General features: G+C 42.4%; 2 protein-coding genes across 3 annotated transcripts; both read left to right on the forward strand.

The window, feature by feature from the left end:
- The first annotated feature begins 57,752 nt into the window (after positions 1 to 57,752).
- COL24A1 (collagen type XXIV alpha 1 chain) lies at positions 57,753 to 476,440 on the forward strand. The gene is made up of 60 exons (XM_073593602.1): positions 57,753 to 58,081; positions 138,320 to 138,384; positions 159,985 to 161,228; positions 178,355 to 178,408; positions 201,878 to 201,931; positions 222,104 to 222,157; positions 225,160 to 225,213; positions 236,548 to 236,592; positions 246,031 to 246,084; positions 263,615 to 263,659; positions 270,258 to 270,311; positions 273,627 to 273,671; positions 285,017 to 285,070; positions 286,637 to 286,681; positions 296,430 to 296,483; positions 296,565 to 296,609; positions 296,850 to 296,903; positions 300,055 to 300,108; positions 302,707 to 302,760; positions 313,986 to 314,039; positions 317,248 to 317,301; positions 318,471 to 318,515; positions 320,935 to 320,988; positions 322,705 to 322,749; positions 339,152 to 339,205; positions 346,649 to 346,702; positions 352,929 to 352,982; positions 353,109 to 353,162; positions 357,322 to 357,375; positions 357,465 to 357,509; positions 359,099 to 359,143; positions 365,704 to 365,757; positions 374,932 to 374,985; positions 382,023 to 382,076; positions 382,904 to 382,957; positions 386,418 to 386,471; positions 386,846 to 386,953; positions 387,711 to 387,764; positions 389,731 to 389,838; positions 391,780 to 391,833; positions 405,098 to 405,151; positions 405,799 to 405,855; positions 411,236 to 411,289; positions 414,653 to 414,706; positions 418,239 to 418,292; positions 426,888 to 426,941; positions 429,984 to 430,091; positions 434,334 to 434,441; positions 441,930 to 442,037; positions 442,913 to 442,966; positions 447,390 to 447,452; positions 447,774 to 447,827; positions 453,190 to 453,225; positions 456,636 to 456,671; positions 457,983 to 458,009; positions 461,028 to 461,093; positions 463,589 to 463,757; positions 466,435 to 466,544; positions 467,082 to 467,279; positions 473,439 to 476,440. The coding sequence occupies exons 1-60, from the start codon at positions 58,026 to 58,028 to the stop codon at positions 473,580 to 473,582; spliced, it is 4,998 nt and encodes a 1,665-aa protein (XP_073449703.1). The 5' UTR covers positions 57,753 to 58,025; the 3' UTR covers positions 473,583 to 476,440.
- Positions 476,441 to 492,591: 16,151 nt separating this feature from the next.
- On the forward strand, positions 492,592 to 551,773 carry ZNHIT6 (zinc finger HIT-type containing 6). Of its 2 annotated transcripts, none has more exons than XM_073593603.1 (10): positions 492,592 to 492,748; positions 495,374 to 495,439; positions 496,971 to 497,077; positions 499,543 to 499,628; positions 510,341 to 510,444; positions 538,270 to 538,338; positions 539,452 to 539,532; positions 542,662 to 542,739; positions 548,613 to 548,749; positions 551,500 to 551,773. In XM_073593603.1, exons 1-10 carry the CDS (start codon positions 492,660 to 492,662, stop codon positions 551,526 to 551,528), a joined length of 846 nt encoding a protein of 281 aa, XP_073449704.1. In that variant the 5' UTR covers positions 492,592 to 492,659; the 3' UTR covers positions 551,529 to 551,773. The 2 variants fall into 2 exon arrangements, with proteins under 2 accessions (XP_073449704.1, XP_073449705.1); XM_073593604.1 differs by having other exon boundaries at positions 548,631 to 548,749.
- Positions 551,774 to 576,716: the final 24,943 nt, after the last annotated feature.

Genomic DNA, 576,716 nt, shown 5'->3' on the forward strand with positions numbered 1-576,716 from the left:
TTAACATACAGTGAATTCTTAATTATTCGTAAACACTAATCTACCCATGAATTTACATCCATACACATATACAGTGCCTTGAAAAATAGATTACAGGGACAATAGGTATCGAATGTATATGGATTATTTTTGGAGAATAAGGATATTTTCAGTGTCACTTTAACCACAGAAATACAGAAAAGAGTGCCAGACCAAAAATGGATGAGAGAGTTCGAGATAATGTTATTTGCTGGTAAATAAGCCATATAAAACATCCATGTTTCAGAGGCAACACCCCCCTTCGTCAGGGCTCAAGACAGGATAAAACTTGGATGGACAGTGATCTTAACGATCTACATTAGGAGCCTGTATTAAACTCTCCTTATGGATTGACAATGTAACAGTTTCTGAGCAGCAATAAAGGATTCCATGCTGTGTTGAGCCCTGATGAAGGGGGAGGGGTGTTGCCCCTAAAACCCATTGGATATTTTATATGACTTTTTTTTACCAAAATAAGATTATCTTGAACTTTTTCACCTGTTTTTGGTCTGGCGCTCCTTTCTGTTTTTCCATGGTTTCAGATACTGTTGGGTGCCCATTGAGGGAATCTTTGCTGTGGGGGAGCTGCCTCACCGGAGCTTTTGAGCTTGTTGGAAGTTTTCATATATCTGACTGCACATACAAGTTAGATAGTTCCCAGTGATACAAAAAGACGCCAGTTGCTCACATCTATAGTTGGCTATCGCAGTAAGAAGCATTGGAGGGCTAACAACAAGTACAGTGCGGGCTGGTGGTAAGTTAAGCTTGGTTTTTTCCATGGATTTATCCATGGCCCTGTTTGTACTTGTTGTTAGCCCTCCAATGCTTCTTACTGCGATAGCCAGCTATAGATGTGAGCAAGTGGCGTCTTTTTGTATCACTGTCGTGTTTTTTGGTCAGGCAACGCACTGACACCTTTGCTGCCATTGTGCTACATGCTGGGTGTTCAGTGTGCCCCTGCACATTTAAGAAGGGGTGGCTCCCCTTCAGTCCACCTGCTCTCACCTATCCATCAGAATGCATGTGCCTCCATTTTGGGCACACTCATAAATTAGTGTTAGGTACCACAGATACCGGGGTGCCTTGACGAGGCTCTGTGGCTTACGCATGCATTTGCAAAAACCCCTGCTTTTAAGGCATACTGTTAGACAGGTTATTTGGTTGTCTGTGGGCTGGTGGTAAGTTAAGCTTGTCTTTTTCCATGGATTTATCCATGGTCCTGTTTGTACTTGATAGTTCCCAGTGCCTCTGTCCCTAAGATTTCCTTATTTGTTTGTGTTCTAATTGGGGTCAATTCCCTTTATTTAGGAGACTGTCCCCAGGTGAAAGGGGAAACTCCTGCAGCTACAAAGTGTACTCACCTAGGGCAGCCTCACTGGTTCAAGACGCAAGAAGGGATGGACAGGCTTTGGCATTCTGAATTTTTGCCTGACAAAATGGCCTGACTTTTGGCTGAGGCAGGAAGGTTTGGGGTGCCGATGCAGCTAGGTACTGGCACTTTATTTCTGCAGCAGTTTGACGTGCTCCCCACCACTCGACAGAGTATCTATAAATAAAAATAAGTAATGGTGCAGCTTCTCAGCAGGCACTATATAGTTCATGCTCCTACCTTGTCCACATCATCTTCTTTGCCCTGATCTGCTGCTTCAGCCCCCCTAAAAAATTGTTTATTTGCATACGGCTCATAGAAATTCAATCATATGGGGTAGATATTCCCCAGATACCTAAAAACCAAAAGTGCTATCATGCAATAAAAATATGTACAGAAACTTTTATAATCAAGGGGCTTTAATAAGTTATAATGCTCGGGAAAAAAGCTGAAACACAGATATAAAAATGAACAAATATTTAGAATTTAACAGTGCATAAAATCTATCAAGACAGACATAACAAAGAGGTGCATCACAAGCATACTTTGTACAGTATATAGTATGACTACCCAAGCTTGCAGATATATCCAAGATTACACAATATTATTAGATTTAAAATGTTAAAGTTGCGACTTTGGTGACAATACATGGTTCCCGTTGGCACCCTAAGCTGGCCCCACCAACATCCTTATTATGTTTAAGAGGCTGTGGCCAATTTATTTCCAAGGCAATGTACTAAAATGCATTTTGGGGAATAATTTATGACATCATAACCTATTTTGACCTAGATTAACATACCCAAATCTCTTCCTTTTGTAAAATAGACATGGACCTCTAGAGTTACTAAAAGGTTGACTTTCAATATATATTTCTAGCTGCAAGAATACCAGTAGCAAAAAAAAAAATGGAAAAAATATATTGTTACTATAGAATTTGTAAAATATGAATTAAATTAGGTGACAAACTTACATGTATATAATACCCAATGATAAGACATGGAATCCATGGATATCACGGGACCACTGAGGATTGGGTGGAACCCCTAAATCCATTTCCTTTCCTCCTGTTTCTCTTTTTTTACTTCTTTTTCTTCACTTTCAACTTCAAGAAGGGACATCACCCTGTTCTAAGTGGGCCTGATGCCAGGTTACAACATTTATTTTACATACAAATTCAAGCCTATTTGGTATGTGCTACCTGGACTATTATTTTACAGTATATTTTGTTAATATATAAAGACAAATATATCTTTCACTTTGTTTCCCAGAGTTACAGGATCAGTTGAAAGGTTCAAGTCCTTTCACTGTGACTGATAAGGAAAACCAATTTTGCCAGGTTCATTAGGTAGACAGCTCAACAGGATACTTGTTGAACCCAACGTTGGACCTTTACAAAATCACCAGGTCTGGCAATCATTATCTAACATCTATCAGATTTTTTTGCCATCTGTGTCCTATTGTGGAGATTTGACTTTATTCTCTGCCCTGTAGATTCAACAGGAATTCAGAAGATGCCCTTTCAAAGTGAGGCAAATGCAATTTTAGACAGTTGTCAAATGAACAAGCGTCCCCATTGGAAGATTTCCTTCCCCTGTTCTAGTGCCAACTACAAATATAACATTTACTTAGGTTTAGTCAAGTGGCAGTGGTGACCACTGACCAGGGCAAATAGTGAGTCAATCTTCCTAATGGGGATGAAGACAGTAACAAGAACCCAACAAGGGTTCCAACCCATTACCACGCTATCAAAAACAAAACAAGTTTTGGCTTTATATACACTTTTACATATTGCAAACTATTTTTAGGCTTTCCGAGCGTTTGACTCTAAGCGGCTGTGTTGAAAGGAACAATCCAGATGCCTCTCTGAAACATCAATTGGGTAACCTTTTCCTTCTGGTTTTGATCCTACTAGATAAATGTATGTGTTAACACATTTTTGTTTTTCACCTTTTTCCCAGCAGTCTGGAATGTAGATTAGGACCCGCAGTGAGGGAGAGTCTGCCACTTTCCATATCTAAGCTGTCATGTCTGTGACAATACAATATAGAGAGGATCTTATGGATGATAGCCCCTCTACTGGAACATCCTATCGTTTGTCCCATATGAATTGGAAGCAGCAAAGTTTGGTTCCGATGTGCACACCAGGTGTGTATAATGACTGTTTTGACCACACTGGAAGGGAAATGTACAATAGAAAACAAGTAAGTCCTTATGCTGGGACAGAGCGCATTGTTTGGCGCTTGCTCCAGCTCATATTAGGTTACAAAGTCTGCGCTCAACTCTCCATGGACCATGTCTGTTACACAGATGGTTTTCCAACATATTCGTCTGTATACATGAAACAGTCTCCAGTGGCACAGAGAACTAAAAATGTACACAGTTTTTTTTTTCTGTATCGTAGGTATGTGATCTGAATGCTTTTGTAGCATTTGTATCTGATAGTGGAGAAGTATCGTATTTTGTGACTTACTGGCTAGCATTTTGGCCCTGCATAGATCCTGAGTTAATTTTAGTTGAGGAACTACTGTTGTGCAGTGGCCTTTTTGTACTTTTTTTTTTTTTACCAGTAAAAAGATTTTATTGAAACGGATCATACCCGTTCCAGAGCATTTGTGTTTACATTGAAAAGTACAATGGTAGCACAATACAGAGGCAGGCAACAGAAAACTAAATATGGTACATTGACAGAATCAATCCCAGCATGAAGACCAAAAAGAACCTTTCACCCCGCCATCATCCTCTATTAGTACAATTTTGTGCGTGTATCTATGCGGGTCATACTGCCCAAAATACCAAAGGAGCATGACAGAGTATAATATAATTTATCCCAGCAATCTGTTCATTACAATGTAGCTGTACCCCTGTAGGGGCTGCTAAGTGATGTGGCCCCCCTGTCACCCTGCCCAGCCCAGCATTCACTTCTCAGACACTCCAAGACAATGAACAGTGTGTTTTGTATTTTATTGAGGGAATTGAACTTGGATGGGGTAAAGGAAATATGGAATGCCTAGTGGAAGTAGCAGAAACTTGCTTGGGACAAACTATATAAATGCCAATCTCCCTCCAGCACAACTCTTGCTGCAGACTATCACTCCTCAGCTCCTCCAGCACTTTACTTGCTTGAGCTTCCAGGCACAGCTAGCACCACATGGTTAGGCCTGACACTGGCTCAGCTAGGCCTTAGAAATGGCCTTTTGCAGGCAAGGACTGTGGGCCCCTATAGTGTAGCAGTAGAAAGTTTTGGGTGCTAGCTGTCCTAACTTCGACTACTGAGCCCAATAACCCATCTTCAGGCTCTGCCAGCCCTCCTGGCTGCAGCTGCCCTTCTCCACTGCCCATGACACCACAGTCCACTCCACTGGCTCTGTACCCATCCCAGACTGCATGCTCCCAGTCCTCTCAGGCGTGCCTCCCTAGTCCTCCTGACTGTGCATGTCACTCACCAGCCCTCCTGGCTGCGACCAGTTGTTCCTCTCCCTGGAGACTTGCCCTGCAATGCTCTCTCCTGCTTTCCTCTTTTGCCTCTCCTGTGCCTCCTGCCCAGGACACCTCCACAATTTCTTGAAGGGCACCATCTGCACCCGAGTCCAGGCCCAAGGTCACCCACCTTCCAGACTGGGGGCTCCCTCAAAAGCCCCGACAGCCTAGCATTCCATCTCCATAGCTCTGACCAACTCCAACTCCTCCCCAGCTGGGCTGACCCTGGGTATTTAAGGAGGCCTACCCCCTGCCAATCCAGGTTGGGGATTGTTCAGGGCTCCCTAAAATATACCAGGCAGCTCCACCTATCCTCCTCTCTTTGCAGAATCTTCTGGAAAGGTCTCAGCAATGCTGCATGTGAGTCACCAGCTGCTACCCTGAGCCACTCCCAGCCCAGCTTTGATCAAAATAAACAGACCTGGCTGCCAGCCAGGCCTGCCTATATTTGCCTAACCTGCACAAAAATATTCTGCCTCTAGCACCTACCTAACTAGAGGGTGCTACACTCACCCCCACCAAAATCCAGCCAGTCCCTTGGTTGGGAAAATGTAGAAAAATATGGCTCCTGGGCCCAGGAGCAAGGACATCCCATAAAATAAATTGGAGGGGGAATAGGAAACAAACTTGAACGGGGAATATGTACAAATAAATATGTACAAAAATATATAGAAATATCTGGCAAGTATTTACATCATGTACAATCTAATACATATCTAACTACAGGTCCCTGTAGCTAATGCCGCGTATACACGGTCCGACAGACTTTCGACTGACTTTTGGCGGACTTGCGGCAGACTTTCTAACGAACGGACTTGCCTACATACGATCACACTAAAGTCCGACGGATTCGTACGTGATGACATACACCGGACTAAAATAAGGAAGTTGATAGCCAGTAGCCAATAGCTGCCCTAGCATGGGTTTTTGTCCGTCGGACTAGCATACAGACGAGCGGATTTCTGGGTCCGGCGTAGTTACGACGTAAAGATTTGAAGCATGTTTCAAATCTAAAGTCCGTCAGATTTGCGGCTGGAAAAGTCCGCTGAAAGTCCGGGGAAGCCCACACATGATCGGATTGTCTGCCGTATTTGGTCCGTCTGCGTCCGTCGGACTTTTGTAGCCGAAAAGTCCGACCGTGTGTACACGGCATAACAGTAACACACAAAATTCTAAACACTGGAAATCTTGCGAGCTACCATACACAAATAATAGGTTCTTATGTAGAAAGCTGCTAGCACTGATCACGTCCCATAAGGCCATGCACTCAGCATATAAGTAAAATAAAAAAGGACAAATTATTCTACAGAGTTAGTCTAGAGTGTGTATGTATGTGTAAAAACACACAGGCAAATATTTATCACTAGAAGATAGCGCAGCACTTTTTTCTTTCAACACACAACATAATACAGATTCGAGTCTCCCTCAAGAGAGATACTCTGCTCGCAAAGATCTTGTCTCCAGCTGGGGGGGGGGGTTTACATCCCAGAAGATCCTAAAAGAAACAAAACACTACAGCATCCTAGACTAACACCTATCTACCTACTTTATACAATTTATATCGGGAGGGGGTTAGCAAATTTTCACTTTACACATATTTCTCTTTGTTCTGTCAGAAAGGGGTTATGATCTGCTGACAACCAGGGAAAAAAAAAAACGGTATCAAGTGAATGGTTCTCTTTGGAGATCCTGATTGGAGGGGCCCCTCCCCGGACAAACAGGTTCCTTGGAGAGTTATTGTTAGGAATCAGACCTCACCCTCAGTATCCTAGCAATAGGAGTCCATCCATTGGGCATGACACAGGGTGGCAGGCTGGTCTGATCCTGCAGAAAATCAGGAAGAAAGGACACATTCTGCTAAGCTCCAGCAGTTCATGTGGCAAGTTTCCATGGCAGGCTGTAATCTCCAACAGTCCATCCTACGCATAGAAATGCGGGTCAGGCAGTCTCTTCTTACCTTCCCCTTCCTCCCTGATGGAGACTGAGTGGCTTTTTGTAGGCCGTCCTGCCTTCACGATGAATACCCGGTCTCTATAAATTGCTCTCCCCAGCCGACATTCATGCCGAATGTCCTCAAAATGGGCCCAGGTCTCAGCACAATCTGGCACCTGCAAAGGCTTGAAATTATGCAAGAGGGACCATATCATCCTCCCACTCTCCCTGGGAGCTCTCAATGACATCCATGGTCTCAGGAGGGACATATGGGTAGTCCAGACCCCACTCCAGAGCAACTTTACGCTGCACCTCCCACTGGAACCTGGAAAAACCTGGGCAGTACTTTGGGCTTCCCTTTTCCTGGCAGGACACAGCATTGTGGGACCTCACAACCCACTGCCTGTATGCAGGTGCTCTGGTCTTGGTGGTGGAGGGTCTGTTCAAAAAGAGTGGTCTGCTGCTGACAAGGGCTCCTGCAGCTTCTTCAGTTCCCATAGCTGGCTCTGATACATCTCTACCCTCGGACTGGACCTGCAGGACTGTGAACTTCCTGTCTCCCATTCCTCCTCTGAGCTATTACTTTGAGATGACCACTCCGCTAGCCTCTCCAGGGACCCAAACTCAGCTTGCAATCTGGAGGAACCCCAATCTATGGCCCTGCCCTCGCATAATCCTTCTGGCTCACCTGAGGGCTCATCTCCCTCCAACACTGGCTCCTTCCAGAAAGGGTTAGCAATGGGCACAGGGGCAGCCGGCATTTCAGGAACATCTGACTCCTGCATGGTAGTACTTAGTCGCCAGGTCCATAACCAGGCCGCAGGCTATGACAGCCTCCTCTTCCCTTATGCCGCCAATCATCGCAGGGGAGCTACCAGGCTCAGATTTTACCCTGCCTTGCAGGGATGATTCCAAGCCTTCTCCGGGCCTTTCGGGGCTTCAGCGGCTGCACATGACACAGTCCTGAGTGCAGGTCCACATTGTAGTACTGTGATTCCTGCTGGCTGGATGCAAGCCGGGTGAGCTTTTTGCCACAATGACTGCACCAGATCCATGTATTGACCACCGCAGTCGGTATCCGGGACTCTGGACACAGCAGGCACAGTCGCTCCATCCCCTCCACCATCCTGAGTGCGAATCCCCCGTGATGCTCCAACTGAAAACCAGTGCCCACAAGTGTTCACTCCTGCAGATCAGGCAAGCAGGTCAGTACTGGGAATACACGTCCACCCTCCGCCATCTTGCTCCTCTGCCTCGTGATGTCTGCTAGCAGGGAACACTGGGTCTCCTCTAGGGCGTTGGACCGCCTCCTCACTTCCAGACAGGCTGACATCTGCAAAACTTATAGGCAGACCCCTCCCCTGGCGTGCTGCTGTAACCCCTTGTTAGATGAACTGAAGTTAGCAGGCATGCTAATACTAGCATGACTTGTCCAGGCAGGTCGCTCAGCATCGACGGTGCCCAAGCAACTGGGAACAAATGACCGCTGACTCTCCCAGTGGTTTCCGATAGCAGCAATAAAGTTTGTGGCCCATGCTTCACTGAAGGGAACATCTGTAGCACAGTCCCACCCGCAGGCTGAGCCTGATCACCACAGGCAACAGTAGACACTTCCAGGCACACTTTACTGTATAATGCAGGAGTTTGGAGCATAAGTTCAAGATGTCCAGCATTAGCAAGACGCTGGACATATTTGTAATCCAAATTGGGACGTCCAGCCATAGCAGAATGCTGGACGTATTTGTAATCCCTGGGCGCGATTGCCTGCCGTGGTTGCCACTGGTGACAGCACATGGTATACAGTTACTTAGTTGCAGAATTAGCACAAGTGTCCATCCCAGCACTGGTTGGAGCAACTGGGCAAGCAGGTAGCATTAATTGGCAAATGGCTCCCGCTGGTTGCTATGGGCAATGGCACTTGTTAGTGTGATGTATGTTGGTGGAGGGGCACTGTGTCTAGTTTTAAATGAAAATATTAACAATAGAAGTAACGTATCTAATGGTACACAGAATGATAAACAATAATTGAATTATAGTGAAAAGTCCATATTCTTCAGTGAAGTGTCCAAACAGATGTGATTAGATCAATAAGTGTAAAAATCCTCCACCGCCTAAATGATATCCAAATCACACTCAAGGTGCTCAAGTATATAGACCTGCTCACCAGACAGCCATGACCTCTTTAGTCAAAAAGAAGGTCTAAATGCGCTTGTTATAGCAATCCTGCAGCCTGGTGTGGAATCAAAAACCTTCCGAGCTGAACTCTCCTCTCCACCACAATGCCATATGGAATGAGAAGACAAAGAAGGACCAATAGCGTAATTCTGCTTTTTATTTAACGAATAAACTCATAAAAATACCTGCTTACATTAATTTGTTCCTGTGTCCTGGCACTAGGAGATTTCTCCTGTGGGCCAGATGGAAGCTGCATTCTGCCCTGCTCACGCTGGGAAGCAGCGTGCGTTCCACTGCTGCTGGAAGAAGAACCAGAAGCTGGGACCCGGACGTGACGTGACCGTAAGGCGCCTCGACGTATGTATCGTAATTCTTATGTCATCAGGAAGTGTTCCGGTCACTAGGCAGAAGACTGATTGCCTAAAGTGGATCACAATTGGCAGAGAACCTAATTCCCGCCCCTCATCATCCCACAGACTGTGGCCAGCTATATTATGCATTTGCAAAGGCATATAACACACATATCTGGTACAGAGCATTGAAATTCTGGTGAATAGTAATTAACGCAGAAATATACCTGACTATTAAAACCACAATGATATAAAACAACAATTGATTTTTACATTACAATTCATAAACATATAAGGCAATACATAAAAATAAATTAATATAAATTATAGTATAATTTTTTTGGAATTCAAAATTCGGAAACAAATTTGCAATTTGTTACTAGAATAAATACCGGTATATTATCATTAAGACTGAAAAAATCTTTTTGAGATCTCTATCTTTAAGAAGAACAGGCCAGTAAGTTTTAAAAATATTTTCCACTTCCTTAAATTGCCGGTGGAATCCTGTAATAAAAGCCAGGTCACTCTGCAATGTCTTTTTTTTGTTAGTGGTTAGAAGAGACTCTCTATCCATACCAGAGACTTTATTTTTACAATGATCTAGTTCTGTGGGACTATAACCCTTTTCAATAAACCTCTTAGTAAGAGGTTACTGTTACTGTGATACTGAATAGCAGGCAGAGCACATAAGTCCTTCCCCAGAGTTCAACTCCTCAATGGTGGTGGAACAAAGCACAGTTCCCCGGCTCGATCAACTTCGGTTGCTAGGGGCAATAGCTGGCAGGTTACCCGTAAACAGGAGGTCCCGGAACGAGCCCCCAAATGTAGCGGTACCCCCATAGGGGCTGCTAAGTGATGTGACCTGTCACCCTGCCCTGACCGGCATTCACTTTGCAGACACTCCAAGACAATGAACAGTCCATAAGCTTTGTTTTTGTATTTTATTGAGGGAATTCAACTTGGATGGGGTAAAGGAAATATGGGATGCCCAGTGGAAGTAGCAGAAACTTGTTTGGGACAAACTATATACACTCCTGTATATACACGCCAATCTTCCTCCAGCACAACTCTTGCTGCAGACTATCACTCCTCGGCTCCTTCAGCACTTTACTTGCTTGAGGTTCAAGGCACAGCTAGCACCGCATGGTTAGGCCTGACACTGGCTCAGACAGGCCTTAGAAATTGCCTTTTTGCAGACAGGGACCGCAGGCCCCTATAGTGTAGCAGTAGAATGTTTTGGGTGCTAGCTGTCCTAACTTTGGCTACTGAGCCCATTAACCCATCTTCAGGCCCTGCCAGCCCTCCTGGCTGCAGCTGCCCTTCTCCACTGTCCATGTCACCACAGTCCACTTCACTAGCTCTGCACCCATCTTAGACTGCATGCTCCCAGTCCTCCTCTAGCACCTACCTACACAGAGGGTGCTATAACAAGATCCACTGGGGCTAAGCCAGGAATATACAGCCAGCTCCCCCAAACCCTGTCAAATTTGGCGGTCCTTCCCCGGTGCTGGTAAATAACCCACTCATATCTTAGAGTGGTCCTCATGTGGTCTATTCCTGGTTTCCAAGCCTAAGAAAATTATGTCATACACCCTAGGAGCCTTCAGGAGGGAAGGGGAGGGGGGCTTTCTTAGCTAAGCATGCCCTCCTGCCTGAACTAAGGGCAGATAGATTCTGGAAAGTAAATGCTACATGAATCAGCTGTCATCTGCCCTTACTCAATGATGGATGGAGTTTTAAAAATGAATTAAATAGTGTGTTTGGTTTGTGGTGCTCAGATGCAGTGCAGTCCCACATTAAGAATGTCTGGTCTCAGGACCAGGGATGTGTGAATGGGCCCCAGTTCAGTTCTGGTGAGTTTCAGCGAGCCCTGAAGTTTGCAAACCCCAAACCTAGCACCATTAACCCTGTTAAAATCTATGGCCTTGTACATTTTTCTGGTTATAGGCAAATAAGCAAGCTATTGTTATTAAAAGAGCAAAAAAATGCTCTTAAAGTGTTACTAAACCCAGGACTCTGCATTCACTATATCTGGTCTCCCACAGTACACAGAACATGGAAATGCAATTTTTTTTAGTAAATATAAACTGCTAAATACCTTTTCTCATTAGCAGTAAATAGCAGTTTCCTGTCTTCCATCAGTGCCCGGTTAAAGCTTCTAGGAGGAGTTTTCATACTGCACTGGCTAATCTATCAGTATGCAGGACCCCTGACCCTCTGTCTGGACAGTGCTGATTGGCCCTGTGCTGATCACAAGCACTCTCCCAAGAAAAAAAGAACTCTCTAGCAATACACACCACACCGGATATAGTGGAAAAGCAGCTTTGCCATGTTTGTTTGAAAATCTACTAGTGTAGGGTCAGCTTTATCTGGCCATAGAATAATCAAATTGAGATCCATCTATGGGCAGGGTGGTTGTACCTAAGTCGATCCATCAATTGAATTACATACAACCAGCCTGTTAGTTTTTTATATGCAACTACTACCAGCAGCTATAGCCGCTAGCAGTAATATGTTATGGCAGCCGGCATAAAACAATAGCACTGCGGGAGGTATTCCCCCATCAACACTGATTGTGTTGATGGGGGAATAGAGCGATTTTATTTCCTGCATCCATGAAAAGTTGCATAATTTATATGGCTTGCTTTAGTGTTAGGTGCTGGCCCCTGCCCTTTCCACTTCATGCGTGTTCCTATTGGCCACCCACGGTGGTCATCTCACCCTAGGCCACTGCCTATATGGCCTAGGGAACAATCTGGCCCCTGACCGGCCCCTCACTATCATAGGGGGGCTTACTGGCTATCTGTGCTGTTTATTTGCAGCAGACAAAAAGGCAGTTGCCAAACTGGCTGTGCTGTTAGACAGGGCTGTGTAACTTTAGGGCACGGATGGACAGAAATGTAAATCCTTTGTAAAGTAAAACTCCCATATATGCATTTTTCCAGTATAGTTGGCTGTTTACCTCGCATTCAGCTTTAAAATGCAACAATTTATCTAATATATTATGCTTCATGTTAAGGGGCGCTATTCCCTTATAATATTGTTTTAAAGACTAAAAACATATCCAAGGAATGAACATGAATTGTGATGTCATCTTTCAATGAGCTCATGTGTGTAAAGTTTTGGAACTCCACTTTCCAGCACTACACAAGACGGTGTTCAGCACTCCCTCTTGTGGCAGACGTGGGTGTCACATGGCAAAGCTGCTTTTCCATCCCATGTTATAGGGTAATGTTTAGGTTAATCAGCAACAGGTTCCAGTAGTCTTTGGATTGTCCCAAAGGACCACTAAAGCAATTACCCATTCATGCACTGACAGACTCTGCTGTGTTTAAATAAGAAATTGTATTTTTGTTCTGCACAACTTACTTCATGTGGCCAAATGCAAACATTGTTCTCTCGAAAAGGTATGCAATTAGTTAAAAACCACAGAGTTCAGGGCTAGCCAGTGACATGAAGTAGTGTTCCCAATGCATATACAATGATATTCATTTATTAGAACTGCAAGAATGTAGAAGGGTTGGCAGTAGCAGCTACTCAAATTCTAAATGTCATTTTTTTAGTGCAGGTTAGGAAAGGAAAATGAACCTCTGGTTGGCTGATATGGGCTAACAGCTGCATGCGCAGTCCTGAATCAGGATTAGAACGCAAGCAGGATGGTATTTATCATAATGGCCCTCAAGAGCCAATGTCTAGGGATGCAGGATTTAAGAGTTTACCTTAACGCTGCCCCCCACACTAACCTTACCTGTAACCGTAATACCATGTCTCCCACTATCCCTCTCTGTATCCCCAAAACGTAACACCATCCCACTCACCATCCCTCCCTGTTATCTCAAAGTCTTACCAAACCCACAACAGTAAAATCAGTCTGTAAATGCAGTGAATCATGCTTGTTATACTCACTGTGTAATCATCTGCATTGTGTAAAAAGGCTGTTTGATCCTGTCTTCTCTGATCCTCCCCTTCTTTTACTGTCCCCAATCCATCTCCTGATAGTACAGAGCCTTGGGGGCACTCTGCACATACTCAGTTTGGTGTGTAATGCTAGAGAGTTTTTTTTTTTTGTGTTAGGGTGCATGTGATCAGCACAGGGCCAATCAGCACTGTCCAGACAGAGGGTCAGGGGTCCTGCAGCCTCATAGGATAATCAGAGTAGAATGAAAACTCCTCCTACAAGCTTTAACCAGTGCTTGGCCGGATTCTGATAGAAGTCACAAGACTGCTATATAGTGCTAATAAGAAAAGATAAGCAGTTTATATTTACTGAAATAATTGTATTTCAGTGTTCTTTGTACTGTGGGAGACCAGATTTAGTGAATGCAGGGTCCTGGGCTTAGTAACACTTTAAAACGAATCTTTCTTGTTTACACTTGGGCTCCCACTATCCCTCCCTGTATCCCTAAACCTAACATTATCCCTTCTACCATCCCTCCCTTTAACCTTATAGCTAACCTTTACACCAACACTTCCTGTAGCCCTAAAACTAACTGCAGGTCAAATGCACCTATCACTGAACTTTAAATGATATTAGAAGCATCTCAAATCTATGTCAAGTGCAAGCCGAATGCACCTAAAAGCTAATTGCATTTTTTCATCAACACAAGTACAAAACATACAGTGCCTTGAAAAAGTATTCACACCCCTTGAAATTTTCCACATTTTGTCATGTTACAACCAAAATCGTAAATGTATTTTATTGGGATTTTATGTGATAGACCAGTGGTTCTCAACCTGGGGGTCGGGACCCCCTCGGGGGTCGAATGACGATTTGCTAGAGGTCACCGAATCCTGGGCTGTTCCTGAATCCCGCACCGCTCTCCCAGCCTTTTCGCGGCCACCCAGCAGGGCTGTCCCTGGAGCCCCTGGTCTCCCACTCAGCCTCTTTCAGCCGTCCATTCAGTTCACAGCATGGCTGGGGGGCAGATACTAGAGGTCAGCTGACTGGTGAGGAATGTGAAGTGGGAGGGGCTGGAGGAGACCCTATCTCCTGATTTTGGCATAGGTGTCACTGCTGCGAGACACCACAAAGTTGGAGACAGTGAGTAACACTACCTGTGTAGCAATAACTCTCGGTGGAGCTGCTGGTTTAAAGCGGGCCTGTCCTCTTATCTCTTTACCCCTCTTAAATTGTTCAATCCCCTTGGCACAGCGGTAGTGCAGTGTTGTAATGATATGAGTATTGACTTTAACCCACAATATACACTTAGATTTATATTTACCTCTACCTGGGTGTCTGTAGCTCCACCTGCAGGAGAAATAACAACATTACACACAAACTTCAATGATAACCAGAAATAACTTATTTCTCTGAGTAAGTAGTATATTTATATAAAGGGTTATTACAATCACTACACTATCACACCAACGTAGTGCAATAGTATAGTAAATAGTTATGACAATTGGTAACATACACAAATATACCTAATAGTATATATCTATACCAGGGAGCTCCCCCTGCTCTAAACTGTAAAGTCACTATCCTTGGTAAATAAATGCAGAGCCCTGCAATGAAAAAGATATTCTTGACGTCTTCAGTCTTCGCTAGCTAAGAACTTGTAATTGTAATCCACAAGGGGTTCCTCTTGGGTGTTGCGCAGTGCAAGTTAATACACTGCAGCAGTTATAATCCGGCAGACTGACTAAGTATTCTTATATGAAGAAGACAAACATCTAGCATCCGCTCTTGAATACTGAAGTCTATGCAGATGTACTGTTTTCCAACTTAACTTGTTCTGTGGGACTATCAGTCCCAGCAACACTCTGTAACAGTTCAAAGTGTGTGTGTAGTATTAAACAAACTTCCGGGTGTCAACCCTCTCACCACACAGGATCCAGGCAGATGGATGTCTCCGTTTCAGCAGTTCTCAGTCCGTATGGAGGCACCACCATGCCGTCACACTGTTCCGTTCACTAACGACCAGGAGTTCTCGGTTACCTCCCCACGGGTCTTCGGAACGATCACTTCTGCTGCTCCAGCACACTGTGATATGAGGGCAGGATCCTTGCAGCTGCTCTGCTCCTTCTCAAAGTAGGCCGGAACCCTGTGGGACACACACACCCACAGAGTCCTGCTGGCAGGCCACGCTTCCCAGGAACAAGAGACCTAAGATGGCCGCTCCTTACCCTTTTATATCCTCCCACAATGCAGTTCAGTTCTTCTCTTGTCCAGGAGCATTGTGGGTGGGCCACAACTAAAGTTCCGAAGTAAACGATCAATCACTTCCATGTCACTTCACTTAATCATGAAACGTAAAAGTATTGTACCTTTTCAATTATCCACAAGATGGCACTATAACAACTTATGTACTGCATAACACACATATGGCTAAAAACAGAAGTTGTCAGCGCTACACCTGTGATTATAGTTGCAGTTAAAAGTCCCCACTACAGTTCTCAGATCAGCAGATGACCTTAATCAAGAACACCTAAGTTGGCTCATCAGAACTCCCCCCAGCATTGCCACTGATCCCACCCACCACCAGCACTGCCACTCATCCCATTCCCCGCACCCACCAAGGAGTAAGAGAATGGATAAAAATAGAGAATACATGGAAGGGAGAGGAAAAGAGGGGGAGGAACAAATAAAAAGGGAGAGAAAGAATAAGAGAAAGAACAAGAAACACGGCTAGAGAGAGGGTTGGGGAAAAAAACAAGAAATTAGGATTGAGTGAGATAAAAGGGAAAGAAAGGAGAACAAAGAGAGAGTGCTACATCCTAAAATGTACCAAAAGGGGTTATAATACTGTACGAATGGAAGGGACTCAGAGCGCTAAATGTCCGTGGATTAGGGGCGCAAATTACTTGTCTTGCCATGGGTGCTGACAACCCACGCTACGAAAATAATTTTACTGTTAGGGGTCCCCACAACTTGGGAAATTTTATCAAGGGGTCACGGCACTAGGAGGGTTGAATTGTGAAGTGGAAGAAAAATGATAAATGGTTTCCAAACTTTTTACAAATAAATATGTGAAAAGTGTGGCGTGCATTTGTATTCAGCCCCCTTTACTCTGATATACCCTAACTAAAATCTAGTGAAACCAATTGCCTTCAGAAGGTACCTAATTAGTAAATAGAGTCCACCTGTGTGTAATTTAATCTCAGTATAAATACAGCTGTTCAGTGAATCCCTTAGAGGTTTGTTAGAGAACCTTAGTGAACAAACATCATCATGAAGGCCAAGGAACACACCAGACAGGTCAGGGAAAAAGTTGTAAAGAAGTTTAAAGCAGGGCTAGGTTATAAAAAAATATCCCAAGCTTTGAACATCTCATGGAGCACTGTTCAATCCATCATCCAAAAATGGAAAGAGTATGGCACAACTGCAAACCTAACAAGACATGGCCATCCACCTAAACTGACAGGCCAGGTAAGGAGAGCATTAATCAGAGGAGCAGCCAAGAGTCCCATTGGTAACTCTGGAGGAGCTGCAGAGATCCTAAGCTCAGGTGAGAGAATCTGTCCACAGGACAACTATTAATCGTGCACTCCACAAATCTGGCCTTTATGGAAGAGTGGCAAGAAGAAAGCCATTATTGAAAGAAAGCCATAAGAAGTCCCGTTTGCAGTTTGTGGGAAGCCATGTGGGGGACACAGCAAACATGTGGAAGAAGGTGCTCTGGTCAGATGAGACCAAAATTGAACTTTTCGGTCTAAAAGCAAAACGCTATGTGTGGCGGAAAACTAACACTGCTCATCACCCTGAACACACCATCCCCACCGTGAAACATGGTGGTGGCAGCATCATGTTGTGGGGATGCTTTTCTTCAGTAAGGACAGGGAAAACTAGTTAGAGTCTGCAAAAGTCTTGAGAGTGGGGCGGAGGTTCACCTTCCAGCAGGACAACGACCCTAAACATACAGCCAGAGCTACAATGGAATGGTTTAGATCAAAGCATATTCATGTGTTAGAAAGGCTCAGTCAAAGTCCAGACCTAAATCCAATTGAGAATCTGTGGCAAGACTTGAAAATTGCTGTTCACAGACGCTCTCCATCCAATCTGACAGAGCTTGAGCTATTTTGCAAAGAAGAATGGGCAAAAATATCACTCTCTAGATGTGCAAAGCTGGTAGAGACATCCCCAAAAAGACTTGCAGCTGTAATTGCAGTGAAGTATTGACTCAGGGGGGCGCCATACAAATGCACGCCACACTTTTCACATATTTATTTATTTTTTTAAATTGAAAACCATTTATCATTTCCTTCCACATCACAATTATGTGCCACTTTGTGTTGGTCTATCACATAAAATCCCAATAAAATACATTTACGTTTTTGGTTGTAACATGACAAAATGTGGAATATTTCAAGGGGTATGAATACTTTTTCAAAGCACTGTAGGTCCTTACCCTGCTGCCCCAGGCACTGGCCTATGTAAAAAACCTTCAGTATGCAGCTCCCCCCACAGCCCCCCTAATACTTACCCAAGCCTGATTGAGATCCAGCAATGTGCACAAGAGCAGCTGCTCTCTAGGGTCTCTGCCTCCTCATTGGCTGAGAGACAGCAGCGGAAGCTATTGACTCCCGCTGCTGTCTATCAAGCCAGTGAGGAGAGAGCTGGGATGGGGACAAGTCTCCTTCTGTGTGTCTTATGACAAACAAATATTTGGGGGGCACACCCTAAAAGGTGCATTAAAGATGGTGCAGCCATAAGACCATAAAACAGAACAAAATATTACAGCACACACATGCAAAAAATTTGCGTATGGACTGCGCCAACTTTAAAATAAATTTGTGTACCACCACTTCTGTGTGTAACCTTATACCTCGACAATATATATTATTAACCTAATGTTGCAGAGTATCCTCACGTTCTGCTCTGCAAAAAAAGGAAACCCTACTCAGTGATTTGATGTAATGTCCTCATACATTATCACCTTTACCCTTCAGTGAAAGTACAAAAGTACGTGCTCTTATGCCCAGATATATATAAAATATATAAAATAAATGTATATGCAACGATAAATACGTATGCTAGTGAACCAATGTGCTGTACCTAAAATCCAAACCATGAATCAGTGACAAAAGTGAAACAATATATCTAAACAAACAATATATAAATGTGATTGTTATTGTGAAAAAAACGTGTCAATAAATGTTTTCCGTGAGTATTCCAATACTCTCAGTGCAATAAATCCAGATATCTAAATGAATAGCCTCAGTGAGTGATCAATTGGCTCCTACGGGTTCATCTGTTAATTGTGCAACTAATTTCCACCATTTTGTGATTCCACCACAACCTTACAGAATGGCCACTCACCAGAAGAAGGTGAGTATGCGCCTTTGGTTCATTAGTTGGATAACCACTCCAGACAATGGATCAATCTGCACCCTCTTCAGGCAATGTGTCAGCAAATGTGGCCTCTCTTGGTCTACTAGTTCTCATAGGAAATAAATAGCCATCATGGTGTAGTATGTCTCATCTCACTTATTTAAAAAAAGGGTTTAAAAGACTATTGCACTCACATTTAGTTGTGCCGTAAAACCAGCACCGAGCTGTTCCAGCCGTGTGTATGAGATGCCGGTATATGTTCCCTTGTGTGTTCCTTGGTCGGCATGCGTTCCGGGCCTTGCTTGTGCTTGGTAGGAAGTGACGTTGAAATCTCCCAGCAGCCACTACGCGTTTCGCAAGTAATGATTGCGTCATCAGGAAGCACTGCAAAAAATGACATTTAACTCCTGCAAGGCTATTTAAAACACCTGAACATTTTCAAAAAATATGGGGATTTGGTCACACCATATTGCTATATGGTGCTTAAGCCCACTTACTGCGACAAAGTACCCTATTTAAATAGCCTTGCAGGAGTTTAATTTTTGCATATATGCGCTGTAATATTTTGTTCTGTGTGTGTTATGGACACACAGAGCAGGGCTCAGAAGCAAGTAAGCACCAGTGCCCCTATAGCAAGCGGCTTGCGATGACGGCACTTGGAGAAGACGAGGAGCCAGGAGTGCTGGCGGGGAACCGGAGAAGAGGAGGGTCATGGTTGCTCTGTGCAAATCCATTGCACAGAGTAGGTAAGTATAATACCATTGTTATTAAAAAAAAATAGCCTATGGTGTTAAAGTAGAACTAAACACTCTTATTCTTCAGAGCCAGCAAAATAGAACAGCATTCACGGCATGTCTTGAATGTGACTGTTTTGGGAACAGTTAAATTGATGGGTTTAGTTCTGCTTTAATGGACAGGTGCTGCAAGGGCCAATGCCTTATCAGTTTGATGGTGTCACGTGAAGGGTGTATTCTGAAAAAGACCAGATGAGACGTCAGATGGCAGTTTATAAAAAGCTTAACCTCCCTGGCGGTATGATTATTTCAGATTTTTGATGCTCAAAGCGGTACAATGTTTTGCATCGAAATTTTGCGTTTTATATTGTAGGCCTGTATTTCTTATAATAACTCACTTAAATCTGTCCAAACAAGAGTCTAGTAGACATTCCGGGTATAATAAAGTTTAAAACACAAGATCATAAATTATAATAAAATAAATAATTATAAATAATTATAACAAATAATAATATAACAATAATAACAATTATTCAATAATGTAATCAAATCAAAAACACTGAAATTTGCTCAGTTGCAGAATTGACGCTGTCGTCAGTGTTTGATGATGGATTTCCCCACAAATCACTATTGCTCAATTCTGCAAGTGATTCTAATTTATTATCGCTGTTTTCTAGCTGGTCTAAAACCGCTTTTGATGTAAAGGGGACACTTTTTGGTTTCTATGGACAATCTCCAGTTTCCAGGCAGAAAGAACAGTATATATAATATAAAACTGCATGCAGGCATTGGACAAAGCACTGGGGACAAAAGGGATGTGAAATAATGTGAAGTAATGTGAAATAATGTGGAATAATGTGATACAGTAATGTAATCTATAAGATTACAATGTACTGTATGTATTGTGTGTTTTTAACTTTTTGAATTTGGCACTGCGCTGCGCCCCGTGCTTCGCAATGCTTGCAGGGAACGGAGCTGGCACTGTGATAGATCTGGTGGAGGACACGGCTCGCACACACAGCGGGGAGACATCGCACGATCCTGGGGACAAGGTAAGTAACTTTGCCTGGATCCTGCGATGCGTAACTCCGAGTGTGACTTGGGGTTACCGCTTTTGGTACTGAAAATTCACCCCGAGCCACACTCGTGAATACCCCTAAGGAGGTTAAGAGTCGGTTTACCCCACATGCAGTCCAGTGCATTTTTTTCTGCATCAGAAATGCATGGATAGTAGGGTATATGGTTTCCAATGGCATAGTTCACACCAGTGTGGTCAGTTCCAGTGTGTTCCAGTTCCAGAAAAAAAAGTGGAACATGCTGCATTTTTTCTGCACTGAACTGTACTGGAACGCAGTATAACGCATCAAAAACGCACTGGAATGCACCTAAATGCACCAAAAATGCACTGGAACGCACATGTCTCCATTTAAGGTGAAGGAAAAAAAGAAAGGAAAAAATGCACTCAAAATCGTATCAAAAACACACTCGAAACGCATGGAAATCGTGTCAAAAACGCGTATGCAAATATGCTTCCCGAACGCATCCAGACTGCGTTTCTTTGGTGTGAACTGGCCCTGAAAATGTGCTCCTTTCAAATCTTCTTTAACCAACAGAATGATCGAAGTATGCATATGTTAGTGCTTGATGTTAATTGATGTAAAATTGTTTAGAGAACAGGAGATTTACTTGTAGGCTGTTTAGGGTACATTTTATTGCAGCCTTGCGCCCTTGTGTATTGGAGTAAGTTGTAACCGAGTATACAAGCCCTCCGGCAAAGAGAGATCCAAAGAACATGGCTAAATAAGTTTGATGTTATCACTTGCTAACATTTTGTGAAGTTGACTTTGCCAGTTTTTTTCACATTTATCAGTGAAACATCTTGAAAAATAGTTCTGTGGCCAGAATTGAATGTAAGTGGAGGCAATTGGTTACATACACAGCTGAGATACATATGTGTGGACTGTCTTAACTTCTAAAAAACATATAATTCTTTTCAGCCATTTTTATGATCTATACACCCCCCATGGGGCACTCTACAAGGTTCTGACCATTTGTTTTTCTATACTCTGGTCAAAGCAATACAGTTTAGTTAGGAATTTGATTGGGTTCTGAAGGAGCAGCAGCTCACTGATAAGGTCAACTTTGCATTCTGTCCTCCAATCAGGAAGCCCTTTTTGTTAGCCGCACAGTACTAGCCAATGCAGTACAGCATGACTGTAGAGTTACATTACTACAGTTTCCCCTCCCTTTCTCAGTCTCCTGGTCCAGTGCAGTACAGCAGACTAACTCAAAGACAGACTGAGATACTTTTTCCATGCTAGTATTTTTTGAAAGAGAAGTGAGCAATTGCAGTCTTTATATTTCTCTATTTAAAGTTTTCCTTTAAAGTGTACGTTAACTAGACATGTGAGGTTCGTTTCGTTCCGAATTGAAATTCCGACAAATTTTTCCTTATTCGGAAATTGGGATGTATCCCAATTTCCGAATTACAATAGTAACAAATTTGAATGAATCTGAAATAATGAATCAAAATTTTGGACGAAATTTGAATTCGAATTTCGGAAGAGATTAAAATAGAATAGAAAATAAAAGAATAGTAAAGAATAGAATAGAAAAATATAATAGAGTAGAAACAGAACAGAATACAAAATAAAACAATAGAAAAAAATAGAATAGAAAAAAAAGGATAGAATAGAAAATAAAAAAATAGAGAAAAAAAGAACAAAATAGATTAGAAAATAAAAGAACAGAACAGAAAATGAAGGAATAGAATAGAATAGAATAAAAATAGAATAGCATAAAATAGAAAGAATATAACCATCTTCTGAAATTTGAATAGAATAAATTCGAATTCAAATAGAATAGAAAAAAATGGAAATTAAAATAATAGAATAGAAAAGAATAGAATAGAATAAACAATAGAAAATAATAGAATAGAGAGAATATAACAATGTAACTGTTTTCTGAATTTGAATTTTGAATAGAATACATTCGAATTTGAATATAATAGAAAATAATATAATATAATAGAAAAGAATAGAATAGAAAATAATAGAATAGAAAAAAAAAAACAATAGAATAGAATGGAATAAAAAGAATATAACCATCTTCCAAAATTCACATTTCAAATGCAATTAGAATGTAATTCGTTTCGAATTTGAAAAATTTGAATCAATCTGAATCTGAATAAACAAAACAAATTCCGAAAACAAATTAAACAAATTTAACTAAACAAATTCATGTAAATAATGAAACGAAACAAAACAAAATACATTTTTTCATTCTGCAAATGTCTAATGTAAAACCTCAGCCCTCTGTCTGCTGAAAACAGGTCACAGAAGTGCAGAACGCACTGCCCTCCTTTGATCCACAGGAGAAGTACAGCCAAACGAACTTTGGCTGTATGTCTCCTTTAGGTATTCTCCAAAACTTGTTGTCCAAGAATCATTCTATTCTCATTTTGGGATTTAGTTTGTATGGTGCATGTTCCCCTTCTAGTCTATGACATGTCCACAGCAGCTTAAAGTGGAACTAAACTTTCTCAATCAGCATTAACTATTTTTAATCCTTATGCTGCCTGCATTAGTAAATAGATAGGAAAGTATATCATATTTACTTGTGTTAAACATTTTTTTACATTCCTTCAGTTGCTTCCTGGATTCTGGCCTAGGCCAAACTGATGTCATAGATCCCAGGAGTCCTTATGGGCATATTTTTTCTTTCATCTGGAGGTGCGGAGGAGGGCTTACTCAGCTAAGCACACCCTCCTGCCTGAATGCCTGAACCAAGGGAAGATGAATTCAGTGGTGGCTGGTGCTCCAAATTTTTTGGGGGGCGCAGACAAACTGAAAAATTTTGGAAAAAAAACATCAATTGCAGCCTCACTTTGCCCATCAAACGCAGCCACTGTGCACGTCAAACGCAGCCACTGTGCCCATCAAATGCAGCCACTGTGCCCATCAATTGCAGCCACTGTGCAATCAAACGCAGCCACTGTGCAGTCAAAAGCAGCCACTACGCCCATTAAACGCAGCCACTGCACCCATTAAACGCAGCCACTGTGCCCATTAAACGCAGCCACTGTGCAAACGCAGCCACTGTGTCATCAAACGCAGCCACTGTGCCTATCAAACACAGCCACTGTACCATCAAACGCAGCCACTGTGCCCATCAAATAATGCCACTGTGCCCCATCAAATGCTGCCACTGTGCCCCATCAATTGCTGTTACTGTGCCCCATCAAATGCTGCCACTGTGCCCATCAAACGTAGCCACTGTGCCATCAAACACTGCCACTGTGCCCATCAAAACGCTGCCACTGTGCCCATCAAACGCAGCCACTGTGCCCATCAAACGCAGCCACTGTGCCCATCAAACGCAGCCACTGTGCCCATCAAGCACTGCCACTGTGCCCATCAAACGCTGCCACTGTGTCCATCATACGCTACCACTGTGCCCCATCAAACGCTGCCACTGTGCCCATCAAATACTGCCACTGTGCCCCATCAAATGCTGCCACTGTGCCCCATCAATTGCTACCACTGTGCCCCATCAAATGCTGCCACTGTGCCCCATCAAATAGTGCCACTGTAACCCCCCTTGCCCGCTCACTGTCTGCCCAGCACTTACCCTGTCTCGGTGGCGGGTCAGGCAGTGGCTCCTTTGTCCTCTGTACGTCTCCTCCCGTCCTTTCAGCCAATCAGGTGACGCGTAACAGACCCATGGACCCGATTGGCGGAGAGGCGGTTCAGTGTTAGGAAAACAAATATTCATTCGCTTTTCTAACACACCTGGGTGAGCTTGTAGTGCTTTGCGCCACAAGTCCACCTTTTTTGAAGCCTATTAAAGCCTATGGCTCTAATCAGATGCTTTAAAAACACCCCCCGCCGCTGAAATTCAGGTGCACGGAGTCAGAAAAAAAGCTGGGCGCCTGAATAGGGGGTGGCGGCGGCAGTCGCGGTCATGGGTAGATTCTTGCAATGCATGAATGTATCTATTAAACACAAAGGGGGGTGGCTGGAGAAAGGGATGCACCACCACTGGATGAATTCCTGACTGAGGATGGCAGCAGCTAGAAATGCTAGGGCTGTTTTTCAAAATTATTTCTCAACAAAAGAAGTCCTGGATGCATCGGGCGGGTTTGCTTTGAATATTACAAATGTATTAAATAGCGTTTTTAGTTTGTGGTGCCCACATACAGTTTAGTTCCGCTTCAAAAAACATAGCAGTATAGCATTATATTTCAAAACTGGAAAAAGTTCAGTGTAGAAAATCACATGCCGAACATCCAAGACGAAGAAAAAGTCAATTACAGGAGCCACTTAAAAGCCTTGAATAAAAGTTCCACAGCTCTAATTGGCGAGAACATGAAAATCTTACACTGAAGTTATTGGACATTTTAGTTGCAGTGAATATTATGGAAGAATAAAGGCTTTTGTGGTCACATAAAGAACATTACTGCATTGTGGTGTCAATTTTAAATGCATTTATATGGCACAAGGACTAGTTATTTTCCATATATTGTTTTAGCAGTAAAATTGCTGCTGTCCTACCAGCCAGAGAAAATGTAAGCAAAAAAAAAAAACAAAAAAAAAAAACAACCTCTAAAACAGTGGTTCTCAACCTTCCTAGTGCCGTGACCCCTTGATAAAATTTCCCAAGTTGTGGGGGCCCCTACCAGTAAAATTATTTTTGCTGGTCGCGTTTGCTGGCACAGTGGCGGCGTTTGCTGGCACAGTGGCAACAATTGATGGGCACAGTGGCTGCACAGTGGGACGTTTGCTGGCACAGTGGCTGCGTTTGGCACAGTGGTAACAATTAAAGGGCACAGTGGCTGCGTTTGATGGCACAGGTGGCAACGTTTGCTGGCACCATGGCGACAATTTATGGGCACAGTGGCTGCGTTTGGCACAGTGGCAACAATTAAAGGGGTCAGTGGCTGCATTTGATGGCACAGTAGCTGCGTTTGATGGCACAGTGGCAACGTTTGCTGGCACAGTGGCAACGTTTGCTGGCACAGTGGCGACAATTGATGGGCACAGTGGCTGCCCTTGGCACAGTGGCAACAATTAAAGGGCACAGTGGCTGCGTTTGATGGCACAGTGGCGGCATTTGCTGGCACAGTGGCGACAATTGTTGGGCACAGTGGCTGTGTTTGATGGCACAGTGGCGACAATTGATGGGCACAGTGGCGACGTTTGCTGGCACAGTGGCGACAATTAATGGGCACAGTGGCTGCGTTTGGCACAGTGGCAACAATTAAAGGGCACAGTTCCTGCGTTTGATGGCACAGTGGAAGCGTTTGCTGGCACAGTGGCGACAATTGATGGGCACAGTGGCTGCATTTGATGGCACAGTGGCGGCGTTTGCTGGCACAGTGGCGACAATTGATGGGCACAATGGCTGCATTTGATGGCACAGTGGCGGCGTTTGCTGGCACAGTGGCGACAATTGATGGGCACAGTGGCTGCATTTGATGGCACAGTTGCAGCGTTTTAATGGGGGTTTTTTTCTGATTGTTTCAGTTTGTTTGCGCCCCCACCACTGATTTATATATAAACGTTGCGGTTGATTCCTCAAAAGTGGTTATTCCGTGCCAGTGCTAGATACACAAAGTGTATAGCTTCCAAACATGTATCTAGCACTGGCACGGAATAACTACTTTTGAGGAACCAACTGGGACGTATATATATATATATACGACGTATATATATATAAGAACACCTGTGACTTCTGGTAAGTCAGACACACAGGAAAAGCTGACAAGACAACATTTTTTTTATTATGGAGATATATATATATATATATATATATATATATATATATATATATATATATCTCCATAATAAAAAAAATGTTGTCTTGTCAGCTTTTCCTGTGTGTCTGACTTACCAGAAGTCACAGGTGTTCTTATATATATACGTCGTATATATATATATATACGTCCCAGTTGGTTCCTCAAAAGTAGTTATTCCGTGCCAGTGCTAGATACATGTTTGGAAGCTATACACTTTGTGTATCTAGCACTGGCACGGAATAACCACTTTTGAGGAATCAACCGCAACGTTTATATATAAATCAGTGGTAGGGGCGCAAACAAACTGAAACAATCAGAAAAAAACCCCCATTAAAACGCTGCAACTGTGCCATCAAATGCAGCCACTGTGCCCATCAATATATATATATATATATATATATATATATCTCCATAATAAAAAAAATGTTGTCTTGTCAGCTTTTCCTGTGTGTCTGACTTACCAGAAGTCACAGGTGTTCTTCTTCTTCAGCAAGTTTCGTTGCCTCCCTCTTGGTACACTCGTCCGCAGCAAGCGGATTTCGGTGGGTGTACAAAGATGTCCGCTTGCCGACTTCTAAGTCTAAGCCTTACTGCGGACGAGAGTACCAAGATGGCGGCGACGGAACGTCACTTCCGTGTAGTCCCTCCTCTCCAGGAAGTGACATCTCGCTGGCCGAGACGGACGGACTCAGGCAGTAACTTCGGGTCTGTCTCGGCCAGCATTCGCGACCCCCTGGAGAATGGGCAATCGACCCCCCAGGGGGTCGCGACCCCCAGGTTGAGAACCGCTGCTCTAAAAGGACTGGGCATTTAAAAATAAATCAATAGAAGAATAATAGAATAGAAAATAATAGAATAAAAAAAAAAAACAATAGAATAGAATGGAATAAAAAGAATATAACCATTTCCAAAATTCGAATTTCAAATGCAATTCGAATGTAATTCGTTTTGAATTTGAAAAATTTGAATTGATCTGAATTCGAATAAACAAAACAAGTTCTGAAAACAAATTAAACAAATTTAACTAAACAAATTCATGTAAATAATGAAACGAAACAAAACAAAATACATAAACAGGCAGGGTACTCGGGTAAAATATGAAATAGTCACATATATGTATTTTAATGTACTTTTATTAAATTGGAAGTATTGGACTACTTGTCCTGGCACAGAAATGTGCATAGACAGTACATTGAACGGCATGTGCGTGGCTCAGTGTACATGTAGAAAATAAAAATGCTGACAGACAGGGAGAAGCAGAGAGACACTTCTGTCACAAAAAAGCCTACCTACCAGCATTTTATAAACAAGGGATTTACTTCTGCTTTAAAGCAAGTTTTTAGGCCACATTCACACTATGGGGGTCTAATTATCAATGTTTTCACTTAAGAATGGAACTACTTTCATCCAAACTTCACACATTTTCTAACTAAGATTCAATTTGAAAAATGTTTAAATCTTGGGTAAAAATTGTGATAAGTAAACCATCATGTGTTATTCATACAAATTGATCGTACTTCCTCTCAATCACCTCAAATATTTGGTACTTTCAACAAATAGGTGGAGGAGAGGATTAGGTTGGGCAGTATGTGCAGGAGAGGAGTGCTGAGGGTATGACAGTTGACATTATGTATGGTAGAGGAGTGCTGAGGGTATGACAGTGGACATTATGTATGGTAGGAGTGCAGAGGGTATGACAGGGGACATTATGTATAGTAGAGGAGTGCAGAGAGTATGACAGAGGACATTATGTATGGTAAAGGAATACTGAAGGTATGACAGAGGACATTATGTATGGTAGAGGAGTGTAGAAGGTATGACAGAGGACATTATGTTTGGTAAAGGAGTTCCAGTGCTGAAGGTATGACAGTGGACATTATGTATGGTAGAGGAGTGCAGAGGGTATGACAGAGGACATTATGTATGGTAGAGGAGTGCTGAAGGTATGACAGAGGACATTATGTACGGTAGAGGAGTGCTGAAGGTTTGACAGAGGACATTATGTATGGTAGAGGAGTGCAGAGGGTATGACAGAGGACATTATGTATGGTAGAGGAGTGCTGAAGGTATGACAGAGGAAATTATGTATGGTAGAGGAGTGCAGAGGGTATGACATAGGACATTATGTATGGTAGAAGAGTGCAGATGGTATGACAGAGGACATTATGTATGGTAGAGGAGTGCAGAGGGTATGACAGAGGACATTATGTATGGTAGAGGAGTGCAGAGGATATGACAGAGGACAATATGTATAGTAGAGGAGTGCAGAGGGTATGACAGAGGACATTATGTACGGTAGAGGAGTGCTGAAGGTTTGACAGATGACATTATGTATGGTAGAGGAGTGCAGAGGGTATGACAGAGGACATTATGTTTGGTAAAGGAGTGCCAGTGCTGAAGGTATGACAGTGGACATTATGTATGGTAGAGGAGTGCAGAGGGTATGACAGAGGACATTATGTATGGTAGAGGAGTGCTGAAGGTATGACAGAGGACATTATGTACGGTAGAGGAGTGCTGAAGGTTTGACAGAGGACATTATGTATGGTAGAGGAGTGCAGAGGATATGACAGAGGACAATATGTATAGTAGAGGAGTGCAGAGGGTATGACAGAGCACATTATGTATGATAGAGGAATGCAGAGGATATGACAGAGGACATTATGTATGGTAGAGGAGTGCTGAAGGTATGACAGTGGACATTATGTATGGTAGAGGAATGCAGAAGGTATGACAGAGGACCTTATGTATGGTAGAGGAGTGCAGAGGGTATGACAGAGGACATTATGTATGGTAAAGGAATACTGAAGGTATGACAGAGGACATTATGTATGGTAGAGGAGTGTAGAAGGTATGACAGGGGACATTATGTATGGTAAAGGAGTGCCAGTGCTGAAGGTATGACAGTGGACATTATGTATGGTAGAGGAGTGCAGAGGGTATGACAGAGGACATTATGTATGGTAGAGGAGTGCTGAAGGTATGACAGAGGACATTATGTATGGTAGAGGAGTGCTGAAGGTTTGACAGAGGACATTATGTATGGTACAAGAGTGCAGAGTGTATGACAGAGGACATCATGTATGGTAGAGAAGTGCTGAAGGTATGACAGTGGACATTATGTATGGTAGAGGGGTGCAGAGGGTATGACAGAGGACATTATGTATGGTAAAGGAATACTGAAGGTATGACAGAGCACATTATGTATGATAGAGGAGTGCAGAGGATATGACAGAGGACCTTATGTATGGTAGAGGAGTGCAGAGGGTATGACAGAGGACATTATGTATGGTAAAGGAATACTGAAGGTATGACAGAGGACATTATGTATGGTAGAGGAGTGTAGAAGGTATGACAGAGGACATTATGTATGGTAAAGGAGTGCCAGTGCTGAAGGTATGACAGTGGACATTATGTATGGTAGAGGAGTGCAGAGGGTATGACAGAGGACATTATGTATGGTAGAGGAGTGCAGAGGGTATAACAGAGGACATTATGTATGGTAGAGGAGTGCTGAAGGTATGACAGAGGACATTATATATGGTAGAGGAGTGCAGAGGGTATGACAGAGGACATTATGTATGGTAGAAGAGTGCAGATGGTATGACAAATGACATTATGTATGGTAGATGAGTGCTGAAAGTATGACAGAGGACATTATGTATGGTAGAGGAGTGCAGAGGGTATGACAGAGGACGTTATGTATGGTAGAGGAGTGCAGAGGGTATGACAGAGGACATTATGTATAGTAGAGGAGTGCAGAGGGTATGACAGAGCACATTATGTATGATAGAGGAGTGCAGAGGATATGACAGAGGACATTATGTATGGTAAAGGAGTGCAGTGGGTATGACAGAGGACCTTATGTATGGTAGAGGAGTGCAGAGGGTATGACAGAGGACATTATGTATGGTAAAGGAATACTGAAGGTATGACAGAGGACATTATGTATGGTAGAGGAGTGTAGAAGGTATGACAGAGGACATTATGTATGGTAAAGGAGTGCCAGTGCTGTAGGTATGACAGTGGACATTATGGTAGAGGAGTACAGAGGGTATGACAGGGGACATTATGTACGGTAGAGGAGTGCTGAAGGTATGACAGAGAACATTATGTATGGTAGAGGAGTGCTGAAGGTATGACAGAGGACATTATGTATGGTAGAGGAGTGCTGAAGCTTTGACAGAGGACATTATGTATGGTAGAGGAGTGCAGAGGGTATGACAGAGGACATTATGTATGGTAGAGGAGTGCAGAGGGTATGACAGAGGACATTATGTTTAGTAGAGGAGTGCAGAGGGTATGACAGAGGACATTATGTATGATAGAGCAGTGTAGAGGGTATGACAGAGGACATTATGTATGGTAGAGGAGTGCAGAGGATATGACAGAGGACATTATGTATGGTAGAGGAGTGCAGAGGGTATGATAGAGGACATTATATATGGTAGGGGAGAGCAGAGGGTTTGACAGTGGACATTATGTATGGTAGAGGAGTGCAGAGGGTATGACAGTGGACATTATGTATGGTAGAGGAATGCAGAGGGTATGACAGAGGAAATTATGTATGGTAGAGGAGTGCTGAAGGTATGACAGTGGACATTATGTATGGTAGAGGAGTGCAGAGGGTATGACAGAGGACATTATGTATGGTAGAGGAGTGCTGAGGGTATGACAGTGGACATTATGCATTGTAGAGGAGTGCAGAGAGTATGACAGAAGACATTATGTATGGTAGAGGAGTGCAGAGGGTATGACAGAGGACATTATGTATGGTAGAGGAGTGCAGAGGGTATCACAGAGGACATTATGTATGGTAGAGGAGTGCAGAGAGTATGACAGATGACATTATGTATGGTAGAGGTGTGCTGAAGGTATGACAGAGGACATTATGTATGGTAGAGGAGTGCTGAAGATATGACAGAGGACATTATGTATGGTAGAGGAGTGCTGAAGTTATGACAGAGGACATTATGTATGGTAGAGGAGTGCTGAAGTTATGACAGAGAACATTATGTATGGTAGAGGAGTGCTGAAGTTATGACAGAGGACATTATGTATGGTAGAGGAGAGCAGAGGGTATGACAGAGGACATTATGTATAGTAGAGGAGTGCAGAGGGTATGACAGAGCACATTATGTATGATAGAGGAGTGCAGAGGATATGACAGAGGACCTTATGTATGGTAGAGGAGTGCAGAGGGTATGACAGAGGACATTATGTATGGTAAAAGAATACTGAAGGTATGACAGAGGACATTATGTATGGTAGAGGAGTGTAGAAGGTATGACAGAGGACATTATGTATGGTAAAGGAGTGCCAGTGCTGAAGGTATGACAGTGGACATTATGTATGGTAGAGGAGTGCAGAGGGTATGACAGAGGACATTATGTATGGTAGAGGAGTGCTGAAGGTATGACAGAGGACATTATGTATGGTAGAGGAGTGCAGAAGGTATAACAGAGGACATTATGTATGGTAGAGGAGTGCTGAAGGTATGACAGAGGACATTATATATGGTAGAGGAGTGCAGAGGGTATGACAGAGGACATTATGTATGGTAGAAGAGTGCAGATGGTATCACAGATGACATTATGTATGGTAGATGAGTGCTGAAAGTATGACAGAGGACATTATGTATGGTAGAGGAGTGCAGAGGGTATAACAGAGGACGTTATGTATGGTAGAGGAGTGCAGAGGGTATGACAGAGGACATTATGTATAGTAGAGGAGTGCAGAGGGTATGACAGAGCACATTATGTATGATAGAGGAGTGCAGAGGATATGACAGAGGACATTATGTATGGTAAAGGAGTGCAGAGGGTATGACAGAGGACCTTATGTATGGTAGAGGAGTGCAGAGGGTATGACAGAGGACATTATGTATGGTAAAGGAATACTGAAGGTATGACAGAGGACATTATGTATGGTAGAGGAGTGTAGAAGGTATGACAGAGGACATTATGTATGGTAAAGGAGTGTCAGTGCTGTAGGTATGACAGTGGACATTATGGTAGAGGAGTGCAGAGGGTATGACAGAGGACATTATGTATGGTAGAGGAGTGCTGAAGGTATGACAGAGAACATTATGTATGGTAGAGGAGTGCTGAAGGTATGACAGAGGACATTATGTATGGTAGAGGAGTGCAGAGGGTATGACAGAGGACATTATGTATGGTAGAGGAGTGCAGAGGGTATGACAGAGGACATTATGTTTAGTAGAGGAGTGCAGAGGGTATGACAGAGGACATTATGTATGATAGAACAGTGTAGAGGGTATGACAGAGGACATTATGTATGGTAGAGGAGTGCAGAGGATATGACAGAGGACATTATGTATGGTAGAGGAGTGCAGAGGGTATGACAGAGGACATTATGTATGGTAGAGGAGTGCAGAGGGTATGATAGAGGACATTATATATGGTAGAGGAGAGCAGAGGGTTTGACAGTGGACATTATGTATGGTAGAGGAGTGCAGAGGGTATGACAGTGGACATTATGTATGGTAGAGGAATGCAGAGGGTATGACAGAGGACATTATGTATGGTAGAGGAGTGCTGAAGGTATGACAGTGGACATTATGTATGGTAGAGGAGTGCAGAGGGTATGACAGAGGACATTATGTATGGTAGAGGAGTGCTGAGGGTATGACAGTGGACATTATGCATTGTAGAGGAGTGCAGAGAGTATGACAGAGGACATTATGTATGGTAGAGGAGTGCAGAGGGTATGACAGAGGACATTATGTATGGTAGAGGAGTGCAGAGGGTATCACAGAGGACATTATGTATGGTAAAGGAGTGCAGAGAGTATGACAGATGACATTATGTATGGTAGAGGTGTGCTGAAGATATGACAGAGGACATTATGTATGGTAGAGGAGTGCTGAAGTTATGACAGAGGACATTATGTATGGTAGAGGAGTGCTGAAGTTATGACAGAGAACATTATGTATGGTAGAGGAGTGCTGAAGTTATGACAGAGGACATTATGTATGGTAGAGGAGTGCAGAGAGTATGACAGAGGACATTCTGTATGGTAGAGGAGTGCAGAGAGTATGGCAGAGGACATTATGTATGGTAGAGGAGTGCAGAGGGTATGATAGTTGGCAGTACAGGCAGTCCCTGGGTTACAAGGAACAAGGTTCTGTAGGTGTGTTCTTAAATTGAATTTGTATGTAAGTTGGAACAGGTACATTTTTTAAGTGTAACTCCAGCCCAAAAATTATTTTTAAGTTTAGGATAGCATAGGGAAGAGTTAACTTGCCATGCAGTGATGTGGGATTGCTGACAGGTCTGCCGGACAACTTGGACATCGGCGGTTTTCAGGACATCACGCTGCCCCTATTCTTAAAGTGATACTAAAGTCTCATTTTTTTAAATTTAAAAATAACAAATATGTTATACAGGACAGCCCCGTTCCTCCTATTCTTGGGTCACTCGATGGTGCTCCTACCTCCTATCACCTTCTGAGTGGCCCCACAGCAAGCAGCTTGTTATGGGGGCACCTGAGCCAAGGCGCTGCTCGGTGTGTCCAATCAGACATGGAGCCACGGTTCGACCCTGCCCCCTCTCTCTCCTCATTGAAGCCCTGCCTGCGACCTAGATGGGGTAAGTGCAGAGCTGGTTACCGACCGACCAGGGAGGGGGGGGAGGTGCCTGTGGGTGCATTGTTTGCTGCCCCCTACCCAAAAAAAAAATTATATACAATCAGACGCCAATGGTAGAGATTATACCCGGGGGGGGGGGGGGGGGGGGATTGTATGTGCAGTATGTGCAGGAGAGAAGTGTGATAGTTATGACTGTGAGCACTATCAGCAAAAGAGGTGTGCAGAGGATATGACATTGAATAGTATGTGCAGGAGAGGAGTATGGAGATGATGACAAGGGGGAGGTATGTGCAGGAGAGGAGTGTAAAGGATATCATGGGGGATATACTGCATATGCAATGTGCAGGAGAGGAGTGTAAAGGATATCATGGGAGATATACTGTATGTGAGTGTAAAGGATTTCATGGCTGATATACTGTATATGCAATGTGCAGGAGAGGAGTGGAAGAGTATGACCACACCTCCCAACTTTTTGAGATGGGAATGAGGGATAACTATCAGCAAAAGCATGTAGGCATAGGACACACCGCTTGCCACGCCCCCCCTTAAAGGAGAATTGTACAAAAAAACAAGATTGGTTAAACCCACAAGTCCTTTTTTTACCACTACTATTCCTTTATATTGGCTTTTGGAATTTACAAATGCAGCAATTTAGGAATCAGATGAAAGATTTAGCGCTGGAAAACACTTTTTGATAGATAAAAAGTGCATTTTATATACAGATCTATATAGATCAGACCAAAATGAGGGACAAATGAGGAGGAATGAGGGACAGAGGGACATTGCTCCAAATCAGGGCCAGTCCCTCAAAATCAGGGACAGTTGGGAGCTATGAGTATGACAACCAGCAGAGCAGTTCATCTTTTGGCTAACAAATGGTGGCTCCTGATCCTTCCATAATTAGAAACAAATTATTATTATTATTATTATTATTATTATTATTATTATTCAGGTTTTATATAGCGCTAACAGTTTGCGCAGCTCTTTACAACATGAGGGCAGACATTACAGTTACATTACAATTTGGTACAAGAGGAATCAGAGGGCCCTGCTCGTTAGAGCCTACAATCTAAAAAGGAAGGGTCAATTGATACAAAAGGTAATAGCTGTGGGGGATGAGCTGATGGAAGAAGTAAAACCGTGTTAGTTAGAAGCAGCTTCTTTGAAGAGAAGGGTTTTCAGGGATCGCCTAAAGATGGATAAATTAGGGGACAGTCGGACAGATCAAGGTAGGGAGTTCCAAAGGATGGGAGAAGCTCTGGAGAAATCCTGGAGGTGAGCATGGGAGGAGGTGACAAGGAAGCTAGAGAGTAGGAGGTCTTGGGATGACCAAAGAGAGCGGCTTGGTTGATATTTTGGGAATAGGTTAGTGATGTAGCTGGGGGCAGAGTTATGGATGGCTTTGTAAATTATTGTTAGTACTTTGAATTTTATTAATTCGGTGAGTGGAAGCCAGTGGAGGGATTGGCAGAGAGGGGCCATATACCTAAATAAATTTAGGTATATGGCCATAATCACAGGTGTAAATGGCAGGGAAGTGCTCCCCATAATGCAATTAAGTGTTAATTCATAAAACTGACTAAATATAAAGTAATAGCATGATATCCAAGCTCATGCTTGACTCACATGGGGTTTTACAGAAGAGTAATAGAGGTCAAAAGCAGTGTCCAGACTAAAGTTGAAGCAGGTTATTCTGGGACAGTGGAAGTGGGAGGAGGGTGTCAGCCGTACTGCGGTCCTCATAACTGACACATTTCCCACCACCTCCACTGAGGTATTCCTCAGACTGTGAAGGTTCTGAGGAGGACTCAGAATGAAACAGGAGTGTGTGAGTAGAACAGGGGACAATGGAGTTTTAAAAGGTCAACAGAGTCCACGAACAGTGAGATGTTGCTGGGGACGAAGTAGGTTTTTGACACAACTTTGTTGACTGGGAGTGTTTCTGCAGGTGATGGGACAGTAAAGCTAAGATTCTCACTACAATAAAGTCTGTGGAACTGAGATTAATATTTGGTGTGTCCTCAATAAATGTGAGGGATTATCTCAACTGTAATGGAACAAAAAAGGAATAACTACAACCTACCGCAATAATGTTTCACAGTTACCACTAAAACTACCTGCCTGGAGTTTGCATGTTCTCCCTGTGCCTGCGTGGGTTTCCTCCGGGTACTCCGGTTTCCTCCCACACTCCAAAGACATGCTGGTAGGTTAATTGGATCCTGTCTAAATTGTCCCTAGTATGTATGAATGTGAGTTAGGGACCTTAGATTGTAAGCTCCTTGAGGGTAGGGACTGATGTGAATGTACAATGAATATGTAAAGCGCTGCGTAAATTGACAGCGCTATATAAGTACCTGAAATAAATAAATAAATAAATAAAATGTTTGGTATTAGGTTCCTTTAATCTAAAAATAAAAAGTGGGATTTCTGCGCTGTGTGTAAAATATTGTCTAAAATCTAGGCGGCTAACACATAAACAGTATATACAACTTACAGCATAAATAACAGTAGAAGTGTAGGGCCTTTAAACACAGGCGTACCAATATTCAAACATAAAACATGAGTATTGTTATTCGATTAAAAAAGACAGTCCATGTTTAATGATTCCGTCAAACATGTAGTATTCCATGATAATGCCACCAAACGAGTGAGTATACAGCAAGGCAAGCATGTCCAATAGAATGAACCGTCACCAATGGAAAGAATGCAAACTCACAGAAACTCTCTGTTACAGCAGCGTGAAAGCTTTAAACACACATAGAGGTCCCCTGGATATCACGCAGTGGATCACTTTCACCAATAGATTATATCGGGAACCCACTGGGAATAAAATAAGCTCACCGGAGCCCAAAAGAGTTCTCATAGTGTAGTAAGGTTTATTCAAAATGTAAAATACACAGCAAGAAAGTAAAACAATAAAAACTCACATAGATTGCTGCTGGCAACACGGAATTGCACAGCAGCGAGATGTCAGTGGCAAATGGCGCGCCCTGGCACGTTTCATCTGGAAGGACGTTGTCAAGGGGTTCCGTTAGACCCCTTTCACACTGGGGCGCTTTGCAGGTGCTACAGCGCTAAAAATAGCGCCTGCAAAGCGCCCTTGTCTCTCCAATGTGAAAGCCCCGAAGGCTTTCACACTGGAGCGGTGCGCTGGCAGGATGCTAAAAAAAGTCCTGCTAGCAGCATCTTTGGAGCGGTGAAGGAGCGGTGTGTATACCGCTCCTCCACCGCTCCTGCCCATTGAAATCAATGGGCAGCACGGCTATACCGCCAGCAAAGCGCTGCTGCAGCAGCGCTTTGCGGGTGGTTTTAACCCTTTCTCGGCTGATTTGAACCCTTTCTCGGCCGCTAGCGGCCGAAAACAGCGAAATTGACGGTAAAGCTGGGCTAAAAATATCGGCGCTTTACCACCGACGCACCCACCGCCCCAGTGTGAAAGGGGCCTTAATCTGTTTGGTCACTTTTGCAGCCAATATTGCACAGTGTATGGATAGGCTACAGTTCATGTTTGAGAACCAGCTTTATTTATTTATTTTATTTATTTCAGTTACTTATATAGTGCCATCAATTTACGCAGCGCTTTACATATACATTGTACATTCACATCAGTCCCTACCTTCAAGGAGCTTTCAACCTAAGGTCCCTAACTCACATTCATACATACTAGGGCCAATTTAGACAGGATCCAATTAACCTACCAGCATGTCTTTAGAGTGTGGGAGGAAACCGGAGTACCCGGTGGAAACCCATGCAGACACAGAGAACATGCAAACTTTCGAGGGCTATGCACGCTTCATCAGTTCTGCTTTTGATCTGATGAAGAGAGTACACCTCTTGAAAGCCTGTCTGGAAAATTAGACTGATTAACTTGTAAGACGGTAATCTACACACCAGTGAGAATCTCACTTCACTCTAAATTCTAAAGCCCTATAGGTTTTCTGCAATGCATAACTGGACAAACTGTACTCTTTTCTGGTCGTTATTCCCAATCAGCGCTGGCTCTATTTGAGAGACCCCTTTAGAGCTACAGTAGCCCAATCCAAATCTAGTTTTTAGTATATTCCTCCATTTACAAATCTTTCTGCTCCTATGTTCCCCAAAAAGCGCTGAACAAGTGTCCAGGTAGTGGGATACAGCATCTGTCCCTACAAAACAGGGTTCCTCTCCCTAACATACACTTCTTTTTGTTTGGTTCATGGCTCCGGCTATTTAACAACCTCACCAACAATCTTCCCCTTATAACTTTGCCACCTGCCAACATTGCTGCCAAAGACCACACCTTGCACATTTAATCCACACTATGCTATTTCTAGCCTCTATCATTTTTCTAAAGAAATGTGGCTTTCCTAAATACGTATGTTTTCCCTAATTTTCCCACGGTGCCACCAGCCAACATGACCTCGCCTTGTGGATACAGTTAATCCACTTTATGGTCTTTCTAGCCTCTTTGATTTTACTCTTAATTCTTTAAAGGTTCTATAGGTTTCCTAAAATACATACCTGGACAACCTGTACTCTTTTCTGGAAATTGTTCCAGATCAACACTGACTCCACTTGAGAGACCCCTTTAGAACCACAATAGCCAGTCTTAAAGGAGTATTTCTCCATTCACAAATATTTCATACTGCTATGCTCTATTCCAAATGGTGCTGAGCATATGTCCAGCTAGTGGGATATCTGTCCCTACATAACAGGGTACCGGTCCCCAACACACACATTTCTTTTTTCTGGGGCCACTGCTCCAGCTACTTACCAACCTTTCCTTATCACGGTGCCAACCACCATCACAGCTGCCAAAGGCCACACCTTGCAAACACATTTAATCCACACTATGGCATTTCTAGCCTTTCTCTTTTCTAAAGAAATTTGGCTTTCCTAAATACTTCCTTATGTTTTCCCCTAATGCCGCGTACACATGACCAGACTTTACGGCATAATTTGCCCGGCAGACTTTTCAACGGACTTTACGACGGACTTTACGAATGAACGGACTTGCCTACACACGATCAACCAAAGTCCGACGGATTCGTATGTGATGACGTACCGAAAGTTTGCGCAAACTTTAGAACCCCGTTAAAGTCTATGGGACTCGAACGTTCGAAATCAAAAGTGCTAATTTGAAAGGCTAATATGCAAGTTATTGTCCTAAAAAAGTGTTTGGGGACCCGGTTCCTGCCCCAGGGGACATGTATCAATGCAAAAAAAAGTTTTTAAAACGGCCGTTTTTTCGGGAGCAGTGATTTTAATGATGCTTAAAGTGAAAAAAAAGTGAAATATTCATTTAAATATCGTACCTGGGGGGTGTCTATAGTATGCCTGTAAAGTGGCACGTGTTTCCCGTGCTTAGAACAGTCCCTGCACAAAATGACATTTGTAAAGGAATAAAAGTCATTTAAAACTGCTTACGTCTTTAATGTAATGTCGGGTCCCGGCAATATCCATGAAAGTCAGTGAGACAAAAGGCATGGGTACCCCCCCCCCCCCAGTCCATTACCAGGCCCTTTAGGTCCTGTATGGATATTAAGGGGAACCCCGCACCCAAATTAAAGAAAGCCGTGGGGCCCCCAAGCCCTATATACTCTGAACAGCAGTATACAGGCGGTGCAAACAAAACAGGGACTGTAGGTTTGTTGTTAAGTAGAACCTGTTTGTAATTTTGAACTTGTACATTTTTAAAGTGTAGCTCCAGCCAAAAAATCTATTTTTAAGCTTTTTGCAAAACATAGGGAAGGGTTATCACCCCTGTAACATTTGTTTTGCTGTCTATGCACCTCTTCAGAAGATTTCACCTCACTTTCTGTCCCAATGACAAATGTTTTTTTGAAAATTTGTTTTTTTTTAGTGAAACAAGGATTGGTGATAAAGCATCAGTGGAGAGGAGACACGTTTTTCCCATATTAACTCTTATGCCGCATACACACGATCGGACTTTACGGCATACTTGGTCCGGCGTACTGGATTTCGTCGGACAATTCGATCGTGTATGGGCTCCAGCGGACTTTGTTTTCTCAAAAGTTTGACGGACTTAGATTTGAAACATGTTTCAAATCTGTCTGACGGACTTGAGTCCGGTCGAAAAGTCCGCTCGTCTGTATGCTAGTCCGACGGACAAAAATCGACGCTAGGGCAGCTATTGGCTACTGGCTATGAACTTCCTTGTTTCAGTCCGGTCGTATGTCATCACGTACGAATCCGTCGGACTTTGATTGATCGTGTGTAGGCAAGTCCATTAATTCGGAAAGTCCGTCGTAAAGTCCGTCGAAAAGTCCGCCGGGCAAAGTATGCCGTAAAGTCCGGTCGTGTGTACGCGGCATTACAGGAGAGAATTTCCCTTCCTAGGGGTAGATTTTATCTCACTTCCTGTTGTCTCCTTCCGTTTGCAAGTAGGAGTAGTTTGTAAGTTGGATGTTTGAAAGTAGGGGCCTGCCCTATATACTCTGCAGAAATTGGGGCCTTAGGTGTTGGTGTTGCCACAACACTGTAAGCCCTCACAGTTACTCTTGGTGGGAGCAGGACTGGGCCCTGCTGTGAAATATTAGATCAAGAATTGTAATTACATGTCCCTGTTGAACAGGGGCAGAAAATTTGGGCCTTAGGCACTGGTGCCACAACACTGCATCCCCTCACAGATGCTATAGTTGGAGCGCAGGAATGAGCCCTTCTGCAAAGTATTGCATCAAAAATTGTAATTATATGCCCCTTTTAAACAGGGGCTGAAAAATTGGGCCTTGGGCACTGGTGCTGGTGCCACAACACTGCAACCCCTCACAGATACTCTAGTTGGAGCGCAGGAATGAGCCCTGCTGCAAAGTATTGCATCAAAAATTGTAATTACACACCCCTGTTAAACAGGGGCAGAAAAATTGGGCCTTAGCCACTGCTGCCATAACACTGCAATCCCTCACAGATACTATAGTTGGAGCGCAGGAATGAGCCCTGCTGCAAAGTATTGCATCAAAAATTGTAATTATATGCCCCTGTTAAACAGGGGCTGAAAAATTGGGCCTTGGGCGCTGGTGCCACAACACTGCAACCCCTCACAGATACTCTAGTTGGAGTGCAGGAATGAGCCCTGCTGCAAAGTATTGCATCAAAAACTGTAATTACACGCCCCTGTTAAACAGGGGCAGAAAAATTGGGCCTTAGCCACTGCTGCGACAACACTGCACCCCCTCACAGATACTATAGTTGGAGAGCAGGAATGAGCCCTGCTGCAAAGTATTGCATCAAAAATTGTAATTATACGCCCCTGTTAAACAGGGGCAGAAAAATTGGGCCTTAGCCACTGGTGGCGGTGCCCAGAACCAAAAATGTTCTTACAAGCTATCAGCATGAAAATTGAGGAGGAAGAGGATTGACACTCAGCATAACAGGATAGTCACTCAGCATCAGCATAGACAGTCTTGAAGGGATCTCACATTAAAAAAAAAATATTTGGTTACATCAGCATCAGGTGCTTGGTAGCTTTTGATCCAAGACTGATTCATTTTTATGAAGGTCAGCCGATCGACCGATTCGGTGGACAGGCGCACCCTGTGATCGGTTACAAAGCCTCCAGCAGCACTGAATGTGCGTTCCGAAAGAACGCTGGATGCAGGACAGTAGCTCAATCACATACTGTGCAAGCTATGGCCAGTGATCCATCTTCAAGACCCAGTAACCCAGAGGATTTTCGGTGGGAAAGGTGTCCAAGTCTGATCTTGCCCCTAGGTATTCCTGCACCATGTGAATCAGACGCCTGTGATGGTTGCTGGAACCGATCATACATTGGGGCTGCGGACTAAAAAATTGTCTGAACGCATCGGTCAGACAGCCACCTTCTCCACCGCTCCTTCGATGACTGACCGAAGTCTCAGCAACACGTTGTCCAGGAGGACCAGGAAATTGTAACCTCCCAGGCTCTGGAAACGCATTGCACAAACCTTTCTGCAAGGCCTCCCGAAGATGTTTCATCCTCTGCTCCCTCTGCGACGGCAAGATAAGGTCCGCAACCTTACCCTTGTAACGTGGATCAAGGAGGGTTGCCAGCCAGTAATGATCCCTCCTCTTGATACCACAAATATGAGGATCCTTCCGCAGGCTTTGCAGAATCAGGAAGTCCATGCAGCGTAGGTTAGCTGAGGCATTCGGTCCAGAGTCCTCTGGGTCACTAAGAATGACATGATCCGCAGCCACCTCCTCCCAGCCACGTACAAGTCCATGGGTTTCTTCGGACTGTAGATGATCCCTTGAAGACTACTGCTGATGCTGAGTGCCAGGCTCCACCTCCACGCTGACACAATCATCCTCCTGCTCCTCCTCCTCGTCCTCTTCCTGTGTGATCGGCGGGCATGCAGGAACACTGTCTGGATAAAGAGGGCCTTGAGAGGTAAGGAAGTCCTCCTCTTCCTCCCTCTGTTCTGCCTCAAGTGCCCTGTCCATTATTCCACGCAGCATGTGCTCCAACAGGTGGACAAGAGGGACAGTGTCACTGATGCATGCACTGTCACTGCTCACCATCCTCGTGGCCTCCTCAAATGGTGACAGGACAGTGCATGCATCCCTGATCATAGCCCACTGGCGTGGGGAAAAAAAAAACAAGGTCCCCTGACCCTGTCCTGGTGCCATAGTCGCATAGGTACTCATTGATGGCCCTCTACTGCATGTGCAGCCGCTGCAGCATGGCCAACGTTGAGTTCCACCTGGTGGGCATGTCACAGATTAGGCGGTTCTTGGGCAGGTTAAATTAATTTTGGAGGTCAGCCAGCCAAGCACTGGCATTATATGACCTACGGAAATGCACACAGCCTTTTCTGGCCTGCCTCAGGACATCCTGTAAGCCCGGGTACCTGCCCAAGAAACGCTGCACACCCAAGTTAAAGACGTGAGCCAAACAGGGCACATGGGTCAGTTGTCTCTGTCGGAGGGCGGAGAGGAGGTTGGTGCCATTGTCGCAAACCACCATTCCTGGCTTAAGCTGGCGTGGCGTCAACCACCTCTGAACCTGCCCCTGCAGAGCTGACAGAATCTCTGCCCCATTGTGGCTCCTGTCCCCCAAGCACACCAGCTCAAGCACCGCATGGCATCTTTTTGCCTTGCGAAGCCCCTTGAACGCCTATGGAGCACCGCTGGTTCCGAGGACAAATCAGCACAGGAAGAGGCCATGGAGGAAGAAGAAGAGGAGGGGGGTGGAGGAGAGAGGTGTGGCAGAATCATTACTAGTAGAATTTTGGAGTCATGGTGGCGGAACAACCTCAAACACTACTACACCCTGTCCTGCATCCTTCCCAGCTGCCAGAAGAGTCACCCAGTGCGCAGTGAAAGATAGGTAATGTCCCTGTCCATGCCTGCTGGACCATGAGTCAGCGGTAATATGCACCTTACCGCTGACCGCCCTGTCCAGCGAGGCCAAGACATTGCCTTCCACATGACGGTAGAGAGCCGGAATCGCCTTCCGTGAGAAAAAGTGTGGTTTGGGAACCTACCACTGAGGAACCGCACATTCCACAAACTCACGGAAGGGGGCAGAGTCTACCAACTGAAAAGACAGCAGTTGAAGTGCTAGAAATTTAGCCAAGCTAGCATTCAACCGCTGGGCATGTGGATGGCTGGGAGCGAACGTTTTTCGGCGCTGCAGCAGCTGGGGCAGAGAAATTTGCCTGGTACAATCTGACGTGTACCGATAGCAGATTGCCCGCAAGTACTTGGCCGTGACACACCTAATTCTACACCTTCATTCCTCTCAGTGCAGGTTTCAGAGAGGACTGAAGGTATAGTGGGGTTGGAGATCCCAGCTGATGAGGAGCAAGGAGAGGTCCGCTTTGTTCTTTGGCGTGGGTCTTTTAGGGACGCTTGCCAACGACCTGCATGGCAGGTCGACCTATGTCTGGTCAAGCATGTGGTGCCCAAGCGGGTGATGTTTTGCCACGCGAGATACTCTTGAGACATATGTTGCAAATAGCAGCGGTGGGATCTGATGCACTTGTCTCAAAAAAGGGCCACACCAAAGAACGCGCAGAGACAACAGCACCCTGCCCATGCTGGGCTCTGCGGTGTGATGCATTCGGTGTGCTGCCCTTGAGCTGGCCCCTGGAGGGCATCCTGCCTCATTGGAGATGTGCCTTCTCCTCCTCTCTCTTATCAGGCACCCACGTGAAGTCAGTGACTTCCTCATCATCCCCTCCCTCCTGATCACTGGAGCAAACCTGGCAGTATGCTGCAGCTGGGGGAACATGACTGCCAGATTGCTGTCCTTCTTGGGCACCCTCTCTTTCTGGGCTCACATTACTGCCTTCCTCTAGCTGGGTACCATCATCGGAGCCTTCAAAACGCTGGGCATCCTCCTGAAGCATGTACCCAACACTGTGGTCAAACAGTTCGGGGGACTCCTCAGGAGGACATGGTGGGGCTAGGGAAGGAGTGACTGATGCAATTGAGCCGAGGGAAGAGGCCGCGTTGGCAGCTGCTTTGCCAGACAAAGTACCCTGAGCCTGGGTGAGAGAGGATGACAGCTTGGTCATCCACTCTACCAAGTCTTTGGCATGTTCCGGCTCAACACGGCCAGCTGCCGAAAAAATGGACAAGCGTGTCCCACGGCCACGTGCTGATGAGGATGCACCGTGTCCACGACCAGCACTGTTGCCTCTAGACACAGAGCCTGCTTGCCCTCTTTTATTGGCTTGTGACTGTCTGCCTCTCCTTCCTGGCCTTCCAGACATACTAATGGCCTGCAGTGAGATGTAGCTGAACAAAGCTGGGATGTATATATATATATATATATATATATATATATATATATATATATATATATATATACTGATTATACTGCAGCTAGCAGAATCAGTTGCCTGCCTGCCTGTAGTATTATTAGTATGAGAACACCAGCAATTGTCTTCAGGTAGCTTTAGGTGCACACTGTGCAGAGGACACAGTACACTAACTGTAAAAACTGCAGCTGCCTGCCTGTGGTATTAGTAGGATCAGAACACCAGCAATTGTCTTCAGGTAGCTTTAGGTGCACACTGTGCAGAGGACCAGGTACACTAACTGTAAATACTGCAGCTACCTGCCTGTGGTACTAATAGGATCAGAAGAACACCACCAATTTTCTTCAGGTAGCTTTAGGTGCACACTGTGCAGAGGACACAGTACACTAACTGTAAATACTGCAGCTACCTGCCAGTGTTACTATTGGATCAGAACACCAGCAATTGCCTTCAGGTAGCTTTAGGTGCACACTGTGCAGAGGATACAGTACACTAACTGTAGTATACTGTAGAGGATACAGTACACTAGCTGCCTGCCTGTGGCACTAATAGGATCAGAACAACAGCAATTGTCTTCAGGTAGCTTTAGGTGCACACTGTGCAGAGGACACAGTACACTAACTGTAAATACTGCAGCTGCCTGCCTGTGGTACTAATAGGATCAGAAGAACACCAGGAATTGTCTTCAGGTAGCCTTAGGTACACACTGTGCAGAGGACACAGCACACTAACTGTAAATACTGCAGCTGCCTGCCTGTGGTATTAATAGGATCAGAACACCAGCAATTGCCTTCAGGTAGCATTAGGTGCACACTGTGCAGAGGACACAGTACACTATATGTAAATACTGCAGCTGCCTGCTTGTGGTATTAATAGGATCAGAACAACAGCAGTTGTCTTCAGGTAGCTTTAGGTGCACACTGTGCTCCGGAGCAGCGGCCATCTTGGTACACCCGGCGGCCGTTTACCACGTGATCGCTCCGTCAATTGACGGAGCGATCACTTGTAAACAAACAAGTTATGTTATGACGCCGGTTCCTCTCTCCCCTCTGTGTCCTGATCTGTACAGTGGAGGGGAGAGATCAGATGGCAGCAGTGCCAATACTTTGCCATACCCTGCCAATACTCTGCAATGCCCTGCCAATACTCTGCAATGCCCTGCCAATACTCTGCAATACCCTGACAATACTCTGCAATATCCTGACAATACCCTGCCAATACTCTGCAATACCCTGCTAATACTCTGCAATACCCTGCTAATACTCTGCAATGCCCTGCCAATGCTCTGCAATACCATGTCAACACTCTGCAATACCCTGCTAATACTCTGCAATACTCTGCCAATACCTGCCAATACCCTGCCAATACCCTGCCAATACTCTGTCATACTCTGCCATACTCTGCAATACCCTGCCAATATTCTGCCAATATCCTGCAATACCCTGCAATACTCTGCCAATACTCTGCAATACTCTGCCAATACCCGCCAATACCCACCAATACTCTGCCAATACTCTGCCAATACTCTGGCAATACCCTGCCAATACTCTGCCAATACCCTGCCAATACTCTGCCAATACCCTGCCAATACTCTGCAATACCCTGCCAATACTCTGAAAATACCCTGCCAATACTCTGCCAATACCCTGCCAATACCCTGCCAATACCCTGCCAATACTCTGCAATACCCTGCCAATACTCTGCCAATACTCTGCAATACCCTGCTAATGTATTATTAAAGTGGGGGGGATTGCGGATATTATAGTGGGGGAGATTGCGGATATTACAGTGGCGGAGATGACGTAGATATTAAAGTGGGGGAGATGATGTGGATTTTACAGTGGGGGAGATTTTTTTTTGTTGATCCGAAAATGATCCGAACCGTGACTCCTGATCCGAGGAATGATCCGAACCGTGAGTTTTTTGATCCGTTGCACCCCTACACAGTACACTAACTGTAAATACTGCAGCTGCCTGCCTGTGGTATTAATAGGCTCAAAAGAACACCAGCAATTTTCTTCAGGTAGCTTTAGGTGCACACTATGCAAAGGACACAGTACACTGCCTGCCTGTCAGTATATTAGGAAGAGAATAACAGGAACGGATCTAGCTAAACTGAATACAGTATATATATATATATATATATATATATATATATATATATATATATACACAACACCTAGGATGCATATATATACACAATACACTGTAAGTGCAGCTAACTGACTCGCCTGCCTACTCTATCTAACTTAAATCAAATGACACTGTTTCTCTGTCTATCTCTCTCCGCCGCCGCAACACACTACACAAGGCTGCCATGCAGGCGGCCTTATATAGTGTGGGGAATGTACTAAACCCCCTGAGTCATAATTGGCCAAAGCCACACTCTGTACAGACGGTGCTGTGATTGGCCAAGCATGCGGGTTATAGTGCATGCTTGGCCAATCATCAGCTAGCAATGCACTGCAATGCCACAGTGAATTATGGGCCGTGACACGCCACTCGAATTTGGCGCGAACGGCCCATAACGTTTGCAATTTGACGAACAATCGAACATGCGATGTTCGAGTGGAACATGGGTTCAACTCGAAGGCGAAGCTCATCCCTACTTTTGAGTTTCACTAGGCATTCACTGCAGTGGCTTGGGGGCAATAGCAGTGTGACCTGAATGATTCCTGGATGCTCATTACCTAAGGAAAAAAACAGAACAGTACAGATGAAGTCAACAAGTTTAACACCGAAACAAGATTTTGTGTGGACTTATTACATGCACTCTCACACAGTTTCATCCTACTCCTCTCCATGTACCCATTTAAATTCATGAGATTGAACTACAGTAATACACTTTTAGCAAAACTTTAAGTGGTTGTAAGCCTAAAAAAATAAATAATAAAATGATCCTGTTCGTTTACAGCACAATATATACAGCACAGTGTTTCTGCAATGTCATTTGTCCAATTCTTTGCTTTAAAATACCTGGTTGATCCTGCCTGTTCCTGTGTCCGCCTAAGTGTGCTGACCACGGTAATCATGGTTGCTGATCCATGATACCATGATCAGTTTACTTGCCTTCATCATCCCGCAGTCTCTCCCCCTCCCTCCCTCCCTGCCTGTCAGCTCAGTAGTTAGTGATGTGAGAGCCGATCTGCTCCCCACCCCTCCCCTCCTGCTACTATATCGTGTGACTGTAAAGTCACTATGCATAATCACTGGAACCCCTCTGATATAACAAGCTATGCTGCACAGTATATGTGTTAATTTAAAATTATGCAGCTAAATACCTTATTTCAGAGCGCCGCTGTGTGGTCACATGACTTTTCGCCAGTCTCCTTCCAGCTGACATAAGAGGGGAACTTTCATCTCCTCCTGCTGTAGCTGCAGTGGTGGCTAGGGATGAGCTTCGAGTTCAAGTCGAACCCATGTTCGACTCAAACATCGCCTGTGCGACCGTTCGTCGAATTGTGAACATTATCGGCCGTACGTGCGAAATTCGAGTGTTGTGTCATGGCCCATCATTCACTGCGGCATCGCAGTGCATTGCTGGCTGATGATTGGCCAAGCATGGACTATGACCTGCATGTTTGGCCAATCACAGCGCTATCTGTACAAAGAGCCGTAATTGGCCAAAGCCAGGGTGGCTTTGGCCAATTGTGGCTCAAGGGGTTTAGTACACGCCCCACACTATATAAGGCCGCCTGCATGGCGGCCTTGTGTAGTGTGTTGCGGCAGCGGATAGATAGACAGAGAGACAGTGTCATTTGATTTAAGTTAGAGTAGGCAGGTGAGTCAGTTAGCTGCACTTACAGTGTATTGTGTATATATATATGCATCCTAGGTGTTATATATATATATATATATATATTCAGTTTAGCTAGATCCGTTCCTGTTATTCTCTTCCTACTAACAGGCAGGCAGGTGTTTTTACAGTATTTACAGCTACCTGAAGAAAATTGCTGGTGTTCTTCTAATCCTATTAGTTCCACAGGCAGGCAGCTGTAGTATTTACAGTTAGTGAACTTTGTCCTCTGCACAGTGTGCACCTAAAGCTACCTGAAGACAATTGCTGTTGTTCTGATCCTATTAATACCACAGGCAGGCAGCTGTAGTATTTACAGTTAGTGTACTGTGTCCTCTGCACAGTGTGCACCTAAAGCTACCTGAAAACAATTGCTGTTGTTCTGATCCTATTAATACCACAGGCAGGCAGCTGTAGCATTTACAGTTAGTGTACTGTGTCCTCTGCACAGTGTGCACCTAAAACTACCTGAAAACAATTGCTGTTGTTCTGATCCTATTAATACCACAGGCAGGCAGCTGCAGCATTTACAGTTAGTGTACTGTGTCCTCTGCACAGTGTGCACCTAAAGCTACCTGAAGAAAATTTCTGGTGTTCTTCTGATCCTATTAGTACCACAGGCAGGCAGCTGCAGTAATTACAGTTAGTGTACTGTGTCCTCTGCACGGTGTGCACCTAAAGCTACCTGAAGACAATTGCTGTTGTTCTGATCCTATTAATACCACAGGCAGGCAGCTGCAGTATTTACAGTTAGTGTACTGTGTCCTCTGCACAGTGTGCACCTAAAGCTACCTGAAGACAATTGCTGGTGTTCTCATACTAATAATACTACCGGCAGGCAGTCGATTCTGCTAGCTGCAGTATCAGTATATATATATATATATATACATCCCAGCTTTGTGCAGCTACATCTCACTGCAGGCCATTAGTATGTCTGGAAGACCAACAAGGAGAGGCAGACAGTCACAAGCCAATAAAAGAGGGCAAGCAGTGCTGGTCGTGGAGACGGTGCATCCCCATCAGCACATGGCGGTGGGACACGCTTGTCCTTTTATTCGGCAGCCGGCCGTGTTGAGCCGCAACATGCCAAAGACTTAGTAGAGTGGATGACCAAGCCGTCCTCATCTACTCTCACCCAGGCTCAGGGTACTTTGTCTGGCAAAGCAGCTGCCAACGCGGCCTCTTCCCTTGGCTCAATGGCATCAGTCACTCCTTCCCTAGCCCCACCATTTCCTCCTGAGGAGTCCCCCAAACTGTTTGACCGCAGTGTTGGGTACATGCTCCAGGAGGATGCCCAGTGTTTTGAAGGCTCCGATGATGTTACCCAGCCAGAGGAAGGCAGTAATGTGAGCCCAGAGAGAGGGGGTGCCCAAGAAGGACAGCAATCTGACAGTCATGTTCCCCCAGCTGCAGCATACTGCCAGGTTTTTCCAGTGATGAGGAGGGAGGGGACGATGAGGTCACTGACTCCACGTGGGTGCCTGATAGGAGAGAGGAGGAGGAGGCACATCTCCAACGAGGCAGGATGCCCTCCAGGGGCCAGCTTAAGGGCAGCACACCGACTGCATCACACCGCAGAGCTCCGCATGTGCAGGGCGCTGCTGTCTCTGCGCGTTATTCCAAAAGTTCTTTGGTGTGGTCCTTTTTTGAGACAAGTGCATCAGATCCCACCTCTGCTATTTGCAACATATGTCTCAAGCGTATCTCGCGTGGCCAAACATCACCTTGGGCTTGGGCACCACATGCTTGACCAGACAAATCCTTGTTTCACTAAAAACCCCAAATTTTCAATTTACCAAAAAGCTTAAAAATAGATTTTTTGGCTGGAGCTACACTTTAAAAATGTACCAGTTCAAAATTACAAACAGATTCTACTTAACAACAAACCTACAGTCCCTGTCTTGTTTGCACCGCCTGTATACTGCTGTTCAGAGTATATAGGGCCTGGGGGCCCCACGCCTTTCCTTTTTTTAATTTGGGTGCGGGGTTCCCCTTAATATCCATACAAGACCTAAAGGGCCTGGTAATGGACTGGGGGGGGGGGGGGGTACCCATGCCGTTTGTCTCACTGATTTTCATCCATATTGCCTGGACCCGACATTACATTAAAGCTGCAAGCAGTTTTAAATGACTTTTATTCATTTAAAAATGTCATTTTGTGCAGGGACTGTTCTAAGCATGGGAAACACGCGCCACTTTACAGGCACATTATAGACACCCCCCAGGTACGATATTTAAAGGAATTTTTCACTTTTTTTTCACTTTAAGCATCATTAAAATCACTGCTCCTGAAAAAAACGTCCATTTTTAAAACTTTTTTGCATTGATACATGTCCCCTGGTGCAGGACCCGGGTCCCCAAACCCTTTTTAGGACAATAACTTGCATATTAGCCTTTAAAATTGGCACTTTTGATTTCGAACGTTCGAGTCCCATAGACTTTAATGGGGTTCTAAAGTTCGTGCAAACTTTTGGTCCGTTCGCAGGTTGCAGTGCGAACTGAACCGGGGGGTGTTCGGCTCAACCCTAGTGGTGGCTGGTGGTATAGGTCACCAGCCCCGCACCTACCCCATCTAGGTCGCGGGCAGCGCTTCCTCTGGGCTGCGTGTGGTGGCTTCCCCTACGTCTCCTCCCTCCTCCTCCTCAGGGGCCAATAGGATTGCTTCTCCTCTCGGCCAGTGGGATGACGGGTCTCAGGACCTACTTCCTGATTGGCCAGGAAGAGAATCAGGAAGACAACACCAAATATTAATTCGCTATTGTCACACAACTGGGTGGGCTCAGGGCAAAGTGCTGGACATCATATGATGCCCAGTCAGGATAACTGATCCCCCGCCCGGCCGTCATTCTGCTATAGGTTGTGAGGGAAGGAGTAAATTAATATCTTGGCAATTATGTGGGCAGGGCGGGCTCAAGGGGCAACTGCTTTGGGCCCCACAACAATGACTGGGCCCAGGGCAGCTGACCCTTTTTCCCCATGTTAAAGACGACCCTGCTTGGGACCCGGGCCCTGCTGGCCAGATCACCAGGTGAAAATACATGAAAAAAAGAAAACAAATGCATCCACCACATTTAAAGCGGTAGTCAATAAAAAAAAAGGGTCCCCTGGCAGAATTTAACCATAATGTACTAGTATGCACAGCACACTAGTACATTATGACATACTTACCTACAAACGCAGCCCTCCAGAACTGCGCTCTCGCCACTCTCCCTTGTCCCTGGCAGGTTTCATCTTCGCCCAGTCTTTCTTCTGGGTTTCCGATCTTCGGTTTCTTGATTGGCTGTGCCGGGGAGACGTCACATCGCAGCGGCACACAGAGCGAGTCGTAAATGTAGTCTGAGCTGCGCATGTGCGGCTCAGACCACATTACTTGCTGACAGGCAGGGGGATGATTTATGACAGAAGAGACCTCTAAGGTGTCTTCTGTTAAATAAACCCTGCCTGTCAGCGAGTTTTGTAAAACGTGACTTTACTACCACTTTAAGGATCAGTAAGCTACAATATATTAAGTTTTTGTTTAGGTTTGGATACGCTTTAGTATAAAGCCTTATTGAGTTTGGTTCAAGACTTATACAATGTTCAGAACTGCTGTTAATTATGACCCCCAAACTTTTTCAAGCTTAAATTGGTATGCCTGGCTAATATACAGTAAAGATGTGTATATTTAGAATTCCAGGGACAATATTAAAAGGTCTTTACGTCAGGAGCTGTGGTGACCTTCCAGTTTATTAAAATGACCTTTCTGGTGTAGAAGAGCAGCAGCTGTATTAGATGTTTAAGGTGCTTATCCATTATACAGTTATGATAATATGGCGAGTAGATAATGGTCTAGGAAGTGTGGTAGATCACATTGCAAAGTCTTTGTTAGCAAGTAGTATTTGTTGCCAGTAAGGTGTGAGTGTAAAGCATGATCAGAAGACACCAAAAACATTCACTGGTTTTGTGGATGAACGGGTTCCCTCCTTTTCCTCAAAGTCCACTTTAGCTAAGGATGGGAAGCTTCTAGACCAGGGGTGCCCAACATTTGAGGAGCGAGGGCCACTATGGACTTGGTAACGCGGGTCACAGTGAGCGTAAAGGGGGGACGGCAGGTCTGTGTCCACTTTGCATATGTAGAGCAGACATGGATGCAACCCGCTCTACCTTAAGGGCCCTCCCATCTACCCAGACAGAAGGGGACAAATACCCTTCTGTTTTTTTTTAAGGAGATCGGATTGCAGATAGGCGGGTGTAAACAGACATGAGTCCATTTACATCTGCCGCTCTATAGAGGCGAATGGAGAGTCTGTTTGAGTCCACCTGAAAAACAGACAGGCGGACCTGATCGGACCGATCATGTGAAATGGGCCTAAGGCTGCTTTCACACTGATGCACAGCGGTTTACCTGCTCCTCAACTGACCTCAATCTTCACTTCTTCCTCAGGATTCCTGCAGCTGGCTGGTATTGCCAGTGGGTACTGCTGACAGGTGCTGGTATTGCTGGCTGGTACTGCTGGGGGGTACTGTTGGCTGGTACTGGTACTGCTGGCTGGTACTGGTACTGCTAACTGGTACTGCTAGATAGTACTGCTGGCGGGTATTGGTACTGATGGCTGGTACTGGTACTGCTGGTGGGTACTGCTGACTTGTACTGCTACTGCTGGCTGGTACTGGTACTGATGACTGGTAGTGCTTGCGGGTACTAGTACTGCTGGCTGGTACTGCTTGCTGGTACTGATACTGGTGGCTGGTACTGGTACTGTTGGCGGGTACTGCTGGCTGGTACTGGTACTGCTGATTTATACTGCTGGTTGTTACTGATGACTGGTACGGATGGTGGGTACTGGTACTGCTGGCGGGTACTTTTGGCTGGTACTGGTACTGCTGGTTTATACTGCTGGCTGGTACTGATGACTGGTACGGATGGTGGGTACTGGTACTGCTGGTGGGTACTTCTGGCTGGTACCAGTACTGCTGATTTATACTGCTGGCTGGTACTGATGACTGGTACGATGGCGGGTACTTCTGGCTGGTACTGGTACTGATGACTGGTACTACTGGCTGGTACTCTACTGCTGATTGGTACTGGTACTGGTACTGCTGGCTGGTACTGGTACTGCTGGTTGGTACTGGTACTGTTGGTTGGTAGTGGTACTGCTGGCTGGTACTGGTACTGCTGGTTGGTACTGGTACTGTTGGTTGGTATTGGTACTGCTGGCTAGTACTGGTACTGATACTGGTGGCTGGTACTGATACTGGTGGCTAGTACTGGTGGCTGTTGTCCCAGATCGCGGGTTCCTGTGTCCCGACCCACCATCCCCGAGCATAATTGTGACAGAAGCATGCAGCTGCAGTAGAGAGCAGAACCGATGCTGCCTGTCACAGGCGGAGTACATTTGGTATCACTCCGCCTGTGAAGAAGCCAGCGCTATACAGGAAGCATCGGCTCTGCTTCCTCTAGCGGCGGCTCCATTCTTCACACTAATGCTTTGAGATGGTGGGTCAGGAACCCGAGATCTGGGCTTGCCGACCCACCATCTCAGAGCAAGACATAGTGGGCCACATCGGAGGGCCAGCGGTTGGGCACCCCTGTTCTAGACCAACTTTTTTCAACCAGGATTTCGTTCTACTAGATGTTTCTCGAGCAATGAGCAGTTTCTGAATCTCAGATAAGCAACCATTGACACCCATGATCTTTTTAGCTATAAACCTGGCCATACACTTATATTTTTCAGGAATCAGCAAACATTTGCTCAGTAAGTGGCATTGCTCTGTTCGACAAAAATCGATTGTTTTGTTGCAGGAGCCTGCCGGAAAATTTTCAGACAAACAGTGTCTATTTGTCCTACTGCACTGTTTAATGTGGAAGGAGGAATCTGTTAGATTTCTTTTGCTCAGCCCACAGGCTGAACAAAAAATCTAACAGTGTATGAACAGTTTAAGAGGGGAGTTCTTCCCATTGATCTCAAATATAAGGTGCATTCTTTCCTGTAACCATCATGCTAATAATCTGTGGAGTCCTTGGGTTCCTCCAGAGATTGCTAGTGGTTCCTTGACCAGTTTCTGCCTATCGGGTAAGTAATCTCTGACACCAATGATCCTTCTTAACGATCTTTTAGGGGGGATTCTTCCCAGTGTCCTAAAATGTAGGGAACATTCTTACTAGTGACCATCACATGAATGTACATGACCTGTAAATATAGTAATTATTAGCAGGGGTGCCCTGAGACCAGAGAGTTATTTCAAGAGTTCCTCCATGTTCGGGAAGTTGACAAAGGCTGCTATAAAGGTTGCTAGTGGTTCACTGAGCTATAAGCAATTTCTGTCTTTCAGGTAAGTAACCGCTGACAAGAACAATCTTTTTATTTGTCTGTAAAGGGAATTCTTTTTAACTGCCACAAATATAAGGAGCATTCTTCCCACTGATCCTGCTAACAATTCATGGAATCCTTGGGTTCCTGAAGAGATTACTAGGGGTTTCTTGGACAATGACCATCAAAGTAAAGTACCATAAGCTGTAGATATAATGATTATTATCAGGGGTTTTCGGAGACCGAATAGGTATTTTAAGGGTTCTTCCATGATCAGAAGTTTGGGAAAGACTGCTCCAGAGGTTGCTAGGGGTTCCTTGAGAAATTTGCAATTTATGCCTCCAATACAAGTAACCTCTGACACAAAGGATATTTTTAGTTTTCTATAAGAAGGGGATTCTTCCCAATGACCCAAATATAAGGAGCATTCTTCCCAGTGGCCATTCTGCTAATAATTTGTGGAACCTTAGGGTTCCTCCAGAGATTGCGAGGGGTTCCTTGAGAAATTAGCAATTTCTACCTCTTGATAAATAACCCCTGACACTGATGATCTTTTTAGCTTCTTCCCAATGACCACAAATGTACAGACAATTCTTCCCAGTAACCATTACACTAATTTATTGTGAGCTGTAGATATAGTAAAAATTAGCACGGGTTCCCAGAGCCTGGAAAGTTATTTCAAGGGTTCCCCCATGTTCTGGAGGTTGATAAAGGCAGCTGTAGACCAATGATTCTCAACCTGATTGAGACCAGAGACCAGTACATTCTTCCAAAACCTTCCATACCCCTGAAATAAAAACAAGTTTATACTCAAAACAATAAAAGTATGGGGCTGCAAAATATGTATTGAAATATTGGAAGGCTTTGGATGGGGCTGGATGTCACTGTTGGGGAGATGGGGCCTTTGAAGGGGGTTAGAGGACTCCAGAGCAGAATTGCTCGACCTGTAGGTGGTGATGTTTCTGGAGGGAGCTTAGGTCTCTCCAGAAGGCTGGGGGGCTTTGCAGGGGCACTGTGGAAGACTGGAGAGCACTGCAGGGGCTGGAGTCATGTGTCACACTGTTAGTGGTTGAGTACACACTGGGGGCACTTTGATGGGGATAACTGATCATAGCACTCTGATAGGGGGACTCTGGTGGGGAAACCTGATGTAAGGGGGCACTCTGATGGGAACCTAGTGTCAGGGGGGCACTCTGATGGGGACACCTGATGTATGAGGGCAATCTGATAGGGGCATCTGATGTAAAGGGGCACTCTGATGGAGACCCTGCTGCAAGGGGACATTCTGATGGGGACCCTGATGTAAGGGGACACTCTGGTGGGGAAACCTGATGTACAGGGGCACTCTGATGGGGACCCTGATGTAAGGAGGCAGTCTGATGGGAACCTAATGTAAGGGGGCACTCTGATGGGGACACCTGATGTATGAGGGCAATCTGATGGGGACCCTGATGTAAGGAGGCAGTCTGATGGGGACCCTAATGTAAGGGGACACTCTGATGGGGACCCACTCTGATGGGGATAACTAATCATATGCAAGGGGACACTCTGATGGACACCTTGATGTAAGGGGGCACACTGATGGGGACCCTGATGTAAAAGGACACTATGGTGGGGAAACCTGATGTACAGGGGCACCCTGATGGGGACCCTGATGTAAGGAGGCAGTCTGATGGGGACACCTGATGTATGAGGGCAATCTGATGGGTGCACCTGAAGTAAAGGGGCACTCTGATGGAGACCCTGCTGCAAGGGGACACTCTGGTGGGGACCCTGATGTAAGGAGGCAGTCTGATGGGAACCTAATGTAAGGGGGCACTCTGATGGGGACACCTGATGTACGAGGGCAATCTGATGAGGGCACCTGATGTAAAGGGGCACTCTGATGGAGACCCTGATGTAAGGGGGCACTCTGATGGGGACTCTGATGTAAGGGGACACCCTGGTGAGGAAACCAGATGTAAGGGGGCACTCTGGTGGGGAACTTGATGTAAGGGGCACTCTGATGGGAAATTAATGTAAGGGGGCACTCTGATCGAGACTCTGATGTAGGGGGGCACTCTGATGGGGATAACTAATCATATGCAAGGGGACACGCTGCTGGACACCTTGAGGTAAGGGGACACACTGATGGGGATCCTGATGTAAGGGGACACTCTGATGGGGACCCTGATCTAAGGGGACACTCGGGTGGGGAAACCTGATGTACATGGGCATTCTGATGGGGACCCTGATGTAAGGAGGCAGTCTGATGGGAACCTAATGTAAGGGGGCACTCTGATGGAGACACCTAATGTAAGAGGGCAATCTGATGAGGGCACCTGATGTAAAGGGGCACTCTGATGGAGACCCTGATGTAAAGGGGCACTCTGATGGGGACTCTGATGTAAGGAGACACTCTGGTGGGGAAACCAGATGTAAGGGGGCGCTCTGGTGGGGAACCTGATGTAGGGCACTCTGATGGGAAATTAATGTAAGGGGGCACTCTGATGGAGACTCTGATGTAGGGGGGCACTCTGATGGGGACACCTGGTGCAAGGGGGCACTCTGATGGGGAAAACTGATCATGTGCAAGGGGGCACTCTGATGGACACCTTGATGTAAGGGGACACACTGATGGGCACCCTGATGTAAAGGGGCACTCCGATGGAGACCCTGATGTAGGTGGGCACTCTGATGGGGAAACCTATTATAAGGGGGTATTCTGATGGGAACCTGATGTGAAGGGGGGCTCTGATTGGTACTCATGATGTAAAGGGGGGCTCTGATAAGGACATCTGATATAAGGGGGCACAGGTTCTGTTTAATCACCCTAATCTAATGACAGCCTTCTACATACAAGGTGTTTCCTGGGTGTTGAAATGAAGCCCCTTGACTTTTTTTTACTGCACCCCCTGGGGAAATAATAGATCCGATCCTGCTAGGAGGACCCTGGGCTGGCGGTCTCAGCTGATCCTAAAGAACAAGTGGAAGATCCTTCCCATTATTTGCACATCTGCACTACTTCTGCCCCTGAATGTATTTGACTTCCATGTTGCACACTGAATAGCCTCCAAGTCAGCCCCGACTGTACAGTATGTAATGAGTGGGCTGAGCTCCCCCTGACATACACACACACAGTGCCATATAGTACACAGCAGCTGCTGATGTCATCAGGAATCAGTGTGTGCTGAAATCTAACACCACTGGGCAGGATCGTCTCGCAGTCACAGGCGATCAGCACTGAGCGGCTCCTTCTCTGCTTTCTGCCACTTCTGTCTCTCCCCGACTCTCTGCCCGACTGTCTCTCCCCGACTTTCGCAGGAGCGGAGTCAGCTGCGCGTGCCATGTGTAGGGACTGATGGGTGCCGGTGCCGCCAGCCTGCCAGCCATGCAGAGGTGCCGAAGTGCCAGTCACCACCTCCACCTCTCACTCGCCTTCTGATTTCGACTGGATCCTCGCTGCGCGGACAAATGCAGACAAATGCATTTAGGAGCCCAAAGGACAAGGAGTGGATACATCTCTCCCACTGCAAAAACGTAAGTCCCTGCTGCTTGGGGGGAGGCTGCAGACCTTGGAATGCCCTGACAGCACTTGCTGGGATCTGTAGTCTCCCCCCCCCCCAGTTACTGCTGGATACCCCCCAGGGATGGCTGTATTCACCCCATGGAATGTCAGTGTTTAATGACAGAACAGGAACTTTTGGTTACATCTGATAAGTTGTAATTATGAATGTCTGGCTTACATGAGCTGTGTATGGGACGTTGCTCTGACTTGCTGCAGCAAGAGAGGGGGGCTATTTATGAAACTGCTGCTTCACAGCTGGCACCAGGATGAGGAGGGGGCATTGGGACTTTAAAGGGTGGAAATTCTATGTATGAAAGAATGCACAGGGCTTGATTTACTAAAACTGTAGAGTGCAAAATCTGGTGCAGCTCTGCATAGTAACTTTCAGGTTTTGTTGTCAAAGCTTAATTGAACAAGCTGAAGTTAGAAGCTGATTGGCTACTATGCGGAGCTGCAACAGATTGTGCACTTTCCAGTTTTAGTAAATGAACCCTGCTGGTGCAATATTCAATGGGCTACTCTTAGCAGCACTCTCTACTTTGTATCTTCTATGGATAGTGGGGTCACCTAAATTATTTTGCAACCCCATGTCTCCTAATGATGCCAGATTTAAAGATATTTTGGATATTTTTTAAAAAGAAGCAAGAAATCAGGTTGCTATGAGCAACTGATGGGCTCTTGTTTTTCATTAATATTTAGGCTTGTGTTCCCTAAACCACCAGATCCTGGAATGTGTCACTAAATTAGAAGTTCTCTGACTTGCTGCAGCAAGAGAGTAGGATTATTTATGAAAATGAAGTTCCACAGCTGGTGCCAGGGTGAAGAGGGGGCATTAGAACTTTACAAGGATGGAAATGCTATGGACAGAAGTATACATTGTTGCAAATTTGTATCATATTCAAGTGGCTACTCTAGAAGCGCTCTCTACTATGTATTTTTGCAATAGTGGGGTCACCAAAATAATTTTGCATCCCAATGTCTGCTAATGAGGCTTTGAGGAAGTTTGGATATTTCTGAAGCAAAGCAAGAAATCAGGTTGCTAAAGGCAACCAATGGGCTTTTGGTTTTCATTATTGTTAAGACTTAAGTTCCCTAAACCACAAGATCCTGGAATATGTCACTGAATTAGAAGTTCTTCTGAGTTGCTTCAGCAAGTTAGGGGGTTATTTATGAAACTGGAGTTTCACAGCTGGCACCATACACTGGCCAGGTTAGGGGGAATCTTGTAACTTTAAAGCATTGAAATGCTATATTTAGGGGGATCCCCTAATTAATTCTGTACCCTCGTGTATTCTAAAGACGTTGGTTTTGATGAATTTGGGATATTTTTTAGGGTTTCATTATTGTTGAAGCTCAGGTTCCATAAACCACCAGATCCTGGAATGTGTCACTGAATTAGAAGTTCTTCTGACTTGCTGCAGCAAGAGAGGGGGTGATTTATGAAACCAGAGTTCCACAGCTGACCTCATACGCTGGCCAGGTTAGGGGGAGCTTGGAAATGCTATATATAGGGGGTCACCTGATTCATTCTATACCGTAGTGTATCCTAAAGTTGTTGGTTTCAAGGAATTTGAGATATTATTTAGGCTTTCATTCTTGTTGAAGCTTAGGTTCCATAAACCACCAGATCCTGGAATGTGTCACTGAATTAGAAGTCCCTCTGACTTGCTGCAGCAAGTGAGGGGGATTATTTATGAAACTGAAGTTCTAGAGCTGGCACCATACACTCCCAGGTTAGGGAGAGCTTTGTAACTTTAAAGCATGGAAATGCTATACATAGGGAGGTCCGCTAATTATTTCTGTACCCTAGTGTATCCTAAAGCGCTGCACAAACTGTTGGCGCTATATAAATCCTATATAGAAATAATAATATTAATAATAAAGATGCTGGCTTTGAGGAATTTGGGATATTGTTTAGGTTTACATTATTGTTGAAGCTTAGGTTCTATAAACCACCAGATCCTGGAATGTGTCACTGAATTAGAAGTTCTTCTGACTTGATGCAGCAAGTGAGGGGGGTTATTTATGAAACCAGAGTTCCACAGCTGGCACCAGGGTGAGAGGGAGGCATTGTATTCTTTAAAGGGCGGAAATGCAATAGATTGTGAGTTCACCTAATTCATTTTGCAGCCCAGTGTCTCCTAATGATGCTGGCTTTGAGGAATTTTGGATATTTCTTAAGATAAGAAATCAGGTTGCTATGGGCAACCAATGGGCTCTTGGTTTTCCTTATTGTTGAGACTTGGGTACCCTAAGCCACCAGATCCTAGTATGTGTCACTAAATTTGAAGTTCTTCTGACTTGCTGCATGCAAAAGAGGGGGGTTTATTTATGAAATTGGTGTTCCACAGCTGACCCCATACACTGGCCAAGTTAGGGGGGCATTGTAACTTTAAACTGTGGAAATGCTTTTTTTAGTTGGGTCACCTAAATCATTCTGTACCACCAGTGTCTCCTAAGGATGGTGACTTTGATGACTTTGGGAAATCGTCTAGGTTTTTATTATTGTTGAAGCTTAGGTTCCCCTAATTGCACCCTAACCCAGGAGATCCTGGAATGTGTCACTGTATTGGAAGTTGCTCTGATTTGCTGCAGCAAGGGGGGGAGGGGGTTATTTATTAAAAATGACGTTCCTCAGCTGGCACCATATACTGGTCAAGTTAGGGGGAGCATTGTAACTTTAAAGAGTGAAAATGCCATGTATAGTGGTGTCACCTCATTCATTTTGTATCCCAGTGTTTCCTAAGGATGTTGGCTTTGATGAATTCGGTATAGTGTTTAGGAGAAGCAAGTCATCAGCTTGCTATAGGTCTTCATCATTTTTGAACCTTTGGTTCCCTAATTGCACCCGAAACCAGGAGATCATGGAATGTGTCAAAGTATCGGAAATTCCTCTAACTTGCTGAAGCAAGAAAGGGGGGGGGGGTTATTTATGACACTGGTGTTCCACAGCTGGCCTCATACACTGGCCAGGTTAGGGGGAGCATTGTAACTTTAAAACATGGAAATCCTATGTAAAATGGGGTCATCCAATTCATTTTGTACCCCATTGTCTCCTAAAGATGTCAGTTTCGATGAATTTGGGATATTGTATAAGAGAAGCAAGCAGTCTGGTTGCTATAGGTTTTCATTATTGTTGAACTTCAGGTTCCCTAAGTGCACTCTACCCCAGGAGATCCTGGAATGTGTCACTTGTATGGGAAGTTTCTCTGACTTGCTGCAGCAAGGTGGGGATTAATTTATGAAACTGTAGTATTACGGCTGGCTCTATATACAGTGTAGGGGACATTGTAACATTAAAGGGGAGGTATTATTACTAGGGAAATGCTATATACAGTATAGTGGGGGCACCTTACGTGCCCCCTCCCACAATTGTCTCCTAATGATGCTGGCTTTGAGGAAAACTTTAGGAGACATAACAGGTTGCTATGGGCAATAGATGCATTGTTTTTTTTATTATTTAAATGCCCCTTGTGCAGCTTAGGTTCCCTAATCGCACCCTAAACCACTAGATCTGCAATATGTCACTGTATTGGAAAGTCCTCTGACTTGCTAATGCAAGGTCTGGAGGGGGGGGGGGGGGGGGTTTATGAAATTGGAGTATCACAGCTGGCTCCACATACTGGTCAGGTTGGGGGGGGGGCGATGAAACATTAAAGGGAGGATATTCTTGCTATGGAAATGTTAAGTATAATGGGGTCATCTGATGCATTCACACCATCCCAGCATCTCCAAATGATGCCGACTTTGTGGAATGTTGGATATATTTTAAGAGAAATACAAGGAATTTGGTTGCTATAGGCAACAGACGCTCTTTTAGTTTCCATTATTCTTGAAGTCGCCAATGTGCAGCTTAGGTTTCCTAATTGCACTCCCCAACACAAGATCCACAACGAGTCACTGATGTTTAGAGATGAATGAAGAAATGTGTAGAAACAAACATAAGAGTGACAGCAACTTTGATTGTGCAGGTCCTGCGTCCGTGGTACTCGCCCTCTCCTGGGGCCTTTCTCTCTCTTTCTTTTTTCTTCTTTCCCCTTTTTATTCCTCCTCTCTCTTTCTTTTCCTCTTCATTCTTTATATGAAGGCTATTATATGGAGACTGATTTCCCTTAGGGGACAATACAGTATAACTTGTGCTATTTGCCTTACCTCTACCCTGACCCTTTTGGGTCCTGGCAACAATTCACAGTTATGTTAATTTTATTTATTTTTATTTATTTCAGTTACTTATATAGCGCTGTCAATTTACGCAGCGCTTTACATATACATTGTACATTCACATCAGTCATTCTACGTAGATACGCTCTTTCTTTTGTATGTGCCTGTTCAATATTGCCCCTGCGTGGGAAAACCATGGCTTGTCATACTCTCTCGAAAATTAATAAAAATATTGAAACAGAAAAGAGTGACAGCAGAAAAAAGAACAAGTGTTCCATTTAGTCTGCCCCTTTTTTGGTGGTTTTGTTATAGTTTTTTGTTTTTGTTTACTTTTCTTGTCTGAGTATTGATCTATGTTTGTCCCAAGCATGTTTAAATTCATTTACTGTTGACAGGCTCATTACTTCTGCTGGAAGCCTGTCCCAAACATAAACTACTCTTTTAGTAAATTAATACTTTCTAGTAGTTGTCTGTAGCAACTAATCAAGGTATTGTTTTATTGTAAATTTTTGATACATGCAACAGGTTTACTCAGAGTCCGGTTACCCATAGCAACAAAACAGAATGAAATCTAGTTATCAGTGGCAGTGAAATGAATCTTATAAGCTTGCCTTGGGACACTGCGTGCGGAAAATTGATGTCGTTTTCCCCGATAATCTTTCTGAATAAAATGTAAGAAAGCTTGCATGCAAAACAACAATGCTGTTGCCCATAGCAATCAAGTCTGCCCTTGTTTTGTTATTTTCAAGTGCAGGTTTAATAATGAAATCTGTAATGTGTGTGGTTGCTCTGGGTAACCATCCTTTTAACTCTTAACAAATCCTCCGTGTTGTAATTGAAACCCTTCTATCATGGGATTCTAATGCCATGGTACACTGACATGGTGTCAACACAACTAGTACAATCAGTCCTTTTCAAGACGTGTTCTTTATAAGGGCAATAACCCTTAGCAACCTATCAGAATTCAAGTCAGACAAGTCCATGATGGACTCTGATTGGTTGCTATGGCTTAACGCCAAGCTCACAGCGCATGTTGCAATCTGATTATACCGATCAGATCCTTGAGGGCCGGTTTACACTAGCCCCCACTAAGTAAATTGCAGCATTTTACTATGCAGACAACTTAATTTGAAGTGTCACATAGCATAACTTCATGCATATCTCCGCACAGCAATGCAGCCATCCAGTGCACTACGGAATAATGCAGATATGCTAGCATTATGGTGTGAACATGGCACATAAAAATCAAGTGTTTTCTATATGCCTTTCTGGTGACTGCCATTTATCCAGTGCGGAAAAAAACGACAGTTACCGCACATTGTGTAAATGAGCTCTAATGCCGCGTACACACGATCGGACATTCCGACAACAAAATCCTGGATTTATTTCCGACGGATGTTGGCTCAAACTTGTCTTGCATACACACGGTCACACAAATGTTGTCGGAAATTGCGAACGTCAAGAACGCGGTGACGTACAACAAGTACGACGAGCCGAGAAAAATGTGGCTCTTCTGCTTGATTCCGAGCATGCGTGGAACTTTGTGCGTCGGAATTGTGTACACACAATCGGAAATTCCGACAACAGATTTTGTTGTCGGAAAATTTGAGAACTGGCTCTCACATTTTTGTTGGCGGAAACTCCGACCAAAAATGTCCGATGGAGCCTACACGCAGTGGGAATTTCCTACAACACGCTCCCATCGAACATTTGTTGTCGGAATGTCTGATCGTGTGTACGCAGCATTAGATCTACCAAGTATGTAGTGTAAGAGACTGCCTGATTGGATGCAGATTGATTGAATACTTTCAGTAGCTCCTTATATTATATAGTTTTGTTAACTCTAAAGTTAATTGTAGAGAGATTGTATGGTCAGATTGTAATGTGCATGGTGAGCCATATTAGCTAAAACATGGTAACCAGTAATGTTTTGTATTTTTCTTTGAAAGGTATAGTGACTAAATGGGTGTCGCTCTTCCAGCTTTGGGGTTCTAGGTTCGGTTCCCACTAAAGGCACTATCAGTGCATCTGCTCTGGGTGCTACAGTTTTTTTTTTTTGATGTTCCAAAAAGATGGTGTTTGGTTAGCTGTCTTCCACCCAAACTGATCCTAGTTTGTGTATTGGTGTACTCAGTGGTGTCACTAGGGTTGGTGTCACCTGGTGTGGTAATAAAAAATGGTGTCACCCCCCCACGGGGCTCTAAAACATGATGTCACCCCCCCATGTTGGGCTCTAAAACATGGTGTCATCCAAACTCCCCCGCCCCCTGCGCTGCCATGGAGGGGGGGGGGGTGACACCATCGTTCAAATATCACTTCCTCCTTGATGGTGTCATCCCTCTGGCGGGTGTCACCCAGGTGAGGTCTGCACCCCCATAGTGACACCACTGAGTGTCCTGGTACATTGGAGAGGCAGCTCCTTCAACAAAGGGATTGAGTTCCGGTGTTCTTGGTAGTAGTTCTGCAGAATTTTTCTGCACTAAATAAATTAGCACCTCCAGATCAGAATGCAAGCTCTGGTGGTTCTCACTGACACATTCCAAGTGTTCAGGCTTCCCCGGCCACCTGGGATTGTATTTACAGAATGAGAATGACTGTCCTTCCAGCTTGCTGTGACTAACAAATCTTCATCTGCAGGATTCATTTGCTTGTCGATGGGCTTGGCTAGCCGGCTCTAGTCTCCAAACTTCGGCGTAGTTACTCTAAGTGTACAGGGTGAAATTTGTATTTGCCTGGTAGAGCGATGATAATCCTCTTGTTTGCCAAACATGGAAACCAGTGATTTGCAAATAAGGTAACACAACGGAAAGGGGTTGATTTTATGCTACTAAGCTATTTAAAACCTCAGCCGTGGCTGAGCCTCTAGGCCAAGATCACTAACCCACAGCAACCAATCACCTTCTGGTTTATGGAATTAGAATCAGAGGTGATTTCTGATTGGTTTTTGGGTAAATGCAGGGTGCATTTGCTCCGAGGGTTGCACCACCACATTATATGGCTCTTTTTTTTTTTGCTCAAACAGGAAAAGGGAACAGATTCCTCCATCCACACAAGCGAGGTGGTTGGGGGAATCTCCCCTGCTGAGATGAGGGGGTTATTTAATAAAACTGCATGGTGCAAAATCTGGTGCCTATAAACCAATCAGCTTCCAGGTTTTATTGTCAAAGTTTAATTGAACAAACTGAATTTAGAAGCTGATTAGCTACTATGCACAGCTGCACCAGGTGCTGAGTGCTCCAGTTTTTGTAAATCTCCCCCATAGTATTCTGACAGTAGGACTCTCGACAACAAACGCTTTCCATCGTTCTAATGATCGACTTCTCTCAAACAGGAACACCCACATAATCGAAATTTGGCTGGTCCCTGCTGAACTGGTCAAATTTTGATTTATCTATGGCCTCTCTTTAGCCTTTAAAGCTGATATGTTATATATGATACACACAATAATGCAGCTATGTAAGCATTAAAGGGGTGGAAACCCTTGTGTTTTTTCACGTTAATGAATCCTATGCATTAAGGTGAAAAAACACCTGCCAGTCACCGGCCCCCCAGCCCCCCCGATTTACTTACCTGAGCCCCTTCATCTCTTCAGCGGGGATGTGCTGTCCCTCTCTCCATGGGGTCCTGCCTCTTGATTGGATAGATTGATAGCAGTGCAGCCATTGGCTCCCGCTGCTGTCAATCAAATCCAATGACGTGGGTGTCGGGGGCGGGGCCGAGTCCAGCATTCGTGTCTATGGATGCAAATACTGCACTCGGGAGCGCGCCTGCAAGGTATCCACGCGGGAGAGCGCTTCACCTAGGGGGTTATCTGATGCAGGGAGGAGCCGCGAGAGCCGCCAGGGGACACCAGAAGAAGATGTTCGGGGCCACTCTGCAAAATGAGCTGCACAGTGGAGGTAAGTATGATATGTTTGTTATTTAAAAAAAAAAAAAAAATGATCCTTTACAATCACTTTAATACTAGGGGGTGCACTGATACCAGTTTTTTAAGAATGAGTACAAGTACCGATACTTTTTATCAAGTACTCGCCGATACCAATTACCAATACCTATTTTTTTGTGTGGCCCAGTGCGATTTGTGTCAGAATCACATGTGGTTTCTCACAACACTCCTGTGCAAACCCAGGCTGAAGTCACTATGACAAGCCCGGGTTCACATAGGAGCAGTGCGGGAAACCGCATGTGATTCAGACAGGAATCGCACCGCATTCCTGTTCAAATCACATGCAATTCTTTGCAGTGCGATCTGAGCCCATTCATTTTGTATAGGCTCAAATCGCAGCGCACCAAAAAGCATTTGTTTGGGTATCGGAGCATTTGCATGAGTACAAGTACTCATGCAAATGCTTTGTATCAGCACCGGGTATTGGTGCAGCCTTAATTAATACACCATCATTAATGTACCCGATTGTGAGTTGGTATCAGCCACTTGCACTCCGTGCCCAGCATAACACAGAGTGGTGGAGGTAGAGTGCTTCATCACTAACCTTGTCTCAAAATACCAACCAAGCCGCTCTCTTCGGTCTTCCCAAGACCTCCTACTCTCTAGCTTCCTTGTCACCTCCTCCCATGCTTGCCTCCAGGACTTCTCCAGAGCTTCTCCCATCCTTTGGAACTCCCTACCCCAATCTGTCCCCTAATCAATCCATCGTTTTACTGTCTCCATCAACTCATCCCCCACAGCTATTACCTTTTGTATCAATTGACCCTCCCTCCTAGATTGTAACAAGCAGGGCCCACTGATTCCTCTTGTACCAAATTGTGACGTAGCTGTAATGTCTGCCTTCATTTTGTTAAGCACTGCGCAAATGGTTGGCGCTATATATATCCCGTATAATAATAATAAATAATAATGCTGATAGGAGAGAATAGAGTGGCAGAGAGACAAGCTCCTGACTGTGCTACATCTCCAATCACTGTCCAGTCACATGTCCAGGACAACCTGGGCTCAGAAGAATTGTGTTAAATGATGTTGTCATCAGACTGAGGACATCTAGTGGCAAAAAAAGGAGGACATCTCTAGATTGAAGGTGAATATTGCAGCAAAAAGCTGGTGGTATTGGTATTGCATCTTTTACAGCTCATTTACACTTTGTTGGTAGGAGGTTGGGGGGGTGGGGTGGTAAAAACACATGTTTGAGCCACATTTTTACTCCTCCAATTAAGTTGCAAAGGCAGTAGACAGTGTTGTACACATGCCAAGTCTGTAATGCTTTGCTTTACGCCTGTGACAAAAATGATCTCCCCTTGCAGCGCGGTGGTGTGGTGTTAACAAGTGATGAGGAGGCAGCATATCACCTCCACGGTTGGACTGCTATTGCATCACTGGCAGCCACATGTGTAAACATACAGGGGCTGAGGAAGAAGCGACATGCTTTGAAACACGTCCTTATCTCCCAGCGCACTCTCAGCTGTGTCAGGCACCCTCTCCATCCAGGCTCCGTCTTCCATCCTTGGTCGAGTTGTCTCCCTGCAGCAGCGGCTCCCTCCTGCCTGTGCTCTTCTCTCCCTGCTCACGGCTGAAGTAGGGGTATTCCTCAGTGGCTCCAGAGGTGCTCAGTGCATTTTTAACTGTTTGACGACTGCCCCACGTACATGTACTGAGGGGCGGCAGCTTCTCTGGGCAGAATAACGAACCTGTACATCATTCTGCCCTTCCGGGTCTGCGGAGCGTGTGCTCGCTGCCAGCAATCCACTCCCACTATGATTGGACACAGAGGGAACCAATCAGCGGGTCCACCGGACCCGATGGACGCCGGGACCCACCGATCGTTCCAGACAGAGGCAGAACGGCGATCTGCCTATGTAAACAAGGCAGATCGCCGTTCTGTGACAAAGGAAGATAGAGATCCTGTGTTTTTGCTAAGCAGGAACACAAATCTTCCCGCAGTTAAAGCACCTCCCCCACACAGTTAGAAAGCAGTACCTAGGGACACATTTAACCCTTTGATCGCCCCTAATGTTAACCCCTTCCCTGCCAGTGTCATTAGTACAGTGACAGTGCATATTTTTTTAGCACTGATCACTGTATTGGTGTCACCGGTCCCCAAAAAAGTATCAAAAGTGTCACTTGGTGTCTGATGTATCTGCCGCAATGTCGCAGTCCCGCTATAAGTCGCTGATCGCCACCATTACTAGCAAATTAAAAAAAAAATCCATAAAAATATCGCATAGTTTGTAGACGCTATAACTTTTGTGTAAACCAATCAATATACGCTTTTTGTGATTTTTTTCTACCAGAAACATGTAGCAGAACACAGGCCTAAATTGATAAAGAAATTCGATTATTTTTTTTTAAATTTTTGATGTGTTTTATAGCAGAAAGTAAAAGTTTTTCTTTTTTTTTCAAAACTGACGGTCTTTTTTTGCCTACAGAGCAAAATATAAAAAGGTGATCAAATACCACCAAAAGAAAGCTCAAATTTTGGGGAAAAAACACATCAATTTTATTTGGGTACAGCGTCACGCGACCTCGCAATTGTCAGTTAAGTTAACGCAGTGCTGTAAAATGGCCTGGCCATGAAGGGGGGTAAACCTTCCGGATGTCAAGTTGGTAATTCATGAATAAATATTGTTCACCTTGTTTACTACACTATGGAGGTTGCGCTTGTCTTTTCCCTTTTGTTTTTGCATGTGTAAACATAACCTTAGTGGTGCATTAGGGGTGTTCAAACTTAAAAATGTTGACGTCCGGGAAGCCCAGGTGCTTTGTACAGCCGGCCTTAGATTGGACTTCATTGGTGTGAAAAATGTTATTTTTGGTGTGGAGAATTTTTTTATTTTATTTTACTCATTATTGTCTTGATGTTTTTGGTTGGGGTTCTGCTTTCAATAAAGGAGTGAGAGTCTCTCCCTTATCAGGATGGATTTCCAAGCCCCTGGCTGCTGCCTGTCCATTCATAACACTGGTGTCACTGAATCCCTTACAGTTATGACGAGGTTAAAGATAAATGCACCGCTTGTGGTAACTTGTCGCTTTCAACTTCTCTCGCTCTCCCCCTCATCTCCTTGGTAGGACGGCTTCTTAAATAAGACAAATATTTGAAAGAGATGACAGCAGATGAATTTGTTTGTATAGCAGCCTGCAAAATACACCCCAGAGAGCCATCACAGACATGACAGAGTAAATAGGGACTCACGGCCCCCTCGGGGCTGGAACTGACGGGCAAGCTATGGATGGAAATAGCTGGGAATGAAAGTTTTGGAGGACAAAAATGGGAAGCCTAGGGACCTGCGGTCAGGACACACACACCGACACAGTGTAAAATCTATTTGTAGAGGACAGTCGGTGTCAGTCATGTCCATTCTTAGCCCTTCTATTTGTGGCAGGAATGACACCAGGGTTTGGAAGTCCGGAGAGACACAAGCCCAAAGCCCCCATATGTTAGCAGTTTTCGAGACGCCATGGTTCACATATTTGTATGAACTTGCTGTGAGAGGAACATGGGCTTCAACCACTGGGGGGTTCTCCGATCGTACTATCCTGGAGTCACATTACACACGCTCCACAGGAACACATATAGCTAGGTTTATTGATATATGGAAACTCATGGAAAGGACTATAGGAGGTGATTTGTTTAAAGTTGAAATCCAACTAAAATGCTATAGAAATACAAGAGGCTTGTGTAGTCCTTCTTGAATCTTGGTGTGCTTTGTGTATTTATTCAGTATCTGAGCAGTAATCCAGTGTGAAGCTTTATGCAGGAGCTTCTTGTAATAAAGACCTGTTACTGTTGCTCTCTCTCCTTTTGCAGGATGACTGGTCTTGTCTCCGCCCCCTCCTTTAGTTAAATATACAGTAAAACCTTGGATTGCGAGCATAATTCGTTCCAGAAACGTGTTTGTAATCCAAAGCACTTGTATATCAAAGCAAATTTCCCCATAAGAAATAATTGAAGCTCAAATGATTAGTTCCACAATCATTTATTCATCAGTCCTTTCGTTTATACTCCATATAAAAAGATTATAGTAATGTGATTGTGTAACCATAAAAAGTCCATCCACAAATGGAAGCCTCCACAAGGGGATTGGAAGCAAATTCCAGCAGGAGCTACAGAGTATAACAGAGAAGAGAGGCTCCTCTAAGTGTAGCAATATGTTGCTAAATGTTGTACCTTTATTAACCCCCCTGGCGGTATTCCCGAGTCTGGCTCGGGGTGAGATTTTAGTACCAAAAGCGGTAACCCCGAGCCAGACTCGGGATCGCATCGCTGGATCCTGGAAGACGCGACTCACCTTGTCTCCGGGATCCCGCGATGTTCTCCCGCTGTGTTCGGCGGCCGGATCTTCCGCCCGATCCACTGTGTGCCCTGGCTTCCGTTCCCTGCGAGCGTAGCGACGCAGGGGGTGGAACCGGCGGCAAATTCAAAATGTATAAAGCACAAACACACTGACACATTGTAATCCTATTGGATTACATTACAAAATATAATAAATATTAAAAAATTGACCTCAGATTGCCCCCCAGTGCTTTGTCCAGTGCCCCTGCCTGCAGTTTTACTGTACTTTGTGTCTGGAAACTGCAAAGCGACCATGGCATCCAAAAAGCGCGCTTCAACATCAAAAGCGACATATGACCTGCTGGAAAACAGCGACAGCGAGACAGAATCGCTTGCAGATGTGAGTGATAGCGAATCATGGGGAAGTTCGTCATCAGGCACGGAAAGCGATTTCAGCGATGATCCTGCGACTTTGCCCAGCGATGTGCGGACTTGGTGCTCGATTGATTGCGGTACAGAGCACGCAGCGCCCCCAAGATTCCCGTTTACCGGAGCGCCTGGTATAAAAGTGGAGGTTGAAGATGACAGCCCCTTGGGATACCTCCAACTCTTTTTGACTGATGAGGTCATAGAAATAATTGTTACAGAGACCAATCGGTACCAGGAACAACAAGCTGCTATACCGCAGAGGTTTTCAAGGAGCAGAAAATGGGAACCAGTGACCAAGGAGGACATCTGGAAGTTTCTGGGCCTAATTATTCTCCAGGGAGTGGTGGGCAAACCCCTGCAAAAGTGGTACTGGACAACCAACAAAATATTAGCCACTCCTTTTTTTGGCACCATAATGTCGGAATACAAATTTTCACTCATAATGAAATATCTGCATTTTCAAAACAATGATGAATTTGATGAGACTTCTCATCCAGCTCCAAAACTGAAAAAAATTTGGGACTTATATCAAATTATTCAGAAAAATTTCCAGCAGACCTATATACCAGACAGAGACGTCAGTATCGACGAAAGTCTTATGGCCTACAAAGGAAGACTTAGCTGGATACAGTACATCGCGTCTAAGAGAGCGCGATTCGGCATAAAATCATTTATGCTCTGTGAAGCCAGCACTGGTTATATATGGAATTCGGTCCTTTACACCGGGAAAGGGACGAAATTCAACGACAGATTCAGTCAATATGGAATGGCAACCGCTTCTGTTCTCACTTTGATTGAGCCATTGTTGAATCAGGGGTACTGTGTAACCACAGATAATTTTTATACTTCTCCAGAACTCTATGAGTTCCTTATACAACACAAGACAGATGCTTACGGGACTGTTAGAGCTAACCGGCGTGACATGCCGCCAACCTTTGCCAAAAAAAAGCTCACTGCAGGAGAAATAGTTGCCTGGCAAAAAGGCAAAATGATGGCACTAAGATGGCGAGATAAAAAAGATGTGTGCCTAATGAGTACCATTCACAACACCTCTACTGTCATGGTACGTACAAAAGTTGGAAAAGATGTTATGAAACCTCAAGTCGTAATGGACTACAACAACACAATGGGAGGTGTTGACAGAGCTGACCAGGCCATGACTTTTTATCCTGCTATGAGAAAGCAACAAAAAAAATATTATAAAAAAATCTTCAGGCATCTTCTTGAACAGTGCCTGTGGAACGCTTTCATTCTTCTAAAAAAAAAGAGTGACAGGCCTGTGATTCATGCAGACTTCGTTTGGAAAGTTGCAGAACTCATATTTCTGAAGCACCAAACACCGACCACTGTAAATCGATCTGGACGTCGTGCTGCTGGCGTTGTGAACCCGGAACGTCTGACAGGTCGACACTTTGTGGACCACATTCCACCAACAGAAAAGAAGGCAGCACCCACAAGGATGTGTGTGGTTTGCTGCTCTAAACGTGACGACACAGGAAGGAAAGCCAGAAAAGAAACCCGGTTCTACTGTCCTGACTGTGACGTCGGACTTTGCGCTGTACCCTGTTTTAAAATTTACCATACCCGAGACGTTTACTAAAAGCAATATGACTACTAATATTGCACTCTTGTTTGGACAAAAAAAATGTCAGTGTTTTTGATCTATATTATTTACTAAAATTTATTGAATAAAAAGTATTATTACTATTATATTATTATTTGTTATTATTTATAGTTATTTATTATATTATAATTTATGATTTTGTGTTTCAAACTTTATCATACCCAGGATGTCTACTAGACTCTTGTTTGGACAGATTTCAGTGAGTTATTCCTAAGAATTACAGGCCTACAATATAAAACGCCACATTTCCATGCAAAAATAATGGTACCGCTTTCAGCACCTAAAATCTGAAATAATCATACCGCCAGGGAGGTTAAATGTAACCATATTGCTACACTTATGCCCTTTACACACGACCGGTTTTGCCGTGGGAATAAACTCCAAAGGTTTCTCCCATGGAATTCTATTCAAGCGGTCTTGCCTACACACGGTCACACCAAAGTCCGACCGTCCAGAACGCGGTGACGTACAGCACGTACGACGGGACTAGAAAAAGGAAGTTCAATAGCCAGTAGCCAATAGCTTCCGTCTCGTACTTGCTTCAGAGCATGTGTCGTTTTTGGTCCGTCAGAACAGCATACAGACGAGCAGTTTACCCGATAGGAATTGGTTCCGTCTGTAATATTTAGAACATGTTCTATTTCTAGGTCCGTCAGAATTTTCGAAAAAGAAAGTCTGATGAGGCAGACACACGATTGGAATATACGATGAAAAGCTTCCATCTGACTTTTTCTGTTGGACATTCTGCTCGTGTGTACACGGCATAAGAGGCGCCTCTCTTCTCTTTTATACTCGGTTGTGACATGACACTACTTGTATATCAAGACATCGCTTGGATATCAAGTCAAAATTTATTAAAAAATTTTGCTTGTCTTGCAAATGCTCTCAAACCAAGTTACTCTCAAACCAAGGTTTTACTGTACAACAAAAGCCAGACAACCAGGCATACAGAACAAACAAACAAAAGCCAGACAACCAGGCATACAGAACAAACAAACAACACAAGACAGCATCACAAGGCCATCCGTATAACTCCAAGGCTAATACCAATCCCATCTAACACAGTTATATCGTTCAGATTCCAACAAAAAATGTATTGCAGATAAAATATAAAATATAACTACTCACAAGTGTAGGTAGTAAAATTACTCATCAAGCCACTACAAGTGGCTGCAATCTCCCAGCTTTACCAAAACCTCTAGCTCAAGAAGGACCTCAGCAGGGTCTCTGCTGGTTGACCCATTTCGAGGGATGTCCTTCTTCATCAGAGCCCTCTGACGAAGGAGGACATCCTTCGAAAAACACGTCAGCCACTTGTAGTGCCTTGATGAGCGATTTTATTACCTACACTTGTGAGTAGTTACAGTGCGCCCTCTGTTTTTATCTATTTTCCACAGTGTTCTGAGGACAATCCCAGTCCTAGAGGGCAGCAAGGCTTTAAAGTAACATCCACTTCTGACTACAGAGTTCACTTCTGATTTGGAATATCACAACTATGCGCAGGAGAATATCGTTGATATCGTTCGGAATATGTGAGTCCAAAAATGGTCATAACAGTATTGCAATTTGCCGGCTCCCATACCCATGAAATACATACTGTACATGAGACAATGAATATTTAAACGCCACATAAACGGTTTATAAATAGTCCCCACGCAGTACGCTGGACATACAGTACATTTTTTACCTTAAAGCAGATCTTCACTGCATCTGAGCACCACAAGCCAAAAACAATATTGCATTTATTTTTAAGATTCAAAGCAAACTCCCCCATCCATCCATGTCTCCATACTTTATTTTGTTGAGAAATCACTTTGAAAAACTCCCCCTAGTGTTTCTGGCCCTGGCCATCTTGAGTAAGGGCAAATGATTCATGTAGCATTTACTTCCTGGAATCCATTGGCCCTTAGCTCAATCATGCATGCAGGAGGGTGTTCTTAGCTGAGAAAACCCCTCCTCCTCTCCTCCCCTCCTGAAGACTCCTAGGATGTATGACATTGTTTGCCTAGGCAAGAAACCAGGAAGTAACTGATGTAAAAAAAAAAAAAACGAAAACAAGTAAATATGATATACTTTCCTATTTAGTAATGCTACCCTATCAGCATGGGGATTAAAAATAATGAATGTTCTACTTTAATGCAAGGAATGCATTAAGATAAAAATTGATTTGACTTTATGACATCTTTAATACATCATTAAATGTATATTTTAAATACAAGCACTATAAATAGGTGAATTTGATCTGGTATCAACCTCATTCAGTTTCTGTACAGCAGAGCTGGAGTGTGAGAGGATGAAACAGCACAAGGAACCATTTATGTGCAGACAAGAAGCATGCTGATGGGAGGAGAGAGCAGAGTGACAAAGTGATGAGTTCATCACTGTGCTGCTTCTCCTTGCCCTATCTACTCACAGGCTGGGGCGGTCCAGGACGACCTGACCTCAGAGGAAGTGGATGAATAATGCTGGTCATTAGGCTGAGTACATCTAGTGGCAAAAAGAAGTACTGCATCGGAAATATTGTAGCAAAAGCAGGTTTTGTTGTTTAATCTTTTATTGGGCTATTCTTTTTTATCTTGTTATTTTTCTATGGAGTTCTCCTTTAAATTTTAGGTACTGTTCCTTAGCAAGGAGAGGAGGTAAAACTGTTAACTGGCTTTTTTTAAGTGATTACAGCAACTTATCATTGAAAACAATGTCTTGCTTTTCCATCAGACGGGAGTCATTTTTTTAGGTGGCAGTTTCATTTGGTTTCTCCCACTCTTTCCTGAAGTTGAGACACATTCCAGATCGTACATTGAAGGGCGCTCTGGATACCCCTTGGCATGTCATGAAGCAGGCACCCATACAAACACAGCTGTAAATAACCCTTTCTAATGGCAGGCCGTTAAAATTCTGGAATGAGTGAACGATGCCTGGTCCTTATTATTATACATTATAATACAGGATTTATATAGCGCCAACAGTTTGCGCAGCGCTCAACAAAATGATATGTGTGTTTGTGCTGCTTTATGAAGCTGGGTTGCAATGTACATTTCATACAATCTTGGTACAAACTTTCAAGTTTCCTGCAGCTGGTCTTGAACCCTGTTAGGACACGCAGTGCGCACATCTAGTTTACAGCTGATAATGAAGATCTGCCAGCACAGTACAGGCCATGAATTGTGGTAAACGTAACTCCCCAGCCCCCTCAGCCCCCTCAGCCCCCTTTTGTTTTCCTTAAGTTATGTGAATGGAAACAAATAACATATACAAAGTAGGTGCTATCCCACTTTGGCAGCAAAAGTGAATATACACTTTTCACATTTGCCTACCGCCTAACTGGGAATGAACGTCATGATTTTGATGTTAAATACCGTTGTTATGGCAGCAGCTGGCTGCCATAACCCCGGTACAGGAAGTTACGAATGGGCTAGGGACTATAGGTTTGTTCTTAAGTCGAATATGTTCGTAAGTCGTAACAGCATGCGCAGAACGGCAGAGACGTCGTTTTCCGATGTTCTGTCGAAAGTGCCCGCCATCGAAAAGTGCCCGCGCATGCGCAGAACGGCAGAGACCTCACTCCGCCTCCCGTTCGTAAGTAGGAGTCGTCCGCAAGTCGGATGTTCGTAACTCGGGGACTGGCTGTATCTTTTTTTTCCTTTAGGCGGGCGGCTTTCAGATAAAAGTGGTCCCATAGGCGGTGGGAGAGGTGCCCCCCTCCCGCCGCTTCTCGGTTGTTTCTGAGCTTACCGGAGCCGTTGGTAAGCCTGGAACTGATTCGATGCGGTCAATAGCTAGACAGGAAGTCGAATGAGGGCAAGATAGCCTCTACTCAGCTCTTTGCCCTTGGAGGACCTCCAACGTCACTTCCGGTCTTTAAAGCAAGAGTTAAAGCAAGCAAGTTCCAGTCTTAACATTTTTTTTACAGTATTCAGCTACAATAAATACAAATAACAACCTTTGTAAAAGATTATTTTTTTTTACTCACCTTTTCAGGTCTGTTGCTAGGGGGTCCCTCGTAACCTGCCTCTTCCTCTCCAAGGCGCCTGACGTCATTTCCCTCGGCGCCCGTGCTTGCTAGTGCTCCTGAGAGATGTCTGTCATCATTTCTCAGGAGTCACTGGGCAGCGGCGAGGGCTTCATTGTCATCACATGGTGGGCGGGCACTTCCGATGACGCCGCCCGTTGTGATGTCAACGTCAGAAGTGTACGGTGCTGCGCCGTACATACTGTGCATGCGCGAGAACGGGCAGTGCATGCTGGTCCCTCAGCTGCACCAGAGCCCGGAAGATAGTGCTTGTGGGCCTCACATGCCCACAAGCACTATGGAAACTTCTAGTAAACAGGAATATAAGATTTATTCCTCTATGAAATCGGCATTCGAGAGCCGATTAATCACACAAGCGTGAGTGTTCTAAATAAGCCTTAGAGAAAAAAAATATGCATCCTAAAAAAAAAAAAATTTTAACAGTGGGACCCCAGCTTTAAGTGTCAATTTTTTTTTCTTTTGCTTTTAAAGGTAAATGAGAGATCTGGGGTCTTTTTGACCCCAGATCTCTCAATAAAGAGGCTTTTTCCTTGTAATAGGAATAAAAGTAATAATAAATAAATAAATGAAGGGACAGTGTACAAATAAAAAGTAAAATAAATAAGAAAAAAAATATTTTAAATGCCTCATCCCTCCGTACTCGGGGGCAGAAGCGAAAGCCTATGTAAGTCGAACTTCCCGATCTCCCAGAAGTGGGGACTTACATAGGCCTATGTAAGTCGCACCCGCATATGTAAAGGGTGTTCAAACCACACATGTGATGTATCGTTGCAATCGCTCCTCCTCTGTAACTCTAAACAGGAAGGGGGGAGCGGGTACCTGTTTTTGACAGGTACCTGTCCCCACTTCTGGGAGATCGGGCCGCGGTCACTCGGAAGTTCGGCCCCACTCCTCCTGCTGCCAGGCCATTCAGAAAGCGCAGTGCGCTTCGCGCTTGCACAGTAGGGAACAGGCTGTGAAGCCATAAGGCCTCACTGCCGGGTTCCCTTACAACGAATGGCGGCGGCAGCACCCGAGAGTGCCGACATCGCTACAAATCGGTATACAAAATACAATTTTTATTTTTTTTCAGGTACTTATATAGCGCCATCAATTTACACAGCGCTTTACATATACATTGTACATTCACATCAGTCCCTACCCTCAAGGAGCTTACAATCTAAGGTGCCTAACTCATATTCATACATACTAGGGACAATTTAGATAGGATCCAATTAACCTAACAGCATGTCTTTGGAGTGTGGGAGGAAACCGGAGTACCCGGAGGAAACCCACACAGGCACAGGGAGAACATGCAAACTCCAAGCAGGTAGTGTCGTGGTTGGGATTCGAGCCAGCGACCCTTCTTACTGCTAGGTGAGAGTGCTACCCACTACACCACTGTGCCGCCCCTCATATAAATACAGCACAGCAAACATGTAGACAATTAATATTTTTGTTGTATACTTTTTTAGAATGCTTTGAAATGAAGTTGTGTTTATCAGGTGTGATTCAGCAGATAACCGATGCTGATCAAGCTGCTCCTGTGCAGACACCTCTGTCTCAAGTCCCTGGTCGATCGACAGTTGCTGTCAGTATCCCCATTCCTGGCACTCCGCACTGTTATCTCATGTGCTGTGTCAGCCAATAGGAGGAATGGAGCGCCAATTCTACTTCCCAGCCCCGCTGACAGTTTATGTTGGAGAGGCCAGGCGAGTATCTGTATTAACTATTCCCAGGCCAGATTCTACAGCAATGTTCAGAAGCCTATCAACCATTTGATATGTTTTATTTCTTAATTTATCTTGTATCTACAGCCATGATGTTCTTTATGTGGCATGTTTTTATCGCTGTTTATAGCAGATTTACCTTCTTTATTTATGCTGGCGACCATTATCACTGGATAGAAAGTGATAGAAAATCCAAAATGCTACAGTTGTCACCAGAACAGGAGGTGAGGGATTATTTTCCAATGGGGACATCTGTTCCAATGGCATTTGTCTAAGAGGGCACTTCCTGTTGTGTCTATTAGACAGGAAGTGAATAGAAAGTCCCCAATGGTACAAAACAAGGGGTTTTAATTATTTCACACGCTTTAAAATGATAAGTTGTACAAAAAAATACCTGTTGATCTTGTCATAAATGTAGCGAGCTGATAACTTCCCGTCTTTTGTGCGTCTAATGATCAGTACGCATTGTTCCCATTTTTCTCTGCGTTATAGAAAAAAGGAGATGGGGAAATGTTTGGTAGTCCTTAGAGCAGAGTTCCCCCCTTTTTTTTTTTATTAAAAGTGTAGCTGCTGACTTTTAATAAACAGACACTTACCTGTCCCACAGTCCAGCGATGCGGCTGCCTGAAGCCTCGCTCCTCTCCCCCTCCTCTCCGCGGCGCCGTCATAGTAACTGTGGGCACCCGGCCGTAACAGCTTTCGGCTTCAAGGCCGGGCGTGCACTGCGCATGCGCAAGTCCCGCTGCACTCTGCTATTGGCCAGGCAATCTTCTGGGACCCGTGATGTGTCCCAGAAGATTGCTGGCAGGGAGGGGCCGCCTAGGGTGAGAGGAGGAGTCGACTAGGTGGCCGTGAAGAGGAGGGAGGAAGTGGGACAGGAAGTCCCACTAAAAAGAAGGCACCCACTCCCCCCCAAAAAAAATTACATGTCTAATGTGGCATGTAAGGGGGCGAGGAGTGCTTAAAGTGGAAGTTCCACTTTTGGGTGGAATGCCACTTTAAACACCCTAGGATAACAATGCTGCTCCTCTTTAGATACAGTACAGTTAGTGAGCATTGTCACCTTAGGACATGAAGTGTGTTACTGTCAGGATTGCCAGGTGAAAAATAAAAAAAGAGGCGTGAAAAAAATAAAGCCAACACAGCCACCACTCCACTTGTTAGGAGTGATATATACCACATTTTTATTCTTGGGTGAGATTGCCATTAACTTCCATTCAATGCATTAAGGTAAAAAAACCTTCTCTGGTGCAGGATCCCCCATCCCCCCTTATTCTTACCTGAGCTTGATCTGATCCAACGACATACATAAGAGCCGCTGTCTCCCTTATCACTGGGCAGATTAATAGCAGTGAGAACCATTAGTTCCTGGTCCTGTCCATCAACTCCAGTGACGAGGGAGCAGGGGACGGGGCTAAGTCCCGCTGTCTGTGTCAATTTACGCAGTGGGCTCAGAAGTGTGTGAAGTGGCTTCCCGTGGGGGGGGCACTGGACAGATAGGAGGAGCCAGGAGCACCAGTGGGGGACCCGAGAAGAGGAGGTTTGGGGCCGCTCTGTGCAATTCAATTGTACAGAGCAGATAAGTATAGAGATGGTTTTTTTCCATTTTCCTTTACAATCGCTTTAAATAGACTGTACCTGACCTAAGATGGCCACCAGGGTCATGTGAGGCATGTAAATCCATCACTTACCGATAGCAAAAAAGATCATTGGTGTCAATGGGAACTTATCTGAGAAGTAGAAATTCAAGGAACCCCTAGCAAGCTCTGGTGGAACCCTAGGGTTCCATGAAATCCTGGTTAAGAAGCACTGGCTTTGAATTTTCATTTAGAGTTGATCTATGAGCTATCCTCTCCTTCACTATATTTTACCCAACCACCCCCTCTAGCTAATCAACCAATTAGATTAAATAAAAAAGAACTAAAACACCAGAGATGCCGCACATGACCTAAGAGGGCCACAAGGGTCATGTGGGGCATGTGAATCCAACCGCATCACTTACCGATAGCTAAAAAGATCATTGGTGTCAATGGAAACTTATCTGAGAAGTAGAAATTCATAATAACTCAAGGAACCCCTAGCAAGCTCTGGAGGAACCCTAGGGTTTCATGAAGCCCTGTTTAAGAAGCGCTGGCTTCTGAGTTTTCATTTGGAGTTGATCTATGAGCTATCCTCTCCTTCACTATATTTTACCCAACCACCCTCCTCTAGTTAATCAACCGTTTAGATTAAATAAAAAAGAACTAAAAGACCAGATTTCTTACATAAAATTCTAGTTCTGGAGTCTTCTCTTTTATGGACTGCAGTATGGAAAGGTCCTCCTTCAAGTGCTCATTCTGCTACCTTGTAACATGGCTGCTTTTTATTGACTGTAGTGACAGGACATCATGACAAGGGGTGGCAACAAGACCAGCCTTCAGGCCTGGACTGCAGTGGCAGCTTGCCAGTCTTTTACTACCAGGGGAGACCCCACAGAGGGTCACTCAATGGATTACTCAGGTAGATAAAAATGTGTCTTAGAAGTTTATATTTGTGTTATTGTTTCTTTCACCAGCGATAGGGTGTTCTGTCTTGAGCTTGGCTGTGAGATGCAGTATGCATAGCTAGTAGAAGAAAGCTAGAAATTTCTTGTAGCTTTGTGTGAAATCACTGATGGTGGATTGATGTGGTCATAGAATGACAAGTGTGTGGCGACCATAACAGTTTTTTTTAGTGAATGAATGCTGGAAAAGGACACAATGGGCCTGATGTGTCAAAAGTGTCAGTGGTAACATGCACATTGTAGTCACCTTCCTGCCATCCTATTTACAGTCAAGGTTTAAAAATAAATATTGGAATCTGATTGATTGCTTTAGGACTGAGCTTGCTGTTAAAAAAAAAGAGCGTGCTGACAATGGCTGTGGTTTACATTAATGGGTTTCAGGGTGGGAACCAAATCAAATTCAGTATTTTGTTCATTTGGTTTGTGTTTGCTTATGAATAGCTCATGAGTTTCTTCACATTGCTTCTTAGTAAGGATGAGCCGAACACCCCCCGGTTCGGTTTGCACCAGAACATGCGAACAGGCAAAAAATTTGGGTGAACACCGTTAAAGTTTATGGGACACGAACATGAAAAATCAAAAGTGCTCATTTTAAAAGCTTATATGCAAGTTATTGTCATACAAAGTGTTCGGGGACCCAGGTCCTGCCCCAGGGGACATGTATCAATGCAAAAAAAAAGAAAAGAAAAATGTCAGTTTTTTCGGGAGCAGTGATTTTAAAGGGGTTGTAAACCTTTGTGTTTTTTCTTTGCATCTTATGCATTAAGGTGAAAAAACACCTGGCAGTGACCAGCTCAACAGCCCCCCTCTTTTACTTACCTGAGCCCTGGAACTTGACCCTGCGAGGACGTGCTGTCTCTCTGCATGGGGTTCTTGGCTCTTGATTGGATATATTGATAGCAGCTCAGCCATTGGCTCCCGCTTCTGTCAATCAAATCCAATGACACGGGCGCTGGGGAGCACGCCCGCATGGTAACCCCCTCGGGAGAACATTTCTCCTAGGGGTTTTATCCGATGTGGGGAGGAGCCGCGAGAGCTGTCGGGGGACCCCAGAAGATGATCGGGTCACTCTGTGCAAAATGAACTGCACAGTGGAGGTAAGTATGATGTGTTTGTTATTTAAAAAAAAAATGAACCCTTACAATCACTTTAATAATGCTTAAAGTGAAACAATAAAAATTAAATATTCCTTTAAATATTGTGCCTGGGGGTGTCTGTAGTATGTGTGTAAAGTGGCGCATGTTTCCCGTGTTTAGAACAGTACCACAGCAAAATGACACTTGTAAAAGAAAAAAGTCATTCAAAACTGATCGCGGCTGTAATGAATTGTCAGGTCTCAGCAATATAGATAAAATTCATTGAAAAAAATGGCATGGGTTCCCCCCCCCCAGTCCATTACCAGGCCCTTCAGGTCTGGTATGGAAATTAAGGGGAAATCTGCACCAGATAAAAAAAAGGCGTAGGGGTCCCTCCAAATCCATACTAGACCCTTCAGGTCTGGTATGGATTTTAAGGGGAACCCTGCCCCAAAATGTAAATAAAAATTGCATAGGGGTTGCCCCCAAAATCCATACCAGACCCTTATCCAAGCACGCAACCTGGCAGGCCGCAGGAAAAGAGGGGAGGACGAGAGAGCACTCCTGAATACAAGGCCACATTCCCTCAACATGGGGAGGGTGCTTTGGAGTAGCCCCCAAAGCACCTTGTCCCCATGTTGATGGGGACAAGGGCCTCACTCCCACAACCCTTGCCTGGTGGTTGTGGGGGTCTGTGGGCTGGGGGCTTATTGGAATCTGGAAGTCCCCTTTAACAAGGGGATCCACAGATCCCAGCCTCCCCCCCTATGTGAATTGGTAATGGATACATTGTTCTACCATTTCACAAAAAAAAGTGTCAAAAATAGTAAAAAAGACAGGAGACACTTTGGAACCTTTATTAAAAGATGAAAAAATAAAAATGTCCCACGATGTAAATCCATCTCATCTCAAGGGAGACTCCCGCCGAGTGACACTTCTTCTCGGTGACAGCTGTTATATAGCTGAGGGCGGGGCCACTCTGTGATGTAAACGGCGACTCCTCCTTCCTCTGATGTCACGTGGCGTCAGAGGGGGGTGGGGTCACCCGTTTACGTCACCTCAACAGCACACTGAACTCTCCCGTGAATGGCTCTGCAGCAGGGACGTGCCAGGACAGGTCTGATCATAGCTCTAACATAGCTAGAGAACTAACCATGATGTGCTCTCCTGCTTAGCATGGTCAGTTTCTAATAGGAAGTCAGAGGGACTGGCAGGAACACCAGGGATTTAACACAAAGGAAGCAATACGAAGAGAAAAGTACATTGTACAGCATTCACATATCAGGAATATAAAATGCTGGGGCAACAAACACTTTAAGGTTATGCATCAGCCATCAGCAATCACATTCGTTTTATCGCCTTAGGCCCATTTTACTCTTAGGGTAAGTATATTCAGGTGATTTTGATGCTTTTTTGCTTTTTTTTTTCACACTACCTTAGAAGCGATTTTTCATACAGGTGCTTCTTTGGGTCAGAATTACGCACTTTTGGCCCCATAGAAACTATTGTTTCTTTGGTTAGTGTTTATCATTAGCTTATAAGTTGCTTCACATTGCTTTATAGTTGATTTGAACTGTTTCAAACTGTTTCAGCTTTGAGCTGTTTTTGCATTTTTGTTGACTTGTATTTTTACAAAAAAATCTTGCCTTTGGTGTGATTTCCAGCAAGGGATAAATACTAGTAAGAAGCATAAAACTATGACTGCTAGTAAGAAACATAAAGAAACCTACCATTGGTGACACAGAGGATCTATATGAACATGTGGCACTTAAGTTCATGTGTCATCCAATCACAGAAGTTTTTTTTTTCCGCCTTAGACTCCATTTACTTGAAGCGTAAGTGTATTCCGGTGATTTTGAGGCTGTTTTGTTAGTTTTTCTAATTTTTCTAATGATAAGATGTTATTCTGCCTGATCCATGTACTTTTGTTGGGTAACAGTATCAAACTGTAAGCAACACAATGCTTGAATGTGAACAGGCACCATTGATAGCAAAGTGATTCATCTTATTGAAGCTTGTTGTACAACGGGAAACTCGCAACAAGATCTCAGGTGTGAATGGGTCCATAATCTCATGATGCTGAAAGGCTTTCTTTGATTATTGGTATTTCCAAACATCAGTGAGGTCTATGTTATCCATTTGGTCAAGTGTCCTCCACTCAGTTCTACATGGACACACTATTATGCCCTGTACACATGATAGGATTTTCCGACAACAAAATCCTGGATTTATTGGCGACGGATGTTGGCTCAAACTTGTTTTGCATACACACCGTCACACAAATGTTGTCGGACATTCCGAACGTCAAGAACGCGGTGACGTACAACACATATGACGAGCCGAGAAAAATTAAGCTCAATAGCCAGTGCGGCTCTTCTGCTTGATTCCGAGCATGCGTGGAATTTTGTGCGTCGGAATTGTGTACACACGATCGGAATTTCCGACAATGGATTTTGTTGTCAGAAAATTTGAGATCCAGATCTCAAATTTTGTTTGTCGGAAATTCCGATGGAAAATGTCCGATGGAGCCTACCACGATCAGAATTTCCGACAACAAGCTTCCATCGAACATTTGTTGTTGGAAAATCCTATCGTGTGTACAGGGCATTAGGTATGCATTTTCCACCAACTTTTAGTGCAGGTCAAATGTTTTACACAACATATGTGTGTCTGTTAATCCACTTTACCTCTTCACATGACCAACCCAGTTCAAGATCCACTGGATCTGTTTTGTTGTGATTATGCAGCAGTAAATCATGGTCACCTTTGATCTTTTGACCCTTTGGTATCCTCTGCACCTATGGTCCATGCAGTCACCATAACATACACATTGGGGAGGATGCCAATAACATTTTCAAAACTTTAAAAAAAAATAGTGCGGGAAGGTCAGCTACAGACATTCAATGGGGGCCACCCACAGTCTACAGTAATTAAAGGTTGTCATATTTACCTTGGCCACACATGCATTCGCATGTATTGGTGAAAACAATACCAATTTTTTTTTAGCAACAGCCTTGGGGAGGGAAAACAATAGCAATTCCCCCTTCTTGGGGGAAGAGAAAAGCAATTGTTTAGAAAAGTCTATTTAGGTAAAGTGCTTGCAATGGGTCGCATGAGTGTTTAAGCCATCTAAAGATATCTGGAACAGGAAAATGTTCTTGTATACCAGTAGGCACTTTTATGAAATTTGTTATATAAAAAAAAATACTCATAGACATGGCATAAAGGTAAACGATTTGGCAGTCTGTTGGCCTGGCACATAACTACAGTAATGGTCAGATGCATTCAGATGGGATCAAACCATTGGGTCAACAAACCATTAAGATGCTCTAGTGCAGTGGTTCTCAACCTGGGGGTCTGGACCCCCTCAGGGGTTGATTGACGATTTGCCAGGGGTCACCGAATCCTGGGCTGTTCCCGAAGCCCGCACTGCTCTCAGGCTTTTTTGTGACCGCCCAGCAGGGCTGTCCCTGGAGCCTTTGGCCGCCCAGCTGGGCTGTACCTGGAGCCTGCGGCTGCCCATTCAGCCTCTTCGCAGCCACCCATTCAGTTCACGGCATGGCTGGGGGTGGGCAGAGACTAGAAGTCAGCTGACTGGTGAGGAATGTGAAGTGAGAGGGGCTGGAGGAGACCCTATCTCCTGATTTCGGAATAAGTGTCACAGCTACGAGACACCACAAAGTCGGAGACACAGTGAAACCGGAGACACCGTAACACTACCTGTGATTATAGTTGGCATTAAAAGTCCCCACTACAGTTCTCAGATCAGCAGATGACCTTGATCAAGAGAGCACCTAAGTTGGCTGATCAGAACTCCCCCCAGCACTGCCACTCATCCCACCCCCCACCAAGGAGTAAGAGAAGGAATAAAAATAGAGAATACATGGAAGAGAGAAGAAAAGAGGGGGAGGAACAAAGAAAAAGGGAGAGAAAGAACAAGAAAAACAGCTAGAGAGAGGGATGTTAAGAGAAAACAAGAAATTAGAATAGAGAGAGATAAAAGGGAAAGAAAAAATGTAAAATGTATCATAAGGGGTTTTAATACTGTACGAGTGGGAAGGGACTCAGGGAGCGCTAAATGTCTGTGGGTTAGGGGTGCAAATGATTTGTCTTGCCTTGGGTGCTGACAACCCACGCTACGAAAATAATTTTACTGTTAGGGGTCCCCACAACTTGGGAAATGTTATCAAGGGGTCACGGCACTAATAAGGTTGAGAACCACTGCTCTAGTGCTTATATGTTTAGACACTTCTTATTAAAGGGGATGCATAATGTGTTTTTTTTCTTTAGCCATTAGTTGGTCCTTAGTTAGGACTAATAACTAAGGATGTGCAACAGTAAATGGAAGGAAATCATTACAAAATGAGGGGAAATGCCCTCTTAGACAGTTGTCACTGGAACAGGTTTTATCTTTAGCTAATGGATATAGGGATAGGGGATTATAACGGTGCTAAGGTCAAATAATACAAAGAGGGAAAAGAGGATTTAAAATAGCAAAATTACAAAGTTTATTGATTGGTAATAATACACACATGAAAAAAACATTTAGATCATTAACATTTAAAATAGACTTGTATATTGCGTGCGACCCGGGGTATAGTAGAGTAGGCCAGATGGAGATGGCCGTCGGGATAGGGGCTCGGTTTCCTACATGTTTCGCCAAGACATTGGCTTCCTCAGGGAATAAGAGCTCAAAGTGGGTACGAAGAAGTCTGTACATAGGGATACAGAAAACATCATATGAGCAGAAATATTTAACAATACAATATTTGATACACAGTAGAATAATAGAATATTGTGGCTGGACAGTCATGCAAATACGTGGCCCCAATAGTTCCGGTAACGCAAGTATACCTGAAAAAACGACACCCGGGGGGGGCGCGAAAAGTGTCACCACAGGGGGGGAAGGGGCAGGCCGCGCCGTGTAATGTGCCTGCAGGGGGCACACAGTAGACCTGGCAAAGGAATGCATTAAATATAGGTGAGTAGATGTTAGATGTAGATTAAACATTGCGTTTAAAGGAATACTAGGGATGATGCAATTGTGCATCTGTAACATAAAGTAGGGAAGATACATGTATTTTTTTTAAAAAATATATAAGAAACTCACACTATTAATTAAAAACAGTAAGTTGCAAGAGGCTCGAAGTGCCTGTAGGTGAGTGCACACACACAGCCAGGCAGTTGACGGGGTTGGCAATCGATTAATAAATTCATTAATCGATTGCCAACCCCGTCAACTGCCTGGCTGTGTGTGCGCACTCACCTACAGGCACTTCGAGCCTCTTGCAACTTACTGTTTTTAATTAATAGTGTGAGTTTCTTATATATTTAAAAAAAAAAATACATGTATCTTCCCTACTTTATGTTACGGATGCACAATTGCATCATCCCTAGTATTCCTTTAAACGCAATGTTTAATCTACATCTAACATCTACTCACCTATATTTAATGCATTCCTTTGCCAGGTCTACTGTGTGCCCCCTGCAGGCACATTACACGGCGCGGCCTGCCCCTTCCCCCCTGTGGTGACACTTTTCGCGCCCCCCCTGGGTGTCGTTTTTTCAGGTATGCTTGCGTTACCGGAACTATTGGGGCCACGTATTTGCATGACTGTCCAGCCACAATATTCTATTATTCTACTGTGTATCAAATATTGTATTGTTAAATATTTCTGCTCATATGATGTTTTCTGTATCCCTATGTACAGACTTCTTTGTACCCACTTTGAGCTCTTATTCCCTGAGGAAGCCAATGTCTTGGCGAAACATGTAGGAAACCGAGCCCCTATCCCGACGGCCATCTCCATCTGGCCTACTCTACTATACCCCGGGTCGCACGCAATATACAAGTCTATTTTAAATGTTAACGATCTAAATGTTTTTTTCATGTGTGTATTATTACCAATCAATAAACTTTGTAATTTTGCTATTTTAAATCCTCTTTTCCCTCTTTGTATTATTTGACCTTAGCACCGTTATAATCCCCTATCCCTATATCCATTAGCTATTTAATTTCTCTGGGATGAGGTGCTGTATCTAATTGTACCATCTAGCCACCACCATATAGGTTTTATCTTTACTTGTTGTTGTGGTGACAACTCGAAAATTTTGGAACCCCCATCACGTTCTGTCCCTGTGACAATGATCAGCAAGACAAGCTAAGAGGGTGAATCTTCCCCGTGGGGACAAAAATATATACCTGTCATAGGTTCTAATCCTTCAGGCCGAACTCCGGGAATTATATTATTTGCATACTCATAGCTTGCCTTGATAGAAGTATCCATAGCTGATATCCAGAGGGCTGCTGGTGATGCTGAAAATCACTGTATTAGTCCACATTACATACCCCCCCCCCCCCTTCTGTACACTGAACAAAGGGGTTTGCTTGCTCGGCAACTGCGCCATTTAGGCTGGATTCACACCTATGCATTTTTGGTGCTTTTTGCATTTTGCAGATTTCAAATGGTTTCCTATGGAACATGTTCTGTAGTGCAAATCTGCAAAATGCAAAAAGCACTACAAATGCATAGGTGTGAATCCAGCCTTAAAGTCTGACCAAGATGGAGAGAGGGGCAGATGAAGTCCCAGTCTCCAACTCCACCAATCAGAGAGCACCTTGTATTCAATTAAAAAAATACAAGGTATTCTCTGAATGGTGGAGGGGTCAAGTGTGTGACCCCCATCATCATTACATACAGAGGAAGCCACTCTCACAGAACCCAAAAGATGACAGTATAAGGCTGGCCATAGATAATGTGATTTTCTTTCCTTTAACCTGTGAAAATCGCTCGATTCCCCCATCAACAGAGTCAGTGTCCCTGCCAGAATCCCTCCCGCAGAGCTCCTGGTCTTGGGGAGTGGGGAGCCGTCCCTGCAGGGAGAACACAATCATTATTTCTAGCGGCAATAATCATATACTAGAAATTCTGGTTGTACCCAAGTCGATCAATGGACACAATCAGCCGGCCACACATGGAGCAAATCTCAGACAGTCCCCGCTGAACCGACTGAGATTCAAACCATCTATGGCTGGGTTAAAGGGGTTGTAAACCCTCACGGTTTTTCACCTTAATGCATTCTATGTATAATGTGTTTTTTTTCTTTAGCCATTAGTTGTCCTTAGTTAGGACTAATAACTAAGGATGTGCAACAGTAAATGGAAGGAAAACATTACAAAATGAGGGGAAATGCCCTCTTAGACAGTTGTCACTGGAACAGGTTTTATCCTTACTTCTTGTTGTTGTGACAACTAAAAAATGTTCGATCCCCCATCACTTTCTGTCCCTGTGACAGCGATCAGCAAGACAAGCTAAGAGGGTGAATCTTATTCACCTCCTCCCGCCGCGTTTCGTTGTATCTGCCGCTTACCAGAGCCGTTGGTAGTGGCCGAGATGAGAAGACCCGATCCTTTCCCCTCAGAGGCACTAAGTCAAGTGAGGGAAAGATGGCCCCCACTCGACTCAATGACGTTGGATAACAGAAGCATCGTCAAACATCACTTCCGCCCAACGGCCTTAAAGGGACATTTTTTTTTTTTATTGAAAAAAGACTTTTTTTTTTAATTAAAGTGTAAATGTGAGATCTGAGGTCTTTTTGCCCCCAGATCTCACATTAAAGAGGTCCTGTCATGCTTTTTTTCTATTACAAGGTGTATATTCCTTGTAATAGGAATAAAAGTGATTCCTTCTAATAGGAATAAAAGTGATTAAAAAAAATAAATAAGTAAAATAAATAAGAAAAAAAAAAGTAAAGTACCCTGTCCCACCATGCCCGCATGCAGAAGCGAACGCATACGTAAGTCATGCCCACATATGAAAACGGTGATCAAACCACACATGTGAGGTATCGCTGCGATCTTTATAATAATAATAATATAATTGTAGCAAAAGACCTCCTCTGTAACTCGGAAAATAGTAACCTGTAGAAATTTTTAAACGTCGCCTATGGAGATTTTTAAGTGTCAAAGTTTGTCGCCATTCCACGAGCGGGCACAATTTTGAAGCATGACATGTTGGTTATCAATTTACTTGAAGTAACATTATCTTTCACAAAAAAAAATTGGGCTATAACTTTACTGTTTTCTTATTTTTTTATTTAAAAAAGTGTATTTTTTCCAAACAAATTGCGTTTGTAAGACCGCTGCACAAATACAGTGTGACATAAAGTACTGCAACGACCGCCATTTTATTCTCTAGGGTGTCAGAAAAAATATATAATGTTTGGGGGTTCTAAGTAATTTTCTAGCAAAAAAAACAAAAATGCTTTTAACTTGTAAACAATAAGTTTGAAAAATAGACGTGGTCCTTAAGTGGTTAAACAGGTGGAGTTTTCAAACAATTTTGCGAACAATTTGTTGCTGTTATGTTGCTTGTGATTAGCAAATTCCTGCCAGAGGGTAACCACTATTTGAAGCATATTGTTTTGCAGTTTCCAGTATCACTTCCTATTCTCTACTCAGTGGTCAGGAGTGCCCTACATGGTTTCTTGCACGAGGCCCTGAAGGCTCTAGTTATGCCTCTGGCTCTCAATGTGTGAACTTGTTAGGATGACAGCACTGTGCCATGAAAGAACCTGATTAGCTCATGGCACTGACACTCCCACTCTCAGCCTGATTTTTGGTGTGCAGGGTGTTAGTATAAAGGCAGATTTCAGGTAATTAAACATTAATTATTTAAAGCCCACTCCTCTCTCTTTGCAAAAACTAAAAAATAGGTTGGCCAGCAGGTGTAAGTCTCGGTTCACACCTATGTGTTCTTTAATGCTGCGTACACACGGTCAGATTTTCCGCCGGGAAATGTTCGATGGGAGCTTGTTGTTGGAAATTCCGACCGTGTATAGCCTCCATCGGACATTTTCCGTCGGAATTTCCGACAAACAAAATTTGAGATCTGGATCTGAAATTTTCCGACAACAAAATCCACTGTCGTAAATACCGATCGTGTGTACATAATTCCGACGCACAAAGTTCCATGCATGCTCGGAATCAAGCAGAAGAGCCGCACTGGCTATTGAACTTCATTTTTCTCGGCTTGTCGTACGTGTTGTACGTCACCGCGTTTTTGACGTTCGGAATTTCCGACAACATTTGTGTGACCGTGTGTATGCAAGACAAGTTTGAGCCATCGTCCGTCAGAAAAAAAAACATGGATTTTGTTGACGGAATGTGCGATCGTGTGTAGGCGGCATAATACTTTGTTTTTTTCAAATTTTATCTTTATTTAAAGTGGAGTTCCACCCACTTTTACAACTCTTCCGTATTCCTCTCTAAACTGTGCACTGTAAACGAACTGGATATTTTAAAAAAAATTTTCTCAGCACCTACTGTATATCTGCAGTATAAATTTTTCACTTCCTCCTCCCTGGCCGTGGCCCATCGCATCATTTCCTGTTTGCAATGCCTTCTGGGAAGGGGCGGCAACTTCCTCTGACACTGCCGTTGTTATGGAAACCTGACCTGAAACTTATAATGCCCTGTACACACGATAGGATTTTTTGATAGAAAATGTGTGATATGACCTTGTTGTTGGAAATTCCGACCGTGTGTAGGCTCCATCACACATTTTCCAACACACAAAGTTTGAGAGCAGGCTATAAAATTTTCCGACAACAAAATTCGCTGTCGGAAATTCCGATCGTGTGTACACAAATCCGACACACAAAGTGCCACGCATGCTCAGAATAAATTAAGAAATGAAAGCTATTGGCTACTGCCCTGTTTATAGTCCCGACGTACGTGTTTTACGTCACCACGTTCAGAACGATCGGATTTTCCGACAACTTTGTGTGACCGTGTGTATGCAAGACAAGTTCGAGCCAACATCCGTCGGAAAAAATCCATGGATTTTGTTGTCGGAATGTCCGATCAATGTCCGACCGTGTGTACATGGCATTACACTGCTTGTGCTGCACTGAGCATGTGCGGGATCTGCAAGGATGAGATCCAGGAAGAAATACAGTCTGGCTTCAGATGCCCACACTTAAGATGGCCACGGCCTGCTGTAAGTTTATAAAATAACAAACTACTACTATAAACTAACAAAACAGACCTTGGTTTACAGAATAACTTTACTAGAATACTTTAAGCTTGTGTATTATATGGGTATTTTTATTTAAAAAGTATAATTTCAGCCGGAACACCACTTTAATTTCAAAGGCTTGAAATACAAAACAGCACCTATTGGGCATTCCCAGGCTCAATATAATACATAGAATCAAAAAACAGACTATGAATCCTAAGTAACAATTAAATAATTTGCTTCTTTCTGCTGTCAATCAAATCCAATGACGCGGGTGGGGGGCGGGGCCAAGTCATACATTCGGTGGCTATGGATGCGGAATGCTGGACTCGGGAGTGCGCCTGCGAGGGAACCCCCTCGGGAGAGCGCCTCTCCTAGGGACTTATCTGATGTGGGGAGGAGCCGTGAGAGCTGCCGGGGGACCCCAGAAGACGAGGATCGGGGCCACTCGCATAACGAGCTGCACAGTGGAGGTAAGTATGTCATTTTTGTTATTTAAAAAAAAAAGCGAAGTCTTAAGCCTCATACACACGATCGGACTTTATACAAACTTTCCCGTGGATTTCTGTACAAAGGGGGTTGCCCGTGAACTTGTTAAGCATACACACGGCAGGACTTTTTAGGCAACAAACACGAACGTAGTGACCTTTCAAGGTACTGACGACACTTTAAAAGAGGACGTTTAATTCTCCGGCGCCACCCTATGGTCAACTTCTGTATTGTTGTCTGATCTTTTGCATTGGTTCTGTGCATGCGTGTTTGTACTTTGGACTAAAGTCCGATGGTTTTGTGTACACACGATCGGACTTGCCGACATCAGACTTTTGTTGCCGCTAAGTTTGTCTGTTCGCACAGCCAACATTTGTCCGATGAAAACTGAAAAAGTTTGTCCGATGGAGCGTACACACGGTCGGATGTTGCCTTAAGACAGCTAATTTGCATGTTTGTTGTCAAACAGTCCGATCGTGTGTACGGGGCTTAACAATCACTTTAAATTGCATCCATAGCATGGGTATTTTTGTTGATGTTTACCTCTCTCCAGATTGACAATGCTGCTGTCTAAAGGTGTCTCTGTAGGTCCTCCATCCAGAGTGGATACACCCCATGACCAGATCACATGGTGGAAATACATTTAAAAAGCCTGAAAAAGAAAACCAATGTAGCCATCACATTTAGGGATTGGTATACTGCAATATACAGTATAACATTTTTGATTTGAGGTTTAATACCGCTTTAATCAGCTGATTTGTTTGAGCCATTTGTATCTGCCCAGAGTTCAGCTTTAATACATAGCTGGGTCGAAAGTTGGCTTTTCATACTTGCCTGAAGTTCTGCTTGAGTAAGCCCGATAATGTAATTAGTAGAGTGTCTCCCTCTGTTTGGCACAAGTTTTTCTTTCTACATGAAAGTTTGCGGATGGAACGCGCCTCTGCCAGCTTTTTTTTTTTTTGAATCGACATTCCTAGCTGGGAGGCGTATTATTTCTCGAAAGTGTGCATTTCATTAAACATCAGCCCCGGCCAGAGGCAGAGAAGAGATATATGTTGAGGTCTCTATATGTAAACAGCAGACAGCAGAGAGTGATTAAAGCCGCATGTGTGTGCGTTTCATTAGCTTTTTAAGATCAGAAGCTGACTCTGGGATATGTTCCATGGCTCTAGAAATAGCACAGAGCGAGAAATATGCACTTAGTGCTAATAAAACCGACTTCTGCACAAGGCTCTGCAGCCCTATTCTATCGTCATCATGTGTATATAGGACTCAGATATTTGGATGGCCCGTCTTGGTAAATTTAGCTTTTCTGCCAGCTGAGGATAAAATGTATTGTAAAAATATTCCACTTCCTCTGTTTGTCACCATCCAAGCATGTGACAAACCTACTTTTAAATAGCACCTACAGACTGCAATTAAAACGAGTGAACTGGTAGTGCTATCAAAGACAGCCATTGTACCTAAAGCTATAGTAGAACTAAGGCCAGAATTGCTCTTTTTTCCCGGTTTTGGATAGAGTAGGGAAAGCATATAACTAGTGGTGGCCATATGTTGCTCAATAAATAATCAAGTTCTTTTGCAATCGATCAATATACAGTAATCGATTCATAGTGGACAACACAAGGGGGGAGTAGAACTCAATTGATAGTTGGAAGTGATCTAATGCCGCGTACACACGAGCGGACTTTCCGGCAGACTTGGTTCGGCGGACCGGACTCCGTCGAACAATTCGATCGTGTGTGGGCTCCAGCAGACTTTTTTTTCACAAAAGTCCAACGGACCTAGAAATAAAACATGTTTCAAATCTTTCCGACGGACTCGAATCCGGACGAAAAATCCGCTCGTCTGTATGCTAGTCTGACAGACAAAAACCAATGCTAGGGCAGCTATTGGCTACTGGCTATCAACTTCCTTATTTTAGTCCGGTCGTATGTCATCATGTACGAATCTGTCAGACTTTGGTTGATCGTGTGTAGGCAAGTCTGTTCATTCGAAAGTCCGTCGGAAAGTCAGTTGGAAAGTCCGGTCGAAAAGTCCGCCCGTGTGTACGCGGCATTAAAGTGATTGTAAAGCTTTAATTTTTTTTTTCATGAAAATGATAAACATGTTATTCTTACCTGCTCTGTGCAGTTAGTTTTGCACAGAGTGGCCCGTATCCTCCTCTTTTCGGGGCCTAACCTGGCGCTCCTGGCTCCTCCCTCCTATTGGGTGCCCCCACAGCAAGCAGCCTGTTATGGGGGCACCCAAGCCACTACTCTGTATGTCCATTCACACATGGAGCCTCAGTTGGGCTCTGCCCACACTGTCCCCTGATTGGCTCACTGGCTGTGCCAATAGCCAATCAGGAGTGCGATGAAGGTAAAAAACCTTGTGTCTACCAATGAGTTGAATGAAAGTTAATAGAGTAAAAGATCCTGTGTAGGCGACAGAAATACATATAAGCTGTTAAGAAGTAATTATTAAAGGAGCATAAAGAGCATAAAGACTTATCCCATAGGGTTTCAAAGTTATTAACCCATTCCTTGGATGGAAGGTCTAAAGTAACAATTAATGCATAATCTGGAAGTTGTATAGTCTATTAGGATTGTTTTGTTTTTTTGTTTTTTGTAAATTTCATTTTAGTTGTTTGGTGGGCATGTATTGTATGTGTCAGTATTGGTATAAATTGTAAATTGTAAAAAAAAACTTTCTCTAATAAAAAAAAGTATCTGATTTAAAAAAAAAATAAAATCTTGTGCCTTTACAACCACTTTAAGTTATCCATTGTATCTCTGTAACCCTCCTATTCCAATTGATCGAAATATGATCAAATTTATGACCAATCCATCTTGATGCTGCCGACAGATGCAGATTGAATGATAATTTTCTGACTTGACAGATTGCTTGAATACAAACTAAATCAAGTCTAATTTGATCAGAATGGAAGTTATGTCTATTTGATTGGTTTCTGATTCAGTAGTTTCAATCAAATCGTACATTGGTTGGATAATAAAATCGAAGTGTGTATGTCCACCATATGGATGAGCTTGGGTTCAATGCTAACCCATGTTTGGCCGAACACACATGCAGGATAATGGCAATGCAAGTCAATAATGCGATCAGGGCCGGCAAGAGCTCTCTGTTTCCACTCACCGTGCCTGACTTGCAGCCTCCACTCCACAACACAAGAATCCTCGCATGTAGGAAAAAGTCGGACGGTTTGGGTGAGAACGGCGATGGATCCCTGGATAGGTAAGTGTCCTTTTATTAAAAATCAGCAGCTAAAGTATTCGTAGCTGTTGACTTTTATTTTTTTCTTTCCCTTTTAGAGTGAAGATTTTCTTTAACTAGTGCATTGTACATTAATTACCTAAGACTAGGTTAACACATATGCGGCTCTGCGAGCAGCGTTTTACGTGGGCACGGCAGCCCATTCATTTGAATGGGCTTTCATGCCTCCTGAACCGCAAGGAAAAGGTCCCTGCAGTATTTTAGAAATCGTAGCCCACATGGGAACTGCAAGTGCTGGTACGATTTCCAGTGCTTGCGGTGTGCCATTAGGATTAATGACACCTCCACGTATCCAGCGCGTTTTTATGTGCGGGTGGTTGTGGCTGCGGGAACGGATGCAGACCCGCACACATGTGAACCTAGCCACACTCCTCATTCTTGTTTCTAGACGCCTCTTCCTAAACCATCCTGCAGTGTACGGCTTCATGTACACTGGCAGCTCCTTAACCACTTTAAAACCAGGCCTCTTTTTTAGATGTGGTGTTTACAAGTTAAAAATGTTTTTTTTGCTAGAAAATTACTTAGAACCCCCAAACATTATACATTTTTTTTTCTAACATGCTAGAGAATAAAATGGAGGTCGTTGCAATACTTTCTGTCACACCGTATTTGCGCAGCGGCCTTACAAGCGCACTTTTTAAAAAAAATACACTTTTTTGAATTAAAAAATAAGACAACAGTAAAGGTTAGCCCAATTTTTTTATATAATGTGAAAGATATTGTTACGCTGAGTAAATTGATACCCAACATGTCAGGCTTCAAAATTGCTCGTGGAATGGCGACAAACTTTTACCCTTAAAAATCTCCATAGGCGACATTTAAAAAATTCTACAGGTTGCATGTTTTGCGTTACAGAGGAGGTCTAGGACTAGAAATATTGCTCTCGCTCTACAGATCGCGGTTATACTTCACATGTATGGTTTGAACGCTGTTTTCATATGCGGGCGCTACTCACGTATGCGTTCGCTTCTGCACGCGAGCTTGTTTTTTCTTATTTATTTTACCTTTTATTTTTTATTTTTACACTGTTTTTTAAAAAAAAAATGGTGTCACTTTTATTCCTATTACAAGGAATGTAAACATCCCTTATAATAGAAAAAAAGCATGACAGGACCTCTTAAATATGAGATCTGGGGTCAAAAAGACCTCAAATCTCATATTTACACTATAATGCAATTAAAAAAAAAAAATTGTCATTTAAAAAAATAAAAAAAAATTAAATGGCCCTTTAAGAGCTATGGGCGGAAGTGACGTTTTGACGTTGCTTCCACCCTGCAGTGTCATGGAGACGGGTGGGTGCCATCTTCCCCTCACTCGTCTCCATGTCAGCCCAGGGATAGACCCGATCGTCTCCGCCGCTGCAGACGGCTCCGGTAAGCGGCGGAGGGCACCCGATTGCGGCGGGAAGGGGGGGCCCACTCCCACCGCCGATAAAAGTGATCTTGCGGCGAATATGCTGCAGAGACCACTTTTATCATGTACCGAACCACTGGCCGAACATGGACCGCCTGCCATAACAACGATATCCGTCCTCAAAGTAGGGATGTACATCGGCGTGCGGCAGTCCGGAAGTGGTTAACTTGAGTTTAGGAGCTTTGGGGGTTTTTTTTGGACAAAGCTCCTAAATTCAACTCCACTTCACAAAGAATACCCAATCACATGCAAGGAAAATATAAAAACAGCATTTTTACTTACATGATTGGATGATGGAAGACAGCAGAGTTTCTGCTCATTTACTAAGCTCTGGAGCAACTGCACTTTGGAAAGTGTACGGTCTGTTTGCCTTTAGTAAATCAACCCCCATATGTCAATGTACACATAGGCTTTTAGCAGAGTTTAGGAGCTTCTGCACTTAGGTGAGGTTCAACCCCCCCCTAAATCTCCCCCTCCTGAATAAAGAAGAATCGCATTCAGGATGGGAATGTTTTGACTTCTGGCCACAGGGGTATGCAAAATCGCGGCAAAATCGGATTTGTGTTTTCCTGCGGCAGCGGTAAATGACGGCCCAGTGTACATGAAGCCTAATGGATCCAAGTTACAGTTTTCCTGTATGAGCTGACCTGATTTCCTGCCCAGGGAATTAGACTTTTTTTTTCCTGCTCATTATTTTCTTGGACAATGGTCCCCTCACCACAAGTTCTTTTGCCTCTGGGGCCTGTGAGAGAAGACTCGGCCGCTGGGGGTGTTGCCTCCACCAATAGGAGATGTCCATATCATGCAGGCAGTGATGTGGACACCTGCAGAAAGACCCCAGGAAGTAAACAGAAGAAGAGAGAAGGATTGTTACATGAGGTAAAATGGTAAAATGTAAAACGGGGCATTTGGATTGTTGTTTTTTTGTTTGTTTTTTTCCCATGCCAGCGTTTATTTAGATTTAGGTTGCTACTATTCCACTATCACCACCATTACTAGTAAAAAAAAAATAAAAAATTAATAATAATGCTATAAATATATCCCCTATTTTGTAGACGCTATAACTTTTGAGCAAACCAATCAACATATGCTTATTGCAATTTTTTTTACCAAAAATATGTAGAAGAATACATATTGGCCTAAACTGATGAAGAAATTTGTTTTTTTTTTTACTATTTTTGGGGGGATATTTATTATAGCAAAAAGTAAAAAAAATTGGGTTTTTTTTCAAAATTGTCGGTCTTTTTTTGTTTATAGCGCAAAAAATAAAAACCAAAGAGGTGATCATATACCTCCAAAAGAAAGCTCTATTTGTTGGAAAAAAAGGACATATATTTTGTTTGGGTACAATGTCGCACGGGCGCGCAATTGTCAATTAAAGGGAGGCAATGCCGTATCGCAAAAAATGGCCTGGTCATTAAGGGGACAAATCCTTCCGGTCCTTAAGTGGTTAAAGAGGAATTAAAGTGCTGGCTTTTTTTTTTACCCCTGACCTGCAAAGTAAAGGCATTATGTGCTAGTATGCATCGCATACTAGCACATTATGTGAAACTTACCGCCAAATGAAACCAAAACCGTGTGACTATAGGCTTACCTATAGGTACAAACAATCCATGGAAGTTTGCTTCCACTTTAACTTTGATGTTCTCCCCCCACCGCAGTGTTTGTTGGAGCCCCATGAAATACTTGGTGTTTTCATGAATAATTCAGCATTTGACTTTCTCCCGTTGAGTACTGTCATGTGGGGGTCATTTATTTATGTATTACAGCTATTTATTTAGTGCTGACAATTTACACAGCACTTTACATACTGTACATTTAATGAGCTTACATTCTAAGGTCCCTACCTCACATTCATACATACATACAGACTTTTTTTCCAGCAGGAAAGTGGGGGAATGTAGTTCCAGCACCTCCAGAACTGAATATATGCAATGGATTGTCAAGGGGCACTGGGGTCTGCTGGAGGGTCTATTGGTGCTGGCTGCTAGGGAATCTATTTTTGCTGTAGGGCAGTGGTCTCCAAACTGCAGCCCTTTGCTTGCTTTTATCTAGCCCATGCATTATTCCCCTCCACTGTCAGCAACAGTGGGGCATAGTTCCTGCCAATGACACCAACAATGAGACACTATTCATCCCATTGACACCAATGATGGCACACTGTTCCTCCCATTGATACAAAAGAAGGGAAACTATTACTCCCCCCAATACCAATCATGGGGCATTGTTTACTCCCTCTGACACAGGACATTTTCTACTTCCACCACCCACAGTGCGGCCCCCCTAGAGTTGGAAGGACAGAAAACTGGCCCTTTGTTTAGAAAGTTTGGAGACCCCTGCTGTAGGGGATCTAGTTTTGCGGGGGGGGGGGGGGGGTGAGAGTCTATTGTTTCTGGGGATGTCTTGTGTTGCTTGTGGGGGATCTATTTTTGCTGGGTGGCTCTTGTGTTTCTGGGGGGGTCAGTCATTGCTGGGAGGGATCTACTGTTGAGGGAGGAGTCTGTTGCTGGCTGCTGGAGAATCTGTTGATGCTGGAGGGATCTATTTTTGCAGGGGGTCTATTGTTGCTGGGGAGGTCTATTGTTGCTGGTGGGGGTCTATTGTTGCTGGGGTGGGGGGGGGGGTTATGTTGCAGGGGGTCAATTGTTGCTTAAAGGGATTTACTGTTGTGGGTTGGGTCTAATGTTGCTGGCTGCTGGAGGGTCTATTGATGCTGGCTGTTGGGAGTATATTGTTGCTGGGGTGTCCATTGTTGCTAGATCTATTTTACTGTCTATCTTGTTATCTTTTACAAATTCCATACAAGGTACCACAGAATGATACTTGGTTCTCTATTCTCTTAAGGGGGTGGTACTGGGAGATGGGTAGGGGGTAGGGGGTGTAAACAAGGAACGATGGGTAGGGGCAGAGTCAAAGGGTAACTCGGAAAGAGTTCCTGCCCCTGTTCTCTGAGAAAAAAGCCCTGCATACTGTACATACATACTAAAGCCAATTTAGACAGGAGCCAATTGACATACCAGCATGACTTTGGAATATGGGAGGAAACCTACACCAGCACAGGAAGACCATGCAAACTCCATGCAGCTAGTGTCCTGGTTGGAATTCAAAAAACCGAGGACCCCTGTGCTGCAAGGCAGAAGCACTAACCTATAAGACAGTGGTTGTCAACTTATGAGCTAAAGGGGGCCACAAATGTGGCCCCTGACATCATCAAAGGGCCACACATAATGTTTAATATATGTAATACTTGAGAGGACCGTCAGAAACTGCAGACCTAATGGAGGAAATGAAGGTCAGAGAATGTGCACATGCTACATTTTTAGCCGGGGATATGCTACAGAAGACAATACGAAACTGGGAACATGTTACATGAGGCTGGTAGAGATTAATGCCACACATCATTTACCACACAGATTGGGCACCAAGGCTTTAAGACTTTTTGTATGTTCTAAAACAGACCAACATGGAGCTTAAGGTGGTGGTAAAAGATCAAAGGTTTTTAACTTCATGCATTCTATGCATGAAGGTAAAAAACCTTCTGTGTGCAGCAGCCTCCCCCCCCAATACTTACCTGAGCCCAATCTCAGCAATGTCCACGAGAGCAGCAGTTCTCCCAGTTGTCTTTCTCCTCATTGGCTACTGCTACTGTCATCCCAGCCAGTGAGCCAATGAGGAGAGAGCAGGGCTGAGCCTCCAAAGCAGTGGCTCGGGAGCCCCCAAGCAGCCTACTATGGGGGAACTCGGCAAGAGCGAGGGGCCAGGAACGCCAGTGAGGGACCCGAGAAGTGAAGGATCAGTGCTGTTCTGTGCAAAACCACTGCACAGAGCAGGTAAGTATTGCATGTTTGATATTTGAAAAAAAAAACTGCCTTTAATATCACTTTTAAACATTGTCCTATGTGATGTGAGTCATTTCTATTGGCTGTCTAGCAACGGATCCCCTTAGGCTAGGTTCACACCAAACAAGTGTGTCTGAGCATGTGTGCATTTCCGCACGTCCCAAGTAGAGCAGCCAGTTAATTGCAGTGGGCTGCCCTATGCGCAAGAAAAACGCAAAAGAAGTCACTGATCCTTTTTCAAAATCGCGCTGCACTACACGGCATTGTTTACAGGCGTGCTGGCAGTCGCATGGGGGTGCCTTTTCACAATTCATGGTACTGCCATATGTCTTCTAAAGGGTAGTGCATTTTTGTGTGTGCCAGGAAAGTGCATACGTTTGTGTGTGACCCTAACCTTAGGATTCAGCAGATGACCTCATGACAAGGGGACTGGTTGGTGCAGGCACATACTGCAGCGCTGGATCACTGACCTCAATATCTGGGAGAGGTGCTAGCAGCGGACATGGGTGACAGATGCAGGTAAGTTGAAAACAGCTTTAGAAGAAATTTATAAAAAGTTTATGAACCATGTGGGAGGGAGAAATGGGTGAGGGGAGTTATTTGTCTGGAGATGAAGGTTCCAAGTACAAATAGCCTAAATACCTAAATTGTTTTTTATATTAGCTTCATGTGATACTTTCCCTCGGATTGCAGGTGGAAAGGGCAGCACTGAGAGCCAATAAGACTACTTTAGTGAAAAGTAAATCTGACACATGCTAACAGGAGGAGTAGATTGTGGGGAGACATTTTCCATATACACTATACTGTCAAAAGTATTGTGACACCTACTATTACATGCATCCAAGTCTTAGTCCGTAGGGTTCAATATTAAGTTGGCCCACACTTTGCTGCTATAACAGCTTCAACTCTTCTGGGAAGGCTGTCCGCAAGGTTTAGTAGTGTGTCTATGGGAATGTTTGACCATTCTTGTGCAGGCCAGTCAAGTTCCTCCACCCCAAACTCGCTCATCCATGTCTTTATGGACCTTGTTTGTGCACCGGTGCGCAGTCATGTTGGAACAGGAAGGGGCCACCCCCAAACTGTTCCCACAAAGTTGGGAGCATGAAATTGTCAAAAATGTCTTTTTATGCTGAGGCCTTCACTGGAACTAAGGGGCCAAGCCCAACCCCTGAAAAATAACCCCACACCATAATCCCCCCCTCCACCAAATGATTTGGACCAGTGCACAAAGCAAGGTCCATAAAGACATGGATGAGCGAGTTTGGGGTGGAGGAACTTGACTGGCCTGCACAGAGTCCTGACCTCAACCCGATAGAACACCTTTGGGATGAATTAGAGCTGAGACTGCGAGCCAGACCCTTCTCGTCCAACACCAGTGCCTGACCTCACAAATGTGCCACTGGAAAAATGGTCAAACATTCCCATAGACACACTCCTAAACCTTGTGGACAGCCTTCCCAGAAGAGTTGAAGCTGTTATAGCTGCAAAGGGTGGGCCAACTCAATACTAAACGCTATGGCCTAAGACTGGGATGCCAGTAAAGTTCATGTGCGTGTAAAGGCAGGTTCCCCAATACTTTTGACTATATAGTGTGTGTATTTCAGTTGTGTATTTAGTGTTTATTTATTTGTGATTGAAATTCAGCTTTAAACAAACTCCGTATTTCTTTCTTTTTTTGTTGTTTTTTTCAATTCTGAAAATCCATTGCAGAGCAGTTTTTAATGCTGTAATTCCCTGTGCTTCATACATAAAATTACAGTGGAGGTTGGTGATGACAGTATGTAGTCAGAACTGTATATTCATACTGAAATCTGTGTGAGAAAGAAAAACAAAGCAGCTATTTCTGTTGGATCCTGTGATTACTGGAAAGGGGAGGCTCTGCCCCAAGGCAATCAATGTGTTCTTTCATCTTGACACACAAAATATTTGTCTGATAATTGTATTTCACATTCTTCATTTCCGTCTCTGTTATTTGTATGTAGTTAGTATAACCCTTTCATTGAGTATGAGTATAGCAATCTGCTTGGATATTTGTAGCTACTAGGGGCCTTTCAGCTCTCCATTATTGCTAATTATATCATCATTGTTATGTTAGTGACGTAATGACAACTGAAGCTAAGGGAGAAGGATGTATTCTGTATTACTCTGTGTATTCATTATATTTAGTTTATCTTCACCCGCCACTTATTACCCTGCAGTGAGAACTACAGCAAAGAAGAATTCCAGGTATGGCATTTATTATATAGTTACATTGGTACAGCTTGGACCAATGTAATTATGCATATGCTATACATGTGGGATCCCTCTAGAAGAGGGGTGTCAAACTCAATTTCAGTGCAGGCCACATCAGCAGTGTGGTTGCCCTCAAAGGGCCGGTTGTATCTGGGATGCACTATGTACAGTGTGCAGGGTTCAGGAGTGCTTTACGTACAGAGTGCAGAGTTCATGATTACGCTACGTGTAGAGTGCAGAGTTCAGGAGTGTGGTATGTACAGAGTGGAGAGTTCAGGAGTGTGGTACGTACAGAGTGCAGAGTTCAGGTGTGCCCTATGTACGGAGTGCAAGGTTTAGGGGTGCACTACATACAGAGTGTGAGGCTCAGGAGTGCATTACGTTCAGAGTTCAGAATTCAGGAGTGTGCTACATACAGAGTGCAGAGTTCAGGAGTGCGTTATGTACAGAGTGCAGGGTTCAGGGGTGTGGTATGTACAGAGTGCAGTTCCAGGGTTGTTCTATGTATAGAGTGCAGGATTCAGAAGTCTGTTATGTACAGAGTGCAGAGTTCGGGAGCGCATTACGTACAGAATGCAAAGTTCAGGGGTGTGCTGTGTACAGAGTGCAAGATTTAGGGTGCACTATACACAGTGTGCAACCCCCCTTCTCCAAAGCTTCCTTACATCTCTCTCTCCTACTGGCCTGGCTCTAGTACCTCCCTGTGTAGGCAGCTCTACCATAGCTTGGAGCAAGATCGTTCTTACTCTCAGATGATAGAGCTCTGTCCCCGGCGTGCCCCGCTGTGAGTGCTTGCAGGGATCTATTAGTTCCAAGAGCTGCTGAGAGCAAAGCTGTCCCTTGTAAACACAGAATGCTTCTGTGTTTACAAGTGACAGAGGGGGGAGGGAGTGGAGGGTGAGAGCCGGAGGTGTTGGAATGGAGCTCTGCCATGTTCCGGCTATAAAACTGAGTGAAAGGGCCTTATGACAAGGTCTGGCGAGCCGGATTCAAACCCATGGGCCTTGTGTTTGACATATGTGATCTAGAAGCCGTAAATCACTGTAGTAGACACTGCTACTTCAGTACTCTCTGCTAGCTTCTGGTCCTGTGCCTAGCGGCTGCCCTGCTGCATTGTGAACACAGAAGCTCGGCCCCTCGGCACAGTCACCATTCAGGGAAGCTTGATGTCATTGCCCCACCTCTCCAATTCAAGCTGGATCAATATAAAAACTGCCATACCCAAACTACAGCTTTAGCATACTAACGCTAACCCCAGCTACTGTACCTTATTGAGTTGCATCTATTAGCAGGTTATTGAATAATATGCACCAGAGGCTTGTGGTATGCAGCAGAACACATTTACTGTCATGGAGAATACATTACATTACATACATTACAAGTGCATATAACACAATAAGGATGGTACACAATATAGATAGGTATAAATATATATATTATATAAATGTATATATATATATATATATATATATATATATATATATATAGTTCACAATATAGAAAGCTACTTGCTGTTGCTTCTTCCAACACCCCTTCTCAACAGCATGCGCTTTGTCAAAATGCGCTTTGTCAAATTATATTCAGCTTCTTCTGGAAATAACTATGACGTTCATTCAACAAAGGCTTGATGAGTGTGCATCAGTAGTCATCTCCTCTGACGGGAAGTATTGAATGTCAATAACACCTTGCACTTGACTGTCCCTCAGTAGGAGATACTTGTCAATGTGTTTGGTTCTAGGATTGATCCTTTCTGATTGCATAAGCTTTATACATCCCTGGTTGTCTTCAAAAATGGGAATTGGTTTTGGCATGTCTATAATTATCCCAATGTCCACAAAAACTTGACAAATCCATATCGCTTCTTGACATGCGTGTGCTGCTGCAATGTACTCTGCTTCAGTTGAAGATAGAGCGACAGTTACTTGCTTTCGACTAGACCAACTTGTAGTTCCTTCCCCATATTGGAAGATGAATCCACTTATGGATTTGCAGTCTATAAAGTCTCCGGCCCAATCAGCATACACATATCCGACCAGTTTTGGATGTGTTGTTGCTGGTAACCTTGACTTCATCTGAATTGTTCCTTTCAGATATTGCATCACTCTTTTTACTGCGTTCCAGTCACGCTGACAGGGAGCTGATAATTTCCTGCATAGTATGCCCACTGCTGCAGCTATGTCTGGTCTTGTCACAGTGGCAACATATAGCTGCTTACAGATTGCTCTGCGATACATGTCATTGTTGGGTAGCAAGTTTTCTGCTTCATTGCTCTTTAGATAACCTGGTTGCATAGGAGCTTTCCTGTATGGAATTGTACCAAGATTTCTGAGATGTTCTGAGATTGGTTGAGAAGATAACTTCCATCTTCTCTCTCTATTTGGATTTTCAGGTAGTAGCTAATGTTCCCAAGTTCTTTGATTTCAAAATTTTCTTTCAGCTTGTGAACTATCCCTTTGTAAGCCCCTTCTTGTTCAAAACAAGTTATAATGTCATCAGCATAGATAAGGGTATCCATCTGTCCTCTTGATTCCTGGAGTAGAGACAGGGGTCTGCTTTACTTCTTGAGAATCCCTCTTTAGTAAGTACTTTGTTCACTTTCTTATTCCCCATTCTTGCAGATTACTTAAGACCCTAGATGCTCTTCTGAAGATTACACACAAGGTTGTCTCCTTGCTCAAACCCTGGTGGTTGCTCCATGTAGAGATCTTCCTTAATGTCTCCATATAGGAAAGCAGTTTTAACGTCTAGGTGTTGGACTTGCATGCCCTTCCGGTTGCAACACTAACAAGCGCACTGATGGTGGAGTGTTTTACTACGGGAGTGAATGTTTCATCGTAATCTTCACCGAATTTCTGGGAGTAACCCTTGGCAACTAGTCTGGCTTTGTGTTTGTGGATATTCCGTTCTGCGTCTGACTTTTTTTGAAAGTCCACTTACTTCCTATAGTTTTGCTGTTAGGAGGGATCTCTGTGAGTGTCCAGGTTTTATTTTCTTGAAGTGACTTTAATTCTTCTTCCTTTGCCTTTCTCCATTCATTGGCTTCATGTTTTGGCAGTTTTTCTATGTCTTCCCAGGATGTTGGTTCAAGTATACTGTGTGTTTTGACAGTGTATAATAGCTTGTGGGGTGGTATCCCCTTTGTAGTCAGAGTGGATCTTCTGACTTCAGGCAGTTCAGCAGGATCTGGTGGGAAACTTGATTTAGGTATTATGAGTTCCACCTTTTATTCGGACTCCTGTACAGGATCGCTTTGGTTGACCTTTTCTTCTGGTTTGGTTGCCATTTTCACTTCACAGCTTTAAGGGATCTGTGTTTCTGGTGATGGGCTCTCATCAAAATAAACACTACGGCTTATTGTCACTTTGTCAGTCTTTGGGTGCAGGATTCTGTAACCCTTAGTTTGCTCACTGTAGCCTACTAGAATGCCCTCTATGGCTCTGTTCTCTAGCTTGGATCGCTTTTCTCTTGGAATATAGGCATATGCTTTACATCCAAACACTCTGATGTGCCTTATGCTAGGCTTTGATCTATGCCACATTACAAATGGAGCACTTTTAATGGCTCTTGAGGGTAATCTGTTCTGTAGGTAGGTTGCAGTTATGACTGCTTCTCCCCAGTACTAGTGAGGTAGGTTGGCATCCTACAACATGCAACTGGTAATCTCTATAAGAGTGGGATTTTTCCTTTCTGCTACACCGTTGTTCAGGAGTGTATGGTGTGGTTGTCTGGTGTACTATTCCTTGTCTCTTCAGGTATGAGGCCACTTCTTTGCTTATGTATTCTCCTCCATTGTTGGTGCGTATTATTCCTGGTTTGCATTGGCATTTGTTGCTAGAACTAGAGTGGCAACAAGCTCTTGAAGTTTCTCTGATGCTTCATTCTTGTGTTTCATCAGATAAGTAGTTGTGTGCCTGGAATAATCATCAATGAGAGTCAGTAGATATCTGTTCCCGCCTGATGTGGGAGTTTTCATTGGACTGCATACGTCATTGTGTGTGATCTGCACAGGGTGGGTAGTTTTACTTTGAGATGCCTGTGGAAGGGGAGCACATGTGGCTTTTGCTTCAATACAACACTTACATTTCATGAGCACTTTGCAAGCCACTATTGTCAAATCTTCTGATATGCCTCTCTTTATAATGTCCTGTATAGCTTCTGGACTTCTGTGCCCCAGCTGTCTATGCCATAAGTGAATAAATTTGTTGTGTATGTCATTAGATACTATATTGGCTTGCTGGTCTGTGGTGATGAGCCTGTATAGGTGAGCATCCAGTTTTTCTATTGCAAGGAATTACTTATTATTGTGAATTGTGCGTTCATCACCCTGGAACTTAACTGTGAGAGCGTTGTTTGCAAGACTTTTCACTGATAGAAGGCTGCCTTCTAGTTCTGGAACATACAGCACTTTCTATGCAAGGATACTCTGCTTGCCTTGTGGAGTAATGCAGTTCAGGAAGCCCTGGCCTTTACCTTCGGATGTTATGCTTTTCTTGTTTGCTAGAAAAACATTGTCTTTTGCACTGTAATCAATGTTTGTGAAGAAGGTCTCATCACTGGTCATGTGGCTTGTCGCACCTGAGTCTATGCACCAGCCGCGTGGCTTGCCGCTCTGTGCCACTTTAAATGTGCTACTCCATTATGTGTCTTCAGTTTCCTTTGTGATTGCTTTGACTCCTTCTTTTGTGGATAGCTCTAGCTTTCATTGCTCAGCTTTCCAGATAGAACAGCCCTTTTTTAAGTGACCGGTCTTCTCACAGCGAAAACAGGCTCTGCTTTCTTTGTAGTGCTTTGTGCCTTTATACATCTTAAGAACTTTGTCATCATGGTGCGTATTTCCTTTCCTTCTGTCATATTTATCAATTAATTTCCCCTTTAACATATTCCAGTGTCAGCTCCTGCTCTGGTCTGGTTTCTAAAGTGTTAATAACAGCAGTATATGTCTCTGGAAGCTGCAGAGGAACAGGGCAACAATATGGTTATCTTTCATGTCCTCTCCGATGGTGCGTAGCTGCTCTATGATCTCCAGCATAGCTTTCATGTGATCACACATTTGCTGTCCTTCTTCTAGTCTCATGTTATACAACTTTCTTAGTAGAAACAGCTCACTGTTGAGGCTTGAACGCTCATGCAATTTCTGTAATGAAGTTCACATACCTTTGGCTGTTTTTTCTGTTCTTATGTGGATAAGCTGGTCATCTTCCACTAGCAAGCTTATAATTGCTTTTGCTTGTCTATCCTTCCTATCCCATTCCTCCGTCTCTCCCTGTTTGTGGGTCTGTCACCCTTGTTCAAAATCATTTCTAGTTTAAAATTCCACAGCTGGTAATTGTCATTGTTCAGCTTTGCTATTGCAAACTTCACATCTGAACCCATTGCCATCTTTCAGCTGCTTGCATACAGTACTCACAGACTCACTGATTTGTAGAATTCTCTTTCCAGTACCTTCGGGGTGCTTCTGGGTTTGCTGCTGCTTGTAGTACCCTCTCCAATGGTTGGATGTGCCTGGGCCCATAACCTATTAGCAGGTTATTGAATAATTATGTGCTGAAAGCTTGTTGTATGTAGCAGAACACCTTCACTGTCATGGAGGATACATTACATGCCTTTTATCATAGAAGAGGAAGAGAACACAAACAAGTGCATATAACACAATAAGGATGGTACTTCCTCTGATTACCTTACCATAGATAACACACTATAACACTGCAGTGCCACCTACTGGTATAGATAGGCATAATGCATATATATATAGTTCACAATATAGAAACAACTCATTGTTGCGTCTTTCAACAGCATCATGCTCCTTTCTGACAATATCGTATATAATGCTTAGTAACCCAAATCTGGTGAGATTTGGTCTGCTCATCATTCCCCAGTATCTCCCTGAAAGAGCATGTGATCACCCTCTAGTAGGCAGTGTGGGTGGAAGCTGGGAGTAAGTTATTTAGTAACTTTTCCATACAGTTTTTTCTTTACCGTAATTGCAATGTCTTGGCATGGGAGAGACAAAGTACATAAGTGGATCATACGTTTTTAGTTCACCTACTTTAGTGACTCAAAGTATTGAAACTAGACTCAGTCAAGTAGCTAGCATTTTAGATGAAGGTCAGTCCTACATCGTTCTCTCAGTGTTCTCAAGTGTTTGTTAAAGAATACATTTGATCAGCTGATATTATTATTACAGTATTGCTACTGTGCCAAAGATGGAAAATCCAAATAACCTTCCTTTTTCATTTAAATACCGTAGTCCCAAGCAGCCAGAATTAGGAGGCTTTTCACAGTAGTCTTGAGCCTCTTGGCACATTTCTGTGCTAAGCAACCTCCTTCACTCAGAAGAACAGAGGGCAGTACTTTCAAACCAGGGACACATTGGCCTGGATATATAATGGATTCATGGCCATCCAGTATATAAGGATAAAACCAACTATGGACTATATAAGGATACTGCCAACTGTAGAGGTTTAGCCCTTTGACGGCAAATGCTGAAGGTCATCCAGGAGCAGATCAGTAGAAGCTTCTGTTGCTTCATGGAAGCTGACCTTTTCTTCCTCTTGGTTACACCTGCTCAGTGATGACAGTCTAAAGATAAGGATGAGTGACCTGAAATCCAAATAAAAAAATTAGTATGTAAAAACTTGTGCCTAGCTTTTTGAGCATGGGGACATGGGGAAATCATGGAGAAGATTTCCCTTGATAAGTTTTCATTAGTGTATGCAGCCTGCCTTCCTCTCTTCTCAGCATAGTCCAGTGATAGGTAGGTAGTGTTTAGGTACCCCCTGGTATTTTCAGGTGTCTGAGGGAATGCACAACATGCTTGTACCCATGACTGCCCCCTAGTGTCCACAGACACATGTTCGTTTTAATGCATTTCATATAATGTTTTTATTAGGTGCTTTTGTGATATGTAGAAATCTGGTGTTGGCTTTCATCTATCAGCTAGTGCAACCTTTTTTGTTGTAAATGATTGTTTTTTTCCAGAAATTTGTGTAAGGCTCGGCTCATAATTGAGCATTGGCATTTCTAAAGTTTTTTCAGGTGTAAGCATCTTTGTTTGAGCCCAATGGAAACCAGGTTGCAAGGAGGAGCAGATTGGTTGTGTTACACACATTTTCATTGAAATCTTGCTCCCTTTATTTCTTTGACATGACAAGCGACAGGGCATAGCTCAGATATGAACATGCCCCATAGAATAAAAAAGAAATCTTATTGTTGAGCATTGTCACATTCCACTTATAACAGGGCTCGACAAATCCCAGGCGTAAGGTTGCCAAGGCGACCAGAAACTGTGCCCCTGCGACTGAGTCCCCGCAAGCCCACCCACTGATCTTCTCCCCCAATCCCTGCACTCAGGGCCGGGACAAGGGGCAGGAGATGGGAGGAGTGTCAGCGGCAGAGAGGAGAGAGCCGAGAGGAGGCGCGGGCTCTCTGTGTTCTCTCCCATCCTGTCAGTGGAGCGCTCCTCCAAACAGTGGATTAAGCAGGATTGGTCTTAGCTCAAATGGTACATGACTTAATTATTCGCCTCCATCCACATTTCCGGGAGATGAGCGGTGTTTAGGGGAGGTTGGGGGCGGGTAATCAAGCTGAGTACTGTCCGATGTAAGAGACATCCTTTGTAATCTGGAGTTCTGTTATGACAGAAGGGGGAAGAGCACAGAGAGCCTGCACCTCCTTACTACTACTAGAATTGTGAGATTCTAATGTCATATTTGAGCAGTATTTGAATTAAAGTTTTGTAAAAAAAAGAAAAGAGGGTGCACCAACCTTGCGCATTACCCAAATGGTATCTTTAATAATGTATAAAAAGAGGTATACTCACAAACACATAAATGATAAAAGCATATCAAAGCCCATAGTAGACCGACCAGGTCACCGAGACCGTTCCCCAGCAAGTCAGAGGACCTTCCAGATGGCTGAGGCATTTCAAGAGGAGCTCCCTCTTCCTCAGAGCTCCCTTTGAAACGCGTCAACCATCTGGAAGGTCCTCCGACTTGCTGTCTGGGTGACCTGGTCGCTTTGCGTCTACTATGGACTTTGATATGCTTTTATCATTTATGTGTTTGCGAGTATACCTCTTTTTATACATTATTAAAGATGCCACTTGGGTAATGTGCAAAGTTGGTGCGCCCTCTTTTCTTTGTTTTACAGTGTTTCCATTGGGTTTCTTCCCCAACCCTCAGAGGACAGCAAAACTTGTGCTTTAATTTGAACCACCAAAAACCTGTGATACATCCAGCCCCTTTACACCACCCTTGAGCGCAGGCGATTATTACTACTATTGTACAATTAAAGTTTTGTACCTGAATACAGACGTCTAACTGAATTTTGGATATGTTTCCCAGAGCAAATGGATAAGGTGGAGAAAAACTAACTACCAGAGGAACTATACTTTAGGAATTCAGCTTGTAGGAAGAATGGGGGCAGTGAAAGAGGTCATATTTAGGGGGTTACAGGATGGCAATGAGACCAGAGCAAAGATGGACAGAGGATTCTACTAGAGCAGCTTCCCAACAGTGCAGTGTTGTACTGACAGGTAATGCTGGGGTCAGCAGTCAAAGACCACCCAAGACCAAAGCACACAACTGCCAGCACACAGAGGAACAAACGTCAAGGAGGGGGGTCGTCTGGGTTCAAATGCAAACTGAGGAATTTGGAGCAGCTCAAGTTCCTCAAAGATTCTCAAAACTCACTAGCTGGCTCCACTGTTAGTTTCATCACAGTAATAATTAGTCTCCACCAATCCGGAGCGCTCAGGATTATGTTTCATAGAAACTAAAATTAAAAGGATATTTTTACCTTTATATTTATAATATCCTTACATGGGCTTGAGGGACTTTGTGTGTTCAGGCATTTGTGTTTTAATGGAGAATCACTTCCACCTAAAAAGGCGAAAACCCTTCGATCCAGGTTTAGAAGGCCTGTAGGTTTATACACTGGAACTAAGCTGTGTTATTGGTTGAGGAGGCTTCCCCATTGCGCCTGCTTTGCTATTGGAGAGAGGATGTCAGAAGAATTGCCTGCTTATTCCCCATATTTATATACAGCCAATATATTATGTAACACATTATTAAGTACATACTGTAGCTGGTTACATTACTTCCTGGCTCAGAAGAATTTACATGTGCATACCACAGCCAAAGAAGCTGTCACAACATAAACACTATTAGGTCAGAACCCAAATAACCTACATGTTTTTGGACTGTGAACAGAAAGCATGCAAATACTGGAAAAAAAACGGCCCCATGCAGATGATGTATCTAGTGGAAGTAAACCCCGAACTCCACAGTGTCAACCAGTGGATGAGGTGGAGAGGACTGGATGTAAGGTATTCTCTGAATTGTAATCATGCCGAGGGCACGACCAACTATGGTTACTTTGCAGATGGCAGCTGCATGGCATGGCACCTAGAAGTTCTTATACCACAGTCATTTATAGCTTACACAACAGAGGCCGATCGGGTTTTACATATGCATACTTATATTGTGCCAAGCTGGTGCAATCTTAATATAATAATATATCATTTCTGGAGTTAGCTAAGAAAGGATATGTGAGGTAATTCCACACCTCCAGCACAATTGAGAGGTCTGGGAGTCCAGGGGGCTGGGTCCCTATACAGCTGCTACCTGATATGTTTGTGCTAATAGAAAGGGAATGGGACAGTGAGTCAAGAGAACTCTATCCACCTTTTGGGCGATCCCTGAGAACCCATCTCGTCAGAGAAGCCTATCCTGCCTTTAACTAATAAACTGAACTTTTACTTTCTCCATCAGCTCATCCCCCACAGTTATTACCTTTTTGTATCACTTGACCCTCCCTTTTATATTTCAATTTGTTTTATTCATTTTTTTTTCAAACGATACAAAGCAAATAAACATATAGGTGACCCTAACCTCAAAGTCCCCCAAAGGCACCAATTAAAAATCAATATCCACTAGGATAGAGCTGGATCACATCCAACAGAAAAGAGGTGGAGAGGTTGGAAAAAGAAGGAAGGAAAGAAAAGGAAGAGAGGGTGTCCCAACAGCGAAAGAGATAAGGGCATCCACTAGAGCTGCACGATTCTGGCTAAAATGAGAATCACAATTTTTTTGCTTAGGAGATAGATCACGATTCTCTCACGATTCTCGCGGCGTAACATCATCTTTCACATTAAAACTAAAAAACATTAGGCTAACTTTACTGTTTCATTTTTTTTTTTTTTTTTTATTAATTGAAGTGCATTTTTTCCCAAAAAATTACGTTTGAAAGACCGCTGGGCAAATACAGTGTGACATAAAATATTGCAGCAATTGCCATTTTATTCCCTAGGGTCTCTGCTAAAATATATATAATGTTTTGGGGTTCCAAGTAATTTTCTAGCAAAAAATATTGATTTTAACTTAAGAAACACGTGTCAGAAAAAGATTTAGGCCTCTTTCACACGGGGCAGATCAGTCATGATCCGCCCCGTGAACACACGCTGGCTCAGCGGGGATCGCTCCGCCGATCCCCGCTGAGCAGGAAGATGACAGGTGCATCGCTGCACGCTGTGCAGCGACGGACCTGTCAGAGCGCCGCTCTCCCCTATGGGGGGATCGGATGATGACGGTCCGTAGTGTCCGTCGTCATCCGATCCGATCCGAAAACGGAGGGAAAAGTAGGTTTTTCCTCCGTTACACTTTTCGGATCGGAGCGGGGTCGGATGTCAGCGGACATGTCACCGCTGACATCCGACGCTCCATAGGGATGACTGTATGTCCGTTTTTCATCCGAAAACGGATGGATGAAAAACGGACATACGGATCATCCGTGTGAAAGAGGCCTTAGACTTTAAGTGGTTAAACTTCCTGCATTTGTTGTTAAAAACTTGGCAGACTGCCTGGATTTTTTTTTCACACAGAAGTTTATCCCTTTGATCTAAGGCCCCTTTCACACAGGCACCATCAGTTTAGCCAGGTTAAAAACGTATCAGTTCTTATCCATTGCTTCATCCATCTTCATCCGTCTTCTGTTCCGTTAATCGCCGTTTTCATTCGTCTTCCGTTCCGTTTATATCCGTTAATGTACCTTGTTTACCTCCGTTTTTTCATCCGTTTTTGTATCCGTTTTCATCCGTTTACAGCAGTTTCTGTGCCTTTAAGGAAATTACCCAGAAAACATTGCTCCTCCCATCCTACATTGTCATGCGTGAACAATTTGCCAACTACTTTCTATCTCCATCAGGAGAAGTTCCATGGCAGTACCAATATATATAAATAATGCAGTGCAAATTTAAATGTATTAATTAATTAATTTGGTTATTTCATTGTGTTTTGATAGCATAAAAAGACACAAAAGCACATGATATGTTCAAAACAGTTTTAGTTTTATTATTCTGCATAACCCATTTAAAATAAAGGTTTTTTCACTTAACTGTTTCTTTATTTGTCAAAGTATGAACTTTGAATTATTTCTTCAAAACGGATCTTAACTGATCAGACGTTGACAGACATTGTCTTTTAACGTCAGTTAATATCCGTTTTGATGGATCTGGACGTAGCCTTTTACGTTAAAAAAATGGATAAAAACGGAAGGGGAGGTTAACGGATTGTAACGGATGGTCATCCGTTTACTCATAGGAATGCATTGTCGTCCGTTGACGGATGTAAGAAAAACGGATAGACGGTCCGTCCGTGTGAAAGGGGCCTAAGAAGGAAGAGTTAGTTACAATGTTTCATGTTAAAAACTTGGCATACTGCCCGGATGTTTTCTTTTGACAGCTGAGTGAGCAGATAAGTCTCTCCACTTGTTATATGAAAGAATCAGCAAATTCTGCAATAGAAATCGTCAGGGGGGTTGAATCGAGATCATGATTTTTTAACGATTAATTCTGCAGCTCTACCGTCCACTCTCGGTCCACAGGGGAAATGTACTTAATCTTGGGGTGATTCTCCTTTTTAAATTGCAAGCTCCGAGGAGCAGAGCCCTATAATTCTTCATGTATTGAATCATATTTTAATTCTACTCTATGCCTCTATTTTGTAAAGTGCTGTGCAAACTGCGCTATATAAATCCTAGAAAATAAGAATAACAAAGAAAAAAAATTGAATCTGTATTCTGAGACAGTTCACATTCCCAGTGGGCCAAGTAATCTGGGCCACATATACTACAGCAAGTAGTAGTTTGCACAGTAGTGAGATCCCATAGGAGAACCCAGAGATGGGCAAGAATAACCTTTTTAATAAGGGAGTTGCAATGGATGTGGAAGGCTTTTCTTGAAATCGTGAAGTTGAAGTTGCCTGCTTGCACTTGTGCGTCAAATATTAATTATATTTGATACATGTTTAGACTCGCATGTGATAGCCTTTAGTTGTAATTTAAGCCTGGTTTCATACCTATGAATGCATAAGTGTGCACCTGCCACTGTGCACTTTAAATTACATGCAATAAAAAAGAAGCTTTGCAATGCGCTGCGCAAGAAGAAAATCATTCAGATGCTTCCTATTAAGAAATTAATAGGAATGTTCTTAGAAATTAATGAAGCAACACAACTTGTGGTAACGGAAATGTTAACATCTGTTAAAATGCATACACATAGGTGTGAACGGGCCCTTACACGCTTAAATAGCATTATTTGTAGCATTATTATGTGAGTTTGTTGGAGATCACGTTCCAAAACCACGGACATTAATATGGAATCCCCCACCCCTACTTTGCGCATATAACAGTCTCCACTCTTCCATAAAGACTTTCCAAAAGATTTTGGAGCATGTTGTGGGAATTTGTGACCATTTAACCAAAAGAGCATTTGTGAGGTCAGGTATTGATGTTGGATAAGAAGACCTGGCTTGCAAGCAGCATTCCAATTCATCCAGAGGTTTTCAATAGGCTTGAGGTCAGGGCTTTGTGCAGGAGACTCAAGTTTCTCTATGCCAAACTCATCAAATCATGTCTTGATGGAGCTGGCTTTGTGCTGGAACAAAAAAAAAAAAGGCCTTCCCCAAATTGTTGCCGTGGTTGAAAGCACACAAATGTTTAAAATTGTGTTATGCAGTATTAAATGTGCTCTTCCCCAGAAACAACTGAACTCATTAATTTGGAGGGGTATCTATCTACGGTACTTAATGTATAGTGTATACATCAATGCTCTCCACACTACAGCCCGTATCAAAATCCAGCCTGCTACAGGATTGCATAAGGCCTGCAGCAATGGACGTTCCTCTGCAGCTGTGCTGTGATCATCCCGTCAGTTCATTATTAGGACAGCATACTAGCAACTAATAATGTACTTGCCCCAGCAGGTGGACAGAGCTTCCTCTGTCCATACCTGCTCTGCACCCTGCCCTGATGTTACACTGACAACAGACATGCTGTTTGCAAGGTAAGGGTGAACTACTGATGGGGAATCTGAAGTAAGCAGGGCTCTGACAGAGACTGTGATGTAGGGGGGGACTCTGATGGGAATCCTGATGTAAGGGGAACTCTGATGGAGACAATGATGTAAGGAGGGCTCTGATGGGTTCCATGATGATACGAAGGCTCTGATGAGGCTCCTGATGTAAGAGGGGCTTTGACGGAGACCCTAATGTACAGGGTGTTCTGATGAGGACTCTGATGTAGGGGGGAGTCTGATGGAGACCTTGATTTGGGGGGCTCTGATGGAGACCCTGATATAAGGGGGCTCTGATGGGAACATTGATGTAATAGAGTCTCTGATGTAAGTAAGGCTTTGATGGGGACACTGATGTAGGGTGACATTCTGATGGGGACCCTGATGTATGGGGTGCTCTGGTGGGGACCCTGATGTAGGAGCGCTCTGATGGGGACCCTGATAAAAAGGGGGATCTGATGTAAGGAGGGGTCTGAAGGGGACCCTGATGTAAGGGGGCTCTGATGAAGATCTTGAGGTAAGGGGGCTCTGATGGCGATTGTGAAGTAAGGGGGACTTTAGAAAGAATTCTGATTTAAGAGGCAACTCCTAAGGCAGACCCTGATTTAGGGGGGTCGCTGATGAGGACCTTGATCTCAGTGGACTGTGATGGAGATCCTGATGTAAGGGGGCTGTGATGGAGATCCTGATGTAAGTGGACTGTGATGGAGACCCTGATGTAAGGTGGCTGTGATGGAGACCCTGATGTAAGGGGGCTGTGATGGAGACCCTGATGTAAGGGGGCTGTGATGGAGACCCTGATATAAGGGGGCTGTGATGGAGACCCTGATGTAAGGCGGTCTACGATGTACGTGGGACCATGTTTTGTTTCACTGAATCCTACTATGCTATGCTTTTTGTGCGTTGATTCACAAAACTGATTTTTTTTCGGCCTGCAAATATTTACTGCGGCCCTTGTACTAAAATCTTCGGAGACTCCTTTGTGTACATATTACATACTATTAATTTCTTTTAATTCCATTGGTAAGACTGGCTGAATATATGTACATCATAGTTGGCACTGGAATCAGAAGCATGTGGCTTGATTACGTGACAGCTATGGTCACCCCATCATGCTGGAGGTACCTAAAACTTTGCAGGCAGACATAGGTAACATCTCTAGAATATGTTTAACCAAATCTCACAACTTTTATTTTTATTATATTTGTGCTTCACATTTATTACTTTCTCTGGACTGTACACTGAATATTTGCAGTAATCATTTGCAAATGATCTCAAGTCCGCACATTTCCCTAATAATTGTCAGCTTCCTACAAATAGAAGCATAGATGGTATGAGTAGGATGAAGTCTGAATCACATACAGCATGATTGGCCTGATTTTGGTGGGAATTGTGGTAACTTAATTCTCTTAAATTTTCCATAATATGGAATTCCATTTTAGAATAACAATAACATCTGTTTGTTTTCTTCATTTTGTATATAATAACATCTGTTTTGTCCAGCTGCTGCCGGTGGATTATATTCACTTTGGTTTATGGCACTTCATAAAAAGTCTCCTTATTGTCAAGTTTGGCTCGTCGGTTTTGGGCTTTTTCCAAAATGCTCAGGAGGAGATGTTGACAGAACGGTATGCAGCAGTCCTTGTAATGTAACATTTTACAAAAAAATCCCCTTAAAGTAAATGTAAACCCTGGATGACATATATTTTGTTAAAGTAGATCTGAGGGCAAAATCTTTTTTTTTTTTTTCATATTGGAAGTAAGGGAGGGTTATAACCCTTGTCATTTCCTGTCCTATAGCCAAAACATCCCTGGTTGTCTCCAGAGTGACCGGAACTTGTGTCCCCCATTGGAGGAATACCCCTCTATTCCTGTTTTGGTGACCACTAGCAATTTGCACAGTGGTGTAGTGGGTAGCACTCTTGCCTAGCAATAAAAAGGGTCGCTGGTTCGCATCCCAACCACGACACTACCTGCCTGGAGTTTGCATGTTCTCCCTGTGCCTGCATGGGTTTCCTCCGGTTTCCTTCCACACTCCAAAGACATGCTGGTAGGTTAATTGGCTTCTGTCTAAATTGGTCCTAGTATGTATGAATGTGAGTTAGGGACCTTAGATTATAAGCTCCTTGAGGGCAGGGATCGATGTGAATGTACAATGTATATGTAAAGCGCTGCGTAAATTGTCTCCAGCACAAATAGTAAGGGTGAATCTGGCAAAGTCAGATTTTCTTGTGCTGCAGTTCACTTTTAGGTCGTGTCCCTTCCCCAGCCTGTTATTGGACCATGAAAGAAAAAGCAGCAGACAGATGAGCTCATCTCTCTGTCACTCTGCTCTCTCCTTACATCAGCATGCTCTTTGCACTTCAGCATACCTGAATGGCTTCTCCCTTCTTGCACTTTGAGTTCTGTTGTACTGGGACTCAGCCCGACCCCTAATCTCCATGCAGGGCATTGGACGCATGGATTTCAATGTGTTTTTTTTTTTAAGCACATGATTAGAGCCTGAGACTCTAATTGGCTTCAAAAAGGGTGGGCTCGGGGCACAAAGCACTGCACCCCGAGCCCACCCAGTTGTGTGACACTAGCAAACGAATTCGCTAATGTCTTCATGCTTCTCCTCCCGGCCAATCAGGAAACGTGTCCTGAGACCCAATTGGCTGGGAGTCTTAAGACCCGATTGGCCGGGAGGAGAAGCGACTGCCAGGACTCGGGAGGAGAGGCAGGGGGGACGCCGCCGAAGCCGTGACCTGGATGTGGTAAGTGCGGGGCTGGCGGGGGGGCCTGACAGGCAATGGGCGAGCAAAGCAATTGATTGAGTGGCAAGGGGTGGGTGGGTTGGCTTCTGGCTGGGTGGGAGCCGCTCCCCTAAAAAAATTGAGCACCAGCCGCCACTGCTGGAACTGCAAGAGGCTGATGCGAGTCAGGGCCGATGCGAGTGCCCGGCGGTCGCGATCACCGCCGGGCTCCCGCGATTGCTCGGGGCACACGGAGAACCGGGATCTGTGTGTGTAAACACAGTTTCCGGTTCTCTGAGGGGAGAAGAGACAGATCGTCTGTTCATACAGAGTATGAACAGCGATCTGTCATCTCCCCTACACAGTCCCCTCCCCCCTTCAGTTAGAACACACACTAGGGAACACAATGAACCCCTTGATTGCCCCCTAGTGTTAACCCCTTTCCTGCCAGTGACATTTTTACAGTAATCAATGCATTTTTATAGCACTGATCGCTGTATTAATGCCAGTGGTCCCAAAAATGTGTCAAAATTGTCAAATGTGTCCGCCATAATGTCACAGTCCCAATAAAGATCACAGATCGCCGCCATTACTAGTAAAAAAATAAATAAATAAATAAAAATGCCATAAAACTATCCCCTATTTTGTAGACGCTATAACTTTTGCGCAAACCAATCAATATACGCTTATTGCGATTTTTTTTAACCAAAAATATGTAGAATACATATCGGCCTAAACTGAGGAAAAAAAAATATTTTTTTAATATATATTTTTGAGGGATATTTATTATAGCAAAAAGTAAAAAAAATTACGCTTTTTTTTGTTTATAGCGCAAAAAATAAAAACAGCAGAGGTGATCAAATACCACCAAAAGAAAGCTCTATTTGTGGGAAAAAAAGGACATTAATTTTGTTTGGGTGCAACGTCGCACGATCGCGCAATTGTCAGTTAAAGCGACGCAGCGCCGAGTCGCAAAAAGTGCTCTGGTCAGGAAGGGGCTGAAGCGGTTAATCCATAATGTGCTGGTATGCATTGCATACTCATATTGCATTGCATGCTAGCACATTGTAACAGACTTACCTGAAAAGGAAGCCCTTCAGCAGCGCCCTGTTCACGGGCTTTGGTTATATGAATGACCGAGCCGGCGATCACAGTTTACGGCATGGCTCTGAAGGAACGGTACGGGTATGCCGTGCCTTCAGAGCACATGCGCCAGTGACGTCACCAGCTGCTTCTAAAGTAAATATCTCCTAAACAGTGCACATTTAGGAGATATTTACTGTACCTGTAGGAAAGCCTTTTTATAGGCTTACGTATAGGTAAAAATCATACAAGGGAGTTTACTCCCACTTTAAAAAATACATTTAAAAGTGTACTAATAAATACAGAGCTGCACTAAGTTGTGTCTTTAATAGCTACCTGGAGTTCATCATTAGGTTTTGGTGAATGGATCCTTTTGATTGAATAGTTTGTCAGTGTTTATCCCTGATTATGAATGAAAACGGAGGCAGTAGAAAATACAGCCTGCTAGACGTTTGTGCACATCAGGGGGCAAGTTTGAGCAAACATGAAATCTGTCAAATCCATTGTGTGACTGTTAAACTAAGACTGTTGTAAAAGGCAATCACCATCAAATTTACAGCTGTTTCAATGCACCTTACAGTGGCCATACATTGTGTGGCTCGATCTTTGCAAGCAGTGTGGCAGAATAAGCAAGTATTGCAAGGATCTGGAAAAAATTGGGAATTTAAGGATGATAATGGCACCTCCGGTCATATACAGAAAAAACAGCATTGATTGTAATAATCAGACCCATGAGCTAGTAAAAGATTCACTTTTTCAGAAAAACATGGTGCAACCTGGCGGATGGACCGAAACATAATGTCCCAGAGGTGTTCTATTGGATCTAGGTCAGGAGAGCGTGGGGGCCATTCAGTAGGATCAATTGCTTCTTCCTTCAGGAACTGGCTGCATACACTCGCCACATGAGGCCGGGCATTATCATGCACCAGGAGCAACCCAGGACCAACTGCACTAGCGTAGGGTCTGATAATGGGTCCAAGGATTTCATCACAATACCTAATGGCAGTCAAGGTGCTATTGTCTAGCCTGTAGAGGTCTGTGCATCCCTCCATGAATATGACTCCCCAGACCATCACTGACCCACCACCAAACCGGTCAAGCTAAACGATGTTACAGGCAGCATAACGTTCTGCAGTGGTTCTCAGATCCTTTCACGTCTGTCACATGTGCTCAGGGTGAACCTGCTTTCATCTGTGAAAAGCACAGGGCGCCAGTGGCGAACTTGCCATATCTGGTGTTCAATGGCAAATGCCAATTGATCTCCACAGTGCCAAGCAGTAAGCACAGGGCCCATTAGAGGACGTCAGTCCCTCAGACCACCCTCATGAAGTCTGTCTATGATTGTTTGGTCAGAGACATTTACACCAGTGGCCTGCTGAAGGTCATTTTGTAGGGCTTTGGCAGTGCTCATCCTGTTCCTCCTTGCACAAAGGAGCATATACCGGTCCTGCTGATGGGTTAATGACCCTCTACGGCCCTGTCCAGCTCTCCTAGAGTAACTGCCTGTCTTCTGGAATCTCGCCCATGCTCGGGGAGACACAGCAAACCTTCTGGCAATGGCATGTATTGATGTGCCATCCTGGAGGAGTTGGACTGCCTGTGCAACCTCTATAGCGTCCAGGTATCTCTTCATGCTACCCGTAGTGACACTGACCCTAGCCAAACTAGTGAAAAACAATCATAAAAGATGAGTAGGGAAAAAATGTCAGTGGCCTTCACCTGTAAAATCATTCTTGTTTTGGAGGTCGTTTCAGTGTTACCCATCTTGTGCACCTGTTGTTAATTCCATTAACACCAAAGCAGCTGAAACTGATTAACAACCCCCTCTGCTACTTAACTGACCAGATCAATATCCCAGGAGTTAATTTGATTTAATGCTATATTCTGATTAAAAAGTGTTCCTTTAATTTTTTTGACCAATATACAGTATATATATATATATATATATATATATATATATATATATATATATATATATATATATATATATATATATAGGCCCAGTAAGCAGCCCACTCACCTGTGTTCCTTGTCGGTTCCAGTGCACGATACCCTCCCTCCCATCTCCTTTACAGGGCACTTCCTTCACATCCCTCTTCTACAATCAACCATTACTTATCTTGGGTATGCCCCTTTTTGGTGTACCGACCAGCTGACCAGGATACACCTCCTCAGGTCTATGTTATGTTGTGAGTCTTGTGGCCTATTTATGTGGTTTCACATCTATCTCCATTGGAGGGCTCCGACCATAAATATATATATATATATATATATATATATATATAGATGAAGATGTGAGCCAAAGGTACATATCTATTCCCACTCAAACCACACCGTTAACCCTGTAAAGAGGGAGGACCATACAGTATATATATATATATATATATATATATATATATATATATATATATATATATATATATATACACACAGTGGGGACGGAAAGTATTCAGACCCCCTTAAATTTTTCACTCTTTGTTATATTGCAGCCATTTGCTAAAATCATTTAAGTTCATTTTTTTTCCTCATTAATGTACACACAGCACCCCATATTGATAGAAAAACACAGAATTGTTGACATTTTTGCAGATTTATTAAAAAAGAAAAACTGAAATATCACATGGTCCTAAGTAATCAGACCCTTTGCTGTGACACTCATATATTTAACTCAGGTGCTGTCCATTTCTTCTGATCATCCTTGAGATGGTTCTACACCTTCATTTGAGTCCAGCTGTGTTTGATTATACTGATTGGACTTGATTAGGAAAGCCACACACCTGTCTATATAAGACCTTACAGCTCACAGTGCATGTCAGAGCAAATGAGAATCATGAGGTCAAAGGAACTGCCTGAAGAGGTCAGAGACAGAATTGTGGCAAGGCACAGATCTAGCCACGGTTACAAAAAAAATTCTGCTGCACATAAGGTTCCTAAGAGCACAGTGGCCTCCATAATTCTTAAATGGAAGACGTTTGGGATGACCAGAACCCTTCCTAGAGCTGACTGTCCGGCCAAACTGAGCTATCGGGGGAGAAGAGCCTTAGTGAGAGAGGTAAAGAAGAACCCAAAGATCACTGTGGCTGAGCTCCAGAGATGCAGTCGGGAGATGGGAGAAAGTTGTAGAAAGTCAACCAGCCCCAGTCGGGGCTTTATGGAAGAGTGGCCCTACCGAAGCCTCTCCTCAGTGCAAACACATGAAAGCCTGCATGGAGTTTGCTAAAAAAACACCCGAAGGACTCCAAGATGGTGAGAAATAAGATTCTTTGGTCTTATGAGACCAAAATAGTACTTTTTGGACTTAATTCTAAGCGGTATGTGTGGAGAAAACCAGGCACTGCTCATCACCTGTCCAATACAGTCCCAACAGTGAAGCATGGTGGTGGCAGCATCATGCTGTGGGGGTGTTTTTCAGCTGCAGGGATAGGACACCTGGTTGCAATCGAGGGAAAGATGAATGCGGCCAAGTACAGGGATATCCTGGACAAAGACCTTCTCCAGAGTGCTCAGGACCTCAGACTGGGCCGAAGGTTTACCTTCCAATAAGACAATGACCCTAAGCACACAGCTAAAATAACGAAGGAGTGACTTCACAACAACTCCGTGACTGTTCTTGAATGGCCCAGCTAGAGCCCTGACTTAAACCCAATTGAGCATCTCTGGAGAGACCTAAAAATGGCTGTCCACCAACGTTTACCATCCAACCTGACAAAACTGGAGGGGATCTGCAAGGAGGAATGGCAGAGGATCCCCAAATCTGGGTGTGAAAATCTTGTCCCAAAAAGACTCATGGCTGTATTAGATCAAAAGGGTGCTTCTACTAAATACTGAGCAAAGGGTCTGAATACTTAGGACCATGTGATATTTCAGTTTTTCTTTTTTAATAAATCTGCAAAAATGTCAACAATTCTGTGTTTTTCTGTCAATATGGGGTGCTGTGTTAATTTAATAAAAAATTTAATTAATGAGGAATAAAAATGAACTTAAATGATTTTAGCAAATGGCTGACATATAACAAAGAGTGAAAAATTTAAGGGGGTCTGAATACTTTCCGTCCCCACTGTGTATATATATATATATATATATATATATATATATATATATAGCCCCATTATTATTACAAAACAAACAAACAAGGAAATACCTTTTTTTGGAGATCTGAGGGACAGTAACGTGACTGTTCTGTCCCCTTTTTCTCCACAGCTTAGAGGCCTGGGGTGGAGAGACTGCAGGGGTCTCAAACTGGTGGCCCTCCAGCTGTTGCGGAACTACAAGTCCCATGAAGCATTGCAAGGCTGACAGTTACAAACATGACTCCCACAGGCAGAGGGATAATGGGACTTGTAGTTCCGCAACAGCTGGAGGGCCGCCTGTTTGAGACCCCTGCGAGGATGCTTGCATCTTCTGCTGCTATCACCGGTCCCAGGAGACCTTTATCTCTATGGAAATTCCCAAAACGGGGCAGGGCATCTCTAATCTGACTTCAGGACTACAGGCATGCTGTGCATTCGGTCCAGTGTTCTGTCTTTCCCCGTCAGAGGAGGATAAGAACATGTATGTCACCAGCGCACCATGAATCCATTATCAAAAGTTAAAATGTTTATTTAAAGCAATGTGATGAAGAGACAAAAACTGACAATGCTAGGACAGATCTGCTTCTGTACCTAGCGTGGTCAGTAACAAACAGGAAGGGATTATATGCTAAATGAACTGGTAGAATCACCAGGTATTTTATGACTAGAAGATCTCTTCGAGAATACGGAGCTTGCTCTGAGATTACGGAGGGAATGAAAGGAGTAGTCCCCAATTTACTGATTAAACATACACTTAACATTGCCAACAGGAAAGGTGCCTAGGAGAGATGGCCAAATCGTTCAGTGTGCATGATGCCTGAAACTAGTTTTACGCCGGCCACAGATGGACTGATTTTCTTTTCTGCAACCACGGGTCTTTTAACACAGTCAGCGTTGATGGGGGAATTCCTCCTGTGGAGCCATTGGGGGTTATTTACGAAAGACAAATCCACTTTGCACTACATGTGCAAACTACAAGTGCAAAGTGCACTTGAAATTGCACTGAAAGTGCACTTGGAAGTGCAGTCGCTGTAAATCTGAGGGGTAGATCTGAAATGAGGGGAAGCTCTGCTGATTTTATTATCCAATCATGTGCAAGCTAAAATGCTGTTTTCCTTGCATGTCCCCCTTGGATCTACAGGGACTGCACTTCCAAGTGCACTTTCAGTGCAATTTCAAGTGCACTTTGCACTTGTAGTTTGCATTGTAGTGCAAAGTGAATTTGCCTTTTGTAAATAACCCCCATTGTGTTCTTCGGGAGTCAGAAGGAGCCGTCCTCGTCAGGAGAACACAGTGCCTACTGCTAGTGGTTATAATAGCCACTAGCAATAATCACATGTAAGATCTGATAGACTGGTTGTACATTCAGCCTGTCCATACACCTATCGAATCTTGGCCGGTCCCTGTTGAACCGGACGGGATTCGAACCGTCTATGGCTGGCTTTAGTATCTAACACACTTCTGGGATTTAAGGAAAGTGGGGGACCCCTGAGGTTACCTTATTAGTACTGCTGTTCTATTTTAATGTAATGATATTGACGTGGGTGATCTGATTCCCAGGAAAGCGGCTTCTACACCCCAGAGTATCGCCACCATTTCCTTGAATTGTATTGTAATGTAACAAAAATGTGAATTGAAGCACCACACCATGGCTAAAAGATCCAGATCCATCTTTATTCCAGTTAGCGTCAGGGGCAATCAAAAAGTACACACATATTTCAGGAGTTAAAAAACACCCCCTTCATAAGGGTTTTTTTTCCAGTGTGATTATCTGCACAGGTCTTGTCAGCTAATGTGGCTGTGTAACATTTTTGTCAGATGCCTGGTCCTCCACTGAGGGATGTGGTTCTACCCACTACATAACTACACATTCCCTTTAATTCAGCAAAACATGAAAAGCCGGGCATATCTGGGTATTAAAAGAAAAAACAGAATTTAACCCTTATTTTAGTTGGAAATCAACTATAGTTTATGACCAACAAGATGTAACAGAGATGTCTAGAAGTCAATTTATCTTTTCTCTTCATCGTTAACAATGTTTTGGTTCTTCATGCCACAGTTGGTGACCATCAGTGGGATCACTTGTAAGCTTTTCCACACATCTCTGTCTGCATACAAATTGTCTGTATCAGGTGTGGAGCAGATAGCCAGCTCAGGTCCTGCAAACCTTGTATGTTCAAGACCAGCCGGTAATACTATACGTATAGTATTCCCGTGACAAAAGGAATGTCAAGTATTTGAAGTGAGATTGACCAAACAGCCCGAGGTATGGTGGGTTTCTTAGTGCATTTGTACTAATGAGAAGCCAGACATCCAGCTGACAGTTTGTGAAATAAGTGGCATAAGCAGCTAGCATAGCTCAGCTTCTGAGTTTGGATGAAAGCTGTACAGAAAACCCATGAATTATGCACAGCTTAAATCCCAAATCTGGGAAATCTTAAAATTTTCCCTTGCAGTGCATGTGCACTGCTTGCTTATTCTAGGGGAGAGCAAAACCACTTTTACCTACCAGATCCACTACTCACCTGGGGGTGGCACTCCCATATGCTTTGGCATTGGACTATCCCTCAGCATCATAACATCCAGTGCAGGGTTATGGACCCTACATGGATATCATGTAAAAAGGATCAATAAATCTAAAGGTATAGACAGCTCAAGTTGTATGCAAATCTTAAAAGAGAAGTTCGGGAATGCAAATAAACATTTATATTTACCTAGGTGGATGCAGCATCGAACTTATGCTGCATCTGTTCCACCCTGCTTCTAAGACCGAGAATTGAGCAATCAAAGACCGTTGATCACTTTGTTCTCGGTCTTCTGTGAGCAGAGAGCCAGTGACTGTAAGTCACTGGCTCTCTGTTCGGCCCCTTCAGCGCTCACTGGAGCGCCATGCTGTGGAGGGGGACGGAAGCGACTGGCTCAGTCTCCCAGCTGCTCACTGAGAGGCTAAGCCAGCTGCCTGTCTAGGCATCTGGGTGGATCCTGACTGTAAACTCAGGCTCTCAGGCTCTCTCAGGCTCTCTCCAGAGCCTGAACCAGCTCAGTGGCGTCAGCCAACTGCAAACTTTAGAAGTGCAGTCCTGTAATCCCCAGGAGAAGTTGGGACCACAAGAGCTTTGTCCCTACTTGTCCTTTTAAGGACCTAATCACACCCTAGGTGATGGGTGGCATTTCCCAACACAGTTGCAAGGCATAGATGAGGCAATTTGCCTTATGTCCGCTAGTTTCAGTTCACATCAATGTGTTGCGCTGATGTGCCCTGGAAAAAAGTAGGACAGGATGCATTTTTGTGCAGCATGTGCAGAATGTTGTGACACACTACAATGCATTGTAATGAACTCTGTTTCTATCATGCCAGTAAAGTAAAAGAAAAAAATGCAAAAACATGGTGTATTGTAACAATGCAGTGCACCAACCCTTTACATTGTACACCTGTATGCGCACGTTATCGGTAACGGTAAAATCTTATGGATTACATCACTTTGCACATCATTATAGCCACCTCACAATGTTATTTATGAGGTTTTTCATTTTCATCTATAAAATATGAGACACCTCCTTTTGATGGTCTAACAATGAATGAGAGTTCTTTGCTCTTGAGCCCTCACCAAACAGCTGCTCTGCGGGTGAGATAAAACAGCTTAGAGCTGCCTGGCCTTTTTTTTGGCACAGTCCAGCTCTTGGATTGGAAAGCCACCGAAAGCCACAGGTTTCTGAAACTGGAAGAATAAAGCGGCATAGCTTCAAGTGAGTAGCTTTTTCAGGCCTCCAGAACAGCTGATCAGTGGGGGTGTGAGTGATATATCCGCTGGCCTTGGCATTGAACCGCTAGTAGAGGGCTATTTCTGTATTGAACTAAAAGTAGAAAACCCCTTTAAATAAATTCAGTACTGTTCTTATGTTTGTTGGAGCAGTGTGACATTCCTTCTTCTCTTCTTCTGAGTAATTTATCTGCATTGGTCAGAGTGACTAAAAAAGCTACATTTTTGCTGTATTTTGCAAGGGTATTGCATGTAGCAACTGAGGTAATCCTCTAATGTCCCGTACACACGATCAGAAATTCCGCCAGCAAAAGTCAGATGTGAGCTTTTGCTCAGAAATTCCGACCGTGTGTATGTTCCATCAGACTTTTGCTGGTAGAATTCCAGCCAGCAAAAGATTGAGAGCATGTTCTCTATTTTTCGGTCGGAAAAAGTTCCTATCCGAAAATGCGTTTGTTTGTATGCAACTCGTACGCGCAAAAAAAATCACGCATGCTCGGAAACAATGCGACGCATTAGAAGCATTGAACTTCGTTTTCTCGGCTCGTCGTAGTGTTGTACGTCACCGCGTTCTTGACGGTCGAAAGTTCAGAGAACTTTTGTGTGACTGTGTGTATGCAAGGCAAGCTTGAGCGGAATTCTGTCGGAAAAAACATCCAAGTTTTTTCTGATGGAAATTCCGCTCGTGTGTACGCTGCATATTGGAAGGTTGACAGTATGCTTCTGTTTGATATTCCTGGAATTAAAGCAAAACTCCAAACAAAAACAACAACATAAAAATAAATAGGCCATAAAAATATAAAAATAAAACCTTTGCAACCCCCTCTCTGATTACTCCTCCATCCTTCTCTGCTCAACTTTACACCCAAAACCCCCTTCTCTGCTAAAGTCTCCACCCCAACCCCTCCCCCTGCTACACTCTCTTCCCCATACCCTATTTTTGACCATCTCTGCATCCCAAACCCACCTCTCTGCTTACCTCTACACTCACCTTTGCACCCCAACCCCCTACCCCTGCTCACATCTACACTCCAACCACCCTCTCTTTTAATCTCTGCACCCCTACTCCCCATCTCTGCTAACCTCTGCACCACAACCCCTCTCTCTGTGCTAACCTGTGTATTGTCTTGTTGAGAACCTGTGTATTGTTGAGTATTAATGTCAGGAAGCTAGTTGTCAGTTAATTTGGACAGAGTGTAACCCCCCAATCCCTATTAAATTAGTGGGAACGATGCCAGGCAGGTGTGGAGATGCGACTCGGTGTACATCTTGTGGCATGTATGTGTTCCTTGATCATCTGATCGAGGGCGAATACTGCTGTGTAAAATGGAAGCCAAGGTTCTGAATCTAGGGAAGCAACTGTCAACACTGAGAAGTCCCTCCATACTAAAGGAGAGTTGGGATCGTATCAGGCAGGTGTCAGCAGGGGTCAGCACAGAGGGGGTGGAGACAAAGCAGTGCAGGCACCAAAGCAGAGTAGATGGGTGACAGTCAGGAAAGATAGAGGGGAAAGAGTCAGGGAGGCCAGTCCTGGGCTGGAACATCCCAATAAGTACGCCTGGTTGAGTGACATTGGTGAAATCAGTCAGGGACCAGCACTCCTCCAGTGAGGTCGGGAGTAATGCCAAGGGAAAGGAAAGACGGATTCTGGTGGTAGGGGACTCAATTCTTAGAAGGACAGAGAGGGCAATCTGTCACAAAGCCCTGAAGCACCGAACTGTATGTTGTCTACCGGGCGATTGGGTTCGGCACATCATGGATCTGGTGGACAGATTACTGGGAGGGGCTGGGGAAGACCCAGCTGTCAAAGTCAGAGGTAGATGGAGTGTCCTAAAAAACGATTTTAGGGACTTAGGAGCTAAATTAAAGAAAAGGACCTCCAAGGTAGTATTCTCAGAACTACTACCCGTACCTCGAGCCACACCAGAAAGGCAGACAGAGTTGGTTCACACGATGATCAGCTGTGATTGGTCACGGTATTATCCTGCTGGATGTCATATGACGCCCAGTCAGGATAACAGAATCACTTCCCAGCCGTCAATCTGTTATAGGCCGGGCAGGAAGTGGCTAAGTACATAAATAGTAAGAAAAGGAGGTCAGATCATATTGGTCCCATAAAAAATGATGAAGGGATTCTGGTTACTAAGGATGGAAAGATGGCGAAGGTATTGAATTTCTTCTTCTCCTCAGTCTTCTCGAGGGAATAGAGGGGCTTCAGTAACCAAAACTGCAGTGCTTATCCTCATGACATGTCACAGGAAGCACCCTCATGGCTAAGAGAGGACAGAATTAGAACTAGACTTGAAAGACTTAACATTAATAAGTCATCGGGACCATATGTCTCGCACCCAAGGGTCCTTAAGGAACTCAGTCAAGTAATTGCCAGACCATTGTTCTTAATTTTTACGAACAGTATACTGACTGGAATGGTACCAGCTGGTTGTAGAAAAGCCAATGTAGCACCAATATTTAAAAAGGGGCCAAGTTACATCCCTGGGAATTACAGAGCAGTTAGCCTAACATCAATTGTATACAAGCTCTTGGAGGAGATGATAAGGGACTATATGCAAGATTTTAGTAATGAGAACGGTATCATTAGCAGTAATCAGCATGGATTCATGAAGAATCGTTCTTGCCAAACCAATTTATTAACCTTCTATGGGGAGGTGAGCTGCCATCTAGATAAAGGAAGGCCCGTAGACGTGGTGTATCTGGATTTTGCAAAAGCATTTGCTACAGTTTCCCATAAACGTTTACTGTACAAAGTAAGGTCCATTGGCATGAACCATAGAGTTAGTACATGGATTGAAAACTGGCTATAGGGGCGAGTTCAGATGGTAGTTATAAATGGGAAGTACTCAGAATGGTCCAGGGTGGAAAGTGGGGTCCCCCAGGGTTCTGTACTGGGACCAATCCTATTTAATTCATTCATAAACGAACTGGAGGTTGGGATTAACAGCTCAGTTTCTGTATTTGCGGACAATACTAAGCTATATAGGGCAATAACTTCTCTGCAGGATGTGGAAACCTTGCAAGATCTGAAAAAAATGATGGGGTGGGCAACTACATGGCAAATTAGGTTTAATGTAGAAAAATGTAAAATAATGCATTTGGGTGGCAAAAATATGAATGCAATCTACTCACTAGGGGAAGAACCTCTGGGGGAATCTAGGATGGAAAAGGACCTGGTGGTCCTAGTAGATGACAGGCTCAGCAATGGCATGCAATGCCAAGCTGCTGCAAGCAAAGCAAAGAGAACATTGGCATGCAATAAAAAAGGAATTAACTCCAGAGATAAAACAATAATTCTCCCACTCTACAAGACTCTGGTCTGGCAGCACCTGGAGTATGCTGTCCAGTTCTGGGCACCAGTCCTCAGGAAGGATGTACTGGAACTGCAGAGAGTTCAGAGAAGGGCAACAAAACTAACAAAGGGACTGGAGAACCTTAGTTATGAGGATAGGTTACAAGCACTGAACTTGTTCTCTCTGGAGAGGAGACGCTTGAAAGGGGATATGATTTCAATGTACAAATACCATACTTGTGACCCCACAATAGGGATAAAACTTTTCCGTGAAAGGGAATTTAATAAGACATGCGGCCATTCACTAAAACTAGAAAAAAGGCGGTTTAACCTTAAACTGCGTAGAGGGTTCTTTACTGTAAGAGTGGTTAGGATGTGGAATTCTCTTCCACAGGCGATGGTCTCAGCGGGGGGCATCAATAATTAAAAAAAAAACTATTAGATAAGCACCTGAAGGACCACAACATACAGGGATATACAATGTAATACTGACATAAAATCACACACATAGGTTTGACTTGGACTTGTGTCTTTTTTCAACCTTGCTTACTATGTAACCTTCATTCCCATCTTTGCTCACTTCTGCACTCCACTCTCTCTGTTAACCTTGGCAAACCAATCCCACCCTGCTCACCTTTGAACCCCAAATCCCACCCTGCTCAGCTTTGAACCCCAAATCCCACCCTGCTCACCTCCACACCCCAAACCTCTCTCTTGGCTCACCTTCTCTCTCCCTGCTAGCTTCTGCACTCCCCCCTACCTTTTCACTCTGATCCTCTCCGTTGAGTTCATTCCTCAGTAGGAATCCACAAAGCTGTGGGTATTGCTGGCCTAGGGAGTAGCCAAATGATGAGTCTAGCCTGGCTAGTTAACTGCTGGCTGGCTGCCAGGTGGAGGTCTGCAGCAAAGGCCAGTGATCAAGCTTGTAAACACAATGGTGGTGGTGGTAGAATTGGAACCCAGGTACTCACATAGATATATAGGACACATGCCACATTGCATCTGGGGCACGTTCCCCTCTGCCCCCTTCCTTGTTCCTGCCCTGTGTACAGGGACTGCAAGAGGCTGATACCAGGTCAAACTCAGCTGCTTACACTTTTTGTATCTAAAAAGAACATATATTGATGCATTGATGATTACAGAGCTGCATTAGTTTGTGTCTTTTATATGTCCCTAGAGTTCAGCTTTAAATGATATCTAAAGACAAAGCTTTTATCTAGCAGTGGATAGAGTAGGAAATTGTTAAGACCTTTGTCAGTTTTTTATGTCTTAGCTGTTTGTGTCCCATTGGGGAGATTCTTCTAACTTATTTTTAAGATCAACAACAAGAATGTAGAGGAAATCTCTCCAAAGTGAGGGGAAATGCCTTCATAAACAGTTTCACAGGAACAGTTATCTGCACTGGAGTATCTCCCCTGAGTAAAGTTGACCACACACAAAAAACCCCCCAGATTTCTCCATCCCCACAAACATAGTGGATGGAGGAACCCCCCCACCATTGGGACATTGTATTCTGAGCGTAGCACCTGCCTCTGTCCGAATACTCTGATCAATGGCTGCAGCTGCTGATCCATGGAAAACTGTCCAACGTGTCCCTTTGTCAAAAGTCGATTAAACAGCTTGGACCAACTTAACTATACTATTCTGAATGAATGTGAAGTCCTCTTTGATTGGATGAGGTGGAGATTGTGACCTCACTGCCCTGCCTCTCCACGTCATCAAATCAGAGAATAATTTGCGTTCATTGGGAAAATGCAAAGCATTCCCTAATTGTTCCTGGATTTGTAAAAGTTGTGGCTTATTTAACAGGGGATCTTCTTTACTAAGCAAGGATTCAAGGGAGTGTTGAAGAGTAATTCCTTGTTTTCAAAACTGTTTTAAATTGAATGTATAGTCTTTTTAATTATTTTTGTAATTTGTATATTTATACAGGGGTAGCTAGCCATATTAGATCATTACATATGCAGGCTCTGCTTCCTTCTTTACAGCTCTACATAATTGTGCTTCACTGTTCCCTCTCACAATGTGAGTCTATGATTCAGATGACCATTTGGAAACAATGCACTTTCATTGTGGCTGACAATTGATAAAAGGTGTATAGCTAATTTCCCCACAGAAAAGTAAAGCAAGACTAAACCCATTGATTTAAAGGGTTAGTTCACCTTTACCAAAAAGCTGCCTATGCAGGTAAGGGGTGTCTGTAGATAAAAACAAACTGCAGCTCTTGACAAATGCCCTTGCTATAGGTGTTGGCCATTCCTGAACCTCCCTGAAGCCTGACTAGAATACTCCCAGGACGTCGCTAGGATGTTGCTAAGAGAGGCCTAGTAATTTTAGTATACCTCCGCCATCACAGGAGTGAGCTCATTCTCTGATTAACCACTTCCTGCCCGGCCTATAGCAGAATGACGGCCAGGCAGTGGTTCCGTTACCCTGACTAGATGTCATATGACGTCTTTCAGGATAACGAGCCGGCGTGCGCCCGTGGGGTGCACGCTGCGCGGTGATCGGTGTTGCGGCATGTCAGTCTGACACACCGCAACTCTAATCTAGGTATGGAGCCCCTGACGGAGGCTCCTTACCACGTGATCAGCTGTGACCAATCACAGCTGGTCATCGCGTGTACCAGGAAGTGCCGGTAAACGGCTTTCCTCGGTTCGTGCTGACAGGGAGAGCCGATCGGCGGCTCTCCCTGTCTGGGGGGGGGGGTATGCGCTGATAATCAGCACATTGATTATCAGTACAGCCCCCATCAGATGTGCCACAACAATGCCAATCAGTGCCCATCAACTGCCAGTCAGTGCTCCATCAGGAACGCCTGTCAGTCCCTATCAAAGTGCCAATCAGTGCCCATAAAAGTGCCAATCAGTGCCCCATCAGTAACGCCTGTCAGTACCTCCTCATCAGTGCTGTCTGTAAGTGCCACCTATCAGTGCCCATCAGTACCACCTATAAGTGCCCATCAGTGCCACCTATTAGTGCCCATCAGTGCCACCTATTAATGCCCATCAGTGCCACCTATCAGTGCCCATCAGTACCACCTATTAGTGCCCATCAGGGCCGCCCATCAGTGCTGCATATCAGTGCTGCCTGTCGGTGACCATCAGTGCTGCATATCAGTGCCAATCAATTCTACATATTAGTGCCGCCTCATCAGTGCCCATCAGTGCCACCTTATCAGTGCCACCTAAACAGTGCTGCCTCATCAGTGCCCATTAGTGCAGCCTCATCGGGTACCGTCAGTGAAAGAAAAATTTCAGTCTTTTTTAGTTTGTTTAGCAAAAAATAAAAACTGCAGTGGTGATCAAATACCACTAAAAGAAAGCTGTATTTGTGGCAAGAAAATTATAAAAATTTAGTTTGGGTACAGTGTTACATGACCACGTAATTGTCATTCAAAGTGTGACAGCGCTGAAAGCTGAAAATTGTCCTGGGCAGGAAGGTGTATAAGTGCCCAGTATTGAAGTGGTTAAAAACCCCCTCACACGCTCTTTCTCACCCCTGATGAAGTAGCTGAGAGCTCAGTGGTTAAGAGTTTACTCCTGTGATGGTGGAGGTGAACAGCACCTTAGACACGTATGGTGACCCTAAGAGCTTGTTCAGATGTGTGGTTTGTATTGCTGCTCCCCTGGAAAGCTTAAATGGTGGCTGAAATGCCAACCCTCTGCTTCACAGCAGCGTGCATTGCACACATTGATGGTGTGGTTCCATTCAAATGCCATTTTATTTTTACCAGGTCCACGAAGCAAAGCAGTGGCAAGCTAATGGCATGCGTACAGCCCTTAGCAGCTGCATCTCCTTGCTCAGGTAGGCAGCCAGGGTGGTAAAACTATGGTTTAACCACCTTCTTTTACTGCCCCCCGGCTGCCCATGTGAACGAGCGCTTAGACCCTCTGTCAAGTTTTTATCGCTTTTTGTCTCCCCATTGGGGAGACTCACCCCTTTCTGTGTCCTATTGACCATTGTCATTACCATCAAGAAAGAAAGTGAGGGGAAATCAAGACAGACAGCATACAGGTTGGGGCATTTATTTACAAAAGAAATTTTTCAAGTGTAATATCTGTTCTTATCAGTGTCCAGTAGTGGTGCTATGCCATCGTTCTGGCCTTTTGGTAGGAATGGCTGGTTGTACAGTGTCTCTGCTGTTATGAAGGCTAGTACTGGCTGGAACAGAAACCAGGGATGTCGGGCACAGGAGTAATTCTGTGAGAAAATAATAAAGTGTGGCGCTAAAAAATGGTATAATCAGAAAAAGGTATTACTACTAAAAGTGAAAAATAGATGTGCACAATCCTGAGGTGTGTGCAAAGAAAGATATGGTGAAGTAAGAGTTAAAAGGTGGTAATCCCCATACATATACCTAGCGTCTTAGTGATGATCCTAGGAGTGTATGGAGGGGTAATCCCTACCCAAAGTATCTTATAAACCAAAAACAACAATAATGGAAATTGTATATAGTGGTAGAATTAAAACTTAGTATCGACAATAAGTGAAAACAATGAGGTGGTATCCAATGAAGCAATATTGGATAGAATGACTCTACTTATACCTGAGTGCCAAAGAAAGCAAAAAAATGTCTAAAAATTGAAAGTAACACAATAAAGTATAATGCTGCTCCTACAACCCTATAAATAGACCAAAGAATGTAAGATTAAAAGTCCATCAGAATAATGAGTATAAATATGACCTTTAAAGTCCACCACCAAATGATGGAATAATTATGGGTTGATTCATAACACTCTAGGTATAGGCAGTCCTTTTTGATGTGTCAAAACGGAAAATATTGGCCGTATCCCCGCACATAGGTCAATCCTTCCTTAGTATGGTGATATTGGCTCAAAGAAAATAGGTGTACAATGCCCTTACCAGATAAGGTGGACTCACAGGCCCGTGGCGGTGAGTCAAACGAGCTTGTACCGTCAAGCGGTGTGGGGTTGTAAACTTATGAGATGTTCTCAAATCGGATCTCCCCTGGCAACGCAGGATGGCACGCCTCTAGCTCAAAGCCGCTCATCAGATGTCATCTGGAGGGGTATCCTTGGTACGACTCAGCTGGTGTCCCAGGTCTGTCTCAATCCTGTCCTGTGAGCCTTGGACAGGGCCATGAAGCATGTGCTTTGAGCAGGTGGTTAGGACTGATCACTCAGATCTGGGTTCTCCACCTGTTGCATTGAGAACTAAACAGGAAGCTTCGACAGGAGTAATTCCCCCGGGCAGACTGGAGTGGCCCAGTGCCTCCTGATTTGAATGGGTCTACCTTGTCTGGTCATGGGCTGGGAAGGCCAAGAATCTGCGGTGTTTGTACCCCCTGAGAATGGTCGCCCCAGGGGTGTTCTTAGTATCACTTGGGTGTAGGACCCCTCTGTGTGAACTGGCACATGGTCACAGCACTAAAAACTTTTTCTGCACAACACCACCGTGGGCTAGGCCTTTTGGCTCAGCCTCTGGCAATTTTTGTTACCAGGCCTCAGGGCCTAGCCGGTACACATGCCCTCAATTTATTTATTTATTTATTTTTCTTCCCTCATGTTTGTCACTTTTTGCACTTTTGTTTGTGTCTTTTTCACTGGATGTAGGGTATGGGTTTTTTGGTCCTACCCTGAAGTCTAGGGAGAGGATGTGTGGCCGTAGGTTCCTTCCTCCCCTGAACCAGGGTGTCTCTCTTTGGGAGAGCCCCTTACCTAGTACTCGTTGGCAAGCTTCAGCTGACATTGAGCAGAGGCGCCTTTTGACCAGGTGGACCATGTTCAAACCTTGTCCCTGTCAGAAGCCTTGCACCCTGGGGGTTCAGGGTAAGGTCCTACCCCTTCGGGGGGTGCACAAAGGCACCCTTGAGTGCACTTTTTTTGTGTGTGTTTCACTTATGGGTTTTAGTTTTTTGTGCACCACCGCAGATTAAAAAAAAAAAAAAAAAAAAAAATATATATATATATATATATATATATATATATATATATATATATAAAGCCTGCCTGCTGTCAGTTTCCTGTAGCGGAACTTTAGTTCTGTTTAAAAAAAAAATCACTTGGAGAGCATCCGGGGTGCCTATTTTAACTTGCCTTAAAGTGATTGTAAAGGCTAGTTTTTTTTTCTATAAAAATATTAAACATGTTATACTTATGCTCTGTTGCAGTGGATTTGCACAGGGCAGCCCGGATCCTCCTCTCCTTGGGTCCCTCTTTGGGGTGATCCTGGCCCCTCCCTCCTGTTCAGTGCCTCCACAGCAACCAGCTTGCTATGGGGGCACCCGAGCTGAGACACAGCTCCCTATGTCCATTCAGACAACAAGCCCCGACCCTGCCCCGCCCCTTCTCTCCTGATTGGCTTTGATAGACAGCAGCGGGAGCCAATGGTGCCACTGCTGTGTCTCAGCCAATCAAGAAGGAGAATCTGGGATGGCTAAGGCACTGGGGCACATCACTGGACAAAGAGGGACCTCAGGTAAGTGTTAGGGGGGTTGAGGGGGGCTGCTGCACACAGAAGGCTTTTAATCTTAATGCATAGTATGCATTAAGATAAAAAACCTTCTGCCTTTACAACCCCTTTAAACATGTGTTATATGTGTCAAAATCTCGCATTAACTATATATACTGTAGGTGCACATTAGTGTCTGTGTTCGAATTTTTTGCAAATGTGAACAAAACCTTAGAAAGTCTCCAGTGGTACCCAGACAGCAAAGGGGTACACAGGGTCAGTCAGTTTCCCACCTTCATGCATATACTCACCCTTGTAATGCAATGAGCAAATATAGCTGCATACCATATAATTATTCGGGTCCTTAAATGGTTGCTTTATGTGTAACTGCTTAACTGAATATATTAATGATAATTTTTCTTTTGTTTTTTTTTTAGGATAAAACTCCTCATATTAATTTCAATATGCACAGCTGTTGGAATTGCAGAGAAACAAGCACAAGGTGAGAGTTTATTTCTATCTAATACCTGGAAAGATTTTGGGTATTCTGAGATCCTGCAGGCCAAGAATGCCAATCACCCAGTTACACAAAAACTCTTTTTTAGCCCTCAGGATACTGTGCTGCTTTAATATAAGACTTTAGTTTGCAAATTATTGCTAAACGCCCTCAGGGCCTTAATACACTTTTACGATCAGGTGCCTTGCGGTATCGCACGCCTACATTTGCTTTACCACAGTGTATGTTAACACAGGTTACTTTGTTACTATGTTATGGTGTCATTCATTTTGAGTGACAGAGAGATGAGCTAATCAGTCTGCTGCTTCTCCTTCACTGTGCAGTCACAAGCTGGGGGAGGGTCAAGACCTGTCAGTGTTACTTAAATTTATATTAAAGTATTTTTTTGTTTAAAAATAACAAACATGTTATACCTGCCTGCTCTGTGCACTGATTTTGCACAGAGCAGCCCCTGATCGTCTTCTTCTCGGGTCCCTCGCTGGCGCTCTTGGCCCCTATCTCCTGCCGAGTACCCCCATCCTTGCTATGGGGGCACCCAAGCCGAGCTGTTGCTCTGTGTGTCCATTCGACAAAAACGGTATTTCACCGTGACTAGTGTGTTGTTGCCACATCTCTAATGTAATTAGAAAAGAAGAACCCCCTTCGTTGGGACTTTATAGGCAACAACCACACGTAAATCGATTAGAAAATGTATTTATGTACATAAAATAATTCGGTCATAAAATGATTGTTTTAAAAAGACATCAAAACATATTACAAAAAAGAACAAAAAAGACAAAAAACACACAACAGGTTACATGGTTTGCATGACATATAAAATGTGTTACTCTCCGGTACAAAGTGATCTCCGGTATCCAACGCGTTTCTGGTTCAACCACCTTCGTCAGGGGTATTTGATAAGAGTATATACAATCATAGTTTTGTCTTACATGCAAAATGTTCCATCATGCAACTAAAACAGATAAATGAGGCACTGTCATCGGGAGTGCTGATAGGCGCCCACTAGGAGCACCCGTATCACACGGAAGTTTTAGAAAGGAAAGCTTGTCTATTTTCGTTTGCCTAGTGATCACAGGGAATCATATGTAGCAGATTGCCAACTGCAAGGTCTGTAGATATGGGGGTTGACGCTATCCAAAGCCGCAATATGGCTTCTTATCCAGGTATAGCACCCTCTAAGTCATTTAGTGTTGGACCTCCATATATAAAGGAAGAAACCTCCATCCAAGCTTCACCCCACTCTGCAGTGCTCCATTCAGACACGGAGCTGTGGCTCAGCCTCATCTCCTCTCTCTCCTCATTGGCTCACTGACTTTGGTTGACAGCAGCAGGAGCCAATGGTGCCCGCTGCTGTGGGGGGCCGCTGTACACGAAAGGTTTTTTTATCGTAATGCATAGAATGCATTAAGATAAAAAACCTTCTGCCTTTACAACCACTTTAAATTGATATTAAACCTTTTTTTTTTTTTTTTAATTAAAATAACAAACATGTTTACCTGCTCTGTGCAATGCTTTTGCATAGAGCAACCCCAATCCTCTTCTTCTGGGGTCCCCCAGCGGTGCTCCAGGCCCCTTCTGTTCAGCTGGTGCCCCCACGGAAAGCCGCTTCCCGTGCACATTGCTGGTTTGGATTGGAATCAGGTAAGAAAAAGGTACGGGGGGGGGGGGGGGGCTGCAGCACAGAAGGTTTTTCACCTTAATGCATAGAATGCATTACTGTGAAAAACCTTGAGGCTTTAGAACTACTTTAAAGTGTAATTCTAGGCAAAACTTTTTTTTAGTTTTGGATACAGTGGGTAAAGTGTAATCCCTTTTTTATTGGTGTCCTTGTCGCCATTGGGGAGATTCACCATCTCTGTTTATAATGGTGACTTGTTACAAAACAAAAAAAGAAAAGTGTGTGTGTGTTTGGGGAGGGGGGGGGGGGGGAGTCCAACATTTTAGGGCTGTACCCAGAAAAAGAGATGAAGGAAAATCTTAATTTTGCGGAGACTGCTATCTAAGAGGGACATTTCCCTTACTTTGTTAGAGTTCCTCTAGCTTCTTATAGATAGAACAGTGCAGCGCTGGACAAATATCACATAAGTGAAATGTATTAAATGAGTAAAAAAAATTTCAACTGAGGTGAATAACAGTCATTAAAATTGTAGGCAACGGTGTAGATATTAATCAATCAATAAAGTGCTCATAACCTAGCATAATAAAGTGAAAAATAAGTGAACAACAATCAATATAAGTGAAAGTGAAAATAAATGAAAAATAAAGTCTATAGACATTGGTAGTCAGATGTATATTCTGGATCAATGTTCCACCTCTGGTGCTGCCCACCACCTTGTGATAGTGAAATGGAGGCTTACCGGACTTATTCAGGGGGGTCAAGACAGGCTCAGTAGAAGTGCGTAGACCACAGGGGATATCCCGCAAGGGAACTCTGTAGACGTTCGTCCACCCTCCTTCCTGAACGGCTAATCAGCAACACCAAGGAATGATACGAAGGATGCGGTCACTGGGATGCTTCTTATATGGCAAACAATATAAGCTTCCAATGGGTTCCAGCAGGGGCAATAGTGCCAAAAAGAAAAAATAGACTTCAATAGTGTAGATATGCTACAGGTTTGCTAAAATAAGTTAAAACGAACAATATAAAACATAGGCAGGGGCAACAACGAAAAACTCCACTGCCGATTTCAAATGAGATCGCGCATGCGCGATGCGTGCTTACGCAGCTTCTTGTTGCAACTCTGAGACAGGAAGTGAAGGAAAATTTCTCCAATGATACACATACACTTTATCTGAAGTAGAATAAAATCAGGTCTACTTTCTTGCCAGACATGGCATTGCTGTGTGGCAAAGCTGTGTCAATCTCAGGATAGAATGGGCAGAAATAAAAATTATTTGGAAGGTAAAACAGCTCCTATAAGAAGTATGTGTTTGATCTGTGTATTTAGTTGTTTTGCCTGGAGTTCAGCTTTAAATAGGATTGCTGTTTTTCTTTTTGAAAACAAAAAGGGCCGTTTTATACGCAAGTATTGCTTACTGGAGACCTTCTTTAATTGTTACTTTTCAGCCATGAGAACCAGTGACTCAGTTAGCAGTTGTGACCTTTGGAAAATCTTTTCAACTTGTGACATTTTGTCCATTTGGCGTTCCGCGGCTGCAGAAAGGCTGTGATTGTGACGGCTGCCCTTGGTGGGTGTTGTGGGGGTGAAAGTGACACTGTTGTCACGCTTTGAATGACATTGTATCGGAGTGTGTTATCAAACAAATGGAAAATATAAATAAAGCCGCAGATGCGATTATATTCATTACAAGGCCTGATTGTGCGCTTGATGATATTTTCCCTGAGATAATGGACTTCTTACATCTTTATATTTTTTGGGTACCAAAAAATGTTTAATATTGTGATTTAGTCTGGTTGTATTTTTTTTCTGTGTAATTGCAAAAAGTTATGTTTATCATAGATCAGAGGTGCGCAACCTTTTGAAGAGTGAGGGCCACTTAAAGTGATTGTAAAGTCTCGTTTTTTTTTCTCTGTAAAAATAACAAACATGTTATACTTACCTGCACTGTGCAGTGGTTTTGCACAGAACAGCCCAGGTTTTCCTCTTCTGGGGTCCCTCTTCAGTGCTCCTGGTCCCTCCCTCCTGTCGAGTGCCCCCACGGCAAGCAGCTTGCTATGGGGGCACCTGGGTTGAGCTGCAGCTCCGTGTGTCCATTCAGACACGGTTCGGCCCGCCCCCTCTCTCTCCTGATTGGCTAACTGACTTGGATTGACAGCAGTGGGAGCCAATGGCGCCGCTGCTGTGTCTCAGCCAATCAGGAGGGTCACGGAGAGTCGAGGCACTCGTGGACATCGCTGGAGAGAGATGGGGCTCTGTTAAGTATTAAGGGGTGCTGGGGCAGCTACTGCACACAGAAGGCTTTTTATCTTAATGCATAGACTACATTAAGATAAAAAATCCTACTGACTTTACAACCACTTTAAGTGATTCGGTAACCGGTCGCGGGGCACAATGAACTAAGTAGTTTTACGACCTCTCAAACCATAAATACTAACGGGCCCTTACTGTCCTGAGCGCCCTATAAGGTTGCTTTCACACTGATGTGCTGCGGTTTACCTGCACCATTGGTGCAGTGCGGCTTTCCGCAGTGTACCTGCAGTTGGCTGCGTTTTGCCATAGACTTCTATTACATCTTACGGGTGTGGTACACTTTCTGAAAGCGCACCAAACCTGCAGGATATAATAGAAGTTTATGGCTCAGTGCAGCTAAACCACAGGAAAGCCACAGGTGCACTGCAGCTGCGGTTCAGTGTGACAGCAGCCTAAGGCCCCATTTATACAGGCTGTCCGATCAGGTTTACCTGTCAGTTTTTCAGGCGGACCTGATCGGACCCTGCATTGTTTTCTATAGAGCGGCAGATGTAAGCAGACACCCACCATCATCCGATCCACCAACAACAAACGGATGGTGGTCCTATTTTTCATTTGTCCGGCAGATCGAAATGCATATGATCGGATGACAATGGACAAACGGTCCGTTTTCATCTGATTGCCCCATAGAGGAGAGTGGGACTGTGTCCGTGTCCGCTCTGCTATGCAAGGCAGACACGGACCTGTCATCCACCAGCTCAGCTGAGATCAGCGGAGAGATCCCCCGCTGAGCAAAAGGACACTGTTTGGTGGTGGCGCCCGTGTGAAAGGGGCAATATAACACTTTTTTATTCAGAATACTTTATTAATCCTGAAGGGAAATTATACATGCTAATATGCCCATTACAAAAATGCAGTGTATGTGATATTTAATACACTGACCTTTTCCTCTTCCTGCTTCTACAAGCATTACTCTCCAGGCTGCAAGTAAGGTGCCAGGTGAACTGCACCTGGGACAGGAGCTGGCACTACAGAGGAAGCATTGGCTTATGCGACTCCCGCACCCTCCGCAGCGACCTGCTTCCTCCTCTTTATCAGCTGTTCTCCTGACTCAGAAATGGTTTTCAGGTGTGTCTCTACTTCGTAACATACCTTTAAATAGCCTGTGTGGAGAACACTTTAGTGTTGTGAACAAGCACGGTACATTCCTGTGAAACGCGTCAACTAACTGTAAAGCCCCATACACACGATCGGATTTTCCGACGGCGAAATGTTGGATGTCGTGTGTATGCTCCATCAGACCATTGTTGTCGGACTTTCCTCCAACAAATGTCTGTTGTCGGATTTTCCGAGCGTGTGTACACAAGTCCGTCGGACAAAAGTCCAAAGTACAAACACGCATTCTCGGAAGCAAGGACAAGCCAGAAGTCGGTCTTGTAAACTAGCGTTCGTAATGGAGAATTAGCATTTGTGCAAATTATGAAATCTCCAAATGCAGCGCACAATTCTCTTCTTCTTTAATGGGATAATAATGAAGCTGCTCTGCTGGTGATACTGATGGAGTTATTGCAAACAAATTTTCAAGGGCTTTTTTTTTTCTAGTGATATCAAGAAAAATATTATTATGGTTATTTTTTTTTATTTGTGCAAGTTACCACAACACCATTATCCCGTAGTTTTATAAGATCAAAGATACAACTATGTTGGTGTCCCTTGTCAATTTTACATTGTATTTTTTTAAATGTAACTGCCTACTCCCAAACTGTCATTTGAAGTAAAACACTTAGCCAAGTATTATTCTCCACAAGTTTTTATTGTGCATTAAAAAAAAAAAATTAGACATGTTATCTGCCAATATAACTTAACCAAAAAGTGAATTCTATGTATCCAAAAATATAGAAAATATACCAAATCAAATCATTATTCAGCCAAAAAAATAATGTCAAAGCAATAAATCCAAGGCCAATAATAAATAACACGTTATCTGCTCCGATTCTGCAACATGTCTGGTTGACGAACAGCCGTTCAGAAACTGAAAAGCGCAAACTGAAAATCGCTAAATGAAGCAGAAGGAGTGCAAAGGGTGGTGCTAGAGCTGAAAGACCACGTAGTACGTCTAGTACGTCACTACGTTCGTAATTGTTGGCCAACATATGTGTGACTGTGTGTATGCAAGACAAGTTTGAGCCAACTGCCTTCGGACAAAATTCCACGGTTATGTTGGCCAACAATCTGATTGTGTGTATGAGGCATAACTCTGCATCAGGGTGGATTTGATTTAAATTAAGTCAATTTAAATCACTAGTAAAAAAGCTTAAAGGGGTTGTAAAGTTATTTATTTTTTTTTTTTTAAATAACAAACATGTTATACTTACCTTCACTGTGCAGCTCGTTCTGCACAGAGTGGCCCCGAACCTGGTCTTCTGGGGTCCCTCGGCGGCTGTTTCAGCTCCTCCCCGCAAGCATTTACCACCTTCATGCGAGCTCCCTCGCACGGTGGTGAGTGCTTGCGGGCGCGCTCCCGTGATACAGCCGGCGGCTATAGCCGCTCGCTGTATCACTCGGCCCCGCCCCCCGGCGCGCCGCGTCATCGGATGTGATTGACAGCAGTGCGAGCCAATGGCTGCGCTGCTTTCAATCCATCCACTGCAGCCAATCAGCGACCAGGCTGAGCTGCAATGAAGATGACGAGCACGAGCAGCGAAGATTCGAGGCGTCAGGTAAGTAAAACGGGGGGGCTGGGGGCGGCGGTACTGTCAAAAGTTTTTTCACCTTAATGCATAGAATGCATTAAGGTGAAAAAATTTTTACCTTTACAACCCCTTTAATTTAAATCAACTCGATTTAAATGATAACTTTTAAAGAGCTCCTGTCATCTCTGTCCCACAGCGGCTCCTCCTCTGACCCGCTATTGACTCACAGACAGTCCCATTCACTTTAATGGGACGGCTGGTGATGCAGCAGTGACACAACAAGGTGAGGGACGTGGCGGCAGCAGGTGAGTGGATGCACGCTAACAGGCGCTGCCATGATGGATCTGAAATGACAGGTGCTCTTTAAATGTAAGGACTTATTCTTACTGGTAGTTAGAATCTTTATTATTTGCAAACAAATGAAGGTTTCCTATTAAGAATAATAAGCTGTCAGGTTAAAACAGCGATATCAGAACCGATTCAATCATACAGTTTGTAGTGTACATAGATTTGCAAAACAATGGGATAAAGGAATGTTCCTGAACTTTGATTTATCTCATGGCTACTGTGAAATTGTGTGAATGCATCAATCAATGAATAATTGTTTAGATTTAAAAAAAAAAAAAATCATTGATTTATATCCACCCTGCTCTGCGTTTTTGACTGGCATACGACAATAAAGAATTCCTTATCAAGCACTTTGATGCTCCAGCGTGTGACCCGTTTCTTCTTTTTTTCTCACCTGCTTCCTCTGCTGCTGACAGCGGCTCCATGCTCTCTGATGCTCTGAGATGGTGGGTTGGTAACTCATTGATCGCGATGATGGGCATGAGCTTCTTTGGTTTGTGGTCGAGGGCCACATCAGAGGGCCACGGGTTGAGCACCCCTGTCATAGATGGAGAGTAACAATGAATGCACCTCAGTGGCTTAAGGAAGAAACAGATTTAGGGTCTGTGTTGAAGGGTTTTTGTTTGCTTTAAAGTGTTTTTAAAGGCTTAAGTGTTTTTAAAGGCGTTTAAAGACTTTTTTACCTTAAAGTGTTACTAAACCCAGGACCCTGCATTCACTATATCTGATCTCCCACAGTACACAGAACATGGAAATGCTATTATTTTAGTAAATATAAACTTCTAAATACCTTTTCTCATCAGTAGTATATAGCAGTCTTGTGACTTGTATCAGTGTCCAGCCAATAGCTGGTTAAAGCTTGTAGGAGGAGTTTTCTAACTGTCCTATGAGACAGCAAGACCCCTGACCCTCTGTCTGGACAGTGCTGATTGGCCCTGTGCTCATGCATCCTCCCAAGAAAAAAAAAAAAAACTCTCTAGCAATACACACCAAACTGAGCATGTGCAGCCAGACTCCATAGACTCTATTATCAGGAAATTATTAGGGGACAGTGGAAGAAGGGGAGGATCAGAGAAGACAGGATCAGAAAGCCTTTTTTACACAATTCGGAGGATTCCACAGTGAGTATAACAAGCATGCTTTACTGCATATACAGACTGATTTTACTGTTGTGGGTTTAGTAACACTTTATTGCATTCCCTGCATTAAGGTAAAAAAAATGTCCCAGTGTTTGTATTGCCTTCTCACCCCCTAAATACTTACCTGAGTCCTAACTTGATCAATCGCTGTGACTATCTCTAGCAGATTTCTCCATTCACTGGACACAGAGGGAGTAGTGGGAGCCATTTGCTTCTGCTGCTGTCAATCAAATCCTGTAAGCAGAGAGCAGGAGGCAGGGCCAAGCTGCGCTATGTGTGTCTATAGATGCTCACAGCCTGGCTTAGGAGCGAGCTCGCATATGCATCCCCATAGGAAATGGCTTCCTATGGCGGCGCATGTAAAAGAGGAGGAGCCAAGAACCCAGGCGGGGGATCCCAGAAGAGGAGTTTTTAGGGCTGCTCTGTGCAATTCCATTCCAGAGCAGTTAAGTATAACATGTTTGTTATTTTTTTTCCATATCTTAGCCTTTACAATCACTTTAAATGGGTTTAGCATTCTCTTTCAAATAGGGATAAACTTTGGTTGTGTCTGAACCCGAATACCAGCTGTCAGTGCCAAACCAATGAGCTGCAGCTTAGTCATTCCCCAATCCACAGCTGCATGTACACAAAGGGGCGGGGAAGCTTGAGATGTCATTGACCTAATATGGCCACATGGCAGTAATAAATCAATGAACCTAATGTGGCCATACTAGGTCTATGATGTCACGAGAATCTCCAGCTCATCGTGTATGGGTAGCTGCGGGAAATGTCCTGGCCGCAGCTCATTGGTCCAGGAAAGACCGCTTACTTCCAGGTTCAGTCAAACCCAAGCTCATTAGTACTTACAAGTCTATGGGGATGCAGGTTAAATGCACCCATATGTGAATTCTGAATGATTTCTGGTGCTGGATTCCTCCCTGCTTTCAGTGACCGTTCAGAACTAAAATCAAGGAGAGACTCCAGCCAGATGATCAGTGAATAAATGCAGCACACATACACAGTGGCGGCTGGTGGTATATTTTTATTTTGGGTGGGGGGCAAACAATCCATCTGCCACCCCCTCTTGCATCTACTTGTTGGGTACACAGTTAACCCTTTGGTTGCCCTCCTGGTCGCTCCTGTTACCCAGCCAGTGTCATTAGAAGCAAAATAAAATAAAAGGTCTGCAGTCACCAGTGATGCACTTCCATCCCTATATACATATACAGAAAAAGAGAGAGTCGCCCTGTGACCACCTCATTTAAAGTCCCAGGGCGACTCTCTCTTTTTATAGCCAGTGTCATTAGTACATTGTGCAGTATTATCACTGATCAATGTATTAGCGACATCAGTGTCGGTTAGTTAGTGTCCCTCCCAGCCAGTGTCAGTTAGCACTATTTTGCCCACCACACTATAACAGTCACACTATAACTGCCCTTACTAGTACAGTGTCTGTACAGGTCAGGATCCTGATCACAAACAGAACTATCCTAGTGTCTCCAATAATATAGTGTCCCTAAAAATACAGTGTAAGCAGCATAAGCCCTGATCACTGCCAGCACTTGTGACATGTAGTAGAATAAATTTTGGCCTAAATTTATGAAGTATAAACAGAAAAGTCAGTGCTACTACCCATACACCACATAGATAGCGGAGCGCCCAGGTGCTCGATCCACAGTCGCTGGCTTAGTAAAGTAATGTAGAAAAAATGATCCGCACTCCGGTTGTTGCTCTTAAAATGTCTTAATTTTATTGAATAGCCACAGTGAACAAACGCAGATTAAGTCAGTTGACGCGTTTCAGCCTATAAGGCCTTAGTCATAACCATAACCATGGTTTTGACTAAGGCCTTAAAGGCTGAAAGGCATCAACGGACTTAATCTGCGTTTGTTCACTGTGGCTATTCAATAAAATTAAGACCTTTTAAGAGCAACAACCTGAGTGCGGATCATTTTTTCTACACTAAATTTATGAAGACATTTTATTTTATTGGATATCTTGTATAATACAACGTAAAAAATATTGTTTTTTTTTTTTTTTTTTAATTTCGGTCTCTTTTCATTTATATAACAAAAAATAATTCGCTTAGTAGTGATTGACCGCTTAAGGACTGCCCCGCATACAGGGCGGCCCTTAAGCGCAAAATCACATACGCATACGTGATTTTTTTCACAGACTCTGGGGCACACACACGCAGGAGCTAATCAGCGGGTCCCGCGGACCCGATGTCTGCTGGAAACCCGGCAAAGGGCGGTCTGCCTATGTAAACAAGGCAGATCGCCGTTCTGCTAGTAAGGAAGATGGGAATCTTATGTTCCTGCTAAGCAGGAACACGGATCTCTGTCCTCCTACAGTGCAACCATCCCCCACACAGTTAGCAAGCACTCCCAGAGAACACAGTTAACCCTTTGATCACCCCTGATGTTAACCCCTTCCCTGCCAGTGTCATTAGTGCAGTGACAGTTCATTTTTTTTAACACTGATCACTGTATTGGTGTCACTGGTCCCCAAAAAGTGTCACTTAGGGGTTGATTTGTTAAAGGCAACTAGACTGTGCACTCTGCAAGTGCAGTTGCTCCAGAGCTTAATAAATGAGGTAAACCTTCACTTTGCAAAGAATACCCAATCACATGCAAGGGAAATTAAAAAAAAACAGCATTTTTGCTTGCACATGATTGGATAATGGAAGTCTGCAGAGCTTCTGCCCATTTACTAAGCTCTGGAGCAACTGCCCTTGCAGAGTGTAACTGCACTTTGCAAAGTGCACAGTCAATTTGCCTTTAGTAAATCAACCCCTTAATGTCAGATTTGTCCGCCGCAACGTCGCAGTTCTGCTAAAAATCTTAAAAAATAAATAAATAAATGAAAAGTCCATAAATCTATCCCATAGTTTGTAGACGCTATAACTTTTGCACAAACCATTCAATATACGCTTATTGGGATTTTTTTAACCAAAAACATGTAGCAGAATACATATTAGCCTAAATTGCTGAAGAAATTTGATTTTTTGCTGGATATGTTTTATCATCGGTCTTTTTTTGTTTAAAGGGCAAAAAATAAAAATGCAGAGGTGATCAAATACCACCAAAAGAAAGCTCTATTTGTGGGAAAAATAGAACATTAATTTTATTTGAGTACAGTGTCGCATGATTGCGCATTTGTCAGTTAAAGCAACGTAGTGCAGTATCATAAAAAATGGCCTTGTCAGGAAAGAGGTAAAACCTTCCAGAGCTGAAGTGGTTAAATACCACCAAAAGAACACTCTATTTGTGTAAAAAAAAAAAAAAAATATATATATAAATTTCATTTGTGTACAGTGTTGCACGACCACGCAATTACCAGTTAAAATAGCGCAGTACTGAGTAGCAAAAAAATGCCCTGGTTGTGAAGGGGGTTAAACCTTCAGGAGGTCAAGTGGTTAATCGGGCTTATTCAGATAAATAGGGTGAAGACACTCGAAACTGCTTACCTCTAAACTTATCATCAACTGCTAATCTATGACAGTTGATGGTTGTTCAGGAACAAGGAGAGGAATGGGTCATGTCAAATGTGCCTGGGGCAAATGCCCTTTTTGCCCCTTTATTAAAATGACTCTAATGTAGACTGAGGGGACAGAGCCAAGATACATAGCAGTACGGTTTTTAACCCTCTTTCACGATGAACTGAATTTGACCTACTGGTATAGAAGGAACAAGAAGTAATTTAGTGAGACAAGCTGCAACATTATCAGAACGTGCCTGTTATGACTTGGTGTGTACAGATTTCCTATGTATATTAACTAATGCACTAACATCGCTTCTGGTACTGTTGATGACTGAAATGATTAGAGAGATGTAATCGCGGTAATTTTAATATATGCATTTCAGTTATTACACGTTTTTAGTAAAGTATAGCAACATTTTTCATTTCAAAGCATTTTTAGATATTTGGAACAGGACTGAGGTATGGAGGTAATTCTCAGGTTATGTAAAAGTTACATCCGTTGCATAAAATGGAAGATATTACTGAGAGAAAGTTTAAACTGGAATCTGTTTTAACCACTTCAGTACCTGCCTGTATATATCTCTTCCTGCCTAGGCCATTTTTAATTTTTCAGTGCTGTGATAGTTTGACTGACAATTACTCAGTCATTCAATACTTTTTGTGGTATATAATGACCACTGGATGTTTTTATTTTTTACTATATGTATTAACGAAAAAGACAAAATCTTTTGTAAAAAACTGTTTTTCTAACTCATTATATATTGTTATAAATCATATCTACTAAAAAATGCGGCGCTATATTAGTACCTGTAATAAGTAAAATGCCAGGACGCTCTTGCCTAAAGGTGGATAGAATAGGTGATAGTCGCACAGTTTGGGGTAAGGAGTTTCAAAGGATGGAAGAGGTTCTGGAGAAGTCCTGAAGGTGAGCATGAGAGGAGGTAATGAGAGAGCTAGAGAGCAGAAGGTCTTTGAGGACCATAGAGAATGGTTTGGTTGGTATTTTAAGACAAGGTTAGTGATGTAGCTGGTGGCAGAGTTATGGATGGTTTTGTAAGTTTTTGTTGGTATTTTTCATTTTATTCATTGGGTGAGTGAAAGCCAATGGAGGGATTGGTAGAGAGGGGTAGAAGTCACTGAATGGTTGGTAAGGTGGATGAGTCTGGCAGCAGTATTCATGATGGACTGAGGAGGGTATGGGTAAACCATTGAGGAGGGAGTTGCAGTAGTGGAGGGGAAAGATAACCAGGGAGTGAATTAGAAGCTTTGTAGTGTCGTTGGTTAAGAAGCAGCGTATTTTGGAGAAGTTGCAGAGGTTGAGACAGCATGTTTTTGACATGATTTTGATGAAGGGCTGAAAGGAGAGTTCAGAGACCAGGGTTACACCTAATACCCTGACATGTGGGAATGTACTAATAGTTGTGCCATCAATTTTGACAGAGAAATCAGGGGAAATCAGGGGAAGGGGCACATGGAGGAAATATTATGAGCTCAGTTTTTGGTAGACTGAGTTTCAGAAAGTGGTGTGACATCCAGATTGATATTGGTGACCTGAGGGGTAGAAAGATAGATTTGTGTGTCGTCAGCAAAGAAGTCGCTATCAGCTGAGCCAGGGAGGAGGTGTAGATCGAGATTAACAGAAGTCCAAAGACAGAACCTTAGGGCACCCCAACAAAAAAAGGAAAAGGAGAGGAGGTAGAGTTGTAAGTGATACTTAAGCTGAAGGGGGTTTTATGAGGAGGAGGGGTGACCAACTGTATTAAAGGCTACAGAGATGTCCGAGAGTAAGAGTACATTGGTTTTAGCTGTTAGTAAGTCGGTTGTGAGTTTTAGGAGAGCAGTTTCTGTGGAGCGTTGCGGGGAACATGTAGACTGAAGGGGATCAAGAAGGTTTTTCTCAAAGAGATGGCAGCTCAGGCGGTTGTAAGAAAAAGATAGGCTGCAACACCACTCCAGGTGATAGATTAGGCAATTAAGGAGTTTGTAGGTATGGAGATAGGTCTTAGGGTGTTAAGATTGATGACTTCCAGCGAGGGCTTTTATTTAGGTGATTAGTGCATGTTTTATAGCATTCGTCTCCAAACTGCAGCCCTGGGGCCAGATGCGGGCCTTTGCTTGCCTTTATCCAGCCATTGGGGCATTGTTCCTCCCACTGATACTAGGCACTATTCTGCCAACTGATGTCAACAATGGGTGCCATTTCTCCCACTGACACCAACAATGGGGCACTATTCCTCCCACTGGTAACAAATGTGGTGATATTTACTCCCACTAATGCCAGAAAAAATTCCACTACCACTGGCCACAGTCCAGCCCCCTAAAGGCCTAAGGACAATAAGCTGGACTGTTGTTTAGAAAGTTTAGAGACTTGAAGATGTGAGTTAAAGAATGTATGATAGAGCTAGAAGGTGACTGTAATATTTGTGAGGGAACAAGGTCCAGAGGGCAGGTGGTTAGGTGGGCATTAGAAATAAGTTTACTGATTTCCTCTATAGTAGCAGGGTTAAACAAGGGAAGTATTGCGTGTGCAGTGGACATGGAATGTTAGGTGAGGGAGATATCTGTACAGTGGAGATCTCTTCTGAAGTTGTATCTACGTTACTTCTGTTATTTCTGTTATAAGTGATTTGTGATCGCCTGGGTAGTAAGCCAGTTAGTGGTTGGAGGTAATGAAGGACTAAGTAGAGAGTTAAAGATAGAAAAAAGTTGATAGGGACTGCCTGATAGGGTGTTAATGAGAGTGACAAAATGGATTTGATTGGCAGCGTGGAGGCAAGAATTTTATTTTTGGGGGGTAGATTTGTATTGGTTGAATTGCTGCTGGGACAGGAGAGCGGCTTTGTTTTTTGAGACTTCTGGTGAAATTAGTCAGTGTGTCCAGGGAGGATGACAGTGATCTGTTGTAGATAGAAGGGGCTGGGTTGGGGCAGGACAGGGATTAGATTTTGTCATAGAGGCAGTTTGTTGCAAAAAAGAGAAGAGTTAAGGTGGCAAAGGTTTCTACTGGCCCTTTGAAATGGGCTTTCCGATCAGGTCCACCTGTCAGTTTTTCAGGTGGACTTGATTGGACGCTCCATTCACCACTATGGAGTGGCGGATGTCAGCGGTGACGTGTCCACTGACATCCGCCGTTATCCGATCCGATCCTGTTTGTGAAATCAAGACGGATGGTGGTGCTATTTTCCATCCATCTGGAGGATAGGTTTGGATGGGATCTGATGAAAATGGTGGTTCGTTTTCAGCCGATCTCCCCATAGAGGAGAGCAGGGTTCTGACAGGTCAGTCTGCACAGTGAGCGGAGATGGACCTGTCATCCGCCTGCTCAGCGGGGATCAAAGCGGAGTCAGGGCTGACCGCCCGTGTGAAAGAGCCCTTAGGTGGTTGGAGGGAAAGGAGGAGAATGACAAGGAGAGAATGAAGCTAATTAGTGATTTAAAAGGGGTTTATGGAAGGAAAAAACACTGCAAGTAAGCATTTAAAATACTTCAAGAGACAGTACAACATGTGCACATTTTTCAACATATTTCTTAGGTTTGTAGTTTTTAGAGTAATTGGACTTTTTCCAGCTGTTGGTGCTTTGAGTAGTAACAGATACACGTGGCCAAATGTCTGTGAGCACCTGACCATTAAAGCTATATAAGCTTGTTGGACATCACATTCCAAAACCATGGGCATCAATATGTAGTTGCCTCCAGGCTATGACAGCCTCCGCTGTTCTGGGAAGGCTCTAGAAGGCACAAGAATTTTAAGTGTTAACTTGGCCTTAGATGGATCGACTCTCAGCCTGTTCAGCAGGGACTGTCCAATATTCAATCCATCTATGAGCAGGCTGGTTTTACTGAAGTTGATCCATTGATCAAATCAGTACAACCAGCCTGTCAGATTTTTCTTATGCAATCACTGCCGGCAGCTATAACCATTGTGTTCTGCTGGCAGGGAAGTTTCCCCCCTGGCAGAACACAATAGCACTGCAGGAGGCATGCTCCCATCAACACTAACTGATGGGGGAATTGAGCAATTTTCTTTCCTTCCACACGGGTGTATAACCTATGGCCTGCTTAACTGTTAACTGCTTAATTGAGTCTCCCATCATTGATTAGAAAATTGTTTGTTTTTCAAAAAACTTCCAACATGCCCGATCACTCAAATTTGATGGCCACACAAAAATCGTCCATTGCTGCGGTCCACTAATGGTGTAAGATTCAAACGAAAATTCTTAGTTGCGGTTTTCAAAAGAAAATGATTTTGCAATTCGACCGGCTTTAGTCTGCAAAGGACTTGGTAAAACAAACAGTTATTCCTTCAGGGCAGATAAATGTAGAAGTCTGCAAAAAAGTTTGTTAAAAGTCCTCACAACCAGCATAGATCATCTAGAGGGGATGTTTTTTTTTCTCAACCAAAGTGGAATTATACTTTAAAATATTACTAAACCCACAACAGTAAAATCAGTCTGTATATGCAATAAAGCATGCTTGTTATACTCACTGTGGAACCTAAGGGATTAATCCACCGCATTGTGTAAAAAGGCTGTTTGATCCTGTCTTCCCTGATCCTGCCCTTCTTTTACTGTCCCAAATCCATCTCCTAATAGAATAGAGTCTTAGGGGCACTCTGCACATGCTCAGTTTAGTGTCTATTGTTAGAGAGTTGTTTTTTTTTCTTGGGAGGGTGCATGTGATCAGCACAGGGCCAATCAGCACTGTCCAGACAGAGGGTCAGGAGTCATGCAGCCTCATAGGACAGTCAGCGTAGAATGAAAACTCCTCCTACAAGCTTTAACCAGACACTAATAGAAGTCACAAGACTCCTATATATTGCTGATGAGAAAAGGTATTTAGCAGTTTATATTTACTAAAATAATTGCATTTCCGTGTTCTGTGTACTGTGGGAGACCAGATATAGTGAATGCAGGGTCCTGGGTTTAATAACAGTTTAAGTGAACACAGTACCTGTTTTAACCAACTGGAAGGATCACAGGACCATTTCTGCTCCTTGCTTTTGTATATCATACAATCGATTCAGATCAGTAGAGGATTGATGTTGAACTTATCTAACGTGTTAAAATTACTGCAGCATGACTAAAATTTTGCGTATGCAGGGAAAAATGTAAAGGGCACAAACTATACCTAATAAAAAGTCAAACCCTAAGCACAGTAATCTACGAAACCAACCAAGCTACGGAAACCAGAAACGATCTGTTGTTGTTCTGACTATTCCTAGATTTTCGATTGGTTGCTGCAGATAATTGTACGCCACTGCTCCTTCTATTATGAAAGACATATTTCACAATTAAGTACTCCTGACAGCTCTTGACTTTTATTTTAATTGTGTTTATTGCGGGTTTGATGAATATCCCTCTATGGGACTTTTTTCTGAGTGCACCACAGATGGCAATATTTACATGAGCCTGGCCACCGACAAGAGGATCCGGGAAGATGGAGGTAAACATCCTGGAAATGGTATACACAGCATCATGCAATTATTGATAAGGCAACAGATAATGATGTCTTGTTTTATAAACAGTTTTTTGCCAACCTAATTTTCATTGGACAGAAGAGATGATGAAATATAAACTGTTTGAATATCTTCTGCTCAGCAACGTCTAGACCTCAACACCAGAGTCTCCATCAAGTGGAGGGGACATGTAATATTTATCTCTAAAGAAGGACTCTGCTAAGTACTATGTTTAGAATGTTTTTATATCACATAATCCCAATGGCAATCTCGGATAAACATCAAACCATTGGAAAAAATAACCCCACAGCTGAATGAAATCATAACTCACAAAGCATAGTCAGAAGACCCTAGTAGAGGTTCTCAGAATAGACTCTATGGGGTTGATGTACTAAAGGCAAATAGACTGTGCATTTTGCAAAGTGCAGTTGCACTCTGCAAGAGCAGTTGCCCCAGAGCTTAGTAATGAGGAGAAGCTCTGCTGACATCCATCATCCAATCATATGCAAACAAAAATGCTGTTTTTTTTTTTCATTTTCCTTGCATGTGATTGGGTATTCTTTGCAAAGTGAAGCTTTACCTCATTTACTAAACTCTGGAGCAACTGCACTTGCAGAGTACACAGTCTATTTGCCTTTAGTTAATTAACGCCTATAAATCCTTTGTAACTCTATAATATAAACAAGGAGCAGAGGTTGTAAGCACAATTGCAAGGTAAGTATGCATTTGGGAAAGGGGGAGGGGCTTATAATAGCATAGCAAAGATGGGGTGAGAAGAATAAGGGCCGTTTACGGTAGTGCATTACCCTTTCCTTGTATTAAGGCACTCCATTCATTTGAATGAGCTTCCCAATGCAGCAAAAAGGTGCATGCACCAAGTTTAGTAACCCAGCACAACACAATGCATGGCTATGCCTTACCGTGCATTGTGGTGCACTGCAAAGCAGGAGCTTTGGGGTGTAATTCAAAATGAATGGCAATGCACCACATCAACACACGTGTTAATACCGTGCCTCAGACCATTTATTTATCCTTTAATACTTGCAAAGGTTTAGACTCAGGACAAACATGCAGTAAGTGAGATCAGTGTGAGATCAGAAATTCTGATCTACATAATTATGTATACCTTAGCAATGAACTTCTATTTTTCCTCCTTTATGGTTTGGTTATAGCTGATCTCTGGGAATTAGTCAAAAGTGCACTTTTGCAATGGGCCCTACCCCACACTGGAAGGGTTAAATGTTCCTTAAGTCAAGGGGGAGAAGAAGAGAGTAAATTACTTAACTTACCACCGCTCTGGCCAGCTCTGGCGCTCTCCTTCACTACAGAAACCCCCAACACATTTTATATGTTATGGAACTAAGGGAACAGGGAGGAGTTTGGTAGCCCTAACATACCATTGGCTCCCGCTGCTGTCAATCAAAGTCAATGAGCCAATTAGGAGAGAGAGCGGGCAGGGCCAAACTGTGGCTCCATGTCTGAATGGACACAGGGAGCAGCGATTCGGCTCGGGTGCTTGCTGTGGGGGCACTCAACAGGAAGGAGGGGCCAGGAGAGCCGGCGAGGGACCCGAGAAAAGAAGGATCTGTGCAAAACCACTGCACAGAGCAGGTAAGTATAACATGTTTGTTATTTTGAAAGAAAAAAAACAGAGACGAAGGGGAGAAGCAAAGGAAGGCTGCTATCACTGTATCTCAATAACAGATACCAATCTATGTATGTACACGATGTGCAATGCTAACCTCAAATTAAAGAAATGTGATGCAATATGTGTAAAAAGGGCACCACAGTGTTGTGCATTATGCAAAACAGCTAATATATATAATAATGAATGGGCATAAATTAGACCTTGTGATAAAAATGCATACTATAAAAAGTAAATCATATACATAAACCACATAATATATCCAAGACAAAAAATCATGTGTAATACACAATGTGATATAAAAGTGATGACCACTCCTCAATTGGTAAACAATCAATAAAATGAACAAAAAATCCACAAAAAGAGCATGATGATGAAAATAAGTCCTTAAATTTGACTGGTGCAGTATCGGTGAGAAAAATAAATCCTATTAGAATAAAGCCAAATGCACAGAGACTCCACCACTGTGCACACTAAAGCAGCTTACTGGAGCTGCATGACCCTCATACAAAGAGTAGTCAAAAGTGCTTGAGGTATCGGAATAGCACAGACTGACAAAGTGTTCCTTTAGGTCACGGGGGATCCTCCAGCACTCTCCAGATGTATAAATACGATACTTAGGTTATAGGTGGGACCTGATGGGATGTCAGATCTTGGCTTCTTAATAAATCTTGGATATTCCAACAGTGAGAACTCCCTGCCAAGAATCCTGACTCTGCTCCTGTACTCCAGGGAATGTTCCATCCACCTTTGCTTGCTTCAGTATCTCTTGTAGCATTCTTCATCCACAATATAAAATGAATAAAGCAGGAAAAGTGTGAGCCTAGAGCTACTCCTAAGTATTTGACAGCATATTATATTAGGTAATAAGGAAACAGTGGTGGTGGTGGAAATTTGCTGAGGTGTACAGTAGACTTTAGTACTGAAAAAAAATGTTGCTTGAACCGTTTTCTTCTTTGGTGATAAGGCAGCCTTTTTCAACCAGGGTGCCTTCAGGTTTCTTCAGGGGTGCCTTGGCAAAATGTCTAAAATTTGCTCAAACTATATATACAACCCAGCAAGTGGATGAAGCCTGCCTTTTAGTTACACAAAGCCACAGGTTTTCATTGTACAACATTACAACCTTCCAGTCCTAACAATAAAGGCAGAGGCGGCCTGTCATTAAGGGTGCACGGGCGCCGCCCCCTCTATTCTCGCCATCCCCTATATGCAGTGGATAGATTCATGCATAACATGGCCAAATGTCAGGCGATTCTATTGGACTCCTAGCGCTGGGAGGAGGAGAGAGGAGACACAGCAGAAGCTGCTCCAGGAGAGGACACCGGTCACCGGAGCAGCTTTCCCCGAGCCCGCCACTCTCTCACCATACGCATCCAAGGTAAGGTAAGCGGGCGGTGGTGGGGAGGTTGTGGTAGTGCCGCTCCACCGGCAGCTCGGGGAGGGGGGTTGTTTGCCACCCCCCCTCCCCCCCCAAAAAAAACAAACACCACCAGCCACCACTGAATAAAGGATATCATCGGTTGATAAGGAGTAACATCACTGGTTTAAGATGAGGCTCAGGTAAGTTTTAAGGGAGGTGAGGGGGGCTGCTGCACACAGAAGGTTTTTTTGTTTTTTTTGTTTTTTTTTTACCTTAATAAATAGAATGCATTAAGATAAAAAAACCTTCTACCTTCAGAACCATTTTAAGTCCCACAAGGAACAACAATAAACTTAAGATTTTTTTTAATGAAAATCATAACCGTTATCACATGGAAAGAAAATGCCACTGTCCAAGTACGTACACAATCAGTGCCTGCCTTTAAATCAGTGCATACCTGTCGCTCAGTTAACCATTAGAGATATGTAAAGTGACCATAGTCATAGTGCAAGTACGGGAGCATGGACCAAGTGATTTGTTATACCGTTTAACAGTGAAAAATCTGCAGGAACATTAAAGCCAACGGAGCTAGGCCTGGGGCCTGCAACTATGCATCCCACAGCTTTTCAAATCTGCGAGGGGTACCCCTTTGTGGAAAGATGTGGTGCTCTTTAAAGAGTGTAGCAATAACCTAGGCGCCACTCCTCAAAAGGTAGGGGGAAGAGGAGATAACCATTTAGAGGCTTTGCATTTACGTGCCAGAAATATCATTCTGATAAGAGGGGTTCTAACATATGGTGGGAAAACTTTTTCATCTAAAAATCAAGGCAATAATTTGATGGACTGTGTATTTTCATGGACTGTGTACAACACCTTAATATGACCTTTAAAGTAATTGTAAAGGCTTTTTTTTTTTAAATAACAATACTTACCTCCTCTGTGCAGTTGGTTTGGCACAGAGCAGCCCGGATCCTCCTCTTCTCGGGTCCCTCTTTGCTGCTCCTAGCCCCTCCCTCCTTTGAGTGCCCCTCAGCCAGCGGCTTGCTACAGGGGGCACCCAAGCCGAGTCAGAGCTCCATGTATCCATTCAGATGGAGCCCTGCCCTGGCCCCGCCCCCTCTCCCCCCTGATTGGCTAACTGACTTTGATTGACAGCCGCGGGAGCCAATGCCGCCGCTGCTCTTTCTCAGGCAGTCAGGAGGAGTGTACTGGATGGCTGAGGGGATCGTGGACATTGCTGGAGAGAGAAGGAGCACAGGTAGGTAATTGGGGGGGTTCTGGGGGGGCTGCTACACACAGAAGGCTTTTTATCTCAATACACAGAATGCATTAAGATAAAAAAACCCTCTGCCTTTATAACTCCTTTAATGCATTACCTAGAATACTAATATAGAGAAGCTTCTTTCATTTCATCTTAGATAATTTTTGTGTAAAAATCTACATATCTGTACCTGTAAAAAAAAATTAAAAATCTACATGTTTGGATTTTTTTCTTATACATTCGATAAGTAGCTAGAATATTTTTTTTAAATGGCGGTAAACATATTGGGCCTTGCTTATAAAACTATGCATACAAATTAGTAATTATTGACTTTTCTCTTTATTGTAGGCATACAGACCGATCAACAGTTACATCGTGGAGAGAGAGGGTCAATATCATCAAGGCCAGTGACAGCCAGCCCATTGACAGCCGTTCCAGAAGGTCAAGGTCTTCAATTGGCAGAGTCTGGGGTTGTTCTCAAAGGAGATACAGTCATCGAATATCTTCTAGACAATGATATTCTTTCAAAATTCAGACTCCCATTTTACTTATTAATCAGTCTTCGTTCGGACAAATCAAACAATGCTTTTCTTTTCAGTATTAGAAATAAAAGTAGGCTTTGTTTTGGTGTCCAATTGCTGCCGAGAAAGGTAGTTGTACATACGGGAGGAAAACAGTCTGTTACATTTGACTATTCAGTTCAAGATGGACAGTGGCACAATTTTACCATCGGTGTTGGAGCCAAGTCCATATCCTTGTTTGCAGAATGTGGAAAGAAGTACTTTAGCAAGGAGTCTGTATTTGATATACAGACACTTAGTCCAGGCAGCACGTTTACTTTAGGAAGGATGGCACCTCAATCTGTTCCGTTCGAAGGAGCAATATGCCAACTCGAGATTATGCCTTCCGCAGAAGCATCTGCCAATTATTGTCTTTATGTGCGGAAGCAATGTCGTCACGCTGATACGTATCGATCTCAGCCTGAAGACCTAGGGCAACCATTCTCATCTGCACATGGGGGGAATAATGTAAATACAAAGGATGAAACAAAGTCTACATCAGCCGCTGACAAACAACCGGATCTGTTAACAAATGTTACCTCACTACATTGGCAGCAACATGACCCCCTTAAGAATCTTTCAATGGGCCATGATGAATCATCGTATGAAGTTGCCATTGATGAATCAAGAAATAACAAAATATCTAATAGTAAAGTCCAACAAATGAACCATGGGAAACCAGTAGAGACCTTGACAAAGTATAGGAATTTTTCTCTGAATGCTACAACATCGTTAGAAACATTGGCATATGAAAAAACATGGAACAGCACCCAGAAGCAAATAACAAAAGAACTACAGGAAGGAGGAATGGAATTTGTGAAGATCTATAACAGAACGTTGTATCAGGAAGGGAGTGACACACACAATGAATACGATCTCTGGGAGGATCCTGACATTGATGAAGGAGATAACTATGAGACTGGAAACAGCTATGAAATTGACATGGAGAACTATGACTACGACTATGAGGAGTTGAATACGCTGTTTGACATGGATCATTTGAATGGAGATAAAGGGGACCCAGGGCCTCCAGTAAGTACACTATTTTTATTACTATACAGGATTTATATAGCGCCAACAGTTTGCACAGCACTTTACAATATAAAAGGGAGACAGTACAGTAACAATACAATTCAATACAAGAGATTTAGGAAGGCCCTGTTCCTGGGAGCTTACGATTTATTAAATCAACTCATTTTTTAAATAGTTGTACCTGCAAGAGAAGAGACTTTATATTATCCTGTCCTGTCACCCATTTTTATGATCATCACTGTGTTCAAGAACTTGAGTCCATCTGAAGAATCAACACTTTCCATTGACCACATTACCACAATGTACTGTAGGTACGTCGTAAGGAACCACAGACTGCAGTTATGGGCCCAGCATGGGCATACCCAGAAATGTGTCAGATATGTCAGAGCCTTTGGTCTGCATGACCATACCTCCCAACTTTTGAAATGGAAACAAGGGGTGCCTATTATTTTTATTTTTTATTTATTTCAGGTACTTATATAGCGCCGTCATTTTAGGCAGTGCTTTACATATACATTGTACATTCACATCAGTCCCTACCATCATTGAGCTTACAACCTAAGGTCCCTAATACACATTCATACATATACTAGGGCCAATTTAGACAGGATCTGATTAACCTACCAGCATGGAAACCCACGCAGGCACAGGGAGAATATTCAAACTCCAGGCAGATGGTGTTGTGGTCAGGATTCGAACCAGCGACCCTTTTTGCTGCTAAGTGAAAGTGCTAACCACTAGACCACTGTGCTGCCCAACATAACAAAAGTATGTAGGCATAGGAATCACCCCATGCCCTTAAAGGAGCATTATACTAAAAATAAAGATTATATAGTTTTTTCAGGGTCGATACCGATTATTGCCTGCCTTTCAGGCCGATAGCCAATAACAGGTGCCGATATTCTGTACATTTAGTAGTTTCCTCTGCCCCCACACACACACACACACACACACCAGTGTATAGGTACAACTCTCCTACCTTACACGGGTGTACAGCAGAGCAGAGATCAGCCGGTTTCACAGTACTGAATGGAGGCGGGAGCTGCCGGAGTTAACTTTTCACACTACCAGGCTGGTGATTGGTTGCTAGAATCGCCTGGCAACCAATCACTTACTGTTTAATGTGAAAAGTTAACTCCAGCAGCTCCCGCCCCCATCCAGCCCTGTGATACCGGCCACTGTCCAGTGAAGGGGAGAGCGGCGAAGGCTTAGGAATTGGCAATACAGGGCTGCCTGTGATCTATCCGTCGGCTGCCCATGACCCCCGTTCTAGCTAGTGTCGAGCGCAGGAGCCCATTCGGCACACCGCTGCGACTCTGCAAGCCTATGGCACAGGTGATCTGTGACCCACAATCACAGACTGTGAGCAATGTGAGCCGGCCTTGGCCCACCGGGCAAATGACCAATATTGATAACATCGGTAAGTTTCTGACCGATACTGATTATTTGAAAAACTATGAATATCGGCCCTAAGAATCGTCCACTCCGATAATCGGTCAACCTCTACCTTCTAACTTCCTGTACACTGAAATGATATCTCAAAGAATCATATTATTTTACTCAGCTACCTTACAAAGAATGCCCACCACTATATGTAAAATAGGGGAGCAGCCTAGAGTGACAACCATTGCCCCCTCCATATATACAGTACAGTAAGGGAGAGTAGCCACACTGGGATAGGAAGTTTTTTAGTAGCAGGATCACCAGGTGAAATTAAAGGGAAAAAGGCCTGAAAAAAGGAAACGAGTCAACCAACACATACTGTATAAGGGGTTATAAACTACAATATATAACACTTTGGAGATTAGATATGCTGTAAATCAGCAACAGAGTCACTTTAACCTAATGCTAGTGGAAACAATTTTGAAATGTTTAATATGTGACAAGGTGCTGGCTTCTGTTCAATGTAGCATCATTATTGGCTCCACAAAGAGATAGTAATTTTTTTTTTTTTAGTTCAGATGTCTCATATCTCCATGCAGTTGTGCCAAGTATTTCAAGAGGCAGTGGAGCATTTTTCATTCTTAATTTATGAAGCTCAGATTAAAGAGAGTGGATAGCGCCAGCTCTACACTATACACTTCTCTGACACAGATTTGTCATCTCGGGGAATGTGTGAAATTATTACTATAATGAACTGCAGAACAAACAATGACTCATACAGTCCAACACCTCCTTTCTGCCCCTTCCCTTTTTATAATTATCATTGGGGTGGCCTTGTTTTCGGGCTGCTTTAGAGAGAGCCTGCCAAATTTTCAAAATAGTTTTTTCTCACAAATGAAGGTGCCAAAATCTCCACAATGTAAAATTGTACAGCGTTAAATGTATAAAGCTGATAGATATTAGATAAATTACACATCAGAGACCCTTTGCTGTTACGTGCATTCCTGAATCACGACCTGTTTGGCTTTACCCCTCATCACCTCATAATGTTCTCCATCCTGGAAGCTTCATCCTAAAGCCATAAAAATTAATCCCACTTTAAGTCCCTTTTCTAAAAAAAAAAAAAAGTATTGCTACGGTTCTACAAGCTTTTACAAAACAAGGGTAGTAGGCCTTTGAATGGTCATAATTTACAGTATGACAGATTTAGGCAACCTGCCCGCCAATAAGATAAACACATTCCAAACTAGAGAGTGAGGCTCATTTAGGGTAAATAATAACTTCAGATACGATCCGAATCCTGCAAGAATTGTCACCTTTTAATTGTTGAGAGGTGGGCATGGACATTTTTTTTTTGCCCGTAGTGCTTGCTTTGAGCTCTGATTACTCTGATTACTCTTGCAACAAAGCTCAATGCTAAACTCTATCCAAACAGACTTTGCTTTTAGTTTTAGATATAGTAGGGAAGGGTTAGGACCGCTTTCAACTTTTTATTGCTGCCTATATCTCCATTTGGTAGACAATGGGGTTGATTTACTAAAGGGAAATCCACTCTGCACTACAAGTGCACTTGAAAGTCCACTTGGAAGTGCAGTCGCTGTAAATCTGAGGGGAAGATCTAAAATGAAGGGAAGCTCTGCTGATTTTATCATCCAATCATGTGCAAGCAAAAATTATGTTTTTTATTTTCCTGGCATGTCCCCCTCAGATCTACAATGACTGCACTTCCAAGTGCACTTGAAGTGCAAAGTGGATTTTCCTTTAATAAATAAACCCCATTGTTTCACTTTCTTTAACATAACAGAACTGTGGAAAACCATCTCCAATCCAGGCCATACGATGGGTACCAGATAGAACATGAAATGACAGGAAATCCCACCATCACGAGTGTAGACAGCCATAAAACATTATGGTGGGGGAGGTTTGGAACCTCTGTCAGAATTTTATAGCTATTTGTGTCCCCTGAGGGTGACTTTCATTTAGTTTTTGGCTAGGTGACAGGAGTCAGACAGAATAGGAAGGGATGTAGAATGCGTTCTGTGGGCAAAATGACAATATTTTATATATATATATATGTAAATATTTTAAATTGGAAAAAAAATCCAACCCATTTCCACTACTAGGGGGACTAAGAAAAGGGAAATTAGCCAGAGTTGGGCTTTAAAGCACAATTGCACCCCCCCCCCCCAGGCTAAACTACTAGACCTTCCCTAGATGCATGCATACCTCCCAAGCCTGTGCAATAGTTCCTCATAAGCATCTGGGGAGGGTGGAGTAGTTTGAGGCTGAGTTTGCCTTTTCCAGAAAATAACCTGTAGTGAAGAGTGAAGGGGCCCAGTAGGTAATAAAAAACTGTGCAGTTTTGTAAATGTTCATCAATTTTATTTTCATACCTGTAGGCCATTTGGTCTACCCTAGAAGCCTGTCCAAAAAACTCCCAGCTTGCAATCCCCATGTCCTGCCCTGTTACTAGGATATATAATCCATTTGTTTTTAGTCCTGTAATGCTAGGAACGAGTGTCCAGTAGTCTTCACATCCAAACAACATAGCAGCAAGTAGTGAGTACCGAGGACTTTTTTGTGTGAGGCTCCCACTGTGGCCCATATGGCCTACAGGTGTGGCAATGAAATTATTGAACATTTTACAAAGCTGCACAATCTGTTTTTAACATCTAATGGGGCCCTTTTACTAAATAGGGTTATTTCTGGAAAAGGTGAACTTAGCCTTTAAGTTGGGCCCCGTATCCTTTCGGTAATGTGAATGCCTTCATCTGCAGTGTCACCTCCTTCATTATAGGGCTCAGTGGAATTAGTAGTTTTCACTATTCCCTTTCCTAAGAGTGGAGGAAAGAGCCTACATTGTGACTTTGTGCCTACATACTAACAGTTTATACATCAAATGTTGATTGTATGAACTCCTACAATTGAAAATAAGCACTGTGGATTTGGTTATCTTCATAAGTACCCCAGATTTTAACATTGTTGTTTTAAATCTAATTCTGGAACACATAAAAATATACCAGTCAGAGTAACAATTGCCAGTACAGGTAATGTCACGCTAAGGGCTGCAGAGATAAAGGACATGATGAAATAGTGTTGATCCTCAATGTCAACAGTGATAGGTGTGAACACTGTACCACTAGTGACAGGCCATAAAGCAATTATCATTATATCTATCATTATATCTGAACAGGCAGCAAGTCAAAACAGTCTGAGTTTTGGCAATTGAAATACAGGCAGAAAGCTGAAAGCAGGGGGAAGACAGATAAATAACAGGAACCATGGAAGCAGGGCAGAGGTCAGGAGAATGAAGCTGATGGTACAGAAGGTGAAAGCCAAAACCTCTAGAAGACCAAGCCTAGAAACAGAAAACAGAGGTGCAGAAATTCTAGGTACATTCTAGGTTCATAAAAGATATGCTCTTTTGCATTATTTATTTTATTATTGTGAGCTGCACAATTGACAAGGTTACAGTTTGCAAGTTAGAACCCATGCTTTTCTCACTCTTGGATGGAGCAGCAGTTTGTAACGCCTAGATCGGCCATTCTCAAACAGAGTTCCGTGGAACCCTAGGGTTCCTTAGGAGGTGGCTAAGGGTTCCTTGAACTGTTGCTAATTGACCTCCCATCTGATGATGTTTATATAGTTCCAGTTCCAACACCACTTGGCAGAGCTATCAACTTGACTGCAGGAGTGGTGATCTGACTACCACTGTAACGGAAGAACATTCTTCCCACTTATCACCAATATAAGCCAACTTTTCCCATTGACTTCCAATAGACTAGTGTTATTTGGAGTTGCCTGAGACCTGAAAATTATTTCAAAGGGTTCTTCTGGAGTAGAATGGTTGAGAAAAGTTGGCTTAGGTGGTTGCCTGAAAACCACTGATCTGAAACACTGCAAAAGTTATTTTTCCAATAAAGGCAGGTAAATATGGAAAAAACTTGTATGTTATGGGAAGCTCAAGTCACGCAGTATTTGCACCTGTACTTTAGCTCTCAAACCAATCATTGTTTCTGTCTTTGAGAGCTGTGGATAAATACTGAATTTTTCTGGTGATTTGTGAAGGCAGATAAAATACAAGTTCAGCATGTGCCTAGCAGAGAAGAATGTATATGCAGAGACATAGCTCTAAGCTATATATCAGTATGGAATATGCAGGGGGATTGTGACTAATATCCTGTGTCTGCTGCTTGCATGACACCTGAATCAGGCTGTCTGCCAACACCAAACCTACCCCCTCTCATTGAAGGGAACCTGGACTGAGAAAATCCATTGGCTGGCATTACTGAACCCTCTTTTAGAAAATGCTAGTTGTTAGGCTGTTATATTGATTCAATGGCCCCAGTCACTTTTTGAATCACTTACTCAAAAGACTACACTTTTTATACAATGTATTTTTGCTGAAGTTTAGGTATGGAAATGTTTACAGTTAAATGACTCAGCTTGGACCAATATATAAGCATGTATGTGCTGTGGGATCCCAGTGTAAGCTGGAAATCACTGTAGTAGATACCAATATATGGTGATTGCCGCTGGCTTCCCGGTCCCTTGCTGAGTGGCTGACCTGCTGCTTGTTGAACACAGGAGGCTGCCTGCTCAGCATGGGCGCCATTCAGAGAACACTTTGCATTGTCTCATTGCATGCAAAGTGTCCTCTGATTGGATGAGGTTGAGATCATGACATGACTGCCCCGTATCTCCACCTTTTCCAATCAGAGAAAGCTTTGTATCCATTGAGAAATTGCAAACTGTTACCCAGATGACAGCCGTGCCAATTGAGTGGACTTCTGTGTTCCAAATGCAGCAGGGCAAACAAAACCAAAGAAAACTCCCAGCTCAACTTACCGACCAGCCTGCAACCAACCAAATGATTCTGTGTAACAGTATGCATTCAAAAATGGGATTAGTTTGCACACACATTTGCAAATACATGCGTAAGCTGTGGAGCCACTACACGGCACACCAGTATTATCTGCAGTCCTAACTCTATACATTTTTGAGAGCCTCTACAGTGGAAGAAAATGCATTATAATGGATAGATAGAGGGCAGATGAGTCTGGAGGGAGCCCACCCCTCCTTAAAGGCACAGGGGTGCAATGGACACCCAGCATTTAGCACAATGGCAGCAAAGGTGTCTAGTGCGTCCTTTCACCAATATTTCAACAGTACAAACAAATGACCACTGCCCTTACATATAACTGAACTTTGCAGCAAGGAGCACATGGAAGGGCGACGTATTTCAAACAAAACTAAAGAAATTGCCTAGCTCAACTTACTGACCTGCCTGCAATCAACCAAATTATCCTGTCTAACAGTATGTGTTAAAAACAGGGGTTTAGTCTGCACACATTTGCAAATACATGCATAAGCTGCAGAGCCACTACATGGCACCCCAGTGCCGATAAGTTGAGTCAGGAAATTTCCTTGATTTTGTTTGACATGTGTTGCCCTTCCATGGGCTCCTTGCTGCAAAGGCCAGTTATAGGTGGGGCAGTGGCCATTTGTTAGTACAATGCAGCAGTGCAGCTGCTCAGAACAGGACCCAGAAGCTTGTCGAAATCACTAGAGTAGCAGTGCCTACTACAGTCATTTCCAGCTTCCATGGGGATCTCACAGGTGTGGCACATACATACTTACCTTGGTCCAAGCTGGACCAATATAACTATGTAGAAAATGCCATTGCTAAATTTCATCTTTAATAATTTGGTGCTCTAAAGTCCCTTGTTTTGCATAATATGGTTATGATAGGTTAAGGCCTACTTCACATGGTTGATTACATGCATACACCGAATTCCAGGGGCAAGAATCAGTGGATTTTTGAGGCTGGGATGACAGGCGTATGCGAACAGCAGTGGCCGCTCAGCCTGTACAAAGCAATGACAGGCTGAGAAGATCCTATGCTGTTCACATGTATCTTCACAACCAGCAGTTACATGCAGTTAGGGATGGATGTCCGAGCCTGGACGTGCCAGGGTCACTCATCTGTCCCTAACCGCATTTAACTGCTGAGTGTGCAGATACATGCGAACAGAGACTGCTTGCAGCGCTGTCATTGCTTTGTATAGGCTGATCGGCCACTGTTGTTCATATACACCTCTCATCACAACCACAAGAATCTGCTGATTCTTACTTCTGAATTCCAGTGTATGCATGTAATCACCCGTGTAAAGGAAGTCATAGGAATCTGATACCTGGATTAAACTACAGTACATTTATATTACTTTACTGCTGTTATAAACAAAACAAAAAAACTTCCATTTTCCTTCAGAAAATGCTAGTTGCCTGTCTGTCTCTGGTTTCAGAACAAGCCTGAGGCAGATGAAGCCACAGCAGCTAATCTGCATACTTGTTCGAAGTCAGTGATTTTGGAAAAGCCGGGTACCAACTTGACAGTCAGACAAGCACATAAAGTTATGAGTCAGATAGGGCTGGCTATGGAATGTGTCTGGACCTGACACATGACCGTGTGTAAAGTATAGGGAGATGGTGGGAGAGGTGGCTGTCCTCGCTCTACTCTCCCCAGACCTGCCATAGTGGTGCACACCATGCACAACATGAATAATTCTGAACCATTTTCTGAAGTGTCAGGTTTGTGATAGTGACCACTTTCTTCCTCGTCATTGTCTGCTTCAATGGTGTTGAACTTCCATTCTCGAGGTCTTCCGAGGGCATGTTTTTTTAAATCTTCCTAAAGATCTCTAGATGAAATCATTTGCAATGTCTTCATGAGTTATTATTTAAAGCTGAACCCTTGGCAGCTATGGATAGATTACCTATCATTAAAGCCTGACCTAAAATAATTTTTTAAACTCCAGAAGGTTTATTGCTGTGTCAGACTCCTCTGGTCAGATTTCCCTCTGTCTCCCAGTGACTCCCCTTTGACACCAGGAGAAAAAAATTATGGGAATGGGATCACTGGAAGACAGGAAAAATATACATAAAAGAGGTTCTATTCTTTAAAAAAAAATAAAAAATAGAAAATGTGTTTTCTTTGTCATCGCTACATTGGAGACATTTAGCACTAGCCTTCCCGGGACTGATTGGCTGCAGCCACTGATTGCAAAAATTGTCCAACATGTCCTTTTGACAGAAGTCATTTAAACAATCTATTTTTGTTGAGCGGGGGAGCCCTCACACTGATCAAAACTTGGCTGGTCGCCTCTGGACTAGTTGAATTTTGATTAGTGTTTGGCAAGCTTTAAAGACTCTCCAAGTAGAGAAAAGTACCTGTTCAGCTGCCAAAAATTCACTTAGCTCCTAAACCCTGCAGTGGGCTGACGAGACACAAAATTATTGTTGACTGAGTGGTGCCAGCCCTGCCCAGCATCTTTTTGATTACCAAACACAAGCCACACTCAGATCTGTACAACATAAATACTAATCATTATGTAGTCCAAAATAAGAACTAGAGGGACTGATTGATATAACACACGTAGTATGCAAAGGTCAAGGGACAGGTCTGATTTCTGGCAAGGTTAACAAACAGTGAGCAAATAAAAGAAGTTCATACTTAGGATTTCCATACTCATTATTGAAGCTAGTGTAAGTACCAGAATCTGTCTTGATTTTTGCCTCCTCTGATCCACTCTACAATAAAGCTTATACTGGGAGAGGAAGGGGGGAGCTCTAGGAGGGAATTGTGCTCTGCTGCATACACATGTGATGACAGGGAACATGCTGACAGGAGGAAAGAGAAAATATAAGGATGACCTAATCAGTGTGCTGCTTCTCCAGTTAATAGGTTGAGGGCATATTCTTGACCATGCCGTTCTGCTGTGGCTGCAGTTCAGGTCAAGAACCTGGCTCTGCTGTTCTGCAGGATGGTCTGGATTACAGAACAGACTGTATAAAGTTAAATATTATTTGGCAGGCAAAACAGTTACCATATACAATATATTGTCAAAAGTATTGGCATGCCTGCCTTTCCACGCACATGAACTTTAATGGCATCCCAGTTTTAGTCCGTAGGGTTCAATATTGAGTTGGCCCACTCTTTGCAGCTATAACAGCTTTAACTCTTCTAGGAAAGCTGTCCACAAGGTATAGGAGTGTGTCTATGGGAATGTTTGACCATTCTTCCTGAAGCGCATTTGTGAGGTCAGGCACTGATTTTGGACGAGAAGGCCTGGCTCGCAGCCTCCGCTTTAATTCATCCCAAAGTTGTTCTATCGGTTGAGTCAAATTCCTCCACCCCAAACTCGCTCATCCATGTCTTTATGGACCTTGCTTTGTGCATTGGTGCACAGTCATGTTGGAACAGGAAGGGGCCATCCCAAAACTGTCTTGGTATGCTAAAGCCTTAATAGTTCCCTTCACTGGAATTAAAGGGCCAAGCCCCACCCCAGAAAAACAACCCCACACCATAATCCCCCCTCCACCAAACTTTACACTTGGCACAATGCAGTCAGGGAAGTACTGGCAACCACCAAACCAAGACATGTCCATTGGATTGCCAGACAGAGAACCGTGATTCCTCACTCCAGAGAACACATCTCCACTGCTCTAGAGTCCGGTGGCGGTGTGCTTAACGCCACTGCATTCAACCGCTCTTCATTGCACTTGGTGATGTAAGGCTTGGATGCAGCTGCTCAGCAATGGAAACCCATTTCATGAAGCTCTCTATGCACTGTTGTTGTGCTAATCTGAAGGCCGCGAGAAGTTTGGAGGTGTGAGCTTCAGCATGCATTGACCCTGCTCTGTCATTTTACGTGGCCTACCACTTTGTGGCTGAGTTGCTATTGTTCCCAGTTACTTCCACTTTGTTATAATACCACTTACAATTGACCATGGAAAATTTAGTAGCAAGGAAATTTCACGGATGGAGTTATTGCACAGGTGGCAACCTATCCCAGTACCATGCTTGAATTCAATGAGCTCCTGAGAGTGACCCATTCTTTCACAAATGTTTGTACAAGCAGTCTGCATGCCTAGGTGCTTGATTTACACCTGTGACCATGGAGGTGTTAGGAACACTTAAATCCACTGATTTGGAGGGGTGTCCCAATACTTTTGGCAATATAGTGTATGTATTTCAGCATTGATTAGGTGCTTGGGTGGAATTTAGCTATAGAATTGGTGCCTCCACATGGTGGTAGAGAAAACCTGAACTGTTTGTGAACATTCAAGGTTAGAGCTGTTGAAGCAGAAAACCAGTAAACAGGCATTTGAGAGTTGGGAACAAAAGTGCACTTTTTTTAAATGCCACAAAACAAAATGGTAAACCAGGACAGAACCCAGGTACATATGCAGCCGAAGAGAGAGGTCTGTATTAAATTGATTCTGTATCCCACTGCAATACTAATCCTATGGTTTTTTTAAAATCTCAATATCAGCATGTTTTTAAGCTGAATTTTAGGCAGATTTCAAAGACAAAAATTGATGCAGCTCCATATTTGTTTATTATATCATTAAAAGAGAAGTTTGGGTTTTAAAAACAATAAACATTTATAATCACCTAGGTGCATGCAGCATCAATCCCATGCTGCATCTGTCCCCTGCCAGCTCTAGAACCAAGACCTGAGCGATCAAACACCGTTGATCACTCAGTTCTTGGTCTTCAGGCTGCAGAGAGCTGGTAACTGTCAGCTCTGCCCCTCCAGCAATCACTGGAGCACTGGGCTGTGGAGAGTCTGAACCAGCTTCCGGTTCAAGCATCTGGGTGGATCCCAACTATATGTTTGGGATCTTTTCAGAGCCTAGACTGGCTCTGTGACATCTGGCAACGGTGGGTTTTAGCCTGCTGTTGGCTGAAAATGGGTCACAGGAGCACAGAATGAACTGCACTCTTGTGATCCCCAGGGGTACTGCCAAAAGAGCTTTGGCTATACTTTTCCTTTAAATATATTTTTAAATGGAACTAGTGTAAGTATCTGAATTTAGATTAGTTTCAGCCTCTTGCACAGAATAGTCAGACTAGGAGAGGGAGACGCAGCACAAGGAGCCAATCAGTTTGTCTGCAGTGCCTATACCGGACAAACTGAGGGCAAAGGGCAGTATAGCTGACAGGCATTTAGAAGGTTCTACTGCCCTGTTTTTTTTTATTTATTTTCATTGCTGACTTTACATTGTGGGGCTGTGTTTGGCTCACAGTTGCAAAGTGGCCCCATTATATTCAATATGCAAGATAGATAGATGGTACTGTCTGTCAAACACTGCACCTGGAGTTAAAAATCTGCTAAGCAAAGCATAGTAGCTATGGCATGTGAACAGCCCTGTCTGGCTGTATTGTTAGGATTCAGTACTTGGGACATTGGACATTGCCAGACTAATGTAAGGAGACATGTAATTCCATCATTGAAGAAAGGGGAATTGGCAAATGAAAAAAAAAGACAGCGTAGTAACCATAAATCTTTATAAATAGGTCTGACCAGTGAAGCTCAGATGCCCCCAACCTTCTTTATACACTCATACTCCACCACCCCCCTTACCATTATCTAAATTAACGAGACCACACCTGAATTTGGAGTATAAATGGCCATAGCAGCCTTTTTATTAACAAAATATTAATATTTCAAAACTTTTAACATATAAACATCTGTAAACGACAACTATCAATCACTCAGTCTGTTGGACTTTGAAGGCACCCCGAACTTAACACATATTCCACCACTACACTGCGGGACCTTTCTCCATGATAGGCCTCCAGCCGTACCATACCAGCTCGGACAACCCCCTTCCCGCAGTGCAACCATTACCGTATTCCAGCAAACTGTTCTAATTGGAATTCACCAGAGGGGCACATGCTACCGATGAGTCTTCAACTCTTCCATCTCGTATTTTTTCTGACACCATCAAAGACCCAAACAGTGCCACAGCCCGCAAGGATAACACCTTACCCTTAAGTGCCCCTCCACACCCCCAGGGCCTGCTGAATTCCATTCTGTAGACCCAGCACCCATAAATCAATCCCTACTGCGGAGAGGTGAACCCCATCTCCTCGGAGGTATAGGCCAGTATTGGATTCCAACTCCGTGTGGCAGATGACCATGCCCCCATTCCGAGTAATAAATCTTCCCACCACCTTGTTCACCTTTATGCGAGCCTTATTGAGCCTTGCCACTGACTGTGCCAGGCGCCAAGTTCTGCGAGCAACAATGTCGGACCACAACACCAGCATGTCAGGAAAGGCCGCGCGGAGCCTCAAGAAATCAGACTTAACGTCCATAATTCTCTCTCGAATAGACCAAACCCCCAAATCGTTCCCGCCAACATGAAGTACTAAAATGTCAGGCGGCCGGTCCAGACGTGCAAAACGCTGCACCTCTGGCACAACCCTACTCCACATCATCCCAGATATCCCCAACCAGCGAATACATGCCTTTCTTCTAGAAATACCCAGCTGTCTGCCATCTGGTCTAACGTCTGCTCGTCTGGCCCCCCAAAAAACATATGAATGGCCCATAATCCAGACGAGGTGTATGTGCACTCCATCTGAAAGAAAGGAACAAACAAACACCACGAATAGCACAAATACGAAACACTGAACACTCACAACAAATTATTATTATTATTATACAGGATTTATATAGCCCCAACAGTTTGCGCAGTGCTTTACAACATGAGGGCAGACAGTACACTTACAATACAAATCAATGCAGGAGGGATCAGAGGGCATTGCTCGTTAGAGCTTAAAATCTAGAAGGGAGGGTCAAGTGGAAACAAAAGGTAATAACTGTGGGGGATGAGCTGATGGAAAAAATGAAAATACAGTTGTTAAGTGTGGGTAAGATAGGCTTCTCTGAAGAGAAGGGTTTTCAGGGATCGTCTAAAAGCTAATAGAGTAGGAGATAAGCAGACAGATTGAGGTAGGGCATTCCATAGGATAGGAGAGGCTTTGGAAAAGTCCTGGAGGCAAGCATGGGAGGAGGTGAAGAGGGATCTAGAGAGCAGGAGGTCTTGAGAGGAACGAAGAGAACGAGTAGGTTGGTAGGTTGGTTCTTTTCAACAAATGAAAAGAAAAACACATAATGACATACACCCCACTACTATCCCTCCCTCTCCATCAACAGCTAATCCACCAACAACTGCGGGCGAATGTAGGTACGGAATCTCTTGGATTCCCATCTACCAATCCGTTTTAAGACCGCCTCCTCCAACCCACACGGGCAGCCTCCATGCGAGTGCAAGCCATATTGTGTGTGATCCAAACCCGCTGCCCTAAGACTTTTCCTGGAAAACTGACACAAACTGAAATTTAGATAAAAGAGACCCATCCCCATGTAACAAGAATGGCCCCTCCCTGAATGGGTGAACTGTCAAGAACTCCCTTACTGCCCCCACTGGGCAAACTGGGGAACCCGGCAGTGGAAACAGCTGCACATGCACTCCCTTACCCCCCCTGGTCCGTCTTTGACCTGCGCAGCAAAAACAGAACCCTGTTGTCACTACAAATCACATCCTGTGCCATAAACCCACCCGCAACCCTCTTAGAGGGGCTGACCCATTCCCCAATCTGAAATGCACCAAAAAGGCAAAAGAAAACACTGCCTTAAATAGGGAGACCTTGTAACTTGATGTACACAAAGACCCCAGTTGACCAAAAATGGCCTGAAAATTCGAAAAGGATATGGGCTGCCTAGTATCCTTGTGCTTGTGTAGCTTCCCATACCCCTAACTGCCTGCCAGACCCAAAAATCCTTTGTCAAATCCGCCATGCCCCGTAGTTTGAAGAAAAAGGCCAAGCCTGGCAGTTTCCACTCGATGGCAGACACTGATCCACCTTGCTCCATGTTCCTGGAAATGAAATAAAGAACCAGCAGCCTCACCTTTGGACTATCCTGCTCCACCCCGGCTTCCTGAACCACCCCCAACCATTCCTACCATACCTTGGCGTAGGCCGCCCACGTGGACTCACTAACCGACCGTCTGATCCATCCAGCGGCGACTCCAAGGCAATCTCTCATAGCCATCCGGGACACAGAACTTCTTCCTTCTTTGCCGCCGGAGCCAGCTCTCTGAACCTGTCCCACTGAAACCGAGATAAGGAGTCAGTCAAAGTATTGTCGACGCCCGGAAGGTGAACGGCATATAGAAAAATTTTCAACTGCAAGCAACGTAGCACCATGTGGTGCAGCAGCCGTATTACTGGTTGTGACGACGCTGAGATCCTGTTGATGACTTGCACCACTCCCATTTTGTCACAGTTCAGCTGTATCTTCTAATTCCGACAAGACTCACCCCATATCTCCATGGCCAGCAGCACCGGAAAAAGTTCCAGGAGCATCAGGTTACGAAGAAAACTCGTGTCCACCTAGGAGCGTGGCCAAGGTTTCGGTGCTCCAGTTACCCCGATAGAAGGCCCCATACCCAGTAGACCCGGCCACGTCCGTAAACAGCTCCAAGTCAAAGTTATTCACCGGGCCGAATATCCAAAAACATGTGCCACACCTTCAAGTCCTCTCGATGTTCCTTATTGAGACGGATAAAATGGGTCAGGGCCCTAACCCCTGCTGTAGCTGCCGACAGCCGTCGGCAAAAAACCCCACCCATAGGAATAACACGAGATGCAAAAATTAAACTTACCCAGCAATGATTGTAGCTTCCGAAGCTGAACCTTGTGCTGTCCCAAAATCCCCCAAATCTCCATCTTGAGTGCCACCAATTTATCCTCCGGCAGGCGGCACTCCATGGCGCCGGAGTCTAGAACTATGCCCATCTTATCCTCATTATACTGCCAGCATAAACCCCATTTCTTTCTGGCCGGTTGTCTTAGGGAAGGTGGAAACGCCTGCAACCAGTTCCTGAACGTCCGCGGAATCAATCTGTTCCTCCGCTTCTCCTCCTTTTTGGAGTCGTCGGGCTTGATCCTATCCAAGTTCAATTTTTCTAGGGGCAGTAATGAGAAGATTTCCACATACTCACCCTTGCAATTTTTTTCCCACACTTCCTGTTTCAAATGTGCCCCCAACAGCCCTTCAAAGCACAGGTACACCTCACATTTTGCTGCATCAGCAATCCTAACCACATCTGTCCTGCCCGTGACCTCCTGCGACGCTCCTGCTTTTTCCCCAGCCTTCGTACTCACCGACACCGTGGCCGGGGGCGTTACAGTAAGCTCTGTAGGTGGGGGGGTGGGAGGCCCCCCGTTCTACTCCATCCCCCCCTTCTGCACTAGCTCCGCCAACTGTGGGGATTGTACCCACTGGGCTGGCCTCCTTTTCCACCCGCAAATCCCTACACCAAATCCCGCAGACCCCCCAGCAAGTCTTGCAGCTGCGCTTCTGTCCCAGCATTGGCAGGCGGAGTGCCCGCCACCTGTAGGCCAGCCTCCGCAGCCGCAGATGACTGTGGCGTGGCTCTAGCAGACACTGCAGCACCATCCACTACACCCAACAACCCACATAGTGCAGCATTCAATGAAGTATTAGGTAAAGCAGAGAACTTACCGGGCTGACCAGAAATTCCCCGAACAGCCACCACTCCAATATCCATCTGTGTTGTGTGACTCTGCAATTCCTCCTCCTCCGAGCATGACAGCTCGCCTTCTGACCATACTTCAAGTGCCTGTTGATCTGGCATCTGCAGCATCCCAGGCGAGGAGGGCCTGGATGCCGTTTATCCTTGCCGTTGTTGGCCCCGCCCACCAGCACTGGATCCGCCCACTGCTGCACGTGCCCCCTCAAGTTGGGCCCTGGCCAGCCGTTCCCGATCATCTGACGCCTCTCTGCCCCCTGTCCCTCACCGCTGGAGGACCCCTCTCATCAGTGGAGCCGCCAGCTGCGTCTGGTAACGTAGCTGCGCTTCTCCCTTGCCGAGACTCCCCCTGCCCAGGCACCGCCGAGGGGGGGGAGTCCGCTGGCTCTCGACCTTTGCGACAAATGGCCAGGGAAGAGGCGCGATGGCGGCCCATAGCCCCGCCCACCAAGCTCCGCCGATGGTGAGGATTCCGACCAGGACCCCCACCGGTGGAAGCAGATGGGCCCTTCACTGCAGGGGCCTGACGGGTCCCATGGGGGGCTCCTCGTGTGGCGCGAAGCTCTGGGGGAGGGTCCCGGCAAAAACACTCTGGAGCCCTAGACCTCCGAGCCCGTGGTGACACCTGACCCCCTGCTGCTGGCCCCAATGCTTGGTCCTGGAACAGGTAGGACACCTGGCTGTGAAGCCACTCCGGTCCCCTGGTCGCAGCAGCCGCCCTCAGCTGGGCCAGGATGAGGTCAATGTCGGACATGGTGAGGAATGCCAGCAGCATGGAAACTGCTTACTTCTTTCTGCCCCAGCCTCTGCTGCCCGGAAGTCCCGCCTCCCCCTTAAATAAACAACGCTCCTCCCACTCTGCTCATTTACCAATCCATACTATCCCCTTCCTTGCAAACTTCCCTGCTTTAACCCATTGTTGTCTCCCCTCTACACACTGTCATGCCTGGCCCAGCACTACTTTCTCTTTTTCCCTTTTGCTCTGGGCCTCACTTTCAGGAGCTGAAATGTGATCCAGTTAATGGCCTGTACCAGTTACATTTATTTATTGATCTAGATAATTTGTGAATATTGAAAGCTCACCACTTCCCTGCAGAAAATAAACTGGCATTCCACATCCTCAATAGGGATCAGTGTGTTCTGTGTAGCATTGAATGCCTGGACTTTTTTTTTTCAGCTGAAAGTGGGATCTTTGAGTCTGCTCTCTGTGATCTTCCTGCAAGGCTAGAAGGTGTTGATAATTGATAGTTTGGGATTTAGACTCCGAGACACTGGAGCTTACTCATTCCTAGACTCTCACTAACATGCTTGTGTTTCTCTCTCTCAAGGGTCCTCCAGGTCCTCCCGGTTTACCAGGTCCCCCAGGGAAAAGAGGTCCAAGGGTGAGTAATTGGCATATCACGTTTCACATCTGTTTTCTTCGTACTACCTGCTAATAGATTTCATTTCATTTATCCTTGGTGAACAGGACACACTTACAGATCTTTCTAGAGATGAGTTTTTAAACGCTGGAATGTATGACTTGACGGAAAGTCTAAGTGGTGACTGTGTGATTTCGGCATGTAAAGTTCTTTTTATTTCCAACATAAATTAAAGTTTAACTGTCAGCAGAATGAGATTAGAGGTTTTTATTTAACCTAAGGACTGCAGAACATAAATTACATTTTTTTTTTAATTCAAAAGTGCTTTTAGCAATAATTATGGATAAATATTTAAAAATATGAAGGAACATACCCAACTGAGATTAATAAATGGAGGTGGTAAAGTTGGCATTGAAAATCTTTCGGTGCAATCCCATTGGTACTTGAAACAAACTACAAATGCATAAAAATGGTGGCTTTTAATATGCTTTAATCTAGTCAAAAGACCCCGTGTAAAATATCACAGTATATATATATATTTAACTTGAAGTCTTTTGAAAAGATTAAAGTACCTCAAAAGCTGCATTAAGCCACTCTCTGGTATATGTACTTGGTTAATATATACAGTAGAAGGGGTTTGGTGCTCTACAAAATCATTTGATGGCACAACTCATATAAACATTGATACTGGAAACCATTTGTAGCCCCATAGGATCCAACCTTCACCCAAGTGGCACTGAACTGTATACTTGTGGGAGAGACCAGGACCTATTACTGATTTGTGAGCTGCAATAATTGGTGATAAACTGCATCAATGCTGACCTCTGGACAGATATAAAAGAAAAAAATGAATGGTAACCATTAGTACATCATCAAAATATTTTTAAAGGTAAGACCTGGTATCAGCCTCCTGCAGTTCCTTTAAAACAGGACTGGAGTGTGGAAGGAAGGAGTCAATACATTCATTCATGTGTAGACAAAAAGCATGCAGATAGGAGGAGAAAACTGAATGACAGAGAAACAAGCTCATACCTGTGCTGTTTCTCCTTTCACTCTCCGGTCACAGATTGGGGCAGGCCCAGGATGACCTGGGCTCAGAGGAAGTGGGTTGAATGATGCTGGCCATCACACTGAGGACATCTAATGGCACAAAATAAAAAAGTACTGCAGGGGAAATCTCTAGACTAAAGGTGAAAAAGCTGGTTTTGTTATTAGTCTTTATCTTGTTATTTTTGGCTGGAGTTCTGCAAAGCCACAGATTTTCTTTTATGTCTCCTACCCAGCAGCCCTTCCCTTTTCTGCCCACGAGTAACGAGCCCTGTGTAAGCTCCAAGACATTCTAAGTGAAGCTAACAAAGAGATAAGTAGCCTGTTTTCAATGCCCCATGACTGTTCTTGGTCAGTCACCAATCACCGTGACTGTCACTTGAGAGGAAAGGGAGAGGATTAAATGTAATTTATTTGCTCCTGGTAAATGAAAGAATGGTAGGGAAGTAAGGAATGTAAAGAAAGTATGTGCTGCAGAGGAAGTAGTCATTAAGGCTATGCAACTTTTTTCTCCTTTTAATGTTCGTGTGATACCTTATTTCCAGTCTTATTTGCAGTCAGTGGGTGGCTCTTGGCTCCTTTTTACATTTTCAAATTTCTCCTAACTTTTTGCTTTTTTATCAAGCTCAAATTGAAATTTACACAGACGAGTCAAAAGGGTGATCTGTGATTTATTCCCCTCAATTTGTATGGCTTTGTATCAGTTAGAGACTGAGTGCCTAAAAGCTTGTGCCATGCTCTCTCTTTATAAAACCCATAGCACTGTGGAAATCCTTTGTCATATAATAATGTCATATCATGTTCCCGTTTGGTATCTTCTTGGCCATCAGTCCTCTAACTGCCCCATGGGTCCTCCTACCTTTGGAGGATCTGAGAGAGGATCCAACCGCTGGGAGTTTTGCCTTCACCAATAGGACTTGTCCACATCATGCAGGCTGTGGATATCTGAAGAAGGACCTCGGAGGTGACCGTGGCCATGGCTTCAGGGAAGTAAAATGGGCATTTGAATAGGTTTTTTTTTTTGTACCAGTGATTAGTAAGAGGGAGGTAGGAGGGAGGGGTTGCTTATTTCCTGATGATGAGCTTTAAAGATGAATTCCTGGTATTGGTATACCCCTCACATTTTTGTAAATATTTTATTATATCTTTCATATGACAACACTGAAGAAATGACACTTTGCTACAATGTAAAGTAGAGAGTGTACAGCTTGTATAACAGTGTAAATTTGCTGTCCCCTCAAAATAACTCAACACGCAGCCAATAATGTCTAAACCGCTGGCAACAAAAGTGAGTACACCTCTAAGTGAAAATGTCCAAATTGGGCAAAATTAGCCATTTTCCCTCCCCGGTGTCATGTGACTTGTTAGTGTTACAAGGTCTCAGCTGTGAATGGGGAGCAGGTGTGTTAAATTTGGTGTTATCGCTCTCACTCTCTAATACTGGTCACTGGAAGTTCAACATGGCACCTCATGGCAAAGAGCTCTCTGAGGATCTGAAAAAAAGAATTGTTGCTCTACATAAAGATGGCTCAGACCATACACTGCACACTGCATCAAATTGGGCTGCATGGCTGTTGTCCCAGAAGGTAGCCTCTTCTAAAGATCATGCACAAGAAAGCCCGCAAACAGTTTGCTGAAGACAAGCAGACTAAGGACATGGTATACTGGAACCATGTCCTGTGGTCTGATGAGACCAAGATAAACTTATTTGGTTCAGATGGTGTCAATCGTGTGTGGCGGCAACCAGGTGAGGAGTACAAAGACAAGTGTGTCTTGTCTACAGCCAAGCATGGTGGTGGGAGTGTCAAGGTCTGGGGCTGCATGAGTGCTGTCGGCACTGGGGAGCTACAGTTCATTGAGGGAACCATGAATGCCAACATGTACTGTGACATACTGAAGCAAAGCATGATCTCCTCCCTTCGGAGACTGTTGGAGAATGGTGTCAGTCCTGTATGAAATTATAAAGTCAGTAGGCCCACATCCCTGATAAGATAGAATAGGTCACTCAAGAGAGAGTGTGTTTCCTCTGATGGGACTTTAAATTGGGTCACTGACAAAACAATACAGGTATAGAGAAACAGAGAAAATATTGTATTAAAAGAGTATATTTATTCTAGAAAAAGATAAAAAATTATAACTATGACATATGACAACTTGAACATCTAAAAAGGATGCACATTCATGAATGCAGTAATTGGATACAATACATTAACCAACTCTATTGCAAATTTGTAACAAACAATAGAAGAACCCAACGTTTCGAGGTAAATGAAGGTAAACCTCTTCTTCAGGGGTAATAGGTTTAGTCACGATGAAATTTACTTCTATGGTTGAAAAAGAAAGAAGGACAAATTTGTAAACATATATACATGTATACCAACAGACTATTGCATTTTTGACATAACGGCCTTTTTTACCATATACACAATGATCAAATTATACAGTGAAGTATAGGTACTGACTGTATATATTATATACAGGCTTTCAAAACATCCACAGCATCCAGTTGGGGATCAGTCAGCTGCAGCTCCACAGCGGCTAGGAGAGGAGGCAAAAAGGGGAAGGGGATAGGGATGGAGAGGAAAAACAAAAAGGGGAAAGAACCGAAACAACAAAGGAAGGCCCCCAAGAGTGGACAAAGTAACACTAAGGTGGACCAGGGATCCCCAGCAGAGACTGGGCCACAGGGCAGTATTCCAACATGATAACGACCCCAAACACACCTCCAAGAGAACCACTGCCTTGCTAAAGAAGCTGAGGATAAAGGTGGTGGACTGGCCAAGCATGTCTCCAGACCTAAACCCTATTGAGCATCTATGGGGCATCCTCAAACAGAAGGTGGAGGAGCGCAAGGTCTCTAAGATCCAACAGCTCCGTGATGTCGTCATGGAGGAGTGGAAGAGGACTGCAGTGGCAACCTGTGAAGCTCTGGTGAACTCCATGCCCAAGAGGGTTAAGGCAGTGCTGGAAAATAATGGTGACCACACAAAATATTGACACTTTGGGCCCAATTTGGACATTTTCACTTAGGGGTGTGCTCACTTTTGTTGCCAGCGGTTTAGACATTAATGGCTGTGTGTTGAGTTATTTTGAGGGGACAGCAAATTTACACATGAAAAGATATAATAAAATATTTACAAAAATGTGAGGGGTGTACTCACTTTTGTGAGATACTGTATATACCATACCTGGCCGATGCTCCTGTAGACTTCAAATCAAAGTAGACACCACTACACCAGTGATCTCCACTTGCTTCAGGGTCCCATGCTGAGTGGCTGCCTTGCTGCATTCTGAATACAAGTGGCCACTCGTCATGGACGCCATGCAGAGAATGATTTGCATTTTCTAAATAAATGCAAATTGTTCTCTGATTGGAAGAAATGGAGAGTGTGATGTCATTGCCCCGCCTCTCCACCTCATCCAGTCAGACAAACTTCAAAATTCAAAGCGATCTCTATGACGCCCGTGCCAAGCGGCCAATCTCCTGTGTTCAAAATGCAGCAGGGCAGCCGCGAGTGGAGATAGCTGGAGTAGCGGTGTCTACTTTAGTGATTTTCAGCTTCTGGGGGCAATGGCCAGAAAGGGTATATGTATATATAGTTACACTGTTCCAATGTTGACCAATGTAACTATGTATAAAATATATACAAATATATTACTAAATATATAAACTCACGCTGTTGGTGTCACAAATATAATAGTGTAACAATTTTTTTAACCATAACCTTAAATTAGAGCAAACAATAGGTGAAAATAATAAATGCAGCTGCTGTAAACAAAGTGCTGACCACTTGAACAAAGTAATATTAATATGAATTTTACAGTGCTAGCAAACACAACATAAGTGAAAAGAAAAAACAATACATTAGTAACAAAAATCAAAGTCCATATAAAGTTACTGATGTGCTCCAATCCAACAAAAGTGCAAAAGTGCTCCAGAGTTTTCAAGGTGTACCGCAACACCCCCTCCTGTGTCCCCACTCACCAGATATAGTAGACCCTCAGCTTTTCAGTCTAGGGGTCACTTCAGGCTTAATAGTGATGGCCAGGAATGGCAACTTGAACATCAGATTTCCCTTGTTGAGGATACTCGGCCAGGTTAATAGATACCCAAAAATTGAAAGGAAAGGGAGTAATAGTGAGGTACCCTTTTTATGCTCAATAAACGCCTTTTTTAAGCGGTACCTCACTATTAGTCCCTTTCCTTTCAATTTTTGGGTATCTATTATCCTGGCCGAGTATCCTCAACTAGGGAAATCTATTGGATGATCTGATGTTCAAGTTGCCATTACTGGCCATCACTATTAAGCCTGAAGTGACCCCTAGACTGAAAAGCTAAAAAAAATATTAAAGCTTTCCATAAATCTACAGTCACTTACTTTTCTTGTCCTAATCCACGTTTCCAGACATTTCCATCAGTAAGGTCTTTCTTCCTTACAGACTGTAGGTCATGACACAGGAAGGAGTTGACCAGCTGACCTCATTAGCATCATCCACCCACCCATTCCCAATTGCACGTTTTTTAAATGAAATGCAATCAAACAGTGATCACCCTTCTCACTAAATACACAATCAGACTGCATAGTGTATGGCCATCTTTATACAAGTACATAGGGAGTGGACAGAAACACTCAGTTGTCAAGCCCCGTTCACAACTGCATAGCAGGAATTCGCTTTCCCACATGCGTGTTTTTTTTTTTCTTTAGTGAAGGCGGGAGGCGTTTTGAAGCATTTTCACTCATCACACATAGGGCAGCCCATCCACCTGAATGGGCTGCCTTACACACAGCAATCACCCCAAAGAAGCTTCAGAATTTATTTTTAGAGTGAGCTTGGTGCGTTTTTTACTGTGATTTTTGGTGCAGTGCATTTCTGAAATGCAAGCAAACGCACAGATGTGAATGGAGCCTCATTGTTCTTGTGCTAATTTTAGGTGTATAAACATGGCCATACACGATACAATCTGATTGTATATTGTGTATTGTATATTGCCCTTCCTCGGGCATTATACAGAGTGAGAGTTGTACATTTAATTTACACTGAAGAGTACTTGGAGACATACTGTATCTGTGGAAGGTGGTCAGAACTGCAAATTCCATTTGAGATGTCTTTCCACTGGAGCGCCTTATAGAGCCAACAACCAACAATCAGAGTCAGAAATCTCCTGCATAAGTTAGACATCCACAGTTTAAGATGATAATGTGGCGTAGTTCCATTCTTTATAAATGTCTCTTTACCATCGACCCTAGAACTGCTTTATTTTCTCTTTCTCCTATTTTGGGTGTCTTTTTGGAGACATCCCCATGACTTTATTCCCAAAAGTGCTTATTGGATTCCTAAATTTAGAACATTTTGCCTCCACCCTGTATTTAGCACTGTTTGGTAATTGTGACGTTGTATAGTGAATTATAGTTTATGTTAATCTCCGTGCAGAAGCCTGCTGTGTTTCTATTTGAAGTAAAAGGAAGTATACAGTGGGGACGGAAAGTATTCAGACCCCCTTAAATTTTTCACTCTTTGTTATATTGCAGCCATTTGCTAAAATCATTTAAGTTAATTTTTTCCTCATTAATGTACACACAGCACCCCATATTGACAGAAAAACACAGAATTGTTGACATTTTTGCAGATTTATTAAAAAAGAGAACTGAAATATCACATGGTCCTAAGTATTCAGACCCTTTGCTGTGACACTCATATATTTAACTCAGGTGTTGTCCATTTCTTCTGATCATCCTTGAGATGGTTCTACACCTTCATTTGAGTCCAGCTGTGTTTGATTATACTGATTGGACTTGATTAGGAAAGCCACACACCTGTCTATATAAGACCTTACAGCTCACAGTGCATGTCAGAGCAAATGAGAATCATGAGGTCAAAGGAACTGCCTGAAGAGCTCAGAGACAGAATTGTGGCAAGGCACAGATCTGGCCAAGGTTACAAAAAAATTTCTGCTGCACTTAAGGTTCCTAAGAGCACAGTGGCCTCCATAATCCTTAAATGGAAGACGTTTGGGACGACCAGAACCCTTCCTAGAGCTGGCCGTCCGACCAAACTAAGCTATCGGGGGAGAAGAGCCTTGGTGAGAGAGGTAAAGAAGAACCCAAAGATCACTGTGGCGGAGCTCCAGAGATGCAGTCGGGAGATGGGAGAAAGTTGTAGAAAGTCAACCATCACTGCAGCCCTCCACCAGTCAGGGCTTTATGGCAGAGTGTGCCGACGGAAGCCTCTCCTCAGTGCAAGACACATGAAAGCCTGCATGGAGTTTGCTAAAAAAACACCCGAAGAACTCCGAGATGGTGAGAAATAAGATTCTCTGGTCTGATGAGACCAAGATAGAACTTTTTGGCCTTAATTCTAAGCGGTATGTGTGGAGAAAACCAGGCACTGCTCATCACCTGTCCAATACAGTCCCAACAGTGAAGCATGATGGTGGCAGCATCTTGCTGTGGGGGTGTGTTTCAGCTGCAGGGACAGGATGACTGGTTGCAATTGAGGGAAAGATGAATGCTGCCAAGTACAGGGATATCCTGGCTGAAAACCTTCTCCAGAGTGTTCAGGACCTCAGACTGGGCCGAAGGTTTACCTTCCAACAAGACAATGACCCTAAGCACACAGCTAAAATAACGAAGGAGTGGCTTCACAACAACTCTGTGATTGTTCTTGAATGGCCCAGCCAGAGCCCTGACTTAAACCCAATTGAGCATCTCTGGAGAGACCTAAAAATGGCTGTCCACCAAGGTTTACCATCCAACCTGACAGAACTGGAGAGGATCTGCAAGGAGGAATGGCAGAGGATCCCCAAATCCAGGTGTGAAAAACTTGTTGCATCTTTCCAAAAAAGACTCATGGCTGTATTAGAACAAATGGGTGCTTCTACTAAATACCGAGCAAAGGGTCTGAATACTTAGGACATGTGATATTTCAGTTTTTCTTTTTTAATAAATCTGCAAAAATGTCAACAATTCTGTGTTTTTCTGTCAATATGGGGTGCTGTGTGTACATTAATGAGGAAAAAAATGAACTTAAATGATTTTAGCAAATGGCTGCAATATAACAAAGAGTGAAAAATGTAAGGGGGTCTGAATACTTTCCGTCCCCACTGTACATCTCTACTGTAATTGGACCTCCTATATTTTCAGTGGTTGGGGGTTACAGTGCTCTCATTGTGTTTTGGTCCTCAAGGCCCCTTGAACAGTGCATGTTTTCAGCTCTCTTCACAGAACTCCAGGTGAAATAATAGGGCTAAATTTCTTTATAGTATATATGGTAAAGCTGTGTTTACCTCGATCAACCAGTCCTGTGCTAGTTCTAGCAAAAATCATATTTTTTTATAAGCTGAACTCCTGACAGATACACAGATGAGACACATTTAAAGGAACTCTTTTACCTGTCAAACGAATTAGGAATATTTTCCATCCAGTTTTGAGATTTACACAGCTCTGCAACACTGGCAAGCACATGAATTGGCCTGAAAGAAGCCAATACCAAGTCACAGTCAGGTACTTACACTGCTTGTTTTTTTTTTTTAAACTATATGAAACATTGCATTTATTATTATTAAAAGAGAAGTTTTTTTTTATAAATCATACTTACCTAGGTGGATGCAGCATTGGCCCAATGCTGCATCTGTCCCCTGCCGGACCAAAAACTGAGCGATCAAACACCGCTGATTGCTCAGTTCTCCATGAGCGGGGGGGGCTGGCTCAGGCTCTCAGCAGTTTACTGAGAGGTTAAGGCAGCTGGTGGTCCAGGTATCTGGGTGGATCCTGACCAATCTGGACCGGATCAGTGATGTCAGCCAACAGGGGGCTCCAGCCCGCTGTTGGCTGAAAACAGTCACAGCAGTGCAGAACGAACTGCACTCCTGTGATTCACACGGGTTCATTTACTAAAGTCAAATAGACTGTGCATTTTGCAAAGTGCAGTTGTCCTCTGCAAGTGCAGTTGCTCTAGAACTTAGCAAATGAAGTAAGGCTTCACTTTGTAAAGAGTACCCAATCACATGCAAGGAAGATTAAAAAAACTGCACTTTTGCTTGCACATGATTGGAAGTCAGCAGAGCTTTTGCTTATTTACTAAGCTCTGGAGCAACTGCACTTTGCAAAGTGCACAATCTTTTTCCCTTTACTAAATCAACCCCACAAGAGAAGTACAGCCAAATGAGCTTTGGTTGTACTTTTCCTTTAATACTACTACTACTAATATTATACAACATTTATATTGTGCAGTTCGTGCAGCACTTTACAAAATAAATGGAGATAGTACAGTTACAATATAATTCAATATCAAGGTTCAGAGGGCCCTGCTCCTGAGAGCTTACAATCTAAAAACAGATCTTCCTTCACTTGTGTCTTTTATATCTGCCTGGAGCTCAGCTTTACATTTCCATCAGCCATGACTAGTTTACCATATTAAAGGCTTAGTACACTTTTGTAAAAAAATAACAAACAATAATAAATAATAAAATAATAATAATAAATATTGAAGATAAAAAAGAAATGTGCATTAAATTATTAAATTATTTATTTTATTCTTAGGAGCCTGCAGAGCATTGCACCCATGATCAGCATATTATGGGTGCATTGTCAGGCTCCTGTAGACTCTCAGTACAGCTGTCTGCTTGTACCTCCCATTTGGGCAGGCAGTTATTGAAATGCAGGAAGAATCCATGAACTACAAGGGCACTCATCGACGCCCTCACAGTTCATTGGGAACTACAAGCTGTCTGACACTGTGGAAGACGGAACTTGTAGTTCATTCATTAACAGAACCCTGTGGATAAATGATGTGGCTGTGTGGGTGGAACCCTGTACAGTCGCATTGTTTTAAAATTGTGGCAGCGGGTGGGGGAAGAGGATCCTTTGCCCGTTGTCACAATGAGGGATTGGCGGTGTGGGCTGCTGCTTTAGTAACATGTTACATGTGAACCTATCCTTTAACACTTTCACTTTGTATAGTGAATGGCCTGTACTCTAGTAAATCAACACCAATTAGTCTCTTCTAAAGCATCCAAGATATTGGACTGAAGAACAATACAATGTAGAGTACTTAAATATCGCTTGAAAAATCAATCTGTAGAGATGGAAATTTTCAGCTATTTTTTTTTTTTTTATCAGATGAACAATATTTTTGCATTCTTGCTTGTATGTTCAAAGTGATTGTAAATTGGGTTTACATCCACTTTAAGATAAAAAACCTTTTACCTTTACAACTCCTTTAACTCCTTCAGATCCACGCTTTAGCCGAATGATGGCTACAGCGCGGATCTGCTTTGCCGGGAGGGCTTTCAATAGACGTACTCCCCTTTGAAAGGTGGCCACGCCCCCCCGAAAAGCGTGCGCGCGCCGTGTGCTGTAATCACCCGAGTCAGTGAGACTCGGGTGATCACAGATCGGAGTAAGGGGTCGATCCCGGCCCCTTACCACGTGATCAGCTGTCAGCCGACAGCTGATCACGTGATGTAAACAGAAGATCGGTAATCTGCATTTTTTTCTTCTCACGCTGGCAGCTTCTGTTGAAGGGACATCGGTCCCGAGCAGGGAGAGGTGAAGCCCCCTCATATGTGCCTGCCAGTGCCCACCAATCAGTGCCCACCAATCAGTACCCACAGTGCTTACCAATCAGTGCCCACAGTGCCACCAGTCAGTGCCCACCAGTACATCAGTGCCACCTATCAATGCCCATGAGTGCCACCTACAAAATGCCCACCAGTGGTGCCAATCAGTACCTCATCAGTGCCACCTAGCAGTGCTGCCTTTCAGTGTCACCTACCAGTGCCGATCAGTGCCCATCACTGCCAACCATCAGTGCCACCTATTAGTGCCCTTCAGTGCCACCTATCAATGCCCATCAGTGCTGCCCGTTAGTGCCCACCAGTGCCAACTCATCAGTGCCCACCAGTGCCGCCTATTAGTGCCCATTAGTGCTGCCTTATCAGTGCCCATTAGTGCTGCCTTATCAGTGCCCATCAGTGTTGCCTTATCAGTGCCCATCAGTGCAGCCTATCAGTGCCCATCAGTGCCACCTATCAATGCCCACGAGTGCCACCTACAAAATGCCCACCAGTGGTGCCAATCAGTGCCTCATCAGTGCCACCTAGCAGTGCTGCCTTTCAGTGTCACCTACCAGTGCCGATCAGTGCCCATCACTGCCACCCATCAGTGCCAGCTATCAGTGCCACCTATTAGTGCCGTTCAGTGCCACCTATCAATGCCCATCAGTGCTGCCCGTTAGTGCCCACCAGTGCCATCTCATCAGTGCCCACCAGTGCCGCCTATTAGTGCCCATTAGTGCCGCCTTATCAGTGCCCATCAGTGTTGCCTTATCAGTACCCATCAGTGCAGCCTATCAGTGCCCATCAGTGTAGCCTCATCAGCGTACATCAATGAAGGAGAAAAATTACCTGTTTGCAAAATTTATTAACAAAATATAAAACAGTTTTGTTTTTGTTTTTTTTAAATCTGGTCTTTTTTCATTTTTTTGACAAAAAATTAAAAAAACAGAGGTGATTAAATACCACCAAAAGAAAGTTCTATTTGTGGGAAAAAAATAATAAAAATTTAATTTGGGTACAGTGTTGTATGACCGCGCAATTGTCATTCAAAGAGTGACAGCGCTAAAAGCTGAAAATTGGTCTGGGCAGGAAGGGGGTTTTGGTGCCCAGTAAGCAAGTGGTTAAGGACCTATGTTGATGGACCTTTGTTTGCTTCAAGCAGATATGCATTCCAGTACAAATCTATAGGAATGCAGGTGAAATGCAGGTCAGAAGGAGGCCAATTGCAGATCAGATTGATCTCAGAAGTGTTTCAAACTGATGTCAAAGGGATGCCATTTACATAGACCCAAAGCCTGTAAACACTCAAGCAATTATATACAAATATACATATACATACAGCTATGCATAATTCCTATATGTGGATCATGTCATATTATCTGATCCCGTTACATGTATATTTTCAAAATGTATAATTTTTCCAGCTCAGCTTTCCCAGAATCTTTACAGGAGGCCCGTGATGAGGGTGATGGTCTAAACGTTAAAGGATAACTTAACCTAAAAACAAAAATGTAGCATATTACAGCTTTTTAGTCCATGTGGTGGCTGCATTCATTTTATTTTTTCAGCCTAAGAACATTTTCAGCAAGTAAAGAAAACGCCTGTTGATCTTACCAGAAATGCTGCATCCTTGCCACTCCCTGTGTGCTTCATAGGCAGCAAAAACGACCTCATCTTTCTTTTGTAAATTACTAATTCCATCAAATAAACAAAAGGCAGATATTTTGACTTGTAGCCTGGGTGACAACCACCGCTCCTTCCATAGACACTGTGGAAGAGTGAATGTAGCCACCCAGGGACAGGAAGTGTGTTATTCCCAGGGGAGAAGAAAGCCTAAAAACAGAAAACGAATGTAGCCGTCTCATCTATGGACTGGTGAGCTGCAGTATATTACATTTTTGTTTTGGTTTAAGATACACTTTAAGCCAGCTTGCATTTTGATTCAGGTTCCACCTTGAAGTGGTTGTAAACCCCATTCATGAAATCTGACCTGGGCACATATATCTTTAGTGTTTACTTATCTCTCTCCAAAGCTCTGAGTCCCGTGTCTTTCTGCTGCTTTGTTCCTCTGTTATGATAACTTCACGATAACTTCTGACAAGTTCTCCGACACATGAGATCATAGCAGCTGTAAATTTGTGTCGGGGAGGGAGCTTAGAGATAGATAAGCAGAGAGCTGGTCTATTCACAGTACAGCTCTTCAGGTGTCTTTGTTCCTCTGTATATGTGGATGGGTGGGGGTGTGTGCCTTTCCTCCAATCATCTCACACAGTGTATGCCCAGACTCCCCTCCCACTGCTGAATGATGAAACAAAATTTGTAACACAATGTGCACTTTCTAAAGCATGTAGAAATCTGTAGACAGCACATATGCAAGTAAAACTTATGTAGGAAGATTTGCTTCATCTCTGTGTATCATCTGAGGCTGTTCACTTCACTGGGAATAGGAGAAGGTTTATAACCAATTTAAAGAGTGCATGATTCTTTTTATTAAATAAATAAATACTAATTGACTTTTATGTTGCTTATTATCCTGTTTGATCTATTGCCAGCAGCTTGCAGCCCTAAAATATATTTCTTTTAAATTAGCCAGGTGTTCCCTAAAATCCGTTGTAGAAAACATAAGGAATTTGAGTGGGAGAGAGATGGAGAGACAATGCTGTCTGAATTTTGTGATCCAGTCTAGATGCATGCATACAATAGTGAATGCTTTGGGAACTTGAAAGCCTGCTAATGATCTTTTGTAAATGTTTATAGTCTGTTAGCTTTGGTATTGCATCCATATCTTGGCCAACATGTATGACTACCCTTAAAGTGTTACTAAACCCACAACAGTAACATCAGTCTGTATATGCAGTAAAGCATGCTTGTTATATTTACCTTGGGACCTAAGGGGTTAATCCTCTGCATTGTGTGAAAAGGCTTTGATCCTGTATGCACAGATTCTCCTTTTCTTCCACTGATTCCAAAACCGGTCTGGATAAGACAGAGTTACCGGAGTCAGCGTGCACATGCTCGGCTTGGTGTGTATTGCTAGGTCAATTTTTTTGGGGAGAGTGCCAATCAGCACTGTCCAGAAAGAGGGTCAGGGGTCCTGGATCCTGATAGGACAGCCAGTGCAGTGTGAAAACTCTTCCTACAAGCTTTAACCAGGCACTGATAGAAGTCACAAGACTGCTATATACCGCTGATGAGAAAAGATATTTAGCAGTCTTTAATAAAATGATTGCATTTCCGTGTTCTTTGTACTGTGGGAGACCAGATATAGTGAATGCAGGGTCCTGGGTTTAGTAACAGTTTAAGTCTATAGACATTGATTTCTTGTCAAAGAATAACATATCAGCTGATGCAGGTATGGAGAGAAGACATATTTAGGGTTTTTGTTCAGGTGAGAACTGCTTCTCTCCCCATTTACGTCCACATCATCTTTTCTCAACCCTTTTAACATAGGGTAACCCTTGAAATAACTTTCTGGTTTTAGAGAACCCCTGCTAATAATTTCTAAAATCCTTAAGTCAAGGCACGTTAATTTGGTGGTCAGCAGTAAAATGGTCTTTATATTTGCGGTCAGTGGGAAGAATCCTTGTACGGGTAGCTAAAAAGATCATTGATGTCCGTGGGAACTTATCCGAGAGACAGAAATTACTCCTTGCTCAAAAAAACCCTAGCGAGGTCTGGGGTAACTCTCTGGTTCTACAGAACCCTGCTGGAAAAACTATGGTCTACTCTAAGGGAATACAAAGTCATCTTGAAGTGGGTCAAACGTAGGTGAGAAAGTCAACTGCAGGTCAAATGCAGTTTGGAAGAAAGTCAACAGCAGGTCGGATGCACTTGCCAATAAATACTGATCTCAGAAACATCGCAAACTGACACCAATGCAAATGTATCAACAGAGCCTAAAGACCTATTAACTCAGGCCCTTATAGAAAGGGAGATCAAGCTGACTTAGCGGTTAGCAATACTGACTTAAAGCGCTTTTGTTCTGTGCAATCCCTGTCTAATTGAATTTTGTATGTTGTCACTGGGTAACCTCTGAGTAATCCTCTCAAAATTCAAAAACATTTGGGTAGGTCAGTTGACTTATATATGGAATGACCTTAGCATGCATATGTGTGTGTTGCTGTAGTAGTAGAAATTTTACATAATAAAGTTCTATGCGGCAGAGACTGCAATGAATGTGAAGGTGGAGATTTACATATAACTTCAGTTGTCTATATCAATGTTTCTCAACCTATTTTCAGACAAGGCACCCTTTAAATTTCAGCACAATCTCAAGGCACCCATTCTAAAATGTAAAAAACAAAAGTAATAGCTTTATATACAGTAATGGAGCATGTAGGACACCCAATGTGAGTTATTCTTCCAAAGCAAATACACCTTTGCACACTCTTACTGACTAGTATTCCAATGTTTCTCTTCTCCCTCAGTTTCTCTCCTTCTCAGAGCTAATGTGACCCCAGTGCTGACAGGCAGGGAAGGAGCAAACAATGATGCTGTGCAGGCACCCAACGTCCTCCTTATCAACTGATGATGTCATTGGTTGACAAGGGGGACGTTGGTTCCATGCACCGGGTATTTTAAGGGCTGGCAGCTAGAAGGTTGCATTGGTGCACAATGAAAACCTATGACAGTGATGGTGAACCTTAGCACCCCAGATGTTTTGGAACTACATTTCCCATGATGCTCAACTACACTTCAGAGTGCATGAGCATCATGGGAAATGCAGTTCCAAAACATCTGGGGTGCCAAGGTTCGCCATCACTGACCTATGACTTTGCATAACTAAAAGGCAGGCTTGATCCACCCGTTGGCTTGTAAACAATTTTTGGGCAATTTTTAGGCATTTTGCCAAGGTACCCCTGAAGAAACCTCAGGACACCCCAGGGTGCCTGGGCACCTTGGTTGAAAAAGGCTGTTCGATAACTTTGGAGTCAATCTTTTTGTATAACTGTTTATTTAAAGTATTTTCCATTTTTCGTTTCCAGTAATGTACAGGCCGAAAAAAAATACCAGCAGAAAACATATAAGTCAAAATAGATAGGAACACAAGTGGGCAAAGTCCAGGTCTCTCAAGGTGTTTACAGTGGTACAAGGGAGATAAGTTATAAATAAGGAACAGAAAAAGAACAGGAGAAGTATAGTCATGAAAGTCCAGGGGAAACAACGCCAACAGCATATGTGTTCAGGGCAGTACTGAAGGTTCCAGGATTTCCATATAGTGTCTAAAAGGTTTTATGGAGTTTGGCAAGTAGGAGCGCCATCGCTTGAATCTCTCCAATACGTGTATAGATGTCATTTTGTAATAGTGGTGTTGTTTTTTCCCAATTAGACACTTTGAAGCAGTCAGAATATGGGCTATAATTTAAATAATCTTAGCGGGTACACTGTACTCCTAGAAGATACTGCAAAGGTTTGGGAGATTTTGCAATCCATGCCATCACTGTATGCCACAGCTGTTCAAGTTTGTGTCAAATCCATAAAGATAGTATAAAGTACCCACTGCTTTTTCACACCTCCAGCACAAGTTGGAGGTTAAAGGGTAGATTGAATAGATATGTTCCGAAATATAGGTCCACCGAGAGATAATTTTGAAGGCATTCTCTTGGTATAGCCAGCCCTATCACATATGGTTTGCCATGTTGCATATTGAAGTTTGTAGCATAAATTTGTTTCCCAGTAAATCGTGTATTGATGTTTTGGGAACAGGTCAAATGGTAGGGCAACCAATAGTTTGTAAATATCTGAGATTAACCATTTTCTGGATGGCCCTACCATACAGGCCCACTCAAAAGACTTGCGAATTAAAAACTCTTTTGTAGGAGAGAGTATTTGAGCGTAATGGCAATGAATCCAATCTTTTTGATATGCGGTAAGGGTAACTTATGCGTATGCATTTTTTAAAATCGTATACAAAGTAAACACAAGGCTCAGCTTTAAAACAGGTGTTCTAAATGCAGCTTTCAAATGATATAAAGGCATTGGCAGTAAAAAATTTTAATGGTTAACTGGAACACAACTTTACAAATGATCAATACACACTTGTAGTACTGAGCATACACAATTGTGTGGAAAGAGGGTTGGGGGCAAAACATCCTTCTGCTCCTGGGCTGTTTCCTCGCTCATGACTAAAATTTATGGCAGTGGTGAGCTGTAGAACTTCTCTCTTTGGCCAGCTGAACTAAGAAACAATACACGGAGCATCCACATTGTTCAAAAACTGCCTGATTCTTATTGTCATCCCTTATGACCAGATGGCATTCCTATTGATTGTTTTGCAATTGAACATATTGAAGTGGTTTTGTTTCAGCAATTAAAATGGCCAAATTCCAGGTTGTATTTTGGGTTATTTAAGGAGATGGGGCCATTCAAGCCCAGCCAACTGCCTGTTTGGGATCACAAAGCATTTGCATATGTGCCAGTGATGAGCAGGGAATGCAAGTTTTGAACTTTAAAGGTGTACGGCCAAACCTAGCTGGAGGGGAGGAGGAAGCAGTGCCTTGTTTACAATTGTTGGGTAATTGTAATGCAAACTGCTTAGGGCTCTACTCCAAGACCTGCAGTGCTTCCACAATACCTGCTCTATGCACTGCATGCCGAATATAAATGCCAAGTGAAAGTAAAGATAGAATTTAATTATAAATTATGAGAGGAACAAAATCACTTGAAAGCAGCCTTTCCCAAGCTTTTTACCCCTGAGGAACCCTTGAAAAAAATTCAGAGTATTAGATTGCATTCAGTATAAGACTTACTCTGCTTTGGTGTTCAGAATAAAAGCCACTTTGGCTAGGTGTTCACTGCAAACTTAAAGCTAGCCATGGACATTTAATACATTTTTTTGTTCAGCCAGGAGCTGGAACAAAAAAAAAACGGATTCCTTCATACAAAAGAGGTGGGTGGAGAATTACCCGCCCGTGACATTGCATTCTGACAACGAGACCTCATTGAAATTTGTCCAGTCCCTGCTAAACTAGCCCATTTTTGATCCGTGTATTGTCAGCTTTGGAGGCTAGGTTCAGAGCAATGCCCAGGCTCCTCAGTGATTGCAACATTTTTCTTCGACAGATGTCAGTCAGATGACTCCCTGCTGAACTGGCCTAATTTCGATCAGTGTGTGACCATCTTAGATAGAGTCTAACCACTAGAACCATGCGGACCTAAAATTTCCTTCTTAATTTTTCAAGGGTGTTGTGAGCTCTTCCATAACTTTGATCCTGTTAATTTTGGAAACCCACATTTTTATTGTTGTCCGTGATACTGGAAAGCTGTAGTTTCCAACTTTTTAAGCAGCAATGCCTGCTGATCTCAGCTGGATTCCTGTATAATCGTTATTCTTTTGCATTACCATACCTGTGGTTTTTTTCTGATCTTGTACATCAAGGCATTGTAAAGAAGATGATAATGAGGTAGAAAACCTGTCACAGCAGTAAATTACATCAATCTTTGGAAGTGACAGTTATGAGAGTTTTATGAGGGAATGGTCAGTGCAGAGGTCATGACTTGTTCCCACTTGCTGCTCTCATCTAGTTTCTAGAACTTTTTGGAAGATGCCTTATAGATGTGTATGTTTTCCATTATTGTAATAGGCAGCTTCTAAGGCTTGGTAAAACCTATAGTACACAATAGCTTTCATAAAAGATCTGCATTACTGATGACAAACATAAACCTTCTATTATGTGTTTTTCTGATACACATTTGTATATATATACTATTGTTCAATAAAACACATTGTGTATAGAAGAAAGCAAAAAATCCTTGCGGTCACACTACCAATTTCAAACAACATTGTTCCTTTTAAGTGAGCACTGATACTTAAAAACACACAACACTAAAACTGCAATGTTTATCCTCATGACACGTCACAGGAAGCACCCTCATGGCTAACAGAGGACTGAATTAGAAATAGACTTGAAAAACTTAACATTAATAAGTCACCTGGACCAGATGGCTTGCACCCGAAGGTCCTTAAGGAACTCAGTCAAGTGATTGCCAGATCATTGTTCCTAATTTTTATTAACAGTCTACCGACTGGAATGGTACGAACTGATTGGAGAAAATCCTATGTAGCACCAATATTTAAAAAATGGCCAAGATACATCCCTGGGAATTACAGACCAGTTAGCCTAACATCAATTGTATGTAAGCTCTTGGAGGGGATGATAAGGGACTATATACAAGAGTTTAGTAATGACAACGGTATAATTAGCAGTAATCAGCATGGATTCATGAAGAATCGTTCTTGCCAAACCAATCTATTAACCTTCTATGAGGAGGTGAGCTGCCGTCTAGATAAAGGAAGGCCCGTAGACATGGTGTATATGGCTTTTGCAAAAGCATTTAATACAGTTCCCCACAAATGTTTACTGTACAAAGTAAGGCCCGTTGCCATGGATCATAGGGTGAGTACATGGATTGAAAACTGGCTACGGGGGCGAGTTCAGAGGATAGTGATAAATGGGGAGTACTCAGAATGGTCCGGGTGGAAAATGGGGTCCCCCAGGGTTCTGTGCTGGGACCAATCCTATTTAATTTATTCATAAACGACCTGGAGGATGGGATAAACAGCTCAATCTCTGTATTTGTGGACGATACAATGCTAATCAGTGCAATAACTTCTCCGCAGGATGTAGAAACCTTGCAAGAAGATCTGAACAAATTAATGGGGTGGGCGACTACATGGCAAATGAGGTTTAATGTAGAAAAATGTAAAATAATGCATTTGGGTGGCAAAAATATGAATGCATTCTACTCACTGGGGGGAGAACCTCTGGGGGAATCAAGGATGGAAAAGGACCTGGGAGTCCTAGTGGATGACAGGCTCAGCAATGTCATGCAATGCCAAGCTGCTGCAAGCAAAGCAAATCAAATATTGGCATGCATTGAAAAGGGAATTAACTCCAGAGATAAAACGATAATTCTCCCATTCTACAAGACTCTGGTCCGGCCACACATGGAGTATGCTGTCCAGTTCTGGGCATCAGTCCTCAGGAAGGATGTGCTGGAACTGGAGAGAGTCCAGAGAAGGGCAACAAAACTAATAAAGGGACTGAAGGACATTAGTTATGAGGAAAGGTTACGAGCACTGAACTTATTCTCTCTGGAGAAGAGACACTTGAGAGGGGATATGATTTCAATGTACAAATACCAGTATGGTATCCCACAATAGGGATAAAACTTTTGCGCGAAAGAGAATTTAATAAGACGTTACCATTCACTAAAATCAGAAGAAAAGCGGTTTAACCTTAAACTGCGTAGAGGGTTCTTTACTGTAAGAGCGGTAAGAATGTGGAATTCTCTTCCACAGGCAGTGGTTTCAGCAGGGAGCATCGATAATTTCAAAAAACGATTAGATAAGCACCTGACTGACCACAACATACAGGGATATACAATGTAATACTGACATATAATCACACACAAAGGTTGAACTTGATGGACTTGTGTCTTTTTTCAACCTCACCTACTATGTAAATATGATACTACTGCTGGAGTAGCTGCCTGTCACTCAGTGGTGCACAAACCACACCACATACCCAATACAATAAAATTAATCTTCCTGCATGAACTGTTATGCCACGTACACACGACCGGACTTTCTGGCAGAAAAGGTCCGACGGAATCATTCCGTCGGACATTCCGATCGTGTGTGGGCTTCATCTGACTTTTTCTTTCTAAAATTCTGACGGACCTAGAAATAGAACATGTTTCAAATCTTTCCGACGGACTCAATTCCTATCGGGAAAATTGTTCGTCTGTATGCTAGTCTGACGGACCAAAAAAGACGCAAGGGCAGCTATTGGCTACTGGTTATTGAACTTCCTTTTTCTAGTCCCATCGTTTGTCATCGCATTCTAAATGAACGGACTTTGGTGTAATCGTGTGTAGGCAAGTCAGTTTCAGCGGAACTCCGTCGGAAAGATGTCTACTCTGAAGGAAAGTCCGGTCGTGTGTACGCGGCATTACTTATTGGGGACTGAGGATCGGAAGAGCTTGTGGATCTAGCCGACCCATACTTATTATTATTATTATTATTATTATTATTATTACACACGATTTATATAGTGCCAACAGTTTACACAGCGCTTTACAATGTAGAGGGAGGACAGCACAATTACAGTACAGTTCAATACAGGAGGGTCCTGCTCGTAGAGCTTACATTCTAAAGGGAGGGGGTGGTGGTACAAAGGTAATAGATGCAGGGAATGATTTGATGGGGGGGGCTCAGGGACAGTTGTTCGCTGAATAAGTGAGTTTTCAGGGATCTCCTAAAGGTGGACAGGTTAGGGGCTGATCGGATATACCGGGGCTCTAACAAGCGTGAATGACCCCCCATTCATTTGAGGGGTCCACTGGTGAGTGCATACCCTAAGGGGGTATGAAGGTGTGAAGATTTCAGAAGATTCACTCACTATTATTTGATAGAAATGAATATTAATGGACTATTATATTTGTTTGGACTAAAATTTCTGCACATTTATTTATATATTATTTAATATATTTGCACATTGATATATTTTTATCTTTTTGGCACATATGTACTATAGAGTGTATATAATGATGAATTATTCTATATGAGTTAATATATATATTTTTAATATATTCATATATTTGTATTTAAGTGGACACAAAGATTTCATGCATTTATTTATATTGCTTGGAAGCACTTTATGTAGTATAGAGTATTCTTGATTTTTACATATTGTGTATAGTCTTTCTCTTTGTGTAGGCAGCCAGAGTTAGGTAACATGATCACCTCTACATATAATACTTGTACTCTGACAACCCATACTACAAGACTGACAACCACATCCTGCATTCCACTACACCAACCATCGGACTTAACCCTCTTCCCCAACTCCACTGAGCCACATCCTGCTCCCCAGTCCTCAGTCTTCATCTATATTTTGCACTGGTCTGATAGACTCATCCCACTCCTCAATTCATGGACTGACAGCCCCTCCTGCCTTCCACAAACCAGCAAACGCACCAAACACCCTGGAATGACACCCGCTTCCTTCACTCCTGTCTGTAGTCCAACAGGCTTATATTCATTACATATGAAAAGCATATACAGTTTGGTAGAAATGGTAGATATCAGTGTGGTTACATGGAAAATCTCATTGGCATAATCCTCTACATCATTGGGATTTCTAGTGAGCACCAATTGGCATTTACTCAGATCAGTTTGAAACTAGTAAAAAAAGGGGGCAGGGCAGTCACCAAAAAAATATAAATGGCCCCTTAGGCCTGGTTTACACCTATGCAGGTTGCAGTTTGAATATTCCAGGTGCATTTTGTGTTTTTTCAATACACATTTTTGATCCTTTGATTTCTATGGAACCAAAAACCAGAAAAAAGTCCCTGGCTCTTTCCATAAAATGCAGAGATGTGAACGTGACTCATAGGAAACCATGTTAAATGGACTGTAGTGTGTTTCTGCAAAACTGAATATGCACTAAATTATGCATAGGTGTGAACCAGGCCTCATAGGTGATCTGCTGCTTCAAGCGGCAGTGTGGCTTTAACATGTACTGTATATGCAATTGTATGCATTAAAAACCTCAATTTTTAACCTTAGTAGTTGAAACGGTTTAGTTTTTTTGTTTTTTTTGTTTTTTTGCTGGCTAGCTTGGAATTGTAGTAGCACGGATTTTCAGTAAAACACATCAAAAATGAAAATTAATGAATAAATGAAAAGGAATGAATAAAAAAATTATGCAAATTAGAATGGGGCGAATCATTTTTTTTCTGACTGATTTGCTGGAGTGCAATGAGCCAGACCAGCACCTGGCCAAAGCCTGCAGTGCTGATCGAGAGGGTGGTTGATTGGTGAATCGACCTCTGTTCAACTACAGTGGGCACACATGGATCAAAATGTCAATCCGTGTATGGCCAGCTTTAGAGAAGTGGGGGTGGAGACCACGGGGGGGCGGGGGGCTCAGCAGGTAGCAGAGACACAGCAGTACATTGATCTTCTCCGTGAAGAGCTGTGCAAGGGGACGTGTCAGCGCAAGTCTAACCATTGGAGTCAAGGCAGACTGTGGTCCCAATTAGAATGCAGAGAACAAGACTGACCACACTGGGGTGGATATGCTCTCATGCCTGTTGTGGGCAGTTTGAAATAGAAAAGCAGAGGGACTGGCAGGAACACCAGGGATTTCACACAGAAGAAGCAATACAAAGAGGCACAGATCAGGAATATGAAATGTTGGGGTAACACACACTAACAGACATTTTTGCACAGTGACTTGCCTCATGAATGCACATGCCAAACAGAATAGATACTCACTTGCAACAATTCGGACCTGAACCGCACCTGAACCAGTGCACAGGGACACACTGGACCCCAGGCACGGACCCGCAGTCGCACATATGTGAACCCAGCTAAAGAGTAGCGAGACACTGTGGGGTTGATTTACTACAGGCAAATAGACTCTGCACTATGCAAAGTTCAGTTGCACTCTGTAAGAGCAGTTGCTCCAGAGCTTAGTAAATGAGCAAAAGCTCTGCTGACTTCCATCATTCAATCACATGCAAGCACAAATGCTGTTTTATTTATTTTTTCCTTGCATGTGGTAGGGTATAATGCATAATGCATTGCGGCAAAACATTTTAGGAGGTTTTGGTGTATTGGAAACCCATTGTTTTCATTGGGCTGACTTATGCAATTCACATTAACACTTGTGTGAAAGCTTGTGCATTAACATAACAGATGTGTGAATGGACCCTCTATGAACACGGAGCTGCTTTAAATTGACTTTTATATCTGTCTGTAGTTGAACTTTTACAAAAGGAAGAGCAAAACAGTTTTTAACAAAAATACTGCAATCCCGCAATAATTATTCCTCTGTAAGAATTATAATTGGACTTTAATTCTGGATTTTGTCTTGCAGGGAATGGTTGGACCCCATGGCAATCCTGGATTACCTGGCCCACCTGGTCCAAAAGTAAGTGAATCTCATAAAACAGATGCTCAAGCTGTCGCGATTTCACATGATGCTTCTAAATCATAATACTGTAACTTCAGTGCTAGAGGGGAGCTTTTTTCCACATTGTAAGATATTAACTAAATTACATTGGAAAAGCGTTTCAAAGCAAGAAAGTTTTGTTTTCTCTTAAACACTGCCAACTAAAAAGGTGATGATATCGGGGAAAACTGTCAAAAAGCCCCCAAGCTTTCACACTCTGGAAGAAGTTCACCTTACCTAATACATTCAGTATGCCGCTAAGTGTATTTACTTTAAAAAAAAGGATAAAAAGAAATGTCACCTGGTAAGAGCCCATTCACACAGGGGCAACACGACTTCCAGCACGACTATGGGAGGCAACTTGGACACGACTTGAGTATGAATCACAGCGCAACTTGGGGCAACTTCAGCACGACTTGGGGTGACTTACAACACGACTTGAAGTCGCATCAAGGACAGGGAACTTACAAGCGGCCACTCAGAGCTCATCAGCTCTTGTGACATCATTCTTGTGCCTGTAAAGTTCCTGTAAAGTTGCCTCACTATGAACGGTGATCCGACTTGGAGGCAACTTCCATTGAAATCACTGGGTACAAGTCGCCTAGAAATCGGATTGAAGTAGTACAGGAACCTTTTCTGAAGTCGAAGCAACTTCAGTAGTGTGCATTAAGACAGCTCTCATTCACTTACATTGATTTTATCATGTTGTGTGACTTGAGGCGACAAGGGGCGACTTGGGGTGACTTCAAGTCGGATCCAAAGTCTCCCCTGTGTGAATGGGCTCTTACGAGCCTAGACAATGGGGGTTATGTACGAAAGGCAAATCCACTTTGCACTGAAAGTGCACTTGGAAGTGCAGTCGCTCTAAATCTAAGGGGTAGATCTGAAATGAGGGGAAGCTCTGCTGATTTTATCATTCAATCATGTGCAAGCTAAAATGCTGTTTTTTATTTTCCTTGCATGTCCCCCTCGGATCTACAGCGACTTTACTTCCAAGTGCACTTGCAGTGCAAAGTGGATTTTCCTTTAGTAAATAACCCCCAATGTGTTTTTTTTTATGTATACAAAAATAATACTGTGCATGTGAAACGATTATTCAGTGTGAGAAAAAGCAGCATCACAAATCTGAGATATTACCACAAAAAAACAAGAAACAAAATAAAGGTGTGTTGCGCTACAGTGATTGATAATAAAATACTGAAAAAAAAAATTAAACAGTCCAGAAAAATCAGTCTCTCAAATGGACCATAATGGACAAATGGCAAACTCCATTATTCAACTGTGGATAAGGTTATCCAATCCCTTCACCAAGTAAACACACCACCACCACAATAGGTTGGACTCTTACCAGAGAGCCTGGACCCTTTATTATGAATATGTCCCGGTAGGGGTCATCAGCAGGGGATGTACAAAAAAACCACATCAGGAACAGCTCCAGAGCATCCAGGGGATTTCTTAATAAGTTCCTCATTTAGTACAATGGCAGTTAATAATGCTCATGCTCTGGAAGAAGTCCTTTTTTCAACGAAACCGGTTGGGCTGAGCTGTATGTTCCTGCTATCATGCATTTTACATGTTTGGATGTTCTGTGGCGGCACCTTCCTTTTTTACCATGCAATGCTGTTTTTACTATGGATACGTGTAAATGCAATATTTTATATTAAATGCAACCCTTAAGTGGTTTTACACTATCCAGCGTTTTATGTTTTATTTGGATCTGACTACACGATCGTCGTTTGGGTGGAGTCCCCTGGATGCTCTGTAGCTGTTCCCGACGTGGTTCCTTTGTACATTCCCAGCTGATGACCCCTACAGGAACATATTCATCATGCCTGTTTGACCCATCGTAATAAAGGGTCCAGGCTCTCTGGTAAGAGTCCAACCTATTGTGGCAGTGGCCTGTTCACTTGGTGAAGGTATGGGATAACCCTATCCACAGTTGAATATGGAGTTTGCCATTTGCCCATTATGATCCATTTGAGAGATTGATTTTTCTCGACTGTTTATTTATTTTCTGTATTTTTAGTACTTTTTTATGAATCCATTTTTGGTTATTTAAGTATTATTTATGACTACAATGGTGTTACTTTTTATTCAGCTAAATATGAAATATTGCACATAATTATTTTATATTTACCACATGCCGCCAGTGGGTGGCAGGCTCTAGGTGGGAGCATCAGCTTGCTGTAAATAGACAGGAGAGATCAGATCATTCATAATACTGCATGACCTAGAAAGGAACACCTCCGCTTCTTCATGCCTAATAGTATTCATTTATACATCATCTGCCTGTAAGCTTGCTTGTAGTGCTTGCTTTTCCTATCAGAAAAGCCAGCATGGTCTGTACCCTGAAATCTCTGGATACATTCTGTAACATATTTAGTTACAATATAGGTTGTATGTAAATAATGAAAAACTGTAAGGCATAATTTTATTTAAAAAATGAATGTTTATCAAAAACTATTATCCTTTCTCCTCTTATTTCTCTCAGTTCACATTTCAGTAAACGCAATCTCTATTTTAAATTCTTATGTCAACCTAATATATGTCTGTTTAAGCCACACACTGGATCTGTCAGAAAATTTACCACAACCCCAATGCAAAAAAAGTTGAGACAATATGTAAAATCGACATAAAAACAGAATACAATGATTTGCAGATCTCATAACATATCAATTGTTAAAATTGAGAAAATGTACCATTTTAAGAAAAAAAAATATGTTGATGGCAGCAACACGTCTCAAAAAAGTTGGGACAGGGCTATGTTTACCACAATGTAGACATCTCTGTAGACGTCTGGGAACTAAGGAGACCAGTTGTTGGAGTTTTGGGAGAGGAATGTTGGCCCTTTCTTTCCTGATATAGGATTCTAAGTGCTCAAGAGTCCTGGGTCTTCTTTGTTGTATTTCTTACTTCAAGATACACCACATAATTGCAGGCAGCTAGTTAAGCACTTGGACTCTTCTACTACAAAAACTATGATGTTGTCATAGATGCAGTTTGCAGTTTAGCATTGTCCTGCTGAAATATGCAAGGCCTTTCCTAAAAAAAGACGCCATCTCATGTTGTAAAGCACTGCGCAAACTGTTGGCACTATATAAATCCTGTATAATAATAATAATAATAATCTGGATGGGAGCATATGCTGCTCTAAAACCTGGATATATCTTTCATCACTGACTGTGCCTTTCCAGATGTGCAAGATGCCCATTCCATATGCATTAATGCACACTAATGTCCTCACGGATACAGGCTTTTGTACTGAGCGCTGAAAACAAGCTGAAAGGCTTCTCTCCTCTTTAGTCTGGAGGAGGCGGCTCTCATGGTTGCCAAATAGAATTTCAAATTTCCATAAGTCTGACCACAGAACAGTTTTCCACTTTGCAACAGACCATTTTGAATTAACTTTGGCCCAGAAAAGACAGCAGCATTTCCGGATTATGTTCAGATATGGCTTCTTCTTGGTAGAGCTTTACCTTACATTTTTGAATAGCACAGCAAACTGTGTTCACAGACAGTGATTTTTGTAAGTATTCCTGAGTCCATGTAGTGGTGTCCATTACAGAATCATGCTGCTTTTTAATGCAGTGCTGTCTGAAAGCCCCAAGATTAGGTGCCTCCAATATTGCTTTTTAGCCTTGTCCCTTGTGCACAGAGATTTCTTCAGTTTATTGGACTATTTTGATGATATTATGTACTGTAGATAATTATATATTTACAGTCTTTGCAATTTTACATTGAGGAACATTATTCTGAAATTGTTTGACAATTTTTAGACACAGCTTTTCACAGATTGATGAACCTCTGCCCATCTTTACTTCTGAGACATTCTGGGGCTGATTTACTAAAGGCAAAGTGACTGTGCACATTGCAAAGTGCAGCTGCTCGCTGCAAGTGCAGTTGCTCCATAGCCTAGTAAATGAGCAGAAGCTTTGCTGACTTCCATCATCCAATCATGTACAAGCAACAATGCTTTTTTTTTCATTTTCACTGCATGTGATTGAGTACTCTTTGCAAAGTGAAGCTTTACCTCATTTACTAAGCTCTGGAGCAACTGCACTTTGCACAGTCTGTTAGCCTTTAGTACATCAACCCCTCTTACTCTTTGAAAGAGAAGTATGTTTTTTTTTTTTTTTCTAGTTTTAAACTTACCTAGGTGGATGCAGCATCGGTCCGATGGTGCATCTGTCCCCCAGTGCCTCTACACTGAGGACCTAGCGATCGAACATCGCTGATTGCTTGGTTCTCACAGCTCCCCGAGCAGAGAGCTGCTGCCTGTCAGTCAGCAGCTCTCCGCTCTGCCCCCTCGTGTTCTCTAGAGAACTGAGCTGTGGAGGAGCGGGGAGCGGCCGTCTCAAGGCTCTCAGCGGCTCGCTGAGAGGCTGAGACGGGTATCACTCTCTGTCGGGTATTACTCTCTGTGACATCAGCAGAGAGTGGACTTCAGCCCGCTCTCTGCTGAAAACGGGTCACAGGAGTGCAAAACAAATTGCACTCCTGTGACCCATAGGAAAAGCCCAGGAAAACGAGCTCAGGCTGGACTTTTCCTTTAAGATGCACTTTATATACCTAATCATGTTACTGACCTGTTGCAAAATGTTCTTTCAGCTCTTCCTTGTTAGTGCAACTTACTTTGTTGCCCCGCCCAACTTTTTTGATTCGTGTTGCTATCATCAATTTCAAAATTACCATATTTTTTTCTTAAAATGGTACATTACAGTTTAAACATTTGATATGTTTTCTACTTTCTATTGTGAATAAAATATGGGTTTGAGTTTTGCAAATAACTGCATTCTTATTTTATGTTGGCTTTACAGAACTTTTTTGGAATTGGGGTTGTAGTTTTGTTGTGCAAGGGCTTACCTAAAAGTTTATGGACCATCACACTGCATTTCCTTAGCTTACAAATTTGGGGTTTTCTTGGTAGTACAGGTAGCAGTGATGATAAGCACAATAAAACAACCCATAGCAAATCAACAATTCCCAATCATCTACAATACGTGGCCAAAAGTGGAAGGGCACCACTCCAAAGTATTGAGTTCAGGTTTTTCCAGGAAAGGGTTCTCTTGATGGTACAGCATACAAAGATATTTTAGGCAAGTTTTACTTCTAACTTTGTGGTAACCTTTTGGAGAAGGCCCTTTTCTGTTCCAGCATGACTATGTCCCTGTTCACAAAGCCAGATCCATATAGACATGGTTTGGTGTGAAGGTACTTAACTGGCCACGACCTCAACCTTACTGAACACCTTTGGGATGAATTGGAATCCCAATTTAGAACTAGGTCTTCCCATCATCAGTTTCTGACACGTTCAATTGGACTTGTTCTGTAATGTTAAAGACAGTTCATAGCTTCTCCAAGAAATGGCTTGGAGCAGCGACGAAATTTCTTCAGCATTACAGAACAATCACTGTTCGGCCAACAATTTTTCATCCATCTCCTTCAAATTTAGAAGTCAGGTGTTGCCGGCAAGGCAACCCATGGATCAAATTTTGGCTGATTCAGCAGGAAACAGACATAATTCAATCTCTGTATGGCCATCTTTAGGCTTAGGTTAAAGTAAACCTGTACTAAGGGGAAATAGGGAGGCTTTAACCTTTGAAAATGCAAATTGCCTGATGGTCTGTGGCTTCAGTACTTCCTGAATCACTGACCTAAAACAAGTATACGGAAGCATACTTTACTTACTCGAAGTAAGCGAAGTTAACTTCCCTGGTGGTATGATTATTTCAGATTTTTGCATCTTAAAGCAGTACAATTATTTTGCATAGAAATTTGGCGTTTTATATTGTTGGTCTGTAATTCTTAGCAATAACACACTTAGATCTATCCACCATGAGTCTAGTAGTTATCCCGGGTATGATGAAGTTTGAAACACAAAATCATAAATTATAATATAATAAATAAATATAAATAATTAAAAAAAAAAAAAATATATATATAATAATAATAAAATAAATTTCCCCACGATTCACTATCGCTCTATTCTGCAAGTGTTCTAATTTACTATCGCTGCTTTCTAGCTGGTCTAAAGCCACTCTTGACATAAAGGGACACTTTTTGGTTGCTATGGACAATCTCCAGTTTCCAGGCAGAAAGAACAGTATATGTATTATAAAACTGCATGCAGGGCATAGGCCAAAGCACTGGAGACAAAAGGGAAGTGAAATGATTTCATACAGTACTGTAATCTGTTATGATTTTTACATTTTCTTGAATTTGCCGCCAGGCTCCGCCCCCGTGCATCGCGACGCTTGCAGGGAACGGAGCCTGGCACAGAGAGGCTTCGGGCAGAGGACGGAGCCTGCAGACAGTGCGGGGGGACATCGCAGGATCCTGGGGACAAGGTAAGTAACCTGCACCAGGATCCTGAGATGTAATCCCGAGTGTGGCTCAGAGTTACCGCTAATGGTGCTGAAATTTAACCCCGAGCCACACTCGGGAATACCGTCAGGGTGGCTACAACGTCTAATTTGCATACTTATTCTGAGTCATTGATTTGGGAAGTACTAAAGCCACTGGGTCAGCTTGCCAGAAATGTGCATTCAGCAACAGCAGTTTCAGGATAATGATAACACATTACTTTTTGATTGTCCTTTTTGGGCTTCTTTCAGTGGTGAATTTTCTGAATTGTAAAAGAATTGGGCCAAATTATTCATAATGAAAATAATGTATCATTAAAGTAAATTGTTATTGGTGAAATATGTAATCTGCCTTCAAAAATGCTAATTAACTGGCTGTCTTACTGGTAGTATAGTTTTTCTGCTTAAGCCTCGTACACACTTATGCCTCGTACACACGATCAGACTTTCCAACAACAAAACGTGGAATTTTGTCCGAAGGGTGTTGACTCAACCTGTCTTGCATACACAAGGTCACACAAATGTTTGCCAACAGTTATGAACATAGTGACGTACTAGATGTACTACGTGGTTTCTCCGCTCTTTAGCGCCACCCTTTGGGCTCCTTCTGCTAATTTCGTGTTAGTAGAAGTTTGGTGAGTGTTGATTCACGCTTTTCTTTTCACAGTTTTCATTTAGCGCTTTTCAATTTGCGCTTTTCATTTTGTGCTTTTCAGTTTGTTTCTGAACGGCCGTTCATCAACCAGACATGTTGCGAAATTGGAGGCGATAACGTGTTATTTATTATTGGCCTTGGAGTTATTGCTTTGACATTATTTTTTTGGTTGAATAATGATTTGATATGGCATATTTTCTATATTTGTGGATGCATAGAATGCACTTTTTGGTTAACTTCTATTGGCAGATAGCATGTCTAATTTTTTTTTTTTTGCACAATAAAAAAATTGTGTAGAATAATACTTGGCTATGTTTTTTTCTTCAAATGACAGTTTGGGAGTAGGCAGTTACATTTTAAAAAATACAATGTAAAATTGACAAGGGACACCAACATAGTTGTATCTTTGATCTTAAAAACTACAGGATAATGGTGTTGTGGTAACTTGCACAAATAAAAAAATAAAAAAAAACATAATAATATTATTCTTGATATCACTAGAAATAAATAAGCCTTTGAAAATTTGTTTGCAATAACTCCATCAGTATCACCAGCAAAGCAGCTTCATTATTATCCCATTAAAAAGAAGAGAATTGTGCGCTGCATTTGGAGATTTCATAATTTGCCACGTCACCAATATTAATTCTCCATTACAAATGCTAGTTTACAAGACCGACCGCTTCTGTTTCCGAGCATGCGTGTTTGTACTTTGGACTTTTGTCTGATGGACTTGTGTACACACGATCGGAAAGTCTGACAAAACACATTTGTTGGCGGAAAATTTGAGAACATGCTAGTAGAGCTGCAAAATTAATCGTTAAAAAATCGTGATCTCGATTTAACTCCTCTGACATCTCTATTGCAGAGTTTGCCAATTCTTTCATATAACAAGTGGAGAGACTAATCTGCTCACTCAGCTGTCAAAAGAAAACATTCGGGCAGTCTGCCAAGTTTTTAAAATGAAACATTGTACCTAACTTCCTTCTTAGATCAAAGAGAAACTTCTGTGTATAAAGAAAAAAATCCAGGCAGTCTGCCAAGTTTTTAAACAACCTGTAAATGCAGGAAGTTTAACCACTTAAAGTCTAAATCTTTTTCTGACACTTGTTTCTGACACTTAAGGTAAAGTCAATATTTTTTGCTATAAAATTACTTGGAACCCCCAAACATTATATATGTTTTAGCAAAGACCCTAGGGAATAAAATGTCAATTGCTGCAATATTTTATGTCACTATGTATTTGCCCAGCGGTCTTTCAAACGCAATTTTTGGGGAAAAAATACACTTCAATGAATAAAAAAAAAAGAAACAGTAAAGTTAGCCCAATTTTTTTTTTGTTTTAATGTGAAAGATGATGTTACGCCGTGAGAATCGTGAGAGAATCGTGATCTATCTTCTAAGCAAAAAAAATTGTGATTCTCAGTTTAGCCAGAATCGTGTAGCTCTACATGCTAGCCAACATTTAAAGCGGGCTGAACGAAAAAACCTGACAGCTCAGGTCGGAGCCTCTATACTAACAATCCGATTGTTAATCCAGCGATCTCCCCTGATGTTCTATTGTGTTCTGACGGGAACTGCCCACCTGCCAGAACACTCCAGTCAGAGCTCTCAGCCATTGACTGAGAGCACTGATTGGGAGCCGATCGACAGACCTTTTTCAGCCATGTTACTTTGACAGAAGTCGGCCGAACAGCTCGCTTCTGACAGACCAGCCGCCATACACATTGACCGAATGTCGAAGGGTTTCTATTGAGCCAGCCAATGCCTCCTGACTTTCGGCCTGTGTATACTAGGCTTAAGTGAGTCTAGTAAGTGAGAGACCTGGAATATATGTGCAGGTCTCAAGTCCTGAGTCCCTCGGCTAGGATTGTTTTGGTTCCTTGGACCACCAAGGTGTGAATTCTAAGGATCAAAATGAGAGCTAGACATACAACATTTTCAGAAGGAAAAAGTACAGTCAATTTTTTTAAGGGGCTGATTGATATTTTATTGGGGACCAATCACTGATTAAATAAGGGCTCCCCTCTCTTTCTGCTGCACTGAAAAGTGCTAGTTCATAAGACACGATCCAGGGTGGAAACAGACAGCGACTTTGTTGTGGTTTCTGAGACATATGTCTTCATTTCATTCACTGAATTGCAGCCAGTCACAGTCAAAAGCTTTGAAGTTAAGTAATTGTGTTGTCTGGCTATTGGAGAGCAATGTGTCGCATGTGCTTGTAATAATAAGCCGAGCATGTGTTAAACAGCCGTATCAAAGCTCTAAGCTCACAGATCCCTAATACAAAAGGGTTTTTTAAGTACACCAAGATAGAAATATTATAACTTTACATGAAGTCTTCCCATGTGAGATAAAACAGCTGTTTCAGTATGTGAACTAATCTCCTATGTAATGCGATTAAACCCTTTCCACTTACCTTATCTTTACTTTCTTATTGTAAAAGTCACAAGGGATCATGAGCTTTGGCTGGAATTACTGCTTAGCAAAGTGTGAAGCACTTTACTGGGGTGCTGTCAGGTTCATCCCTGAACTGTCAGATACAGGGGTTTGTGCGGTTGTCTGAACTCTTTGTCCGTGCCTTGACTCTGCAAACCTGCCACAAAATGCTCTACAGTACAGTATGCTCACGTGTCAGTGAAGGTTTTAATTTATCCAAGTCATGGTATATCTAGTAGAAGTTAATTTTAATCACCTGGACTTGTTATGCAGGTTGAAGTCGTTTGGTAGCTTGTACAAGCCACTTTCTCAGTTCTAATGAGCAACTACTCTAGCTTTAGGGATGACTTAGATATCCAGGTCCTGGTATATCTAGTAGTAGTAGGTAATCGCATGCAACTGGGCTTGTTCTGCAATGTTGAGGACAAGTGATAGTACATCCAAGCCACTTCTTCAGTTCAGTCAGAAAAATACTCCAGCATTAGGGATGAGCTAGGGCATGTTCAGATGCTCTTCCAAACAGGGCCTTTTTAAGGCAGGGCAAAAGGGGCAGCTGCCCAGGGCCCTGTCATTGTTGTGGGGCCCAAAGCAGCTGCCTCATACTTGCCAACTATGCTGGTTTAAATTCACTTGTTACTTAAAGTTTTAGTCCTGTGCTGTGTCCCAATATCTTAGTGTGAAGTGCTGCTACTAATGCTGCCCAGCTCTGCCCTTTTGTTGTGTAAAGATGACTCACCTCCAGACCCTGTGTTTACATGTAAATTGTCGGCATTCATATGTAAATAGCGGTGGCATTCATATGTAAATAGCGGCGGCCGACATCATTGATATGTATATCATGACCCCTGAGGTCATATCCACAGTAATTTCTAGCAGCAAATCAACAAGCAGAAATCATGTGCTGTAACCTCTAGCAACCAGTCAGTGAGCGGTAATGATACACTGTAACCTCTGGCAACCAATCGCAATCGCTGCCTGGTCTGATTCAGTAAACTTATTTTTAGTCCTGCAGCTATTTATTGTATGTCTCAGAACAGGTGGAAAGAGAAACTGCATGGGGGGGGGGGGGGGGGCAAGAAAAGTTTTGCCCAGGGTCCAATCAATATTAAAGACGGCCCTGCTTCCAAATCAGTGTGGCCGAGCCCGCCAGGCAGCTTTCACCTGTAATGGTCCAATTTCTGGCCCACTCCACAGCCATACCTATACAAGTGGCATGTATATCAACACCCAAACATAAGCTAGGTATATGTAGTGTAGTGTGAGGAATGCAAAGGCCTACATACTGGTGAGATGAAACAGCCTCTCAACAAATGAATAATCTAACATCCCGATGGCATGTTCTACAGGTCAGGGCTGAGCGGTTTTCCTACTCCCTAAGGAAAAGGGACAGTCTTTTGAGAACAGTGAGGTGTACATTTTGGACAGAAAGGACAATGTTTCCATAAGAGGTGTGAAAGAGGCCATCTAAATCAAACCAAAACAACCATCATTAAACAGGGGTGGGAGCATTCAACATAATCTGTCTTCCACATATAGTGCCTTGAAAAAGTATTCATACCCTTGACTATTCACATTTTGTCATGTTACAACCAAAAACGTAAATGTATTTTATTGGGATTTTATGTGATAGACCAACACAAAGTGGCACATAATTGTGAAGTGGTAGGGAAATGATAAATAGTTTTCAAATTTTGTTACAAATAAATATTTGAAAAGTGTGGTGTGCATTTGTATTCAGCCCCCCTGAGTCAATACTTTGTAGAACCACCTTTCACTGCAATTACAGCTGCAAGTCTTTTTTGGGGATGTCTCTACCAGCTTTGCACATCTAGAGAGTAAAATGTTTGCCCATTCTTCTTTGCAAAATAGCTCAAGCTCTGTCAGATTGGATGGAGAGTGTCTGTGAGTAGCAATTTTCAAGTCTTGCCACAGATTCTCCATTGGATTTAGGTCTGGGCTTTGACTTGACCATTCTAACGCATGAATATGCTTTGATTTAAACCATTTCATTGTAGCTCTGGCTGTATGTTCAGGGTCGTTGTCCTGCTGGAAAGTGCAACCTCCGCCCCAGTCTCAAGTCTTTTGCAGACTGTAACAGGTTTTCTTCTAAGATTGCCCTGTATTTGGCTCTGTACATCTTCTAATCAACTCTAACTAGCCTCCCTGTCGCTGCAAAAGAAGAGCATCCCAACAACATGATGCTGCCACCACCATGTTTCACAGTGGGGATGGTGTGTTCAGGGTGATGTTCAGTGTTAGTTTTCCGCCACACATAGCGGTTTGCTTTTAGGCCACAAAGTTACATTTTGGTCTCATCTGACCAGAGCACCTTCTTCCACATGTTTGCTGTGTCCCCCACATGGCTTCTCACAAACTACAAACTGTACTTCTTATGGCTTTCTTTCAACAATGGCTTTCTTCTTGCCACTCTTCCATACAGACCAGATTTGTGGAGTGCACAACTAATAGTTGTCCTGTGGACAGATTCTCCCACCTGAGCTCTGGATCTCTGCAGCTCCTCCAGAGTTACCATGGGCCTCTTGGCTGCTTCTCCGATGAATGCTTTCCTTGCCCGGCCTGTCAGTTTAGGTGGACAGCCATGTCTTGGTAAGCTTGCAGTTGTGCCATACTCTTTCCATTTTCTGCTAAATGGATTGAACAGTGCTCCGTGAGATGTTCAAAGCTTGGGATATTTTTTTATAACCTAACCCTACTTTAAACTTCTCCACAACTTTATCCCTGACCTGTCTGGTGTGTTCCTTGGCCTTCGTGATGCTGTTTGTTCACCAAGGTTCCCTAACAAACCTCTGATGGCTTTACAGAACAGCTGTAATTCTACTGAGATTAAATTACACACAGGTGGACTTTATTTACTATTTAAGTGACTTCTGAAGGCTATTGGTTCAACTAGATTTTAGTTAGGGGTATCAGAGTAAAGGGGGCTGAATACAAATGCACGCCACACTTTTAACATATTTATTTGTAAAAAAAATTATAATTTTTCTTCCACTTAACAATTATGTGCCACTTTGTGTTGGTCTATCACATAAAATCCCAATAAAATACATTTACATTTTTGGTTGTAACATGACAAAATATTGAAAATTTTCGTACTTTTTCTAGGCCCTGTACGTATAATGCTATTTTAACATCTGTACTCTCTCTCTACCACCAAGGATTTTGTAACTAGTACAGGGTGGTTCCATAATTTTCTCACCTCCCATCCTGTCCTTAGACAGTACCATCAGTCTTTTCATGTTAATTGGTTCAAGGTGTTGGTACTAACTTTTTGGATATAAATGCTGGGGTATTTTCCTGACACATTAGAACTGAAGAGGTGGCTTGGATGAGCTACAAAACATCTTCAGCATTACAGAACAAGTCTAGTTGAATGTGATGAAATAACTACTACTAGACATGCTAACAAGCTTAAAGGAGAAGTGCGGGAAACGAAAAAAACGAAATAACATATATATACTCACCTATATGGCTGAAGCATCATTGTGATGCTGCAGCTGTCCATCGGCTCTACGAGAATGGAGCAATCCCATGAACACTGCTCAGTTCTTGGGTCTTCTCTGAGCTGAGAGCGGTGAATGTCAGCCACCGCTCTGTGCTCTGCCTCTCCAGCACTCACTGGAGCCCCAGGCAGGAGAGGGGGTGGGTGCCTCTAATTTAGGCTCTCAGTTTGCAAAAAAACCTGCGTTGGTCACTCCTCTCTACCTGATGTAACTCCTCTAACCTTCTAGTGTACCACTTTGGCTGCTTTCATCACAATGTCTGAATGAGCGCTAAATCTAGTCATAAGGAGCACAGTTGTAAAGGTTCATCACAAAAAGTGGTGGTAAGCAGCCCTCTTGATTGATTGTTGTTTTAGACTAGGTAATTAAATTGGATTTGGGAAAACTAGCTTTTGGGTTCACCTTTAAGGTCCCTTTCACACTTGTACGACCTGAAAGTTGAGTGGTTTTGATGCAGCTTTGCCGTGACTTGAAGCAATGTCTATGTAATCTTGAGGTCTATGGACCTTAAGTGGCATCGAAGATGGACCAAAGTAGTGCAAGGACTACTTTGTCGATAGAGAGACAAACCGAAAGCTCATACCTGGAAGTGGTGACCGGTCACGTCACTTCCGGCTCTGGGCTTCTGGTTTGTGTCTCGAGAGGAGTGGCGCGCACGCCGATCTTGCAACGTGAGCTCCCACCAACGATCTTGCAGGTTATCCCCAGTGCCGGGACAAGGCACAAATAAATGTAAGCTGGCATTTTTGTTTATATTTACCTTTTTTAATAAAGGCAATATTACACTATTGGTTCTCTCTTTGTCTTTTATCCCGGGCATCTTGGTGGAGAGGAAACCATAACCTAGAAGATTGAAATTTTCCCCAGTCTATCTATTCCAGGATTTCCTATCTAGTGCTTCCAGACCTTCTTTTTAATTAAAGAGGTCATGGATATCTGGTGAGCAGGTTTTTCATTCAAGCACATTGGGTGTGATTTGGATTTCTTGTCAAGTGGCAAAGGACTTTCTATGGTTTTTATTTATCAAGATTTTCACTGAAGATATATGGACTGACAAGATTTTATATTCTGAATATATAATTTTTTGCATTGTTTCTTTTTTATCACTATATTTTAAATTCACATTGTCATTCCATGTTAAATGGTCGTAAAGTGTATTATTAATTTATTCGAGTGGTATTCACTTAGCGCCCCCTACCATCACAATTTAATGGCACACTGGCTTGTCTACATTTTATCATTAGATATCACAGATCATCATTTTATCATAGATATCATTATTTGATCACTTTGGCACGAGGTAGTTTTATTTTTCTATATTTTAGGGTAGCCCGCATCTAGGCGACATTTTTTTCAGTTATGGGGAAAGTGTGGAAAGCTTAGAAACTTTGTATGGTTTTTAATGCTGTCAGTGTCAGAATGCTTGCATTAAACGTGTGTAAATGGGCCCTAAAACATTTCAGTGGTCCTAATCTTTGCCTGTTGTGAATATAACAAAATTGGTTTTAAGACTTAGGTGTTAGCAATTGGGCCCGTGCTAAGGGTTAGGCGTTTATTTTGGAATACCATTATTTTACTATTATATTTTTCAAGTTAAATAAATGTGGTTGTAACACCTCTATTTTTTCAATCATTATCACTGTTTCTTGAGAGTCTAATTTCTTAGTGCTCAAGATGTACCTGACTATGCTGTTGTGGTTAAAGTTAAATTTAACCAAAAAAAAGAAAATGGCCCCTGGGAGCTTTATGCCATAATATACTAGTATGCACAGCATATTAGCACGCTATGGCAGATTTATCTGCCAAATGATCCCCTGCAGCGCTGTGGTGTCAGCTCTCTCAGCTGTCATGGGTACTTCTGTCTTATCTCGGTCTTTCTTCCAAGTTTGGACTACTCTTCGGCTGCATAATTGGTGGTTGGACCTCAATTATGTCACTCCCATGCATGCACAAGAGAGTCCATGAAGAAAGGGAGGTGCAAAAAGGGATGGAAAGCCACGACACCAGCTGAAATCTATCATTAAGCAATGATAAGCAATCCTGCCCCTTGTCAGTGCATATTAATATCAGCTGGTTCAGTCTCAACTGATGGCATATAAAAAGGTGTCTCATTACAAAAGTGTGACACAAGAAACATCTCATGATGGGTGAAAGCAAAGGGCTCTCTCAAGACCTTTGCAACCTTATTGTTGCAAAACATACTGATGGCATAGGTTACAGAAGGATTTCTAAAATCTGAATGTTCCAGTGAGCACTGTTGGGGCCATAGTCTGGAAGTGGAAAGAACATAATTTCACCATAAACTGGCCACGACCAGGTGCGCCTTGCAAGATTTCTGATAGAGGAGTCAAAAGAATTATCAGAAGAGTTGTCCAAGAGCCAAGGAGCACTTGTGAAGAGCTTTAGAAAAACCTGGAATTAGCAGGTACAATTGTTTCAAAGAAAACTATAGGTAATGCACTCACCCACCATGGCCTGTAGGCACACTCGCCACGCAAGACTCCATTGCTGAAGAAAAAGCATGTTGAGGCTTAATTAAAGTTTGCTGCACAACATTTAGACAAGTCTGTGAAATACTGGGAGAATATAGTCTGGTCTGATGAGACCAAAATGTAACTCTTTGGATGCCATAATACACACCAATGTTTGGAGGTCAAATGGCACTGCACATCACCCCAAAAACACCCCAATACCAACAGTGAGGTTTGGAGGTGGGAACATCATGGTGTGGGGCTGTTTTTTCAGCATACGGTACTGACAAACTTAATGTCTTGCCATCTACCAGGATGATGAAGATGAAACGAGGGTGGACATTTCACAAAGCCAAGGAAACTCTCAATTGGTTTCAAAGAAAGAAAATAAAACTGCTGGTATGACCCAGCCAATCACCTGACTTGAATCCAATAGAAAATCTATGGAAAGAACTAAAGATCAGAGTTCATAGAAGAGGCTTTGTGTGGAAGAATGAGCCAAAATCACACCTGAGCAATGCATGTGACTAGTTTCTCCATACAGGAAGTGTCTTGAAGCTGTCATTACCAACAAAGGATTTTGTACAAAGTATTAAATACATTTTAGTTAGCGTGTTCAATACTTTTTCCCTGTGTCATTCCATTTTATTACACAGAACTTCATTTATGAATTTATTTGTTTTGGTTTCTCTGTTCGTATGGATTGCATGGGTTGTTACCGATATGTGGTGAAAACTTCATGTCAGTGGCCCCTTTTATAGTATATTTACCTAAAAAAATGGTGATGTGTTCAATACTTATTTTACCCACTGTATGTATGTATATATATATATATATATATATATATATATATATATATATATATTATGTGTGTGTATATATATATATATATATATATATATATATTATATTCGCACATCATTGCAAAGCTCCAGATGGATGTTCCACTATCCTAATATGCAGGTGCCTGCAAACACCCACCACAAACTAGGCTCGTGCACTATATTAAAGTGGAGTTCCACCCACTTTTACAACTCTTCAGCATCCCTCACTAAACTGTGCACTGTAAACAAATTGGATATTTTTTTCTTTTTTTTTTCTCAGCACTTGCTGTATATCTGCTGTATTCATTTTTCACTTCCTCCTCCCTGGCCGTGGCCCATCGCATCATTTCCTGTTTGCAATGCCTTCTGTGAAGGGGAAGCAACTTCCTCTGACACTGCCGTTGCTATGGAAACTGACCTGAAACCTATTACACTGCTTGTGCTGCACTGAGCATGTGGGAGATCTGCAAGGATGAGATCCAGGAAGAAATACAGTCTGGCTTCAGATGCCCAGACTTAAGACGGCCACGGCCTGCTGTAAATTTATAAAATAACAAACTACTACTATAAACTAACAAAACAGACCTTAGTTTACAGACTAACTTTACTAGAATACATTAAGCTTGTGTTATAGGGGTATTTTTATTTAAAAAATATCATTTCGGCCGGAACACCACTTTAAATCATTCTGGTTAATGCAAACTTCTCTCTGTGGTATGTGAGAAATATATATATTTTTTTACACTCAAAAAATAGTTTGAAATTTGTGATGGTTCTAAGTGAAGCGAGCTGTGAAGACTGCTGTGTGTAAAGAGCTGGAATTTGGTATTTGTAGTGGTTTTATGATTGCAGAGTGCAGAATAAGTAACAGCAGTAAAGGAATTTGGAATGTATTCTGCCTTTTCAGTGTCCGTGTTTATTCCTAGAAATCCTTTTTGTAAAGTTTCCTCACATAACACGTTACCGAAAAATAAGTGAAAATAACAAGGACTTTTTTTGAGTACATAAACCTTGTTGATGTGGTAATAGATGCTTGTTTTATTTCAAAGGTACCCTGCTGGCACAGCAGATTAGCAAAATGTCTTTTTTTTTCTAAATAAGTTAAAAGAATATCAATATTTTTTTTCTAGTTTTGGATAATGTTGAGTTAGACCCTCTGTCAGTTTTTTTTTACTACTGTCTATGTCCATGCTGGGGAGGTTCGCTCTCCTTATTTGTCCTGATGACCACTGTAGTCTAGACAAAATGTGACGGGAAGTCTAACAATTTTGAAAAAAAATTGAGACAGCCCATGCTGATGTTTCATTCTCAAAATAATAATTTCTAAGCTGCCTCTGCCCCAATATTTCAGGTCACTGATGTTTAAAAGAAACATGCTTCAGTTCTGCACTTTTCATTCTCTCCTGGTTCTGGCTCCCACTCTTATGGGTCGAATGAAGTGCCATTCAACCCATCTCCCATGAGCCCAGAGCGACATGAATCTATCCCCTGGATCATCAAGGTTCCCTGAGCTTATAGAAAGTTGATGCAGAGAACTTCACTCGCATCATTTGGTTAATGGCACTGTTCTCTGCATCGTAGAATACCACTGCTGATCCTGCAGAGATTTAATGCTGTCACGTGACTGCGTCTATGGCTCAAAAAAGGCAATTATGCTAAAAACTGAAAAAAAAAGTTTTTGCAGGAATTGGCTTTAAAATGCATCTATGCCTTGACTATGGACAATATACTATTTTCATACATGACCATTGAAAAAAGTACTTACTCACCTCTCTAGCTGTTTGTATTGTGAACAATTCATTCACAAGGTCCTCAGAAATCATGAAATACTCTGAAGTTGCTTAGAAACACCTGTTGTGTGTTTACAGCCAGACAGCCAAGATTCTGTTCTCAAAAAGTTTACTGAGATTTCAGTGCTGTTGAGAATTTGAAGATGCATTTCTCCACAATGACTATAGCTACAGAGATGAATGAAGTTCTTGTTTTAAAGTGCTTTTACTGCTTGTTTAGAATTTGTAAATACTTTAGCGTGCATAGTGTTCATTTTAAGTACTTTCAGAATCACTGTCAACTAATTTAGGCTCGGTTCACACTGCCGCGATTTGAGAGTTCAAAGTCCCATGACAAGTCGCACCCCATTAACTGCAATGAAACCGCTCTAATCAGTGCAACTAAAGTGACTTAGAAAAAGGTTCCTGCACTACTTTAGGGCGACTTCATTACAACTTGCATTGACTTCTGTTAATGAAGTCGCAAGCAAGCCACAATAAAGTTGCGTGGCAAAGTCGCACTTTAATTTGCTCGACTTTTCCAATGTGATCTGAGCCTTACTTTGACTTAATTTGCTACATTATTGTTTCAGGTCAGTGATTTAAAAAAAAAAATAGGTCAGCAATAACAGCCTCCATATTTCTCCTAGCACATGTCTCCTTTTATAGAATGTCATAACCTACCAAGATATATTTAGTACATGGTTTCACCAGCAGATGGCATTGCAGTTGGAATGGTTGGTAATTTTTATGGCAAAGCTGGGCGTCTTTTGTTAGGCCCCCGTCCTATCACCCGTATAAAAATTGGAGCAAAGAAAGGTATCTGTATAGTCTGATAAATAGCCAGTTAGATGCTTACAATATTTTGCTGATTCACAGTGACAAAACACAAGTGAGCAACACATACACTTTAACCTCCCTGGCGGTATGATTATTTCAGATTTTTGCGTCTCAAAGCAGTATAATTATTTTGCATAGAAATTTGGCATTTTATATTGTAGGCCTGTAATTCTTAGCAATAACACACTTAAATCTGTCCAAACAAGAGTCTAGTAGATATCCCAGGTATGATGAAGTTTGAAACACTAAAAATATATAATATAATAAATAAATATAAATAATTATAAAAAATAATAATATAATAATAATAAAATTAATTTCCCCGCGATTCACAATCGCTCAATTCTGCAAGTGTTCTAATTTACTATTGCTGTTTTCTAGATGGTCTAAAGCCACTTTTGACGTAAGGGGACACTTTTTGGTTGCTATGGATAATCTCCAGTTTCCAGGCAGAAAGAACAGTATATATCATATAAAACTGCATGCAGGGCACTGGGCAAAGCACTGGTGACAAAAGGGATATGAAATAATTTCATACAGTACTGTAATCTGTAAGATTATCTGTTTATAATGAAAGCGGTAGTAAACTGCATTTTTTTTATCTTGTAAGACAATGGCATAATGTGCTAGTATGCATTACACACTAGCACATTATGAAATACTTACCTTAGAATGAAGTCCTCCAGCGGCTTCTATCTTCACCCGATCTTCCTTACAGGTTTGCGTCCTCCGGCTATCTGATTGGCCACGCTGCCATGACGTCACTCCCACACGCACGGACTGCGGCACGGAGCTTTGAAGGGATGGCACGGGTATGCTGTCCCTTCAGAACGCATGCGCGAGTGACATCACTGGCTGCATGCAGTGTGAATATCTTTACTGTACTTACAGGTAAGGCTTATTATAGGCTTTTCTGTGGATACAAGATCAAAAAAAGGGTTTACTTCCACTTTATTTCAATAGACATACAAAGGGAACGAAGCTTATTGCAGAGTATGCAGTGTGCTCCCAGTAAAGAGAATCCCCTTGTTTACAGCTTATGCAAAAGCAATTTATAGAGCGAAGGAAAATAGAGCTGCCGATCCCACATCACACATGTAATAACTGGGGATAGCAGTTCCACAACTATGATGTGGGAATAGCTACTTTCTTGTTTTTCCACAGAAGTGTTTCTTAGAAGTCTTTTCATGAAAGAAAACACATACAAAACAAAAATAGATGCCAGTCTTTTAACTTGTATATTTATGGAGAGTCTTTGATCTTTTTTTTTCAGGGTCCAAAAGGGGATCCTGGATTATCACCTGGACAAGCCCCACCTGGCAACAAGGTAATGACGCAAATATTTGCTTTTATCTTTCCAATCATTTTAGGTGTGTGTATTTGCCCTTGCTTGTTATTCTTCCCATTGTTGTATAGGATCATTCCACACAAATAATAAAGTATTCACAAGCAGTAGTAATAGTAGTAGTAGTAGGGTTTTGGGAAAACAGAGGGTCCACACTGCTACCCCCCCCCCCCCCCCCCCCGCACCTACACTGCTCACATCTAACTGAATCATGTATGCACCAAGGCTGAAGTGGAAGAAACATACACTAGTGCTGACCAATAAAGCCCAACCCCTGCTTTTGTAACCCCCTTTCCTGAAGCCCATCCCGCTGTGCAATTTAAAAAAAAAAAAAAGACCCAAAAAGGGTCAATGCTGTTTTAAGGTCTCCTCCCCAGCTCTTGTTTGTGAAATGGAGCTTCTGGGGAGAAGGGGGGGGAGCGGGTACCCGATTTTGACAGGTACCCGCTTACACTTCAGCTTCTATCGCCTTATGCGATCGGAAGTGGAAGTTCTCCTACCCCCCCTCCCTCCCTGCCATGTGACATGACAGGTTCCAGAAGACTTCGGGACCAGTCGCAGAGCACAGCGCCGTTCGTGCATGCGCAGTGGGCACCCGGCTGTGAAGCCGCAAGCTGTCAGGCCAGGGTGCCCATGGTGAAGATGCCGGCGAGGGAGGACACAGTGAGAACGCGACTGGGGTGAGCACACCGCTGGATCGTGGGACAGGTGAATGGCTGTTTACTAAAAGTCAGCAGCTACAGTTTTTGTAGCTGCTGCCTTTAAATTTTCACTTCAGAGACTTTAGCTTCGCTTTAAAGTGTTACTAAACCCACAACAGTAAAATCAGTCTATATATGCAGTAAAGCATGCTTGTTATACTCACTGTGGAGTCTAAGGGGTTACTCCTCCGCATTATGTAAAAAGGCTGTTTGATCCTGTCTTCTCCGACCCCCCCCTCTCCTTCTTTTACTGTTCCCAATCCATCTGCTGATAGAACAGAGCCTGGGGGCACTCTGCACATGCTCAGTTTGGTGTGTATTCCTAGAGGGTTTTTTTTGTTTTTTGAGAGGGGGCATGTGATCAGCACAGGGCCAATCAGCACTGTCCAGACAGAGTGTCATGGGTCATGCAGCCTCCTAGGAGATTGAGATTGAAAAACTCCTCCTACAATCTTTAACCAGTGCTCAGCCAGGCACTGATAGAAGTTACAAGACTGCTATATACTGCTGATGAGAAAAGGTATTTAGCAGTTTATATTTTCTAAAATAATTGCATTTCCATGCTCTGTGTACTGTAGGTGAAGCAGATATAGTGAATGCAGGGTCCTGGGTTTAGTAACTCTTTAAGGTAATTTCCACTTTTGCAGTCAAATTGTGTTAACACTTACTTTGTATTTGTTACATGTCTTCATTCACATGGCATAACTTAAGAGTAACTTTTGTTGAGAACAAAAAACATTTCCCTTTGGGCGATCTATGTACATTGCAGGATTTTTAACAAACTTTGTTGCAGATTTCTACCTTTTTGTTATTCTGAAGAAATAGCTGTTGTTTGTCTGTGTCCATGTTCAAAGTGAATGTGAATGGGAGTGATTTTATAATTATCAATCAGCTGTGGCACCTGCAGGGCTCTAATAGGGAAAGTGGCAGGTCTGCATCCCTTGACATGATTACCCTTTGGAAGTATCTCACAAAAAAATGTTTGTTGCAGGGGATGCCCAAAATCTGACTTGTATCTTAGTGCAGACTTTTGGGAAAATCAGTAAGCCAATCACGCAAGCAGGAAATTACATTTCTGGGGGGGTGTTCCATATACTATCTGTGTATAGAACACCTACAGGTAGTCATATTGCATTTTACAAAAAAATGACAGCACTGCAGATTGAAAAGGAAAAGGAAAAAAAACTCAATTACAATATGACTTGTAAAGATTTGCTAGAATAATGGACTTTAGAGGCACGTATAAAATTTGACAATTTATTAGTCTACACATAGTTTTGACATGATACAAAAATAATAAACAATAGACAAAAAACATCTAAAATATTTTTTGGACAATAGGTGGCCCCCCCCTCGAGGATATGATACCATATAGTACAGTCATACAGATCTAAGTATCTTCATTTGTTAAAAATCTTCAAGACTGGGGGTACCACTTGTCCTCATATATGTCCCACTTGACATGTTTCGCGACCATACGTCGCTTCTTCAGGAGATTTGATATATCTATTCAGTTAAAAACATGCATTTATTAACATACAAAACATAAAAAAAATAAACAAAATTATTACAATAATTCAGATAACCCACTTAATTGCATATGCCATGCACACTAAACACTCACTTGCATCAGACACCAAAGTCAAGGGTGCTTTGAGGTTTCTTCAGGGATGCCTTGGAAAAATGCCTAAAAAGTTATCAAAAATTGTATACAAGACGAAAGGAGCCTGCCTTTTAGTTACACAAGTTTTTATTATGCACCATTACAACTTTCTAGACACTGGCATCCTAACAACCAATGCCATCGTCAGTTAATAAGGAAGATGTATGTTGCCTCCACAGCATCCTTATTTGACCCTCCTGTGCCCCTCTCCCTCAGCACTGGGGTAACAATTGAGGGAGAAGAGAAACATTGGAATACTAGTCAGTACCAGTGTGCAAAAGTGTATTTGCTTTGAAATAATAAATCACCTCTAATGCTGGGCATCCTACATGTGGATGTTGCTGTATTGTGTAATGCTAACAGTCAAGTAATGGTATAACGCTGTCTATAAGGGCTCCAAGGTAGTCAGGGCACATAATCGATCATATGGTACAGCAGGTGATCCAGTGTATCCAAACAGCATCCCACAGCAGACAGATTGTGTGTTTCCGCTACCTCTTATAAGACAAGGTTATTCATTTTGTTCTGCTGCTATTATTAGGCAATGATTTTGTATATATTAATCACTGTTCAATATGTGCATGGTACTCAAATTCACCAATATGCTTTCTGTTTTGTAGGGAGATCAAGGGCCGATGGGATTAATAGGAGATCGTGGACCAGCTGGTCGGCAGGTAATATACATTTTTAGAATGATAAATGTTAATTAATGTTAATAATTTTATATTATAAAAAAAATTGCATAAAATGTAAAAACTTCAATAATCCCATACAGGTCCTCCATCTAAAGCCATAATCACCTAATCCAACTATGAATGGAGGAATACAGAAAACAAAAATTCTACAGCATACGATCCAACTAGTCAGCACAAAACTACCTAGTTTTACCTTTGAGTGGTTAAAGAAGAATTATTGTTATTTTTTACTGTTCTGTCTAAATGTACTTTGTCCCATGATGCTAGGTGCTTTCTAATTCTAGTTAGTCTAGTATAGATCTAATCCAACCTGCCCCTCCACCTTTTCCTGCTGCAGCAGATCCGGCAACAACTAGGAAGGAGAAGGCAGCTTACCTTGACTCTGAGCACTTTCCACGGACAAGCAACAGCAATAGCAATGTAAAGACTGACACCCTCCCATCCCTCTGCTTTCCTCTTATTATTGCTTGAGACTGGTCCTTTTCCTCTTGGAATGTGTGACAGCGCACCAAGCACATTTTATTCTCGCCTTGTGGGAATTGAAAAAACAGGACCGGGTGCCTGTCAAAAAGAGGTACCCTATACTCATAAAAAACACAAAAAAACAATAAACCATAGGCTCAGTAATGCCATGCAATGCCAAGATGCTGCTAGCAAAGCCAGCAGAATATTAGCATGCATTAAAAAGGGGATTCACTCCAGAGATAAACCGATAATTCTCCCACTCTACAAGACTCTGGTCCGGCTGCACCTGGATTATACTGTCCAGTTCTGGGCACCAGTCCTCAGGAAGGATGTACTGGAACTGGAGAGAGTTTAGAGAAGGACACACAGCTAATAAAGGGACTGGAGGACCTCAGTTATGGGGAAAGACTACAAGCATTGAACTTATTATCTCTGGAAAGGAGATGCTTGAGAGGGGATATGGTATTGATATGCAAATATCTTACTGTTATTAGGGAAAAAACTTTTCAGTGAATGGGATTTTAAAAATCATGGCCAATCACTGAAATTAGAAGAGAAGCGGTTTAACTGTAATCAGGGTAGAGGGTTCTTTACTGTCAGAGCAGTTATGCCCCGTACACACGGCCGGACTTTGTTCGGACATTCCGACAACGAAATCCTGGGATTTTTTCCGACGGATGTTGGCTCAAACTTGTCTTGCATACACACGGTCACACAAAGTTGTTGGAAAATCCGATCGTTCTAAACGCGGTGACGTAAAACACGTACGTCGGGACTATAAACGGGGCAGTAGCCAATAGCTTTCATCTCTTTATTTATTCTGAGCATGCGTGGCACTTTGTCCGTCGGATTTGTGTACACACGATCGGAATTTCCGACAACGGATTTTGTTGTCGGAAAATTTTATATCCTGCTCTCAAACTTTGTGTGTCGGAAAATCCGATGGAAAATGTGTGATGGAGCCTACACACGGTCGGAATTTCCGACAACCAGGTCCTATCACACATTTTCCATCGGAAAATCCTATCGTGTGTACAGGGCATAAGAATGGGGAATTCTCTTCAACAAGCAGTGGTGTCAGCAAGGAGCATCGATAGTTAAAAAAAGATAGGCATCTTAACGATCACAGCATACGATTTACTATTGAAATAAACGCATACACACAGAACCACACAGGTTGAACTGGATGGGCTGGTGTCTTTTTTCAACCTTACCGACTATGTAACTGACTATGTAACATTAGATGGCTGGGGGAAGGAAAAGGGTAAAGGTCCACTTTAAGTTGAAAGAAAAAGCAGCATACTGTTAAACACCCCAACTCTTCCTGTAGTTATCCCTCTCCTTCCGTGGTGTAGTCCATGCCAATGCCATATTACCCATGGTGGGCTTTGATGCCCCTCCCCAGATTTGCCTCCTTTTCAAAATGTTCACAGCTGATTCCTGTACTTTTTGCACATAGGTGCTGTGGAGTGTCTGTACACCTCCTGGACAGCGGGTGTATGAACGTTTCAAAAGAGTGAATAGAGTCCACAGTGCACATGCACAGAAGTGGCTGGACCTGACTAGGACAGTTATGAAGAGGGAATTCTGTGGCACTAAAACCTCATACAGGAAAGACCTCTGCGGAGTGGGGATAGAGAAATATATGCACTTACGTTGTACAGAAGGCAAAATGAATACTGCTAACCTTTAAATTCTCAGCTCCTATCCAGTTTTAGGCTCCATGTACACTGGACCTAAAAAAATGCCAGTTCCCTTGGCAGAAAAAAAAACGCTCATGTAGAGAATTTTTTGTACAAAGTTTAGACGAGTTTTGGAGAGTTTTGCGTTTTTTCGGCCAGAAAACTCCAATCAGATATGCAAACCAGAAGGGTTTTTTTCCTGCCTCCAAACGTTGAGCTCCAAATTTGCCTGTAATCGTCCTAATGTGCATGGACACATAGAACATTGAGCAGCTTCTACAGACAAAATGGTCATTTGCCTACTTTATTTGCATAAAAGTAGAGATAACACAGAAGTAGGGGTTAAGGCCTTGGTGGCATGAAACAAGCCCCAACTAGGGGAAAAGGGTGAGGATTAGCTGTATTGGCTGCCAAAGGATGGGAACTTGAATTGTACATAAGAATGTACTTATTGAAAAATCTGATGATATCAGGTGTTGAGAGAGTGATGAGTTTTAAAATCTGTTTTTAAAAACAGAAAATATAGTGAATGCCTGATGGCTTCTAGAAAGGTGTTCCAGAGAAGGGAGCAGCATGAGGGGTGACCTGGGGACCTAATTAGAAGCTAATGTCAACCTGCTTAGACAGTATAACCATACAGGTTATTGATGAGTAGGGAGCAAAGCAATCAAAAAATCCCTGACTCTAATGCCCTGTACACACGATCGGACATTCCGACAACAAAATCCATGGATTTTTTTCAACGGATGTTGGCTCAAACTTGTCTTGCAAACACCCGGTCACACAAATCTTGTCGGAAATTCCAAACGTCAAGAACGCGGTGACGTAAAACACGTATGATGAGCCGAGAAAAATGAAATTCAATAGCCAGTGCGGCTCTTCTGTTTGATTCCGAGCATGCGTGGAACTTTGTGCTTCGGAATTGTGTACACACAATCGGAATTTACAACAACGGATTTTGTTGTCGGAAAATTTGAGATCCAGATCTCAAATTTTGTGTGACGGAAATTCTGATGGAAAATGTCCGATGGAGCCTACACACGGTCGGAATTTCAGACAATAAGCTCCCATCGAACATTTTCCGTTGGAAAATCTGAGCGTGTGTACGGGGCATTAGGCCTTATGTACACTGCTGCTGGTAAACGGCCGTTCAGAGGGAGTTGGCTGCTTTTTTCAGCCGCCCCTGAACTCATTCAGTGTTATCTTATGTGTACATGTACACAAGTTCGTTTAATGTAGTTTTTAGGCAGTTGCGTTTAGAGGCTTTTCTTTGAAGGCAAAAAAATTAGTTCAGATGCCGAAGTTTCTTGACATTTCGGAAGCTAAACGCGGTACCGGCGTTTAGCCGTGTTTTGTTTACAGGCGTTTTTCATTGAAAAAAAAAATTGTTTTTTTTAAACAAATGTTTCTAAACGCAAACGCGGCAAAACGCTGCTAATTGCGGCATGTAAACGCGCCAAAACGGACGTTTTAAACATGGGTTTTTATATTGTCAGGTTAAATCGTTCAGGAGAGATTGTAAAAACGTCCCATGTACATTAAGCTTAATAAGTGTATATCGCTGTAAAGCCTTATGAAAACAAAATGTATTCACATGTCTCATTCTATCACATATCCCAAAAACAAGAAGATTATTCTTCATTTTAGGACAGTGCCACACAAATCATTGCTTTACACCCCATTGGCCAGATACACATCTGGAACCATTGGTGTATATTACAAATATAGCCTAATACTATAGAGTCAGTTTATTCCAAACTCCATCCAGCAGTTCCAGTCTTTTTGGCCATCGTCAATGCAGTATATAGGAGCCCCATGGCTTCTATGGAGTAAGGTTTGGGACCCAACAAGACACTATACCCATACAGGTTAGCCCTCTCTAATTACTGCTTATCAACAGATGGTCATTTTGTGCTAAAGGCTAAGTGAAGAATTATTTGAACAGAGCAGATATTCTTCCTTTCTCAAATTTTTAGACATTATACCCATTATATGTTAACAGCAATCATTTTAAGGTCTACTTGACTATCTGATCTCTAACAGATGAATCAGATGAGATGGGATCAGTTGCCTTGGATAGATGCACAGACGCACGATATTTGTGCATAACCCGCACTGCGTGTGTATCTTCTGCGGAATACAATAATTTGTTCTGTTGGTAGGAGTGTCAAGATAAAAGGTGACATGACAAATCACTTTCCAGTACGCTAAGGTAACACAGAGAGAGCATGTAAAGGCAGGGTTCAGGAATGTTAATTGACCATGATATCGCTTTTGAACGTGTTTATGTTAACATTTGAGGGCAATTACATATTAGTCTAAATTCTTTTTTTTTGTCCTGGTGTATCCAAATCTGGACTGACTATAAATAGCACTTCCCTTTACGATCATTCCTCAAACGCTATTATTGTCCATGTGTTTATGACATGCTGTATATGCTGAGCATCTGTTTTTATGCAGTAATTTCTCATTAACTGGAGAGTGTTAGACAGTCATTTTTGTTATCTCTCTTAGTCCTCCTTCTCACTAGCAGACCTAACAAGCCTTGTGCTGGATTCTTTAGCATAGGCAAAATGCTCAGACATGCGAAAGTTCTTTTTTTTTTTAAACGGAATGTATGTGTTTTTCTGTGTTTTTTGAGTTTACATGTAAAAGAGAACATCTAAATGTAAATCATCTAATCAGTGTACATTATACAATTTTCTTATTCATTTTCCTTTAAATTTACCTGTAGTAGTGCAAGAGCCGGACTGATTGCATACAAACTCAAAATGTTTAGGTTCGGCCCCATATTATGAGTTTGGTATATCTAAAGGAAAATTGTACAAGAAAACTGTAAAATGTATGGCCAGACAACAAAATATTTTCCAGCACACTTACCAGCTAGCCTGCAAACAAACAAAATGACCCTGTCTAAAAATGTATAGACCAAGTCTTATCTGGTACTTTTTGTTTACAAGTAAAAATCAGAAATTTTTTGCTGGAAAATTGCTTAGAACCCCCAAACATTTTATATATACCCCTAGACCCTAGAGAATAAAATGGCGAGCGTTCCTCTTATTTATTTTGTTTTTTCTATTTTTACACTGTCCTTTTAGTTTTTTTTTAATTATTCCTATTACAAGGAATGTACACTTCCCTTGTAATAGAAATAAGGAATAATAGGTCCTCTTTATGGAGAGATATGGGGTCTATAAGACCCCATATCTCTCCTCTACCTTTAAAGCAAAAGATCAAAAAAAAAAATAGTTTACTTCCGCCTTGGACTGGAAGTAACATCATGGCATTGCTCTGATCCTGCAAGAGGTGGAGAAACCCGATCGGGCCAAATCTTTTCCGGAGGTGAAGCGGTTAAGGTTAAAAACAGAGGGTTTAGCTGCACACATTTGCAAATACAGTATCTCACAAAAGTGAGTACACCCCTCACATTTTTTTAAATATTTCATTATATCTTTTCATTTGACAACACTGAAGAAATGACACTTTGCTACAATGTAAAGTAGTGAGTGTGCAGCTTGTATAACAGTGTAAATTTGCTGTCCCCTCAAAATAACTCAACACACAGCCATTAATGTCTAAACCGCCGGCAGCAAAAGAGAGTACACCCCTAAGTGAAAAAGTCCAAATTCGGCGCAATTAGCTATTTTCCCTCTCTGGTGTCATGTGACTCGTTAGTGTTACAAGGTCTCAGGTGTGAATGGGGAGCAGGTGTGTTAAATTTGGTGTTATCGCTCTCACTTCCTCATACTGGTCACTGGAAGTTCAACATGGTATCTCATGGCAAAGAACTCTCTCAGGATCTGAAAAAAATAATTGACGCTCTATATAAAGATGGCCTAGACTATAAGAAGATTGCCAAATACCTGAAACTGAGCTGCAGTGCAGTGGCCAAGACCATTGAGTTGAGTTGATGCCAAAGAGCTTGATTTTGGTCTCATCTGACCACAACACTTTCTCCCAGTTCTCCTCTGAATCATTCAGATGTTCATTAGCATATTTCAGATGAGCCTGTACATGTGCTTTCTTGAGCAGGATTTCAGTCTTTCACGGTGTAGTGTGTTGCCAATTTTTTTCTTGGTGACTATGGTCCCAGATGCCTTGAGATCAATGACAAGATTCTCCCATGTAGTTCTGGGCTGATTCCTCACCGTTCTCACGATCATTGAAACTCCACGAAGTGAGATGTTGTATGGAGCCCCAGGCTGAGGGAGATTGACAGTTATTTTGTGTTTCTTCCATTTACGAATAATTGCACCAACTGTTGTCACCCTCTCTCCAAGCTGCTTGGTCATGGTCTTGTAGCCCATTCCAGCCTTGTGTAGGTCTACAATCTTCTCTCTGACATCCTCGGGTATGGAAAATTTTAAAACATGGTACAGCACAAAGTCCGACGTCACAGTCAGGACAGTAGAACCTGGTTTATTTTCTGATTTTCCTTCCACTGTCGTCACGCTTAGAGCAGCAAACCACACACATCCTTGTGGGTGCTGTCTTCTTTTCCGTTGGTGGAATATAGTTCATAAAGTGTCGACCTGTCAGGCGTTCCGGGTTCACAACGCCAACAGCACAACATCCAGATCTATTTACAGTGGTTGGTGTTTGGTGCTTGAGAAATATAAGTTCGGCAACTTTCCAAAGTCCGCATGAACCACAGGCCTGTCACTCTTTTTTTTTAGAAGAATGAAAGCGTTCCACAGGCACTGTTCAAGAAGATGCCTGAAGATTTTTTTGTAATAATTTTTTTGTTGCTTTCTCATAGCAGTCATGGCCTGGTCAGATTTTTTTGTAATAATTTTTTTGTTGCTTTCTCATAGAAGTCATGGCCTGGTCAGCTCTGTCAACACCTCCATCACAACTTGTGGTTTCATTACGTCTTTTCCACCTTTTGTATGTACCATGACAGTAGAGGTGTTGTGAATAGTACTCATTAGGCACACATCTTTTTTGTCGCGCCATCTCAGTGCCATCATTTTACCTTTCTGCCAGGCAACTATTTCTCCTGCCTTGAGCTTTTTATTGCCAAAGGTTGGCGGCATGTCACGCCGATTAGCTCTAACAGTCCCATATGCATCCGTCTTGTGCTGTAGAAGGAACCCAGAGTCCTTGAGAAGTGTAAAAATTATTTGTGGTTACACAGTAGCCCTGATTCAGCAATGGCTCAATCAAAGTAAGAACAGAAGCGGTTGCCATTCCATAATTAATGAATCTTTCGTTGAATTTGGTCCCTTTCCCGGTGTAAAGGACCGAATTCCATATGTAACCAGTGCTGGCTTTACAGAGCATGAATGATTTTATGCCAAATCGTGCTCTCTTAGATGCGATGTACTGTATCCAGCTAAGTCTTCCTTTGTAGGCCATTAGACTTTCGTCGATACTGACGTCTCTGTCTGGTACATAGGCCTACTGGAAATTTTTCGGAATAATTTGATATACCTCCCAAATCTTTTTCAGTTTTGGAGCTGGATGAGAAGTCTCATCAAATTCTTCATTATTTTGAAAGTGCAGATATTTCATTATGAAAGAAAATTTGTACTCCGACATGATGGTGCCAAAAAAGGAGTGGCTAGTAATTTGTTGGTTGTCCAGTACCACTTCTGCAGGGGTTTCCCCACCACTCCCTGAAGAATAACTAGGCCCAGAAACTTCCAGATGTCCTCTTTGGTCACTGGTTCCCACTTTCTGCTACTTGAAAACCTCTGAGGTATAGCAGCTTGTTGCTCCTGGTACCGATTTGTCTCTGTAACAATTCTTTCTATAACCTCATCAGTCAAAAAGAGTTGGAGGTATCCCAAGGGGCTGTCATCTTCAACCTCCACTTTGATACCAGGTGCTCCGGTAAACGGGAATCCCGGTGGGGCGCTGCGTGCTTCGTACCGCAGTCAATCGAGCACCAAGTCTGCACATCACTGGGCACAGTCGCAGGATCATTGCTGAAATCGCTTTCCGTGCCTGATGACGGACTTCCCCAAGAATCGCTATCACTCACTTGTGCAAGTGATTCTGTATCACTGTCGCTGTTTTCCAGCATTTCATATGTCGCTTTTGAAGTAGAGGCATGCTTTTTTGATGCCATGGTCCCTCTGCAGTTTAAAGACAGAAAGTATAGTAAAACTGCAGGCAGGGGCACTGGACAAAGCACTGGGGGGGCAAACTAAGGTCAATTTTATTTTATTTCGTAATGTATCAGTGTGTTTGTGCTTTATACATTTTGAATTTGCCACCGGTTCCACCGCCCTGCGTCGCGACGCTCGCAGGGAACGGAAGCCAGGGCACACAGTGCATCGGGAGGAAGAAGACACCTGGGAGCCAGAAATCTTGCTGATAGGAGATAAAATACTTATTTCACTAATTAAAATGCAAATCAATTTATAACTTTTTTAAATGCATTTTTCTGGATATTTTTGGTTTTTATTCTGTCTCTCACTGTTATAATAAACCTACCATTAAAATTATAGGCTGATCATTTAAAATAAACCTGCCATTAAAATTATAGATTGATCATTTCATTATCAGTGGGCAGACATACAAAATCAGCAGGGGATGAAATACTTTTTCCCCCTCAGGGTGAGACGTATTTGATAAGTACATATGCAGGTACTGCATCCTGCTTTGTAGCGATGGTACTCATTCCAGTTGTTCTTTTAATGGCCAAAAATTCAGTTTAAATCAGCTAAGTAAAAATCAAGTTATTGTTGCACATTTTGAGCTATGATGTGCAGTGGTAGAAAATATAGAGTTCATGACATTGCATGTTAATGATGTGCAATAACACATGAGTTTATATGCATTTTCACAAAAAATCTTCATGCAAAAGGAAAAATGCATAGGTGTGACTTGGCCCCACAATTTGTCTACTTTAGAAAGCAGCCACAACTGGGTAGAAATGCTTGCCCGTGCCAGAATTTTGTAGAGAAGGACCCTTGCACACTGTGTGGAAGCAGAGCTACAGCTCTCCAATCAGTAAATCTCACATTCCCTGCTGATTATAGAGCTCTAGCTTTGACTCAGCAAAGGGAGCAAGGGGATATATAAGACCTTTGCAGAGAGACCAATGAGTAACCCGGCTTCCTTGGTTGCTTAAGAAGTCCAGCAGAACATCATTGTATGGAAGCTCTGAGAATTGTGCTGAGAATTCATCCCACCAGAGGCCACTCCTAAATAAAATTTCTGTTTTAAATGGTTTAACCCCTTTAAAAGCCCCCCCCCCCCCAAGCCAAACAGAAAGGAAAACAAAAAAAAGGCTGTTGAACAACACCATAATTACCACAGTCATGTTACATTACATTATATTATTGTTTTTAATGCCCCCATATACTACTGGATAGTAGGACAAAAATGTTTAGTTGCATTGATAGTCAAGTTTATGAGGAATGCCCCCTTACATTGGTGGTGAGTAGGAGGAAGAATTCCCTCTTACATTGGTGGTCAGTAGGAGAAGGAATACCCTCTTACATTGATGGTCAGTATGAGAAAGAAAAAGAATGATCCCTTACAATGGTGGTCATTAGGAGAAAGAATACTCCCATAAATTGGTGGTCAGTAGGACAAGGAATGCTTCCTTACATTGGTCAGTAGGAGGAAGAATATCCTCTTTCATTTGTGGTTAGTAGGAGGAAGCATGCCACCATATGTTGGTCGGTAGGAGGAGGAATACCCCCTTACTTTGGTGGCCAAAGTAAGTAGAAGGCCAGTAGAAGGAACAATGGCCCTTGCGTTGGTGGTCAGCAAAAGAAATTATGCTCCCTTACATTGACCAGTGGGAGGTGTAAGACTGTTAGCTGTGTAAGTGAAGTGTAGGTGCAGGTTGTGTGAATATTGTTATTATTCCTTTAAATTTAACGTGTAGAAAATACTGTACTTTGAGACTTTAAGTGGTATACCTGGATGATGCCTGCAGCTACATATACATCATCCCAGTATTGTTTTTACCCAGGAGGCAGTTGGCTTTTATATAAGAACCATTTGAGTGGCTAATTAGTCGCTGGATTCCTTTTAAAGGTGGCGGGAGGGGTCATCCCCGCCACCCGCCGGTGCCTTTCCATCTTTTATATTTTACGAAAGAATTAAGTATTGTATTGTGATTGTGTGCATTGAATGTAACTGTTTTGGGAAACAGTTAAATCAGTTTGTTTCGTTCCACTTCCATATCAGCCTGCTCTTATAACCTGTACAGCAGCACTTAGACTGGGAGAAAGAGGAGCAGCACTCTGAGCTAATCAGGGCACAAGCACTTATAGGGAAACATGCTTACATGCCCCTCTACCCCCTCCGCATAAAGCCAATATTGGCCTTTCTTATACATCAACATGCAGAATGCATCATATCCAGCTGCCCTCTAAAGTTACATTGGTTTTATTAGATGGTTCCTGCTTGGGGCTTCCATTTATAATAGTGTCTACACTTGTTTACATAAACAGGAAATAATATACAGAGTGTAAGCAATAATCCACTTCTAAATGGCAAAAGCATGTTATTTTAGAGGTACCTGTAAATCCTTTTTGATAAAAAAAAAAAAAAAAAGTCTTCAACTGTCCATTTCCTCTTATCTTGTTCCAAGTGTTTGTACTGACGCACTATATGAATTTCTAGAGAGAGATTGCTGTAAATCAAATACTCTCTGTAGAACCAGATGATCTTCATGCCATCTTTCCTCAACATGACTTTTCTCAACATTTGTAACTTATTCCTATTTTGTAATGATATATAACCTAATTCTGAGCAATATGGTTGCCTTCTGAACACTGGAGGGGCATTTTCATGCCTGGTATTCCTTAGAGCCTCCCATGTCTGTAAACATGGAAAATTTCATAACTCATTGTGATGGTAACCCAACATGACCTTCAAAGAATAACAAGGGGCAGGTTATCTACATCTTTAGAGTCAAAATGCTTGTCTGTACTTACAAGTTATGAAAACTGCAGCCCTTAATGCAAAAGAAAGCGCATATGTAGCATAACTTCCTGTTATTGGGTAACAACTCTCAGTTGCACTGCTGCATTGTCACCCTGTCACATGTACCACTTGTAGTGATTACAAGTGGCTTTGCTGACCCACATTGTGCAATCATGCTCTACCATTGTCATTATTAGTAAATCTGTCCAAAACAATGATGTGAAGCTGATGCTGGAGTGAATGCATGTGCACTAACAATGGTTTTGTTCCACAGGGCCCTAAAGGTTATCCTGGACCACTAGGCCCACCGGGAGAGAAGGTAGGTGTTAATTTTATTTTCTATTAGATCCTACTGTTACCCATGATAAATAAAGTCATTGTTAAGTCTTGCTTTTTTTTTTCTATAAAAATAACAAACATGTTATACTTACCTGCTCTGTTGCAGTGGATTTGCACAGAGCAGCCAAGATCCTCTTCTTCTTGGGTCCCTCTTCTTTGCTCACAGTCCCTCCTGTTGAGTGCCCCCACAACAAGCAGCTTGCTATGGGGGCAGCCAAGCCGAGCTGCAGCTCTGTGTGTCTATTCAGAGACGGAGCTGCGGTTGAGCCCTGCCCCTTCTCTCTCCTGTTTGGCTAACTGACATTCATTGACAGCAGCGGGAGCCAATCAGGAGAGAGTGTTCCAGACAGCTGAGAGACACTCATTGACATCGTTGGACAGAGATGTGGCTCAGGTAAGTGTTAGGGGGGCGGAGGGGGGCTGCTGCACAAAGAAGGCTTTTTATCTTAATACACAGAATGCATTAAGTAAAAAACCTTCTGACTTTACAACCCCTTTAAGGGTCCAGGGACTATCAAGGTCTGATGAGTTGGATTCTGCACACTGCAGAAGTGGGAAGAGATAGCCTGGCCACCGCACACCTCACATGGCCCAAGTGGTTAGCAGGTAAAAGCAGCCGCCATTAGATCTCTATTAGATCTTAGTTATAGTTTTAAGGATATTAACTTTTTTTTGTATACAGTACAACCTTGGTTTGAGAGTAACTTGGTTTGAGAGCGTTTTGCAAGACAAGCAAAATTTTTAAATAAATTTTGGCCTGATATACAAGCGATGTCTTGATATACAAGTAGTGTCATATCACAACTGAGTATAAAAGAGAAGAGAGGCGCCTCTAAGTGTAGCAATATGGTTACATTTAATGAAGATACAACATTTAGCAACTCACATGGTTGATGATTAAAAGAGGCACATCTAAGTATGCAGGCATCTGGGGTAAAGCTGTCCACATAGACCCTCCTCCGCACCGCCATCTACGTCATCTCTTCCACGCTGCGCTCCACGAGCAGTTAAGCCTCACTTTCAGATCGCTCTACTGCAGGGTAGTCTTCCCAGTCATGATTGCAGAAAGAGACGGCGGTGCGGAGGATGGTCTATGTAGACAGCTTTACCCCGGATGCCTGCATACTTAGATGTGCCTCTTTTAATCATCAACCATGTGAGTTGCTAAATGTTGTACCTTCATTAAATGTAACCATATTGCTACACCCTTCTCTTTTATACTCTGTAGCGCCTGCTGGATTTTGCTTCTAATCCCCTTGTGGAGGCTTCCATTTGTGGATGGACATTTTATGGTTACACAACCTATCACATTGCTATAATCTTTTTTATATGGACTATAAACTAAAGGACTTATGAATAAATGGTTGTGGAATGAATCATTTGAGTTTCCATTATTTCTTATGGGGAAAATTTGCTTTGATATGAGTGCTTTAGATTACAAGCATGTTTCTGCAACAAATTATGCTTGCAATCCAAGGTTTTACTGTATATTAAATTATTTGATAAGAAATGTAAAAGTAGTACACCACTAGTGACTGGTCTCTGAGTGAACCCCATTCAGTGGATATGCAGTTGTCTAAAGGATAGATACCAGAGTGTGATTGTAAATGGGGTTCACTCGGAACAGAGACCAGTCACTAGTGGTGAACCACAAGGCTCTGTACCAGGTCCTGTTCTATTTAATCTCTATGTAAGTGATATAACTAAAGGTTTGTTGGGCAAGGTATGTCTTTTTGCTGATGATACAAAGGTGTGTAATAGGGTTGATATCCCTGGAGGTGTCTGTAACATGGAACATGATTTGGCATTGCTGGAAGATTGGTCAAAGGAGTGGTAACTACAGTTCGATGTTTCTAAATGTAAAATAATGCACCTAGGGAAAAAGAATCACTTGAGAGAATACAACTTTGGGGGTACAGTGTTAGCCAGCACTATTGAAGAAAAAGATTTGGGGGTACTTATTTCAGATAATTGCAAAATGAGCAAACAGTGTGACCAGGCAGTGCAAAAAGCCAATAGAATTCTAGTATGCATCACTAGAGGGATCACCAGCCGGAGGAAAGAGGTTCTGATTCCTCTATATAGATCTTTAGTGAGACCTCATTTAGAATACGGTGTCCAGTTCCTGGAGACCTCACTTACAAAAAGATATTGATAGGATAGAACGAGTCCAGAGATGGGTAACAAAAATGGTGAAAGGTCGGGGGGATAAAACATATCGAGAACGACTTCAGGAACCTAAGATGTACAGTCTAGAGGAAAGAAGGGAAAGGGGAGACGTGATTGAATCCTTTAAAGACATTAAGGGGGTGAATTAGGTTCAGGAGAGCAGTTTTTTCAATTTGAAACCAAAATCACGGGGACATGAACTCAAACTAACTGGAGGAAAGTCCAAAACTAATTTTAGACAGTATTATTTAACTAAAAGGTTAGTTGATGCTTGAAACAAACTTTCAGTAGAGTAGTGAGCCAGTCAACAGTAAATGGCTTTAAACATGCTTGGGACTAACATAGATCTATACTCAAAACACAAAAAAGTTAATGAAAAAAATGAAAAATAAACAAACAAAAAAAATTGGACAGACTCGATGGACTACTCATTTTTTTTTTCTGCTGTCACTTTTCTATGTTTCTATGACACACCCTTCAATCTCCTTCCCTGCAGAATCAGCAGCATAGAACGAATGGACAGGAATAGCTCTCCATTTATTCAAAAACTAAAGCATAGTAAACACAGTTTACTATGCTGCAGTTATGAATGGAAGTGATCAGTACATTCATTAGGACAAGGAAATTACACATATACTGGCCCCTTCCCTGCTCTCCATCCTGAAAGCATCCTCTGTAGCAGCCAATGAAAGGGGGAGGAGGGGAACCTGACAGCACTGCAGGTGGTGAGGGGGGGCCAGGGGAATACACAGGAGCCCAATCACAGCAGGAAGTGGATAGAGGGTGCAGCTGGGCGGCATGTAGAGGAATCGATCCCCTCCATTTTTCCTCCTGCAGCCACTGTGACCCCTGCGATCCCAGTGTGTATGCCCCTGGGTAATCTCTTCAATGGGACACAGACAGAAAAAACCCTGGCAGGTGCCTTAACCATTCCCTCCTGTATCCAGAACTATTCAAATAAATCACTACTCCAAAAATTAGGGGGTTTTCATACACTTTAAGGAGACTCTGTCACTAAAAAAGTAAATGGCTGGTCTATTGGTGGCTGTTATGCAGTGCGAGGTGTTATTTTTTCCTGTTTGCCTCTACAGATTTTCAAGCAGTGAGTTTCTCATCATATCCACCAATTGGATTCAAATTTTCTTTGGAATTGTGAATCCGATTGGTGATACTTCATGCAAAAAGAAAGACAGATTGCACATTCAGGAAACAGACCCAACTAATACCACGGGAGGAGCTGTGTGGAATCGTACTGCTGCAAATTGTTTAAAACCCAGATTAGGGAAAATTGAAGTAGGTTTCTGAACTGCTGAAGTCTTTGTTTTAGGACATTAACAGTTCTCTTTTTTCTGAAATTGGCATTTTAAAACTCAGTGGGTGGGGCATCCTTAAAGAGGAAGTAAAGTCTTCCTTTTGAATTGTACCTACAACCTACAGGTAAGCCTATAATAAGGCTTACCTGTAGGGTACTGTAAACATCTCCTAAACCTGCACCGTTGAGGAGATATTTACTATATACGCCAACATCATCGGCGCATGCGCTCTGAAGAAACTGCCGCCTTTGCCGTTTCTTCAGGGCCCTGTGCCGAGGTCAGCTGATCCAGAGCCCATGCACGTGAGTGACGTCATCGCAGCTCTGGCCAATCACAGTGCCGGAGCCCGCGATCCCGGAAAAAACACTGGGGAAGATGTCAGGCGTCTCAGCGGTGCACGGGTGCCACTGCGGCGGCTTTGTTCTAAGGTAAGTATTTCATAATGAGCTAGTATGCGATGCATACTAGCTCATTATGCCTTTGCCTTACAGGTTTTTTTTAATCGAGTTTAAAACCTCTTTAAGGTGAAGATCTACCGATGCCCATTCAGGAAAGAATAACTGGCTTATGTAAATAAAGGAAGCCCCACCTGCTGATACTTACCCTTGCTGTGCCCTGCTGCTGCTCTACTGTTCTGTCGGAGTCCTTGGTAATTACCTGTTCCTTTGGGGTATGAAGAAGAACATGACCTCTTCCTAGGGGTATGTGCTTGGGTCTAAGCAGCCAATGGCCAGACCTGAACACCACCATGTGAGGAGTAGGAGCAAAAATGTAACCCTGTGTCAACTCAAACATGGTGCTTACACAAGGCTGGGACTCAGCAGCCTGACGTAGCAAAAATGCGTAGCAAAAATGCGTTGAGGGAGTACAGGGAAGGTAAGTATGGGTAGGTGGGTCTTGTAACAAGAAAACCTGTCACTTTGCCCTTAAGTGACAGAGTCTCTTTAATGGCCTGCAAGAACAGGATTATATGCTGATGTCTTTTCTGCGTTTTGAGAGGATAATTTGCTTATTGTTAAACAGCAACTAATATATTAGCATGGAAATACTTTTTTTTCAACTAGAATTCCTTTTAAGCTTAAATATTTCTGGCAGCAATGGTCTTTTTCACATGAGAAATAAAATCTGTTTGAACTAGGGTGGGTGTCGCCAAACCCCTAACTGTAATGTTCTTTCCTGACATATATACATCCGATGCCTCCCTTTTCCAAGTTTTTTCATTGTTAATTTTTACTAAACATTATTGAAAAATGTATGTTTTTATCAAAAGCGCTTTTAGCAATATCTTCCAGTATGTGCTATAACAAGTTGAGGTGTGCTTAAATTAATATCAAGGCAGACGTTATTAAAATGATTTGTCAAGCAGCTGCTCATAGCCTGGAGTGGTCTGTCTCATTTTTAGGTTGAAAAATTAGCGCCAAGGTACTTATTAATGTTCTGAATGGGTTACAGATCTGACCAACAGCCCATTGGGGATGAGACCTCCTCCTTATAAAACCAGTCATGCTGATCATTAACCCTGACCTAGTCCAAAAGTAAACAATGTAAAGTCCCATGGGTGTCTCCAACACACCACCAAAAAACTAAAAAGACTGTGCATAAAAACCTTACATTGTAAGAATAAATATTAAGGCCAACTCCAGCCTCAGTGATTTATTAGCCAGTTCAAGGCAAGTTGCATGCTGATAGTTAAATGATGTATTCTGTTCTATACTTACCTTGGACTTTGCGCCAATCAGATTAAATGTACCTATTCTTCCCCCATATCTCTGCTTTCTTTCCGGGTTGAATGACATCCATCCACTTCTTCCTTCTTCCGGGACAGAGTGCGTTGTGGTGCATTTACTTGCATTCTGAAGCATTTTTTGTGCAGTCTGTACAGAAAAAATACAGTAGGTTCTACTTTTATTGGCTGCACTGGAACTGACTGCACTAGTGTGAACTATGGCCGTTAGAATACATGGAAAACACTGTGCATGCATTTTTGATGCAGATTAAAACCACACTGGACTGCATCAGGTGTGAATCAGCCCTTAAAGTGACAATTTTTTGCCCATGCAGGCAATTTAAAAATGCTACCTAGGAACCGGCCGATTGACAGTTCCAGTTCTCAGTGGCGTCAGTAAATAAACAAAGTGACGGGGGTCACCTGTTATCAGATGCCGGGAGGAAAGCGACGGGCGCTGATTTTTTTGTTTTGCTTTCCAGCGGCGTTCATCGTTATTGATGCTGGATTTACTTTGGGGGACATTGTTTGGGTTTTTTAATGAAAGAAATGTCAAAAATGGTCTCTGTGTTTTTATTAATTTTTGACACTTTTTTGGGTGAATAAGTAAGGGTACAATGTACCCCATATTCATTCCCATGGGGGGTGGGGATCTGGGGGTTTCTTGTTAAAGGGGGCTTCCAGATACCAACAAGCCCCCTGCCCACAGATCCCCACAACCAGCACTCACTTGGTTCCCCCCCTTTTTTGACCTGCCGGGTGCATTCTCGGGTAGGGGTCTGGTATGGATCTTGTGTGAGACCCCACACTGGTTTTGATAAAAACATTTTGGTATGGAGTTCCCCTTATAATCCATACCCGAAGCGTCTGTATAGATTGGGGGGGGACCCCCACGCTGTTTTTTTTTTTTTAATTCCAATTCCGGCATTGGTTTGTTTCTGACAGCAGATGAGTTGTTGAGGACGCAGTGGCCAAGATTCTACCCCTACAGCTATTATCAAATTAATTTGAATCATTTGTTTCATTGGGATGCTTCAAACATTCACATGAAACAAATGAATTGTCGTTTATTTTGGTAATGTTTACTTTAGATTCTTTGAAATTCGTTACTATTGTATTTGGTAATTTGGATAAATCCGAATTTCTGAATAATGAAAATTTTGTCCAAATTTCAATTCACACAAAACAAACCCCACATGTCTACTGAAGCTGGGTTTACCAGGCAAATCAACAAAGATACAGTAGCAGCCACAATAACCATCCTATACTTACCTTCAACTATCCCCCCTAACTGCCTGCTAAGCTATGAGAAATACTCAGGTATAGGAGGAACACTTGATACCCCTCCCTTGCCCACCACAGGGTACTTAATTTACATCCTGTAAAGAGAACCTGTATCTTTTCCCTTTTTGGGCAAAGTTTTGGTTCTGTTTAAGTGCAAAAGACTGAGTTTGTTAACATAAACACGCAAAGTACTTGTATACACGTACCTGAAACACTACCCAGAGCATTCTGGGGAGTATTCACAGACCATTAGGTTAAGCTGGAAAAGTATATTATTATTCTTGAAAACATCATAAAATGAGCGGTTACATGCAACACTTACATTACCCAAAACCCTTAACTTATTTTCTGATTTTCCATCATGTCTGCCATTCTGCCAATTAATACTGTGGGTTTACATTAGGCTCCTGTATTTTTATGTCTCCCAGTAAACATGGCAGCACATTAGAAAAATATAGACGTCCCTATGGACTGCAGATTTCACCGGAGATCCTGTGTAACAGTAGCTTGTCGCTTTGGTGTTTCATTTTCCATTTACATGTCTGCTGTGCACTTATTAAATCAACCACATTAGCTGTGGCTTGGCAGTGTCTTTGGAAGTTAGAGAGATGCCAAGTCTAACAGAACATTATACACAGCACCATGCCGCCAGATTCATAATATTACATACTGTATGTTTCCCTGCTTCGTGTTGATGTATGGGAGGGGGGATTTATCGCACCTATCGTCTGTTGAAAGTAAAAGTCAGCTGGGCATTTGGAAATTGCTAATAAGCAGCCCCGTAAAATGCAGCATGGGCATATGAGGAACACCAGGCCTCATAAGAATGTGCTAAGATCAGCTCTAATACTTGAACGATAACTGTACTATACGCATTTGCACTTTTATTATATATCCATTGATAGCAATCAAATACAACATTATAATTTCTGCCTTTTTTCTGTGCCAGTATAAACATTGCTTTATTTGCATTCAGCTCACCTATCTGAGTAGTGATGTCATGACTGAGATCAAGGAAGACATCATTGCCCCACTTGAATTTGCATTTTGCTTTCCACAATTACCCTTCTGGAATCACATGTAACAGGGTCTGCTTGCTTCAAGCAGTTTGTAAGTGCACTGTACCATTGAAATATATACTGTATTTATTGGTGTATAACACGCACTTTTTCACCCTGAAAATTGGGTGCAAATAGTGTGTGTATGTTATACGCTGATACTGCAATTTGGGCTGCTTAGGAGGGAACAGGGAGGGGGGCGGGACGAGCGCCGTCAGATTACATACAGTGGGAATCTCCTGTTTACACAGCGGCCTCTGTAATAGGAAGTCCCGTCTCCTGGGCCGGCATTGGACCACTGTTTTGTCTATCATAGAAGCCGGTCCAGGAGGCGGGACTTTGTATTAAAGAGGAGATTCTCGCTGTACGTAATCTGATGGCGCTCGTCCTGCCCCCCGCCCTATCCCCTCCGAGGCAGCAGTAATCTGAGGTGAGGCTGCAGATGGGCAATGATCAGGCTGCAGATGGGCATTGATAAAGCTGCATTAATGGGGAATTGTGAGGCTGCAGATGGGCATTGATCAGGCTGCAGATGGGCAATGGTGAGGCTGCATTGATGGGCACTGACCCTTATTTTGCTTCAAAGTTCGTTATTTAGAATTAAAGTTTTTTTCCTGAAACTTCCCTCCTAAAATGAAGGTGCGTGTTATACACCTGTGCGTGTTATATGCCAATGAATACGGTTGATAAGGCTCCTGGAACTTAAGACATAGAATTAAACAGGCATGTAGATCAGATTCCTTTCTTATCCTTACTCTTTTTTGCGGTTATAGTGCAGATGCAGACGGGCTGATTGTAAACAGAGCCATGTTGACATTGAAAAGCCCTATGACGACAGCTCTAAAACTGCAAATGAAGTCAGAAATGAAAAAGACTATATTTGCAAAATTGCTTGGTGTCCCTGGATATTTTAAAAGAATGATTATATTGGAAAAAAATGTTTTTTTGTGAAGCTCAAAGAAAGATACAGAACTAGCACAAACATCTTTTCTAATTCACTTGGTAGACCCTGTACATGGCCTTATTTTCAATCCCACATTAAACTGAGCATATTTAATAGTCATGGCATGTAATAGTCAGTCTGCATTTGTAGATCAGTGGTATCTGAGTAGTTAGGCTGGGTTCACACTGATGCGAATGCGATGCAGGCATCCCCGCATCTAATTTGCATGACAGGAGAGTGTGACCGTCTCTCAATGGCCGGCCACGGAGAGCACTGGAAAAGGGCACTGGAAAAGGGTCCTGTGCGTCTTTGGCTTAGTTTTAGGTGCGAATTCAGGCAAAATTTCCCGATTCACAACGGAAATGGTGAACAGGAATGCCCCGGACCCCCTCCTGTGACCCCCCCCCCCCTCCCGGTCGTAGCAAGTGTCAGCTGTTATACCAAGTCGCAATAGGCTATGGGCTTGGTTCATAGCATCAGCTTGAAATCAGTTTTAGACGTTAAAATCATTAAATTTATTAATGCGTACACTTGACCTGCTTCTAGAAGGTTTTGCACTCTGATAGACTTGTATGGCAATGCAAAACCTGCTTGAAGCAACCATAAGCCCATCTAGACAGGCCTCAAGGCTTCAGTGGATGGCAGAGGATCAAGACCATATTAAGGTCAGAACAAGACCAAAGGTTTTATTTAAAAAATTTTTAAAGCTATGACTTATATTTTGCTTTTGCTGGTTCCTTCTTTCAAAATGAATGTTGGAAAGAAGGAACCAGCAAAAGCAAAATATAAGTCATAGCTTTAAAGTTACATTACATTTAAAGTAAAAACTATTATAATTTTTTTGTTTTTTGTTGCTTGTTTCCAAAGGTATACAAGTACATTTATTGTTGCTTATTATCTTTAATTTAGTGTTCTTGTTTTTCAGGGACTTCCTGGCACAGATGGCAACGCAGGGGCTCCGGGTTACCCTGGCAGGCAGGTGCAGTAACTGTGCTTAACTGTTATTGGCTGTCAAAGTGAACAGCCGCCACACAGAGTGTACAGAGAAATTGTCCCGCAGCTCAATCCACACTCTATACCAGGGATATGCAATTAGCGGACCTCCAGCTGTTGCAGAACTACAAATCCCATGAGGCCTAGCAAGACTCTGACAGCCACAAGCATGACACCCAGAGGCATGATGGGACTTGTAGTTTTGCAACAGCTAGAGGTCCGCTAATTGCAGATCCCTGCTCTATACAATAGGAACATTTTCTCTGGCCTTAACAGGCATAAAAAAATCCTCTAGGAGCTTTTGTATAAATAGTGTGCTGACAAGAACATTTATTATTGACATAGTAACCAATGAGGGTCCTTGTTAGATTATCAACTCATCACTGCAGACATCACTGTTGGAAGCTTATTATTAGAACACTTTTTGTACATACGCCTCCATCGTTTTTTTTTTGTTTTTTTTTTGCTTGATTAGCAGTGTTAAAAGCAACTACAAACCTTTAGGGCTTGTATGTAAACACATGCATGTTGCGGTAATGTGGAAATGCACAGTACGTACTGTACATTGTGATGTCATTCATTTCCTGGGTCTGCACACCAGCTGTGGTCATTATGAGGGGCTCTGACTCTCCTGAGGGTTTTGTAATTTACATTATAATATTGTGAATTCAACAGGAGGAGTCAGAACACAAAACAGTGGGTGGGAACACGCAAAACTCCCAGGTGGACAGGAAGAGAGTCGGGAATTAGATGTCATCTACACATAAAATATCACATTTGGATAGAATGACCCTTTAAAAGGGGGACTCAAACTGGTTGTCAGCCTTATGTGAACTCCCTGAAAGTAGCTACATTCAGTTCCTGTGTGTGTTTTTGTGTGCTTTGGTTATCTGGAATTAATTTTACTCTGAATCTGGTATTACATTAACCTGTCAGGCGTAAATTTGATGATTAGCAGATTCATTGTTGGCTCTTTTCAGTCGCATTTTTTTCTCTTGGGGGTTATAGGACCTCCGTTCTCCTCTTCCTTCACCTCCTGTGAGATGAAGACTGGGGCCAAGGAACCTTGTATAATAAAAACTGCTAGTAGACCAAACAACGAAAAAAAATGTATTGCAATTTAAAAAAAAGTGAATAACAAAAGTGTATCTAGACCCAAAGCTTTTAATATTAGTTTTGGATAGAGTGGGAAAGCGTTAGCAACACTTTTTGTTTTTTTGCTGCTGAAGTAAAGGAAAGGTGTGGGGTGCTGGATCTCCTAAATCAGGGGTGTTCTCTTAGGTCCTAAGCACTATAAAGCAGTTCTCCTTTGGCAGCTCTTCCATAAGTGGTGGCCAAAGGACAGCTCTTTGCGTGAAACCCATATATCATAAAAGGCCAACATGTTTTGGCAGCTTCAAAGGGTCTCCTTTCATCAGGGCTTGCTACTGTGGAACAAAGTTGACTGATAAAATTGGAGGGATACTGAGGGGCAGTTAGTATGATTGCTCCAGATACTGGTTGATCTTCAAGCCCTGATGAAGTTGAACCGTTTGAACCCCCATAACACACCTTTCAGAAGCAAAAATGCATGTGTGTAGAAATTAAACTTAAATGAAACACTGATCGTTCAACAAAAAATGAAATGCATTTATTTGATATTCAAATATACATACTTCAAAATCTGTACCCCTTTATTAAAGGCTGGAAGATTTTGCATTGGTAAAATTGTATTTAGTAAATATCAGAGCCAGTTGGACATCCTAGTGGTGCCACTTATAAGAACAGAGGTAGCAGACACCAGAAAAAGGAAAGACAGAGTCGCTAGACACAACATGATGAGGTCATATTGCTTTAGACCTAGTGGAACAAAGGTGTGCGTCTGCCATATGCCAAGTGTCTTTCTGAATAAGTATCATAGAGTTTTATATAACGTCTAATAGTGTTATCTGATTGGACAGTTATTTTTTGTAGTCATGCAGTAGTTTTTACAGGTATATATATAGTATAACCAGTGATTGCTTAGAGGTTCATGAAAATTCAAAGGCAAAGCACCAAATGGTCAAAATCTTATAATGTTAAAAACAGAAAGAACAACAGTAGTCAAAGTGTTTCGGGGTCAAGATATCACTGTTCATCGGCACTTGGGCTTTAAATCAGATATCTTGTATGGACTCTAAATAGCTCCTGAAGAACAATCTTTGTTCAAAAAAAAAATAATCACCAGCTCAATTGCATTGTAAAGGAGATCCTGGCCTGGTCTGCTCAAAGGCGAAGTCCACCAAAAACTTTGGTAGGTGTTGGAAAGTTAAAGTGTAAGGAAAGCCAAAGACACCACATGCTCCCCCACAATCATTCATGTAAACAAAAGTCATTTTTAAGCTCCAAAATGTCAAATTCTGTGTTTTTTACCGATTTTGTATTTTATGCCATTTATTGTCTGTCACATGACCACATCCCCCCCTCTTTTCAACTCTAAAGGTGGCTGGTGGGCATGTCTTGACATTGATAGCAGAGTCATTTCCCTAAGCTGAGTTATAGGTTCGCCCTTGGAGCTCCTTCATGAATGAGGACCCATGTGTATCCTCATTCATGAAAAGCATGTGACATCATGGATGGAGTGGGGCGATGTGGGGCATGTGGGGCTGGGCTTGATTGTGCCGGGCTGGACTGTGATGTGCTAGGCAGGGCTGGGTGGGCCTTCTTGAATGGACACAGAAAAAGGTACTAGGAAATGCCTCTAAGCAGCCACATTTGGCTGCACAGGGCCATCTTTGTCGGCGAGAGATAGGAGGGCTGCTGAATGTTTAGATTAAACTGTTGTTTCCAATCAAACATTTAGCAATCCAATTAGTGCTTAATCTAAAACGTTTATTATATTTTTCTAAGAAATATAGGGCAAATTTTTCATTCTAACTGGAAGTCCACTTTAAACCACCTGACACTTTCTGATATCTCTTGGGGACTGCACACCTGCCAGTCATGGGCCCCAATATTACCAGGTGGACAGGAGCAGAGTCAGGAATTATGATGGGGAAAACTTCTTGTAGTATCCAAGATGTATAAGATTTCAAAAGGAAATGTAGCCAAACAGGCTCCTCCTATATCTAAAATAGCATTTTTGGGTGTACTGATTCTTAGAGCACATCGTCCAGTGGTCTTATAAGGGCAGTCCCTCTTTTGGATCCAGCACTACCTTTCCCTTACAGTTGCCCTTTTTTTTAGGTCTGATGCATTGGTCTGTATAATTGAATGTATTGTTGAAAAATTGTTTATATACTAACTTTTGTATATATAAAAGATCCTGTGAGCCTCCTCTGATTATAAATTGCCTAAATGGCACCATGAAACAGCTGCAAGCGTTAAACACGTCTCATAAAAACATGCAGATAAAAGCAGAAATAAATATATACGCTGCGCTTTCAAATATACTGTTCACATTATATATATGTGATAATCAAAGTGCAAATATGCGTGTGAATCACACACTGTGATATATCCAGTAACTAGTGACTGTAAAGAGTGACAATAGAGCAACAAATAGTTATGAACACTTAAAGGGGTTGTATTCTATGCATTAAGTTGAAAAAACATCCGACAATACCGGCCCCCCCAGCCCCCCCATTCTACTTACCTGACCCCTTGAAAGTCCCGCGCTCGCCCCCGACAGCCTCTTTGCCGCTCAGCCTGGCCGTTGATTGGTTACAGTGGATGGATTGAAAGCAGCGCAGCTATTGGCTCGTGCTGCTGTCAATCACATCCAATGACACGTTGCGACGGGGGCGGGGCCGAGTGATACAGTGAGCAGCTATGGCCGCCGGCTGTATCACGGGAGCGCGCCCGCAAGAACTAAACGCCATGCGAGGGAGCTTGCATGAAGGTGTTGAGTCCTTGCGGGGGGAGCCGAGACAGCTGCCGAGGGACCCCAGAAGACCAGGTTTGGGGCCACTCTGTGCAAAACGAGCTGCACAGTGGAGGTAAGTATAACATGTTTGTTATTTAAAAAAAAAAAAATATATATCTTTAGTGATCCTTTAAAATGAACATATAAATGAAAATAAATAATCATACTAGTAAAAAGTGCTATAACGTGCATCCATATGGTGATTGGTTGTATCAAAATTATTGTTCATAAAATCTTATAGTGTTCATAAAATCATACAGTGTTCATAAAAAATATATAGTGGACTCAATCCACTAAAACATATAGATGAATAAAAAGTGCTTCTATGTGCATATGTGTCATCCAATTATTTCAATTCAAAAGTGCTTCTAAAGTCCATGCGATTTGGAAACTGTTGTGTAGATAATCCAAAGCAAGCCACAGTGATCACACTCAGGTGCTCCCCCCTAGGTATTAAATGTTCCCCTCTGAGCGTGTGACTTTGCACTTAAAGAGGAAGAAAACCCTGATGGTTTTACTTCCGCTTTGTTTCCCTGCAAAGGTAAAGCATAATGGGCTACTATGCATCGCATAGTAGCCCATTGTGTGTCACTTACCTGACACAGGAGCCTGCAATGTCACCGCTGTCCCCTCTGCTACGGAGCGTCCATCTTCTTTCCGGGTATTGTGGCTCCGACGCTGTGATTGGCCGGAGCCGCAATGATGTCACTCCCGCGCATGTGCACGGGAGCCGCCACAGCATATCGCCGTTAGCAGCGGCATGCTCAGTGCTCCTGCGACATAGACAGCGGTGCCTGTCTTTTTGCAAATATCTCCTAAACCGTGTAGGTTTAGGAGATATTTCTTGGACCTACAGGTAAGCCTTAATCTATGCTTACCTGTAGGTCAAAGTGGTCTGTAAGGGTTTACAACCACTTTAAGCTTAGTCAATAGACGCCTGTGAACCACCTCTGGGGCTCTGCAGTTTTAACCAGACTCCTGGACCCATCAGCACTATACCTCGGTTGAGTGAAAAAGGACTGGATGGTGTAATAACATTTTAACAGTTTATCAATCACATAAAACCCCCCACTATATTTTCCCCATGAAGTAGATACGGAAGTTCCCTGTATCGATACGCGTTGGGGAGGGGACAGGATGGATGTTCTGCAGGTGACCTGTCATGAAAGAACCCCATACCATCCCAATATCGATCCGGTATCTTTACATGCTGTTTGCTGTTTGCCTGATGCAGATTGGCGCACTGTGCGCCTATACTTTGTGAGTACCCCATAGGGGTTTTTTTATGTGATTAATAAACTGTTAAAACGTTATTACTAGGGTTGTCCCGATACCACTTTTTTAGGACCGAGTACAAGTACCGATACTTTTTTTCAAGTACTCGCCGATACCGATTACCGATACTTTTTTTAAAATGTCACGTGACAGTGTTTTTTTTTTTTTTTTTAACAGTGTTTTCTTTTTTGGGGGGGGGGGGGGGGGGGTGAACGGTGTATGTGTGTGTGTGTTTTTTTTTTTACAATTTTTATTATTTACAATAATATTTTTTTTATTCTTTATATGTTTTTTTTTTTTTTTGTTTTTTTTTTAATCAGCCCTGTTGGGGGGCTTTGGGGAGATATCAGGGGTCTTAACAGACCTCTGATATCTCCCCCTTGAGACAGAGAAAGAGACAGAGGATAGAGATTCCCCAGTTCCTTTTCTCTGCAGCCTCAGCTGCACTGAGAATGAATGGAGAGAAGACAGCGGCTCCTCTCCATTCATAAACTGACACATCGTAATCACAGGAGATTACAATGTATCAGTTATGTGAATGGACAGAGTCAGCTGACTGTCCATTCACACAGCGGAGAGAGACAGCACAACGGAGGGGACAGAGGAGAGGGGAACGGAGGGGACAGCGGAGAGACACAGGGAAGGAGAGAGGAACGGAGGGGGACAGCGGAGGGGGACAGCAGAACGGAGGGGACTGCGGAGGGGGACAGAAAAGGAGAGAGGAATGGAGGGGACAGCGGAGAGACACAGGGAAGGAGAGAGGAACGGAGGGGACAGCGGAGAGACACAGAGAAGGAGAGAGGAGCGGAGGGGGACAGAGGAAAGGAGGGGGCATGGAGGAGGATGCAGTGACAGTCAGCGGTGAGCGATCACCGCTGTATGTAACTAAAGCTGCTGAAAGCCGCTGGGGGAGAATCTTGTAACTCCCCCACGCGCCGATCACAGCTGACTTCCAGGTATCAGGGGAAGCATCGGGAGCATTTGCCCGAGTACAAGTACTTGGGCAAATGCTCGGTATCGGTGCCGATACCGATACTATATATATGTTTTAGTGGATTGAGTCCACTATATATTTTTTATGAACACTGTATGATTTTATGAAAACTGTATGATTTTATGAACACTATATGATTTTATGAACACTATATGATTTTACGAACAATAATTTTGATACAACCAATCACCATATGGATGCACGTTATAGCACTTTTTACTAGTATGATTATTTATATGTTCATTTTAAGTGTTCATAACTATTTGTTGCACTATTGTCACTTTTTACAGTCACTAGTTACTGGATGTATCGCGGTGTGTGATTCACACGCATATTTGCACTTTGGTTATCACATATATATAATGTGAAGAGTATATTTGAAAGCGCAGCATATATATTTATATATACTAACTTTTGTTAGCATTTTTCAGTGTAAGTTATTGCATTGCTTATTTTCAAACGGGGGAAGCAGTGATGTTAGCCATTCTAAATGTTTATTTTCCTTTTTTAACTTATTCCAGAAACTTGGAATTTGTTTGCTTTTGTCAGAACTTTTTTTTTCTTTCAAAACAACTAACAGTATTTAAAGGTTATATATTGAGTTTAAAAAAAAATTTGGAGGGAAAAACATAAACAAAATCTGTTTATTGCAAATGATTTAATTATCAATGAATTTTGGTATTTTAAAAACCTTATGTGCTTGAGTCATCTATAAATATATGTACATGGGGCAGACATATTTTCTGTTTACGTTTTGCAGTGTTACACAGTGATTGCACTTTACTATTCCTGTGGGCCCTGTAAAGCCTGACTGAATGATGGTATTATGTGATAAAGATAGCCATACAGCAGTAGAATTTCATGCCAAAATAGTTTATTGAACATTTGTTTGGTTTTCTAATAGTGAGGAAAAATCAACAATCATTTTCAACCATAGTGGCAAGAAAATTTGAAGGCTCGGGATAGAAAATGTTTCTTGCTCATATCTGATCAAAATAAATTCTAACTGTTAATGTTGTCCTCAGCCAGGAAAAATTGTTTGTATTCCATTTGTATACTATTTGTAAGGGTAGGTAAAAGGAGTGACCTGATATCCAATGAGAAGCAAAGTGAACGGTGAATTTGTAATCACTTTATTGAAAGTAGCAACAGGTGATCAAGACAATGCGTTTCGGGGGAACAGAGACTCCGCCTTCTTCAGGGCTATCAGTCAAACATAAAAGCAGACAGAAATATACAGTGGGGACAGAAAGTATTTAGACCCCCTTAAATTTTTCACTCTTTGTTATATTGCAGCCATTTACTAAAATCATTTCAGTTAATTTTTTTCCTCATTAATGTACACACAGCACCCCATATTGACAAAAAAACACAGAATTGTTGACATTTTTGCAGATTTATTAAAAAAGAAAAACTGAAATATCACATGGTCCTAAGTATTCAGACCCTTTGCTCAGTATTTAGTAGAAGCACCCTTTTGATCTAATACAGCCATGAGTCTTTTTGGGAAAGATGCAACAAGTTTTTCACACCTGGATTTGGGGATCCTCTGCCATTCCTCCTTGCAGATCCTCTCCAGTTCTGTCAGGTCGGATGGTAAACGTTGGTGGACGGCCATTTTGAGGTCTCTCCAGAGATGCTCAATTGGTTTTAAGTCAGGGCTCTGGCTGGGCCATTCAAGAACAGTCACGGAGTTGTTGTGAAGCCACTCCTTCGTTATTTTAGCTGTGTGCTTAGGGTCGTTGTCTTGTTGGAAGGTAAACCTTCAGCCCAGTCTGAAGTCCTGAGCACTCTGGAGAAGGTTTTTTATCCAGGATATCCCTGTACTTGGCCTCATTAGTCTTTCCCTAGATTGCAACCAGTCGTCCTGTCCCTGCAGCTGAAAAACACCCCCACAGCATGATGCTGCCATCATCATGCTTCACTGTTGGGACAGTATTGGACAATATTGGTGTTTTCTAGCAAACTCCATGCGGGCTTTCATGTGTCTTGCACTGAGGAGAGGCTTCCATGGGGCCACTCTGCCATAAAGCCCCGACTGGTGGAGGGCTGCAGTGATGGTTGACTTTCTACAACTTTCTCCCATCTCTTGACTGCATCTCTGGAGCTCAGCCATAGTGATCTTTGGGTTATTCTTTACCTCTCTCACCAAGGCCCTTCTCCCCTGATAGCTCAGTTTGGCCGGACGGCCAGCTCTAGGAAGGGTTCTGGTCATCCCAAACGTCTTCCATTTAAGGATTATGGAGGCCACTGTGCTTTTAGGAACCTTAAGTGCAGCAGAAATTTTTTTGTAACCTTGGCCAGATCTGTGCCTTGCCACAATTCTGTCTCTGAGCTCTTCAGGCAGTTCCTTTGACCTGATGATTCTCATTTGCTCTGACATGCACTGTGAGCTGTAAGGTCTTATATAGACAGGTGTGTGGCTTTCCTAATCAAGTCCAATCAGTATATTCAAACACAGCTGGACTCAAATGAAGATGTAGAACCATCTCAAGGATAATCAGAAGAAATGGCCAGCACCTGAGTTAAATACAGGCATACCCCACTTTTAAGTACACAATGGGGTTTATTTACTAAAGCTGGGAAGTGCAAAATCAGGCTCACTGCTGCATAGAAACCAATGAGCTTCTAACCCCAGCTTGTTCAATTAAGCTTTGGTAATAAAACCTGAAATCTCATTGGTTTCTATGCAGAAGTGAGCCTGATTTTGCACTTTCCAGCTTTAGTAAATAAACCCCATTGTGTACTTAAAAGTTGGGTATGTCTGTATATGATTGTCACAGCAAAGGGTCTGAATACTTAGGACCATGTGATATTTCAGTTTTTCTTGTTTAATAAATCTTCAAAAATGTCAACAATTCTGTGTTTTTCTGTCAATATGGGGTGCTGTGTGTACATTAATGAGGAAAAAAATGAATTTAAATGATTTTAGCAAATGGCTGCAATATAACAAAGAGTGAAAATTTAAGGGGGTCTGAATACTTTCCGTCCCCACTGTGTGTGTGTGTGTATATATATATATATATATATATATATATATATATATATTGTGTACATTGTGGAGTATGCCCGTGTTTGTATGTCTATATATATATATAGCATAATGTAAATATGTATATATTAAAGTTAAAAGATAAGAATCGTTTACATGAATTGTATATCAGAGAATCATATAAAAGGGTTAAGCATATGAAAACCATTTTTTATAATATTTGATTATATCTTTTCATGTGACAACACTGAAGAAATGACACTTTGCTACAATGTAAAGTAGTGAGTGTACAGCTTGTATAACAGTGTAAATTTGCTGTCCCCTCAAAATAACTCAACACACAGCCATTTATGTCTAAACCGCTGACAACAAAAGTGAGTACACCCCTAAGTGAAAATGTCCAAAGTGAACTCCATGCCCAAGAGGGTTAAGGCAGTGCTGGAAATTAATGGTGGCCACACAAAATATTGATACTTTGGGCTCTATTTGGACATTTTCACTTAGGGGTGTACTCACTTTTGTTGCCAGCGATTTAGACATTAATGGCTGTGTGTTGAGTTATTTTGAGGGGACAGCAAATTTACACTGTTATACAAGCTGTACACTCACTACTTTACATTGTAGCAAAGTGTCATTTCTTCAGCGTTGTCACATGAAAAGCTATAATAAAATATTTACAAAAATGTGAGGGTTGTACTCACTTTTGTGAGATACTGTATATCCATTAATCTATGTTTCTCTGATAGCCCTGAAGAAGGGGGAGTCTCTGTTCCCCCGAAACACGTTGACTTAATTATTTGTTGCTACGTTCAATAAAACGATTACAAATTCACCTTTCACTTTGCTTCTCATTGGATATCGGGCACTCCTTTTACCTACCCTTACAAGTATATGCGGAAACGACCCCAAGGCAGTACCCAGAGGTAGCAGCCCAAGCCCCCAAAAAAGAACTCACGGCCACCCTTCTGTCAAGTCCGGAATCATCAGGAGAGAAGTCTTCCGCCCCACCCCTCACTATTACCCACTCACAGACCCTCAACAGAGTAAATCAGTCCAGCACGATCTACAACCCTAAAAAGCTATTTGTATACAATTGTAAAGATTGAAAATTGAACATTAAAGTTCTACACATTGGTAAGCCAATCAAATAAAACGGTTTAAATTTGTTTTTTAAGTGAAATTTGTAAACTGTCGTATTAAAATGCTCTGGCTTTTCAGAATTTCTTATGAATATTCAAAAATCGAGCCAAGTATGGGCAAATTTTATTTCAGCTGTCATTTAGCAGACGTGCTAACTGTGCCAAATGACATCCATATAACTGCTGGAGCTAGAATCTCTAGATCTGTATATGATATTAGGTATACAGTAATCAATATATAAGACAGCAATGTGAAAGTTGTATCAAACGTACTGCCAGGTGAATGTAACAATATTGGTACAAAATTTGTACACCCTGAAAATCTGTTGTAACCATTGTGATTTTCTCGTACCGTTGATGGTGACCGCTGTAATAAGCATGTCTTTATGATGATTGAATGGCCTTTCCTCTGTAAAATGATGCAAGTATGACAAGGTTGTGGAAAGGGCATTTTTCCTTACAAAGTCAACATCAGGTGGCCATTTTTCCCATTTCACAAAAGCTGGAGGAAATGTACATGCAACCTTTCCCTTAGAGACGTACTAAAAACGAAACTTTACATATTTTTTGTAAGTTCTCCCCTGCCTCTTCCCCCCTCCCTTTTACACATTAGTTAATAAGAAAAAAATATTTAAGAAATAAAAACTTAGTTCCTAAATCCTGGTCTAGCTCAGGATGACATCATGGCCCTTCTGCATGCGCAGATATGCTGCAGGTCTGGCAGAGACCCCTGCGGTATGTCTTGGATGAAACAGAGGTTGTCCCTTGGCTCTGGAGAAGAAGTGGAGGTTCTTGGCGCTGGATTAGAAGGACAAAGAGAAAACCTCTGATTCATCCAAGACAACACTGAACTCTATTGTCTGGTAGGTAAGTAAATGTATTTTTTTTACATTTTGAGACAGGGATCAGTTTTAGGGATTTTATTTGCAGGAGGGAGGGGCAGAAAGAGGGATGTTCCTCTGTTGTCTCCAAAAAAAAAAAAAAAAAAAAACCTTAGAAAGTTTTAAACTTATCTCTCCAGCCCGCGTCTCTGATCTTCAATCTATTGAATCGTCTGTCAAATTCTTCATTAGTCAACACTTCTGGGAATGTTGAATGTCTATGTCCCCCCAGCACTCATTGGTTCCTTCACCACTACTGTGATGTATAGTGATGTGGGGGCCGGGGATGGAACCACAGAGGATGAAGGGGCATCCAGCACTGCTGAAGGAAGCTGTATTGCTTCAAGAGACACTTGCTGCCGAAACCTCCGTACACACGATCGGATTTTCCGACGAGAAATGTTGGATGTCAGGCTGTTGGCAGAAAATCCGACCGTGTGACAGTTGTTGTCGGACTTTCAGGCAACAAATGTTGGCTAGCATGTCTTCAAATTTTCCGCCAACAAATGTCTGTTGTCGGATTTTCCGATCGTGTGTACCGAGTCCGTCGGACAAAAGTTCAAAGTACAAACACGCATGCTTGGAAGCAGAAGCGGTCGGTCTTGTAAACTAGCGTTCGTAATGGATAATTAACATTCGTGACGTGGCAGATTATGAACTCTATATAAACCGAATTCACCAAAGGAAAATTATAGATGAAATAGTGGCGCTTATCCCCAGGTGGGGAGATGCGAGACACTCTTATCCAGCCAGTGAGCTGAATACAGACGTGACTAGAGAAAAAGTGAAAAAACATGTATTGCTAAATATCCCAAAAAGTAAAAATTAATATTAAATAAAATAAATTATTCAATAAATTCAATATGAGCTAATATAAATTATAACACTCAGTGAAAGTGATATACAAATATATAAATCCAAGAAAAAATATATAATGAAAATTGAACACAGTAAATATCTAAAAAGTCCAGAAACCAATCAATCGTGAAAAAATAAACATGAAAATATTTGAAGAAAGTCCAAAAAAAGAGTGAGGGTGACTCCAAAACTGCTCAGCTGTGTTTTCAAACATCCACCATACCTCTGTGACGTGAATCCACTCCCTGCTGAAATTCAAACTCACCAGCTGTTAAGGCCTCTCACTCTCGTGTTTGGCCTGACAGAGCCTCTAACCCACTTACATGGGGGTTAACATGCGAGCATACACCTCCACTGCTCCATAGGAACACCGCTTTTCTCAGGTTGGTAGTATGACATAAAAATAAAAGAAGCTCCAATAGTGTAATCTCGTTTAAAAGATTTAATCACATATAAAACAACTTGTAATGAACTCACATTTAAAATAAAATAACAGGCAAGTCACTTCACGGCAAATGGAGAACTTCCACAGCACAGCAAGCAATAGCAACTGAAATAACAACAGGCAGGCCACGGCGGACCCAGGAGGTGTGTGTGCTCACGTTCGTCTCACCCGTCCGCAGCACTCGTCCCTTCACTGGAGCTCCGCTCTGTCCCCCTTCACTCCCTCCTCTAGTACTCGTGTGAGATCGCCGGGCATTTGTGTGACCGTGTGTATGCAAGACAAGTTTGAGCCAACACCCTTCGGACAAAATTCCACGGTTTTGTCAGAAAGTCTGATCGTGTGTACGAGGCATAAGGGTTTTTCTTTTTTTTTATTCGGTCTGTTTTTTGTTATACCACAGCATTGGGAATTATTTTCTAAAGGCAAATAGGCTGTTCAGTTTGCAAGGGAATGTTCTCTAAGCTTAGGAAATGAGGTGACATTCTGCTGACTTCCATCATCCATCAGTCATGTGCAAGCAAAAATATTTTTTTCATTAAAATAAGGGAAAATTCCCTGCAAATTGAAAACTCCCTTGTACACTGCAAATTCCCCTACAGGTTTTGTAATTTGAATACGAATTACTATTGTAATTGGAGTTGTACTGGAAAAAAAACATATATAAAATATACCTGCAAAAGTAGCTTATAAAAAATACTTACAAAAGTGATCATTTTGTTCTGCTTACAGCTTTAGATCTTGTCACCAAACCATTTAACAACAATCACCATAAAATCATATGAGTATTTAGTGTGTTTTATGTAATTTACCAGTAAAAGGATCCTTGTGTAGACTTCTAAAAGGCCTGAGACCCAGCAGATTTAGAGCTGGCACTCAAATAACAATCTATAGTATCCCCTTTCACTCCTTCCCCAGCAGCTACAGTGCCTTGAAAAAGTATTCATACCCTTTGAAATTTTTCACATTTTGTCATGTTACAACCAAAAGCGTAAATGTATTTTATTGGGATCTTATGTGATAGACCAACACAAAGTGGCATATAATTGTGAAGAGGAAAATGATAAATGGTAATCAAAAATCTTTTTTTACAAATAAATATCTGAAAAGTGTGGCGAACATTTGTATAGCGCCCCCCTGAGTCAATACTTTGTAGAACCACCTTTAACTGCAATTACAGCTGCAAGTCTTTTTAGGGATGTCTCTACCAACTCTGCACATCTAGAGAGTGACATTTTTGCTCATTCTTCTTTGCAAAATAGTTCAAGCTCTGTCAAATTGAATGGAGAGGGTGTGTGAACAGCAATTTTTAAGTCTTGCCACAGATTCTCGATTGGATTAAAGTCTGGACTTTGACTTGGCCATTCCAAAACATGAATATACTTTGATCTAAACCATTCCATTGTAGCTCTGGCTGTATGTTTAGGGTCGTTGTCTTGCTGGAAGGTGAACCTCCATCCCAGTCTCAAGACTTTTTGTAAACTAGTTATCTTCTAAGATTGCCCTGTATTTGGCTCCATCCATCTTCCCATCAACTCTGACCAGCTTCCCTGTCTCTGCTGAAGAAAAGCATCCCCACAACATGAGGCTGCCACCACCATGTTTCACGGTGGGGATGGTGTGTTCAGGGTGGTGTGCAGTGTTAGCTTTCTGCCACACATAAAAGCTCATCTGACCAGAGCACCACATGTTTGCTGTGTCCCCCACATGGCTTCTCAGAAACTGCAAACGGGACTTCTTATGGCTTTCTTTCAACAATGGCTTTCTTCTTGACACTCTTCCATAAAGACCAGATTTGTGGAGTGCACAACTAATAGTTGTCCTGTGGACAGATTCTCCCACCTGAGCTGTGGATCTCTGCAGCTCCTCCAGAGTTACCATGGGCCTCTTGGCTGCTTCTTCGATGAATGCTCCCCTTGCCCGGCCTGTCAGTTTAGGTGGACAGCCATGTCTTGGTAGGTTTGCAGTTGTTGCCATATTCTTTCCATTTTCGGATGGTGAATTGAACATTGTTCTGTAAGATGTTCAAAGCTTGGGATATTTTTTTAAAACCTAACCCTGCTTTAAACTTCTCCACAACTTTATCCTTGACCTGTCTGGTGTGTTCCTTGGCCTTCATGATGCAGTTTGTTCACTAAGGTTCTCTAACAAACCTCTGAGAGCTTCACAGAACAGTTGTATTTATACTGAGATTAAATTACACACAGGTGGACTCTATTTACTAATTAGGTGACTTCTGAAGGCAATTGGTCCACTAGATTTTAGTTAGGGTTATTAAAGAAAAGGGGGCTGAATACAAACGCACGCCACACTTTTCAGATATTTATTTGTTTGTTTGTTAGTTGTTTATTTGTTATTTTCCTTCCACTTCACAATTATGTGCCACTTTGTGTTGATTTATCACATAAAATCCCAATAAAATATATTTACATTTTTGGTTGTAACATGACAAAATGTGGAAAATTTCAAGGAGTATGAATATGTTTTCGAGGCACTGTATTTAAAAATGTATGTAGGTAGGTGAGGGGAGAGGTAGGGGAGCTGGGCCAGCACAGACATTAATTAGACGTTCCCAGAAGAGGAGTGGAAGGGTAAAGGAGGCTGTGCTAGGAAACTAACTGTACTTGAAGTCGCCAAATTGCTAGCAAGATATAAAATATGTTTATGGAAAGGAAACAATGTGGTAAATAAGCATTTCAAATATTTTTTGTGCTTTTAACGGCAATTTTTTAAGTTGGTGACAGGGTCTCTTTTAATAACCTGGAATTGCAATGTGTGTGAGTTTTTGTAGCAGGCTGCTGTAATGTCCCAGAGCTCCTCACCGGCTACTGACATCTTTGGCGAATTGTCTTTTGGGCACCGGTCCTCTGCCATTTTTATAGGGCGGGCCAAGATGACGTCACTCCCATGCACATGCGGGAGTTTATCCATCTCGGCTAGGGTTGCCACATCATCCCTTTAAAACCGAACACATATGAATTATACAGGTTCTGTGGCTGATTAAAGTGGTAATTAAACTCACTTGGTGCCTTATCTGCCGTAAATTAGCTTCAGAACCTGTGTAATTCATATGTGTTCGGGTTTGAAGGGGTGAGGTGGCAACCCTGATCTCGGCATTGGTGAAATTGTACACTGAGCTGCGTGTGTATACAGGGCATACAGGCAGGAAAGAAACTTTAATGCAGAAAAGACATAGGGAGAGATTTACTAAAACGGGTGGACTCAGAATCTGGTGCAGCTGTGCATGTTAGCCAATCAGCTTCCAACTTTAAAGCCCCTTTCACACTGAGGTGCTTGTAAACTGCCAGTAAAACACTGAGCACTTTTGAAGAGCTTTTCAGGCGCTTTTAAAGCGCTTTCTATTCATTTCAATGGTGAGGGGCGTTTTTTCACCACCCTGCCAGCTCACTGCCACAGTGTGAAAGCATTCATTGATTTTAATGAAAATAGGTTTTCATGAGCTTTTCAGGCACTTTTTTTAGCGTGAAAGTGCCTAAAAAGCGCCTCAGTGTGAAAGGGGTCTTACTTGTTCAATTAGACCCCTTTCACACTGGGGCGCTTTGCAGGCGCTACAGTGCTAAAAATAGCGCCTGCAAAGCGCCCTTAAACAGCCACTGCTGTGTCTCCAATGTGAAAGCCCCGAGGGCTTTCACACTGGAGTGGTGCGCTGGCGGGACCCTAAGGCCCCTTTCACACTGGGGAGGGAGGTGCTTCAGCGGTAAAGCGCCGCTATTATTAGCGGCGCTAAACCATCGTTTTAGCGGCGGTATTCGGCCACTAGCGGCCAAGAAAGGGTTAAAAACCACCGCGCGCTTTTCCAATGGGCAGGAGCGGTGAAGGAGCGGTGTATACATCGCTCCTTCACCGCTCCAAAGATGCTGCTAGCAGGACTTTTTTTCCCGTCCTGCTAGCGCACCGCTCCAGTGTGAAAGCCCTCGGGGCTTTCACGCTGGAGACACAGCAGCGGCTGTTTCGGGTCGGTTTGCAGGCGCTATTTTTAGCGCAATAGCGCCTGCAAACCGCCCCAGTGTGAAAGGGGTAAAAAAAAAAGTCCTGCTAGCAGCATCTTTGGAGCGGTGAAGGAGTGGTGTATACACTGCTCCTTCACCGCTCCTGCCCATTGAAATCAGTGGGGCAGCGTAGCTATACCGCCGGCATAGCGCGGCTGCAGCGGCCTTTGCGGGCGGTTTTAACCCTTTTTCGCCCACTAGCGGGGGATAAAACCGCCCTGCTAGTGGCCGAAAACCGCAGCCAAAACGACGGTAAAGCGACGCTAAATATAGCGCCGCTTTACCGCCGTCACCGCCCCAGTGTGAAAGGGGCCTTTAGCTTTGACAATAAATCCTAGAAGCTGATTAGTTACTATGCACAGCTGCAGCAGATTTTGTGCCCATGACTTTTAATAAATTCCTCCTATAGTGTGTCTCTTCTGCAGTAAGAAATCCTGTCTGTTTGCCAATTTTTTCACTAAAGTTCCACTTTAAGAAAAAACAAAACAAAAGGAAAAATGCTGCATTTCTGGTGCATTGACTCTTTCCACGAATGACCTTGCAATGTAGTGTTATGTATTCATGGTAAACCTATTGGTACTAGGGGAAATAAAGTTGTCCACAGCAGCCAATTAGCAGCCAGCTGTCATTTTTTTTTTTTAACTAATACTTGATTGGTGGCTATGAGGATGGCAACTCCTTATCAAACAACTCCTGCATGTAGCTTAATTAGAGACGCTGAATGGGTTAACCATATTCAGAGTCTTCGTTCTTCCTAATGAAGTATTGCAATTACACAGAGGACATTCTTGGCGTGCTGTGTTAACTCTTATTAATTTGTTACATGTGAGGTACCTAAATATTCCACATTAGATAAACCAAAGCAGCATGCCTTTCAGTTCAGTCAACTCACAAATAAGGATGAAGCTGTTTGCGGGTTAGCGGTGAAAAAAAGTCATTACTAGAGGCAAAACACAAATACTCCACGCATTGTATGCAGGAGACAATAAGAGAGGCATCTCAATGGGGAACTAACATCTCTCTCTCTCTTTCTTTATCACAGGGCTTAGCTGGACCAGAAGGAATCCCGGGCCCTAAAGGGGTTAGAGTAAGTCACTGCATTTTTGGCTTGTGATGTGTAGAGCTGTGATGATGTGTTGCATGTGACTGATCGCAGCTCCTGATTGGTGACTGTCTGTCGAGTGTCAGGGATCTTTCCCCACAACACGCTGTTTACACGAAGGCAAACATTATTCCAGAGGTGCGCACGCTTGCAGGATAAAGCGATCACGTTTACATTTCCCTGAAATGAATGAAGTACATTAAAAACGTGAAGAGAGAAGTGACATTTCCTGCCTGGAGCATTTTGTGTATCTGAGGTTGTCAGCGTTGAAGGAAGGTTTGGCAAGCTGGGTGAGAATTGCTGCAAGAGAATTTATGTGCATTCACCTGACTGCTTTAAGTGTACCTGTCATTGGTGGAGTCTTTGCAATCACCATATTCTGCATATCTCCAATTCGTAACTGGGGAACTGGAGCGCCGTGGCCACGCTCCACTTGGGTAAACCTGGGTAAAGTTATCGAAATTGATATTAGAACCTAAAAAAGAAGCTATGATCTAAACGAAAATGGTGATCACCCCAGTTTAGTATTAGCTTTTAAAGTAAGGTGCACAAGGAAGGGCTTTGCACATAGCAAACAAAATATAGCGATAGCCGTGAAAGAGCCTTTGTAATGAGAGCAAAGCCCACTGCACAGTCACTGCAGCATAGATGATATTGATGACCAGAGTTCTCCCTCACTAGTGCAAAGGCTGGCAGCACACACCAAGCACAGTTCAGGCACACTGACACAGAAAGCAGTCTAGGCAGGGGCGTTGCTAGGTTTACAAAAGATCTGGGGCTAGAGCCCATAGCAGCGTAGTAAAAAAAGTCATACGCTTGGGCGGGCATACATATGTATATACAGTAATATACGTGTGTGTGTATATATCCCCAGAGAGCTCCCGACTTACATCAGGGTCCCCAGAGAGCTCCCCTACATCAGAGTCCCCAGAGAGCCTCCCCTTTGCACCAGGGTCCGCAGAGAGCTTCCCCTCCCCTTGGGGACCCCTGCAGAGACTCGGGGCTATGGGCCCCAGATTCGGGGCTATAGCGAGCCCCCACTTACATCAGGGTTCCCAGAGAGCCCCCTTACATTAGAGTCCCCAGAGAGCCTCCCCCTTAAATCAGGGTCCCCAGAGAGCCTCCCCCTTAAAATCAGGGTCATCAAAGAGCCTCCCCCTTGCATCAGGGTCCGCAGAGAGCTTCCCCTCCCCTTGGGGACCCCTGCAGAGACTCGGGGCTATGGGCCCCAGATTCGGGGCTATAGCCCCAAAAGCCACCCCCTAGCGATGCCACTGAGTCTAGGAAATGTATTTTTGTGATTTTGATATTAAATAAACTTGAAGGGGGTGCAGGGTCGTACGGGATACTCCAGAACACTAACAATACCAGAGGACACACTTCTCTATGTGCCGAACGTAGCCTCCCTGGCGGTATGATTATATCAGATTTTTGCGTCTCAAAGCGGTACAATTATTTTGCATAGGAATTTGGCGTTTTATATTGTAGGCCTGTAATTCTTAGCAATAACACACTTATATCTGTCCAAACAAGAGTCTAGTAGATATCCTGGGTATGATACATTTTGAAACACTAAATCATAAATTATAATATAATAAATAATTATAAAAAATAATAATATAATAATAATAAAATTAATTTCCCCACGATTCACTATCGCTCAATTCTGCAAGTGTTCTAATTTACTATCGCTGTTTTCTAGCTGGTCTAAAACCACTTTTGACGTAAAGGGACACTTTTTGGTTGCTATGGACAATCTCCAGTTTCCAGGCAGAAAGAACAGTATATATAATATAAAACTGCGTGCAGGGCATTGGACAAACCACTAGGGACAAAAGGGATGTGAAATAATTTCATACAGTACTGTAATCTGTAAGATTACAGTGTACTGTATGTGTTATGATTTTTACATTTTTATGAATTTGCCGCCGGGCTCCGCCCCCATGCATCGCGACGCTTGCAGGGAACGGAGCCCGGCACACAGGAGGACAGAGCCTGCAGACACAGCAGGGGGGACATCGCAGGATCCTGGGGACAAGGTAAATATACCGCATCAGGATCTTGCAATGCAATCCCGAGTGTGGCTTGGGGTTACCGCTAATGAAATTGAAATTTAACCCCAAGCCACACTCGGGAAAACCGCCAGGGAGGTTAATGAACAGATCTTCTACTAAGTTCAGAGTATAATCCTCCCGTGAGAGATCAGAGGAGGCTAGAGGTATGAACCCCTCAGCAGAGGAGCTAATTGGCCTCAGTTCAAAGGATGATTCTCCCACGAGTGACTAGGGAAGGCCTGGGGTATGAATACCTCAGGAGAGAAACTACTTGGTCCAAGTTCGAAGTACAGTCTTTTGCAGTCCACTTGACCCAACTATACCAATAGTACGCAGCCACAACAATCTTTGTAGAAAAGTAGTACTCGCGAGGCCATGGGAGCAGCTGTGCCCATTCGGCTTCTTCTAGATGCTTGCTAGTGAGGCTATGCATACTTGCTCCTTAGGTAAAGCCTCAGGGTGACAGAGAAACTTTCTGGTGTAGCCCCCCCCCCCCCCGGCTCTGCCACAGCCAGGACCTTGATGAACAGCTGCTTAAATCAGTAGAATGGCTTGGGGGGGGGGGGGGAGATACGCTGACAGGTGGAATCCCTTGAACATGAAAACTGTGCTGTTCTAAAGCGCAGGTTATTTATGTGCTTCTCAGCCACCTTCTGGGCCAACTTTCCCAGGAAAAGGGCTGCAGCACCATAAATATTCATGCTGCCTATTTGCCTTGCTCCACTCCCTATGTTCTAGAGCTTACTAGAAGGCAGAGCAATGAAACATGCAGCCTGTGGGATCCAGAACAGCCAGAATCAAAAACTGCTCCACTGACTACAGAGAAGCCAAAAGGACTACATTTACCTAACATCCTAACAACCTAACTGGGAGGGTGCTACATAAAGCTGGATATTTACCAAAACTGGAGCACACACAATGTAGTGCACCCGTGCATAGTAACCAATCAGCTTCTAGGCTTTATTGTCAAAGCTTAATTGAACAAGCTGAAGTTAGAAGCTGATTGGCTGCCATGCACAGCTGAACCAGATTCTGTGTGCTCCAGTTTAGTAAATCTCCCCCCAAAATGTATTTCCCGGCATACTTACCAGCTAGCCAGCAAAAAAAAAAAGCCAAAAAAACAAATGGCACTGTCTAACAATTTGCATTAAAAACAGAGGTTTTAGTTGCAAACATTTGCAAATATATGTGGAAGCCGCACTGCCTCATCAAGGCCTCTCTGTATAGTACAGTCCTAATTTTAATCTATGAGAGTCTCCAAATTGCCACATATATAGCAATGGATAAAATAAGGGCAGGTATGGCTGGAGGGAGCTACACTTTAAAGGCGCAGAGACACACCAGAAATCCATCAGAGCTCAAAAGCAGCTGAAAGCATCTGATGTGTCTTTGTACCATTTCCAACAAGGTAAACAAAAATAGCAACCCCATTTATACCAGCTTTTAAAGCAAGGTGCACATGGAAGAGCTGTGTACAACGCAAACAAAACATTGTATTTCCCAGCACACTTACCAGCTAGCCAGCAAAAATAAATAAATTATGCTGTCTAACAATTTACATTAAAATAGAGGTTTTGGTTACACAACATTTAGACCTATAGATATCTTCACAAGTTTTATCTTTCAGAGTGCTGTGTATGCAGATACCAACACTATAACTATACTTCTGCTATATTAACTCTAAAAAAGAGAATACAGGCAACCCTTGTGATTTGCTCATCAAAAACTATGTAAACTTAAAATGAAATCCATATAAGTGATGATAACCATTAATTGTGAGTCCATACCCACAGGGTATATATGAGAAAAGGCACAAAATATGTGAAAAATATTGTGAAATTAATATTAAGTTCATAAGTGTCCCAAATAAGGAATAAGTGATAATTCCAAAGAAATCCAGAGAATCCACAGGGTTCAGGATTGTTTGGTTCACCTCGAGTGCGGCCCGCCACCAAATGTAAGGTTTAAAGGCTTACCAGAAAGCCAGCGACCACCCTTACTCAGGGGGGTCAGTACAGGCTTAGTATTGGAAGGTAACCGGGGATGGTAAACCTCTGGACTCTCAACCCACTTTGTTCATCCGACCAGTAGTCCACAGCAACAGGGGCTCCAGTGTGGAAAAAAGGTCCTGGGGTTCCTTCAACACTCCTTCCCGGGAGGCACAGTACAGGTAAGCCACGGGTTCCAAAAAAACAAGAGGGGACTCCAATAGTGCAGATTGAAAATGAAGGTTCAGTTTATTAGGCTTAATATGCCATAAACAACACTTACAGCGTAGTGACAGTAAAAAAAGTTCCTAGGTAGTTTAAAAGCGGTTCGCTTTTAAACTACCTAGGAACCCCTGATGACGTCAGTTGTGACGAAACGGCCGTAGGGTCACAACGTTGTTACGCATTGCGCATGCGCAAACCGCTTTTAAACTACCTAGGAACTTTTTTTACTGTCACTACGCTGTAAGTGTTGTTTATGGCATATTAAGCCTAATAAACTGAACCTTCATTTTCAATCTGCACTATTGGAGTCCCCTCTTGTTTTTTTGGAACCCGTGGCTTACCTGTACTGTGCCTCCCGGGAAGGAGTGTTGAAGGAACCCCAGGACCTTTTTTCCACACTGGAGCCCCTGTTGCTGTGGACTACTGGTCGGATGAACAAAGTGGGTTGAGAGTCCAGAGGTTTACCATCCCCGGTTACCTTCCAATACTAAGCCTGTACTGACCCCCCTGAGTAAGGGTGGTCGCTGGCTTTCTGGTAAGCCTTTAAACCTTACATTTGGTGGCGGGCCGCACTCGAGGTGAACCAAACAATCCTGAACCCTGTGGATTCTCTGGATTTCTTTGGAATTATCACTTATTCCTTATTTGGGACACTTATGAACTTAATATTAATTTCACAATATTTTTCACATATTTTGTGCCTTTTCTCATATATACCCTGTGGGTATGGACTCACAATTAATGGTTATCATCACTTATATGGATTTCATTTTAAGTTTACATAGTTTTTGATGAGCAAATCACGTGTGTTTATATTGTTTATATGCACTGCTTTATTCATTTAATGTCACGTTGTTTATTCACTGTGTACTTATCATCAATTTTTTCTACTGCTGATGCCTAACTCATTAGGCATCTCATGATATTATGGATTGAGCAAAACACATTTTAGGGTAACTTTTATTCTTTATCCAGCGCTACACTGATTTTTATCCATTCTGTTTTCTGCCTTATATCGAGGTTTAGTGTTTAGCAGCAGGACGTTTCATTATAATTTTGTCATTTCACAACTCACTCATTTTATTTATGCACTTAGCGCAGTTCTTTTTTTATTCCTATTTTTGTATATAGATATGTACTCTGCAATGCAATGGCAGCATGCATATTTATGCACAGATCAATAAAATCACAGGACCTCCTTTTGCAGAACTTTTTAATTAAGCACTAACTGCATCTACACTAAATACATGATATAACCCCTATATAGTCTCATGAAAGAAAGACAGTATCATATGGCTCTGTGATAAAAATAAGATACGTGGGGGGTAGGGGAAAGAGGGGTCTATTCTAAGTGTGTTGCAGCTGAGCAGAGTTAAATCAGGAACAAAAAGTTCTCTTCCCCCTTGAACGTTTAGCGGCTTTCCTTTCCGGTGCTTCATATGACAATCAAGATGATGCATTTTGAGGGAGGGAAGACACAGCATGGCTCCCACTGACTGCCAATGGTTTTAATGCAAGATAGGCGCAGGCAGCAAACTAATCTAAATAGCTGGTTTTCTTATTAAACCCCCAAATTGTTAATACATTACATGTGGAAATCTGAAAAGCTCTACCATTAGAGAACCATACAAAAGTTGTTTGGAATAGATCAGATTTTTTAAATATCTACAGCCCAAATTAGCTATGGGTTCTTGTGCATCATGAGCCAAAATCCCATTACTGTATTGCTGGGTAATCTTACATGGAATGAGTAAATCCTAGATTACCTTTATTAAACATTGCACCTTGCCGCACTCACTGTACAACGAATCTGTCATTTCGAGGGATTACTTAGCCCCACATCAGAAGCGGAAACTCAAGCAAGTTATGGCAAAGCTAAACTGTGCGTGTACAAACACAACAATCAGAAAGTAGACAGAGGGAGTGATGTCAGAAGGATTATTGTGAATCCAGAAGCTTAGTAACATATTTGTCAAGGGGAAGTTTTCTACAAGTGACGAATAACATCTCATTTTGGTCTCTGGGCCTGGCAGCTCAAAAACCACAGCAGACATCGCCGGGCAAAGAGATTCTGTTTCCAACAAGTGTCTTGTATGAATGATGCACATGAACAGCTCCACTCAGCCAGCAGATGTGACTTTAAATACCTCCAGGTCATATTCATGCATGACTTGTATATTCCGTTCTATATTTTCCACTAGAGTTTGACAAGATCCTCCGCTCTTAAAAAATTGTTTTAGAGGCTCCAATAGTTGACTGCTCTGTGTTTGTATGTTTAAACTTGTAATAAAAGAAAACCTCTCTATTTATTTTAAGGGCTTTATAGGAATAGCTGGGTTGCCAGGACCTCCCGGACCTGAAGGAGAACGAGTAGGTCTATTTTACTTATACTTGAAACTTGAAAGACCTAAAAATCTGCTGCCAATGGGACCTCACAATTTGCTGACTGCAGTGACTTGGAGTCCATGTACTGTACATGTTTGGTGTGTTATGAATTGTTTTCAGTGGTATACTTGTAGGTGGAGTGTAGCTTGGTGCGGCGAAAATAACTCACACAGGTGCAATAAAAGACTTGTATTGAAGCAATGCAGCAACAGTTCACAACAATCCCAGTGGGAAGATTGTCCAACCAGGTGCACTCACGGTTACAGCAATGTGAACAGAGCAGGTTCTAGCCAGAATGACAGCATCAGTAGAGAGGGGCAGAACTAGGGTTACCACCTGTCCGGGATTAACACGGACAGTTTGGGCTTTTAATTATGTTCATTTTTCAGACAGGAATGTGGCTAGAAGCAGGGCCTGACATGAAGGTGAAGGGGCACTGTGTGCACCACATTACTATTCTCTTTGGAGTGCCCAAAGGTGTCCAAGGTCTGTTACAAACCTATAGTGTATATTAAAAAAAAAAAAAAATTGCTGTGCACCACTAAAGTGTTCGGGTTTGGCTTGAAGAAAAAGTGGCAATTTAGGCAGAACGTGGCCTGGCCATTTCGTGCTCAATTGGGGAAATGTCCATAAGAGTAGGGACCTATGTTTACCCTCCTTGTCAGGAAACTTTCCCTACTGCTAGTACTTTCCCTGCACTATCCAGTCACATAAAGCGTGCCAAACCCGGGAGCCAGGGACTTAGAGAGGTTCTGCCTGACCCAAGATGGCTTCCTGAATCACATGGGGCAACGGCATCCAACTGCATCGCTTCCCCAGTGACCCAGGAAACCATAGAGGAACCAGGTTCCTCCTGACTTCCTCTCCCACTGCAGAGCCGCTGTGGATGAGCACCACCGGCAGTGGAGAAAATAAACTGCACCTGCCTACACACTGTTTTATACAGTGAGGTTTTTTTTACAAAATGGTGCTTGATGACCAAGTGCCCAGAGCCACTTAGCACATAATAACCCCCCTCCACCTAACAAAACTTACACTACTGGACCTATCCTTTCGACTTCCAACATAGTATGGGTCCTCCCAAGCACTCTGGATCCATTTATGGTTGGCCAATAGTATGAACTAACAAAGTTAACTAAACTTTGCGTGTTTATGGCCTTGCTTTTTGTAATATGTATCAAATATGCTTTAAAATCTGTTGGGTGATTGAAAATGTTGTCTTACTTTTGGCATGTGTCTATTTTTTGCTCTTTGCATTTGTTAAAATAAATAAATTGCTAAAGAAAAATAAATGGTGTTTGGTGCCATTCAGCTGCAATTTGTTGTACCAAAAAACAATACCAAAATTGCACCTCACAATCTCCATCTATACAACACCAAAAAAAAAAAAAAAAAAAAACTTAAAGCGGGATTCCATCCTAAAAAAAAAAATTTAAAGTCAGCAGCTACTAACACTGTAGCTGCTGACTTTAAATAAGTACTTACCTGTCCTGGGTGCCCGCGATGTCGGCCGCCCGAGGCCGACCCGTCCCTCGGCTCTCGGGTCCCGGCACCGCCATCCTAGGAAAGGGAAACAGGCAGTGGAGCCTTGCGGCTTCACTGCCAGTTTCCTACTTCGCATGCGCGAGCGGCGCTCCATTCTGTGAATGGCCCCATGGTGTTCTGGGAACACACACAGTTCCCAGAAGACAACGGGGTCGCTCATCGAGGAGAAGAACTCACCGCGGAATAGGAAGAGGCAGATTAGGAAGACTGCCTAGCAACAAGGGTTTAGGTAAGTTAAATTTTTTTTTTTTTTCAATTTTTTTTTTTTTTTTTTTAGGATTTTTGGTGATTTTTTTTTTTTTCGGGGTGGCCCTCCACTTTAACTAAACTCAACATCTCATGTTGAAAACAGACTCTTGCAAATACATGTGAAGCCACATTGCCCTGTCAAGGCATTTGTCGAAATGCGTTTGCTAACTCTAAACTATCTGAGTTCCCAACTAGTTGACATAGGACAATACATTAATTAAAAGCAATGTACCAGGAGGAACACCCTTCTCAAAGGTACAGCAACACACCAGAAACCCAACAACACGCAAGACAGATGAAGAATCCCATTGAGTGTCTTCATCAAATCCAACAAAGCACTGCATGTAAAAATGTCCTTAAAGTGGTTGTAAACCCTCACATATACCCAGTGAAGTGAACAGCCTCAGATGATACACAGAGATGAAACAAATCTCACTACATGTACATCTGCTGTCTTCAGCTTTCAACATTCTTTAGAAAGTGCACATCATGTTACAAATCTTGTTTCCTCTTCCAGCAGTGGGTGTGGAGTTTGGGCATACACTGTGTGAGAGCTGATTGGAGGAAAGGCACACACCCCCACTCCACATAGGCAGAGGAATGAAGGAACATGCAGTGCTGTACTGTGAATAGACCAGCTCTCTGCTAATCTACCTCTAAGCTCCCTCCCCGACATAAATTTTCATCTGCTTTTATCTCGTGTGTCGGAGAACTTGTCAGAAGTTCTCATGCTGATAACAAAGGAACGGAGCAGGAGAAAGACACGGCACTTAGCGTTTGGAGAGAGATAAGTAAACACTACAGACATATGTGCCTAGTTCAGATGTCATGAATGGGGTTTACAACCACTTTAAGTGGACCTGTAGCTTTGTCATACTGAGAATATAAGTTGCCCAGCTGCCTCGTTTTTTTACTTTTTGACTGACCTGGAACAAAGTAAGTCAGAACTCTGGATCTGCAAACTATCCAGAATGTTAAAGGTAATTTATTGCATGCTACACAATAGTGGTTAATTTGAGTGGAGCGCTAAGCCTGGGTTCACACAATATAGTAATGCGGGAACCAGAGCCGGTTTCCGCATCGCATCTTTCCCACAAGCAGTTTACACTCTGAGAACCGCTGTGGGTGTCAATACAGTGGTAATGACACCCCCAGATTGGTTCACAGATCGCAGTGCGAACTGTGTATTTGGACAGGAATAAGATCGCATGGGTGTGAACAACCATGCAATCCGATTCCAGTGCAGGAAAAAAAAGTCCTCGCACCTTTTTTTATGCAAATCCAAATTGAGCTCAGCCATACAACTGTATAGCTAAATTCGCATTGCACAGACATCGCATGTGATCGGCTAAGATGACAGGTTTGCTTAACCATGTTAACCCAAAATGAAAACTTTTTTAAGACACAGGGAACGTTTTGCTAAATACTCATTTTATGTAACAAGCATTTAAAAAAATGAAACCGCATATCTCCTGGAAACATAACTAATAATTTTTTCTCCCTTAGGGAATGCCAGGACCACCTGGGAGAAAAGGATCGAAAGGCGCACAGGTGAGAGCCAAGTCATGTACAGAGAATGTGTTTTATTGCAAGGGGGAAATTGTGGTTTTACAGATAATGATTTAATCCGTTAATAGGTGTTGAGTGATTTATTAGTGTTTTGAAATGCTCTGCAATTAAATGTATAGGAAAATAAAACAACGAGGAAGCAACGAATGCCAAAACTGCAATTATAATTGCTAATGAAGGCATTTTAAAGTGAACCTGTCATATACAAATGAGACTTTATTTCCTAAAAGTGAGCCCCAAAAGTGCAGGTAATTGAAATTTTTTTGGTGTTAGTCCAAGGAGTCCTTAAAAATGGGCACAGTTGTTACATGGGCTTCCAACTTCAGATGCAACTTTGACATGCTTCCCCCTTGGGTTAGCACTTTCCACAAGCCTCTGTGATTAATAGAGAGAAACTCAATGGATAATAGGACAGAGCAGGAGTCAGAGCTGAAAGTGATACTAAAGTCTTGTTTTTTTTTCTTTAAAAATAACAAACATGTTATACTTACCTGTCCTGTGGGGTGGTTTTGTAAAGAGCAGCCCATATCCTCCTCTTCTCAGGCCCCTTTTCAGCGCTCCTGGCCCCTTCTCCTGTCAGCTTGCTATGGGGGCACCCGAGCTGAGCCACAGTGCCATGTGTCCATTCAGACACGGAGCCGTGATTCGGCCCCATCCCCTCTCTCGCCTCATTGGCTAACTGACGTTTATTGAGCTAATGGGCCGCTGCTGTGTCTCAGCCAATCAGGAGGGCGAGTCCTAGAAGGCCAAGGCAGTCGTGCACATCACTGGATTCACTCTGCTACACACAGATGTTTTTTATCTTAATGCATAGAATGTATTAAGCTAAAAAAAAAACTCTGTCTTTATAACCACTTAAAGTCTACGGCCACTTAAAGTGAACATAATCAGACCTAAAACATTTCTAAGGTAACATTATTGCTGAAGTTCAGACATCTGGTTCAGACATTAAATTGATCCCTTCAGAGCTAGCTTGGACCCTAAAGTTATGTTATATATGGGGCTTTGACTTTTGCTTAAAGTGATGTTCCACCCAAAAAAAAAAAAATACATAAATGTGCCTAAAAAAAATAAAGAAAAACATTTGGAAATTTTTTTTTTTTACTCACCTCTAAATGCCTGTTGCTAGGGGGTCCCTCGTAGTCTGCCCTGGGCTGGTGACATCACTTCCCCTCGGCACAGGAAGGGCTCAGCTCTGCTCCCTCCCTCTTGTCAATCATCTGGGACCCATTACAGGTCCCAGATGACTAAGCGGCCAATCACGGCGTGCGGCGCCACTCGCGCATTCTCAGTGGGTGCCCGGCTGTGAATCCACAGCCCGGCGCCCACAGTTGCAATGCTGGCGCCGCCGAACGGAGGGGGAGACGAGCGGGGCTTTGACCCCCGGCATCACTGGACCCTGGAACAGGTAAGTGTCCAATTAAAAGTCAGCAGCTGCAGTATTTGTAGCTGCTGACTTTTATTTATTTATTTTTTTAAATGGGAACTCAAAGGCTTTCCCTTTCCCAATCTAAGCGCCACTCCTATAATTCAGTTGCAAAAAGCCAGAACTTTAGTGGATAGTAGAGGCTCAGACATTTCACAGATGAATGGCAGGGAGCAAGATTTAGCACTTTGAGTGGTATAGCTTAGGCTGGCCATACATGGTCGAATTTCAAAAGAATTTTCTTTTGAAAATCTGAAAATTTGTGCGTTTTGTGATCCGATGATGCCACCATTGATTTTGAAATTCGGCCAACCAAGCCTTCAATTTCACCTCATGTTGCTACAGAAGAGAATTTTCGTGGCTGGGAATCTTCTTTTCTTTCCGGGAATTTTCTATTCTTGCACATGCGCATTTCTTTTTCTATTACATTTCTCGCACGATTCTCCCATAATTGATTAGAAAATCGTTCGTTTTTCCAAAAATTTCCAACATGTCTGATTGCGCAAATTCAATGGCGGCACGAAAATTGGTTGTTGCTGCAGCCCACTAATGGTGCGAAATACGAACGAAAATTCTTAGATAAGATTTTCGAAAGAAAATTCTTTATGAAATTCGACCCATGTATGGCCTCCCTTAATCTCAACTTCAAAAACTCTTGTTACCTTAGAAATGTTTTTTATCCAGGTCAGGTTCTCTTTAACCACTTGAGGTCCGGGCCATAGCCGAATGACGGCCACAGCGCGGACCTCAATTTCCGGGAGGCCATCATAGGACGTCCTCCCCTGTGCACGCGCCTGCGCGCGGTGCGCACGCTGTGATCACCGAGTCACAGAGACTCGGGTGATCACACATCAGAGTAAGGGGCCGATCCCGGCCCCTTACCATGTGATCAGCTGTCAGCCAATGACAGCTGATTACATGATGTAAACATAAGCTCGGCAATCTTTTTTTTTTCTCCTCATGCTAACAGCGTGAGGAGAAAAAAAAGCCGGTCACCGGCTTATGTTGAAAGGGACATCGGTCCCGAACAGGAAGGAGGCACATCTGCCTCATCTGTGCCTGCCAGTTCAACCTGCCAGTGCCCACAGTGCCCAGCAATGCCACCTATCAATGCCCACAAGTGCCACCTATCAATGCCCACCAGTGGTGCCAATCAGTGCCACCTAGCAGCGCTGCCATCAGTGTAAGCAATCAGTGCCCATTATTGCCATCCATCAATGCCCATCACTGCCACCCATCACTGCCACCTATCGGTGCCCATCAGTGCCGCCTCATCAGCGTACATCAATGAAGGAGAAAAATTACCTGTTTGCAAAATTTTATAACAAAATATTTTTTAAAAAATGTTTTTTTTATAAAATTCGGTCTTTTTCAATTTTTTTAACAAGAAATAAAAACCGCAGAGGTTATCAAATACCACCAAAAGAAAGCTCTATTTGTGGGAAAAAAATGATAAAAATTTAATTTGGGTACAGCGTTGTATGACCGCGCAATGGTCATTCAAAGTGCGACAGCACTAAAAGCTGAAAATTGGTCCGGGCAGGAGGGGGGTTTAAGTGCCCAGTAAGCAAGTGGTTAAAAGCACTGAAGTTCAAGAGGGCACAACGGTGAGGGAGGTTTACTAAAACTGGAGCACTCAAAGTCTGGTACAGCTGTGCCTGGTAGCCAATCAGCTTCTAACTTTAGCTTGTTCAATTAGGCTTTGACAATAAAACCTGGAAGCTGATTGGTTTCTATGCAGAGCTGCACCAGATTTTGCACTCTCCAGTTTTAGTAAATAACCCCCATTGAGTCGCTTGCAAGCAAACATTGTTCCCAAGAGGTAACGTGTAAGAAATTTGGTGAGCGTTCTGCCCTTCCTCCATCCAAACCTGGAATAATTATTTTGGACAGAATAACGCATTCAGATTCAGTTCTTTTATATCAAAGTACACTTCTGATGAATAACACAAATGTGATTGTAGACCAGTAAATGTTCCACAAATGTTACAGTTTCAGCAGCGGACCTCATGGCGGAATGTAATAAACCCGATAACAGAGGGGCCGTCCACCTCAGAAGTGCTTTCCAAACACATTCTGCAGTTACAAGGATCTAAAAACTGCGATAATTGGTTAGGATCCAGTTTCACTGCACTCCTGAGTTATTTTAGGTTGTCTTGCAGCACCTCTTTGGAAAACACACATGGACAACGAGCATTACATCATTCTGGCTTTGTATATAATGCATCACAAACATATGGCAATATAAAGCCTGACAATGTAGCCAAGCTGCAGCTTTTTTAAAGACTGGACTTTGGCCCAGACGGAGATTTTGCTTTCCAGCAGCATGCTTTATAGAGCTACATGAAAATATTCATTAGAAACTGGTGTTTTAATTCCAAGGGGGGTTTTTGGGTAAAACCGTACCATCGGATATTCATTTTCACTGGTCTGGCTATACAAGACTGCTAAAAGCAGAGTAGTTGTGAAATGGTATTTTCTTGGCGCTATATAAATCCTGTATAATAATAATAATAACGGGGAATCCAGGCAGATGCAAAATAAATGGTTATATTCATTATAAAATCACAGCTTATATTTTTAAATGCAACCAGTTTAAGTACCTAAATGCGCTATTTTGTGTTCTACATGCACCTGTGATAGGAGGAGAAAGTGACTATGTGCTGCTGCTCTTTCACTGTCCAATCACAAGCTGGGGCGGGAGGTGACCTATTTGTATTATTTAACTACAGTAGGGAAAGTCGGGTCACTAACCTTGCTCTCCCCTCTCTCATTCCTGTGTAAATCTCAGGGCTGAGCCTGTATGGAGAGAAATGCAAATCTTTTGGCAGGCAAAAGAGTTCCCGTATATGAATGTCAACTTTGTATTTAGTTGTCACCTGGAGTCTAACATTGAATGTTTGTTACTTAAGTGAAACTGCAACCTATAGTTACTATAGTATAAATATCCTTACACCATCCAAAGTACAATGTATCTAAAATTCCTCATTGGTAACATACAACATAAATATTTAAAGGTCCTATACTTGAGATAATTGTAATATTTACTGGGGTGATTGGGCAGGAGGGTATACTGTGAGTCAGCTCCCAATGCCTCAGTCTAACATACACTGTATTACCAAAAGTATTAACACGCACATGAACTTTAATGGCATCCCTTAGTCTGCAAGGTTCAATATTGAGTTGGCCCACCCTTTGCAGCTATAACAGCTTCAACTCTTCTGGGAAGGCTGTCCACAAGGTTTAGGAGTGTGTTTATGGGAATGTTTGACCATTCTTCCAGAAGCACATTTGTGAGGTCAGGCACTGATGTGCATGAGAAGGCCTGGCTCACAGTCTTCACTCTAATTCACCCCAAAGGTGTTTGAGAAAGCCTGGCTCGCAGTCTCCGCTCTAATTCGTCCCAAAGGTGTTCTATCGGGTTGAGGTCAGGACTCTGTGCAGACCAGTCAAGTTCCTCCACCCCAAACTTGCTCATCCATGTCTTCATGGACCTTGTGTGTGCACTGGTCCGCAGTCATGTTGGAACAGGAATGGGCCATCCACAATCAGTTTCCGTAAAGTTGGAAACATGAAATTGTCCAAAATGTCTTGGTATGATGACGCCTTAAGAGTTCCCTTCACTGCAACTAAGGGGATAAGCCCAACCTCTGAAAAACAACCCCACACCATAATCCCCCCTCCACCAAATGATTTGGCTTAGTGCACAAAGCAAGGTCCATAAAGACATGGATGAGCGAGTTTGGGGTGGAGGAACTTGACTGGCCTGCACAGAGTCCTCACCTCAACCCGATAGAACACCTTTGGGATGAATTAGAGCAGAGACTGTGAGCCAGGCCTTCTTGTCCACATCAGTGCATCACCTCACAAATGCGCTCTTGGAAGAATGGTCATACATTCCCATAGACACACTCCTAAAACCTTGTGGACAGCCTTCCCAGAAGAGTTGAAGTTGTTATAGCTTCAACTCAATATTGAACCCTTCAGACTAAGACTTTGATGCCATTAAAGTTTATGTGCGTGAAAAAACAAGCGTCCCAATACTTTTGGTAATATAGTGTATTTTAGGCACTATGACGTCATTTGAGAAAATTGTTTGAGGTCACCAGCAATATTATAGTCATTCATATAAATCAATATCCTATATTCATACCCATAACGCAGGTGAGATAAGAACTGCAAAGCTACAGTGGTATATAGTGGTTTCACCCAACAGTCTTGTGAGGTATGTGATTCACAAGAATGGATGAACAGAATTAAAACGAATACTTCACTTCAACCATGCTTTTAGCTGTTTGTTGGCAGTTCCGCTTTAAGAGACATCGGTAGTACGTGTACTATTTGTTATTCAGCTGAATACGTTTTATGCAGCACATGGTTTAAATCAAAAAAGAAGACGTGTTTTGTTACATTTTTCCGAAGCATCACCTTAGTTCGTGAACCCTGGAGTGTTATTCAGACCTTCCCAAAAGTGTTGTTTCTTAAAAAAGAAATTCTTTGTTTTCACACTAAGAATGAAAAAAGTTACTGTGGAGATTGCAGATATGGGTGTGTTGGGATGAACAGTAGCATCTTTGTGTACAAGGGAGTTCAAAAGGGGGATTTCCATTAAAAGAGTTGACCCTTGCCAAAAGTGATTATAACTTCGAGGGTACTCTGGTTCCTATGGGCCTCTTGTACACAACAGTAGGACCTGTACATTGTGACCAACACAATGTACAGGTCCTACTGTTGCGTACAAGAGGCCCATAGGAACCAGAGTACCCTCGAAGTTATAATAATTTTTGACAAGGGTATTTGGCATCCCAGTCTTATGCCCCGTACACACGGTCGGACATTGATCAGACATTCCGACAACAAAATCCTAGGATTATTTCCAACGGATGTTGTCTCAAACTTGTCTTGCATACACACGGTCACACAAAGTTGTCGGAAAATCCGATCATTCTGAACGCGGTGACGTAAAACACGTACGTCGGGACTATAAACGGGCAGTGGCCAATAGCTTTCATCATTTTATTTATTCTGAGGATGCGTGGCACTTTGTGCACTCACGATCGGAAATTCCGACAACGGATTTTGTTGTCGCAAAATTTTATAGCCTGCTCTCAAACTTTGTGTGTCGGAAAATCCGATGGAAAATGTGTGATGGAGCCTACACACGTTCGGAAATTCCGACAACCAGGTCCTATCACACATTTTCCGTCAGAAAATCCGACCGTGTGTACGGGGCATTAGTCTGTAGGGTTCAATATTGAGTTGGCCCACACTTTGCAGCTATAACAGCTTCAACTCTTCTGGGAAGGCTGTCCACAAGGTTTAGGAGTGTGTCTATGGGAATGAGTGCAGACTGAAGTCTACGCTACTGGAAATACTGTAACCCTTCCTCCAGATTAAAACACAGTTTGCAAGGCCAAATAGACTTTTAATTTCAAAATCCCCTTGCCTTCCCTACCCCTCCTGAACTAACTAGCTCTACCAGAGCCCCCACTCCAACTTTTTACTTACCATTACAACAAAGCTCCATCCTGTGCACTGTTTATTGACCCATAACAAAAATTCTGCATATTGCTCTCTTATAGACTTGTATAAGGGCCAACCCAAGATGCAATGCCAGTGTCCAGGGTAGCCTTATACAAGTATTTAAGTGTTCAGTGCACAGGTGTGCTCTGCACCAAAGAGGATCTCTACCCAAAGTGAAGTAAACATTGCACGGGATGTGACCCCGCTGCAGAGGTAAGTCAGAAACTGAGGTGGGGAGTGTTAGTGCAGGCTGGTTCAGGAGGGTAGATAATTTAGCCGATTCATACCTGAGCTCTTTGTAGCTTGAAGCTCATAGCTCCAACACACTCAGCAAACTAAATCCCATGCTTTTAAATTGTCCTGTTCCCAAATGAGCACTCGGTACCTGTAGCTCGACACCTGAAGCTCAAATTGGTACATGAGCTACTTTTGAAGCAGAATAGGACATTTTTTGGCTCCATGGGAGCCTTTGAAAAATGCCTAAAAATACCTGAAGATTAGCGGTTTTCAGGCATAAACAACCATCTCGTCCTCCTAGTAACTAGCTTTCCATTGACTAAAATAAAAACGCTCATGCCTAAATATGCCAAAAAAAAAAAATCTAAGAAAAAACACTCCAAAATTGCCTGAAAATGATCACATCTAGGTGTGGCAGCTTAAGATTTGAAAGTAAGGTTGTCCTTTAAAGTTGACCTCTGGGCACAAAAATATACTAATATTACCTTAGCATATTTTAGTTTATATTATACCTTTGAAAGCACTATTGGGCCATCTGATGCCTCACCATGCAAAATCTGGTCTCCAATGCCCCCCCCCCCCCGTGTGCATTAGGACCATGTAACACAGTTGTGACATGCTGCGTCATCCATTGGTGTTACAAGGTGCTGGGTACAGCCACTTAGTATGTATCCGTTAACTGCAAATGAGTAACTGATAGCCATTCCTGGTCAGTTTAGCAACCCAGGTCATTTTGATCATATCCAGTTTTGTTTTGCAGTTGTTGTCCAGGATGAAAATAAACTCACTGCCAGCACACAAGCCCTAAAGAAGGGGAAGTTTTGACCCCCTGAAACCCATTGGATTTCCTTTTCCTATGTCATGATAAAATATGATATCTTGTGATATCTCCACATCACTGGCTTGTACCAGAGGTGCTGCAATGCACTACACTCCCCAGAGTAACATTTTATCAGTTGCCTTTGGGTCTGCAGTGTAATGGTGGCTATACATGCTTTGATTTTATCATTTCATCGATGTATGATTCATTCAAAATGATTGAATCTGAAAAGAATCAAATAGCCATAACTTCTTATACAAGAAAAAAACATTTATAACTTTAAAAAAAAGGGGGCAGACTCAATGGACCACTTGGTCTTCTTTTCTCTGCTATCACTCTTCTATGTTCCTGTTTTACAAAACATGTATGGACGCCATAACAGGGAGGCAAACTCTAGTTACAGAAAAGGTACTTGGACTCGTACATTATTGCAAATTCTGTTTAGTGATGAGGGTCAATGATTGGTGCATGGAGTTTAGCTTTAACTAAAAGTGTTTCTCTTAAACATGTAGCTTTATCAGTAAACAAGCCAAAGCAAATCCCAATTTTGCACATTTTTGCAGTATCCCTGTTTCCAATAATCAGCACTTCACAGGATAAATTCTCAAAGGAAGACATACTGAGGACACTGGGAGAGTGATCTGCAACAGCTGTTCACAGGCTGAGTATCACTGCGTCTTATCAAAGCGAAGGGAGTGATGTCATCTCTGCAGTGCAGAGGATGAGGAGGAAATGGATGCTGAGACTTCCTTGCTGTGCCTTTTGTTTTCCTGTAAATGTTCCACCAGATTAAACTAGATTAAAAGCCAAAAGGTTTCAAGTAAATATAAACCCAATTTCTAAAATCTCATATAAGCTTAAACAAGTCATTTTCAATATTTTTAACCTGCAGCTTTCACAAAATGTATGTTTGGTGATCTTGCCATCAAGGTCAATGTTCATTCCCTGGTATAGGGTGATACGCTGTGTCCCTATCTCCCAATTCTGTTCTTGCATTGTCACACTGTCACAGGGGCCTTCAATTGAAACTCTAAGTGGCTATTGTATTCCTACTTGAATCTTGGTATCCTCTGGGTATTTTTTCCAGATCTGTGCAGTAATTCAGTGTGAAACTTTCCCTCTGTACAGGAGCTTCCTGTAATAAAGACTGGTCACTGCTGCTCTCTCTCCTTGTGCAGGGTGACTGGTCTTGTCTCCGCCCCCTTCTGTCATTATCTGCAGGCAGCCTGTAGTGGGTGGAGCCTGCTGGCTCCCCCCACAGCTCTGCTCCCTGTACAAGGTATGTACAGCAAAGAGATATTTTCACTGCTTTTTTTTTTTTTTCAAATTTATATCTGGATTTGTAAATGCAATGTTGTGCACACAAACTTGATTTTTATCACTTTTGGCTATTTAGGAATATATTTACTGGTAAATCAAAGTTTTGTGCCTAGTTTGTGTGTTAAGTTCAACTTTTAGTGCCCAACCCAGTGTGAGATCAATATTTAACAGGATTATATGTATTATTTTAATACTTTCTAAAATTCAGTTTATATATATATTGGTGGATCTAAATACACCATTGGCATTTGGAGAAATATTTTATTAGCACCTCTCAGTGTTCTTAAAAAATGAATACATGTCTTATTTAGAAATTTGGGAAAATGCTGACAAAAATAGTTTAAAGGGGTTGTATGGTCCTTTTTAACTTTCTTTAGATATACAGTACATGTAATGGCCTGTGTTAATGGGCTTTGTGCTTGTGTGGCAGGTGTATTTGACCTACTTCTGACCTGCATTTGACCTAATTTAGGTGGCTTTTGCATTACCATAGACATGTATAGGAATGCAGCACCCATTTAACCACTTGGCGACCACCCAATATAATTTTTTTCACACAAATAGAGCTTTCTTTTGGTGGTATTTGATCACCACTGGGGTTTTTATTTTTTATTTTTTATTATATAAATGAAAAAGATTGAACATTTTGAAAAAAAACCCCAATATTTTTTACTTTCTATTATAAAACACACACACACACATATATATATATATATATATATATATATACTACATTTAGGCCAAAATGTTTAGTATTCTTCTACATGTCTTGTTAAAAAAAAAATTACAATAAGTGTATATTATTTGGATTGTGCAAAAGTTCTAGCATATACAAACTGTGATTTATATAATTGATTTTTTTGCAGCTGTAGATGCTATACTGTAATGGTGGTGATCAGCAACTTATAGTGTGACCTTGATAGGGTGGTTGTCAATCTGGTGCTAACAGACACTATCTAGGAGGGTCACTAACTCACATTGATGTTGCTGACCTTGATAGGGTGCTTTTCAATCTGGTGCTAACAGACACTATCTAGGAGGGTCACTAACTGACACTGATGTTGCTGACCTTGATAGGGTGCTTTTCAATCTGGTGCTAACAGACACTATCTAGGAGGGTCACTAACTGACACTGATGTTGCTGGCGACACTAATACAGTGATAATACTGTACACTGCCATTGTACTAATGACACTGGCTGAGAAGGGGTTAACATCTAGGGGCAATCAAGGGGTTTAATGTGTGCCTAACAATGTGTAATGTGTGCTGCTTTTACTTTCTGATCTGGCTGTTTTTTCTCCCTGCTTTTCAGGGAGAAGAAACAGCCAGATAGCTGTTTATATGCACACAAAACTCTGTGTGTGATTGGACACAGCCAATCAGCTGATTTCAGCCAAAATCATTGTGTCAGGACAGGTCTGATCATTGGAGAAGAGCACACTGAGTTACCAGCATAGATAGAGAACTGACCTCAGTGTGCTCTCCTGCTTAGTGTGGTGAGTTTTTAATTGGAATGCAAGGGAACTGGCAGCAACGCCACAGATTTCACATAAGAGAAGCAATACAAAGAGAACAGGATACTTTCTCATACAAGTACATGGTACAGCAGGCGCATATCAGAAATAGGAAGTGTTGGGGTAACAAACGCTTTAAGCAAGAAGCAGGGAACTCTCTCTGGTGGCAAAGTTAATAATACCATAATTTAATACAATAAGAAAAATATGAAATTGTATATCTGTAAAAATGAGAATATCATAAACATACTGTATTTGCAATTATAATTAAAAATAAGGAAATACAGTATGCCTTTCATTTAAAGTAGGCAGTGCAGAATATTTTACTTGAAGGCTTCTTGTTTCTTCTTGGCCGCTTCACTGGACTGGTTATACTATATTGCACAATGTGTATATTTTTCAACTTGCAATGTTATGCATGAATGCATATGTCAATACTGGCCATACTTCTGAACAATCCTTTGTTTTATGTCTGTGCTTCCTCTAGGGTTTTCTTGGAGACCTGGGTGATAGAGGGCCTCACGGACCAGATGGGAGCCCGGTAAGTATCTGCTTCATTTACAGAGCTTCAGTGTATTGCTGAAATGCTAAACCTTAAAATTGGTAACACTGGATTGTGTTTGTATAACAATTTGTAAGCTTAACTTAGCTCGGGGCAACATGAACATAATGTCCCCAAAGCCTTTGAAAGGTGCTTGTGATGAGGAGTAATTAATTCAAGGCAATAATAATTAATTTATTCCATTTAAGCAATTCCTTTCATCAGTTCACCAAATCAGTTCCGTACATCCATCATTAATCTTCATGAAATGATATGTTTCTTTTTAACGTCTGGTACACTTTTGGATCTTAAGTGAAATTACAGACTGATAATAATCATGTAAATTACTCATTTATCATATTTTAAATATGAAGTGAACCCTACTTTTAATCATTAAATAATACTTGAAATTAATGATTTGATTCTGAATGCCCTAAGGCTTTATTATTAGACACGTTGTCTGTTAAGGTTCCTATCCAGGTCATAATATATCTAGTAGTAGTTAGTCACGTTCAATGTGAACTAGTTGTATTTTTGTATCACTACAGTTTGATGTATTTGTCATTTGTTTTTCTGTAAGTCATTTAGAAATAGGGTGGTAATTTGACAGTTCATGTATTTGCCAAATGGGCTGGTCTTCTGAGCAGTATTTGGACTTTTGTGAGTTCCTGTGGGATGCATTGAGCATAACTTTTAAAAAAACATCACTATTCACCGTAATTTGGGAGTATCTGCATTGCTGCCTGGAAGCTTGGCAAAGATTGATCGCAAACTTTATTTTTTAGAATGCCAAGTGCTCAAATTTACTGTTTAAGGAAGTAACACATTTGTTACAAGTATTTAAGCACATTCAATGGTATGTATCAGTGCTTAGGACAGTCAGATACGAGAGGACAGGATCAATACAATGCATTACAACTTCTTTGTTCTCTTTAAAAAAAAAGCATACTTTCAGTGGAACTTTGCTGGCTTAATAGTGCTGGGATTGCACATCATAGAGACCTATTGTAGAACTTACCTAAATCCAAGGCAAAGGTGATAAAACTGTCTAGCTTGCCTGGTGTATGTAGTACCCACTGTCTACTGGGGCTTTGCCCATTCTCACAAGTATATAGATCATGGCCAGGCAGATTGCACATTATAGGAGACTTTTATAGATTTTACTTAAATCCCTGGCAGTAGCTGTGGAACTTTCTGTTCTACACAGTGCATTCTACTTCCAATGCTCCATCTACCTTAACATGGGTAAAGATCAAAGGCAGCCTGACCATTCAAGAACCAAGCTGCACTGATTCATACTCTTGACATCACAAACACCCACCTGCCATCAGAGTGAGCAGTAGGTACTACATTTGACTTCTGTGTAGTTCAGGTTTGGCCCTGCTGAATTAGGAAAAGAAGTGAACTTTTCTTTTTTTGCCTTGCCTGGCCATGTCTGGACACTTGTGGGCAAATTCAGCAAACTATTAAGATGACAAGGGAGGAAAACTGTTTAAAATTGGACGTATATATGGTAAGGTTAGATTTTTTTAGCCTTATTTGACATTACCTATTCTTGTTTTGTAGGGAACTGTTGGTGGTGTTGGACCTCCTGGGTTTCCTGGTTTGAGAGTAAGTATAATTCTTCAGCGTTTGTCTAATATATTTCTTATATATGTTTTAGATATTATTGTAAAGCCAAAGTTATTCTTATAAGCATGTGGCAATAGGGAATAGGTTATACCTTCTGACCCTGCAGGGCTAGAATAGCAAATTGAACAGGACTCAACTACAACTTCAACTACAGCACTCCTGTTCCTCTTCCTACACCAACAGCTGCCAGGCTGGACTACCATTCAGCCACTTGTGGATCTGAATAGGGGTGCTAGGGGTTTCACTTGAAAGATCTAGATAAAATTAACATTTCACCTGGAAAACGAAAACGAAAATCCTATTGAAAAATAAAATAAGAAAACCAACTTTGGTGCAATAATCACCTTTAGTCCAAAAAATTTCCCAGACAAAATTTTTTCTTCAACTAGATATTCTCACTCTGATGGCCAGCGACACTCGTCCCCTCATCTCCTGAACCCAGCCCTCAGCATATGACTGGACAGTGAAAAGAGAAGCAACGTAGCGATAAACTCATCTCTTTGTCACTATGCTTTCTCTTTCCTTGTCAGCACATCAACTTCTTGGTTCCTTGTGATGCTTTTTCCTTTTACGCTTCAGCTCTGCTGTACAGGGACTGCATGAGATCGATATCAGTTCAAATATAGTTACATACACTGCTTGCACTTAAGAAATACATTCTTTGATGTGTTAATGGTCACAAAGCTGCATTAATTAGTGTTTTTTATATTTGTGTAGAGGAGACTCTCAAATGAGTAACCATTATCAACATCTTTTTAGCTATCTGTATGAGGGATTATTCCCATAATCACAAATGTAAGGAGCATTTTTTCCACTGACATTAATGTACTATGACCTTAGATATAGTAATTATTAGCAGGGGTTTCCTGAGCTTTGAAAGTTATTTCAAGGGTTTTAGCATGTTAAAAGTTTTGGGGAAAGCTAGCCTAGTGATTTGCTTTACGGAAAACCTGCTATTAATGCTGACCGCACCTTCTGAGAGCTCCAGCTGTCTGGCTATCTTGCTAATTCAGTGGTTTCAGTACTTTCTGAGATACTGACAGCAAGTACAAGTATGCAGACCAGCAGTCCTAATTTCACCTTCTGCATGCTTATTCTTGTCAGTCACTGTGAAAGAATTGAAGCCAGAAAATTAGCATTTTTTTAGAAGATCTGAATTGGCAGCCTTCATATTGTTCTCAGTAGGAGCCTCATTTAAGGAGTTTGTATTCATAAGAGTTGGTATTTGTGAACAACACTTGACATTGAATTACATTCAGTTAAGTCGATATGTAAATAGTCCTCTAGTGGAAGGTGCTGACTGCTCCACAGAGGATTTGTACAGAACATTATCTTTTTTCCTGTCCACAGCGGGCTCTGCCAGCTGGCCTCCTGCCCTCTAGCTTGCTGGACTTTACACACAATCAGCCTGGAACATTTTACTAGTTTGAGACAAAAGAGTGTTACTGAGCTGCCAACACAGAACTTCCATCCCAGCTGTAGAGCTCCGGTTCATAAGAGCCCTGTGATTTATTACAACTTACAGTTCTCAGCTACTGAAACTCAAGAGGCTTGTCCGGGACTCAACAAATGAATGGTCCTTACATTTTACAAGCTGATTGAAAGATGAATTCCAAGCAGATACAAAAACCCAATGAATGCAGGTATATATAATAATAAAAAAATCACAGAAAGTACTTTCTCAGTTTGGATATCCCTCTCTTGACCTTAATTAGCCCACCCTTCCCAATCCTAGCTGCATTTTTGCTGGGTTCTTGCAGCCACGAGCCATCGCAATGTTTATGTCCATTCGAACCTAGATCATTTTTCCGCTCTCCATTCCTGCACAGTTGATCCTCTTAGCTTTCTATGGGGCCATCTTACAAGTAAGAAGTTTCCAATCCACCCTTCCCAACCCTAACTTAATACTTGCTGGGTCCTTATAGCCATGAGCCATCGCGATGTTTACATCATTCTGGGCCTGGATATTCTTACCACTCTCTATGTCTGCACAGTTGATCCTCTTAGCTTTCTGTGAGGCCATCTTCCAAGGAAGATGTTTCCAACCCCCCCTTCCCAACCCTAGCTTCAAACTTGCTGGGTCCTTACAGCCATGAGTCATTGCAATTTTTAAATCCTACCGGGCCTGGATCTTCTTACCACTCTCTATGTCTGCACAGTTGATCCTCTTAGCTTTCTGTGAGGCCATCTTCCAAGGAAGATGTTTCCTTGTGCTGACAAGGAATATGTTGCCAGTAGGAGAGAGCAGGTAAATGATCTAATCAGCGTGTTGCTACACTTTTACTGTCTAATCACAGGACTGAATGAACTGAAATATAAATCCTTTGGTAGGTAGGATAGGTCCCATAGATGTTTTTAAGCAGTGTATTTATCTCTTGGCTTGGAGTTCAGATCTAAAGGTTGCCCTGGTAAAACACATCATTTGGTCCTTAATATACAAAGTGTAAAACCATCAGTATCTATGGCCTAGATTTACATGGATGCATCTGCAGCCAAAATATGCTGGATTTACTAACAAATGTGGTTTGCTTTGGAGTGTATGCTCCAGTGTCCTAACGTGTGTTAAATAAGTGATGGCATAATATCCAAGGTGACACAACAGCGTCATTCAAATTGGAAGAATGAGGACATCCTGTAAGTGTAGGGCGTCATGGAGCTATCACTTGAAGGGGCGTAACCTTAGTACCCTGCTCCCACAGTGTAATGATGCATAGAGTGTCAATGACATCATCAAGTGATTAAGGACCAGCCAGCGCTTTAAAAGAGGAGCCCTGCATGTCATGTAAACAACCTAAAGACATCTAATAAAGGTGAGTATAATATAAATTAGAAAATAAATATAATTATAATATAAATATACTGTAATTCTAATATAAATCTAAATACAGTCAGAGAAGCCTCTGGATGAGGTATTGGGATGGAGCATAGCCTGGGGTTAGAGTTGAATTTTTTCCGACTGTATTATTTGAATTTGAATATTTTTCTATTTAGTATGCAAGGGAATATTTGAAGCCTTCTGATACTTTGGAATGAAAAACTTGGCAGACTTTGTATCATGTTAATTAGCACAGATTCCTGATATGAAAACTTTTCATTATATATATATATATATATATATATATATATATATATACACACACACACAAAAATGTGATCCAATAGGAAGGATTTTTATGGATTTGGGATTTGGCTATGGTTATCAAAAATAATCTGATGATCTTTTAATACAAAACTGTAAAAGGTGGGGCTGTAAACCAATCTTTAATACTTGATTATCTTTCTTAAACTGATCCCACCCTTGTAAAGGCTTTGAATTTAGCTTAACATCTCAAATTCTTTGCCGCACATGAAAACATGTATTATGTACATGGCGCCAAATAAACTATTTTTCACAGTCAGTTTTCTTACTGTGCATATCAGTTGTATTCTCCATATAAACTTACAATAACATCTGATAAACATGCAAAACTCATTCTAAATATACATAAACGTATAATATGCACAATGTATTACAAGAAATGCAAACATGTGTAAGCACTAAAAGTAGATCTGTAAATATATATGCTTGTAATCCCTCATGTATACAAATGGCCCATTCATGGAATTGATACACCAAGCCAAACCAGAAATATTTACAGACAAGTTATATTTTTCAACAAGCTAACAGATGCAAGCAATATCCAAACATAAATCAAACATTATATTTAAAGCTGAACTCCGGCCTTAACATTCAGTAATGCACAGTTGTAAAGGCCCCTCTCCTGTACTGAAATTGCTTACTCTGCACACAGTGAGCATCTCATAGAGTTCGTTAGATGCTGCAGCAAGTCAGATAGACTTATTATGCCTTATTCCTTGGCTGGAGGATGTCCAGAATCATCTGGCGCTTTCCTCCCCAGCCTTACTGTTTCTGGCCTGTCCCTTACATTCATTAGATTTCATGCAGTGGTGGCCGCTTCATACGGGACACAGGAGCGCCGTCTCCCTAATCTATGCGCCCGGCCCCTAATCTACATGCAGGGCACCGGACGCATGGATTTCAATGGGTTTTTTTTAAGCACATGATTAGAGCCTGAGGCTCTAATTGGCTTCAAAAAAGGGTGGGTTTGGTGCGATCTCTCAGCTCTGCATTGCCATGTGAGTACCGCCCAAAACTGGAGGCTAAGCATTACATGTGAGTGTTACCAAAGGCACTCTACCTCCTCTCAAGAGCCAGCCCACTGTTTCCCTCAGGGCTGAAGACTCTGAGAGGAGTACCGAGGCAGGGAGCTTTTTTTAGGAAGCTATGTTCAGCACCATAGCTTCCTCCTCCTGGGTTTTACGGCGGCTTCCCCTACGTCTCCTCCCTTCTCCTCCTCAGTGGCCAATAGGATCGCTTCTTCTCACTGCCAATCAGGTAACAGGTCTCAGGATCCGCTTCCTGATTGGCCGGGAGGAGAATCAGGAAGACGATAGCGAATATTAATTTGCTGTTGTCACAAAACTGGGTGGGCTCATCCTTTTTTGAAGCCAATTAGAGCCTTAGGCTCTATTCATGATTAGGGGCCGGGTGCATGGATTAGGAGCCACCCTACTGGCCCTATCCCACCAGCCTACTTACTTTTTTCCCAGCTTCTGTATTGCAGAGGGTGATTTCACCATCCTTCTACCGGGTAGACCAAATCCAGTGAGCTGATGCTCCAGCATAGTGCAGGAATGACTTCTCATGAGATCTGGGCTACAAAACATTTCTGAGGTTCTCATCGGGAGAATGGTGGGTGATGCCACCACTGCCTAGATGCCATGGGGGACTGTATATATTCTAACTTTTCTTCCCACAGGTACATCTTTGCAATACTGTTATACAGCAGAAATTAAAGGGCAGGAGACCCTGATCTAATGTGTAGATCTTGTTATTTTACTGTGAATTTGGCTTAAAAAATCCCAGATTCTGCATTTTTTTTAATTTGAGAGTATCCAATAGTTAGTGTTCCCTACCACGTGCAGTGGTTCCATTGAATGCCAAAAAGACGAGCCACTGGAAAGGTGGGTATGATACCTCTTCTGAGGGAAAGAGCTGGGAACACACCGCTCAAAGCCACCTGTGAGGATCTGATGAGCTGCTGAAGAGATCCGGGTGCTTGCCTGGTTCTCAGCCAGGGAAATCCAATGGAAACAAAGAAGAATGGCAACACATCCAGAATTAAAATCAAAAGAATTTATTGAAAGTCCATAAAATCAAGCGAACATGACAAACATCAATCCAAAAAAGGTGCTCAACGGACGCGTTTCACACAGACGTTCCTACTCATCACTGATTAAGCAGGTCTGTGTGAAACGCGTCCACTGAGCACCTTTTTTTGGATTGATGTTTGTCATGTTCACTTGATTTTATGGACTTTCAATAAACTCTTTTGATTTTACTTCTGGATGTGCCGCCATTCTTCTTTGTTTCCACATGATACTTCTATTGCAGGTCACTTTCATCTTGAGTTTTTGGGAGAAGGTGATGAGGGAGCTTAGAGAATGGTTTGGGTAATATTTTCAGACGAGGTTGGTGATGTAGCTTGGAGCAGAGCTATGGGTAGTCTTGTATGTTATATTATTTCTAATATTTTTAGTTTGGCAAATTTACACCATTGAAGGGACTGACAGAGTGGAGTCGTGGGCACTAAACAGTTGGTAGGATAAATGAGTCTAGCAACAACATGATGGACTGAAGAGGGGATAGTCTGTGTAGAAGTAGGCCAATGAGGAGGGAGTTACAGTAGTCGAGTCAAGTGATAACAAAGGAGTGAATGAGTAGCTTGGTATTGTCATTTGTATAGAAGAGGCATATTTTAGAAATGATACAGAAATGAAGGCTACAAGAATTAGATACGGTTTGAAATGGGGACTGGAAGGAGAGGACAGAGTGCAGTATTTCACCAAGCACCCTGGTATGAAGATGGGGGCGATACTGAGAGTTAGTTATGAACTTCAATGGAAAAGTCAGGTGAGGAGGCACATTGGGGAAGAAATATTATGAACTCAGTTTTGGAAAGATTGAGTTTTAGAAAACATCCATACTGATATGTTGGTTAGTAGTATAATAAAATCAGGATTTGGCAGTACTAATACTCGTGCAATCTCATATTCCACCAATTTACTCATTTTAAAACAAAGTCTTTCTTTAGCAGTGTAGAGTCAGTGATGGACAGAAACCCAGAGTGGCCAGTCATTATAAATTTTCATCAGCTTAGAGTAGGCAGACTAATGAAAACTGGGGGTGCTTTTTATATGTATGTGTCTTTGATCTGAAGTATCAGCTGCTCTCTTGTATTTCAAGTGTGCTGATAGTATTCTTGATGTTTGTATATATATCTATATATATAGATATATATAGATATATATAGATATATATAATATATATATATATATTTTTTTTTATGAAAGCTGTAAGATAGGCCACAAGTGGTAGATGATCAAGCAATAGTGAGAGCTACAAAATCTTTACATATCCGTTATTATACAACTGTGCATACATACTACGGTATTATCGTTCTCTAAATATTACCTTTACAATGCAAGAAACAGGCTCTTTAGCACCACCTGTTGACCATGATGATGTACACATCCAGCTCTGGTTGGTTTGATCTATATTTATATCAAGCCGATCATTTTTTAATATCACAGATAGGGGTTGCTAATGTATACAGGATTATATACAGAAGGTAGCCATGGTCAGATATTGTTGACTGTTTATTAAAACCTGTCACATGTGAGGCAGGATGAGTGTTGTAAAGACCCCACTGCAGGAATAACCTTTAGGGTATGTACACACTAGATCCACAGGTTTGTTTTAGTATGTTTTTTTAATTAAAGCAAAAAATGCTCCCTGTAATAGAACACTAAAGGTGTACTCATAACAGGCATGGCTGCCTTGCAGAGTGCCCAAGTATTATTCTCCCCACTTCCCCTCTGGTCTGAGCTCGCATTGTGCTGGGCCTGTGCATGCTTATTTCATCATCTTTGCAGCCAGACCACAATGATCCCTGCTTTTGTGGTCTGTAAGTGCTCAGTGATCAATGAGAGATTCATGCTTGGGCATGGTTAGCGATCACACCTAGGCGTACTGTACCAAGGTCTCTGAACCATGACCCAAACAACCCATTCCAGGCGGTCTGCTGCAAGATTTACTGAACTGTGCCTGAGCTCTCTACAAAAGCAAAAACACTACACAAACTAGCCAGGCTTACAATTCACCTGTGAGTACACCCTTACTGCTCAGCCCTCTCCTAAGCACTGTAGTTCCATCCAGAAGCCACTATCTCACTGCAGGATACAAAGTGGATCTACAGCGGGCAATAGGGAACCAGATATCTCGCACACCTAGAAGTGTGTCAGAGGGAGAAGGTTCTACTGCAGTGGTAACATTTCAAGATAGTGGAGATTTCTGAACAGGTAAGTATTACAAGTGTTCAGGCTGGGAGAAGGAGAGTAAAGGAAAGCTCAGGGATGATGCAATTAATTTTTCTTTGCCCAATAATAAACTCCGGGCATCCTGGACCATGCTTTAGCTACAGTATTGCCTGCAGTGTAGATTGCAGAATCTGGCTATGCAATGTGGCAGGAGTGACGTACTTTACTGGCTGAAGTGGATTAAAACGCCTTTAGAAAGTAAAACTATTTACATACAGTATAATATTCAGTATTAACATTTCCTCATATAAATATACAGAGAGCATTTACAAATCTTTTTTTGAAATGCAGTCTCAAAAATACAGAACTGTAAACAATTAAACATATAAAAATTACTTTCATGTAAACATCATAAGAAAAATTTAAAAAGTAGTTAACTCAAAATGTACTGCAGATTCCCTTTAAAGCACTTTATAAAATATACTAAAGAGCTTTTGGTTATGTTTGCACATTATGATGTGGTCCAAGAGACAGACATTTCCCCTGTGTAAGAGAAAACTTCCTGTCATGGCATGAAAATTTATAGTTGATCGTTTTAAAAGTTACAGGATACTATTCCAGGTTTTATGACTTTTGACCATAATGGGGTTACATTTTGTTGTTTTACTAGCTAGAAAAGTTAAATAATCTTTCTGGTTGCAATGTATTGGGCTGTTGTTTCTTCTGTAATGCACTTTGTAAAAATCTTCAATATGAATGATTTAATTCCTGCATTAACAGAGTCACTTTAGCTAGAAGGTATTAAAGCACTGTCCTCCCCCAGCAATATCCTATCTCCAGTATCATTCAACCTGTCCTCTTCGCTCATTCCCAAGACTTTCTCCCACCGGACACCCTCATCACCTCCTCCCATTCTCACTTCCAGGACTTCTCCAGAGCTTCTCCCATCTTCTGGAACTCTCTGCTTCAATCAGTCTACCTATCTCCTACTCTGTGCACATTTAGTTGATCCCTGAAAAGTCATCTCTTCATGGAAGCCTATTCTGCCTCCACCAATAAAACTGTTCTACTGCCTTCCCAATCAGCTCATCCTTCAAAGTCATTACCTTTAGTGCCACGTGCCCCTACATTTTAGATTGTGAGCTCCCATGAGCAGGACCCTCCTAATCCTCTTGTATTGAATTGTTTTGTAAATGCGCTGTCTCACTTTTTATTCAAAAACTGCACAAACTGTTGGCACAGTTTGTAAATCTTGTATTATAATGATAATAAGAATGATCCCTAAATACATACCTTTTTGGCAGGTGTCTTAAGTCTGGTCACATGATGGGGTCATCTTCCGTCTCTTTTGTCCTCAGCAGTGGGTGGGTTCTAAAACCTGTAGCGTACAGTTCTAGGACATGGCACCCTTGTCAACAGAATTCTCCTGCGAACCAAAAGCAGTTTGTTAATGCTGCCCCAGATGATTTTTCACTACAATCTGAGCGCACAGAAAGAGGGCTGAATAATGCTGGGTGTCATTCAATATAGAAGAAGACTGGGTGCTGGACATTGGTGCACTGAGTCTTTGGAGAAAAATACCAGAGATAGGGTGGATTTTGGAGCCTTCACAATGCCATGATTGTCCATATGTTTGCTCTGTCAGACCTAACGCTCAGAGAAGGGGTGTTTTTTAGGGGTCTGAACTGCCTGCCATGTCTGAGTAGGCTTTTAGAGGCAGAAAGAGGCCAGCATATTTGACCTTATATTTTAAAACCTGCTTTGTTTGAGGATCACTGCCAAATTTCAGTAATCTCCACTTTGGAGTTGATGTGGTTGTTCTGATTTTCTGTCTTTAAGTGTAACTCTGGCCTTTTCCAGATGTCTATATTTGCATGCTTGTTCCAGGTCAGTGACTTTAAGTACTGAAGTTATTATATTAGAATGGCAGCCAATTAACTTGCATTTTTATAAAGAAAGGTCAACAAAGTTAACCTCTGTACTTCCTCATTATAAATTTCCTTAAAAGGCCATACAAAGCTGACTTCCTCCACCTTGTTTGACATTTCATTAAAGGATGAACTTTGGGTAGATACTGGCAAGGTTTAATATTTCTTACAAAATCAACACTTGCATTCCCAGCTCCACCCTCCTGATTTGGCCAGTACAAAAATGATACCATTCCAGAAGAATTTTTTGTTTAGTTTACATTGCAAGGAATATAGATTTTGAGATCTCCTTACTAAATGCATAGGGGGGTGCAGCCTACAAGCAGCCTTAACATCAGTTTTGGTAGACTGATCCATTAAACTCATTGTATGTAACCATGGGACCACAGATCATTATTGTTCGATCTCTTGTCATGCAGGGAGAAGTTGGACCAGCAGGCCCATCTGGACCACCAGGGATTCCTGGTCCTCAGGTATTATAATACAATATCTATATCTGATAATTACATGTAGGGTTATGCCAACAACAAAAAATGAATTATTTTCCCTTTTAGGGCCTTCCAGGAATAATGGGACAGCTTGGACTGAAAGGTGATAAGGTGATCTAAATATTTCTATTATAAAAGTGACATATTATTACACATTAAACTCACACTTGTAAAGTTAATCACATTTGTTGAAAGAATAATTAACAACAAAGCCTTTTTGGTATGACAGACTTGGCAGAAGTTTGGAATTTTAATTCTATTTAATTCTTGAGAATTTATACAGATATTGCTGCCAGAGAACCTGCAGAAGTGTTGTTGTTATATTATGACTTACAATGATATATTATGTAGGGTGAAGTTGGATTCTCAGGTGAACCAGGAGAGTCTGGCTATCCAGGAGATAAGGTAGGTCATGCATAACAAATTAACATGAAAATGATTTTTCTGATGAAAGCTCTGTCAAGATATAATAGTCTTGGACTGAGAGCTGGCCACAATATTCCAAACAGCATCCAAAGCACCTGCTGTAATACCTTTTGGCATCAAACTGTGATTTCAGAGATGCACTTTGACACCCAATATATCAACAGAAATGAATGGGGCGCATAATGGACATGCTGATGAATGCAATCCACTGGGTTTCAAGACATTGCTCCAAATAATGTGGTTTAATGCTCATTTGCTCAAGCTCTTAGGGACAGAGTTTGCATAGCAAATATGTTCTTCCCATGTAGGTTTGATACCTCCACATATAGATTAACAGAATTCTGTACAGACACTATATGTTTATGGGATTCAGGTGTAAGTACCTTTTGAGCAGAGATTAATGTGGAGAACTCTGTAGAATATGTTGATACATAGAAAAATATGGGTTCACATGCCTTTTATTCTGAGGTGTCAAAAGAAGTCCCTAAAATACTTGTCTTACATAAAGAGCCCTAGGGCCATCCTTAAGGGAATTTATAAAACCAAATTCTTTTGATGTCAGAATTCTGACTTCTAATCTCAGAATTATTACTTTAAATCTCAGGATTGTAACTTTGAAAATTAGAATTTAGACTTTAACCTCAGGATTCTGCCTTTAATCACCAAATTCTGAGTTTTTTTTATTAACCTCCCTGGCGGTATTATTATTTCAGATTTTAGGTGCTGAAAGCGGTACAATTATTTTGCACAGAAATTTGGCGTTTTATATTATAGGCCTGTAATTCTTAGGAATAATTCACTTAAATCTGTCCAAACAAGAGTCTAGTAGACATCCCGGGTATGATAAAGTTTGAAAAACGAAATAAAAAATTATAATATAATAAATAACTATAAATAATTATACCAAATAATAATATAATAATAAGAAAAATTATTCAATAATGTAATCAAATCAAAAACACTGAAATTTGCTCAGTTGCAGAATTGTCGCTTTCGTTACTTTTATTGTTTGGTGACGGATTTCCCCACAAATCACTATCACTCAATTCTGCAAGTGATTCTAATTTATTATCACTGTTTTCTAGCTGGTCTAAAGCCACTTTTGATGTAAAGGGACAGTTTTGGTTGCTATGGACAATCTCCAGTTTCCAGGCAGAAAGAACAGTTTTTATAATATAAAACTGCATGCAGGACACTGGGCAGACCACTAGGGACAAAGGGGACGTGTAATTATTTGATACAGTACTGTAATCTGTAAGATTACAGTATAATGTATCTATACTGTGTGTTTCACTTTTTGAATTTCGCGCCAAACTCTGTCCCCGTGCGTCGCAGCGCTCGCAGGGAACGGAGCTCGGCACTGTGAATCGAGCGAGACACGGCGGCTCGCAGATCACAGCGGGGAGACATCGCAGGATCCAGGGGACAAGATAAGTATCCTCTACATGGATCCTGCGATGCGATCCCGAGTCTGGCTCGGGGATACCGCTTTTGGTATTGAAAATCCACCCCGAGCCAGACTCGGGAATACCGCCAGGGAGGTTAAGTCAGAATGCTAAAATAATAAAGTCATAAGTCTGAGTTTTAATCTCAGAATTCTAACATTTAAATCTTTGACATTATTATCTCAGCATTCTGATAAAAAAAGTGAGAATTTAGTAGGTAAAGACAGAATTGTGAGGTGGTTAAAGTCTGAATTCAAAGTTACAATTCTGAGTTTTAAAGTCAGAATTCTCAGATTAAACTTTTTTTGTCGGATTTATGATTTTTAAAGTTAGAGTTTTGAGATTAAAAGTCAGATTTCAATTTCATAAATTTTCTTTAGGCTAGCCCCAGGACTCTTTATGCAAGACTTTATTTTGGGGACTGCAAACTGGTTTTATTAGACATTTTTCTTCCCATCTTCTGTGATCTACTTAGAGTTGAAATTGAAAAGAAAGGCACACATACCTAAATTAAAATATCAGCCCCACACTGTTTCTCGTGCCCTCATTTCATAGGTGTCAAAAGAAGCCACTAAAATATTTTTCTTCCAGAAAATGTTTCTCTATGTGGACGAGCCCTGGGGTCATTCTAAAGGAAATTTATGAAACAAAATTCTGACTTTTAATCTCAAAATTCCAATAATAAAACTCAGAACTCTATTAAAACTTCAGAACTTTTAATCTCAAATTTCCGGTTGTTAATCTGAGAATTTTGACTTTGCAACTCACAAGTGTAACTTCCAAACTTAGAGTTCTGACTTTAAATTCATAATTCTGCCTTTAATCAGACAATTCTGAGGTTTTTATTAAAGTGGTTGTACACCCTGTACAACCTCTTTTACCTACAGGTAAGCCTATATTAAGGCTTACCTGTAGGTGCTGGAAATATCTCCTAAACCTCCATGGTTTAGGAGATATTTACAATAAAGCCATGCGCCAATGTCTGTGGCGCATGCGCACTTTAGAAAGGGCAGATCGTGCTGTTTCTAAAGGGGTCATGCCGTGACTGGCGGCTCCCACGCACATGCGCATGAGTGACGTCACGCGATTCCGGCCCTGGAAGGAAGAGGGGTGAAGATGGATGCTCGCTGCTAGTGGAGACAGCGGTGACATCGCAGGCTTTGGTTTCCGGTAAGTGACACATAATGGGTTTACTTCCTCTTTAAGCCAAAATGCTGAGATAAAAATTCTGAATTCTGAATTTTAATCTCAGAATTTTAACCTTAAAGTGTTATTAAAACTAAAACGTTTTTTACCTTGACGCTTTGCTTGCATTAAGGTAAAGAAAAAATTCCGTGTCTCTGTGCCCCCCCTTCCCTGTGTAAAGGGGAAGAGAGGGGAGAAGGCCATGGTCTACTTTGAGTGGAAAAAATGTCAGACTTTCTACTTCCTGCCGCATTCACCTACAGAGAAAATGAACTGCAGTTAGGAAACTCGAGTACTTAGAGCATAAAGGATTTGTTTTATTGTTAAAATCGATCTTAGTACACATACAAATCTCTGTGACACTACGTTCATTCAAATTGTTATTATTTTATCACGTTTTATCAAGTTTCCTATGATATTATCTGAAATTAAAATGTATGTGTATATATATATATATATATATATATAGTCTTGTTCTTGACTCTTTATTTTCTCAACAGGGAGTGATAGGTTTGCCAGGGCCACCAGGACCGAAAGGAAAACAAGGACCCCCGGTATGTCAGCCTGTTTTAGTTTACAAGTAAGATCAACAATAAGAATGCTAATCAGAATGTTTTTATGTAGAGTTGAGGTTTTACTTGGGGTTAGTTCATAGAAATCTCATTCAGCAATTTGTGAGAGAACTGCGGATGAAGAACTTATATTTATAAAATACAAAGAACAGGGTTCCCCCTTATGGGATTTTAATGGCCCCAGTGGTGATATAACAACCACAAACAAAATACGTATTATATATAAAAATAGACATTTATTATGCTATAAATGATTACAAAAAATACATGACATACAGATACTTGCTTCAAAAAGAAGTGGCTAATATAATTACATGACAACATGACATAATTAATTACATGACAACATGACATAATGACTGGATGTTATGAGGGTCCTGAAAGACCGCAGTATAGAATGCAGGCTTCACATCCAACACGTTTCAGAAATTACTTCCTTCTTCAGGGGTGTATCAATAGATGCAGACATTCATACTATAAATGCAAATAGATAAGGTTTAAACCAATCCACCACTGGGGCCATTAAAATCTGTTGGCCCACACTTAGTCCTCTCTATCTCAGCTCTCTCTGTATTATTTTTATTTATTATATTTATAAAAGAACTGTGCTGTCAACTAAGTGTACATGTTATCAAAATAAGACATTTTGGGAACTAAAGGCTGAATATCAGTCTATAACACCCTATGGAGGCAGGCACTTAAAAAACTGCAGTGGAGAGGAAGTAGTTTAGTCTGTACAATTGAAACAGCTGTCAATGGATGCCTTGCTCTTCTTTTTAGAGGCAACCCAGTTATCAGTAGCAGATAAATGTACCTGGGCAGAGAAACACTTTAATGTCTTGAAGTGAATCTGTGACCAAGTTACAGATATTCAAGTATTTTACATATTCCTAAAGACTCAAGGATGGGGAGCAGGGTGAGCTGAGCTGCTGAGTCACTGCTTAAAAGAGGGGAGTTGGGTGAGCTGAGCTGCTGCAAGAACAACTTGGATGTCGTCAATGCTTCTGCTGTGAAATTATCTAATGGATTTCTCCACAGCACCTGCAGTTACAGAGGACAGTGGAGGCTTGTTTTAACATTCATGGGCTACTTGTTAGGATTATGTAAAGATGTGAATGTCTATAGCCTAGCCCCAAGTTCACTTTACTATCTCTATGAGATACTTTGCAGAGTTGCAAGGGGTAGCACCAAAAGAGGGCAGAGATTCCTGCTAAGAAATTAAATTCTGTAGCATTGTAAAATGGAATGTCTTACAACTATAGCCAACACTACCAGCAAGAACTGGGTCCATGATCATATTGCTTGTTATAGCTACATGTTAAGGACCAAAAATACTTAATTTATGACTATATTTGAAGCTCAGGCATTATTAGTATTTAAATGCAGTTGACATTTCAATTAAAGTATTTGATGGTGTAGTTAGGGTCAGTGTTAAGCCCCAATAACTAGCAGAGCAAGTTTATTTATGAAGTGAGAGAGAATTCCTAATATAAAGAGAGGATTGGAGAAAATATTTAAAACGGGGATTTCTATTTCATTTGTTGGGAATGAAAATGGAAAAGAACTCTGTATAGAGGCCACTTATGTCTAACAATGGGAGTTTAGACATCTTATCCACCGGAGGCCAGCACGAAAAAGCTGGAGCTGCTCAGTTGTTTTTTTATACTCACAATTTTTACAGATTTGATCATTATAAGGTGATATAGAAAGGCACGTGGGTACAATAGCTTTTCACTTAGCTTAGTGAATGAGGTTAAGCTAACTGACACAGCTTCACCTTATTCACTTTTGAAAAGTAAGCATGCTCTACTCCTTTTGTAAACCAACCCCTTTTTGTCTGAGTTGTTGCTCTGAAGGTTTCCCTTTAGCAGAGGACCACCCTGAATAATTCAGGCTTCCCCAAAATGGAACCCCAGTAAAGGGTCAAATTCTGTGAAAGGGAGGTAGGGGGGAGAGTGAAAATTCTCAGCGATCAGTTTGTCAAATGGTCAGTTAATCAGTTATTTAACAAATTTGTCGAGGCAGGTTTAGTTTTTTCGGTAGATGTTAGAAGGTTAAACCACCTAATGGTCCATTTTGCCTAAGGGTTTACAGAAATGTTTATTGTTTCCAGGTCAGGCATTCTTAAAAAGTGGTTCCACTTAAACTATTTTTTAATTTATTTTATGTTGTAGCAAATTGCAGCATAAGATTATTAAATCTCAGGATGGGAGGGGATATGTGTAAAGCTGATTATTCTTAATTACCTGCTAAAGTTCCCTTAGCAGGTGGCCCTGTCGGCAACCTCCTGCCAGACACTATTTAATTCAAAATTGTATGGAAAATTGTTGGCTTACAGTGACTGTATCCTGCGTGACGAACAAACAAACATTACCACTTTATGGCCAACTTAAGCTGGGATCGGTATCGAAGAGATCTTATCTTTAAAGTTCTCAAGAGATCAAGGAATGGGTCACCTGATGTTATTGTACTTACCCTTCAATTATGGCTAAGTACTCACCCTTCAATATGTGGGTGCTTTCAAATATAACTGTATCATATTTCTAACATGATCGTTATTAACATTAATTTTTTTTTCAGGGAAAAATTGGCGATCGAGGACCACAGGGGTTGCCAGGCCCTCCTGGACCTGAGGTAACAACAGCATTAACCAAACAAGCATAACCATTAATTGTTGTGTTTGAAATAAATTGCCATTTTTAACATTTTTAAATTACATTTTTAACTTTGCGTTTTTTAGGAAAAGTGATTTGTGCATTGTTTAACATGAAGAACAGTAGAGTGTCGGGTCACCAAATACACAAAAATAATATATGTATAGAGATTAAAAGGTTTAAAAAAAAAAACCTTCAATAATTAATTACTCTGCATAACAGAGTTTAAGGTGACAGAAAAGAGCAATAACAGAAACACTTACTAAACTGTCATTTTGAAAGCCATGTTTAAGTTATTAGTATGTCACATGATCCGGCTTATAAGACAAATAATAAATAATGTGCAAAGTGCATTAAAGTGTATCTATAGCCAAAACTTTTTTGTTTTTCTTTGGATAGAGTAGGGAAAAATTACAGTAGAACTCCTGCCAGGGTTTATTGCTATCTATTCACTAGGTAGAATAATCTTCTTTATTTGGACAAAGAAAATAAAAAATATTACCATAGTTACCAAGACACAAAGTAATAGAAATTTCAAAACTGTCAAAAAAAAAAGTGTTCACCAGAACAAGAGGTAAAGAGAAATCCTTTACTGTGGACTCCTGTCGACAAGGACAGCTGTCTTGGAGAGGGCTCATTTTAAAGATTTACTTTTAATTTCCTGATGCTTTTTTAGGACAGGAAGTAAAGGAAAATCTTTCATTTGGACAGAGAAAACAAAACATTAAAAATGATAGGGGATGTGGCCGACCATCGCCTTTTGTTCTTGATTATTGTCTGCCTGTTGGGCTGGTTGTCCAAAAGACTTGAAGGTATCTTAGCTACCGGATGGAACACAGACTTTTGCCTCCCAGGATTCCCTTATATAGTCAGGCGACAGAAGTTGCATGTTCTTATGGTTGAATGTTGTGGCCTTTTTTTTTGTCATTTGCCTTTTGATTGTACACAAATGTAGCTTCTCTTGGCCAAATGTGACTGCCTTACAAATGCCATTTTCATTTTCTATTACTAAATATATAGGTGTTTTACCCTTCTCTAGACCATCCAAAACTAAACTGTATTTTGGCTAAAGTCATGTTAACCCATAGCAACCAATTACCAGTCTACCGATCATCGACAAATAAAAATCTAGTGGGCTGTTGGATTTTTGTATTTCATTGTTGCGTTTTGAACTGGCTTGAAAAAAAAACTCTTGTAGGGTTTTGGCTACAGTTACCTCTTAATTGTTGAGCCAGAGTAACCAAAACGACATGTTTATACTTAGCGAAAAGCACTATTACCACCCATTAACCTTTGCTAAGTTAGATTACATTATTAATAATGACTGATTACTGTTTACATTGGATAATCAGGAGCTTGCCCTGCTTGATCAGATAGTACACCACTCCTAAGAAAATAGGCGAAGAGTACATAGAAAAACACTGGAAAATATTTTTGATTTATGAGCGACTTTTAAAATAGTAAATTGACCATAGCATGTATTTCTAGTAAAAAGTAGGGTATGGTGGAATCCCAACTAAATATATACTATACAGTATATATAATAAATTGTTAATTTTAGCTCTTTTGTTTAGTTTGGAAACATTTTTTCCCTATTTTTTCACCTGGTGATCCTGCCAGTAACACACTTGCTTGTCCATAACATAGAAGAGAATGGTTCTGTAATCCACAAAGAACAATGTAGTACATAACAGTGTAGCACAGCCAAAGAACAAAGGAAGTTATCAGTTCACAGGATTTCTGGTGGGAACCACAGGTATTTTTTAACTCATCTAACTGATATAACAAAATCTTCTAATGAAATATTCAACAGAACAAAAAGGAGCAAAAAGAGAAGTTTATTGTTGGGGTTTACATACACTGTAAAAGTCATGGATCAGTATGACAGCGAGGCAGCTAGCATTTTCTGAAGGCAACATTAGCAATGGCAGCTTTCCTGTTTCCTATAAGCTAGGATTTCCTTTATTAGTTACAGGCATGTACAAAGGCTTCCTCTACTTCATGTAGCTATGAAGAAGATACTAATTATTTGCAGGGGTACCCTGGCTTTATTTCTACAACATACTTACCATCTGTTTCCCTAATCCCCTCAGGTGAGTCCATTACAGTATGCATAGTAAATCCAGATCTTCCTGTCCTCATCATGTTTTCCTACCAGATCTCCAATGTGATGAATTGTCCTCTGTGCCCCTTCTTTTGTCCTGGAGCAGGATTTGAATCCTAATAGTTTGCAAACCTCTCAAAGGAAGATGAAAATCAATACCAGACAGCTTCAGATCATCTCTGGCCATGACAATAAACTTGTTAAGTGCCTTGTACTGACCAAATTGACAGTGATCTTGGCTGTGGCTCTTAAACGCATGGCAAAATGTTCACTTGGATAAGTATTAAACATGACTGAACCTTGAGCAGGTTAAAACTTTAATCCACATCTGAGACCCGTGTCACAATTTGGAAAATGTGATTAGGGATGGAGGAGAGAGGTCAAACCCAAATCTCTATTGAAAGCAGAGTCAACCTTTAAGGCTATACTTCAGTACAACTCAAAATTAAATACCAATTATTTTTAAATACTAATTATTGGGAACTACCATTGACTTTAAAATATCAATGTTTGATTCCTCTACTACAGGGGTATCTTAGTTGCTACAGGTTAGGACTATTACTATTAAGCACAAAAATGTTTATAAAACCTAAATATGTATAGTTTTTTTTATATACTTAGGGTCTCAGTCCCCTATGCATAAATCATATTATCATTTATTTTAAACTGCTGTCCATCTCATATCCATTGTCGATTATCTGCAGTTTTGAGTCCACCTATTCTGTGCTTTTGCTAGGCAGGTATTCCCAGCTTCACCCATTTCTGGCTTCCTCCATATAAGGCAAATGTGTATTTGCCAGGACCATCTCTCTCTCAAGCATTAAAGTGGAAGTTCAGTCAAATCCCAGCTACACCCAAACTTGCTCCCACCCCAATTCTTAGCCTATTCTAACTACTCTTTGAAAGGAAAGATGTCTATACATACAGTATCTCACAAAAGTGAATTCACCCCTCACATTTTTGTAAATATTTTATTATATCTTTTTATGTGACAACACTGAAGAAATTACACTTTGCTACAATGTAAAGTAGTGAGTGTACAGCTTGTATAACAGTGTAAACTTGCTGTACCCTCAACATAACTCAACACACAGCCAATAATGTCTAAACCACTGGCAACAAAAGTGAGTACACCCCTAAGTGAAATGCTGCAGCTCAGTTTCAGGGTCTAGGCAATCTTCTTATAGCCTAGGCCATCTTTATGTAGAGCAACAATTCTTTTTTTCAGATCCTCAAAGAGTTCTTTGCTATGAGGTGCCATGTTGAACTTCCAGTGACCAGTATGAGAGAGTGAGAGCGATAACATCAAATTTAACACACCTGCTCCCCATTCACACCTGAGACCTTGTAACACTAACAAGTCACATGACATCGGGGAGGGAAAATGGCTAATTGGGCCCAATTTTGACATTTTCACTTAGGGGTGTAGTCACTTTTGTTGCCAGCGATTTAGACATTAATGGCTGTGTGTTGAGTTGTTTTGAAGGGACAGCAAATTTACACTGTTATACAAGCTGTACACTCACTACTTTACATTGTAGCAACGTTTCATTTCTTAAGTGTTGTCACATGAAAAGATATAATAAAATATTTACAAAAATGTGAGGGGTGTACTCACTTTTAAGAATGAAAAGAGGGCGCACCAACCTTGCGCATTACCCAAGTAATATTTATTAAAATAAAGAAGAAGGAAACATACCCACAAACAAGTGTATAGTAAAATCATATTAAAGTCCACAATGGACAAACAGCAACCAGGTCACCAAGACTGTGTCCAACACACCGGAAGACCTTCCAAATGGCGTTTCGAGGGGAGATCCCCTCTTCCTCAGAGCCCTCAGTGTTCCTGTTGGGTCTCCCCTGCCCCTAGGAGGGCAGCAAAGCCTGTGCATGTACTGGGAGCCATTGGAATTCCAGGCTTCTTCCACTGCCATCGCACCACCATTGAGCGCAGGAGATTTAGTTTAACTGTGTACTCACTTTTGTACCTATACTGAGGATGCTTCAGTTTGGTCACATGATTGGCTTCAAGCAGCAGCTTCAGTGTAGAGGAGGAACATCCGATAACAGATGCTCCATAATAAGCCTGTGGGTGATGTCACTGCATAGGCTCTGCAGCCATTGATGGCGAACTCTTCTCTTCACTTAATCCAGCTGCTGGGGAGATCATTTGATCGGACCAGAGCACCTTCAGAATAGGTAAGTATAGACATCTTTCCTTTTACAGGGTAGTTAGAATAGTCTGTGGGTGGGAACAGGTTTAAGTATAGTTAGGATTTAACTGAACCTCTGCTTCAAGAAAATATATATTTTTTTACCCCTTCTCACATATTATCATTAATGCTATTTTTTCGTCCTGTGCTCTCCTTTGTAACCACAGAGTAATGTGCAATTGAAACCACACAGCCATGTGTGCACTGTATCTAAAGAATTTTTGTATTATCTTTGGACCATACCTTCCGCAGCTCTTTAAAGTGTACGTAAAGCCAAATTTGTTTTTTAGTTCGGAATAGAAAGGGAACGAGAGTTAACAATGTCCAGTTTTTATTGCATTCTGTGTCTCCTCAGGGTAGGTTTAGCATCTCAATTTGTCCTGGTGACCATTGGTACTGGGACAGAAAGTGATGGGAATTCCAAATGTGTATGGTTATTAGTAGAAATAGAGGGGAAACATGGGGACATTTGATTTGACAACCACCAAGAGATTGGTAAATTTCCCTTACTTTGAAGAGATTTCCCCTCACTTGCTGTTGTGTCAGAAAACAAACAAACAAGGGTTTTAAATCTCTCCTATTCTCCTATTCTATACAAAGCTAATTAAAAACCTAAATAGGCAACTCACTTTTAAAAACACAAAAAGAACTGTTTCTTGCAAACAATTAAACCAAGAAAACAATGTAAAAGGCTCTGTAATCAGTAAAACACCTTTCACACTGGAGGCGTTTTTCAGGCGTTTTAGCGCTAAAAAGAGCACCTGTAAAGCGCCTGAAAAAAGCCTCCAATGCCTCCCCAGTGTGAAAGCCCGAGTGCTTTCACACTGGGGCGGTGCGCTTGCAGGACTTTAGAAGAAGTCCGAAAAGCGCAGCTAAAATGACGGTAATACGATGCTAAAACTAGCGGCGCTTTACCGCTAACACGGCCGCGGCTAAGTGTGAAAGGGGTTTAAAGCATGATTCATTTCATTTTTTAAATAAAAGCAGTGTAAGTACCTGAATTTGACCTGGTATCAGCCTTTTGCAGTCCCTGTACAGCGGATAGCCAAGCTAGCGTGTGAGAGGAGAATGCAGCACAAGGAGCCAATGAGTTCACATATTGCAACAGCGTTCTGATAGGTGGAGAGGGCAGCATGATAGAGAGATGAGCTCATCACTACGCTGCTTCACCCATCACTGTCCAGTCACAGGCTGGGCAGGTTCAGGATGACTAAGGCTTAGGGGAAGTGGGTTGAATGACGCTGGCCATCAGACTCTAGCATCTAGATTGAAATACTGCGGGGGGGGGGGGGGGGGAATCTCTGGATTGAAGGATAATTTTGCAGAAAATCTGTTTTTATTGGGTTAATATTTTTTTTGTCTTATTTTTCACTGACATTCTGCTTTAAAAAATACCTGTCCTGCTGCCCCCAATGCTAAGGTCCACTGTAGTGAAGAGTGGAGCTTCCTAAATAATGTTCAGGATTCCCCACGCTTCAGGGTGTGTTGGATTCTTGTTTTCCCTGCTCCTCTTTGTGGTTCCTTCTGTTCCTACACTACTTCTGTGTCCTGAAGTGATAAAGGAGACGGTGGGTAAAACCACAGCGTGCAGTAGGGGATGTTGGCATCTGACACTTTTGGAGGTTTTTACAGTAGATTCTTCCCTTAAAGCGTTTGTTAACCCAAAAAAACAAACAAACTGATCCCTTAAATCATGTTAGCGTGTAATACAGCACAGTGCTTGTGCTGTGTCATTTGGCCCCCTGTATACCCTAAAAAACCTGATCCTGCCTGGCTATACCCTCCCCCCTGCAAACAGACCACGATAATCATGGCCGCTAAGCTCCTGATATCATGGTATGACTCCCGGCGCCCAGCTGATCATCGGCTCTCTCTCTCCTCTCTCCCCCGCCTCCCCAGCTGATGTCAGTGGGACAGCTCGGCCCCGCCCACTGCAGCTGTGAGCCAAGATGGACGAGAGGAGAGCAATCAGCTGTGTGCCCGGAGCAGGGCTTATATCGTTACAGATCGGCTGATTTTTTTATATTACACAACCACAGGGACACATGTTCTTATGATACAGAGGGAATAGGAAGATTATATTACAGTGGCTTAACAACCGCTTTAAAGACAGTGGAGTACGGTCAGCAAGACAGGTAAGGGTTCTTTTTGTTTTTTTACTGACAAATTGCTATAATTTACCTGCATAAGTCTAGGTTTACACTGAATTTCCTGCTAACTTTAAATCAAGCAACCTTCAAACTAACTTCTATGTTAGACCAATTTATATCTGTAAATACTGCTAAATTTCCTGCATTTAAGTCCATGTATCAACACCGTGACAATTGAGAAGATGTGATATGACAGAAGATAACATTTCATTTATCCCTACACATGTTAAACATGTTTACATCGCCCTAGTTTACCGATTTCCAAATATCATTATTGCAAACAGTCCAGTTTTCCATTCCACCCTTGTCATCTTATTTATTATCACACTGAGAAAGTTGGTCTTGGCCGTAGATACCAGGACTTATTTTATTTCCCAGGCACTTTTCTCACAGCGCAAATTAAACATTACAGATATACTTGCAATATTATTATATGTCTAATAGTGTTCCAATCATGAATTCCAAGACAAGCAGAGTGTTGGCCTGTGGCAGGTTACATAAAATATATAAACACTTGTGCGCACTAATAAAGTTATTAGCATACACAAATATACATAATCAAATCCACAAATGGCTTCCAACTATATGAAAGAAGTCATGTATAAATTCTCCAGTTAAACATATATTAAGATCCAGGCAAAATAAAAATCCATTAATCATATATAGGATTGTTACTTGGGGAGTGTGGCCACCAATGGAATGAAGGACACAGTCACAATATATAATACCGACAAGAAAATCTGGGTTGTATGATGTTCATATTTTTGACTGAACGGCATGCATAAAGTTTAATGATACAGATGGGTGCAGCCTGTCAATTCCAGTACATAAAGTTAACACTAATGGCCCTAGAAGGTGGGCGAGCTGGGAATTCAGGTGCAGGAATCTTGCCTGCCAGATTGATAAAGTTGACGTGTGATTTAGTCCACCAGGATTTACCCAAATTAGACCAGTTTTTCGTGGTGTGACCCTTTTATACCTGCTTGTTTTTGCTGTTTCTCATTTCTTCAGCAACATCGTTTTTTTTTTTAACACGAAACTTCAGCAACATCATTCATTTTCAACCATCTATTTTGATTTATTATGCACAAAATAATTATATCCTTCATAGTAGGAAAAACATGAACTATATCTGCAATGCAGAGTCTTTTTTATAGTAGACCTAATAGAGCTGCACAATTAAACGTCAAAAAATCGAGATCTCGATTCAACCCCCTCACGATCTTAATCTAGCATTTCCACTATTCATGTAACAAGTGCAGAGCAGTTCCCTGCTCACAGCTGTTACAAAAATCATCCGGCAATGTTTATCAATAACATTGCTCAGCACTGAAAGAAGGATAAAAAGTAACATTGTATTGTTCTGTTCTTATAGAGATCAAAGGGATGAATTTTGGTCTGCAAATGAGGTCAATTTAAAGAGGAACTGCAGTCTGCGCACATAACTTGTAATAAAAACATCTTTGCCATTCTGAAGCTTCCCTCCAACCACTTTGCATATTTTATATATACTATGATTCTGTATTTGCCAAATATGCTGCAGAAATCTCCCTCCACTGAGTCTGGCTGCATCCATTTCAACTGTGGGCAGCTGAAGCTGCTGCCTGTTCACTTCCTGGATTTACACAGACACACAGAGGCACACCTCCAGCTCTGCAGCTCTCACTGGCCCTCTTATGACTCACCCCCCCCCTCCTTTCCTGGCAAACTCACTGAGAGAGAGAGCTGTGTATGGTGTCATAAACCTAGGCTTTTTACCGGACGAGAAACAGGAAGTGGGTTGTATAAGGTATTTAAAGGCAAAAAAAAGTTAAAACAACAAGGACAGACGAATTAATAGATGGAAAGATAAAAAAATTACTAAAGTTCTGCTTTAACCACTTAAAGCGGACCTTCAGTCATTTTTTTCAACTTTCCATCTATTAAATCTTCTGCCCTTGTTGTTTTAACGCTGGAAAGTAAAACATTTTATTTCTGCCAGTAAATACCTTATACAGCCCACTTCCTGTTTCTTGTCTGATAAAAAGCCTAGGCTTATGACATCATGCACAGCTCTCTCTCTCTCTCTCTTTCACTCTCATGAGAGTTTGCCAGGAAGGGAGGGTGGCTGTGTGTCTGTGTAATTCCAGGAAGTGAACAGGCAGCAGCTTCAGCTGCCCACAGTTAAAATGGATGCAGCCAGACTCAGTGAAGAGAGATTTCTGCAGCATATATGGCAAGCACAGAATCACAGTATATATACAATAATATGCAAAGTGGTTGGAGGGGAGCTACAGAATGGCAAAGATGTTTTTATTACAAATTAAGCCTTTTTTTGACACTTGTTGCTTACAAGTTAAATTAGTATTTTTTGCTAGAAAATAACAGAGCCCCCAAACATTATATATATATTTTTAGCAGAGATCTTAGAGAATAAAATGGCGGTCGTTGCAATATTTTTTGTCACACTGTATGTGTGCAGCAGTCTTTCAAACGCAATTTTTGGGGGAAAATACACTTCAGTGAATTAAAAAGAAACTAAACAGTGAAGTTGGCCAAATTTTTTTTTGTATAATGCGAAAGATGATGTTAAGCTGAGAATCATGATCTTTATTCTAAGCAAAAAAATCATGATTCTCATTTTATCCAGAATCGTGCAGCTCTAAGACCTACAAGAGGCTATTTTCTTTTCAGGAGGGTTATAGACTTGATTTGGCTGGATCATTGTATTTTACGTTAGTTGATCAAATGCGAACTCTTTGGTTTAGCAGTCATATGACCGGAGTTTTGATGACTTCCAGTATCAAAGCGCTGTTTCTCATGCAAGCATCAGACTCTCATCTCATAAAATCATTTGCTTTAATCTTAGTAGATAAGTCCTTTGAAGTCTGCCAGTGAAACTAGTTAAAAGTGGATTATAAATTGAATTCCTGAGCCTCTTCTGGAAAAGGATTAAATGAAAGGAAGAGTAAAGGAACAGTAAAGTTGGGGTTGTTACTTTATAGTGCAAGACTAGTGCTGTGTACTAACCCGCTGGTTCGGCAACATACAACAGTCAGTTCTCACCAGCCATATTTGTTTAGGAGCTGCCGACCCCAGTTATGCTTGTGTTGGCCCCCTCTGAATGTATCCCCTCTCCATACTATGTGTAGAATACAGAGAACCACACCATTCACATCAAGTCCAGCATTCAAAAAGCCATTCATTTTGCAATGGTGGAAACATTGACAGACATCCCACTTCCTTAGTTAAGCACATTGTGCAGTGCTAAAGGCATTAGTGTGAAGGGAAGTAGAGTGAGATGTTTGTCTATGTTTCCACTGATGCATAATAATTGGCTTTTCGAATACCGAACTTGACGTGGCTGGTGCGGTTCTCTGCATTCTACACAAAGTCTTGGAAACACACAAAGCTGGATTTGAACATCCTGCACCAAGAAGGGGCCAGGAATAGAGCACACACGCTAACACATGGTATGGCACCAAAGCACACATTCAGTAAAGAGAAAATGCATCTGCATTATGTTAGTTGTGGTGCTCTGTTTTTCCCCAAAAGTAATGCAGGTACATTTTTTTTTCATCCTTTGAAGCCTGTTGAGGGGACCTTTTCAAATTAAAGGGACTGCCTCAACCCAACATGCGTCAACACACAAAAAATGCACGGTAACACAAACACATTGGGGGTTATTTATGAAAGGCAAATCCACTTTGCACTACAAGTGCAAAGTGCACTTGAAATTGCACTGAAAGTGCACTTGGAAGTGCAATCACTGTAAATCTGAGGGGTAGATCTGAAATAAGGGGAAGCTCTGCTGATTTTATCATCCAATCATGTGCAAGCTTAAATGCTGTTTTTTATTTTCCTTGCATGTCCCCCTCGGATCTATAGCGGCTGCACTTCCAAGTGCACTTTCAGTGCAATTTCAAGTGCACTTTGCACTTGTAGTTTGCGCTTGTAGTGCAAAGTGGGTTTGTCTTTCATAAATAATGCCCCTTATGTCATTGCCTAAAATGTAAAGGGAAATTAGGATTTTGAGAAATACAGAATACAGTATAGTCTCCTGCAAATTTACACCAAAAAAAATTACCTTTATTTTGAGGGTTGAAAAATTCTGAAATGGCTGAAATTTTAAAGTGAAAAACTATTTTAAGTAACAAAATATCAAAACGGCTTGCATGGTAAGTATGGTTTTTAAAGTGGTTGTAAACTCAGAAAAAAGAAAACCTGCAAGACAAAAGCATAATTAGCTGTATGCATCGCATACTAGCTCATTATTAAATACTTAGATCGAAGCTGTTGCAGCGGTTCCTGCACACCGCTGTGACCGGCGACATGTCTCCCAAAGTTATTTCCGGGTTCGTGGAATTACGTCACTCCCGCGCATGTGGTCACGGCACGACTACTGAAGAAATGGCTCAAGTGGGCCGTTTCTTTAGTGCGCATGTGCTGATGACATGGGCACATGTGGATACAGTGAATATCTCCTAAACTGTGCAAGTTTATGGGATATACATGGTACCTACAGGTAAGCCTTATTATAAGCTTACCTGTAGTGAAAAGTGGCATAACAGGGTTTACAACCACTTTAACAAAATGTATTTAGGAAACTATTGTAATATTTACAGATAGAAAAAAATATAAGAAAACAATTATTCAAATAATTAATAAGCAAAAGCTGTTGGTCTTTTGTCTTCACTGTGTATGTTTTATAGCATTCTTCAAATCCATTCTTTAATTCTTATTTTAATTTCTTTATTAGGGGTTTCCGGGAGATATTGGCTTGCCTGGGTTAAATGGACCTGAAGGACCAAAGGTAGGACCATCAAGACATTATAAGAACTCATAGCTCAGAATTGTTTAAATCTTCTGATATACCTTAACAATTTTGTATCAGTTTCTTGAGCGATTAAGATACCAAGAATAATTGACTAGTTGTGCCCACCGTGGTTAAAAAATGATTTGGTACTCACTGGGAGGTGTGCCTGTGGCCGTCTCCATGATTACATCATTGTGTCTGACAGAAGCTTGAAAGTAATGCCGCGTACAGACGATCGGACATTCCGACATCAAAATCCTGGATTTATTTCCGACGGATGTTGGCTCAAACTTGTCTTGCATACACACGGTTGCACAAATGTTGTCAGAAATTCTGATCGCCAAAAACGCGGTGACGTACAACACATACGACGAGCCGAGAAAAATTAAGTTCAATAGCCAGTGCGGCTCTTCTGCTTGATTCCGAGCATGCGTGTAATTTTGTGCGTCGGAATTGTGTACACACGATCGGAATTTACGTCAGTGGATTTTGTTGTCGGAAAATTTGAGATCCAGCTCTCAAATTTTTGTTGTCGTAAATTCTGACAACAAATGTCCGATGGAGCCTACACATGGTCGGAATTTCTGACAACAAGCTCACGTCAAACATTCGTGTGTACGCGGCATAAGAATTGAAAGGAAAGAAGTGAACAGTGAGATGGAATGTTTCAGGCTTGTCCAGCTTTAACATGACAAGGAAAATAAATGGGCAAAATTTCTTGAAATATTTCTTAATTTTTAAAAACGTACAATTTTATAATCTTATGGTTTACAACATTTTTAATTTCAATAATAAAATATTGTTTTCATTTAAGAGATTGCTTTAAGGTCCAAGGAGAAAATGCCACACAGTGTGCTGCAGCCTGCTGTGGCCCTTGGATGAGTTTCCCTGCAGATCTGAGGTCTATAGTGGAAGCTACAGATCAGTGTTTTTTTTTTTGGGGGGGGGGCGAAAAACAACACCCCCCCAGGTTGGTCAGTTGGTCGGCGGCACCCCCCCTACCCTGGAACTTACCCCATCGGTTGCAGGTGGGCAGGCTCCTACAGGTGGCGGGCAGTGGCTGGGTTTCGAGCTCCTGTGGGTGGGTTGCGGGCTCCTATGGGCGGCGGGTTGCAGGCTCCTATGGGCGGGTTGCAGGCTGGGTGGCGAGCAGCGGCTTCTGTGTCCTCTCTGCATCACGGCGGCTTCCGCCGTGCGGCTCCTCCTGGGCGTCCAATAGGACCGCCTGTCCTTTCAGCCAATCGAGTGACCGGTGTCAACACCCGCTTCCTGATTGGCCAGGAGGAGGATCAGTGTTCTCTGCAACCCGAGCGTACCCTATATTGAAGCCTATTAGAGCCCTTGGTTCTAATCAGTGCTTCATAAAAACAGCCCCTCCGCATTGGAATCCATGCGCCTGTGTCCTCAAAGGGGCCAGACACATGGATAGGGGAGGCGGCGATGGAGAGGGTGGGGCAGCACCTGTGTGCCATTAAAGGTTGGCCCGCCCCTGTTATAGATGCAGTGGATGAGAGAAATTAGATGATGAGGGCAATTAGGCTAAAATAATGCTACCTTTTAAGACGGCCCCACCTGTGATATGTACCTACATTAAAGTGGATGTAAACCCGATTCATGAAATTTGAGCTGGGCATATATATTTCTGTAGTGTTTACTTATCTCTCTCCAAAGCCCTAAGTCCCGTGGCTTTCTCCTGCTCCGTTCTTCTGTTATCAGCATGATAACTTATGACAAGTTCTCCGTCAACTGAGATAAAACCAGGCTGAATTTTGTGTCGGGTTGGTTACTATACATAGATTAGCAGAGAGCTGGTCTATTCACAGCACAGCTCTGCATTGTTTCTTCCTTTTCCTGCCTGTATAGAGAGGGGGTGCGCGTGTTTCCTCCAATCAGCTGTCTTATGCCCCGTACACCTGATCAGACATTGATCGGACATTCCGACAACAAAATCCATGGATTTTTTCCGACGGATGTTGGCTCAAACTTGTTTTGCATACATACGGTCACACAAAGTTGGTCGTAAATTGCGAACGTCAAGACCGCGGTGACGTACAACACATACGACGAGCTGAGAAAAATGAAGTTCAATAGCCAGTGCTGCTCTTCTGCTTGATTCCGAGCATGCGTGGAACTTTGTGCGTCGGAATTGTGTACACACGATCGGAATTTACGCGAACTGATTTTGTTGTCGGAAAATTTGAGAACCAGATCTCAAATTTTGTGTGACGGAAATTCCGATGGAAACTGTCCGATGGAGCCTACACATGGACGGAATTTCCGACAACAAGCACATTTTACGTTGGAATATCCGACCGTGTGTATGGGACATTACAGTGTATTGCAAGAATCCACACCCACAGGTGAATCAGGAAGAGAAAATTCTAACAGGACATGCACTTGCTAAACAGTGTAGAAAGGGGAAGACAGCAGATATACATGTAAAACTTATGTAGGGAGATTTGTTTCATCTCTGTGTATCATCTAAGGCTGTTCACTTCCCTGGGTATATGTGAGGGTTTACATCCACTTTAAGTCACTCGGCTGCTTGTGTAAACTGAGCTCTCTTGTTCTTTTTTTTATAATGGAGATGTTCTTGTGAGTAGCATAAAGCTTATGCTCCTATTTGTAACATGCTGTTTGATGGCTGCAAGTGGAAAATATGAAATTTTTATATGTACAGTATAGTGTCTCATTTACCTGTTACTTGTTTAGTACTGAAGTAAATAAACTATAAATACATTTTAATTCTTCCACGTGTATGATACTGTGGGAGGGCAAAATCTGGTGCAGCTCTGCATAAAAATCAGCTTCTAGGTTTTTTGTCAAAGCTTAATTGGCCAAGCTGACGTTAGAAGCTGATTGGCTACCATGCACAGCTGCACCAGATTTTGCACTCTCCAGTTTTAGCAAATCAACCCCATTGTGTTTGAGAATATTCCATTGTCACATAGACAAATCACTTTTGAAAAAAAAAGCATGGCTACCAGCTACATTTTAACTTATTCTGTTGTACTTATTAAATACCATAAAAGCTGGACGAGGCATAATAGAACAGCTGATAATCACTACCTTTTATTATATTTTCTCACTTGTGTGCATTGCATTTATAAGGACAATGAAAGATGAAGTGAAAAATGAAGTTACACTTTTTTTTATATATATATAACTCTGATTGTAATATTTTAAGAGTTCTGTATTTCTATAGGGGCTTCTTGGAGACAGAGGGCCTCCAGGTCCGCCAGGTCCAAAAGGCGTGGAGGTAAGTTTGGGGCACTAATATGTTATGATAACATAGAGGACCAAAACCCTATCCGAAAATAATCTTTCACTCTTCCTTCACCCTACCCTATCCCCTTTCTGCAGTCCTTTCCTTTCCATGTATGATTGCTACTTGTCAGCAGTTCTAGGAACTCTGCAGCTGCCAGCACCCATACAACGCCACTTGGTGGAAGATATATATTCTGCATGTTTTGGCAGTGTCACTCAATTGGTGGCTCTACCTGAACAGAGATACTCCCTAATGACCCTCACACATGAGCATATATTCTGCTGCCTTAACTGTGTTTGGGGTGAAGCAGCCAAATGGAGGTTGAACTATGTGATGGTTAAGTAAATACAAAGGTGTTAGCACAATGGAGCTTTTTTCTGCATTAACACTGCTTCATTTATTTTAGTGGTGTTAGTACAACAGTAGGAATTGGTCATGGTTAGGTTAGGGTTTTGGTCTGCTTCAGAATTGTTCTTGAATCAAGGGTCAACAAACTGCTTCTGCTGCTTGCTGCCAGTGCCACTACACTGGAAGAAGACAAAGGGGTTATAGATGGGTACAGGAAGAGCCAGATGGTCACAATAGTGGGGCTCTTATTGCCCTCTGTTGAGAAAAAAAAAACAATAAAGATTATGTGACCTTTTGTTACTTGAAAAACAAATATATTATGTCACCACAAGAACAATATCATTAACTTCAAATGAAACAGTTTATATCCTCTATACCAAAACATTCTAACAAAACAGATCCCTCGAATGGTTCTAACAGTTTTAGTATCCCCACAACTTTTGCACAGAAATGAAGCAAAACCCACATGGCCTATTGTTTTCTATATGCCCTTGCAGTGACCTGTGTTTATCCAGTGCAGATGGACCAATGGACCCTTCTTTGGGGTTATGCGTACTTCCCCTTCCACCTGGCTTAATCCCTCCTGTAACCCCTCACATTAGCCCCTTCCCTTCCGGCAAATCCTTCAGCTATTCTTGTCGCAGCATCCCCCCCCCCCCCCATTCTTTTATTTCTCATCGCCTTTGGTTTTGGGTCATGAATAACTAATTTCATTGGACCATGTGTAACTGACACTGGTGCTGATTGCTATTTAATGATAGTTATGTTTTTGTTTCTTGTACACAATTTCAGTATGGATCTCTATTTTACAGGGTGAAGAAGGACCACTTGGACCTCCAGGTGGTCTTGGACCAATGGTATGTGCGCTTCAACTTAGCATGTTTAACTATTGTGGTCACAGTTTGAGAACATGGGATGGATTTGGGTAATAAACCCCTGATCTAACATGCATGATATTGTATTGATATACAGTGTATCAAGGAGCAAGCTGATATAAATAGATGTAACTTGTGTAACAAAAAAAGTGTGAGCTGGAATGTTAAGAATAAATTAAGCCACGTGGGAGTAATTACTGGTGGGGTGGGTTTGGGGCATTTATCTTGCTGTATGATCATGGACTCATGATATACTGTATCATGTGTCTAATGCATGTAATGGAGGCAGACATTGAGCTGAACAAATATCTATGACCTTTATCCACACTGAAAGTAAACCCGTCACAGACCTGGGAAAAATGATGAAAATTTGTCAAATTAATTGAAAAACTGTGTGTCCATGGATCTAGAGGTATAGGAAGTTATGCAAATCTTGACTTATCCTTTAGAATTCTAGCTTGATCCCACCTCCCCCCAACTCATACACCTTTCTGTTAGTACTTTAATATAATAGGTGGACATGCTGACTAACAGGGAGGCTTAAGAGGCATAAGGGTGGGACCAAGGTTAATTACTATGGGAAAAAAATGAATATTTTTTATATTTGATTTTTATATACAGGTATTTTGTAATTTATCTATCTAACTGTTTTCATTTGTGGTCTTTACTGAATGTATCTTCTACATTTAAGAATTCTGTTCCCAGGTAGAATTGCAAAGGTCTGTTACCAGTTTACTTGAAATAATGTACAGAATTGTCAGCCAGTAGCTGAGGGTAGAGAGAGTTGATATAAAGGTATAACCAGTCAGATGGCTGGCAGACAAAACAAGAACTGAGGTTATTACTTGGGTTGCAGACATACACTGGGGTCCAGATATGGCATGCAGATCTGGATACACAGATAAGGATTGGTAGTTGCAGACAAGCTTAAAGGGGATGTAAATCCACGTTCATCATTTACAAAGTAATGGCATACTATATGATCTATATGTATATACATGCCTCCTGCATATATCCCTACCTTTGAATTGTCACCCCTTCTGCATTTGGAGCCCCGCAAAACTCGGAATCGGTGGGCGGGTCTATTTTCCGGCGCTCGGCGGGCAGAGTCGTAAAGTCACCAGACTCCCCGCCCACATCTACACTACCTTCGGTCAGGCAGCGTCGCAAGGACGAACCTCGCGAAAGAGAGCACGCGCCCTGTTATATACACTCCTTCCTGCGCATGTCATACACTCGGTGCCGTAGACACACTCTGTTCTCATGCTAGTGCTCATGCTAAGCAGATGTCAGTCACAACAGTGGGGGAAGAAGCGGCACAGATTTCTCTATGTGTCGTTTTTTATCTCAGTAAAAAAAGACAAGAGGATTGCTCAGAGCTGGATTTACTCTTCATGGCAAGACTGGGCACAGATGAGTTGACATCCTCTACTCTACCAGGTAGAAGTCTTCATATAAAAAAAAAAAAAAAATTGGGGTTTACATCCACTTTAAGTCAAGCTGGGATAAACAGGTATACATATTTTTTATGTTAATTTTTTTTCATCTCTATGTAATAATACATCATCATGAGTGTGTGTGTTACATTAATATGCTTTTAGAAGTATTGTGCTGTGATATTTATTATCACTCCTCTTGTATGAGTACAATTCTGTCAGACTGCTTACACCTATAAAAATATTTGGATATAAATATTATCTCTAGGAGGCCTATTCTTTAATTTTATCACATCGGTAATTTGGCCATAATACTAATTGCTATTACTTACCGACAGCCACTCGTGACAGTGTGACAAGGCAAGCTAAAAATACTGAGAACCTGAAATAACAAATTTACCTAAAGACAAACTTTACAACAAAAGGTATCAGATTTAGACAATAAGCTTCCAGTATGTTTTCAGTTTAAATCTGGTAGGGTAAGCTTATTTATAAGTCAGGAGCACAGTACAGTAACTGATAACAACCATTCAGAACTCTCTTGATGAAGTACTTATACTAGCTGGATTCTCACTGCTTGGCATGAGTACCACATGTTGTACTTTGTTCTTTGCACTGTTTTATTAATTCATGATAATTTCTGATTATTGTATAAAGAATTGTCTTTCAAAAGTCTTTCCTTTCCAATGTAAAAGTTTATGAGTAATTCAAAGTGACTCTGTTATGAGAAATGTATGGGGGCTATCATAGCTGACCTCTCCTTTGAAAATGATATTGAAGTATTTAGGTCAGACACAACTATAAAACTAGCATTTGCAAAGGAAGGCCAGCAGTGGCAGCCCCCATATTTTTCTCCTGATACAAGAGTCAAGAGTTACCAACTGTTAAATTCCCCATGTTACAATTGTGAAATAATCAGTACAGTGCATGATTCACCAAAAAAATATCTTTCTCATTTTTGTCAGGGAAGACCAGGACGTAAAGGTTATGCTGGAGAACAAGGGTTGGAAGGCTTGAAGGTGAACCTGTTTTTATAGAACCTTTTGTCTCGTAGAAGAAAGCTAAGTAGGAAATAAGACAGACATAGCTAGGATGAGAGGATGAGCTCTCCATCTGGGACATGACATAGTCTCCTCCTCCTCCTTAACATTTCTTGGCTGAGATGTCTCTGGAAACCTTATGGTTGCCCAATGTGGGATTACAATTAGAATGTTTTGTTTTTAATTAATATTCAAGCTGTGCGTACTCTAAGCACTTTACTTACACAAAGGCAAAGTCCACAAGGTGTTTTTGTATAAAACACTGTCTGTCTTGCTTAATAAAACAAAAAGCAGTATGCGGACTGCAGAAATCAAAAAGCAACTTTTCAGAATTGATCCATTACACTGTTTAATGTCAGTAAATTGAAATTTCAGTTGCTAAATGGCAGATATTTTTTTTTTTTATAAAGTTTTACTGCAGACGGATATAAAAGACACAAACTAATGCAGCTCTGTATTCATTAATACATCGTATGTATTTTTTTTTTGAGCTGAAACCCAGGTATGTTTTTTATTTTGCATAGTTACATTGGTCCAAGCTGGAATAATGTAAGTACTCTATATTCCATAGCTAGCTGATCCCTAGCCGCCGCTATTACAGTGATCTTTGCTGTCTTCTGTGTTTTGTGCTAAGTGGCTGTCCTGCTGCATAGTAACTACAGGGGGTTGCCCACTTGTCATGGACACCATTCAAATAACTCCTTGTATTTTTAAAATGTAGACATGACTTTATCTGATTGGATGAAATAGTAAAGTTACCGCCCGGTCTCTTTATCCAATCAGAGAACTCTTGGCATTCATTGAAAAAAATGCAGCATGTTCTCTAAATGGTGCCTGTACCAAGCTACCACCTGTTTTCACTATGCAGCAGGACAGCCACTCTGCATTGGTCTTAACGAGGATCACTGTAGTATCTGCAGAAAGTGATTGGTCAGGTGTGGAATATGTAGTCCTACATTGGTCCGATGGAACTATGCTATAAAAAAAAAACAAGAACCCCCCCCCCCCCCAGAATTTAGCTTTTATATGCAAGTACCTGAATTTGAGCTGGTATTAAATGCTTGCAATGCCCTAAACAGCAGAGCTCAAACTAGGAAAGGTAGAAACAGCACAAGAAGTCGGTCAGCTGAGCTGAAGTGCTCATGTGCTAACAAGGAACGAGCTGATAGGAGAAGAGAGCCTAGAGATTATCTCATCAATCTTCTGTTTCTCCTTTCACTGTCAAGCCACAGGCAAGGGGAAAAACAAGACCTCTAAGTGCTAAGTGAAAAATCAGGTGTCCTGCCCTTTCAAACAGGGCTGTGCTATGTGGCAAAGCTGTGTAAATCCCAGAAATGGATGAACAGAAATCTTTGGAAGAAATACCTTTTGGGCATAAAGCAACATGTGAAACTTCTCTGCCTCCCAACAATGTAGCTCTCAGTGCCCAAGAGGCATGTCGACGGGCCCCAGTGCTGTCTTGTGTGGGAGAGTTTACATAGCCCTACATTTCAGTTAATCTGTGTTTTATCAGTGTTCTACAGGAGAAGTTAGTGCAGGGTATACATATTGTTCTGAATGCCCAAAGAGCAATAACCAAAAGAAGTCAATCACATTTCATCTTTTTTTTCTATGTGGCAAGGTGAAATCTGGGTGCTTAGTATAATTCTAAAAACATAATCATGAATATAACTTACTTTATCCTTATCCTACTAGGGTGAAGTTGGAGATATAGGAAACATCGGAAAAGCTGGTGAAGCAGTAAGTTTTGTTATTTCGTGAGTGATATATTAGGACTAACAATAGATTAGGCCACCTTGTACAGTAACATGTACAGTCAGGTCCATAAATATTGGAACATCGACACAATTCTAATCTTTTTTGGCTCTATACACAACCACAATGGATTTGAAATGAAACGAACAAGATGTGCTTTAACTGCAGACTTTCAGCTTTAATTTGAGGGTATTTACATCCAAATCAGGTGAACGGTGTAGGAATTACAACAGTTTGTATATGTGCCTCCCACTTATTATATAGCACCAACAGATTGCGCAAAGCTTTACAACATGGCGGCAGGCAGTACAGTTACAATAAAATTTAATACAGAAGGAATCGTTAGAGCTTACAATCTAAAGGAGAGAGTCAAGTGATACAAAAGGTAATAACTGTGGGGGATGAGCTGATGGAGAAAATAAAAGTACAGTTGTTAGGTGTGGGTAGGATAGGCTTCTCTGAAGAGAGAGGTTTTCAGGGATGGCCTAAAAGTGGACAGAGTAGGAGATGGTTGGACAGATTGGGGTAGGGAGTTCCAGAGGATGGGAGTTGCTCAGGAGAAGTCCTGGAGATGAGCATGGAAGGAGGTGACAAAGTAAATAGAGAGCATGAAGTCTTGGGGGGAACAACGAGAAAGATTAGGTTGGTATTTTGAGACTAGATTAGTGATGTAGTTGGGAGCAGCATAGTGGATGGCTTTGTAAGTTTGTTTTTTTTGTATTTTGAATTTAAATAGTAATTTTGTATTTATTAAAAGTCAACAGCTACAGAAACTTTTTTTAAAAACACACTCACCTGTCCCAGGATGTATCGATGTGCTCACCCAAGCCATCCCTTTGCTTGGTCTTCTCTCCCCGGTGCCAGCATCTCAACTGTGGGCACCCGGGTGTGACAGCTTGCGGCTTCACAGACAGGTACCCACTGCGCATGTACGTTCTGTGCTGTGCTTTGAATGGTCCCGCAGTCTTCTGGGACTTTTTATGTGTCCCAGATGACTGCGGGGAGGGAGGGGGGAAAGAGGCGATCTGAGCGGAAGTGGGAGCGGGTACCTGTCAAAACTAGGTACCCGCAACCCCCCTTAAAAAAAGTGCAATTTAGAGAAGAGGAGTCGGGAGGTGGCCTTAAAGTGACACTAAAGGTTTGTTTTTTGTTTTTTTAAAATAACAAACATGTCATACTTACCTCCACTGTGCAGCTTGTTTTGCACAGAGTGGCCCAGAACCTGCTCTTCTGGGGTCCCTCGGCGGCTCTCGCGGCCCCTCCCCACATCAGATAACCCCCTCAGAGAAGCACTTTCCCGGGGGGGGGGGGTTTCCTTCCATACAGGCCGAATGCAGGACTCAGACCCACCCCCCGGTGCTGGATTTGATTGACAGCAGCGGGAGCCAATGGCTGCGCTGCTATTAATCTATCCAATCAAGAGCCGAGAACCCTGAGCAGAGAGAACGCGTCCCCGTTGGTCAAGTTTGAGGGTTCAGATAAGTAAAATGGGGGGGGGGGGGCTGGGAGGCCGGTCACTGACAGGTGTTTTTTCATCTTAATGCATAGGATGCATTAAGGTGAAAAAACACGAACCTTTACAACCCCTTTAAAGTGGAACTTCCCCTTTTGGGTGGAGTTTGTAATTTGTTGGGTGAGTGGCAGCCAATGGAGGGATTGGCAGAGAGGGTGCAATTATTATTTTTTTGCAAAAGATGGAGTTGGCCTTTAAATGTACTTTTTTTTTTTTTGCTACTACATCGTAAACATGTAATCTGGATGATTTATCTGGATGATCTTCCTGTTAACTTGTTATGTCAACAGAAAATCTCACAATTTTTGTGACACAGACGGATGTCTTTTTGATGTTGATTATGGAGGTTTTTGCCAATCACAGCTGCAGCAAAACACACTTTTTTCATTTATATAATTTGTAGCATAATGTTGATAGAGGAAGAGATAAAGGAGCATTTTTATGCTCAATAATTGGCTATAAGCAATGGATTTCCTGAGTGAGGCCCATAAAACAGTGGTAGTCTGTCATACTCCTGCTGTTAAAGGGAAACTATTTCCTGCTCAGTATTTCAGGAATGTCACCATTTTCGGAAAAACCTCAATCAGGAGATGATTATTGAAAATATTTTCTTTTTTGCAGTTTTGACAGTTTACTGTTTTGCCATCACTGGCTATGAGATTTTTTGGAAGATCAGAGGAATGTAATGTCAAATTCGATAAAATGATAGGGGTTGGTTTATCTTTAGAAATATGTATTGTTTACAAAGTTAAAGAGGTCCACCTGTGTGCGGGTAGATGTTGAAATAATTCTGTTATGTTCTCTCTACAAAGTTGACTTCTATCTTACCAGCAGGTCTGGTGTTAAGTGGCTTACTTTCTGTAAATGCAAATCATATTTGTCCTCTATGAATAATGTTTACCCGGCTGTCAATATAGGGCCATGTAGGTCCTTGCCCAGGGCAGCAGTGTAATAAGAACTAACCTTGCCATTTGGATGGACTACACCACAGTAAAAAAATATACCAGCACTTACCTTAACAATGGCAAAAAAGTAAGCATTAAAAGAATGAAACTAGGGTTTAAAGCAGGGGTCTCCAAACTATGGCTCTCCAGTTGTTCAGGAACTAAAATTCCCATCATGTCTAGTCATGTCTGTGAATGTCAGAGTTTTACAATGCCTCATGGGACGTGTAGTTTTGCAACAGCTGGAGGGCCGTAGTTTGGAGATCCCTGGTTTAAAGCATGCCCTAACCATGGCAAACTTTTCATGGACAAGAATAGAAAAATGTTTGTATACATGGTTGCTACTGCCTCTGTGCAGTGTGGGGGTGATGTCCTTACTGTGTATAGGACTCCTGTTGTTGTTTCTCTTTGGTTGAAACTAAAGAGCTAATCCCTGATCCAGCCACGGCCTTACTCAACAAAAAACATTAGCCATGACTTTGCGACAATTCAAACTTCTCCTGCAGGTCACTACTGCAAACTATAGCCAAGGCATGGAAAGCTCCTCACCTTAACATTGCGGAAACTAAGTATAGAATTACCAGAGCCATGATTTATGCCAAGGTCGAAGTAATCCTCATAGATATGGTTAAGAAATATGAGTGCCTGTGAAAACCCTGGGAGGATCATTACCTCCCAGTTGACTTTGATAATACACTACTATCCCCCTGACTATCTCTAATATAGTTAATCAGAGCTCCCCTTTCGGGACTCTCCGCATTCCCTTCCCCTTTTCCTCTCCCTGGAGCTGGCCCTAGTCCCTCCTTGCTTCTCTGATCCTCCTTTTTTTTCTCTCCCTTTATCCCCTGTCTACCCCCTCTTTCCTCTTCCTTCTCACAACCTACTTCTTTTCATCTAGTTTCTATTTACTAGGGGTCTATCCAATTAGTATGGGCCTGCCAGTATGTACATCCTTGACAGGATACCAACCATAACTGTTTTACAAAGCCCAAGCTTCTAGCTATGGTAAGTGTGGTAGACACCTCCTCTATTCCCTAGTTTTCATCACCTGAGCCCCTAGTGCGCCCATTCTTTGCTTCGTACTAGGCCTGCTCTCCCTTGAGTTTTATGCTTTAAGATGTTACTCAAGTGATTCTGTTGCCATACTTGTTTGTAATTACATTACCCTGTTGTCTGTACCCTTTCTCATCTATATGAAGTATGCTGTTTGACAGTCCTCCTGCATGTATCCCTTCACTTACCCTATACCTATGTGGGCTGTCATTGTACGGTATCATTGTACATTCTTTTTTACCCCCTTTGCCATGGGGATAATTCCTTTTTGCCCTCTACCTCTGTATACCAATTGTATTCTTTAATAAAATGTTTGAACAAGAAATGAAAGAGCTTATGTTAATTATTATTAACGACACAGCAGCTCTGTCACAGGTAGTAGTGTATCCTGTTGGCAGCAGTAGTGCAAAGTTTTACATTCTCCCCTTGTTTGTAAATTGGATGCAGATTTAGGTGGCTTGTTTCACCACCTCTCATACATTCGCCCTTGTAGGCTTACCCCTGCCATCTGCTGGACAATACCGTGTACTGCAGTGGGGTCACACAGCTGTCACACACTTGGCTTCAATCAGTAGCACTTAAATCGGTATTATAGCACCCAGAAAGAGTGTAATCAAAGTTTCTGTATCTTGACCGCCAAACCGCTTTTTTGTGCACTCATACCTGGTTACCTGCTGTGACTAGGTTTGTTTTTGTCATTTCAATCTACTTAGCTGGTATTTCCTACTCCTAGTTGCCTCTAGTTATGACTATGGCCTGTTGTCTATTTCTGTCCACCACCTGCCCAAACCTTCTGCCTCTTACTTGACTATGCTTGTTTGCTGTCAGATGTAACCTCCAGCTTGTTCCCCACATCTGATTAAATTTAGTCTACTCTGCACACCTAGTTCAGTACTACAGTTTTCCTAGCATAAAAAGCATTAGGGACAAAAAGGTTTTTTTTGTGTTACATGCACATTAGTGTCACCAAAGATATCAAGCAGACAACATTTTGGGTTGCGTATATTGGGGATATTAAAATTCTGAGAGATGAATTCAGTTACATGCGACTAGAAGGGTCCAATTTTGACACAATTCCATAACATAGTTACATAGTAGGTAATGATTCACCCATCTGTTCTCCACCTAGTGAATATTTTTCATTAATTTTTTTTGGCCCCAAGTGCATTACTTAAAATTTCTCCACATTAAACCTCATTTGCCATTTATCTGCCCATTCTTTATGTTCAGGTCGTTCTGAAAATTTCTATGTCCTGATGCGAGTTTATTATTCTGCTTATCTTTGTGTCATCCGCAAAGACTGAGACTGAACTAGTTATCCCATACTCTATATCATTTATGAATATGTTGAATAGAATTGGTCCCAAGACAGAACCTTGGGGTACCCTACTCACCACTCCAGACCAGTCTGAGTACTTGTTATTTATCACTACCCTTTGGATCCGTCCCTGTAACGTTTTTTACCCAAAATCCTATGGTCCAAGCCTGCGGACCTCAGCTTGTAAATTAAGCATTTATGGGGGACTGTACCAGATGCTTTTGCAAAGTCCAGATACACCACATCCAGAGGCCTCCCTCTATCTAGATGGCTGCTTACTTCCTCATAGAATGTTAGCAGATTGGTCTGGCAGGAATGTCCTCTCATAAACCCATGCTGATTACCACTAATGATATTCTTCTCCTCAGTAAAGTTTTGGATATAATCCCTAATCACCCCCTCCAATAATTTACCCACTATTGATGTTAGGCTGACTGGCCTATAATTCCCAGGAATATGTCTCTGCCCTTTTTTTTTTAATATTGGTACCATGTTGACTTTTCTCCAATCAGCTGGTACCAATCCTATCAGTATGCTGTCCACAAAGATTAGGAAAAATGGCCTGGCTATAACTTGACTGAGTTCTCTGAGGACTCGTGGGTGTAAGCCATCTGGTCCCGGCGATTTATTTGTGTTAAGTTTATTGAGTCTTTCGTTGACTCCGGCCTTAGTTAGCCATGTGGGTATGCCACGTGTTGTGTCACTAACACTACAGGCGCTGTCGGTAAACCCTTCTTTTTCCTGTGTAAAAACTGTGGAGAAGAAGGCATTTAGTATAGTTGCCTTCTTTGTGTCATCTGTAACATATGAAGAATATCTCTGTCCAAAAATGTACAGTATCTCACAAAAGTGAGTACACCCTTCACATTTTTGTAAATTTTTTATTATATCTTTTCATGTGACAACACTGAAGAAATTACAATTTGCTACAATGTAAAGTAGTGAGTGTACAGCTTGTATAACAGTGTAAATTTGCTGTCCCCTCAAAATAACTCAACACACAGGCATTATTGTCTAAAGCTAGCAACAGAAGTGAGTACACCCCTAAGTGAAAATGTCCAAATTGGGCCCAAATTGTCAATATTTTGTGTGGCCACCATTATTTTCCAGCATTGCCTTAACCCTCTTGGGCATGGAGTTCACCAGAGCTTCACAGGTTACCACTGGAGTCCTCTTCCACCCCTCCGTGATGACATCACGGAGCTGGTGGGTGTTGGAGACCTTGCGCTCCTCCACCTTCCGTTTGAGGATGCCCCACAGATGCTCAATAGGGTTTAGGTCAGGAGACATGCTTGGCCAGTCCATCACCTTTACCCTCAGCTTCTTTAGCAAGGCAGTGGTCGTCTTGGAGATGTGTTTGGGGTCGTTATCATGTTGGAATACTGTCCTGCAGCCCAGTCTCCGAAGGGAGGGGGTCATGCTCTGCTTCAGTATGTCACAGTATGTGTTGGAATTCATGGTTCCCTCAATGAACTGTATTTTCCCAGTGGCGGCAGCACTCATGCAGCTCCAGACCATGACACTCCCACCACCATGCTTGACTGTAGGCAAGACACACTTGTCTTTGTACTCCTCACCTCGTTGCCGCCATACACGCTTGACACCATCTGAACCAAATAAGTTTATCTTGGCCTCATCAGAACAAAGGACATGGTTCCAGTAATCCATGTCCTTAGTCTGCTTGTCTTCAGCAAACTGTTTTCAGGCTTGTGCATCATCTTTAGAAGAGGCTTCCTTCTGGGACAACAGTCATGCAGACCAATTTGATGCAGTGTGCGGCGTATGGTCTGAGCATTGACAGTCTAACCCCCCCCCCCCACCACCACCCCTTCAACCTTTGCAGCAATGCTGGCAGCACTCATACGTCTGATTCCCAAAGACAGCCTCTGGATATGACGCTGACCACGTGCACTCAACTTCTTTTGGTCAACCATGGCGAGGCCTGTTCTGAGTGGAACCTGTCCTGTTAAACCTCTGTATGGTCTTGGCCACCGTGCTGCAGCTCCGTTTCAGGGTCTAGGCCATCTTTATGCAGAGGAACATTTTTTTTTTCAGATCCTCAGAGAGTTCTTTGTCATGAGGTGCCATGTTAAACTTCCAGTGACCAGTTTGAGAGAGTGAGAGCCATAACACCATTTAACACACCTGCTCCCCATTCACACCTGAGACCTTCTAACACTAACAAGTCATATGACACTGGGGAGGGAAAATGGCTGATTGGGTCTAATTTGGACATTTTCACTTGTACTCACTTTTGTTGCCAGCGGTTTAGACATTAATGGCTAAATGACACTCACTGCTTAACATTGTAGCAAAGTGTTATTTCTGAAGTGTTATCACGTGATATAATAAAATATTTACAAAAAATGTGAGGGGTGTACTCACTTTTGTGAGATACTGTATTCATGACAGGTAGGTGTGTCCCATTTTTCAATCTTATACAGTCTAACAGGCGTAAAATATGCCATATGAAAATATTACAGCTGTATGAGTTTGTCTCTCAGAAAATAGGAATTAGGGAATTCTACCCAACCTTGTTCTGTTACGTCAGGGAAATCTTTACATTGTTCCTGAATATGGAATAATTTGGAGGGTTGGAATGGTTCTTGCTTCAGGAAGGAGAACTGAAGCACAACATTCCCCCTGCATATCTATATTGTAAATATCTAAAATACCAGATGTCAGATATCCTAAGATCCTGTTTTAATGGGGATTTAAATGAACCCTGAGAGTACAATTGATGTAGATATTTCAATCCTACTTGAGCCCACTAAGGGCCATCGGGAACAGTTAGGAAGTGTTTTATTTCTGGGTTAAACCAAAGAAACAGTTTGCAATATACGTGGGAGCATATGAACTAACTGGAAATTTTTAGAGACATTAATAAAAACAAAGTGCGTTAGTATGCAGAGTCTGCCTGTGTGGATGGTTTGAAAGTATTTCATAGAAAGAGACCACTGCTGCCTTCTTGGCTGTGACCACATTATTTAGTTGTGGAAATAACCACCAATGTATGTATAACAGCTGGGTGCATAGTGGCATCTTGAAGGTCTGAAAGTACCAGGTCCCCTTGGCTGGAGAGGAGCTTTAATGTGGATAGAGAGAATCTGGGAGGCTTAGGATGCCACAAAAGAAGATATTAAGGAGTTTAGTTATTAGAAAATGAGCTTAGAAATATGAATAGGGGACTTTAAATAAATTGGTTCTTCTAAGGAGAATATTAGAGAGTCCTACCCAGACCGCTATCTTGCATTTGAAGGCTGTAATAATAGAAAGTAGGTTGGTTTCTTTATATTTTAAACACTACACTATCTACCTAATGTTAAGGTCAGAGGACAGCTGTAATGAAATCCTAGGTCTGTTAATTTATATATTGGGAAGACATGATTTTGCCCAATTAAGTTTAAAGCAACATATTGTCCGTATATAAGGAGGCTCTTTCTTCTAACCTCAATCTGTTGGGTTTTTATAATGTCAGCAAGTGATTCTATGGCAAGGGAAAAAATATGCAAGGACAAGGGGCAGTCCTGCTATGTTCCCTGCTATATAGGGAAGAGATCTGAAATTATTTAATTTAGACAGGCCAAGTTGTGTATAAATAATTGATGTTCAGGTGATGAATGCGTGACCAAAGACACATTTTTAAAGTCTGCTGGCCAGTAAGGGCCATTTGATTTAGTAAAAGTTTTTGTGGGTGTCCAAAACCAGAATGGCTTTTAGTTCAAAATAGGAGGGCTGTATTTGTGGCGTTGGTAAAATACTGTAAATTCAAGTTTGATTAGCGTTAATAAGGGTAAGAATCACAGAGTTTATATGTCTTGCTATTATTTTAACTAAGATTTTAACATCAGTATTAATCAAGGAAAACAGTGTATAGAATTCACAATATAGAGCAGGGATATGCAATTAGCAGACCTCCAGCTTTTGCAGAACTACAAGTCCCATGAATCATAGCAAGACTCTGACAGCCACAAGCATGATACCCAGAGGTAGAGGCATGATGGGACTTGTAGTTTTGCAACAGCTGGAGGTCCACTAATTGCATATCCCTGATATAGAGGGTCTTCATTAGGTTTGAGGATTAATACAACTAAAGCTTCCCTAAAGGAGGGCCATAGGATTTCTTGAAATATATCATTGTTTAAGGTTCTTCATGAATAAGGCCTAGCACATTTCTTCTTCAGTAATTTGGGATTGTAGAAATTCTCTTAGCTTGGGAGTGAGAGATCTAAGGCTAAAGGAGTTAGGATGAGCTTTCAAATTGGCTGGGTCATTGTGCGTTTGTGTTTTATAAAGTCTAGTAAAGAAATGCAAAAAGACCTCCAGAACACTGTTATTTTTAGGATGTGTTTTTTGTCATGGATTCTATGTATAGTAAATTGAACCTGTTCTGGTTTAGCCAGTAAAGTGTGACGATGTCTGAATTCATCACCGAATTCAAAAATGTGTTTTGCCGGATTTAGGAGTCTCTTTTAGTTCCCTCTGTTAGGGATATTTCATAGGATCTTTGGCAAGGATTTTTAGGACCAAAGAAAAAAACTTGTCAAAGTAGCACAACGTTTCTAATGTGTGCTTCTTTTTCAGTCTTTTTTATTATGGCTTGATAACCCAAAAACATTTTTACAACTTTAGTTTGTATTGAAAATGTGGTAAATAAAGAGTGTTTTTTAAGATCAGTTAGTCGCTCTTCCAAAGATAAAGAAAGCAACACATTGTTGAGCAAAATGGGATATATTGGTGAGAATGCCTTGTTTTTTTTGGCTCTGAGAATCTGGAAGACAAGTTAGTTGAAGACAATGTGTAAATGAAAACAGATGACGGAAGCTGGGATGAAGCTGTGACTCATGGATTATGCTGGATTCTTATATTACACAAGTACAAAAATGCCAAGTAGCATGTTTCTATGCAATTCCTACTGAATTTTAATGAAGTAGTCACATTTCCTACCTAAAACGTTTATTGGGTGTTCTTTGTTTGCCCTGTAAATCCAGGCAAAATATTATTGTACATTTGGATTCCTGAATGTAAATCAATCTCCTATACCTTGAAAGTTTTTTTCCTGTGGCTTCAGTAACCTGATTTCACCCCAAATTCTCTGCCCTGAAGGAATAAAATGAAATGAAATGTTTAAAATGTGCTAACTCCAAATTGAAAGTAGATGGAGCTAGTCCTCAGCTCCACGTAGCGGGTGAACCTCAATTGAAAACGGCAGGCAAATTGATCATGAACCCAAATGTTTTTTTTATTTGTGGGAATATTTATCCAACATATTGCAATTACAGTGTCGCCTTCTTCAGTGCTGCATAGAATTGATTCTGTACAAACCATGGACAAATTTGGCTGTCATTGCTGCTGAATTTCCAATGTTTTTAATCCTTAATCCTGGCAATTTAACTATTTAGAAAAATAGTTTTTTTCAGTCCAGATCATTGCACAACTATTTACACATTCTGATCAAGCAGTAACAGCACTTGAAAATATATACTTTGCAGCCAAATTGAGATAACACCTTTATATTTGTTACATGTTTCTTTTCATATAGCATAACTTTTAAGTTCTATGATTATAGCATAAACTTTCAATTTATAATGCCAGCATTGTAATAGCAATACAAACAATAGTTATTTTAAAATCTAATATAAACTTGCAAAATCTTATTTTATGTTGTCAGTTCAGCCTGTCAGCTGGCCATCTATTTCCACCTATTCCTGCAATCCCTGCATGCTTCTCCTCTGCTGTTTACTATCAAGGATTACATATCCCATGGTACCTTGTTGCCTGTAATCAGTGATTCCTGTACTACCTCTGCCTCCTGAAACTCCTCCTCTCAGCACCTCTGCAGTTCAGGCAGGCACTGTAAAGTGTGTGACACATCAGAGCCTACTTATAGGGCATAGTGAATAAGTATAACATAATTCAAGGAAGTAATAGTTTGTGGGAATATTCACAAGATACGTTTACAAACTACAAGATCATTCAGATTAATAGGAGTAGTCTAGAAATAATTGAAATGCAGTGTGGAAATGAATATATGATTTTAAATTTTGACCATGGACCAAAGTATTTGCCCAACAATTGCCTAAAAATACAAATATAATTCTACTTATGCTTTTTTTTTCAAAGCCATCTAATGTAAACTATTAGCAAGCTGCTAAACACCCACTGAAACCTGCTTCAGAGTATTTGTTGTGATGTTTGAGGAACTTTGAGAATTATTCATTTCACTTTAAAAGCAGCTAGAGAGGTCAGTGAAAGTTAAAGCTATGTTACTGTTGTTAAGAATTTGTAACTAGTTTAATGTTCATAGTATGAACAGGCCCTTTCTGCGCATGACAGTATTTCTATACAACAAATCAAAAAAGACAACCACTCAGCTTAATTTATAACTAGAAAATAGAAGGGTGCACATGGGTGGGGCCATTGACAGAGCTATAGAAAATTGCCCAGCATGTGAAGTCACACTGCAATGTAAAGGTATCTCTCCGGAGTGTGGTCCCTAGCTCTAAACTACCTAAGCTCCCAACCTGGACAGAGAAACAAAAGAAGGCCCCTGGGACTTTGTAGGCAGTGGTCAAACCAGACAAAAGAAGTAAGGAAATATAGTATATAGTAAAAGTACAAAATTTTATCAAATATAAAATCTGGAGGTGTTCATCAAGAACACAGTTTCAAGTTAAAATCAAAATCAGAAAATGGTAGAAAAAGTGTAGACAACACAGGACTGTTGTCTTCAACACACAGTTGATCTTGTGGTGGGAGGCCAAACCGCAGACAATTATATGGAAGATCCCAACATGTTTCGGAATATAATACATTTCTTCTTCAGGGGTTGATCAAAACAGACTGTATTTTACAATGGCTACCGTCTAACGAATTCAAGGACACAACATGGTCCGTTGGATATTCCCACAGTACCCCTTCTCATTTGTTATACCCCAAAAGGGCGATATATCCAGGTGGCAGGTAAGATAGTGTCTCTGGTCCAGGACAGGATAGCGTGAGATGAGGGAAGGAGAGACGGTAGTGCTGCCAGAAAGAAAAAAATGCTCACAAGGATTGCATGTGTGGAGACGGGCACACAGTGCTAGTCTGGGAATTCCCAGCTCCCCTGAATCAGGATACACCTCTCAGACTAGCACTATGTTGCCGTCTCCACACATGCGATCCTTGTGAGCGCCTTTTTCTTTGCGGCAGCACTACCATCTCTCCTCCCTTCATCCCACGTTGTGCCTGTCCTGGACCAGGGACACTATCATAACCTGCCACCTGGATATATCACTCTTTTGGGGTACAACAAATGTGATGGGGTACTGTGGAAATATCCAACGGACCATGTTGTGTCTTCAAATTCGTTAGAGGGTAACCATCGTAAAATACAGTCTGTTTTGATCATCCCCTGAAGAAGGAATTTATTATATTCCGAAACATGTTGGGATTTTCCACATAATTGTCTGCGGTTTAGCCTCCTACCACGAGATCAACCGTGTGTTCAAGACAACAGTCCTGTATTGTATACACTTTGTCTACCATTTTCTGATTTTGATTTTAACTTGAAACTGTGTTCTTGATGTTCACCTCCAGATATTATATTTAATAAAATGTTGTACTTTTACTATACTTCCCTACTTTTTTTGTTTGGTTTGACCACTGCGTACAAAGTCCCAGTGGCATTCTTTTGTTTCTCTTTCTCTATTCAGGGATGTGGCACTAGGTCCCCAGGGCTTTTTGTCAATCAGTTAGCTCGTTTTCTAAATAAGCTCCCAACCTGGAAGATACAGTATATAGGAATGAATAGGAATGAATACATTCAAAATGCCTTGGACGGAGCACCCTCCTGCTTATAGGTACAGCAACACACCAGAAGCCCAATTTAACATTTCAGGTTAAAAACAGAGGTTTATGTTACATATTTGCAAATAAATGTGAAGCCGCACTGTTACGCATAGATGTCTTAAAATGGCAGTGCAGCTTCAAATGTTTTTGCAAATGTAAAAGTGTGCTAGGGAATTTTTGTGTTGTTACCAAGTCTATACAAACATCCCTGATGAAGTAGACACTGTAATTGCCCTGAAATAGTGTGCCTGCATACTCCCACAAATAAAACATATGATCAAGATCTATTTAGATGCCCTTTATATTTGAGTTCACCCCTAAAATTGGAACAATGACTTTACCTACTTTGATTTTACCCTTCTAACGTAACTTACAATATTATATTAGTTTTCCATTATGTAAAGTGGGCCTCCTGGTCTTTTTAACAACCTAATGAACTTTTGCTTCACCTATTCTTCCTGCATTAACCAAATTCCTTTTTTTTATTTTTTTATTTTTATTTTTTTTTACAAACTTTTTATTAACCACTTCAATACCAGGCACTTAGACACCTTCCCACTCAGGCCAATTTTCAGCTTTCAGCGCTGTTGCAATTTGAATGACAATTGCGCGGTCATACAACACTGTACTCAAACAAATTTTTTATCATTTTGTTCCCACAAATAGAGCTTTCTTTTGGTGGTATTTGATCACTTCTGTGGTTTTTATTTTTTGCGCAACAAATATAAAAAGACCGAAAATTTTGAAAACAAAACAAGTTTTTCTTTTGTTTCTGTTAAAATTTTTTGTAAATAAGTACGTTTTCTTCTTCAATGACGGGCACTGATATGGCTGCACTGACGGGCACTGATATGGCGGCACTGATGGGCACCGATGAGGTGGCACTGATGAGGTGGCACTGACGGGCACTGATGATGGGCACTGATAGGCGGCACTGATGGGCACTTATAGGTGGCACTGATTGGCACTGATAGGTGGCACTGGTATGCGGCACTGATGGGCACTCATAGGTGGCACCGTTGGGCACTCATAGGCAGCACTGATGGGCACTCGTAGGTGGCATTGATTGGTACATATGGGAGGCACTGATGGGTACTTATGGGTGGCACTGATAGGTGGCACTGATGGGCACTGATAGGTGGGCACTGACAGGTGGCACCGATGGGCACTGACAGGTGGCACTGATGACACTGATTGGTGGCACTGAATAAACTGATTGGTGGCATTGCTGGGCAGACCTGAAACATAATGGTGCCAATCAGTGCCCATTTGTGGGCACTGATTGACACAGATTGGGCACATGTGGATGGCCATGGGGTACATACCTGACCATCCACATGTTGCCCCTTCCCTGGTGGTCCTAGTGGCAATCCGTGGTGGTCCAGTTTGGTGATCTGAGGGGGGGCTGCCCTGATAAACAATCAGCGCAGACCCCCCCCTGTCAGGAGAGCCGCCGATCGGCTCTCCTCTACTCACGTCTGTCAGACGCGAGTGAGGAAAAGCCAAACAACGGCTCTTCCTATTGACATCGTGATCAGCCGTGATTGGACACGGCTGATCACGTGCTAAAGAGCCTCCACCGGAGGCTCTTTACCAAGATCGGTGTAGCGGTGTGTCAGGCTAACACAACGCTCCACCGATTGCCGCGATGCGCGCCCCCGCGGGCGCATGGCGGCATGTTATCCTGCTGGTCGTCATATGACGCCCAGTCAAAATAACTGAACCACCTCCCGGCCGTCATTTGCTATGGACCGGGCGGGAAGTGGTTAAAGAGGTATTGTGCATTAACCAAATTCTAATCTATTTCTGAGTTACCACTTATTGTAGGTCACCTCACTAAAAAATCTGGCACTAGAGTAACTTGCACTGAACTTAAATACTTTCCATGGCATAGGCACCAATCACTTCACTTTGTCATCTTGAATAAGGACCTTGCCCTTGCTTACCTAGTCCATTGAAAGTAAATAGGAATGAGCTAAAAGAACATTTTAGCTGTAAAGCCGCATACACACAATCGGAAATTCCGCCAGCAAAAATCCGATGTGAGCTTTTGGTCGGAAATTCCGACCATGTGTTTGCTCCATCAGACTTTTGCTGGCGGAATTTCCGCCAGCAAAAGATTGAGAGCAGGTTCTCTGTTTTTCCGATGGAAAAAGTTCCTATCGGAAATTCCGATCGTCTGTAGCAATTCCGACGTGCAAAATTCCTATGCATGCTCAGAAACAATTAGACGCATGCTTGGAAGCATTGAACTTAATTTTCTCGGCTCGTCGTAGTGTTGTAGGCCACCGCGTTCTTGACGGTTGAAAGTTCCAAGAACTTTTGTGTGACCGTGTGTATGCAAGGCAAGCCTGAGCGGAATTCCGTCGGAAAAACCATCCAAGGTTTTTCTGACGGAAATTCCGATTGTGTGTACGCGGCATTAGTCTATAGCAGCTTTTTCAACCTTTTTACCTCAAAGGAATCTTTGCAATATTTTTTAGGTCTCAGGGAACCCCTCCTAAAAACAGTTATTCCCAGGGACAGTGGAAAGAATGCCTCTTACATCTGTAATCACAAGGCCATCCTTACCAACAGCTAAAAAGATCCTTGATGCCATGCTGCTGGCTCTGGCAAGTGGCATTGATCATGCAATTAGCTAGGTTCCATCAGATGGGAGGTCAGACAGTCACAGTTCATGGACCCCTAGCAAACTTTGGAGGAACCCTAGGGTTCTATGATTGAAAATGACTAGTTTAGAGGGAGTGAGGGAGCAATACTCACTAGCTGATGCTAGAAATGAAGAACACAAGGAAGTGTAGTTTCAACAGAGGACCTTCCAAAAGTTTAAAATTGTAGGCCTGATCTGAGCCATCATGAAAGGAAAATATTATAGAAACATTAAAGCATTGTTCTGAGATGCGTTTGCATGTATATCACTGGTACGTTAGTGAACAAAAATTTCAGGAAGTAGTTAGGGACGGAAGTAGGGGCTTAGCTGTTGACTTTTGACAAAAAGTCAACATTTGTATGAATAATGACAGCACAGTTTGGTCAGTTTAGGCAGGAGTGAGCAGGCATGTGATTGAAACAGGTAAATTAAGTGGATCATAAAAGTTCCATTATGTTTCTATGCTTGGGTAATGAAAAAGTTTACTTTACCTACCCTCCATTCATGTTCTCCCACTTTGCTTGCTTTTCAAGTGCTTCCTGCTTTCACATTTGGTGATCTAATAGCTATTATTGTACACACAGGAGTTCTTGTCTGTAATTCAAATTGCCATTTGCATCACCATATCTTGATTCTAACTTTTTAAAGCGCAGCTGACAGCATCCTTCAGAGTGGCAATGCATGTTGAGAATTCCTGGCGCCTTTATAGAACCTTTGCCCGACCTGAGTTGAGTTGCTAAACAAATGTATGAAGATGTTTTTTTAAAATATATTTTGTGAGGAATAAAGTAACCTATGAATCAGTGTTCTAGTGGTCGTTGGCCACAATACAGACACAGAGCTGAAGGCTTCAGTAAGTTCTGAGTAACAGATTGTACATTTTTAATTAGGGACTTGCTGAGAATCTGGGTTTGGACAAGGTTTAGATAAATGAAATCTGGTTTCTTTCTTTGTCTTAAAGCTTGCACATTGTTAAACATCGATCTGGATTGTGACAAAACGTTTATTTTGTCTGCTCTGTTTCCTGTGAAATAAAGCGGCTTCTGTTGGAAGAATAACTGGAATTTGTTTTTCAGGGTCCAGAAGGTTTGCCGGGAGAAGTCGGGCCACCTGGGGAACCTGGAGAAAAGGTACAGAGAAAGCCTCAAAAAAATGAAATTATTCTTATTAAAGTTATTGCTGTTTGTAATAACAACTATTTTGATTTCTCTTACTGGGGTATTGCTTAATACATGATGTAATGTTGGCTGACCCATTGGTAGGCTATTTGTCATATTCATTGAAGTGTCATTATTATTCAGTTCTGAAATGGAATTAGAAGAAGGCTTAAAGTGATTGTAAACTCTCATTTTTTTTTCTATAAAAATAACAAACATGTTATACTTACCTGTTCTGTTGCAGTGGATTTGCACAGAGCAGCCCAGATCCCTCTTCTGTGATCCTGCCCCTCGCTCCTGTTGATTGCCCCCACAGCAAGCAGCTTGCTATGGGGGCACCCGAGCAAAGCTGCAGCTCCATGTGTCCATTCAGACACGTGGCTGTGGTTCAGCCCCGCACCCTCTCTCTCCTGATTGGCTAACTGACTTTGATGGACATCAGCGGGAGCCAATGGTGCCGCTGCTGTGTCTCAGCCAATCAGGAGGGAGAGTCCTGGACGGCCAAGACACTTCTGGACATTGCTGGACAGAGATGGGGCTCCCGTAAGTATTGGGGGGGGGGCTGCTGCACACAGAAGGCTTTTTATCTTAATGCATTAAGATAAAAAAAAGTCTTACTTTACAACCACTTTAAGTTAAGGCTGCTATTGCTGTGGTTTTGGTTGATTGTTGGCAATCCTGCCGTTATCACCGCAAGATTATATCATGCCGCCACTAATACACCCCCCCACCCCCATGAAATCTCTATAATGTGAAACAAAGAACTGGGAAGGCCATCTACAAGGAAGTGACACCTTAGATGGAGCTTTATGGGAAGAGTGGAGGGATGGAAACATACACAGAGGAATTTCACCAAGAGGTTTAAAGGTAGATGTGCACCCAATCACATATAATTCACATATGCTTTAACACCCGGGTGCCCAACGCGTGGAACGAAGCCCAAGTATTGGAACTTCTGTGAGCCGTTTGGCCCCAGCAGTCTATAAAGGCTGTGGAAGCTCACTTTTGCAAAGCGATAAATATAGTGATCTCTACTAGCACCATTTAACTTGCCTCCAGTCTCTTGCTATCTGCAGCATGTCTCCAGTCTCCAGCCAAACCTGAAGCATGGCTTTGACCACCATTTTCTTTTTTCAGAGATATTTGAAAGACAGTGAGGAGGTAATATGTTGCCTCCTCACTGCCTGGTTTAATCCATTAAATGTTGTACTACTGCACTGCAACTGAAAGCATTTGCAGGACTGTTCAATTAAACTGGTCACGTTTGGTAGTGGTACTACTTCCTGCCGAATGTGATTGGGGGGGTGTACTTTTTTGCCATGACTGTGAAGCAAATCATCGCAGCTGCAGTCGGAGTGCACTGCTGTCCAGCTGCTTTTGCAGCTTAAGGGAAGGGGGCAGTAAAACCTGTTTTTACTGCCCCCCCCCCACCCACCAAATGCAGATGTAAGTCGCTTGAGTCCTCTTCAGTATTATATATATTGAATATTATGTGGGGTCCTTTGGTGATGTCAAAAGCCATAGCTTTAGCCATGGCATAGTTCCCCTGCAAAGAAGATAGTTAATACTACTTCTGCCACCCACACCACCTCTGCTTTATTGAGAGAAACTACCGAAGAAACTAAAGCCCCATACACACGATAGGACTTTGTACAAACTTTCCCTTGGATTTTTGTACAAAGAGCGTTGGCTAGAAGTTTGTCTTGCATACAGACGACAGGACTTTTCCAGCCAACTTTCACCAAATCACGTGGTTTTTCAGCTCTTTACCACCACCCTTTGGTCAACTTCTGTATTGTTGTCTGATATTGTGTCAATCTCGCCACTTTTATTGGTGAGATTGACACCTTGTGAGCCGGGTTCACACTGGTGCGGGGATCCGACTTGGATCCCCGCCAATGCCAGGCACTGTGTTTGGTATGAATCTTGAGGGGGAACTTCACGCCAAATTTTAAATAAAAAAACGGCATGGGTTCCCCTCCAGGGGCATACCAGGCCCTTAGGTCTAGTATGGATTTTAAGGCGAACCCCCTACGCCGAAAAAAACAGCGTGGGGGTCCTCCCCAAATCCATACCAGACCCCTATCCGAGCACGCAACCCGGCCGGTCAGGAAAGGGGGTGGGGACGAAATGCCCCCAGAGGGGAATTCCCCCTCGTGCTCGCTGCAGTAGAAAAATGTGTTTTTCCTATTGCAGCCAGCGCGAGATGTACAGTACCCTGTCGCCGAGAACCAGCGCGATGGGTTCACGCTGGAAACATTCTCGCGGCCGCGTACTGTAGTTTGTGCAAAAGTCCGATGCTTTTGTGTACACACGATCGGACTTTGCTCCATCGGACTTTTGTTGCCGGAAAGTTTGTCCGTTCGCACAGCCAACAAAAGTCCGATGGAAACAGAAAAAGTTTGTCCGATGGAGTGTACACACGGTCGGATGTTGCTCCAAAACAGCTCATTTGCATGTTTGTTGTCAAAAAGTCGGATCGTGTGTACGGGCCTTAAGAATATTTAGAATCTGACACTTCTAGAAGTGTTGCTTTCCTTATCCCCTGCTACTCTTAATGATTTGATCCACCGGCTCTTATCTCACTACTGGGTCTTGTAGTTATGTCAAGCCTGGTGGGAGGAACCATACAATGCTGGGGGGGGTAATAGGAATCTGACACAACTGAAAAAACAATGTAGCCCTTTCCTTCCCTAATGAAGGGAGTATGGCATGTCCCCCAAAACAATCTAGCTTGTTGTTGGGCATAATGGAATAAATACTTTTGCTTGCAGTGAGTCTAACAGGAGCCATTGTATTTCTTCAGCCAAAGACTTTCTTTACAAGCCCTATTTAGGAACAATCCCAGATCCTGCACCTCCCATGTAAACCCTTCCTAGCACTAAAAACTTGACAGAGATTCTAACCCTTACCCATGCTATTAAAAAAAAACATTTTGGCTATAGATACACAGGAAACCTTGACTGATAGCAAAACTCTGGGCATGTAGGTAAAACATAGACACCATTGATTGTTATTTTTTTTTTGCATGCTAAATCTGCACAATCATTCTCTGAGTTCAGATATTTATCAAACACATCTGTATGAAGTTGTGCGGCTGAAGGCAATAATAATTTGGAACCCTGTGCTATTAATGATGTTCAACTGCAAGAAAACTTTGAAGGGACTTTTCATGATTTACTGCAGCTTCTGCTGTGTGTATTCAGGCTGAGCTTCATCTGCAATAATGCAACATAGTTTGAAAATGTTTGTAATGAAATTCCTGGTACTGTTACAAAACCTGTTATATGTTTAGACCATAAATTGTTGTCAACGCAGTTATGTAACGTATAGAAAAAGTGTATGATTTATTATGATTTCACATGTGCACTTGGGTTTATGATGCTATGGGCAAAATGGATTCATTATTTGAGGAGATAAACACTAACCACTTTATATTTCCATGGACCACATACTGGGGATGGACAAAATAACAGAAACATGCAACCATATATTAATATTGAGGACCTAAAATATAGTGTGTAAACCTGATTACTAAAACATAAAGCTAAAACATTTTTTACTTGAATGCATTCCCTGCAGGGGCGTATCATGAAATCAGTGGTTCCATATGCAAGTTCAAAAGTGGGCCCCCCTAGGCACCGAGTCAGTAAAAAATGCAACATGGCAAAAAGTGGCGCTAGATATTGGGTATGGCTTAAAGGGGTGTGGTTAAATAGAGTGCTTAACAAATCTTAAATGCAATTAAGAAGCAGTTCATCGCTGGCTGTGAATTCACAGATTTCCATTTTATTTTATTTTTTCTTTATTTGGAATACCCAGACAGGCTCTTAGCAAGGTGCATTAAGATAAATGAATGAGGAACTGTTCACTTAATCACCAATACGGAGTCTCTTCTTTGTATAGGATGGGATGGTATGTGCAGGAGAGGGGTACAGAGGGTATGGTGGTGGGTTCTTTTTGCAGGAGAGGGGTATGGAGTGTGTGTCGGTGAGTGGTATGTGCAGGAGAGGGGTGCAGATAGGTAGATCAGAGCGGACCCCCGGCTTACACTTACCCCATGGAGGTGGTGAATAGTCAGGCAGCTGTAGGTGACAACCAGCAGGAGAACTGAATGTAGTTTCCCGGAACTCAGAGGCTCATACATGCGGATTCCGCTCTCCTCCGGTCCTCATGGAGCTCCAGCCAGCACCAGGCTGATGATTGATGAGAGGCTGAGTCCTGGGGAATCTAATGTGCATCCTCCTGTGGTGTCAGGTCAGTGTATCTTCACCTGTTCCCGCTCCGCCCTCTGCTCTGATTGAAGTGTAGCAGAAGTGAGCCAGAGAACAGCCCCGACATCCCTTTAGATGGGACTCTTTCTGGGGGCCGCTAATTAGCGCTGAAGGGGTGAAGGAGTCAGAGAGTGACATGCGCGGCTTTGGCTCATCCATGGGTGCCCTGTGCGTCAGAGCACAGTGGGCCCCCCCTTGGGGCCCATGCACCGCACACATTCCCCCATGGATGATGCTCCACTGATTCCCTGCATTAAGGTAAAAAAGGTTTTGCCACTTGCTGTCCCCCTCCCCCCCACCACCACTAAACATTTACCTGAGTCCTGTATCGATCCAGTGCTGTGCCAGGCTGCAGTTCTCTCTTCTCTTTCTCTTCTCACAGGATTTTCATGCAGCAGTGGGAGCCATTGGCTCCTGCTGCTGTCTGTCAAATCCTGTGAGCAGAGAGTGGGGGGGGGGGGTGGCAAGCAACACTGTGGGGGTTATTTACTAAAGGCAAATCCACTTTGCACTACAAGTGCACTTAAAAGTGCAGTCGCTGTAAATCTGAGGGGGACATGCAAGGAAAATAAAAAACAGCATTTTAGCTTGCACATGATTGGATGATAAAATCAGCAGAGCTTCCCCTCATTTCAGATCTTTCCCTCCGATCTACAGCGACTGCACTTCCAAGTGCACTTTCAGTGCACTTTCAAGTGCACTTGCAGTGCACTTGTAGTGCAAAGAGGATTTGCCTTTAGTAAATCAACCCCTGTGTGTCCATAGAAGCACACAACCCGTCTTGAGAGTGAGCCCACACATCTGCCCCATAGTAAGCAGCTTGCTATGGAGGCAGACACTGAAGAAGAGGAGCCAGGATCGTTGGCAGGGGACCTCAGAATAGGGGGTTTGTGGCCTCTCTCTGCAATATCATTGCACAGAGCAGGTAAGTATAACATTATTTAAAGTGGTTCTAAAGCCTAAACATTTTTTACCTTAATGCATTCCTTCCTAGATAGATACAGACAGACAGATAGATAGATAGACCTGGTGAAGGTGAGGATATACTGTAAACCATGGCTGTAGCAGGACACAGTGCTGGGATCCTTTGTGATATACAGGAGATGATGTGTAATGATGAAATGCTCCAGCACATTGTCGAGTGAATGGCTGAAGGTTGATTCCTGGGCACAGAAGAAGCAGGGCACCCTTCCCCTCCCTCCGCCTTCAGTCCGATCACAGGATCACAGTACAAGGTGCTGCTGTATAGTGGACAGACACTGACAGGGTATCAAACTCACTGCTTCTTCATTCACGATCACGGAGCCGATTTCCCACTGGCACAGAAACCAGAAGTGACGTCACTGCCTGGGGAAAGCACCGCCCATGTCCTCCGGCGGTGCCAATCCACAGAAGCACATCAAGGAGATTGGCACATGAGGCAGTGTAGAGGCGCTGTGCATTGCGCCACAAAGCCTCACAAAACCCTGCAAAAAAGCACCTCGCCTGCAATCAAGTGATTGCATTGACCTCATGCTTCCCATAGTGCACAGTGTCCGGCGCCCGAACATAGTGCATTTAAAGGACTTTTTCTTTATTTTATTTTTTTTTTAAGGGGCATTGTTTTCTTTTTTGTGACTAGCTGTGGGGGGGCGGCACCCCTGCGCCACCTATGGACGGCCGCCACTGGGTGCTACATACATGAACATGTTAACTTACACACCTTTTGTATAGCTGGTAATGTACTTTCAAACTAATGTAACTAACCATCACTCTTTGCCCCCTTTTTTAACCAACCATTACTCTTTGCCCCTATTTATGCATTCTTTATTTTAAGAAAGAATCAGGAAATAATACAATGTACAGCAAGTATAAAGTCAATAAGCAATTGTAGTATAAGTTACACTTGAAGCAGATAACTAAAACACAGCAAGATGTAGATGAATAGACCGCTGAAGTGTAACCGCGGTATCACCTGATGCTAGATTTTTAAGTAATTAGGAAGAAGAAACTAAGTGAAGGGGTCTACAGCAGTGGTCATCAACCCTGTCCTCAGGACCCACTAACAGGTCAGGTTTTATGTATTACCTTGGGGAGATGCAGACTAGAATACTGCAATCACTGAGCAGCAAATGATATCACCTGTGATGTATTTCAGTTATCTTGCAAACCTGGCCTGTTAGTGGACCCTGAGGACAGGGTTGATGACCACTGGTCTACAGTACTACTATAAAAGGACGGGGAGGAGTAAGCAGCTTGGGCATGAATAGGGAAGAATGGTAGTGGCCTCATTGGCAGGCCTGGTTGGAGAGGGATGGGGGCTGGCCAATCTAGGTAAGTCAGGGGGGAGAGACTGGGTGTAGAAAAGGAGTAACATGCCAGATATGGTCGCCCAGTGGTGAAACAATATGGGGGACAGGGAATGCAGGAGGGAGAGAGAGGTTAAGTTTGGGCTTAAGGAGGCAAAGAAAAGACTGTAATGCCGCGTACACACGGCCGGACTTCCCGACAGAAAAGTCAGATGGGAGCTTTCGGTCGGACATTCCGACCGTGTATATGCTCCATCGGACTTTTTCTGTCGGCATTTCCAACGGACTCAGATATAGAACATGTTCTAAATCTCTCCGTCGGAAATGCTGACAGACTTTAGCCCATTGGCAAGTCCGGCCGTGTGTACGCGGCATAAGAAGTGTAAAGGAGATAAAGATTAGAAAGTGGATGGGCGAGTCGATTTGGTGCTGCTTTGTGTAGAAGGCACTTGGGCAGGATTAGACAAAAGTGGACTGGAAGTAAGCTATTTGTATTCCTCAGTAAAGGGAAATCTATCCAGTAGAAACATGTGGTTCATAGTTCCCCCTTTTCCCCTGTAAATGAATTTTAGGCTTTTTTTTCCACATCTGAGCCGAGGAGCACATGCATGGCTTGAGTAAAAGACAGATTAGGTCCTCTTTATCCTATCTCATTTAACTGGCATAAGATTTCTTTGTACTTAGTATTACATAACCACAAGTTTATTAAACCATTGAAGCCGTCAGAAAATCACCCCATTAACTTACTGTCATTAAAATGTAATTTCTCCCTATGAAATTCCTCTCTTTTTTTCTGTAAAATAATACATGTGTACTGTGACCGTACAAGACTGAGCTCTTGTTCTACTTTATAGGGGGGACGTGGGAATCCTGGACCTGAAGGACCTTCTGGTGAAAAGGGATCAATTGTAAGTATAAAGTATTAAATACAACTTACAGCTGAACAGTTGGAATAGCTATGTGAGCTGTTTATCCTGAGGAAGGATTTTCAGATCTGTTTAGTCACTTTTGTGATCCAGTTTTTCCTGCCAGACAGCATAGGCCGCTCTGGCTGAATGGACAAGGAAGGAGCAGCAGCGCATTGATGAGTTCACTCTCCTCTGACAGATCCTGGGATTTTACAGACATTATTTCTAGATAGGATGCTACGCTTTATTCTCTTTTTTTTGTAGATGTACAGCAGCCATTTTGTTTATTTAAAGGGGTTGTAAACCTTCCTTTTTATTTTTTATAAAAATAACAAACATGCCTATACTTACCTGCTCTGTGCAGTCATTTTGCACAGAGCAGCCCCAATCCTCTTCTTCTGGGGTGCTCCGCCAGCGCTCCAGGCCCCTCCTCTTTATAGGATGCCCCCACGGAACGCCACTTTCCCTGGGGGCACCCATGTGGGCTCGCACCCGAGTCCCACTGCTGCGCCCATTGACACAGACAGCGGGACTCAGCCCCCACCCCCCCCTACTCCCGCGTCACTGGATTTGATTGACAGCAGCGGGAGCCAATGGTTCCTGCTGCTATCAATCTGTCCAATGAGGAAAGAGACAGCAGCTGGAGCCACTGCGCTCGTGCACATCGCTGGATCAGATCAGGCTCTGGTAAGAAGTGAGGGGGGGGCGAGGCGAGGTCTGGGGGGAGCTGCAGCATAGAAGGATTTTCACCTTAATGCATAGAATGCATTAAGATGAAAAACCTTAAGGCTTTGCAACCACTTTAAAGTGGACCCCCACTCTCTTTACCCACTTTCCCTTTCTTTCACGCAATCACAGAAAAATGTTTTTTTTTTTTTTAAATACCTTTTTAGATTGGGTTAATCACTTAAGTGAGAATAATGTACCCTCCCAATCCTCTGGAATACCCAAGTCACGGATCCCAGGAGGCTTCAGGGCAATCTACTGAAAATGTGCATATTCTGCGGTGCATAATCAGAGGGCCAGCTGTATGTTCATGGTTCTAGCAGCCAGCAGGCAATGACATCAGAGAGGAAGAGGGCAGCGCAGAACCTGTTCCTCTTTAAATGTTCCACTTTAATATAAATGTGCCTTTTAATTGTTAATGTGGCCAGACTATGAACATTTGAATATTTACACTTATGTTGCAGGTCCCCACCTCCCTTGTTAAAAAAAAAAAAAGCTTTCAGTAAAGCACAAAAATGTAATTCAAAGAGAAAAGTAAACAATACTTTACCTTTCAGCAAGCTCATTTAGCTGATCCTGCTGGATCCTAGGAAAGCTGATAATCCCCAATTCCATTAACCACTTAAGCCCCGGACCATTTGGCTGCCCAAAGACCAGAGCACTTTTTGCGATTCGGCACTGCGTCACTTTAACTGACAATTGTGCGGTCGTGCGACGTGGCTCCCAAACAAAATTGACGTCCTTTTTTCCCTACAAATAGAGCTTTCTTTTGGTGGTATTTGATCACCTCTGCAGTTTTTATTTTTTGCACTGTCAATTTTGAAAAAAACGCATTATTTTTTACTTTTTACTATAATAAATATCCCCCAAAAATATATAAAAAAACATTTTTTTCCTCAGTTTAGGCCGATACATATTCTTCTACATATTTTTGGTAAAAAAAATCCCAATAAGCGTTTATTGATTGGTTTGTGCAAAAGTTATAGCGTCTACAAAATCGGGGATCGTTTTATGGCATCTTTATTAATATTTTTTTTTTATACTAGTAATGGCGGCAATCAGTGATTTTTATTGTGACTGTGACATTATGGCGGACACATCGGACACTTTTGGCGCTATTTTGGACCATTCACATTTTTTACAGCGATCAGTGCAATTAAAAATGCATTGATTACTGTGTAAATGTGACGGGTAGTGAAGGGGTTAACCACTAGGGGGCAGTGAAGGGGTTAAGTGTGTCCTAGGGAGTGATTTTAACTGTGGGGGGGGTGGCTATGTGTAACAGGACACTGATCACCGCTCCCGATTACAGGGAGTGGTGATCAGTGTCCTGTCACTAGGCAGAACGGGGAAATGCTTCTTTACATAAGCATTTCTCCGTTTTTCCTCTCCGTGAGACGATCGCGGGTATCCCCATGGAGATCGGTCCACGGGACCCGCGATCACACTCACGGAGGTCGCAGCGCGCGCACCCGCAAACCGCTTCTTAAAGGGCAACGTACATGTACGTTAATCTGCCTGTACGTGCCCTTCTGCCGACGTATATCGGCGTGAGCCGGTCGGTAAGCGGTTAAATGGCATTTCTGCACAGTAGAGGAGTTGCTCATCTTTAACAAGTTTTAAATGAGCTTTAAAACAAGCCCTCCTTCACCTCTGTAGCGGCAGGCACCATGGAGAAATTCATCCTCAAATTTCAAAGCAGAAGCAAATTCAAGTTGACTACCTTAGCAGCTAATGTCACCGTGTTCCTGCTCCCAAAGCAGCTACTCTGTATTTATATCAGAAATAAGAAGGCTGCTGAGTCACTGCTGGGAAGGGGAGCAGGGGGAAGTTTAGCTGCTGAGACTTGTTGTAGAGGGCAGAGAAATAATTATCTACAGTAAAACCTTGGATTGCGAGCATAATTCATCCTGATAACATGCTTGTAATCCAAAGCACTCGTATATCAAAGTGAATTTACCCATAAGAAATAGTGTAAACTCAGATGATTCCTTACACAACTATTCATAAGTCATTCAGTCTATATAGGACATATAAAAAGATAATAGCAATATGATTGTGTAACCATAAAATGTCCATCCACAAATGGAAGCCTCTACAAGGGGATTAGAAGCAAAATCCAGCAGGAGCTACAGAGTATAAAAGAGAAGAGAGGCGCCTCTAAGTGTAGCAATATGGTTACATTTAATGAAGGTACAACATTTAGCAACTCACATGGTTGATGATTAAAACAGACACATGTAAGTATGCAGGCATCCAAGGTAAAGCTGCCCACATAGCTCATCCTCCGCACCGCCGGCTCTCACCAATGTCAGTCTGCAATCGTGTCTGGGAAAAAAGAGCGATCTGAGAGTGAGGCTTGAAGCGCTCGTGGAGCGCAGCGTGGAAGGGATGACATCAATGGCGTTGAAAAGGATGGTATATGTGGACAACTTTACCCCGGATGCCTGCATACTTAGATGTGCCTGTCTTAATCATCAACCATGTGAGTTATTTGCAAAATTTTGCACCTTTATTAAATGTAACCAGATATTGCTACACTTAGAGGTGCCTCTCTTCTTTTTTATAGTCAGTTGTGACGTGACACTAGTTGTATATCAAGACATCGCTTATCAAATTTAATATTTAAAATATAAATTTTGCTTGTCTTGCAAAACAATCGCAGACCAAGTTACTCTCAATCAGAGGTTTTACTGTACTTCCATGGTGTCACTGCCATGTTGTCTGGATAAATACGATGACATTCCATCACTGGTGAATGACAGAGGGAGAGACACAATGGAAGTAGGTATTTCTGTGCCCTTTATAATAATCCTGTTGTTGGCAAGGTCTTACCAGTGACCGGATCGCTTGTTTCACTTTGACCTTAGACAAGCCTGGTATGATATCTACGTTATCTTTTCATGGGGTTGTTTTTAAACTCTGGGTATACAGAAACTTGTTAACATCCAAAAAATTTGAGCTCAAGTTAAGGACAATATGTGAAAAAAAAAAAAGCTAAAATTCAGGCAATACACTCCATTTAGCTGAGGGTAGCAGTCTGACCGTGTCCTGAGCTCAGTACCATATTAATGTTTCTCTGTGTAGCAGAAGGAAGACATTTCCTCTGGCAAAACACACTCATTGTGAAACTGGTACCAGAAACTTATGTAATGATTGTTTTGTGGTTTCAATGGAACTTGCAGATTTTCCGACTTTTCTGCTGAGCTATTCAAGAGCAAAATTATTTTCCATCATTATAACTTATGCTTTAAGCAGTTGCATTGACCACCAGGGTAACATTACAAGACTTATTGCATGGAAATGTAATTTAACATCTTTTCAAGTTGCCGCAGGATATATACAGCTAGAGGAATGTGGAAAAACAGCGGAATTTAGGCTGCTGGAACTAAGTATCTGTGATTTCCCAGAGTCCCTATAGACATCACCTACATGTGGTCTGCCACAACTATGTACACTCTGCCCCAGCTACTACAGTTCATGTTTTTCTTTAAGTCAAAGTGTCATTTGTACTGTCAGCACCCAAACACATCCTGTCTGCAGGCCCTCTGACATCCAAATACAACCTGCCTTCCTGCACCCATATAACAGGCCTACAACCAAGCAACTTGTTTGGCTTTACCCAAGTAGTGCCCACCTTCCTGCACCTCATTTATAGGGACCGTCACTCTTTTGGAACTACACTATATTACCAAAAGTATTGGGATGCCTGCCTTTGCACACACATGAACTTTAATGGCATCCCAGTCTTAGTCCATAGGGTTCAATATTGAGTTGCCCCACCCTTTGCAGCTATAACAGCTTCAACTCTTCTGGGAAGGCTGTCCACAAGGTTTAGGAGTGAGTCTATGGGAATGTTTGACCATTCTTCCATAAGCGTATTTGTGAGGTCAAGCACTGATATTTGGCAAGAAGGCCTGGCTCACAGTCTCCACTCTAATTCACCCCAAAGGTGTTCTATCGGGTTGAGGACTCTGTACAGGCCAGTCAAGTTCCTCCACCCCAAACGTGCTCATCCATGTCTTTATGGATCTTGCTTTGTGCTCTGGTCCAAATCATATGGTGGAGGAGGGATTATGGTGTAGGTTTGTTTTTCAGGGGTTGGACTTGGCCCCTTAGTTCCAGTGAAGGGAACTCTTAAGGCGTCAGCATACCAAGACATTTTGGACATTTTCATGCTCCCAACCTTGTGGAAACAGTATATATACTGTATAGTATAATAATATACTGTTTAAAGTGTTTCTAAACCTTCAGAGAAATAAGTAATATATTGCAGTTTACCAGTCCTTAGATGTGGTGACTGGGTTAGTTTTGTTTTGAAAACTAAAAACATTTTCAGCAAATACAGCAAATATGTGTATCCTAGTCACATCCTATGAAATCAAAAGAAAGCAATTACATTCATATCTTTCTTGTGTAAATTACTAGTCCCATCAGTCCCCTGCCTAATAGAGATGAAGTCCAGTCTGTATGACAATCATGGTATCCCTTCATAGATACAGTGGAGGAATGAGCGTAGCATTTCAGAGATGGGAAGCGTGTTATTTACAGAATTTGCAGGTGAAAATAAAGGAAAAGAAGCTTGAAAAGGGAATCATAAAGTAGTTGCACAATTCAAGGACTGGTAACCTTCAATATATACACTTTTTGTTTTTGAGTTTAGAAACACTTGGCCTTGCCAACTTCCCAACTGGAGCAAATTGGACCATGCTTTATTGGGCTTTTTTTTTTTGCCTTCTTCTGGATCAACTGTAGGTATAGGACAGTGTATATGGAGGCCTTCTATTGTTGTGTTTAATTTTTTATTTTTTTTTAACTAGTTGAACTAGATGCACTAGTGTCTTTTTTTTCAACTTAACTATGTATGTAACTTTAAGTAGCAGAAGTGTTTTACGGCACTAAAATTTTCATCCAACCTAAGATCTTGTTCATATCTGCACATTGCGACAACGTGTAGAAATGCAACATACAAGCGTTAGTGTTTTGCATTTCCTTTCACTTTGAATGGCACCCAAATCCACTTCTGCAAGGCTGCTGCCATGCACTCCAATGCATTGTGTTGCAGAACGCTGCAGAAAAATACAGCATGCACTAAACCTGCCTGCAACCAAACAAAGCCTGCCTGTCTATACCCAGTTAAAGCCTGCCTTCCTGCACCCAAATACCCTGCCTGCAAATAAACACAGCCTTCCTGGCTGTATCCAAATAAAGCCAGCTTTCCCACACAAAACGTCTGTCTGCAACCAAACACAACCTGGTTTCCTGCACCCAGATACCGGCTGCCTTCCCACACCCAAAGAGTCTCCTTGTAACCATACAGCACCTGGCTGCTTGCAGCTAAACATGACCTTTAGAAGCTCAATAATGGCAGCTCTCAAATATTATTAAGTACAGGATTTCTTTAAATAGTTATTCAGTTCAGCAATTGATTTTGCTGATATTTAAATGTTAAATTATGTTGGCTTGATGAAAACTTATTAACAAAACATGTTATTTTCAGGGCTATCTTGGACCTCCGGGAATACCTGGACCAATTGGTCCACCAGGATTACCAGTAAGTAAAAACTAGCATATCACAACTGTTATTACAATGCATTGATTTGATGTTATAGACTTTTTATTATGTAGATGCATAGGTGCAACAAGGCAAAAAAGAAAAAATCTCTCAACCTTATTACAGGGTCCTGCTGGACAAAGAGGATCACCTGGAATACAAGGTCCAAAGGGTCAAAGAGTAAGTACAGTGATCTCTGAAGATTGCTCTGTATTTATCTGTTTGTTGGAGAACTGAGAGGATCAGCATTCAGCTTCACTGAATACACAACGCTTGTTACACTTAACCTGGCAGAGACTATAGATTACATAAAACTTTCCTCAGGATGAAGAATAATAAATCTTGCATGCAAATTATTTTGTCCAATAAGTGGGTACATCATATAACGCTTTCCAGTGAGGGATATGAAGTTGAAAGCCTCACCTGACATAGAAATATAGTAATTGTAGAATTTTTCCCTTTCTGGGCAATTGTATTCATAGCTTGAGCAAGCAGTGCAGTTCTAATGAATCAGATGATCCTGAGAGCTCTACAATATTCAATTCAACTATCAGTAGGACCACCCAAGCTTGGAAGGTCTATGGTGATGACTCAGACAAGAATGGGTACTTTGGGCATGAAGTTGATGAATCCGTCCTGGAGAAAAATTAAAACAGTAGTTGCAAAGCCTACACAGAAGGCCAACACGCTTGCCAAAAAAAAAATATATATATATATATGGAAAGCACAGATCACTCTAATGCTGGCTCATAGAAAATCCCAGGTCCTGCACTGTACACACACACAGCAGCAGGGGAACCTTATGGAAAAGTCACAAGACGCATTGTTTTGCAAGTGTGCATGCATGTGCTATTTTTATTTGCAACTTTTACGTGTTTTTATTAAATAACAAACTTTTGTTATGCTTTAAAGCCCAACTGCAGGAAACCTAAAAAAGATCCCTTTCAGTGGGGCTGCATAGTTGCGCGTTTAGGTCTAGGGGACAGAAAAAAACATCTACGTACCTGCTCCTCCTCTTCTTCGCACTGCTAGACTGGCCCCCCTCAGCTTCTTCTCCCCCCTGTTCCACCAGTTTAAGGTCCTGGTATTATCAAGACAAATCCAGGGTTCATAGCTCTCTTGGACAGTTCATCAACAAAGTGTGAGGGAGTATTGTCATGGGACCAGAGGATCAGATAAACTAAAATGCAAAATGCAATGCAAAAACTCTACCATACACTAAACAAGCAGTTACTTTTGTAATTTCTTGAAGATGAGCTTTAAAATTGTATTTAGGTTTTGTTCATAAATGTAATCATGACTGTTTATTGCTTTTGTCTGAGCTTTTATTGGATCAGGTACCCTATCTTGTTTAGAGGAAAATGGGTCAGTATGAGGCAAGGGTCATTCCACCATCTTGTTTATGAGCCATTTATCAATGTAAGGGATGTTTTGTTTTCCACCACAAACATGTTGAAGAACAAAGCATTGCCACACAGCCAGGCACCTTGGAGGGATTGACGAAAAACATCATAGGAGACCATTTCTTTGTTTTTATTGTGATTATCTAATTACGGACTACAGCCTCTTTTTGTGTACTTTTTCCAATTTTGTCTGTGTCTATTCCTATAACTAAACATGATTAGGAGTCAGCTGTAAACTATTTGTACCCAACAAACAGAGCTAGCGGTGGCTCAGCAGAAATTGAAATACTGAAGTATTTGTTTGTGAAAATGTTCTGTGAAGAGTCAGAGAAGAAGAACCTAATTAGACCCAGAGTACACACTAATTAAATGACCTTCTCTGAAGTTAGACAAATGAAACACTTATGAGCCATAAAATTAGAAATAGCCTCATCTAAACTGAGACGTGTACACGGCGCATCTGGTCCAGATGTCATGAGAAAGACACGCCAATGGCAATGGATACTTGAAAAGAGCAGGAGTGATAGATTCAATGGCTAGAAGCACTCAACCATGAGTAAGACCTCAAAAGAGAACCAGGGATGGAAAGCTCATAAAATATGGCATCCCCCATGAAAATACAATGCACCCTTGATTTATAGTGGAACCTCAGAGAAACTGCAGTTAAATATACAGTATATATACGTTTTAGACAACCATTAAAAAAAAACTACTGAGGCTTTAAAGGATAAGTACAGTTTAAAACAAGTTGCAGTTACGGTATCCTTTTGCCTTCTCCTTCCTTGTTCTAACTTAGCCCATCTTCCCCCTCCACAAATGCATGTTTATGTCCATACCATGGCAAGTATCTTAGCCACGCCTGTACAATAGATCCCTATAGCCTTCCATGGGGCCATCACCCAAGGCTGAAGATGCTTGGGCCCTCCCTATTAACTTCTATGGGGAGGTCCCAAGCATCTTCAGATTTTGTTGCAGCCAGGACACTGAACGCTTGTGGCACTTAAGCACTTGAGGCTGCACCTGTCAGAAGTAAATATGCATGTGGGGAAGGGAGGTTGGGCTAGGTTATGTCAGGAAGGAGGTATAACATGGATAGGCGCACTTTGCTTTGGCTATACAAAAACATTAGCTTTTCCAATAAAAGGAATCACTTATATTCCATCCACGTGTAGTTCTGCACTGATAGAGACCTTACATGGTACAATACTTTCCTACAAAATAGGTCAATATTATAATAAGATGACTTCTGCACATGAAGAAGTGTTCAAGCCATATTTAGACTGGAATAGGTGCTTTGGACTTCAAGGGGCGGTTTCATTCTTGGAGTGGTTGTAAGAACCTGTTATCCTTTAAAGTGATAGTAAATGCAGAAGGTTTTTCATTTTAATGCATTCTCTGCATTAAGATAAAGAAACCTTCTTTGTTTAGGTCCCCCCGCCTCTTATATTTACCTGAGCCCGATCTTGATCCAAAGCTGTGTCTCTCTTTCACCCAGCTACATCACTAGCTTAGTCTCTAAATACCAACCTACTCGTTCTCTTCGTTCCTCTCAAGACCTCCTGCTCTCTAGCTCCCTCATCACCTCCTCTCATGCTCCCCTTCAGGACTTTTCCAAAGCCTCTCCAATCCTATGGAATGCCCTACCCCAATCTGTCCGCTTATCTCCTACTCTATTAGCTTTTAGACGATCCCTGAAAACTCTTCTCTTCAGAGAAGCCTACCCTACCCACACTTAACAACTGTATTTTCATTTTTTCCATCAGCTCATCCCCCACAGTTATTACCTTTTTTGTTTCCACTTGACCCTCGCTTCTAGATTGTAAGCTCTAACGAGCAGGGCCCTCTGCTCCCTCCTGTGTTGATTTGTATTGTAAGTGTACTGTCTGCCCTCATGTTGTAAAGCGCTGAACAAACTGTTGGCACTATATAAATCCTGTATAATATAATAATAATTGGACTTGGAGTCAGCAGCGGGGGCCATCGACTCCTTGTACAGTCAATCATAGCCTGTGAGGAGAGAGTGAGGGGTGGGGCTGAACGCACTGTGTGTGTCAGTGGACACACAGAGCCCAGCTCCATATCAAGCCGGAACGAGTGCCCCTATATCAAGTGGCTCGCTATGGAGGCACTTGGAAGGGCATAGGAGCCAGGAGTCCTGGCGAAGGACCCCCAAGAAATCGGGGCTGTTCTGTGCAAAACCACAGAGCATGTAAGTATGGCATGTTTGTTATTTAAAAAAGGTATAATTTGGATCTCCTGATAGAATTTTAACTGTCAAAAGAAGACCCATACTGAAATGTTATGCTGCTTATATTAAAGGCAAACAAAACCCTTCTATCCTTTGCAGCCAAGGAAGCTGCCACCTTGGCCCCTGTTTTATCTTCAACTGCCAAGGTGCTGCACATGTTATTAGCTATAACAGCAGTCATTTGATATTTTGGTTGAGTGCACAAGCAACTGTGACTGTTAATACAAGTATTTAACAGCATGCCTTAAATGTAACCATTTTGGGAAACAGTTGATGGGTTTAGTTACTCTTTATTAACAGTCATGACACATGAAGGGGAGGACCAAAGTTCAGATTGTAAATATCCTTTAATAGCTATCTATGAAGGTAATTCCCCTCACTTTAGTGATGCTGGGGAGTGGAATGTTTTATTATTTTCCCAAGCTGAAAATTGCCTTAATGTGAACCCCTGGACTCCATCATGCTATTACAGTAATTCCATTAGTGATACAAAATACTAATCATTTTCATACCGGTCATTTAGAGGTTCTCAAACGTATCTTCTAAATACTATTACCAACTGCCTATATAACTTTGTAACCAAGCAGTGCTGGGCCCCATAGCAGTTGGATAGTCTGCAATAGCTATAGTTTCAATTGTATACACTTCCTAAAATGTTATTGCTATATCTACTTACCTTTTTTTTCAGGGTCCACGGGGTCCTGATGGTCCATCAGGAGAAGAGGGCCAGCAAGGGGTGAAAGTAAGGAAGTTTTATGCAACAGTCACTGAATTGTCTGCTGTCATATTAATGTGTGATTAATCTCTGCTCATTAATTTTCCTTCCTCCAGGGTGAAACCGGGGATCCTGGCAAAAAAGGACTTCCTGGCCGTATAGTGAGTACATTTAAGTGACTGAAATCAATTTTATCTGTTTCACACCAGTCTTAACAGTAAAGACTGTCTGGTAGAGAGATAAAGTTTATAGACTTATGTGTGTTGAGCAAACCTGAAAATTCAAGTTAGATTGCAGTCAATCATGAACATTTTAGATTTAAACTTTCTCAGAGGATATGGTTGGCCTTCTTTGTGTCTCCTAATCTGACTGTTCCACTCACTAGATCCATATGGCTACCTTTAGTTTATAGGCTGCCCTGACTATAACCCTTTGGAAAGGCAAGTCAAGATTCACAGCCTTGTGAGTCTAGCTGCAAAGCTCATTGTAAAGCTCAGTGTAGCCATTTTTTATTTTTGCCTGAATCTCCATTGCTGAGATTTCCCCTTACTTTCTGTACTGGTGACCACTGTCTATGGGATAAGATGTAAGGCATAATCTCCCCAATAGGGAGGAGCTTGAGCGTGTTTAGACTAGTATCCAAACTCACGTGTGCCCACCAGGAAGCTGTCACCCAATCAAGGGGCCTGTATACATGCAGCTGTGGGGTATAGATTTCCCCTGCCACAGATGATTGGCCCGTAGAGGTGACAACTTCTTTGTGGGCTCGCAAGCAAGGGTTTAAATCCTAGTCTGAACACAGCCAAGCTCATCACTGCTCCCAACAGGAACAAGGACAATTATAGCAATCTTTTATTTATAGGGATTCTATGTGGTCAGTCATATCCCTGTACTTATTTCAACCCAACAAAGTTAAGTAAAGTGTGTCATAATTTCCTACTCTGCAAAGCTGCAGGAGATTAAATTATTAGAGCTTTTGATATAATAAAACCCAAAATATTCAATCCCTTTTTGCAGCTATAAAAATCTGATAGAGGTTCTGACTTGCCGCTGTTGTATTAAAAAGTGTTTTTTGTTGCTGAATGCCCATTGGGGAGCTTCACTGCCTTGGTAACCACTGTTACTGGGAAATATTTACCACCGACACAGGCCACCATAGATACTATACCCCACTTTATCGCCATAGGTGCTGTATAATGTAGCTAATGTTTACGTTGACATCTGGTGGAAGATATCTGCAGCAGTGGCTATTGTAATGCTTTAAGCAGCATAGATTTTAATTATGTTGATTTGGCTGAATTAAGCAAAGGCAAAACATGGTTAAGGCTTGGCATAGATGATCAGGTCTTTACAAGAGTTGGAAAATCATACTGAGTGATAATAAGTCGCTTCAGGTGCCTGAAGCATTTGTTATCACCTTCTTACATGTAGATATTGAAGAGTCATTCTGTAATTGGGGAGCGACACTTATCATTATCAGATCAACTGTGGCTAGCTTTAATTAGATCCACCTCCTGATGATGACTACTGTATAAGACTCAAATAAAAGGTGCAAAGCTGTTTATCTCTGATGATAAGTACTGATAATAGCAGCATGCAAATTGATTCCTAAATTGATTTGTAGTGTTCTAACACAGTGATGCAGCTTCATATGAAGCAGAATAGTTGTCATAAAAATATAATATTTATATGCAAATCACATTGGTGGCAGAAATATATCTTATTTCGTGTTTTATTGATATGTATATAGGGGAAAGTTGGTAATCCTGGAGAGAGAGGCGAACAAGGAAAACCTGTAAGTATGACTTTTTCAATGTTTATACGACTAATTTGTAACATACTGTAATTTTGTTCTCACGCGTGTTGCTTACGCTACAACAAAAAATAATATCTGAATGTTATTTTCCTGTGTTGGAGTCAGCTGTTCTATGTGCTTAGCTTAGCTAATTCCCTAGAAACAAAAAAAAAACAATAATGCCTAGGGGTGAGGTTTGCGAAAAATGGACCAATAATAGCAAATTTTTCTAGCATTACTTCAGATTTTTTCCTTGTTCTCTGCAAAATACCATCATTGACTTTATATGCCTTCAGTTCATGTTGGCATGGAGAGTCTTTGAACCAAATGGCAGGCGGATATTCTTGATATTGATGATGAAGACTGGGAAGATATGTGGGATTACCCCTTTTCACACTTAGTCACTAGTCGAGACAAATTGATCCAGTTTAAAATACTGCACAGGATTTACTTGATGCCATAGAATGTATCCCGAGGTTTCTTCCCGATGCTGGAGGTGCCATAAGGCTTTCACCCTAAAATGGAAATCAAAGGATGCAGCTATCTTGAATTTCTAGAAATCTTTGAATAATACTGTTGTGCCCCTTTACCAGGCCACCTGCTTGTCTTGTGGGTGCCTCAAAAAAAGTATAGGACCTTGGGCTTGATTCCCCTTCTACTAACGCATAATAACTTTCTGGGTTTCTTACACCCAGCTTTTTATTGGCATCTGAGTCCTTTTGGTGTTAGGTCAAAAATGCTTCTAAAGCCTCGTACACACGATCAGATTTTCGGACGAACGTTCGTTAGTTTTTTGTTGCATGCTAGTCTCATGTCGAAAGTGAAGAGGTTACTCACCATACGAAAATTCTCGTATCACAGAATACAACTTCAGAAGTGACGTAATGTATTGAATCGTTTTGTATGTATTCTTTCGTTTCTGGGCATTCATAGTCTTGCTCTTGCGAGTTTTTTTGGACGAAAACCATACTAATTAAACAAAAATCGGACGTGTGAGTGCGCGTACGACAACAATTTTATAGTCTGCACATTTTCGTCCAAAAATTCAGAATCAACTGTCGAAAGGATCATACTAATGGTAATATTATCAGATAATCGGGCATTGTACGAAAATTACCATATGAATTTCGGACCGTGTGTACGGGGCTTTAGTCTTATTGAGCTGTTGCTAAAGTGGGTGTTAGGAATGCCTTTTCTGTCCCTTGGAGACCTTTTATTTGAGTGATGATATTGTCCTATATACCCCTGTTCACTGTGCTGAGCAGATACGGATCTAGTGTCTTTAGAGTTGTGTTTATTATTGTTTTTTTGAGCTGGGGAATGCCCCCATGCTCTATTTTTTACCACCTGCTTACTATACAAAAATTAAATAAAAAATAATTTCTAGAAAAAAAAAAAAATACCATCATTGACCAGTCTTGCACCTGACCAGAAGTCAGGTGCATGACCTTGGCCAACATTACACTTTTGCAGTGCATTGTGGTATGTTTGGATGGGCAATTCCAGACAAACATCCCAAAAGTTTGGATTAAGCCCACATTTCTAAACAGGTGAAATTCAGCCTAAGCCTGGAGCTCATTTCTATTTACTAACCCATGTCTGAAGCAAATCAAAAGTGCCTGTGTACACTGACCCTTATGCATGATGATCACATTACACTGATGGGGGCATATGGTTTGAAACCAGCCTGAGGGCCACAGTACAGTTAACACTCCACCATCCAAAATAGTTGACAGGTATTTATGTCTGTAATCCAGCTGAGACCTCCATTTTACTTTATGGTGTTCCCCACTACCATCCACGAGAGATGACAGCTATCAATCACTCTGTGGTGCAATATGAAACAACAAGACTTTGCATAACTAAATAAATATCAGTGTGTGAAATAGGAATAGTTTGTTGCTGAAACTTGGACCATGAGCATTATTGCAATGCTATGGTGTGAATGGGCCATATAAAATTTCCTTTCCATTGCTTTTATATTTGCTGTAGTTGCTGTAGTTCAGGCCCTGCCACATGACTGCAGTGATTTTGTGTGTACAGGTATACCCCGCTTTACGGAAACTCACTTTACATACACTTGCGAGTACGGACATACCCACGAGTGTACGTAAAGTGCCTCACAAGTCCCGTGCCCTGCAGCCGCAGTAGAAGGAACTGAATCTCTGAGCACGTAGCCTCCAGTGTTCCAGTGTGCTCTTCCTGTGTGTATCCTGGTCGCCTCCCCATCTCCGGTGACATCACATCCACACGGTGGTTCTTCTGACTTCTCTGTCAGCCACAGAACGCCATCCAGCCTCTCCACAGCACCAGTGTCCTCTGTGCACAACGCGATGTCCAGGGGGATGGATTGGAGCAACCCCCCCCCCCCGCATCAGATGATCAGATGATCCTATTTACATTTTCTTCCTGTGAGTGTTCCCCTGACACCCCAACTACAGCCCCTGAAGCCCCCACTACAGCCCCTGACACTCACACTGCAGCCTAGAAGTAAAAAAAGGTATTGCTTCACTTTAAGTACATTTTCGTTTTACATACATGCTCTGGTCCCATTGTGTACTTAAAAGTGGGGTATGCCTGTAGTTCAGTGGCATTTTTTCTTCTGTTTAGGGAGGGGGGCACATCAAATGTTTGCTATGGAGCACTGTGAATTCTAATTACGCCCCTGCATGGCTTCAGTGAATCCAGGGGGCATAGTGACTTTACATTTACACATCTATTTCATCTCGTGTTGCAAGATAATGCAATTAAAGTTTCTTCGATTTAATGTCATCCAAATGTGTATCCAATCTAATGTTACAAAAGTATGCAACAAGGCTCATAATGATGATAATGAGTTGCATGCCTACCAATGGGAGATCTCCAAAACAAATGGAATAGACATGCTTATGACATAATCTAGGGGGTAGCATTTCTATTTTTATGTATGGATACATTTTGGAGCCTAATTTATTGTAATAGCCCAAAAAATCTTTGTAACACAATATTCTTATTGTTACACACGAAAATTGATTTATTTTAACTGATGTTTATCTAGTTATGTAGGTCTTGTTGTAGAACTTTTGAAGTCCCAACATATTGTGGATATTTTTATATTGAGCTATAAATGCGATGCTGATGCTAATATGACTTCTTGAGGTCCATACCCATTAGTTTATCATTACTGTATAGTGTTTCTCACTGCTGTCCATGAGAAACAACCAATGTTAATGTCTGTAGACACAGGCTTCTGTCTGGGATCTCCATTATACCCTATAGTGTTTGGCCTGATTGGTCTTTTACCAAGGGTGATCAAGAACCAGCCACGTCCAGTGTAGAAGTAAGTCAGAGCTGAAGTTGGATTTTAACAGTTTTATTGAAGAACTTAGTTCACAGATAAAAAGCCTACACATTAAAAGAGAGGCAACACACTGATAATTCCTTAGCTTTGCTCACTCGGGAGACACCTGCTGTTTTAGTTATCACAGGTGCAGCTGCAGATGAGGCTGCGAATGGGCACAATGAGGCTGCAAATGGGCACAGTGAGGCAGCAGATGGGCACTGATGATACAGGTGGGCATAGTGAGGTTGCAAATGGGCACAGTGAGGCTGCAGATGGGCGCAGCGAGGCTGCAGATGGGCATTGTTTACCAGTAGCTGCTGCATTTCCCACCCTAGGCTTATACTCGAATCAATAGGTTTTCCCAGTTTTTTGTGGTAAAATTAGGTTACTCGGCTTATATTGGGGTCGGCCTATACTCGAGTTTATACGGTACTTATGCTAGTTGTATGTAAAAATGCATTTTATTAAAAACATTACAAAAACTATGCGTTCCCTTTAAAGTTTTCACACAGATCATGAGTAAATGATAAAAGTGTTTTTTTTTTTTTTAAATCTTGGTAAAATGGATACATTTAAGCATTCTTCCCCACATTAGTTGTTAAATGGCACGCTGCTGGATAGGAAGGTTGTACACAAGAATGGAAAATCCCCACATTAGGTTTGTAATTAAAAAGCAAACAGATCACTTTTCCTTTTGGACTCTCTAGAGAGAAGGGATGTGGAGGAAGGACAAATACATGCACATGTGCTGCAGACCAGTAGATGGAATATTGTTTGCTAAATTACAGAAACATCTGATATTCAACCATGTGTAGCACAGCTGAAATGATATCATGATATGATGTGTCATATTGGGGAAGGTCAGTTAAACAGAAATTGCAGACACAGCGATTGCAGGCATGGAACAATGGCATTCAATATACAGCTGCAGTGTACTTACTGCAGAAGGTAATGGCAGGCAGTTACAGGCCCATTCAAATATGTTTAGTGAAGTTCTGTGTTTGGGGGTATCACTACCAATCACGAGGCCACAGAGCAAAAGCTTAATAGGATCTTTCTGCTCAACATCGCCCCTCACATAGACTTTTCTTTGCAGCAAACTGTGCGTTTATGGTCATTGGCAAACTTGTGCTTCCAAAAAAATCTCCCTTTACTTTGCTGCTCAGTGGTGAATGCTTTTTATACTTTGTGATAACACCAACTCCCCCCCCCCCCCCGACTGGTGATCTGTGGTTAGCTGGCCTTTTAGGTCCCCCTTGTCTTATGTTGCTGATCAGCGATCAGGTGGACTTTAATACTCCCCCCCAGTCGGGACCCTCTCTTCATTGGTGGTCATGTGGTAACCTTTTATGTTCCCAAGTAAAGCTTCAATTATTCTGATAGTCAGTAGCGGATACCTTTTATGCTCCCTATAGGAAAGGCCGCCTCTAGATTGGCAGTTATGTGGCCATTTATGTGCCTGTTTAAAAATGTATTTTCTTAGGTGGCTAATAGTGGATGCTATTTATGCTTTATAATAAAAAGCCTGTTATAGATCTTTGATCGGCAGTTAACTTACCCCTAATAACCCCCCACCACCATGGTCAAAGGTGGCCTTTAATACTCCCACTAATGGGGCCCCTCTCTTTATTGGTGGTCAGTGGTAACCTTTTATGTTCCTTAGTAAAACCCTCATTATTCTGGTGGTTAGTAGTGGATGCCTTTTAATGCTCCCCATAAGAAAAGTCTCCTCTAGTTTGGTGGTAAGCAGTTAAGTGGTCATTTATATTCCTAATAAAAAGTCACTTATAACTTTGATGGTCAGCTGTTATCTCCCTAAATCTTTAAAAACGTGTTATAGCTGAAGTTCCTGTTCAGAATATCTTGTGCTTCTGGATAGGGGGGAGAATGTGACCTGAGAGGGTATAGGGGAGTTTGAGAAATGTCACATGACAGAGGTGATGTCAGTGCTCAGTCTGGGCTCTGACATCAGCCAAGGACAGTTATTCTGTTCGCATGGAAGACAGGGGAGCTCTGCAGTGGTAAGTATTAGTGGGTCAGAGGTGGCTTTATATGTATTGCTGAATGGGTAAAGTGACAAAGGGTATTTTTAGTCACAGTTCCAGTATTTTTGGGATAGTGTTAGTTCTTAAGGGTTACTGGGGTTGATTTACTAAAATTGGAGAGTGCACAATTTGGTGCAGCTCTGCATAGAAACGAATCAGCTTCCAGGTTTTTCTTGTCAAAGCTTAACTGAACAAGTTGAATTTAGAAAGTGATTGGCTACCATGAACAGCTGAACCAGATTTTGCACTCTCAAGTTTTAGTAAATCAACCCCGATATGCTCTAAACAGCAGCAGTGATATGAATGGAACGAATGTGATGTTCCCTTTTAAAATTCCTAGATGACTCATAATTAGAGTCAGATTTGTCACCAAACTAGTTGGAGAAATAGTCACATGTGCTTGTGACTCATGAACTTTTGCACTGTTCGAACGAATGTTGGTAACGAGATATCCAAGACTTTGCGATATGTATAAGATTGATTTCTGCAATCATAAAGTCAAAAAAAGTCTTCAAGTTTATATATTGGGCAAATCAGTCACATTCCTTATCTTTCAGTGCTAGCACAGATATGGAACTGATGAAAGCACTGTCTGGGTTAGAATGAATTCCAGCGAGGACAAAATGATAAATTTAAGTATGATATAAAACAGACATTGTACCCAAACCCACATTTTATAGATTCCTCTTATTTCTCAACAGTGAAGTCTTAATGTTCTGATTTTGATACATTATTTGTTATACAAGATATAGGAAGCACCTGCCAATCTGTCTCCAGATACTTGATGAATTTCATCTTCTGTTATGTTTACAAAGCCAGACATACCTGGCTTAAAATTTCCAAGACATCTTAAAGCTGAACACCAGGCAAGCAGTTGACTGCCTAAATGATATATACACACTGTTCATATAGAAATATGTTTATATTACATCTAACCAATTTGCCGATTCATTCTCTTGTTGCTCGACCTTCTGTTTCCCATGGCTATTTTTATATAACACTTTTTTTTTTAAACTTGGTTTATTGAAGAAAAAAAATGCATGTACAAACAGTGCATGACATATTGGTACAAAAATATATTATAGTCCAGACTCGTAACAAAAAAAGTGTAATGGTTATGCTATATGTTTGTTGACAAATGTGTAATGCTGTATGACAATAATTTTTATTTTCTTTCCTGCATGTTCATCCAGGGCTCAACTGGTCTACCTGGAGGCAGCGGTGATACAGGACCTCCTGGAGAAGCAGTATGTTCCTAATATAAGTTTGGATATTATTCTCAGTACATATTGATTATCGGATAAGATGAGCAAAGCTTCTTTAAATTTACCAAAAATGGAAACTACTTTAACATCCATTAAATTGTAATGTGTGTGGACACCTTTAAGCCGCGTACACACGATCGGACTTTCCGACGGGAAATGTTCAATGACAGGCTGTTGTTGGTAAATCCGAACGTGCGTACGCTCCATCGGACAATTGTTGTTGGACTTTCCGTCAACAAATGTTGGCTATCAGGTTCTCAAATTTTCCGCGGACAAATGTGTGTTGTCGTACACAAGTCGGACAAAACACGCATGCTCGGAAACAGAAGCGGTCGGTCTTGATAACTAGCGTTCGTAATGGAGAATTAACATTTGTGACGTGGCAGATTATGAAATCTCCAAATGCAGTGCACAATTCTCTTCTTCTTTAATGGGATAATGAGAAGAATAATTTGGGAGTATGGGCCCCACCCCAGACTCACCGAGGAAAGAAAGGCAAGTGGACTATTGCGTTACATATAAAGGAGGTATAACTATATAATACGAATCACTGGTAAAATTTCACAAAATTTATTCATACAAAAAATAGCAACAGGACAACAAAACATATAATTTAAAAAGGTTCAAATGACATGATATTTCAACATGTTTCGCGGGTTTACCGCTTCATCAGGACAATACATCTGTAAATATAGATCAGAATACAAAAATAAGTACCATATAGAGGATTTTTACACAATTATAAAATGGGGAGGGTGAAATTAAATAATAGAACTGCTTACCCGAGCCTCGGAGGGTGTGCAGCAACGAGGCAGCCCGGCTAAGCCTCCCCCGGCGATTGGGAAGGGGATATAAGACACCAGCCAGCGTCTAGGTAGAATAGTATGAGGATGGATAATCATATGATCAATGTAAGTGTCAGTCACATATAATGGGATGATAGAAAGACAGCACAACAAAATGAGGAGGAACATACCAGCGTGTGGGAAAATCACGTCATGATTGGGGATAGAAAAAGGGAGGGAACTGAGGATAAATGGAGTGACGGAGAGATAAGGAGGGGGGGGGGGGATAAGGTGTGAAGAGGGCATGAGGTACAAGGGAGGGACAGAAAGCAGTCCAAAGGACCAACAAAGGGTAGGAAATTCAGAGGAAAGAGGGGTAGAGACATAAAGGGGGATTAAGTGAAATGAGTACCAGAAAATTTCACAGTGAGCATATTACTGGTGAATGTGGAACAAAACCGTGAAGTGTTGAACAGAAAAACATCCATAAAAAACACATAGTAGGTGGGATAAGTGAACAAACTAGGCAACCAAATTTTGTGAACAAGGTTGTGATGAGGGCAAAAGAGAAAACTGTGTATGGAGCCCAGAGATCAAAAGCCATGGGGGTATATAGACATCATGGGTTTGAATAGGCCTAATAGTGGCAAAGTATGGTGCGGCCATCTGTCACCTACACAGGTGTGGCCAAACACAGCCAAACACAGGTTTATACATATAAACAAAGCTTACCAGTGATGTTATGTTCAAGGGCTTGTCTGGGTCTCCTGCTGGCCTAGATCTATAGCGGGATAAGACTGCTATATATATATCCCCTTCAACCTCGTGACGGAGATCGGCGCCGGCATCTGCGTCCGACGGCGTCACGGGGTCAAGGATCCGCATCTGTGTGCTGGCCTCAGAGCCGCTGGACAGGGAATGACACACACATGATGCATGCGCATCTCCAAGCCACTGGGCGGTACCCAGGCAGAGCGCGCGTGCGATATCGCACGCGAGCCTGCACAAAGGGGTGGGACCTGGAGGTCCCAAATGAGGCGAGTACAAGCAGCCAGGGAAGCATTCACCAGGGGGAGAGCCTATACCTGGCCACCAGGGAACCTACCAATCGCCGGGAAGATAGACGGAGCCAGGGGAGCCAATTGCCAGCAAACCCACCCAGAGTCAGAGGGCAAAAGGTCCAAAGGGTCTTTTAACAGTCAGCATATAAAGACATCAAAGGCGTTACAGAAAACATTGTAATGAACATAAATAAAATTGAACATAGAGTACATTATTAAATATTGCAAAGAAGATAAACATAACCGGAGAGGATTGGATGTCCTCAAATTATAAGGTCCAAGATTGGGAAAACAATCATGGGTGAGAAACAGAGCGAGCTGGATAGCTGACAGGGGATTAATTGACCCAAAATGACAAACTGGACATCAGATAATGGGGGGGCGATTACCGGTATGTTAGAGGAAGGATTTAAAGGAATTTACTTCGTTCAAGTCCGTGGGGGACAGTAGCATTAAGCCTTTCTATCCAAAGGGCTTCTCTTTGTAGTAATATCTTATCTTGGTCACCTCCCCTAATGTCAGGTGGTACCACTTCCAATGCAAGGAACCCGACAGCTTTAGGATCATATTTATGGTATAAACCAATATGGCGTCCAACGGTAGTGAGTTTACCGTTGGTTGAATAATAAACATGATCACTGACTCTCTGTCTAAACTCCCTAATTGTCTTACCGACATAGAATGCTTTACACGTGCAAAGCATAAGATAGATGATGCCAATGGTGTCACATTGGGCCAGCGTATGGGGAGTAAAGAGTTCTCCATTAGGTAACTTGAAAGAGGTGCATGAAAGTATCCATGGGCAGAAAGAACATTGACCACATGGAAAGGTACCAAAAGATTGATGGGTATCAACAGAATTGAGTTTATAATAGCTGCTAATTAAACAGTCTCTAAGAGATTTGGCCCTGCGAAACACCAGTTCTGGTGTATCACGTATATGATATTTAAGGACATGATGATCGGTAAGGAGGGTGGTAAGTATGGGTGGGGCCCATACTCCTAAATTATTCTTCTCAACTAATTTGGACGATGGTACATATCATTGAGATATACCTTGTTTATTTTGTACTGTGAGGCCATACACTTTCTTTAATGGGATAATAATGAAGCTGCTTTGCTGGTGATACTGATGGAGTTATTGCAAACACATTTTCAAAGGCTTTTTTTTTCTAGTGATATCAAGAATAATATTATTATGCTTTTTTATTTATTTTTTTGGGCAAGTTACCACAACACCATTATCCCATAGTTTTTAAGATCAAAGATACAACTATGTTGGTGTCCCTTGTCAATTTTACATTGTATCTTTTTAAATGTAACTGCCTACTCCCAAACTGTCATTTGAAGTAAAACACATAGCCAAGTATTATTCTACACAATTTTTTTTATTGTGCATTAAAAAAATAAAAATAAAATTAGACATGCTTTCTGCCAATAGAATTTAAAGCGGTTGTATACCCATTTTTTTTACTTTGACCTACAGGTAAGCCTATAATAAGGCTTACCTGTAGGTTAAAAGAATATCTCCTAAGCCTGTACGGTTTAGGAGATATTCCCCTTGCATGCAGCCGCTGACTTCAGCGGCACATGCGCTCTTTATTTCCCGGCTGACTGGTCTGACAGATGCCGGACCTTGCTGGAAAGAAGTCTCCCGCGCACGCACGGGAGTGATGACATCGCTGCTCCAGCCACTCACAGCGCCAGAGCCGCGATACCCGGAGGACACGCTGAAGTAAAATGTCAGCTCCCTCGGTGTGGACCGAGATCACCTGCCGATGCCTCGTTCAAAGGTAAGTATTTCATAATGAGCTAATATGCGCTGCATACTAGCTCATTATGCCTTTTGCCTTATAGGTTTACTAACACTTTAAACAAAAAGTGCATTCAATGCATCCAAAAATATAGAAAATATACCAAATCAAATCATTCAACCAAAAAAATAATGTCAAAGCAATAACTCCAAGGCCAATAATAAATAACACATTATCTCCTCCGATTCCGCAACATGTCTGGTTAACGAGCAGCCGTTCAGAAACATACGTAAAAGCACGAAATGAAAAGCACAAACTGAAAAGCGCTAAATAAAAAACTCAAAAAGAAAAGCACGAATCAACACTCACCAAACTTCTACTAACACAAAATTAGCAGAAGGAGCCCAAAGGGTGGCGCTAAAGAGCTGAAAAATCGCATAGTACGTCACTACGTTCGTAATTGTCGGCCAACAATTGTGTGCCGCGTGTATACAAGACAAGTTTGGGCCAACGCCCTTCGGACAAAATTCCACGGTTTTGTTGGCCAACAATCCGATCGTGTGTATGAGGCTTTAAGGTAGAAAATCATTTTTAAAAAATGTCATGGTAGTCATGTTGATCAATAGACTTCAGTACTTCCTTTGGTCAGCAACCTGAAACAAAAACACAGATTATAAGTCATGCCTTGACCATGATTCCAGTGAGGCAACTGTCATTTCCAGAACAAGGTCATAAAACTATTTCCTTAGTATAGTTTCTGTGAGTTACTTTTGGATTATTGGTTAAGTAAATGCTACCCTGCATTTTATTGTATGGTGTGCCATGCTAGCTAAAGTTGAAAATTCAAATAGTTAAAAACAGTTAAAGTGTTACTAAACCCAGGACCCTGCATTCACTAAATCTGGTCACCCACAGTACACAGAACATGGAAATGCAATAGTTTTAGTAAATATAAACAGCTAAATACATTTTCACATCAGCAGTATATAGCAGTCTTGTGACTTTTATCTGTTCCTAGTGAAGCTTGTAGGAGGAGTTTTCATACTGCACTGAGCTGTCCTATGAGGCTGCAGGGCTCCTGACTCTCTGTCTGGACAGTACTGATTGGCCCTGTGCTGATCACATGCACTCTGCCAAGAAAAAAAAACTCTCTTTCAAAACACACCAAAGTGAGTATATGCAGCCTGACTCCAAAGGCTCTGTCTTTTCTGGACATGTTTTGAAAGAAGAGGAGGATCTGTGTATACAGATTCAAGCAGCCTTTTTACACAATGCAGAGGATTAACCCCTTAGATTCCACAGTGAGTATAACAAGCATGCTTTACTGCATATACAGACTGATTTTACTGTTGTGGGTTAAGTAACACTTTAAGGTTAAAAAATGAAATTGCAATACAAATATTTAATAAATATATATGCTGCCAACAGCTTGCAAGCTTGGGAGATACAACCCACAAGGAAGAGGCAGTAGTTCAGAGGCCAATAGCACATTAATGCTGCTCTCCTCCAGATATCACTCTTATGCTCCGTACACACGGTCGGATTTTCCGATGGAAAATGTCCGATCAGAGCGTGTTGTCGGAAATTCCGACCGTGTGTGAGCTCCATCGGACATTTTCCATCGGATTTTCCGACACACAAAGTTGGAGAGCAGGAGATAAAATTTTCCGACAACAAAATCCGTTGTCGGAATTTCCGATCGTGTGTACACAAATCCGACGGACAAAGTGCCAGGCATGCTCAGAATAAATAAAGAGATGAAAGCTATTGGCCACTGCCCCGTTTATAGTCCCAACGTACGTGTTTTACGTCACCGCGTTCAGAACGATCGGATTTTCCGACAACTTTGTGTGACCGTGTGTATGCAAGACAAGTTTGAGCCAACATCCGTCGGAAAAAATCCTAGGATTTTGTTGTCGGAATGTCCGAACAAAGTCCGACCGTGTGTACGGGGCATAACAGTTTGTTTACACTGGCTTGTTCACCTGTGTTTTGCAAATGTTTGAAGCACACATCAAATGCAGACCATCAGATTCCAATTTACCTCAATGTTACAACGGGGTCACAGTTCAGGTGCTGTGTTTGACCTGATTTGGGTTGCATTTAGTTTCTTTGAATACATACAGTCTGTCCTATTGGAGATGCATTGGCATTGCAAGCAAAGCTGGTTAAACTCAGCCTTTATGCGTTTGTACGCATGCACTTGGGCTGTACTGCGTTCAGATTTAAAAGCCTGTGTTTGGTTGCAATGCCTGTGTACAAGGGATCGACCGATTATCGGGACGGCCGATTATTCGGGGCTGATATCAGCATTTTCTGAAAAATCGGTATCAGTCACAAACTAGACCGATATTACCGATATTGGTCTCTGTGGGCCACGGCTATCTTTTTAGGGCCCAGAAGCCTGCAGATCCAGTGTGCAGGGGCGCATGGCACATGCACACAACGTCATTACGCCTCAGCGCACTGGGCCTAACGTTCTGAGTCTGATAGGCCTCGCCTCGACACTCGGACGAACACGCCAGCCGGCCAGCCAGCGGCCAGCCACCCACCCACAGTAAGGTGCTAGGCCACTGAGGCCAGCCAGCCAGCAGCCACCCACCCACAGCAATGTGCCAGGCCAGCCAGCAGCCATCCACCCACAACAAGGTGCCAGCCAGGCCAGCCAGCAGCCACCCACCCATGTTCAGTTTATACCAGATTTGTGCATAAAATTGTTGTTTCTTTTGAAAAGTTTAAATGTGCAAAATATCGGCACATAATATCGGCACATAATATTGGCTATCGGCAGGAGAGGTGGCTGAAATATCGGTATCTTAACGGCACTGAAAAAACGATATTGGTCAATCCCTACTGTGTACACAAGATTATTTTGTCTATTAGGCTTGATTAATATTGCTCTGTGTGTGTTACTTCGGGCTTGGTGCCTCACATGTATTGGTGTGAATTGGACCATATACTTTATCTATAGCCTCATAGGAAAGAATAGAATTTGTACTGGAAATGCATTTTTATGTGGCAAAATGGAAATATTTTTCTGCATCAAAATGGAAAAGTGTGAATAGGCCCTTAAATCACATGCTGTTGGATGGCCCCACTGTCTGGTTTTATAACTGTGTCCCGAGTTGGGAGATTTACCCTAATTGTCCTGATCACCTGGGAATAAATTGGGGGGGGGGGGGTGTTAAATCCCAAATTTTGAGCTGCTACCAAAACAGGAATACAGGTGTAGAAGGGAAATTCTACAATTTAGATATGTGATCCCGTGACCATTGTTTAAGTGGTTGTCTTCTCCCTTCCCTTTGAAAATACAGGACAGAAAGTGAAGAAAAATCTCCCTAATGAGACAGAGATGGAAAAAAAACTGACAATGGTTGTAACCCTATTCTTCACTATCCAAAATGAAAAACAAAAGTTTTCTCAGTTTTGCATAGAGTATGGAAGGGTAGGGCCCCTGTCAGTTTTTTTTTATTATTTAAAGTTTTATCTTTTCATACATTTTAAAGGGAGAGGTAGCCAATCAGGCACTGCTGCAATGCACATCTACTGACAAGAAGCATGAGCAGACTTGATGACTTATCGCTATGCTGCTGTTCTTTCTCTGTCCAATTGGCAAGTTGTGGGTAGGGAGGTGACACCACTGTAAACTATTCAGACTTTATACTGCTTAGCCATAACATTCTAACCACTGACAGGTGAAGAGAATAACATTGATTGTCTTGTTACAATGGCACCTGAAAGAGGGTGGGATATATTAGGCAGCAAGTGAACATGTTGTCCCTGACTAGTAAGTGTTAAAAGGAAAGAATCACTGCTACTCCTGACCAGCCCAAGTGAATAAACGATAAGGAGCAGCCTAAGCCTACATTTCTCCACCACACCACACACCCTGATGCATTTTGTCTCACCCACCAGGGGCTTACTCATAGTGGGTGGGGTGAAATGCTACAGGGTGTGTGGTGTGGTGAAGACATGTAGGCTGAGGCCGCTCCTTATTGTTTATTCTATTAGGCTGGTCAGGAGTAGCGGTGATTCTTTGCTTTTTACACTTACTAGTTTTCTGGATTGGTATAAGGATAAGCCTGCACTCCATGTTCTGGGGACACAGGGATATGCTTTTACCTCTACTTTTAGCAGTGCCAAAAGCAATATAACTGGTCACATGTTGTCCCTGATGTTGATGGCCTGAAAGCAGAAAAAATGGGCAAGTGTAAGGCCAAATCGTAATGGCTAGATGACTCGGTCAGAGCAACTCCAAAATTCAAGCTTTTGTTGGATGTTCCCAGTCTGCAGTGGTTGGGATCCACCAAAAGTAGTCCAAGAGAGGAAAACCAGCAAACCAGGGGCAGGGTCATGGATGGTGGCCAAGGCACATTGATACACATGGGGAGCGAAGGCTGGTCTGTGTAGCCATATCCAATAGAAGTGCTTCTGTAGCTTAATTTGCTGAAAAAGTTAATGCTGATTCCGATAGAAAGGTGTCAGAACACACAGTAACTTTTTGTGTATGGGGCTGCATAGCCACAGACAGGATGTCCATGCTGACCCATATCTACAGCCAAAAGCACCTACAATGGGCACGTGAGCATCAAAACTGGACCACGGATCAATGGAAGAAAGTGGCTTGGTCTGATGAATTCAAGAATGGTTTGAGGAACACAACGAGTTTGAGGTGTTGATTTGGCCTCTAAATTCTCCAGATCTCAATCCAACCAAGCATCTGTAGGATGTGCTGGAAAAACAAGTCTGATACATGGATGCTCCAGCTCACAACTTACAAGGTTTAAAGGATCTGCTACTGACAGCATGGTGCCAGATACCACAGCATACCTGCAGAAGTCTAGTGGAGTCCATGCCTCGATAGGGTATAATTGGTGGTTATAATCGTATGGCCGATCGGTGTAGGTAACTGAAGCCTGATTGGCTGCTATGCGTTACCACACTGTGTTCATTATCATTGCTCTTTGTGTTGCCTTATTGAATATGTCTGTATATGCACAATAATATTTTATATCATATATCCAGACAAGGGAGGTCACAATGTTACGTAGGCCTCTTGTTACACGATTCAGTAACTTCTCTGTAGATGCGTGCTGTTTTGCCACTCTGTGACCCCTACAATCAGATAGGTTAGTACCCCATTTGTAAAACATTTCTTGGTTTTCATAATGATTTACACAACAATGGGCCTCTATATGCGATTCACCAACCGTATTGGGTAATTCAGAGCAGATTTACATGTCATTGAAGTTCATTTTGCCAGGATTAAAGCAGATGTTTATAATTTGTTCAGTTACAAAGAAAATGCACTTGGGTTCAAACCATCAGACCCCACATGGCTGCCTCCAAATATGACAATAAATATGAGCTCGACTGCAGCTCTGTGTTTATTCTAACCCCCTGTGTGCTGCATTACACAGGCCAGCTCCTAGAGTTTAATCATTTCCGTGCTGACAATTTTTACTACAGTATATATCTTTCTGAATAATCAAAATTCTTTCCTGGGTTACTAATAGATAGATATATATATAAATTTATTTTACTTCCATTTGTTAGGGACAAAGGGGGCCACAAGGAGACGCGGGTCCACCTGGAGAAACAGGCCCTGAGGTAAGCTCCGGCTAGGTTAGGCACATGGCCTTTTTATGCTTTTGTTTTTATGTCTAAGTGCATGTTGTGATATATGTGCCCTGATCATTAAAATTGAAATAGTAACCCATAACACGTTTGTAGAGGGAAAAAAAAACATTCCCCATTGGGTGATCAATGTACATTGCTGGGATTTTACCAAACTTTGTTGCAGATGTCTACCTTTTGTTATTCTAAAGAAATAGCCGTGTGTTTGTCTGTGTCCATGTGCAAAGTGAATGTAAATGGGAGTGATTTTATAATTAGCAATCAGCTGCTGGACTTGCAGGGTTCTAATGAGGAAAGTAGCAGGGTCTGCATCCCTTTAGAAATGTTTTCCCTTGGAATATATCTCACCAAAAATTACATTTTTGTTGCAGGGGATGCCCAAAATCTGACTTGTTTCTTAAAGCATACTTCTGGGAAAATCAATAAGCCAATCACACAAGCAGGATATGACATGGGGGGGGGGGGGTAAAGGTAATTTTAATAACATTCAGATTCAATTATGACCTATGTAGCAATTGTAGATGCTAAATTTTTTTTATTTGCTGTTTTTCCCCACAAAAGTTTTAGGCAGGCGTGAAGAAATGCTGTAAAGTAAGACTGCTTTCTAAAATATATATTTTAATTGTTTATTTTTATCAGTTTACAAAATGCAAAGTGAGCGAACAGAAGAAAGATCTACCCTGTTTCCCCAAAAATAAGACCTAGCGTGATTGTCAGTGATGGCTGCAATATAAGCCCTACCCCCCAAATAAGCCCTACCTTGTTTCCCCGAAAATAAGCCCTACCCTGAAAATAAGACCTACAAGGACTTTAACTAGAGCTTATTTGGGGGGTAGGGCTTATATTGCAGCCATCACCGACAATCATGCTAGGTCTTATTTTCGGGGAAACAGGGTAGATCAAATCAATATTTGGTGACTACCCTTTGGCTTCAAAGACAGAACATTTTTAGGATTAGAGTCGGGCATATGATTAACCAATTATACCAAGCAGGTGCTAAGGATCATCAATTTCATATGTAGTTTGAAACACAGTCATTAATTTAAACAGAATTTCTGTATGTGAACCATGCTCCTTGCCATGCTGTTTTGTTGTTTTGTGGAAGCCTGTAGGCCCTGATAATCCCTGTATGACGTAAAATCTGATAAAGAATTTAACAAGTTAATTGAAACAGAAACAGTTGTGTAGGAGACTTAAAACTGGGTGAGGAACATCCAAACTCTACTACAAAGGTGAGGTTGTGGAAAACAGTTTCATGTCACAGGTCCTACTGTACACCATGGCAAGACTGAGCACAGCAACAAGACACACGGTAGTTAAACTGAATCAGCAAGCTCTCTACCTCTAATCAGCAAGCAAAGATTTCAAAGCAGACTGGGGTTTCAAAATGTGTTGTTCAAGCTCTTTTGAAGAAACAGAAGGAAACGGCAATGTTGAGGAACATAGACACAGTGGTCGACCAAGGAAACCTAATGCAGCAGATAAGAGAAACATCATGATTTCTTCTCTTCGACATCAGACGATGTCCAGCAGTGCCATCAGCAGAGAACTGGTGGAAACCAGTGAGACCCAGGTACACCCATCTTACTGTTCAGTTATACCTCTGACGTGGAAACATGGCTAAGCGACTCAACTATACACAAAAAACATAGGAACTGGGGTGCAGAAAAATGGTAGCCAGTGCTCTGGACTAATGAGTCAAAATTGTACTTATTCATTATGCCATACCTTCAGGGAAGTGCGTGATTGGCCTCAACTTTATTCTGCAGCAGGACAACGACCCCAAACATACAGCCAATGTCATTAAGAACCATCTCCAGCGGAAAGAAGAACAAGAAAGTCCTGGAAGTGATGGTTTGGCCCCCACAGAGCCCTGATCTCAACATCATCGAGTCTGTCAGGGATTACATGAAGATACAGAAGGATCTGAGACAGCCTACATCCACAAATGATCTATGGTTAGTTCTCCAACATGTTTGGAACAACCTACCTGCCAAGTTCTTTCAAAAACTGTGAACAAATGTACCTACTGTAGAAAAATTGATGCTGGTTTAAAGGCAAAGGGAGGTCACACCAGATATTGGTTGGATTTGAATATCTCTTCTGTTCACTCACTTTCCATTTAACTGCTAGAAATAAACTATAGACACTTCTATTTCTGAAAGCATTCTTAATTTACAGCATTTTTTCATACTTGCCTAAAACATTTGCATGGTAGTGTATACATAGTATAATACAGGGGTAGGCAACCCCCGTAACTGGTGCCGCAAGCGACACACAAAGCCTCTTTTGCTGGCACTCGACTCCCTCCCCATCAGCAGAGCACCGCAGGGAAGTGTCAGTGAGACACTAATGCATTCCAATTTCAGAGTTCCCGCACCTGCACTGAAGGGGAGGCACTGTGCCCCCACACATTGTAAAAGATGGGAAATATTGTTTGGTTCTCTAACCTTGCTGTAGCTGCGATCGTCAGCTTTTGTGATTGGGAAGAGATTTGGTGCAGCTCTGCTGGGGGGGGGGGTCCCTGTTTCCAGGAGGAGGAGGACTGTCATTGGCCACTGCTAAAGCCAATCACAGTCCTGCTAGCCCCGCCCACCTTCTGGAGGAAGATGACTTGCTTGGTTGCCACTACCAATTTCAGAAAGAAGGGATTTCACTGTGATTGAGAAAACCCCAATCAGGTGACAGTTTGTGGAATTACTGTTGAGCTGCTGGGCAATTTTTTAAAATCTTTCCTGAACCTTTACGTCACTTACTACTGAACCCCGGCACTCTGTGTCCCTTTAAGCCACAGCCAGCATTCAGCGCAATTAAAATCGCACCCAACTTTTCTTGTGGTGCAGAGCGCCGCACTTTTTCTCAGCTGTGGGGGGCCTCAACTTATGATCCTGCACACAGGCCCACTGCTTTCAGAAAATGCCCCTGACCTGAGCTCATCATTGCGCATCCATTCCAGATGCTTGTATGTGACATCACATACATCACACACATCACACACATCACATACAAGCACGTGGGCTGGATGCAAGAGTTGGATCAGCAGGATGAATGTGCCAGGACAGGTAGATGTGTCTCATCTCTGCTTCCTTTCACCACTCTGCATATCACGCGTATCATAGATGAGAAGAGCGTACAGCGGTGGGGAAAATGAGCAGGAGGGGTTCAGAGGTGGGACAGATGAGCAGGAGGGCAAAACGGTGGGGTAGATGTGCAGGGAGGTACAGTGGTGGAAAAGATGAGAAGGGGGTTCAGCAGTGGGACAGAAGAGCAGGGGGGTTCAGTGTTGGGGCAGATAAGAAGGGTGTTCAGTGGTGGAACAAAAAAGTAGGGGGGGTAGAGCAGTGGGGCAGATGTGGGGAAGAAGAGCGGGGGGGGTACAGAGGTGAAACAGATGTGCGGAAGGTACATTGGTGGGGCAGATGAGAAAGCAGGTTACAGTGGTGGGGCAGATGAGCAGATGGGTTCAGTGTTAGGACAGATGAGAAGGTGATTCAGTAGTGAGACAGAAGAGCATGGGGATACGGCGGTGGAGCAGATGTGCAGGGAGGTACAGTGGTGGGACAGATGAGAAAAGGGTGTACATTGATGGGGCAGATGAGCAGGGGGGTAACATTGGTGGGACATAGGAGCAAGGGAGTACAGGGGTGGGGCAGATGTGCAGGAGGTACAGAGGTGAGAGGGATGAGAAGGGGGTTCAGCGGTGGGACAGAAAAGCAGGGGGGTACAGTGATGGGGCAGATAAGCAAGGGGGATTCAGTGTTGGGCCAGATGAGAAGGGGGTTACAGTGGTGGGAAAGATGAGCAGAGGGGTTCAGTGTTGGGGCAGAGGAGAAAGGAGGTACATTGGTAAGACAGATGAGCAAGGGGTTACAGTGGTGGGGCAGAGGAGCAGGAGGGTACAGAGGTGGGGCAGATGTGCAGAGGGGTGCAGAGGAGAAAAGAGGTACATTGGTGGAACACATGAGCAGGGGGTTACAGTGGTGGGGCAGAAGAGCAGGGGGAACAGAGGTGGGACAGATGTGCAGGAGGTACAGTGATGGGACAGATGAGAAAGGGGGTTACAGTGGTGGGGCAGATAAGTAGATAATTTCAGTGTTAGGACAGATGAGAAGATGGTTCAGCGGTGAGAGAGAAGAGCATGGGGGTACGGTGGTGGAGCAGATGTGCAGGGGGTTACAGTGGTGGGGCAGATAAGAAAGGGGGTACATTGGTGGGGCAGATGAGAAAGGGGGTACATTGGTGGGGCAGATGAGAAAGGAGGTACATTGGTGGGGCAGATGAGCAGGGTGGTACAGTGGTGTGGCAGATGTACAGGGGGTTACAGTGGTGGGGAAGATGAGCAGGGGGTTACAGTGGTGGGGCAGATGAGCATGGGGTTACATTGGTGGGGCAGAAGAGCAGGGGGTTACAGTGGTGGGTCAGATGAGCAGTGGGGTACAGTGGTGGGGCCGATGTGCAGGGTAGTACAGTGGTGAGGCAGATGTGAAGGGTAGTACAGTGGTGGAGCAGATGTGAAGGGTAGTACAGTGGTGGGGCAGATGCACAGGGGGTTATAGTGGTGGGGCAGATGAGCAGGGGGGTACAGAGTGAAACAGAATTGCAGGAGGGACAGTGATCTGAGGTGTGAAGGTGCATGAATGGGGCTGATCTGAGGCGTGAGAGTGCAGGATGTTAATTTCTCACTACCAAAGTAGTTTACAGCATTTACGTTATAAAAAATGCTTTTGGTCATTGAGAGTGTGAAGTTGACTTTTTTTGTTATAAAATCGGCATGCTCAATTTCTTTGAAGAACATTTTTCGGCACACTGTGCTCAAAAGGTTGCCTACCCCTGGTATAATATATGTATATAATAATATATTGTTTGTTTTACAAATAAACATTTAATACACAACAAAGGATTTCCAGAGCACTATAAGTTAGCTAAAGAAACTGAACAGCAGAAACTTGCTTTTAAATATCTTTAGAAATGATATAGGGTCTGGGCTTAAAAGTACAATTTCAGTCTGTGTAGATGACACCAAACTATACAGTGGAATAACGTCCTTACAGGATGTCTCTAATTTACAAGCCAACCTCAATGCACTGTCTAATGTAAAGTTATGCACTTGGGGGCTAAGAATATGCATGCATCATACATATTAGGGGGAGTCTAACTGGGGGGATCCGTAGTGGAGAAGGATCTGGGGGATTTGGTAGATCATATGCTCAATAACAACATGCAACGCCAAGCTGTTGTTTCCAAAACAAGCAAAGTCCTTTCTTGTATTAACCTCCCTGGCGGTATGATTATTCATATTTTTGATGCTGAAAGCGGTACAATTATTTTGCATGGAAATTTGGCGTTTTATATTGTAGGCCTGTAGTTCTTAGGAATAACTCACTTAAATCTGTCCAAACAAGAGTCTAGTAGACATCTCGGGTATGATAAAGTTTGAAACATGAAATCATAAATTATAATATAATAAATAACTATAAATAATTATACCAAATAATAATATAATAATAATAAAAATTATTCAATAATGTAAGCAAATCAAAAACACTGAAATTTGCTCAGTTGCAGAATTGTCGCTGTCATTACTTTTCAGTGTTTGATGACGGATCTCCCCACAAATCACTATCGCTCAATTCTGTGAGTGATTCTAATTTATTATCGCTGTTTTCTAGCTGGTCTAAAACCACTTTACATATAAAGGGACGGTTTTGGTTGCTATGGACAATCTCCAGTTTCCAGGCAGAAAGAACAGTTTTTATAATATAAAACTGCATGCAGGACACTGGAGAAACCACTGGGGACAAAAGGGATGTGAAACAATTTCATACAGTAATGTAATCTGTAAGATTACAGTGTACTGTATATGTATTGTGTGTGTTTAACTTTTTGAATTTGGCGCTGTTCTCCGTCCCCGTGCGTCGCAACACTCGCAGGGAACGGAGCCCAGCGCTGTGATACATCGAGCGGAGGACGAGTCGCTCACACTGCGGGGAGACATCGCAGGATCCAGGGGACAAGGTAAGTAAGCTCTTCCTGGATCCTGCGATGCAATCCCGAGTCTGGTTTGGGGTTACCGCTTTTGGTTCTGAAATTCCACCCCGAGTCAGACTCGGGAATACCACCAGGGAGGTTAAGAGAGGTATGGACTCCAGAGAGAGAGATATTATTTTGCCCCTGTACAAATCATTAGTAACACCGCATCTGGAATATGCAGTTCAGTTTTGGACACCAGTTCTCAAAAAGGATATTGGGGAACTGGTGAAAGTGCAGAGAAGGGCAACCAAACTAATAAGAGGCATGGAGGAGCTCAGCTATGAGGAAAGATTAGAGGAACTGAATTTATTCTCTCTTGAGAAGAGGAGACTAAGGGGGGATATGATCAACATGTACAAATATATAAGGGGTCCATATAGTGAACTTGGTGTTGAGTTATTCACTTTACGGTCATCACAGAAGACAAGGGGGCATACTTTACATCTAGAGGAAAAGAGATTTCATTTCCAAATACGGAAAGGTTTCTTCACAGTAAGAGCTGTGAAAATGTGGAATAGACTCCCTCCAGAGGTGGTTCTGGCCAGCTCCGTAGATTGCTTTAGGAAAGGCCTGGATTCTTTCCTAAATGTACATATTATAACTGGGTAATAACATTTATAGGTAAAGTTGATCCAGGGAAAATCTGATTGCCTCCCGGGGGATCAGGAAGGAATTTTTCCCCTGCTGTAGCAAATTGGATGATGCTTTGCTGGGGTTTTTCACCTTCCCCTGGATCAACTGTGGGTATAGGATTGGGTATATGGGATTGTGTGATGTTATTTTTTTAATTTATTTTTTATTTTTATGGTTGAACTAGCTGGACTTGTGTCTTTTTTCAACCGGACTAACTATGTAACTATGTAACTGCTTACTTTCTCACAGCTGCATAGCCAAGCTTTTTTTGTTTGTGGTATCTTTCCATATTAATAATCATTTTTTACTGCTAACCTTAATAGTTACTTTTAATTTTTGTTTTCTAGGGACCACCTGGGACTGAGGGGGACACTGGAGCTCAAGGAGATCCTGGAATTAAGGTGAATATTAGTGTGGTCTGAAATTGTACACATTGCCTACACACATGGGAAGCAGCCATTTTTTTGGAGGATACAGTTTACAGACACAAACTTATTTAGGACATGGGAAATTGCTAATAAGAGTACAGGATATCTGAACCAATTTTTTTGTTTTGCATAGAGTAGGGGATGCTTAAGGCCTCTGTCAGTGTTTTTTTCTTTGCTCTCCTACTGGGGAGATAGGCTTTTACTTCTGTTTTTGAGGCAGAAAGAGGAGAGGAAATCCAACCTGAAGGAATCATATGGAAGGGGATAACGGTAAATAAAGAAATAAAAGCTGGCCATTTTAAGCACCCCTGTCAGTAATACATGGTTTGTCTCTGACTGCTACATCTGCAAGAGAGCTTGCTCTGTTGAAAAACAACAGAATTGCTGGCAGGATCACCAGATTAAAATAAGGAAAAAAAGCCATGAAAAGAAAATGAATGCACCCACCACATCTAAGAATTGATAAGCTGCAATATGATAAATGTTTGCTTTTGGGTTTAATAGAATTGAATAGAGGGGACGATGGAGGTACATGTCCTAGTGACATTTGTCTAAGAGGGAAATTTCCTAATTTAGAAGAGATTTCCTCTCATTTCCTTTTGTGTTTACAGGATAGGAAGTGAAGGGAAATTTCCCCAATGGTGCACAGATGAGAATTAAAAAAATTTATATGTTCTCTACTCTATCCAAAATGAAAAAAAAAACAACAAAGTTTTGGCTTTAGATTTATTTTAACAAAGTGGAATAGCGGAGATTATCTTTGCTAAATTAGCACAGAGTTAATTTTTATTTGATTTCAGGGAGACGATGGGCCTATGGGAAATGTTGGGGCACCAGGAGAGCCAGGCGTACGGGTAAGTTCATTGTGTTGTGGGTTCCTTGTAATATTAGGATAGCTTTTGCATTGTCTTATTTATATTGTATTAGGTTTTCACAGTGGTTGCCATAGGGGAGCAGCTGATCTGGGCTACTCAAATTACTTTTGGCCTACTGACAGATTTATGCCCTTGCTTGTAAATTCCAAGGCACTTCAAGACTTAAGTTTATAATTGTGTTTATTTCCCATATTTATACTGTATAGTGCTGACTTATTATGTGGCATTTTCCAAAATGCATATACAGAGCCAATTGCATCCCTCTAGTCCCTCTAGTCCCATTCAAATATTTTATCTAGCGGTTTCCACGCTTACCCCAGTAGAAGTTACAGAAGTATCTGTATAAAAAAACTCAAAATGTCTCAAACCAGCTTTTATAGATTATGTATAACATGATTATCAATACAAAAATGAACCCCTTTTCGAAATAAGAAAATTTAGCTGTAACCTAAGATTACAATTTTATATATCATACCCTTAAAAAAAAAACAAAACACAACACACACATCATACCTATCTAAAGATCTGCATTCAAGATATTTCTTCATGTGCATTACTAAACTCTGCTTTTTAATTGGGCAAGCTTGGAAGCATGAAAAAGGTCATTCCATAAGTTTCTAACCACAGGTACACTCATTTGCTTGTTTAGAATGATCAGTGATTAGCTTGTATAGAGGGAAAACATTCCTATGATGATCTATTTTATCTACTTCTGTAACCATTAGAGCAATAATCAATATAGCTAATTACTACTCAATGTATTTGCACACAAGATCTATCATAATGAGGTCTTACATCCTACATTTTGAAACCTGCAAACTCATGAAGTTGTGTCCTTTAAGTTAGTTTATATGTTGGTAAATAAGTTATGGTTTATACAGTTAGGTCCATATATATTTGGACACAGGCAAAATTTTCATACTTTTGGCTCTGTATGCCGCCAGAATAAAATTAAAACGAAACAATCCAAATGAATTTGAAGTGCAGACTTTCAGCTTTAGGCTGGGTTCACACTGTTGCCAGATGCGTCTCACAGCATGGGTCCGGTGCGTTCCTGTTCTCTGTTTCAGGGATGAATCAGGGCCAAATTTATGCAACTGAGCCAAAGGCGCACAGGACCTCTGTGCTAACCACCGCAGCTGCCCCGCAGATATGTGAACCATCTTCATAGAGCTGGGCACACTCTTCTGGCATGCGAATTGGAAGCAGGGAAACCCACATCCAATTCGCACTAGTGTGAACCCAGCCTCAATTCAAGGGGATGAACATAAATATCAAGTACAAATTTTAGAAACTGCAACCATTTTTATACATTTCGGGGGCTCCAATGGATATGTACAAATGAATATAATCTGAAATTAAATGTTAATTTTTAATATTTTGTTGAGAATCCTTTACTGGCAATGACTGCCTGAAGTCTGGAACCCATGCACATTACCAAAGACCGGGTTTCTTCCTTTCTGATGCTTTGCCAGGCTCTAACTGCAGCTGTCTTCAGTTGTTCTTTGTTTGTGGGTCCTTCTGCCTTTAGTTTTGCCTTCAGCAAATGAAATGCATGCTCAATTGGGTTGAGATCAGGTGATTGACTCGGCCATTGCAGAATATTTCACTTCTTTTCCTTCAAAAGCTCCTGGGTTGCTTTTGCAGTGTGTTTTGGATCATTGTTCATCTGTACTGTGAAGCGCCATCCAATCAACTTTGATGCATTTGGCTGAATCAGGGCTGACAGTATATCTCTAAACACTGCAGAATTCATCCGGCTGCTTCTGTCTTCTGTCACATCATCAATAAACACCAATGACCCAGTGCCACTGGAAGCCATGCATGCCCATGCCATCACACTGCCTCCACCATGTTTTACAGATGATGATGTGTGCTTTGGATCATGAGCTGTTCCAAGCCTTCTGCACACTTTTTTCTTTCCGTCATTCTGGTACAGATTAATCTTAGTTTCATCCATCCAAAGAATGCTTTTCCAGAACTGGTCTGACTTTTTTAGATGTTTTTGGCAAAGTCTAATCTAGCTTTTCTATTCTTCAGGCTTATGAATGGTTTGCACCTTGTGGTGAGCCCTCTCTATTTGCTCTTGTGAAGTCTTCTCTTGATTGTAGACTCTGACAATCCTCCTGGAGAGTGTCCTTCACTTGTCTGGATGTTGGGAATGGGTTTTTCCTTTACTATAGAGAGGATCCTGTGATAATCCACCACTGTCTTTCATGGATGTCCAGGCCTTTTTATGTTGCTGAGCTCACCAGTGTGTTCTTCTCGCCTCAGAATGTACCAAACTGTTGATTTGGCCACTCCTAATGTTGCTGCTAGCTCTCTGGTGGATTTGTTTCATTTTTGAAGCCTTACAATGGCCTGTTTCACTTGCATGGACAGCAACTGTGCCTAACTGTATAATTTTACCTTTAATAAAGCTCTTTATTGCTACATTAGCTGTTCCCTTTATGTTTGTTGCACGTTTTTAGGGGTTGAAACAGGCAAAGAGCAGGTAACATAATACCTCCTCACTGCCTGTCAATAACACAATTTCAACAAGCCCTATTAGTTTCTAAAGAATCAGCCTACATTTAAGTAATATGTAATCTTTAAAGGGAGCCTAGTTGGCTGGGTCAGCCCCCGGCTTTTTATATGTCTTGAATACTTCAACACTGAGACCTTCTTGCTGTAATCCCTGTCCTCTGAGAGTTTTGGGTGGCTCAGTTCCACCTGATGCATTCTCCATAATGTACAATAACTAACACAGATCCAATAGGAAAAGAGAAACACTCTTAAAATGGCCACAGCATGTGTGCAGTCCAAGGAACCCAAGGGCAAAGATGTGACCAAAAGAGTCCCAATCCTATTTTGAATGTGTCAGGTGGTTTAACTCTCCAGCATGTGTCACTAATTGGAATTTAAAGCATATGTCAAGGCAAGATAAATTAAGACATGTGCAGTACATATCTGCAATACTTGCATACGTCCTGTGTTTATCCCTTGCAAGTACAGAAAAATACCTGTAGCTCTGCCAGAAATGCACTCAGCTCTTAAGCTCTGTTGTGGGCTGACAGCACATAGCAAATTTGTGGACTGGGTGGTGTCAGCCCTGCTCAGTGTTTTTGGCTAAACTACTCAACCACTCCTTCTCTCAGATCTCCACAGCATAAAGGTTAATAATTCTGTAATAGATAAGAACTAGGAGGGCTCTTTAAGATAACACAGGAAGTGTGCAGAGGACACATGACAGCTCTACATTTCTGACATAATTAACATTTTTTTTTTTTAACGTACTAAAAAGATATAACAACATACTTCCAATGGTATATTAAACAGTCCAAAAGGGAAACAAATACTGTAAGAGAAGTTCAATGTTAGGGCTATGTTAACTAACCCTAAACCATTCAAATACGTTTGGCTTGTGTTAACTATACATCTTTTTTTTTGCACTAAACAGGGAGAACCAGGTCCACCAGGGGAAGAAGGTGTCCAGGGAAAAGATGGCCCAAAGGTAAACTCATGCCATCATGTCTGTCTTCATATGACATTTGTTATATTACGCAATGGGGTTGATTTACTAAAGGCAAATAGACTGTGCACTGTGCAAAGTGCAGTTGCTCCACAGCTTAAATGTGGTAAAGGTTTCTCTGTGCAAAAAATATCCAATCACGTGGAAGGAAAATAAAAAAAAACAGCATTTTTGCTTGCACATGATTGGATGATGGAAGTCATCAGAGCTTCTGCTCATTTACTAAGCTCTGGAACAACTGCACTTTGCAAAGTGTACAGTCTCTTTGCCTTTGGTAAATCAACCCCAATGTGTCTTTTTTCCTTGAACTCTCAGTAAGTGTGGCATGTACATAAGTGCTCAAACTTGTTTTGAAGGGAGAACCAGGAGATGCTGGCCTTCAAGGAGAGACTGGTGAAAAGGCAGAGGCCGGGATAGCAGGAATCCAGGGATCTGTCGGAGGGCCTGGCATAATGGGATTACCTGTAAGTAGGTTTTCTGCAGTTTTATGAGCAGAAGCTTTGGTTTCTCTTATCTAATGCACCATAAATACACAATAATCACATAGACCTCTATGAGGATTTGTACTCATTGGCTGAGGTTTATTTTACAGCCCAAAATGGTACACACTACCAGTTTTATTTTGTTCAACCCAGCAGGCTGAACGAAAAGAAAACTGGCAGCTTAGGTCGAAGCCGCTGTACTTACAATCCGATTTTAGTACAGAAATTTCCCCTGCTGTTCTATTGTGTTCTGACAGGGGGACGGCCCCCCCGCCAGAACACATCGGTCAGCGCTCTCAGCCGTTGGCTGAAAGCGCTGACCGGGAGCCGGTCGGCAGACCTTTTTTCAGTCATGCCCCTTCGAACGGCTGACCTCTGTCAGACTGGATGCAGTACACATGTGTCAAATGTTTGCCAGTTTCTATTTAACTGGCCAATGCCGCCCAACATTCAGCCCATGTGCACTAGGGTTTAGGGGTCTGTATATAGCAGAGATCAGATACCCCTATCTGCTTTTCGCTGAATACAGCACCTACTTTTTACAAGCCATTCATAAAATGTAGGCTGGAGTTGTTTCTCCTTAATACTGCACAATGGGAATTTTTTGCGTGAATATTAAAATCCTGTTTTTTTAAGAAATGTTTAGTTACCTTCAATCCTTTCTTTTTTACTGTTGTGATTTACTAATATTTTAAAGTTTAATGTTTAATCATTGAAATTGTCTTTTATGAGCAAACAGGGTCCAGAGGGCAAACAGGGAAATCCAGGGATAAGAGGTCGTCCAGGCAGAAAGGTAATTTCTTTATGGGAAAGTAATTATTTTTGATTTTTTAGCAGAACACTAAATTATACAGTGCCTTGAAAAAGTATTCATACCCCTTGAAATTTTCCACATTTTGTCATGTTACAACCAAAAACGTAAATGTATTTTATTGGGATTTTATGTGATAGACCAACACAAAGTGGTACATAATTGTGAATTGGAAGGAAAATGATAAATGGTTTTCTAAATTTTTTACGAATAAATAACACAAGTGTGGAGTACATTTGTATTCAGCCCCCCTGAGTCAATACTTTGTAGAACCTCCTTTCACTGCAATTACAGCTGCAAGTCTTTTTGGGGATGTATCTACCAGCTTTGCAAATCTAGAGAGTGACATTTTTGCCCATTCTTCTTTGCAAAATAGCTCAAGCTCTGTCAGATTGGATGGAGATTTTCTGTGAACAGCAATTTTCAAGTCTTTTCACAGATTCTCAATTGACGTTAGGTCTGGACTTTGGGTCATTCTAACACATGAATATGCTTTGATCTAAACCATTCCATTGTAGCTCTGGCTGTATGTTTAGGGTCATTGTCCTGCTGGAAGGTGAACCTCCGCCCCAGTCTCAAGTCTTTTACAGACTGTAACAGGTTTTCTTCTAAGATTGCCCTGTATTTGGCTCCAGCCATCTTCCCATCGACTCTGACCAGCTTCCCTGTCCCTGCTGAAGAAAAGCATCCCCACAACATGATGCTGCCACCACCATGTTTCATGGTGGGGATGGTGTGTTCAGGGTGATGTGCAGTGTTAGTTTTCCATCGCACATAGCGTTTTGCTTTTAGGCTTCTCGTAAACTGCAAACGGGACTTCTTATGGCTTTCTTTCAACAATGGCTTTCTTCTTGCCACTCTTCCATGAAGACCAGATTTGTGGAGTGCACGACTAATAGTTGTCCTGTGGACAGATTCTCACACTGAGCTGTAGATCTCTGCAGCTCCTCCAGAGTTACCATGGGCCCCTTTGCTGCTTCTCTGATTAATACTCTCCTTTCTCGGCCTGTCAGTTTAGGTGGACAGCCATGTGTTGGTAGGTTTGCAGTTGTACCATACTCTTACCATTTTTAGATGGTGGATTGAACAGTGCTCTGTGAGATGTTCAAAGCTTGGGGATTTTTTTTTATTATAACCTAACCCTGCTTTAAACTTCTCCACAGCGTTATCCCTGACCTGTCTGGTGTGTTCCTTGGCCTTCATGATGCTGTTTGTTCACTAAGGTTCTCTAACAAACCTCTGAGGGCTTCACGGAACAGCTTTATTTATACTGAGATTAAATGACACACAGGTGGACTCTATTTACTAATTAGGCGACTTCTGAAGGCAATTGCTTCCACTAGATTTTAGTTAGGGGCATCAGAGTAAAGGGGGCTGAATACAATTGTGCGCCACACTTTGCAGTGTTGTCACTGCCCCCTCCACTCACATCTAGTTGGACATTTGTCTCCTTGTGAGCAGCATGGTCAAACAGCAGTTGGGGGGGGAGCTGTCAACCACTCTGCCACCACCCCACAGATCAGAACAGGACCAAGTACTACCTTCACTTGTGCAGCTGCTGTCTTTACCCTCTATACCCTTCATTTTTAATTCACATGAGACACAGGGGCACGGGTGTTTATTTTGTATATACTTCCTACACTTAGTCCCCTAGGAAATACAACTACAATTTTCAATTTGTAGGGATGCTTTTTTTTACAGGTAGGAAGAGATGCTTTCTAAAAGTAAAAAAAAAAATATTAACATGGCCCTAACTCATTAACACCTGCGAAAATATTCGTTGATTCCTTATTTCCATGTTGTGCCATGTAGACACAAATGCAAAACGGCACCAAAATACTACAGATGTGAACTCAGTGATTTCTACACTGCAAAGTCCTTTCATGAAAGAAATCCTATGAAAAAATATCAGCCCTCACAATAACTATCGCATCATTTCTGTCCACAGGGAGAAAAAGGACAAATGGGGCCAGTTGGAGAAATTGGAAGCATCGGTGATCAGGGACAGCAGGGCAAATGGGGCCTCAAAGGGTCGCGGGGAACACGAGGACCAGTGGTAGGTTTTCACAAATGTGAATGAGGCTTGCATCATCTTTGTGCAATCACACACATTATATTTACAACATGCAGAAGCTGGCCCTGTGTTTATCTGCCTCTGTAAAGTAAATTCTGAGTTTAGATCAAAGAATGGCAATTATCCTGTGAGCTAAATCCTTCCTCCCAGTTCCAGAGGGCATAGCTAGTTAAGATCCCACTATCTTCCCACACGATCACACAGGAAGATGTCTTATTTTTTCAAAGTGGAACAATTACAAAGCTTTTCATAATCAGATGTCTGAATATCCTGTACATCCCAGCACAGGAAGCATAGGGGTTGATTTACTAAAACCGGAGAGTGCAAAATCTGGTGCAGCTGTGCATGGTAGCCAATCAGCTTCTAACTTCAGCTTGTTCAATTAGAGCCCTTGCACACTGGGGCGGTTTGCAGGCGCTATTGCGCTAATAATAGCGCCTGCAAACCGCCCCGAAAGTGCCGCTGCTGTCATCCCAGTGTGAAAGCCCCGAGGGCTTGCACACTGGAGCGATGCGCTGGCAGGACGGTAAAAAAAGTCCTATCAGCAGCATCTTCGGAGCGGTGAAGGAGCGGTGTGTATACCGCTCCTTTACCGCTCCTGCCCATTGAAATCAATGGGACGGCGCGGCTATACCGCCGGCAATGCGCCTCTGCAGAGGCGCTTTGCGGTGGTATTTAACCCTTTCTCGGCCGCTAGCGGGGGGTAAAACCGCCCCGCTAGCGGCCGCATACCGACGGTAAAACACCGCTAATAATAGCGGCGTTTTACCGCCGACGCCGCCCCCCGCCCCAGTGTGCAAGGGCTCTTAAAGTAGAACTATAGGCAAACCTTTTTTTTTTATTTTGGATAGAGCAAGGGAGGGTTATAACTTCTGTCATTTTTTTTTTTTGCCATCTGTTTTACTTTGCGGAGATTTAATTTCACTTCCTGTCCCCTGGCCAAACAGGAAGTGAGCGAAAATCTCTGCAAATTAAGGGAATTCCTTGGGGACCCCAGGTCACCAGAACTAGTCTCCCCATTGGAAGATTTCCCCTCTATTACTTTTCCGGGGACAACCCAAAATTTGGGATTTTCTTTTACGTTCACTTTCAATGATAATGGTAAGCAGGACAAAGGAGGGTGACTCTCCCTAATCGGGACACAGACAGCAAAAACAAAGACTAACAAGCATTATAATCCCTCTGCACAATATCCAAAACGAAAAAAAAGTTTTGCTTTTAATTATACTTTAAAGAGGAACTGCAGTCTGCTTATATAATTTGTAATAAAAACATATTTGCCATTCTGAAGCTTCCCCCCAACCACTATTATTTTATATACTGTGATTCTGTACTTGCCAAATATGCTGCAGAAATCTCTCTCCACTGAGTCTGGCTGACATCCATTTTAACTGTGGGCAGCAGAAGCTGCTGCCTGTTCACTTCCTGGATTTACACAGGCACACAGAGGCTCACCTCCAGCTTTGCAGCTCTCATTGGCCCTCTTATAACTCATCCCCAGTTGTGCTCATACGTTTATGAGCAGAATTTATGATTTCTTGGCCATGTTTCAGAGAATATGAATGATAACACAAAAACCTGAAGCCATTTATTATCAATCAACTGTGTTTACTCTTTTTAAATCATAATGACAACAGAAACTACCCAAATGACCCTGATCAAAAGTTTAAATACCCCAGTTCCTAATGCCATGTATTGCCCCCTTTAACATCAATGACAGCTTGAAGTCTTTTGTGGTATTTGTGGTTGAGGCTCTTTATCTTCTCAGATGGTAAGCTGCCCATTCCTCTTGGCAAAAAGCCTCCAGTACCTGTAAATTCTTGGGCTGTCTTGCATGAACTGCACGTTTGAGATCATATATATATGATCAAGTATCTCATATATATATGTATAAAAAACGGTTATATCTTTGTGTTTTGACAGGGCCATCTAGGAGCCATGGGGCCGGAAGGAGAGCCTGGGATCCCAGGATATGGGGTATGAATATAATCCATTACTTTAGTCCTTACAAAAATTTGTAAGGGTAAACGTATGCAGGCCAAAGTAGCCAGATGTTTCTACGATTCCTATGCAAATCTGGTGGTGAGAAATTTACTTCTCAATTCCTTTCTGCAACCAGCTGTTGTGGCTATTATGTCAAAAAGTTGTTCTTTTATTTTAAATTAACAAAAATGCTGCATGGTGAGTGAGATTCCATCAGCTCTGTAATGACCAAAATGTTGTGATCTTTTTGCTGGAGTCCCTGAAAGATATAAGAAGACAAGATGAGTCAACCCAGTGATCCCCACTGTTCTCTGATTAAATTGCTTGCCATCAAATGCCAAAGAAATTATACACTGGGGTTGGTTTACTAAAACTGGAGAGTGCAAAATCTGGTGCAATTGTGTATAGAAACCAATCAGCTTCCAGGTTTTATTGTCAAAGCTTAATTGAAAAAGCTGAAGTTAAAAGCTGATTGGTTTCTATGCGGAACTGCACCAGTTTTTTCATTCTCCAGTTTTAGTAAATCAACCCAACTATGATGTCTACCAACACAATGACATACTCTAGTCTATGCACTAAATTTGCATATAAGTACTTTCTCTGCATTTTGAAGCAAAATAGGTCTAGCCAGTACAGTGAAATATACACTATGGGGTCTGTTTAAAGATTTTCACACAGGTTGTTTTCACACAGGTTCACCCAGGATTCATGCATTTTGAATAAAGTTAGAAAATGTGTGAAAGTGGATGAAAGTAGATGAAAGTTGTATGAACCTTGGTTAAAAACATTTCTAAATAGACCCTAATGCCGTGTACACGCGAGCGGATTTTACGGCAGATTTTGTCTGGTGGACTTTACGATGGACTTTCCGAATGAACGGACTTGCCTACACACGATCAACCAAAGTCCGACGGATTCGTACGTGATGACGTACGAATGGACTAAAACAAGGAGGTTCATAGCCAGTAGCCAATAGCTGCCCTAGCGTCGGTTTTTGTCCGTTGGACTAGCATACAGACGAGCTGACTTTTCGACCGAACTCGAGTCCGTCGGACAGATTTGAAACATGTTTCAAATTTAAGTCCGTCAAGCTTTTGAGAAAAACAAAGTACGCTGGAGCCCACACACGATCGAATTGTCCGACGAAATCCGGTACGCTGGACCAAGTATGCCGTAAAGTCCGATCATGTGTACGCGGCATTAGAGACCATGTTTGTGGACACCTAATCATCACACCTTTGTGAGCTTGTTGGCAATTCCATTACAAACTTATAGGCATTAATATTGAGCTATAGCACCAAACCTCCCCTTTGGTGCTATAACCTCCTTCACTCTTCAGGGAAGGCTTCCATAAAATGTTGTAGTGTGTCTGTGGGAATTTTTGCCCATTCAGCCTAAAGAGCATTTGTTAGGTCCAAATAGTATTGGATAAGTACACCTGGCTTGCTGTTCCAATTCATCCCAAAGGTGTTCAAGTAAAGGTCAGGGTTCTGTGCAGGTAATTCAAGTTCCCCCACACCACTTATCAAACCATGTCTTTATGAAGCTGGCTTTCTGCACAAGGGCATTGTAATTCTGGAGCAGAAAGTGACCTTCCTTAAACTGTTGCCACAACTAGTAAGGTTGCAATTATCTAAAATATCTTTGTATTTTGTAGCATTAACAATGCCCATCTGGAAACAGCTTAATTTGGTCATTTGGAGGGTAGACCACCTACTTTTGACCATATAATGTACATTAACCACTTGCCGACCGCCTCATGCAGATATACTGCGGCAGAATGGCACGGGCAGGCAGAGTAACGTATGGGTACGTTACTCCCCTCCCGCTGCCGGGGGGCGCAATCGTGCCCCCCCTCCGGTGCTTGAGGCAGTCGGCATCGTTGCAGGAGCGATCTGTCCTGAGGGGGAGGCCACTGATTTATGGCCTCTCCCTCACGATCGCTCCTGACGAATGGGAAGCTTCCTCTGCTTCTGAAATGTAAACAGAAGCAGAGGAAGTGATGTCAACTCTCCTTGTGTAGCCTTTTCATTCCGGCGCCCAAGGAGAGAAGTTTGCACCAACAGCACACTAACACCAGTACACATAGGCACACAAATCACCCCCAATTACCCCCCCCCCCCGCAGGGCAATTAGTGGTAGGCTCCTTCAGGTCTAGGGTACCCCCCTAACCCCCCCTAATAAAGGTTTAACCCCTTGATCACCCCCCCAGTTAACCCTTTCACCCCCTGTTGCCAGTATCTCTGATTGATCATTTTTCTGATCACCGCATAAGTGTCATGGGTGACGCTAGTTAGCCTGTTAGTTATTTAGGATCATCGTCAGCTTTTTATAGGGTCAGCTACCCCCATATACTACTACCTAATAAAGGTTTTAACCCCCTGATTGCCTCCTAGTTAACCTTTTCACCAGTGATCACTGTATAAGTGTTACGGGTGACGCTGGTTAGTTAGTTTGTTTTTTATACCCGCCGTTTATTACCCAATAGAGGTTTAACCCCCTGATCGCCCGGCGGGTGATATCAGTTAGGTTTTAGTGTCAGTCAGGGTCTGCGTCGCCCCAGGCAGCGTCAGATTAGTGCCAGTACCGCTAACACCTGCGTTTTGCCCCTCCGCCCAGCCCACCCAAGTGCAGTATCGATCGATCACTGTCACTTACAAAACACTAAACACATAACTGCAGCGTTCGCAAAGTCAGGCCTGATCCCTGCGATCGCTAACAGTTTTTTTTGGTAGCGTTTGATACAATTGCTGACAGCCTAGGAGCTTTTTTACCTGTGAGTCTCACTAGTGTACCAGTAAATTTAGAGCCCAAAATGGCAAATCGAAGGTACAGTAGTGAAGAGGCCAACACGTTTCTGAGCATGACAGATAGTGAAGAGGAAGTCACTCATCTGTCAGATTCAGGCTCAGACTACGATCCTGTAGACCACAGTGGCACCATGACAGATAGCTCTGATGACGGATTTGTGGTCCCTGCCAAGGTCAAGCTTACCAGACCCCAATCTTCTTCTGCTGTTGTTGAGGTGCAAGAACCAAAGGGCTCTCCTATGGAGCAGAGAGCCAGTACTAGTGCCACTCATCCTTCTGGTGAACTGGCAAGCACCAGTGGCCTAGTACACCCTGGTCGTACATCCAGCACTGCAGTATCACGTGGTGATGTTGGGCACTGATATATGGAAGGCACCCATATATTGGACCTGGACGTCCAGAGGATACATCCACTTTGGGACGGTTGGATACTCATCCGCCCGTTATGCAGCCTATATTACATAGGCTCCAACGATCGTCTGCCTCAAGTAGATTCGCTCAATATATATTGATGTTGGAAACACAGTACATTTACAGCTTTTCCATCATTAGGGTCTGGCATCCATGAAATATTTTATTTGACCTTGGTGTCCTGAGTGCTGCCTGAACACAGAATCATTCCATTGGAACTTATACATTTGTAAAACATCTTCAACTCTCAAATCCCTGATGAAGGTATCAGAATACTGGAAACGCGTCGGGTATCGGGGTATGTCACCCCTAGGAGAGTACATATAACATGATCATTTTCATCTGTATATCTTCTGTTCTGTTTCTGTATGGAATGTATTTTTGTATGTTGTAGACCTTCCCACGTCTTTTTATTGTATACCATTAAAAACATATTTTTTATCTTAAGAGTTGGTGGTCTATTAAAGTCCCACTAAGGGGGGTATTCTTCTTTGGTCTAATGCATGAGGGATGGGACCACCACACTCTACATTAGATATGATGGAAGCCTCTTTCTTTCTTTCTGGCGAGTCCCATAAGTGCAGTTCAAGTTGGTGAGGTGACAAGCACAAGTAATCTCCCGCTGCCACCAAGAAGACAAAGACAGGCCCATCGTGCCCATAGTGTCCTTCCTGCAGAATTTGCCAATCCTAATTGGGAGTCCACCACTTCTGCAGCACCCATACTTCCCCCATTCACTGGCCAACCCAGAATTCAGGTGGAAACAGTTGATTTTACGTCACTTAATTTTTATTTACTGTTTTTCACGGAAGATCTCTATAGATCTATTGTGAACCAAAGTAATTTGTATGCTGGTCAATTAATCGCCGCTAATCCCCAGTCCTCCCTTGTCAGAGATTGGAAACCAATTATGGTTTCCGAATTTAAGACCTTTCTGGGCCTATCCCTCGACATGGGCATAGTTAAAATTAGTATGTTGCGGTCATATTGGTCCACTGACCCAATTTACCATATGCCCATGTTCTCTGCCTCCATGACCAGGGCACGATATGAGCAGATCTTGCAGTTCATGCATTTCAACAACAATGAACTCTGTCGTCCTCGTGGAGACCCTGGATACGATCGGCTCTACGAAATTCGGCCCCTCGTAAACCACTTCAACCAACGTTTTGCAGACTTGTTTACTCCCCATCAATTTGTCTGCGTTGATGAGTCCCTGATTAAGTTTTCTGGCCGCTTGTTTTTCAAACAGTATCTTCCCAGCAGGCGTACCAGATACGGGGTCAAGATGTATAAGCTCTGTGAAAGGGCCACAGGCTATACATATAGTGTTATGGTTTACGAGGGAAGAGAGAGTCGCGTAGAGCCGCCAAACTGCCTAGATTACATAGGGAGCGCTGGCAAGATTGTGTGTGGAACTTGGTGTCACCCTTATTCGGAAAGGGGTACCATTTTTATGTGGACAATTATTACACGAGCGTGCCACTTTTTAGTCACTTTTTTGATCATCAGATTGGCACATGTGGCACCGTGCGATCTAATCGCCGGGGCTTACGCCAGAGGCTTGTAGATTACCGTCTTAGGCTGGGGGAGAGAGCCTGCTTGAAGTGTAATAACTTGCTCGCTGTAAAGTGGAGGGATAATAAGAATGTTTTCGTTCTTTCCTCCCTTCATGCAGACACGACGGTCCAAATTTCTACTGCAACTGGTGTTGTGAAGAAACCCCTCTATGTCCACGAATATAACCAGGGCCGGATTTGCCACAAGGCCACCGAGGCCAGGCCTCGGGGCGGCAGTGGTGCAGGGTGGCCCCCCCCTTTCAGGCTGCCCGTTAAAGTCGATTAAGGGCACCGGTGCCCTTAGAAAAGACGGCTGCAAGCCGCCCACTACTGTGCATGCGCTGTTCTGAAGCCGGCTGGGCTCGGGAAAGCTCGTACGTGCTCGGCTGGGCGGCGCATGCGCAGTAGCATGATTGCGCTGCCCGGCGCCATTTTTGAAAAGATCGAGAAGTAATGTCAGCGGTGCGGCGGCGGGGGAGAGAGATGACATCTCTCATTGCCTGCACCGCTATTCCACCCTTCTCCATCTGGTGGCAGCCAGGCAGCGTGGTACGTGACATCAACATCTGGTGGCAGCCAGGCAGCGTGGCAAGTGACATCTCCATCTGGTGGCAGCGTGGCAAGTGACATCTCCATCTGGTGGCAGCGTGGCAAGTGACATCTCCATCTGGTGGCAGCCAGGCAGTGTAGCAAGTGACATCTCCATCTGGTGGCAGGCAGCGTGGCAAGTGACATCTCCATCTGGTGGCAGGCAGCGTGGCAAGTGACATCTCCATCTGGTGGCAGCGTGGCAAGTGACATCTCCATCTGGTGGCAGCATGGCAAGTGACATCCCCATCTGGTGGCAGGCAGCGTGGCAAGTGACATCTCCATCTGGTGGCAGCGTGGCAAGTGACATCTCCATCTGGTGGCAGCGTGGCAAGTGACATCTCCATCTGGTGGCAGACATAGTGGCAAGTGACATCCCCATCTGGTGGCAGGCAGCGTGGCAAGTGACATCTCCATCTGGTGGCAGGCATAGTGGCAAGTGACATGCTCAAGGCTCCCAATGATTCTGCATTATGGTGAGTTGAACTATTTCATTTTACATTACAATGTAATGATAGAAGTAATGTGTTTCAATCATCCTGACACCATAACAACCATGGTGCCGGGGATGATTGAAGCACTAACACCAGCCATTGCCTTGAAAAATTGCCCACAAAAAATCCTTACCCCTGGTGCGCTTACCCTGAAGTATTCTAGTCTGTACAATTAAAGCCAGTTATTTTCAGTGTTCTTGTGTGTGGAGATATGTTTTTAATTGATCTATTGTAGCAGTCATCGATAAAGGACAAGAATGGTGGTGGGGGGGGGGGGGGGGGCGACATTGAAGGACCCGGCCTTGGGGCGGCAAAGGGAGTAAATCCGGGCCTGAATATAACCGAAATATGGGAGGGGTGGACCTCAACGACCAGTTGTTGGCGCCGTACCTAGTTGCCCGTAAGGCCAGACGCTGGTATAAAAAAGTGTCTGTATACTTATTTCAGTTGGCTTTGCTGAACGCTCATGTGCTATACAGAGCTTCAGGACGGACTGGATCCTTCCTTAAATTCCAGGAAGGGATCGTCAGAGCCCTTCTGTTTCCAGACGGTGCTCCACCTCACCTTCCCAATCCAAATGCAGTAAGCCGGCTGCATGAGAGGCATTTTCCGTATGTCCTCCTGAGTACCCTCACCCAACAAGCCCCCCAAAGAAGATGTCGTGTCTGTAGCAAGCGTGGATATAGGCGTGACACCCGCTATTATTGTCCCTCCTGACCTGACAATCCTGGTCTTTGCATTGGTGAATGTTTTGAACGCTACCATACACTAGTGGAGTTTTAGCGTAGGGTACAGCACTGCACAGACTAGACACACTTTTACAGGGTCTCCCAAGATGCCATTGCATTTTGAGAGAACCGAACCTGGAACCGAACTGTTACAGTTAGTTATAGTTACAAATAAAAGTGTAAAAAAAAAAAAAAGTAAAATAAAAACACAACAAAATATATATACTAAAAAAAACAAAAATAGTTGTCGTTTTATTGTTCTCTCTCTATTCTCTCTCTAGTGTTCTGCTCTTTTTTACTGTATTCTGTTCTGCAATGTTTTATTGTTATTATGTTTTATCATGTTTGCTTTTCAGGTATGGAATTTCTTTATACTTTACTGTTTACTGTGTTTTATTGTTAACCATTTTTTCAGGTACACCATTCAGCTGCAGCGCGGATTTATTTATCTTGACAGCAACAGCGTTTGCTCCCACGATACATAAAGCCGTGACTCCAGAGCTGTAGGAGGTGATTTCACCACCACAGTTAAAAAAAAAGAGCATATATGCTGAAGCATGGGGGCAGCAGGGGTGGAGGAGCGATTTGCTCATAACTTTTGGGGCGGATGCCCCCATGCTTTGGCATATATATATTTTAGGCACAGATTGCGTTAAATATGTTTTATTTTTTACTATTTTTTTTGTATTTGCTTTGCAGGTATGGTATGTCTTACTGGTATACTGTAATGTTACTTTGTTTTATTGTTAACCATCATTTGCTTAGCAGGTACACCATTCAGTTGCAGTGCGGATTTATTTATCTTGACAGCAACAGTGTTTGCTCCCACAATACATAAAGCCGTGACTCCAGCACTGTAGGAGGTGATTTCAAAACAAAATGGTGCATGTATGCCCATCATTAGAAGTGGGTGGATGGAGAGAGGTATTCTAATGGTGGGCATACCCACCGATCAATCTCTTTTTTCGTTCAGCCCATAGGCTGCGCAATATATGCCCAACAAGGACCAGCAACCTACTGGTATGTTGCTGGACTTTGAGTGGTTATACCAGAATGATGCCTGCGGGTTTAGGTATCATCTTGGTATCATTCTTTTCAGCCAGCGGTTGGCTTTCATGTGAAAGCAATCCTAGCAGCTAATTAGCCTCTAGACTGCTTTTACAAGCAGTGGAAGGGAATGTCCCCCCCCCACCGTCTTCCATGGTTTTCTCTGGCTCTCCTGTCCCAACAGTGAACCTAAGAATGCAGCCGGTGGTTCCGCCAGCTGACCATAGAGCTGATCAGAGACCAGAATGGCTCCAATCATCTCTATGGCCTAAGAAACCGGAAGCTAGGAGCATTTCATGACTTATGCCGCGTACACACGGTCAGACTTTTCGACCGGACTGGTCTGACGGACGCCGACGGACCAAATCCGGCGAACAATCCGATCGTGTGTGGGCTTCACCGGACCTTCAGCGGACCTTTCCAGTCCCAAATATGACGGACTTTAGATTTGGAATATGCTTCAAATCTTTACGTCGTAACTCCGCCAGACCCAGAAATCCGTTCATCTGTATGCTAGTCCGACGGACAAAAACCGACGCTAGGGCAGCTATTGGCTACTGGCTATCAACTTCCTTATTTTAGTCCGGTGTACGTCATCATGTACGAATCCGTCGGACTTTGGTGTGACCGTGTGTAGGCAAGTCCGGTCGTTAGAAAGTCCGTCAAAAGTCCGCCAAAAGTCTGTCGAAAGTCTGTCAGACAGGCTGTCGGACTTTTGTAACTAAAAAGTCCGACCGTGTATAGGCGGCATAGGCGGATGTAAACAGCGCCATTGGGAAAGCATTTTATCACACTGATCTTGGTGTGGTCAGATGCTTTGAGGGCAGAGGAAAGATCTAGGGTCTAATAGACCCCAGTTTTTTCAAAAAAGAGTACCTGTCACTACCTATTGCTGTAATAGAGGATATTTACATTCCTTGAGATAACAATAAAAATTATTTAAAAAAATGAAAGGAACAGTTTAAAAATAAAATAAAAAAGCAAAATAAATAATTAAAAAAAAACACCCCTGCCCCCCCCCCCCCCCTGCTCTTGCGCAAAGGCGAGCGCAAGCGTCGGTCTGGCGTCATATGTAAACAGCAATTGCACCATGCATGTGAGGTATCACCGCGAAGGTCAGATCGAGGGCAGTAATTTTAGCAGTAGACCTCCTCTGTAAATCTAAAGTGGTAACCTTTAAAGGCTTTTAAAACTGTATGTAGTTTGCCACCGCTGCACGTTTGTGCGCAATTTTAAATCATGTCGTGTTTGGTATCCATGTACTCGGCCTAAGATCATCTTTTTTATTTCATCAAACATTTGGGAAATATAGTGTGTTTTAGTGCATTCAAATTTAAAAAAGTGTGTTTTTTTTAAAAAAAAAATGCATTTGCAAAATCGCTGCGCAAATACTTTGTAGAAAAAAAATGAAACACCCACCATTTTAATCTGTAGGGCCTTTGCTTTAAAAAAATATATAATGTTTGGGGTTCAAAGTAATTTTCTTGCAAAAAAAAAAGATTTTTTCATGTAAACAAAAAGTGTCAGAAAGGGCTTTGTCTTTGGTTAGAAGAGTGGGTGATGTGTGACATAAGCTTCTAAATGTTGTGCATAAAATGCCAGGACAGTTCAAAACCCCCCAAATGACCCTATTTTGGAAAGTAGACACCCCAAGCTATTTGCTGAGAGGCATGTTGAGTCCATGGAATATTTTGACACAAGTTGCGGGAAAAAGACAACCCCAAGCTATTTGCTGAGAGGTATGGTGAGTATTTTGCAGATCTCGCTTTTTGTCACAAAGTTTTGAAAATTGAAAAAAGAAAAAAAAAAATACATTTTTCTTTTCTTTCTTTATGTTCAAAAACAAATGAGAGCTGCAAAATACTCACCATGCCTCTCGGTAAATAGCTTGGGGTGTCTACTTTCCAAAATGGGGTCATTTGGGGGGGGGTTGTGCTATCTTGGCATTTTATGGCCTTCGAAACTGTGATAGGTAGTGAGGAAAAAAAATGTACGCCCTTAGAAATCCTGAAGGCGGTGCTTGGTTTTCGGGGCCCCGTACGCGGCTAGGCTCCCAAAAAGTCCCACACATGTGGTATCCCCACACTCAGGAGAAGTAGCAGAATGTATTTTGGGGTGTAATTCCACATATGCCCATGGCATGTGTGAGCAATATATAATTTAGTGACAACTTTGTGCAAAAAAAAAAAGTTTGTAATTTTCCCACAACTTGTGGCAAAATATAAAATATTCCATGGACTCAACATGCCTCTCAGCAAATAGCTTGGAGTGTCTACTTTCCAAAATGGGGTCATTTGGGGGGGTGTTGTGCCATCTTGGCATTTTATGGCCTTCAAAACTGTGATAGGTAGTGAGGAGTGAAATCAAAAATTTACGCCCTTAGAAATCCTGAAGGCGGTGCTTGGTTTTCTGGGGCCCCGTACGCGGCTAGGCTCCCAAAAAAGTCCCACACATGTGGTATCCCCGTACTCAGGAGAAGCAGCTGAATGTATTTTGGGGTGCAATTCCACATATAACCATGGCATGTGTGAGCAATATATCATTTAGTGACAACTTTTTGTAAAAAATAATTTTTTTTTTGTCATTATTCAATCACTTGGGACAAAAAAAAAATGGGCTCAGCATGCCTCTCAGCAATTTCCTTGGGGTGTCTATTTTCCAAAATGGGGTCATTTGTGGGGGTTTTGTACTGCCCTGCCATTTTAGCACCTCAATAAATGAGATAGGAAGTCATAAACTAAAAGCTGTGTAAATTCCAGAAAATGTACCCTAGTTTGTAGACGCTATAACTTTTGCGCAAACCAATAAATGTACGCTTGTTGACATTTTTTTTTACCAAAGACATGTGGCTGAATACATTTTGGCCTAAATGTATGACTAAAATTGAGTTTATTGTATTTTTCTTATAACAAAAAGTAGAAAATACAATTTTTTTCAAAATTTTCTGTCTTTTTCCGTTTGTATCGCAAAAAATAAAAATCGCAGAGGCAATCAAATACCATCAAATGAAAGCTCTATTTGTGGGGAAAAAAGGACGCAAATTTCGTTTGGGTAGAACATTGCATGACCGCGCAATTACCAGTTAAAGCAGCGCAGTGCCAAATTGTAAAAAGTCCTCTGGTCTTTAAGCAGCCAAATGGTACAGGGCTTAAGTGGTTAAAGTAGCGTTTACTTAAAGTTGCTCATTTGTGTATTACCATCCCAACCATTGCAGTGCTTGTGTGCCAACCATACTATTCAGCAAACTACACCAACTATCACCAAACTACACTCTACCACCCAGTTGGGATACTAGGGTTGACTTGATTTACTAAAACTGAACAGTGCAAAATCTGGTGCAACTCTGCCTAGAAACCAATCATCTTAAAGGTTTTTTGTGTTAAAACTTAATTGAAAAAGCTGAAGTTAGAAGCTTATTGGCTACCATACACAGATGCACCAGATTTTATACTCTGCAGTTTTTGTAAATCAAAAACACTGTCTGTCTTTGCAAAACGTTCAGTCGAACATATACAACCTTACAAACTCTTTCCGTATATTTTATGTGCCACCTGCTATTGGTAGTAGAATGATATTGGTAGCTGAAAATAGTTTAGTAAGCACTACATTATAGAGAATACATAATAGAGAATACATAAACTTCAGTGCCTATGTCCATTGTCTGCTCTGCCAGCAAACAGAGAAATGACCTTTAGTAAAGTGCAATGATGTCATTGGGGAATATCTGGAAATCTTGTTTTACTAAAGCTAAAAAGCACATGGTTCTATGTGTAAGTAATTAGTGCAACTGAAAACCACTATGTACAGTCTTGTGAAGAATAATTGGGCTTATTCAGTAGAGAGTTCCCAATTCATAACTGCTAAGGGCAGCTAAGCTCAGTCCCTCTTATTGGTTTCTTGGGCTTGAGCAGTAGCTTCTTAAATTTAAAGTGGTAGTAAACTCTGTTACACCACTTATACCTACAGGTAAGCCTATAATAAGGCTTACCTGTAGGTACTGTGAATATCTCCTAAACTTGCAAACTTGCACTGTTTAGGAGATATTAAAAGTGCATGTAGCTGGTGACGTCAACGTCACTGGCACAAGCGCTCTGAATGCGTTCAGTTTACAGTGTTGGACCTATAGAGCCTATGCTTTAAGCGACGCCTCCCGCATGCTGGAGTGACGTGATTGCGCCCCAGGGCATTCATGTAGCCAGAGGCCACGGGGGAAGATGTCAGCCCTCTCAGTGGTGACAGTGCGGCGCTGGAGGGCTTTATTCTAAGCTAAGTTTCTCATAATGTGCTAGTATGCGATGCATACTAGCACATTATGTCATTGCCTTGCAGGGGTTATTTTTTAACCAACTGCACATTTAGGAGATATTTCCTGTACATATAGGTAAGCCCTATTATAGGCTTACCTACAGGTAAACATCATACATGGAAGTTTACTCCCACTATAAGGCTTAATGTTAAGAAAGCAAAAGAACCTTCAGATTGGTAGAATCCAATGAAAGCACTGGCCTGTTTAAAGTTTTATTACGAAGTTCCACTCAGCTTGTAAGTTTGGGTAGAGTTTTTTCTTAAAGTACGTATGTACTTTTATCCAAAGCTAAGCCACCCATCTAACCTACCAAGCCAATGTACACTAAACATGCAGCCCCCATTGTTGAATGTGACCACTGACCCTAGTGTGGGAAAATACACAAAACTCCACCTACCACGCCCGTAGGGAGATTTTGTTGAGATGGAAATCCAGGGGGGCCGCCCACCATCACCACCTGGAGGAATACCCTGAATGCTGTATTTCCTCTATATAAGATAACATATATTAACAGGAATTGTCAGAGTAAATTCGACAAGATATGATCCTCATGGATAGACTCCTGGGGATCCCTGCCATTGGAGGTATCTCCAACTAGCCCAGAAGCAGACTCCTAGCTCGACCCCTATGGGGCGGGGCGGATCACGAACCAGGAACCGTATGCGTATGCCCCCCCTCTTTTCCCCCTCCCCCCTTCCCTCCCCCCCTCCCCCTCCCCTCCTTCCCTTACCCCCCTTCCTCTCCCCCTGCTTCTCATTCCCACCCCCCACCCCTATTCTTCCCCTTGGGGAAACCCCTTTTATCGCAACTATTCCAAACTCACTGGTTTGGGTGAGGGAGTTCTCCTGGTAGAGGTCTACTAACCATAATTTCCAAACTCTGTTGAATACTTGACGGCTGTTGATAGTACATTTACCTGTGAATAATATTTTTGTAACCATATCAATACATTAATTCATGTACATTATGCTGTAAACTGACATGTGAACAATGACGTTGAATAAAGTTTATCTTTGTAAAAAAACATGCAGCCCCCCCTCCTTCCCCATGCGTAAAGCATGGCCTCCTCTATTGTGTACAGTCTGTCCAATGGAGATTTCTTCTGTGTACCTGTGTACCTCGTCCAATTTACAATCTGTTCAGGCCTATAGTGTCAGTGCTGAAGAAATTAATATTGAACAGACTTAAAAAAAAGATTAAACATACAGCTGTCCCTTAAGGACAAGGGAATCATACCAGTGCTAATTGGTTGAACATATTTGGATTATTATTGGTAGGTACTACTGAATTGTAAATGTATTGCCTTTGTATTTAGGGTCATCAAGGCCAAACAGGACCACCTGGACCAGCAGGGCCTAAAGGAGAGAAGGTAATGGTTCATATCCATGAGTATTGGTCACTGTATGCATTTATTTTTAGCGAACCATGTTTAAAGACTGATAGAGTAGCTTGTGAAGGGGTTCCCATGGAGGCAGTTTTATGCTATAGTAAAAACAGTTGCCAGTACTCACTGACACTTTACTGACTGGTGGATAAATATAACATACCTCTATGTCTTAGACACTGTAAATGATTTCCAAATTGAGCTTCACCACCTACAAATGATACAGTGATTTGGTTTTGGTGGAGGAGGAGAAGGGAGATGTTTGTGGATCAGACTGACAGGGGTTATAACCCTCCCTTGTAGAGCAGGCTTTAGGAGTCAACAGCAGGCAAGCAAGCAATGGACAGACCAACCAATTGTACTGTTTGTATTCTGCTCAACTTACAACCTCTTGGTGTGGATATAACATTTATTTGTTACAATGATGGATAGAAGAAAAATGTACACAATGTGTGCTGTTTCTAAGTTGCTTTCATTTGATATTTTTGGCAAAAAGGATTATTCATCACCTAATGTCATACGTGAAGTCGAACGTGCGTTCGTTTTGGCACAACTCCTTTAAATAATGACATTCAGTAGGATTGGGAACAAACTCCACTTACATTTCTCTATACTGTATGTTTCTTTTGCAGGGTTATCCTGGTGAAGACAGTACTGTAATTGGACCACAGGGACCCCCAGGTGAACCAGTAGGTTTTTCTCTAAAGCACTTTTGTATTAGGCAATATACTGAATGATTTTTTCAAGTTATACCTTGGAAAACTAAAGAGTAATGTTAGACAAATATGTACAGTAAACCCTGTTTTACCGAATTATGTGTTAATTTAAAGGGTGACTCCACTTTCATGGGGAAAAAAATAGCAAATAAAGAAAAAATAATATAGCATATACAATTGCGACACAAGTCATATTGTAATCGAATGTTATTAAAAATTACCTTTCCTTTTCAATCTGTAGCCACTGTAATTTTCTGAGAAAGCAATGCAATATGGCTACCTGGAGGTGTTCTGTACACAGAATGTGTACTGACCACTCCCCAGAAACATCATTTCCTTCTTGTGTGATTGGCTCACTGATTTTCACAGAAGTCTGCCTAAGATAGTCAGATTTCAGGCATCCCCTGCAACAAAAATGTAATTTTTGGTGAGACACTCCCAGTAGGAACAAGGGAAGCAGGCCCAGCAGATTTCCTCATTAGAGCCCTGCAGGTGCACACCTGATAGATAATTATGAAACCATTCCCATTAGACTCACTCATCACTGAGGCTCAGAGGAACATACAGGGATTACTTCAGAATAACAAAAGGTAGGAATCTGCAACAAAGGTTGTTATAATCCTTGCAGTGTACACAGATCACCCAGAGGGGGATGTTTTTTGCTCAACAAAAGGGGAGTTACTCTTTAAGAAAATCATTGCATGTATTTTTAAGCACAGCTAGTAGAAATGCCTAAATTGGTCTTGATATTTTGATATTAGCCTTCTGCAGTGCCCTGAACAGCAACATGCAGATTGGGAGAAGGGCAGCAGTCTGAACAAATCAGAATTGTATTTCTTTGCACATTGCTGTCACTCTTGCATAGTGATATTGCTCACAGGAGGGTTGGGAAAATCAGTGGCGGCTGGTGCTAAACTTTGAGGGGCTGGCAATCAAATCCCCCCAGGTCCGCCCGCACTCAGCCTCTCCATGGTGACAGTCCCCCACACTCACCCCTCCACAATGTTGGTCCCCCCGCCCCTGCACTCAGCCCCTCCATGGTGGTGGTCCCCCTGCACTCAGCCCCTCCATGGTGACACCCCCCCGCACTCAACCCTCCACTGCTTACTCGGCTTCTCCTCCCGGCCAACCCGATTCGCCTCATGTCCAGTTTGGCCGGGAGGAGAAACTGGAAGACAATAGCAAATATTAATTCGCTATTGTCACAAGTGGGTGGGTTCGGGGGCGCAGTGCTCTGCACCCTGAGCCCAACCTTTTTTCAAGCCAATTAGAGCCTCAGGCTCTAATTATGTGGCTTTAAAAAAAAAACGGAAACCTATGAGTCCGGCGCCCTGCAAGGGGCGGTGCCCCTGTGCCCCTAATGGCCTGGCCGCTTCTGGGAAAAAGGATAAAGACATCAATGTGCTAATCCTTCTTCATTGGCCAATCAGAATGCTGGAATACCTGTTAAAAAAAGGCGGCTGGGAGATTAGGGGTGACTTAAAGTGGAACGTAAAGCGGAACTAAACCCTCCTATCCTTTTCAGCCAAGGAGGCTGCCATCATACCCTCTGATCTGCAATTGCCAGAATTCCGCACATGTGATCCGTTATGACACCAGCCATTTGATGGTTTGATAGTTTGGTTGAGAACACAAGCAAATGTGACAGAATTCCTGGTATACCAGGTCTGTAACGGTTTTTTAAAACCGTTAAATGTTTAATTGATGAGTTTAGCTCTACTTTTTACAAGAAGTCACTCAGCAGATGGATGAGTGCCATTACCATGATTTCAGGAGTTAAAGGTGTTGAAATGAGCACATGGAGGATGCGTGAAGCTAGAGTAAGGCACACAGTATAATACATTTAGATTTTGACTTTTGCCTTGAGTTCTCCTTGCATCCCTCTTTCCCCTATGCTTTGATAATCTTGGAATCTCATGTGTAACAATATGATAAAACTTTAAACTATATGTCTGGACTTCCATATTGGACAATCTCAATTCTGTTTTGTTATCTGGAAGGGGGAAAAAAAATCTTGGTTGCTTAAAGTTACCAAATCACCATATCTAATAATGGCTATAATGGACATCCCAACTTTTTAAAATCCACACCCATATTTGATTGAAACTACACCCACCTTCTATAGCCCTAGGTAATAGAGGTTCGAAAATAAGACTAGATAAAAGATGGAAAAAACAAAAGACAAATATTGTGTCCTGTATAACAGTCCAATATCTAGTCCATATGTGCATAAACCTTTTAGATGTCTCAGATAGTTGAGCAAACAAAAATGCTGGAAATTTGACAGTTACTTCAGTTACTTCATACTTGTATGTAATTACCCAACAAGGCCAACCATACCGTTATGGTGAGAAGGGAATAAAGCAATCAAAAAGCCCTCCATCGGAATAAGTGCATAGTACAGTAAAGCCTTCTTAGTACAGAAAGTATTCACATGTCTTATTTCATCACATATCCCAAAAATAAAAGGATATTTCCTCATTTCAGGAAAGTGAGCAGATCCATGCAAACCATTTCTTTGTTAGCCATCAGTCAGATGCACATCAAGAACTGCTGGTGTATAGTGAATATATAGCCTAATATTGTGGAGTCATTTATTCCAAACTGCATACAGCTTTCCTGTTTTTTGGCCATTACCAGTGCAGTGCGTGGAAACCGTGGCCTCTATGGAGCAGGGTTTGGCACCCAACGAGACAGTATAACCATACAGAAAGGAATAAGCAATCAAAAAGCCCTCCTACTGAATCAGTGTGTAGCACAGTAAAGCCTTCTTACTGATTGCATCATGTATCCCAAAATTAAGAGGATTAAATCCTTTGTGAATGCCAAAATCCAGCCCTAATCATATGTGAAGCATTTTTTTTTTTTTATCTGAGCATAGGTACTAAATATTTTTTGTTTGTACCATTTATTGCATGCACACCACAAGACTTGAGTGTTTCTTTCCAAGAATTGGGCTTTCTTTGCATATGTATCATAGGGTGCTTACAGTTAAAGTGATTCTAAAGGCTCACTTTTTATTTTTTTTTTTAAATAAAAAAACATGTCATACTTACCTGCTCCATTCAATGGTTTTGCACAGCGCAGCCCCAATCCTACTCTTCTAGGGTCTCTTCTGGTGCTCCTGGCCCCTCCCCCCCCTGCCTAGTGCTCCCATAGCAAGCCACTTGCTATGGGGGCACTCATGCCTGCTTGCTCCCGAGCCAGCTCTGTGTGTCCATAAGACACACAGAGCGTGGGTTGGCCCCGCCTCTTCCCTGCTCCCTCTTCCCTCTTGGCTGTGATGGACAGCAGCAGAAGCCAATGGCTCCCACTTCTGTATGAGTGGGAGCCAGAGCTGAGAAAGCCTCTGCTCTTGTGCACATTATTTTATCATACAGGATTTATATAGCACCAACAGTTTGCACAGCCCTTTACAATATAAAGGGAGACAATACAGCAACAATACAATTCAGAACAAGAGGGTAAAGAGGGCCCTGCTCCGGCAAGCTTACAATCTACTAGGAAGGGGCTAGTGGAACAAAAAGGTAATAACTTTGAGGGATGATCTGAAATAGAAGATTTGTTTATTAGCTGAAGGCAGGATAGGCTTCACTGAATACATTTTTTATGTATTCAGGGATCGCATTAAAGTGGACAGAGTAGGAGATATTCAGACAGATTGGGGTAGTGAGTACCAGAGAATGGGAAAGGCTCTGGAGAAGTCCATGGGAGGAGGAGACATGGGAGCTAGAGAGCAGGAGGTCTTGAGAGGAGCGGAGAGAACGGCTCAGGGCGGAGTTGGCTTTGACTTTGTATGTTATTGTTAGTGTTTTGAATTTTCATCTCTGGATCGAGATCATACTCAGGTATGTACTTAGGGGGGACTGAGGGTGGCGCTGCTTGCAGAAGATTTTTTACCTTAATGCATACAATGCATTAAGGTAAAAAAAATCCATCTGCCTTTAACCACTTGCCGATCAGCCGCCGCAGTTACAATGCGGCAAGGCGGCTCTATTGTATGAATCGCGGTGCTGGTACGGCGCTTCATGTAATAGATACAGCGGGCGCACGCAGCACCAGAGCCGATGCGCGTGGCCGGCAGGCGCGATGTTCTGTCAGGGGAGTACAGTGTGAGTACAGTGTAATCGTCTGTTCCTAGTGATTAGGAACAGCAATCTCTCTGTACTCCCAGTTAGTTCACTACCCCCACAGTTAGAAACACCTCCCTAGGACACACTTAACCCTTTGATCGACCCCTAGTGTTAACCCCTTCCCTGCCAGTGTCATTTATACAGTAATCAATGCATTTTTATAGCTCTGATTCTGATCGCTGTTTCAATGTCACTGCTCCCGGAAAAGTGTCAAAAGTGTCCGACCTGTCTGCTGCAATGTCGAGGTCCTGCTAAAAAAATCGCTAATCACCGCCATTACTAGTAAAAAAAATATAATAATAATAAAAGTGCCATAAATCTATCCCCAATTTTTAGACGCTATAACTTTTGCGCAAACCAATCAATATAAGCTTATTGCGATTTTTTTTACACAAAAATATGTAGAAGAATATATTGGCCTAAACTGATGAAGACATTTTTTTTTTTTTACTTTTTTTTTTTATATATTTATTATAGCAAAAAGTAAAACATATAGTTTTTTTTTTTTTTCAAAATTGTCAGCCTTTTTTTGTTTATAGCGCAAAAAATAAAAACCGCAGAGGTGATCAAATACCACCAAAAGAAAGCTCTATTTGTGGCAAAAAAATGACATCAATTTTGTTTGGGTAAAACGTTGCACGACCACGCCGTATCGCAAAAAATGGCCTGGTCATTAAGGGGGAAAATCCTTCCGGGGCTGAAGTGGTTAAAACCACTTTAATCCTGATCTTAGTTTTTTAATACTTTAATAGGTGTCCTGCTCTGTCATAGATTAGTGTAAACTGCACAATGCAGAGATGCCTTGGCATGGTGTGTAGCTTTCTATAAATGTAGGTATTTTTCTTTTATTAGAAATAGATTAGACAGATCCTTATGCTGGCTCGTGGGGCCGAGTGCCAGGGAATTTTGTTTGAAATTGTGCATTTATTGAATTATCCCTCCCACTGTGCGCCATTCTAGTTTTATATTGATTGAGGAGCTGTCTTTTTTTTTTTTTTTTTTTTCGCAGCACCTGAAGTATTCCAGACTGCTCTGTATGTGCCTGTTGGCTGCTATTCATTTTACTTTGTCACTTTAGATGAACCCTGCTCAACAAAGTCTATATTAATATAAACAATATTTTTTTTTACCTAAGCGACTTTTTCTTATATATAATACCAATGAATGTGTGCTTTAATACCCACAAAATTAAAATGTATATCTTATCTTATTCAACACAGGGCCCTACTGGAGAGCGCGGTGACCGGGGAGAGTCTGGAGATGAAGGCTATAAGGTACGAAGACATGTTCAGAGATTCGTTTTTTTTTTCCACATCCTCTATGATAGCTGTGGAAACAATATCTTTATTGCGTATTGAAAACTTGTCTTATATGTCTTACTAATCTGTTTTTACTGCTATGCAATGCTTTTTTCAGCACCTACAGCTGTGTGTACCTATAGCGTGCATACACTTCAAGGAGGCTATTGTGCAACCATCTAATGCAGGGATTTTTTAACGTATTAATCAGAGGACCCAATTAGGAAAATCGTTACCGTACGGGAACCCAGGATAAGAATTATTAGCAAAATGTTCAAAAAGCTATACAAAGACAAATAACAATGGCCATATAACACATTGCAAGCACTCTTCACCATTTTCTATAAGCTTTAGTAAAGAAAAAATACGTACAGTCTTCCTTATTTTTTATTTTTTACATTTTTGGTGACTTTTTGCCTCACAATGGTTTATTTTCTGTGGTGAATAAACTGCATTATTTGTAGACTACATTTTAGGTAGTATACAATTTGAATCACAGATAAATAAAGTGTGCTATACTGTATCACTTGCCACCAATTTTGTGCTTGGACAAACTAGGCTGCATTTACTACACCACTGTGTGGGGACCCATCACAACACAGCAAATTTGAGTCTCGACCCATACTTTAGGAAACAATGATCTAAGGCAGGGATCGATAAACTTTCTAAACAAAGGAGCAGTTTACTGTCCTTTAGAGCTGCACGATTCTGACTAAAATGAGAATCACAATTTTTTTCGCTTAGAATAAAGATCACAACATCATCTTTCTCATTATGCAAAAAAATTGGGCTAACTTTACTGTTTAGTTTTTTTTTTTAATTCATTGAAGTGTATTTTTTCCCAAAAATTGCATTTGAAAGACTGCTGCGCAAATACAGTGTGACATAAAATATTTCAACAATCACCATTTTATTCTCTAGGGTCTCTGCTAAAAAAATATATATAATGTTTGGGGGTTCCAAGTAAGTTTCTAGCAAAAAATACTGATTTTTAACTTTGTAAGAAACAAGTGTCAGAAAAAGTGTCTTTAAGTGGTTAAACTTCCAGATCGAAATTCATTCCTTTGATCCAAGAAGGAAAAGTTACAATGTTTTTAGTTATCTACCAGTGCCCACAATGTTGTGAAAAACTTGACAGGCTGCCCATTTTTTTTTCTTTTGACAGCTGAGTGAGCAGAGAACTCTCTACATTTGTTACATGAATGAATTGGGAAATTCTGCATAAAGATTGTGAGGGGGGGTTGAATTGAGATCGAGATTTTTTACCGATTATTCGTGCAGCTCTACTGTCCTTCAGACTTTAGGGGGGCTGGACTAGGGCCAGTGGGAGTAGAAGATGTCCTGGCACCCAGTAGGCGTAAACAATACCCTATCTTTGGTGTCAGTGGAAGGACTAGTGCCCCATCGTTAGGGTCAGGGGGAGGAATAGTGCCCCATCATTAGTGTCATTGGGAGGAATTCTGCCCCATTGTTGGTGTCATTGGAGGAATGGTGCCTTTCCCTTGGTGTCAGTGGGAGGAATAGTTCCCAGTTGTTGATGTCAGTGGGAGGAATAGTGCCCCATCGTTGGTATCAGTGGAAGGAATTTTGCCCCATTGTTGGTGTCAATGGAATGAATTGTGCCCCATCATTGGTGTCAGTGAGAGGAAAAGTGCCCCATAGTTGGTGTCAGTGACAGGAATTATGCCCCATTCCTGGTGTTACTGGAAAAATAGTGGCCCATCGTTGGTATTAGTGGATGGAATTGTGCCCCATCATTGGTGTCAATGGAAGGAATTGTGCCCTATCGTTAGTGTCAGTGGGAGGAACAGTACCCCATTAATGGTGTCAGTGGATGGAATAGTGCCTGAAAAGCAGGATAAAGGAAAGCAAAGGGCCGCATTTGGCCCCTGGGCCACAGTTTGGAGACCAATGATACAAGGGAAGGAAGAGGGGGACTATTGTATGTATGAATTCAGGAACCTAGAGCTGCCTGCTATACCTTCATCGGCCTGCCAATTTTTCCTGCCCTGGCCAAAGCTTAGGCTTTACTGGCCAGCAGATTACAGCATGAAAGATTGGAATTTTGCATGCCTTTTAGAAATATTGTGCTGATATCAAGATTTAAGTTGGCCATACACTGATACAAATTTGGTCAGGTCAGCAGGGAACAGACAAATTGTGATCAGTGTATGGCAGTCCCCATTGTCAAAGTGACATGCTGCAAAAATAATGTCTCTAATCAGTGGCTGCAGCAGTGAGTCCCACTGTAAATGTACTTATTTAGCTTTACTGATAGCAGTGTTTAATGAAAAAAGTTCAGTTAGGTGATAGAGTTGCTTTAAAGTAATTTTAAAGTGACTTTAACATATGAAATTCACACATGCTTGCTGTATTATAATTCCATATTTGTGGAACATAAATTTACCAAAGGAGTTGAGAATCTTCATTAAAATAATTGTGTAAATATTCACTTCAACTATCCAATCGTTTGAAAAGCATATTCCTGCTCACTTTCAATACCTAATCATGTGCAGGTGCTTTCTACATGATTGGTTAATTGAAGTGAATTTTCACAACTTTTTTTTTAGAGAAGATTCTCATCTCATTTAGTAAATAAGCCATTAAGCCTCGGTTCACACCAGAGGCGGCACAACTTGCAGGTCGCCTCACCGAGGCGACCTGCACACGACTGCCCGGGCGACTTGCAAAACGACTTCTGTATAGAAGTCTATGCAAGTCGCCCCAAGTCACCCCCAAAGTCGTACAGGAACCTTTTTCTAAGTCGGAGCGACTTGCGTCGCTCCGATTAGAACGGTTCCATTGTACTGAACGGAACGCTACTTGTCAGGCGACCTAGGTCGCCTGACAAGTCATCCTAGTGTGAACCGAGCCTTAGAGAATGTATTTCTTCTAATCAGGTAGACCTCTCTGGTAGATGTGGACAGCAAGAATGACACAACCATAGCCCAGTACTGCTAAACAGGCAGCACAGCCTGCATATCCAAAGAGCAATTATGATGGCCCTCATGGGTATACAATGTATACCTGGAAACTTCACATAGAAAGAAGGGGTTTAAAATATGAATACAGACTGATACGAGTCAACAATTATGTGATATATACAGTATTTAAAAAAAAAATTAAAATGGAAAAAAAAGTGTGATTGGATTCTATAGCTCAGGTCCTGACCCAAGCTCAGTCCACCACTGCCCAGCTAAAAAAGTCACTCTTAAATATTGTACACTATTGCCAAAACAGTGATTTAGAAATGTTTTTCCTTTTTTAATGATGATGCAGCATCTTTTACTAAGTTATGTGAAAAAAATAACAGAATGGTTAAATGTGGTCTTATCTTAGGGTATTGTTGGTGTTGTTGGACCGAGAGGAGCAATTGGTCAGCAAGGCGCACCGGTAAGTATATCCATTGGGTATTTTAGATGCCCAAATGCTATGTAATCACAGTATAAATTTTGCTATTTTGGTAACAACAGCCATTTTTTTCTGCACAGTGTAGGGATTTCGCATCAGAGCTGACTTTGTATTGTCTGTTGGGATTATTGGTACCTGCTGAAGAAAAAGCTGCAGTTCTTCCTCAGTACATGCCATTCTATGACATGTTCTTAGGCAGGCCATGGATTATGAAACATTCTTTTCATCCACCACGGGTGGAAGAAAAGAAAATAGCTTGATTCCCCCATCAGCACAAGTCAGTGTTGGTGAGGGAATCCCTACCGCAGCGCTATTGTGTTCTGCCGACTGGGACCCTTCCCTGCTGGTAGAACACAATGAATAGTGTTGCTGGCTATAGCTGATGGCACTATTCATTCTGGAAAAACCTGAGAAGCTGGTTATACACAAGTCGATAAATAGATCAACTTGTGTACAACCAAGGTGCCCATACATGTATCGAAATTCGTCCAGTCCTTGCTGAACCGACTGAATTTCAATCTATGCATGGCTGACTTTAGTCACATGGCTTGCAGTGAAGTTGGGCAGCTGTCAGGTTCCCAAGAACCAGTATGCAAGCTATATAAGCACCCAGACCTGTCTTTATGTTAGATTCCTGTACAAAGACATAGAGGAACCGGTGGCTGAGGGAGTTCCAGCAGTGTGAGTTGTCAGTTAGGCACTGGAAGCTTGTTGAGAGTACAGAGTGATGACCCCATCAGTGTTTGAAATCTGCTTACGAGTAAAACTGTTGTGTTTTTAAAATGTGTATTTAGGTAAGGTTTGGATTACTATGTAAAATTAATATCTCTGATGAACTTCTGGCTTGTGTGCAGCCTCCACCTGGAGTTGGACTCTTCTGATCTATGCTAAGGTCCTAGTATGAGTCCAGCTTTCCCGAGGGGCAGGGTATCTTGTAGCTGTTTAATAGGGCACAGATTCCAAGCGCTTCATATATTGTTTTATATTATAGACTTTTTAGCATAGTCCCTGTGTGATTTTTCACTTTATACATTGTCATTGAACGATGTTATCAATGAGGACGTTTAATACAGGGCTATAACAAAAATCAATAAAAGTAACAGTTGTTATGAAAAAAAAAAAAAAGTGTGTCTGTTCAAAAAAGATGCAGTACATTTCTGCATTACATGCACATTGTTTTATCCCTTCAGAGGCCCTGCAAGTACAGACAGTTACCCATAGATTCCTTAGAAATGCAGTCAACTTCTAAAGCCCCGTACACACGATCGGACTTTCCGACGGGAAATGTTGCATGTCAGGTTGTTGTCGGTAAATCCGACCGTGTGTACGCTCCATCGCACAATTGTTGTCGGACTTTTAGCCAACAACTGTTGGCTAGCAGGTTTTCAAATTTTCCGCCAACAAATGTGTGTTGTCGGTTTTTCCGAGCATGTGTACACAAGTCCGTCGGACAATATCCAAAGTACAAACACATGCTCGGAAGCAAGGACGAGCCAGAAGCGGTCGGTCTTGTAAACTAGAGTTTGTAATGGAGAATTAACATTCGTGACGTGGCAAATTTTGAAATCTCTAAATGCAGCGCACAATTCTCTTCTTCTTTTAATGGGATAATAATGATGTTGTTTTGCTGGTGAAACTGATGGAGTTATTGCAAACAATTTTTCAAAGGCTTTTTCTTTCTAGTGATATCAAGAATAATATTATTATGCTTTTTTTTATTTTTTTATTTGTGCAAGTTACCACAACACCATTATCCCGTAGTTTTTAAGATCAAAGATACAACTATGTTGGTGTCCCTTGTTAATTTTACATTGTATTTTTTTAAATGTAACTGCCTACTACCAAACTGTCATTTGAAGTAGAAAACATAGCCAAGTATTATTCTACACAATTTTTTTTATTGTGCATAAAAAAAATAAAATTAGACATTCTATCTGCCAATAGAACTTAACCAAAAAGTACATTCTATGCATCCAAAAATATCGAAAATATACCAAATCAAATCATTATTCAACCAACAAAAATAATGTCAAAGCAATAACTCCAAGGCCAATAATAAAGAACACGTTATCTCCTCCGATTTCGCAACATGTCTGGTTGACGAACGGCCGTACAGAATCAAACTGAAAAGTACAAACTGAAAAGTGCGAACTGAAAATCGCGAATCAAAACTCACCAAACTTCTACTAACATGAAATTAGCAGAAGGAGCCCAAAGGGTGGCGCTAAAGAGCTGAAAAACCATGTAGTACGTCTAGTACGTCATTGTGTGACCGTGTGTATGCAAGACAAGTTTGGGCCAATTCCCTTCGGACAAATTTCCACGGTTTTGTTGGCCAACAATCCGATCGTGTGTACGAGGCATAAGTCCTGTTTTGGACTGATAACACACAGCATTTTGTGGACTGATGGGTGTCAATGCTGCCCCGTTGTCTTTTGTTAAACTACTCAAAGGCTCCCCTATTCTATTCTTTACAAAGTAGATACTATTTGTTCTGTAGTCCAAGATACACACTAGGAGGGCTAACTAGATTCCCTGAGATAACACTGAAGGTTTGTACAGGACACAGGACAGCTCTGAGGCCTGGTTCACACCTATGCATTTTTTTAGCTTTTTTTTTTTAGTTTTGCAGAAACACTCTACAGTCCATTTATCATGGTTTCCTATGGATCATGTTCACATCTGTGCATTTTATCTAAAGGGCCAAGGACTTTTTTTCTGGTTTTTGATTCCATAGACTTCAATAGATCAAAATTGTGTATTGAAAAACGCAAAATGCACCTGGAATATGCAAACTGCATAGGTGTGAATTAGGCCTAAGGCTCGATTCACACCTATGCATGTTGCTTTTGAGCGTTTTTGGAGGTTTTTTTTTCATGCTTGCCGCGTTTTTGAGCCGCGTTTTTGCCGCGTTTTTGCCGCGATTTTGCCGCGATTTTGCCGCGATTTGCGTTTTGCGTTTTTTTTTTTTTCATTTTTTTTTACAGTCTTACAAAAAAATTACAAAAAAAAAAAAAAAAATAAAAAAAAAAAAATAAAACGGCAAAAACGCACCAAAAACGCATCAAAAACGCATCAAAAACGCTGCAAAAAAGGTGCACTTGCGTTTTTGATGCTTGTCCATTGAAAACCATTACATGCAAAACGCTGCATTTTGCATGAGAAAAAGTCCCCGACCCTTTCCAAAAACGCGGAGATACAAAAAAGCATTGATGTGAACATGTTCCATAGGAACCCATGTTAAAAAATTCCCGTGCATTTCTGCAAAATGCAAAATGCATCAAAAAACGCGCTAGTGTGAATGGGGCCTTAATGACTGACAGGAAGCAAACAAGAAAATAACAATAAGAGAAGTTCATTGTTAGGGTTTACATCCTGCACAGTTTATGAGTGGATAGTCATTGCTGTATGTACTGTATGCACTGTGATTTTTATTCTTTTAAGTTTTTCATCTTAACAAACTACCTATTCCAAATCTCTTTAACTGTGTGTAATCTTGGAATGTTTCTTATAGGGCGAACCAGGTGTGACTGGTGAACAGGGGCAAAAAGGAGAGCGAGGACCAATAGTAAGTACAGATGTTACTTTCCACCTTTAATATTAATATTAAGGTTTGCATCCATCATGTTGATGCGGAAAGGAAGAAAATTGCATATCAAACCTGCACACGTAATGGTTAGATGGTTGAGGCACAAAAATGATTTATTACCATTTTCTTCATATGCAAAGTAGAGGACGTGAAACCGAATTTATGGGTCATCGCCTTGTCTGTCTGACCCATAGACAAAACTTTCCATACTTTACAATTCTTTCCTATTACTTAAGCTTAAAACCCAAACCTGCAAGATGATTGTCTACGCTGTACATGTACAGTATCTCACAAAAGTGAGTACACCCCTCACATTTTTGTAAATATTTTATTACCGGTATATCTTTTCATGTGACAACACTGAAGAAATTACACTTTACTACAATGTAAAGTAGTGAGTGTACAGCTTGTACAACAGTGTAAATTTGCTGTCCCCTCAAAATAACTCAACACACAGCCATTAATGTCTAAAAAGCTGGCAACAAAAGTGAGTACACCCCTATCCAAATTTCCGAAATATCCAAATTGGGCCCAAAGTGTCAATATTTTGTGTGGCCACCACTATTTTCCAGCACTGCCTTAACCCTCTTGGGCATGGAGTTCACCAGAGCTTTACAGGTTGCCACCGAAGTCCTCTTCCACTCCTCCATGACAACATCACGGAGCTGGTGGATGTTAGAGATCTTGCGCTCCTCCACCTTCCGTTTGAGGATGTCCCACAGATGCTCAATAGGGTTTAGGTCTGGAGACATGCTTGGCCAGTACATCACCTTTATCCTCAGATTCTTTAGCAAAGCAAGGCAGTGGTCATCTTGGAGGTGTGTTTGGGGTGGTTATCATGTTGGAATACTGCCCTGCAGCCCAGACTCCAAAGGGAGGGGATCATACTCTGCTTCAGTATGTCACAGTACATGTTGGCATTCATGGTTCCCTCAATAAACTGTAGCTCCCCAGTGCCGGCAGCACTCAAGCAACCCCACTCCATGACACTCCCACCACCATGCTTGACTGTAGGCAAGACACACTTGTTTTTATACCCCTCACCTGGTTGCCGCCACACACACTTGGTACTATATGAACCAAATAAGTTTATCTTGGTCTCATCAGATCACAGGACATGGTTCCAGTAATCCATGTCCTTAGTCTACTTGTCTTCTGCAAACTGTTTGCGGGCTTTCTTGTACATCATCTTTAGAAGAGGCTTCCTTCTGGGTCGACAGCCATGCAGACCAATTTGATGCAGTGTGCGGCGTATGGTCTGAGCACTGACAGGCTGACCCCCCACCCCTTCAACCTTCTTTTTTTCAGATCTTCAGAGAGTTCTTTGCCATGAGGTGCCATGTTGTGCCATGTTGAACTTCCAATGACCAGTATGAGAGAGTGAGAGCGATAACACCAAATTTAACACACCTGCTCCCCATTCACACCTGTTATACAAGCTGTACACTCACTACTTTACATTGGCTAAATACAGTATATGGAATACACTGTACCAAGAACTTAGCTAAATATAAATTATGCATTCAGCACACATTGCAAATATCAGATGTTCTGCAATCAAGAGTGTACTCCACCAGACATTGTCATTCAGCCCCATACTTTTTTAAGTATGATTAACCATGTAATGCCCACACTCTGTATATATGTATCCATGAGTGATAGAGTTTCTGCTCCCTGAACAATGACTGAGCTGTCAAAGACCGTTCTCAGTTCTAATGATCAGGAGTCGGTGGGTCCTGCTCCCAGACGTATGACTACACATGGTCACATAATCAACCTATCCTTGCCACTCCTCAGGCATTCAGACCCGTCTTAATGGGACACCGAGGCTATACAGAAGGGAGTGAAGATGTAGGTCTAGGGAAAATAAAAAAAAACATGTTCAGTACATCTCTCCAAATATTTATTTTTACCCATGGTTAAAAATGCTGCAGTTACAGAAAAATACCAATTGCTCTGCCAGAAATCCAGTAAACTTCTTGTATAAGCAGACAACCCTGTACCTTTGGTGTACTGAAATCTCAAGCAGTGTTGCTAGCCATGCCCAGATCGCCTCTGTGGACTACAGAGCACCTTACCCCTGTATTATCGAGATAAGGAGAGGGGGTGTTCTGTAGTCTAACACACTTCTTTTCCTAGGAAGACAAAGATACTACTCCTTAGATGCAGTACAGTGAGTGAATGCTGTCACCTTAGGACAGGTAGTGTGTTACTGGCAGGATCACACAGTAAAAATAAAAGGCAAAAAGTCTGAAAAAAAAGAAAACAAATGCAGCCACCACATCCGGACATACATGGATTGAAATTCAGTTCTACCAATCTACTTCTGTACAACCACCCTGATGGATATTCCACGCTCGGTCAGCGCTGCAGGCTATAGCCTGCAACGCTGATCAGTGTATTCTGACAGTGGGTACATCTCCCCACTGTCAGAATACAGTAGCTCAACAGGAGGATGGATTCCTTCATCCCCAAGTCAGGGGGATGGAGGAACCAAGTTGGCTTTTTTCGTTCAACCTACTGGTTGAACAAAAAAAAAGACTGCTTAAAGAGGAAGTAAACCCTGATAGGTTTACTTCCTCTTTGTTTCCCTGCAAAGGTAAAACATAATGGGCTACTATGCATCGCATAGTAGCCCATTATGTGTCACTTACCTGACACAGGAGCCTGCAATGTCACCGCTGTCCCCTCTTCCACGAAGCGTCCATCTTCCTTCCTGGTATCGCTGCTCCAGCGCTGTGACTGGCCGGAGCAGCGATGACGTCACTCCAGCGCATGCGCACGGGAGCCGTCAGTGACGGCATGATCGCCTTCACTAATGGCATGCTCAGTGTGCCTGCGCCATTCGCGCCGTAGACATCGGTGCCCGTTTTCAGGAAATTATCTCCTTAACCGTGTAGGTTAAGGAGATATTTCTTGCACCTACAGGTAAGCCTTAATCTAGGCTTACCTGTAGGTTAAAGTGGTCTGTAAGAATTTACAACCACTTTAAGGGCTAGTAAGCTGCGGTATGTTACATTTTTGTTCTTAGGTTTAGATAAGCTTTTAGTGTGACTCAGTGCAGTGCGTTTTTTAGCCCATTCATTTGACTAGGCTGAAATTGCACTGGATCACAGCAAAAGTAGTGAATGCACTACTTTTCGAAAAAAGCACTGCACCATGCCATCCGGTGCAGGCAGACACATAACATTTGTGATCTGCATTTGGGGGTTTCAATAGGATTTTGTTGACACCTTCAGCAGATCGCACCCCCGATTCTGATGTGAACAAACCTTAAAGGAGAGATGAAGCAGATTCTTGTCTCTTCATTTTCATCTTTGATCTTTCTGAAGGTTTTTTCTGTCATCATGAAGAATAACTTTCCAAACGTCCTCCTGTAACTATCACATCAAATTATTATCATACTATTATTGAAATAGAGCCACAAACCCTACTGTGAAAATCGGATCTAATGACACCTCTGCATATTTGGACATATGACATGCATTATAGTTTTCAGGAATTCCTACATGCTGGGATAGTACACTTTATCATTTTGGATATTGTGAAATACCGCCTGGATGTTTTTTGACAAAACGTAGTAAACGTGCATATGATGATCATCTATAAATATTGGGAATTGATCAAGAAAAATCTTTAACTGGCTTTATCTTACCCACTTTCTTTCTCATCTACCCCCCCCCCCCCTTTTTTTTTTTTTTTTATAATTTGTTACTCTTTTACTTGTTTAATACCTTCTGTATGGCATACCTTATGTTCTTAACAATATGTTGTATACACATGTTATGTTATGTTCAGAAAAGACAATAAGTCATTTTTAAATAGAATTGCAATTTTTAGATACTGTAAATCCCAGCTGGCATCTAACCCTTCGGAGACCTTCTCCCTGATTAGAACTATATTCTCCTACAAAAATGGGTTCTTACCTATATCCGACCTCTACCAACTCTGGATAGAGTGGAATTCAGATCACAAAACATGAATCTGATGATTAAGTCTTACTAATATACTATTGTAGTTTTGATACATGTTGTGTATCCAAATCCAATGTTACTTTGTTATTTTTCTTTTCTTTTTTTTTAATGTTTACTATGTATTACGTGGAGCATGAGCTCCTAAACATCTGCGTATGCTATATTCTTTGTTGTTACTTTCAAAATTTTAAATAGTAATAAAAATACCAAGAATAGATATTGTGAAATATTACCTAAGATCTTGTGATAATAAACAAAAATGACTACATGGAGACTTTTGTAAAGTCGAAGATGCCTTCCTTATTGCATGTTCACTTTAAAGTTAGATCTTTATACAAATGTTAATGTATAGTAATGTTAACCGTCTTGCTGGAATGGATGTAAGTAATGGAAAGACTAATATACCTTTCCCGATGAAAACACTGAGTCTCCTTTGTATACTGGTCTTGTGACTAAAAGCCTAGCAATATGGCCATGTGATCTCTTCTAATAGTAAAATAAGCCAATCAAAACGTTTTCTTTTTTTTATTACTGACTTTATTTAATAGCAGCAACAATTCACGCAGTTCTTTGCACTCTGTACATTCATATCAGTCCCTGACCCCAAAGAGCTTAAAAGCTAGGCTATAGTCATAGTATAGCTAAGTCCCTATCTTGCATGCACATATACTAGGGCCATTTTACCTACCAGCATGTCTTAGAAGTGTAGCACTCTCCTAGGTAGGTGCTAGAATAGTTAGGTAAGTGTTTGTTTTTAACCCCTTCAGATCCGCGCTATAGCCGAATGACGGCTACAGCTTGGATCAGCTTTGCCGGGAGGCCGTCAATAGACGTCCTCCCCTTTGCACGCTCGCCATGCCCCCCTGAAGGGCGCGCACGGCGTGCGATGTGATCACCCGAGTCAATGAGACATGGGTGATCACAGATCGGAGTAAGGGGTTGATCCCGGCCATTACCACGTGATCAGCTGTCGACCATTGACAGCTGATCACGTGATGTAAACAGAAGATCGGTAATCTTTTTTTTTTTTTTTTCTCACGCTGACAGCGTGAGGAGAAAAAAAAGCTGATCACCTGCTTCAGTGCAAGGGACATCCATCTCGAAGAGGAAGAGGTGAAGCCGCCTCATATGTGCCCACCAGTACCGCCTGCCAGTGCCACCTGCCAGTGCCACAAATCAGTGCCCACAGTGCCACAAATCAGTGCCCACCAGTACATAAGTGCCAGCAATCAGTGCCACCTATCAATGCCCATGAATGCCACCTATCAGTGCCCACCAGTGGTGCTAATCAGTGCCTCATCAGTGCCACCTAGCAGTGCTGCCTATCAGTGTCACCTACTAGTGCCGTTCAGTGCCCATCACTGTCACCCATCAGTGCCCATCACTGCCACCCGTCAGTGCCAGCTATCAGTGCCACCTATTAGTACACTTCAGTGCCACCTATCAATGCCCTTCAGTGCCACCCAACAGTGCCACCTTTCAGTGCCCACGAATGCCACCTATCAATGCCCACCACTGCCACCTCATCAGTGCCCACCAGTGCTGCCTATTAGTGCCCATCAGTGCCGCCTTATCAGTGCCCATCAATGCAGCCCATCGGTGCCCATCAGTGCAGCCTATCAGTGCCCATCAGTGTAGCCTCATCAGCATACATCAATGAAGGAGAAAAATTACCTGTTTGCAAAATTTTATTAACAAAATATAAAATGGTTTTGTTTTTTTGTTTTTTAAGAAAATTCGGTATTTTTTAATTTTTTTAACAAAAAATAAAAAACTCAGAGGTGATCAAATACCACCAAAAGAAAGCTCTATTTGTGGGAGAAAATGATAAAAATTTAATTTGGGTACATTGTTGTATGACCACGCAATTGTCATTCAAAGTGCGCCCTGCTGCTCTTTTCGTGTAAGTGAGTTGCGCTTTCCCATAGAGTTTTATGAGGTCCTGTGGTTTTAGTGCAGTTTCATAAAGCACACCAAAACTCCTGCATGCTGCATCTTTGGTGTGCTTTCTGAAACCCCACCAAAACCCCAGGAGCTCATGGAAGTCTATAAGAAAATGTAGCTAGTCTGCACAAAACTTGTGGGTTAGCTGTGCTTTGTCCAAAACACAGTGGGACTGCACTGGGGCAATGTGAGGCCTCCTGTATTCTTCACTCATCCCTGCAAGACAGTTAACACAGAATAGTGCAACGCAATATAATAGATCAATGTCAAATCCTCTACCGGAGAAAATAAAGTTCATATACTGAACCACTGATGAAGTCCCGCCCAGCATGTAACGCGTATGGGGGTGGAGCTACACATGACGTCACCTGCGGCTATCTTCTGCTTTGTGTTGTGCTAACCGAGTGCTTGATATTTGCACTTATGTTAAGTGCCGGACTTGTAAGTGTTTTACTTATTTTACAATAAAGATTAGCAGAGAACACTATATTTTTCTATCTATTTTATATATCAATACCACCACGGAGGAACTGCCACTTCAGACTTATATTGGCCGCAAAAAGAATAGACCCCCATAGAGGAATGCTTGATTTGACCACCCTATTGATTCAGGGGTCATATCTATGAGGTGAGCGGCAATAAGTGTCTCTGGTGGAGGTGATACACGGATTCTGACACCTGCATGTTTGTTTGGATACACAGCTCTACACCATCTGGGTCCTACATTTTTTAGCATATGAACTTAATTTTCTCCGTGTTGAGGATTTGGCATTGATCTATTATATTGCACTGCACTATTCTATTGAACAATTTGATTTGAGGCATTGTGGACACACTGAGACAGTCACACTGAGACAGTTTACAGGCCTTTTAGCGCTAGAAATAGCACCTGTAAAGCGCCTGAAACCTGCCTCCCATGCCGCCTAAATATAAAAGCCTGAGTGCTTTCACACTGGGGTGGGACGCTTGCGGGACATTAGAAAAAGTCCTGCAAGCAGCATCTTTGGGGCCGTTTGGGAGCGCTGTATAAAGCGCTCCCAAAACACCCCTGCCCATTGCAATGAATGCGCAGTGCTTCCGAAGCGCCTGAAAAGCGATTCGGAAGTGCCGCAACGTGGGCGGTTTTAACCCCTTCTTTGGCCGTTAGTGGGGGTTAAAAGCAGCTCGCTAGTGGACGAAAGGCGCCGCTTAAACAACACTAAAGTGCCACTAAAATGAGCAGGACTTTAGCGCTAATGCACGGGCGGCCCCAGTGTGAAAGGGGTCTAACTCAGAAAGTACAGACGTTGTTGAAGGTACTAAAGGATGAATAAGACACCAGTGGCAGCCTCTCATATTCATATATACAGCTTTAAAGGAGAACTAAATTGTAATATTTCATCTTACAGTCCTTTGATGTTTTTTTCAGGCTAAGAACATTTTCATTAATAACAGAAAATACCAGTTGATCTTGCCAAAAACACCATGTCCTTGTCACTTCCTGTGAACTGAACTGGAAGCATAAATTAATGTTAAATTAATGTTATCTTCCTTATGTAAACTACTAATCTCTCCACCATGTAGAGCTGATCAACAAAGGCAAACATGTTCAAAGTCCAGCTTGGGTGGCAACGATGACTCTTCTATAGACACAGTGGAGGAGTGAATGTAGCTAGCCACCCAGGGAAAGGAAAAGTGTTATTTGCAGGATTAGCCAGTAAAACTAAGAAAAAAAGGTCTGAAAAGTAAAATGAATGCAGATACCTTATCTAAGGACTGCTAAGCTGCTATATGTTTATTTACAGCCCAGAAACTCCCTTTGGGAGATCTCCCATGGTTTCTTTGCTGCCCAATTCATCAACTTCACTTCTTCTGCCGCAGCAAAAGGATTCTTGCTGTGTTAAGCAAAAAGCCTAAAAGGGAGTGGCCATAGCAGGAAGCACAGGTATAAAGATTTTATTTATTACAGGTACTTATACAGCACTGTCAATTTACACAGAGCTTTACACATATATATCGTACATTTACATCAGTCCCTGCCCTCAAGGAGCATACAATCTAAGATCCCTAAAGCTGGCCATACATTACATACTTTTCTTTATTTCCTTTAGAATTACCTTCAACTATGTAGTACAAGGGCCTGCCTGATTGCATACAAATTGAGAGTGTTTAGGTTTTGACCTCATACTGTATATGGTTTTGGTAGATCTAAGGAAAATCATGTAATGTATGGCCAGCCTAACTGACAATCATACATACACATACTAGGGCCAATTTAGACAAAAGCCAGTTAACCTACAAGCATGTCTTTGGCGTATGGGAGGAAACCCACGCAGGCACAGGTAGAACATGCAAACTCCAGGCAGGTAGTGCCATGGTTGGGATTCAAACTGATGACCCTTGTGCTGCCAGGCAGAAGTACTAACCACATACCCACTCTGCTGCCAGCCTCAGCCTTTTCTTGCTGGAGCCTCCAGGGCAATAGGTGACTGAGCCTTACCAGCATGTACTGAACTGAGACTGTATTAAAATGGAATTCTAATATTTTGACATAGCTTTCTACTTCTATTTGTCACCAATTCATTTCTCTCTGTGTTCTCTGCTGTGCTGAGCCAATGTAAGATTTAAAGGGTGTGAGTCTTTGGTTGACCTAACTTTACAAACATTTATATTTTAGGGCTCTAAGGGGAAGAAAGGATTGAGAGGACCACCTGGCAAGCCAGGAATTCCCGTGAGTAGCTTCTGCATTTTTCTAGCAGTAGATATCTCAGCTTTAGATTCATTTGAATTCATCCATGCTGGATCGTCCATTAATTATAAGCTGTGATACCACAAGGCTGTGCACAGTCCCAGCAGGCAGATGTTATATTAATGCCAGATGCTCTCTGTTTCATAGATTTTTCCAGCAGCCTCAAAAGTGAATGTGATTTATCTGTATGATTATTAGAACAGGCTTTCATGTTATATGGACAGGTCCACAGGAAAAAAAACCTTTGAGAAGCAGGTAGTTGATCTCCTTCAGGATGTAATAGACTCTTATCTCCCTTCAGATAAGGGATTTGTAGCTTGCAACAGATTTGCTGCTGTAGCTGGATATGGTGTGTGCAACTACAAGTCACTGGTTGTGACACAGTGTTCGTTCCACAGCTGCATGGGATAACTGAAGTAGTTATTGAAGTTGGCTTATCTTGCAGCTGTAGACACTGCTAAAAGTCAATTGCTCAGTCACAAATCACTGAAATCTTTAAAACAACTTCCATTTCAATGGTCCTGTTCATATTTTGCAAGAAAGATTCTTATGAGATTGTAGCTTTTACAAAATCACTTGCGTGGCATCGCTCCAAAGGTAAATGCAATTGTGGCTTCTAGTTTGATTTAAACCTTTTTAAATTGTGTTTATTTTCACATTTTTGAAAAATACAGCTTGTTTCATAGTGTAATAGAAGATTAACCTCAAGTTGGATTTTTTTATTTTTCCTTCCTGCTGTGGCATGAAGTGCAGGGAAATCTCTTAAAAGAAACAAATGATACAAAAAAAAACTGACATGGGTTTTAAATGCCCTCTACTCTGTAAAAATAATACAAAAAAGTTTTCATATTTTGCAATTATATTGATGAGGGAATGTTTTCCCTGTAGGTATCCAGAGTAGCTGAGGGCAATACCTTTGGTAATGTAGACCTGTCAGAGAAATGTGGAAGTTGATCGCCTTTGAAATATGCTAAATGCCCCCTACACACGATCGGACTTTCCGACAACAAAACCGCGAATTTTTTTTCGAAGGGTGTTGGCTCCAACTTGTCTTGCATACACACAGACACACAAATGTTGGCCAACAATTACAAATGTGGGAACACGGTGATGTACAAGACGTACAACGAGCCGAGAAAAAGGAAGTTCAATAGCCGGTGCGGCTCCTTCTGTTTGATTCTGAGTATCCGTGAACTTTTGTGCATTGGACTTGTGTACACACGATCGTAAATTCCGACAACAAAGTTTTGTTGGAGGAAAATTTGAGAACCTGCTAGCCAACATTTGTTGGCGGAAATTCCAACAACAAATGTTCGATGGAGCATACACACGGTCAGACTTTCAGCCAACAAGCTCACATCCAACAGTTGTTGTCAGAAAATCCAATCGTTTGTACGGGGCATTATTCTATTGGGTTTTAAATACTTTTTGGTTCACTGACTATGAATAAGTATGCACATCTACAAACTAAGGGATACACCCTGGGGTTGATTTACTAAAATTGGAGAGTGCAAAATCTGGTTGAGCTCTGAATAGAAACCAATCAGCTTCATTGAACAAGCTAAAGGTAGAAGCTGATTGGCTACACCAGTTGCATCAGATTTTGCACTCTACAGTTTTAATAAATCAACCCCCCTGTAATTTACTTAAAGTGGGTTGTAAAGGCACAAGGCTTCTGTGTCTCCATCTCAATCCAGCGATGTCCACAAGAGCCTTGGCTCTCGGGGGGGGGGGACTCAGACTTCTAATTGGCTTTTGGCAGCAGTGGTAGTTATTGGCTCCAGCTTCTGTCAATCACAGCCTGTGAGCCAATCAGGAGACAAAGGGAGCGGGATCGAGCTGTGGCCCCATGTGTGAGTGGACACATAGAGCTACGGGTTTGGAATGCGCCTGCTTGGGTGCCCCCACAGCAAGCTGCTAGCTATGGGGGGCATCCAGCGGGAGGGAGGAGCACGCACGTGGGACCTGAGAGGAGGAGGATCCAGGCTGCTCTGTGCAAAACCATTGTTTGGTATTTAAAATTTAAAAAAAAAGACTTTAATGCCGCTTTAAAGGGGAACTACAATCATCTCCATTCCAGCGGCACGATTTTGAAACTCCCTCACCAGCCACTGACATCTTCGGCCAGTCTTCTTCCGAATTCTCAATCATGATTGGCCAGCTGGGGATGACACATGTACTTGGCAGATGTCAAAATTGCTTCCTGAGCAGTGCAGACAGGCAGGTAAGAAACTTTAATGCAGAAGAGACATAGGGGGAGATTTACTAAAACTGGTGCACTCAGAATCTGATGCAGCTGTCCATGGTAGCCAATCAGCTTCTATCTTTAGCTTGTTCAATTAAGCTTTGGCAATAAAACCTGGAAGCTGATTGGTTTCTATGCAGAGCTGCACCAGATTTTGCACTTTCCAGTTTTAGTAAATAAACCCCATAGTATGCCTTTTCTGCTTTAAAAATCCTGCCTGATTGCCATTTTTTCCTACTAGAATGAGAACCAGTCACCTACGGCACTGGCTGTGAATTCAGTAGTGATCAAACGGCAATTAAAATGGATTTGCAAATGTGATTGCAAAATGTATATTGTAATAAATTTGATGAGGTTTAAAAAAAAAACAGCATAACATATTGCGGTGGGGCCCTTAAGAGAGGAGGAGGTTGATGAGCTGCTGAGGGGCTGAGCCCAAAGTTGGGCTTCAAGGTGCTGTAAAAATTGACAAAGTGATGTATAGATTTATTTACATAAGAACATGTTGATTTAAATTATTCATTAAAAAATACAGCTTTTACCTTTTTAAATTCATTGAAATGATGATGAATTAGTTAAAAGTCAGTAATTTCATGTATGTATGTATGTATATGATGGTATATAAAAAAACATAATACATTCCCCCATTTTAAAGTGCACTGGCCTTGTATTTGCTGTACTGTAAGAATTGCATTTATTGGCCATTAGTCACACCATGTAAAAAATGTTGATAGTCAAAGGCCAAGTTCCCCCGATAAGATGACAAATTTGTGTTTTAGGGAAAAACAGGTCCACTGGGACTGAGAGGTGCAAATGGTTTCCCTGGCTCTGACTCTGTGATTGGATTCCCTGGAAGGCCTGGTTTACCTGGAAGACCTGGACTACATGTGAGTATTCATACCTTGTGAGATGTGTGCATGAAGTGGGCCAATCTGCTAAGCATTGATTGCATCTAAACTGACAAGTTATAGTAGCATAACCTTAATGTAATTCTGGAAAACATAACAACCTTTTCATTTAAATAGAATATTGGTCTTGAGTTTTCATGCATCTAACAGTCCTGTGGAGTTGTATGCAGTCAGCTCTGCTCCTTTTTAAATCAATCGAATATTTATTGGTTGTGCTTTATGTGACAGTCATGATGATGCACTGGTGGGGGAGCACAAACACACCATTGTTCACATTTGTCTGTAGATGACTCCTACAGCAAAACTGGCTTTCTGGTTTAGGAGATCAGCTAATTCGAGAATTGCCGCCTTTGCAGCTTCGGAATTTGAGCTTGATCTGTTAAAGCCAACCTGTGCTTTGCCCATAAAAAGTTCCAACAGCAGCTTATACTCACCTTCCCTTTGCACTCCTACAGCTCTGTTCGGCCATTGGGATTAAAAGAGAGGAAGTCCTGTATTCAGCCATTAGAGCAGCCATTCTCTACTGGGGTTCCTCCAGAGGTTGCTAGGGGTTTCTTGAGCAGTGGTTGATTGGCCTCCTATTTGATGGAGCCTGCATAGGTCCATTGCCAACAACACTTAGCAAAGCCAGCAGCATGACACCAAGGATCTTTGTAGTTGGCATTCTGACCACCACTATAAGGGGAGAATTCCCCATTTACCCCCAAATTGGTTTTATCAAGGGTTCCTCAAGCCCTGAACATTATTTTAGGGATTCTTTTGGGTAAAAAGGTTCAGAAAATCTTGATTACAGGTTTAATTTAAAAGGTTTTTGTATAAAATGTTTACTGTGTGGACATGACCAACTTCTGCATCATCAGACCGAAAATTGCCATATTTCCTCTAATATATGTAGTTCCTATATCTCCACTACCACCTAGTGGCCATAATTGTTTTTTTTTTCCAGTTATACCTCTGAAACTGGAGTCAACATGCTAGCTGGAAACTGGTGTCGACATGAGTCAAAGCATATATCTCCAGCATACCGTAGATCTTGAAAATAACGTCCAACTGTTTTTTAAAGTGATCACATCATAGCGGTGAAAGTGCATTGTTTCAGAGTCATGCAGGACCCCTTCATCAGGCATGTGATTACACCAAATTACTAGTCTGATGAAGGGGTCCTGCGTGGCTCTGAAATGTTGCACTTTCACCGCTATGATGTGATCATTCTAAAACAGTTGGGCGTTATTTTCAAGATCTGTGGTGTGCTAGCATTGTACGCTTTGACAACATAAGAACCACACACAATAGAGAAGGCAATTTTTGTCACAACAGACGTTTTATAGATAGACCCCTAAGTGTTAAAGGGTAAATGTAGGTGTTAGGTCAAATTTTAGGCTTGATTATATGGAGGGTTAAGTGTTAGGGACAGACTTTTCCAGCATTTCTGTATTCAGGGGATTAATTAGAGATATTTCTTGAAAGTAACAAATGAGCGGAGTACCACGCTAAGGCTGTTTTCACACTGAGCAATTTTCCCTCAGTTTTTACCTTACCTTTTACCCGGAATAAAAATGTATGACTATTAAATCCTATGGAGCTCTTCACGCTGGTCAGTTGCATCTTCAAAAGTTTTGTATGCTGTATTTTTGGTGCGATAAACAAAACACACCAAAAATACACCTCCCCATTGAAATTATTAGAAAATGCATCAAAAACGCACCAGCGTTGTGTTTTTTGTGTGTTTTTGGAGTCACATGTCCTTTTCTCACAGGTGCAAAACACACTGGAAACGCAGCAGACACACAGTAAAAACATGGCAAAAATGCATATGCTTTTTTACTGCGTTTTTGCAATGGAGCAGTGTGAAAGTAGCCTAAGGAAAAGCAGAAGTGTAAAAATCCACAACGACCCCAAAACATTTTTTTCTTCTGTTTACAGAAAGGGTTATTGGTTTCTGAATTCACGGTTGTGTTATGTGGTCAGTTTTCAGAGTTCTTCCCTAAGTGCTTCCCCACATTTTTTTTATATTCATAAAAAGGAAACCAAGTAGCAAATGTCTCTAATGTTTCTTCTATTATCTGTTCCAAGAGCTATAAAATGACTATTTAATATGTTTTATCATTGGCTGTAACTGAGACATAAAAACATGCTTTTGCTTAGTGTGATTTTATTGCCTTAATATCTGACGCAGATAGTTCATATGTTATGTGTATAAAACAATATCAGATACATTTGAGTCTTCTTTAATGTTTTGCTTGTTTGATGTATCCATAAAAATATACGATAGTAAAAAAAATTTTTTTTCTTCTTTTTCCTGTCCATTTCATTGTTTTTTGCCTCACAAGGCCAAATTAATCCCAAACTAGAGCTTTTGAAAAATAAAAGGGAAACCTGAGTTTTATTAACAGCTTTGCCAGCACATCTGTACGAGACATGGAGCTGTGTGTGGTTACTTTATATGACTATTTATATTTCACAAATTTTCAAGTTGACTTTGTTGATTGAGTCAGGGTGGTTGAGTTCAGTTCTGTGCCGAATTAAATAGAAACATTGTGGATAATGTGGTAGCTCAGAGGTTAGTTCTGTTACTGACCAATGTCTGATTGCATTAACGACTTGACGTCCCCAGAACATGTGAGCTTGTTACCATTTTCTTCAGTACACATCATTTAGAATGCATGAACTTGGCATGAGAAAATATGTAGGATGTTTGGTCCATTATTGGGACAACTAAGTTTGTTTAGGATTCTTCCTAGATTCCCCAAAATATTAATGCATTGATTTGGTTCCAGTGAAAAATAGACCCTCTGTTCAGGTGTATGAGTGTAGAAGGGACATTCGATTTTGAACTTCCTCAGGGGCAGGGACCATTGTTGTTGCGCTTCAGTGTTCTCTGTAAAGTGCAGTGAAAAGTGTTAGAGCTGAATGAGCAAATATAACTAATAAACAAATAAAGAAATCTATGTTTGATTAAAAGGTTAGTCAACCTCAAACTGGTTTCTCAATCCTTGGTGAACGCTGGAGCGTTAAACCGTCTGACAGTTTGTTAGATCACTCTGGGATTCTATTGTTGAATCCTCGAGTTGAATCCCAGAGTTGAATCTGATCTTAGTTCCCAGGTCTCCACACCTGCTATGCCCATTATAAGGGATTCCCACTATCCCTGCACTGAGTTCCCTGTTTTCCACACCCGCTGTGCCTATTATGAGGGGCTACCACCATCCCTGCACTGAGTTTCCAGGTTTCCACACCTACTGTGCCTATTATGAGGGGCTATCACATCCCTGCACTGAGTTCCCAGGTTTCTACACCTGCTGTGCCTATTATGAAAAGCTACCACCATCCCGGCACTGAGTTCCCAGGTTTCCACACCTACTGTGCCTATTATGAGGGGCTACCACCATCCCTGTACTAAGTTCCCAGGTTTCCACACCTACTGTGCCTATTATGAGGGGCTACCACCATCCCTGCACTGAGTTTCCAGGTTTCCACACCTGCTGTGCCTATTATGAAGAGCTACCACCATCCCTGCACCATGCTCCCAGGTCTCCACACCTGCTGTTCACATTATGAAGGGCCACCACCATCCCTGTACTGAGCTCCCAGGTTTTCACACCTGCTGTGCCCATTATGAAGGGCTACCAACATCCCCATACGGAGTTCCCAGGTCTGCACACCTGCTGCAGGAATTATTAGGGGTTCTCAGTCTGTCTTCCACATGATAATCTATTTTAAACAATGGAAATTGTAACAGGAGGCACTTGAACATGCAAAGATAGTGTAAGCTAACAACACCCAAAACTCCCGGGTAGACAGGAACAGATTTGGAGACGTTTGGCAGGAAGATCTCACTGTTGGCATATACAAAACATACAAGAATACAGAGGCTGACTCAGCCCACCCGGCTCTAAAGTAAAATATCACTTTCAGGTGGACTGATCCTTTCATTTACATAGTACCGCTTATACTTGTCCTGTTTTTTAGAGTGACTTATAGTCTACTGCCCCTAACACAGTTGTACAAAGACACACATTACAATAGGGCTGACTCTTTCCTTATGAATTGAAAATGGAGCACCTGAGAAGACCCACACAAACTTAATAATGGGTATTCTGTTGGGAATTAAACCATGGATCCCCGTGCTCCAAAAGCCACAGTGTAACTGCTTAGCTACAATGCTGCACATGCCATCAACCAACTATGTTTTTGTTTCTTTCTGAACATTCATTTCTGCAGGGTGAAAAGGGCAATCCAGGGCTTCCTGGACTGGCTGGATTACCTGGTGGACAGGGGGAGAAAGGCATTCTTGGCATCCCAGGCAGCACGGGAGCACCAGGACCTAAGGTATTAAAATATATATGCATGTATATTTTATGGTGGGGTATACAATTACATTAATATTAAACTGATAATTTGAGTTATAAATACTAGGATTGCATGGGGGGGGGGGTATTTACTAAAACTGGAAAGTGAAAAATCTGGTGCAGCTCTGCATAGAAACCAATCAGCTTCCAGGTTTTAGCCCAGGTTCACACTGGAATGAAGCCGTTCACTCCCGCATGTCAGTCACGATTTTGGACACGATTTCAGAGACATCTGTGCAGGTTTCTGCACAGATATCGATGTAAATCGCAGCCCAAAATCGCAAAAAGTAGTACAGACACTACTTTTTGAAATCGGTGCAGCACCACAGATGTGGCGTCGCACCGATTAGGACGGTGCCATTGACGGCAATTGCCGCCAATTTGATATGTAAAATCGCATTTCAAATCGCTCCAGTGTGAACCTGGGGTTAATGTCAAAGCTTAACAGAACAAGCTGAATTTAGAAGCTGATTGGCTACCATGCAAAGCTGCACCAGATTCTGGGTCCTGGAGTTCTAGTACTATTGTTGTAGTAATTCACTGGAGCATGAACAACTGTGGGATGGGAGTTAGAACAAGTGACATTTGTTTTATTTAACGTGCTGTACTGAGCAAGCACACAGTACAGAAAGTGATAATGTAATAAATGAGCAGTGTGCCCATCTTGTGAAGACTTAAGCCACATACACACGATAGGATTTTCCGACGGGAAATGTTCAATGACAGGCTGTTGGCGGAAAATCTGACCGTTTGTGTGCTCCATCGGACAATTGTTGTCGGACTTTCCGCCAATAAATATTGGCTAGCAGGTTTTCAAATTTTCCACGGACAAATGTGTGTTGTCTGATTTTCCAAGCATGTGTACACAAGTCCATCGGACAAAAGTCCGAAGTACAAACACACATGCTCAGAAGCAAGGACCAGCCAGAAGCGGTCAGTCTTGTGAACTAGCGTTTGTAATGGAGAATTAACATTCGTGACGTGGCAAATTATGAAATCTGCAAATGCAGCGCACAATTCTCTTCTTCTTTACCCTCCCTGGCGGTATGATTATTTCAGATTTTTGATGCTGAAAGCGGTACCATTATTTTGCACAGAAATTTGGCGTTTTATATTATAGGCCTGTAATTCTTTGGAATAATTCAGTTAAATCTGTCCAAACAAGAGTCTAGTAGACATCCCGGGTATGATAAAGTTTGAAAAACGAAATAAAAAATTATAATATAATAAATAACTATAAATAATTATAACAAATAATAATATAATAATAATAAAAATTATTCAACAATGTAATCAAATCAAAAACACTGAAAGTTGCTCAGTTGCAGAATTGTCGCTTTCATTACTTTTAGTGTTTGATGACGGATCTCCCCACAAATCACTATCGTTCAATTCTGCGAGTGATTCTAATTTATTATCGCTGTTTTCTAGCTGGTCTGAAACCACTTTTCATGTAAAGGGACAGTTTTGGTTGCTATGGACAATCTCCAGTTTCCAGGCAGAAAGAACAGTTTTTATAATATAAAACTGCATGCAGGACACTGAACAGACCCCTAGGGACAAAGGGGATGTGTAATTATTTGATACAGTACTGTAATCTGTAAGATTACAGTATACTGTATCTATACTGTGTGTTTTACTTTTTGTATTTGCGCCGAACTCTGTCCCCGTGCGTCGCAACGCTCGCAGGGAACGGAGCTCGGCACTGTGAATCGAGCGAGACACGGCGGCTCGCCGATCACAGCGGGGAGACATCGCAGGATCCTGGGGACAAGGTAAGTAACCTCTACATGGATCCTGCGATGCGATCCCGAGTCTGGCTTGGGGATACCGCTTTTGGTATTGAAAATCCACCCCGAGCCAGACTCGGGAATACCGCTAGGGGCTTTAATGAGATAATAATGAAGCTGCTTTGCTGGTAATACTGATGGAGTTATTGCAAACAAATTTTCAAAGGCTTTTTTTTTTCTAGTGATATCAAGAATAATAATATTATGCTTTTTTTTTTGGGGCAAGTTACCACAACACCATTATCCCGTAGTTTTTTAAGATCAAAGATACAACTATGTTGGTGTCCCTTGTCAATTTTACATTGTATTTTAAAAAATGTAACTGCCTACTCCCAAACTGTCATTTGAAATAAAATACATAGCCAAGTATTATTCTCCACAATTTTTTATTGTGCATTAAAAAAATTTTTTTAAAAATTAGACTATCTGCCAATAGAACTTAACCAAAAAGTGCATTCTATGCATCCAAAAATATAGAAAATATACCAAATCAAATCATTATTATTCAACCAAAACATTAAGTAAAAGCCTCATGCATGTGTCCTGCTTCTTAATATAGGGGGTCAACAATGCCAAGAGTTGGTGAAAGCAGGGGTCCATCATCCGGAGATAATTCCGAAAATCTTCTGGGTTATTCTCCTGGAGCTCCCGCAGCAAAGGCATATAACATAATTGGTCACGATTAATAAAGCAACCAATTTTTGGTCCAAGAAATCCTCCTCCTCCTGTTCCTGGTCTGGACTTGGGTCAAAGCAATAACTCCAAGGCCAATAATAAATAACACCTTATCTCCTCCGATTCTGCAACATGGCTGGTTGACGAACGGCCGTTCAGAAACTAACTGAAAAGCGGGAAATGAAAAGCGCAAATCAACACTCACCAAACTTCTACTAACACGAAATTAGCAGAAGGAGCCCAAAGGGTGGTGCTAAAGAGCTGAAAAAACACTTAGTACGTCACTACGTTCGTGTTTGTTGGCCGACAATTCCTTGCCGTTTGTATGCAAGACAAAATCCAGGCACACGCCTTCGGACAAAAGTCCGAGGTTTTGTCTGCGGAAAATCCGATCGTGTGTACAAGGCTTAAGGCTGATGTCAGACAGCTTGCTCTACTGCTAGAGAAAAAACACCAGTGGTAGAATCACTAAGGAGCTTGCCTGTCTGTCCCTCTGTAGCCAAATGCAGAAAGGAGTGACTCTGTCACTGGCCCAAATGCTGCTGAATCACAATTGCTAGCAACAGCAACAACATTTCACTGCCTTGGCTACAGAGGGAGGGATTTCTTGGGGACAAGCAAACAGCTTCTTAATCTCTTTGCTGCGATTTCAACAAGTTGCCAGCCACAGGATTATTAGTGGCAGAGTCGCTCATCTGACATCAACCATACAGTTTTAGTTAAAGAAATACAAAGAAGTTGAAGCATAGTATAAAGTTCAGTCTTCACAACACAGGTATTTCTCTAGAGTGCTATTGATTTCTCTGGATGGTAAGAAAAAAAAGATTTTGTTGTCAGTGGAAGGGACCGATGTGTCAAGAAGACACACTATCAGATTTTCGGACGACTGTTTGTCCGGTTTTCGTTGCATGCTAGTCTCATGTAGAAATTGAAGAGGGTACGCACCATATGAAAATTCTTGTACGGCCAAATTCAGCTTCAGAAGTGATGTAATGTGTTGAATAGTTTTGTATGTATTCTTTCGTTTCTGAGCCTGCGTAGTCTTGCTCTTAGGATTTTTTTAGGACAAATACCATACTAATTAAACGAAAAACGGACGTTGAGTTCACGTACGACAAAAATGTTATAGTCTGCACATCCACCTTTTGTCGTACGACTCGGAATCGGCTGTCGAAAGCACCATACTAATGATCTGAAAATCGTCAGATCGCTCGTCGGATAGAATTTTACTTCAGATTTTTGAATCGTGTGTACGGGGCTTAAGAGGGAGATTTACTAAAGCTAGAGAGAGCAAAATCTGGTGCAGCTCTACATAGAACTCAATCAGCTTCCAGGTTTTATTGTCAAAGCTTAATTGAATGAGCTGAAGTTAGAAGCTGATTGGCTACTATGCACAGCTGCGCCAGATTCTGAGTTCTCTGATTTAAGTAAATCTCCCCCTTAGTAATCTGTCACTAATCGGGTTAAAGGATGCCTTGCCGGGACTGTTTAAAGGCCCAACTTTATTTTTTAGACCTTGCACACCCTGCATAATTTTTACCTTTGATGCTGTTTTTTTAACTGTATTGTCTGCTGTAACCCATGTTCGGCTGTTTTAGAAGAGTACAGCGGGAGACGCACTTTTAGTTCCACACTCTATCAGAACAAAATCTATGACAGACACCAGTTCCTGTGTTGTACCTCCACCCCTCCCTGTGCTTTGCCATTTGCAAAGCACAGCCTGTGATGGTGAGGCAGCACAGTGCGGCTACAGCCACTCACGGCTTACAGGGGGCAAATACACTGGTAGGGGTAAAAATTATGGATGGTAGCAAAGGTTTAAAAAGTAACCATGGAGACCAACATACTGGAAGGGTTGGCTCTATACTGATTAACTGATCTTTCTTTATAAACATACTGTATATATCTGATTTCTAGTATTAAAGTGTTTAAATTAACCTGTACTAAAAGAAATATGGGGCTGATTTTGCTGAAAATACCTTGTTGCTGAAAACTCCTATCCTTATATTGATTACCGTAGTGGTTCCAAATTAATAATAACTACTGCAATAGGGAACAGACACAAAAGATACACTCCTTTTCTCATCTTTCCAAATAACTGTTCTGCTTTATTTTGATGCAATTTAAGGTTTTTATACACATGATTATGTAGGTATCACATTAATATTACAATTGTACGTTTATGGTAACAAGGGGCGTAACATAGGCAGACTAATTCTAATCAGGACTCAAAAGAATGCAAACACGTAATGAAAACATTATTAGTGCCGTGTGCACAGTGAGGGCAGTGTGCAACACATACAAAATAGAATACAATTATATACAGGACTTACAAATTTCCAGAGTCTCTGAATTCAATACTTAGTTTCTGACCTTAAGCCCTGGTTTACACTGGTGCAATTTGACATGCAACTTGACATGTCAAATTGGCGGCATCTGACGGCAATGGCACCGTCCTAATCTGTGCAATGCTGCATTTGTGGCGCCGCACCGATTTCAAAAAGTAGTTTCTGTACTACTTTTTGCGATTTCAGGTTGCGATTTCCATTGACATCTGTGCAGAAACCTGCACAGATGTCTGTGAAATCGCCGCTGAAATCGGGACTGACATACGGGAGTGAAATCGTGCTTCATTCCTGCAGCTCAGTGTGAACCTGGGCTAAACAAGCATGTACAGTGAGGGAAAAAAGTATTTCATTCCCTACTGATTTTGTACGTTTGCCCACTGACAAAATAAGGATCAGTCTATAATTTTAATAGTAGGTTTATTTTAACAGTGAGAGACAGAATAATAACAAAAATATCCAGAAAACCGCATTTCAAAAAAGTTATAAATTGATTTGCATTTTAATGAGTGAAATAAGTATTTGATCCCCTATCAATCAGCAAGATATCTGGCTCCCAGGTGTCTTCTATACAGGTAACGAGCTGAGAGTAGAGCATTCTCTTAAAGGGGGTGCTCCTAATCTCAGCTTGTTACCTATATAAAAGACACCTATCCACAGAAGCAATCAAACAGATTCCAATCTCTCCACCATGGTCAAGACCAAAGAGCTGTTCAAGAATGTCAGGGATAAGATTCTAGACCTACACAAGGCTGGAATGGGCTACAAGACCATCGGCAAGCAGCTTGGTGAGAGGGTGACAACAGTTAGTGCGATTATTCGCAAATGGAAGAAACACAAAATAACTGTCAATCTCCCTCGGTCTGGGGCTCAATGCAAGATCTCACCTCGTGGAGTTTCAATGATCGTGAGAACGGTGAGGAATCAGCCCAGAACTACACAGGAGAATCTTGTCAATGATCCCAAGGCAGCTGGGACCAAAGTCACAGAGAAAACAATTGGTAACACACTAAGCCGTGAAGCACTGAAATCCTGCAGTGCCTGCAAGGTCCCCCTGATCAAGAAAGCATTTGTACAGGCCCGTCTGAAGTTTGCTAATGAACATCTGAGTGATTCAGAGGAGAACTGGGTGAAAGTGTTGTGGTCAGATGAGACCAAAATCAAGCTGTTTGGCATCAACTCAACTCGCCGTGTAGGGAGGAGGAATGCTGCCTATGACCCCAAGAACACCATCCCCACCATCAAACATGGAGGTGAAAACGTTATGCTTTTGGGGTGTTTTTCTGCTAAGGGGACAGGACAACTTCACCACATAAAAGGGGCGATGGACGGGGCCATGTACCATCAAATCTTGGGGGAGAACCTCCTTTTCTCAGCCAGGGCATTGAAAATGGGTCATGGATAGGTATTCCAGCATGACAATGACCGAAAACACATGGCGAAGGCAATAAAGGAGTGGCTCAAGAAGGAGAACATTAAGGTCCTGAAGTGGCCTAGCCAGTCTCTAGATCAGGGGTCTTCAAACTATGGCCCTCCAGTTGTTCAGGAACTGCAATTCCAGACATGTCTGTCAATGTCAGAGTTTTACAATGCCTCATGGGATGTGTAGTTCCTCAACAGCTGGAGGGCCTTAGTTTGAAGATCCCTGCTCTAGTCCTTAATCCCATAAAAAATATGTGGAGGGAGCTGAAGTTTCGAGTTACCAAATGTCAGCCTTGAAACGCTAATGACTTGGAGAGGATCTGCAAAGAGGAGCGAGACAAAATCCCTCCTGAGATATGTGCAAACCTGGTGGCCAACTACAAGAAACGTCTGACCTCTGTGATTGCCAACAAGGGTTTTGCCACCAAGTACTAAGTCATGTTTTGCGAAGGGATCAAATACTTATTAAAATGCAAATCACTTTATAACTTTTTTGAAATGCATTTTACTGTTATTCTGTCTCTCACTGTTAAAATAAATCTACCATTAAATTATAGACTGATTATTTCTTTGCATATAAAATCAGCAGGGGATCGAATACTTTTTCCCTCACTGTAGATCAAAAAAATTTAAATGAATTCTTAAAACTTAATTGGCAGTTTTTCAGTCAATGGGATTGATTTACTAAAGGGCTGTTGAATTTTTTGTTACTTTCCAAGGTCAAGTTTTGACTTTTTGGGAATGCAAAACTCACTAGAAGCAGGCCAGAAGGAGGTCAACTATAGGTCAAATGTCCCTGACAATGAATTCAACTGATGTCACACCGATGTCATTCATACAAGCCCGAGGCTCATCAACATAGGTCCTAACATGGTTTAATTTGTTGATATTTCCATTTTACACTTCATCTGCCTTCATTTCTAGTTACATACTTGAGTGATATGATTCATTATATAACCATCCTTGTCTTTCCTGAATGTAGAAAGAAACCAGAGTTATTCTCAAATACGTAGATCGTCTTGTACCACTAGATTGATTTTGCCTAATAAGAAGCCTGGAACAACTTTTTCCCTGCATTTACTCTGGGCACACGATTGCCAGTTGGCACACCATTGCCAATCATATGTGCAGTCTGCTTGTCTGCTTGCTTTTACCTTGGCTTTCTGTTTTGTATACTTTCAAAAATGTTATAAAGAAAGGTTAAAAACAAAATGTGTTTCCATTTAACTTTTTCAGGGTGAATATGGACTGCGTGGTCATCCAGGAAAGCCAGGCTCACGAGGTCTCCTTGGAAGTCAAGGGGATCAAGGGCAGAGGGGCGAGCCTGGCTTGAAGGGTCTGCTTGTAAGTGTAGCTTATTTGTCTGTTACAGTATTGATGATATGGGGAAGTGTTGGTTGAGCAGTAAACCCCTCATGTTGTGTAAACCTTTGGGCCCTGATATGTCCTGGCTGCAGACAACATTCATAAAAACTTTAGAAAGACAAAGGCACCACAGATTTAATTGAGAGTCAAGTTAGTGTTTATTAATCAAAATAGTGACTGTAAGAAACAAACATGCATTATTGGTAATCACTGCTCCCCCTTCATCAGGGATTTGGTGATAAGAAAGAGTTGATAATTGGAGCGGACTCTTATGGGGCGTACACACGGTCGGACTTTTCAGCTACAAAAGTCCGACAGCCTGTCCGACAGACTTTCGACGGACTTGCGGCGGACTTTCTAACGAACAGACTTGCCTACACGCGATCACACAAAAGTCCGTCGAATGCTTACGTGATGACGTACACCGGACTAAAATAAGGAAGTTGATAGCCAGTAGCCAATAGCTGCCCTAGCGTGGGTTTTTGTCCGTCAGACTAGCATACAGACGAGCGGATTTTTCGACCGGACTCGAGTCCGTCGGAAAGATTTGAAGCATGTTTCAAATCTAAAGTCCGTCGGATTTGAGGCTGAAAAAGTCAGTTGAAAGTCCGGAGAAGCCCACACACGATCGGATTACCAGCCAGCTTTAGTCCGTCAGCGTCCGTTGGACTTTTGTAGACGAAAAGTCCGACCGTGTGTACGCGGCATTAGGACTCAAGTAAATGTTCTTGCATGTGTAAGGACACGATTCGATTCCCAGAGCTGTTAGAGCAGTGACTTGAACAAGCCTTTACATGTGCATTAAATAGTAATGATATCATGAAAACAAAATGTAATAAATTGTGGTTTTATAGGGAGAAGATGGTGACCAAGGCCTAATGGGTTTTCAAGGTTTCCCAGGACCAAAGGTATGGCTAAACATCATCATCCTGTTGTTTTAGTTCCATTGCTGTTGAGAAACTTTTTGTATTGATTTTGCATGAAGATCAACTCTTTTCTACATCTTCTCACAACATCACATAGCCACTTCATTACTATTATACCTTACATCTCCACAGTCAATTTCTCCAGAGACAAGTCGATCCACCTATGCTAGTGACTACATTTGTGCCCAGTATGAAAACCCTAGGCCGGTATAATGGTAAAAATGACAGAATCACAGAGGGACAATTTCCATGTTATGCCAAAGTCAACATACACAGAATGATTGTATCTCTGCTTATATTCCTCATTACTTATTCTGTCTTCCAGTTCGTCAGTTATTACTGTTGCTGTAACATATATTTTAGGTATTATTGTATTCTTTAAAAGTAAATTAGTGTGACTTTTTTATATTTAAATGCTTTTTTGTGCCATATTTCCATTATTATATAAAATATATACAGATGTTTAGATTAGCCAGTAGAGGGAGATCAGTTTTCACTTTAGTCACTCAGCCTCCTGGATAGGTAACTGTTGAGATAACAAGTTTAGGATATCTTCACCTAAAGGGTAACTCTGCTTTCATGGGATATAAATATTGCAAATTAAAAATATATATATACAGTATATAGCATATATATAATTGCAACACAATTGTAATTTATTGTTATAAAAACTTACCTTTACTTGTCAGTCTGCAGCTCTGTAATTCTATGTAAAATGCAATGCAATATGGTAAACTAGAGGCATTCTGTAAATGGTTAGTGTACAGAACTCCCCCCAGAAATGTAATTTCCTGCTTGTGTGATTGGCTCACTGATTTCACCAGAAGTCAGCACTAACATACAAGTCAAATTGTGGGCATTCTCTTCAACAAAAAGCAACTGAGATGCTCCTAAAGGGTTGATCACTTCTAAAGGGGTGCAGACCTTGGAGCTTTCCTCAATAGAGCACTGCACCAACTGTTAAAAAATTGAAAAAGTCACTCCCATTCAAACCCCTCCCATTTGGATCAGTATCCAAAAGAAGTAGAAGAACAGACAGCTTTTTCTTCAGAGTAAAAATGAGTAGGAATCTGCAACGTTTATTAAAATCCTTGCAATGTACAGTGGGGATCGAAAGTTTGGGCATCCCAGGTAAAAATATGTATTAATGTGCATAACGAAGCCAAGGAAAGATGGAAAAATCTCCAAATGGCATCAAATTACAGATTAGACATTCTTATAATATGTCAAAAAAAGTTAGATTTTATTTCCATCATTTACACTTTCAAAATTACAGAAAACAAAAAAATGGCGTCTGCAAACGTTTAGGCACCCTGCAGAGTTAATATCTTGTACTGCCCCCTTTGGCAAGTATCACAGCTTGTAAACCCTTTTTGTAGCCAGCCAAGAGTCTTTCAATTCTTGTTTGAGGTATCTTTGCCCATTTTTCCTTACAAAAGTCTTCCAGTTCTTTGAGATTTCTGGGCTGTCTGTCACGCACTGCTCTTTTAAGGGCTATCCATAGATTTTCAATAATGTTTAGGTCAGGAGATTGTGAAGGCCATGGCAAAACCTTCAGTTTAAGCCTCTTGATGTAATCCCCCGTGGATTTTGAGGTGTGTTTAGGATCATTATCCATTTGTAGAAGCCATCCTCTCTTTAACTTCAGCTTTTTCACAGATGGCATCAAGTTACCATCCAAAATTTGCTGAAATTTTATTGAATCCATTTTTCCTTCTACTCGTGAAATGTTCCCTGTGCCACTGGCTGCAATACAACCCCAAAGCATGATTGATCCACCCCCATGCTTAACAGTTGGACAGAGGTTCTTTTCATTAAATTCTGTGCCCTTTGTTCTCCAAACGTACCTTTGCTCATTCCGGCCAAAAAGTTCTATTTTAACCTCATCGGTCCACAGAACTTGTTTCTCAGACTTGTCTATATGTTCATTTGCAAAGTTCAAACGCTGATTTTTGTGGTGAGGACGTAGAAGAGGTTTTCTTCTGATGACTCTTCCATGAAGACCATATTTGTACAAGTATCTCTTTATAGTGGAATAGTGTACCACAACTCCAGTGTCTGCCAGATCTTTCTGGAGGGATCGTGCAGTCAAACGTGGGTTTTGAATTGCTTTTCTCGCAATCCTGCGAGCTGTTCTGTCTGACATTTTTCTTGGTCTTCCAGATCTTGCTTTAACTTCCACTGTTCCTGATGACTGCCATTTCTTAATTACATTCCGAACAGAGGATATTGACATCTGAAAACGCTTTGCTATCTTCTTATAGCCTTCTCCAGCTTTGTGAGCATCAACTAGTTTCAGTTTTCTAGACAACTGCTTAGAAGAACCCATGGTGCTGATTGTTGGGGCAAGGTCAGATAAGTCTGGCCATTTAAAACCTTTGAGATTGACATCACCTGGTCTTCCCAGACGATGATTGAGAACAATCCATGACACTGACATCCATGACACTCTTCTCAGCTTTGCAAAGGGGGCAGTGCATGCTATAAATTCTGCAGGGTGCCCAAACTTTTGCAGACACCATTTTTTTGTTTTCTGTAATTTTGAAAGTGTAAATGATGGAAATAAAATCTAACTTTTTTTGACATATTATAAGAATGTCTAATCTGTAATTTGATGCCATTTGGAGATTTTTCCATCTTTCCTTGGCTTCGTTATGCACATTAATACACATTTTTACCTGGGGTGCCCAAACTTTCAATCCCCACTGTACATTGATCACCTAGAAAGGGCTTCACAACAAAAATGGAGTTACTCTTTAAAAATTGGGTAAATATTCACTTCAAATTACCAGTCAAGCGAAAAGCAAATTCCTGTTAACTTTAAATACCCAAACCTTTGCAGATGATTTTCCCTTGATTGGATACTTAACTTGGATATTCACACATTTGACCGAAGATTCTCAATGACTTTAAAATGACTGTGAGTCTGTTAAAAAAAACATGTTTTACTTACCTGCTCTATGCAATGGTTACATAGTAGGTGAGGTTGAAAAAAGACCCAAGTCCATCAAGTCCAACCTATTGAACAGAGTAACCCAGATCCTCCTCTTCTGGGGTTCCCCATTGGCGCTCCTGGCTCCTCCCCCCAGTTGACTGGGCACACAGTGTGGGTTGGCTCGGCCCTGCTCTGCCCCCTCCCTTGTCCCTTGCCAATGGCTCCTACTGCTCTTACTGAATCCAGTGAGGAGGGAGAGAGAGCAGTGCCGCTGCTCTTGGGCAAAGAGCTGGTTCAAGATCAGGGTCAGGTAATTATTTACTGGGGGGAGGGGCCTGGCAGAGCTGCACTCAAAGGTTTTTTTTACCCTAATGCAGAGAATGCATTACAGTTAAAAAACTCTTTAGCCTTTACAACCAACTTAATAAATAGGGAGTTCATTGTTTTACATGAGTCAGAACTTAATGAGGCTGAAATTGAGGGAGATGAACAGTATGGTACATCCATTCTGATGCACTAAGAAGTAGGAAGCAGAGCCTTCATATGTAATGAGCAAATATGGCTGCCCCCATGTACAAATATAGTTACAAACTATTTAAAGAAGAAAGGTTTTATGACACTAATGCCGCATACACACGAGCAGACTTTTCGACGGACTAGGTCCGGTGGATTCGACCGTGCGTGGGCTCCAGCGGACTTTTTTTTCCCAAAGAAACATGTTTCAAATCTTTCTGACAGACTCGAGTCCGGTCGAAAAGTCCGCTCATCTGTATGCTAGTCCGACGGACAAAAACTGACGCTAGGGCAGCTAACGGCTACTGGCTATGAACTTCCTTATTTTAGTCCGGTCGTACGTCATCCTGTACGAATCAGTCGGACTTTGGTTGATCGTGTGTAGACAAGTCTGTTCATTCAAAAGTCCGTTGGAAAGTCCGTCAAAGTCCGCCGGACCTAGTCCATCGAAAAGTCCGCCTGTGTGTATGCGGCATAACACACACACAAACACACACACTGAAAAGATGATTTTTTTTAAAGCTAATCATTTTCACATGTAAAGCTAAAACGACATTAAAAGACTATAGCTTGCCATAGATGTTGGCCTAACTATTGCATTTTCATAAACAATAAAACAATCATTATAATGAAAGGATTTAAAACATTAAGCATACATCAAAAATAAAATTGGCTAAGATTATCAGACCATGGGTGATCTTCGCATGCGTATTAAACCACATAAAACTTATCTCATGACCTCTTGGCTGGTTGTCCTGTTTTTTTTGGAAGAATGTTAATAGCAAGAAATCAGGATTCACATTCCACTTTATCGAAAAATGTATTCTATTTGTTCGCTTTGGGCAATAACAAGTTTAACAAAACAGTACCACTGGAAATGTTTTTACTTATTTCTTCTGTATATGTGGTTTTGTGTGTGTTTTTATTTACATGGTACTTTATAACTCATATTTCCAGGGGCCAGATGGTGACATCGGTCTAGTTGGCATTATTGGTCCCAAAGGTCCAGCAGGGCAAATTGTAAGTGACACACGATGTTTTTCCTTCTATAGAATCCTAGACAATGTCTTGTTTGTTCCTTATCTGATAACAACTGGGATAGATAGAAAAGTACACAATTATTATTATTATTATTATTATTATTATACAGGATTTATATATGCCAACAGTTTGGGCAGTGCTTTACAATATAAAGAGGCTCAGTACAGTTACAATACAATTTAATGCAAGAGGGTTAGGAAGGCCCTGTTCCTGAGCATTTACAATCCAAATCTAATCTGTATATCCATTCTTCTCTCATTGGATTATTATGCTGATGTGTATTTTTCTGATTTTGTACAGGGGAACAGTGGTCCACGTGGACCTGTTGGTATAATTGGACCTACAGGTGCTCTGGTGAGTATCACAGCATCAATCATTACCTGTATTTTTTGCACAAAATGTTAGAGACTGGATGTGGATAGCATGCAGTTATAAGAAGACTGGTCTTTACTAATCAAAAATTCCTATATAAGATCATACTTTATTGTTCCTAAAAGTGGAGGAACTGGACAAAATTTGCTTAGTGAGTGGCCCTGCCGGCCGGCCCTGCTCCATTCGTCAAGAGTCCGATCAACTTTTGTTGAAGGGACCTGCTGGAAAATTCAGTCGGATGCATCAGTTGTTCAGGGTTTTTTTTTTTTTACTGGTGATTTGTTCAGGTATTTTGACAGCTAGTAGGGCCAGCTGTCAAAAAACAAAAGCTGCAGCATCTACAGTGTGGATGGAGAAATCTGGGGGCTAAATTAAAAATATGTGAGTAGCCTACTTTAGCCATCAATCGGGTTCCTGCTTTTGCTTTTACCTTCTAATCTGCACTGGAAACATTGACAGGCTTTTAAATTCTCATTTTAATTTGCAAAATTGATTCCCTTTTCCTTATTTTTTAAAGCTGAACACTGGGCACAATATACAAATGTACCACTATTACTGTATTCATTAAATGCATTTTTTAAGATTGAACTAGCTAAGGTACCTAAATTTGACTTGATATCGGCCTCCTGCAATCCCCTGGGAGCCAATCAGATGTGCTGCATGCAAATGTGTTAACAAGGAACATGCTGATAGGAGGAGAGAGCAGAGTAAATAGAGGGATGAACTCATCAGTCTGCTGTTGCTCTTTCTTATGTTCAATTAAGAGACTAGAGAGAGGACACCACTGCATTCCTTTACTGTAAGTGGTGTCATCCACCTGGCTGTGCTGTGTGAAGGCTGTGTAAATTTCGGGATAAACAGAAATACAAATCATTTGTGCATTCTGATTTTTGTCTGAAGCTCAGCTTAAAATGATTTGCTATAGCAAATGTGTTTCATATTTGAATAAACCAAAATATTTCAAGTGTGGAATGCTGATAACGTTAAACAAAATTTTATTGTTATAGTGTAATATAGCAAGGGAGACTAGGCATGTCTGTGTATACATATAATGACATATTGATTGTTTCCCTAACAATGTGGAACAATTCAGTAGCTAAGTACAGAGTACACTTATTTGGCATAGTGTCTCACTCACAGTGCAGTCTCAACATACTTCTTGTACAACATACATAGTTGCTGCTCAGATGGTCCAAAATGTTTCACAATAGTATTCACCCATTGCCATTGACATTTATCACCTGTGATAGACCGTGTTTCTGGATGGATTGTATGGTGCAAAAGTTGAATAAAAGTAGCATTTTATTTAGAATATGTTGCATGCTTCCCACTTTGTAACAACTGTACATATTTCTGCACTTTTCCTACCAGATTAATGTTTTAGATTTACGTAGCATGCTTACAGGCTCATAGTCTGCTGTTAATGGCATCCTTTCACCAAAATATAAAAGTAAACCTTGAGATTCATATGTAGCACCCTTTTAGATAGGCTGCTAGGCATATTTCATTTTTGGCTCCTTCTGCAATCAAGGGAGCAGTAATTACTTGTTCTGGTCAGTGTCCCCAGGTTGGGTGTTCGGTTGTTTTCCCCTGCCTCTGGAAGAAGCTTCCAGAGTTTATGGAGGGAAGTTCAAACCCTCAGTCTGAATATTTATCATGCCCTGGCCAATTCCTGGGAGGTGTGCCCAAAAGGGGGTTTGGGAGCTGATAATAAATAGTCTAGAGCAGTGACGGCGAACTTTGGCACCCTAAATGTTTTGGAACTACATTTCCCATGATGCTCAACTACAATGCAAATTGCTTAAGCATCATGGGAAATGTAGTTCCAAAACATCTGGGGTGCCAAGGTTCGCCATCACTGGTCTAGAGCCTTGTTGAGCCTGATCTTTCCACATCAAGGATAGTTCCAAGCCTCAGGGGGGTTTTTGCCCCTGAAGCAGCCTGTAGACTGTGCTGCTGTTCTGTGAGGTCTCAGTTGTGGTAAAACCCGAAGACCTGGATCTATTCTGAAACTGACTGCAGGACTTCACCAAGGGAACCTGAAACAGAGAAGGGTAGCCTCACTCACTGGACCGTATCGGTCATAAGCTGGAAAGTGGCAGCTTTCCTGGACAATTGCAAGTACCGACCTTAAGGGAATTCCTGATGACTATGTAAGAGCCAGAAGCAGCTTAGACTGGGACAGTTTCCCCCTGGATTACTGGACATTCAGTGCTGAAATCCTTCAAGCAACAAATCTCAAAAAGACATCCTCTAGACCATTGGTTCTCAACTCCTGTCCTCAGGACCCACTAACAGGCCAGGTTTTAAGTATTACCTTGGAGAGATGCAGACTAGAATACTGCAATCACTGAGCAGCAAATTATATCACCTGTGATGTATTTCAATTATCTTGCAAACCTGGCCTGTTAGTGGGTCCTGAGGACAGGAGTTGAGAATCACTGCTCTAGACTGTTTCACTGGAGCCAGAGTGTGTGGACTGCTTGGGTGACTGATGGCCTCTGTACTGTTGGGAAAGAACTAGCTAATATCAACGGCCCCTTTTTGGAGGTAGTTCTATGGCCTATCTGCTCAGTATTTCTAGTTTCCATTGACGTATTAAGGTTCATCCCTTTCCCTTTATCCCTTTTGCTGGTAATCTGGTAATCCTGGAACATACATTCTGGGGACAGAGACAAAATCATTTTGTCTCTACAGCCTTCGGGTTCCCAGTCTGCCATTGAAGCAGCCTCACCACCGAGAGCAGTTGCATAAGAACTTTTTAAATGTACATATGACCTCTGTTTTTCCAATTTCAGATTTATCACTTGGACTGATTTAACCGATAATAGCCAATATGTGTAGAATACATCCCCTACAGCTAGTAGGTTTTAGCGCTGAGTTGCACACTCCAAGTGTATTTTCTCCTCTTTTGATACATTCTGGTGATGCTGGAACATTTTTTTTGCTGCTTTTCACATATAGAACCCTAAGGTAAAATATCCTAGTACTTTTTTTTTTTTGCTACCACCAATCAGGTTTAAAATGGAAGTCTGGTCTAAACTTATCTAAGCCTAAATCTTCTCCCACCCCCATTCTAAGCCCTATTTTAACTACTCTGTAAATGAAAGATTTATATACTTACTAATGTAAGGTAGCAAATTGGATGATGCTTTGCTAGGGTTTTTCGCCTTCATCTGGATCGACTGTGGGTATAGGATTGTGTATATGGGATTGTATGATATTATTTTTTATTTATTTATTTTTATGGTTGAACTAGATGGACTTGTGTCTTTTTTCAACCTGATTAACTATATAACTATGTAAGGGTGCTCTGGTCTAGTCACATGATCTCCCAGGTGGCCAGCTTCAGGGGACAACGGCTGCAGTGCCTGCGGGGTGATGCCACTCTTATGCCTTGCACACATGATCGGACTTTCCGCCAACAAAACCGTGGACTTTTGTCCGAAGGGAGTTGGCTCAAACTTGTCTTGCATACACACGGTCACACAAATGTTGGCTAACAATTAAGAACGTAGTGACGTACTAGACGTACTACGTGTTTTTTCAGCTTTTTAGCGCCATCCTTTGGGCTCCTTTGCTAATTTCATGTTAGTAGAAGTTTGGCGAGTGTTAATTCGCACTTTTCTTTTCACGCTTTTCATTTAGCGCTTTTCAGTTAATTTCTGAATGGCCGTTCGTCAACCAGACATGTTGCGGAATCGGAGGTGATAACGTGTTATTTATTATTGGCCTTGGAGTTATTGCTTTGACATTATTTTTTGGGTTGAATAATGATTTGATTTGGTATATTTTTGGATGCATAGAATGCACTTTTTGGTTAAGTTCTATTGGCAGATAGCATGTCTGTTTTTTTTTAATGCACAATAAAAAAATTGTGGAGAATAATACTTGTCTTGTGTTTTACTTCAAATGACAATTTGGGAGTAGGCAGTTACATTTTAAAAAATACAATGTAAAATTGACAAGGGACACCAACATAGTTGTATCTTTGATCTTATAAACTACAGGATAATGGTGTTGTGGTAACTTGCACAAATAAAAAAAAAAAAACAGAATAATATTATTCTTGATATCACTAGAAAAAAAAAGCCTTTGAAAATTAGTTTGCAATAACTCCATCAGTATCACCAGCAAAGCAGCTTCATTATTATCCCATTAAAGAAGAAGAGAATTGTGCCCTGCATTTGGAGATTTCATAATTTGCCACGTCACGAATGTTAATTCTCCATTACAAACGCTGGTTTACAAGACTGACCGCTTCTGGCTCGTCCTTGCTTCCGAGCATGCGTGTTTGTACTTTGGACTTTTGTCCGACTGACTTGTGTACACACTTGGAAGATCTGACAACACACATTTGTTGGCGAAAAATTTGAAGACATGCTAGCCAACATTTGTTGGCAGAAAGTCCGACAACAATTGTCCGATGGAGCATACACACGGTCGGATTTTCCACCAACAGCCTGTCATCACACATTTCCCATCGGAAAGTCCGATCGTGTGTATGAGGCTTTAGACTTACTATTGGGCATCCGTTGTCCAATGTCCCTTCTCTACACTGAAGCTGGTGCTGGGAACCAATCACATGATCAGACAAGGGTACCTTTAGATTAGGTAAGTATCCATATCTTTCCTTTACAGGGTAGTTAAAATAGGGCTTAGAATGCAGGAGGGAGCAGGTTTAAACTTAAATTTAGACCAGACTTCCACTTTAAACACGCCTGCCCTGGAAAGCTGAATGTGATTCAAGAAGCAAAAAGAAATGAAGTTGCATAGCACTTGCTTCAAGAATTCATCTATTCCCCTCTTCTGACCCTGTGAGGTGGTTAGTGTCTGCTGTGGATGCATTAGGTTGATACAGGAGTCAGAATATTGCAAACTAAGTAGACTTTCTGATTTTAGCACAGGTGTGGAAATACATTAGCAACTCACTGGTTTTACTTGTTGCTTGTAAGGGCTCTTTAATCAGGAAATAAACCCTCCTGTCCTTTTTACAGCAAAGGAATTTGCCATCTTGACCTCTGTTTGATCTGCAGTTGCTATGGTGCTGCACATGTGATCAGTTATGACACCAGCCATTTGATGGCTTGACAGTTCGGTTGAGAGCACAAGCAATGTGATAGTTATCAGTCATGGCATGTCTTAAATGTAACTGTTTTTGGAAACCATTAAATCGATGAGTTTAGCTCTGTTTTAAGATAATTGCTCAATCTGGATGCAGTCTAAAAGCTCTGAATAATAGGAAAAATACAGCTGCTGAGTCCATGCAAAAAAAAACTGCGTTGAACACATATTATTAGCCTTTGGTTTCAAAGAAGTATAACATTTTTATTATTTATTTTAGGGAAATCGTGGCGAAAAGGGCTCCAGGGGGGAAATGGTAAGCCAACACATTTATGTGACAATGCGATAATAATATAAAATCATCTATAAGAAAGTAAATTGTAACAAAGCTGTGTAAGCAAGGACTTCAGAATTGAGAGCATGAAGCCTGCTGAATGCCATAAATCATCACTATTTGAATTGGTTGCTGTTATGAATACTGTTGAAGACTTTAGTTACCTAACTGAATACAACCCCAATTCCAAAAACGTTGGGATGCTGTGCAAAATGTACATAAAAACACAGAGATGAAGCATGACATCAAATGGCACCACATCCCAATGTACATGAGCAAAAAAAGGGAAAAAATAAGAAAATAGAGATTTTTCAGGTGTCAAAAGAAAATGCAGGAAAAGGACTCACAACAAACCTGTTAAAAATAAGAACATTTAAAAACACATCATTAAAAACCACATCATAAGGTGTAGAGCATTGTGCATTGACAACCCCTTATACAACCTTTCTCAACCTTTTCAACACAAAGGAACCCTTGAAATAATTTTCTGGTCTCAAGGAACCCCTGCTAAAAATGACTACATGATGCAGTAGTGTGATGGTCAGTGGGAAGAATGCTCCTTACACTTGTCATTGGGAAGAATGAACACCTTACAGATATTTATAAAGATCATTGGTGTCAGTGGGAACTTATCTGAGAGGGAGAAATTGCAAATTGCTCAAGGAACCCCCTAGCAACCTCTGTAGAAACCCTAGGGTTCTAAGGAACCTTGGTTGAGAAAACCTGCCCTAATATATATCACTGTTATGCCCCGTATACACGGTCGGATTTTCCGACGGAAAATGTGTGATAGGACCTTGTTGTCGGAAATTCCGACTGTGTGTAGGCTCCATCACACATTTTCCATTGGATTTTCCGACACACAAAGTTTGAGAGCTTGCTATAAAATTTTCCGACAACAAAATCCGTTGTCGGAAATTCCGATCGTGTGTACACAAATCCGACGGACAAAGTGCCATGCATGCTCAGAATAAATAAAGAGATGAAAGCTATTGGCCACTGCCCCGTTTATAGTCCCGACGTATGTGTTTTACGTCACCGCATTTAGAACGGTCGGATTTTCCGACAACTTTGTGTGACCGTGTGTATGCAAGACAAGTTTGAGCCAACATCCGTCGGAAAAAATCCTAGGATTTTGTTGTCGGAATGTCCGAACAAAGTCCAACCATGTGTACGGGGCATTAGTCTCTTCTGACAAAACAGACCTCATATTACTAATATACCAATATCACAATATAAATATGACAAATACAAAAAACGCTGTATGTGGAAAGGAGGTATTGTAACTGTGTACTGTGCAGATGAGTAATCAAGGGTCCCAACGTGTTTCGCATTACGTTGCTTCTTCAGGAGACGATAAAATACAATACTGTATAACTGGGACTCATGCTACAACTTAACCAGAGATGACCCATACCTTCCAATGAGGAATATGTGGTGATTTGCTTCCCTAGGGTAAAAAGAGCAGTGCCACATCCAATGGTACAAATGTATATAGAAAAAAGAGGTTCCCCTAAGTGGACTTTAACGGCACTTGCAAAAGGATATTAAATAGTAAATATGTGTAACAAAGTACCTTCCAATGAGGCTGCAATGTTTAGTGGGACCAACAAAGTACATGGTAAAGAGCCCACCCAAGAATGCCACCCCAATCTGTCACAGATGTAAAGATTGCCAATATGGCTGCCCAGGATGTAAATAATTAGAATAGTTAAAACCGCCGCCAAAGGCCAAAAAAGACAGAGGAGTAACCCTCCAGGAATAAGACCAACAGCCCCTGTCCTGAAACCACATGAAGTGATCCTGCATGCATGTTTACAGAGTGTTGTTAAAAGAAGAGGGGATGCCACACCGTTGTATGGATAGCCCTGACCTTATATTTTGCTGCCATTAATTTCAAAATTACCTTATTTTTTTCTTAAAATTGTATATTTTCTCAGTTTAAACATTTGATTCTTTTTCTATTTTCTATTGTGAATAAAATAAGTTATTTAAGATCTTAAAGCGGTATTAAAACCAAAATCAAACATTTATTATATTGCAGCTTACCAATTCTTATGTGTGATGGCTGCATTCATCTTCATTTTTAAGCTTTCTTTCTTGTATTTTCATCGGGTGATCCAGCCATTAAAAGGGTTGTAAGGTCAGGTTTTTTTATCTTAATGCATTCTATGCATTAAGATAAAAAGCCTTCTGTGTGCAGCAGCTCCCCTAATACTGGAACACCCATCTCTGTCCAGCGATGTCCACGAGTGTCTCTGCCATCCCAGACTCTCCCTCCTGATTGTCTGGGACACAGCAGTGGCGCCATTGGCTCCTGCTGCTGTCAGTCAGCCAGTCAGGAGAGAGAGGGGGCTGGACCGTGGCTCTGTGTCTGAGTTGACACAGGGAGCTGTGACTCAGCTCGGGTGCCCCCATAGCAGGCTGTTGGGGCACTCGACAGGAGGGAGGGGTCAGGAGCACAGAAGAGGGACCAGAGAAGAGGAGGATTGGGGCTGCTCTGTGCAAATCCACTGCACAGAGGAGGTAAGTATAACATGTTTGTTATTTTTATAGAAAAAAAAAAAAACAAGACTTTACAATCACTTTAAGTCTGTTTTTCAAAAGAATCCAACAGAATGTATCAGTTACAGAGATGAGGCAAACCATTTCACACAGGTGTGCTTACAATGGTCAGCTTTTATTTATGTAAAAACTTTATACCAAAAGGAAACTGCTTATAAAGTGTTAGCTGGAGTTTGGCTTCAATTTGTTGGTAGTCCATCTAACACTCCCCTCTCTCCAGACTGACAATGCTGCTGTCCAAAGGTGCCCCCTGTGCTCCGTCATCCAGAGTGGGGGGCACTACAATACAGGAGGGGTAATACTGGCCAGATCACCAGGTGAAAACAGAGGGAAAAAATGCCCTAAAAAAGTAAATAATGCAGCCCCCACATCTAATGACTGTTAAGGGTTTGGGTTTAATACTGTTTTATTGTCAATAATTAGCCAATGTATGGGCTTGTACTGACTTTTTGGCTATCAAACAGCCAGGTATGAAGGTCAAATGAGGACAGTGTTAGCAATCGTTTGCAGTACTCAACCACCTGCTCCTGCTGTTCCTTACACAATGTGAGTTTTTACTGTGACTTCCAAGCACTCATAGATGGCAAAAACAGTTGCAGATTTGCCCACCTGTTATCATTTGAAAATCTTGAGTTGTTGGGTTGCCCAATTTTCCTAAGTACTGTATGTTCAGCCTAATGTTAAATGTGATAAAGATCTGCCAGATCTGAAATAAGCATCAATATCTGAAAATTCCCTGTCTTTGATTCTTCACATCTCCATTATCATTATGATCATTAGATGATTATTACAATTTATGGAGATCATTCTGTTTTCTGTCTTATTAGGGACCTCAAGGACCAAGAGGGCAGCCTGGTCCTCCTGTAAGTATAACATACCACATAATGGGCATCATATCGCTAATTATCAGTACACTCCGCTGTCTGTGTGGTCTCCCAACAACCCACTAGACTTGTCCTGGAATTTAAAACTTGGAATCTGATTGGGTGTTGTGAGGCAGCACAGGCAGAACTAACACTGTGAGAGTTGTGTTCAATAAGACATCAGTGAAGTGAAGAGATATCTGCCCAGCGGGACACAAACAGTAAAAATAGCCCAATGAATGTTAATCTTTCCCTACTCTATCCAAAGCTGTTTAACCACTTCAGCCCCGGAAGATTTGGCTGCTCAATGACTAGGCCATTTTTTGCGATTTGGCACTGCGTTGCTTTAACTGACAATTGCACGGTCGTGCGGCGCTGTACCCAAACAAAATTGACATCCTTTTTTTCCCACAAATTGAGCTTTCTTTTGGTGGTATTTGATCGCCTCTGCGGTTTATATTTTTTGCGCTATAAACAAAAGAGGAGCGACAATTTTGAAAAAAACACAATATCTTTTACTTTTTGCTATAATAAATATACCACATTTTTTATTAAAAAAAATGTTTTCCTCAGTTAGGCTGATGTATTATTCTACATATTTTTGGTAAAAAAAATCGCAATAAGCGTATAATGATTGGTTTGCGCAAAAGTTATAGCGTCTACAAAATAGGGGATAGATTTATGGCATTTTTTAAATTATTTTTTTTTACTAGTAATGGCGGCGATCTGCGATTTTTATCGGGACTGCGACATTATGGCGGACACATCTGACACTTTTGACACATTTTTGAAACCATTGACAATTATACAGCGATCAGTGCTATAAAAATGCACTTATTACTGTGTAAATGTCACTGGCAGGGAAAGGGTTAACACTAGGGGGCGATCAAGGGGTTAACTGTGTTCCCTAGTGTGTGTTCTAACGGTGGGGGGATGGGACTGTCTAGAAGGAGAGAGAGATCGGTGTTCTTACATAGTATGAACACATGATCTGTCTCCTCTCCCCTGAAAGAACCGGGGATCTGTCACAAGCGGTCATTGCACCCGCCGGGCACTCGCATCGGGGTCAGACACACGCCAAGAGGCGAAGTGATGCAAGGTAACACCGTTTCATCCAGCCGTGCCATTCTGCTGCAGTAAAAATGCGGTGCCTGGTCGGTAAGCGGTTAAAAAAAAAAGTTTTATCTTTAGACGCACGTTGAACATGTGTCTTTATTGTAGCCCAGATAGAGATTCCATTTGCAAATATTATTCAACAGTTATTAATATTTGATAAATGCATTTTCTTTACCATATATCTTCTTGTTTTAGGGTCCACCGGGTGCTCCAGGACGAACTGTAAGTTAAAGGTTAAATGTCAAAACTTCGATTTAAATCGGTCAAAACTGAATACAGCATGTCTTCTTCTTTATCCCTTAGGATTGGTTTACACTGGTGTTGCCCTCCAGAAAAGTGATCCACAGTGGATCGCTTTCATTGGGAAATTAACAATCAGCTGGGAGGTGATATGTCACCTTCTGGATGCCTATTTTGACCCTCAAATTCCTGCAGCACTGCAACTGTATACATTACAAGCAGTTGCAGGTTGGTTGTCATGTGGCCCTATTCACTTGAATGGGTTGGTGGTGGTACTGGTCTGTTTAATGCAACATAGGGTAGCATATGAATCAGGAAGGCTGGCAACTTGGACTTGAATAAAAGTACTGTATTTGTTACATGGATACACGGGTACAGGCTATATCCTGACGTGTTTCTGCTATGAAGCCTTCATCATGCTTTGATGAAGGCTTCATAGTCGAAATGTGTCAGAATATAACCTGTACCCGTGTATCCATGTACCCGTGTATCCATGTAACAAATCTAGTACTTTTATTCAAGAGCATCCTAGTTGCCAGCCTTCCTAATTCAAATATTGCACCTGTGTGGCCTGAACGCCTTGGCTAGAGCACCGGATCACAGTTCGTGGACTTTTATATTGGCAGTGGAGCTGGGGTAACATTTTGTTCCTCCTCCTTTTATAGGGTAGCATTTGTACCACTCCCTTTGGCTGTCATGTTAGCTTAAGGTGGGCAGTTGGTAGCTGGTACAACCATGGATCAACCACCTGTTTTTACCATCTCTTGTCCGCAAGTGAGAACGAGGCTTCAGAATTTTTTTAGCTATGTCCTGAAACAATTGCTTAAAGCTGGACTCCGTGTAGATATGAAAGACACAAATGAATGTGGATCTGTAATCCTTAGTACATCATTAATGAATATTGCAGTGAAGTACCTGAATTCGACCTGGTATCAGCCTTTCGCAATCTCTGTACAGTAGAGATTGAGTGTGAGAGGAAGAAGCAGTAACAAGGAGCCAATCAGTTCATGTGCTGACAAGAAATATACTGATAGGAGGAGAAAACAGAGAGATTAGCTTATTACTGTGCTGCTTCTCTTTCCACTGTCCAGTCACAGGCAGTTGGCGTGTCCAGAACGAACTGGGTTTAGAGGAAGTAGGCTGCGTGATGCTGGCCATGAGACTGAGGACATCTAGTGGCAGAAAGTGGAAATCTCTGGATTGAAGTTGAATATTGCAGCAAAAGCATGTTTAGTTTTTTTAATAGGCTATTCATTTTTATTTAAAAAAATACAGTGACTAAACGGCCTCCTTCCACTATCTCAGTGCTAAGGATATATCAGGTTTCTTACAATAGACCTTCCACACTTGTAACCATAAAGGTCATCACTATGTGATAATAATAATAATAAACAGCTGCCGCCTAAAATGCAAACGCATAAATAACAAAACAAAAAAATTAATAATAACAATTCCACAAGACCAAATCAAGTGCCTGTAATTATTATAGCAGCGCTACTATCATAAAGTTTTATGATCAGCTTTCATGTGTATGTAGTACACATAAGTAGTAGGTTATTGACAGATGATGTGAGAAGACAGTCCCAGAAACCGCAGATGGAAATCTTGCTATGTTGTATCAAAACACCCCACCACAATCTGTGCAACACGCTCCCCTTCGGAGTTTACACTCACCAGAGGGTTGTATGTATCAGGCATGGGTTGATAAACCACAGTATTCCTCAGTGACAAGGGTAGTATCACAGCATATCCATTGGTTCTCAGGGTAAAATAAACTTCCAATAGTATAATTCCGTCTTCTCACTTTTATTTATTAAAAGTATTTCCATACATCTTCAGCAGTCACAGCTTATCCAAAAGGTATTGTAGTCAAATAGAAAGGCAATCCTCACAGCTCTAGGTAGGGGTGACGCACATTAAAACAGGGAGCAGCATCCACTGCTTGCTTTCTGGTGTGTCTCTTCCTGGCCGTGGAACGCACTGGTCATGTCCGGTCGTCGCAAGGTAACTCCCTGACTAGTTTCGTCATTCGACTTCCCAAGGAACCGATGGATATGCTGTGAAACTTCCCTTGTCGCTGAGGAATACTGTGTTTTATCAACCCATGCCTGATTCATACAACCCTCTGGTGAGTGTAAACTCCGCAGGGGAGCGTGTTGCACAGATTGCAGTGGGGTGTTTTGATACAACATAGCAAGATTTCCATCTGCGGTTTCTGGGACTGTCTTCTCACATCATCTGTCAATAACCTACTACTTATGTGTACTACATACACATGAAAGCTGATCATAAAACTTTATGATAGTAGTGCTGCTATAATAATTACAGGCACTTGATTTGGTCTTGTGGAATTGTTATTATTATTATTTTTTTTTGTTTTGTTATTCATTTTTATATTGTTATTTTTAGCTGGAGTGTTGCTTTAGGCTGGGTTCACACTATTGCGAATTAGATGTGGGGTTCTCCGGATCCAATTCGCATAGCAGGAGATTGTGACCGGCTCTTTATGGAGCCGGTTCACACATCTCCGCAGTGGCTCCGGTGCAAATTACACAGGAGTCCTGTGCATCTTTTGGTCCATTTCAGGTCCGAATTCAGCCCAAAATTCAGGCTGAAATTGGACCTGATATGGTGAATGGAGACGCACTGGACTCCTGCTGTGAGCCGCTGCGTTCTATAGTGTGAACCCAGCCTGAAATAGAAGTTCATATAACAAATTTTGTATGATTTTTAAAAATTTGCACTTTTACTTATAAATTTGACTTTACTTACAAGATTCAGACCAGCCATAAATAGCCCAATGAAAATAATGCTTGATATGTTTTATCAATATCAATGCAATAAGCTGCATGTATACCTATATGCCTATACTCATGTGTACAGTAAATCAGTGTCATAGGTTAACCGATTCAGTAAATGTATCTTGTACACCATTTTTGTGCTATTTTGTAGGTACGGTATTGTTTAATATTAAAGAATTGTGTTGCCTCCTCATTACAGAGACTGGTGGATATGAATTCTGCTATTCAGGCCCTGATGGAATCACATGCAGCACTGCGGATGGAGGTAAGATGCTAGTTAATACATTTTTCGTTAGAATTTGTAAATATTATAATTTAACTGAATGAAGAAAAATTTATGTCAGTTTTAGCTGTAACTAAACTGGGAATCAGTTGCATAGTTTGGATAATGGCTCATTTACACCTCATTGGATAATGGCTCATTTACACCAGATGCAGTCAAACGTGCAGTTTAACCGTTTTAAATACTCTAGTCATCTGATATCTCCACATCTTCCCTTACCTGGGATTCTTAACAACCCTATATTCCTCCCAGCCATGGAGGATTCTGAAAATGTTATTTGGCGGCTTAATAAAAATGTTAAATTTATACATGACCTCTTATTGTTAGAAGGGATCAAAACACAATCTTATCTTTCGAAACATTGGCATCTTCCTCTATCAGAATCATCACGCTTAATTTTAATTACAGATTTTATAAATACCCTTCTCTCTCCTTCCATAACATGTCTGACCCTCTTAACACCTTTTGAAAAAATATGCAAATTAAATCCACATTCCCCTGGCATTGTTTCTCTTATTTACGCTTCAAAAATTTCTTCCCAATCAATTAGTAAACCTGCCTATGCTCTTGCTTGGGAAGTTGATCTGGGAGATTCTTTAGATATCACTGGAGTAAAATCTGGACCAATGTAGCTAAATGTTCAATTAATGCTAGTCTAGCCCAAGAGAATGCATATAAAACACTCCTTCGCTGGTATATGACTCCAACAAAATAATGCATATTTCCCCTTCAATCTCCCCCCCCCTTTTGCTTTAGAGAGTGTAATTCTAGAGGAAATTTATTACACATCTGGTGGGAATGCCCTGTTGTCCGGAAATTATGGACACAAATTTATAAGATTAAAAAAACTTTTAACAAACCCATAAATCTGGACCCATGGGAAGCCTTACTACATAAACCATACCTGAGCTTTAGAAAACCTGAGAGAAAATTGATCTCTTTTATTTTTTTGGCCACACGACAAACTATTGCTAAAGCCTGGAGAACTCCATCTCTGAATGTTAGAGAAGTGAAGCAAAGAATTATGGGCACCATGGAAAAATTAACACCTATCCTACTTGATCACCATTCTAACTTTTTACAAATCTGGTCTCCATGGCTTGACTTTACCAACACATTTAATATTGATAATTCTTTACTTCCTCTCTCTAAAATTATAAGGTTACATCAACCATTCATGTAACACCCAGCATATCTTAATCCACCTTTTCTTCTACTCTTCTTTATTTCTTCTTTTTTTTCCTCCCTTTCTCCTTCTTTTTATTTTTTCATATTTTATTTTTTATTGTTGATTACTATTCTCAATATATTTAATTGTATTGTATATTCCTTGATGTGTATATATATATATATATATATATATATATATATATATATACATATATCCGCTGCCTCGGAGTCCGCCTCTGTCCGCCAGCTCAGCCGGAGATCTCTCCATTGATCTCCGCTGAGCCGGCAGATGACAGGTCCCTCTCTGCTCACTGAGCGGGGAGGGGCTTGTCGAGCACCGCTGGTTACTATGGAGAGATCTGACAAAAACGGACAGCATGTCCTTTTTCATCAGATCTCACCCTATCCGATCCACCAAGGACGGATGCGAACGTAGGGGCATCCGTCTGATTTTAGTGGATCGGGTCCGTTGCTCCATAGACTAGCATGGAGCACTCGTTCAGGTCCGCCGACAAAACTGACAGGCGGACCTGATCGGTCCGACAGTGTGAAAGGGGCCTAAAGAGATTTTGTTTGTTTATATAACATGAACCCCAAAAGAGAATGATTATATCTCCCTATGGAGTAGTTGCAAGTGTTTAGCATTGTATATATGACCAGTAGTTACTTGGTCAGTACTTATCTAAACAAAATAACCTGCCAATAATTGCTAAACTGCCCCAAGATAGTAGAGGTACTAGTGTGCAAAGATTCATGTAATTCCATCTAGAGCCTCTCTCCAAAAGGAATTACTGATTTTTACTGCTCTAATAGAAGTCTATAGCAAAGTGCAGATAACGCACACGGAAAAAGCAGGTACACTGTGTTGTGGCCAGACCGCAGCGGATCAGCATGAAACCCCCTAAAATGTTACAATTGTAATCAAAGTAGAAACAAAGTGTCTCAGCGGGGACACTAACCCTTCCCTGATGTGTCCAAAACGGGAAAAAACTTCTGGGCTGCATAAAAAAGAAATTTACATCATGTAAAAAATGGATTGTAGTATTTCTGTGCAGTGATGTGAACATTTTTATTTATATTCTAATTTTTCTTTTCTCTTTTTTTCCCCCCAAATGTTATTGCAACACGGTCTTCTTCTTCTTGTATGAACTTAACTCTCCTCTCTTGGATTCTATTAAATTATTCCTATTATGCTCCTCCTGGGTTGCCCTCCTGTTTGACTTCTGATTGGTCTGCTCACACTTCTCCTTTATGCCATATTTTTTACCCTTTCTTACCCTCCATTCAACACTGCTACTACTGACCAGAGCTATCAGAATACTGAAGTATCGATACTGGATTTCAGCACAGAGATCTTTAAAACGCTCCACTACCTGACTGATTTGATGCACAGTATAAAGAACCCACCCGGGACCCGGGACAATCCAGCGAGAATTTGTCGCGATTTGCTCGACTGTGAACGCAAAGTGGCAGATGGTATGTATTCAAGCCTGTTTTGTCACATCCCAGCTCACTGAAGCAAACTTCTAGTGTTTGCTCCTTTTTCATTTGTTAAATATACCATTGGGAGTGTTTGTCCACGTACAGAAAAATACTTGCCTGTTCTTGCCATAAATCTTGTAAACTTGTAACTCCCGTTGATCTCTGCCTGTACTGCACATATGGGGCTCACACTGCTTTTAAAGTTGTTGTAAAGGCTGAAGGTTTTTTACCATGCATGAAGGTAAAAAACCTTTGGTGAGCTACCTCCAATCCAGCCAAGTTCACAATAGCCTCGGCTGTCCCAAAACTCTACTTCCTATTGGCTCCCTTTGCTGTCAGTCACAACCAGTGAGCCAAGGAGGAGAGAATGGGAGGGGGTGAGGCCGAGCCGCGGCCTATGTATCTTATGTGTTTTATGGACGCATAGAGTAGCAGCTCAGGAGCAAGCACACGTGGTGCCCCCAGGCAAAGCGGATTTCTCTGGGGGCACTGCTCGAGGGGGTAGAGCCAGGAGTGCCAGCAGGGGACCCGAAAAGAAGAGGTCGGAGCTGATCCTTGCAAAACCACTGCACAGAGCAGGTAAGTATAACATGTTTGTTATTTAACTAAAAATAAATAAAAAATTAAAGCCACTTTAAGGGTGTTTGGCATCTTTTTTTTCTGCTTCTAATCACCCCTCTGTGTTATAGGGCGTACACACGGTCGGACTTTGTTCGGACATTCCGACAACAAAATCCTAGGATTTTTTCCGATGGATGTTGGCTCAAACTTGTCTTGCATACACACGGTCACACAAAGTTGTCGGAAAATCCGATCGTTCTGAACGCGGTGACGTAAAACACGTACGTCGGGACTATAAACGGGGCAGTGGCCAATAGCTTTCATCTCTTTATTTATTCTGAGCATGCGTGGCACTTTGTCCGTCGGATTTGTGTACACACGATCGGAATTTCCGACAACGGATTTTGTTGTCGGAAAATTTTATCTCCTGCTCTCCAACTTTGTGTGTCGGAAAATCCGATGGAAAATGTCCGATGGAGCCCACACACGGTCGGAATTTCCGACAACACGCTCCGATCGGACATTTTCCATCGGAAAATCCGACCGTGTGTACGGGGCATTAGTCTTTGTGTCCATGTACACATGGGCATTTACAGGTATATAGAGGCAGGACAAAAAATGTCAATTGTGCATTCAGGAGAGAAGCGTTTTCGTAGAAAAAAACACCGGATGTGCCTAAACGCATGTTAACACGCTTAAACGCTAGGCGCTTTTAGTGTTTGAGCATTCATTCAATTCAATGGCCAGAATAAATTAATATTCTGCAAATAAATAGTTATTTATAAATAAATATTATTTATTTCCTCATTAGCACAGAATAGGAATGTACCAAGCTGTCCATACACCAGTAGGTTTGTGAACAAATATTAATACGAACGTTTGTATGAACATTTCTACAAAAACTCTCATCAGTACATTTGAAGACATGACCAAAGTCCTTCGAAAATACCGTACTTTAAATAAAGTATACTTTTAACATTCGATTTGGGAATGAATGGACTTTCCCAAACAAAAACCACACACACTGTTAGAAATTAGTTTGCTGGAGAAAATTTTTCCATCCTGCTCCTTCAAATATTCTCGCCACTGTGGTGGAAAATGAACACCAGTTTGACCCCGCTAATGATTATAAATTCAAACGAACGTTAAGAAGAAAATCTTCAAACCAAATTCTTTTAGTGTATGGCCAGCTTAACTCATTTTTCTCTTTAAAGAATATGTTACCCAAACATTTCATATTCCTGATATATGCCTGCTGTACCACGTACTTGTGTTAAAAAGTATTGTGTTCTCTTTGTATTGCTTCCTTTGTGTGAAATAATGCTGACAGTAATGCATGCAAGTACTTATCATCAAGCATTACTGTCACCGTTATAGTTCATTGCTGGAACACTTCTGTGATCTGTAAGACTGTTTCCTTTTATCCATAGAAAAAATTTAACATTACTTTTATTGTACGGTATGTAGCCTGGTAACCAACATTGAAAATTTCCTATCACCATTGATGAGTGGTCTATAAACAGTGTGTATATAGAGTATATGTGTGTGTGTCTAACTATTCAGTCGTATCCAACTCTGTGGACCAGCTCTTTGGGCACCGTGTCTGATCGAAAGCCTTTTTCCGTAGAACCATAGAATTTTTTGGCCAATTTTTTTTACGAAGTAGGTCTTCCGGGGCTTTTCTCTAATTTTTACACACATACTAGGGCCAACTTAGACAGGAGGCTATTAACCTACTAGCATGTCTTTGGAGTGTGGGAGGAAACTGGAGTACCCAGAAGAAACCCATGCAAACTCCTACAGATGGTGTCCTGGCAGAGAATTGAGCACTACATGGCATAAGCACTAACCAGTAAGGCTGGCCATACATGGAGAAAATCTCTTTCCTGCAACCACCGACATGCTGGTTGTATCCAAGTTGATTGATCATACATTCAGCTTGCCCATACATGATTCAAATCTTGTCCGTTCTTGCTGAACCAGCTGAGATTCAAACCGTGTATGGCCTGCCTAAGCCACTATGCCACCTATAAACAGTGTATATGTCCTAATTATTTTATGAATGTACACACTTTTTTTCTAAACCACGCATTTTTTATTTTATTTTTAGGAAAGTACTGGATTGACCCGAATCTTGGATGTCCATCAGATGCTATAGAGGTCTTCTGTAACTTTACAGCTGGAGGACAGACATGTTTATCACCAGTTACTGTGACAAAGGTAAAATATCCACTTTAAGACCAGGCTTGTTATGACTTTTTGTTTACATGTAAAAATCTGTATTTTTTGCTAGAAAATTACTTAGAACCCTTAAACATAGTGGGTTTTATGTTTATGTTCATAGACATTTTTTCTGTCACATGGTATTTGCACAGCGGTTTTTCAAACACAATTTTTTTGAAAATAATACACTTTAATTAATTTTAATGCACACTAACACAATATAATTCCCATTTTTTGGTAAAATATAAAAGATAGTGTTACGCCGAGTAAATAGATACCTAACATGTCACACGTTAAAATTGCGCATGCACATAGAATGGCGCCAAGCTACGGTATTTAAGGAATCTCTGTAAGCAACGCTTTAAAAGCCTTTACAGGTTACCAGTTTAGAGTTATCTTCTTCAAGCCAGCCGAACACACATATGCGGCCTCTTGGCATGTGGGCCTTCACGCCAAATATATGCGGCCCTGTGCAAACCACTTACCGTGCTGAGAGTACGCTCTGTCCTAACCAATATTTTCTGTTTTAACCAGCTGGAGTTTAATGTGGGCAAAGTCCAGATGAATTTTCTCCATTTGCTGAGCTCCGAGGCTGTCCACACCATCACCATCCACTGCCTGAACACTCCGGTCTTAGGAGGAGACACACCGCTTACCTTCAAAGGATGGAATGGCCACAAACTTGAAGGAAACAAATTACTTGAAAGAAATGTGATTCTAGATGAATGCAAGGTAAAATGTTACTAGATTTACACAAGGAATTCATTTTATAGCAATTTCTGTGAAACGTTAAAATACAATGTACATTAGAATTAACAGTTAGTCCCCACATGCATTTTGAGTGGACATGCTAACTTGGGATAACCATGCCTTAAATCTGTATTAAACCCAAAAACAAAATTGTAATATATTCCTAGAACAGGAACAGGAATTTGCACAGGACTGTGCCAACATCCCTTTATACATTAAACATGCAAAGTAGCTAAAGTTCCCACTCCTTCAGTGAGTAACCCATGTGCACACAAGGGATCGCAATACACCAACAGATCACCAGGGGGCAGTGTGAATATGTTACCCGAAGAAGGCATAAATGTCTCCCTTCAACAGTGCTGCCTCTCTGGTGAGAAGTTGATGATCTATGGTCTGGAGCATTCCTGGGGCATCCCTGGGGAGGGTCCTCCTTATGGGCCTGGAGGGACCAGAGGAGAAGCACCTTGATCTTTCTTTTAAGTATTGGTTGATATAGTAGTTGACACAGTGGAGATAACCGGCATGCCTGTATCCCTGGTGAAGATATGAAAATAGTTTTCAAAACATGTTGGTTCAACAGGTGTAGGGTATACCCCAATGGAGTGACAGGACTATAATTTAACGCTTTTGGATGAACACTGTGCAATGTATCAGCCATATTCAGGATTTATGGATGATATACAGAAGCATATGACTTTATTTACATGTATTACTATAAGCAGTTGCGGCTGGTGATCCATTTTTCATTTTTTTGGGGGGGGACGGCAAACAAACCCTCCACCCCCCAGCCCGCTCGCCCGCCAGCCCCGCACCTACCCCAGCCTGCTCTCCCACCAGCCAGCCCCGCACTTACTCCAGCCCGCTGGCACGCCAGCCAGCCCCGCACTTACCCCATTCAGGTTGCGGTTGACTTCCCCGTCTTCTCCCGCCCAATCCGGTCGCTTCTCCCATCTGGCCAATCCGGTCCACTTCCTGTCCTGATTGTCAACACAACAGAGATACCTTTGGTCAGCAGCATTGTCAGTCAGGGGAGAGGGTAGTGTTAGATGTAGATTAAGATGGACTTGACTAACAAATTACAACCAAACTCCAGCTAACAATTTGTAGGGAGTTACAGAAACAGTCTTTGTAAGCATCACTGTAAGTGTTAAATGGTTTTTACCAGCCCTCTGACATTTTTGTTTGAAAGCTTGGTCTGTTAGCCAATTTCTGCCTGTGCTATAGCCAAAAGAGGGCTATAGCTTCCGGTGCCGAGAGGGCGTCCATAGACTTCCTCCCGTAATCATGCTGCTCGCGTGCCCCCCCCGCGGCGCACCCTGTGATCGCCGAGTCCATCGATAAAATAGAAGTTACCTCGCTAAAGAAAACCAAAAACCTAAATAAAAAATATATATAAAGCAGCTATCAAAAATGTGATACACAGAAATACAGATAACAAAATACAATGTGACAGCGCTAAAATAAAATATAAAGCAAAAAAAAAAAGTCCCAGCAATAAAGGTGAGTGAACTAAACCAAAAATAACGTGAAAATTGATCAACAGTCCATATGGAACATCAATGTAGGTTCTCGGTGAAATACACCTCTCAAAGACAGTGCACTTCCACCACATAGAATGCACGCTTACCAAAAGGCAAGCCTGCGGCTAATTACCCAGCCAGGGCCTCTGTCCAGGGAGATACTGGAAATCCACAGGGAGGGCCACTTGAATAGGACACCAAAAACGACCAGGGAAACTTGAGCATCAACCACCAGGACGGTGGATCAGACGTTACCCGGAAAAGCAAGAAGACTCTTCATAGTGTAAAATTGTAACAAAGATTTATTTAAACTAATAAAAATGCACTTTCACGAAAGTGGAAATAACAATCATAGAAAGCACAGCCGGCCGGCTTGCGAACACATGTACACCAGATAGGCGCGATGACGTCAGCACGTCAACCTCCCTACGCTCGTTTCGTCATATACTGATGTTGTCTCAGGGAACAGGCGACGTACTGAGTCATCACGCTATATAGTGTGGGAACGGAGCCACGCCTCGATCTGAGCCCTGGGAGGCGGGAAACCAGTCCTCTAATAGGAAGCAAAAGAGCGGTACATTGAAAACAAAAACTTTATTGAAAAACAAGACACATTATGTCTCGAGGTTTAGAAGGCACAGGGAAATTATAAAAACAAAGATATATGGATGGCGAACTATGCTTACTATACACATACATAAACATAAAAAAACATGCATATGCATATGTGTGAAAATCATATTGGTGAATATATATATATTACCAAAATTTAGATAATATACATAAAAAATATATATCCCGAAATAAAAAAATGTATTAATAAATAAAAGATGACATATAAGGTAAAGGCCACCCAGGACTCACATAGAGTTCACAACCATAGTCATAGGATAATGTTATCATACAATATTTCGGTGAACACCATTATGAGTTGTCAATGAAGGCATTCACGTCCACATCGACGTTAAGCCCAAAAGGCACATAACACTTAATTCTATATATCCATGACATTTCAAGCCTAGAGATACCTCGCACCAAAGAGCTCCCTCTCCATTGGAGGCAGAATTTATCAATCCCAAGGGAAATAGTTTTGGCAGGATTTTTATCATGAGCTGTGAAATAATGCTGCTTAGAAACTGAATGCTTGAGAAAACCATTTTTTATACTAGTGATATGTTCATTACGTCTCAGCGAGATGGGATGTTTTATCCTGCCCACATATTGAAGTCCACAAGGACATTGGAGCAGGTAAACCACCCCCTCGGTGGAACAAGTAATGAACGGTTTGATACCATATTCGGTGGAGGTACTGAATGAAGTAAACTTTTGTGTTCTCCTATGTCTACAACCATTGAGAGAGCAAACCCTACACCTCCTATATTGATAAAAGCCGTAAAGATCTTGAAAGAAACTCTTTTAATAGGTGAAGGATTGAAAATATTTTGTGCCACTCTAGCCCTAAGGGCAGGGGTTCCCTTGTAGATGACTTGAGGTTTATCAGGTAACACTGCTTTTAAAATCTGGTCATTACCCAGGATGTGCCAATGTTTGCTGATCATTTTTTTGACATTCATGTGTTGCACGGAAAAGGTAGTAATAAAAGAAACCATTGGTACCCTATCTGTACGGGGGGGTTTCTGTTTGAGCAAATCTCCTCTCTCCATACCAACAACTTCTTCAAGAGTATGACTGAGCAGTTCCTTTGAGTAGCCGTTTTCTTCAAAACGCACGGTCAAAGTTTTTACTTGCAGCAAAAATTCACTCTCATTGGTACAATTTAGCATCAACCATATGAACTGACTTTTCGGTACCGATTTAAGCCATAACTCATGATGGCAGCTTTCAATCGAAATGTATGAATTCCTGTCAGTACTCTTGAAGAAAGTTGAAGTATTAAATTGATCATTAAACCAGAAATAATTATGCAATGCCGCATACTCAAGCAATTCAATGATGAAACAAATCTGCTCATCTAACAAGCCCGAGTCCTGCCTGAGAAAGTACTCCACAGCAAATAAACCCAAATTATGTGGAATTACAGTATAAAGGGAGGTAACATCTGCCGTTACCATCCACGTTCCTAATTTAGGGATATATTCTGACAAAAGATTAATCACATGACGAGAGTCCTTGATGTGTGAAGGCATCTTAAACACCAGAGGTTGAAGATAAAAATCAATATGCTTGCCCACCCGGGACGTGATGGAATCAATACCACTCACTATTGGACATCCCGGGGGGCAGGTAGAATGTTTACGTATTTTGGGTAAATAGTACACAATAGGTGTACGAGGTGCACTAGGAACCAAAAAAAGTTTTTCTTTTTTTATCCAAAATAACTTGTTCGAAACCTCTCTGGATAAGGATTTCCAATTCCTTTAGGTATATAACCTTAGCATCTGAGGGTAGTAAGGTATATGTATCCTTGTCACCCAAAATCTATTCATCTCAGACATATAGTCTTCACGCTCCAATATCACAATTCCCCCCACCCCCCTTATCAGCTGGTCTGATAACCAACTCTTTATTTTCACAAAGGGAGTCCAAACCAGCCTCCATATCCCTATTTGACTTAACCTTTTTGACAGGCATTTTATCAAAGTCACTAAGCACCACATCCCTAAAAACCTTCAGGGAGGGAGCCAAGGCACCTTGAATAAAGACGCATTAGAAAGTCCTGAGTGGCAAAATTACATAGAGGTCAATCTATTGGTCTTAACGGGGTTGGAACTCATATAACGTTTGATATTCAATTTTCGTACAAACCTATGCACGTCCATGTAGGTATCAAATTTATTAAGCCTACGCTAACCTATCAGTGCCCACCAGTTCTACTAATTAGTACCCCTCCAGTGCTGCCAATCAGTGCCTATTAGTGCCTCTTCATCAGTGCTGCCTATTAGTGCCGCCTACAAATGCCTATCAGTACCCATCAGTGCCACCTACCAGTGCCGCCTGTCAGTGCCCATCAGTGCCACCTATCAGTGCCCATCAGTGCCAGCTACCAGTGCAGCCTCTTCAGTGCCTCCTCATCAGTGCCCACCGTTGCCGCCTCATCAGTGCCACCTATCAGTGCCCATTAGTTCCACTTATCAGTGCAGCCTCATCAGTGCCTTCTCATCAGTGCCCACCAGATCAGTGAAGGAAAAAAAATTACCTGTTTGCAAAATGTTATAACAAACTATAAAAAATGATTTTTTTTTCAACTTTTTGGTCTTTTTTTGTTTCTTTAGCAAAAAATAAAAAAACCCAGTGGTGATTAAATAGCACGAAAAGAAAGCTTTATTTGTGTGAAAAAAATGATAACAATTTAATATGTGTATAGCATTGCATGACCGCGCAATTGTCATTCAAAGTGCGACAGTGCTTAAAGCTGGATATTGGCCTGTGCAGGAAGAGGGTATAAGTGCCCAATAAGCAAGTGGTTAAATGTAGCAAAAATATAGGTAGAAAAATACCAGACATAAATGGTAAGTCTAAATACTGTACTTCCCTCTCCTTTAATGGTCTTACGCCCCTAGCCACCCATCTTCTTCTGGGTGCCTGGCTGCGTTCATCTTCATAGGCCGGCACAGGATGACTTCTTCCTGTGCATGCGCAGGAGTTCATTTATCTGGGCACACAGCTGCTGAGCCAAAAGAAGATTGCAAACAGTTAGATAGATGTATTTTATTGCAGAAGGGACATTGCATGTTTCTTCTGCAATAAAGACCCTGCCTGTTCATAGTCCTTATATCTTGGACTTTAGTTCTGCTTTAAGCTAATCATAAACGGTTAGTTTTATTTTTGTTATGCTATTGGGCAGAAAGAAAAAAAAACTAACAGATTTCTCCATCAGCCTATTGTTCATCCAGCAAACTTGATGGTTCATTTGTCCTGTGTGAGTTGGGAAAAACTGAAAGATCTCCATCTCTATTCTATGCAATTTGAGTCTATGAATTCTGAAAATGCTGCATTTTGGCCACTAGATGGCACTGAGGAGCATACTTATTTCCTATGATAGCGCCATCTAATGGTCATAATGCGGTATTTATCACCTTCACATGTTTGAAATGCAGAGAATATAGCCAGAGAACATTCGATGTTGCCACATGTGCACAGAACTAATTTCCATGCAGTTTCGATGGACAAACAACTTTGCAAATGTTTTTATAAATATACCATTAATGTGTTCATTAAATTTCAAATTATTCATATTACATCATAGACAATTACTAAGCATGTCGCCCCATTAATATTTATAAAAAAATTACAGGAAATACTGTTGCTTAAATCAGCAGTCACATGACCGTTCACTTCCTCTCTTCTCTCCACAGCTTGGGAACAGGGACTTCTGCTTTGTTGCTATTGGTGTGACTAATGGTTAGGGCATGGGAGCTTGATGGTAGTGCAGGTTAGGCTATGGACATGTCAACCAAGCAGACTATGGAACTGCAGACTCGTTGCTCTTTTGCAAAAAAAAATAAAAAACAGGGCTAACAAAAAACATTTTTAAAATTAAGTTTTTTTATTCATTAACATTCACTTTAATTGGTTATATTTAGTGTTTGCAGTTTAATCCATTTCTTGCTTTTCATTAGGCTTGGAATTTATCTTTACTGAAAACCTTTGTTCTTTGCAGATACAAGATGGCAGCTGGCACAAGACACAGTTCACGTTTCACACCCATGAAACAAATCAACTTCCGGTCGTTGAAATGTCTCGATTGTCTCCTCCCCAGATAGGACAGCATTACATAGAAAACGGTCCCGTCTGCTTCCTCTGAAAGCAGTACAGATGCCTTGGGGGCACCTGCTTAGTGCAAGTCTCTTTTCTATAAAGAGCATTAACATTTAAGAAGGTAGCAGTTTTGGCAACTGCGTCACAAATCAATGTGCGATCTTCTAAAGAAGCCAGAAGAGACTTCCTCCTAAGAAGGACGTGTGGCATTTTAGAAAGAACTTCAATATTGATAGAGTATTTAATTTTTTTAAAATAATCATTGATGTTTTTGTATAAATAAAATATAAATAAAACTTTGAGTTTGAATATGAACAAGTGAAAAGCACTGTACAAGTCCCCTTCGAGGAAGCAGTTAGCTTGCCCTGGAGCAGTACTGGTTACGGCTCCAAGAAGTGCAATAACATGGTTGAAAGCAAATTTTCTTGTTTATTGTCTCCTTTTTGGTAAGAAAGAGTCAGCGTGCCCAGAGACAGCAAAGGGATGAAACACTAAGTCGGATTCTGGTCCTTTGTGGACAAATACCTCTTTAGGTGATACCCTACCTCTTACGTGTTACCTGGTGCTTCTAAGTGTTCCTGTAATCCAGACTGGAGGAGGTTGTTTTGCTGCATAGAGAAAAATATCCAACCTAATAAATGTCTAGGAATTAGTGACACCATTGTGTTGGGTCTAGAACATAACTGCATGGGGTGCAAATGGGGCAACTGCTCTTCAAGTGAAAAACTGCTCGTAGGCCATGAGGTCAAGTAGGCCCATCATGACCATCATTTTCCTTTACATACCATCTGTAGGTCTATACTGTCTGTCCGATATGTCAGCCTTCACTATTCCCTTCTCTGCATTTCAAGTATAACTCATTTTTTTAGTTTTGGATAGAGTGGAGAGGGATTATAACACCGGTCAGGTTTATATTGCTGTCTATGTCCCTACAGAGATTCACCCTCCCTGTTGGTCTTGTTTATCACTGAGAGTAAAAGTGAAAATACCAAATTTTGGGTGGTCACCAGAACAGGAATAGATAGAACACCTTCCAATGGGGACAATAGATCTGGTGACAGCCAAGGATTACCCTCAACTTGGAGGGAATCCTCTCCCTTCCTGTTTTGGCTGTGGGACTGGGAGTGAAAGTGAATCTCCCCAATGGGACGCAATGCAAAAAAACTAACAAGGGTTAAAACTCTTCCTTACGCTACCCAAAATCTATTCTACATTAAGCATTCAAAAGGTTAATGTTTAAATGTTTTTACACTTTGAGCATTAAAGTGGTTGAAAACCCTTACAGACCACTTTTACCTACAGGTAAGCCTTTAATAAGGCTTACCTGTAGGTACTGGAAATATCGCCTAAACCTGCACAGTTTAAGAGATATTTACCATATACGCTTGCGCCAACATCATCAGCTCATGCACACTAAAGAGAGGGCACGATCATGCCATTTTTATAGGGCCCGTGCCCTGACCGTCGGCTCCTGCGTGCATGCGCGGGAGTAATGTCACGCAACTCCGGCCAGTCAGAGAGCCAGGTACCATGGCCCCAGAAGGAAGAGGGGTGAAGATGGACGCAGATACCAGCGGGGACATCACGGGTTTCATTTTCAGGTAAGTGGCACATAATGGGCTAGTATGCAATGCAAACTAGCCCATTATGCTTTTACTTTGCAAGGGAATAAAGAGAAAGTAAAACCCATCAATGTTTACTTCCTCTTTAAAGAATAGGAAAGTCCATCCTTTAATTTTCTTTGCTTTCTTTCCTTCTCTTTGCAAGTTTGCCCAAAAGAATACAAAATTATACTGTACACATACATAAACACATATACACTCACACACACATTATGTCTTCTGAAGGTCCATGGTCTATACCACAGAAAATTGTGGATGGAGAACCTCTTTACAATTTGCACCAGAAACTTGACTTTTAGGTCAACAAAACAACCTCCTCTCTTCTAGGTACCTGACACATCCCTTTTTATTAACCAAGGTGCTAACGGCTTTAGCTGAATTAATCCTGATCTCTATATGTACTGGCTACATCAATATTTTCACCACTACAAGTCCTTTTTTTTTTTTAACTGCTCAGTCCACCATTTCAGTAAACCTTTATTTATATGAAATGATCATCTATTTTTGTGATAACCATTCCTAGCCCAATGTATATGGTGCATATAAAACCATCATGTTTTTACGATGAATTAAAAAAAATTTTGCAGAACAAGCTTTGCCTTGTTTGGGATGTACTTTATTTTTATTTTCAGACATCAAGTGGAATCCATGTTGTTATTGTGTGTATATATTTTGTAACATGTATTAAAATTTAAAAACAGCGGATATTTTAAAGTGCTGATGTTAAATTATAATAATTGTAATCGGTTCAGAAGTTTAGAGACATTTTTGCTATATTAATAGGTGCTATTTTTTATTTAATTGAAAAATGTTTAAGAAAAAAAAAAAAGAGATCCATGTTTTCATAAACATGTTGTTGCAGAAAATAAATATTATATTAAATTGGCTTTCAGCTAAGATTTGACATGGAATTTTTATTTACTTTATGAATTCTGTATTTTAATGTATTTTTAGTACATATGGGAAAAGGATAGATATCAGCAATGAATATCAAACTTGATTTAGCATAATGTTTTCGGGGCTTAACAAAATTCAATAAAATAACAAAAATATTCATACAATATTACAAACATACTGTAAAACTGAGATAGATAGAGCAATAGTTGAAATATAAAAACCTCTGATATAAAAAAAAATGTGCTGAAATATGGGGTATTAAGTCAACCCCTTTAGGTTTTTGGTCAGGAAATCTTAAATTGTCATATGAGTCAGAGTCCTCATTGGATGAGTTCTTTAGATAATAGGATAGCAGAATGAGCTAAGTGACAGCTGGTTGGGTTGGAATGGTGGAGGAAAGAAGTATGTGGGCCACAAGGATAGATGAAAGGGCATAGGTATTAGAAGAAAAGGGTAGGAAGGTAGAAAGTGGGGGTGGGGGGGTTGGCTTGTGTGATAGCACTCACAAATTCCACTAACATTTACATTCCTCCATTTTGGTAAAGTTTATCCAATGAAGCCAAGTGTTTTACGAAATCTTTCAGTAGTGCCCTTAAGGGAATTGGTAAGGTTCTTCATGTTTTAATGTAATTTATTATATTAAACCTCTTGTTGTATTGTAGGTGGGTGAGTTTTTTCACTCCCCAGAGGGCAGCAGAACATGAGTGGGGTTTACCAACTGCATAACTTTTTTTTTTTTTCTAAGGAAGGGAATTATGAGGCAAGAGAAAGCAAGCAGGGTCTTTTGGAACTGTAACGGCAGCAAATTTATGCATAATGGTTTGGACCTCATCCCAAAACTGTGATAGTTTGGGGCAAGACCAGAAGACATGTCTGCAAACGAGGAGCCACAACACCAACAAAGATCAGTAGAGTTTAGAGAAAAAGAATGAAGTGTGTGGAAGGTCCTAAACCATTGTGTTAATATCTAATATTCACAATCCTGGTATGTATTACTAGTAGGGGATTTCACAGATAAGATAAGGATTTTGGATTTCCCCTCAGACATTAAGTGTAAGTTTAGGTCCAGTTCCCATTTTTCAAGGAAAGGAAGTGGGGATTCACGGTCTTTAGAGAGTAATAATTTATAGTGAAGGGATAGGTTTTGGGTTTTGATTTCAAACATTCCTGCTTGTAAGGTGCAATGCATTGGTTAATAATTTTGGTCAAAGGTAGTGAAAAGAGGAAATGTGATAACTGGGCAGCACAGTGGCTAAGTAGTTAGCACTTCCGCTTAGTAGCACTAGGGTCATTGGTTCAAATCCCCACCACGGCACTATCTACCTGAAATCTGCATGTTCTCCCTCTACATACATAGGTTTCCTCCCACACTCCAAAGACATGCTGGTAGGTAAATTAGTATATTATAGTTATAGTGAATGTGAGTTAGGGACCTTAGATTGTAAGCTCCTTGAGGGCAGGGACTGATGTGAACGTACATGTAAAGCACTGAGTAAATTGACGGCCCTATATACAGTATCTAACACAAGTGAGTACACCCCTCACATTTTTGTAAATATTTTATTACATCTTTTCATGTGACAACACTGATGAAATGACACTTTGCTACAATGTAAAGTAGTGAGTGTACAGCTTGTATAAATGTGTAAATGTTCTGTCCCCTCAAAATAACAACACACAGCCATTAATGTCTAAACTGCTGGCAACAAAAGTGAAGTGGCCAAATTGGGCCCAATTAGCCATTTTCCCTTCTCGGTGTCATGTGATTCATTAGCGTTACAAGGTCTCAGGTGTGTTAAATTTGGTGTAATCACTCTCACTCTCTGAGGATCTGAAAAAAAATAACTGTTGCTCTACATAAAGATGGCCTAGGCTATGAGAAGACCCTGAAACTGAGCTGCAGCATGGTGGCCAAGACCATACAGCGGTTTAACAGCACAGGTTCCACTGAGAACAGGCCTTGCCATGGTCGAACAAAGAAGTTGAGTGCACGTGTTCAGCATCATATCCAGAGGTTGTCTTTAGGAAATAGACATGAGTGTTGCCAGCATTGCTGCAGGGGTTGAAGGGGTGGGGGTGGGGGGGTCAGCCTGTCAGTGCTCAGACCATACGCCGCACACTGCATCAAATTGGTCTGCATGGCTGTCATCCCAGAAGGAAGCCTCTTCTAAAGATGATGCACAAGAAAGCCCGCAAACAGTTTGCTGAAGACAAGCAGACTAAGGACATGGATTACTGGAACCATGTCCTGTGGTCTGATGAGACCAAGATAAACTTATTTGGTTCAGATGGTGTCAAGCGTGTATGGCGGCAACGAGGTGAGGAGTATAAAGACAAGTGTGTCTTGCCTACAGTCAAGCATGGTGGTGGGAGTGTCATGGTCTGGAGCTGCATGAGTGCTTCCGCCACTGGGAAAATACAGTTCATTGAGGGAACCATGAATGCCAACACATACTGTGACATACTGAAGCAGAGCATGACCCCCTCCTTTCGGAGACTGGGCTGCAGGACAGTATTCCAACATGATAACGACCCCAAACACATCTCCAAGACGACCACTGCCTTGCTAAAGAAGCTGAGGGTAAAGGTGATGGACTGGCCAAGCATGTCTCCTGACCTAAACCCTATTGAGCATCTGTGGGGCATCCTCAAACGGAAGGTGGAGGAGCGCAAGGTCTCCAACACCCACCAGCTCCGTGATGTCATCATGGAGGAGTGGAAGAGGACTCCAGTGGTAACCTGTGAAGCTCTGGTGAACTCCATGCCCAAGAGGGTTAAGGCAATGCTGGAAAATAATGGTGGCCACACAAAATATTGACAATTTGGGCCATTTTGGACATTTTCACTTAGGGGTGTACTCACTTCTGTTGCTAGCAGTTTAGACAATAATGGCTGTGTGTTGAGTTATTTTGAGGGGACAGCAAATTTACACTGTTATACAAGCTGTACACTCACTACTTTGCATTGTAGCAAAGTGAAATTTCTTCAGTGTTGTCACATGAAAAGATATAATAAAATATTTACAAAAATGTGAAGGGTGTACTCACTTTTGTGAGTTACTGTAAGTACCTGTAATAGTAAAAAAAATAACTGTCTCCATTTATAGTGTCCCAAGGGTGCTAGGTGAGTATCTAGAGGTACATCTGTAAGTGAGATTCATACTGAACGAGTTATAAAATATGTCATCCTGTATTTGCCAGTTGTTAATAATTGAGTGAAGGCTGAGTCTTAGAGTCCAGACAGGAAGTTGGGTTTCCAATGTCTGAGAGAAGTGGAGAAGGATGTTCAGAGACTTGCATAGTAGAAAAGACCCTCTAAGTGGTCTTCTAGGTAAGGCCTATAATCCAACGAAGATTAATTGATTGTGGGATGGAGGATGGAGGAGAGGCGGCACCAATGCAGAGCTCAGAGAGAAACTGTAGATGAATAGCAGCATGGTATAATTTGATATCTGATAGGGCCAAGTCTCCTTCATTCTGTGTAGTCTGTGTTGTATAGTGTGTTTTATTCTTGCTGGTTTATTGGCCCAAACATGTTTGTTAGGTAATGACTGCATTGAAGTCAAAGCAGATTGAGGGATAAAGACAGGTAGTGTTTGCATGAGATACAATGATCTTGGTAGAATGTACTTCTCGAGAATATTGCACCCACCTGTCCAAGAATGGTGTTCATGGACTAAACATGTACAAGTAGATCATTCTTTGCCTTCTGTAGGACCTGGCGCAAGCTGAATGGGAATGTGTGAGCAAGGTCCTTGGGCAGACAAAAACCTAGATATTTAATGGAGTGGGGTGTCCATTTATATTGAAAATTTTATTGTAGACTAGTGAGTATTAAATGTGGAAAAGAAGGATTCAAGGCTTCCGATTTTTTATAGTTGATACGCAAATTGGAGAGATCTCGATATTTCTGAAGTTCTGACATAAGGTTTGGGATGAGACTATTCATGGTCAATATAGATAGAAGCAGAGATAGGGGACAACCATGCCTAGTACCATTGGATATCTTGAAGGGATCTGATAAGAAGCCATTAATGTAGCCCAATGCCGAAAGGGGAAGAGTAAAATGACATATTCCAAGAATTTATGTGGGGCCTAGACAAATATATACCAGAATTAGGCGCATAAAGGACCAGTCGAACCTGTAGAGAGACTTCTCTGCATCTTCACCAAGTAGAATGCGCTGAGTTACCTTTGATAGGGCCTAGTGTATAAAGAGAGCCCAAGAAATATGGAATGTTTTTGTTTAATTGTGTTGTTAATCTTTCATCATTAAAGTGATTGTAAAGTCTTTTTTTTTTTTTTAAATAACAAACATGTTATACTCAGCCCCGAACATCCTCTTCTCATATCCCACACCAGTGCTCCTGGCTCCTCCTCCCTTTTTAAGTGCCCCCATAGCAAGCCACTTGCTATGGGGGCACTCGTCGGGGCCTGATTTTGAGCCACACTGCCAGTGGCTCCCTCCTCACAGGATTTGACTGACAGCAGCGGAAGCTAATAGTTCCTGCTCCCTCAGCAAAGCCTGTGAGAGCGGGTAAAGAAGACAGAGCCACTACAGACAGGTACAGCGCTGGATTGAGTAAAGACTCAGGTAAGTATAAGGGGGGGTTGTGATAATGCTACCTAAACATTTTCCAGACAAGCCACAACGCCTGTTGCAATGCCAATCATTGTAATTGCATAATACCATGTATATACACTGTGTTTCAGTGTACCACGGAGCACTGATGTGATTGCTTTGTGCTACATCACAGTGCACTGATATCTCATTCAAATGAAATAGGCTAACATAATAATGCATTTCAATGCACATATTTTTGCACTGAATTGTGGTGTAAATAGTAAATAAAATAAATAAATGTTCTGATTTCTTTATTTTTTGATCTTTTTATTTTTTGTGTTACTTGGATTGTAGTATGGTACAATCCTGGATACGGTTTTTGACACCATTTCTTAATATTGTCTTTTTAGACTGCAGTGCTCACGAAGATATATTGTTCATATTATATGGAAAAATATGGTGCTAGATATAAAATGGTTACATCACACAGATCAGTACATCACGTAGAGGAGTATTTATTATTTTCTGTTGCTTTTTGTATTGTTTGTATTTCTATGGGGTGATAACATCAAGTCTGCATATGGAACGTATACCCTTTTTTTTGGTATATTTATTCATCTTCATATGGCCTATAATAACTGTGTCTTCTGATGCATGTAGGTAAACTATGCTTTTACCAACTACCAGCAGATGCTTTTGATTGTGTCAAGGCAAAATTAAATATAAATAGTGCATTTTGCATCCATTACCTTACTCCTCGCTCTTGATTCCAAACACCTCTTCCTAAGCCATCCTGCAGTGTAATGGTTCAAAGTCACAGTTCCCTTTATGAGCCAAGCTAACTTCCTGCGCTTAGGAACAGACATTTTTCCCTGCTAGTTATCTTCTTGGGCACTGGTCCCCTTACTGTCCCCATGAGTTAAACCCCTTTAAATTATTGAGCAATCTGTGCCCGCACTGATGGGATTTCTCTTTGCCATCATCACACCATTTCGTCTTGTAGAGACAAGGAGAACCCTACTGCTGGACAGCCAATAGGAAGTATTCATGTCACCTTGTCACCAGCAGAGAAGGACCCTCCTCCTGCAGTGAAGAAGATAGAAGACCTGGGAGGTGGCATGTGACATAACCACTGGATTTATCACTAGGCCCAGAGAGTGATGAAGTAGGCATGGCTGATTTTAATAAGAAAGAGGCGTGGTCAGTCTGAATAAAAGGCATTTTTTAAATGTAATTAACTTTAAAAAAAACATCCGAGGGATCAAAAATAAGGTTTGGGTTATTAGCAGACCTCGATATGAATACTTTGTAGACATCACAGCTGATATTTTAAATATGTGAGGATCTCAGATCATGCGACTGTGGTCCCTCTTTAGCATTTCTATGTAAAAATGACAGCTGGGCCTAAAGGTCGCTTATTGACTTCTACGGTGACTGCTTGGTCCTACATGGCGCACACCTTGGCCCAGCAGCAGCCACTTCTATGTTGGGACTATGGAGTCCTGTTTGAATGCGTTTGAGTACTGTCTGTGATACTTTTATTATTTGCACCAACATCCAAATATTTAGGACAAGTTTTTTGGGGTGTACCCCCTTCTTCAAGGTCCAAGCTATCAAGTTGTTCAAATACAGGGACAGTCCTTTGGACTGGCTTATATACCGTTTTTATCGATGTATAACACGCACAGGCGTATAACACACACCCCAATTTTAGAAGGAAAGTTTAAAGAAAAAAACTTACATTTTAAATAAAGCACATTGAAGCAAAATTAGGGTCACAGCTCATCAATGCACCCTGTTCAGTGCCCATCTGCAGCCTCTAAATTACCCATCAATGCACCCTGCTCAGTGCCCACCTGCAGCCTATAAATTGCCCATCAATGCACCCTGCTGAGTGCCCATCTGCAGCCTCTAAATTGACCAACAATGCAGCCTGTTCAGTGCCCATCTGCAGCCTCACCTTTCCCATCATTGCAGCCTCGCCAGTGTTGGATTATCCCTGCTGTCCCCGCTGAATTACACAGCCGCGATCTCCTGTATAGCCGGCGCTCCGTCACTCACAGCCACGCTTTCCAGCCCTGCTCATATGATAGACAGAACAGTGGCCCAATGCGGGGTCAGGAGGTGTGGCTATGAGTGATGGAGCGCCGGTACACAGGAGATTGGGGCTTTATGTAATTCAGCGGCGCTCGCTCCTCTTCCCTCAGAGACTGCAGGGATCGGTGTATAACACGCACCCACAATTTCCCCCGATTTTAAGAGGAAAAAACGTACGTGTTATACGCCGATAAATACAGTACTTTGTACTAAAATGTGTCCTTCATGCCAGAAATTTGGGAGGTATGTTTACAGTGTGCCTGAAAATCAATGCCTAAACTTTTCAGGGGTATCTAGATAAAATGATATGCACTTGGAAGCACATGGCACATACAATATATCCTAATACAAAGGTGTACTTAAAGGTAGAGTACTTTCAAAAATATATATTTTAATTGTTTATTTTTATGTAAAGTGAGGGATCAGAAGAAAAATCTAAATCAAATCAATATTTGGTGTGACTACCCTTCGGCTTTAAACCAGCATGATATAGATCGAAAAAGACAAATTACCGTGCTTAACACAAAAAAAACTTAAGCCCGGGTTCACACCACAACGGGCTGCGGATCGCACAGGAGCGCTGTGCGTCCCTGTTCACCGTTTCAGGGACGAATCAGGGCCGATTCTATGCCTGAATTCGACCCTGAAACGCAGCCAAAGACGCACAGCGTTTTTGTGCAGTGCGCACCGCAGCCTCCCCGGAGATATGTGAACTGGCTCCATAGGGAGCCAGTCACATTCTCCTGCTATGCGAATTAGAGGTGCGGAAACGCACCTCTAATTCGCATAGGTGTGAACCCGGGCTAAAGCGGGGGTTCACCCACACCGCCAAAAAAAAAAATATTAAAAGCCAGCAGCTACAAATACTGCAGCTGCTGACTTTTAATACATGGCCACTTACCTGTCCCAGGGTCTAGCGATGTCGGCAGGGGACGCCGAGGACCCGCTCGGTTCTCGGCAGCTGCCGCCGCCATCCTAGGTGAGGGAATCAGGAAGTGAAGCGTTGCGGCTTCACTTCCCGGTTCCCTACTGTGCATGCGCGAGTCGCGCTGCGCGTCCCTAGTGGTCCCCGCTCTCTGCTGGGAGCTGTGTGTTCTCAGCAGACAGCGCGGTCGGGACGGGAACAGGCATAGACTCCCATGGGAGTCTATGCCGGAAGTGGGTGCAAATACCTGTCTTAGACAGGTATCTGCACCCCCCTCCCCCCTGCAAGGTGCCAAATGTGACACCAGAGGGGGGGAGGGTTCCGAAAAGCGGAAGTTCCATTTTTGTGTGGAACTCCGCTTTAAACACAAGAAAAAAAGCTGCAGTTCTAAATTGTGAGGCATGCACAAATAAGCAAATAGTAAATAAGTGAACATGAACTGCACTACAAACAAGTGAAATAATGTATAAAAATATACCTGAAGGACAAATATATGTAACGAAGTAACCCAAATGATTGTGAGGTAGAAAAAAAATCAAAAAAAGTCCCAGCAGTGAGTTAAAGTCCAAAAGAGAAAACCAATGATATCCAATAAGGGTGCACTAGGGCTTATCAATTCATCAGTTGACACCATGTGAGGAATCCACCACCAGAAAGATTGCACGCTTGCAGGCAACAGGGAAGCATGGTGGAGGTTCCTTGCAAGTTTGGGGCTGTATTAATACAATTGGTGAGAAATACAGGCAGATACTTATCCATCATGCCATACCATCAGGGAGGAGTGTGATTGGCACCAAATGTATTATGCAGCAGGACAGCAACCCCAAACATACAGACAATGTCATTAAGAAATATCTTCAGTTTTGCCACTGCTATGGAACCGATTGCGGAGGACCGAGAAAGGCCTTCACATCGGCTGGCTTGAGGAGAGGGTGGCCCTGTACACTGACGATCTGCTCCTTTTTCTTAATGACCCCGGTCCCTCCTTGCGGGGAGCTCTGCACATTCTTAATACCTTCTCGGAGGTCACTGGCCTCCGGGTGAACTTGCTAAATCTCTACTTTTTCCCATTGGCCCTGAGACCAGGTTGTGTGCTCCGCCAGATATCCCTCTGCAGTGAATGGACACATATAAGTATCTGGGTATTACAATTTCTAGATCTGTTGATGACTATATGCCGTTGAACTTGTTGACAACTCTTGCTGTTGTAAAGGCAAGGCTTAAGGCGTGGGAGAACCTGCCTCTGTCACTACTAGACTGCATAGACCTTCTAAAGATGAATGTTTTGCCTAAATTCACCTATTTATTTTGCAATTCCCCCCAATGGACACCAAAAAAGTTATTCTCCACACTCAATCAAATATTGGTCTAGTTTTTGTGGGGCCCACGCCCCGCCCGGTATAAACTTTTCGCCTTAATGAGACCCTCTTCACAGGGGGGACCTTGCAATGCCAGACTGTTTCAAATATTTCATAGCCTCACAACTAGTTACCGCCTACTGGTGGTTATGCCCTGATACATCTAATTCTGCAAAACTGCTGGAGGCAGCAGTGCTCTCCTCTATGGAAGCTCTGCAATTGTTACATCGCGGTAACAAAGCCCCATACCCTTTAACGGCTTCTATGCTTATCACCCTTAAGGCTTGGAAAGTGGGCTTGAGCTTTGAATGGGGCTACTCCACACAATATTCCCCGAACAACTCCTTATGGAATTATCCCACCTTACTGCACCTATATTCTCTCCCAGATCCCCATGCCTGGACCAGGGGACAGCCCGTCAATTAATGGCGCATGGATGCCGCCCCCCCCCGTCCATGGCCTCCCCCCTATCCATGTGTCCGGGCCCTTTTAGGACGCAGGGCGCATGGATTCCAATGCGGGGGGGGATTGTTTTTGAAGCACCCGATTAGAGCCAGAGGCTTTAATGGGCTTCAAAATAGGGTGGGCTCGGGGCGCATAGAATGCAAATGGAGCCCACCTAGGTGTGTTACAACAGCAAATGAATATTCATTGTTGTAACACTGATCCTCCTCCCGGACAATCAGGAAGCAGGTTTTGAGACTGTCGCCCGATTGTTTGAAAGGACAGGTGATCCTATTGGATGCCTAGGAGGAGGGGAGTAGACGCACGGCTGCCGAGATAGAGGAATGGAGGAGATGCCTGACACCCGCTGCCTGATCCCGCTGGCCGATACCCGCCACTTAGATGGGGTAAGGAAGCAAGCGGGCGGGGGGACTGGGGGGGTTTGAGGTGCTGCAGGGGGGTGGATGTTTGCTGCCCCCCCCCCCCTCCCCCCCGCAAAAAAAAAAAAAAAACACCAGCCGCCAGTGGCCAGGACCAAATTTCAAATAAAATCTATGTTTCACATTGTAGATCAGGGTACACTGCTTTCATTCCCTATGATTTGTTTGAGGTATAATGTCCCTCTATCCTTTTATTTTAGATATGGGCAGTTATTTCACCACTTCTGCAGCCAATTTCCTGCTGCTTCAATGTGCCTTTCTATGTCCACTCTGGAGGAGACTGTGAGGTCTGACTGCTCAACAAAACCTATGTCGGTCCTATATAATCACCTTTGCTCCGTTACACTCTGGGAATGATCAGATTTATGGAATAAATGGTTGGCAGACATACCAGATCTTGACGGGGACGACTGGTCGGATATTCGGTATTTCTTGTTTAGACAACTTGTCACCCTTAGAGATCACCTTACCCAGTTTAAAATTGTACACTGTGCTTACTACACACCATACAAAGTGCACAAAATGGCTCTGAATACTCTTCCAGACTGCTGGAGATGTTGTCACCCTAGAGGTGATTTTATCCACTTTTTTTGGTCTTGACCACTTATCTCACAATACTGAGAGGATGTGATTCATGTTGTACGAAGGGTATCAGGGCGAGACCTTTCCCCCTCCATACGAATTTGCATACTGGGTTTGGTCGAGGATTTTGCCCCCACAGTGGCGGAATGGAAGTTGGTGGGGCTTCTCTTGTTCTATGCAAGAAAGGCAATAATTTTGGCATGGAAAAACCTTCTCCTCCTACAGTTGCAACCTGGATGGTCCTGGTCAACTCTACCCTACCTCTATAAAGACACTTACTATAACAGAGGTTGTCCTAGAAAGTTTGACAAAGTCTGGAACAAATGGAATAATGACGACTCTACAGCACAGATGTCTGGTGTTTCTCAATAAGGGTTATGCCGTGTACACACGACCAGACATTTCAGCAGCAAAGGTCCCATGGAACTAATCCGTCGGACAATTTGATCGTGTGTGGGCTTCACCGGACCTTTTCTGTCGAAAAATCTGACGGACTTCAAAAATAGAACATGTTTCAAATCTTTCCGACGGACTCGAGTCCTATCGAAAAATCCGTTCTTCTGTATGCTAGTCTGACGGACCAAAAACGACGCTAGGGCAGCTATTGGCTACTGGCTATCAACTTCCTTATTCTAGTCCGGTCGTACGTCATCACGTTCAAATCAGTCAGACTTTGGTGTGATTGTGTGTAGGCAAGTCCGTTTTGTTGGAGCTCCGTTGAAAAGTCCTTCGGGGTTGTGTCCGACGAAAAGTCCGGTCGTGTGTACGCGGCATATATGTCTCTTTTACTTTTATGTGTTATGACACTCTACTAATGTGGGGGGGTGAATATACCTGCTGTTTTTTTTCTATTTTCACCATATGTTTTGGGGTGAGTCTTGTGAGTTGTTTTTGTTTTGTTTGATGTTGGCGGCTGTGCGGTGCTCAGGCGGCCTGCCTTGGTTGCCCCTGCAGGGGTGATGTATGTGTTATTGAAAATCCAAAAAAAGAATAAAAAAAAAAAAAAAGAAATATCTTCAGTGTAAAGAAGAACAAGGAGTCCTGGAAGTGATGGTTTGGCCCCCACAGAGCCCTGATCTCAACATCATGGAGTCTGGGATTACATGAAGAGACAGGATTTGAGGCAGCCTACATCCACAGAAGATACCTATCTGCACAGCTGTCTGAAGGACCGTCTTTGCTTGCATGGGTTGCGCAGGTGTTCTGTCACAGCTCCCAACTGTCCTTGATTTCGAGGGACTGTCCCAGATTTGGAACAAAGTCCCTCTGTCCCTCTTTCCTCCTCATTCATCCCTCATTTTGGTCTAATCTATATAATTGTATTTAAAGAGGAACTGCAGTCTGCTCACATAATTTGTAATAAAAACATCTTTTCCATTCCAAAGCTTCCCTCCAACCACTTTGCATATTATTTTATGTATACTGCGATTCTGTACTTGCCAAATATGCTGCAGAGATCTCCCTCCACTGAGTCTGGCTGCAACCATTTAAACTGTGGGCAGCTGAAGCTGCTGCCTGTTCACTTCCTGGATTTACACAAACACAGAGGCACACCTCCAGCTCTGCAGCTCTCATTGACCCTCTTATGACTCATCCCCCCTCCCTTCTTGGCAAACTCTCACGAGAGTGAGGGAGAGAGCTGTGCATGATTTCATAAGCCTAGGCTTTTTACCAGACAAGAAACAGAAAGTGGGCTGTATAAGGTATTTACTGGCAGAAAAAAAACTTTTTCTTTTTTATCAAAAGTTAAAACAACAAGGGCAAAAGATTTAGAAGATGGAAAGTTGAAAAAAAGTGACTGATGTTCCGCTTTAAAATGCACTTTTTATCTTTCAAAAAGTGTTTCTCAGTGCTAAACCTTTCATCCAATTTCTAAATTGCTGCATTTGTACATTTTAAAAGCCAATATAAAGGAATAGCAATAGTAAAAAAAAAAAAAAAACACTTGCCGACCAGCCGCCATCATTATACTGCGGCAGGTCGGCACGATCCCACGAACCTTCCTAGCTATACACCGGTCCCTTTAAGCGTGATAGAAGGCGCGCGCAAGAGGCAGAACAGGGACGTGTGTGTGAACACACACCTTCCAGTTCTGTGAGGAGAGGAGAGAGAGATTGTGAGTTCCTACGAGCTGGGAACCATGATCTCTCATCTCCTATAGTCAGTCCCATCCCCCACAGTTAGAACACACACATAGGGAACACAGTTAACCCCTTGATCACCCCCTAGTGTTAACCACTTCCCTGCCAGTGACATTTATACAGTAATCAGTGCATTTTTGTAGCACTGATCGCTGTATAATTGTCAGTCGACCCAAAAATGTGTCAAACGTGTCTGAAGTGTCCACTATAATGTCGCAGTCTCGATAAAAATTGCAGATCGCCGCCATTACTAGTAAAAAAAAAAATAATAATAATAAAAATGCTATAAATCTATCCCCTATTTTGTAGACGCTATAACGTTTGCGCAAACCAATCAATATACGCTTATTGCGATTTTTATTACCAAAAATATGTAGAAGAATACATATCAGCCTAAACTGAGAAAAAAATTTGCTTTTAAAAAAAAAAAATGAGGATATTTATTATAGCAAAAAGTGCAAAATATTGTGTTTTTTTTTTTCAAAATTGTCGCTCTTTTTTTGTATATAGCGCAAAAAATAAAAACCGCAGAGGTGATCAAATACCATCAAAAAAGCTCTATTTGTGGGAACAAAAGGACTTCAATTTTGTTTGGGTACAATGTCGCACAACTGCGCAACTGTCACTTAAAGCGACGCAGTGCCGAATCGCAAAAAGTGCTCTGGTCAGATAGGGGGTAAAATCTTCCGGGGCTTTGTCATATTTTTTTTGTATAATTCTCCTTTAAGGGGGTGTGGCGGGGGGGTGTCCTATGTCTACATACCTTTGCTAATAGGTGTCCCTCCCATTTCAAAAAGTATGGAGGTATGGTTCTGTGCATCTCCATGCAGGCAGTCCCTTTTATGTCTATTGGGATGCCCCTGCTGCACAGTAACAGCCGCTGGTCCCAATCTGACAGCTATGCGGATGTGTGTCCCAGAATGCAGACAGTGTGCGTCCGGGGACATGCACGGCTGTGAAATTCGGACCAGCTACTATGTCCCAGTTGACACGAATGTGACTGCCTGCACACAGATGCATGGAACACCTGTACATCCCATGTGGACAAAGACAGCCCTTCACACGGGTGTACAGGCGTAAGGGCTCATTCCCACACAGGCATATTTTCTGCACAGGACACAGGTTCTCGCTGGCAGACCTAGCAGAGGATGCAGCATAAAATATGCATCTAAAGTACTCATGATTAGACATTAAAGAGGGAGTCCTGCGAAAAAAAAAATTGTAAAAGTCAGCAGCTACAAATACTGCAGCTGCTGACTTTTAAAATAAGGACACTTACCTGTCCCAGGGTCCAGCGATGTCGGCACCCGAGACCGAATCGTCCCTCGGTCCTCGGGTGCTGCCGCCGCCATTCTCTGTTAGGGAATCAGGAAGTGAAGCACTGCGGCTTCACTTCCCGGCTCCCTACTGCACATGCGCGAGTCGCGCTGCGCTTCCTAACTGGTCCCCGCTGTCTCTGGGACCCGTGTGTGTCCCAGCAGACAGCGCGGTGGGGACGTGAAGAGGAATAGACTCCCGTGAGAGTCTATGCCGGAAGTGGGTGCAAATACCTGTCTTAGACAGGTATCTGCACCCCCCTCCCCCCTGAAAGGTGCCAAATGTGACACCGGAGGGGGGGAGGGTTCCGAAAAGCGGAGGTTCAATTTTTGTGTGAACCTCCGTTTTAAGGCCCCTTTGACACAGGCGCCTCCGCTAAGTGGAATTTGCTCAGAGGGATCTCTCCACTGATCCCCATTGTGCATAGCAGACATGGGTACAGTACCACTCTCCTCTATGGGGCAATCGGATGGAAACAAACCTCCTGTCCGTTTCCATCCGATCCTCTGGACAGATGGAACATAAGACCACCATCCGTCTGTTTTTGGCGGACAGGATCAGATTGGATGGCGGCAGGTGTTAGCAGGCATGTGTCCACTGACATCTGCCACTCCATATAGGAGACTGGAGGGTCTGATCAGGTCCACTTGAAAAACTGACAGGCAGACCTGACCGGACAGCCCGTGTGAAAGGGGCCAAACAGTGTTTAGATGCGTATAATTCTTCGAATAGCTTTCTGTGTGTACACATACAAGTGTTTACAGGTGTACATAACATACACTATATTACCAAAAGTATTGGGACACCTGCCTTTACACGCACATGAACTTTAATGACATCCCAGTCTTAGTCCGTAGGGTTCAATATTGAGTTGGCCCACCCTTTGCAGCTATAACAGCTTCAACTCTTCTGGGAAGGCGTAATATGACAGCGAACCAGAACGGCCACTCTCGCGTGCCTGCGGGGGCGCGCAGCGCGGTGATCGCGGCCGCGCCGTGTTGCTAGGACACAGCACGACCCTGATCTCTGTAAAGAGCCACGTCCGCGGCTCTTTAACCATGTGAACAGCTGTGTCCAATCACGGCCTTTCACATGTAAACTAGGAATTGCCGGTAATCGGCTCATCTCGCCTCACACTGACAGAGTGTGAGGAGAGGAGAGCCGATCAGCCGCATCTCCTCATAGGGGGACATGTAGGAATGTAATCAGGGCACTGATCAGCAGTGCCCTGATTACAATAGTGCAATACAGTGTCACCAATCAGTGCCCACCATTGCCCACCAATGCCAGCTATCAGTGCCCACCAGTGGCAGCAATCAGTGCCCACCACTGCCCACAAGTGCCACCAATCAGTGCCCATTAGCGATGTCAGTCAGTGCTGGCAATCAGTGCCACCTATCAGTGCTGCCCATCAATGCCCATCACTGCTGTCAATCAATACCCATCAGTGTTACCCATCAGTGCCACCTATCAATGCCCATCAGTGCCCATCAATACCGTCTATCCGTGCCGCCTATCAGTGCCCACCAGTGCCGCCTATTAATGCCCATCAGTGCCACCTATCAGTGCTCATCAGTGCCACATATCTGTGCCACCTATCAGTGCAGCATATTAGTGCCTCCTCATTAGTGCCACCTAATCAGTGCCCATAAGTGCCGCCTCATCAAATGCCCAACAGTTCAGCCTATCAGTGCCCATCAGTGCCACCTCATCAGCGCACATCAGTGAAGGCGAAAAATCACTTAGTTACAAAATTTACTGACAGAAAAAAAGGAAAAAACATTTTTTTTTCAAACTTTTTGGTCTTTTTTTTTGTAAAAAATAAGCTCTATTTGTGTGAAGAAAATGATAAAAAATTTGTTTGGGTACAGTGTCGCATGACCACGCAATTGTCATTCAAAGTGTGACAGCACTGAAAGCTGAAAAATGACTTGGGCATGAAGGGGGTGTAAGTGATAGGTTAATTGGATCCTGTCTAAAAATTGTCCCTAGTATGTATGAATGTGTGTTAGGGACCTTAGATTGTAAGCTCCTTGAGGGTAGGGACTGATGTGAATGTACAATGTATATGTAAAGTGCTGCGTAAATTGACAGCGCTATATAAGTACCTGAAATAAATAAAACTAATAAATAAGTGCCTGGTAGGCAAGTGGTTCATGTGTGTGTAAAGACAATACATTGTGTGTACGGCCCTGGATGCAGCTGCGTCCTTTTTGGTTTTTTGTATGGCACACATTTTCATTTGTAGACGCTGCTATGTGTACGGCCCCATTGTTTCCTATGGTGTTTAAATGTGTACAAAACTATACTCTGTATGCAATCTAAATTCAGCATTTTAGATACCTGCATGATTCAGCTCTACGTTCATATAAATGAATAATAACAAAAAATATATACAGTATTTATTATATATATATATATATATATATATATATATATATATATATATATATATATATATATATATATGAATGAATCCATTTAAAAATTAATCTCCTCTCTATGCATTCATATATTTGTATTCATATACATTTTTTTCTTCTTTTTTTTGCAAGTTTTTTTTTACCCCTTTTCCAGCTATAAGCTAAAAAAAAAATCCTTTGCCATCCACAACATGGCCCCCCGAATGACAAGTTCCGCCACACCCAACATGGCCGCCACTCCTTCCTGTTTCTATGGCACCAGCCTATCTTGCTAACACCGGAAGTGGTTCCCACGTGTGCTCTAGAGAGCTGCCATGGACTCTCTGCTGCTGCCCGAGGCTCAGGGGCTGGATGGGGAGCCGGAGGTGTCTTTGCAACCCAAGAGGAAGATATCCCTGTGCAGGTGAGGGGCACTGAGCTGGGCTGTACCATCATATATTGAGGGGGTTTCTATACACTCTGCCGAATGAGTCACCCCTGAAAATGCTGACTGGGGTCTGTGATGTAAAGTAATGAAGTCCTCGGATTATAAACTGTACAATGCAGCATGTTGATGGTACAGGAGGGGCTTTAACCCTTTCACTGCTGGAGCAAATGCATTTATTTCCCCTAAAATGTGTAGTTTTGGTTAGAAGATTGCTCTATATTTTCTGAAAGAAGAGAACCTGTAGAATAAAGAGATGGTGGCTGTGATTTTTTTTTTTTTTTTTAATGTCACACAATATTTGCGCAATTGTATATTAACTGCTTCCGGACCGCCCCGCGTACATATACTGTGGCAGAACAGCCCTTCAGCGTGAAATCACATACCTGTACATGATTCCGGTGTCTGGGGCGCGCAATTGCGCCCCCCGGCAACCCGCTCCCAGCTCTGATTGGACACAGCGGGAGCCAATCAGCGGGTTCGGCAGACCGAATGTTCCCTGGCGATCGTTACCGAGAGAAGCAGAACGGCGGTCTGCCTATGTAAACAAGGCAGGTTGCTGTTCTGTGAGGGGGGAAGATGGGGATCATTTGTTTCTGCTAAGCTTCCCCCAGTCAAAGCACCTCCCCCACACAGTTAGAAAGCACCCCCTTAGAGCACATTTAACCCTATTGATCACCCCTGATGTTAACCCCTTCCCTGCCAGTATCAGTACAGTGACAGTGTTTTTTTTTGTTTTTTTTTTTTTTTGTTTTTTTTGTGTTTTTTTTTTTTTTTTTTTAGCACCGATTACTGTATTGGTGTCACTGATCTCCAAAAAGTGTCACTTAGACCCCTTTCACACTGAGGCGCTTTTCAGGCGCCTTCACGCTAAAAAAAGCGCCTGAAAAGCTCACGAAAACCTATTTCCATTTAAATCAATGAATGCTTTCACACTGGGGCAGTGCGCTGGCAGGGTGGTGAAAAAACGCCCCTCTCCATTGAAATGAATGGAAAGCGCCTAAAAAGCTCCTGAAAAGCTCTTCAAAAGTGCTCAGTGATTTCCTGGCAGTTTACAAGCGCCTCCGTGTGAAAGGGGCCTTAGTGTCAGATTTCTCCACCGCAATGTCGCAGTCCCGCTAAAAATCACTGCTGCTATTACTAGTAAAAAAAATGAATACAAAAATTCCATAAATCTATCCTATAGTTTGTAGATACTATAACTTTTGCGCAAACCAATCAATATACGCTTATTGGGATTTTTTTTTACCAAAAAACATGTAGCAGAATACATATTGTCCTAAACCGATGAAGAAATTTTGTTTTTACAGTTTTTTTTTTTTTTTTTTTTTATTGGATATTTATTATAGCAAGAAAGTAAAAAAATATTTATTTAGTTTTTCAAAATTGTTGCTCCCCTTTTTTTTTTTTTGTTAATAGCGCAAAAACAATAAAAACCTCAGAGGTGATCAAATACCACCAAAAGAAAGCTCTATTTGTAGGAAAAAAAGGACATCAATTGTATTTGGGTACAGCGTTGCACGACCGCACAAATGGCAGTTAAAGTAACGCAGTGCCTTATTGCAAAAAATGGCCTGGTCATGAAGGGGGTGAACCTTCCGGAGCTGAAGAGGTTAAATGGATATTTTCAGGGCCGGTTCACACTGTTCGTTTCCTGCGCTGTCTGGTATTGCATTCATCTGAATGGGTTGCAAAACACGGAAAAACTAATGGTAGTGCAAGCACTCCTTCTTTTTCTTTTGCAGAACGCACTGCACCAAACCGCGCTGCACTTCGGTGCCGACAAATGCGCTGCAGAAGTCCAGTCTGAGCTCCTTTGGCTGTACTTCTGTACTTCTCCAAAGGGTCACAGGAATGCAATTCGTTTTGTACTCCTTGTGACTGTGACCCATTTTCAGCAGAGAGGTCTGAAGTTCGCTCTCTGCTGACTTTGCAGCAATCAGTCCAGGCACCGCATCATCCCAACAATGAAGTCTGGATCCGCCAGGTGCCTGTACTGATGGCACCCTCAGCGAGCCGCTCCAGTGATCGTGGAGGAGCAGAGCAGGAGAGATGCTGATTGACAGTCAGCAACTCTCTGCTTGGGGAGCTGAGAGAACTGAGCCATCGTCGGTGTTTGATCACTCGGTTCTCACTGTAGAGAAGCCCGGGAGACAGATGCAGCATCGGTCCTATGCTGCATCCACCTAGGTAAGTATAATGGAGGGAAAAAAAAAACCCTTACCTCTCTTTTAACGATTTGTTGGCCCTCGTAAGGGCAGCTTGTTCACCTGTCCTGTGGTGCGGACCGTGATTTGGTGTGAAAAAACAAAATACCCTAAAATGAATTTCAGTGCACACAAGCTCAATGTATTTCACCATTCCGGTGAACTTCCGGATGAGTTCACTGCGGCAAAGTCAGCTGGAAGTGGCAGCGGGTACCTGTCAAAACCAGGTACCCGCTCCCCCCCGAAAGGTGCCAAATGTGGCAGCGGAGGGGGCAAATAAGCGGAGCTTCCCCTTTTGGGTGGGGCTCTATTTTAAGAGTTTGTGGGGTGGGTTGCTGATATTGGTGCCGTAGCAAACTTCTGTGGACTGTTCTGACCGATCTTCTCTCCCCTGTAGCTGTGAGACCTGTGGAAGTGCAGAAGCGAAGTATAAATGCCCCCGCTGTATGAAGTACTCATGCAGGTAAGCTGACCGTATTGCCGTCTCTAAGGGTTTGTTCACACAGGCAGCTGGGGGGGAGCGGTGAAACCAGGCGGTTTAGCTGTGGTTTTACCGCCCCTGACCACCCACATAAGCTAGGGCATGCAACTGCTCAAAGCTTGTAAGCAGAAGGTGACCATAGGGCTGCACAATTAAGCATTAAAAAAATCGTGATCTCGATTCAACCCCCCTGACGATCTCTATTGCAGAGTTTGCCCATTCTTTCATATAACAAGTGGAGAGACTTTTCTGTTCACTCAGCTGTCAAAAGAAAACATTCGGGCAGTCTGCCAAGTTTTTAACATGAAACATTGTAACTAAGGCCCCTTTCACACGGGACGGATCCGTGTTGATCCGCCCCGTGAACATCCGCTGCTCAGCGGGGATTGCTCCGTTTTCCCCAGCTGAGCCGGCGGATGACAGGGCGGGACCCGCACACTGTGCAGGGACCGCCCCGTCAGATCTCCGCTCTCCCCTATGGGGGATCGGAGGAACACGGACCGTCTGTCCGTGTTCCTCCGATCCGCTCTGCAGACGGATAGAAAAATAGGATTTTCTTCCGTCCGCAGAATCGGACGAGAGCGGAGCCGGATGACATCGGGTGTTTGCGGATGTACATCCGCTGACACCCGCTATCCCATAGGGATGCATGTATGTCCGTATTTCATCCGAAAACGGATGGATGAAATACGGACATACGGTCCGCATGTGTGAAAGGGGCCTAACTCTTCCTTCTTAGATCAAAGGGATAAACTTCTGTGTGGAAAAAAAAAAATCCAGGCAGTCTGCCAAGTTTTTCACAATGTGTAAATGCAGGAAGTTTAACCACTTAAAGTCTAAATCTTTTTCTGACACGTGTTTCTTAAGTTAAAATCAATATTTTTTGCTAGAAAATTACTTGGAACCCCCCAAGCATTATATATTTTTAGCAGAGACCCTAGGGAATAAAATGGCAATTGCTGCGATATTTTATGTCATCTTTCAGATGCAATTTTTTGGGAAGAAATTCACTTCAATTAAAAAAAACGAAACAGTAAAGTTAGCCCAATTTTTTTTTTTTTCGGTTTTAATGTGGAAGATAATGTTACGCCGCGAGAATCGTGATCTATCTTCTAAGCAAAAAAAATCGTGATTCTCATTTTAGCCAGAATCGTGCAGCTCTGTGACCACAATGCTTTGCAGCACAAATGAAAAAGCATGTCACTTCTGGTATGCAATATTGCTGCCAAATGCGAGCGACCCATTCAAGCGCTTTGGGCTGCATTGCAGCTGCCCTGCAACCACATGCAATACACACATTTGCAGCGTGGTAGTTTTCACATTTTGAGGGTTAAAGCAGACGGTGAGGAAGTGACACATTGGCTCCTCACTAATTGTCAAATGCCCTCTGGAAAGCGATCCACCGCAGGTCACTTTTCAGAGGGTCGACAGTATAGCTGCATGTGTGAATAAGCCCTGAAGCGCGAACTTCTTCCGTCTGCACAACATTTACTGATTCTTTTCCTTCCTGCAGCTTACCCTGTGTAAAGAAACACAAAGTGGAGTCTGCGTGCAACGGAGTCCGAGACAAGACTGCTTTTGTGCCCCTAAATAAATTCGGTGACATAGACCTGCTGAGCGGTGAGTGATGACATCTATACCTGGACAGAATGACAAGTTATCACAGTGCAGACAGAGGAGGGGCTTTATAGCAGCCAGTCTGCATTTAGTTGTTTTCAGTGTATCAGCATGTTCATTATTTTGTTGAGTTAGGAAGGGGGTCTATAGGTAACACTGGGAACATTAAGGCTGGGTCCACACTGCAGCACGGAGCACCTCTCAGCAGGGGTCCGGTGCGTCCTCGTTCATCGTTTCGGGTCTGATTTCAGCCTGAATTTTTGGATGAATTCGGACCTGGAACAGACCAGAAAATACACAGGACTCCTGTGCAATTCACACCTGAGCTGCTTCGGAGATGTGTGAACCGGCTCCATGGAGAGTCCGTCACAATCTCCTGACATGCGAATTGGATGCGGAGAAACTTCCAATTTGCACTAGTGTGAACCCAGCCTTGAAGCTGAAGTCTAATCTGCTTATAATTTTCTACCCCATGTCTCCTATCACGTGTTTGTTGGTTTAGACACTTGGTAACCAGTCAGCTTCTAACTTCAGTTTGTTCACTTAGGCCCGATTTGTACTGCTGTGACTTCGGTACAACTTCTTTAACCGCTTGCCGACCGCCTCACACAGATATACTGCGGTAGAAGGGCTTGTACAAGCAAAATCACGTACCTGTAAGTTGCCCTTTAAGAGGCGGCCAGCGCGCACCGCCAGGGGGAAAGCTCCGTGAGTCGGGTCGCGGGTCCCGCGGACTCGATCGCCGCGGGGATACCCGCGATTGCCTCACGGGGAGGAAAAACGGGGAGATGATGATGTAAACGGCATCTCCCCATTCTGCCTAGTGACAGTGTGACTCGATCTCTGCTCCCTGTCATCGGAGCAGAGATCAGTGACGTCACACACAGCCCATCCCCCTAAAGTTAGAAAACACTCCCTAGTACTGATTTAACCCCTCCCCGCCCCCTAGTGGTTAACCCCTTCACTGCCAGTGTCATTTACACCGGAATCAGTGCATTTTTATAGCACTGATTGCTGTAAAAAATGTCGCAGTCATGATAAAAATCGCTGATTGCTGCCATTTAAAAAATAATAATAATTAATAAAAATGCCATAAAACTATCCCCTATTTTGTAAACGCTATAACTTTTGCGCAAACCGATCAATAATCGCTTATTGCGATTTTTTTTTTTTTTTTTTTTTACAAAAATATATAGAAGAATACGTATTGGCCTAAACTGAGGAAAAAATTTGTTTTTTTGGGGGGGGATATTTATTATAGCAAATAGTAAAAAATGCGTTTTTTTTTTTTTTTTTTTTCAAAATTGTTGCTCTATTTTTGTTTATAGCGCAAAAAATAAAAACCGCAGAGGTGATCAAATACCACCAAAAGAAAGCTCTATTTGTGGGAAAAAAAAGGACGTCAATTTTGTTTGGGAGCCGCGTCGCACGACTGCGCAATTGTGAGTTAAAGCGACGCAGTGCCGAATCGCAAAAAGTGCTCTGGTCAGGAAGGGGGTAAATTCTTCCGGGGTTGAAGTGGTTAAGACCTCTTTCACACTGGGGCACTTTTCAGGCCTTTTAGTGCTAAAAATAGTGCCTGAAAAGCGCCTCTCAAGCCTCCCCAGTGTGAAAGCCCGAGTGCTTTCACACTTGGGCGGTACGCTTGCAGGACGGGAAAAAAAGTCCTGCAAGCAGCATCTTTGGGGCGGTGCGGGAGCGCCGCTCCTAAACCGCCCCTGCCATTGAAATCAATGGGCAGTGCTGCCAAAGCGCTGCATTGCGGGTGCTTTTAACTCTTTATTTGGCCTCTAGCAGGGGCTAAAAGTGCCCCGTTAGCGGCCGAAAAGCGCCGGTATAACAGCGGTAAAGCGTCGCTAATGCCCGCACCGCCCCAGTGTGAAAGGGGTCTAACAGAAGTCAATGCGAGTTGTGCTGAAATCGCACCAAAAGTAGTGAAGGAACCGTTTTCTAAGTTTGTGCAACTCAAGTCACTCCTATTAGAACGGTTCCATTGCACTTAATGGGGAGTGACCTGTAATGCGCGTTTTGCACCAATGTGAACCGGGCCTTAACGTTCACACTGGTGCATAAGGACACTGGTCCTTAATGACAATAAAACCTAGAAGCTGGTTACTATGCACAGCATAATTTACAGTCTGTGTGCTACAGTTTTAGTAAACGTAAAATGTATCAAATACATCCAAAAAAGAACAATTACAAAGTAATGCAAAAAACTAAATATGCCCCACAAAAATTCACACCCTCTATATGACAGAAACAAATGCAAATTTCACCAACGCAACTTCATAAATTGAGAGTTTTCTATTCCGTGAACATTCCTCCACTCATATTTTTTTCTCTGAGGACAGAATGGAGAGCTGCCAGGGTCAGGTTTGAGAGACATTTTCCATGACTGATGAAGGGGGACTATAAACTGCCATGTGTATTTCTTGTATTGTAAGGTCCTCTGTTTTTTCACACATCAGATTATCGTTTTCTGGAAGATGCCGGAAGGGTGTCAGATTGCTGTTTAAGAGATTCAACGTTGCCACGAAACACAACTAGTAAATATGTACGTACATTGTGGGAGCAATTAATGATTCCAATTAGCATTTAATCCTTTCGCTGCCAGGCTGCTTTTGAAGTTTTTTTGCACACATGTTTAAAAATATAATTTTAGTGCTGCAGATTTGTGGTTGTAAAGCCTTAAGATTTTTCACCTTAATGCATTCTATGCATTCAAGTGTTACTAAACCCAGTAATATGAAAATAGTTCATCTGCCCTCCCACAGTGCCCACAGCTTATAAATTTTATTTTTACATTGAAATTAAGCCTATTATTATTATACAGGATTTATATAGTGCCAACAGTTTGCGCAGCACTTTACAACATGGGGGCAGACAGTCAGTTACAATACAATTCAATACAGGAGGGATCAGAGGGCCCTGCTGGTTAGAGCTTACAATACCTTTTTGGCTGATCTGTATACCACGGTCACGTGATAAACTGCAGGGTTTGCCCGAGTGTTGAATGTTCAGGTAGGAGGAGATTTTCACTATAGCCTGTGTTCTCATGTTGTTATGGGAGGCAGATCTTCCATCAATCAAGATGTGACATCCCACCCATTGTGTTATTTTTTAGTTACTGGGCATGGAGGAGGGAGGGACTGGGCTGTCATTTAGGATCTGTATACACGCCCACATGTGTGATGTCATTACCATGTGACCTGAAAAGCTCAGCTCAACAAGGCAATATTCTCTACAGCAATAGAGACCAAACTGAGCATGTGCAAGGGGACTACTCTGACTGGGTCTTATCTGGCCTTGCCCCGAGTGACCCTGCAAGAGGGGGAGGATCTGTGCATACAGGATCAAAGTGCCTTTTTACACAATGCAGAGGATTAACCCCTTAAGTTCCACACTGAGTATGCTGCATATACAGACAGATTTTACTGTTGTGGGTTTAGTAACACTTTAAGGTGAAAAACCTTCTGTGCTGCAGCTCCCCCCCCCCCCCTTTTTTTTTTTTTTTTTTTATTTTCCTGAGCCCGATCCAGTGTGCACAAGCGCAGCTGCTTCATCCGCTGTCGCCCTCCTCATTGGATAGTTTGATAGCATTAGGAGCCATTGGCCCCCGCTGCTGTCAGTCAAAAGTCAATGGGCACAGCAGCAGGACTCAGGAGCGAGCCCGCACAGGTGTCCCCATGGAAAGTAGCTTTTTGTGGGAGCACCCGATGAAGAGGAGGGGCCTAGGGTGCCGGCTGGGGACCTCCAGAAGAAGAGGATCGGGCTGCTTTGTGCAAAAACCATTACAGAGCAGGTAAGTATAGGCATGTTTGGTTTTTTTTGTTTTTTTTTTTTTTGTTTTTTTTATAACATTTTACAATCACTTTAAGACCCCCCCCCCCAAATATTTTCTGACAGCAGACACACTGAAGAAATAAAATTGTGTTGGTTCCAGTTTTTTATTTATTTTCAGGTACTTATATAGCGCAGTCAATTTACGCAGTGCTTTACATATATATATTGTACATTCACATCAGTCCCTACCCTCAAGGAGCTTACAGTCTAAGGTCCCTAACTCGAATGTGAGTTAGGAACCTTAGACTGTAAGCTCCTTGAGGGCCAATTTAGACAGAATCCAATTAACCTACCAGCATGTCTTTAGAGTGTGGGAGGAAACCGGAGTACCCGGAGGAAACCCACACAGGCACAGGAAGAACATGCAAACTCCAGGCAGGTAGTGTCGTGGTTGGGATTCAAACCAGCGACCCTTCTTACTGCTAGGCGAAAGTGCTATCCACTACACCACTGTGCTGCCCCATTTATGCCACATAATATTAGCACAATGGTTTATAAAATACAAATTTTCAGCAAAAAATTCACTTGGGGCCCATTTACATTAGGTGTGGTAAAACTGCATTGGGCGGCTATTCCAGCACAGTCCCTCCGCTAGACAAGGCAAAATGCCTCCTACCTTGTCAGGGGTGCGCTGAAAAAAAATGGCATGCACCACTTTTTTTTTTTTTTCTGCACCTCTGAAATAAAGGCAAATTTCAGTACCCCAAATTTTCTATAGGTGACTCTTTAACCCTTTTGCTGCCAGGCCCTGCGCTCCACTTTTAAACTCAGATGGCCAGACCATTTTTGAAATGTTTCCATTGCTTTTCTATTTGTCCTTTACAGCTGAGTTTGTGAAAGACCCCCCAACCATATATTTTATGAAAGCTTAGGACTAATAGAATAAAAGGAAGGTGATACTGGTTTGTTTTTTTAGTTCCTGTGATGTTTGTGCAAATGTTTATCAAAACAAAAGTACACTTAAATCTTTTAGCGGGTACATGCATAGCAAAATTTTCACAATTCTTGCTAAATTCCTACTAAGCATAAAAGCTAAAAATGTATTGATTTAATAAGTAACACATATTTTTACATTTTAAATTGCACCTTTTTGTGAAATGGTGAAAATTGAAGGTGTGCAAAACTGTAAGTGAAAAAAATTTACTCAAAAAATCTGGCGGTTACCATATTTTGCTTTAAGTTTGTAAAAGACTCCCCAAACCATATATGTTCTTAAAGTGCATTGAGAAAGATTTTAAAAAATGTGCTATTGATTTTTTTTTTTTTTTTTTTTTTTTTTTTTTAGCCCCCCGCGATAGTTTCACAAATGTTCATCAAATCTCTATTTTCACTAAAAATACACTAAAATCATTATTAGTGTATACATACATGACAAAATTCACAATAAATTCCTACTTGATATAAAAGTTTACACTGTATTTTTGAGTTAATAAATAAATATTTGTGCATTTTTAAATTGCACCTTTTTGTGAAGATTTGAAAGTGTACCAAACTGTAAAAAAAAAACAAAAAGCAAAATCGGAGTTTATAATTTTTCCCTGTACAGCTTTTAGAGTTTGTAAAAGACCCGTTCACATGGAGCGTACTGAAGTGTATGACCAGGAAGGGCCTTGTTTACCCCCATGGAGATGCCCAAGTGTTCCAAGCATCTCCATGCAGGCAGTCCTATTCATGTCAATTGGAATGCAGTGGCTGCACGGGCACAGCTGCTGCTCCCAGTCTGACATTTGTGTGGGTGCATTACCCTGAATGCAAACAATGTCCATTTCTTCTGATCATCCTTGAGATGGTTCTACGCCTTCATTTGACTCCAGCTGTGTTTGATTATACTGATTGGACTTGATTAGGAAAGCCAAACACCTGTCTATATAAGACCTTACAGCTCACAGTGCATGTCAGAGCAAATGAGAATCATGAGGTCAAAGGAACTGCCTGAAGCTCAGAGACAAAATTGTGGCAAGGCACAGATCTGGCCAAGGTTTCAAAAAAATATCTGCTGCACGTAAGGTTCCTAAGAGCACAGTGGCCTCCATAACCCTTAAATGGAAGACGTTTGGGAGGACCAGAACCCTTCCTAGAGCTGGCCGTCCGACCAAACTGAGCTATCGGGGGGAAAAGAGCCTTGGTGAGAGAGGAAAAGAAGAATCCAAAGATCACTGTGGCAGAGCTGCAGAGATGCAGTCAGGAGATGGGAGAAAGTTGTAGAAAGTCAACCATCATTGCAGCCCTCCACCAGTCAGGGCTTTATGGCAGAGTGGCCCGACGGAAGCTTCTCCTCAGTGCAAGACACATGAAAGCCTACATGGAGTTTGCTAGAAAAAACCTGAAGGACTCCAAGATGGTGAGAAATAAGATTCTTTGGTCTGAGACCAAGATAGAACGTTTTGGCCTTAATTCTAAGCGGTATGTGTGGAGAAAACCAGGCACTGCTGATCACCTGTCCAATACAGTCCCAACAGTGAAGCATGATGGTGGCAGCATCATGCTGTGGGGGGGTGTTTTTAAGCTGCAGGGACAGGACGACGGGTTGCAATAGTACAGGGATATCATGGACGAAAACCTTCTCCAAAGTGCTCAGGACCTCAGACTGGGCCGAAGGTTTACCTTCCAACAAGACAATGACCCTAAGCACACAGCTAAAATAACAAACGAGTGGCTTCACAACAACTCCTTGACTGTTCTTGAATGGCCCAGCCAGAGCCCTGACTTAAACCCAATTGAGCATCTCTGGAGAGACCTAAAAATGGCTGTCCACCAACGTTTACCATCCAACCTGACAGAACTGGAGAGGATCTGCAAGGAGGAATGGCAGAGGATCCCCAAATCCAGGTGTGAAAAACTTGTTACATCTTTCCCAAAAAGACTCATGGCTGTATTAGATCAAAAGGGTGCTTCTACTAAATACTGAGCAAAGGGTCTGAATACTTAGGACCATGTGATATTTCAGTTTTTCTCGAATCGTCTTCCAGGGCAGCATCCGAGAGATAGGCTCCTCCTCCCTAAAACAGGAAACACATTAGTCCACCATTATAAATTTCACACTCTTACCTGTGTGCCTCAGTTGTTTGTGTTTCCTCCGGACCCACAGGAGCTGCAAGAACGTTTGTTATTTTATTTTCACCTGTCTCTGTGCTTGTTGCAGGAGACCCCCTGCCAGCATCCCATACAGCCCAAGGGGCTTTGGGAGGGCGAGCAGGCGCAGCACTGGGCAACATTGCTCAAAGCCTGAGATTTCGCCCCTACTGAGGGGTCTGCAATCATCCCCCCAGGCTGCAGGAGGACTCTGTCATCCCCACCCCATGCCGCTGTTTAGGCCTGTGTATGCTTCCGCAAGCACCCCCCTCTGGCTTTCCGCAGAATCTGGAGCCCGCCAGGGGGGATGGATACATGCATAGATGGGCGCCCCAACCCCCCCCCACCGCCGCCGCCGACCGCTGCCGAAATCCTCAGCAGCAGAGGGTCTAGCAGGGAGGGGTTTGCACCTTCTAAATTAGGTCCCTGGTGGCTGCGGCTGTCCCCCCAAACGAATCCGCCGCTCTCCGGGCGGCGCAGCAGCGTCCTCGCCGCCACAGGCCGCTACAGGAAGTCGGGGGTGTACCAAGATGGCGCCGAGGAAGTTCCGCTTCCGGGTTGGCGGCCATTTTCCCGTAGTCTATCTACTGCGGAGATAGAGCAGGGACTCCTAGGGGCGGGAAGTTTAAAAAAAAAAAAAAAAAAAGAGAAAACAGAATACAAATAGCAAATTTGTTCAATGCTACCCTTCACTACCAGCACAGTTACTCTACAATACAGCGGCATGTGCAGGTGTGTCCACCAACCTGCACGGGGTCAGCCGGGGGCGGGGCCGGAGCTTATGCAGGAAGCAGATAAAAAGGCCTCTAAGCAGAGGATCCTGGTGGCTGATCATGTCTGACGCTTCCCCACCCTGCCCTGCAGATCCTGCAAATCAGGACAGCTCCAAGGTAAGCCAGAATATTCTTGAATTATCTCTGTCTTAACCTCTTTACTGCCTATCTACAGGCAGTTCCTTTGACTCACGGGGTTTTTCTTTGTTGTTCTCTATGCTCGCTTGCAGGCAAAGACCCCTGAGGAAAGGAAGGCTAAAGGCAAAACATGTGCCTCATGCAGCCACAGGCTTTCCCCAGATTGGAAAAAGCCCCTGTGTCAGAAATGCTTAGACAAAATGGTGGCAAAAGAATCCACAGGGATTTTTGAAAGACCTGCTCAATTCTTTTAAGAAAGAAATTCAGAGCACCATGGCACCACTACGCTCAGCTATAGAGAAATTAGAAACGCCAGCAAGTGTCGCTCAGGCCAGTATCCCATCTACCAGCGGAACACACATTCCAAGGGAGAACAAGGTACAGGCAGAACAAGAGGTGGATTCAGATGAATCTGAACAATCTGAATCAGAAGACGGTATCTGTTCAGACTCAGAGGAGGAAGATGACACGACAGACTGCAACCTGTTTCTTTCCTTCTGAGGACACAGACAGTCTTCTCAAAGCCATCACTGACACTCTAGGCATTAAAGAACAGAAAACCGCAGAACTCACTATGCATGACAGAATGTACAAAGGGCTCCAGCCCAAGAAGCCAAGAACGTTCCCGGTACACCAAACACTTAAAGACATAGTCAAAAAGGAATGGGAAGACCCAGAGAAAAAGCTTTTCATCCCCGCCACAATCAAACGCAGATACCCGTTTGCGGAAGCAGACACCAAAACCTGGGCTAAATGCCCCAAGGGGGATGCCTCTCTGGCAAAAATCACGAACAAATCGGACTTGGCTTTTGATGACGCAGGTACCCTCAGCGACCCCATGGACAAGAAAATAGAAGCTCTCCTGAAAAGGGCATGGGAAGCAGGGGCGGCAAACCTAAATCCGGCTATTGCTTCCACCTGCACAGCCCGAACCTTGCTAATCTGGCTAACCCAGCTGCAAGATCTATTGGAGAACGACACACCCAGGGAGGAACTAATTAAAACCATCCCCACACTAACTAGAGCGGCAGCTTTCTTGGCAGATGCTTCAGCAGAAACTGTCAGAATATCCTCTAGGACCACGGCACTACTAAACTCGGCCCGCAGAGCCCTGTGGTTAAAATCCTGGGGGGGGGATGCACCTTCCAAGAACCGTTTATGTGGCATACCATTCACTGGAGACCTACTGTTTGGTCCCGAACTAGAAACAGTCCTGGATAGGACTGCAGCAAAAAATAAGGGGTTCCCTCAAACCAAGAAGAGACAAGGGAAGGCGCCCTTTCGGCATTTCAAGAAATTCAATAAGCCATGGGCAAAAAAGCACTGGGGTCAACAAAACAAGAAAGGCAAAAGTGAATTCATCCTCAAGCCTAATACCCAAAAGAACAAAAAACAATGACTGCCTTCAGGTGGGGGGCAGATTGGCGGCTTTCTCCCACCAATGGGAGGAGATAACAGAAAACAAATTCATACTGCGCACCATAACGGATGGTTACGCAATAGAATTCTCCAACCGCCCCCCAACCAAATACTTAGCGACCATGCTACCCAAGGACAGCAATCAAGCAAAGGTGTTTCTAGAATCCCTACAGAAACTATTAGATCAGAAGGTGATTTGTCACGTTCCCCAAGAGGAGGAACAAAAGGGCTTCTACTCACACATCTTCGCAAAAAGAAAACCATCAGGCAAACTAAGGCTGATACTAAACCTCAAACCACTCAACCGAGGAATAAGATACAAGAGATTCAGAATGGAATCTATCTATTCAATCAGGAACATCCTACCGCAGGAGACATTCATGGCAACACTAGACTTACAGGATGCCTACCTACATGTCCCCATAAGGAAGGATCACCAAAAGTTTCTAAGGTTCGCAATCCAGGGGCCAGCAGCTACGCTGCACCTACAGTACACAGCTCTCCCCTTCGGAATCTCCTCGGCTCCAAGAATATTCTCAAAAATAATGGCGGAAGCACTAAAAGGTCTAAGACAGGAGGGTATTGGAATAATACCATACTTAGACGACCTCCTGTTCTTTGCGGACTCAGCAGCAATCCTAGAAAACAACCTGCGCAAGAGTATGATCTATCTGCAAAACCTGGGATGGTTAATAAACGCAGAGAAATCGCAAATGATCCCAAGCCAGAGAGTAGTGTACCTGGGATACGTGCTGGACTCCAGACTGTCAAAAATTTTCCTAACAAAGGAAAAAGACGTAAAAATGACACAAGCAATTACGTCCCTGCTAAGGAACCATTCCACAACGATCAGGCACGGAATGTCCGTACTAGGACTGATGACGTCTTCCATTCCAGCCATCACCTGGGCACAAATTCACATGCGACCCTTACAGAACTACATTCTGTCCCAATGGGATGGCAGGCAAGCATCCCTAGAAAAATCCATTCCCGTCCCCGCCACAGTCAAACAAACACTCTACTGGTGGCTCAACCCACTTCGGGTCATCGAGGGGCGCAGATGGGCTCAAGTCAATCCAGTCAGCATCACCACCGATGCAAGCGCCCTAGGATGGGGAGCCCACATGGAAGGGCGGTTCTCGCAAGGGAAATGGACACCCAAATGGGCACAAGCCTCCTCAAACTTGAGAGAGCTGAAAGCTGTGGGGGAAGCGCTAAAAACCTTCAAGCCAGCATTACAAGGGAAGGATGTAAAGATACAATCAGACAACGCAACGACAGTCGCATACCTAAACAGACAAGGGGGCACAAAATCCCAAAATCTGATGAGACTGACACAATCTATCCTACTGTGGACAGAAGTGAACATAAGATCGATATCCGGTATTCATCTAAAAGGAACAGACAATACAGTGGCAGATTTCCTGAGCCGGAAAACGATAAAACACACGGAATGGTCACTAAACCAAACAACCTTCACTCAAATCACCCAGAAGTGGGGAATACCCGAAGTAGACCTATTTGCTTCCAGGGCGAACGCAAAATCTCTGATATTTTTCTCCCTGGACCCTACAGATGGCAACAGCGGGGTGGATGCTTTCAACCAAAACTGGAAATGGCATCTGTGCTATGCATTCCCTCCAACTGCCATAATCCCAAAAGTAATCCAAAAAATCAAGGCAGAGAAAACAACAGTAATACTAATAGCACCACACTGGCCCCAGAGAGCATGGTTCAGTCATTTAAAAAATCTCAGCATACAACCTCAGCTGACACTGACGGACCGCCCGGATCTACTGTCACAAGGCCCAGTCAACCATCCGAACCACAAAATCTTGAAGCTCTCGGCTTGGTTACTGAGAGGGTAAAACTCCAGAACAAAGGCCTGTCGGACAGAGTAATCAACACCATCTTAAACAGCAGAAAGCCGGTAACGAGAGCCATCTATGAGAAAATAAGGAAAAAATTTGTTTCTTGGTACGAAGACAGACCAATCTCCAACGGTGGGATAATTCCAATAGTTTTGGACTTCCTACAAGATGGTGCAGACAAAAACATATCACCAAGTATCCTGAAAGTACAAGTTGCAGCACTTTCCTCGGTCATGGATACTAGACTAGCGGAAGACCCGCTGATAAGACGATTCCTCATAGCTCTTAAAAGATCCAAACCAGCCAAATTGTACAAAACTCCCACCTGGGACATGGGCACAGTACTTAAGGGCTTTCTCTCCCCTCCGTTTGAACCTATCGAGGACAGCTCAGACAAAAACCTCACGTTAAAAACTGCGCTCCTTCTGGCCTTAGTATCCGCCAGAAGAGTGAGTGAGATCCAAGCTCTATCTTCAATAGAACCATACTGTCTAATACATCTGGACAAGATAATTCTCTCTCCAGATCCGGCCTTTCTACCCAAGGTCTCTTCTACATTTCACAGAACCCAAAACATCGTCATACCCTCACTTCCAACAACCATGGATAGTAGGAAAAGAAACATTTACAGCAAACTTGATGTAAGGAACACGCTCATAGCGTATCTCGAAAGAACAAAAGAATGGCGTAGAACGACCTCCCTCTTCATCCTCTATGCAGGAATCAACAGAGGGAAACCAGCTTCAAAAAGCACCATCAGCAGATGGATAAGGATGGCCATACAGATTACCTATAAGGCACAGAATCTCACTCCACCTAGTGAAATCAGAGCGCACTCAACTAGAGCCTGGGCAACCTCGGCCGCAGAGAAAGCAGGGGCAACTCCGGAGCAGATCTGCAGGGCAGCGACATGGTCGAGCTTCAGTACTTTCGCTAAGCACTACCGCATAGACCAGCTGTCTGACCAAGACCAAGCATTTGGTCGTAAAGTGCTCCAGTCTCTAACCCCACCCTAGTAAGTATTGCTTGATATATCCTCTCGGATGCTGCCCTGGAAGACGATTCGAGAAAACAGAGTTAGGTACCTGGTAACTCTTTTTCTAAGAAGTCTTCCAGGGCAGCACTAGTTCCCACCCTTAAAACAACAAAAACCAGGTACAGAGGGGGAGCTTGCAGCTTACAGGGAATTCCTTCGGTGCTTTAACATAACTGAGGCACACAGGTAAGAGTGTGAAATTTATAATGGTGGACTAATGTGTTTCCTGTTTTAGGGAGGAGGAGCCTATCTCTCGGATGCTGCCCTGGAAGACTTCTTAGAAAAAGAGTTACCAGGTACCTAACTCTGTTTTCTTTTTTAATAAATCTGCAAAAATGTCAATTCTGTGTTTTTTTTGTCAATATGGGGTGCTGTGTGTACATTAATGAGGAAAAAAATAAACTTAAATGATTTTAGCAAATGGCTGCAATATAACAAAGAGTGAAAAATGTAAGGGGGTCTGAATACTTTCTGTCCCCACTGTACATTTGTTAGAGGTTCAAAAAAAATACTAGTCCAACTAACATGAAAAAATGCTTGAGTTTAAGTTTTTTTTTTTTTTTCGCTTAACTTTATTTTTTATTACCTGGGGATGAAAAGTCCACTATGTGATAGCATTTTTCTATGACGGGTTCCCTTTAATGAGACATTAGGACTCTGTTAGACTGGCAGTATATGTAAAACCTCCCACTGCTGCCAATGTATGACACCGATGTAAACCAGCTGCTGATATATTCTGTACTTCAACAATTTGGTTAAACCCGTAATGAAGAGGGTTCTCTGACTCCTGAAATGTTGACTTTTCTGATAACATCTTTTATCCTTACCTTTGAATAAATCTTTATCTGGATGATTCATTTTTGGTGGGGCACTAATGTTCTATATTTTTACATATATATGGCCTGGAATCAATATCCATATTGAGTCATTTCTTTTTGCCTGAACCCATGCAAGGCTTTAGCGTGATGGATGTTTTTGCACACTTTACCTTTAAGCACTCCATGTGGGATTGCTGAGATGTTTCTGTACAGCTGTCCTGGTTTTGTGGTTATAGGCCTTTGCAAGCTTTATTTACATGTATGCTTAAAAAAAATGTTTTGCTTTCTCTGTTTAGTTGAACTTCTTAAAGAATAGAGCTCGGAAACATGACATAGATCTGAAAATTCTTCCAATTGGATTTTCAAAAAGAAGAGCAAATTCTACATTTTATCACAAAAAGTAAGTTTTCGTTTTGCAAGCTGACACTTTGACATTGTCTGGTTTTACTTGGGATATCATGTATGCTGCAAGCCAGTAATCCTCGTCTGTGATCTAGAACTAGGCGTGTGGGGTTTTCCATGTACACATGCTTGTTTCAGGTCAGCTCCCCAGATGGTGATATAGGGATCACGGCCTTGCACTTTTGTCCTGAGCGGTTCCCTGAAAATGCGATTCACTTCAGTGCTGTCCATAGTCCTCAGATCATAGTGCTTAGGAAATGATGTGAATGTTATAAGATCCTCTGTCCACCCTTAAGCCACATTCGCATGGCTGGTTACTTGCGGTCCCCGGATGCCAGGGGCAATAATCAGCAGATTCTTGCAGCTGGTTAGCAGCTGCCAGCCTGCTATTTTAAATAGGCTGAGCAGCCGCCACTGTTCACATGCAGCCACACACAGTGAGGTTACCTGTGGTTATGAATGTCCGAGCCTGGACGCCGTCAGCAAATAACCGGCTGTGTGAAAGAGGTCACAAAGTGTTGCTAAACCCAGGACCCTGCATTCACTATATCTGGTCTTCTGTAGTACACAGAACATGGAAATGCAATTCTTTTAGTAAATATAAACTGCTAAATTCTCATCAGCAGCATGCAGCAGTTTTGTGATTTCTATCAGTGTCCGGCCGAGCACTGGTTAAAGCTTGTAGGAGGAATTTTCATTCTCCTCTGACTGTCCTATGAGGCTGCATGACCCCCTGACCCTCTGTTTGGACAGTGCTGATTGACCCTGTGCCAATCACATGCACCCTCCAAGAAAAAACAAAAACTCCTAGCAATACACGCCAAACTGAGCATGTACAAAGTGCCCCCAAGGCTCTGTACTATCAGGACATGGATTGGGGACTGTGGAACAAGGGTAGAATCGGAGCAGACCGGATCAAACATAAAAACATAACAAGCATGATTTAATGTATATAAAGACTGATTTTACTGTTGTCGTTTTACATTAAGCTGAGCTCTGGAAAAATGATAAAAACCATTGCAGTGCAAAGAAGAACTACTGCTCATTTCGGTCTAGGAGGACCATGTGCAACAGTTTCATTTACCTGACTCTCCGCGTCTGTAGGCGCCTCTGCACTGCTAAACAGGTATGAGGTCCTTCTGATGTCATTAAAGGGGTTGTAAAGGTTCGTGTTTTTTTCATCCTATGCATTAAGGTGAAAAAACACCTGGCAGTCACCGCCCCCCCCCGTTTTACTTACCTGAACCCCTTCATTCAGTCAGCAGGGTCTCTCCCCCTCCCCCTCTCCCTCTCCCCCTCCCCCCCCGATTGGATAGATTGATAGTAGCACAGCCATTGGCTCCTGTCAATCAAGTCCAATGGCGTCAGGGGGCGGGGCCGAGTCCTGCATTCGGCGTCTGTGGACGCTGGACTTGGGAGTGCGCCCGCAAAGTAATCCCCCGGGAGAGCACTTCTCCCAGGGGGTTATCTGATGTGGGGAGGAGCCGCGAGAGCCGCCGAGGGACCCCAGAAGTGCAGGTTCGGGGCCACTCTGTGCAAAACGAGCTGCACAGTGGAGGCAAGTATGATATGTTTGTTATTTTAAAAAAAAAAAAATTACCCTAATGCCGCGTACACACGGTCGGACTATTCGTCTACAAAAGTCCAACGGACGCTGACGGACTAAAGCTGGCTGGTAATCCGATCGTGTGTGGGCTTCTCCGGACTTTCAACTGACTTTTTTAGCCTCAAATCCGACGGACTTTAGATTTGAAACATGCTTCAAATCTTTACGTCGTAAGTACGACGGACCCCGAAATCCGCTCGTCTGTGTGCTAGTCCGACGGACAAAAACCCATGCTAGGGCAGCTATTGGCTACTGGCTATGAACTTCCTTATTTTAGTCCGGTGTACGTCATCACGTACGAATCCGTCGGACTTTTGTGTGGTCGTGTGTAGGCAAGTCCGTTCGTAAGAAAGTCTGCCGCAAGTCCGCCGAAGGTACGTCGGAAGTATGTCGGACAGGCTGTCGGACTTTTGTAGACGAAAAGTCCGACCGTGTGTACGCGGCATTACAATCACTTCTGGTTTTCCAGCATGCACGTCCGACAGAAGTCTGCAGAATGGCCAGCTTTTGTCAGACAGACTGACATACACACGGGTAGAATGTCGGCTGGTATTTATTGTACGGACAAGTCTCCTGACAGTCTGCCTGATTGTACTGGCCTAAAGAGATAGATGAACATTCCGTACAACACTGGATAGAGGAAGGTTCAACGTTTTATGGTCCTTGAGGTTGTATACACTCTACAGTGCCTTGCAAAAGTATTTACCCTCTTGGCATTTTTCGTGTTTTGTTGCCTCACAACCTGGAATTAACATGGATTGTTTGAAGATTTACATCATTTAATTTACAGAACATGCCCACAACTTTGAAGATGTTGTGTGGTTTTTTTTTTTTTTTTATTGTGAAGCAAACAACAAAAAAGGACAAAATAGCAAAAGAAGCCAATGTGCTTAACTATTCACCCCCCTAAAGTCAATACTTTGTAGAGCCACCTTTTGCGGCTATCACAGCTCCAAGTCGCTTTGGATAAGTCTCTATGAGCTTGCCACATCTTACCACTGGGATTTTTGCCCATTCCTCCTTGCAAAACTGCTCCAGCTCCTTCAAGTTGGATGGTTTGCGCTTGTGAACAGCAATCTTTAAGTCTGACCACAGATTTTCTATTGGATTGAGGTCTGGGCTTTGACTAGGCCGTTCCAACACATTTACATGTTTCCCCTTAAACTACTCAAGTGTTGCTTTAGCATTGTGTTTGGGGTCATTGTCCTGCTGGAAGGTGAACCTCCGTCCTAGCCTCAAATCACACACAGAGTGGTACAGGTTTTGCTCAAGAGTATCCCTGTATTTAGCACCATCCATCTTTCCCTCAACTCTGACCAGTTTCCCAGTCCTGACTGCTGAAAAACATCCCCACAGCATGATGCTGCCACCACCATGTTTCACTGTGGGGATGGTGTTCTTTGGGTGATGTGATTTGTTGGGTTTGCGCCAGACATAGCGTTTTCTTTGATGGCCTCAAAGTTAAATTTTAGTCTCATCAGACCAGAGCACCTTCCTCCATACATTTTGGGAGTCTCCCACATGCCTTTTCGCAAACTCAAAACGTGCCATTTTGTTTTCTGCTGAAAGTAATGGCTTTCTTCTGGCCACTCTGCCATAAAGCCCAGCTCTATGGAGCGTACGGCTTATTGTCGTCCTATGTAGAGATACTCCAGTCTCTGCTGTGGAACTCTGCAGCTCCTCCAGGGTTACCTTAGGTCTCTATGCTCCTCTCTGATTAATGCCCTCCTTGCCCCGTCCGTGAGTTTTGGTGTGCGGCCGTCTCTTGGCAGGTTTGCTGTTGTGCCATGTTCTTTCCATTTGGTTATGATAGATTTGATGGTGCTCCTAGGGATCATTAAAGATCTGGATATTTTTTTTTATAACCTAACCCTGACTTGTACTTCTCAACAACATTCTCCCTTGTTTGGAGAGTTCCTTGGTCTTCATGGCAGTGTTTGGTTAGTGGTGCCTCTTGCTTGGGTGTTGCAGCCTCTGGGGCCTTTCAAAAAGGTGTGTATATGTAATGACAGATCATGTGACACTTAGATTGCACACAGGTGGACATAATTTCACCAATTATGTGACTTCTGTAAGGGAATTGGTTGAGCCAGAGCTTTTTATGGGCTTCATAACAAAGGGGGTGAATACATACGCACATGCCAATTATCAGTTTTGTTTATTTCTGAAAAATTAGTTTTATGTATATATTTTTCTAATTTTACTTCACCAACTTAGACTATTGTGTTCTGATCCATCACATATAATTCAGATTAAAAAAAACATTAAACTAAAGGCTGCAATGTAACAAAATAGGTAAAAAGCCAAGGGGGGGGGTTGAATACTTTTGCAAAGCACTGTATATGAATGAGCACTATGTGTTGTGCGAGAAGCATCAAACGGTAGACCATTTCTTGGCACACAAGAATCATCTGGTCGCTAGCTATTGAATTCTCAGCTTCAACAATTCAATGTCTTAAGCGATCTTGAACAGTAGCGGGCATAGGTGGGACAAATGCCCTTTTATGTACCCCCACAAATAAAAAATCTCGGGGGGTGGTAAGGTCTGGTGACCTGGGAGACTACAGACAAAGATCTTGTTGTCCACCTCTTTCAATCCATCATCCTGGAATGGTGGTGTTCAGATAATGCTGGACCTCAAAGTGGAAGTGAGGCAGGGCCCCATCTTGCATGAAAATGAAGTCATTTGAATCTTCTTGAAGTTGGGGAAACAACCAGTTTTTTGGCATGGCCAGATCTGAATTTTGTCGCCTTTTTGCTCGGCAAAAAAAGTCCATAAATTTTGCTAACAGAAATGGCGCAAAACATTCAGCTTCGGCGTGTCTCTTTCATGATTTGACTACGTAAGGATTTTCAAAGCACGTCTACTTTTTTATATTGACATTAAATTTATATTGAGTGGTGTGAATATTCGACACACAGCTGTTGCCCAGAAAGTGTTAAGACTAAAGCATGTTTTGGCCACTGGGTGTCTCTCTAAGCATTAGAACAGCCAAGAAAAAGACATTTTATTGAAATAACTCTTTTTTTAGTTTTGGTATTTCTTGCCTTGAAAAACCATTGCACAAGTAATATAAAAATGACTACCAAAGTGAGCAAGGATATTATTCTTAATCCCTAAAAAATCTGAAAAGCCTGTTCTTAATAGCATGCCACTTTGTTCCTATTTTTTTTATTTCCTCCAAGCAGTTTACTTCTTTTGAGGCACTGTATCAGTTAAAGCATATCTAAACCCAAAAGCAAAAATGTAATATATGGCAGCTTATGAGCCTTTTTAAATAAGGTGGCTGCATTTAGTTTTCTTTTCTTTAGCCTTTTCCCCTTTATTTTCACCTGGTAATCGTGCAAATTTCCTGTCCCTGGGTGACTACGCTTACTCACTCCACTATATCTTTGGAGGAAACCATAGTTGTCATCCAGGCTGGACTTCAAACATGTCTTCTGATCTCTATGACATTGAGGGTGGGGGATTGGTCATTTACACAAGAAAGATAACATTGTTTTATGCTTTCAGTTTAGCTCACAGGAAGTGACGAGATCTAGCAGGATCAACAGATGTTTTCTGTAGTTGCTAAAAAATACCAACGACTGCAGTTACCACATCCGATGACTGTTAAGCTGCAATATATTACGTTTTCATCCCTGGGTTTAGATTTCCCTTTAATACAGCTGTATGTGCTTGTGTCCTCAACGTTTAGGAATTCTTGGCTGCTGCAATGGAGTACTAGGAGATTAACCCATATGAAGTTCCATACAGCAGTTCATGTGTGTCTGTATTGGACTGGACCGCTGGTAGCAAAAGTGGGTACTGGATTAGTACCTACAGACCATAAGACAGCAGTCTTTGCCTCTCCGTTATTCTGAGAAACATGCTTGGTTCCATGGGCTTAACATGCATGTTTATGTCTTTTGCAGAAACCCCTGGCCTTATGATGAGCAGAAATTTAGCAATCAGCCTGCAAAATAAATCTTAGACAATGAACTGATCCCCCAAGATTATTTGGCCTAGGGGTGACCATGGCATGCAGGATTAGCCTATTAATATGCAGTCATTTCCGAGTCTAACTGTTAACTGTGGGTATGTTAAAGTGCCTGTTCACATATAAACAGACAGTTGCCGCACAGTAGATCACAGCTGTTTACTATGCTGTAGCTGTCAGCCTGTGATAGGGGGGTGGTGTGGTGTGCATTACACAGCTCCCCTTTTTTTTTCCCACTTAACTGTATTTGAAGTGCACATAAGTGACACTTCATGTCAATGTACAGCAGAGTGATGCTGTGCAGTGACATGCGATTCTGTCCAGTGCACTTCAATAAAATGTAGCATGTTGCATTTTATCGCAGGTTACTAAAGCACAGCTCCGGGCTGCATTGAAGTGTGACTAGGACATGTAGAAAGTAACTGTTTTCTGCGTGTCCTAGAGGTGACTGGAATTTTTCTAGTACGGAAAAACACTGGTCACCATGCTGATGTGTGAATTGGCTATTATTCTGTGCTTTGTCTAAAAAAAAAATAACAGGTTCACGTTAAGGCAGACCTCCGCAGGAACATATGTTTACCTTCCTTTCACTTCCCTAAAGCCTCGTACACACTGTTAGTATTTTTTTTTTTTTTCGTTCATCCCAGCTTGTTGAACGAAAAAAAACAGACAGCTCAGGTTGGAGCCGCTTTACTAACAATCCGATGTTAGTACAGCGATCTCTCCTGCTGAGCTATTGTGTTCTGACAGGGCGTTTGCCCCTGCCAGAACACTCCGGTCAGCGCTCTCAGCCATTGGCTGAGAGCAGTGTCCGGGAGCCGGTCGGCAGACCTTATTCGGTCATGCCCCTTCGACAGAAGCCGGCATCTGTAGACACGGGCTAAATTTTCGGTCGGTTTCTATTGGACTGGCCGGTCCTGCCCGACATTCAGCCCATGTATACTAGGATTTACTTATCTGTTCAACTGCTGGGAGAAAAAGGAAGGTCCTGTGTAAAATAGTTCCTGGAATTGTAGCTTATCCAGGGTTATGGACTCCCCATGGGACATCGCTGATTGTATATACCAAAAACAGGGGGAGAAGGGACTTATGGACTTTTTAGGCACCACAAAATAATAGATAAAAATTCCTTATTTTATTTGATATCAAAAAACACACATAACAAAACAAAAATAGTGTAGTTTAAAACACAACATGTGTCTGTACTTGAATCATTGCTATACAACACCGTCTACAGTATGAAAATCTTCGGGCATTAGGAGAAATAGCTTCCCATGTAGGTCAGTCCGGAGAAGTGGCTATATAGCAGTTCCAAAGTCAGTTCATATGTTGAGATTAATCGATGCTCGACATGTTTCGCGTATGGACTACGCTTCCTCAAGAGCAGTAGCAGTATATGATGTAGCTATCAAGGTATATAACATTACAATTAATTATTAGTACATATACATAAAAAGCAGGCGTCTACAGGGGCGCCACATATCTAGTACCACAAAGAACAATTGTGTGCTTGCTCATAACGGAGTGGTGGTGGGCGCCAACGTCCCAGCGATACTGAAGGACTGCTATGGGGGCGTGCACAACATAGTTATAGGTGGTATATACAGTGTGTTAAAATTTGTAACCCCGATCAGGTATTTAAGAGAAAGAGAAGGACGAAAGGGAAGGGGAAGGGGGGGGAAAAAGGAAGAAAAAAAGAAAGAGAAAAAAGGGGGGGGGAAAAGAGGGGGCGGGGGAGGGAAAAGGGGGGATAGAGGAGGAAGAAGAAGGGGGAAAGGGGAGAGGAGGGAGAGGAGGGGGGAGGTGAGGGGTGGGGTAGGGGGGAAGGGAGAAGGGGGGGGGGAAAGAGGGGAGGGGGAAGGAAGGGGGGGAAAAAAGGAGGAAAGGTAGGAGGAGGGGAAAATGGGGGAAGGGGAGGGGGGGAGAGGGGAGGGGGGGAGGAAATGGGAGGCGAGGGAAGGGGAAAAAGGGGAAGGAAGAGGAAAGGAATGAGGGGGTATATACATTGGTAGCCCCCTGGTAGCACAGACAAGTAATAAAGGTAAATTATGAGAAAGATACTTACATTTAAAACCAATATGAAACATTAAAGGGGGGTATTGGTCCGCTAGCAAAGAAAGGCCAGGTGACTTGACCATATAATAGAGCTTTACGTCTCCGAGTCAGTATGTTTACTATTTTCGTATATATATATATGGGCCTGTTTCTGAAGTAGAGAAGGTAATGCACTTTTAAAAAAGAAAAGAAAAATTTTTTTATATATATATATATATATTATATGTCAGACATAAGTATTTATATATCTATATATGTACTAAAAGTAACCTATTTCCTTGCTGTGGTCTGAGACACTCACCACTATTAGTCTTACAAGTCGGGGATTGTAGTCTATGTGCCTCTGAGGTTCACCCTGGAGTACAAGCAGGCATAGAACGCAGTGTCACTGTTGTAATACCCAGTATAAACTTAGGTATAAACTCTAAAAGTATAAATGGAGCCAGGAGCATAAGGAAGAAAAAGATACAGAGAGGGAAGAGAAAGGGAGAGAGTGGAGCCTCAGTTAATAATATAGAACCACCATCCAGCAATATATGCCATAATCCAGTTCATGCCGTGGTCAAACAAAGTACCTGAATATAGAGACGGGGAAGCCTGTAGTATGTATAGTCCTCCTGATCCTGGAGCGGAACGCACACTGAATCAGGACGCTGTCCTATTTGTGTGCCCGTCCCGTCCGTCGACGTCCAATCGGCGGCCGCCGACGTGACGTCATCCGGACCGGCCAAGGGCTCTCCGTGCGCATGCGCCCCCACCAGCCGGAAGGGCCGTCAATCCGAACGGCGCCTCCAGCAAGAGGGCGGCGCACGCCCACCGCGAGCTGCATCCGCCGGCTAGAATAGCCAGCCGATGCGCGCGCCGCATCGGAGGGGACCAATGCGGCGCTGGGCGGCCGCATAGCAGTCAAGAATGCACCACCAGGTGGCGCCAACGCACACCCCCATCCGTAGAGCTAAGCCCACAAAGAAAGATTATACACATGTACCTAAAAAAAGAGAGGATTATTCAAAACATATATTGAGTTACAATGGAGCAATACAGAAATTTCTATTATTGCATATGAATACCTCCATATTTATATTTGATATATCTGCTCTGTAAAGAACTATATATGTACCTTCACAATGACCTCTATATCTCTAAGATGGATTTTGGGCCCGTATAGGTCTATTCGGATTAGCCAAAGGGGGCATATGCTTCCAAAAAAAAAAAAAAAGGGGGGCAATCCAATGGAAGTTACAAAAAGGGTTTATAAGACTGTGATTCATTAATGCCAGGGGCCCGAGTCGCATTTAAACGCTCTATCCACAAGGTTTCCTGCCTTAAAATTTGTTTGTCCCAGTCGCCACCACGAGGGGTTCTGGGAATAACCGCAAGGGCAAAAAAGGAGACCACCGAGGTGTCAAATTTATGGTAGAGGTCCAAGTGTCTACTAACAGATGTGATCATTTTTCCTCCTCCAGAGTAATACACATGATCTTTGATACGTGAACGGAAATGTCGGATAGTTTTTCCGACGTAGAAGGCTTGGCACTCACATGTCATGAGATAAACTAGGCCCTGAGTTTCGCAATTGGCATGAAAGTGAGGAATAAATGTTTCTCCATTGGGGAGTTGGAATCTGGTCCCTGTGTGGATCCAGGGGCAGAATGAACATCTGCCACACATGGTCATTCCTGTCAGGTGGAACTGTGCTGTAGAGTCATTACTGAAATGACTGGACGTGAGTTTGTCCCTAAGGGATCTGCTTCTTCGAAAAGTAATGGTAGGGGTAGGGGTTGTGTATTTGGCCAGGATCGGGTCTTCGCGTAATAGCGACCAATGTTTAAATAGAATATTCCGTATTTCCGCATGTTGTTGGGAGTATTTTGTGATGTATCTAACCATCGTGTTTGCTTTTGGAGCTTTTTGTTGATACAGTAAAGTGTTACGAGACTGACGCAGTACCCTATTGTATGCACGACGGAGTAATGATTTGCTATATCCCCTTGCTTTTAGACGCTCACGAAGTGCTTTAGCTTGTAGTTTAAAGTCCTCTGTAAAGGTGCAATTTCTCCGGAGTCTGAGGTACTGGGCATATGGTATGCTGCGTATAAGAGTATATGGATGAGCGCTTTCCGCATGTAGCAGAGTATTCCCTGCTGTCTCTTTGCGGAACAGAGAGGTGGCCAATTTACCATCATTATCTTTACAAATTGTGAGGTCAAGGAAGGTAATGGTTGAATGGTGACTGCATACTGTAAATTTCAAATTGAACGAGTTGCAGTTAAGTTTATTTACCAGAATGTTCAGATTTTCCATAGACCCTGACCAAACAATAAAGATGTCATCAATAAAGCGCATCCAACACATCACCTGACTGGTCAAGTGTGATATGCTGTCATCTGAAAAAATTGAGCGTTCCCACCCCCCCAGGTACAATCGCTGATTGTATGTTTTGCCCTGCATAGGCAAAACACTGGTTGCTTTAAAGCCTAACTACAGGAAAAGTTTAAAAATCCACCCCTGCAGTGGTGGCCCCCCCTTCCCTCTCATTTAATCCAGGGACAGAGGATTAAAGAAAAGGTACACAACTTACCCCTTGTTCCAGCAGGCTTCTTCCAGCTCTGTGACCAGTCCCCCCCAGCTGCTTTGTAAGCACTCCAGCCAATGTATAATACAGGGTTAACATCACTGTATTTTGGCTGATAACACCAATTTGGGTGATAACACCATTCCCCATATACTGGAACTACAGGCAGAGGAGGAGAGTGATGGAGGGAGGAAACGGGTAATTGAATAAACCCTGTTTTGCAATCTCATAGACCTAACAAGCAGTGCTGGGGGGCGGGGGAGCACTGCAAAGGTGGATGGAAAGGGGGTTCTTTCCAAAGACCACAAGCGTAAGCTTCCTTCCTTCCTTCCTTCCTTCCTTCCTTCCTTCCTTCCTTCCTTCCTTCCTTCCTTCCTTCCTTCCTTCCTTCCTTCCTTCCTTCCTTCCTTCCTTCCTTCCTTCCTTCCTTCCTTCCTTCCTTCCTTCCTTCCTTCCTTCCTTCCTTCCCTGAGCCCAGAAAGTTATTTCAGTGGTAAATAGTTTGGGAAAGGCTACTTTTAAAGCATAACCATATCCAAAAACAAAACTGTAAAATGCTCTGTGGTGTGGTGCTTGGTCGATCTCCAGTGAATAAAATAAGTGAACCATGATGTCACAGCACCCAAGTGTTTGAGGGTACAGAATAAATCCAACCTCCAAAGACGGCCTCAATTTATGAACCTCAGGGGGCGCAGGGCTCCTGACAGGGGCAAGGCACTTTGCTCTACCTAGGCCAAAGCCAGATGGTTCTTGCTCCTAAGGGACTTGCTGAAGCTGGTTCTCCAAGTTCTTGATGACCAGAGACCCCCAGTCTGACAAACCTGCACTGTCTGGCTCTATGCAAAAAAAAAAAAAAAAAAAAGTGCAACGTGCATCTTTGATGGGTAAATGCAATAAATAAAGTGGCATGTGCATTGCACAAGATGGGCCTTCCAGCTTGTATGAATAGTGCTCTGTGCTAGCCAGAAGGCCTGCCCAAGAAGTGTGAGCAAAGTGACATATCCTAGTGCTGGTGAAACTCAGTGGCATCCCAAACCCATAGTGCTTTTCTGGAACCCCTAGGGCGCCAACCCCCAGAGGGACACATCACCAGGTGCTCTTTGTGCCTCCCAGCCCCTGACCAGACAAATTTAGCAACCTTCCCTGCCAGAAAGGCATTAGCATTCATGGAGAGCCTGCCTAAGACCGGGATAAGCCTAGCTTAATACATTCGGAATTACTAACCAGCACCCCTTCCTGGGATGAGGGGCTCTGGTGTTCTGTTCCAAAAAACTTATAAGAGCATATACTACATGTCGTCTTGGCCAAAGGGGAGAGAAAAACCAGAGGGCCAAAGATAAGTTCACAAAGGTTAGATGTGGTGGCTGCATTAGTTTCTTTTTGCTAGGAACATTTTCAGCAAATACAGAAAATACCTGTTGATCCAGAAATCCAGTGTCCTTGTCACTACCGTGATTTGCCCTGAAAGCATAAAACAATGTCATCTTTATATGTACTACTAATGTAAATCCCCCCCCCCCCTCCCCCCAAATAATGTACAAAGGTTCTGTTGCAAGGGTAATTTTTGTCTTGAGCCGGGGTTGATCTTTAAGGTTATGTAGACCTGATTATGTAGCTTGTACTATAGCAAGTTCAGTGTTTATCTTTTCATGCATTTCCTTGAAGCTAGACTTCTAATGCTCAGATTACAAAATGATTTGCATGCATGTACTCTGAGATCTCGAGTTGATTAATTCACCCACTGTAAAGTCTAATCATTTCCTTCAGTAGCAGTAATAAGGATATGTAAACATCCTGATCATTTACCCTGAGCAGTATGTATTCATGCATTGAGCTCTGATGAATTCAGTCTGGTTCGGCCCGATGTTTACTCTGCGTCTGTTTTGTGATTGTCACTGGAATTCTGAATGGCGTGTAAGTTGTATCACAGTTGGTCGAGACTATTCACACTTCAGCAAGGCCTATATTAAGGTGTAGTCTGGTTAGCGGAGAGTAACCCCAGGATGTGAAATGTAATGGTCCTCTGCCAAATTAAACTGAATTGACCGTCCATTCTTTTTCCACGCCGCAGAATGTGTGTGCCTCTGTATACTTCAGCCTAATGAAAACGTGAAAATTCCTGGCTCGGTAAACATAGTCCTTCATTCACATGCAGAGGGTCGGAGTGGCACATCTTGGAGGCAGTTCAAGGAATGGTGGTAAACACAGGACAGCTGATGGTACAGACTAGAGAGGGGTGTCTGTGGCTGCGTCTGATGTGGCAGGATGTTGCGTTGGCATTCATGCAGCTATGTACTCAGGTGCCGAATGGCCTTGGCTCTCTGAAGTGTGTCTGTCCTCTATGTGAGTGAGGTCCACTGAATTACAAACTACTAGATAATGTGCCCAGCGGTGTAACTATAAAGATATTGGAATGTTTGTTGTGTTTTTGTTTTTTTGTTTTCTTAAGCAGCCCATAGATTATGCAATTTTTTTTTTTTATTTTTTTTTTCTTTCCATCATGGGTGGAAGATAAGGAAATCGTTTGATTTTTTTCCCCATCAACACAGTTCGTGTTGATCGGGGAATCCATCCCGCAGCGCTTTTGTGTTCTGCTGGTGGAGAGCTTTCCCAGCTGGCAAAACGCAATGATTGCTGATAGTCGCTATAGGTGCCGTCAGTAATTTCATGTAAAAAAAAAAATCCTACATGCTGGCTGTACCTAAGTTGATCGATTTTGGTACAACCAGCCGGCCCATAGATGGATCAAATCTCTTCCGGTTCCCTGTTGAACAGGCCGTGATTTGATCCAGCTATGGCGAGCTTAAAGTGATTTATAAAGAAAACGTTTTTTTAATTAAAAAAATAGTCATGCTTGCTCTGCCTTCCTGTAGCCAGTTCTTCTAACTGCTGCTGGATCTCCAGCACTGCCATCCTGGATTTGGAGCCAGCTTTCCACTGCACATGCACAAGATTGAGTGGTGCAGGGAGACTGGTCCTGCAGCCTCCTGGGATGTGTGACGTATCACAGGAGGCTTCAGAATCGGTCTCCCTGCACCATTTGATTTTCAGGCATGCGCAGTGGGAGGCTAGCTGTGTTTCATCAGGAAGATGCAGCTCACTCCAAAATCCAAGACTACTACAGGCAGATGAGTATTAAGTGGGAGCGGGTAACAACTTAAAGCGGGGGTCCACCTATCTATCTATCCGTTTTTTTTTTTTTTTTTTTTTTTTTTTTTTTTTTTTTTTTGTTCATTCACAAACTTTTCTTCTCAGCATTACATACTCACATGTTCTGTGTAATATGTCCGCCTGTGTCAGATTTCGTCGGAAAGAATAACTTATATTATTCACTGCAGGCGGTTTCCATCTTCATTGTGGGCATTTGAAGCCCACAAGCATTTATTTCCTGGATGTGGTGAATGCTGTGCTCCCAGCATTCACCGCTCGTTCCCGCACATGCTCAGTGGCATCCTGGGAAGCCTGAGACTAGCTCCCAGGAGTCTAGGAGAGGCTAGAAACACGCCTACTCCCACGGGAGGAGAACCAGGAAGTGCAAAGAAGAATAGAAAAATAAAAGGTAATTACGGCGATTTAAATTTTTTTAAACGGCATGTCAGCATCTAGGCAAGGAAGAGAATACATACAGATATTGTTCAAAATTTGGGTGGAACCCCGCTTTAAAAAAAAAAAATACTCACCCCCCCCCCCCCCAGGAAGCCTAGACCAGTGTTTTTCAAACAGGATGCCTTCAGGTTTCTTAAAGGGTTGCCTTAGCAAAATTCCTAAAAATTGCTCAAAAATTGCACGTGCATTAAGCCTGCGTTTGTAGTTACACACAGCCTCAGGTTTTCATTGTGCACCATTATAACCACCTACCTGCTGGTATCCTAACAATCATTGACCTCATCGGTTGATAAAGAGGACGTTGGGTGCAGAGCATCCTTGTTTGCCCCCTCGCCTGCCCCTCTCTATCAACACTGGGGTCACATTAGTTGGAGAAGAGAAATGTGGAAAACTAGTCTGTAGCAGTGTGCAAAGCTGTATTTGCTTTGGAAGAATAAATAACTTCTAACGTTGGGTGTCCTATGTGTATGGATGTTGCTGCATTGTAAAACTATTTCGTTTTTGTTTTTTAATTTTTTGGATAGGGTTCCTTGAGACTTGTGTAGAACATTTAACTTGACTGAAGAAAGGTTGAGAAACGCTGGCCTAGATGGGGAGGACACAATTGTGTTTCCAACAGTGCTTGGGCCGGGTGATTGGCCTCTTTTTAAATCCTAAAAGTTTTTATTAGATTTTTTGCTATAAGGACAGTAAATGCCCTATAGTCCTAACAATATACCATAGACAATAGCAGAGGATTTGGTTGGAGTCCTATATAATTCTTGTGTTCAGAAATTGAAGAGATCATGTCTATTGGCCGCTCTATAGGTGCACTATGGTGCTTTTGATTACTTGCAAGATTAACATTTTAGCTTGTCATCCTTATGCACCAGAAGCAGTCCACAGTGCCCATTTTTTTCCTCTTCCATTTTGGTTGGGATTTTTATACTTGACTAAATTGGGATGTGGTCCTCTGTGATGCTGACTACCTCTTCACCCAAGTGAGCATTTGTAAGAATTCTGCTGGAAAGTTTCTGTGTACTTTGCAGCTTAAACATCTCTTCTTCTCCTTTACACCCAGCAGAATTGTAAGGTGGTCTCACTTAGTTCCCCCCTGTACATCTGCCTTCCCTCTTGTTGGTTTTCATTGATATTAGGTGAGGAGTGTCTGTGTTTTTATGCAGCTTTATTCTTTATGTCCAAACGTTTGATATAGTTCCTTCAGCTTTGAATAGCTTTATTGCTTCCCAATACCAAGTCTAATTTTCAATATACCATGAAAGGTCCACTTCACTGTTTTTGTTGTCACAGCATTTTTGTGGGCACGAGCCGTGCTAATAAACTGTTACCATAACACATTCTTTTTTTAAGGCAGCACACTGCCCAGGGCCTCGTCTTCAACCAAGAAATGGTTTCCACTAACCACATCAAACTGGCCACCGCTGCTCATTTACTATTCATCTGGCTTCCAACCACAGACTTGTGTTTGTATAAGTGGATGTGGCCAATGCATAAAGATTCAGAGAGGAGGGAAAATTGCTGTGTTTATATAGAAGGGACTGTTTACTCTGAAAACCAAGGATGTCCCAAGTTGAAGTAGCAGAGTCCGGTCAGACACGTACATTTTAGTCAGCAAAGGCGAGAAGCCGCATGTTTGCTTGGTAAGCTGCAGCTCTCCAAACCAACATGGACGTTACCAATGAACTGTATTTTGTTCTAAACTGAAAATATCTGCCACGTTTTTTTATTACAGGTACTTTATATACCGCTGCCAATTTACATATGCTGTACATTCACATCAGTCTCTGCCCTCAAGGAGCTTACAATCTAAGGTCCCTAACTTACATTCATACATACTGAAGACAATGTAGACAGAGGGCAATTTAACCTACCAGAATGTCTTTCAAGTGTGGGCGGAAACCAGAGTACCTGGACAAAACCCACGCAGGCACATGGAGACTATTGCAAACTCCAGGCAGATAGTGCTGTGCTAACCGCTTAGCCACTGTGTTACTCTGTGCATTTTGTTAGTTCTATATATCTATAGCCAATATGTCTGTTTTGGACCAGCTGGACTGTTTTGAACCTTTTTGGCTTTTTTTTAATTTTCATTTGCTTGCTAAACTGCAGCTCTTCAAACCAACATGGAAGCTTATAATAAGCCATATTTTTTTTCTAATTGAAAATATCGGCCACTTTTCGTTAGTGTATCTATAACCAAAACATTCATACGGCTACAATAAAGAATGATTAGAACTTTTGGCTTTTTATTTTGCTGTTTGTTCATTTCCTGTTCTGAAGACACCACCGGAAGGGAGAAGAAGTTCCTTAAATGTAAGAGAAAATACCCTCTTAGTAGTTTTCAGAACAGGTGTCCCCATTGGAAAAACCTGACAGATGTCCTAACCCTTCATCACTGTATCAAAAAATGGCTAGAGATATACAATGAACAATACATAACAACCATATATATTATTTCAATCAAGCCATTTTTTTTAATTTGAGAGAATATTTCAACCCTGCATTCTATATTCCTGATATGTACCTGTTGTACCATGTACTTGTATGAAAAAGTATCCTAGCCTCTTTGTATTGCTTCCTTTGTGTGAAATCTCTGGTGCTCCTGTCAGTCCCTCTGCTATCCTATTAAAAACTGACAACACTATGCATGAGAACGTAGCATTGTCAGTTCTCTAGCTATGCTGGGACCTTGGCTTGCTCCCCTCCAATTATCAGACTTGTGCTGACATGCCATTCACTAGGAAGATCAGTGTGTTGCTGTTTCTCCTCTCTGAACTCCTTATGCATCTGAGAACAGAGGGTATGTGATCAATTATTAAAAAAAAAAAAAAAAAAAGTTATTTTGTGTATTTCTCTAGATAGATACAGATCTAGATACACATGCATGTTTTGCCTTTTTATTTATTTTTTTACACTGAATAGGTTGTTTTACAAGGTGAGGGTTTAAATATAAATGAAAATAAAGTGCGCTGCCTCAGTATTTGCACACTGCCAACTGACCATGGCTTATAGACAATGTGAGATAAATAGTGTGTGCCTTGAGGAAACCACACTACCTATCATCGATACATTTCAAAAAATGGGCAAAAAAAACCACTAATAAAATTCCACAATGTGAACTAAATCGTGATGCAAAAGCATATAAATTGTATGCAAATATTCTTGCATATAAATGTCACAATGAATATAAAAAAAAAAATTGTAGTTTTAAATGAAAGCAAGAAAAAAGTCCCAAAATTAGCTATATTGGTGATTGATAAAAACCAGTCAAACGTTCCCAAATCGTGTTGAATTGGTGCTGAAATGATGACATTCAATAGCCTTCAAAGTGCTGCGTGCATCACCACCGTGCTAAAGTAATAAAATGGCCGCTTGCCAGACCCCAAGGGTCAATGCGCATATATGCTGATCACAGCTGAGAACACCGATCTGTGTTGCCACCTGTATGGAACTCTGAGTAATCACAGACTCCCCAGCTCACAGGTGGATGTAAAAATGAAAGAGTGCATTATCATTTAAAACGACTTTAATAAAATTGCACTTACAGACTATTTTCTTGTAAAATAGCAGAGTAATGTAGTGGCACGGCCACCTGCAGTACAGTCCGTGCGCGCTGATGTCACCGCCGACTCCGCCCAATGCGCTTCCCCTTTAGAAGGCGTCAACTGGGATTGGAGGTTTACATTTACTTTAGAGCTGAACACCAAGTACACACAAAAAAATAAAATAAAAATTGGAGGCTGCTAACCAAAGGATTTGTATTTCTGTCCATCCAATCCTAAGATTCAGAAAGCTCTTCCTCACAACACAGCCCTGTCTTGTAGGGTAGGATGCTTTATCTTTCTCTGCTTCAGCTTCATTTTCACTTAGGGTTCCCCTTCCCACCACCACCTTTCTGGGGTCAGGAGACAACATATTGCTTCTCAGCTACCTGTCAACTGCCTCTAAAAAGTGATCCATTGTGGATTGCTTTTTGGTGGGGCAGTAAATGTTGTTGCACATGTAAATCAGGCCTAAAGTAACACAGTTCTTGTCCCTTCCCCAGCCTATAATTGGTCAGAAAAGGAGAAGCAAAAGACTGAGAGTATCTCTCCGCCACTCTGCTTTCTCCCTCCTATCAGCATGCTCTTTGCACAGCTTCTCACCTGATCATCTTTGTGCTGCTTAATTTCTGAGCCCTGCTGTACCGAGTGTACAGTACACTGCAAGTGGATGATATCTGGTAAAATTTCAGTTTTTTTTTATTGCATTTAAAAAAAAATACATGTAATGGTGTATTAATGAATACCAGACTGCATTCACGTGTGTATTTTATAATTGCCTGGTGTTCAAATTACGTTTCCATTTTAATTTGCAACTTTTCTCAGTTACAAAACATAAATTCTCGTCTTTGCAAAAATTGCAACACTACTTTTCTATGATAAGGCACCCGATGATGTGAAATGCCTCATATCTTCAGCCCTTGTCAAATTTTGTGTGCCCTTTACTGTAAAGTAATATGGAAGCGCAATGATTGGTGTGTGGACTCCTTGATCTGTGTAGTATCCCATCTCTAAACAGGATTTCTCAGAATACTCCTCTCCCTGTTCCTGTAATTGTCTCCCTTTCCCAGAATTATACGCCTAACTTCAGTTTGATTTACAGGTAGCCTCTTGCAGGGTTATGTCATCAGCGCTGTCCTTTGGCTTGCTGCAGTGCAAGTTTCATCTTTGAGTTTCTTTCATGGATGCTGAGGGTGCAAAGTCCCTTACTGTAGCACTGGGACTAGTCATATAAAAAATAGTCCAGGTAGAAGATCTCACTTTACTTTCATATTGAAAATATTGTAGCAAGTGTGTGTAATATCTATTTATCAGATACAGTGGTAATGTGGCATTATATTTCCCACAATGTGGCACTGCACTTAAAATCGGGATTGGGAGCCATTGGCCTTAGACCCAATTCAAGTCAGACATTTGTGCTAACAATCTCCATTTTTATAGTCGTGCATCCAGTTTTCTGTTACATCAGTTGTGCGCGGTCTCTAAATATGACTGTGTAGTCTTTTAGGCACCAACTCTGTAATCCATTCTTATTGAAAATAAATGGTCAAACATGCCCCCTTCCTCTTCTGTGTAATGACACTTGTGCTCAGCTGTGTGGCTTTTACTCAGCTATGCCAGCATGGGTCACTGCAGTGTGAGGCCTGAAAGCAGTATTTTCACTAACAAAGGTAACACACATTACAATTTGATCATACAATCTGCCAGTAACTTTGTAGTGCAAGGGCCTGTCTGTATACAAATTGGTTGGGTAATTTAGGTCCTCGTTTTACATAATTTTGGTAAATTTAAAGTTGATCATACAAAGGTTATATGATTGAATTGTAACAGAGTGGCGACGCGCAGCCCCATTGGGGCCCCAGGAGTGGCGACGCGCAGCCCCAAGAGTGGCGACGTACCATAATGGGTACCCTCCTTGCAACTGAAATGATGTGCAACCTCCTTGAGACTGCAACAGGAGTTGTTGGGTGCAGTCATCTAATACCTGTGTTTAGTCTTCAGATGGATTCCTTTTATTCCTGTGAAATCCCCTTAGGCACATATGGGGCCTTTAACTTCTGGCCAAATTGGGATTAAGCCGGTCCCTTCCTGGGGCTTTTATTCTGCCATGTTGTCCATCTTTTGAATGTCAGACCAGAGTGTCTGAAGGCCACTGAAATTGTTGCCTTTCACATTGGATAGGAGTGGGAGGTAACACCAGGAGGGAGCAAGGTTTAGTGCCGGCTGATGAAGAGACCCCTTGTACAGTCTGAGCTGAGTTGAGAGGAATCTTAATATAGCGCGGTCTTACCCCGAAGCCTAGCCGCAGCATTTTGAATAAGTTGAAGCTCCTGCACTGGCATCTTTGGCAATCCCAAATAATGAGAGTTGCAGTAGTCTAGGCAGCTACCTATCGTGCAATACATGGATGGATTTATAGACTAACACAGGTATTTGCAGCCACCACAGCACTGCTACCTTTCAAATGTTTTATGGCAGAATAGGTTAAATTATTTTTTTTTTTTTAGATTAAACTCTTCCACTACCGGTGGCTCAGGCAGAGAGGGAAGTTTCCATTAAAGCCATTTTGCACTAATATTTGTCTCCGCAATCATAACAGCAGCTGTTGGTTAGCTTTAGCAGTTGCAAATTAGTGCAAAAATAAGGACCTCCATTCCGGTGAGCAGTTTGTTCAGATTGTAAACAGATATTTAACCTTTGAAGACGTATCTGACAGCAAATATAGCAATTGCGTTCCTGTTTCGCTGAATTCATTTTCTGTAATATAATTTTAGCAAATGTGAACTTTGCAGCTTCAAAAAGAGCATTGAGGTTGTTATTTTTTTTTTTTTTTAGTGTTTTCCTTCATTCCAGGGGCGGAAACCGAATGGAAATCAGTGAGAGATTTTCTGCTTTTTGAGGCTCCAAGTTATTGCTTAACAAACATTACAACTTTCCAAAGGAATCTGAAAAAGGCCAATGGCAGCTCACACAGGCCTCTTGTACAAGCCGTGTTTGTTCAGGGAAACGGACTTGGAATCAAAACATTGGATAGAGTGTTTAAAAGATGTATTTTGATTCAAGCAGCCCTTGCCGTTATGACTGCCTTTGCCTTAATATTTACTGACAAAGCTTGCTTGTGCTGGCTGTCCCAGCTTCCCCCCCCATTAGTGGATTGGCCTGGTTTGTTTGGTTGGTGTCGGGCCTGAGTGGAATGTGGACATTCAGAAGCTGCGGTGTTATTACACAGCGTAACCTAGAAGTTTGCAGCACTGCGCTCTATAAAGTCGGCAGTGGTCGGGCATGGTTTTATTGACCGTTTTTGGAGGTTTTCTGGCTTCCTTTCCTTCAGGGTTTATGATATATTTCCACATTATTTTGAACCGTCTGCTGAAACATTCAGATTAGGAATGGCTGAAAGTTATTCAAAAGAATGAACGTTCCTTGAAGCTTAACGTGTCTTAGGTAGCTAGAGAAAACTGGTTACAACTGGGATTGTACAAGAATCTGAATAGTCTGTCTTGCATAATCCATAATTGAATGTAACTGTGCACATAGCATACATGTGGTACCCCCTGGATGCAGGTAATCACTGTAAAAGACTGCTACTCCAGTGATTTCCTCTAGCGTCATGTTGTCATACTTGTGATGAACTTTGACATGTCCAGCACAGTAAAGCTAAAGGATCAGATATAAATATTTAAAGAGTCAATAATGAGTATGGATATTTTTACACTTACATTGGTCCAGCCTGGACCTATATCCCTATGCGTATATCATACCTGTAGGGTCCTGTGCCCAGTGGTGCCCTGCTGCTCTGTGAACACAGGAGGTGCCACTGTTTGGTATGGGTGCCATTCAGAGAGTACTCCAAGTCCCGTGCAGCTGCTCTACTTCATTGTGAACATAGGTCGCCCACTTGCAACACTCAGAATGCTTTGCATTTTCTTTATAAATGCAAATTATTCTCTGATGGGATGGGGGGAAGAGTATGTCAGCCCCCCCCCACATCTCATCCAATCAGAGAACGCTTTACATTCATTGAGGGTATGCAAAGCCTTCTCTGAGTGTTGCCTGTGCCAAATGGGCGACCTATCTTCACAATGCAGAAGGGCAGCCACTTGGCACGGGACTTCGCGTGATCTCTAAATGGCGCCCATGCCAAGCAGTGGACCCCCAGTGTTCACAGAGTAGCAGGGCACCACTAGGCACAGGACCCTACAAGTATGATCTATGCATAGGGACATGGGTCCAAGCTGGACCAATGTAATTGTGAAAATATCCATACTTGTTGTTGCACTTTTAACTTCCTAAAGAGGAGTCATTGTCCCCCTACACATACTGTAGCTGCTGACTTTTAAAATTAGGACACTTACCTGTCCTGGAATCCAGCGATGTCCGCACCCCAGCCAATGTTTCCATCGGCTCTCGAGTGCTGCCGTCATCATTCATAGTAGGGGAACCCGGCAGTGAAGCCTTTCTGAATGTCGCGGCGGGGGAAGGAGGAGGGGGGCTGAACTATCCGAGTGATCTCGCCATGGCTCTCTAGGAACTGGGGACGGGTACCTGTCAAACAGGTACCCGCCCTCCCAAAAGGTGCCAAATGTGGCACCGGAGGGGGGAGGAGGCTGATGAGTGCAACTTCCACTTTTGGGTGTAACTCCGCTTTTAAGTATTTTCAGCTGACCATTTTGCTTTACTTACTGCATCTGTGCTGAATATGTCAAGTATTACGACATGACCTCTGAAAATGCTGTTTCCATGGCTGTCAGTACTTTATAAGTCTTACCTGACGCAAGTATGCAGGTAATATTTTTTGAAGCCAGACACAGCCAGGCAATTGGCTTCAGGTGTGGCCGTTCTAACCTGCTGATTGGACAGTAAGCACCAGTGCACTGATGAGGTTACTCTTGTGCTGTCCCATCCTGTAAGCCCATTGACAGTGTTAGACTGACAGCACCATGCAGATCAGTGGAAGCCTGACTGTCTGATATTGCTAGCTCTCAGTAGTGTCTTGCAGGCAAGTATAAGGAACTAATCCAAGGAGATATGAGGTATTTACTAGTCCGGGGACAGTGCTGTAGTCATAGTGTGTAAATAACATGCTGTCCAGACCTGTACGTTTAATGGCTTGGGCCTCATTCAGCCCAATATAGGACTGGTACTGGGCACTGGATCTTGGAGCAGTGAGCCTGTGGGGGACAGCACCTGAAAGGAGGCAGGTATTGTAGCCAAAGCTTTAATTTTTTTTTTTTTTTTTTTTTAGAGCTGCTGACCTAAATACTTATGTAATTCAAGAATAAAATTGGAGTTGGCTTTTAAAACTTCCTCCAGACTAATAGATTGGACTGACCAGTCACTGTAGTCTACATTTACATGCAGACAACCTCTGAAGTTGCAGGATTGACACAGTAGCACTGTTAGCCTAGAACTGTCTTCACTGCATCTGAGCACAAAAACACTATTTAACCACTTGCCTACTGGGCAATTGTACCCCCTTCCTGCCAATTTTCAGCCTTCAGTGCAGACACATTGAATGACAATTACTCAGTCATGCAACACTGTACCCATTTGAAAAGGTTGTCCTTTTTTTCACACAAATGGAGCTTTCTTTTGGTGGTATTTAATCACCTCTGGGGTTTTTATCCTTTTGCGCTATAAAGACCGAAAATGCATTTTTCTTCATTATAAAATTTTGTAATTTTTCTTCATAAACTTTGGCCAAAATTCATACTGCTACATATCTTTGGTAAAAATAACCCAAATACGTGTATATTAATTTGGTCTTTGTGAAGGTTAGTCTACAAGCTATGGTGCCAATCATTGAAAATTGATCACATCTGATGTGCTGATGGCCTATCATTTCTTGAGACATTAACAAACCAGGAAAGTACAAATACCCCCCAAATGACCCCTTTTTGGAAAGTAGACATTCCAAAGTATTTTTGTAAGAGGCAGGAGTTTTTTTTTTTTTTTTCTGTCCCCCAAGTTAAAATGATTCCCGTAATTCTTTGCAAAATTAAGTTGTTTTTATTTCACAAAATTGTCATATTAACAGGTTATTTATCTCACATGGCGTATGCATGCTTGCAACTACACCCCCAAGCATATTCTGCTACTCCTCTTGAGTATGGCGATACCACATGCGTGAGACTTTTTCACAGCCTGGCCATATAGAGAGGCCCAACATGCAAGGAGCACCATCAGGTTATCTAGTGATATAAACTACACATCTAATTTCTTGACCACCTATTACACTTTTGAAGGCCCTGGAGCACCAGGACAATGGAAACACCCGCAAAATTGACCCCATTTTTGAACGGAAACACCCCAACATATATTCTATGAGGCATAATGAGTCTTTTGAACGTGTTGGAAAGAAGATGAGTATTGTAGCCAAAGCTTTATTTTTTATATTTAGAGCTGCTAAACTAAATACTTTTGTAATGCAAAAAGATGTGGATTTGGGCTTTAAAACTGCCTGCATGCAAAAAGATTGGTCTGACCAGTTGCTGTATACCATACATACAATGTAATATGTACAGGCAGTCTCCACAGTCTCAGGATTGACCTACCTGATGCTCCAATAACATTTCTGATTGTTTTCCCGTATTATTGACTCATGTTTGTGCTCTTTGCTTTTATATGTTCCATTTTATGTGTTCTGTACAGCATCTCTTGAGTGAGGTGACCGTGTTTCCTGACCCTTATTGTATTTTCAAGTGGGAACTACATTGATAATGACTTGCACATTTTCTTTATTGGCCAGTACTAAATGTTATTTTCTCTGATTTGTATTTTTGGTTGTTGTTGATGGAATATATTACTGGATAGTGGTTGGCTTCACATTTTAAAACATAGTTCCACTGTTGAAAAAAAAAACAATCCTCCCATGAAACGTTACACACTTATTGTACAGTTCCTACCTGGCGCTGTTTCCATAGAAGCTCACACATGGAATCTTTCTGTAGTCCCTTCCTGAGCTTTGAGCAGAAAGGTCTTCCATGCTGTGGTCAGTGATCCTGGCAGAGGCCAAAGTGTGCTCCCACACCTTCTGTCACAGGTTCTGTATCTGATCTTCCTATGGCCCCTGAGCAATCAGCTGCTGAGACTGTCTCAGTCAGGGTTAACCCACTTTTTACGTATTGAGCCTACCTCTGATGAGTTGCAGTTTTCTGTCATTACTCCCAAATTAAGAGACCCTTCCAGCTTTTATTATTGCAGTGCTCACCACTCTGAAACTAGATGATCAGCGTGTTGCGTCTACCAGTGCAAATCCCAGTCTTGGCCCTTTAGGATGCTTAAGACATTCCCTGTGCACCTGTTATTCTAAGTCTTCTCTACAGAGATTGGAAACACCCTGACAAGATTGTTGCTCCCCTCAGCATGCTTATTAGCCTTGTACCCGTATGTAGATGACTTTGTTAAAAAAGTACAGTCAAAGTTTGTTTGGCTGTACTTCTGTGGATCACAGGAGTGCAGTTTGTGCTGTCGGCTGACGTCACAGAGCTGCTCCAGGCTCGGGCAAGATTGCAACAGTGAAGTCGGGATCTGCTCATATGCCTGGACTAGCACCCAGCTCAGGCTCTCAGCGAGGGGGACAGATGCGGGGGACAGATGCAGCATCGCAGCGACGCTGCATTCACCTAGGTATGTATAGATCAGCAAAAAAAAAAGTCCATACCTCTTTTTAACTACTTCAGATCTGCGCTATAGCCGAATGACGGCTACAGCGGGGACCTGCTTTCCCGGGACGACATCCATTGACGTCATCCCGTGCACGAGCAGCCTGCGCGCCCCCTGCAGGGCGCACTCTGTTATCAGCGAGTCTGAGACTCGCCTGATCACAGATCGGAGTAAAGGGTCGATCCCGACCCCTTACCACGTGATCAGCTGTCAGCCAATGACAGCTGATCATGTGATGTCAACAGAGCCGGTAATCGCCTATTTTTTCTCCTCGCGCTGACAGCTTGAGGAGGGAAAAAAAAGCCGATCACCGGCGGCCGTGAGAGGGACATCAGTCCCGATCATGGCGAGCTGCTGCAGATCCTCAGTGCCCCCTGCCAGTGCCACCTAGCAATAGGCAGTGCCGCCTACCAGTGCCCACAGTGCCTCAACAGTGCTGCACATCAGTGCCACCTATCAGTGTCACCTACGAGTGCCCATCAGAGCCACCTATCAGTGCCCATCCGTGCCGCCTTAACTGTGCCTATCAGTGCCCATCAGCACATATCAATGAAGGAGAAAAATTACCCGTTTGCAAAATTTTATAACAAACGATGAAACATGATTTTTTTTTTTTTTTTGCAAAATTTTCCATCTTTTTTTGTTTAGCAAAAAATAAAAATCTCAGCTGTGATTAAATACCACCAAAAGAAAGCTCTATTTGTGGAAAAAAATAATAAAAATTTCATTTGGGTACAGTGTTGTATGACCGCGCAATTGTCATTCAAAGTGCGTCAGCGCTGAAAATTGGTCTGGGCAGGAGGGGGGTTTAAGTGCCCAGTAAGCAAGTTGTTAAAAAGGGGCCTGCATCTACTGTTCATCTGGCAGTGTCCTGCCTTAACCAAGAGACTACCATACTGGTACAGGATGAACCTGTCTTTGAAGACTGAGCCAATACATGATTCAAACTCTTCTTTAGAGCCCTGTTCTTGCAGACAGGCTCTGCATTTCATCCCATCTGGTTTGTTACTTTGTATGACTTATCAGTCTCCTAAAAAAGAACTTACTAATGCTGTGGTTGATTCTTTGGTTTTAGAACATTTGGAGCAAACGGTTGTACCTTTTTAAGCTACAATTGTAATGTGCTTCTGAAGGCTTCCCATCTCCTTTCCTTCATGGGCCTCCTGTCCCTGCACACTTTGGTTGAAGTGCTGGACTAGGAAACCCACATCTAAGAAGCAGCTGATCCACAGGGCCTCCAAGGGAGAACGTCTTTTTTAGATCTACTCTTTATACCATTCCATTCTCAAGGATGCTACTGGTGCATGCCTTTTTGGTTCTCCACTCCCCCATCATACATGACTAGACCATCCCATGTTTGGCTACTAGTTCACCCACAAGATTTGAGGCTTTACAGTCAATTAAATCCATAGACAAACCTTCCTTGGCATGGTATGCCCCTATTTTTCACAATGGGGGAAGGTTTGTTAACCTTTGTGGAAACTTAAATTGCTTGCATCTAAGATGTCTGGATGCAGGAGGTAGTATTCTAGTTCTACAAGCTGAAATTCCGCTCTGCTCCTTTCTCAGTTTCTCACCTCCAACCTTCCATTGTTGCCTCACTGATTACCAGATCTCTGTCAAGCCAACTTGGGTCTTATTAAAAAAAGCTATCATTGACCCCGTTTCTGTGGTAAAACCTTTTGATGGGTTTTACTCCTACTTGTTCACATAAAAAAAAAAAAAAAACAAAGGTGACATCTGCCCCATCTAAAAGCACTGAATGTCTTTTTGTCAGGCTCAGAAATTTTGTACGTAATCCAGCAGAAGTAGTGGTTGCTCTGGCGACTTTATAGGATCAGTACATCCTCCTCCATGCATTTCCTCCCTTGAAACTTCTTCCTCTCTTGCTATTTTTTCCTAAGTGTTCTGTCATGTTTTTGCATGTGGGTGTTGACCATTTACTTAAATCTTTAAAATCTTTAAATGCATAATGGGAAATATTAATGAAAGAATCAATGTCTTGATTCTACCCACACCAGTTGACGTGGTCTTTCATTCATCATCCTGCCCTGGAAAAAGGGACGGGAGGATCTGATTGGCTATTATGGTGAAAAATTCTTCCCTCTAAGGTTTTAATAAATTAGATCCATTATGTTGGCAGACAAACCTCATGACCAATCATGTGGTAGAGGTCCAGCCATTTTTAAGGCGACAGCTTGTAATGGGCTTCAGACAGGTTGGGCCTAAACTGACATCAATCCAAAAATGTCAGCATTTTCCAGACATACATTCAGGACATAAAACTATGGGTGTTTCTTTATCCTGAGCCTGGGTAATACTAGTCTGAGAAAATATAAAAAGCCGTTTGAGTATATAGAGAGACAAATCACGTTAGTGACGTGGTAGAATTTCACAGGGACGGAGCCAGGAGTTGAGGCGTGTTTTTTATGAAACATTACCAAGAGTTGTTTCTTGGATGAAAATGCAGTCTCTATCCAATAAATACACGGTTTTTGTTTTATGTAATTCTCAAATGTAGTGATGTGACGGCTTCACAACAAACCAGCTTAGCAACCAAATATTTCGAAAATTACCAGGTTTCAATGTTCTTCAGGGCAGGAATGATTCTTGCACACAGGGTCCTATTTTCCTCAATAGGGCTTATCTAAGAATAATATGGTGCTTCACATATTAAGTAGCCTGTGTTTGTATAATATAATATATATATTATATAATTTTATTGTGTGTCAGGATAAAAGTTGCTGAAATGGCAAGATTCATCCTTCTATTCATTTTTTTTTCTACATTTTAGAGAGCAAAGATTCTATTGGCACCTGAAGCTTGTGTTTCCTCAATGTAAAGCAGAATACACAGAGAAGAGGTATGAATTCTACATGATCTGCTTTCCTAGATTCTGGTCTTAGAACTTTATAAAGTCATTGGAAAGCATAAGTATATGGAAACTGCAAAATTGGTATTATTACCATGAAGTTGTCCTAAACAGTCTGTGAAAAATGATTTAAAATTTCTAATTTTGTTTTGGGGGGTCCTCGGGGGACCTACATCATTATGTAAACTACAAGCCTTTTAACAAATCTTTAAACTTGTGTTAAACTTCAAAACCTAAATTAAAGGATAACTAAACCTAAGAACTAAAAGTAAATGTTACATCTTCCCAGCTCTAAATGAGGTGGCTATTCGATTTTCAGGCGAAAGGACATTTTTTGCAAGTACAGAAAATACCTGTGCTTGCCAGAGATGTATAATCTTTGTAATTTCCTATGAGATTAACTGGAAGCTGAAACAGTTTTGTCTATCTTGTGTAAAATCCCATTACCCTGATATATTGGAGATGGGCATAGACAGACATGTTTGAGGTCCAGCCTTGGCAACAACCATTGCTCCCTCCATAGAGAACAGTAAGTGAGCATAGCCACTCAGGGACAGGAAGTGTTTTATTTACAGGATTACCAGGTGAAATTTGGGGAAATGGTCTGTGGGAAAAAAAGAAAACAGTCATCCACCACATCTAGGAACCAGAAGCTGCAATACATTCCTTTATTTTTTGTGTTTGGATATGCTTTATCTATAGTATTTGTCTTGTCTTAAAGTGGTTTTAAAAGCGGAAGGTGTGTGGGTTTTTTTTTTTTTTTAATGCATTCTATACATAAAGCCAATGAGGTGAGAGTGTGTGGGGGGGGGGCACAGAGGAGCAGATCTGTGTCTTACGTACGCATAGAACAGGGCTCGGGAGCAGGAAGCTTGCTATATTGGGGGCACTGGTCAAGGGGGAGGAACCAGGAGCGCCGACTGGGGTACCCAAGAAGAAGAGGATCAGGGCTGTATTGTACAAAACCATTGCACAGAGCAGGTAAGGGTGTTTTTGAAAAAAAAAAAAAAAAAAGGACCTTTTTAGAATCACTTTAATTGTATGTTTATGGCAAGCTACCTGTGCGGGTGTTTTAGGTGTTTGATTTATGATTTTATTTGGTAGGGTCCCAGATGACAGAACACTTGGTGAGATTCTAAAACATTACATTGATCCGACAGAGTCCGATTTAACCATACGACAAAGGTAACCGGCTCTTTTTCTTTTGTTTATAGCCTTTTTCTCCTCCACCAACAGTTTTAACATTTTCCTCCTCATACATTTTAAGTGTGATATTTATAAAGAAGTTTGGTCATTGAATAGGGTGGTCTGCTCTGAGGTTTGTCTTGTTTAGTGGGGAAAACAGGCAGTTTCTATAACACTGCTTGGGATTTCAGTGCAGCAATGTTGTGAGCTCAAACAAAGTTAGGAGCTCTCTGAATTTTTGGCAAGGTTAACGTGTATTTTTCTATATTTGCAGTGTTCTTTAAAAGGATAAAACATGGACGAATGTGCATGTATTGCAGAGATGTACTGTAATTTTTTTTTTTTTTTTTCACTTTTTTTTTTTTTCATTGAAATATTGCATAGAGAAGGTTGGTCTGTGTATTGCCGCTGAGTATGAGCTCCATGATCCTTTTGATATGGTGTAACTATTAGTTGGGTTTTATTAGTGAGATAGAGCTCCTGCCAGATAATTCTGTACAGAAAATTCAAACTACAGCCAATTTAGCTGAATACCATATAACCTGCCGGTATGCTTTTTGATTGTTGAAGGCCTACAAAAAAAAAAAAAAGAGGAGAGAACTTGTATTCTTATGCAAATATCCTGGTTGGAATCAAACCTAGGAATTCAGTTCTGCCAGGGTAAAGTACTACAGTATGTATGCCATGGCACTAAACACCCTAGCGGTAGGGGATAGTATTTCAAACCTTGTGCGGCTGACAATAACAATAGAGTCTATGGTGAACACAAGGGAGTCAATCAATGTAGCGCACAAAGGTATGCAAGAAGGTTGCATATATCAAGATTAAAAACTAGTGCAATCATAGGTGGTCCATGCGAAGGCATAAACCATATCGCTGAAAAAGGTGACTAGGTCTACTTTAATAATAAAAGTCATTGTAAAATTAAAAACCGTGTGTCCAATGTCAACCTCTTGACCCAGAGACCTGCTGCAGCCCCTGGTATGCTGTTAGGCTTGGCTGGTGGGGCTCAACATTACCCATCCTTGGAGCCAATGAATGCTGGGGAAACCAAAACCAGGGAGCTGCAAAATTGTCAATGTCTGGGCTGCTGGATGGAAACCAACAAGATGGCGGCAGTGTGCATCCCCAGGGAGCTGGGCTGGCCTCAACGGAAGCCGCATCACCCGGAAGTTATGTCTACACTAAAGCGTGTGGCTGGTCTAGGAGGGGAAAAGGACCACTCTGAGTCTCCCAGTGGATTACGTGTTTTAAAGCGGCTGCTTCTTTGTCAAATCCCTTATAACCACAAATGATATACATTCACTTTGTGTGCCCCATGTGCCTTTAACAACTCCGATATTGACTTGTAAATGTAGTGGTGTCATTATCACTGTGCTGCACAGCCGTTGGCGAGAGCAGAGCTGTGGGAGGGACCTAACGGGTGTGTAAAATTAAACTGACCTGCACAGAAGACTAAATGTTATATTATTATTATTTATCTTCTAGATCAGGGGTAGTGAATTAAAATTCACAGGGGTCCAGTCAGAAAAACGTTCTTCTAGCGGAGGTCCGAGTGTCATATTGGTGCTATGACTCCACATGATATCCTCCACATCGCAGCCTCCTGTGCACGACTCACCCCCCCCTCCCCCCCATCAGACTGACACCTGCATTACAGCCTGACTCCCTTGATAGTAGACTCCTGTCCTGCACAGCACTCTCCCCTCCCCACAGAGCCCTACCTTATTCACACAAAACTGAAAACATGGCAGCCCTGGACAACGGGTGGGACTTTTCACATTTAGAGGTGAGCGATTGATTGCTGGGACCGCCCCGCTGCGTAGCAACCAATCACCCGCTTCTTAACTCAAAAAGTCCCACCCTTTGTCCAGAGTGGCCGTGCTTCTCATCTTGTGTGAATAAGACAAGCAGTGTGAGGAGGGGGCAGTGCAGTGATCTGATACCGAAGGGACAGACCCGTGCGTGGCGCGCCTGCCGTGCTGTGAACATAGCAGCACAAGGCAGGCGGGCGAGCCGGCGGCGGGGAGAGGACACACAGGCAACTATTTGGCAAGGCTGCAGGCCGGGAAATATGGCTACTGGTGCCAGAACCGGTCTGCGGTCCGCCATTTAGTGATGCCTGCTCGAGGTTATGACAAACACAATGACTGTAAAATTCTACTTTGAAAATTTTGGTGACTATAGTGTATTTTATTGTCAGAACGCCTCCCTCTTCCCTCTGCTATACCACCTTAATGCTAAGTCTTATGTGCCCTAATAACCTCGTTATCTTTGCTTATTCTTCAAGAACCAAGGGCCCCATTCACACCTGAGCATTTTGTAGCTTGACCCTCGAAAATGCTCAACATCCAAAATCCCATGTTTTTCAGTTGGGCCTGTTCTCACCTGAACATAGTGTCGTTTGAATTTTGTAACGCAAAGTGTTTTTTTGGGCCCAAAAACCTTTTTAAAGTGGTTCTAAAGGCAGAGGGTTTTGTATCTTAATGCATATTAAGATACAAAACCTGTGTGCAGCAGCCCCCCTAGTACTTACCTGAGCTCCATCTCAATCCAGCGATGTTGCATGAGAGACTCAGCTGTCCGGGGCGCTCCCTCCTGATTGGTTGACAGCAGCAGGAGCCAATGGCGCCCGCTGTGTGTCTCAGCCAAAGTCAGTGAGCCCATAATGAGAGAAAGGGGTGGTGCCGAGCTGCAGCTCCGTGTCTGAATGGGCACACAGAGCAGCAGCTCGGGTGACCCCATAGCAAGTTGCTTGCTGTGATGCCATTCGGCAGGAGGGAGGAGCCAAGAGCGCCGGCAAGGGAAAAAGAGGAGAATCTGGGCTGCTCTGCAAAACCACTGCACTGAGCAGGTTAGTGTAACATGTTTAAAAATCACAAACAAAACGCACAAAAACACGTGCAAAAATGCACAAATTTTATGTATCGTGTGTGTGTGTGTGTGTGTGTGTGTGGGGGGGGGGGGGGGGGGTCCTCCACTTCGCTCTTACAATAAGCTGTTTTGTAATTTTGTGTTAAATGGACTCTTATTGTCTAGATTTATAAAACCAAGACTGCCCCGGGTCTTTCAAACTCTTTGGTTACAGTTTTTATGAATTTGTTGTGATTCCAGAATTTGGTTTAACAGGTTAAAAGAGTATGTGAGCTCTCCTTGTGATGTGAAGGTCTTTATGGAGGCAGAAAAGAAAGTGCCTGGTCCAAAGAGGTAAGCTACAGCAATATGTGACTTAAAAATTGCGAGGTGAGCATGTTATAGGTGCGACCCTGTTAACCACTTCAATACCAGGCCAATTCTGACACTTCTCACATAACTTCTCACATACATGCAAAAATCAACTTCTTTTTTTTTTTTTTAACGAAAATTGCTTATTTTGTATAATGTGTAAGATGATGTTACACGGAGTAATAGATACCTAACATGTCATGCTTTAAAATTGCAAGTGCTCATGGAATGGCGACAAACTATGGTACTTCAAATTATCCATAGGCGATGCTTTAACCACTTCCGGACCAACCATCGCAGTTTTACTGAGGCAGGTTGGCCCGGCTGGGCAAATCAACGTTACCTTAGGCCACCTAGGTGGCTGCCCCGATCGGATTTGCTTCAGAACTGATAAGACTCTAGGCCCAGGCATGATTTCTGGCCTGGACCTGCTGATTGGTCCTTACAAATGAAATCCTACTCTGCCTGTGTAAGTGTAAAGACAGACAGAGGAAGTGATGTCATCTCCCTCTCTGGAATTCTTTTCCGTTCCAGAGAGAGGACATCCAAACGTGAATTGCACCAACACTACACTGACACAGTACATATTGGCACATATTTCACCCCCCTCCCAGTTAACCCCTTCACTTTCTGTCACTGTGTCACCCAGTGCAGTGTTCATATTTTTCTTTGATCACTGTACTGGTGTCATTTGTAAAAAAAGAAAAAAAATGAGTTGCGGTCGTATTGGTCCACTGACACAATTCACCATTTGCCTGTGTTTTCTGCCTACATGACCAGGACACAAGACGAGCAGATCTTGCGGTTCATGCATTTCAATGACTATGATCTCTGTCGTCCTCGGGGTGACCCTGGATATGATCGGCTCCACAAAATTCAGCCCCTCGTCAACCACTTCAACCAGCAGTTTGCAGCCTTGTTTACTCCCGATCAAGTTGTCTGCGTTTGAGTCCCTGATTAAGTTTTCTGGCCGCTTGTCTATCAAACAGTATCTTCCCAGCAAGCTTGCCAGATACGGGGTCAAGATGTACAAGCTCTGTGACAGGGCAACAGGCTATACATGTAGTTTTATGTTCTACGAGGGAAAAGATAGTCACGCGGAGCCAAAGAACTGCCCAGACTACATAGGGAGCGCTGGTAAGATTGTGAGGAACTTGGTGTCACCCTTATTCAGAAAGGAGTACCACTTGTACGTGGACTATTATTACACAAGCATGCCACTTTTTAGTCACCTTTTTGATTGTGGAATTGCCGCATGTGGCACTCTGCGATCTAATTGCTGTGCTTCCCCCAACAGCTTGTAGAATCCCAACCTAGAGGGGGGGAGAAACTGCTTGAAATGTAATAATTTGTTAGCAGTGAAGTGGAGGGATACATGGAATGTTTTTGTTCTGTCCTCCCTTCACGCAGATATGACTGTCCGAATTTCTACGGCGACTGGTTTTGTGGAGAAAAACCCCTCTGTGTCCACGAATGCAACCTTAACATGGGAGGGGTGCACCTCAACGACCAGTTGTTGGCGCTGTACCTAATTGCCCATAAGGCCAGATGCTGGTATAAAAAAGTGTCTGTATATTTATTCCAATTGGCTAGGCCACTTTTGTGGTATACAAAGCTTCAGGATGAACTGGATCCTTCCTAAAATTCCAGGAAGAGATCATCACAGCCCTTCTGTTTCCAGACAGTTCTGTAGCCCACCTTCCCGATGCAAATGCAGTGAGCCGGCTGCATGAGAGGCATTTTCCGTATGTCCTCCCTGGTACCCCCTACCCAAAGAAACCCCCAAAGAAGATGTGTGTCTGCAGAAAACGTGGATGTAGGCGTGACACCCGCTTTTATTGTCCCTCCTGTCCTGACCAACCTGGTCTCTGCATTGGTGACTGTTTAAAACGCTACCACACACTAGTGGAGTATTCATGTAGGGTACAGCATTGCACAGTCCTAGGGCACACTTACACAGGGTCTTGAAAGATGAGATGGCCATCACATTTTGAGAGACCCTAATCTGGAACGTTTACAGATACAGTTTATAAAAATGCAAATATATATATATATATATATATATATATATATATATATATATATATATATATATATATATAAAGAAAAACACACAAAAAATAAAAAAGCCAAAGAGTTGTCGTTTTATTTTCCTTCTCTCTCTATTGTTCTCTCTTACGTTCGCTCTCTATTGTTCTATATTTATTGTTCTCTCTCTATTGTTACTGTATTTTTAGAACTGTAAGGTTTTATTTTTACTGTGTTTGATTGTATTTGCTTTGCAGATATGGCAAGTCTTACTGTTTTACTGTAATGTGAGTTTGTTTATTGTTAACCATCATTTGCTTAGCAGGTACACCATTCAGCTACAGCACGGGTTTATTTATTCTGACAGCAACAGCATTTGCTCCCACGATACGTAAAGCCGTGACTCCAGTGCTGTAGGAGGTGATTTCCCCACCACAGTTAAAAAAAAGAACATATAACTGTGGTGGTAAAATCACTTCCCCCATTTCTCGTTTGAGAAGTGACGAAATAGTTGTTGCTTGTTGGTTCTGACATCACACAGTGGGAGGAACAGCTTCAGTTTCTCTCACTGTGAGGCTGACTGCATCGATCCCGCGCTCTGGAGAGCCTGCTAATGGCGGCGGCGGGAGGGGGGTGAGACTCTCTTCCGCCACCTGTAAAAATATTAAAGTGGCTGCCCAGCCACTCTGAATGCTTTTACCTAAAAGAGAATTGCTGGCTGTAAATGACACCAGGATCATGGTTGTAGCCTCAGCCATTATCCCGGTATAACCGCTTCCTTACCGCGACGTGTATATATTCTGTGGCCGATAGGGAAGCAGTTAAACAGCAACTCAGCTAAGCAGGTATTAGAAGGTTCTTGCTCATGTCCATAAAACTGGACTCCAGACAAGCCGGTAAATACGTAGATGAAATGCATATGAGGGAGCTATTTTATTTTACAACAGATTATAACTCCTTCAGTTTTATGATTCAGGCACATGTGAAAATAGCATCCCCATCTTCCATTACAATTAGGAAGTACAGCTTGGTCAAGGAACTGCCCACAGCTTGGTGATTGGAGAGTGAACTCGGCACTATTTTTTTATGTTAGTCACTTCACCTGTCAGCAAGCAGCTACTGCTAGACTGACAGGTCAACCCTGCACGATATGCAGGTTTCCTGTGCCGCATTCTGGTGTGAACTATCCCCAACGACACCATAGTGCTAAGGTATTGCTGAGGACAAGAGATTAGTAAATACAAATTACTCTTTGGGATAATTCTTGGCATTAACAAATATGCTTCACCAGTGCAGTCCTGTTCAGATTGTGAAATCTTTCTAACAAACAATAAAATAAAAACAAAGGGCGCAGAGGCCAAGTGCATTACTTGATAACAAGTTTGATAACCACTTCACGCAAAACAACGTACCTGTACGTCAGTACTTTGACGCTAAATACCGAGGTTGTGGCAGCAGCTAGCTGCCATAACCCCGGTATTTTCGGGAACGCTGTGCCTCTTTAAAATAAAAATGGTCTCCACGGCAGATTCGCCGCAAGATCACTTTCATCGACAGCGGAAGAGGTGCCCACCCCCCTCCCGCGTGCTCCTCTCATCTCCGCCGCTTTCCCGGACTCGCCTCTAGTGGCAGAGACGATCACGTCCTCTCCCGTGGATGCCTGGCTGCCGACTGGGGGGAAGATGGTCCCTGCTCGGCTCCATGGCATGGGAGGGCAGAAGCGACGTCAAACGTCGCTTCCGCCCATAGCTCTTAAACGAGAATTTTTATTTTTTATTGCGTTTTTAGTGTAAATGAGATCTGAGGTCTTTTTGACCCCAAATCTCATATTTAAGAGGCCCTGTCATGTTTTTTTTCTATTACAAGGGATGTTTACATTCCTTGTAATAGGAATAAAAGTGACCCAAAAATGTATTATTTTTTTTTTTTTTTAAAGTGTCAAAATAAAAAATAAAGTGAAATTAAATAAGAAGAAAAAAATAATTTTAAAGCGCCCCGTCCCGGCGAGCTTGCGTGTAGAAGCGAGCACATACGTGAGTAGGGCCCGCATATGAAAACTGTGTTCAAACCACACATGTGAGGTATCGCCGCAATCATTAGAGCGAGAACAATAATTCTATCCCTAGACCTCCTCTGTAACTCAAAACTCGTAACCTGTAGAAATCTTTAAACCTTGCATATGGTGATTTTTAAGGGTAAAAGTTTGTCGCCATTCCATGAGCGGGCACAATTTTGAAGCATGACATGTTGGGTATCAATTTACTCGGTGTACCAATATCTTTCACAATATAAAAAAAAAATTGGGCTAACGTTACTGTCTTTTTTTTTTTGTAATTCATAAAAGTGTATTTTTTCAAAAAAAAAGTGAGCTTGTAAGACCGCTGCGCAAATACGGTGTGACAGAAAGTATTGCAACGACTGCCGTTTTATTCTCTAGGGTTTTAGAACCCCCAAACATTTTATATATAATATATTCTAAGTAATTTTCTAGCAAAAACTTTTAAACAACAAGTGTAAAAAAGAAGCTCGGGGGTGAAGTGGTTAAAAGTAAAATGGTGCCAAAATCATACTAGCAAAAAAGTGTTAAATGAACCAGACCCAAGTGACATTAAGGTCAAGACGTGAATGCAAACCACTAAAATCCTTAGCATCACTCACACATACCCTATGCTCTGAGGAAGAGGGCTTTTCCTTCGAAACACGTCTGTGTAATGCCTGGGTCTTGGTGATTCGCAGTCACATCTTGACCTTCCTGTCACTTGGGTCTGGTTCATTTTAATGCTTTTTTGCCTTTGGCTTTTTGCAAGGTATGATTTTGGCACTATTTTATTTAAAATAAACTTATCAGGTAACGCACTAGGCCTCTGCACCTTTTTGTTTTTATTTTAATAACACCTGATCATTACATCTATACGAGTTTGTTGGATACCCAATTTCAAAGCCATGGACGTTGGCTCAACTACAACCCCCCACTCCAACCCAGTCTCCAGTGGTTATAACCGCCTTAACGTTTCTAGAAAGGGTTTCTGTAAAATTTTTGGGCGTGTCTGTAGGGATTTGTGCTAATTCAGCCAAAAGAGCAATTTGTGAAGTTGGGTACTGATGTTGGATGAGAAAATCTGGTTCTGATTCCAGTTCACAAGTTGTTGAGTAGGATTGAGGACAGGACTCTGTGTAGGCCACTTGAGGTCCTCCACACCAAGCTTATCAAACAATGTCTTTATGGAGCTGAATTTGTGAACAGGGACACAGTCATGCTGAAACAGCAAAAGGCCTTCACCAAACTTTTCTCACAAGGTTGGAAGCACTCAGTTGCCTTTTTGTGTGTTGTAACTGTATTCTTCAATGAAAACACCCAAACTCCATAATATAGAGGGGTGTCCACATACATTTGGCCATATAGGTATGTTTGGGGATCAGATGTCAACTAGTGATGAGCTTGGGTGTGTTCAGACTAGGATGTGAGCCCGTCAGGAAGCTGTCACCTGTATAGGCCAGTCATTTCCAGCTGGGTCATTTCACGTCCCACAGCTGCACTTATACAAGGGGCGTGGCCGGCAGGGATTGGCCTGTATAGGCGATGGCTTCCTGGTGTGCTTGGATCCTAGTCTGAACATGTCCAAGCTCATCACTGGTGTCAACAAACTTTTGGCTGTATAGTGTAAATGCAAGTAAACATTTGCATGTATCAGTGAAACAATGCAAACACATTGAAGAAAATGTTATTAGAGAAGTGTGTAGGCTTCCAAACAATGGTCATGATTTTAATGCAATGCTTAATTCCTTCATAATACCTGAGTGTATGGTCTTTTTGCTGCATAATCCAGGAAACGTTTATACTTCAGGTACTATGAGCTGGACACCAGTAAAAATCTGAGAGAAAATCTCAAGAAGAAGACAATAATTGAGTTCCCAACTCTGTATGTGACATTAAAAGGCGAAGACATAATGGTGATAGATCAAGGTGGGCAGATTTGAAAATTAATTTTTGAGTGGTTAGGACTTACTGTATACTGTATTTAATTCCTACAAAGTCTGCAGGGAATGAGTGTCCTCCTATGTATTTATAGTATCAGTTATTGCTGATTGTTGTAGCTGTTTGTAAAGAGCTTCTTTATGTGTTTAGTATGACAGGTCACCCTTCCCACCAACCTCCAGAGCACTGCTGGAGCCCTTAAAGCTCCTCTGCTTATGTCAGCGTTTCTGAAGTCTCGGCATGTATTTCCCCCTTATGCGGAAATGCACGTTCTTGATATTTGGTAGCTCAGGAACCAAGTGCAGCACTAGGGGAGACAGTATGTCTATTCTAGCTATACCAGGCACTTGAGACAATACTCTGGGTGGAGGGGGGTTCTCCAACTAAAGCTATGCTGAGGAAACTTATGTTGCCTTCTATACAAGGCCTGCTTCCATTTGTATTGCATGTAGCACAAGTTTACAGTAAAAGCACGCCTTTCACTGCAGGAAGGGTTGACAGTCTGCTTTTTGTATGTGTACAATGATGGAAGTATGACCTTGATTGTGGCAAAAGAGTGTAAGTAGCCAAATGGTATTTGTGCATGAAAAGCATTGAGGTTAAAACAGGGGTGTCCAACATGCGACACAACACAAAATCGTAAACTAGTCTATTCTAGCTTTCTATTTGATCTCTTATATCTATCTACAGATCTATCAATCTATTAAGGGATTTTGCCCCGTCAGACATGAACTGATAAACCAGGGGCGCCCAATCCGTGGCTCAACACAAAATCTTAAGGAGTTGTAAAGTCTCAAGGTTTTTCACCTTAATGCATTCCATGCATTAAGGTGAAAAACCTTCTGTGCTGCAGCAGCCCCACTTTTTCCTACCTGAACCGATCGTTCCAGTGTCGAGGACAAGCCCAGCAGCTCCAGGCGCTGTCTCGGGTTCTCGTTGGATAGATTGATAGCCATTGGCTCCCGCTGCTGTTAATCAAATCCATTGACTCGGGGGGCAAGGCCGAGTCCTACTGTCTGTATCAAAGGTTGCAGAAGCAGGACTCGGGAGCGCGCCCGCACGAGTGCCCCCATGGAAAGTAGCTCTCTGTGGGGGCACTCGCTGAAGAGGAGGGGCCAGGAGCTCCACCAGGGGAACACCAGAAAAGGAGGATCGGGGCCGCTCTGTGCAAAACCCTTTAATTAGAACCAAATGACGACCTGATGAGCACCTTGAGAATTGCTACTACATCCATCCGACCAGATAATGATGTGTTAGTTAATCAAAATCAAATATCACACTAGTGACTATGTTGCTCTCTGTTACTTTTATAATTTAAAAAATTACAAAAAAAAATGGCTTTATTACTCAGATGGGTACATTATCCATGTCAATGAAATTCTAACTTGTAAAATGCCCGACTTTTTCTGTTCATCAGCTATCCTTGTTTTTATTTTATTTTATGCAGGGTAGATAAAAATAAATGATTTTTTTTTTTTTAAATCTTGAAATTTTGAAATTTTTGAAAAATCTTTGAAATTTTTTTTTTTTCAAATTTAATTTAATAAAATGCTTTTGGAGTAAAAATCTATCTAATGATAGTTTTCTATTTAAGATACATTAATAATTTTGTTTATTCAGCATGAAATGGAGCTGTTATGTAGCATGAGGCTGTATATTCTGCAATATTTACATTTTTGTTAAACTCATTCAATGAATCCAGGCTCTGCAAGTAGAGATAACATGCACTGCATTGATGCATTCACACAATTTCACAGTAACCATGAGAAAAAAGTTAAGGAAGATCCCTTTATCCCATTGTTTTGAAAATCTATGTACACTACAAACTATGATTGAATCGGTTCTGATAACGCTGTTTTACTAACCTGACATCTTCTTCTAAATAGGAAATCTTAATTTTGTTTGCAAATATTAAAGATTCTAACTACCAGCAAGAATAAGTCCTTACATTTAAAGAGCTCCTGTCATTTCAGATCCATCATGGCACCGCCTGTTAGCGGGCATCCACTCACCTGCTGCGCCACGTCCCTCACCTTGTTGTGTCACTGCCGCATCACCAGCCGTCCCATTAAAGTGAATGGAACGGTCGGTGAGTCAACAGCAGTTCAGAGAAGGAGCCGCTGCGGGACAGAGATGACAGGTGCTCTTTAAAAATTATGATTTAAATCAAGCCTTTTTACTAGTGATTTAAATCATAATTTAAACTGTGATTTAAATCAAATAAACCCTGATTTTATGTGTGACCAAAGACAATTCTTCTACCTATGTGGCCCAGGAGGGTCAAAAGGTTGGACACTCCTGCTGTAAAGTATATACATATGCAAAATATTTTCGATTTTTAGTTTTAATTAGTGTCCAGAAGAGTTGAGCTTGGTATACACTAGTAGAATTTTGTCAATTTTGCATCCTAAGAATGTTTGTTCGAAATTCTAATCATTAGAGGGGTCAAATCAAGTTTTTGACTGCAGTGACGAGAGAATTTGAAGCAGCATAATGGGAACTCTCATTTTTCCTCGTTTCTTTTTGCATCCAGACGGAACAGGAAGTGATGGGGAAATCTCCCTAGCAGGACACAGATGGCAATAAAAATATCTCAATATGGGTTTTAATCTTTTAGCACTCCAACCAAAATGTAAGAAAAAAATTGGGTATACATACACTAGTTGGGAGGTTTGGACTCAGAAAAACGCATTCCTCTTGAACGGCCCCCTGATAATCTATTTCTTCTCTCTTTCTAGAAAATAGACCCTCACCATCTGTTTTATGAAGAAGGGGTGAAAATTGAGTCCATCTCAATGTGTAAATAGGAGGAGGACTCTGTACATGTGTAAAGGAAATTGCTGTATTATTGTAACTGGTTTGTATGTATATTTGATAGGTTTATATTTTACTATCAGGGTGCCATTGCTGCGTTTCCCATTTTTGTAAATCTCTTTTATGCATTGGATAGACGTTGTGATTTACTTGCATTTTGTTTTATCATAAAGAACGTGGCAAAAACGTTGTGCTGTATTTGTGGTGTGTTTATTAAGTGCAATGAGCTTGCAAGAAGTAGTGGCTGTACTAACATCCTTCAGTAAATATCAAAGTGTGATTTCAGTGCTTGTTAATTTTGAAAATGCATTTCTCCACGGTACTGGCGGCTATAGCGGTAAATGATGGCTCTTTTATTGCTTGCTCAGAATATGTAAACACCGTATTATCCACAATCTGGGCGCAGGTGCACTTTCAGGCAGAAGTAGATCTCTAGCTTATGTTCTCTGACCACCTGTGCTCAGTGTCCAAAATAACCATCAACAGTGCAGCAACCCAATACCCAAATACAACATATACTGAAAGTTTAAAAAAAACGTTTTTGTTGCATAAGGAAACCCAGTCGAAGGAATGGGCTGCCTTAAGTAATGCACGTTAATGCATTTGTTATTTTACATTGTAATATGCAACATTGCCAACTTTTAACAGAAGGTTATTACATGTTCTCACTTCCAGTACCAAATCCCAATAATGGGCAGCCTTTTTTCAGTGAAGTCACGCTAATCTGTCATTTTTGCCCCTTTTAGGCATCAGTGCATCCACAACTGCTAAAGTATAGCACAGATGTAGCCCTCATAGGCTGCAGTTTTACCACCTTCCGACAGCCCACCTAAAGTCCACATTACAGCTGGAGGAGGCTGTTCTCATGTTGTGGCCACGATTCTTTGTGTCACAACCGCTGTAAATTTATTGCGGACTTCACAGGCAGCACTGCCTGCCAAATTAGGGCAGTTAAAGGAGAAGTTCAGCCTGAGCTGGGCTTCTCCTCTGGGTCACAGGAGTGCAATCAGTTTTGCACCCCTGTGACCCGTTTTCAGCAGAGAGCGGTCTGAAGTCCGCTCTCTGCTGATGTCACTGGAATCAGTCCAGTTACCGCATCATCCCGACAGTCTGGATCTACCAAGTGCCTGGACTGATACCTGTCTCAGCCTCTCGGCGAGCCGCTGAGGGCATGAGACGGCCACTCCTCGTCCCTCCACAGATCAGCGCTCCAATGAGCGAGACGGGGGCTGAGCGGAGAGCTGCTGACTGACAGATGGGGAGGTGGGGTCTGCTTGGGGAGCCGAGAGAACCGAGCCATCGGCGTTGTTCGATCGCTCGGTTCTCAGTGCAGAGGCGCCGGGGGACAGATGCAGCATCGGTCCGATACTGCATCCACCTAGGTAAGTATAATGGGTGAATTAAACACAAAAAAAAGAACCATGCTTCTCTTTTAAGTCAATGGGGCTGTGGTACATCCGAGAGCCAAGCGCTTGGCTCGCAGTTGCAATGCATCAGTCACAATTTTAAAAAAACAAACAAAAAACAGGCATTTAAGGGGTGGCAGAGTCACCTGCTGACCGCCTGACAGCAAAGTGATCCACCGCGGATCACTAGTATGAACTTAGCTTTACAAAGTTAAGTATTCCCAACTTGCAGAGGATGCAGCTGGAAGTGTCATTGGGTCGATTAGAAAATCCAATAAATATCAGCATGTGCAGATGACTTTTTATGTTTTTACTTACGAACCCCCTTATTTCTCTCCCAAATCTGCTACGCAAATTCAAAATTCATGGCGCGTTGTCCAATCTAAACATTTATTTTACCAAATCCGAAGCGATGGGGGGGGGTGTGTGTGTGTGTGTACCACAGCCCCTTCTCTCATACCGCCATGTGAGTTTTAAATTGAAATAGACATGGACTGCTCTGAAATATTTGGGCACGTTCCCCCCCCCCCCCCAAAAAAAAATTTCAAAGCTCTTCGATCTGGACTCCTCTCTCCTCCCCCCCCCCCCCTTCTGAAAACGATCAGGACTCTCCTTAATACGTGGCACACTGGACTCCACTCATGGTTTGGCCGCTGTAATATACTTAAAATGAGTATTCTCCCTAAATTTTTATACCTCCTTTTAGGCGTTCCCCATCTATATCCCTGCGAGTTATTTTAAACTGACGCACTCACTGTTCATAGAATTCATTTGGGCCCGCAAATGACCACATCTAATCAGGAAACTACTTTCCCCACCCAAACAACATGGAAGCCTGGCAATGCCAGATATAGGCACATATTACCACACAGCACACTTGGGTAGGCTTATTGATGGTGCCGCCTTCGTGACACCAAGCTGTGGCCTCGATTAGAACAAGTCCATAGTGTCATACCCCTCCAAAGGGCACCTTGGTGTTATGCCTCACTACCCACCAATATTAAGGGACACCCCCTTATTGGCCCCACTACGTCCATATGCGCTCATCTCTTCACCCAAGCTTCTCTTTCATCCTGGAACTCGCCCTTATTCCCCATGTTGGGAAACCCACTGTTCACTCTGGGACTCAGATGTAATCTTCCAGAATTTGATCAGCTCAGGCCACTTTCAGGTCTCACATTTCAGGTCCGTAGGGAGATGGGTGTCCATGCTAGAGTTTACAGATCCCGCAGGTCCTTTCCGGTTAGATTTTTTTTGAGCATTTCAGCTTCACCATTTCTTAAAAATCCATATCACCTCCCGGTTACTCTGACCAACCTCTCACAATCTTTGAGGAATACTGTTCAGACACCGGGGTCCTACCACACGTGCTCTCCCACACCTACAACCTGTTTGTCTTTTGACTAAATAAAAGATTAGAAAAAAAGAAAATCCAATAAAAACTCCAAACCAAGCATTTCCCAATATATTTCTGGAAGCCCCATTACTGTACTGGGGGATGTCACAAAACGGATCCTTGTATTTTTGTCATTTTGATTTTGGGGCAATTTTCCCCCTGCATCAAGGCGCCAAAGCGTTTGTGTGACCGTAGTTTAAAACTGCTCTCGTTCGCATTTTCTTTTTCTAAAAAAAGAAACTCTGACAACACGTGTCACTTCACACATGATTTTAGGGACAAAACTAAGATTGATCTCGTTAAGCGAGCCCGGGGGTCTTGCGCTGAAATGTGAAGACAGGAAACCTCTTAACTGAACATGCGGTATGAATGTATGGAATTCTATTACTGTGCAGCTTGTGGAGACACTGACTGCAGGCTTTCTGTAAGAGATTTGTATATTTAAGATCTCTGAAAATGTCATTTTACAAGCTTTTTAGTATATAAAAAAGAATAATGAACTTAAAGTGAACCAGTGTTTTGTCCATGCAGGGCAAAGCTACATACTCGCCTAAAATAGAGGCTCTGCATGCTGAGTTTTTCCTTCTTTTTGCCACCACTGCAAGTCACAAGTGACAGGACTTAGGACTCTTCATCTGCCCCCCCATGTGACAGGGCTGGTGCCTGCTGATTGGCCACTTAGGCACCCCACACATTGTGGAGAAAAAGTAGACACAATGCCCCCTTATACCTATTTTTTTTTTTTTTTTTAAAGAAAAAACAGCAAGTCTATCTATCTATCTATCTATCTATCTATCTATCTGTAAAAAATACCGCGCTGATAAATTAAACTAGCAAAAAGCAGCAGCATACAGTGCAATAACACAAAAAAGTCTATGGAATAGGGGAAGCTGCGCTTAAAATTAGGTCCATAACAATTGACATGAAGACAAAAAAATGTCCATTGAAAACATGAAGGGTCACAATAACACCACAGTATGCACACACAAGTAAAGTGGCCGACCACCGTAGCTGTAGATTGAGCTTGCCGGACGGCAAGCTTTAAAAGCAGGTGGCTATAGCCCAGCTAAGGCCTCTAAGCTTGCTGATGACCACAATAGGAACAGTATTCGGATGGTGAAGATCACTCACTAGGACCCACGTCCAGCATCCATATACTCAGTAGATTGCCCAGAAGAAAAAAGAACTGGAGGCCCAGGTCCTCTCTGTGGTTCGCCAACAAATGATGACCACTCTTATACTGCCTAGAATTGGTTATTTTTTTTTTGGATTTCTCACTCTTCCTTGTTTTTCCTTTCTTGGGTCTGGAAAAGCTTGGTGTTTGTGTCCTTTCTCAGACTGATTGGGAATGGGAAAGTCTGCCTTCATTATTGGTACCTGTTGTAAGGATTACCCATTACAACAGGTACGAATAATGAAGGCAGACTTTCCCATTCCCAATTAGGCTGAGAAAGGACACAATCAAACACCAAGCTTTTCCAGACCTAAGAATGGAAAAACAAGGAAGAGTGAGAAATCCATAAAAGAATGACAAATATCCGTGTCTAGGCAGTATAAGGGTGGTCATCGCTCATCATTTGTTGGCGAACCACAGAGAGGACCTGGGCCTCCAGTTCTTTTTTTTTTTTTCTTGTTTTTTGTTCTAATACAAGACTGTATTTGCACACATTGATGGAAATTTATATTGTGCTTATTTGGTGTTAAAATGTACTGTCTTTTTTTTTTTTTAGATTTGATTCTTTTTTTTTCTTTTTAATGAAGTTACAGTAAATGGTAGTTTTACAAAATCTTTGATAGGTGGAGCGATTCACTATATTACACGTAAGAGATTTTTTTTTTTTAAATCTGATTTTTTTAGATGACTCTATTTTCAATGTCTGCAGACGGCTTATAAATATGAAATATTTGGCATTCTCATCTAAAGCCTATGGATAGCATTAAGGAGCATCTAGTAAAATTCATCATTTAACCAACACAACAGTTTTTGTTTTTGGGATTTTCCCCTGTAACATATGTCTTTTTTTAAAGCTTAACTTAAGTCCCACTTTACACCTGCCCTTTTTTGAGTAGTGGGGGGACGGGTACCCGCCCCACTTCCGTGGTCAGATCTCTGCAGCGATCCACCGGAAGTTTACTTCCTCCAGCCCCCCCCCCCCCCCCCTTCCCATCCTCAGCCTACTGGAAGATGTCACAGGACCCAGAATGCTGTGGGGCCATTCTCAAAGTGCAGCGGGCAGCCGGCTGTGAAAGCGCAAGGAAACACAGCTGGCTGTCAACAGCGGCATGGAACCCGAAGACCAGTGAGGACGGCACTGGCCCCTGCGTGTCCTTTTAATAATAATTAAAAAAAAAAAAAAAAGTCAGCCGCTACAGCAGTTAATTTGTGCAGCAGTGTTGTCACCTTGTGGCTTGGGCCATAGATGGTACAAGTAGTTTCAAATGGACTTTAAATGACAAACAAATTTAAAGCACGACACCAGCTAACACTTTTCAACAGTTTAAATTTCTTCTGCAAAAAATGTTAGGCCCCTTTCACACGGGACGGATCCGTGTTGATCCGCCCCGTGTTTATCCGCTGCTCAGCGGGGATCGCTCCGTTTTCCCCAGGTGAGCAGGCAGATGACAGGGTGGGACCCGCACACTGTGTAGGGACCACCCTGTCAGATCTCCGCTCTCCCCTATGGGGGATCGGAGGAACACGGACCGTCTGTCCGTGTTCATCCGATCCGCTCTGCAGACGGATAGAAAAATAGGATTTTCTTCCGTCCGCAGAATCGGACGAGAGTGGAGCCGGACAACATCGGGCGTTAGCGGATGACACCCGCTATCCCATAGGGATGCATGTATGTCCGTATTTCATCCGAAAACGGATGGATGAAATACGGACATACGGTCCGCATGTGTGAAAGGGGCCTTAAATGAATAAAAACTGACCATTGTTAAAGTGGTTGTAAAAGCAGAAGGTTTTTTATCTTCATGCATTCTATGCATGAAGATAAAAAAAAAAAAAACTTCTGTGTGTAGCAGCCTCACTAACACTTACCTGAGGTCCATCTCTATCTCTGCATGAGTGCCTCAGCCGTCCGGGACTCTCCCTCCTGATTGGCTGAGACACAGCAGCTGTTGTCATCCAAAGCCAGTCAGCCAATCGGGAGAGAGAGGGGATGGGGCCGAACCGCTGCTCCGTGTCTGAATAGACACACAGAGCTGTGGCTCAGCTCGGGTGCCCCCCATAGCAGGCTGCTTGCTGTGGGGGCACTCGACAGGAGGGAAGGGCGAGGATCGCAGAAGAGGGAAGAAGAGGAGGATCCGGGCTGCTCTGTGCAAAACCATTACACAGAGCAGGTAAGTATAACATGTTTTTTTTATTTTTAATGGAAAAAAAAAAATGACTTTATTATAACTTTAAGCGCCCCTTGCAGTGTTATGTTTGTCCTAACCCCTCTTACTGCCACTTTTAACAAAGATTAGAAAAATATAAATAAAGTCACCTGAAATAAAGAAAATTCATTTACTGAATACTTTCATTACAATTATTAATCATATACCATTGCCAGAGTACAGTGGTCTTTACTGTAGTGGTTTAACTGCTAATGCTGGTTTGATTACATTTTCCATATATGTCAAGTAAGAAAAGCCTAATTCTGTGCAGTGCCCCCCCCCCCCCCATATGAGTGTTTATAGAGAAGTGTCTCAACTTTTTTTTTTTTCAGTTACAGCACTCTTTAATAGTATGCAAATCCCCGAAGCACCCCAGTCTCTAAAATGTAAAAAAAATATATTTTTTAATGTTATGTTATAGATCAGTGGTAAACCTGAACCTGGGGTGATGCACACAAGCGCGCGGATGAAAATAAAGCGAACCTGCAGTCATTTTTTTTTCATCTTTCCATCTATCAAATCTTCTGCCCTTGTTGATTTATCTTTTGGATAGTAAAACTTTTTTTTTCTGCCAGTAAATCCCTTATACAGCCCACTTCCCGTTTTTTTGTCTGGTCATTAGCCTAGGCTTATGACATCATGTACAGCTCTCTCTCACTCTGGTGAGAGTTTGTAAATAAGAGAGGTGAGTGGAGGAGGGATGAATCATAGGAAAGCCAAGGGGAGCTGCAGAGCTGGAGGGGGCTGTGTGAGGGCAGAGATAACAGGAGACTGCAGAGATATCCATGTGTATTCATAGAGATATGAAATGTGCAGGCAAGCAGTAGTGTCTGTATGTGTGTCTGTGTAAATCCAGGAAGTGAACAGGCAGCAGCTTCAGCTGCCCACAGTTAAAATGGCTGCAGCCAGACTCAGTGGAGAGAGATTTCTTCAGCATATTTGGCAAGTACAGAATCGCAGTATATATAAAATAATATGCAAAGTGGTTGGAGGAAAACTTCAGAATGGCAAAGATGTTTTTATTACAAATGATGTGAGCAGACTGCAGTTGCTTCACATCAGAAGCCCCCCTTCACATCGACCAAGTGCCCCTACACATGAGAGCCCCCCATCACGTTGGAGGTGGCATCTATACATAAGAGCCCCATCACATCAGAGTACCCCCATGACTCTCCCCATCCCAGAGTCCTCTTATCCATCTCTAATCCAGGACAAATGGAGTCTCGTGCTTGTGGCACCCTGGTTGAGAATAACTGTTATAGAGGTTGGAGCTAGAACCTGGAATCATTCTATTTCCAAATGTTTACTGTTTTGAAAATGAACAAGCATAGGAATCGCCCACGCAGGGGCTAAATCATGGTTAATTATTACAATTAGCGGTAAAGTGTATAGTCATGTCAATTAAAGGAGTTGTAAAGTCTCAAGGTTTTTTTTCTATGCATTAAGGTGAAAAACCTTCTGTGCTGCAGCTGCCCCGCCAGAGCCCCCCTTTTTTCTTACCTGAACGTTCCAGCGATGAGTGAGCCAGCAGCTCCAGTCGTGGTCCTCATTGGATAGATTGATAGCAGCGGGAGCCATTGGCTCCCGCTGCTGTCAGTCAAATCCAGCGACACGGGGGCGGGGCTGAGTCCTGCTGTCTGTGTCAATGGATGCAGCAGCAGGACTCTGAAGCAAACCTGCTACGGGTGCCCCCATGGAAAGTGGCTCTCAGTGGGGGGGCACTCGATGAGGAAGAGAAGCTGGGGGACCCCAGAAAAGGAGGATCAAGGCCTCTCTGTGCAAAACCCTTACACAGAGCCGGTAAGTATAACATATTTGTTATTTTAAGAAAAAAAAGCACACCTTTACAATGACTTTAGGATAAAAGGGTTCTGGAACATAGGGATAATGTCAGAATATTGATGAGGCAAAAATGCTACGTCCCCAAAGTCAGTTGGCACCATTCAATACTGGTTGTGCCTTCTGGGGTACAGGGTGTCATAGGAAGACAATATAAATATAGGATTCGTGTAATTCTTCTGGGCTTTAATATTCTATTTACCATGTTTTTTAATGGGTTGAAGGGGTTTCGTTTGCTGCTTGATCATTTTAAAAATTTATTATTTCTGTGTGTGCGTGTGGGCCAGCTTATGGTGCAGTCTTCAAACTGGCTTAAATGTTTGAAGTCAGTGTAAATTATTTCTGAAAATGAACTTGGCTATGAAAGTCTGTATTTGATGTACAAATATTTTATTGCATGCTTGCCAGCTGTGTGTCTGTAATAGGGTCTTTTAGTGTTTCTTTGAAGGAATGTTGCCCTTTTTCCGTAGAAATGCGTGCTCTTTTGTATGTATGTCTGATCCGTGTGCTTTGAAATGAATGCCCTACTGAAATACTTTGCTCCATCTGGGAAATATTTTATTAGCTGCATGCGATCTTCTACAGTAATATAACCTATTATTGGCCGGACAGCAGTGGTTATGCTGGGGAATTGGTTGTGGCCAGAAAATACTTCAGTTCCAATTAAAAACTGTGAAATATTTTTTTTCCCTTTGTTATAGAAAATCCTGTTTCTTTGTGATAATGACAACAATAATGAGGACAGGACTTTACAGCACATTCATAGCCAAAACATGTTTGTTTCATTATGTGCCTAATTCATTTTATAACTCATTTGATAGTTAAACCCAAGAACAAAAATGTAATATATTGTAGTTTACCCATCCTTAGATGTGGTAGCTGCATTCATTTATTTTAATTTTTCAGAACATTTTCAGCAAGGACAGAAAATACCTGTTGACCAGAAATGTCACGTCCTGATCCGTGTATCAGACCTGCACAGACGTGTACACTCCAGGATACATGTGGAGTGCCATGTATGTGGAGAGCCGTCGGCCACGAGCATCAGCACCGACCCCGCGAGCCAACGTATAGCTACGACGGCTCGCGCAGGGGAGCCAACCTGCCGCACTATAACTACTGCAGTTGGTCGGAAAGCGGTTAAGTTATAAGTTCACCTTGAAATAAATAAATGCACATACAGTTGTGCTCATAAGTTTACATACCCTGGCAGAATTTATGATTTCGTGGCCATTTTTCAGAGAATAGGAATAACACAAAAACTTTTCTTTCACTAGTGGTTAGTGTTTGGCTGAAGCCATTTATTATCAATCAACTGTGTTTACTCTTTTTAAATCAACGCATGCAGTTCTGGTGCATTTTGTTGGCAAAAAATGGGGTTAAAACAGGTGATAAGGAGGCGTAGCATCACTTCCTCACCGCCTGTCAGTAGCCTCTGGAATGCGGATTGGGCTTCAGAGGCAAGCGAGATATAGACGCACGTCTAAGGGCTCGTTTACACCATCTGCAGAGGCCTATAGGTCTCTGCGAGACACACAGAAAACAGTTGTTTTCTATGTGTCTTGTTCACACCAAAATGCCGGTGTGATGTCCCGTGCTGCATGCGGTTTTGCAGCCTGCCTGCACATTTTTCTGCTCAGTTCTGCACTGGAACACAGACAAAACTGACAGACTCGCTCTCCATGAGCCTACATAACAGGAAAGGGAAGGGAAAGCAGAGCAGTGCTCTGTGTCTATACTGCCTGCCTACTTTCCCTCATGTCGGATCTTGGCTGGCATAATGCTGCAGTTCAGGTATGTCTGGTTTGAGAGGGAATGTTGCTGGGTACTGATGGCGGGGGACAGAATGGCAGGCACTGATGTCGGAATGAGGACATGGATTGTGATGTCAGTCTGAGCATAAAAAACATGCACATGAAAACTGATGTCAGCGTGCATGAAAACCCACTGAAACACGCATTAAAACTCATGTAAACTTGTGTCTCTGCAAGTGAAATCTGTGCGCTTTTTCCATCAGTTTTCAAGCATGTATGGTGTGAACAAGCCCAAAATGTTCTTAGAACAATATATGGGGGAGATGCAGATGTTTCTGTTTGAACCAAGGTGGATGCACCCTGTTTGGTTAGGCACCGATAATGTGCGAAGATGAGCCAGAGGCCCTTCTCGAACAGTAAACAAACACTCCTGCGCACGAGTGGATAACCAGACGGATTATATATCGTGATGATGTATGTCACAGGCCTTCCTGCCCTCAAGGATAGGGGTATCCTAACACTCAAAGAGAAAAAGATAAAAAGGGTGCACCAGCCTTGTGCATTATCCTTTGGACATATTTTATTAAAAGTAGGTAAAAGGAAAACTACTCACAAACAGGTAGATAACGCGCAGTGTAAATAGTCTCCAGTCTGGGCTCTGAGGAAGAAGGTATTCCTTTGAAACGCGTCAGCTGGCAGTGGCCCCTATGATCTCCTCCGTGACCATCTGGAAGTCATCTGTCTTAGACCAATTGCTGCGATTGGAGACTATTTAAACTGCGAGTTATCTACCTATCACAGCAATTGGTCTAAGACAGATGAACTCCAGATGGTCACGGAGGAGATCACAGGGGCCATTGCCATCTGATGCGTTTCGAAGGAATACCTTCTTCCTCTTCCCCTTTTTTTTATATTTTTCCCTTCTCAAGCAGTACCTTGGATCGGTACTAATTCTCTAAACTCCATGTAATGGAAATAAAGAGACAACAGCCTATTCGTAGTCCAAATCAGGATACTTGCCTGGATGACAGCTATGGCTTCCTCCATAGATACCATAGAAGTCTGACCATAGCCACCCTAGGGCAGGAAGTGTGTCATTCGCAGGATTACATGCTGAAAATAAAGAAAGAAGAAACCCTGAGAAAAAGCAAAAGAATGCAGGAATCTAATCTAAAGACACAGAAGGTGCAATAAATTACATTTTTGTTTTTGGGTTTAGATAAGGTTTACGTAAGATGGATAGCATGATAAATTTGCAACTTTTAACTTATATGAAAACAACATGACTTTGGAACAGTCTACTTACTGAGTTATTCACCCTGACATTCACACCCTGCATCTGGCTGCTGAATGGATAATTCTTATATTCAGAATAGCCCTGAAACAAAGAATGTAGGTATTTCCTGGTTCCACGTTCCACCCACCATAGCTATCAGTGCATAGCAGAAAATAATGTATCAGGAGGATTCAGATCCATTACCAGAATCGTAAAACCCTACTGAATTTGGTTGCAGTTAACCACATGAGTTATATAAAAATACAGTCTAATGAGAACCTCCAGGGCCAGAGATAGCTGACATCCTTCTGTATATGGTGGGTTGTGAGGCATAGTGGGTGCAAGGTGGATAACGTTATTGGGCGCCAGACACTTCTTGGGTGCACAAGAGATGTTTATTTCTCTTACAAACTTTTATGAGGGAAAGAGGGTTAGGGCCAGGACACCCTTAAGTAGTTGCAAGTTCAAAGAGCAGACTCCGAGACATCAATAGGAGGATAGCCATGCAGGGAAAGGCCTCCAGTAAGATGCCACATCTGCACGTGCAGGAATGTTGTCTCCTATGGCAACAGTCTTTAACAGTTCCTAACACAAAGCGTAACAGTTCTTTCACCTTCACTACAACTTCTCCTTGTAGTTCTTCAGCCCACTGAGCTCCTGGTCTCTCATTAGACCCTCTGATTCACTGCCACTGAATCCCTTGAGCTCCTCCAATCTTCACTGTGGTATCTTCCTCAAGCGTCACCCCCACCTCTCTGCTGGATCCCTAGCAAGGCACTCGCAGATACTCCTCAAGCTTCACCCCACTGGCCTGCTCGGTCCCTGCCTTGATGGCTGCTCTGCAAGCGTCACCTCCACTGGTTGGGTCCCTGAATTGATCACCGTCTGAAGTTTCCCAATTCTCCATCGTGCCCATTCGGCGAGAATACTGCTCCGGTACTTGCTTCAGTTACACCACTGTGGTCCCTGGTAATAAGGTGGATGATCCCTTAGTGGCAACAGCTTCCCTTCTACCTCTGACCACGACAGGTTCTCCGACGGCAGAACCGTCACTTCTGGTTGGACTGCAAGACACAGTCCCAACCCTGCGCTGCTCCCCTGCCTCTGGACAGGCAGCCCAGCAGCCAGATGCCCCCGGGATAGGCCCAATATCCAACCTAGCAGCTCGGGGCAACGCGACGCCGGACAGCCGTCCAGGTGGCACAGAACATAGATCACCTGACTCCACCCAAATATATAGGCGCTCCCAGCAGGCCATGGGATTCAAAGAAACCCTTGCCCATTGGCTGATATACCCACATACCCATAACTTGACCTTGTGTTGCCCTTCTGATATCTAGCACCACCAAGTACCCGGCTAGTGGTAGTAGAGACAAGTGCAACCAGGCCAAACTTAGGGAAGAATCAATAGATCTCCAACAATGAACCAGGGTAACTACTGGCAAGTAAACTTGTAAGGAGCTCCCTGCCTAAACTCCAGGGTGCTACATACATTTTATAGAATTTTAAAAAACATTCTGAATGGTCCCTTGACATCGGGAATTAATAAAAGCACACTAGTGCAAATAATGTACAGGTGCATCTCATCAAATTAGAATATCATTAAAAAGTAATTTTTTTTCAGTAATTCAATTCAAAAAGTGAAACTTGTATATTTTATATAGATGCGTTACACACAGAGTGATATATTTTAAGCATTTCTTTTAACTTTGATGATTATGGTTTGCAGCTAGTGAAAACCCAAAATTAAATATCTTAGAAAATTTGAATATTCCATAAAATCAATAAAAAAAGGATTTTTAATACAGAAATGTTGGCTTACTGAAATGTATGTCCATGTACAGTATAGTATGCACTCAATACTTGGTCAGGGCTCCTTTTGCATGAATTACTGCATCAATGTGGTGTGGCATGGAGATGATCAGCCTGTGGCACTGCTGAGGTGTTACGGAAGCCCAGGTTGCTTTGATAGCGGCTTTCAGCTCATCTGCATTGTTAGGTCTGGTGTCTCTCATTCCTTCTCTTGACAATACCCCACAGATTCTTTATGGGGTTTAGGTCAGGCGAGTTTGCTGGCCAATCAAACACAGTGAAACCATGATCATTAAACCAGATATTGGTACTTTTGGCAGTGTGGGCAGGTGCCAAGTCCTGCTGGAAAATGAAATTAGCATCTCCATGAAGCTGGCCAGCAGAGGGAAGCATGAAGTGCTCTAGAATTTCCTAGAGGGCTGCGCTGACTTTGGACTTCATAAAACACAGTGGAACAACACCTGCAGATGACATGGCACTCCAAATCATCACAGACTGTTGAAAATGTTGCATTACATTTGGAAATCAAGGTCCCAGAGTCTGGAGGAAGAGTGGAGAGGCACAGAATTCAAGTTGCATGAGGTCCTTTATGAACTTTCCACAGTCGGTGATGATTTGGGGAGCCATGTCATCTGCTGGTGTTGGTCCACTGTGTTTTATCAAGTCCAAAGTCAGTGCAACCCTCTACCAGGAAATTCTAAAGCACTTCATGCTTCCCTCTTGGATTTATGAACGTTTTATCACGGGCCTTACTGTCCTTTCCTATATGCAGTCATATAGCTGCTTTATATAATGTTGCATCTGTTCTTCATCAAACCGAGGAGGTAGTTGGACTCTGGGCAGGGGTTGGCTGGCCTCATATGTGACTGCACTTACGTATACCTGAAACCCCTTCACATCCCTAAAGCTACAAAATTCCAGGCAAATTCCTTGCAGAAGACAGGCAGCTGTTGCCCTGTTACAACTTGGGTAAAATATGGATCTAATCTTTTTGTGACGGCATGGCTGTTGATAATTAAACCTATGTCATTCTAATAAATCTCTCCAAGGGTGGCCAAAGGTATTCAATTTACGCAGTCAGGCTGATCTCAAACTTGCAACACAGGCCACGTATTAGGTCTTCCCTTAGGGGCGATAACAAGCGCGTCTGACGTTGAAGAGGAAACAAGGGTATCACTAAGGGTGCGCAGCTCTATGCATTGGTTACATCAAAGGTGGGCTACAACAGATCAGCGCTTTGCTAATAATTCAGAGAATAGATAATTCACAGCCCACCGCTCTTGGTGAGACATTAACCCATGTGTAATTAGCTACTTATCCTTTCACTGAATGGCAATATATCTTACTCTGCATTAGGTAAGGATAAGAGCTTGTCTTATTTGCATGACAACAATCTTTTCTGACACAAGATGGCGCCAGGCAATGATGCAATTACAGCACAATTTCCAAGGAATTTCAGAAAGCATGAACCATGTGGAATGGCCATGTTATAGAACAGAGAGGGCCTCTTTCACCAAAGTGCCTGCAGGAAGCTCAGAAATTCTCTAAGAGCTCCATGAGACTTGTCCTCTCTAGGCCACTGTGCTAGCGTACGTCACGTTGCACATTGGCTATCATTACGTTAAGGCAGCCCATTCAAATGAATAGGCTAATAATGCGTTGGTAAGGATGAAACAAATCAGACATCCACCATTTTTCAGATGCAGTGCAACACAGCGCATGGCAGTGTGTTAACGTGCATTGTGGTGTATTGCCTTTGTGCTTCACATTGCTGCAATGCACCACGACTGACATTTCTAAATAGGTCCTTACCCAAAGATAAAAGAGGGCATTCAAAAGCATCAACAGCTGGACCAGCATTTCCCATCCAGGGTGCTGTTTGGGTTCTCCTAGGGTGATGCAAACATGGGACGCAATTTGCCCTTGATCAGTATCATGTGCTGCCATGGTGGTGGCTGGTCACCAGCACCATAACAATCATTTAGATCTAGAGCCAGGACATATGGGTGGTTATTTACTAAAACTGGAGAGTGCAAAATCTGGTGCAGCTCTGCATAGAAACTAAACAGCATCCAGGTTTTATTGCCAAATTGAACAAGCTGAAGTTAGAAGCTGATAAGCTACCACATATAGCTGCACCATATTCTGAGTGCACCACTTTTAGTACATCTCCCCCATGGTGTCCCTTCTGCAGTATGGTAATCCACAGTGCTGATCCAGGGCGGGTGGCATGCATGGCTGCCCCCAGGATTCATGAGTGGACAGAGTGCTCCTCCGTCCATACCTGCTCCATCTCTGGCCCTCTGCCATGCTGCTGGAGTACAATCAGTCTCTGATGGAAAGAGATGGTGGGACTTTGATGTGATAGGGAGTACCTCTGATGTGAAGTTAATTTCATCAAGGTGGTTGTGTGCGTCTTTCAATGCTTAGGTTTCCTATAGATTTAATTACATTTACATCAGGGGTGCCTCAAGATATAGCAGGCTTTTAAAGGGTGCCAGACTGAAAAAAAGGTTGAGAAATGCTGAGTCAGACCATCATGGTAAAAAAGTGATTATGAAGTATATACATGTACTGCTGTGCTAGTCAAGCTTGTAGGCTTATGTCCTGTGTATACTCTCCTGATGGAGGTCTTAGAGCAATGGAACAATAGAGATTGTATGAGAAACTCCATCCTCAATGATCAATTATTCCTCCCAAATCAATCAGCCCAGGGATCTCTTCACAGATTGGGCTTACTTGAGAGAAGTAGTTTTTCTTATCCCACTGTTCTACTGGTTGTTTTTATGTCTATGAGCATCTTCTCACCAACACTTACTGGCAAAGTAGCATAATGAGAATAGTTGCAATTGTTGAAATGTAAATAGTAAATTGTTTATTGATTTAATTGTATACTTACAGACATTCATAGAGTATCGATGTTCCCAAAAAAGCAGGCTTTGACCTGTGAAATGTGTTGAACAAGCAAGATAACCCTGTCTGGCAATATCTAATTAGGGGCTATTGACTCTATATATGTCTGCATTATTACGACATTCTACGTATAGCATTTTATATGTATGGTCGAGCAAAATGTGCAACTATTTGATGGGATTTTAGTCTTTATATGAAGGAATAAAATGTCTGTTATACTTTTTTAACCATTGGTGTGGAACCTTTAACGTCCTGTTTAGATATATTTGTAGGAGTTTCTTTGGCTTGATATTGGAGGTGGCCATTGTGCCCCTACTCCCCATTTGTTTTGTTTGTGATTAATGAAAATACAGTGCCTTGAAAAAGTATTCATACCCCTTGAAATGTTCCACATTTTATCATGTTACAACCAAAAACGTAAATGTAATTTATTGGGATTTTATGTGTTAGACCAACACAAAGTGGCACATAATTGTGAAGTGGAAGGAAAGTGATAAATCGTTTTCAAAATTTTTACAAATAAATATCTGAAAAGTGTGGATTTGTATTCAGCCCCCCTGAGTCAATACTTTGGAGAACCACTTTTCTTTGCAATTACAGCTGCAAGTCTTTTTGGGGATGTCTCTACCAGCTTTGCACATCTAGAGAGTGACATTTTTGCCCATTCTTCTTTGCAAAATAGCTCAAGCTCTGTCAGATTGGATGGAGAGTGTCTGTGAACAGCAATTTTCAAGTTTTGCCACAGATTCTCAGTTGGATTTAGGTTTGGACTTTGACTAGGCCATTCTAACACATGAATATGCTTTGATCTAATCCATTCCATTGTAGCTCTGGCTGTATGTTTAGGGTCGTTGTCCTGCTGGAAGGTGAACCTCCGCCCCAGTCTCAAGTCTTTTGCAGACTCTTAACAGGTTTTCTTCTAAAGGCCCGCACACACGATCTGACTTTTTGACAACAAACATGCAAATTAGCTGTTTTGGAGCAACATCCGACCGTGTGTACGCTCCATCGGACAAACTTTTTCTGTTTCCATCGGACTTTTGTTGGCTGTGCGAACTCACAAACTTTCCGGCAACAAAAGTCCGATGGAGCAAAGTCCGATCGTGTGTGCACAAAACCATCGGACTTTTGTACAAACTACAGTACGCAGCCGCGAGAATGTTTCCAGCGTGAACCCATCGCACTAGTTCTCTGCGACTGGGTACTGTACTGCACATTTTCCTATTGCGGCGAGCGCGAGAGGGAATTCCCCTCTGGGGGCATACCAGGCCCTTAGGTCTGGTATGGATTGTAAAGGGAACCTCCCCAAAATCCATACCAGACCCTTATCCGAGCACGCAGCCCGGCCAGTCAGGAAAGGGGGTGGGGACGAGCTAGCGCCCCCCCCCTCCTGAACTGTACCAGGCCGCATGCCCTGAACATGGGGGGTGGGTGCTTTGGGGGAGGGGGGCGCCCTGAGGGCCCCCACGCCAAAGCATCTTGTCCCCATGTTGATGAGGACAAGGGCCTCTTCCTGACAACCCTGGTTGTTGGTTGTCGGGGTCTGCGGGCGGGGGGCTTATCGGAATCTGTGAGCCCCCTTTAATAAGGAGGCCCACAGATCCCGGCCCCCCCACCCTATGTGAATGAGTATGGGGTACTTCATACCCCTACCCATTCACTTAGGGAAAAAAGTGTCAATAAAAAAAACACACTACACAGGTTTTTAAAGTAATTTATTAGGCAGCTCCGGGGGTCTTCTTCTGACTTCGGGGGTCTCTCCGGCCTCTTCTCCCGATGTCCGGTTCTTCTCCCAGTCTTGGGCCTCTTCTCCCGGTGTTCGGCCTCTTCTCTTGCTCTCTGGTTCTTCTGCCGTGCTCCTCCGCTATCTTCTGCTCTTTTGCTAGCAGTGGCCCGGTCTTCTTGTCGGGGGGTCACCGTCTATATAAGTCATTGCGGAGCGCTGAGACAGCATTCTAGCGGGAGAAAGCATCGTGTCAACATCGGAAGAAGAGAAGAGGGAAGAAGACGACCCAGAAGTCCGGGCCACCGCTAGCAAAAGAGCGGCAGAAGATAGCGGAGGAGCCGGCAGAAGAACCGGACACCAGGAGAAGAGGTCAAATATCAGGAGAAGAGGCCGGAGAGAGCGGCGAAGTCGAAAGAAGACCCCCGAAGTCGGAAGAAGACCCTAGGAGCTGTCTAATAAATTACTATAAAAACCTGTGTAGTGTGTTTTTTTTTTTTAGTGACACTTTTTTCCCTAGGTGAATGGGTAGGGGTACGATGTACCCTATACTCATTCACATAGGGTGGGGGGCTAGGATCTGAGGGCCCCCTTATTAAAGGGGACTCCCGGATTCCAATAAGCCCCCGTCCGCAGACCCAGACAACCAACGGCCAGGGTTGTCGGGAAGAGACCCTTGTCCCCATCAACATGGGGACAAGGTGCTTTGGGGTGGGGGGGCCGCAGGGCGCCCCCCTCCCCCAAAGCACCCACCCCCCCATGTTGAGGGCATGCGGCCTGGTACGGCTCAGGAGTGGGGGGCGCTTACTCTTCCCCACCCCCTTTCCTGACCGGCCGGGCTGCATGCTCGGATAAGGGATTTTTCGGCGTAGGGGTTCCCCTTAAAATCATACCAGACCTAAGGGCCTGGTATGCCCCTGGAGGGGAATGCATGCCAGTTTTTTATTTAAAATTTGGCGTGGAGTTCCCCCTCAAGATTCATACCAAACACAGTGCCTGGAATTGCCGGGGATCCAAATCGGATCGCCGCACCAGTGTGAACCCGGCTCACAAGGTGTCAATCTCGACGATAAAAGCGGCGAGATTGACACAATATCAGACAATACAGAAGTTAACCAAAGGGTGGTGGTAAAGAGCTGAAAAATCACGTGATTTGGTGAAAGTTGGCTGAAAAAGTTCAGCCGTGTGTATGCAATACAAACCTATGGCCAACGCCCTTTGTACAAAAATCCAAGGGAAAGTTTGTACAAAGTCCTATCGTGTGTATGAGGCTTAAGATTACCCTGTATTTGACTCCCTCCATCTACCCATCAACTCTGTCCAGCTTACCTGTCCCTGCTGAAGAAAAGCATCCCCACAACATGATGCTGCCACCACCATGTTTCACCCTGGTGTGTTCAGGGTGATGTTCAGTGTTAGTTTTCTGTCACACATAGCGTTTTACTTTTTGGCCAAAAAGTTCAAATTTGGTCTCATCTGACCAGAGCACCTTCTTCCACATATTTGCTGTGTCCCCCACATGGCTTCTTGCAAACTGCAAATGGGACTTCTTATGGCTTTCTTTCAACAATGGCTTTCTTCTTGCCACTCTTCCATAAAGGCCAGATTTGTGGAGTGGACGACTAATAGTTGTCCTGTGGACAGATTCTCCAACCTGAGCTGTGGATCTCTGCAGCTCCTCCGGAGTTACCATGGGCCTCTTGGCTGCTTCTCTGTTTAGTTCTCTCCTTGCCCGGCCTGTCAGTTTAGGTGGACGGCCATGTCTTGGTAGGTTTGTAGTTGTGCCATACTCTTTCCATTTTTGGATGATGGATTGAACAGTGCTCTGTGAGATGTTGAAAGTTTGCAATAATTTTTTATAACGTAACTCTGCTTTAAACTTTTCCACAACTTTATTCCTGACCTGTCTGGTGTGTTCCTTGGCCTTCATGATGCTGTTTGTTCACTATGGTTCTCTAAAAAACCTCTGAGGGCTTCACAGAGCAGCTATAATTATACTGAGTTTAAATTACACATAGGTGGACTCTATTTACTAATTAGGTGACTTCTGAAGGCAATTGGTTCCACTAGATTTTAGTTAGGGGTATCATCAGAGTAAAGGGGGCTGAATACAAATGCACACCACACGTTTAAGATATTTATTTGTAAAAAAATTTGAAAACCATTTATCAATTTACTTCCACTTTACAATTATGTGCCACTTTGTGTTGGTCTATCACATAAAATCACAATAAAATACATTTACGGTTTTGGTTGTAACATGACAAAATGTGGAAAATGTAAAGGGGTATGAATACTTTTTCAAGGTACTGTAGTTACCTGGACACTTTGGGGGCTCACAGATTGCTGGTGGTTGGTTAGAAGAGGCCAGTGTCATTAATGTTTTACTGCACGTTGTTCTATTATTGTTCTGATATTAAAATAGCATAGATGCAATAATACTGTTGTTGCATATAAATTGCTAAATTAAATTTCTCTCAGCCATTTGGCTTCACCTTTTTTGCTAGGGTAGTCTAAGCATGGGAAAAGCTGATTAGTTGCTAGGAAGAATCATACACAATACATTGCTAAAGTCAAATGCTTTACGTATAAAATCTAATATTATGTGGAAAGTAACACAGATAAAGACTTCATGCATATGGCTGCAAGAGAGTATACAGGGTGCATGGAGTGTATAAAGGCGGCATAAGGGAGCCACAGGTGCAACGTACAGCTCACCATTGCAATGAATAGCTGTCTGCTACTATACAAGAGTTTATACTGGCACTTGTGTAAACTCATGCATGAGCACCAACATACATCCCTGGAAACAGTCTGTATCCAGAGTTATACGTTGGCGTGCATAAGTGAGTTCATTCATGTGCCAACGTAATAGCGCCATTCATTGCGCTGAGAGACTGTAAGACGTACCTAATGCTGGCTATTCACGCTCCATACATTGTGTACACGGCTATGTGGCCGTGTGCAGAAAGGCTATAAGTGGTCTTAGGATCTGATATGGCTTTTTTGTGTTAAAGTGGTACTAACTTCCGCGAACAGCAATTTTCAAGTCTTGCCACAGATTCTCAATTGGATTTAGGTCTGGACTTTGACTGGGCCATTCCATTACTGGGATTTTACATGATAGATCAACACAAAGTGGCACATAATTGTGAAGTGGAAGTAAAATGATTAATGGTTTTCAAAATATTTTACAAATAAATATCTAAAAAGTGTGGCGTGCATTTGTATTCAGCCCCCTTTACTCTGATACCCCTAACTAAGATCTAGGGGAATCAATTGCCCCTAGAAATCACCTAATTAATAAATAGAGTCCACCTGTGTGTAATTTAATCCCAGTATAAATACAGCTGTTCTGTGAAGCCTTCAGAGGTTTGTTAGTGAACAAACAGCATCATGAAGGCCAAGGAACACATCAGACAGGTCAAGGATAAAGTTGTGGAGAAGTTTAAAGCAGGGTGAGGTTATAAAAAAAATATCCCAAGCTTTAAACATCTCATGGACCACTGTTCAATTCATCATCTAAAAATGGAAAGAGTATGGCACAACTGCAAACCTACCAACACTTGGCTGTCCACCTAAACTGACAGGCCGGGCAAGGAGAGCATTAATCAGAGAAGCAGCTAAGAGGCCCATGGTAACACTCAAGGAGCTCCACAGCAGAGATCCACAGCTCAGGTAGGAGAATCTGTCCACAAATCTGGCCTTTATGGAAGAAGTAAGCCATTGTTGAAAGAAACCTAAAAAAAAAATCCTGTTTGCAGTTTGCGAGAAACCATGTGGGGGACACAGCAAACATGTGGAAGAAGGTGCTCTGGTCAGATGAGACCAAAATTGAACTGTGTGTGGCGGAAAACTAACACTGCACATCACCCTGAACACACCATCCCCACCGTGAAACATGGTGGTGGCAGCATCATGTTGTGGGGATGCATTTCTTTAGCAGGGACAGGGAAGTTGGTCAGAGTTAATGGAAAGATGGATGGAGCCAAATACAGGGCAATCTTAGAAGAAAACCTATTAGCCCCCGTTCACACCTATGCGAATTAGATGTGGCTTACATCGTATCTAATTCGAAGGACATTTTAAAATACATTCATATGAATGCATATGGTTCACATATATGCGTTGCATTCGCAGTGCGCATTGCACAAAAAAGTGTGCATTTTCTGGGCATTGCGGTGCAAATTACGAGCCCCTTATCTTCTATGGGAACGCATCTGATTCACAGATGCATTGCGTTCTGAACAAGGATTTTCTCCTTCTCCTCACTACACCTCCCCCTCTCCCCCCCCCCCTTCCTCCCCCTCTCACTCCCCCTCTCACTGCTCACTGATCCGGAGCTAAAACGCAGATGAGCCTTTGAACAGGAGATTTTTATCTTCCCAGTGAAACCTGAGCTTCAATTCGCACCGCACATGTGTGAACCCAGGCTTAAAGTGTGAAAAAAAACTAGAGACTGGGGCAGAGGTTCACCTTCCAGCAGGACAACAACTCTAAACATACAGCCAGAGCTACAATGGAATGGTTTAGATCGAAGCATATTCATGTGTTAGAATGGCCCAGTCAAAGTCCAGACCTAAATCCAATTGAGAATCCGTGGCAAGACTTGAAAATTGCTGTTCACAGATGCCCAAAAAGACTTGCAGCTGTAATTGCAGCAAAAGGTGGTCCTACAAAGTATTGACTCAGGGGGGCTGAATAGAAATGCACACCACATTTTTCAGATATTTATTTGTAAAAAATTTTGAAAAACATTTATCTTCCTTCCAGTTCACAATTATATGCCACTTTGTGTTGATCTATCACATAAAAAACCCATAAAAAACATTGGCGTTTTTGGTTGTAACATGACAAAATGTGGAAAATTTCAAAAGCTATAAATACTTTTTCAAGGCACTGTATATACTCTCCTAAAATGACATTACCTTGAAATCGCCATAAGTGCTGTTTGTAGGAGTATAAATTCTTGTATCTGCAAGGAGAGACCTGAAAAAAATTTGAAGTAAAGAGAGCCCAACGCAGTCCTCTAGTTAAATCCTTATTTATATTTTGCAGACACTGGCCTAACTGTTTCTCCAGACTGAATATGGAGGGAGGGCGGGTGACATACCAGGACTGCACGAAGAGGAGATGTGGAGCAAAGTCTTGTGTTTATTAAGAGCGGAAACCCATAAAACACAATTTCTATTTTTGCTGACCTTACTCATGCCAGTCTCATCTTTTATTTTCACATTACAGGCCCAAAACCTTTAGAAGTGAATTGTTAATTTTCCTTTCGTCAGCTGGTGCAACTGTTATGTCCATTTTCCGGGGCTAGCTGCCACTGTATTTAAAGAGCACTTGTCAGTAATATAAAAAAAAAAACAATTGTGGCTCATAACAATAGTTTTCTCATGGGAATAAACCATTGCAATTTTCTATATAAAATAGGTTAGGTAAGGCTGTCCAGGTTCACCTCCTCCTAAGACCTTTGAAAGGCACAGAACTGTTTTTGGTGTATCATCCATCCATAAACCAGTATCCAGAGTAACTGACCTGTATCTGAGCTCTACTGTTCTTCTAAAACCAATCAGTGGCTGCAGCCATTCACACACATCATCAGTGTCTGCTGCCATCCCTTGACCAGTCAATAGGGTCCACTGCTGCCCCACAACAAACCATCAATGCGGTTCATGAAGCTGCCATCATGACTCATACTTTCCATAAATAAGATGCCAGATTCTGCTGTCACATGGGACCCAGACAATAAGGTCTGTTGACATCTTTTAGCCACCTCTCTTTGTTTTCCACTATGGCTGCATCATAGTGTTGGAATACTTGATCTGCTTATAAGCTGGTCGTTAGTGTCTCAGAAGACTCGTTGTGCCATCAGAGACAACAGCCAACTAACAGGCAGAACATTACCCAAAAAGTGCAGTGTAGGTCTGCAGACAGCAACAGAGTCATCAGGCTGATTGACAGATCAAATCCAGACATATAAATCCCAATCATAGTCTTTGTTCTAGACAAATAGACAGAGTAAGGATTTACAACAGCACAGTTAATAAACCAATGATCGTAATAAGCTGAGGAAAAAACGCAGTCCAAACAATTTTCCAGAGTAATCAAGGCCATGAAAACACAGAAGTCATGCACACAGACTAACCTGTTGATCAGACACAGATGTCCATCTAATGTCCAGCAATCTGCTTAAAGTTTCTTGATTAAGACAGGTGTGAAGTGCAGAGATGTAAGACTCATATCACACTGAGGCAGTTTTCAGGCGTTTTAGTGCTAGAAATAGCGCCTGTAAAGCGCCGGAAAACTGCCTCCCATGCCACCTGAATGTAAAAGTCCGAGTGCTTTCACACTGGAGCGGTGCGCTTGCAGAAGTCCTGCAAGCGGCATGGGGTGGTTTGGGAGCGCTGTATACAGCGCTCCCAAAATGCCCCTGCCCATTGCAATGCATGGGCAGCGCTTCCGAATCGACTGAAAAGCGATTCGGAAGCACCGCAACATGGGCGTTTTTAACCCCTTCGGTCGCTAGCAGGGGATAGTAAGCGCCCTGCTATTGTCTGAAAAGCGAGTGTGACTTTAGCGCTAATGCACCGGCGGCCCCAGTGTGAAATGGGTCTAAGAGACATGAAGTGCTGTGAAAAGACCAGCAAATGATAGTAAAGGCTCTTTTTTTTTTTTACATAGAATAATTTTTACTTACCTGCTCTGTGCACTGGTATTGCACAAAGCGGCCTCTTACCTCCCCTTTGGGGTCCCCTGGTGGTGCTGTCTGCTCCTCCTCTTCTCCGTGTGCATGTGAACATGTGAACTTGCTCCCATTCCAGGTTGTGTATGTCCATAGACATTTCCCAAAAGGTGCGATGTATGCCACTGATGGAATACCTATAGAAAGTAGCCTCCTTCAGTCATTATACAAGAGAAGAATACCACTGATATTTGTAAAGAAGCATGACAAGGAAAGGAATTACCAGCAGACATAGGAGATGAAGGAGCGGTCAAGTAAGTACTGGAGAAGCGTATGCTTGAAAGGCATTGCTAAACAATATTGCTGCAATGGCGCTACAGTAGGTGGCACCTGTAGCTCAAAAAGACCCTGGATTGTTTAGTCAGCAGTATGTTTACTGGTATGATTTGTGAAGGTCATAAAACTGCATTATCAAAATCATCCCAGAACCTCACGATTAGAAACTATGAATTTTCAATGATATATGGAAGCTGCAGAATACATTTTTGTTGTTAGAGCTTTAAAGACGTTTGAGGTAAAACTCTGTTTAATAACTCTCATTCCTTGTCAAGGGAAAACATATAGTACGTCTTCCATCACAATCTGTTTTTAATACACGCTTCAGAAATAATCTGGTTTGCCATAAATGTTTGCATTTGCTCCTAGAAGCATTTCCGGACTCCAGAAACGTTTCTTAGAAAACATCACACATGATGAGAGCTTGGATACGACCGAAGCTCTTAGCTCCAATTGCCTATCTTCCCTCTGGACCAATAAACTGGAAACTTGTCAAGTGGGACACAGTGGAGATTGCTTAGTAATGCTGCTTTATTTTGGCACAAATTACCCAAATTCTTGTAGCAATGGGAGGATGACATAATTGTGTTCAAAGAGAAGTAGGTCACACATGTAAAGAT

Source organism: Aquarana catesbeiana, linkage group LG07, assembly GCF_042186555.1.
Source record: "Aquarana catesbeiana isolate 2022-GZ linkage group LG07, ASM4218655v1, whole genome shotgun sequence".
Lineage (NCBI taxonomy): Eukaryota > Metazoa > Chordata > Amphibia > Anura > Ranidae > Aquarana > Aquarana catesbeiana.

What these genes read in the sequence shown, in the direction of transcription:
- COL24A1 (XM_073593602.1), top strand. Translation starts at nt 58,026, where the DNA reads ATGCATTTAGGAGCCCAAAGGACAAGGAGTGGATACATCTCTCCCACT. An exon ending in AAGGGTTGGAAGGCTTGAAG is followed by an intron (nt 320,989 to 322,704) that starts GTGAACCTGTTT and finishes TTATCCTACTAG; the next exon opens with GGTGAAGTTGGAGATATAGG. An exon ending in GAGGCGAACAAGGAAAACCT is followed by an intron (nt 359,144 to 365,703) that starts GTAAGTATGACT and finishes ATGTTCATCCAG; the next exon opens with GGCTCAACTGGTCTACCTGG.
- ZNHIT6 (XM_073593603.1), top strand. Translation starts at nt 492,660, where the DNA reads ATGGACTCTCTGCTGCTGCCCGAGGCTCAGGGGCTGGATGGGGAGCCG. An exon ending in AGGAAGATATCCCTGTGCAG is followed by an intron (nt 492,749 to 495,373) that starts GTGAGGGGCACT and finishes TCTCCCCTGTAG; the next exon opens with CTGTGAGACCTGTGGAAGTG. An exon ending in TCTACATTTTATCACAAAAA is followed by an intron (nt 510,445 to 538,269) that starts GTAAGTTTTCGT and finishes TCTACATTTTAG; the next exon opens with AGAGCAAAGATTCTATTGGC.